The 571,853-nt window shown below is 39.5% G+C and overlaps 3 protein-coding genes and 2 long non-coding RNA genes across 15 annotated transcripts; 2 read left to right on the forward strand and 3 right to left on the reverse strand.

Annotated features, from left to right (window-relative positions):
• The first annotated feature begins 299 nt into the window (after nucleotides 1–299).
• LHFPL3 (LHFPL tetraspan subfamily member 3) lies at nucleotides 300–274,105 on the forward strand. Its single transcript, XM_062582002.1, has 3 exons — nucleotides 300–759; nucleotides 191,473–191,709; nucleotides 273,996–274,105. Exons 1-3 carry the CDS (start codon nucleotides 300–302, stop codon nucleotides 274,022–274,024), a joined length of 726 nt encoding a protein of 241 aa, XP_062437986.1. The 3' UTR covers nucleotides 274,025–274,105.
• A 16,122-nt stretch (nucleotides 274,106–290,227) lies between these two features.
• On the reverse strand, nucleotides 290,228–293,467 carry LOC134143736 (uncharacterized). The gene is made up of 2 exons (XR_009959177.1): nucleotides 293,338–293,467; nucleotides 290,228–291,106 (listed from the first exon to the last, which is right to left on the reverse strand). It is a non-coding gene; the product is annotated as an uncharacterized LOC134143736 (long non-coding RNA).
• Nucleotides 293,468–298,152: 4,685 nt separating this feature from the next.
• LOC134143724 (uncharacterized) lies at nucleotides 298,153–329,191 on the reverse strand. 3 transcript variants are annotated; one of them, XR_009959175.1, is made up of 7 exons: nucleotides 328,590–329,191; nucleotides 328,346–328,412; nucleotides 327,140–327,594; nucleotides 323,133–323,488; nucleotides 305,222–305,982; nucleotides 301,437–301,515; nucleotides 298,153–298,680 (listed from the first exon to the last, which is right to left on the reverse strand). It is a non-coding gene; the product is annotated as an uncharacterized LOC134143724 (long non-coding RNA). The 3 variants fall into 3 exon arrangements; XR_009959176.1 differs by lacking the exon at nucleotides 301,437–301,515 and having other exon boundaries at nucleotides 305,361–305,982; XR_009959174.1 differs by lacking the exon at nucleotides 298,153–298,680 and having other exon boundaries at nucleotides 300,532–301,515; nucleotides 305,361–305,982.
• Nucleotides 328,249–397,738, forward strand: KMT2E (lysine methyltransferase 2E (inactive)). Of its 6 annotated transcripts, XM_062581911.1 has the most exons (27): nucleotides 328,261–330,257; nucleotides 337,648–337,704; nucleotides 348,106–348,290; nucleotides 354,775–354,886; nucleotides 355,237–355,466; nucleotides 357,302–357,382; nucleotides 358,666–358,724; nucleotides 364,609–364,781; nucleotides 366,198–366,236; nucleotides 368,494–368,706; nucleotides 370,726–370,856; nucleotides 371,969–372,086; nucleotides 372,223–372,332; nucleotides 374,161–374,422; nucleotides 376,366–376,464; nucleotides 382,069–382,233; nucleotides 383,251–383,559; nucleotides 385,920–386,174; nucleotides 386,379–386,523; nucleotides 387,310–387,563; nucleotides 387,710–387,766; nucleotides 389,274–389,837; nucleotides 392,491–392,792; nucleotides 393,983–394,071; nucleotides 394,172–394,291; nucleotides 394,455–394,546; nucleotides 395,431–397,737. In XM_062581911.1, exons 3-27 carry the CDS (start codon nucleotides 348,220–348,222, stop codon nucleotides 396,943–396,945), a joined length of 5,565 nt encoding a protein of 1,854 aa, XP_062437895.1. In that variant the 5' UTR covers nucleotides 328,261–330,257; nucleotides 337,648–337,704; nucleotides 348,106–348,219; the 3' UTR covers nucleotides 396,946–397,737. The 6 variants fall into 6 exon arrangements, with proteins under 6 accessions (XP_062437934.1, XP_062437895.1, XP_062437919.1 ...); XM_062581935.1 differs by lacking the exon at nucleotides 376,366–376,464 and having other exon boundaries at nucleotides 395,431–397,738; XM_062581926.1 differs by lacking the exon at nucleotides 366,198–366,236 and having other exon boundaries at nucleotides 395,431–397,738.
• A 2,128-nt stretch (nucleotides 397,739–399,866) lies between these two features.
• SRPK2 (SRSF protein kinase 2) lies at nucleotides 399,867–498,522 on the reverse strand. Of its 4 annotated transcripts, none has more exons than XM_062581972.1 (16): nucleotides 498,329–498,522; nucleotides 449,471–449,622; nucleotides 442,731–442,836; nucleotides 442,101–442,188; nucleotides 441,769–441,856; nucleotides 436,435–436,541; nucleotides 431,070–431,235; nucleotides 428,526–428,551; nucleotides 426,811–427,057; nucleotides 425,362–425,850; nucleotides 420,438–420,538; nucleotides 420,228–420,335; nucleotides 409,130–409,199; nucleotides 408,352–408,444; nucleotides 407,806–407,898; nucleotides 399,867–401,503 (listed from the first exon to the last, which is right to left on the reverse strand). In XM_062581972.1, exons 1-16 carry the CDS (start codon nucleotides 498,364–498,366, stop codon nucleotides 401,319–401,321), a joined length of 2,157 nt encoding a protein of 718 aa, XP_062437956.1. In that variant the 5' UTR covers nucleotides 498,367–498,522; the 3' UTR covers nucleotides 399,867–401,318. The 4 variants fall into 4 exon arrangements, with proteins under 4 accessions (XP_062437956.1, XP_062437947.1, XP_062437973.1 ...); XM_062581963.1 differs by having other exon boundaries at nucleotides 442,731–442,839; XM_062581989.1 differs by lacking the exon at nucleotides 408,352–408,444 and having other exon boundaries at nucleotides 442,731–442,839.
• Nucleotides 498,523–571,853: the final 73,331 nt, after the last annotated feature.

A 571,853-nucleotide genomic window follows, 5' to 3' on the forward strand; every position in this document is an offset into this window, starting at 1 on the left:
GGTTGGCGGCTGGCGGCGGCGGTTGGCGCCCGCCGCGGGCGGCGGCGGGAGGGCGGGCTGTGGGGCGGGCGGTGCGCGGCGGCCGGCAGCGCTGAGCCCCGATAGGCGGCGGCGGCGGCGGCGGCGGGCCGTGCTGGTGCTGCTGGTGCTGCCGCCGCGGAGCCGCTGAAGCCCGGCGCAGGGGCTCTCGGCTCTCGCACGCAGCGGCGGCGGCGCCGCGTCGAGCGGAGCGAGCGGGGAGGAGGAGGAGGAGGAGGAGGAGGAGGAGGAGGAAGGGGAGGGGGATCTTCTCGGTGAGGATGCCCGGAGCGGCTGCAGGGACGGCGGTGGCGGGAGCGGGCTCGGCGGCAGCGGGGATGCTCCCGGCTCAGGAGGCGGCCAAGATCTACCACACCAACTACGTGCGGAACTCGCGGGCCATCGGCGTGCTCTGGGCCATCTTCACCATCTGCTTTGCCATCGTCAACGTGGTGTGCTTCATCCAGCCCTACTGGATCGGGGACGGCGTGGACACCCCGCAGGCGGGTTACTTCGGGCTCTTCCACTACTGCATCGGCAACGGCTTCAGCCGGGAACTCACCTGCCGGGGCAGCTTCACGGACTTCTCGAGCCTGCCCTCGGGAGCCTTCAAGGCTGCCTCCTTCTTCATCGGGCTCTCGATGATGCTCATCATCGCCTGCATCGTCTGCTTCATCCTCTTCTTCTTCTGCAACACAGCCACCGTCTACAAGATCTGTGCCTGGATGCAGCTGACCTCGGGTGAGCCGGGGCGCCGAGCCGGGCGGGGGGGGGGGGGGGGTTGGGGGCGGCCCGGGGGGCTGCGGCCCCCGCGGCAGCGCTGCTGGAGGAGCAGGGATGCATCAGCACGCCGGGCTGCGCCGCCGCGCCGCGCCGCGCCGGGAGCGGGCACGGCGACCCCGGCGCTCCCCGCGCCCGCCCGAGCCGCGGGTGCGCCCGAGGCGCCCGAGAAATTGTGCTGTTAAGCGGGAAGGAGCCGCTGAACTAAACCGGGTGCATCACACGGCCCCTCTGCCGCCGGGGAGGTCTTGCGTGTTAATAACCGCACCGGCAGTGACAGCCCCAGCCTGTCCTCTAGGACCTGGTCTTTCACTAAAGGTCGGGAGGAAATGGAAGCGGGAGCTGTAGGGATGCCTCAAGCCAGTCACGGTGGGCAAAGCTAACTGCCTGTTGAAGGTTAGTCCGTAGCTCAGGTTTCCACCTAGTCAGGAGAAAACCTGCTTCAGCCCAGTGAGGTTAGATGGAGAGGTCCTCCACTGGCCAAGTGGAAGGGCAGCTGAGGTCATTGGGTTTTATATGCCTGAGTTTCTGTTTGGGTCTTATGCCTCCTATTTAAATAAACCTATGCCAAGGTTTATTTTCCTTCATATGTTAGAAGAGAAAGAAAAATCATTCCAGTTACTCGTTTTGACTCAGAAGGTTTCTTGACATCATCTGACTTTCCCCATCACATCCAGGGTCTCCCTTGGGAAAGAGCATGATAAGAAAGAGGGAGAATACCTGGACATCCCTTTCTATGTTTCTCAGACAGCTTTTGTTCTGGGTTGGTAGAGAACTAGAGATTTGTGTGCTGCTGTGAGGCTGAGGAAGGGAAAAGAATGGTATCTAGAGTTGTGACAATAATAAAACCCCTTTAGCAGGGTGGAAAAGATCAGCTCTGAAAAGAGTTAGTCTGAAATGAAATCCTACCTTCCTACCTAGCCTCCTGATAAAGCCTGGAATCGAGAAGTTTTGGCTTTGCAGGAATAAGCCGTTAGGGAAGCAGGGTGAAACGTCTCCAAAGCGGGTTTGCAGTCACTTTTTCAGTCCCCTTAATTGACCTACATTAAATTAAGTTTCAGAGCAATAATTCTTAGCTGTTTGCTGAGTACCTTCAGCATTATTCAATTTGTCACTTAGTCTGTAAGGCTTAGTGGAAATTTCTGGTCTGTACTAAATGGCTTTGTCCATTTTTTATGTGCAATGCTGTTTGCATGTGTATTATAAATATTTTTCTGTCTTGCTGTTATTACATTTAAGTTTCTGTACATTTTTTTTCTTTATCACTTGGGGATTGATCCTGTGGTCACTTGAGATTGGTAGATTTTCCCCTGATTCCAAAGTGAATAGGATTGGACTCATTATCTTTGCTTTGGAGATCCTATGTGATGCCAGGGTTACTTTTTCTATTCAAAGCACACATGGTGTTGTTAATTGTACCCAGTCATGTCACTTGGCTCCAGGAAGAGCAAGGTGTCAGGTGTACCACTGACATCTCCTCTATTCCGTTAAGGACTTTTGCTTTCAGCTGTCTCCTCTCCTTAGGGCTCTGCTGGTATAAGGTGGCATGAATAGTCACTGGCTTGGTGCATCCTCAGCCTGTTTTGTTTGTGTCCTGTATGCAATACAGGAACCCAGTTTCTAGATCCCATATACTTTCCAATATCAGAGATACAGTGTTTTAGTTATATGGTTCTACTGCTTTATGCCGGTAGAAACTAGTGCAAGGTAGACATAAATGAATCTGATTCCTTTACTGCATTTCTGCACAAGTGAATAATAATGCTTAGAAATCACTGAATTCTGTTGTTCCGTGTGAGTCCAACCAGTATACACTATGCTGTACAAGTGTTGCACTGAAAATGTATTTTCAGGCAAAATGGCATGCAATTTTCATTATCTTCAAAGCTGATAGATGCACTGCTTGCACTGAAGTCAACAAAAGGAGTTTTAGTTCAGTAGCAGAATCACTTCTCAGAGTGCTTACCTCCAAAATTAAAATGAATTATATTTCTCCAAAATTAATTCTTAGGGGAATACATTTACAGTCAAATAGTTATTGGTCATCTCTCACTGTTTGCTGTATGTGAATGTCCCGGAAGAAGAAATAGAGCCATGCTGGATATTGAAAGAGGCTGACTGTTGTTTGCTGAATGTTGTAAGTTAATTTACTCTTTACCTGACTGTTCATTTTTGCATCACCCTTAAAAAGTTTCCTTCAAAAGAGAGGAAGCTATCAGAAAAAACGCATTGGCTGAGTTTGCATCTTTGAAGAAGAAAGCTATGGTGGTGGGATCGAAGTGTAACTTAAAATCAAATGTGCAGGACAAGCAAGTTTTAATGGGCTCTGATAGGTTTCTTATGAATTATATCACCCATTCTGTTATTACTTTACTCTTTTGTGAATATAAGTAACTAGCAATAATAAGCTTAAGATGCTTATCTCTTAAATTATGTTATAATGCCAACTACATATGCATATAGTTCTGCATTGTGCAGGAAGAGGACTGAACTTGAAGCAGTGAAATAAATAAGTGAGTATAGTTTTGATTTTGCTTGTTATTATGTACCTTAGTAGTATTCAGTTAGATCATGTAATAATATTTTAAATTAATATAGTTTAAATCTTCTTAGAAGTACTTTTTTGATTTGAGATTATGCTTGGTTTAGGATTGCAAATAAAAGCTTAGGATTTCATTGCTTTAAAAGAAACTTTTTGATCACATGCTATCCTGCATGAGTCATTATAAATTCTTAATATGGCTCTTCTTTTGAAAAGGGTTTTTTTAAATAAGGAAAAGATAAGTAATATCTTGGATGCATGCATTTTCAGTCCTTGTCCCTGTCTATCTAGTCATGCCTCTGACATGATTAAACAGAAAATTAATTGAAAAAATGTATTTCATTTGTGTATGTGAGGACAATATATATTAGACTCCCTTGTAATTTTGCAATTGCTGATACTGTTTTTTTGTTTCATGTGCTATCAGTGTACATTTTATATACCAAGAGCTAGTATTGACAATCTGGTTCTCCAGCCCCTACCTTCTGCTTTAACAGTTTCAAAATCAGATGTAAAAGTACTTGCATGTAGACTTACCTAATCTGAGCAGCTGCATGAACACAACCTGTGTAGTCTCAATCACTGTACTGTTAGTGGAAGTGTTAGAAACAAAGTGATATTGGTCTTTATCACCCCGCATCTAAAGGTAGCAAGAAACTCACCCATGAAGACATTTCTTGAGTTTTTCTTTTTTTTTTGCTATACAAGTTAAATCAATTAAACAATTCTGTCATTGTGGTTTTATTTCATTGTTAGACATTTGTCATTTCTTTTTCCTTTACTGTGACATTACAGGTTACAGGAGAGAGAAAAGTAGACAAAACACAGGAAAGGCACAGAAATGCCCCACGGATTAATAGCATGAAAATGAATATATGTATTTTTCAGTGGATACCTAAGTCCATGCCAAAGAATAAGAGGGCAGTTGAACAAAACATCATAAGCCACCTTTGCTGTGTCAAACTGAAGGCCTGTCTGGTCCAGTATCTTGTCTCTCGCAGTGGCCAATAGTCACAGTGCCTGCAGAAGAGTATAAGAGCAGGGGAAGCTCACTTTGGCCCACAGGGCTCTCCTTGCCTCCAGCACTTGGCTGTGTGGGGACCTTCTGAGCCAGAATCTTTGCATTTAAGAGCTCTGGATGGAATTTCTTTTTTATGACTTTGGTCACTTTCTGAATCTGCGTAAACTTTTAGCATTTACAGTATCCCAACGCAAGAAGTTCCACAACTTAATGTATAGCGTGCCAAAAACCAGTAGGATTTTTTAAAAAATGTTTTGGATGTTTTGGAGTTTACTTTGATACCCCCTAGCTCTTGTATCAGAAAAGGCTGTGAACAACGGATCCTTAAACATCTTCTTGTGCCACTCTTGATTAGATAGACCTTTTGTTGTATTCCCCCCCCCAGTTACTGTTTCTGAAACTTGAAGAGTCCTTATCTAGTCATTCCTTCGTTGTTAAGTTGACTTGTGTCTTTGATCATCCTTGTTGGTCTTCCCTGAATTAGTTCCTATCTCCTGTATCCTTTGGTGGGACCAGAACTATCACAGTATTGAAGATATAGGCAAGCCAGCAATTTATACAATGACATAATATTCTCTCTTTCATTCTTTGTTCCTTTCCAATAATGCCTAACATTCATTTTTTACTGTTAGTGAGCAATGGGCTGATGTTTTCACAAAACTACCTATTATAACCCCAAGATCTTATTCCTGAAGTGGTAATAGTCACCTTGGAGAACATCATTTTTCCCCTAAAGAATCTACTTTATATTTATTCATCTACAATGAATTTCATTGACCTTTTTCTTGCATAGTTATTTAGTACTGTGAAGTTTTTCTTCATAATCAGCCCTTATCTGAGCTACTCTGAATGAGTATCAGCAGCAAACTTTGTCACCTCACTGTTCACCCTGTTTTCCAGATCATTTATAAGTATGTGAACAACTCCCAAGTTCCAGCACAGATCCCTGCAGGACTCCACCAGTAACCTCTCTCCACTCCAAAAATCAACATTATTCTCCTACCATCTGTTTCCAATTATTTATCCTTGGAAGGACATTCCTTTTTATCCTCTGAGAGTTTGGTTTTTTTAAAGACTGATCAGTGACGGATTTATCGAATGTCTTTTGGAAATCCAAGTAGATTTTGTTTGCTAAATTTCCACAGTACACATTTCTGACTTCTTCATAGAATTCCAGTAGTTTTGTGAAACATGACTTAAGATAGCTGTGTTGGTCCTGCCTTACTCGCTTCCTTTCATATAACAATTATGTCATCTTTGTGTGTGTGCCCACATATTCTTTTGTCTTATTAATTTGCCCCAGGCAGACATCAGCCTTTCCACAGTTCTGCGGATTTTACCTGGACCTGTTTAAAAACTGTTTCATGTCAGCCGATTTCCAGTCCTTTAGAACCAAAGTAGTCTTAAGTGAGAGGTTACAAGCCACACTTAAAAGTTCATTTATAACAGGGTATTGTTGCAGAATAAAAAGATTAAATTTTTCATTGCAGCTATGTTGTTTGCCATTATACTTGAAGTAAGTCTGCAGGAGCAGGTGACTTTTACATAAGCATCTTAAAAGGCTTGACCTTGTTGTTCTCAGAGCCTTTGTTACTGCTGGTTGTCAGTTCTTGGTGCAGGGGTAAATTCCAGAAGGTTAGAAAAATCCGGTCTCATGCCCATATTTGAGCAGGGTATCTACTGGAGTCAGGAATCTGTTCGTAACCCACTGTTCTTGACTATCCTTATTAATTAATTGGAAGAATAATACAAATTTATCACTGGTGAATTTGCAGATGGCACAAGAATTGTTTAACAAATGATAGCAAGTATAGATAATTCCATGGACTAATCTGTATGACATAATTAACCGGGCTTGCTTAAACAGCCTGTATTTTAATACACCAAATGCAGTGTAAAACTTCTATGAATCAGAAAGTAGGAGGCGCTCTACTACTAGGAGACTGCATTAAGGAAAAGTTACTTAAAAGAGGAATTGGAGATGGTAGTAGATGCGTGTGAGCCCTCAGTACAGTGCTACACTAAAAAACCTAACATGATCATTATAAGTATATGTAAGAAGTAGGGCTGTAGGGTTACCATTGCCCACAGTGGTTCCAGTACTCCCTCTGTCCAGTTCGAATGGCTGTCAAGATTGTCTTTAAAGTATAAAGTGGAAAAGATTTCAGCAGTTATTTAAATAAATGAAAGAAGATGAGCAAAAAGGGTGATTTTTATTGCTATTCAAAAGAAGATTAAAAGTTGACAAATTATGGTGTGTAAAGACCTACATGGGAAAGTGATTTCAAGTAGTACAGTCTTCCTTAACCTGATGGATCCAGTGTTTGGAAGTTACACAAATTTGAGTTAGCCATGAGGTCTATTGTAACTTGTTGAATTTCATTTACTAATCATATTTACAGTGGTTTCTTTGTCACTTAAAGTCTTTAGATAAGACTAGATGCCTCTTTTTCTAAGAGATATGGCGTAACTCACAGGAAGCAAAGGAGCTAGTGAGGCAGAAAAACAGGGTGAATGACCATGGTGACTCTTCTCATTATTAATCTAATATTGTCAACCAAGAATCCTTAATGGACACACCTGCCAGCCTTTGTTCCCACTGCGTTCCCCTTCTGTAAAGTAATAGAAGCACAGAAAGCCTAAGGCAGTGGAAAGCAAATCCTGGAATGTCGAGCAGGTTTTGAACTGAGTTTCAGCATTGATGCTGACTTTAATCAGATGAGTAAACCCTTCCCCCACCCCAGATGAAGTGACTGGGGTTTTTTTAGTGATCTTTGAGCCATAGTGGTTATTAGTTCTCCAGAGAGAAAGTTTTGGCAGAAGACACTGAAGGCTCTGTCAACAATAAAATTAGGATGAACTCAGTGTCCCAAGGATGTAGCATGCTGGGGCTGTGCAGGCGGCTTCAGGCGAAGAGCCATGTGCTCTGCTGGCCAACAAACAGACTCTCTTGTCAAGCCTCCAAGGATATCTCCTAATTAGAGCAGGCCAGGTATATGGGCCCATTTCTCCTAGAGGAGAAATCATACTGCTAATACGATTTAGTGTCTATTGAGCTCCAGAGGAAACTTTCCCACTAGGCTTAGCAGAGAGTCTCGGTGTCTTCCTTGTTGATAGGCTGGGAGTGCACCATGGAAACTCAGTTCTGTCACTACCACTATTGCTGAGATGAAAACTGCCAAGCTGGTTTGGGAATTTTTAATGTCCTGGAGTGAGCTGGAAGTGCATTGGGCAGCTTAAAAAGATGAGTCCAGGGTGAAATGGGTGACAAGACTGTGCAGCCTTTTTGGTTTGGTTACCCTATTTGAAGTAAATGTTTTCACAAATTCCATGCTTTGGTTATGAAAATGAAGGTAAAAGATGTGTTCCGTGAAGAGCAGCACTCAGGGAGAAATGTTGTGCCTCTGTGTCCCTTCCCTTCCCCAACGAGTCATTTCCTTTCCCATATGCCCTGTGCCTGCAATGTCAGCAGTCCTTCCCTACATTTTCTTGTCCCTTGGCTCCATGTATCACTTCAGTCTCAGGAGCTGAACTCTCAGACTCCTCACAGACTCTTGGTCTGTGGAGCTGACAAAGGCACACCGTATGTTGTAGCTAGCTGCAGGCTATCTCTGTGTTGATCTGATGTCCTGAAATTGCCTCTTTGGATTGTTAAGGGATGAACTGTCCTTGTCTTTGTGGGAGTTTGTGGGAATTTCTGCTTTTGCCTGTTACCATTTTTTCTTTTTTCTCCTCACAAAATTTGCAGAAATTTAGGATCTTGGAGACCCCTATCAGCAGTCAAATTTTGTTGAAACTGGTCATCAGGCTCAAAAATTCCTAGGAAGCCATGCCAGACAGACAATACAAGCACATCAGTCTTGCTCCTATACGGAACCTAGTAAAATGTCTCATGTATGAAGTGTATTTCATTTACTTGTATGAATGATTTGAGATTTTGATAGCAAAAACTTGATTTTGAAGGATTAAGTTGTTTTGGAATTGGAGAAGAGATATTTTCTTTTGTTTTAGAGTGTAATAAAAATTTAAGCATCTTGTAACTTTCCCAGTTGCCTCTTATGAACATTGTGGGAGTTGTGGCCCACTGTTTGAGAAACACTCAGATAACAGAATAGTGAGATATCAAGGGAAAAGCATGAAATTATCCAGGCAATTTGAGGAAGAATTCCTTTTACATTGAAAAAAAATGTATGAGAGGGAAGAAAGGAAGGAGGAAAGGAATCAGGAGAGAATTTAAAGGAGGAGAACTTCACCTATTGAAATGTGGTGAGCTGAGAACTTGAATACAGCTGGGAAAAAGAAATTAGAGTGGAGTTTTCAAAAGCAGCTGGTGTTGCTGGAAAGATTTGCTTTCTTGAAATGGAAGGAGGTTTGTTGACATAGACAAAGGCTGCTGCTGAGTTCTTTAAAAATTCCTTCTAGAAGTTTAATGAAGAAAATTGCTATACAGGAAAATGAGGCAGGTATCAGGAGAAGCATATGGATATTATCAGTGGTAGAAGGCATTTTATAAAACAAAGCTAGATTTTCAAACACTAAGGTTATTTTACCTTCTGAGAAGTGAACCTTTTTTAGCATGGTGGTATAGACAGCATTAGCTTTGATCTTGTAAACATAAAGACCGCAAACATATCAGGACAGAAAATCTGTGGCATGATCAGACAGTGTGGACTCAATATTTGAAAACTAACAAGATCCAGCTGTGAGAAATGGCAGGGTCACAGGAGTGAGGCGTCACAAAGGAAAAAATAAAGACATGTTTTTGCCCAGAAATGGCGAAATGAGAAAAAGACATGAACAAGCCTAAAGCCTGAAAAGTCTGCAGAATTTGATAACATGAGTTGCTATCAGCATTGTTAAAAATGCAGTGGCAGCATGACAGAGTGGATAGCTAGAATATGCATTACTGTGTGGAGCAGTGTGCAAATCCCAATTACTAAGAGAGAATTATGGCTAGAATCCTTAAGAAGGGGAATATAATAGACTTCAAGATCTATCTATTCTAAGAAAGGTATTATCCATCTTCATGCTGGCATTCAGAGATGCAGAAGACTTCAGACAAGCTGGCCTTAGAATGAGAAGGTCATACATACCAGGGGAAAAGGTTCCTTTATTTTCTTCTTGAGAAGACAGATGCAAATTTCTGAACTTCATTGATTTTAAAAGGTAGCTGATGGCCTCTGTGGAGAGCCTCTTTGACACAAGCACATCATGTGCTATTTCAGAGATTATTCAATCAAGTAATTGTGCTTGCATCAGAAGGATAGAGCTACAGAGTAAGTGATTTAAAATAAATTATTACAAACAGTTGATGAGATGTCACACATTCCACTTTCTGTATTTTTCTGGTTGTCTTTCAGAAAAGAAAAGTTTATCGGGAAGAAAGATAGACTTGCAAGGTCAAATACAATTATTGTCTAAGTTGTTTAGAAAATATTATTTGTGAAACATTAGGATTTTTTTTTTGTTTGCTGCTAGAAGTCAACAGTCATGTGCCTTTCTTGTAAAAGTTCACGGAGTAAGACAAATAATCCCAAGTGAGTAACGTGACCAGACTGTCATAGAACAGTGTCTCTTAAGATCAGGGTAGATTTTGGCAGGGAAGGGAGGAGGGTGGGCTGGCAGCAGCACATTTTCTTCCTGTCTAACCTGCCTCTTCCCCTGCAGTAACAGGTTTCTGGAGAGTCTGCAGAAGTGCAGATGCATCCTGAACACTTTTTGTAACGGGGAATCTCCTGACGTGGGCAGGAAGAGCCTTGGAGAAGGTTATACTACTCAGATGACAGCATGAAAGCATAAAGTATCTGCGTACTGTGCTTCTGTTACTTTCTTGGAGACTAACAGTCTTCAGAGTTAAGCTCAGCTGTTCCTGTAGCTGAGCACAAGCAGGTCATCCCCTCACCTTGCCAGAGCCCGGCAGGGTGACACAATGGCAATGCTGATACCCGTAAATTGAGCTTACCCAGAACCATTCTCTGGTGCAGAGTCAGCTGTCACAGGCAGGCCAGTGTCCATACTATTACATTTTTTTACCTTCCAAAACTGGGTCACAGCTCTGAAATTACCTACTGGGAATTGTTCCTGGCATGCTCTAACTTGCAAACTGTCCCCTGGCAATTTTTTGGAAGAGTGTTAGTTGGAACAGGCCAAAAACATGCCTGTGGAACATGTCATGGGACAATGCTAACAATTTAATAGCACAGACAATTGAGTTTCAATGCCTGGGAATGTTCCCAGGCACATCTTAATTTAGGGATATAGACGTAACCAATATGCAACAAAATCTCAAGAAGTTTGAGAATTATCTGGAAACTTGAGATGGGATGAGATGGGATTTATTGCTTTAATTTGCATCATTTTATAACGGTAACTCAATGTCATAGTATTCAATTCTGATTTTCATTGTTTTAAATAATATAAATCTGTGGATGAAAAATTTGTAGGAAGTGTAGTTAGTTTTGAAATTAAACGTAGTCCCTGAAAATGAAAGGTGCTTATAAGCTTTGGTAGAAGGAAAAAGTAAGCAAAAATGTTGTAGAATAAGCCACAAAAAATTTTTGACATAGGGCTGGTGGAAGAGTGTGGCCTGTGAGCCTAAAAAGCGTAAATGAGTCTTCTCAAGGATGTAGACAGTATGTTTCAAAATGAGATTTTCCCCAAGTATCTTCAGCTTAGTTAACAGATCTTTGAACATTATATCCTAAACCACTTCTGCATTGAATCTTTACTCAAGAGACATTCAGTATAGCTTCCCAAAGAGTTAATTCAAAGTTTTAACATTATTTCCACATATTAGACTTTCCATGAAAATAAAATTACTCATTTTTGTAGCTTTATTTTCCTTTAAAAAAAGTTAATCCATACTTGGTTGTTGTGTCTTGATATTGAGCCCTCCTATTTCTGGTAAAATTATATTACAGCATTAGTAAAAAAAAAATGTCATGAATTGCAATTCATGGTCACTATGCTAGAAAAATAGGATTTTTGTATTAGGAATCTAGTAGTTTTGCTCCAGGTCTCACTTTCTCTGTATAAGGAAAGAAGATTCAAAGATTAAATTGGAGGAGAAATCTAGCCAAGATTTTTCACTTGCATATGTTGTAGCATGGGCTTGTTAGTCAAGTTTTGCTAGCTAATAAAAACTGTATAACTAATCCCTGGACTGTTTAAGAAATACTGGATGCTCTGTTTCTAACTAAGGCCACATTTTCTTTCTTTGCTTTTGCCTAGATAGTGGCATCAGGTAGCACAGCAGAGCTGCAGCAGGGAGCGTCCTCCTTTTGCTAGATTTTCGTAAGAATTCAGAATCCATGGAGATGACTAAATTGTAGCTGAATTCCTTTAGAAATCTGGCTATTAGTGACCATCTGTCTTCAGAATAACATGGCTTGTCTTCTGAAATTCCCCTCTTTAATACAAGTCCAAATCTGCCGATCATTTACCAGCTCCAATCACTTGCTTGCAATCATTTGTGTGAGACATTTTTGTATTTGATCAAATTTTTGAGGCAGTATAATGGCTGGCTTACCAACAGTAATTTCAAAGCTGGCACTTCACTGTTGTCAGGCAGATGCCCTCATGGTTCAGTGCAAAGGAAGCCTGGAATACCACACAGAAAGGTCTTTATGACCTTGAGGAGTGAGGCAATAGACGTGGGGTGGAATTCAGTAGGATGAAAGAAAAAGCCACACAGCTGAGGACAAGAAAAAATGAATGACAAGAGGACCTGAGCAGCTAAGTTCACCGAAGGATGACAATACATGTCAACATAATGCAGCTGTGACAAGGGCATGTGTGCTCCCGGGATGCATTTCATTAAGTGTTTCCAACTCAGTCAGAGACATGTTTAGTTCGGTTGGTTAGAGCATGGTGCTGCTAATGCCAAGGTCATGGGCTCGGTCCCCATACAGGGCTATGCTGAGGGCTGGACTAGATGATCTCCAGAAGTCCCTTCCAACCTTACCATTCTAGGATTCTATGTTAACATCATTATGTGGTGTAGCTTGAGATTTCATTTGGGGTTCTGGTCACCCATATCCAATTCTGACTCAAAGGCAATAGCTGCAGGAAGGAACATCAGATGATGAGGGGAATGGTGAGATTTCTTGCAAGAAGAAAGCTAGAAAAACTTGGTTAGTTTAGTGTAGAAAGAGAAAAGTTGAGAAGAGGTCCAATTTTTCTGCCTAAAAGTATATCAAAGAGCTAATAAACAGGAGTAAGGGAAAAGAACTGTTTAAGCCAGTGGTTTTCAGTTTTGTCTCTTTTGTGGACTCCTAAACTTTTTTCAGAGATGATGCTACATACTCTGTAGAACAGCGTATAGTCTGTTAGGCCTACTTTGCCTCATTACCTTTTAGAAGTCCCTTAGAAGTAGTTTATGTATTCTTTCAGGGTCCATGGACTATAAGTTGAAAAGCAATGATTTTAAACTTGGAGCTAACAATGGAACAAGAACAAATGGGTATAACCTGTATATAAATCACTTCAGCCTGAAAATTAAAAGAAGGTTTCTCATTATAAGAGCAGCAAGGTTCTGCAGCAACTTTCTTATGGGAATTGAATTGGCAAAATACTGAGCTGCTCTCTGGCAACTGATGAGTGTCTGAAAGAGACTATACAATAAGATGCTTGTAACAGCATGCACTGTTCCTCTGGTTTTCATTTCTCAGAACCAATTCATCTAAGTGCATATCCTTTTCCATTCTAGTCCCATTTGTTCTGTTTTTTAAAATCTATCACTCCTACTGGAGTGCCTCCTAAGATTAAAAATAGACAGTGACCAACATCAGTTTATCTGTCAAGTGGGGCTCCGCTCTGCTCCACCCACACTTCCACTCCACTACTGCCTGCCAAGCTGACCAAACAAGCCACTAGTTTTCTTAAATTCACAGTAAAACAGTCACAAACAACAGCTATTGCAGTAATATGCTTCACATTTTCCCTTCGCATTCACCATTTTCATGTGACTTGATTATTTAATTTTCTTTAAGAAAATTAAAGTCATGAAGGAGTTAAATCTTGATGTTTAAGAATGAAAAATTTGACTCTTTAAAATATTTTAAAATAGCAAGGTTTCAGGAACAACAGTTTACAAATTATCGATTCTGTGACTAATGTGAGATACAGTTTTGTTAAGGATGTTTCTTTACGAAGTTGTCCCTTGTCATCTCTCAGCTCATGCAATCATTTTGTTACACCAAGCTGCTATGCAAGCAATTTCCTAAATAGCTGAGTTGAGAGACATGCAAAATCTCTCCAACTCATTGCTATTTTACTGGATGATCCATTTCTGTGTGTGAACAGGCTTGTGTCAAATGCATTGCACGCTATAGAAGGAACAGAGAGAAAGTGTAGAAAGTGTAGAAAGCTGATCAAGCCATCTTTACTCAGGCAGAATGAAAAGTTGAGCGGCACTGACTTACATGTTCAAATATTTCTGCATCCTTTTCTAATTCTTAAATATTTTATTTTGTAGGCATTTGAGAGGGAGGGAGAGCACTTTGTCAACGGGATAAACAAGTGTTCAGAGGCTCAAACAACTGTCTATAAACTACGTAGAAAGAAAATACACTGACAGTTGCAAATTAAACACTTCTAATCTTGTACACTTCTATGAAAGCTATTGCATGTGGCATATGTACATAAAAATGTGCGTTCAGGATTTTACAACCTTAGTGATAGTTCTGCAGATACTAGTGTCTGAGTTCAACTCACTGAATTCAGTGATTCTCTATATGATCCCAAGATGTTAAACATATGACATTTCATTAATTTTTAATTATACATTGAGTTGAAGGAATCGTGACAAGGCAAAACTGAGATTGTCTGGGTAACTGTAACTGCATTTTGTCTCTTCCTGAAGGGAGGTGCAATTTTTTTTATTCCTTGGGGCTACTTTTTCCTAAATCAAGTCTGGGCCAAATACAAAGCACACTTCTACAGTCAGCTCATTTTATTGGGAGTAAAGAGTTTGTCAGATAATGGATAAGCACTGAGGTATCTGACTACACAGACATGTCAGAGTATACTCGCTTGCTTTCACCACAAGCCTTGGCAGACGTAAGCTGGATCTTACAAAGCCAGCTGAGTGTTTCGGTACTGAAGTCAACACTGTTCAGGGTCTTAGTTCACGTATGATGTCAGACCCAAGCTCTGTCTGTATTTGTTCAATTCTGTGCTGTAATGATCTGGAAATAAAGACTTTGGGAAATCAGAGGACTGATGAGTATGGTACAGAGGCGTCTTTATGGATAGAGGTGAGTCTGAGATGAATGCATTCAGTGCAGGTGTCTGTGCACAGTTTCTAAATTTGCATTCTGGTCAATGGAGATACACTCAGTGTAGTTTGTGGAGGCGGAGCCATCAATATTTTGCCCACATCCCACAAAATGCCCACATTTTGTCTCTAGTGGTGTTTGAACTGCCTTAACTGTCCTGTCTCATCTCTAACTGCTTTCCAGAAGGACACAGGTCTTCTGTAGTTCCTCTGTCATATCTGTTGTCTGCACACAGATGTCTCACAAACTGTGGAACAGCTTATATGTCATTAGGCACCAATGTGTTGGCAAGTGAACTGAACCCGAACTTATACTCCTAGCTTGTATGTAAGACTCTGAGACTCTTCCATTTAGGTCTCTCAATCTGGAGGTGAAACCCACCCTCTGTGATTATGAAATGAGCCTGGATGTGATACAGTGAGCTGTACTGGATATGAGCTGGATATGAGCTGTACTGTACGGAGCCACAGCTCATCGATGGTCTTCAGAGATCCTAGGGTTGAATGTGCCTCGGTGGTCTGCCATGGGTGTGACTATGACAATGTTTGAGTTTGGATCAGGAGTGCATTTTTAAAATGAGTCTCATAGTTGTCTCTGCTTACAGCATTATGGAGCAGTCATGGGGTCTGCAAACAGGACTCTCAGTTGACTAAACTAAACCAGAAGGTGCTCTCCAGGAGTCCACATCATGCACTTTTATCACTCATGTGAGTGCAGTCCACAAGACTGAACAAGAGCTATTCCAAAATGAAACTTCTGAAACACATCACAGAATCAGTAAGGTTGGAAGGGACCTCTGGAGATCATCTAGTCCAACCTCCCAAAGATTTCCTGGTGCTGGTTCCACTGGGGCTTGAACCCAGAGCCTTCAGCATGTAAAGCAGATGTGATAACCACTACACTGGAATACTTCTGCAGACACATGTGCTGTGGATATTAGGTGCTAAGCACCAAGTATTTCATTTTATAGATCCACTCTAATGCACTATACTACTTGCTAATGTAGACATAGTCTATGCATTCACACTTTGGATTTTATTAAATTTAGGCTTGCCTGTGTCTTGTGTTTATAAAGATGAGTTTAGGGATAATTAAATATTTATTTTATTCTAAATAAGCAGTATATACCATCAATCATAGTTCTTTCTTAATCTGTTCTTGTCTGGGATTAAAATACAGTCACCGTGTTATAAAGGCAGGTATCAGAAATATGATAAAGGAATTTGAATTATCTGATGCTGAAGGAGATTAGTGGATAGTGTATAAAGAGCTGTAAAACAGATATTGACAAGAACAAAACTGTTGTTATTTATTGCTTCCATTTATCATAGCATTCAAAGTCAGGTTCTAACCATTAAAGTAAGTATCTCAGTTTTGTTGAGCTTCCGTGATACTTGTCAGACAGGAATAAATGCAGGAAGTAATATGTATGTAACATCATCATTTTCTGAAAAGTTTTAACAGTCTAAAATGAAATTGCATTTTTTTTTATGTAAGTTCTTTAATGCCTTGGGTTTTGTTGCTGTATTCTCAGTGCACATTGTGATAGGTCATTAATTTATATATGGATATAGCCAATTGAGAATAAGAGCAAGGAAAGTCATTATAAAGCAATGGTGATTCTTTTGTTCTGTAAAATAATGTATTTAAATTATGATTTCTCAAGCTCTTCTAGAGTGCATTATAGTATTATTATGCTGATCCAGAATTTGGTAGAATCATCAAAAATATGTCCATTTATTTCAACATCAGTTGAGCAAAGGATTTAAGTATATGCTCAATTTTTGACTTCAGTGGGACAGAAACATATTTTAAAAGCTTGGCTTAACTGAAGTCCATCAAGTATGCCCACCCATTTGAGATGTCAGTCATCAAATATTTCCTCTATGTCCTTGGTACACTTTTTCACAATTTCTACAAATATATGCATTGTAGTAAGTAATGGGGTGGCAGATCTGTGACAAAATACTAATAGGTTAACTTCTAAGGACCAGCAATCTTGACTTTATATTGAACAACCTCTTCTTGTGAATAACCCCATTTGTCTATGCCATTTTGTGTCTATGCCATTCAGTATTAGAGAAGCTATTAATTTTTATATCAAAACATTATATCAAAATCTTACTGTGCACTTGTAATGTTCAGTATCCTGCTGTACAATCAGATGAAACACAGTGTGATTCCACAACAAGAGAAAACTTGTCTTAATAATATAAACATAGAGTGATCTTTGTACAACCAATTTTATATACAATGCAGTTCTTTAAAAAAGAATGACTATATGGTCATTTGGTACCTATCATATTTCTAGCCTGTAGCCACATTAGGATGCAGTGATGGACAGTAAGGTGGGACTTAGTATTTATGATGCTACTGTAGATTTTAATAAAAGGTAGCATAAGTGACATGATTTCCTTAGCTTATAGATAGTATACCAAATTGTCACATGCCATAAAATGCATAAGCAGATACCATATAAAAGACCGTACACCAAGAACTGCACTTGCAGCAGATTAAAGAGGGAGTTGTAAAATTAAGTATAACATCACTGTTTAGTGAGTACAGGATAATTTAAGTCTGGAGTTAGAATGGTGCAATGCCAGTCAGCCCCCAAAGAGTGAATAGTAGGAGTCAATTGCTGTATGTCTATGTAATCAAGATCATAGAATCATAGAATCAGTCAGGTTGGAAGGGGCCTCTGGAGATCATCTAGTCCAACCCCCCTGCTCAAGCAGGGTCACCTAGAGCATGTTAGACAGGGTTGCATCCAGGCGGGCCTTGAAGATCTCCAGAGAAGAAGACTCCATCACCTCTCTGGGCAACCTGTGCCAGTGCTCCGTCACTCTCAAGGTGAAGAAATTCCCCCTCACATTCAGGCAGAACTTCCTGTGCCCATTGCCTCTTGTCCTGTCACACGGAACAACAGAAGAGAGTTTGTCCCTGTCCCCTTGACACCCTCCCTTCAGATCATAGGAATGAAAGTAAAGTATCTGAGCTATTACGATTATGAAGATAAACTGCTACATAAATAACTAGATGGATGACTGTCAGTAACATGCTTATATTTTTTATCCACTTAAATAATTAAAGTAATAAGCTTCCAAACTTTGCTACATCCAAAACAATGTGAAACTTTGCATTCATATTACTGTTTTCTGTTACTTCTTCCTTTCCACTGTGTTTTGTGTTCCTACTGAATAATGCCCCTAGTGATACTATAAGACCCTGGGACAGACCCTAGATTTGATTTTATGTTTGAACAGAGCCCAATATAGCTGAATCCTGATTGTGGCCTCCAGCCTCGACTGCAGTGCAAATTGAGGTAAAGACTATTATTATTATTTTAATTTTATTTGAATGGTGTGAGTAACATAAGCTTGATGAGGTACCCAATTTGCAATAGTAGTAACTATGTACTAATCAAACCTTGCTGTGTGACCTTGGGTAAGTCATTTCACCTTTCCCATCTGTAAAATGAGAGCGAGATAACTCCTTAAAATATGCGGTGCAGGTACTAGGTGTATTAAGGTGCAATAAGTACTAGAAACTTATTGCAATGCTTTGCATGCAAATTCTGGGTCTACTCTGTGCAAGATGACCCCTCACCTTTACAAAAACTCTGAGATCCCCAGCCGATCTTAATAGTAATCACTGTAAACAATGAAAACATGTAATTACTTGAAAAAGAGAAGACAAAATTAAACATATTTTTAGGTGTACATCACTGTGAGCAACCATCTGTAGGATGATAAATAGTGGCATACATACATAAACACATTGGGTTGTCGTTCCAGACAACATATTCTGTATGTTTATTCCTGTATTAATGAGAGACTCAGTTCTGTTTTGACATCTGTCACTTTGCAATCATAGCAGTGCAGTACTGAATTTGAGAACAGAATTCATTGACATTATTTGAGCCTTTCAGTCTGTGTATTGGAAATATATGTGATGTATTTGGCCAAACCAGACTTTTTTTCTTGGACAGTAAGACCTAACTGACTTGATAAGCAGATGACGTAGTTTGAAATGCATCAGTTTAGGAACCCAAATCCTGAGGCCATGATCATCGTAGGCAGACTTGAGAGGAATGCTGTGATACAGGAATGACTGACAGAACCAAAGTTTAGCTGATCCTATTTATTTCGTCACTTCAGCATTCAGCAGAGTATAATACTTCCTTTTTTGACTTGTTTTTTTCTTTCAAAAAAGAACTGCAGCATATCCAGATATATAGCTCATGGCTCATTTACTCAACAGTATGGTGAGTGCCACCACAGTGATTCTCTTTTGAACTTACATGAGTGACAGATTGTTCAGACCACTGGCTTTCAGCATCCACAGCAAATAGCCATGATGTAGGGCTTTCTACTGGCAAGAACTGCTACGGGGAGCAAAAGTACAGTTGACACCCAAGGAGTTACCAGATATATTCAAACCACATCTTGGGACCATTTGGCTGAGGGCATTAGCTTTAAGTTCCTGCAAGATTTAGCATTTCACTTTTTCTTCCTTCCTGTATATGTTCTGGCTGTTCAACTATGACTGCTCTGAGTAGATAGATAGTAGCATGAAAGGAAGACAGCGTATACAGAGAAGATCTGTTTACAAAGCAACTTAGAGGAACAGCAGCCAAAATTGGTTTTCTGCAGGTAGAGAAGCAAGCTTACATTGATTGGAAGGACCAAATTTCTTCTCAGAGACTTTCAGTGTTCTCCAGTATAAACCAGAACTTAGTTTATAAAGGAGAACTTTATCCTTCTTTACTATGGCCTCCACCTACTGAAGTATCTTTCTTAGAAATATATTTTCCCTTTTTGAAAACAGCCTATGCAAGTAAGCTAATTCTCACATAAGACATAATATTGATGCTCATGAGAAAATCCAGCTAGATCAGAACTATAGGAATATGTAATTAAGCAACCTTTGTGTAGTCATAGTTGATGGGCACCTAAGTGGATTCCATCCTAGAATTCTAAAAGGGTATTATGGAATTATAAAGGGAATTATAATTCTAAATGAGCAGTTATTTATGCTGCACTGCTCTAAATTAGATTCTTAGTGTCTGAAGAATAGAGGAAAACCAGCATATTGTCATTTAGAAATTCTCAAAGGCTGTTCATTCTACTTATGCTCTCGTTGTCATTTTACTTGTGTTTCTGATAGAAAAGCTGATATGAGACTGGGAGCAATGGGGTAATAGCAAAATTCCAGGTAAATAATCCTTGCTATTGTACTACAAGTATATTAGTTTCTTCTGTAATGCTAACATCCATCTGGGAAGAGTTTCCTTCCAGAAAGCATGAAAGCAATGAGAAGATAACAGTTTTCACCCAACAGCAGTAATCTGGCAAAGATATGGTTATTATTTTTGAACTGTGACTTTTAGGTCTACCTGCAGAGATGGTGGATGGATAATTTCAATCACAAACACTTAGAGAAATCTGCTGTGGGGAAGAACTCTTTCCTCTGTTCCAGGAAAGCAGTGCCAAGAGGGATAATTGTATTCTTCAGTGAGTTTTTGGGTGGTGCTACTTACAAGCTGAGAACTCTGTGAAGGTTATTTCTTGAGCCACATTTTGTCAATGAAACTTCTGCTCTACAGCCAGGAAATGCTATGACTGGGGAGAAAAAAAAAAAACATAATGTTGGCAGGAAATTTTATGACATATTGGATGATGTCATTAAGGGAGCTGTTAGCAATCTGTCATTTAAGGAACAGCTTCTGCTATTCCAGCATAAGGGAGGTGATTTAATTCTATGTCTGCTTGGATTTCTCCTATACAATCAGTGGAGACCCAAGAGATTCAGGAGGCACAGTATGATACTCTCCTGATTACTTTGCTGTCATCTCCAATTTACGGCCTTGAGTGCACGTGAATGAAGTGTTCATGCACAGAGGAACAGGTGAGAGTGTGTTGTAAGATGCTCCCCAGATTGATTTAGCGGTGTACATGTATGTCATTTAACCTGTACTTCCCCGTACAGGGAAAGTATTCTTATGTAAGTAGTAACTGGGATGACTGTCTCAGGAGAGACAAACATATTTGCTTACTGACAAATGAGAGAAGGAAGAGAACTGCCTAGGAGTATCCATGACCTGGCACCAGAGCAAGTGCCCTTTCTGTTGGAGGGTGGCACATTAACTCAGATTGTACCGGTCTTCAGGAAATTGTTGGGGTTGTTGCAGCCTTCTCTCAGCCTTGCTCTTGTCTTCTGTGAGTTTTCCTTATGAGGTGGCTGGGAACTGACAGTATGGCTGCCCCCAGGCAGAACAGCTCACTGGGACTGGAGAAGGGGATGTTCTCATTTTGCCTCTTAAAAAGCTCCTCAGCTCCTTAGTGCAATTAATGCTCTGTTTCTGTTGATTGAGTTCTAGGCTAGAGAACAGAATAGCAGAAAATTCCCTAAAACTGTGATTTGGACATTCTGCATAACGTATCCAGCCTCTTCCTGCTTTTATTGTAGGACACACAAAGCTGGTTCCTGAGTGCCAGCATCAAGAGCCAGACTGTTGCCCCATTCTCTCCCAGCAGACTGCAGAGCACAGTGTTACGATGCAAGAGGGGATGCTGGGGGATATCTCCAGTTTATTGCCACAGGATGTTGTGAGCAAAAGCATAGATTGCTTCAGAAAAGGGTTAGACAATTAATAGAGAAGACATCCAGCAATGGCCATTGAATTTACTGACTTGGATACTGCCACTGACTCACAGCAGATTGCTGGGTGTTAGAAGGACGTGATGGAGGAAATACTCATCTTGCTTCTAATATTTTCCCCCAAAGTTTCTGCTATTGTCTGCTGTTGATAATGTGATTTCAGCCTGGATGAACCTTTAGTCTCTCTGAGAAGCCAGTTCTTGTGTTTGTAATTATTCCTTTGCAGGTAGGTTTAACAGAGATTATTTCTTCTTCCTGTGGGCCATGGCATATTCCAGTGTGAAGTGCCAGCCAGAGGACTCCTGAGCATTTGTGCCATCCTGTTTTGAATACTCATGCTGTCTTGAAAATACTTTTTCTTGTCATAAAATACATTCACAGATCTATAGAGTTAAATGCCAGACAGGTCTGTTAGTCAGCTTTACTGGATAATACGTGCCATAGAGCTTTACCAAGCTATTGCTGAACAGAGTCCAAGTATGCTAATATTTGTTCCTTTATTCTGGTAGCAACTGTAAAGAGATGCCAGAGTCAGGAGATGGCAACTGAGTTTATTTCCTCCAGATATCCTAGGATTTCAAAAATATTGTTGCGACTGATTTCATAAATGCATAACTTGAATCAAAAAGCACCTTAAATTGGAGCAGTATCTAAGAATACTTAGTTAGCATTTCTATAACGGTTTTAAATCAACTGTTTCAAAATGCTTTTACACAACAATAAGCATGGTTATCACTATCCTATTTTTCTTCACTCTCAGCAACTGAGGACAAGAGGGTTTGCTAACTGCCAAGAACAGAATCCTGCCTCTTCATCTGCTGTTTTATCCTCTTGGTCTAATCAATCTGATATCACTCAGCCTCAGTCTTTTCCAGGGCCAGTGGACAACAAGTTCTGGAGCAGAAAGGAGTGGAGAATCGTAGTTTCATACCTGCCATAGAAAGATATGCTTCTGAAATACTGTTATCATCCTCACAGCTGGGATCCACAGTCTTGAAGAGACAGCTGGAATAAGCAGAAGAGTTGAAAGATGGGAGTGGAACTTGGTACACTCTGATGGTCTCAGTGCATATCATAGAGCAGGAGACAGAATTGGCCGCAATATGAGCTCAAATGCAACTGTCAATGGTAGATGAATTCTTAAATCTGTTTGTCAGCTGACCGAATAGTGATCATGAGACAAGTACCTGTAGAATCAGAAGTCTGGATAAAAATATAGCATTATAAAAACCTAATATATTTGGCAAGGAATAATTGTCATTTTGAGTCTTAATCTTTTCAGATTTTCATTTTCAAAGTTTGCTGTACAACTCTGAAGGCTAACCTGACATTCTTTCTTACTCATAGATGTCCAGTTTCCAGGAACTGGGACTTTGATAAATCACCAAATAGCTGAGATACTCGATGAAATTCTGAGTGTGAGCAAAATTGAGAACAAACTGACAGTTACCAAAATATAGCCATAGGGACTGCAGCCTGACCTCCAGTGATGAACAATTCTTAATATATATTTTCTAGGGGGAGGGAGGAAGGTTAGCTTCAGTAGGAATAACTGTGGGAAGAACTTGGAAATCTAGGCAAAATGATAAGGGCTTGATGATCTTATTTTAAAAAGAAATTAATATGAAGGGTAGAAAATAGCAAGAAGGGTGAATGTATCTACAAGAAAGTTTATGCCAGAATTAAGTGCTAGCATGTACGGAAGAGTTACAAATTGGGATATTACCTGCATAAGAGAGAGAATTTTGGCTTTCCAATGATTGCCTGTGAAAGCAAAATTTAGTAGAAAAAATCAATTCTTGTAGGTTTTTAAAATAAATCTTAATTGTATAATTTCTAATAAGCTACAATGCTTATATCCTTATCATAGAAGTCTTAAAAAAAATAGAATGAGATCTTCAGTTTCCAAAAATAGTTTGCCAGGAGTGGAGGTTTTTTTCCTCTGATTGCAAGAGAAATCATTCTGCAGTATTTTATTGAAGAATGAGTAGTGTCCTGTAAAAGAATAATTGATAAGTGATTTTTCTCCCTTTCTGTTCTCCAAGCTGGATTTTGTTGTGCTGTCTAGATGAAATATTCACCATAGTACTGACCCCTTACTTGTGCAATTTGTCTGATGTTTGCTCAGAGATGTTTAGAAGTAGTGGAGCAGAAAATCCCTTGCTATAGCCAGCATTTGCTGGAGATTACTCTTCACACTGGCATAAGTTGAAGGAGATTCACTGGACAAAGCAATGAAGTGGCTGTATGTGTTCAAGACTAGAAATCTTTTGAGCATGGTCCTCAAATAACATACCGAGAAAAGGAAAGCCACTTTATTTTTTTTGAACAGATAAAAATATTGAAGATATCAAACAGATGTGAGGGATGCACATTTGAGCTTCAGACGAAGAAGATGAAATAGTGCTGCCTTTTTAGTTCTTTTTGTTTAGGAGGCAGAGTATTTTGGGGTTGGACGGAGGCGCCTTTATTTCCTGAGGTAATATTGAGTATTTGCTGATGCATCACACTTTACAGTATGATTTGACTTGTGCTGCATTGCAGCTGTAAAGGGCATTCATAAGCATGGGGCAAATGTGTCTCAGCTAGTTGAACAGAGTGAGCAAAGGATTTGTATGCTGTCTTTTGCCTTTTGGCAAATTTTGCTTAAACTCAGATTTGCAAGCTCCTCAGAGCAGTGACTCTTGCCTGGTTTCTGAGAAGCATGTGCTACTCTTTGGATACTCAAAGTCGTAATGCACAGGAAACTGATGAGAACATTCAATTACTTGTTATCTCCTCCAGTCCCTGTAGCCTGCCTCCATTGCTGTACTGTGGCCTTTTCCTCGTTGCAAACAGCTAACTGTGGAGCTGGCACAACCTGCAGCCTCAGAGAGCCACTTGCCTACTCTGATCTGTTCTTTGGAGGTGCTGGAATAGCCATGTGGCCCCGATGTAGGCTTTTGGGAGGCTGGAAACAGTGACATTTTCCATACTAGCCTACGCTGGCTTTGTCAAAGAGGCAGCAAGGACAGTACCTCATATCATGCTTCTTCCCTGAACTTGTATTTTACTCTCTAGATCTCACATCTATTTCACTGTGTAATCCTTTCCAAAAGTCCGTTTTCTGTTTTGACACTGCTCTAGCAATTGACCAAAAGGATTTGTGGCAGATGCCCAAGGGGGGAGGTCTTACTGAATTCAGCAATAGTTACAGGAACTTATTGCCTGTCAAGATAAAGAATGGCTCCTGAGGGGAAAGATACTCCTTTGGTGATTGTAGAGGTCAGGGAAGCTTTCAGTTCTGGGTTTGCATCTGCCATGCACTTCTTCTGAGACTTTTGGCAAGTAACAGTCTGAATTTTATTTCTTACAGTCAGCCAAGGAGAGGAGAATGTGATTACAGTAAACTCTGAAGAAAGGGCAGTGGGGAGGACTCGGAGATAACTTGGATGAAGCAAAACATGTAGATAATGCTATAGGAACATATATATGGAGGAAAAATAGGTCTGTGATTTTGTTAGTTGCACAGGGAAGTAATCCCTAGGCAATCTAAGGGTACGTACACAGACCATGGTGCTGCATAAATGCAGCTATACTGTTTCCTTTGTGGATAGCCATAGTATGCTTAACTCCAGCCAACATAATTGAAACCAGTTATATGAGCAGCATGTGAGGAGGCTCGCTGAGCTCTGAGCCCCATCGTGTTGAGCACTATGCAGAAGTAGGTGAAAGAGACTTTAGTTTGCGTTTTAAACAGACAAGACAGGAAGGGAAACAGTGGCTGAGAAAAAGAGATGTGACTTTAGCCTGGTGCCCCCAACAGAGCCGGGAATACAGCCCATATCTCCTGACTCATTCACTAGCCCCAGCCACAAAGCTCTGCTGCCCCAAGTGATGGGGAAGAGTTCTTCATAAAATTTCTGTAGATCCCGCTGAGGTATTTCTATAGTATATTCACACTTTATTCAGGGATATTTGTGGTAATTATATATTGTCTTTCTTCTCTGTCCTCATTTTGAATTGCTTGGTCTCTACTTCACTGTAGCACAGCTTGGCTCTTGGTCCAGTCCAGCTCTCATACTACACTAAACACATGCCCAATAAAATTTTTTGCACCGATAGCTGCCGTAAATGTACAGTAGCAGCTTTCCTAACCTGGCTAACTTGGTATTCTTTCATTATTTCATTATAGCAATATCAAAAGGTCTTAGTGCCTTTATGGATGAATGACTAGAGAATATATTTTTGTGAAAAGGATCTCTTTTTGGTTAGGAAGCTATTCTAAAAATATCCTCAAAATCCTTAATGATATTTATTCTACTCATCTGACCTAAAAATAGCTAAGGCAATTTGAGTGGGAATGAAAAATCGCTTGCGTGTGGAGTTTCAGCTCTAAGTGCAAGGCAATACACTCTTAGATCAAACAGTGAGGTAAAAGTCAAGATTTCCTAGTTTATAATCATAGTCTCAATGCTTTGCAAACTCATTGTGGCCTTAGACAAATCACAGTTTCTCCGTCCTCAAATTAGGAATGAAAATTATTTACTACTCAGGTCTGTTGTGGAAATATGTTAGTTAATGCTTCTAAATGTGCTTAATAAATAATTTCCTACTACTTTGTACTACAGTATTGTGTTTGGATATTATCCACTGTTCCATTTCTTATAGATCAGAGCCACATTGGTTGTATTTCTTTGGGAATTATTATTGGAAAACAAGAAGATAATATATGACCAGCTAAAAGGCTGTTTGGGCCTCAGGAAGAAAAAGGCTTCTCATCTCTGATTTACCTTGATGTGAGAGTGTCTGAGCACCTTGCAAATGTCCATGACCAAAGCTTCTTAACCTCATCAGGAGAAGGGCAATAGTGCTGCTACCTAATGAGGAGAAAATGGATGTTTAGAGAAACTTAGACCAGCAATTTAGATTCAAGAGCCTACATGTAAAGATACTGGTTTTCTGAAATTAGATCAGCGTTGCTCAGGAAAGATGTGATGTGTACAAGTCCATAACCTATTGCTCTAGTCTCTTAATAACCAAACTATCCCTGCTATGACTGCCAAACATTACTATAAACGGAATTTCAGTGCAGGGTTATGAACTGACTGTAAAGATAGACACTGTCTTAACTTCATTGGTAGAACATCGCCAATGACCGTAGGATGAAAATATGGCCTAGATTAAGCAAAAATTCAGTGATCTAATTCTGATGAGGTATTTAGTGGTCTTTTTCATCACTCTTTTTCCATAACTTATGAATGAAAGTGGTACCTGGTTTGTCTAAGGTCACAGTGCTCTTGAGCAGTTTATGATAACCATGCAGTAGAACTATATAAGGAAAAACCTGTTACTGTGAAATCTCTTAAGTGACATTCCTCTCCCTGTGTGCAGGGTGGTCTGTGAGAGTTTGGTGCACAAGGGCTAAAAAAAGGGCAGACTTTCTGCAAGAAAGATGAGGCATCTTGCTTTGCTCTGTGCAAGAGCCCTGGGAATACTGCAAGGTTGCAGCAAGAAGCGAGAAGTGGTGAATCTTGGCAGTTGAATGGGGTAGGTAGAAGGGATGGATTTTTGCTAAGAGAATAGACGCTGGTCTTCAAGCTGGCTTGTGTGCTAGAATTTGGTCCAGAGAATGAACTGTCTTTTCCTTTTTCTGGAAAGTCCATCTTTTTTGATTTTACAGATTATAAGGCCAAAGGGACCACTTTGAACATTTAGTTTGACCTGCTTAATGATGTGGCCCACAAGGCTTCCCTGAATTAATTCTAATTTGAATTAAAGCAAAAAAAAAAAAAAAAAAAAAAAAAGAAAGAAACTAGATTCTCCTGCTCATTCCCAAATTCTATCAGATTCCCAGTCCATTGATATTTCGAAACTTCTTATGGGACTACTTTTTATGGGACTACTTCTAACTGCAGTTATTATTGCTTTCTCAGTTTCTTTCTAGTTCCAATATGAATTGGAGAACACATGTGACTGTGGTTTTTGCAGTCCTATCAAGGCCCATGGATGGGCAGGGGACTGTAGGTGAGGACTCATTACGGAAACACTGGCAAATGAGTGGGAAGGAGTATGGTTAGCATTGCTGCTATATAGCTGTGAGCTATGACATCCTGCACAGCATCCTATGAGTTACAGCAAGGCAGAAGAAAGAGACTGGATGTGTTCACAGTGACATGAGCTGGAATTTCCATCCCTAAGACCTCGTGGTAAAGAAGGCACCTATATAAATAGCTTGTTAGCTTAAATATAATATGGTAAATGTTGAAGCTAGTCAACATACAAGAGAGTGAAAAAAGCTTAATGGTGCAGTACCTGCTGGGTTTCTGACCTAAGAACCAGTCCTTGTCTTCTGCCCACTCACTTTATAGGAGGAATGTGTCAACAGCAGCTGGACAGTGTGCAAAGTTTGTAGTCTTTCCTGTCTCTGCTCTTTTCAGTCCTTTCTTCTCAGGGGAACATGACTCAGCAGCCCTTCAAGGTAGGGCTATGCTCTCACCTAAAGTCAAGATGCCTGAACTGGCTTGTCTGATGAAAGTAGTAAATTTCTTCAGATAAGAAGCAGGAAGAATCAGACTGCGCAGAGATCAGTGTGGCCCTGTCACTGTGTGAGATAACTGAGTGTCTATAGGAGATATCACAACATGTGACTGCATTTTGCATTATAAACATACTTTAATTGCTATATGTGGGATTGTTTTGCCCACTGATGTGTGCTTGCCTGCAGGAAAAGGGAATGCAACTCAAAGTTTTCATAGTTTCAAGGATGGTGTGAACTCCTGTTCTGCTCTATCAGGATGCACTTCTCTCTCACAGTCTGGCACATCCTGAAAATCCATCCCTTCTACCTACCCCATTCAACTGCCAAGATTCACCTTGGCGTCAAGCCACTCATTCATCCTGCCCACATACCTGATTCACCCTAATTTCCAAAGTGATGATCAGTGTCCTCATTTCTCCACCAGCTTGGTCAATGAACTACCTATCTGGTCTGTCCAGTTGAGAGATCAAAGAATGAGTCCAACATTAATTCCTGGTATTCTATAAAAATATCTTACTGCTCAGTGACTAAGAGTTTTTTCTACAGTTGCAATATTTAAAACTGGTGCCTAAAATGCTGGCTCCTAAGGAAGATCTGACTTCCAAAACAAAAACTGATTGTTTTTTTCTGACTCCATTTCCAATGTATTCATTTCCTGCAAATCTCTAAAGTGATGAAGGGTCATCTAAAAAAGGCCACAAATTAGTTATTTTAGGATGTGTGTATTATTTTCTTCCTGCTAAATTTGAGAAGTGCATTTAAAGAAAAATAAGACTTTATTTAAAAACCCTTGTGGGCTCATTGCTAGCCCATTTTACTTGTTCTAACCATACTGCTGTAGATAACAGACCACTTGCAAATGGTATTAATGCTTTGGGCAGATCACTGGGGTTTAGCTGCATTGTCACAGAGCGCACTATCTAACCTCTTAACTAACTGTGCTTTCCAATCTTCTGCACTGCTAATTACCGTGTAGCATAACTAAATAAATAATGCATGCTGCATGCACCTAGAATTATAAATAGGCAAGTGTTGCACAGACATACAGACTTTCCCATTAATAGTGCTCAGTAGTGCTATCTGCTTGAGTAGACAAGATGTCAGGGCATCAGTCCTGATATTTGATGAGAGACTCTGTAACTAGTGAAGCTTTTACAGGCTTTTTAGCTTTTCTCTATTTCCTAGGTGCTGCATGCTTGCTAGTAATGCTCTGTCTCACATCCTTAATCCATAATGATATGGTTGGGAGTCATTGATTTACATAAATCACTAACATTCTGGCTTTGGCCAGTATCAATTCATGTTGTAAAAGGCTTGCAATTGCTTTATCCAGTGACATACAGCACTAAGGAGACATTTCCAGTGTCTGTTTATAGGATTTAGTGACAACATTGGTTTAGAAGTAATGTATGCAAAGGCATTTCCAAATCCATCAGATGAAACATCCTGGGAGAAATTGCATTTTAAATGTTTCCAGAGCTAGCCTTATTGAATAATTCTGAGGTAATCAATAGAGCTGGTTGGAAGTTTTGACAAAATGATTTTTCATTAGAAAATGTTGATTTGCAATAATCAAAACCATTTGTAGCACTATGCCAGTTTCACCAATATTGGAGGTAATGGGATTGGTTTCTCCCATTCAGGACAGAAATTACCTAGAAGAGTACTCACAGACCCATTCCCTCAGATGCCAAACATTCACTGCCAAATCTTTGCCTTGCACTGGAAAGCTTAGATACTTGCATTTTTGAATTTTCTTATAACTAAGGCAGATATCCTGACCATCAGCCTGTTGGCTATTCCAGGATGTCAGTCTCTTTTATGAAAAATCCTAAAAGGTTTGAATTCATCCTGATGACAAATGGTAGTCTTTAGGTTTTGCAGAAAAGCTATTCCCTCCAGTGCTAACAACACACACACACAAGACCATCTTGTAGCATTAAAAGTTGGTGTAAACCATTTCTTCCTCTTTAGCCATCCTGCTAGTGAAGTAGTGAAACAGGTAGCACATCTTCAGTCTCTTATACGTCATGAATCGAGCTGTAGCCTGTGCTCTGTGGCCGCTGAGCTGTGGGCAGTAAGAGCAGGTCCTGAGCACATCCCTCCTGCTGTGCCTGCTGCCTCCAGCTGCCCCCTCTGCCTGCATTGCAGTCAGGCAGCAATCCTGCCTGCTGATCACAGGTGAGTTAGGAAAAGAGGAGAAATCTTCCGTGCACTTCCCTGCTGTGAAGCTTGGCAGAATGAGTTCTTAAGGCTGTTGTATTTGCCCCTTATAAAGGGAATAAATAGGCCAAATAAATAAATGAAAAAGGCCAAAGACTTTTTATTGATGGTTGTTCCTTACTCATATTTGAATCTTTTTTCCTCTTGCTTTGTAACTTACAGGAAGGCCTTTATTTTTCATTCATAAATGAATGTGTCTATATTAAAGATCATTTATCCCCACACACTCTTCCCAAATTTAATGTCAGTCCTTGCTGGTCTTTATAAGAATTCAAATATTTCTAGTGATGTGTTGTATTGCAATGCCTTTTGTGCATGAACGCCTGCTATAATCCATATTTCATCTTCTTAAAATCTCATTATCATTTTCTTCTAAATGTAAAAATCTTGCAATTTGGATGCTTTTTTCACTGAAAATTAATTTCCTTGAACACACAGAGAAAGCAACATTACCAGTAATTATACAATTGAAAGCTACAGTCTTTAGCCATTTGAGGGAGTTTTTCCATAGTATAACATAGATGGCACCGTAGACCTTGCTCAAACTGATGTTAAAGACAAATGTAGTCTTTTTGTGGCTTGTAGGTGTACTGAAAAGGTCACAACCCTATTATTAGTATGTTTGGCCTATGTTTTTCAATAACTCATCCAATCCTTATTATTCTACTTTGTTTAGATAGTATTTTTTGATTTCAGTTGATGCTTTTCCACTTATATTTATACCGTTGTTATATTCTGGATAAAAATAATGTAATTTATTTGCTAATACACTAGATACACCAAAGATGGCTGTAGGGAACTCAGAAATAACAGTTATCCATTGCTGCATGAGTGACTATGTTTGTTTTCTGGAATTTTTCCATTCTGTCAATTTATTATTATTGGATATGCTTGATAACCACATCAGATGAAAGGTTTTAAAAGATGTACAGAAACATAACAATCCTTATCTGTTCAGATCATTCTGTTTGGCTGAATACGGATACAGGAAATTTAATTGGAATACTCTCCAATTCCCCATGCTATTCGATAATGTGATGAATTTTTTATTCCTATGAATGTTAGCCTGATTATATGGCGCACACATTAACCTAACTTTGCTGCCACTTAACTGATAATTGTAGCACATCACCTTCTGTTCTGTGATGGAAGTCTGAAGTTCTTGTTTAAGGCAATTCATAAATTCACCTGACTAGTGACCAAATGTAGTCTGGAGACCTGGCAAGGTTTCACTTACAGCAGTGTTATAAAAACCCAACATGGCTGATGTGTTGCTTTTGTTGCTATAATATCAACAGGTAGTAGGTGCTAGGTACTGTACAGGCAGTACCTATCTTGGATAGTTTGCATTCTTAATCAGTAGGAAACAGATAAGGAAGAGGAACAGAACATATTTTCAAAGTTAGCTCTGTTAAAAGTATTTAAATAATTTCTTTATTTCATCATCATTGATTGACTGTATTTCTTGTACATATTACTGTAGAAATGAGTCTTGGAGGGTTTCAAAGAGGAGGCTGTACCTTTATAGAGCAGGCAGATAATCGGCCATATATCCAAAAGATGGCGCCTTCATCACTAACATAAGGCGCAGGAATGTTCTTAAACTTCTTTATGACAGCAGAGCTCTAAGCTATTTGTATTGACCTAAAAAGGGATAGGCATAACATCAATAATCATGCTGCAAAAATGAATCACAAAAGTTTGCTTTTGCAAGTTTCCTTATGGGGGATGATCCTGATCCAGTAATCTGCCCACGGGCCTCTGTGTTAAGCATGAAATTCTGTTTGCAAATTAGGCAAGATTATAAAGTCCATCCTCAGGGATGCCTGGGTAAACCTATGATTTCCTCTTTGCTACACTCTTATTCAACTTTTATTACGGGAAATAGTGAAGGCAGTTAAAGGTAACGGGATCTGACTTTGTCACTGTGTAGAGACCACTAAATCCATCTCTTCTTGCAGACATAACCACTGTGAGTCTTCCATTCTGGAGGGAAGTATCACCTTTAAAAAAGACCTCACTGAGTTCAGAAATGCTAATGGCTGGCTCAGCTCACCTTTCCAGGTCCTGTATTCATTACTGGCCACTTTTCTCTCTTGCCCTTTTGTATCTTCTTCAGACTGTAGATCCTTTTGGTTCTTACTCTTTGGTTGTACTCTTTGTACTAACTCTTTGGAGTTAGTCTCATCTAGCTCCATGAGACTAAGGTCTGAATGGGGACTTTTGAATGTTTCTGCATAATAAGGTAGAAATCAAAGAATTATTAATTAGTGCATTCATGTGGTAAATACTGCAACTTTGTACTTCCCTGTTCATAACTGTTCCTTTCTCCTTTTAATTACAGGTATCCTTTTATTTCAAAACAATTTGAATCTATTTCTGTAGCAAAATATAAAGGATAATGATAGGCATTTACAAGTTTCTTTGTTTAGCTGCAGCAAGTGTATTTTAAAAGCCTTGTAGCTTTATTTTTCTTTTAGAATGTCATGTCATTTACAACTAACATCTTCATCGAGGCTCACTTACAAAAGGACAGTACAACTTCCTGTGCTCATTGATGGCCCTTGGAGCTTATTTCACTCTCCGCTTTTTTTCTCCAGAGACAATATTCGAAGTAGGTAAGATACCATGGTGAGATATGAGAAATTCCAGATAAATTAGATGGAGGAAATAACAGTGATTGCTTTTAACTTGATTTTTCTTTTTCGCTGTTTGCAGGCAGATGGGAGGAAAGGTCTGTACTGCAGTCATTTGCATGATTGCCTGCTTTATCCTTTGACCTGAGAATCTGAGTAGTGGTAGAGCATAAGATCTAGTCAGGAAATGAGAGGCCAAACTGAACTTGTTTCATTGTTTAACCCTTCCCTCTCTCTTTTATTGAATACAGCTAATTTCTATCACTTCCATACAGAGACATTTTAAAATTGAATGGTGATTAAAGGGGGCATTTTATCTATCCAGCTTTCTCTGTATGAAAGACCTGCAGTTAGTAGTTGATTTTACTAACAATTCAATGTAACTGAGGAGTTTTCGGTATATTGTTTTGACTGATAGACTGTCAGTCTTTGTGGCAAATAAACATTTTTGCAAACGGTGAAGAGCTCAGAAGGTACGTATGGTATAGGTTTAATATGCATCTGCATTCACCTTTTCTAATTATAAATGGTAGTAAGTGAGAGACCCAAAACTGGAAACAAAAGTATTTAGCAAGAGAAATTAGGGATAACATTAACGTTCTGGATTAAAAAAAAAAGAAAAAAAAAGAGATACAGAAGCAGAAAAATTCAGCAAAGAAAGCTTGGAACAGAATCTTTGGGAGCAAGGAACGAGGAAGAGAACTGGAGAGGAAAATCTGTATTCCCCAGAAATCTATGACCAGTGATGAAGTTGCCTGTGGAAACAGAGGTGTCTGATTTCATGTATGGTGCACATGCAGAGCCAGCAATGGTGGAAGCAGCTGGAGCGACATTAGCCATAGCATCACTTAGTGGCCCTTCAGAGGTGCCATGACCAAAGTGGCTGTGTCAGTGAAGCAAGGAGACTGCTAGTCAGAAGTGATGAGCACCCCTGAGGACAACCGTACAACTCCAGTGCTCTGGAGGGAGAAGTGTACCGATACAGAGGCTTCTGGGTAGGTCCCAGATTGACTCCAATGCAGGCTAGGTCTGTGTGTGAAAGTAAAGGAGATTAGCTTTTCAACCACAGACAAGTAATTCAGTGGTAGTAATCTCTCCTAGAAAGGTTTTTGAAAAGGAGTTGTTTTTCTAGCCAAACCTACAGCTAAGAAGCTAAAAAGCGTGTGTGTGTCGGAAGGGGGGGGGGGGGGTTGTATATAGAGCTAGTAGTGGCATGATTTGTTAACCACCTTGGAATAAATTCTCTAATAAAGGAAGACACAGTTTAATTACTTGCTGCTTTTGAGGTATATGATTTGAGCCGATACTAGACAGAAAAAGGCCATTCTAATACTTTATTACACCCTTTCCAATTGCAACCATAATTTCTGCTGCTAGGGTGAAAAAATTTGTTTATAAATGATACATGAGTCATAATTTTGTATAAAAACTATACATGCAGACAAACTTGAGTATTTTAAAAATAATTAGAATTATCTGGAAGACATCAAACAGTAGTAGTGAATGTTTTAGATAATGAATTTTGACTCTGAATATAATTATAAAAGTCTTAGACCAAGTGAGTATTAGACAGATGGAACAGATGTTCATATGGAACAGAAAACCAGATTCTTTGACATAACTGATCTTTTCAGAGTTCAGGTAAAGGTAAGTATCTTTGATTGTCATGTCCAGGTACTGAAGCATTGTTGTGTAACTTGCAAAAATCTTGAGGATTTTTTAGGAAAAATTTTCAGGAAGTGCGTATAAAGCCTTCAGAATTTACTATCTATGCAAGGGCACGCTGATCCTTGAGCAAAATGTCTGGAAGCAGAAATTATGTCCCTTTCTCTCTTAAAGCCCATGTTCTTTGCTCAATAAAATGATCCATGAAGACATCATGCAGTTTGCTACATAGCTAATTTTATTTATACAGTTGTCAAACACAATTTCTTTCTAAAGATATTGAAATACTTTGCAAACTGTGTGTCAAAAGATTTGGTCTTCAATAAAATTCTATTAATTGTCCTGCAATTAAATATTTTATAGAGAAAGTAGTAGGATTTTTTTAAAATGATTTAAAATTGTCTAGGGAAAGCTAGCAGTTGCACAGGCCAGGAAAAGCAGCAGAAGAAGCTGATATAGTAGATTTGAGATCTAAAACAGCAGAATCTGTGCAAAGAATAAATTTATCCCCAAGGGGCATGGGGATAAAGCAGAGGAGGTCAAATGCAGTTCACTGCCTGGTGAAATGGCCCATTCAGGCTGCTCTGTAAGGGGAGGTGAGCCAGGAGCCAAAGGGGGCAATAGGGCAGGGGCAGTGCAGCAGGGGCAAGGGACACAGCACTGCAGAACTGAGCAAAGAAGAACAGAGCAGGTCTGGTGAGAGTAACCAGGATGAGCCACCCACGAGCCCCTGACAAACAAGTCCACAGTCACGAGGCAGTTCTGATGTCAAATCGGGAAGTGAAATCCTTGAGTCAGGGTGAGAGTCAGGATCAGCAAGACTCATGGCTGGAGACAGACACACCTAAAGTGTAGCTGAGGCAAGGACCAAGGGAAAAGGCCTAAGGTTAAATGCAGCTCCTAAGCCAAGGGGGAGAAGCCCCAAACAAGTCTCTCTCACAGCTTTTTGACATAGCCCTTTCCCCCTTTCTGCTGTTTTCAGCCCTTTCTGCACTTTTCACAGCAATCTTATCCAGGGTCACATTGCTGCACTGTGTAAGAGCTAACCTTGAAAAAAAGACAGCTAAACCCCTAGGGAGGAGCAGGGAAAGGGGTTAAGAAGCCTGTTGGTGCACCCAGGGCCCCAACATGTGTAACAGTGTTGGTCTGCATGTTTGTTATTGAATCAATTAAATGCAGCTGCAGCATGCAATCTGGGGTCCTCAGACAGCTCTCCTGACAGGTGACTTCTAGCTTTGGGAGGTGCAAAGGTTGGCCTCTGGGATTCCCCAGTAGATAGGTTATCTGGCTTTCTTCTCTCCCAGATCTCACCACAGCAGCACACAGAGCAGCAGCAGCTCTCTCTGTGTGGCTGGCTCAAGTGTATGCTGCTCAGGAGATATTTGCTAGCTGAGCAGGTGTTCCCCATCTCCTGGACAGTGGCAGGCTGCCAGCTGCACCATGTTGTTTTCTGTTTTAGAAAAACTGAATTGATATTTGTGACTGCTGCTATTTTTCATTCAGAAGACTTGTGTAACCTTCAAGCTCTTGATGGTGTTTTGGGGGTAACTGTAATTGTTTTCAAAATGTTCTGTATACTGGGTTGTAATTCATGCCAGATCACCACTCAAAGTACTTTTTGTCACGTCCTCACTGGAACACATTTGCTGAACTTCATCTGAGCTGATGCCTACCTCAAGGTACATGCTGGTCAGGTAGATGAAACTGTTCAGTTTGTGGATATATATTTCACAGTCGACTTGATCATGATTGTGAATACAGACCCTCTCCTTTTAATTTAAAGATCTAAGTATCTGAGAGTAAGCAAAAACTAGAAATGTTAACCTAGGATTTATCTCCTGGGGAAAACACCTTAAGTCTTGTGGCTGATGCACCCACGAATACAGAGGGAGCTGGCAGATGTTGTTGCTAGGCCACTCTCCGTCATCTTTGAAAGGTCATGGAGGACTGGAGAGGCGCCTAAGGACTGGAAGAAAGCCAGTGTCACTCCAGTCTTCAAAAAGGGCAAGAAGGAGGATAAAGGAAACTACAGGCCAGTCAGCCTCACCTCCGTCCCTGGAAAGGTGATGGAACAGCTCATTCTGGACGTCCTCTCCAAGCATATGGAGGAAAAGAAGGTGATCAGGAGTACCCAGCATGGATTCACCAAGGGGAAGTCATGCTTTACTGTAGCCTGACTTTGATAGCCTTCTACGCTGGAATGACTGGCTGGGTGGATGAGGGAAGAGCAGTGGACGTTGTGTACCTTGACTTCAGCAAGGCTTTTGACACTGTCTCCCATAACATCCTTCCAGAGAAGCTCAGGAAGTGTGGGTTAGATGAGTGGACAGTGAGGTGGACTGAGAACTGGCTGAAAGGCAGAGCTCAGAGGGTCATCATCAGTAATGCAGAGTCTAGTTGGAGGCCTGTAGCTAGTGGAGTTCCCCAGGGCTCAGTACTGGGTCCCATCCTGTTCAACTTCTTCATCGATGACCTGGATGAGGGGACAGAGTGCCTCCTCAGCAAGTTTGTCGATGATACAAAGCTGGGAGGAGTTTGGAGCACAGAGGGCTGTGCTGCCATACAGAGAAAACTGGACAAGCTGGAGAGCTGGGCAGAGAGGAACCTCCTGAGGTTCAACAACGGCAAGAGCAGAGTCCTGCACCTGGAGAGGAATAACCCTAGGCACCAGTACAAGCTGGGGGCTGACCTGCTGGAGAGCAGCTCTGCAGAGAAAGACCTGGGAGTGCTGGTGGATGACAAGTTGACCATGAGCCAGCAATGTGCCCTTCTGGCCAGGAAGGCCAATGGTCTCCTGGGCTGCATTAGGAAGAGTGTTGCCAGCAGGTCGAGGGAGGTGATCCTGTCCCTCTCCTCAGCCCTGGGGAGGCCTCATTTCGAGTATTGCGTCCATTCTGGGCTCCCCAGTCCAAGAGAGACATGGAGCTACTGGAGAGAGTCCAGGGTAGGGCTACAAGGATGATTAGGAGACTGCAGCATCTGCCCTATGAGGAACGGCTGTGAGAGCTGGGCCTCTTTAGCCTGGGGAAGAGAAGACTGAGGGGGGATCTGATCAATGTGTACAAGTACCTGAAGGGAGGGCGTCAAGGGGACAGGGCCAGACTCTTTCAGTGGTGCCAGATGACAGGACAAGAGGCAATGGGTACAAACTGAAACACAGGAAGTTCTGCCTGAATGTAAGGAAAAACTTCTTCACTGTGAGAGTGATGGAGCACTGGCACAGGTTGCCCAGAGAGGTTATGGAGTCTCCTTCTCTGGAGATAAAGCCCGCCTGGACGTGATCCTATCTAACATGCTTTAGGTGACTCTGCTTGAGCAGGGGGATTGGACTAGATGATCTCGAGAGGTCCCTTCCAACCTCAATCATTCTGTGAATCTGTGATATTTTTATCAGAGCTTGTCCTCTTCCGTTACTTCTAGCATCTTCTAGCTTCTAGCCTCTTCTACTTCTAGCATCTATGCCTATCATTTACTCTTTTCCCTATCTTCTCTACAATACTTTCATATGAATTTTTCTGTTTGGAGTACAAAGCCTTTATAGAAAGCACTATGAGAAGAGAGGAAGGGGCTGGATGTACCAGTTTTTTTTTTTTTTTTTTTTTTTTTTTTTTTTTTTTATGAAGTACTGAAATTGGAGACTATATGCAAGGAAGGTACCTAGCTGCTCTGGTATCTGTTCTTCTGGTCCCACTTTATTGCAGTGGCTATATCAGGAATATTTCCTCTTCTGCAGATTTTATGATGAGAGAAGACATTACTTTTTTCTTGAGTTTACTTGCTCCTTTGAGAAACTAGTTTTGGTTCCCTACTTAGGGCAGTGTTTGCAATCTGTCAGTCCAACAAGGCTATCTTGACAATATGAGATTGCAGAATCACAATGGTACAGTTTTTCCACCTATGTAGCAAATTATTTCTCAGTTTTCCAGAATTCATTGGAGGCATTGTAGGGATGAATGCTCAGTCGTGATCAGACACTGTCTCTGCAGATCAAAATGCAAACAGTCTATGAGTGTAACCTCTACCAGAGACAGTTGTTTCAAGTTGTACAATTATTTTCCTTGAGAGAATTGTCCTTTTCCTGTCATCAGTTACCATCCAGTTTGATGACTGGTCATGCTCTTGCGTCAATGTTTTCCCAGATTGCTACTAGTTCCCACACTATCGCTGGTTACTCTGTCCCATGTGAGAGGGAGTATGAAGTATGAGTAGGCCTTGACAGGAACAATCCCAAGAGTAACTGAAAGTGTCAAATCACAATCTGGTGAGTACCAAGGCAGATTCTGTTTCTCATCAAACCATAGTTTTGCAATAATGATAATTTATTAAAAACAAACTTTCTATACTAGGAATAAAGTCCTATAAAACTCTACATCATATACGTGTATCCTGGTTTTGGAACAACGCATGTTTCTTTGGCTGTAGGTTCAGATTAGCAATCGTTTATCTCAGACCAATCTGAACTATTTCAGTTCTTGTAGAAATATTTTTTTAGCTGGCTTTGGGATATCATCTGTAGATAACATAGGAGCTGAGAGAGGCAGAGTACTTAATACTCTTTCTGTAAGACTGCCAAGTATGGCAGGTACACTACCAAAGCCAAATGCTGTCACTGTAAATTACCACAGTCGGCTGTGAAAATACTGTTTCTCCTATCCTTTCTATCTGCTTCACCTTGCCTTTTTAAAATCTGAACCTGCTACAGAGTCAGGATATCACCTATCTATAATAATGGATAAGGATAATTACTTTGTTTAATTTTCTGCACTCCACATCTGATGTGATTTTACCATATTTTTTCTTTATGAGAACACTAGATGAGTCCAGAGACTGGTTAAACTCAGTTATTTCACTGACTAGCAATGCTTTTTCCTTCTCAGATATTGATGTCTGTCAAGGTCGAGGTTTAATGAGTTGCTTTCCTCCAATGTCATCCTCATGCTGCACTCTGCAGGCAAAATGGATTGGGAAAATGATTCCAATTAGCCAGAAATGTCTAAGACCATTATGCTGAACAAGTCTTGTAGCCTGTGTCTTAAATGACACAGAGCAAGAGCTGTTAGCTCTTGCTGCACATCTCCATCCCATACTGCAGTGGGACTCAGAAATGACACAATCCTTTGTGCTTTGCTTTGCAAGGGAAAGAAATACTGGCATGTAAGCCAAGTGCTTTAGCCGGGCCCCATATTTGGAAGACTGGGCAACCAGGACATCTAGGCATCACATGTACTTTTGATGGTCAAAATTCAGTGATAAAAAGTCTCAGGAAGCTTAAACTTCACTCTTTATTCCCACTAGTATTCCTTTATATCAATAGTAGTCAGAGACACTAGTTTGTATGGGGATTTTTTTTCATCTTTTATTTCCTTTTGTTCTTACAAACAGCAAAAATGTGTCTGTATTCTATTGTGCTGACAGGTAATAGCACCCAAAATTTCCCAACAATCTAGGTCTCAAAGCTGTCCTCTGCTATTTTTTCTTTGCTGAAAACTATCACAGTAGTAGGTAACTGTTACATGGATTTTGTGCTTGAAAAAAGAGACAAATTGTACACGATTGGTGACAGCAAACAAATTGCTCATCTCACCCACCTCTGTTCTTTCTTCCTTCTCTGTTTTCTTTACCAAAAAAAAAAAAAAAAAAAAAAAAAAAAAAAAAAAAAAGAGTTTATCCTTGAGTATCTCACTTTTTTGTCCTATCTTTCTCCTCTTACCACCTGCTTCCTGCACAGGATAGGGACTTTGGTCAGAAGCAAGGCTCTTTTCTCATGACTAAACTATTCTTAATCTTTCTAGCTATTTTTTTTCCACTGTGCAGGCATTAGGCTAAATGGCTTCCCATTCTTTTTCTACTAGATACCTATTCCATTAAGTTGAGAAGCCAATTTTGCCTTCTTTTTTGTCTACTAAATAACATGAATCTTTCTTCAACTTCATACACATTAAGCACAGAGCTTTATTTCCAGGGCTTGTGGCAGTTTTCTTCCATCTTTCTCACAATGCCTTCTTCCTTTTATGGGATGCTCTTATAAAGATAGTTTCAAATTCCTTGGCAAATTATGTGTCTCCTTGGAGGCCTCTCTTTTCTGATACTCACTAGTAAGCTTGAGCCCAGCTGAGAAAATACACGCTGGTTCATTGGCACTTTAACCTGTAAATTCTCAGTGGTATTCTCAAGTATCCTGCATCCTTTAATCATCTTAGTTCTCCCTAGACAGTTCTGGTTTACAGTTCTCTTTCCCCATGCTTCAAGCTGTTTGGCAGGACTCTGTCCCTCTCACATATGGGGACTAGCTCCCCAAAGGATGAAAAGAGTATGCCCCAGTCTGAATTGCTCAGTCCTTTTCCTAAAGCATAAATCCTCTGAGTGGCCCAAATGGACATCCAGCAGCTCTCTTCCATTCTTCTCTCTTGTGTATCCTTTGATTTCTTTCCAGGTTCAAGATGTACCTTCTAATGTCCTTGCTGCAGCTCATCTGTTAGCAAATTCCAGGTTGATCAATGCCTTTTTCCGTTTAAGGGAGCAACGCTTACCCTGCAGTTGATAATGCTGAAATTTTGCTTCTCCTTATTATTCTAGTCAGGAGTTTATATTACAGCTCAGCTTTTATCGGGGCTATCCAATGTGGTCACGCCCTGGGATTGTCTCTGTGGGATGTCTTTGTGTTTCTTCACCTGAACTGTTTCCCCTAAACATACATGGCCACACAGTCCATCTGCACACCCATACCATATATCCCTGCCTCCCAAAATATTCAACAAAACTGCTTCTTTCAGATATATGAATTTTTGAGTAGCTATAAAGTGTGCCTAGATTTTGATGAGATACATGCCTCTCTCTGTCATCTTTAATTATGTGAATGGCGGAATCTAACCCTACTAATTTTATCAAAGTTTAACGCAATTTGAAAATACTTCCTGTTCTTAATTAGCCTGAGAAGTCAAACCACATCCTGAGAACTGACACAACCAAATGTTCTGTTTGGACAGCCACATTTGAAGGCTAAGTGTGGGTTGACAGGTGATCAAAACATCCTTTCCCTGAGTCTAAGAGAAGGAGTGTTTTACACTGACTTGCAGTGGAGGCAATATAGTACCAAGAAGGTGGATGAAGGAGAGGTAAAGGTGTATAGAGACACTGTAGTAGGCTTTATAGATACTTTTTCTGGAAGCAAAATAGGGGAGTGACTTGTCGACTGATTCAGATATGATGAATATAAAGAAGTGGGTGGATAGATTTGTTTTAAAATGCAGAGGAAAAGTCAGTTGTACATCAAGATATAAATGAGAAGGTTTGAATATAAATTAGATTGCACAATAAATGAAAAGATGTAAGAAGAGGAAGTCTTTTGCAGATGAATGTAGTGTGTTTTGTTCTTTTAGTCTGGAGACTTGAGAGACTAAGAAACAAAAATGTAAATGAATGCTTGGGGCTTACTGATGGGAGCAAACCACAGGCTGGAGTCTTGCTTAGCTTGGTGTAAAACGCAAGTTACCAAATTGAAATTACAAAAGCTGCATTAAAGCAAAGCTGATACAAGCAATAATCAGGCTCTATATGAAATGTCTGTCATGACAGCTGCAGGATTTGCACTTAATGTGGATATTTCAGCTGACTATGGAAATGGATCAGAAAAGGCTGCTTTAGCTGAGGAGGAAATAATTTATCTAAACATTGTCATACATGATCCTGGCTTTTACTAATTGCTGTATGCATTCCAGTAGTGAGTCAGTAAGTTGCTGTTTACCAGGTCTAAGTTCATTAATACGGAGATCTGGAAAATCTGTTTGCACTGGCAAATTAGCACTCCCCCATTTGGTCCTAGTGAGCTTGAGAAAAGTATTTGTCTGGATCAAAGGCTTTTTTTTCCCCCTCAAATGTTATTTACTTTCTAGGACATTATATTAAAAAAAATCTTTGAAATTCTTTGCCATTCTTTTCTTTCAGGATGTAGTTTATGCAGAAAGACTGGTGATGGAAGGAAGATGGTTTCAGTCACAGTAGAGAAATGTAGCTCTCATGCAAAATTGTATTACATGAAAAATCTGTAATTGGGCATAATATTATTTCAACTATTTTGCTGGAAAATTTTAGTTTTCTTAAGGGAGGTTTCTCATTCTTAGAACATTTTAGAGATCTTTCTGACTAGCAGAGAAATTGAGAAAGAGGGAAAAAGAGAAAAAAAAGAGAGGAAAGTATGTGGGATCCTGATTTGTATGTTCAAGTTTGTATTTGAAGTGTGTGTATGCGTAGGATGACTGGAGGTGAGAGATACTCTCTCCAGCAACACAGTGATCTTTTTTCCTATGTTCACTGTTAAGGTTCTGCTGAGAAAATGGGAAGAGAGCAACCTTTCATGAAATCTCTTTACTATTTTTTTTAATCCTTTTCCATTCAGTTGGGTTCCTTTTCATTTTAAAAGAATTAAGTATTGTACTATTGTGTACAGAATTTATGATAAAGTAACCTGTAAACCTACTTTTTGGGTAGCTTTAGAGTGTACTGGATTAGTGAGATTTTAATGTACATGTACAATATTGTTTTCATATTTCAGTGAACGCCAAGAGTTATTGTTCCACAAAGAACTTATTGACCATAAAGTTGCTTTGGTAAATATTTACCCTGAGGTCAATAAATCTTGATATTCACTTCAGCAGAAGTCAATATGATTTTTTATGATGGTTTTTTAATATGATTTTTAAAAGATCATTGATAAGAGTACAAAATAGCCAGGTACAGATGGTAGTCAGAGGATATTTGAAGATGTTAAGTCAGAATTGTCATGAGATAAAGAGAGGTAAACTACTACTCTATAAAAGATAAATTTTAGTGTTTAAATATATCACCGAGTACACTTTCTAGATTCTAAATGTGGAGAAACACAGAACACAAGTCCTCGCACCTTGGGCATGTTCATGTGAGAAAAGAGGGAATAACTTAGCTACTGTGTGTTTACTAAGTAGAAAACTTACATAGAATAGCTTTTGAAACTGAGTTAAAATAATAATAGGCTGAGTGGTTCATACCTATTCAAAGTATTTATTATTGTGCATGCTTCTGATAAAGTAACAGCTAGAGTAGCTGTGACTGCAAGGCGGATGAGAGGGTCAGATATCGGCATAGAGAAACACTCAAGCTTTATAAGGGGTTAAACAGGAGAGGTTTCATAAAGGACTTACAGTATAGCCTGCACACAGAGCCCTGGGAACCACAAGGAGGGGTTGCAGATGGGAGGCTGCAAGCAGCACAAGCTGGACACGTGGGTTGGATGCGCAGGACTCAACCCGTTGTTCGTGAGGGCCCCTTAAATCTATTAGAACCATTTCCTTATTTCAGCTGTGCTAACCTTGAACAGCTTCTGCCCAGGAAGCAGCTAGATGTTGCTGGCAAAACAGAATATGCAAGCTGGGCCCTGATGGGAATGTGGTCAGTGTGTAGTTTCACAGGCTGGGCCTGCTACCATATGCTCTGCCAGTCACTGACCCCTTACCAGATCTTCCGCAGGTGTTCTCACTACAGTAGCAAAGAGCCGTGAGTGTTAAATATATAAAATAAATATATGCCTTTTCTCATCATAATGTGTCAAATATATCCATAGCTAATTAGGAATATTGTGCTCACAGCCAAGAGAGTCAACAAATAGAGCTAGTTGGCATTGCTGGTGGACCTTTCATTGCATGAAGCTTTCTCAGAAGCAGGGTAGAGTTTCTAGTCAAAGCCAGAAGAGATAAGAAAAACTGCAAAATAAAAAAAAAAAATCCTCCTACATTTTGCCTTCTTTTCCATGAATGGAAACCAATAGAGATGCTTGGTTGGATAAATTTACAGTATCTTTTCCTCTCATTTTCTTTCAGAAAATTGCAGAAAGTAACACAAATTTTATTTGGATGGTTCTTATTTCTTTTTAATTCTGGAGCACAACAGAAACCAGAAATATATACAAGATGTTGAGATCCATGCTGAATTAAAGTTTATGTGTTGTTTGAATTGATAATATTCATATTCCAGTAAAATTTCTATGTTTCTAGATCATAAATATCTATAAGGAGTATAAAGATGATGATGATAATTTTTTTTTATTATATCCATTTGTTGGGTTTTTTTCAAGTCACAGAGGAAGAAAAATGAAAGAAAGACTGGATTTTTGACACCGCTTTGCTTCTCAAGATAGAAATTATGTTTATTGCCTCAAGAGGAGGGTCCAAATTTGTAATTGAAGGAAACTACTTCTTGATACACTTGGTAATGTAAAGGAGCTAAATCAGATGGAAATGATTATTTGCCTTTAAAAAGACATAATGACTGAAGATTCTTCACAAGAATACAGAAATTAGAAACAGTTAAATGAACACAAATGGAAAGGAAAGACTTAATATACACGGAATGAAAAGTGTGGCAAATAAAACTAGTTGAACCATATTTTATAAAGAGGGCATCAAAGCTGATAAAGTGCTAGCTTATCTCCCTAGAGGAAGAACTCAAGAGGAAGCAATTTGTGAAATAAAAACTGAAAGGAATATGATAAGATATTCTAGGTCTATTTAAATCTGCCTTTCAGGGTTCTTCACAAATGCATGTGTAACATAAAACAGAACAGATATAAGAATACTTAAAAAACAGTTTTGAATTCTGTCAAACTTAGTAAAGTTGCAATTAAATTAGAGAACTCAGTATCTTAAAAGAGCCTGAAATAGTTATAAAAAGTTCAAATTTTGGAAAAAGCCTATTTCTATACAGCAGAAGTCTGTAAAACTTTTCAAGGCTATATTCCCATATTGTACAAGGTCTTCATTAAAGCTCTGATATATTCTTGTAGAAGCATGAATTGTCTTACTCTGTGGTAACTCACAAGAAAGTAACTCTGCCAATGGGAATGGTTTTTATTACCAGTGTCTCAAAAGAATTGAAAGCACTATTACATTGTATACTTAATAGAATGGTCACAGGACTTGTGATTATAACCAAGCCATTGGGGTCTTTGGACATCTCCAAGGTAGACATCTACATGTGAGGCTCCTTTTATAGTTAAATAAGAAAAAGAGGCACTTAAAGGGAGAAATCACTTTGTACTGTTTTAGGTTGAGACAAATTGCATCTCAGAAATGTCTAATTTTTTTCCATTGCCTCATTTTTTTATCGCCTTTAAATAAAGTCTAGACAGCAAACTCAAATGTGCCTATTTATGCTGGGTCTGTACTTAGTAGGGAAATCCCACTCCAAATGCTTTTGACTGCCAACATATATATTCCTTGGAGACACTCTTCAGATAATACCTAATATATATTGACTTGCATCCTTATAAACAGACTGGAAAAAGGAGATAAACCTTCGCTTTTATCACTTGATGCAGAGAGGGCTTTTGACTTAGTTGAGTGACTGTTTTTAAAATTCAAATATGGTCTGTGGCCCCTGGTCTAAAAATAGCTAGATGTTTTGTGCTTGGTCTGAGATCTAATTTTCTAGCAAAGGGCTACTTTAAAGGGAAAATATGATCTTAAAAAACTTTTATTTGTCTTGTTAATAGAGCAGCTAGCTAGGAAGAAAAGATCTTGTGAGTCTGCTAAATGATCTGAAACTGAAATGTAAAAGAAAATGACTTTTTAGTTGAATGACATTTTACTTCATCTTATATATCTTCTGTCTTGTCTCATCTCTGGGAAAATTTTAGTTTTATCCAAGTTCTTAGAAATGTTACTGCCTATACTGATGAAGGCAGAAACTATAAAGCTCAAAAATTTCATCTCATTCCACATGAGCCACTACAAAAATGAGTTTTTTAAGTATAAATGTACTTCATAGACTAATTACTGAGTACCCTTCTTTTTCTGAACTATTCACAGGAGGAAATCCTCCTGTCTAGCATTAAACACATATGTACAGGTTAGGCAGATGAAATACTCTCTACATGATTTGCTTGCCTCATGTCCTATGCTTTTTCCATACAATCTTGACATCTCTAAGCCTTCTCCCTGGAAATTAGAAAAGGTGGTTATGAGAAAGAGTCTATAAAACAAATATAGCAGAAATAATTTCTGTTTTTAGAAAGTTATAGTTTCTGCAGTAAAGCTTGAAGAATGTTTGTCCATTTCCAGGAAAATCATTCTTTACTGGAAAGCAAAGCACACATTTAACTAGCATTCAGTTAAGGCTATTCATTTAAGGAAAAAGAAAATACAATACCTTGGAAGGAAAGAGTTGGCAACTGCTTAGGTGGTGATGGTAAAACTTTTCCAGCCTCCCAAGGATGGCACTTTTGTTCTTGTGATACATCTTTTTGCACACGTTTTTACATTGTGATTGGCTGACAAGGGCTGGTTGCAAGATGACATGGCAGCAGGCTAGGTCTGCTTTGCAGCCTTTGTTTGAAGTGAATGGGCCTGTAAATTATGGTATCTGTATTTATCTCTGGTAAAGGAGCTAATGCTGTTTTTTGAGCTCATTCTGTTTGTCATCTTGTAATAACAGCATATATTGTAACAATCTGCTTACACATTGCTTTTGAGAAAACAGGAAATCTTTGCCTGGACTCCTATATTAAGAGACAAAATGAACGTGCTTATGCTAGGGTGTGAGGTATTTCCATCCAGTGGCTGTTAAAATGTATGAAGTGCCCTGAATTTAAAAGAAAGTTTAGGAACATGACAATGTATGAGATTCTCAGTTCCGCTCTGCTCTTGTGAACTTACTGTGGGTGATTCTGGTCAAATTCAGAATAAGTAGAGCTTATTTGTAACTGTGCTTGAAATTTTATCCTGAAGAAGTAAGAGGATGAATCCTGCAAAAGTTCTTCATTGAGTTTGCTTTTGATGGAGTTTTCCTATTCTGGCATCTGTATATGCTGCAAAGTTAACCCTTGGCTTTGATGTATAGTCTGTCACTTTCTAGGAAGGTTTCACATGTCATTTTGGTTTATTCCTGGCCCAGTCCTTCAAATTTTCTGAATGTGTTCCTTACAGCTATTAAAGCTGATTAAGAACTCATTTAAGAATGTCAACTTAGTTACTGATGAGGAAAATTAAGCAATGAAGGATGATGTGAGCACATCCATTGGCTAGTTTTTCCTGTACCCTACACCAGCCTCAGCCAAAAACAGAAGGCTTTTTCAAACTCTTCAGTTGTACAGCTTCTGCTTCTATTCTAATGAACACTATATAATGTTTAAGTCTGTACTTAGCTTAATAAAACTTGCTATAGGCATCTGTTGGCCTAGAGATACTATTTTGATCATCTCTCTCTGAAGCTTCTGGAGGAAAAAATACAAATTCTTGCCTCCACTCTTAAAGACCTAAGTCTAAGGAAGTGAACTGTTCCAGTTGCTGTTGACCTCAGCTTCCTTCTGGCCCAAGGTCTGTAGGTAGGAGTTAGCTCGCTGAGCTCCACTCACCCAGTTGCCTGTAGTAGGTGGAATGAACCTCCATTGACTTCAGAGGCAGCCTGCAGACAGTAAATTTAGGTGAGATTAATTACTTCTTCTATAAGTGATACTTAGTAGCATTGTAATCTGTACAGTTAGATGCAGCAATGTTGCTGAATATATTACACTGTTGTTTGATGTTTTATATTTCGTTATTTTTAATTACTGCCATTATTTGTGTTAAAAAAGTGTTGAGTAGCTCAAAACAGGGGTCTATGGCAATGTTAGTTGTGACATTTTCTACCTACGCACTGCTTTATTTTGCAGCCCTAAATTTCTTTTAATGTAGCTTTTTACATGTGTTATTTATACTTTGGGATAAATAGCATTGTAGTTAATAAAGGAACAGACAAGAATAAAGGATTCAACAGAAACTATTATCTTTAATTAAAATACCGATTTAATGAACCCAGACTTTTCCTGCAGCTGTGTTAGCATTAATAATGCTGGTGGGCCAGGTTATTGGAGCATAATAGCAATATATGCATTGAAATTGCTAAACAAAAATAGATGAGTCAATTTCAATTAAGTCTAGTAAAATAATTAGCATTTGTTGAAGGGAAAAAAAGGACTAAAATCAATAGGGAAGAAAAATATTTACACCATCCAGAAGGGATTGAAATATAAAAGAAAACATCTTTAGAAAAATGTACTTTCAGGTGACTTTGAGAAATGAATCAGAAACAAAGTAAACAGCCATTGAATGTTCAGAAATTCGATGTGGTGAAAGTGAAAATCTTTAGGAATAATTAACGTGGATAAAATCTCCTTGCGTTGTAAACATTAGAAACAAATCCTTAATCACAGTAGGACTCGAGCTTGATAGGACAAAGACATTAGTAACAGTGTTACAGATAAATCATTATTGGGCTGTGATCTTGCTGTCATTGCACCAGATAAAATTCTTGAAATTTTTACTGTGAAATTTTTTTGCCTGTGGACTGTACATTCCTAGAAGTCTGATGTAAAATCTAGAAGGCTAGATGTAAAATGAAACTCAGTGGCATAAATGAAAATATATCATAGAAGGTACCTTAATAGGAATTTATCTTTACCTCTGCAATGGCTATTTTGATAAATTTTGATATGTTGAAGTCAGGGATGATCTTGTAAAATTTACCTGAAAATTGTGGGGTCTTTTTCTTAAGAGAATATATTGAGCAAAAAATTTTCCATAGCAAATGTGATGCATACAGCTCAGAAAGTATGCTCCAAGGAAAATCTATTCAAGCAAGAAGCATCAAAGCATTCAAGTGAGACCTTGAATGAGTTATTAAACAGTAAATAGCCTGGGAATGTAGGTAGAAAAACAGATATGAAAGTGAAGGCTGTGGATGTGATGAGCCTTCTGCAGAAGCTGTTTTTTCCCTTGTCCTGTAATTTAGGCATGAATGTATTCTGCACTACACATATTATTTATATCTTTTCTCACCACCTTTTAGTCTCTTGATTTTGGGCTTTGAGTGACTTTAATGGGAGCAAGAAACAAGACTTAGCATAAAATAAAGATGTGATCCTGAGAGATGACTCAGAGTAACAGGGATTTGGCCTCTGTGAGGATCAAGCCCTGAAATATTAAAAGTCTTCACAGTTACTTGTTGCCTTCTGGAATTTTCCCTAAATTAATGCTTTAAAATACTGAAATTTAAATGAAAGTAATATTATTTTCCTCCACTTAAGCTACTTCTGTTTACCCATTAATTGGAGAAATAACACTGTGAACCATTTGTTATTTTGCTCAATTTCTGTAAGTCAGGTAGCATAGTTTAGGGTTTTTTTTCCCTCAGTACACTGATTTCTCAAGTGATTTAATGATTTGGGGGAATTATTTCAGCTGCTAAAAATCCTTTAAAGTAAGAGTTTGCTATAAATACACCTTTGTATTTATAAACAAGAGTTTGTATAAATACACATATAAATAAATGCACAAAAAGCATAGTTTAGTTAGGGGGCAAGTAGAAAAAAATTATTGATAAAAAGCATTTAATCCCTAGATTATCAATATAAATGCAGCCAAACTCTGTAATAACATAAAGTTTTTACTGAAAGATGAACATTTGTCAGCCCTCCGATATCGTTTAGAAAAACAGTCCTTTTTTCAACAGCTTGGAAGCAGGGGTCAGAACGTGGGTCTCTTGTCTACAGTATCCACTTCTGTCCTAGCTTTTTATCTCCATGAATCCTGCAGTATTTGCACTGTGGTAGCTCATTTTCATCAGCGCTCCCCAGCCTTTTGGACAAAGTGGTTCAGAATCACTGCTCTAGAACTGAACTTTTAAAAATTTGCGAGTGGGTGAATAAGAAGGATGACAGTTGAAAAGGATTTTCAACAGGAGAAAGGAACTTTTTTCAAAGGAAATTTGCATCGCTGTTGCATTTTTGCCTGGTAAATAGACACATTTATAAACTGGTAAGTTTTCAGGCCACAAAACCCCACTGTAATCAGCTAATCTAACCCCCTGGGTAACACAGCCCATATGTTTTCCCTAAATGAGTTTCAGTTGAAATAGGACATGTCTTTCAGAGAAAAATCCTATCAAGTTTTCAGTTCCTAGTGATTTGACACTGATTAAAAAACTGGAAAAATCATTCCAATGGTAAATCATCATCATTGTAAAAAATATCCACCATATTTCTGAACTGTTTCTCCAGATTCAGTTTCCATTTCTTGGGTCTATTTGCTAGACTGAAGAGACTACATTGCTAGACTACATTAAACTTGTGTTCTACATGTTGGAACATAGGCTATTAGCAAATACTTTTTGTTCTTTAATATCTTAAAATCTTTAAGTCTTTTCACACGAACTATATTTTCCAACTTTTTCATCATTCCTTATGTTCTTTTCTATACCTTCTCTCAAATACTCAACATCTGTCTTGAATTGTGTACATCAGACACAGTACTTCATGACTAAACACTGAGGTAAAACCCCTGTTACCTCACTCAGTATTTCCACATCCAAAGATGGTGTTCATTCTATTAGCAGAACATCATACTCAAACACATGTTCAGCTGAACACCCACCATTACCCCCTAGCTTTTTTCGGATGGGCTCTTTCTGAACATAGAGTCCTGTCTATGAAGGGTATGGTCTCCATCTGGCAATGTTAGACTTCATGTTGTTTGTTTATGCTAGTTCCCAAAGCGATCTAAACCTGTATGCACCGACTCGTCCTCTTCGTTATTTAGCCACTCCTCCGATCTTAGTCCCATCTGCTGACTTTATTAGTAATGATTTTATGTTTTCTTTGCAGATCAATGATAAAATGTAAAATAAAGTAGGGCTAAAAAATAATGACTTCAGGATCCCAGTGGTAGAAACACATACTCAGGAATAGTTCTCTAATGAATGATCAATTACTCAGATTTTAATCCTTTTAATGTATATCATGTTGATTTTTATATCATTCAGGTTAATCAAAACATCATGTAGTAAGTATCATCTAAAGTACCTTTTAGAAGTCTATTGTATCGTCATTGTTACTTTTAGCAACTTGAAATCCCACAAAAAAATCAAATCAGTTTGACAGAATCTGTTTTCTGTAAGCCCACGTTGACTGGTAGTAATTTTATTAGCCATCTTTATTTCGTTATGAATCAAGTCTGTCTCAGCCTTCCATTATTTTCTCTGGGATCAGTGTCAAGCTGACAAGCCTTTAGTTACCTGTGTTGTATAGTCGCTATTGAAAATATTGGCACAAGGGTAGTTATGTTCTAGTTATCTGGAAGTTTTTGCCCTCATATCTGAACAATAGTAACAGCACATTTTTTTTTTATTGTTTGTATGTACAGCAGATTATTTAAAACATGGAAGAAAATAAGAACATACAGCTTTGCAATTTACAAGATATCCTTGGAGGATAACAAAAATACATAGTGGAATTCACATTGGATGAGCAACTAAAAGTAATTAATTTATAGACATTAGCAATCAAGGGATATTGCAAGCAGGCAGAAAGATAGAATGTGGCTTATAACAGAACAATTTTCTGATTGCAGAGTATTTTAATATTAGCTCATTTATTTGAAAATACAAGAGACTTGATAAGTGGGGACATAAAAGTAACATTTATAAATTACTACTTTCTGAGCACTTCTCCGCTTATCTGTGGGCCTGTCAGTCAATATTTTTTCATTCAGTCATCAAAAGTGTAAACAAATTACAGAATTGCAGAAGTTTTCTGCCTGAGAAACCTTATTAGAAATCCTTGCTTATATATTAAACTTCATCAAAATCAAAGTCTTGCTCCAAATTAGAAACTCTTTTCTTGGCTCTGGCTCTGGAAGTCAAAAATGTAGTTTTAGTTGCATTTATTCACAATAGATACAGAATTCCAAAAACAATATCCTCAAAGACAGATACAACTTTCTTCCCTTCCCACTCTCCTGGCTTCACTGTGTCCTCATTAGCAGCACATTGTTAGCACCGCTATTTGACAAGGATATCAAACAGAAATCAGAATATGATGTTACATAGAGCTTCAAAGGTTAAAATCCCACAATTTGGCCTGTGCTGATATTGGCTTTCTCTGACAGTGATACTGGGCAGTAACTAGATCCCAGCCCAGCACGGGAAGTCAGGGTGTGTTAAGCATTGCTTGGTCTGACAGGGTGTAATCATTGCCTCGTAGCTGAGAACAAGCGAACTTCACTCAGATGTGAGACTAGAGAAAAACAGCAGAGCAAGGGCAGGATCTTGAGGGGTATCCATTGTTTTTGCAGGCATGCAGAAATAAGGTTAAAAAGATGAAAAAGTTCTACTGTCCTCTGTCTGTTGAGGAGGCCGTGGAGCAGGGGACCTTCTCCTTGGGAGTGGCCATGCCACGGCTGTGTGTGCCTGGCTGTGCCTGCAGCTGCCTTGGACCTGACAACATGGCATGAGGGAAGGCTGGAGCAGAGCAGTACGAGTTGGTGGGGCTGTAGGCAGAGGTGACCTGATCTGCTGGGAACTGTGGCCTTGGGCCTGAAGTTGTTACAATGGGAAAGCAAGCCTGGCTTTGCTGATGGAGCAGAAGTGCAGAGGCCTCTGCAAGGGCATCTTCTCTTCAGTTTATTTCTCTATACACTGTTTTGTTGCTGATAGTGTGGCTTATCTTGAACTTGATTTTTTACTCCCAAGGCATCAGATATTGATAAAATAGTTATCTAATTCTGTTTTAAATGCCCATGGGGACAGTAATTCTCCCACACAGCTTGGAGCCCCAGTCACTGCTGTGAGATGCCAATGCACCTGGACTGTGCAGCCTTCAGATGCACCTGGGGTGGTGGAGAGCAAGGAGAAGGCAGGTGGTGAAAAGGAAACTGGGTTTCTGAGATTTCTACCTTTTATAATACCAACTGCTGCAGTTAATGCAGTGTTTTCATAAAAGCCTAAATCTCACACAGTTTTAGGCTCTGATAATTGTCTGGGGGTGGGAGTGTTTTTCAAACTGTTCTAATTGCTACCAGAGGACCAACTCTTGTTTCTTTGGCTTTGCGAAGAGCTCCAGGGAGCCAAGTAGGGAGCACTGGTGTGTAGGCAAGGCAAGTAGTGCTGGCACACTGTGTAGCTGGGTGACTTGTGATAGAGGGACAAATGAGGGATACATGCCCATAGGCCAAGAACAGCTGCTCCCAAATTCCCTGGGAAAATCTTGTTGGCTTTGGTCTGGGCAACAAGACTGGTTCTTGCCAGTTTACTCATTTCTTTATAGCCACCTGAGTCTCTTCTCCCCCTCCTGTAGAGAGCTGGAGATTTTGGAGAAGAAGAAGAATAAGATAGTGACACAGGAGAAGGAAAAAGTGTGAGGAGATCAGGTGGTAGCAATTGTTTTATCTATGGCATGAGACAAGGTATTTGATCCAGAAGAACCTAGGTGCTACTGAGGAAGTAGCTACCCTGATGGAAAATCCTGATTAAGCTTCTTTTAATATGCATGCTTGCTGCTTTTCCTTGGCTAACAGCAGTTTTTCCTTTTGTTTTTAAAATTTAGTATCACTGTCAAGCCACTTCATAGTTAGAGATTCATTTTGCTGCTGCTCTTCGTTGTCCCACTGATTTCTGTGGGTCATCCAGCAGAACAAAATATTACTCAACCAAAGCATGGAAACCAGCCATTAATTAATGGATCTGTTATAATTTATAGAACAAATATGCCTCAATGCTCTGATACTTAAGTAAAAACATTCATCATTTGATTTATATGCATTAAAAACATTGAGCTTTACTTTAAAAAACAGAGTGGTCATTTTTTACTCTCAGATTACTAAAAACCTTAATTTTATAGCATTCTTACTAAAAAGTCTTAATTTTAAAACTTCAGTCCTTGGTCTTGACCTTACAATTGCTGTAAACAGATGGCTGTGCTCCCCTTGAACATCACCTGGTCCTGTATTAGCTGCTGTGTGAACAAACAATTGGTCAAAGTCAGAGGGGGAAACAATCCTCTCAGAATCATATATTTAAAAGTCCTATCTTTACTTCAAGACACATTATCTTTGTGGTAGGTGATCATATTGCCACTTCCAGGCCTGTATCACTACCGTTCCCTTGAAGCAACTATTACTTAATCATGACATTGAAGAATCCTTCTTGCTTAGGGAAAGGTTTTATCTTGATGATGCTAATTTACAGGGCAAGACTGCTGTGCTTTTCCTTGTACTTAACAGGAAAGAATGTATATTTTTAGACACTGTCATTTTAGAATGTTCAGTCCTATGAAATAAACAATTTTTAACTCCTAATTATTTCTTAGGTTTTCTCATACCTTTTACATCATGTCCATTATTTTTATTTTATGAATAAAATGTGCCCATGGGCAGACATTTGCACAGATGGTATATCATAATAGGCTTTGTATTAGCTTGGTTTTAGATTCTGTTGCCCATAATACTTGACTTCAACTTTTGAAATTCAGAGGTAGCAATACTTTACCATAGCTGGTCAGATACAGTAACACTGGAATATTGTAAAGTTTATTATTACAATACTCTTTGCTCTTTTAAATTAGATTTATCATTTATATCATTTCGGGGGGTTGGTTACTTGACATTTATTTGTGTATAGCACAAAACGTGCTAATTGTATGTATTCATAAAGTAGTACTCAGAATGTGATAGATGCTATTTAGATATATCTGAACGCAGCACTTTTGTTCGTGTATTTCAAGTGAAGTTAGTGCTCACACGACATTCTATGTTAAAATCCTAATTCAACAACTTTGGATATCAACTTCTGATTTGTATTTCTAGTCATGCCCTGTATTCTCTACTCTCCATTTGCTCACAGACTAGTATAGTTTATAGACAATTTGCGTAGACCCTGAAATGAGTCAATATTGAAGGATTCAGTCCTGCACAGTTAGAATTTGCTACAGGGAAAAAGGAAGAGGGGAACGATGCTGCTTTGTTCATATCCTGATTCCCAGTTGGATGTCAGGCGTGTATTTCACTCCATAAATATTCAAAAGCAGAGAAAAACTCCTTATCTTTGAAATTATTTGTCAAGCTATCAAAATTTGCAGAGTGTGTGGAGGACTCTTTTACAGAAATTTTATTCTGCATAATTCCCCTATCTAATTTCCAGTCTTATCAGATCTTTCTACTGGCTTGTGCTGTACTGATCATGTAATCCTATAAAATGTTTACTAAAGCCACAGTTTCAGCTTGTTGCAGAGAAATGTACAGTGAATGTTATGTTTGATACTGGGATTGATCACTGTTCTAATAAAACCAAACGTTGAATGATTTGTCTTAATTGCATATGAAATTGCTTTATCTTACCTTATAAACTACTCTGTGGAACCAAATCCTGTCCATTTTACTCAGTGCATATTGCAGATGAATCAAATGAAGTTATTTGTGTAAAAGGACATGAAGGACAGGACTTGGCCCTAGATATCAGGAAGAACCACCATAATTTGATAGCCTTGAGCAGTTTCCATCTGCCCCTTCCTTTTTATTTATTATAGACCAGAGTGAATACCTTTTCTTGCTGATCAGTGCATGAGAGATCCCTTCTTTCCCATGTATTACAGCATTTGCAGTGTTTAGGTAGCAAGTGCCTTCAAGTGGAGAGCTTCCAGGCAGTGTTGGACAGAATTCCCTTGGCAACAGGGTCTGAGAGCAGCCTCCCAATCCATGAGGCCAGACAGTGATTTCTTGCATTCATGCATGTAAGTGGCTATTCACACAAATGAAATCAGTGAAATGACTCCAGTGTGTTCACATTCACTGATGTGGAAATAGGGCTGGTAGTTTTCTCCGGTTAATTCTTGTTAGAGAGACAATGATCTTTTACTGAGATCCAATACAGTTGATACCTTGTGAACTCTAATAATCAGCAAATGGTTCTTTTTTGCTTTCTTATCAACTTTTGTGGATCCATTAAAATAATTTCTTTCAGAACAGATCTTGAAAAACTCTTTTATTAGGAAAGGATTAGGACTTTTAAGCCCCAAGATGAATGTGTTTCTGATGATATTGTACTGTACTCAATTTTTGTCTTTATGAAAAGGCTACAAAAGAAAGCAGGATGGCTGTTAGGTCTATCTGGACCGTGAACCAGTACTCCTCAAATAAAGAAGAATGGTATGGTTAGGAAACTATATTTTATTCCTGAAGCTTCTTCCCAAAATACCAAATTAAAAATAAAGTGAGAAAGTGAACATCAGCCTATTATCATAATGCAAGGTAGCACCACAAGGCTTTCATGTAGGCCAGTTAATTATGTTGAGAAAACGGGTTTTCACAGACAGGAATACCTGTGGCTAGCATTTTGCAGTGCATAGATTCTTGTCTTTCCCCCCTAGCACCACTGCACAGCAGGCATATACACTGTAAATGGAGATCAGAAGCTTTGCTAAGTGCCAGACTGGCCAGAGCTAGATCCCAACATGGAAAAGGACCCACTGTCAGGTAGTTCCTTCTGCACAACCCAGGGAGCACTGTGCAGAGTGACCGCAAAGGGTCAGGCTCTGCAGAGGATAGGGCGCTCACTTGTGCACAGATCCTCCTCGACAGCCAGATTGTGTATGGCATCCCACCAATTCTGCCTCAGGCAAGGAGGAGCTCTGCAGCTTGACTTCAAGCTAGCAGCGATTGCAGACAGGACTCGAAATTCTACCTTTCCATTTGATAGTTGAAACTTCTGTATAGCCATCATGTGCTCTAATTAGATGCTTTCTCTCTTGTTTTTCCTTTCTTGCTTTCCCCTTTATGCTTTTTCTTGCTGGACATGCCTTCCAGGATGTCGGCTGTTGTACTTGCCTGATTTTTCAGCTGCATTAAGTATTTATTCAATCAGTAATCACCTTGACTTAAAGAGGCTTTTTGTTCTTGTTGTTGGGTTCTTTTTGGCCTGCTTAGGCTCCATATAGAGCTTCATTTGGCTTTCTTAATCAATTTCTGTGTGCTCTGATTTTTATATTTGCTTTTAGTATTGGTTAGAGGGAGTTAGTGTTTATATTTTTAAATCTTTGGAGGTATTGCCAGAGGATAAAATCCTGTTAGTTTTTCTCAGATGCATGGTCCTGCTAAGTCAGGTAGATAGATGGCCTGAACAAGGATAAGGAGTGGGATGTCACTGTGAGTTTGCTTATTGTAACTATCAAAAATAACACGACTTTTCACAGAAATCAGTCTTAATGCATCATAAGGTGAATGTTAAAATCTTAGCTGTGTTTCAGATAATATCATTTTGTATCTAAGTCCAGAGATATCCTTGCACAAATTGAGTCCTTTGGTTAGCCATCAGTGAGTTACAGTTACCTCCCCATAGGATCTATCCTCTTTGGCATACTTTTGTTGACTTTAGAACTTTTATGATGGATAGACAGACAGATAGGAGTTTTTTCTCTTTGGACATTTTCAAGGTTCCTCTAGCATTTAGGCTCAAAAATCAATAAATCATTACTAAAAATGCAGCATCACCCTTTAGAAAAGTCTGACAAACTGAAACCAATGTATTTTTGCTTTTCTCCAGTGAGGCCAGTAGGGTATCTGACCTTTTCAAAGACCCTTTCATGCTGCTTTACCACTGTGGGGAGCAGCTTTGCTGGGCCCTCCAGCTCCAGGGCCCTGGGCCCTCTCCTGGTTTCCAGGCCTCTCCATGCAGATGGTGCTCTTGCAACCCTTGCAGTACTTCCAGGCTACTTTCCTGCTTCCTGCAGGATCTCTCCATGTGTATTTTAATTTATGATGGCAAGAATCCCAGTCTGATTATTCCTGGTAATGTTAAGAACTGAATCTGTCATTTGGAAAATTACTGTCAATACACTGTGTGGAGAAGATACTTCTGTAGCATGGTAGCAAATCTCCTATTTCCAGCAGAGAAAAACCTTTGTGCTCCAGTGATGGCTTCCATATTTCAGCTCTTCAGCCCTCAAATGGCATAGAAATGTCGTTGAAAGGAGACAGCCTGCAGGCTAGTAATTTTTCCCTCCATGTCCCGAGGGTAAATAACTCTGCATCTGGTTTGCTTTCATTTGTTAAGAAACTCACTTCATTTCTGTGCTTGCCATTACAGGTCTGAGGTCATGCATTTTCCATAGGCTGGACATATTGGAAAAGAAAGGGATGTAGAGTACAGAATTTGTAACCAAAAATCTCAGACATCTTTAGACAGACTATAGGCACTCCATGCTGGCTTGATATAAATATTCAAACAAGGAGCCACAGTGTCACAACTGAGTGTGACAGTTTTTGTTCTTGGCAGCATGGCATATGGGATGGGTTGCTACCTTTGCTAATGCTTACTGATATCAACAATGATTACACCTAAGCTATGTGTAAAAGTAATGAAAGTCTAAAATGTATGAGCGAAGTGCCAACTTTTACTATCTGTAAAACATTATTTTATGGATGACAGGAATAGATGTTGCAGTTCTGGAAAACATTTCATTCCCAATTTCACTTTCCTTCTTCTTAGCATCTATGTCTTGCTACCAGTAGATCTAATTGAATAGAAACCGATGGTGGAAATTAAACATTCAACATACATGCTTGTCGTGGCAAAATAATTGTGTGTGCATATTAAGTGAGAGATTCACCACTTTGCTTTTATTCCACGTCATTTAGAATTTCCAAATGAATGTGTGTGTGTGTGTGTGTGTGTGTGTGTGTGTTTTCATCATCCTAATACACAAAAGATCAAGTCATTATAAGAAGAAATAATTATCATCCATCCTGTCGCATTTCTCCTTTCTGTATTCCACTGAAATGGTTCTGAATACACAGATGAAGTCAGAGATTAATGGTATTTTGTGGCCAAACTCTGATTTTTAGTCTTGCAGCCAGTTTGTCTTGTTCACTAGCATGCTTATAGAATAGTAAATATAATGGTCTCATAATTACCCTATTTTGTACTATATAACTAATAGTGCAAAATGGCTCTTCCAAAGCTTTCATCAAATAAACACTTATTTGGGCATCTCTTTTGAAAAATGTGGATTATTTATCTAATGGATTGAGATTTCTTGTCTCAGAAAGCATGGAGCTAATTTGCTCTTGCCTGGCTAGCTGGTGACCTCAAACCTCTGGTTGCTGTGATAGGAGAACAGGGCTCATGACGTCTGTGAAGGGTACAACATTTTTTGTCATTTTAGCAGGGTATTGTGTACTTTTGTTAGGACAACCCATTTGCTCTGTACAACAGTTCTGCCTATCTCTGAGCTTATCAAGCATGACTGTCTGTATTACAGCCCTCCTGGTTCTTGTTAGCGTACACCAGGTCCTAGCTTGCAGCAAAATCAAAAAGTATCTGTGCCCTTCCCTCCTGCAGTCACTTATTGGCCTATCTAAGGCTGTGAAAACAGTCACTGCATCTGATTCTGCTCTCATTTATATCAGTGCAACTGCACTGACATCAGCAGGGTAAACTGTCTTGTCAAGGCATACCTAATGTCGGTACCACTATAAGTACTTGAAGCAATGATGATTTACAGCAACTGTAATGTAATTTTTTGCATCTCTAAAGGAACTGTTCCATAACAGAAACTATAATACTGTACAGAATTTCATTTGAGCAAACACTGGCTTTGAGTAGTAATGCAAAAATTGTCCAAGCCCATTAAGCTTCTGTTGTTTTGTAATCACCATATTAAAAGTCCAAATTATTCTCAAAAGATAGTTTTAAAAAAAATTAGAATGAGAATTCTATATGGAAGTTTTAAGCCTGGAAGAAATGTTTGTGATTGAGCTGTAAAGGATTAGAAAGGAGATGTGTAAAACACAAACACTAGAAGGCCTTTAAACCAGCATTGGTGTATATGCCCCTTAATACAGTGAGCATTACTTTTTCCAGTCTGAAATATGGCAGTGACATTTCTTTTATATGAAGCAAATCATTTATTGTTTTAAGAGAAAGGACTGAGTCAGTTCTGTTTACCTGTGGGGGGAAAAAAGATGTCAGATTCATAGATACATACTCAGAGTAACCAACTGTTAGATTTTTCAGGCATTCCGTGATCTTTGGGATCACGTTGTGGTCCTCCTAAATCCTGCAGCCAGGCACCTGCAGTGACTACAAGTACTTCTTGGCTTCTCCAGCAAGCAAAGAGATTTTTGCCTGTGCCTTTGATCTAATGATCAAAACAAAGCAGCCTGTCTGTGTATCATCATGCAAGCAAGGGAGCATTACAATGCTTTTGATTTGTTATTGTTTAGGAAACACTGGGAAGGCTAGAAACATGGCAGTTGGGGGTATAGAAAAGGGGGGACTGGAGTCAGCAGGTTAACATAGGGCTGCCTGGTGTGTTGGCTCACAAGGAAAGGTAAGTAATGTGATGCCTGAAATCAAGCCTTGCGTGATTTCGGTCTTCAGTGCAGCTTACAGTTGGCTCTAGATGTGCCTATCCCATAATTTTTTGTTCAGTTAGGTAGCCATGGAAAAGAAAGCATAAGTTTCTTATTTTCAAGACATGTTTTATTTTTAATCAAAGCAAGGACGAATAGTCTATAAAAATTCCTGTCCTGCATCCTCCAAACAGACAAAATAGAATGAATGATCTGCCTATGATGAATAGGCCTATCACCTTGTAAATTGTACTGTATAGTAACTCTTACAACAACAGAAGATGCTGATGCATCTTTTGATTTGATGATTTAATGCCTATTATATTATTTTATTTCTCATTCTGGAGGTGTTATGGGCAGGAAGACATGTATCTGATATATACTGAAATTACAGTTGAAAAGTTTGTTTCATATAAACCATGTGAAGAAGAACTATATAGTAGTAATAGTAGTATAGTAGTAGTAGTAGTAGTAAAGAGGAGAAGGAGGCGGAGGTAGAGGAGGAGGAGCTAGTAGCAGTAACAACAACTTACAAATTACACTTCTTTAGTGCCATGTTTGGCAAATATCAATGAAAACTGCTTGTCTCTATCATTGTGGTGTATTGCCTGTTAGTGAAGAACTTACAGGGTTATGAAATTATGATAAAAATTGAAGACTTATACTAAAGTTTTGGCATCCATATCATGATTCAATACTTCCTATTTGGGGATTCTGTTGCTGCAAGTATTTCCAGACAGAAATGCTAAATAATGTTTTTCATAGATAATTTAGTGACATTCCAGCCCACTTAGAACACTTAAATGTGAGGTGAAACCAACTAACTAGCTGTATTTGGCATTGGGAAGGAACAACTAAACTTACGGTTAAATTTGATGAAGTTCTTTTATCAGAAAGCGAGGATTCCTGCTCCTTGAGAAAAAGCTGTAAGACGATCTCTTTTTATGAAAACATGGGAAATAGCATGGGAAAAGTCCTAGTGGGCATCAGGCTTCCCGTTCAGGCTAACAGTGGAGTAAAGACACCAAAGAGAGTGCCCCAAAGGGACCTGCAGCCCCTTGTTGCAGGCAGTCATCTCATGCAGTGTCCTTCATGTGGGTGTCATATTCTGTCTTAAAAGTAGCTAGCTTATTGGCTCAGCTACTCAGGGATGTTGTTTACAAGCTTCCTTCTTATTTTTTGGTATAAATATATTAACAATACATCTACACATCTTTGTTTTCCTGGTGTCCTCTGGTTGAACTAACTCTTTTTCCTCCCTGGTAATAAATACACAAATTCATACTCTGCTAATGTATTTATACCGTATTTGTATTTATTCATATCTTCCCCTTTGCCACGACAAAAAAGCCCTAGTTCTTTTAATCTTTTCTTGTAAATTAAACTCTTAACTTTCCATATCATCATAAATATCCCAGCTGTGTTCTTGTTCAACTTTGAAATTACCTTTCTTAGAGACAGAATTATGCTATACTTTCAAACACAATATTCTGGAGGGTGTCATACTGTCTCTTTGTACAATACTGTTAATGTGGAAGTAATTCTGATACGTTCTACAATCATATTTGCCATTTCTGTGTTACACTGTTGGTTTGAGTGATTCTGTGATCAGCTAGCGCATCAAGATATCTAGGTACCTGTCTTCTACCTTTTCCAAATGATGAGCTCTCTGCTTATGCCAGAAATGCTCATTATCAGTCTCTAGCTGTGTGGCCGTGCACTTTCTACAATTGAATTCCATCCATTTCTATTGCTTCAGTCCTCAAGGTCATCTGGTTATTACTGTTTGCTATCCCAGTTCTCCTCTGAATCGACAGTTCCTCCTAACTAGGTGTCATCAGCAAATTATTAGCCCACTCTTGCTTTTGGTTACAGTCGTTAATGAAATTGATTCCCAAAATTAATATTTGAGGAACTTTTCTGGTAACTCTTCTCCAATGTAGCATCTCCTCTTTTAAGCACTGTGCTCCAATTTTGTCTTACTTGAGCAATTTTAACTTAAGCACAGTACCACATAGTTCTCATGGGTACTGAGAGAAATTCCTTTCTAAGTGCTTGGTCCTGGTCAAGGCTTTTCTGGCCCTGCACTCTCCTCTATTTAAGAACTGTCATTCCATACAACAGAAACTTCAGAAATTACTGCAAGTGCTGCAGATATGTCTCCACTGTCAGTTAAGTACACATCTAGCCTAACGTTGAGGCCAGATTTGCCTGCCACATACACTTATCCATGAGTGTCCGCTTTGAGATAGGCTTGGAACAAGCTCTGGAGACTACTCACATAGGAATGCCCAAGCCTATGCCAAGCCTATCCTTGAGGTCTTGGTCATGCAGCCTAGATGTCCCAGTCTCCTAGCAGGTCTTCTGATCTCTCCCTAAACACAGCTTTGAACTTGGAGCTACAGCTGGTCTAAGATGTCAGTATATAAAGAGCCAGGCACTGTGTTCAGTAGGCTTAAATTTGTTCTCAAATCTTATTGTGTAGGCACAACCAGTCTCTGCAAGATCTTAGCTGAGTCTTTTCAGATGCTGCCTGCTAATTTGTAGCTGATTGGTGAAGATCAGCTGCCCTTCACTGGCTCCTCTGTCTCTAGTGCTTATAGTACACAAAGTGAGGCTTTGCTGGTGAATTGAGAGGAGAAGGTACTATTCTACACCAAGGATGTCCATCCCCATGTGAGGTTTGCAAGCACCTGCTTCTCTTTTCTATGTTACCTTCCTATTTTTGGATAAATACATTCACTCTGTGGTAACTTTTAATTCAATGTAAATATCAAGACTGACTTCAAGTCAACTCATTTTCCTATAAATAGAGTGCATTTCCTGACAAGTGGATAATTAACTTTTTCCCCTAATGCTGCTTGTGAAATGAATTTACTCACAATATGTATTATTTTTTAGGATGATACCAAGGAAATTACTGATGTTTCAACTAATTGAAAATGTTCAAGTGTCAAAACTATAACAGTTTGCAGTTCCCCTTTGGTGGCAGGTGAGAGTGGTGTTGTAGTAAGTTTAAAAAAAAGTAGATTTTCAGATCATTTTATCGTTTTCATGTGATCACTATTTATTGCCTAGGATGGATATCATCCTCAGAAGTTAGGACCTATCACAGAACTGGGTAAAGATCGATCTTGTCGATCTTGGAGTAAACGGTTCCAATGAAGTTAGCTTACGGGTGATTTTAGCTTTCTACTTATATACTTAAAATATTTTTGGCATGATATGGCAAGCCACATGCTTCTGTGCAATAATGGATGCTATTACCAGGCAGTAACTGATTAACTTTTAGTTGTTGAAAATACAAATTTATTTGTTAGGTGTTAAACAATTTCACTTTTGAAAATAATAATTTGACTAGGCTTGAAATGAACCCTATTTAGTACTCTGTCAGGAGATAAATGGCTTTCCTTTTATTAGTTTGCTGCCATACTTAGGACACCAGCTTGCCCTGTCAGATGCTCACTGGCAGCCCTCCCCGTTCCCATGGCTCCTATTGACCGCCCACACTCTGTTCCTGCTTTGATCCATTAAAGCAGTGGAAGTGGTTGCACAGATGAAACATCTGGCTGTATCATCTTGTGTTTAGCTACCCATGTTCTTAGAACAGTGCTTGTCTTGGGAATGCGAAATGTGTTTTCCCTGCAGAAGTTTCTGCTAAAATTATAATTTTACTTTGGTAGGTGCAGAATTGAACCCACCAGCTGATGTAAGGCTCCAAGCTCATCTCTGTATGCGTGTGTGAAGGCAGTGCAGGCCCCACTATGAGACACCAGATCCTGGGGCCTGGAGGTTTTGGAGAGGAGCTGTTGTGACAGCTCAGGTCCCTTGGGTGGAAGAGCACTGGCGCTATAAGTTAACAAACACCATCTCCTTTTAAATAGAGTCATCCTGAGCCCTGCCACTATGTGAGGAAGAGCTGTCTCAGCCAGCGTCCGCACTCACCAGAGAGCCCGGGATGTCCTGTGGGGAGGGAGCACCATTAGCCCTCTCCTCATCCCAGGGAAGTGTTTAGCTGAAGATCAGATGCATTTTTGTGAATTTTTTACCCTTTTCTGTCTAGCCTCCTCAAATTTTATAGTGGTCTTGTGCATGGGCATTTAATCGGCCATGATGAGTGGGCTTGAAGGAAAATGTTGAATTTGATGAACTTCCAAGCCAGCAGGAAACGCAAAGTTTTGTGACTGCAAGATTTAGCTGCCTCACAGCCTGAGCTCCCACCAAATACGATTTGAGCTGGAGGATGGGGCTAGTAATTGGGTCAGAAAGCAGATGAGAAGAAAGAATGAGAAAGCAAGGCCAAATGGATTGGGAAAACCTGTGCGGTTGAGGGGCCAGAAAGCAGCACCTGAGGGCAGCAGAAAGCACAAGGAGTGCCCAGAAGCACAGTGGCCCTTCAGTGCTTCTTCCCTGTCTGTCCCTCGCCAGCCCCCGAGACGGGATGGGACAGGAGAGCACAGTTACCTGCCTGTTAGGAGAAAGTCTGCACCATTTTGTTATCCAAGTGAATTTGTCAGCTGCAGATTTATGTCTGGTGTACTGCAATCTTCCCTTTCTGCAAAGGCTCAGCATCATGACACATGCTGTTCAGACAGAGTTATGTGATCTTGCAGGAAAATGTTCTTTCTCCGGAGCTCCCCTGAATGTGGTACTATGCCAGTTCTGCTTGCACGGGGTATTTGTCAATACCCTGTGCAGGCACTGGGGACCACCAAATTCGGCTTTCAGTGTGGTACCTGCAAAGGATTTTGTCTGCAAAGAAAACCTTTTACTGCTTAGACCTGTGTATGTGACTTGCAGTAATCGTTGTCCTTTGGTTTTCCCATCATTGTGAAACATTTGAAAAAGGTAGTGATGAAAGAGGATTAATACAGTTACTGAAATATTGGTATTGATAGACTAGTTATGGTGATAAGCTTTTTGAACTCTGCATGTGTTAAGTAAGAGGGAGACAGGGAAGAAATGGTATGTGCCACTGTATTTTCTTACGTTTCCCTCCTTTTTACTTCTGGAGTATGTCGATGTGGCCACTTTAATAGCTAGAAAAGTAGATACTCTTTCCTTCTCTTCCAAAATTCATAATCCTCAGTGTGTGGCAGCATCCGGAGTGTTTGATCTCTCTTTTTTTAGGCCTGCTTTGTCTAGACTGAAAATTCTGACATCAAAATTTCCACTAAGCTGGAGGAGAGAAATATGCTCAAACTCCAGGAAGAGTCTTCATATGAGAAAGAAATGTTTCTCTTTCCTTTAGCCCAGCTGTTACCTGACTGGGAATTGGAAGAAGGTAGGAAGTATTTCACGGGCAGGTGCATTAGATACTCGTTAAACCCAATGAGCAGTAAAAATCAAGTTCATGGTCACAACAGGTATTATTTGCTATCAATCATTATTTGGATGCAGATCAGCAAGAGAGCAAAGATTATTTTCTTAGGAGTCTTGCTGTGTAGTTAGGAATTTAATAGTGGCAGAAGGTAGCAGAAATGCTCTGGCATATCTTAAAAAATAGGCAAAGCTTGTGCTGGCAGGAAGGGTCTGAACAGAGGTATGCCAAGTAAAAAGCCATGGACAAGTCCATACCTTTAATTGCCATTAACTGTAAAAGGATGGTAAAATGTGAGGAGATGTGTCATTCTGAAACAAGCATAGGCTGGCACTGTACCATGAGGTATCCTGATGAATCAGGAATCATTTAGAAAAAATAGCCTGAACCTCTTTGCTGACACAACACACTGCATCTTCCATAAGCATCAGCTTGGTTTGTAGGAGAGGCCTGGAGGCTAGTGTCCTTCCTTGGCCAGGAGGTCAATTGCTGGTATTCTGATGTTACATGTTGTGTCGATTCCATCTAGTTTTGTATTTTAGCTGTAATATCACAGAGGCACTTCTTTAGTTGAGTTAGTCTAAATATGAATAAAAGGACTAAACTGCTGAGAATACTATTTGGCTACAGAAATCTCTGTGAATAGTTGTTGTACAATGTTGAACCTTGAGGCTTTGTACTGTTCTATAAGCAGATCTTTTGCAAAGCTGAATATTTTAAAATCACATTGGTTTAAATGAAGACAGGAGCATCCTAAAGGGCTGGATTACGATCTGTCATGTCAGTGTAGTTTCATTATAGTTCACTGTTAAACAGTCTTGGTGTTTTCTGGGTTGTGATTTTGATCCTGGAGCAAATCCATTGATTTCTGCTAGCCCAAATGGGACTAGAATCTGAGTGTCTGAGGAGAACAACCACAAGAATGAGTGGCACCTGTACAGATGAAGAATGGCTTCACTCACTCCATGCACCAGCACTTGGCCAGGATTTATATGCCTGGGAAGACAGGATTCTTGCTGCTAGGACTTGGGACCAGGATCTTTTTTCTGAGCTCAGCTTCCAGTTTGGCCACTGCCTGTGTAATAGGAAAAGACAAGCAACTAATGAAACTTCTTCAGCCCTGCCATTTAGAATGGGGTAAAGTTTGACCCCATGTAGTTTTCTGCTGTGCAGCTGTCTCTGTAGTTGGTTGGGAGAAACAGGCTCTCCAAGGGCCAGATTCCTCTCCTCCAAAAGTACATGGCTTTGTATTCTCTACTAAAGAAGAGGGTTTTCTCCTAAAGTAGAAATCAGATAAACTGCTTCCTGAAAGAGTCCTTTTCTCTCCATTCACTAGAATATATAGGCCTACTTTGATTTACACAGCTGTGGAGTTAGGTGAGAAGAAATAATGCTTTTTTCTAATGGTATTGTGGATCTGATATCACTTCTCTATGAAAACTATTATTATGGTAATATGTTCAGTGTAAGAAGTGTTATATATTTGCATTGTGTTAATGAACACAGCAGTCTTTAGTCATAAAGAAGTTAGGTTTTAAATGCTCAGCAAATGTTTTTTAAATGTACAGCTGCACTGCAGTGATCTCTTTCAAGTTAGCCAACATAGTATACATTAAATATTGAAGTGCTCTGGACTGAGCAAAACAATATGTCAACATTATGCAGCAGCTGAATGCTAGGTGCATTTCAGATGCCCACTGAAGGAGGAGAGATGCTACCTCTTTGGGAATTCTTCCTGACTTTCAATCAAATAGCTGATCTGAAATGCCAAACACAAACTGCATTTCATTTTAAAATGCTGCTAGGTAGTCCTTGATTGAACACTTTAAACCTGATCAGAATTTAATTTGTTTTTGTATTACAAGAGACACTTACATTAGCACCTTTAGGAGATCAATAACAGATTTTAATGCATACTAATAAAAGAGATCCTGATTCCAAATACAGCTTTAAGTTTCACAAAAGCAAAGTAGTTCTTGCTAATCGAATATCTTTGATGAACAAGAAGCAATGAAATGGAGTACTATTTTCAGACAAATGTCTCAGAATTATACTAACAAATGTTGCAAAATGAAACCACACTAATCTGTTTTTCACAGTTGTGGGCGCAATTAAAAGTGTATTAGGGGAAAACACTTCCTCACAGGGGAATCCTGACTTCTTCCTGAAAGTTAGCATTGCTATGCAGTGTATACTGCAATTCAGTTTCCTTTTATGACAATAAAAATATTTTAATTTTTAGAATTAAGAAAACGTGTAAGATTGTTACCTGAATATTCCAGGTGAAATTCATAACATATCAATTCTGAAGAAGTAATGTTCATAATGATTGGTCATACTTACCAAATAGAATAGAGATTGGTAGAATAGTTTTGCCCAAAGGATTTACCATTGAATAGAGATTGGTAGAATAGTTTTGCCCAAAGGATTTACCATTGTTGTATAAATTCCATATTCAGTTAATTGAGAATGAATATGCCCTTTTCTCTGTCTGTTCCATCATACCCCAACCAGGGCTTCCTGCACAGTCCTTGTCATACTGGAGAACAGATCCTGATAGAACCCCAGCAGTGCTACTGCAAAAATAACTGTCAGTTTAGTTCTACTATGTTCATTTAGAAATTTCATATAGATAGGGTACAATTGGATTTTTCATTATTTATTTATGCTTAATTTCTGCCATTGCTATATTAATTACATGACCAGATTTGATGAGCAGAAACTCAGTGTGACTCCCAGATTTCAGCAGCCAATGTAAAACCTGAGAAATTGATCTTGGCGGTTTTGAGTAGCAAGTAGCACTGCAGCTGATTCACTGTGTGGGAGCTGGAAGATTTTATTGATCCTGTAATGTCATTCCCCATACTTATAGCCTTCCACTGAACCAGCCATTTCTTCTCCACTACAATCATCCACATGTTGCAGAGCCAGCGCGTGGTCGTGATCACTGCTCTAGTATAGTGCTAGGCTCTTTAGATGACGATTTACCTGACTGCTCTATACTTTACTGTCCCTGATCTGTTCCCTGAGGCTTGTATTCTGACTGCATGTTTTAGTTGACTGAAGGCTTTTTATTTTTTTTTGTGGATACAGTAATACTCATTCAAAGTTTCCGAGAGGATTTTTGCATGGCCTGCCAAAATAATTGCACTTTTATAGTTTATTATACAAAATATCAGAAATGTATATCTATGTCTGTTCACCAAAGTGAACAAACTAGTCTGAATGCTCAGCATAATATTCATAATATGACCAGGAACAGACTGGCTGTCTGAACATAAATCAGCATTTCTCTGTTGGGGCCCAGGCTACTATAGTTTAGATTGTTTCATATACAGAAAGCATTAAAAGCTATAGCAATTTTCAACAAAGGTAAAAATATTTTTACAATTACGTAATTAAACATCATAGCACAATCATCTCTTGGACTTGAGCTGTAGAGAGTGAAGTGTTTGTTTTTGACATCCATTAGTGAACAGGGGAAAGGGCAGTTCAGAGTAATTCAGAATTCCCCTTCAGGGCCTTCATCCCTCTGCATGGATTTTTTGCTTGCTTCTTCAGATAAACAAGGAGAAATATGGTGCAAGCTGAGTCTCATATGCCTTTCTCATATGTAATAATTTGGGATACTTTTGGTTCAAAAAGCCCTACCTTTTAAATTTAGAAGTAACAAAATGCCGTTCTTATGTGAGGAGGCTCAATCACCTGTGCAGGCTGGTGTTCTTGGCTCCCAGAGCTCTGACAAAAGAGAAATAAAGTTTCGTACTACCTTTCATTGCTGAATACAAAGACTTAAACTGTATGCCCTTCTTCCTCACAGAGCTGGTGAGGAGGCACATTTTGTTAATGAATAGTTTATGAAAAAGAGCTCATGCTGATGCAACTTTGAAACTGTGGATTTAGCAGAAGGGCTGCTAAGAGCCCCTGTGCCCTGGTCAGTCAGCTCCAGGATGGGAGGATAACCCTTAGAGAGGCCTCCCAAAATGTATGAACAGCGCAAAGCCCAGAGCAGTTCAGCAGGTGGGGTGGGAGGGCTCCAGCATGCAGAAGTGCTTACCTGAATCTCTGGGGTGTCTTTCTACAAGGGAAAATGGGCTCCAGACACATTCCGGTGCAATCTACAAGGCATCTGATTTGCTCCAATGAACTTCACTGTTGGAACTCTGTACCAAAAAATGAGCATCCAATGCCAGGATTGAATCCTTTTGTAAACACTATCTTCTGGTAACTTGACCATATCCTTTCCCTCTTCACTTACCACTGCAGGAAACGGTGATACCCATTTCCATATGAAACGGGTACCACTGTTTTCAGATGAAAACTTGCTGCTCAGCTCTTGGCTTGGCTAAATATGCACAGTCTCACACTCAGCCTGGACTCCACCAGAAAAGGTGGCCTCACCGCCACCAGCAACTGTCTTTGCAGCTGATGACACCAAAAGTAGCATGGGGTCCACTGTGCAGGGAGGCGATGTCATATGCTGCCTACAACAGAAACAGAAAAAAAAAGCAGCGCCCAGAGAATGGTGCCTCAGGGCTACTGTGGTCTCTCACCTTGATGTGTCCCTGCTGGATCTCCTAAGCTGAATAGGAGGATTTCCCTCTTAAATTCTTAATGTCACTCAAAACTACTGGTGAGCATGTTTTGTTTTTCTGGAGATAGAGCTGTACAACATTCCTGAGGCTGACCACAGATCGTGTTCCCAAGTAGGCTTGGAAAGCATGAAGAGCTAGGTCAGCTCTTCCCCTGCCTGTCCTTTGCCAGCACAGCGCTTTGGCAGGACCCACCCAATTAATCCCTGTTCCAAGGACAGCTGCTCCATGGATGAGGTGGGCTGCAAATTGGGATTACCATATGTAATACATCCAGCAGTAAAAACTATCAGGCAGTGTTTATGGTTTGGTTGACTCATGGATTTGTAGACATTTTATATCATGAAACATTGCACATTTTAGCATAACTGAAACGTGGCCTATTTTTTGTAATAATATGACCAGGCATAGAAATAGATGGATTTCTCTAACTGGGGGTTATTGGCAGTACTCCAGTACAGCCTCTGTTAAAGTCGCTGAGAATCTTTTTACTGAGCTCAAAAGACGTTTGCTTTCCAAATTGCCTGAAACTTGCTAGTGTGTTTTTTGTTCTCCATATAGGCACTTTTTGTCATTTTACCTTAAAAAAGCACCAAAACAAGGAGAATAAACATATGAAACTTGTGTGTGTGATGTAGTGGTTAGAATTTTGTGTGTCATTAGAGACTGTAAAAGAATAGTTTAAGATCTGATAAGAAGTTGTCATTGATGGAGTGAAATATTACTTATGCCCAAATTTATTTTGATTATGAAAATTATGAAATAATTTTAGTTTTCTTGAAATATGCAGTATTTAATATTAATTTATCTCTGATATTTTTGTTCAGGAATGCAGTGTCTTTTTTGCATTCATTGTTCATACAAATGACATTTGTATCTCATTTACCCTTTTTTCCTTTTCCTTTTTTCATATACAAAATGAATATTTTCATATGTCAATTTGCCATATTGGAAACTCAGTTCTTTGAGAAAAATAGATTTTAGTTATTGTTCAGTCTGTAATGGCAAGCTTACTAACGCAAAAAGTAATCTAGAAACAGTCTAGAAGTTTTTATTAACATTTTATTTGCTGATGATTTCAAATCTAAAAAGGTTATATCAAGTTTAAACTACATCAGCATTTGTATGGAGCACTAACTATTCCCTAATGACTTAAGAATTACAGTTTACTGCCTGTGAATACTTCATCTTGCTTAATAGCTTTTAAATTAGCAGAAAAAATGCTGCTGAAAATGGAAAAAATCATTAAAATTGCATATATGGTGGAGGCTTTGCAAAAATACACTTTATGATCAAGCCTGCCATAGTATTTGGAGTTGATTTAGGACTGAAAGGACATACTTAATTATCATGGAGTACTATATGTAGAACATAAATAATTCCAAATAAAAATCAATAAGAAGGGAGGGGGTCCTAAATTATATCTCATTGCTTTTCCCTGCCTGCTGTACATAAATGAAGACCCAAATTATTAATCCAGTCATATGCACGGTTTTAGTACTCTACTGCTAGAGTTATCCAGATAAAAATCCAGGGTAGACCATGCATAGTCTGCCTTTTGCTGGAGAAGAAAGCACACTACAAGGGAAGATGGAGTCAAAAATCTCTGAGTACAGAATGGTCTTTGAGAAGGTAGGTCAACTGAAAGTGTATTTTGCTCATACATCCAGCGGATATTGAGAACCTTATTTGCATGTCCATTTATGCCTTGGAAGCACAAATTTATGAAAGGTAATGCCAACCGTTCGCTGTGAGAGCATAGGCCATGGTGTCGGAGGTGTATGCTTCACTCTAGTAGTAGCATGTCCTCAGAAGGACTGTTAAAATTCATTGCATCCAAGTTACAGGGTAGGTTGCTTGAAACCCTAACAGTCTGTCACACTCCAGATCTTGTTACGTGCAAAAGAAGCATATGTAAAGCCAAGAATTTATTATTATTAGTCTAATTAAAGTCTTAGGAGTCTGATCAAAGAATTATATTAGTTTGGTTACAATGATAATAACGCACATTGAAATGATATACCATTAAAATAATAATATAATAAAATAATATATATACACACAATTTTCCAATATCTGTTCCCCTGTCTGCCTTCCATTGGGTCCTGTGGTCAGTGGCTTTAGCCTTGAGGTCTAGGGAGAGTCATCAGGATTCTGAGTCCCATGATGTTGATGGTTTCATAGAATCATAGAATTGGTAAGGTTGGACGGGACCTCTGGAGATCATCTAGTCCAACCTCCCTGCTCAAGCAGGGTCACCTAGAGCATGTTAGACAGGGTTGCATCCAGGCGGGCCTTGAAGATCTCAAGAAAAGGAGACTCCACAGCCTCTCTGGGCAACCTGTGCCAGTGCTTCGTCACTCCCACAGTGAACAAATTCCCCCTCACGGTCAGGCGGAACTTCCTGTGCTCCAATTTCTGCCCATTGCCTCTTGTCCTGTCACATGGGACAACTGAAAAGAGTTTGTCCCCGTCCCCTTGACACCCTCCCTTCAGGTACTTATACACACTGATCAGACCCCCCCCTCAGTCTTCTCTTCCCCAGGCTGAAGAGGCCCAGCTCTCACAGCTGTTCCTCCTAGGGCAGATGCTCCAGCCCTCTGATCATCTTTGTAGCCCTACGCTGGACTCTCCCCAGTAGCTCCATGTCTCTCTTGGACTGGGGAGCCCAGAACTGGACACAGGACTCGAGATGAGGCCTCCCCAGGGCTGAGTAGAGGGGCAGGATCACCTCCCTTGACCTGCCGGCAACACTCTTCCTAATGCATCCCAGTAGACCATTGGCCTTCCTGGCCAGAAGGGCACATTTCTGGCTCATGGTCAACTTGTCATCCACCAGCACTCCCAGGTCCTTCTCTGCAGAGCTGCTCTCCAGCAGGTCAGCCCCCAGCTTGTACTGGTGCATAGGTCCTTCCTTCCCTCTCTAGAATCCATTTGGGGTCAATTTTATGTTTGCTAACATGCACGGCAACTTGTTCTTTCTTCTCTAGCTTGCAAGTTCGTGTTACACCCAAATTTATTATGTCTCACATATGCTGGATGCTTGTTCTATGTTCCCTTTGCTACTGCTAAAACTGGTTTTACCCAGCTCCCAAGGCTGCAATCCTGTCATGCCCAGTAATTAACCATGGATGAGTTGTTTATAGCCCTACGACCCCCGGTATCATTGCTTCTAGGAGCTAAAACAACTCTCCGGGCAGGTTCAGAGAAAGCCTGATAGGTCTGGGGACCTGTGCTACTAGCTTAACACAAACCCTGTGGCCCATTACAGGCAACAGCAACACCATATTTACTTAGTTGCAGAACAAGAATTGCACATAGCCTTATAAGTTTATGAGTATTTAGAGCCAATTTTAAGGAGCATTCTTGTTTTTAAAGTGAGTTTTACTGGGGGGGGGGCAGGGGAGGTTCTGAGAAAACTAATTGGTCTGCTTTGTTAGGCTGAGAGGTAGAAGTCATAAAAACTGAAAACTTTAATTACAAGTAATTCTTCTCACAATGCTTATCAGCTGAATGGTACATATTATATAATGTTAAACACCTACCTAATCATAGCAGGGATTATTATGCAAAGTCTTTTTCCAAGGTAGGTCTTGAAATGCCCTGAGGACATAGCAAGGGAAGCACTGGGAAATTCAGGATGCATATTCACACTTTTATTCTATTTTATTCCCTCACATTTTACCGTGCCGCATGCCAACCATTTGTTAATAAAGAACGGGGAGAAAGAATCTGAAACATCCAGAATTTTTCTTGTTGTTATTTGATCTTGAGATTCTTCCCAACCTCTGAGCTAAATACTAAAGGAAGAAGTCACCATTCAGGCACTGCTGTGCTTTCAATCACCCTTTGTTGATCAAGTGAAAAAGATGGTGACCCTGAAATGCACTGACCTTCTTGGCACTGCAATTTCAAATCAACAAACATGGAAGAAAATAATTAGGAGGTCTTTTTAAATATTGTAAAGCTGTAGTATTCAATTTGCAGTTTTTTATAGTGAAAACATTGAAAATTACCATACAGTTATACCAAAAGAAGGAGCAGGATAATGCCATTACCTTCTACAACTAAAGCAGCTTCTTAGGTTTCACACAGAGCAGATTATTCCACAGCCCCAGTAGTCACCCTGAGTACATTATTACCCTCTGTTAGAAACGGAAACTTCCATCACGCCGGCGTGCAGTGAAACTCCTCTGTCGTTCACTGTGACCTGGCTGTGACTTTCTGGGAATGACACAGCTTCTGCTTCCAGCTGCTTCTAACCACCAGGAGTAGAGTAAGGCCTAGCTGGTTGCCCTCTGCTTAATGTTGCGTGCCTTTCACTTTGCCTGCTACAGTGATTCTCAAGTTTATACATCAAAAGCAATCTTTTGGAGTTCTTCTGTGCCAAATGCCTATAAACATTTGTACTGTAAGAGGATATTTTATTCATCTGCCCAGTGACGTCACTGTCATAGCAGTGGATTTGTTTTTCTAATTACTTACAGGGCTGTCAACCACTGACCAGCCATGTATTCTAGGAACACATTGAGTTAGAATTGTTCAAAATGTGTGACCTTTTCTTTTTTAAATATTGAGGATTTTTTAAAGATTAACTTCACTTGTAGGTTTTTTCTTTTTTATTGCTGAGTTTTTTGAAACACTACTATACAATTACAGGTTAAGTCACAGCTGTTTTTGCTTTCAGTTAGTGATGTCTTTACCTGTTAAGTTGATGTTAGTTAAAACATGCAATTGTTTATGAGTGTGTATTTGGGAATATTGTAGCTATCCAGTTTGCCTAGATATCCAGTCAGTCTTCAGGGTGACCAAACTCACATTTTTTACTTCCCAGGGGAGCAGTGACTTCCTTAGCTACAGTTAAGGTGATATAATGTCTTAGCCCTTGTAGAAAGGTGAGAATTCAGGTCTCCCCTGTCCTGGGCAAACAACTTAATCAGAGAGTCAAGTTTCATTTTGCTCTCCCTGCTCCAATTAATCTCCAGTTATCTTTTGCCAAATAGCAGGTTTTCTCATAGGGCAGAGCGGCCTCCTAGCTGAGGGCAAGGCAGCCCATTTAGGAGGGAGGAGCTGACAACTTGATTGCTGTCAGGCATGCAGGTGAGACTCCCACATCTTCCTTGCCCTGCAAGGCCATTGCTACTGCGAAACTTCAGAATGGAGAAGAGGGCAGAGATACCCCACCAACATCAGTGAAGGGGTCTGGCTGTCTTGATTCTGCACACTGATGTCTCCCCGCAAGGTAGTCAGCTGCACTCGGAGAAACTCCTGTACCAGTCTCTCCAGAGCCTGGCACAGGAGGGCCCAGCTGAAGACCCCTGTCACACGACAGTCTGAGGGGGCATGAAGCTGCCCAGATCTGCTGGAAGAGCAGGAATCACCAGGAGGTACTCCAGATTCCAGCACCTCGTAGGGCTTGCCCTGATTTTGAATATTGTGTTCATGGGCTGAGGCACGTAACTATAACCAAAATAAGCTGTAGCCACTAAGACCTTTTGTGACTCTGGGCCTCAGCTGCTGTGGGCCAAATCCATAACAAGTCTCAAGCTTCCACCTCTCAAACCTAAAGTCCACTAAAGCCTATGAAGAGGGTAGGTTGCTCTATAAGCATTAGAAGCCTAAATACTTTATAGTCTTTGGTCCTAGTGAGTTAGTTTCCTACTGCTAAAATGGCAATAGTTGTCCTGCCTATTCCCAGGCATATTTTGAGACCTAGCAATTCCTGTGGCATGAGGGTAGACCATGTTTCATCCATCTTCGCAATCTTGGACAGGAAAAAAGTCTACTCTAAGATTTAAGAAAAGTTTATGAACAAGACTATGGGCAAATTCCTCTTTCTTTGTCATTGTAGAAAATAAAATAAGTGTCTTAGGTTCTTCCACTCATACTTTATAATTTTTTTGTAGGTCAGGATTTTTGTGTTGTTGTTTTAACATGCACATTTATTTTTGTGCTGTTTCTTTTAGTGATACATACAGGGATTCTGTAGGATGGTAACCATGGTAACCACAGAACATGGAAGATGTAATTTCACCCCCAAAATGAATATTACAGGGTTTTGTGTTTGCTGAAAGTGCATCGTCTGGGTCTCTGAACAATGGAAAGAAGTGAAAAAAAATTACTTCACGGTGATTAAAAAAGGAATTCACAGGCTATAAACATGTATGAGAAACACGTATGAGAAACGTGTGTTAGGTGACATTCTGAGGTGTTCATGAGAAGCCAGCATAGATAGAAAAAAATCAGATAGAAATCTAAGTGTTATTTCTGTATAATATTTAATAACAATGAAATAATTGAGCCTGAGGCTTTCTTATCAACACTGGGCATTTTGTCATCTTTGTGAATGTTGTCAAGTGATACCAGGAACTTAGCGGATAGAATGACAAAATCATGGTCCCGGGTAACAGGTAATAGCCCCTAACTCCAAAGTAAGTGCACCAAATATACCAAGTTTGTTTCATATGATTTAAAGAAAGAGTAAACTGCTTTGGAGGAAATACAGTTATGAGTATGAAATAATGCTGATAAGCCAAGAGGAGCAGTTTTTGCTATACTGACACTTCGAGCCAGAGCTGATCAGCCTATTTCGGGACAAGCTGGATATGACGTGCTTTTTGCAACCAAAATCACTTTGCTGGAGATGAGAATTTGACCCAAGACGTTTTATTAAATTGCTGCGTAATTTGAAACAGCTAGTGCTTTTTTCCGCCTTTCCCTGTATAAATGGTCCTATTCTTCCCGTGGATGAGTGTGCCAGAAGAAACAGCAGGGGTCCTATTAATGCACTGCTTTCTATTTCCAGTGTGCATCTATTTTGTATACAAAATGCACATATATATAAACAAATACTTGTATACATTTTAGGGACCAAATGAAAATCATAACAGCATTTAATAACAGGAATTGCCACGATCTTTCTTTCTCTTGCTAGCACTTAGGTAGATAATTGTATTTATTGTTGAATAAAATCACTTATTATTATAAAAGCACTTTAATATTAATAATTCTAGGGATTTTATGATGTCCATTAGAAAAGTTAATTCTTTGATGAATCATATACCAATAAATATTTCATTTTCCCAGAAAAACCTTTTTTTTTCATGGATTGCGAAACCCAACCCCTAAAGATGTTCACATGGGTGAACTTAAAAGTTATCACACTGGTTTAGAATAATGAGATTAGGTTTATAATATTATATTTAGCATATATTTTTTTTTAATTTACTTTTGAACTGATACTTACTTTTCCTTCCTCTCAGAAGGAGACAAACCTTGACGAGGGAAAGAGGGAGAGAGAGAGAGAGAAGATGAATTTCACAGAATCACAGAACTCCATGAGTCAGATGTTACAAAAAACAATGAGAACTACTGATCTAGTAATGAAAGGAAAATGATGGCTTAGCACTCTTTAGCAATCTCAGCCATGAAATTTGATCTTTATTTTTTAGGTACCTTCTTCCATCATGAGCTTCTGCAGACTTGTCTTTTAATTCTGCATAAAAAATCGGCTGAATCCCCAAAGTGGCCATTTTGTCGGTGGTTGGAGTTTGCAGTCTTCTCGCAGTCTCTTCAAGCTCATGACTATATTCTTGATAACAGGTTAACCTTCTCCGAAAAAGGCAACATATTCATAATACAGTTTTTATTTGCACAAGCATTAGTATTTTTATCATGTGGAAGGCTGTTTTTCTCCAGTAGACCTCAAAAATGTTACTTGGGGACAAACAAGCGTTTTTGCAATAGAGAAGAAGCGGCAGCAGCAAGGCAACAGGCAGGTAACAACAGGACGCACACTAAGTTGTGCCCTTCACAGTCAAATACTTAAGTGCTTTCACCTGGCTAAGCAAGAGCACCCACAGCTCCCCAGGAAATATTCAAGGCTGTGCATGCTGTATTTCTTCCCTGTTTCGATCCCTAATACACATTTCCAATAAAAATTTTGGTATTTCCCCAGGTTGTGCCCGTGGGCCTGAAAACCGAGAGTTCTCTGTTCTCCGACAGAGAAGTGGGTGGGTGCTACAAAGGCTGCAACAAATTCCATAATAATAATAACACTAATATTAATAAGAGTAATAGTAATAATAATAATATAAATGTTTATTCACTTCATAAAACAATCACCATGAAAGTGAGAAAATGACCTTTTTGTTTTAGAGAGAACAGTAAACATACAAGGATCCTTTTGCCGTCCTTGGCAAAAATCCAAAGTTTAGAGAACTTTCAATGTATAGTATTGTACATTGTTAAATTACAACAGGAATACTTAAGAAAAATAGCAATAGATGATGAATAAATTGATTACTAGAAAAAACATGCTTTAAAAGATTCATGAATAAATGTGTTAACTGAATCAGTCACCGTCACAATTAGCAAACCATATTTGTATGAAAAATGTATTGTTAATTAAATGTTTTGTAAGTGAAATCAGTAAAGGAAGCTGGCTCTTCTACAAAGAGGAAAGAGGATTAATTGCTATTTTTAACTGGATTGAAGAATGTACTTTGTTCTCTGGAAGAATTTGATTTCCCATCTCAAGTTTTACTGCTGTTTGCTTTGGAAAGGTTGTGAAAATATTTTTTCAGCATGAAAAGAATGCCTTTACCTGTTCCTCTTTATAGCAAAAATAACAAAAATCATCTTAAGTCCTGAGGATTGAAACCAAATACAGGAAATTTCTTTCTGAAAACATTTATTCCCCCTCTAAAAAAAAGACAATTACAGGTATATTCATTAAAAAAAAAAAAAAAAAGAAAGAAAAAAGAAAAGAGGTGTTATACCCACTCTGTGACACAGCTAGGGAGAAAACAAAGGTAATTCCAATTTTAGTAGTTTTTGCAGAGGAAGTTATGTCAGTTAAAATAGTTCCTGTGGAAGGAGTAATGTTCTAGGCTTAAGAGGAGCATAGAAGGCTGGACATCGATCCCAGCTGGATTATTTGTTCTTCTTTCTTGTAGTCTGGCAGTAAATGAGCAGGACCAATCCTGCCTTTGAAATTTCTGATAAAACTACAAAATAAGTTGCTAATCTGGCTGATGGAGGCGTTAGTTTCAACGGTGTTCATCTCTTCCTAGATGATATTGTCCTGACATGACCAATACGGGAGCTGGCAACTGGTTCATATTTGCATTGATTACATTCACCACCTACCATATCTGCTGAGAATGAAATGAAGCATGCATGAGCAAATAGGTCCTTAAGGTGTAACTTTTCATAATAATTAGAAATATCTCAAGATATTGGAATAACCCCTTGATTTTTGTGGGTTTTTCAGGCTTGCCCTCCCTGCTGCTCTAAAACTTTATGTTCAATTTACTTTGGTTTGCAGTGTATCATTTATGCTGACATGGTTTGACTTGGTTTTGACATTGTATTATTGTCTTCTCAGCCTTGCACTGTTGGCTGTATGACTCTCTGATGATACTCAGTGACATGCAAATAAATAGACAATTACAGTTGATATAAACATCCATTGTATTTCACAATGTGCAGGCTCTGAAGTTGATTTCCTAACCTAAATATGTGTAACTGGTTTCAATAAGCTGTTTTCTGAAAATACTCATTACTGTCAATTCAGGCTACTCCATGGAAAATTTCCTTACTGAATTTCTATATTCTGGACTTAGTGGTTGGTCCGCCCAAGATCTGAGATCTGGGATGCTGCATTGCTCCGTCAGCATTACTCATTCATTTGGGTACTTGTCCGCCAGCCTAGCTCCCATTCCAATGGATGGGAAGCTCAAACAATATTTCTATTTTAGATTTTAAAAGCTTACAATACTTTGATATGTTTCCACTCACTTATGGTGGAAGGCTGGTCCTAGGTGTCCTTCATCTTATGCCCCAAATGGGTGTTAGCTGATAAAAGAAGGAATGGATTTTATTCAGTTTAAATCCAGTTCAGTGTGCCAACAGGCTCTTGGGTTTTTTTTTTTTTTTTTGTTTTTTTTTGTTTTTTTTACCTCTCTGCAGTATGCAATTCAAGCTGTAGTATTCACCATGCCACATATTAGATGGTATGCATAAGTTATAAAGGAGCTATTTCTTTGCCTCTGTGCAAAGTGTTGCCTTCAGAGTTGATGGAGGATCTCCAAAAGGGCTAACTTAGCCCAAATTTTAGTCTGTCTGCCCCTAGATGAAATATTCTATATGTTGGCTTTGGTACCACTAGGAATCTTTATTTTGGAGTTTTCTTATACAATGTAAAAAAAAAAAAATGCAAGCAGGAGGCAGTGATGCCAGAGCTAAAGGAATTGAGGAGTCAATCCTAAATGAATATTAAACCAGAAAGCTTTCTCTGCTCAGTGGAAGTAGTTTTTACTCTTCAGTGTGAACAGGACCACTCACATTGTTTGAATGTGGACTGAGTAATGTTAGGGTCTTTTCAGGGTTGCTCTTGGGTCTTTGTCAGATTCTCTTCCTTTTATAAAGTTCCGGGTATCTAGAAACAGGAGACTTCCTTCGGTGTTTTCCAGCCCCTCTGAGCATTCTCAATTGCTTGGTTACAAGTATCACTGGGGGAACTGGTTCCCAGCAGCAGCCACTGGGTCATTGTCACAGGGCATCTGCAGCTCATTTCCTCTTTTATTATTCCTCTTCCAAGAATCTTTGCAATGTCAGTACAAAGTGGATTTTAAAAAGAAACTGTGAAACCACAGTGAGTTCAAAAAAGTAGTCCACTAATCAGAGTTTGCAGTGTGGTACAGCCATGTACAAGCACCCAGTGATCTTCCTCAAGGACATTTTGTGCTTCTTTCCTGTTGACTTAAGTTGCAGCATTCACCTGTGCTAGCTGTCTGTGTGGTATTCACAGCGGGTTCCCAGAGGATGTGGTGTAGAGCAGTTGCTCTCTGGGATAAGGAAAATATAATGTAATGATGCTGTTTCCCAGTAGATGCTGGGCTTTTTTCTTGGCAAACAGTGAAGAGGAGAATCTAATTCTCTGCCATGGAGGGCCAAGTTTTTTTAGAGAGCACTGCCAGAGAGTCATATTGTTTGGTGATAAGATTCGGGAAGCAAACTTGATGGAGTCTTCATGTTCTCCAGCAAAACTACATAGTACAGCCATTTTTTACACTAGTTTTATTCCTGGGCTTCTTGGCATTCAGCCAAATCTACTAATAAAATTTAATGAATCAAATTATCTATTCTGCATTAAAAAGTTGTACACACTCCGAGAGCCAGAAATAGAATAGTTTAAAAGACAGTAAAACATTGAGTCTGATAGTTAAAGAGCTTTACAAAGACTCAAGTGTCATTTTTCTGGAACACATGATGAAAAAGCTCATCATACTCTTCCCCTGGCGTGTGCGTCCTGCTGCACACCACATTCTCCCTTTCTTCTTATGTATTAAAAGTGGATTTTTCTTCTGCTCTAACTAGAATCTTGGCCCATGAAGCTCAACTTTTTGATCACTTTCCTGCCTAGTTATCCATCCAGAACTATTTGGATGGATCTGGAGGTCAATTTGAAGCAAATGAGATAGCTGACTGAGACAAATGACAGTGATTAACCGTCAGTTCCATATCACTCAGTAAACCTAGATGGAGAGTGTGTAAAAAAGGGACAAAGAGATTTAGCATGAAGGCAAATTTCACTTTGAAAAAGCAATAGAAGAAAATAGAGAAAGATTGAAGTTGGCTAGTCAGAGACAAAAAAATAGTCGCAGGGGAAAATAAAAACTGGCAAGAGCAACTGACAGAATGATGAAAAATCAAAATGAAAGAAAGTTTTGAATCCAAAGAATGAATCCAAAGATGCCAGTGAGAAAAAAGAAGACAAGGGTAGTCAAAAACACAAAGGAAAAATGGAGGAGAGAAACAGAAAAGAACAATTCTGGTTATGCGAAAGGGAACTTTAGCCTGGCTGAAAGTCTAAGCTGCACCTGATTAATGTTCTAAATTGATTTACATGTAAATTAAATGGATGGGAGCCAGGCTGATGTATCCTTACGTGGGATTTGCATCAGTTTGAGTAAAGTGGTTTATACATGCTTCCAGCTACACTGAACAGTTTGAACACAGAAGAGGCCAAGAGACAAAAAGTAACAGATGAAGTTATCGTTAAACCATACCTGTGGTTCTGGATGTGATACTGAATCAGTTTGTGCTGTCGAGAAATGCAGTGGCATAGACAGTGCGTACTGTGAAGGCAACCTTCCAACAAAGTAGTTAATTTTAATATTTTCATTTTGAAGTAATATGTTGAAATTTCCACTGTGTTTCAGTTTAAATTCCCATCTGTGCAACAGAGTAACAAAAAACAGGAAAATATTTCAGCAGAAGTGTCCAAGACTTGAATTCAGAAACAACATTTACATATTCCCACTTCCCATTCCCTCAATTTCCAGGTTTTACAACCCCTAACAGAAAATTTCAAGTTATAATTTTCCTTATCTCAGCCATCAACCACATCAAAGAAATAGTTTAAAACTAAATAGATTTTGGTTATAGAGAGGTTATCTTGAGTAATAAAGTCCCAGGCACAGTGGTAATAATGCTAATCTTTGTTTCAGAAGTACTCCCTAAGGCTTTTTTCAGTAAAGAAGCTAAGGTCTGTAAGCATCAGGTCTTCTTTAAATTCATTTTCTCCTCTGTTTTTATAGTCACTATATATTTTTTTGTTCCTATGTGCTTAACCTAGCAGTGTTTTTTTGAACTCTCCTTATCATGGATTAAATTTAGCAATTACAAACCTATTACAGTCAGTTTGGCTAAGTGAATGTAAATTTTTGTTTGTTTATGCTGAAAAGAATAATCTTTGAGGAAGGAAAATCACTGGCTGACCAGCAGCTTATTGATTCACTGAGAATACGAAAGGTCATTTGATAGAGCTTTATGTGGTTTCAAGTCTACACCTACTTCCTGAGGAAGTAAAATGTTCAGCAGAGATCTTGGAAGAGGCAAAATACTATCCCTGCCTCCTTCCACATCAATAAAAAGAGTAATATTGGCTTCATGGGAATACATATTCTGCAAAAGGGTATGGCTGTGCAATATTGCTGTGTGCTAGAAAATATAGAATGGCATCCAGTATAGAATGGATCTCTATTGCATAAAACTTAGGGCAGTTCCCAAATCTTAAAATACTTTTGGACAGTATTTGTAGTTAGAAGCAATATCGAAAAGTGTGATATGAGATTGTGGACTGTGTTGATAGTTCAGTTTTAAATATTGTAATCTAGAAAAGTGAGCATAATGGTTAGAGTATTGCAATTAGTATTCACATTGGATGGACTTTCTTGATTATAAAGTCACAAATCAAAGCTTATGCATGGTTGCCTGTTGGGATATTGATCCATGTCCATGCAGGCAGCCTGACAAAGCCTCTGTTAAATTAATACAACTCTCAAGAGTGACTGAGCAAAGGATTAATGTAGAAGACTGTTAATCAAATTAAGTGTTTCCTAAAATTCTGTAATACATTATATGCACAAAGGAAACTTTGGTAAGAACTCGTTATTACAACAGAAATTATTTATTCTATTGTATTTTATAATTCCAAATGGAAATTTGTTCTCCTCTTCGATAAGATTTGATATTCAAATGCTATAACTTGAAACCTGGAAAAAAGCCTGCAAGCATAATGATTTACAGCAAGAAAAGAGGATGTGCAATACTGAAAAAAATATGAAATGGAGGTTCAGATCTTGCTTTTTGTGGTCACTCCTAAGTCATAAGGAGAAACTTATGAGCATCTGACTTATAAGATTCTATAAAATTGTCTTAGACCTCAATTTCCCAGTACTTTGAACAACTCTAGCAGAAGCTTTGTAGAAGGCAAGCGGTTTTCTGGGCCAAAAGAATGAGTTCCTGCCCGTGCGAGTAGGGCTAGGAGAAAGGAACCATCAGCATTCTGCTGCATCCAGAGCCATTATTCCTGCTTGGCCTTGTGTAGAGAGGGATGAAGCCAGATCATGGCACAGCCAGTTGTGTATGGCTACACAGCTATGCTGCAAAGGCTTGAGTTGGGTCCAGGTAGTAGCAAATCTTCTAGCCTCGGGCTTCTGAGTTGGGTTCCACAGATAATATCGGGTGATGACAGCCAGACTGGAGAACCATGTTAAATAGTAACATTTAGAGAGAATCAGTTCCATTTTATCATATTGGTGATAGCAAGAGAGCTTGTAGATTAACAGTTGCCCATGGACTGCAGGTTCAGCTGCAGCCCAGCCCTGCAAGAGATCTGCCGTTTACTGTTCATGTATAATCAATGTGACCTTGTGATGATGAAGGCTAATGGTGTTCTGGGCTACATTATAAAAGCACAGTGAGCAGGTCAAGAGAAAGCCTCATTGTCTTCTCTTCAGCATTTGTGAGGCCTCTTTTGGAACACTGTGTCCAGTTTTGGACTACCCAGTGCAAGAGAGATGTCAACACACCGAAGTAAGTAAGTTCAGTGGAGGGCCAACAAGATGGTTGGGGACTAGAGCACATGAAGTATGAGGAGACACGAAGGGAGCTGGGTTTGTTAGACTGGAGAAGAAAGGCTGATGAGGATTCTAATTGCTGTCATCAGCTAACTTAGGAGGGTTAAAGAGGAGGCAGAGTTGTTCTTTTTATTCAAAGGTTCACAGCAAAGGAATGAGAAGCAATGTATACAATTTTCAGCAAGGGAAATTACAGGTAGATATAAGGAAATAATTATCCATGTCTCAGAGTGGTCATACACTGGAGCAGGAGCCCAGAGATGCTCTTGAATCTCCATCCTTGGAGATGTGTAAAATCTGACTGGTCAAGCCCCAAGCAGTTTAATAAAACTTAAAAGTGGTGCTGTTCTGAGCAGGAGACTGGACCAGTCATCCTCCAGAAGTACATCCCAACCTAAACTAGTCTGTGATGCTATGATTCTGTTCCTGCCTATCTCTGCTACTAGGCTGGCTTGAGAACTCCACTAAACAGAGGCATGTACTAACTTCTGTCTTCCTTGGCAGAAGAGATCATTTTTCTTTCTACTGCAAAAAAAATTATTTTTTTCTCTCCTCAAAGAAAAGGACTAGATTTCCCTTTAATTTATAGAGTTATGGAACAAAGGCAGGAGTATTTGTTGGGAGCATACAAGCATGTATCTGTAAATAAATGAATGCTAATTTTCTTTACCACTGCGCTCCTTAAGTTTTCTTATCAAAAAATACACCATTTCTATTTCCAAGGTATTAGCAAATACTATCTTTCTGGCCATTGATCAACATTAAAAAGGGCAAACAGTAGTTCTCATGTAGGCTGAATTTCAGAGTCACTTATAGTACACTTAAAAATACTTTCCATAGTATAAACAATGTTCGATTACAGTGACGCAGCCCTGTTGGCAGAGGTGATCAACATAGAGATTATCAGGTTTCTTACAGAAGAAAAGAAAGAGAAGTAAGAAACCAATTCAAGTTAGAAAAACTCAGAAGTCAGTTAAAAAATTTTATATAATGCTTTTCAATCATCTGGTAGGCATTTAAAGGAAGTTTAAAGAAAGTTAATCCAGATCTTGAGCTTTTGGCCCAGTGAGAAGGGCTAAGAAAGAAAAGAGGAATTCTAGGATCTGGTTTGTTCCAGAGATGAAGTACTGTTTCTGTGGTTTGCATTTAGGAGTCCATGAATAATGTCCATAAATGATTTTGAGAGAAAAAACTAGCAGTCAGCACTTCTCTGAGAGAAACTCTGTTTCAGTGGGCTAGACAGCTAGGACCTCTCTTGCCTGTGCTGTCTTTGGCCCCACTATCTAGAACTGCTTCCTGCGTATTAGCCCCAAGAATTTCCTCCCACAATATCCCGTCACTTGGTGCTCTGAGCTCCTAGCACTACAGCTGTGAGGGACCTACACCGGCTGTTCCTGGATGAGTGCTGCAGTGATTAAATTGTTGTGCAAAAAAATCACAATTTTTTGGATTGGAATTGAACTCCATCAAGCTGGAACCTCGCTAGGAGCGAGTCTGAGCACACTTAATGTGGTGAGTCTCTCCAGGCAGCTCAGCGATTCTCGAGCACCTAGCTCTCAACCTCATGCCAGCCTCATGCCCAGCCTGCCAAGGGCCCTGATTGCAGGCATCTAGGGATGTTTTCAAAGAGTGATGCCAAGTACTTTTGGCACCACGATGAGTATCTCTCATTTTTGAGTATCTGTCATTGTCTTATGATGCGGAGTCGTAAACACCCCTGAGACCTGAGCCCCTAAAGCTGCCTTATCTGGCAGTTTGAAAACACTCACGTGTTCTTGGGAGCACTTTGGATCACCCAACGAGATCTTCCAGTCTTGCCTCTCACCTCTTGTGTAATATTAATGAATTAATACTGATAATTAGATGTCAGAATAAAAGAGCTAATTATACACGTCTCCTCTGGTGGGTGGATTACTTGAGTAGGGCCTGTAAAGAAATGCAAACATGAAAAAGCTATTTAAGTTCTAAATAGTGTTATCAATGTTACTGAAATCTTAGGGGAAGTATGATGTTGCAACGTACCTGTGTGAAGAGACTATATGCACTGGCAAAAGTGATGATTCAGGTGTATAACCACTTCTGACTTCATCAGGAATTCTGGATATTCACAGCATACATGTGTAAGCTTTTGTTCAGTGAGGCTTTACATATCACAAAAGTTACATCTTTTTTTTTCTTTTTTTCTTTTTTTCTCTCCTAACTTACAAATTCACCCCAGGCCCTATTTTGATCACTCATATTCCCATATTGTGCAAAAATACTTGCAACACTGTGTTGCACTACAAGAAAAAAATTCAGATACATGGAATCTATACTCATGTAGGAAACTACTTATTAATTTTAGGGCCAGCCATTTGATATATGAAGTGTTCATAATATACATGAAGTTTACGTAATTTAACAATTACATATATCTGAGTCTGTGGTTGACTAGCCTGACTTATTTGGGCTGATAAATTACAGGCTGCATTAAGTAATTGGAATGATTTAAGACTATTCTGCAGAAATGCAGCTGAGGGACACAGTGGGTCTTTTTTATTTTTAAAGGGTATATTTTAAGAGCTTAAATTACTACCATAAACACTCTTTTAAACTTTAACCATACAAGTAGGTCCATTTTCAAAGACAGTCATTTATTTGTCTAGTAATAAATAATAATTTATGATATGCAGTATTGGTTTTCATTGACTCTCCAGCTCCTTGGCAGTGACATAATGCTGTTTAGTTGCTTTTGCTAAAAAGACTACATAATTATCATCTGTGTTATTATGTGAGACAAAAATACTTCCTGTGTTTAAGAAAATAATTGTCTGAAAGTTGGAGTGAGGCCTGGAATTTATTTTGGTTTGAAGGTCTCTGCCAGTAACAGAACAGAAATCTATTCAGACACTTCTTTCTTCCTATGAAAACCTTGCAGGATGGGAAAATTGTGACTTTCAAGCCTTGAATAGTTAGATAATCTCTCCTGGTAGGCCAGTGATTATGTAGCGAGTCAGAGAACAGATCCTTCTATTTGTGCAGCATCTGAGAATCTTTGGGGAAATCTGGTTAAATTTCCTCGGACGTTAGAGTGGGTAGATGGAAAACTACTTTTTGTATGTTACTTCTTCTTCTGGACTGTGACCCTGTAGCCATGGGCCACTTCAGATTTACCCTGCCATTTTGCTTTCTTTTCACTCTTTGTGCCTGCTTGAAGTCTTCTGCAAATGATTCTCATTGCACATTGCACCTCGTGCGTGTGATGCCAAAAGCACAGGTCACTGCCGTTTGATCTTTGGAAAACATCCATTTTTAAGAACAAGAATCTCTGAGAGAGGGTAAGACTTACTGTGCAGTGGGTTCATTTCAGTAAGTGGAGGAATCATTTTGGCCTTTCTACACAGTGTATGCTCTTACATGTTCCTCCAGAAAAGTACCTCAATACCAGTTCTGGGCCTGAGCCTGGAGTTTTCTGTCTTTTCCCATTCCCATTAAGGAATGTGCCAAGGGGACTATGTGTGTCTGGACTGCAGTTTACATGTGCTATTTTAATGTCTAAATGCTATCATGAGATTTTTTTTTCCTTTGAGACATAAACCAGCTAACAAATTTCCTCTTGAATGTATGTGATATTTCGTAATGTCAAGGAATGCCACTCCCTAATAAAACACAATCAATAATTATTGAAAAAAAAATAGGGTAGTGTATAATTTATCTTGATACCTTCTGCTCTGAATAAGAATTCTAGCTTCACTTTTCAATATAAATTTTAATTTCTCCTAGATTCTGCCAAGGATACCATAAAGTATATTGTTATATTAATCAAAGTCCCAGCATCCTAGCATCCAAACTATGAAATATTGTTGTATTATAAATGCTCAGGAAAGAATATAGCAGCTTATCCTAGTCTTGCTGAAAAGTGTAACATTTACAGTGTGATGGCAGAGAGGGCAGGAGACTTTGTAGAAATGCCATTAAAACCTTTCTTTAGACAGTAGATTGATTTGATAAATCCACTTCAACACTTATTTCTGTCTTTATTGTATGTCCATGAACTACCTGTCTCTTCTAAATGCCTTATAAAGAAATTAATGGATTAATTAAATATTTCCTATGTACTTTCCAAATCAGCTCCTGAAACTCTTGAAGTTTAGCAAACGATTTATGAACCTTGCTGTATAATATACTACTTGAAGTTATTACTTGAAATACTTTTCAACACTTGGATAAATATTCACAGGAGTTTTAGGGCAATATCAGTCTTGTAATTTACAGAGCCTTTGCAAAAGACTGCTCCTTGGTTTTCTGTGAGTGACTAGCCTCACAAATTAAGACTCAGCTTTTTTCTTCATTTACAGAGAATTATCTTATTCGATTTGTGCAGGGAGCAGCTATGTTAAGCGTTTACATGGAAAAGATCAGAAAGACACGAAGTTAATAACATATCTCTGTGTAAATATTTTTATGAACTGTGAGTAGATTGCATTAAAGATTAGGTAGGAAATAATTCATTTATGTATTTATAAAGTTCTTTCGAATATTTGGAATAGATTATGAATGGATAATACAGTGATAAGAAAAAGCCAACATCTGTCTGTCAAGAAGAAATGATGTCAAAACAACCTAATTTCTTCCTAGGAAAAAAGCAAGAGGCTCTGTGGACAGAGGAAAAGCCAGAGATACCATGTGTCTTTTGTAGGCTTTTGGTGCCTACAAAACACATGGTGTTCTCAGAAGCAAGCCAGAGGGGAAAGTATCATCTGGGTGATGTTGTGGTAGGGTAGGTGAGCACTGGGTTGGATACATACGTGATGAGAGGGTGATATCCATAGGTCAATGTCTAACAGAAAGCACATCAAACAGTTCCACGAGGCTTTGTCTTGAGCCTACAACTGTTCAGTGTTTGCTTCAATGATACGAATTGTGGAGGATTTTTATTAAATTTATGGATGACAAAAGACTGAAAGGAGCTGGAGGACAGGATTAGAATTCAAATGATCTTGAGAAGAAATTCTGAAATAAGTAGTGTGCAGCTCAGCAAATTTTAGTTACTCTTTTCACAGCCTCCCTCTCCCATCAGCCGCTGGCAGTAGCATTAACCATGCCTTGTACTGTAAGCACTCCACAGCACAGTTCCTCACCCTCCAGACAGAGTTGGCTGTTCCAGATCTTGTTTCTAATTCCAGTTCTTCCAGGTAGCAGACTTGTCTAGTCACAAAAAAAAAAAAAAAAATGACTTGGCACAAGACTCATCGCTTGGCTTCCTTTTCCAGACAGCGTGGCAAGTGGTGAGCTTGACTCTCTACAGGAGACTGAACAGAACATGCTGAGCCCAAATGTTCAGCAGTCTGAAGCAAATAAACAAAAGAAAAAAAAATCCCAAGCCCCAGGTTCTCTTTCTATACATCGAATGAGTTCAAATATAAGTCATAACATGAATATCTCTCCTGCAGTTTTTAGTCATTAACGATGTTATCCCTATGCAATGCATACAATCCACAACAGTAGCAGCACTGTCAGTTTGGCTCATGCAATTTTGTCTTTCAGTGCTATGTTCAAACATTCCCCAGTCTGCATGTGCCTCCCATTCGATGCTATATACATCCTCTGTAAAACTCTTGTCAGTCTTTTTGTAAGCTACAGACATCTGCTTGTTAGTACGTTATCTAGCGGCTCATCAGCTGCACTTGCAAGCTTGCCATTACTTCAGTTGCACGACTACAATAACTAGCCTGCACATCTTTCAAGCCTGCATACCATTGCAGTAGCCTGCAATGGTAGCTAGTGCAAAGCACTGAGCTGAGGTAGGAGTAGTCAGTTATGCAGATAGTCCAAAATGAGGAAGCACAGTCCTCCAGGAGGCAGACAGCGGAAAATGATGTAAGAGCTGCAGTGGAACTCAAACAAAACTTGTGTCAGCACTGTCGTAGTTTGCCCAGACAAAAAGCATAGGCACAATACATATAAGAAATGAATGAATAAATAGATAAATAAATAAATAAATGTTCTCTTCAATTGAGAAGTGAAAATTTAGCTGGAATAATGTGTACAGATTTGGGCACTGCACTTCCAGAAAAAAAGAAAAAAAAAAGCAGACTTTGTTCTCTGGAGAGTGAACAAAAAGATGTAGCAAATGTGGCCTACTGTGAAAGCTTGAGAGAAAACTGCTTGTTTAATCTGGAGAAGAGAAGGCTGATGGAAGTCATGTGTTGGAAACACCAAAATCCTCCTATCTACTTTTCTGCCACCTCTATGAGGAGCAAGGTTCTTCATAACCCCTGTAAGCAAGATAAGAAGCAATATGCTTCAGTTGGAAGAAGTGGAGACTCAGTATTTGTTTCAGAATACTGAAGTGCTAAACGAGATTGCTGTAGAATCTCTATTGTTGGGCAGCTTTGAGAACAAAACAAGGGTATCTGTCTGTCAATGATAATCCCTGGATCTGGCAGAGATCAGCTGATCTCTAAAGGTCTTTTCCTAATTATTAATAGGATGACAGTCCTTTATCCTGTACAAAGCACTGTCTATGTTACCAACACTTAAGCTGTCGTCATATTTATGCTGAGTTTCTAGCTCTTGGAGTCATCCATTATAAAGACTGCTAACTTTCAATTTTTTAAAAAACGAAGATTTTTGTAATTTCTAGTTTCAGTTTTCTGTTTGAAAAAGTGAACCTAGAAAGTGTAATTATCAAAGAAAATTAACTTATTAAAAAAATTTTTCAAATCTCATGACTTTCAAATTGACATTTATATTTTTCATGTCACTCATATTTTGAAACCATTGGAGTTGGCAGTCTGGTATAATGATACTTCATCCTCACACACAAAAAAAATGGCCCCATTGAAAATTAGAGGAAGTATTCTATGAGTAAGAATTGCTTGTGTGACTTGGTCTTTGCAGAGTTAAATCCATTTTTTTGCAAATTCATAAGAATGGTCATCCATAGGTATCAAAACAATTTAGAAACATTATTTAATATTAAGAATCCACTTGGTTCAGGCGCAGTTGAGTTCAGGTAGCTTTGGGCAGTTGGCTGCTTTTCAGTGGAGAAAAATAATCCCATTGAAAAGCAATTGGGCTGAGTGTTTGTAGTACTTGGAGCACTAAAAAGAAGTGAGGGCAGATTTTCTTGGATCCACCCTATCATCCATCTAAGCCAATTTAATTATTCAGTGAATCCTAGGTAACCATGCCAGGACTTACTGCTACAATGAGTAGGGAAGGCTAGGGACAAAAAACTGTCTCCAGTGTGAACTTTTCACTCAGTTTGCTGGTTGTAGCTTAGGTTCAAAGTGACCCATATTTCCATGCTTAGAAAAAATTCAACAGGCCTGACAAAATGGACCCCAACATAGTTCCCCTTGTTGCTGTATTCCTGTTCCTTCCAGACCATGTGTTTGTTCTTTCAGGTCACATAATACAGATTCCTATCTTCAGATGTGGAGATATTGTGTTCAACAGCAATTCATCCAAGTGGATGGATCATAAGATAATTCTGGTTGGGAGGGTCCTCAGGAGGTCTCTAGTACAACCTATTGCTCAAATGAGAGTTAGCACAGGTCAGACCAGGTTGCTCAGGGCTTTGTCAAGTAGAGGCTTGAAAGGATAGAGACTACACAATCTCCCTGGGTAGCCCGTGCCACTACTTGACTGACCTAATGGGGAAAAAGTTTCTCCTTGTTTCCAGCTTGAACCTCTAATATTTCAGCTCATACCTATTGCCTTTTGTCCTTCTGCCATTCCCATTATGCAGAGCCTGGCTCAGACTTCCTGATGACCTCCTCATAGGTGTTGGGGGACTGCTCCAAACCCATCTCTGCTCCATTCCTGACCATTTCAGTCACCTTCCACTGAACTTACTCCAGTTTGCCAAAGTCTTTCCTGTTTTGAGGGTCCCTAAACTGTATGTCCAGAGAGGTTGTGGAGTCTCCTTCTCTGGAGATCTTCAAGGCTCGTCTGGATGCAACCCTGTCTGCCATGCTCTAGGTGACCCTGCTGAGCAGGGAGGTTGGCCTAGATGATCTCCAGAAGTCCCTTCCAACCTTACCGATTCTGTGATTCTATGCCATATTCTAGATGTGGTCTAATGAGTCCTGAGTACAGGGGGTTAATCATGTCCCTCGATCTGCAGCTATTTCCTATTAATACAGTCCAGCAGACTGTTGGCCTCCTCTGCTGCCAGAGCACACTGCATGCCTACATTCAGCTTACTGTCTACCGAGAACCCCTGGGCCTTTTCCACAGAGCTTCTCCCTAGCCAGGCAGTTCCCGGCATTTATCACTGCAAGATTTTATTCCTTCCCAGGTGCAAAGCTTTACATTTGCCCTTGTTGAATTTCGTAAGGTTCCTGCTGGCCCTTTCTTCTAGCCTGCGTGAGTCCCTCTGAATGATAGTCCTGCCCTCAAACATGTTCACTGGTCCCTCCAGTCTGATATCATTTACAGACTGGACAAGAGTGTGCTCTGTTTCTTCTTTCAGATCATTGATAGAGATGTTAAATAGGATAGACCCCTTTAGGGTCTGTTCAGCCACATGTCATGGGCATCAAGGTATAGCGTGACCAACTACTACCTTCTGAACCCCACCACCCAACCAGACTGTAAGGTTCTAACCTGGATACAAGAATATTGTGGAAGATGGTGTCGAAAACCTTGCTAAAACTGAGGTAGATGACACGCACTGCTTACCCCTAGTCCACAAACCTAACCATTTTATTCTGGAAGGCAATTGGTCAGGTATGATTTGCCCTCCGTAAATGCATGCTTGCTGTTCCCAGTCACCGCCATCTTCATGCGCCCAGAAACGTGTTCTCAGAGGACTCACTTCATAATTTTTGCAGGGTCCAAAGTGAAGCTAACTGGCCTGCCGTTCCCCAGGTTGACCTTTGGTCTTTTTTGAAAATGGGTGTAATTTGCTTCTCTCCAGTTGTTGGGAACTTCCCAACTTCCCCCAATCTCCATGACCTTTCAAAGATTATAGATCTTACAGATTATAGATCTGGCAGTTTAGCACAAGCATTAGCCAGCTGGGTTCCATAGGTTTCTACGGGTCAAGTTCTCTTAGGTAATCCCAGACTCAACCCTTATCCACTGCTGGTTGCACCTCTCCTCCTTGAACCCTTTCACTAAGCACAGAGACTTGGGGACCTTGTGGAAGAAGACTGAAACATAGAAGACTTCGAGTGCCTCAGCCTTATCTATGTTCACTGTGACTAGATCACTAGACGATTGTAGCAGAAATAGTTGGCCTCCGTCAATCTCCTGGTTTAGGTACAGAGAACACTTAGGAGGGTGGCTGTAATGCATTACTTTCTCTCAGCAGACTGTGGAAGTTAGAAGAATTAGGAAAAAGTTTGGCACGAACAAGGAGTCATCACAGAAGTTCCCAGGAACTGCTGAGTGCTCTAAAGATGTGTGTAGCTGCAATCCAAATTTAAGAGGCCTGATGTGAATTATCTAAAAAATTTCAGAAGTATCTCCTTCACCAGCTTTATGGGTTTTTTTTATGAATTAAAAGCTGATGGGGAGGGGTGTTGTTCATTTAGTTGTTTTTTTAATGCAAAGTGGTATACTGAGGCTGCATGTTTTACTTCCCTCCTCTGTAATTCAAGAAAGCTTAGTAATGGGGAAATGTAGATAACTCAGTGGGGAAAAATCTGTGGCTTGCATTAGTGGAAACATATACAGTATGTAAGGTGAATGTGTCACAAATGTGTACTTGAAGTCTATATTTAGTATACTCAATAGCTTATATTCCCTATCTGAACTAATCAGAGCCAGAAACTGGTGTTTTTGTTTATATATGGATCTAAAAAAAAGGATTAGGAAAAAGAGTAAGAACTAAGTGTTATCCCTAGATATACTGTACCAATATCAGCTGGCACACGCAGTCATGTAAGAAAACTGAATAATACACAATGTTGTGGAACTGATCCTGGAAGCTGAATGACAGGTCTGGAAGAGACTGCCACAAAGCACAGTCAGGGCATCAAGTAGTTAAGGACTGAGAAGAGTATGTCTGGGAAAAAACATGGGAAGAAATTCTGTGGTGAATTTACAAAAGAAAATGGGACGAAGGCGTTAACACAGGAAAAGACTAGCTGCACATATGGGTGTACATACTAATAAAGTGCCCTGGGAAGAAGTCTTTGTGAGTGCTTAGAAAACACCAGGAAAATAGCTGAACCAAGAGAACAGGCACACCATGCCCTTTTAGAACATTTTTCATTTAACCAATAGTGAAATGATCCAGGAATATATATACTGTTGTACCAAATCAACCTAAAATCTTAAAAATTGTTAATAGTAAAAAAAGTCCCTAAACCAAAACAGAAATTCTGAATGTGATTGCAAAAACATGGGTACTTGGGTTTCTGTACTATATCCATCACTGTTACAAGCTATCAGAAAAATAGGGAAGTCATCAGGGCTTCATGACAGCACTTGTTTGAAACTGTAGTGGTGCCCTTGAAATTACAGTTATAAGTCCTTAATCTTGTGGAGCATTTGGGCAGATAAATATTGATATGCCTCTCTTGGACCATTGTTTGATTATCAGTATGCCAGCATTTCTGGTCACAGAGTGTTGTGCAAGTGTTGATAGAAGGAGGAGAAGAATTCCACAGCTCAGCAAGACAGGATCAAATTGGTATCTCTGTGTACGTCTGTACTCATCTGTTACTAGGAAAAACAGGTCTTTACTGGCCAAATGATGAAACTCCCACTGACAGCTGTGAAACCCTGATTTGACCCTCCAGTCTTCCCAGACTGACTGTCTGCCGCACTATGAAAATTTCATCATCCGAAAGATCCATTTGGGGGTTTCTGTTGCAGTGAGCCTTTCTCAAGATTTCTTAAGCTATTATGAATGTTCAACGTCTTTCATCTGGCATTGAGATTGAGTGGATTGAGATTCCAGGACTGCAGAAGTTGAAGAGTCTAATTGACACAAAGTCACATTCCTGCTTCAAGATCTGAAGAAAATATTGTGCCTCGGATCTGTCAGAGTGTAGATTTGTTGTGGTCCTCCTGCTAGAAACTCCTATGGGTCCAGGATTAAGCTCACTGCAAACCTCTATCTTTCTTCTTCAAAAAGATACTTCCTTACTAGGTTTAACCTTCTGGTATTTTTATCAAATATTCTATTAAAAGTAAAATAACATTTCATGATGTGTTGAAATGGCAAATTTTATCTGAGTTTGTCATTTAGCAGCAAGGGGAGACTGCAGAGAATAATCCTACTTAGGATTACAGGGTATTTTGACAAGTAGTAAACACTCAGATTTGGCTAAGGCCTGCTCTTTCCCTGGTAATCAGTAATCCTGGTTTAGACCAGAATAGTAATTAAGGTGGTGTAGGGAAAAGAAAGTGCATAAAATGAAAGATACAAATGAATGTATAAATTCAAGAGGAACTGGACCATGAGACATACTAGAAAATGTGAAAAGTGTCGGTCTTGAAGAAATATCATCTGAGAGAGATATTCAAATGTCTCTGAAAGAATTCAGAAATCCTAAATTTTTTATTGGAGCAGCTAATCCTCCTTCATCCCAGCACAAAAATTACAGGTGTTGTTTATGATAGCTGTTATGGAAGAACCTACATTGTTTTGTATAAAGGCTAGTTGAAGAAACAAGTACCATCAAAGTCATTCTAAGAAGTTGAGTTGATGTCAGAATTTGCCAGAGGAAAGCATATCTGAAGCTCTTTAGTCCTAAGTTCTGCTTATGCTGTTCAGCATTTCTTGACATGTTTTGTAACAGTTATTGCCAAGTGAAAAGATTTGATGCTAGATTCTGCAATAGACTGTTTAGAGTGCAATTACCAGCCTTACAAAAGTTTAAACAGGGTTATTGCTGAAGGTTTGTGAAGCTGAAATTATTTCTGACATCTGGACACACCATCCTCATTTCTCCCTTTTTCCTTTCCTTCCTTATTCTTGAGAGAATCAGTGTAGCACATCGTTATTGCAGCTGGGAATATAAATGATGAAAACTGGTAAAAGCATTTCCAGAAATGTCTTTCTTCCTTCTAAATTTTTTTCAAAAGTCCAACAAACCAACTAAAACCAACAAATAACATTTAAAAGCAACCAGTAGCTTCCACTGGTTTTTATTTGAGGAAAGATCTTTTTTTACCTTTTTCATTCCTGCCTATTGATATTATTTGATAACACAGAGCCAGTTCTCACTGATTGTATGTAGTATACAGAAATGTATAGAACAAGCCCATGCCCTGAAAATCTTGCAGCTAGTTACCGTAGTACTGCAGCTTGCTTTTCTATGAAGAGTCACACCAAAGTTATGTTACTGCTCTGGAGAGCTTGCGAAGTGGGACGCTAGTTCTCTGAGCAGTTCAGCCATAAACTTTGATCTTCCCACATTCCCAGCGAACACAAGCATGATGCAGGTTCAGCCAAAATCTGTGGCTCTGGGGAAGCAACTACCTGGGAGACACGGTGGTACACTTTGCCAGACCATTAAATGGACTGCAGTTGAAGTTGTCCTTGACAACATCTGGGAGATCTGCTTATCAAAGATAACTAAAGCAAAACCTAATATGAAAGCATAACTAAAGCAAAACCTAATATGAAAGCATTAAAAAAATAATTTTTTTTTGTTTTTTGTTTTTGGTTTTTTGTTTTTTGGTTTTTTTTGGAATTGGGAGTCATAGTAAAGAGCCATGAAATAGGAACGGTATCAGGAATTTGAAATGGCAAGTATCAGGGTCAATGAAATTGAAAGCAGGGGATCCAAAAAAGAAACTAGGAAGTATTTTATTGTGTTTTAAGTGGTGAGAGCTGACATTCCCACATCATTAAACATTTTTGAAGCCAAGATTTTAGTAGGATCCAAAAACAGATTGTATATTTATGTGAATAACACCTTTGCTTGCTAAGTGAAGTTGTTAACTACAATCTTTGGGACACTGTAAATCTTCATGTTTCAGGTCTTGTTTTCAGTACTTGGAGGAAAGTTTCTCTGGACATAAACCACCTCATAACTATTTAAAATCAGGTCTCTTGTAGCTCATCTCTAAACATCTGTTATTTAGCACTGTTGGCATCAAGGTTTAGACAACGTGGGCAATGGTGTGATGTAGTATCGTAATTCACATAAGGAAAATGATGTCGACTAAGCATTTGATCTTATTCACACAGTTTTTTCATTTTTCAGCTATGAATTCCCCAAGAGACTCTGGTTGTCTGGCCAGAGTGGTAGGCCAAACCAGCACCACCATCCCAAAACCTCACTTGAACCAAACCAGAGATTTTAATCAGTCTAGCTTACTTTTTAAAAAATATTTTGCCATATAACCTTACCAACTTTCAGAAATAGTTGAAAAGGTCCATAACGGAAATAATAATTTTCAGATAAATACAGAACAATAAGAAAGACAAACCAAACATTTATTGAGAAACCTGTTTTGATCTTTTTATTACAGTATTTTGCATCTTTGGCAAATATGGAAGTGTGGAATATTTGGAGTGCTGGTTTCTATAAAGGCCTCAGTCTTTGCTGGTCAGTGCAGCAGTTTATCAGTTTATGTTATGATTAAGAATGTACCTGCTACTTTCTGCGTAGCATACATTCTGGTAAAGCTTTCCTTGTAGGCAAAACCAATTTTTCCTGTACTACTGTTTACATTTGCCTTTCTCATTTTCCTAAGCTAACATAAGAGATCTGGACATAATAAAGGTTATAAATATCTACCTACTATTTCCTTAATGTAGCCTTAGTGCAGGCTAATGTTTAGCTTAGGTTGAAGTCTCCTAGGATGTCAAGGTCCTACTTGTACAGGTATAAGTTTTTTCAAATCGGTGCAGTATCTCTCATTCCCACGGCCAGTTTCTTACCCTCCCTTTGACTTCTGTGGCCACTGCCTTTTTTCTCTCTGGCAGAAGTTTCCTTTCTCTTGCTTTGTGAATGTCTTTAGTAAGCTTTACTACGCATAGATCCAGAGTCACGTAAAACCCAGAGGCCTAATGTGGGCTTTAGGCAGAAAATCAGCACCTGGTTCCAGATGGTCCAGTCTCCAAGTTCTGTTGCGTCTTTTTGTATGGGCCTGTCAGCTTACACCTGAGTTTTTAACCCTCAGACTCCCTAGAGCCAGGAATGTGGCCAGACTGTTGCAGTCCGGCAGCGTCGAGCAGATTTTTGCTCATCTCATGTACAAAACTGGAGACACATAAAATCTACTTGAAACTAGGCCCTGGAGTGACTGCAAGGTTGTACCACACCTACGTATATAAATCTGCTTTTGCAGGGTCCCACAGGACCCATTTGTCCTGGCCATTTTTCTCGTACAGAAAGATGGTGATGCTGCCGTCTTTGAATTCAAAAGCCTAAACTCAAGAATTTGCCAGAATTTCCATTGCAGATGATCTAGTCCCACATTTCTTACCTTCAGGAGGGCAGGAGTGAGCCACCATCACGGTTGCTGCTGAAGCCAGGTTGCTTCGCAGAAGTGAATGCAGCATTGCTTTGACCGGAGAGGGGGCACCGCGGGAGCACAGAGGAGGGGGAGGCCTGCAGAGCACTCCGCAGGTGCTTTCCTGAAGCAGTCACTGGATGGAAGGTAGATTTCTGCAGTCCTGATGTCCTTTATGAGCTAGGTTTATCACTATCTGATAGTTCCTAATGGTTACTTCTTTCAAAGATAGGTTTAAAACCTCCATTTACCTGCTCCTTACCACAAGGAGCGTGTGGCTGTACGGTAAAAGCCAAGAAGACTTCCTGCAGTCAAACTGAAATTCTTAGGCTGTGCGTGTAGAAAAAGACTGCAAAACTTTATGGGAAGTTTAAAGCAAATTTTTGAGGCCTCTGAAACATAATCAACATTGACCCATGGGCAGGTATAACATTTATTTTAAAATCTACTTTTATTTAAGGCTTTTAACTGTCTGGTTTTAGCGCAGTAAAAGTGTGTTCTTTATGGGACTGATAACAGAAAGTTAGATCTGTCACATTTTGCACATGAGCATAATTCATCTTTTGAAATTTTCTAGATGGTTTGCCAAAACTCTGAGGCCTGCCACTCATTAATTACTCTTACAACATGATAAAAAAAGAACACAGCATTAGAGTAATAAGTATCATGACTCCTTACAGGCAAAACCTTTACAAGTGATAAATTTTAATCTTGGAAAAAAATTTTCTAGTATTGAAAGAAGTGAGTATAATGAAGGTTTTGGACCAGATCCAGAAAAGAGAAGGCTTCTACAATTTAAGTGCTACAGTGCCTACATTTTAGGGGGCCTGATCCTGGGCATAGGACACAAAACCCTGCAGTTATGGATCTATAATTCCTCTGCAGAACCTTGCAAAAGACAGGAAATACAAACTTGGTCATAGAGAAGTCATATTTTTTATTAGATCAGCTTGTGTTACTGGAAAAAGTGGAAAATTTGTTGGGACATGCAGTCTCCCCATCAACTCATACTCAGGAGAGACAGATGATTCAAAACCACTCAGGATGAGCAGGGGACTGATATTTCTCCCTGTATCATTCCACTCCTAGCCCTAGGTTTAGGGCAATTTCATGGAAAGTGGAAGACGGCAGTTTGAATTCCCTCCTAGGTAATTAGAGAGGAGCTTAGAGCCCTAGGAGCTTAGAGCCCTAGTTTCCTGCAAGGTGAAAATGTTTTACCCCTCCAACTGGCATGTAAAAGTTACGTCCCTTTTCAGGTGTTTTGGGGAAAGTGGCTACACAGTTGCATCTGTTTGAGGAATCTGATCTATCCAGCTGTTGTTAGCTATCCTCCAAGCAGGCATGCAGAAATGCAAAGTAGCTGGCAGGTAGATTTGCAGGTCACAAAAGAAGGCAGCTAGCAAGTGCAAGGGACATCAGGGACAAGCAAATTCCAACTTGAACAGTTTTAACTTTGATGCGTTTGACGCTTGGTCTCCACTAATGCTTCAGTCTTATTTCTGGTGCTTCAGTCTTATTTCTTAAGTTCTGGGGGATTTGGGGGATGTGTGCCTTTATGTGTAAATGTGTTTTCAGGTTTGTTAACAATCTTTTCCTAGTTAATTGGCCTCTTCAGTAAGCTGACTTTAATAAGCATAGATAAGGCATTCCACAAGTTCCTATTGCTCACATCTACTACTTATGTCCCTTCTTCAAGAAGGGTGGTTACTGCTAGAAACTCAGTAGTACCTGTCTCTCTTCCTGGCCCTGACTGACTGTTCCTGGCTGACCCATGTTAAAGTGCAATATTTTGGGTACTTTCATTGTCAGATATTCATTTTGAAGCCCATTAGGCCCGAGTTCAGAGGAGCAGCATCTGCTGTTCACTTCTGCCATGGTCATGCACGTGAGCACTTGTGTAAAAGAGGCTTTGTGAGAAAAACACTAATCAGTGCGCCCATCACATTTCAGCAACAAGCAGGACTGAGTCCATTACTTCATCAGTGAGATCTCAGTTCAGAAATACAAAGTTTTTCCATCATTTTTACCTGTTCATTAACATATTTCTACAAAAACAGGTATAGACATGTTCAACACTGCGCAGACACAAAACACATTTCATCTGTCCCAAAGAGTAATTTTTCTCTGTAGAAATTGTGGAAGATTTGAGTTAAATCAGGACTGTCTGCTCTAAAGAGAAGATGAGAGGCCAGTGATGGGCAATAGAAAGAGATTACACTGTGACAGGTTGAAATCAGAAAAGAGAATATTACTTTCCATCAAGTTCAGCATCATGTTTATGGAGAAACCAATTTTTCATCCATTGTATCAGATACTGTCTTCAAATTTCCATGTAATATCCTTGTCCTTTGCCAACTTCATTGCATGGACTTTGTTGTATTAAATCTCTATACAAAGAATTGCCCTGAATTCATATCCAATTTAACAAATGAAGGAAAACTTGTACAAAAGAATGCAGGAGGAGAACCTCCTGGCAGTTACAATCGGTGGTCACAGGACAGGGGATCATAATTGGTATCTACTGCCTTTAGTTTTTTAGAAATCTTTTTGGTCTTATGAGTAGTTTTTCCATGGGTCTCAACAGGTCCAGAATTTCTCTCATCAAAACCAGCCTGAAATATATACCTCTTCAAAGTGAATAGAAATTGATATTCCCTGTGGGACTGTGGGAAGAGGTACGTAGGAGTCAGGAAGAAAATGAAAGTGTGAAAGGATATAACAGCAAATGGAAAATGTTAAGAAAATAAGGGGAACTGGGTAAATTGAAGAAGGATCTTGCAAAAGCAAAGGTACAAAGGCAATTTTGTAGGCACACTTAAGTTCCACATCACTGAATTATAAAAGGACTTAGAGGAAATTTTGCTCTGATTTCCATCTTGTCTATAGTGAAATGTTGTTCAAGTTTCTGGGATCATTTGCTCCTTGCAGAGCATAAACTTAGGGCTCTAGTTCCTACAGCCACTCATCAGCCAGGCTGCATCAGCATTGCACCTAAGAATGGCCCAGGCTGGCCTTCCAGGAGAAACATGAAAATTCTGTAACTTTGTGGGTAACTTTTCAGTGTAGGTAGAGCATCCCAGTAGCTGAGGTACAATCTGTACATAACTTTAGAGAACTTCGGCTTTTCATCTTCGACAGCAACACTTGTACAACAGTGTAGTACAACACTACTGCAGCGGTATTTAAACACCCTAGCTCGATCACTGCCCACTATACAAGCCTAATGAGCAGTCATTGCCATGAGGAAGCAAGAAGTTGAAGTATAACAGAAGAGGCAACAGCTGGGAAAGCAGGCAGGAAGCACAGGGAAAAAATAAGCAAGATAGTGCTCTTATAACACTGTCCTTTCAAGTAGTGTCCTTAATGGGACATTGCTTTGAAGTGAAAGAGGAAGTTGGCATGGACATGATATTTATGTTGGAATACGCAGCTGACATTAAGGATGAGGTGGAGGAAGCCCACGGCTTACGATTATTCCTAAGTCTTGTAAGATTGCCTGGTGTTTCTCAATATGAAAAATCCTTCTGAACATATTACACAAATGTATGTGTGTGTTTGCTGCAGGTATTTGATAAAAACACAGTGAAGCTGGCAACTCCGTTGGGTGAGAAACGTTCCAGGCCACTTGAACAATCCAGCTGCAGTAACTGGATTTATGTAAGGTGGAGATGAAAGAAAACATTGTTGTTGTCAAGGTTTTTGGTAGGTTTTCTTTTTTCATCTGTTCACTCATTCTTGTGACTTATTCTTGCAGCTTAAGATATTTTCCCTTCCCAGAACCCAGTTTTTCACTTTTACCTAGGAAAGTGTTTCATTTTGCTCTAGCCAGCGTCTTTACGTCTGACCACAGACTTCAATATCTAAACAGTTTTCCAAGAGTAAAGCACTTCTCAGAGCTGTTACTGGACTTGAGTAATGCTCAGCTTTCTGAGATCATCCGGCCTGCTAACTATTACTGAGTTAGCACAGGAAGAAAGAATGATATGCTCTTAAGAAGTAAAAAATGAAGTCGATCTCTCTAGAAAAATGAATAATACAGATGTGGTCAACTGATAGATTCCACATTAAAGAAAAGTGGACTTGAGACATAATTTCTCTTTAATGCAAATGAATACAGTGTAATACATAAGATTTTAGCTCCCAGTTGATTTTATACTATAAAGATCAGTTGTATAACTTCAGAGATGTGTTTAAGCCAGAAAGATGACAAGTATATTACCATGTCCTAAATCATAAGAAAAGCTTTAGGCTGGCCTGGGACTCATAAATGCTTCATAAGAAATTAAAGCTCTAAAGAGAATCATCAAAATCTTCCCGTAGTCTCAGGAGGTTCATTTTGCTTTTGTGCTGCCTTCCAGCCCTGCGGAGAGGTGGAGGGATGACGGCTCTGCTCGAGGCACTTTCCCAGCAGTGCTGATTGCTGGGAGCTGCAGAAGGCCCTCAGCTTGTCCTCAGCCCAGTGGGAGCAGGAGAAGCAGAACCTCTTGAACGTGCCCAGCTTTAACAGTGAAGTCTGTCACTTTTGTGCCTACTGGAGGAGCAAGCTGAGGGGACAGAGACAGGGTAGGCTCAGCTCCACAAGGTTCCCAGCCTGTGCTTTATGGAGGACCTGGTGTCCACACCTGAATTATTTTAGCAGTGCAAGATGCATGGCACAGTGCTGGCAGACAGTCTTTTGGGGGGGTGCAGCAGTGAGCCCAGCAGATTGGGCAGGTAATGACCACACTGCTTTCATCTCCCTGGCAAACCCCAGGTGCTTTGAGTCCTGTGCAGGTTTTCCATCAAAATAAGAGCCAGTGTGAATGTGACTGTTTTTGTCCTGCTAGAAATGTTTCCCTTGGAGTTTTTGAAAGGTGATTTTAAGGCCTTTGCACTGGCTGCAGAGAATAATCAGGCAGTGCTTCTGATGGGAGCAAAAGTCAGCAACAGGGTGGCTTATACTTACTGCAGGTTCATCCACAACCTGCAGAGAGCTGAGCTTTATGAAAGACCTTAAAAAATGGCCCCAATGATCAGTAATTTGTACCCTGGTGAAATGCTGTGTTTCTGCCACAGCCTGTTATTATTTATTTGCTTTGCTGTTGTTCAGAGGAGCCCTAATCATGCAGCAGGACTGGTTACCACACAGACATGGATCGTAAATGCAGACAAGTATAATACGAGTCTAGGACAAGACAGCAGATGGTTGTATTCAAAGGAGTACAAAGAAGCGGTGATACAGTATTGTTCATGAGCTGCCTTACTGTTGTCATGTTAGATTTTAGACACATCCTGGCAAAGGGAAAGATTCACCTTGCCTGGCTTGGGCTGGATTAGATTTAGCTGATTTAGTTTAGTTGCACTAATCACCTACTCTGTAATCAGCGGAGAGAAATGGGCACCACCAAAAATAATAATTCTCTATGTGTGGCTGGCATCTAAGCTACTTAAGAGGAATCATTTGTTGGAGAGCCCCCTCTCTTTCCAATAACTCTATATTGGTATCTGAGACAAAATTCACTATTTAATTCTTAGCTTAAGCTAAAAGGTGGTATCATCATTCATGGAAAAAATGCACTGCATCAGTGTAGTCCCGGGTGCTAGCTGGAGTCAATACTCCAAAAATGTGCTGTCACACTCTGCAGTCATGACCAGTCCCCTGGGTCCCTCTTGGAGCTACTCAAAGATTTTGCACCTATCCTGCCTTCTCAAATCCTTGTGTGAGCCCTGCTTTATGCTAACAGATGCAGTACAATGTTTTTTTCACAAATAGATAATGGTTTGTTTTCTCAAAAGCTGAAAAGGAATTTTGAAGGGGCAAAACCAGCAGGGTGCAAGGGGTATGGATGCAGATAATGACGTACCTGTGAGAGGGACTCCCTTCCTACCTCCACTCTCATTTCTGGCAAGAGGTCTTACGCTGCAAGTCTGACATGCACTCACACGTGTGAAATGTTTCTCAAAGCAGGTACTTTGTGCTTCCTTTTTGAAGCAAATCTTCTCCACTCTGAAGTAGCTCATGCGCTGAGCTTTTGTGTTCTGGTGCAGGTTTGCTACCTGTGCTCTGGATAAACTTCCTGACCATGTTAACAAACTTTAATTGTAAATCCTGCTCACTTTTGCTCTTCCCATTTGCTGAGCAGGAAGTTCATCATTCCGCAGTGTTATTTTGGTATTAGGTGCAGAAATCTCAAAACAATTTCAGTTCCTCTTAAGGTTCCCTTTCTAGCTAATTCACAGCAATATGGTAATAAACCTCCAGCTGACACAATAGAAACTACTCTAACGTGCACTGAAAGGATGACTTCATTTTAACAGACTCTTAATGAAATATGCAGTATAGGAACCCTTTAATGAAATATGCAGTATAGGAACCCTTGTAAAGAGGAGATAGTAGAGGGGATAATTAGCACAGAGCTGAAAGCAAAGACAGATTGCTGTGTTATTCTTCTGAACATGAGCATTGTATGCAGCAAAAATGATGGTTCTTGGCTTTTATCCCTCAAAGACCATTCAAAAGCCACAGGCGTCTTGTATTATCACTTCTACAGGTTTTCCTCGGGGAGTGGCATTCAGCATCCCCACAGACCACTGTCTCCTAGCAGTCTGCTCCTCATGCCAGGGAGCTAACTCACTGACAGCGACGTTCACTCTACTTTTCTTTCGTAAAAGGGTAATGCAGTGCTGCGTACAATAGCCTCACACGGCAGCAAGATCCGCCATGAGTCTCTAGTTGACTTGTATCTAACACATTAAGAAATCAAATGTCAGCAGATCCATGTGATTTCTTATTAGACACTATCTTAAACTAGAAATCCCACCTCTCTGAAGCTGTCCAACCTCCAGTCCCAGTGCTTGCTGAGCCTAGCAGACTTTGAGCTTGCTGCAGTGGCCTGTTCAGCTTTTCCTATTTTCAGCTGAATACCACTTCCTTTGCTATCTGGAGACAATCTATTAACCACTTAATAAGCTGACATGAGGCTTTCTTCAGCCTTGCACTGCTCTCTGGAGCAGCTGCTTTCCTCAGGGGAATAGAGTAACTTGCTTTTAAAAGCCTGCGAAATCCTCAAATTCCACCTGGGCTGCTGTGGCCTACTAGTAGAAGCTGTTCAAAAGGTCATGAAGAAATTTAAGAATATGGTCAATCTTTCTGACTAGGTAATATTCAGTGTATAAAGTATTATCTAAACCCCATCAAAATGCCATTCCCAGTGAAAATCCCATGCACGATCCCAGTGAGGATCCCATGCATGGGTTGACAGCTGATATATATAGCTAATACTATTTTTTTTTTGCATTAAAAGATGAAGTTTATCTGTATTGTACTACAGATAGAGACTTTCTCTACTATGGAGGAAACAGCTGAAGCTGCGGAGAACATTAAGGGTAGGTAAGGCTTTGCATTTAAAGAGTTACACTGACACCCTCTTCCAGGAATTTTTCCACTGCTTTTGGAGGAGAGTTTGCATGGTGCAAGAGGAGACTGGTTAGTAAACCATGGTAAACACATGAGCCAGACCCTTCTGCTGGCCTGCTGTTGATGCAGATGAGCTCAGGTACTGGCCTGCAGTCAGCTGGAGGGTTTAATTCTCAACCTTCTTTTTGGCCCACGATGACCAGAAGTCTCCAGACAGTGGCCAGGCACCATTCAGAGGACAGCATGTCCCAGGGATCGTTCCCGGAGGCAGCTGTGAAATGGCACTCGGCCTCAGGGCCGAAGCACGTCCCTGCCCTGTGCTATTGCCAGCCCACTAGTGCAGGCAGAGGGGTTGGGGCAGGATGCTTTTAACGTTGTTTGTGTGCCTTTAGCTCTCCCTGGTGCAGAAATAAAACAGGGTGCTCTTGGGTCAGGGCACACTTCCCAGTCCAGGCAAATTGTGCACGCCTAAACGAGTTACTTAACACCTCTGCACTGGACCATGTGTGCATAGAGATACAGCCTGGCTCTTACTCCATGTCTCCCAACTGTGAGCACTCTGGGACTTGCCTTGTATTAGCACAACATTTAGCACAGCAATAATTGAGCTTAATTGCAGGCCTCTAGGGAACTTGCCAATAGAAGGGACAAAGATGAGAGATGTCACTTTTCCTAGCAGTAGCCTGGGACAGATTTTCAAGGCTGTACAAAGTGATTTAGCAGTGTGGCTTCTTTAGCAGTGAAAAGTGTTTTACTGTGTTATCTACCGTAACTGAGATGTCCACGGTCTCCTGTGACTGAACGAGATGCCTGTATCTGTAATGTTGCTTGAGATTACTGTGGGAACAGTTTCACACCAACATCCCATTTTGCAGTTTATATGCACTCAAAACTCACTAGCTTCAATGAATGACTTTTTCACACAAAATTACTGAAAATCCAGGTTTTGTGTTTTCCATATTTTCTAAATGTTATTATTTCTTGTAAGTCTGAGGTTTTTTATCGGCTCAGAAAGGCTCCTTGAGCTGTGCTCAAGGTTTAGCTCAGGCCATTGACCCAGGGCACAGAAGTCTGTCTCAGTGCTCCAAGACTTGCTTCCTGGTTGGTCTTTGTAGGATAATCTTCTCTGGTCATCTACAAGGGCTGGTAGTCTCTCTATCTTCCATGCAGTCAGTCCCCTACAGTCAATTTTTCCCTTTACAGATCAAGGGGAATCCAAATGAGAGCTTGTTTGCATGCTGGGTGCTACCCACCTGCAGCATTGCTTTTCATCTTGTCTCAGTTTCAAGGATCATTGCATCCCTCTTGGCTTTTGGGGCTGCCCGTGGACCTCTGGGCTCCCGTTCCCAGGGAGCAGTGATTCTAGTCCTATCTTGCAATAAGTTAGCTCTATTTTAGTTTTTATCCCACAGAAGTTCTCCTTGATAACAGTGTTTCTTCTGCTTGGCTTTGCAGTTTGGTGTAGACAAAATTTTTGAAAGACTCTGGCTGTGCTGAGTTTAATCCATTGTGTTGCATATCTCCCATTAGTACATTGAGCTTACAGAAACTCAAATTTTGCAATTACCATTCTCTTTTTTCCTCTCTTTTGATTTTAGTAATTTCATTTTGTTCTGTTTGTCGATCTTCTCTAACCCCTTTAGGATTTTGTATTCTCAAGGTTCCCCCATGCATACTGCTGAGGGAAAGGGTTTGTTTTTTAAAAAATATTGCTGTTAGCCAAAATCTTGTGTTTCAAGGTTTTAATAGACTTGCTGTTACTAGGAAAAGGAAAGTAGTCTTTTATTTGCTAGGCAGCTCTGCTAGCTCTGAAGAGAAACATCCCTTGCTAGGATGATTTCCTTGAAAAAGGATAATCCTTTTAGATGTTTCTCCTCCTTCATTCTGTATAGTCACATCAGCTTTGTGTTTTGTGTGTATTCTTGCCAGCCTGAAGTTATGCACTGAGAATACTTCTTTTTAATGTAACTCTTGTAAGTTAAACTGCACAGCAGCTGGTGAAACAATTGGCTGGCAAGCCTGGCGAAGCCTGTAGCAAGCAACTATTACTATTACTTGTGTGTAATAATACTCGTGTAAATAGCTTGTTCCCACACTGGACAGGTTGCTTGGAATAATATGCTAAATGCCATATGGGAAGGTGAGGCTCCTCTCCATTGTATTCTTTATATCCTCATCCTCTTTTTTTTTTTTTTTTTTTAAAGGAAGTGTTTACACTCTTTCATTGTTACTCTCTTTAGAAAGAACAACAGAATGGCAGGTAGTAATTTTTTATTCTTTGTTCAGGCAGGATCAAGCTACCAGATGCTCTGACACAGGAAGAATGATGAAATAAATTGCAAAATGTTAAAGAAAATCTATAAATTACTTTTAGAAGTAGTCTTGCAAAATCCCATGGGGTCTTCATAATGCCATTTCAAACTGGCCAGTGTTACAATGCACAAGGACAGAGAATAGGGTGAGGGTTATAGAAGTGCATTGATTTACAAACCTTGCTGTATTCTACGGCTTCTTCATCACTAGCAGTTGTATGACCAGCACACGATGAGAATATATCTGGATCATTCCTCAGCACAACACCTGTGCTGGAGCTGTGAACATCCTGTTTAGCTACATTTCACACTCACCCACTTGCACAATTTCAACTTGAACTGTAACATTGCATTGGCATAATAAGGATGCTATTTTAATACATTTCTGATTCCTTTTGTTTTGTGGTAGTTGTTGTGAAAATCTACACTAATAGCATTTAACTTTGGCATCTTAAATGTGAAAAGACTAACATAAGAAAGACAATAACCAAGACAGGAAAGACATAACCAAGACAGGAAAACGATCCATCTAGCCCAGATGGATTCTGAATTAAGTGGTGGTGAAGGAATTTAGAGAGAGCATGTAAGAGCTCCAATCCTTTGTACTGCTCCAGCATCCCCTGCCTATTCCCAATTTTCGACCCTTTTAAAACTTGCCAGTGCTGCATGCCTCCTTCCACAGCCTCTTGCAGCAGCACACTCCAGCAGTGCGCTCCTGACTGTGTGAAGCAGCACTTTCTCTTCTGTCCTGCTAATTTGTGTTGAATGCCTCCTAGTTCTACGGTTAGTGGGACTTCTTAGTAAATAGTCCTCTGCGGTCACCTTATCTGCTGCCTTCATGACTGTGTAAACATTTTACACTGTAGGTGGAGCCCCTGCCGATTTCTTTTCCCACTAGATACCTTCCTTGTGCAAACACCTTTTTTAACGGGGCAAGAAAGGTGTCAGCATCTCTCACTGACAGCTGAGGTATGCTGTTTGTGCTGGTGAATGCTTTGGAGGGAATTTCTTATCAAGCAAAGAGACAGCATATCCAAAAATCTTACTCAGTCCTTTCCCAGACATACTCTTCTGAACCTCACTACTGTGCACCTCATTTCTGCACCTGGTTTAATAGGAGTTGAGAATGCTGTGCACTGGAGTCCCTTCTGAGGACTTTCAGGTTTGGCCTCATTTTCGGAAGGTTTGGTGATAAATAACTTTGTCCCCAATATCTAAGAGACTTGGAACTGCAACATATGGCAGACTCTTTATTTTTACATAACTTGGATCCTACAGCAAGAATATTTAGTGGCAAACACTGTTGACCAGAAACTTGTAGTAAGTTTTAGCTACTGGGCAAAACCAGACAATTTTTCTATCCAGTTGTCTTAAAAATGGACACATTTAAAATTCTGCTCCTCTTCTGAAACCAACAAGATAACAACATTTCCATGACTTTTAAGCCATGTTTCTCCTGTTCTGTATCTGATCCAAGGTGTCCATTCTACTTCTGGCTTTGTCAGACTTTGCCAGAAAAGAAAACATTGGTGAGCAACATAAAATAATCTACTGACTGGAGGAAAAATCTATTTTCTGCTTTGTTTCCATGCCTATAAGCTAATTCATTGAGCAGCTCACCTGTAAAGAAGGTTTAATGAAAAAATGAAAGGAGGTAAATCCTATGAATTAATCAGGAAGACTTTCTAAATTATTAAAATATTCTATGCTTTCAATTAACTTGTAAAAAGGATTTAAAAGCTGAAGAACATATAAATTTGGAATGCTTTTAAATTAATGCATAATTTTTGTATTTATGTATTCATTTACAGTCCCCTTGATATTGAACCATAAGATATATTCTAAGTTCTTGAGTGACTTTTCTATACTGTAAATATTTTACTGTGTTAGTAGTAAATACTTATTTACATACTGTGCTCTAACATGCTTTCTTACATTCTGTAATAAAGATGCAGCTAATAAAAATACGAGTTTTGTGCTTTCGTTTATTGTCAGGAGATTCAACAAGCTGTTGTGCTTTTCTTAGTGCTGAATACTGATTTCCATCCTGGCAAAAACTTTATTAAGGAAAACAAATTGGTGTCAGTGTGTTGAAAAAACTAGCAAAGTCCTGACAACATGAAATGTATTTCTCTTTGAAAAGTCATAGATTTTTAAGTAGTGCTTTTACCCTCTGAGACCTAAAGATTTGGAGTCAGAGGATTGTACATTTGTTCCCCTACTTCTAAATAAGCATGATACTAGTATGAAAGGACAATAGCTATTAAATATAGTCAGTGGATTAAGAAATAATAATTTCCTGTTTGTAATTACAACGGGAGATGACAAGATGCAGGAGAAAACCAAAGGCATTCCTTTCCTTAAGTTGCTGGACCAAATTCCTAGTGTCAAGCTCAAGTACCTTCTTCTGTGAAGCACAATATCATTAGAAGCACGAAAAATATTGAGATAGGTGTGAGGGAGGGTGAGACCCACATGTCTGCCTATCCGAGTCTTGTTCATAGGTCTTCTCCATCATCTTCAGTGTTCCTTTTTGTACTAGCTGGATTACTTTTGGAAAAAATTTTTTCCATGCTCATCATATCTTCTTCATTTTCATTACTTTTCTGTCAGTTTGTGTGTATATCTAATGTTCAGAAAACGCAGGTTAAGCATTACAGTATTCTTTACTATAGCGTAGGTTAAGAGCTTTTAGGGATTGCTGAAGCAGTTTGTGGCCCGTCAAAATCTACATCTGTAGTTAAGATGAAAAAGCGCACAAGCATTCAAGTGGAACTGAGAGATTCATCCATCCAGGCAAAGATAAATGGAGCCACTTAGGTTTTTACATAAGATGGTATCTAAATCCAGGCATCCCTTAATGCAACCAAATTCTTTTCTGAGGCAATTGCTGCCTACATGTCCAAGGGATTTTTGTCTACAGATTTAGGTCAGGGATGAAAATGTTCTTGGATCTAAACAGTCCTAGTTACTCCTTTGACAAAGTCTGTCTTACAAAGACAACTTGAACCTGTTATTTTCCAAAAGTCTAATGCTAAACATACTTGTATTCATCCACAGATGAAGATATTTTGTTAATTAAAATAACTAAGAGCTGTGCTTGTTTTGCAGCACAATACAGTTGCTGCATCAACACTTAATTACTAACTTTATGTTCCTTTTGCTGGTTCTGGCTCTTTCAGCAGTTACTTGCATCTATTTTGCATTCAAATCTGCTTAAAATTTCTTCGAGACTTTAGATGGGATTGCTTCCAGTGTGAGATTAGGACATTTATCTTGTCTCAGGAACCGGGTATACTTTTCTGTCCCTTCTGGTCACAAGTTTCTGAAAAGGTTTGTATTGTCAGTTGTATTGTCAGTATCTCTTAAGTGTACTTTAGTTTTAATTTTGCTGTTGACTGCAAAGTAATCACAAAATACCTTAAAAAACATTATGGGTTTTGTTATATTACCATTGTCTGGTCCTTCCCCTAGGTGTTTTTGGCACATATTAAAATCAGATATCAGACATAGCAGATATAATCACGTGTTATGAAAATTCAAATTATTATTGAAATCATTTATTGTCTGTTATAAAGGACCAGCTGTTGTGAATTTCATTCAAGTGTTTTAAAGTTGTATAACTACAGTATTGCAACATTGGTAATTCACAATACAACTTAAAAACAACAAATATTTAAAGAGATATTAAGAGAAGGATTCATTGCCAGTTGGTTGATGCCAAAGAATGTGGGTAGAATTATAAAGTGCCTTTTATAAACAGCCTTGTATGGTAACCACTGTGGAATTGATGTATGGTTAATTTATATAATGCACGTTGAGGTGATCCGATGAGCAGTAAGTACTTTAGAAATGCATAAAGTAACAACAGTGGAATTGAAAAGTCTCCATTCAGATTTATTGTAAAGAAAAGAGCTAAATAAAAGCAAGTGGATGCTTCCAGGGAGAGGGCAGTAGGTCTGAGCAGGCCCTGAGCTCTCACCATGGCCTTGTGGCTCTTGCCAGCCGTGTGACTGCAGCGTCTTCACCTCGGCAAGGGCTTCTGCAAGGTGCTGTGGTTCGATGTTCTGCAGTCGTCACGCTCCAGACCGTTCATAATGCAAACTGGGAGGAGATGTGCATTGGAGCCAACACTTAGCTGTTTCATTTTCAATTTCTTTCATTTCCTTTCACTCCACGCTCAGAGGAAATCATTGTTTCAGTGTAATTTGAGTGTCACTGCAGCTGAAGCTGAAAAAAAGTGTATATATATGTATATGCATTTGAATTGGCATAAAAGGAAACTGACTGACACTAGAAATAAGAGCTTATTATCTCCTCTCTCAAATATATTTATTGATAAATCAGATCTTCCAAATATCCTCCAGAGTTATTTAGGACAACTCAAGAGCATCACATTTTTCTATGAGCTATATATCAAGCAGGAATTCCACAAAGCTCACAGTGCATACATTTAAAAAAATAAGAAATTCCAAATCAACAATTGAACTTTATGCTGTATTTATGAAAGTTTTATTTACATATTTTTGTAGGTCAAAGTCGGTAAATGTCTGATGTATCTTTATTTCCAAGACTTGATTTATACAAGAATACGTTACAGAATAATAGAAATGCAGGCCTAGAAAAGATGTAAGTAAGTCCATTTCACTGCATTGACATAGAAAATTCAGGAGACAAAAGCATGTAAATTAAAAACGTTTTATCAGCAAAGTATGATTATTTGTCCAAAAAATTTGTGTCTGAAGCTTTCCATCTGTTTTCCATTATTTCACTATAAAAAGTGGTCCAGTTAGGAAGCAGAAATAATAACAAGTACATGCAATAAATGAAATACGATAATCCATTCTAACCAGCTAAAATATTATTAGCTAAAGCAAGGGAAAATAACCCCATGCATGCTCTCTACATAGTCATAAACCTGTGTGCATCTGAACCAAAGCAAAAACATTTATATTTTCTCAGTGTCGTTTTGATTATAAGATGATCCTGATCCACATGGCTTCACCTTGGGCTGGAATTCAAACATTATGTGAAGTAATAGATTTGTAGGGCAGGGTCCCGTTCCCCTGGAGTAACTTCCCAAGCTCAGACAATATGTCCAAGTGGCAGAGACTCTCCGGATTCTTCCCCAGTTGGAGAGGTGGGATTTAAATTGCCTCCTGGTCTCTTACGAGAGGGCCATACCCCAGACTGGGGTCCTGGTGACTGACAGTACGTTAAAGGGAATATACCTCGATTTTCAGAATACCTGCAGGATCATTTCTGCAGAACGATACCGCAGCAGAGCATGCTGTGGCTCCATTCCTGGCCCATCCCAGGCATGGGAACTCTGCTGCAAAATAACCTATGCACTTGCTGTTCTGTGGGATCCATGACAGTAGAGGAGAGCTGTGGGCAGAGGGAGAGAGGCAGAAAACATACTGCTGTTTTCTGCAAGAATACGGGAAAGGATGCAGAGGAGAAGGTGACAGTTTAAAAGGCAACCTTTCTGCTCACACTATTAACAGCGAGGGAACCCCAGCCAGTTTAGTTATCTTCCTATTACCAAGAAAACTATTGTATTTTCAGCTTTTATGGCTGGAGAAAACTCTTCAGAAAAGACTATTGGATCATAAACCAGTTGCACTGTGAGGAATAGAAGGAAAACCACTGAGAGCACTCAGAACCACTTTGTGGTCCCTGGTCCAGCAAGCATAACCAAAGACAGTCTCAAGTGAGGTGATGCACATGCTAGGAGCATGATCTGAAATCACTCTTCAGCCTTGCACCAAGTAAGGGTCAGATTCCTTCTCCACTGTCCTTCTTCTGACACTATAATTCTGTTATTTCTGACTCTGTGATTGCCAGCCTTAACAGGAGGAGAAAGAGGTATCTAATGAGCACTGCCTGGGCTTAGGACTTTCTCCCAAGGAGAGAAGAGGAGAGTTCAGGTGCTCCTCAACCAATCAGGACCTCCGGTGAGCAGCACAGCTTTAACAGAGCAGGGATGCTGCTAGCCTCCTGCTCTTGTGCTGCCAAGCGGGACTCCACAGGGACAGATACCAACATATGCTATCAGTTCCCTACACAATCAGTGGAGAACTCAAACTTTGTTCTGGATCTTCTCTGTGCATTGTCAATGATGTGCCTTATTCTCTTTATTGATTTTAGAGGAAATTTAGGCATTTGCTTTAGGAGGACTTCATTGCTGCCTCATTCCCAGCAACTGATACAGCTAAATTTAGACACTTTTGCACGAAAATTAGATGTTTACGTTAGCCACACTGAATTTGTATTTCTAATTTTCTCCTCGTTGTATTTTGACTGCTCTGGATTTTACTGATTTTAATTTAATTCAAAATTCTGAATTATTTGTCTTCATTTTGTTTGCCCTTCACATCAGACTGTATGACTTATTTTCTTATTTTTATTGTAGAGGTGGTGAAAATTCAGGGAATAGATTTGAATTCATCTTATGTCATTGTTTTGTTATAAAATAAGTAAGCATAATTAACATATCCCAGTCTAACATTCCAGAGCTGGGAGACAGAGTTCTTATTCAGTCCTGAGTTCTGAGGGATCAAGTTAAGCAAGACAAGACAGGGGAGCTTAAAGCCAAGAGAAGAACTACCTAAATAGCCTTGGTAAGTCACTTATGGGTATTTCAATTAGCGTATCTTTGAGTTATCTGAAGATAACTGTTGCTTTTCTGAGCAAGAAATATTTGGATTAAACCAATCCATCTTTGTATAGTATGCTGCATGTCTAGAATAGAATGTGCTACAGAATACATATGTGAATACAGAAGACAAAATGTGCTTTATTATGGTTGACCCACATGGCCTTATCTGTGCATTTAAGTAAATATTGAGAACAGTTGAAGAACGCAGACTTTTTATTAGAATATGGCACAACAAATGTATGTTGTCCTCTCTTCAACCAAGAACAAAGCTAGACTGACCTGTTAAAAATTTTGACTTACTTCTATAGATTAGTTTCTCTGCATTGATCTAAAAATAGGGCTCATTAATAGTCATTTAATTGGCTCTGTGAGTTGTTGAGATAGCAACTGCAAAAGCAATTTGAACATATGCAGACAATAACTAAGAGTGGAATCGAAGCTATATCTAGTGGCTGACTAGAAGGTTCACAGAAAGCTCTGATCATTTTTGAACTTTCATCTTCAAAGCTTTAAGTGGACGTCCCATTTGCCTAAGTGGGACCTTCACAATCCAGACCCAACAGGGCAAACATGCAAGCATTTAATCAGCCCCATTAACTAGTGCTCCAGCAGGTGATCAGCACTTGCTCCCACAAGCACGTTTCCCTGCACAAACCACTGCAGCAGACAGTATCATAAGGAGAGTGCTAGTTTGGCGGAATAAATTATACTCATACCTCCAAAGATTTAAGGGATGAATTCTGTCGATAGATAGCTATGCCTCACTGTTATTACTGAGTAATTGTTCAACACAAATGAGACAACTAGATTTTGGCTGGAGTTTCCATACTGTGTTTTGATGATGAAGAAAATATGATAAGAATACTGGTATGAATTTACTCTCCATATATTTATTTATCTAGCCCCTTTTCTAATGCATGTATTTATTCTTTACTCCATAGCATCCTGCAATACTGACTTCACAGTTCAATTACTTGTTTTGTGGAGAAAAAAAAATCATTCCTTTTATTTGGTATAAACCTCCTTTTTCACAATTTCAATGGATTCTTTCTAGCTCTTGTGTTATTAGAAACAGCAAAAAAAATCATTCCCTATGCACCTTTTTCATGCCATTCAGGACCTTATTGGGCTCAATCTCAGCAGCACAGACACATTCCCGTTGTTTTAGTTGGTCTAGTGGAAATCATGCACGTCAGCAGGCTTTGTACTCACACCTATTTGCTGGTAACCCAGGAGATCCTGAGCAACATTTTATGTGCCACATAAGCTTCATCCACAACATGAAGTTTTCATACACGCCTCCCTAGATAGGTGTGAGCTGCTTCTCAGGAATAGCACTGGCCAAATTTGTATTTGATTAGTTCTGCACTACCCGTTGCAGCAAAGGTGATCTGGGAGCCAAGCGTCACAGCAGGGCAGGCAGACAGGACAGGACACAACTCTGCAGTACCCAAGTGAGGCAGTAGAGCAGGTCTGGCAAGGGATCAGCCTAGAGTCCTGATCACCAGTCAGTTTCATAGTGCTGAGGAAGGTCTGAGATCAAGCCTGGAAGTCAAGTCAGTAGCTCAGGATCAGGGTCAGGATCTGGAAGTTAAGAGACTGCAGTGAAGCTCAGGCAGAGACCAAGGGTGAGAGCCTCAGCTTAAATAAAGCTCCTGAGCAAAATAGAGGGAGCCTTGCTAAGGCTTCTCACAGCTCCCTTCCAGGCCAGATGCCTGCCACCCATAGACATTGCCTTCAAGTCTACGCAGCCAACCCAGGGTTGGAGAGGACTCATTCAGGGCTCTGACCCTGGGAAAGAGAGAGAAAACTCCCAGCTGCAGTCTTTTGAAACCTCTCTGCCTGAAAGGTTTAATAGCACTTGGTAATACCGTGATGCTTTTCTGTTATCCATGCCAAGAAAGACTCAAATATCATGCTTATTACAAGACTTCAAGCAAACCACTTCTTTTCTAGATCTTTTTTTCCTTCTCATGTTTTCTCTGTAGTCCTAGTTGGGTTCTCTAGCTTGTAATTCGAATACAACTAGAAAATGTGGTTTTGTAGAGTTGCCCAAAAGTTAGTTCTTTCCTAGAACCTTAATTCTTCAAAGTATGCTGTAATTTACTAGAAGAGCAGTGAATTCTGCTCGGCCTAAGAAGCAAGGTTTGGGGAGAAGGAAAGTAGTAGTGTACTTCCAGAGACAGCCCATAAAAAAATCTTCATTCATGTGGGACACCACACCGAGAAGTGAGAAAGTGTAGAGTGGGAAGATCTTTATGATGTTTTTAATCCTTTCAGATGTGATCATCTTTTCCCTTTACTGCATCCTCCAGCCATTATATCTGTATTTGTAACTAGAATGAGCATTCAATGGCCCCGAAGCCAACTGGCTGGTCATGATTCACAAACATACAGCTAAACTATCCTACCATCCAAAACTGGACCGCATTCGACAGCCTGCCTGAATTGGCATTGACATATACTAAACCTTGAGTTATTCCTAAGCACTATGTGGGAGAAAGGTGTCTGTTTGTGCCAAGACCATGCCAGGAATTGTACTAACATTGAAACAGGATGACTAACAGCAGTCCAGTGCATGTGCCTCTGCCCCAGCACTGTTTGGTTTAGTAGTATAGACATGGTTTAAAATATTGTTTCCTTGATTCACATTAATTAGATGTTTCAGTTTAAAAAGGTCATATGAGATCACTGCAATTAGCTGAAATTGCAATTTCATTTAAAATAAATAGGACAACAGTACTCTTCTCAGCAAGTTGGGTTCTAGACTGCCAGCAGTCTCAGGCAGATACCTACATGCTTGTTAGAGCTATCTCAAGTACTGAAGAGTGTATTTGCTCCTGTGAGATCTGCAGCCTTTGAAATACAAACTTGAATTTTGAAGGATTCTCTAGGGGGAAAAAAAAAGCTTTTCCTTCATAATTATCTGTATGCTTAGAAAGACCTACAGCCTTGACCTATTCAGTAGTCTGCTTGGTGCTCCCCTGCAGAAGAAAGGATGATGGCAGAGGGATAAGAGCATGACAAGAGAGTTAGCTTCCAGCTCTTGCAAAAATCTTTTTACACATACACAGTTACAGAGATATTCCTGGGGGTTCACAAGAAATTTGTACTTTTGCTCCTGCAGTGGCCGCTGCCACTGCCCATTGCTCACCCTGTTTGTAATTCTCCTCATTAGCATGAAGGTGTCACATTAGAGAATGTGGTTTTTCTCTCCGATGCAGTGGAAATTGAGATAAATTTGCATATGCCTTGTAGAGTAAGCATCGCCTCAACTCATTCCTTCTCCAACTTTTTTGGAGCTGATGTACGTCAGCATGCTCCAGAAGGACAGGATTCTATATTTGCTAACTTTCCCTTTAAGCCAGTTCCTTGTGGCATTTTTATTTTCACTGCCCTTCAGTAGATGCCATCCAAGGAAGCATGTAGCCCTAATTTTGTACTCCAAGCTCTAATTTGAGTCTTTATATACTTTTTTGAAAGTTTAATGAATATTGCTTTCTGCTACCCTTGAACTAACACATGCAGAAAAGAGCTGGATGTCAGTACAGCAGACATGCCTACTAAGGTAACGAATTTGGGAATTTCCACTAGAGAATATTACCTGCAATTGCTTACATCAGGCCATTAATATATAACATTGCTACTCAATAACACTATGCACCATCTTCTACACCATTACCATCCCCGAGCACTTTTATTTAAGCATGATAGCATCAGATATAGGTGACACCAGTTATTGAAAACTACATTAGCCCGCCTGTTTGGTCTCCAGTAAGTTCTGAAGTTAGGTGAAGTCTTTGCATGTTGACTGTTTTGGCAGGCTCTATTGTTCTACAATTTATCAGTTGATAACTTTTGCTGCCTCACAGTCATTGTGTTTTCCCAAGTGAAGAACCTTTGGCTGAGCTCTGGAAATATATGCGTTTCACAGAAATGAAAAGTTATTAAATCACTACTGCAGGGGAATGCAGAGGAATGATCTGTTTGTAATTCTGGGAAAAACAATTTAGAACACTGTTTTTAAAGCTTAACAAAATTACTTAAAATCTTTCACAAAAACAACCAACCTTTTTCATCTGGTCTCCAAGGATTTCGTTTATCTTTCAGATCTAGTTGCTGCAAAATACTGATAATGCAGAAATTCCATGAGGCGTTAAATCTCCATCTACCAGTGGCTTGCAGAATTAATCAAATTACCTTTTAAAGTTAATGCAGTCGGTGAGAAGAGTTTAATGATGTTCAAAACCTTCATGGTAATAATTACAGATGAAGAGGGTCAGTCAGTTGAGAATTAATGCAAAAAGTGCATAGAATGATAATCTGAATTAATGTATCAGACCATGCAGAAAGCATTGGCAAAGTGAGCCATGAAAATAAAATTCATTTGCTTCCATTCAGAAGAGTGAAATAAACTAGCATTTGTAAGAATTTGAAGTAAAGGATGAATCTGAGGCTTGAGCTATGCTAGAAAGAAGGTTGAGAGCAATGAAAGGAGTGAAGAAAAGAAAGAGAAAAAAATGAGCAGAGATTTTACTCTGGAATATTTCACGAAGTTTGAAACTGTCAGTTTATCTGTTGTGACTCAAAGAAGCTTTACCGCGAATTTCTCTCACTCTGAGGTTCTCTCACATTTTTTATTTTCTTTATTTTGCATATTTTTGCATACATATTTTTTCACAATTTAAAAAAAAATCAAATTGTAGGTGAGGGTAGAGTTTTAAGTGCCATTTTCCATTTAATTCACAGTTCTTTTTTCTGTTTAATAGTGCAATCCTTAAAGAATTTTCTTTAAAAATAATAAAATGTGCAGCCACTTTACTTTTACTTCATGCTGGGTAAGCTCAAGTTGCATTCAGGTCTCAAAGAAAAGGTCAGAAGAGCAGTTGGTGTGTCAACTAAACCAGATCTGAGAATTAGTGTAAGTGTAGACCATTATCTTTTGAGAACCTGTTTATTCTGATGACTGGAATCAAAAAATCACCATCAATTGAGGATGCCACCGCTCCTGGGTACATATCTGAAATATCATAAGTGACCCTACTTTCAGAGGAAGGATAGTTAGTGTAGGCCTCTATTTCGATTGAGTACCCCAAATCTTTTCAAAATCACTAGTCAACTTTTAAAAACCTTGACCTACAGCAGCAACTCCAATTTCTTTTTGTTTGTCTTTTACATACTATGAAATCAGTTGAGGCATCATATAGCAAGGTTCATAAAAACTGAGGCAGCATTGCTTTTATGGTTACTTGCATATTGAACTTTCCACGTGATTTCATATTTCAAGCTTCACTGCATATCAGCAGTTCAGATTCTTATTTTGCATGTGTGAAGGGATTGTCAAGTACACCAGCCGAGCCCCCTGCAGAGAGCCTGTTTACAGAGCAATGTAATTATGCAATTGGACCATGAGGATATGAATTATCTTTGTGCATAGCTGTATACTGCACTCTTTAGATCAGCAGGACTCAACACTCAGCAACCAAAGAACAGCACTGGCATCAGAGACATAAGGCAGTCATGGGAGATCCTTCATAGAAATCGCTGTGAAAATACACAACTTTGTGGTGGTGTGCCATGGTTGCGATTCAGGGTCATCACTTGAGGTTGTGTTATAGCTCGCCTGCCTCCTTGGGGACTCTCTCTTCACCTGCTACCAGCCTTATTGCTGAGAGAAATCCCAGGAACTTGTCCCAGTTCTCTAGTGAATCTCACAGTGTGGCTCTGCCTCCCCAGGACTCTCCTTACTGCTTTATGAAGTAACCAGAGGATAAACGGAACACATTGTACTCTGGCTCTGTGCTGCAGTAGCCACAAGGACTGAGATAAAGAGATGTATTGCTACAAAATCAGAGTTTGAACATGACTAGCTCTTAACACTTCAGTTAACTGAGTTGACCTTGCAGTAATGCCAGACATATTGTTCAGTTGAGGGTTAAATCAAAGCACTTTAAAAAATTGGAACATTATTTTCCTGTTACATCAGAAATAGATTTGGTGCTCTTATTGCTTCATTGCAAATATTTTTGTTTGCATGCTTATTGTTTGAGAATTGTAGAGTAATTGGTTTGGCTGTGTTTGATCTAGAAATCTGGGAAAAATATGTAAAATTCTTTTTCAGCTGAAAAGCAAAAATGATGTAATTATAAAATGTTAATCTCATAGCAATCTTGACATTTGCAAGAGGAAAAAGTGTGTAAATACTCTTGGAAGCCATGTGACTACAGAACATATTCAGTATAGGAAGATAGTTATTTTAAAAATAAGCATCAGTGTTTTGTGTGGTACATAGATTATGTGAGTAGAGTTTAACTCCCTCTTCTGTACTGATCTGGAAGATACAGTATGATTTACCAAGTAAGATTTTTGTTGGAACTGTCAGATATAAGGATTTGCTTTGAAGGTCTCTCTTTAAGACTGGTCAAGATCTTCCTTCAAACCATTTTCCAGTAGCTTTTCAGCTAGAATGAGGCACTGGTGGCTGTTTTCTGCAGTTTTTTTTTTTTTTAATGAATGTTTAAAAAAGTTTTAGCTAAAAATGAAAATCGAAATCCAGGTTTGTGATGCTTTATCCATTGTGGTGCTTCACACCAGTTAGAAATGCTTCCTCCTCCCCTGCCCAGCTTGGACCTGGCTTCCCAGTGCCTCCTTTCTGGAATTATTTTGCAGCAGTTCAGCAATGGAGAAGACTGTGCTACAAGGTAGATGTAGATTGGCTTGGTATTCTGGTCCAGATGTTAACAGAGCATGAGACTACAGAATATCATTCTTTCCTGTCATGTCGTTTGCAACAGAGAATTGATCTACAAGAAATTTGTTCTGGGTGGAAAGTGTCCATCTTTTATTAACCGCTGCCTAGTCAGCATTCCTCGTGGAGAAAACCACCCTGATAAGCTCTCATCACAACTTTGGTGGCAGTGGAAGTGGCTTACACAGAGAAGTCACAGCAGCTGATATTTAGGCAGTAGACTTCCCCTATTTCATTATCCACCTTGTAAAACCAAAGATCAGAGTCACTAGCTTTAAAGTAGGTTTCAGTGATCTTTAGTAATTTTCTAACATAATACCTTTCATTCCTCACCATTTGTGATAGTAATACATTAAAGTCAGCCTTTTACTTTGTCAAAGAAGTTTACCAGCCCACACATAAATTCTACTCAACAGACCTTTGTTCTGATCATGGGAAAGAAAACTAGCATTAATTTAGTTCCTCCTTAGAAAAAGGATGTTGCTGAATTGGGTAAGAAATGAGCAAAGCTTTCTGCAATTGCTTTACCGCATTAACTACTGGCACTGCATGAGCTGTTTAAAAAATGCCACAAGTAGTGAGCACCCAAACAGAATTTATAATCCTGAATCACAGAGGTGACCATATCTTTCCCCTTACTTTCTCCGTAGCTAATCCTAAAGTATTATGCCCTGGAAGGCTTAAATCTTTTCCTAACAGTTATGCAAGGCTCCCTGTGATCAGAGAGAGATTTCTGGCTGGAGTTGCTCATTCATTTCAGAAGTCTTGCTTAGAGTGAGGTTCCTCTGGCTGCGTCTTTCTTACTTGTGCTCTCTCTGTCTTTCGTGAGAGAATCACTGTGTACCCTGAGGGCAGGTTGTAGGGTGGCAAAAATCTGCCCTGGCAGTCAGCACAGGTCCGTACAAGCAGGACACCCCGCAGTTCAGAAGAAATCATTTGGGAGTACTAACCTAATTCCCCACTTGAGCTGGAATTGGAAAAGGACAATTACATCTGTGCTGAGAAAATCTGACTAAATCCAGCTTTAATGGAATTTAATGATTTAATTGTGCTTTGTAGCGTATTAGGGAGTAGCTGCCATAGCTGGAAGATGTGCTCAGAAGAAAACTTCAGATTAAAATCGCAGGGTAACTAAAGTTCGGGTACATCGGCAGGGCCCTGAAGGGGTGTTTGAACAATCCTACAGACACCGTGCAGGTACAGCAGATTTATTGGTTTCTCGGTTCATTTTCAAATTGTGCATAGCCGTGACAGCATGTGCTCTTTGCATAACCTGATGTTAGTTCTTTTAACACATACTAGTTCATGTCAGCATTGCTGCGGGCTAGGCCTATAATGAAAGCAAAGCTGGTAAACTTTGTATCTTTCCATTTCTCATTTTCAGCAGATACTTTCTTCCCAAATACCACCTGCAGTCCATGAGCTGCTGCATCCTCTCCCTTTCTGTTTCTGTTTCCTGAATCCCAGAAAGTCTTCTAGGTAATTAAATGTAAAGTTTTCATGACAAATGCTACATTTACCCTCTGACATCAGTCTCTCTGAAAATATATGATAGAAAACATGACCTTTCCTAGACTCCTTAGTTTTTCATGCCACATGAGGTTTAAATTCCAAACAGTGGTCGAGTATTACATGGAGCTTTGGTGTATGAGATTAAAGCTTCAAGAAATCTTGAATGAAATATTTTATCTATGGAAAATAATATAAAAAACACTTATTCACACACAATGTGAACTGTCTGAAAAATATTTGAAGGGAAAAAATTAGGTGGATTTTAGCTTGTGCTTAACAAACAAATTGTCCAAGCCTGCTGAAGGAAGCATCTGCAGGTGTGAGGGATGATTAATTTATACCAGTTCAAAAATTCCTTCAGAGATGATGTGCCACACTACAGCATGGTACAGTTTGAAATATTTTGGTCATGTAGCTTTAAAAATAATCCTAGAAAGTCATGAAAAGCCCAAAGAATAAGATAGTTTTTAATTCAGCAGTGCTGTATTTCACTTAATGTCCCCATTTCTGTAATGGGGAAAAGAGTCTGTTTCTATAGGGAAAGTGTGGTTGGACTTCACCAGCCACAGGGACTGGAGAGAACAGACTTGGTGACCTGAGCCTAGAGAAAGCCAGATGATGGCCAGCAGCATACATGTTTCTGGGCAGGTTGTGGGCTCCTGTGACAAGCCAGACCTTCGATCCGTACCTGTACACACTCAGGAAAGTGCTCAGAAGGACAATGTCTGAGGACTTTCAACATATGGAAGACCTTGTCCAGGTTTTGTATTTTCACATTTTTGAAGAGTTCAGCAAGAGCAGCTGTCATGTGGTGAAGCAGAGGTAATAGTCCCGAAATGCAGTGCATAAAAGGAGGCCAATATCTCCCTCACATAGGCAGTTAGATATTAAAAAAATGCTGTAAACTATTATATAAAATCCTTGAACAGACAGCACTATGGAAGTGGGCAAAGTACATCTTTCTGTGTCTTAATGCCCTTGGGCTATTTCGTTCTTCGCATGAATGCAGAGCAAATTTGTGTTAAGTGAGTTCCTTTATCGAAAACTTCGCATTGTCTTATCAGAGTACAGACCAGCGCACGCTCTCAGCTGCAGCATGCGGATCGCAATCTTTGGGCCTTTGGCGATTTTCCAGACTAGCTCTTCTGTAACAATTATACCTGACTCCTTCTTTTAAATTTTCTTTCCCATTACAAGTAAGTGTGACTGTAACTACCCGGAGGCTTACCATGGAGGAGTAACTCTAGGCACCAGTAAAGGCTAGGGGCTGACCTACTGAAGAGCAGCTCTACAGAGAAGGACCTGGGAGTACTGTTGGACAACAAGTTGACCATGAGCCAGCAATGTGCCCTTGTGGCCAAGAAGGCCAATGGTCTCCTGGGCTGCATTAGGAAGAGTGTTGCCAGCAGGTCGAGGGAGGTGATCCTGCCCCTCTACTCAGCCCTGGGGAGGCCTCATCTTGAGTCCTGTGTCCAGTTCTGAGCTCTCCAGTCCAAGAGAGACATGGAGCTACTGGAGAGAGTCCAGCATAGGGCTATGAGGATGATCAGAGGGCTGGAGCACCTGCAGTATGAGGAAAGGCTGCAAGAGCTGGGTTGGACTAGATGATCTCCAGAGGTCCCTTCCAACCTCAACCATTCTGTGATTCTTTGATTCTGTGATTCTGTGAAAATGGGTAACAAGAGTTCTGGAACAGCTTCTCTGCTGAATTTCCACCGCAGCTTAGCCTGCCCTGCCGATGAATGATGAGCTCTTCTGTTCTCCATGCAAATCCAGGACCACTGTTAAGGCGATAACACCAGCTGTCTTTATGAGACATGCAGACCTTAGTTGACAGCTATGCCATTGGTTCTCCACTGATTCACGTGAGTTGCACATGTGAAACTGAAAGAATCATGTGCTTTGCATCAAAAATGTGGTCATGTCTGCACTCATCAACATCTGCACTCCCATGTCTCTCATTGCAGCAAAACCACTATGCAACCAAAATATCATATTGCAGTTCTTTGGAAGTAGTAGTCCTACCTTTATTAGGTTACAAAAAGCTTCTCTTTCCAATGCTACAGCTGCTGGACTGCAAAATCCCAAGAGAAGCTGGGATCCCAAGAGAAGTGGTTTTACAGGTGCTGGTGCTCCAGAGCTGGTTTCAGACTTAAGCGCTTATTTCCAGTCCTTGCAGAGACTGATACTGGAAAAGGAGTTTGGGGCCCTTAGCAGTGGTTGCACTGGCAGTGTGCACGTGCACTTGTCTTGGCATGAGATTGCAATGCGGGAGCACTCTCACACATGCCCAGACCTGAAATCAAGGAATAGAAACTGAAATCACCATTTTGGTTAGCTAATTGTTTGCTTACTAAAAAAAAACAAGTTAGATATTGGAGTCTTTTTAAGGCCCCAAAAGATGTAATGCTTTCCTTATAACTAGTGAGCCTATTACATGGTTGGGCTATTGCATCTCCTAAGGGTGTGTGGTAGGGTTTAATTAGTTAGCTCTACTGAATACTGAAAATGTAAAATACTTCGGACGTGATACTTGCTATGGATAGTTATAGAAAATGTTTATATTAGTAGGAAGACTTTAAATCAAGTCAAGAATGTGAGCTCAAATTTACATATTTTACTGATTAAATCAAGAAAAATTAAGCTCTATGGTGGGTATGCTACAAAAATCAGTATAATAAAAATGCATGTTTGCATAGTATTGAGCTTTTTTCCCCCATCTATCCATATTGAAATTATGGATTAATTAATTCTCCATAGTCAGTTTTTAATTTTTTTTCTGGAACAATTTATTGCTCTGGAGATTGAAGCCTTTTAAAGCAGAGAAGAGGCAGGGTTTGGCAATGACTACATGAATTTCCCCAAAATACACTGACAGTATGTTTTAGCACTAGTATTTTTTATTAATAGGTTCTTTAGCATTCATGCCATTTTGATCTTTGGCTCTTTGCTGAGATTGTCAGCATAGCTGCAGAGAAACATCAGTCATGGCAATGTTTTGTCAGAGGAGCATTGTGTCGGTGGTAAATCATATCTTAAATAAATTCATCTGAATGTAAATTCTCAAATACTTGGGATATTCACTAAAATAAAGTATAGAATGTATTGAAAAGAGTGAGGAAAAACATTAATTCCAGTTCTTGAAATGAAAAAAAATGGAACTGAGCTTTGTTCAGAAGAGAACCAATGAATTCTGAGCTCTATATATCTGAGCAGGGGTACGTGAAAAAAACTTTTGACTGACAAAGTAGTAAATTACTTGCAATCCTGTTACAAAAAGGTCATCCACATCTGTTGGCCATGATAAACTACTCTTCCTGTTATGAATGCGTACTTTATTTCTAGTTCTGTTTTCATGGAATACTCATGTTCTGAATCACAGGAAGCTCCACCTGAACGTGAGGGGGAATTTCTTCACTGTGACGGAGCCCTGGCACAGGTTGCCCACAGAGGTTGTGGAGTCTCCTTCTCTGGAGATCTTCAAGGCCCGCCTGGATGCAACCCTGTCTAACATGCTCCAGGTGACCCTGTTGAGCAGGGAGGTTGGACTAGATCTCCAGAAGTCCCTTCCAACCTTACTGATTCTATGATTCTATGATTATAGACACTTTTTAATGAACAAAACCTAGAAGTAAAATATTTGCCTCAAAATAACTTGATATGACAAAACATCAGCATGCATTTGTGTGCATACCTGCATCTTTTGTAGTGAGCTCTGTTAGCAGCTGGTGGCCTGGATCAGAAAATCATTGTGATTCAGGAGATCACTGGATACAATTAATTTACCTATTTACTCTTTCTCCGAGGGTTGAACTTAAATACACTTTGAAGAACATTCCTCGATCAGGGCTTCACAGGTGCATTTCCAGGGCTGATTTCTGTTGCTTGTCAGCTCACAAGGCCAGATATCCAGCTTTCAGCATAGAATCTGCATTTTGCGGCCAAGTTGTAAATAATACCCAAGCCCTGAAAATAACACCATTCATGCTGTTGTTTTATCTATTTAAATCAATTTTTATCAGAATATTCAGTTATTGAAATACATGGGTTTATACAACACCCCTGGCATCCCAGAAACTTGCACAGAATTGCAAGTGCGCGGATGTTGCCTGGCTAGACAGACTAATTGCTCAAAAGCCACCTGACAAACCCACCTCCCTGTTGAGCTCAGGGAGCCACATTCTTCAGTATAACTAATCTTTTCTCTTTCCCGTAAGCAGATCAAATGATTTCATACTGTCTCTATTCATGCATCCTGATCTCTCTTTTGCCGGGAGAAGATTGATACGCTCTCTGCTATTAAATGAGGTATTGATTTCCTATTTCTGCTGCCTGACATCCTGTCATATGAAAGGCTTTAATCAATAGCTCGCATGTCAACAGTAGTTATTTCATGTATCATATTATTATTAGCATCATCAGTATTATTAGTTTGCATTTCTGTCTAGGCTGCTTCAGAGTATTAGCATGTCTTTCCTCTTGCTCCTTACTCTAGCTCCATTACTTACTTCAAAGTAGTTGATCTCAAGAGATGCACTCTGCCAGCAAATACACTTGTATCTGTGTACACCAGAAGAAGGCACTGAAACAAGGGAATAAACAGAAAGCCGCCCTTCCCCAAAATCCTGCTACTCACATACCTTTTTTGTATCATCTTGAGTAAGTTGTTCCGCTTGTCTTTGCCTAGTTTTTGCTGTACAAGAGAAAAAATAAGCTTCTCTCGTCTACAGCTATGGTGGCAGCATGTCTCTTGGCAGTGTAAGGCAGCCAGCGCAGTCTCTTGTGCGGGAAGTGAGTTGGGTTCCCGCGTCCCACGAACCACCAGCGCTCGCTTCCCATCGCCCAGGGACGAGAGGAAGCTGAATTTGCTGCTGGTCTTGGTCTGGAGCAACCGCACTGAAGTCGGGAAAGCAATGGCACTGCAGTGAAAGGGATAAAAGGGGCTAAGGCGTTCAGGGCTCCTGACCGTGCAGTCTAGGAAGTGCAGGAATTAACGAAAGGGCATTTGTCCCCTAATTCTGGTCTCCTTCCCACGAGTTTTTATACCACTCTTGGCTTCAATAAGATGCTCATTATTTACATAAAAGTGATTGGAAGTAGGATCGAGTCTTCCATTTCTAGAAAGCAGCATTCTGCTTCCTGCATCGCCAGTTCACCCGCCTCATTTTTCACAGACTCCCCTGGGTCTCAGGCTGCTCAGAATTCGCCCATGTAATTTGTCATATCTCCCTTTCCCAGGCTTTTATATAATGATGTGTTTCTGCTGAGTGCAATATGTTTCTGTCAACTTTCAGGCCTATTACTGAAAAAAAAAGGCACAGCTGGAATCTTTAGCAGAGCAATAGTACACAAAAAATCATTTCTAGTTTCAGCTATGGTGGCCCTTTGCACATCCAGCACATAATTAACTGTGAGCTATTTTTTTAGAAAAAAATAGGAATTGGCACTGGGCATTTTCAGGAGATATGGGCATTCAATGGAATTCATTCACCTTGTTTATGAATACCATTCATTTTTAAGTACAGATATGTAATCTCTATTTTTGTCAAGAAAACTGTGAAGGCTGAAGTTAGAGGACAGAATAACTTACAAAATATACCTACCTTGTATAATTAAGAATAATGTATGAAAAGTTGCATTTCTAATTTAAAGATTTTTTTGAGTGACCCATTTAAAATAAATTAGCTGCATAGTGGATACATTTTAGAACAGCTGATATTTGTATATATATGAAATAATTTTATAAGTGCTTTCTTCAGTGTTTTGGAAGTTTTGGTTTCTAATTGACAGTGATTCTACATTCTTCTACTTCTAAAGCGGTATTCTCTGAAATAAGTGAAATGTTGTAGAGTATCTGACCTTCAAGTCTTGAGAGACAGTTATCCAAACATAAAGCTAGAACCTAGAGCAAGCCTTGCAATGGAAAAAGCAAATCATTTCATTCCACTGTCTGAAGCAGATAGTATAATGGTGAAACATTTTACTTTCAGGTTGTTTAAATTTCCCATTTAAATTATGGAGGACATAAAGATTTAAAATTCTTTGACTTAGGAAGAAGATAGGAGCTAGCAAGATCCTAAATTTTATGCTAAGAAATTTAAATTATACATGTGCATAATTTGAAATTCCACTTTATGTGCAAAACTGTGTTGCATACTCATCTTTCATTTTCATAGTCTATTTTCAAATTATCACATTGGACTTGATTTTATTTAATGCAGTCCTGGTTAAAAAAAAAAAAAAAAAAAAAAAAAAAAAAAAAAAGCAGCTCTGTACCTGTGATTTGATTTAATTGAACTGAGAGAGGAGCTAATGGACAGATGAATTACCTTTTGTCAGCTTTTTTGCTTTGATATGTAAAAATTGTGGAGAAGGGGAAGTATATCTTTTTTTAAAAAATAAATTCATCTATAACTAATGATTATTGCCATGATACTCGTAACTGAGGGAACTATTTTCTTATAGCAGGATTACTCCTAGCAGGCTGAATGGGAGTACCCAAGAACAATCTGACAGGTTTTGCCTGACATTTTAGCCTTCCCACTTTCACTTGGGCTTCAGAATCATACCCTTCTGATTTTTCTTTCTGACTTCACAATAAATACCTTCTCATTTAGTTAAATTTCTTTCTTTATCTCCCAGTACTGAAAATATCAAATTTTTGTGAAGTTTAAGTAACAAATATTTAATAGAACATGCAGCCATATGCTCTTAAAAATGTGTGCTGTCCGTGGCTGACCCAGCATCTACACGAAACTAAGAGTTTTGACATAAATTCTCATGGAAGTAACATTAACCTTTAATTTCTGATCTTTCAAAAGCATCAGTAGTTAAAAAATAGTCAACAGCAAAATCACTAAATTATTGACATGAAGTAAAGACGTTGACTTCTTGAACTCAGTAGGAATTCTGTCTGCAATAACATTTTAGGATTTGGCCCCAATTAATGTACTTTCATCAGGATGAAATGTGCTTTCAGATAAATCTAGACCCAGTGGCAAAGAATACAAGTTCTGTATTTCTTCCAGAAATAAAACCAAATCCCTAACTCTTAATACAGGCAAAACTCCATAAATAAGTTTGGAGTTCTTTTTTTAACTATTTGAATCCTTTTAGGCTATAATCCAGAAATGTAACCTGGTTTCACAGAATACTTAAGCACACTTTTAAGAGCATGCTCATGTGCTTTGGTTACTTAAATATAGGGCTAAAGTGTTCTGCAGAGTCGCAGCCCTAAATGCTTTTACTTGCAATAATTGTTAACTCTTAAGGGCCTTGCATAAGTAAAAATCTCTGTTGAGTCAAAAAGGGAAGAAAAGTCAATTGTGATACACTACACGAAGAATTTAGCCTTCAATACACCAACAGCAGGAGCTTGTAATATTGATGTTATCACTTTTTCCTAAGCATTTTGAGTAATTGGTTTGGTCTGCAGATCTGGCAGAAAATAAACATTAACACAGAGATTATTAACAGCACATACAGAATGGCTAGAAAATTTCTTTGTTATCAAGAAGTTTTGTAAGCTGCTGTTCTAACAAAGCCTCGTTTCCTGCAGATTTATGTCTCTTACTTGATTGGCTTTATGATTGAATTGTAGTGAATTTTTCTGTTATCTCTGTGTATGTGTATAATCTCCCCTGCAGAGTAATTTGACTGTAGGATCATAGAATCATAGGATCATAGGATCATAGGATCAGTAAGGTTGGAAGGGACCTCTGGAGATCAGCAGAGGTCACCTAGAGCATAGTAGACAGGGTTGCATCCAGGCGGGCCTTGAAGATCTCCAGAGAAGGTGACTCCACAGCCTCTCTGGGCAACCTGTGCCAGGGCTCCGTCACTCTCACAGGGAAGAAATTCCCCCTCACGGTTAGGCGGAACTTCCTGTGCTTCAGTTTCTGCCCATTGCCTCTTGTCCTGTCCTGTCACATGGGACAACTGAAAAGAGTTTGTCCCTGTCCCCTTGACACCCTCCCTCCAGGTACTTACACACATTGATCAGATCCCCCCTCAGTCTTCTCTTTCCCAGGCTAAACAGGCCCAGCTCTCACAGCCGTTCCTCCTAGGGCAGATGCTCCAGCCCTCTGATCATCTTCGTAGCCCTACGCTGGACTCTCTCTAGTAGCTCCATGTCTCTCTTGTACTGGGGAGCCCAGAACTGGACACAGTACTCGAGATGAGGCTGAGTAGAGGGGCAGTATCACCTCCCTCGACCTGCTGGCAACACTCTTCCCTATGCATCCCAGGAGACCATTGGCCTTCTTGGCCACAAGGGCACATTGCTGTCTCACGGTCAACTTATCATCCAACAGTACTCCCAGGTCCTTCTCTGCAGAGCTGCTCTCCAGAAGGCCACCATTTGACTGCACATCTTAGCCAAGAGAGTCCAAGTGCCCAGGGTAAACTTGTGTGCATTTGAGCCATAGTCTCTCCACTGTGTAGCCCGCGGCTTGTGATGGAACCCATGGGATATTGATTGTCTTTGAAACTTTCACTTTTTTGTTCTATATGGCTGAAATCAGCCAATGGATTCAGCAGATCAGGGACACATGACCTGTGGAAGATGAAGGAACATGTAAGCATGCTTTTCAGTGCAGTCTAGAGTAATATGAGAATAATTAGGAATCTGTCTCCAGAAGGAGTATTTCCCAAGTCCGTTGGTAGGTGGAAATATATATGAGATATTCAGGATCACTTAAGATGTAGAATCACAGAATCATGTAATACTGGAGGCTGACAGTGACCTCTGGAGATCATCTTGTCCAATCCATATGGTCAAACAAGGTCGAGTAGAGTAGGCAGCCCAAGGCTGTGTCCAGTCAAGTTTTGAATATCTCCATAGTGGAGATATCCATACTGGAGACTCCATAACCTCTAAGGACAACCTTTTCCAACCACGATCACAGTAAAAAGTGTTTTCTTATGTTCAGATGGAATTTCCTGTGTTGCCCTTTGTCCTGACACTGGGCACCACCGAGAAGAATCTGGATCTGTTCTCTTTAAAGCCTCCCATCAAATATTTATAAACATTGGTAAGATCCCTTCTGAGCCTTCTCTTCTCCAGGGTGAACAGTCCCAGCTCTCTCAGCCTTTCCTCACATGTCAGATGCTCCAATTCCTTAATTACCTCAGTGACCCTTCATTGAACTCACTTCAGTAAGTCCGTATCTCTCTTATACTGGAGAGTCCATATGTGTGAGTGGCCTCACCTGTGCTGAGCAGAGGGGAAGGAGCCCCTCCCTCCACCTGCCGACAACGCTCGGCCTATTGCAGCCCAGGATGCCGTTGGCCCTCTTTGCCACAAGGTCACATTGCTTAGAGCCTCAACCGACCTGCCAGGCACATTTTCTCTTCTGCCCTTATTCCTTCCTGTCAAAGAAGATGTGGCTTTAACTGATAGTTTTACCTTATCTCTTCTGCTGCATGGTAGTGTTTTTTTCCTTAGACTGAGCCTGGCTGCCCCAGCATTCCCTCAGCTTGTAGTTGAGCAGATAATACAACTTTATTCTCTTGAAGGTTTCCCTCCCCTAGCATAGTCATGGTCTTTCTTCCTCTGCATCATATGGAAGAATCAATGTAATACTCCATTCTTTAAAAAATGAGTCAAGACATTTAAAGACATTGTTTAAATGAATATTCCATGTAAGCTTTAGATTTTCTTCCAGAGCCTGCCTGTAGTAAACCAATAATTTTATTATCAGGATTTTTTATTGTCATTCCAGTTATGGCAATCTATCTGCATATATATCTGAATTAAATTAATCCATCTTAAATTTCTCCTATAGAGGAAGAAGCTTGGGAGGAATGTAAGGCTTACTGGACATTGGTTTTCATCATAAATGATGCCTAACACCAAAAATTTTCCACCTTTGCCGTGAGCATTGTAAACCTCTTTCTTTCTATGTTAGCTCTACTAATTAGAGGATAGGGGAGAGAAATTCTGTCTCAAAGTAGCTACATTTAATAACTCTGTAGTTTGTTACATTACCTTATTGACTGGAGCTTCTTAGTATTTTAGACTGAGACTATAGAGCTAATATCAGTTAGGTATTCTCATAGTAAGCACCCTATAAATCGTGATTGGTGGGAATTTATTTTCTATGCAAAGGAGGTTGTAAGAATTACAGATTTATTGGTCTATGTCTCTGGCATTTCAATGGTTTCTGGAAGATATCAGAGGCTGGTGCTCCTGCAATGCTTGTAAACTCTGCAAGAGCCAAGACCTTCTGGGCCAGGTGACATACAAAGCTTATAAATTTTATAGCATCAGAGAGAAGTGCTGGGGGCAAAAGACTCTCTTCAACTTCATAAATGCCACAGGTGTCATTAAGCTGGTGGGTATCCTTGACCCTAGTCAAAATAAGAGCAAAGACGGTTATCTCCTGATACTTCCATATGAGCATATTTTAGTGTTCTTGTTTTCTCAGCCCTTAACTATAAAATAAGTATCAGCTACATTGGAAAAAGTTGTTTGTCCTTCCAATTCTCTAAACAATGAGAAGAGATTTTATTTGAAATCACAGTAATCAATGAGGAAATGGGAGACTTTTGTAGGAAAACTTTGTGCACTGTATGCCAGTGTGTGTGTGAAGCTCATGAGCAATGAAATTACTAAAAAACTGCCACATTTCTACTTTAATCAGAAAGCAGAAACAAAATGAAATAAGTGATAAAAGGCATTTCCCCAGATTACTAGACTTGTGCAATGCATTTCATTCCTAATAGTTCAGAGATTCTTTTACAACATCTTTCTTCTTCAGGTCTGTTTACCCTGTTCAGACACATCTGAGCTAGGTCTAACCTACCAGCTCAGGTACTGCTAGCAGGGTAACCAGGGGAGTGCACAGGGTGGTGCAGATGCAGCGCTTGGTATTCTGAGCAAGATTTACTCAAATTTGAATTGAATGTTCAAGTCAGCCCCATTTAAAGCTACGTTGGGTATGCCTGCAGTAGTATATGCACACCCACCACCTAGCTGCAGAGTTCAGTTTGATATAGGTAAGTATATGCACAGCAAGCACCTGTGATGTGAACAAATCGAACCATCAGGCACCATGGCAGGAAAATAACTGAGGTATAGACTAGCATCCTAAATCTACATACTTCAATTTCTTGAGCAATAATCAACCAAAATGGAATCAGATTAAATTTACACATGCTTCATGAGGTTGAAAGGATTCTCATTAATTCTTTTTAGAAAACAGGATACTATGTTATATAATTTATCAATTAAAAAGCAAGCCATGCTCTCTTCAGTGAGTGATCCAGTAAAAATTTTTGCGTCAGCATGGGAGGAAGCATTAAGAAGAGGAAGCAAACATGATTTGGCCAAACTGATTATAATGAAGATTATGATTTTTGGTGAGATGGATCCCAAAAAATATGAAATATGTTTTTGCAGATCAATTGACGTTTGATACACCCAGCCCCATCACCTTTATCTTTCAGTATTCACTTTTTCTCTGTTGATATTTTACCTTTCTTAAGCATGGTACTTCTTTATGAGTCAAACATTACGTTTATATACTCCGCCACATTTTTTTTTCTTCCTATTGCCAAGCTTTTAATAAAGTTGCATGTCTTTGTGGTCCTGCCGATTAGGGGGAAGCATGGGAGGAGGAGTAGGAAAACTTTCCAAATCAGCAACTGGCTACATCACTGGTGTTGGCAACAGGGTTTTGGATTCTATGACCATAGAACATGGTTTGAAGACCATGGTGGGGAACAGCTGGTGGGGAGAGATGGGATTCACCTCACCAAGCAGGGCACATTTGCCTTTTCAAACAGGTTGGCCAGCCTAGTAAAGAGGGCTTTAAATTAGGTACGAAGGGGGGTAGAGTGTCAAGTTGGGTTGGGGGGCCTCCAACAGGTGCATGTAGCTGGGGATGTGTGTTTGGGACATGGCTATGGGGGACCCCCATACACCCTTCCTGAGAAACCTGCAGGCGTGACTACCTCCTTGAAATGCCTGTACACCGATGCATGCAGCATGCGGAACAAACAGGAGGAGCTGGAGATCTGTGCACGATCGCAGGGCCATGATCTCATTGCAGTCACAGAGACATGGTGGGATAGCTCACATGACTGGAATGCTGTCTTGGATGGCTCTGTGCTTTTTAGGAAAGACAGGCCAGGAAGGCGAGGTGGTGGAGCCGCTCTTTATGTGAGAGAGCAACTGGAATGCATCAAGGAATGCCTAGGGGTGGAGGAGGAGGAGGCAGCCGAGAGCTTATGGGTAAAGACCAAAGGGCAGGCTAACACAGGGGACACTGTTGTGGGTGTCTACTACAGGCCACCTGACCAGGAAGAGAAAGTTGATGAGGCCTTCTGTAGACAGCTGGAGGTAGCCTGGTTCTCATGGGGGACTTTAACCACCCTGACATCTGCTGGAGGGACAACACAGCAAGGCACAAACAGTCCAGGAGGCTCCTGCAATGCACTGATGATAACTTCTTGTCACAAATGGTGGAGGAGCCTACGAGGAAGGGTGTCCTGCTGGACCTTGTCCTTACCAACAGAGAGGGACTGGTTAGAGATGTGAAGGTTGGGGGCAGCCTTGGCTGCACTGACCACGAGATGGTGGAGTTCAGGATCCTGCAGGAAAGAAGGCAACAAGCAGGATTGCAACCCTGGACTTGAGGAGAGCAGACTTTGGGCTCCTCAGAGACCTAGCTGGAGGAATCTCATGAATTAAGGCCCTAGAAGGAAAGGGGGTCCAGGAGAGCTGGCTAATATTCAAACATCACTTCCTCCAAGCTCAAGAGCGGTGCATCCCTATGAGTAAGAAGTGCAGCAAAAGGGGCAGGAGACCTGCATGGGTGAGCAAGAAGCTCTTGGCCAAATTCAGACAGAAGAAGAAAGTACACAGAATGTGGAAGAGGGGACAGGCTACTTGAGAGAATTACAGGAATGCGGTAAGAGTACGTAGAGATGCTGCAAGGAAGGCTAAGGCCCAGCTGGGATTGAATCTGGCAAGAGATGTCAAGGATAATAGGAAGGACTTCTTCAGATACATCAGCAGCAAGAGGAGGACTAGGGAAAGTGTGGGCCTGCTACTGAATGGGGTGGGGGCCCTGGTGACAAGGGATACAGAGAAGGCAGAATTACTGAATGTCTTGTTTGCTTCAGTCTTCACTGCTAAGGGCAGCCCCCAGGAATCCTGCAGCCTGGACGTGAGGGAGAAAGTCAGGAGAAGGGAAGACTTTCCTTTGGTTGAGGAGGATAGGATTAGAGACCTTCTGGGCAGGCTAGACATCCACAAATCCATGGGCCCTGATGGGATGCACCCACGGGTACTGAGGGATGTTGTTGTCAAGCTGCTGTCGATCATCTTTGAAAGGTCCTGGAGAACTGGAGAGGTGCCTGAGAACTAGAAGAAAGCCGATGTCTCTCCAGTCTTCATAAAGGGCAAGAAGGAGGACCCAGGCAACTATAGGCCTGTCAGCCTCACCTCCATCCCTGGAAAGGTGATGGAACAGCTCATTCTGGATGTCATCTGCAGACATACGGAGGAAAAGAAGATGATTAGGAGTAGCCAGCATGGATTCACCAAGGGGAAATCCTGCCTAACCAATCTGATAGCCTTCTATGATGGAATGACTGGCTGGGTAGATGAGGGGAGACCAGTGGACGCTGTGTACCTTGACTTCAGCAAGGCTTTTGACACTGTCTCCCATGGCATCCTCCTACATAAGCTCAGGAAGTGTGGGTTAGACAAGTGGACAGTGAGGTGGATTGAGAACTGGCTGAAAGGCAGAGCTCAGAGGGTCATCATCAGTGGCATGGAGTCCAGCTGGAGGCCTGTGGCTAGTGGCATCCCCCAGGGCTCAGTACTGGGTCCCATCCTGTTCAACTTCTTCATCAATGATCTGGATGAGGGGATGGAGTGCTGTGCTGCCATTCAGAGAGACCTGGACAGGCTGGAGAGCTGCGCAGAGAGGAACCTCATGAGGTTCAACAAGCGCAAGAACAGAGTCCTGCACCTGGGGAGGAATAACCCTAGGCACCAGTACAAGCTGGGGGCTGACCTTGTGGAGAGCAGCTCTACAGAAAAGGAGTGCTGGTGGATGACAAGCTGACCATGAGCCAGCAATGTGTCCTTGTGGCCAAGAAAGCCAATGGTATCCTGGGGTGCATTGGGAAGACTGTTGCCAGCAGGTCGAGGGAGGTGATCCTGCCCCTCTACTCAGCCCTGGGAAGGCCTCATCTCGAGTCCTGTGTCCAGTTCTGGGCTCCCCAGTACAAGAGAGACATGGAGCTACTGGGGAGAGTCCAGCGTAGGGCTACAAAGGTGATCAGAGGGCTGGAGCACCTGCCCTATGAGGAACGGCTGTGAGAGCTGGGCCTCTTCAGCCTGGGGAAGAGAAGACTGAGGGGGGATCTGATCAATGTGTATAAGTACCTGGAGGGAGGGTGTCAAGGGGACAGGGACAAACTCTTTTCAGTTGTTCCGTGTGACAGGACAAGAGGCAATGGGCAGAAATGGAAGCACAGGAAGTTCTGCCTGACCGTGAGGGGGAATTTCTTCCCTGTGAGAGTGACGGAGCACTGGGACAGGTTGCCCAGAGAGGTTGTGGAGTCTCCTTCTCTGGAGATCTTCAAGGCCCGCCTGGATGCAACCCTGTCTACCATGCTCTAGGTGACCCTGCTTGAGCAGGGAGGTTGGACTAGATGATCTCGAGAGGTCCCTTCCAACCTTACTGATTCTATGAGTCTATCAGTGCTGCAATGTAGTTGCTGGAACCAGTAAAAAATATTGGTATTCTAGAAGTTTCAGTGAGAGATTCAGAACCAATTCTTATCCCCAAACTAGTCTGAATTCCAGCTTCAATTGGAGCTAATAAATCGTTCCTTGCATTACTGGTCAGAGAATACACTACTCATGTCAGCCTGACAGTGGAGTTGGGATCAAGACTGGACACATCATTCATTGGCAGTGGAGAAGGGTCTCGGGGTCTTCGCCATATACCATCTCCATGGACACTTCTTCAGCCAAGCCTGCCAGCCACAGAGTCTTCCAGAGGGCAATGCCAGCTTTGATTCCACATTTCTGATTAATGATTTGGTTGGTCTTGGGTCTGTCTATATCCAAGAACTGAGTTTGTTTAAGTGATTTTTCCATCAGCAGGTGTTCATGTAGCACAAGAAACAAGGCCAAGTCAAAGGCAGAGCTCTGGCTTTACCCCCATATGATGCAGCCTTCTGGAGAGCTCACAGGAGTATTTTGTGGTCTCCCCATTATGCAGCCCATCCTTCCTGGCAAACAGCTCCCCTCCTACTTCCACAAGGAAATGGATGTCTAGTGCGCCCATCCCTTGGGTCAGTGCATCAAATAGAAAATGACTGGGTTCTGTGATCTGCCACTCTTCATCCTCCAAATGTTTGGGGAACGACCTGGACATCATCACCACCAAGGACTGTGGCCAGGGACCCTGAGGCCACCTATATCTCACACCACCACCTGTTGATATCTTCGGTAAAGAAACATACACCTATGTCTGACTTGTGGGGGATCCAGTGCAGTAGAAAGTAGCTTTGGGAATTTCTTGATCTTTACCTGGAAGTCCTGAGGTCTTCAGACATAGCTAGTGAGAGGGGACAGAGGTCTCTGAAGACTGAGATGCTAGCTGCTTGAAATATTTCTGAAGCAACAAATAATACTCCCTCCTCAAAACCAGGATCACTGGGACAAACTCAGAGTAGGGAAGTTAAGAGACAGATGGATATGATCTGAGCTGGTTTCTGTGCCTACCTTCCTGAAGCACAGCACGTGGGGAATCCTCCGCCACAGCCTGTTCCCTGAGCACAATGTACCACCATGGCAGCTGAATACAACGCGGAGCCAATCCAGGGATTCAGGATGGGTGCTTCAAGGCCACATGCTCAAAGAGAACAGGCAGCAAATTCTTCCTTCCTGGGGAGGAAGGCCGGCTGCTCTAGGCAGAGAGGTACGAGCACTGAATAATAAAATACATCCTTTCAGACACAGCACAAAGTGGAACAATGCCTTAAGGATCTGCAGCTGCCCTAAAGACCCTCTGATATATCTCTGCATGCTCTCTGTGAACGGGGATTTCTCAAGGGGTCCCTGGGAGCCTGTCTGACCCCACAGCCTGTGGGGACACGTAGGGTGTAATGACCCCTATCACATAGGCACCTGGAGTAGACTGTAGAGGTAAAGCAATGTGCATACTACTCTGATGCAGGCTCAGCATCTACCTCCAGTCTTCAGTAGCCAGCTAAAAGTTGACTCAAAGGTAAAAAAAAAAATAGATATGGGTGGGTGATTACAGATTCTGCTGATGTTCCTGCAGGTAAGTGTCCTGGTGCTGAGAGGAAGTCCATGTTGCTACCTGAATAAAATCTACCTACTGCACAAGTAGATAAACCACCTCAGCTCACTGCAGTCAGCAGAAATGTAGCATCAGCCACATAATAACAATAAATCAAATCAAAAAATAATGAGACTAAATAATTGTGTCACACCTTCCAAGTGCTTTCACAGAAAACGCTCTCAAGTCCCACACAGGAAAAAAATGCCCACAACTGAAGGGCATCTGACAAAAAGAAAGAGTGAGAAACACACAAGTTGCTTGCAGATGCCTCATTGCTGTTGTCACACTCAGTCATACTGGGGATGCTGTAGGGAAATGTTGCAGAAAGCTGAGCTTTTTTTACACAGTAAGCGTACAGAAAATGAGTGTACAAATACAATGAGTTACCAGGCAAGCAGTTTCATCATTCGGGCTCCTGCATGACTCTCTGATTTAAGCAAGTTAAAATACTGCAAGTTGTAATTGCAAGTTAAAATACTGCAGTTACAGCAAGTTGTAACTGCTACCTGCTGCTATCAGAGGTGAGATCAACAGGTCTTAGAGGAGCTGCATGACTTTCAACCCTGCCCTGGCAGGGTCAGTCTCTTTCAGCTTGAAGGTGGCTCTGTAGATTTGTCTGAAGAAGGAAATACTGATGTAATGTTGTACAAAAGTTGCAGACAAGGTTTCTGGTCACGAGAAGACCAGACAGTGTTCTGATGGATCCTATACTGTCTCCTTCAGATCAAAGTAATGTAACCTGCTTCTTGTCCTGAGAAATCAGGGGTCAAACAGATCAGGTCTTCACCTGAAATATCCAACAGGTTCCCTAATGGGCATCATCAACAGACAAAATTGAACAGAAAAGGTTCATCATTAAACTTAAACAGCAAACACATATATCTTTCCAGGAGATTAAAATTTTTCAAGAAAAGGGAAAAGGTTCCTTATTTTTATGTTCTCACTGGATTCAGAAAAGGATGTTTTGAACCTCGACATTTGACAGTGTCTCAGGCACTGGCAAAAACATCAGATTTTAGGAGGGAGCATCCTGGATGAGCTGTAACCCTGTTTGACCCGTGCTGCCTGGGGCGGCTGGTCACAGGAGCATTGCTTCGGCTCCAGGCGACGAGGCGGGTGCCTGCGGGAGACCGTGGTGCCGCTGGGTTCAGTGCGGCTGCTCCGGTGGCAGGAGCTGCTGCGAGAGGAAAATCCCCCCCCCAGACCTCATCTCACGGCACAAAACAGCAAGGACGTGATAACCAAACTGAGGAACAGGGCTAAAAATACTGACAGTTATTATCCAATAGTCTTGCCGTTACGGCCCAGCGGCACAGTTTGGCTAGGGGAGCTGGAGGTCTCCAGCTGGGTGCCAGGACGCTGCCTCTCCCAGGACGCTGGCACAGGTCGGGCTCAAACCTCAGCCCTGACCTTTTTTCTGCTGCATGAAAGTGGGCTCCCTGCCCCGCTAGTTCTTTTGATACCTTTCCAGCTGCAGTCAGATCTCTCTGGGGTTTTTCTCAGACTCTCCTTATTACAAGGTTGCAAACATAGCCTTTCTCAGTTTTTCTCCCCGAAGTCCTTCAGTCTTTTTCAACTATCTTCAAACTAAGGCCTTTGTTATACACTGAAGAGTTTCTGGGTCAGCTCTATACCTGTAAGTAAATAATACTGGATACATAATTTCTACCAGTAAGATAACTTATATCAGTTTCCTGAATTAAATAAGCTTTAGTGGTAAAGGACTTCTTTTGGTATAATCATTTCCTGACATTACTATGTCAGTTTTGTGAGTACATTTGCTTCACACTTCCAGTTAGGTTGTAGAAATAATTATTTGAGTCTAAGTGAGGTAAATATTCTTTTTGTGTGGTGTTTAGGGCACACCCTTTATAGTGCCAGCAAATATGAGCTACATGTGAAAAAATAAAGGAAAATACAAACCATGCTTCAGAGCACTTGTTTCCCAAAAGCAGCCCTTGATAATCACAGCGTAATCACACAAGCTGATCATCGTCATCTTTAAGTTTTCCACAGGCACAGCTTTTAAACACCCGTATTTGATCTGTGTGACTTTTGAAAGTGGGGCATTTTTTGTTTTCCTCCATTTTGCTTCTACAAGTCACAAGTGGAGAGCACTGACTCTTCTAGGCACGTTCCAGCTCAGGTGAAAACCGCAGTGCACACAGCCAGGCACAGAGCAACAGCAGCAACTTGGAAACCTAAAAATTTCCATATTGCTTAAAGGGCAAAAGGAACCAGGTGCTACGCTGAGGCAGTGACTGGCTGTCATACCAAGGATAGTCCTAAGGCTTTGGGGGGTTCCTCTCTCAGCCTCCAATTTAGCTTCATAGAAGCTGAACTGGCATTATCAATATACTTGTAACATTACTAATACAGTTGTAACATGTTAAAATAGGAATGGGAACCTCTTCCACTCCCAGGTAGCATTTTCAGACTTTTCCAACAATCATGTGAAAGTAGGAACTTATATAAGTTCCCATCTAACAGTGAAAAAATACTCCGAGAATAATTTTGGTGGCCTAGTTTTTAGACAAGAAATTCTAAAAAGAATTACCTTAAAAAGTAAGGGGATTGTATTCATCTGTTTGTGGCTTCCTCCAGAAATTAGGTTTGGTTTCTGGATTGCAGATGTTTTTCTAAATTCATGCTCATTCTAAATGAAGCCATATCTCTAGCTTAATACATTTTCTCTGGTGAGCCCAACCATCCATCTAAAAAGTTGAATACTCTTAATTCAGAGCATTCAAGATTTACTAATGTAGCTCTCAAATTGTAATGCAGATAACAGTGCCTCTCTGTGAAAGCATTCAATTTAGAGATAAAATAGAGAAGGACTCTATTCTGCGTTTCAGCATTGATATAATTTAGATGCCACAACAGTGCAATTCATTCTTGCATGGCTTTGGCTACCTGCCAACAAAAGAATGGTGTGTGGGGAGAGCGAGAGGAGAAATTTTATAAAAATGGTGTATACTGAGAAAAGGGTGGATTTAATGGTAGAAGCTGTACCTATGCCATTTTTTCTGTTATACAACTCCAGTAAAGCCCTGCGCATAAGTATCCATGGTCAGGCTTGATCCACGAAGTGCATCATTTTTCAAGCTCTGCAAACTGTTTTCTACTATCAATTCTAGTAATTACTGCTCTTTGAAACAAACAAATGATAGAATTAACATAGGGAGTGCAAAGATATATCCCAGATTTGCTGGTTCAAACAGCTACCTTCAAAAGGCAACGTAAACGTTCTGGTTTTGAACAGTGCTGAGGAGGCTTTCACGTGTGTGCTGCAGGCCTGGGAGTACAGGTGGACAAACTGTTTGAGTAGGAGAAAGTGGGATATTTTCCACTAAGTTTTCCCACTTGGGTTGCTCACATTAAAGTTAGTGTGAATAAACTATTTTTATTTAACTCTAAATGTTATGAGTCATGGATAAAAAGAGATGTATACTTGAACTTTAGCCGAACTAGACCTGAGAAGGGTCTCATAAATATTGAAGTGCGGTACACTTGGTGCAAAGTACCTCTAGATGAGCCTGGCCTTTTCCATATAGGCAACTATGTCTCAACTCTAATTAAATGAAGATTAGCAATTGTGTTTCTTTTAAAAGAAAAGATGGATTAAAAGTTTTTGTAAGAGCTTGTTTCCAATATAACTCACTCACTCTCAAGCAGATACTACAGTCCGAAAGGAATTTTCAGGTTATCCACAAGGTACTTCTGTCAAAATAATAAAACAGCTGTCAGTATTCACCATCTGTTTTCTCACAGCAATTCTTTTTTTCCCTAGAATTGCTGTTTTATGAGTCTTTTAGACTGTCCAGAGACATTGCTGGATTCTGCAGTCTGCAAATGCTTTGTGTATTTCACTAGGGGAAACCCAAGTGCAATCATTTGAAGTTAGCAAATTTTTAGAACACAAAATTAAATTGCTAAATATTTTGGCTACGTTGCAATGAGGATTGCAGCAATGAGGAATGCTGTTTATTTTCGATTGGGAAAATAAACAGTAAAGTGACAAAATGAACAAATTTAGCTAAGGAGTTCTGCTTGTTCTAATTGTTTCCTTTCCATAGCCCCAGATGGCTGTCTCTTCTTCAGCTGTTAGGGTTACTATAGATATAGTGTTGAATTCTGATTGGGAAAACATGAAGCAACATGGTCATATTAAATAAAAATAGAAGTCCACCTGGTTATTCCTGTCTGTGTGGGCCTACAGCTAAGTGAAGCACCACAGAGAGCTGTGCAGGGTTATGGAGCAGTGTTCTGGGATCTTTATTGCTTGAAACGGGATCCAGTGTGGCCATTTAAGGCAACATTAGCATTCACTGATTTAGGGAAGGCGCCACACTGGTGTGACTGGCCTGCACCTGGGTCCAGGCGGTAAAGCCCGCAGAGTGCTGCAGAAGCTCGGGTCTCTGCTGATTCAGGTGTGTCTCCATCGTACTCCATTTTGTGGCATATACTCATGGTGGCCCCTGATGCTGTGATAAATCTTACAGTGGTCATGCTAATGGCTAAGTTAGATCGAAAGTTTATATCTCAAACTGTTTTTATTCTACCTAACGTGAGTGAGTATCATTAGCACTATATTTGCTCCTTTTGTTACTTCTGTTAGGCTCTTAGCTGCATTGATGCTTTGATTTGATGCTGATGCTTTGAAGTAATTACACCCATAGATTATTTAGCTCCTTTTCCTAATTAAAAGAAAAATCTTTTCTTGTTTCAGAATTGGATAAATGCCACTTTCCAAATACTTGAAATGTTACTTTGCTTTGGCTTATGAAAGGGCATGGAACAGAAGCGCCCCATATAATTCATTGCTTACCACCTCTGTGTATCCTATTTTGTTAACTTACTCTCTAAACAGTCCCAGGCTTTTCAGTTTCCCTTTGATGTGGGCTTGTTCTGTATCTTTATTATCCTGTGTCTATCAGTGCTTGTGCTATGCCTTTCTGAACACTATTTAAACTGTATCCCTCTGAGACAGGAAGCTCAGAACTGGCACACTGTTAAAGGCAAGGGTGAGCGTTTCATTTACCTTGAGACAACATCAGTTAAGAGTTTTCTGTCCTCTGCTGTACTCATCCCAAAATTTTGATTTTTTTCTCTGTCATCCCTAGTCTGAAGTGTGTGATAAAATCTCCACACATCAGTCTTTTTCTTTCAAGGCTACATTAAATTTACAAATTAGCAATGAAGAGGAGTAGTTCAAACCATTCCTTCCTTGTGAATTACTTTGGATTTGTTCACATTTTGATGCAAATTCACCATGTTTTCAAACAGCCCTTTCATGTGCCTTCATCAGGACTATCTTCAAGAGTTCCTTGTAGCTTTTTCTAGTTTTGATTAATCTAAAGATTTTTTTTTTTTCCTATTTCTCTGTTCATCTCAGGTCATAAATACATATAATTAGTACCACTAGCTTTAGTCTGGGACTTTGGCACACTGGAGAGCAGCCTCCAGCCACGCTGAAAGTGAGCCTTTACTGATGCGGCTGGTCCTGTAAGTGTTTGCAAGCCACACCACTGCTTGTCTGTCACGTGATGATTTACTTTATTTCTTATACAGAACTTTGCCAGTGGCTTTTTGAAAGTTCTGTTGAATTACATCAGCTGGTTCTGTTTTCATTCGCTGTCTTTGTGGGTGGTGAAATGTGGACTGATCCCTCTGTCTTGGCAAACGTTCCATATTATGAAAAAGTGTAAGAATAACGGTTGTGACCAATCAATTTCCCTTTTGTTCCTCTTACTCAACAAAAAAACAACTGAAGAAATCTTCCCTGCTATAACATTTGATTTCTGCCTTTCTTGTTGGCTGATTCTCACTTTTAAAACCTCTGATTTCTCTGTCTTAACTTAAATTGCATCAACATTAGCTATCGTTGAAGCCAGACATCCTTTGAAACTTCAGGCTGATGAACAGAGGCAGGAATCAGTTGAGCAGCAAATACTAAAATACTAGGATCAACTTTAGGAGGGATCTTTTAAAAAGGAGGATATAGCTATTTTGCAAATGTGTTTAAGATTATTTTATTCTTCTCTTCATTCCCTAAAAAGAAGTAATAGCACTCTTTAATCTTAGAAAACTGCAACAAGTTGATGAGTGTACGAAAACTGTTTCCTTGATTATTATAAGAGCAAAAATGTTTTATTCTTTCTCATCATATTTGTATTGTATTGCCCTGTAAATTACAGAATAAAGCAACTTCTATTCAAAAGAAAGAACACTTATCTTCTCATTACATGTTTTTAAAAGGGAGGAGATGGCGTGAAATCCATTAAAGTCATCAAACACTGCCTCTGGCTCAAAAAGTCCCCAATTTGCAAAATACTGCAGACTGGGTAAATATATATCTGTATGTTTATGGTTATGTTTTCTTTCCTTTCTTTCCCTGGTAACTGCTGTTGGTAACTGCTGAAGAAACGGTACTAGCTGAAGAGATCTTTAATCAGCCCCTATGAAGAAGCTCCTCAGTGTTTGTTTCTCCTCTTGTAACTCTTTCTTTTTTTACCATGACCCAGTCCTGGTGGCAGTCACAAGGTTGACACTTAATACTCCTGGTTTTCCAAAGGAGTAATTGATGGCCCCAGGAGTTGCCATTGCATTTTTGTTCATCAGTACTTCTCTCCAGAGTGCAGCTATGCTCGGGTGGAAGTGGTCTGCCCAGGGGCAGCCTGCAGCTCCCAGGGCAGGCGGGATGGGCACTCGCAGCCGTTCCCCCTCAGTCCGCTGGCGACAGGACGCAGGACTTTATGCTGCCAAGGAGCATCATCCCTGGGATGCAGGTCCATCCCTGGTGAGACCCAGGCATCTGGCACAAACTGCTCTGCTATCTGAGGCCCAGCAGATAATTGCTAATAATCCTCAGGAAAATGGAAGAGGCCTGGAACTATCAGTGTTCAAAGACATCTCTAATTCATAACATCTGTCTTGCTGAAACAAGTGATGGAGCGTGATTACTCCAGTCAAAACACTGTTAGAGAAAAGTAATCTGGATAATGCTCATGTGAACAAACTCGTTAGCATCATTAACTACGAGATATAAAAATTACACTTTTTCTATGTTGACCTGTTACTGTCATGGACAAAATCATTCTGAAGGGAATAAACTGAATATAAATTCTATGTTTGGTGATTTCACAAGAGACCAAGATTCCTCAGTCCTCAGGGCCAGTAGAGGTGTGCAGCAGGCAAGCACGGGGTCGCACAAGCAGTCAGGGCCAGTTATTCAGTAGTTTAATCCTCTTGTTCTACTGCTGGGTTTGTAGATTGGCTGTAAAAAAGAGTCTTCCTTTTTTTTTCTCCCTAACCCACAGAACAGCTAAACCAGCAGTTGTACTTGCATTGGTGGCTCCCCATATCCTCTTAGCACCTTCTCTGATGAAAGGTCACAGCACACTCAGTAGGGTTTGAGCTGCTGCAACTAGCACTGTGTTTCTGCCTTTTTTCGCTGTTGTTCTCCCAAGTACCCCTTACAGAGGACATTACTGCTTACCATAGCTCCCACCCATTTGTGGGGTCCTGTTGTCCTTGTGGATGGAGAAAGGACATTTATTAAATAGTGACACATATCCATGTTTTCATGGAAATCTAGGTTTGCCAAGGAGAGAGGAGGGTGATTCAGTATACCTCTTTTTTTGTAAGACAATCAGTTTTAGTCTCTTCTGCCATATATAACGTAGAGACCAGGAACTGAAGCTGATAAACAATTATCTGGTCCTTTCCTCTTGAACAGGTTTCCCTTGAAAGGTAGACATTTTAATATAAACTGAGTCTATTGTTGCTGTGTGAAATTCTCTATTAAAGATTATAGAAACCATATTCAGCGTCTTTGAAGTATGATATCTTTAACCATCTGTTCAGGCAAAGATGGACTGAAGTAAAAGACAGTGAGAATATTCGGTTCCTTTTAATTAAAATGATTGATTACTAGAGCGTGTGATAGTCCAAAACTGATTAATGTCCTTAATGAATTACATTAATCTATTTGTGGGTTTCTTTTTAAGACTGCTGTGGGCACATACTATCAATGCCTTCATTTGCTAAAGCAAATTATTTTTCTTGTCTTTTTTAGGACTGTTTATCCAAGTAGCCTCATTCAGAATTACAGATGTTAGAAATCTGAGGTTGCTACTTCATAGGCATGAGATTTAAGCAATTATCACCAAAAACACATGACCTTCTAATAACCTCCCCAGGAAGGAAAGATACAGAATGAGACAGCAGTAATTGGAGAAGTCACGAGTGGCTTCTGAGTAACACTGTAGTCACTGATTAGCTAATGCTGGTCACCATCCCATCCTTTAAGAGGACACAGTATAAATCCCAATTCATGACTGACCTTAAAACCCTCCTGTTGTGATGGGCCAGGGTCCCCTGCCGTGGCTCTGGTCTTTCCTGTTGTGCGCTTGGCCTCCCATAAGGGTGTTGTGCGCACCTGCATCCCCTCCACCTCCCACTGCTGCCCAGGGGGGACAGCCTCCTCCACCCCTGGATGGTCGCAGACTTACCACCTGGGCATCCACAGGCAGCACGGCCATGCTGAGGGGTGGGGGCTTCTTTTCAAGGATTGTTACCTCCAGCTGAGTCAAGAAGAGGTTGTGTCCACAGCCTAGGGTTTGGACATATCCATCGCCTGTTTTTGTGTAGTTTCTGCTCAGTTAGAAATTGTGAAAACATCATGTCTTTGCCACAATGTCTGGCCCCATCATGTATCCTGGATTCTGGTGCTTCATGTGCACTGTGACAGTGCAGAGCTATTAGACCAGAGAGACAGTTTCGTCTCTGGGATTTCTCTTTAAAGGAAGTTGTCAGAAGAGTATACTCCTTAAACTTTACATTTAGTAACTCTCTATAAAGGAACAACAACTCTGAATTTCCCAGTTATTTAACACCTGATTAAACAGCACTTGACAATAATTAAATTCATCTTCATTAAGTAGCCTTGGTTCCAGTGCAATTCTACATGAACTACTGTCATCACCATTCATTATTGTTACCTGTAAAAGATCTTGGGAGATGTCTCACTGAAGTGGATACCTTGAATCAGTGTTTTCCAGAGAGGACAGAGAATTCTGTAATATTTCTTTTATCACTTATCCTTCCTTCCTAAAACATTTTAGAAAATATGTCTGATACACCTTGGTACTCCTATGCAAAGTTTCTTCAGGCAGGTCTACACACTGAAATACAAGGGTGGTTCTAGCCTGCCATAGCTCAGACCAATTAACTTGAGCAACACTAACTGCGGAAGTGCTAGCACAGGCTTAAACCGGGACCTGGAGACATACGCTGTTGCCAGCATGCATTATTCTGTGAATTCTTTTACTGTGAAAAATCCACACAGAAAAATATGCTGAACTGTGCTTGCCTACCATAAAAATCAAAGGCTGAACCACTTCTGCCTGCATGTAGGCGCATTATTCCAAACAAGGTCCAAAGTGCATCCTTCCACTCCTGGGGCTTTCTCTGCCTGGACCAAAGGCAAGCTTAGATCAGATGCAGGTGTCTGGCTTTGAGAAGCCCTGGCCAGCTTTAAAGCATTTGGCAAAGGAGCGGGAAGAAGCTTCCGCTTCTCCATTTAAGCTGAAACATTGCTTGTGGCACTGTGGCCCGAGCCAGTGCAGACACAGCCCTGCCTTGCCATCACCTTGACTCCCACTCACCTTCCCTTGCAGAGCAGCCCTGTTGATCCCTGACACAAAGGAGGGAAAACCCAGTTGTGCTGACCTTATTTAGACAGCTAAGACATCTCCTATGTGCTTCAAAAGCTCATCTCTTTCTTGTAGCTCTCTCATTTATTTTTAAATGTGCCTCTGTCAATGTGTCACTGTGCTTCCTTGGGCCTTTTGCAATATAGACTTATGATGTCTGTGATTTCAGTGTACCTTTCGGACATTGTGGAAAGAAATATTAACTCTTCAGAGTGCAGGATGGCCATCTGCTTCCCCAATCCAACAAACCAACCAGTAGTAACAATTTGCTATAGTCACCACTGTGGAAGCTGCATGACTTTGGAGGTCCCACTTCCTCATGTCTGTAACATAAGCCTTTGCACAGGTATTTGGTATTCTCTTGGCTGCAGGAGAAGCTGTATCTGCTAAGTCCATCAGGAAGCCTTCAGCATTAGATATCTGCCTTCCAGTCCAACACACGGGTTTAGTGTCCCACTTATCTATCTGATCAGCTCTGCCAATTTTCCTTTGGTGTGGTGTGGCAAGTGCCCGTGTCTGGCACATCCCCTCGGCAGTCATCTGTGTTATGAGGAAATTAAGCAATACTACACAGTGAAGAAGCAAGCTTTTTTTACCCCTAAGTTCTCCATGTTCATCCAGTTTGCAAGCCTAGGGCAAGATTAATTAAAATCAATGGAGCAAAGCAAATTAAGCACTTAAAAGTGATCCTTGGGGGCTATCAAAACTTGAATAAATCAAAATAAATATTCAAAAGTCTGGGGCTTGTTATGAGACTGATTTATCATTCAACCCATTCACTCTCCCTCTTTTTCAGTTATTTCTTTATCTGCTCTTCACAGGGCTCATTGAATGCTCTTTCCTCAGTGCCTCACACCGGCATCTTTCCTGCAAAATTGGGACCCTGCTCCCATACATCTGAAATAAAAATCACATTCCACGCAGCCCAATCTAGCAACTCTTGCTCATATTAGTAAACCTTACTGAGACATGAATGCTACTGTTCAAGTTAATGGGACTGTCTGTAAGGGAAAAATAGGCTCACAATTTTAAGTAGGGATCATAGGATGAATATCTACATTTTGCTTTCACGAGAAAAAGCACAATTTTCTGCTGTGTATATAAAATTTTAAGGAAAACTCCAATCACTTGCAAGTATCTTTGGATGCTTCAAACTGTATCTCCAGTCCTCTTCACGACTGAAGCCCAGATTAGACTCAGGATCCCGGTTAGCTCCCACACAGGAGGAGATGGGAGGTGCAAGAGTAGATACTGACTCTGTCAAATCTCAGCTCTACCTTTTTTCCTTAATTTGACTGAATTATAAATATGTCTCTATGCTACCTGATTGGTCCTAAATGGCATTGTCTGCTAGGAAAATCATCTCCTCGATATACACCTGCTTCTACTTGAGGTCTTAGCAAGTTTTTTAAAGTCATTCCAGTTCTAGAGTGCAACCCTCACAGAAGAACTTTTCTGATACTGTCTAAAGCCAGATGTTATAGGAGGACCAGGAATGATTTCTTGGCCATGGAAATCTCTAGCAATGTAGTTGCTACCTACTGAGATTATATTCAGACTGATTACACAAGGTGAGTGGAGGAACTCAGAATTACATTGTATATTTAGCAAACATTATACTGAACTTATCACTTAAAAAGGAATCTGCAAATGCATCCTCCAGATTACATTACTTTGGTTAAATGTGATAGGAAGAAGATTTTGAGACCCCCCAGAGTCCTGGCTGCTTGTCTAGAAATGAAGTATGATACTCGGCTATGCAGTCTGTATGTTCTGAATCACCAGGCTTCACTCCAGGCTAAAGCAGTGTTATTGAATGATGGGTGGAAAACACTCAGATACCTGTAGCTCAAACTATTTTCTTGTTATTCCTGTGGTATCAGAAATAGGTCAACATATATTTCAAAGTATCGCATAGCAGTTGCTGCTTTAGATCTTCCCCCATTCCTTTAAATCATTTTCTTAGTTCCCTCCATTTAGTTATGTGTTTAGAGTGACTCTGAAGTATGCTAGATTTGTATGAATAAGAATGAACATTTTTTTAAGATTCCTTTGCATCCTGAATATGAGAGAAATTTCTACCCATAACATTATTGCTGCTCTGTCTCCTAAAATAATCTTGTACCCCTCAAATGCACTTTTTTAACTTGAAAGAGATTTTTTTGTTTATTGTTTTTTTCTCTGTTAACATTAAATACATGGCAAGTAAATACAATACATGGCTCAAGTAAATGTGGACCATATCATAAAATCTGTGTGATATGAGTAGAACATGCTTCCAAGTGCTAGCAAGCATGAGCACAGAGATACTTCACTATGGGGATTCTATAGTTTTTATCTCTACAAACATTGGATGAATTTCTCTTTTTCAAATGGAGACATCTGAAATGTATGAGATGCAATTTTGTATGTGAAGCTTGCGTAGAAGATAAACCCAGGGTTATTTGTAGTTCAGGTGAATGAGTACATACCCTGAATTCTCCTAGAGACCTATCAGTCTAAAAGATTCAGCTCAAAGGTCAGCAATTAACATGTACTAGATTTACAAATTTTGTCACAAGGCCTGACAGAAGGCCAGACAATGTAACACAAGGGCTTCCAAGAACTGAGTAAATCTGAGTCAGTTGTTGAATTTTTTGTAGATATAGTTGACAGACAAGAGGAATGAGAGCAAAGTAACTGATTTAGAAGACCTTTTCAATGGCAAATTGCACAGCTATTATTGTACTTACAGGGCTTTTTGCTAGCAAAGTGAACAACTTGGTAAAGAAGGTGGATGCTTGAAAGTTTTTAGTCACTGAAATTCTGCAGAATACTGAATCTAAGTCTTCTCAGACCTTTTTCTTTAATTACCTGTACAAGTTATTTCAAGGGGAATTGCTAGCAAAGAATATCCCTGTTAACTGCCCACATGGGAGAGAAAAATGACTTTTTACCTCTTCTTACTACTTGGAAAACACAGGAAGCTAAAAAAGAAGCAATTTACCTAGATATATTTTTGCATTAGGGACTAACAAACAAACATTTTTTATTCCTAAAGAGCCATGTCGAGATTTGGGTCTTGTATCGGCATGTTACCCTTACAAAAACTGAGATGGATAGGGAACCACATACTGAGATTTTTTATTTCCTGAGATTTATACTTATTCTAGTTATTAGAAAGCAGTCAAACACTACCAAAAATCTCTCCTGACCAATATGTACTTTCAAGTAACTAATTCACTGTGGGCTGACTTGCACCCAGTGCTTGCTTTTCATAAACATTTCGGTGATGAAGTTTTATTGGCATGGATGTTCACAGCAAGTGAATTTATTAATATTACTTGCTTTCAAATAGTGATAAAAGGCCCCAGCTGAGCCTGGAAGCCTATGGAGCTAGTTACATGCATGAAAATTTTCCCTGTCTTAGAGTCAGGCCTCAAGATAAGACAGGCAATAATGGGAAAGAGGAAGCTTTTTATCCCCGCTGTACTTATAGTGGATTGAGGCCCAGAGCTATTAGACATTCCAACAGCATTAGAGCATGGCTGACATGAAGCCTGACAGCATTGCCACTGAAGTACTTAGTTGGCTGGGGGCCTGTGTGATTTTCTGTCAGTGGTGCATGGGCTAGGAAAGGGCAGAAATCCTGGGCAAACAACCTGCGAATCAGAATGATGAGCTGAACACATCGTTGTTTTTTCATAGTGACACAGGTGAGCCTTTGCAGAAAATACATTTTAAATATGCCTGTTGAAAGCAGAAGTATTTTTCCATGCTCTAATGAATGCAGAATAGTCCTAGATGATTTATCTGATTGTCAGTACCGATGTCAAGAATTGCCTCACCTTCCTTCACCAGATACTCACCAGCCTACTTTAAGTCCAACACTCTTACCTCTTGTTCATTTAGAGATCTGGGTTTCTAGGCATTCTTGCAAGATGTAGAAAATCCTCTAGCATCCCTTTGAGAAAGCTGAGACCTAGTGGCTTATATTCTTGAGCCCTGACATCAGGGATAGAGAGCTTCTAGCTCCTCAAGCCTTCCACTTCTCAGCACACCAGCTGTGCTCCAGCACGGCACCCTCAGAGCTGGGACTTGTAGCAATGAAAGCAAACAGACCTGTTGCACAGGCTTCTAACACAACTGCTTAGTCTTTTGGACAAAAGAAAAGCCTAATTAACTGAATACAATAGACTACTGTGAACTGCTTGTTCACATGGTGAACATTTCTGGAGATTTCAGTGGCATCCAAATGTTCAAGACCTTCATCCTGTCATTCGTGGTTTTATTTTTAAGCCTAGAGTGTTTCCCCCTCCCTTGTAAACAGATTCCTTCTCCCCTACCTGGTCCTGATCTTTTAAAGAGTTAAAATAGGTCACAGATGCTAAAAAAAACAACAAGCTCCTTTTCCCCTATGCTCCATCCAAAACTTCCTTGTTCCTTTTTCTCAATTTTTGATGTTGACACAAGCATTTGCCTGCTTATTCTGAGAAAATCCTAATTTTGCAAATTTCAAGCCTCAACTGTTTGTAGAGAAGCTGAGGAAAACTGGTTTCATCTAGGAAGTATTTTCTCTTCTGCTGTCTACGGGCAAGGTCTACTGAGGCAATATAAATATCGTGATCATGTATTTACAGCTGGACACAGAGCTGTCATTCTGTCAGCTAATAGCAAGGAGTATAAAGCAAAAGGGTTTCAACATAAATATTTTAATCATAAAAAGAATTACTAAATTATAGACAGCATCTTCAGATCATCCAACTGACCAGCCACAAGTGGTTCAAATGACAGCTTTTTGGCACAAGGACGTTCCAAAAGGAGAGTCTCTGGATTTGTCACTCTGTGACAGCCTCTGGATTTGTTTTGCTGCTTCCATTGAGTCTGAGACAACAGGCTTGGATGAAACAGTTGACTCCTGAATACAGATGTTAGGCAAGATGGATCTCACTGAACAAATTAATTCATGCTGGAGTTCTCTATTTTACCAAGAACCACACAATCACCCTGTTTTCTATTAAGTGGTGTTACTTAGAGATAAAAAACTATTATCAAGCCCTAAGAAACATATAGGACCCATTTGATCAAGTTCAGATGCCTTCCACAAATCCTTGGAAAGTTGGGAACACTGAAACAAGTAACAGACAGCTTTTGCTGTAGGAAAATGGATGTTGGCCAAAAGGTCAACTATCCAAAAAGCGGAAACTCCTGGGATGTCATCTGTCTCCCCAATCCTGACATTAGCAGATAGCTTTGGAAGAGCCTATATAGTCTGTCAAGAAAAGGCCAAAGAAATATTCAAACAATACTTGCTATTTTTTTAAAATCCTACTTCTCTGCTTGTAAAATTCTGTATGCAAGTAAATCATATGTATCTTAAACAAACCGTTCTCCATCAGCCAAAAAGAAACTTTTTGAAGAGAAATATGGAAGAGAGGTCCAAGACCAGGTGGGTCTGTAGGCGAAATTGGCACCTCCAAGGTCAAAGAGCACCAGCAGAGAGAGGAGACTGCCATGGACAGGAAAGGACCAGGAGGGAGCAGGGGGAGGGGGACATCCAGGAACTTTTCACATATTTTTTTGTAATTCAGTCACAGTTCAGTGTTACACGCAGGTGTTGGTGATAACTCCCCCTACCCTGTCACCCCACACTTGCTCCTCGTGGTCTCTGCCACCATGGCAGCCCCACACGTGTATCAGGTGGAGATAAGATAAGTCATCCATCACTGTAATGAACTGGCTTTCACCAATCAAATGATCAATCATCTGATTGATTTAGAAACTGCTCTACCCTCACCAAAGTACTTGCCTTTAACGACTTCTCTGTACCTGAATAATTCTTTCTTGCCAACAAAATAAAAAAAACCTTAAAGTTACAATGTGCTGATGTAATTCAAAAGCCGATATGCTGTGATAACCCTACAAATCTCCCCTCTATCTACCTTTAAATGAAGATCTGTCTATGCCGCTGTTCGGTTTCCCTGGTTACAGTGACTTTCTATTATTCAGGTGTGAATTTCTGATGTTAAACACAGTGTTTTATTGCTTTGGTGCTGTGGTAAAGGTTAGAGGGGATGGCTCAGCTACTGTCTGAATAAAAATAACGTGTTCTTACTAACTTATGTAAAAATAACAGCACTTACATGATGTGCATTGCTGTATTTTTAAAACAATTACAGAAGTACTTAATAAACAGAGGCATGAAATTGAGGAAACATCATTGTATCTGGCTAGCAAAGATATAGTTTTTATATTAAATTTGTTTGATATTTGTTTTATATCTTTATAATCTTAAAGGCAATTGATTGTTCTGAATACATAGGAAAATTTTACTTTTAGGTGTGCATAATTTTGCTTCTGTGTTGCTTCTTCAGTTTATCAACCCATGCCATCAAACACAGGAGACTTGGTTTTACAAGCATGAAAGTCAAAGGGAAACAACCACCAAATCCGCAAAAAGGCAGCTTTGTTCTAACAGCTTAAATTGAAGAAAATTATCAGAGCGCAAAGATGTTGCGTTTGCTTTGCGGAGATTGCAGAGTTCCCTGTTACTCTCTTACAGGTATCACTCGTACCGATCTTGAATTCGTAAGTTTGACTCTCTGACTACAACACAATTATTTTAGAACATCTCTCACAAATGCTGCTTATTTAAAATACAGGTGATTTCAAACAAATTATTAGTTCATTGGAGACCTTAACAGGGCATGATCAGGCGATATATGAACAGCATCAACTTTCTTACCATTGCTACTGTAGGTAGGGATGATTAGAAAACAGCCAGAATCCCTTTACCCGCCATGTAGAAGCAATGGTGGTGGCTTGCAGGGTTAAGTGCTTTCTCGTATTTATCCTTCCACACCGCTTTCTCCTCTTGTACTGATATGGCTGCAATGATTTCTCTTCTCTACAGACTGCCACTTGGACTGTCCTGTTTGAGAACATTGCAGCTGAAAACATTGCAAATCTCATTACTCCTTCCCATTCACACTGTATGTTTATCATTGCCTTTCATTCCACTTGGACAATAAAAATTGATTACACAGACAGTTTTGCAACATCTGCTCTGACACTGAAGAAGAGCATTTGGATTTAAGCATCCTTAAATGTTTGCACTGTGTGGAAAAAGTCATTGTACTTCCATTATAGCATTGCTTTGGCTAGCAGCTTTTGTCCACTTTGAGATTGTTTGTTAATTTGCTTCTTTTACATATATTCCTATTGTGTAAAAAGGCAAAAGGCAGTTTATTAAGAGTTTTACCAAGCCATGCTATATAATGACATGAAAGGAATCTCTTCATCTAATCTTCTAGTGTCAAATACCATATGCTGTTCTTACACTGACGTTACCAAACATGCTCTGCCCTAAAATAAGGCTATTATGTAAAAGCACGGAAACTGCCTACTAGATCAAAACAGATATTCCTTTGGAATCCAAAGACAGTCTGACTTTTTTTACTTAAGCCTAGAAATAAGCAATCATTAGTCAATGATTATGGATTTTGTAAAAATAGAAGTGCTTTCTAATCCAAAAAGCTCATATCCTTTGAAGGCCTCTTCATCTTTATTTATACTTCTTCTGCACCTGGTACCAGCTGCCAAAGAAAAGTCCCATCCAGAAATCCTTCAGATGATTTTCCACCTGGTTGGATCACGAGTTGAAAACCTTTAATCAATAGATCGCTCCTCTTCCCTAAGCAAAGGACTAATTTCTCAGATGTGAAACGTCAGTTGCCCAGCTCAGCACTTAGTGCAAAGCCCCTGCTCTGAAGAAAGACATAGGGTGCTGCTGGTGCAGTGCATCTGCATGTTGTACAAAGCAGTTCCATCTTACAGATACCTAAGATAACTCTGAACAAGCTCACCTCTACGACACAACAGTGTTGCACAGGGATAGTGGCTGGCTCCTTATGCTATGTCCAGACCATTTCTCAGCAGAGCGAATTATCCTGGGCATAGATCCACACTGGCAAGCTATATTGCCTCCAATCTCAGAGCTTGCTGCATCAGCATTCTCAGGGAACTGCACTTTCTTGCACCTGCGTGTACCTGCATAGTGGAATTCAGTAATTCTGTGTATGCTCTGTCATGCTGGTTGGGTTGAATTTGCCTTCAGACATTGTCCAGCTTCTGTGGGTTATCTCTGGCTGAGCGTACTTGTTAGGGTTATCTGTTTTAGTCTACACATTGTTCAAAACAATAATTCATCTGTGATTCCAGAATCTTTCTATAAACATCATAAAGAGATGGGGACAATGAAGCTCACATCATGCATTTTCTTCATGATTATATTTGTTTGTAGTAGTATTCGTTTTAACTCAATGGAGATTAATTTACTTAATTTACTTTATTTACTAAGTATACCTGTCGACCTGGCCATATGTATTCCTCTTTTCTTTAAAAAATAAAAAAAAAAAAAAATTGGAGAGAAAAAGCATACTTTGAGAAATAATAAATGTCAAAAAAAATCTTTTCATCCTCCAGTCTTGATAAGAGTGTTAAGAGGAACCACAGATAGAATATGGAAGAAGGAGGCAATAGTAGCAGAAACAAAAGACATACTGGGAACAATCTTGCATGTCAGTAAGCGACAGTCTTCTGTGGTCATATAGTCATCTAGCTGGCTGGTTCAGAGCCTAAGTGGAAAAAAAAATAAGAGTAATACAAGCAGTGGCTGCACCAAATACAAGTAGATAATGTAGTTTTAGCTAGTTATTCTTAACACTTACACAGCCTTCTGCACCTTAAAGATATTTTTAAATAATTAAAATTCAGTCACTTTCCTCAATTTGAATGAGATTCCTTCTACCTAATTGTAGCTGTCTAGAAGATAGCTCACCTCCAATAATCATTAGTGGGAAAGGTACTTCCAGTGTGATTCATTCAACTTACCATGGACACCTATCTTAAGACAGAATGATTCATTCTCTGGATGTGCCTCTCTCATGTGTCAGCCAAAGGAGGCTGAATGACTATTTTAGTTAGACAAGATGCATAACTGTAAACAGGCTACATTCATGAGAGAGGATTTCTATCCCAACCATAACTGCTTGCTGCAGTTCTGAAGGACCTAAATTTTAGGACTCTAACCAGGACCAAACATCTCTCTGCGTTTTATATGGGCTTAAAGTCAGAATCAGTACTTACAAAGTGATAAATAACAATAACAGGAAGTTCTTGATGTTAGGAGATCTTTGCTTCTAAGCTGATGCTTGTTCATAATGAAAATGGCTGAAGGTCAACACAGGCTGGAGATCAACAGTGCCCTACGCAGTGATAGTTAGGCCTGTTCTGTAGCAGGCACTACATATGGGCATTCTCAGCAGAAAATTAAGCACAGATGTGTGAGGAAGTGGAATCCCCCCCTTTCCTCTCAGTCTGGATAAAGACCAATGCTAGGTTACAGCAGGGATCTGTATGGAGAAGCCAGTACTGCAAATGCATGATGCCGTGTGCTTTGTACATAGAAAACACAGATCTCTGGGGCTGTCTGTTGGATAATGCTGAGTACTGGGATTATGATAACATATTCATTCACGGTTTGGTAAGCTCTTATCCACCTCCTGCTGAAGACACATTTTTGACAGCATCTGTGACTCTGACTTGGGTTTCCCTAAGACTACACAGCTAAGCTGTCACATTCTGCTTGTCAACATCAAGTATACAGCATCCAACCCTGTAAGAAACACATGATAATCAGTTAGACATACATATAAAGCAAGATGTATAGAGAGCTTTCAGTTTAGCTTTGTGTAGTATCCAACAAAAATACCCTATGGAGTCTTCCGTGTAACAAGATTTTTAGCCTGGTTTCCTCTGGAAATGAGGCATATGTGATCATGCTGTATTCCTATCTGTCAGTTCCTTCTTAGAATTTTTTTATTCATTGGCATTTTTCAGTCAGATTAACAAAAGAGAAGAGTCGTGAGCTTCCTGAAAGGTTTGAGAAAATCACGGCAAGCTTGAGAAAAGAGTCCCAAATTAGTGTATCCACTGAATGAAAAATGGCTACAAGAGTTCAGTAGTTGTCTGTTCAGCTTAACCTCTTGGTTAGTTGATGATTGCCTATGTACTGCCAAGGCAATAAACATACATGAAGGTTAGAACCAGTTACAGCGTCGACTGCTTTTTGCCTGGTCATCAGTTAGAGGATTAGGGAGTGAGGAGATACCCGTATGGTGGAAAACCAAAGATGTGTGAATGAAGGGGAGGCACTGAACTTGGAGTTATTGAGGTGTTGCATTTGAGATCCATAAATATTGGCTAGTTGTGCTGCTCCCAGAAAAAGCTTGTTGTCTTGTATTTTAATGTCATCCATTTGTCACCAGATTAAATGCTAACCTAAATTTTCACTTTGCAATGCTCATCTTTGAATTGTCAATTGTATGACAACCACAGTAAAGCCTGCACAGTTGTTCAGTGTATTCTCAGATTATCTTCTCAAATATCTCTATGCCTATCTGTTGTGCTGAATTGTCTGAATTTGAATTCTTCCAGGACATCCTCACTTGAAGTACTGCCTGCATACAGTATGTCAGTAAAACTCCAAGGCTAATAATGTTTAGAAAGTTTGAAATGGTTGAACGTCAACATGATTTACAGAGAATATTTTAATTATCTTGAACAAATAGTTATCATTTCAGTTCTGTAATTGTGGAAATGGAAAGAATGAGACAGCCGGGAAAAATAAATCACAGAAACACCTAGGCGAGAATGATAATACCCGGGTTAAATACAGGCCAAGTGACCAGAACTGTGAAAAATGCCAAATAGTGAGCAAAATTCCAGGAAGATTAATATTAAGGACTATTATTTTGCTATTCAGTTTAGGAAGTGGAACTTCCCATTGACTTAAAAATTGACCCATGATACTACCATGATATTTCCATTACTACTTTACTTATCTTTTCCTGCTCTTGAGGAGTCCCCTCTCATTACCATAATACTTTTTATTGTTTTTATGCTATCCTTTATCCCATATATCTCTTCCTGTCTCTTTGACTCTATGTTACGTGTTTTTCTTTTACCAGTCTTCTCTGCATCTTTCCAGTAGAGCCTCCTCCATTAAAGGCATCTCTTATGTATCCATCCTTCCTGTCCAGTCTCTTTTTAATCAATCCATCCACTCTTTTCAGTCTCAAAGTTGACAGTTTAACATTCCTTTCCTTCACGCAGGGCCCTCCTGAGTGCTCATTATTATCGTCTTGTCTATGTAAAGTGAGAGATAGAGAGAAATTTAAACAAACAAACGTGGAAATATCTTTATGCCCCACTGGACTACCCCATCATTTTATTATTGCCACCCATATCTTTATTTGCCTTCCCTTTTATCATCTCTTATCTGTTTATAAACTTTATGTCTTGTTTGGTAAACTACTGTGTCTTTACATTTAAATGTTCTATGACGAGTAATGTAAGTGAGATTATATTGCATACTGGTAACTACTAAGTATTTCACAATCTCTGAATTTAGTGAATCAACACCAGGGAAAAACACTATTTCTCTATTCCCCACACAATGTATTTAGATTGTGCTACTTAATCAAGTGACGCTTAGCTCATCTGAACTGACTTATGTAAAATTTTCAGTTGTCAATTCCTGCATTCTAATCAACAACTTAATAACATGCAGTAAACAGTCATCATGCTTAATCTTAGCAGCAAGCCACACGTTGATGCAGCTGTCTTAAATTCAAGGACAAAACTTGTTCTGTATCCTTGATGGGCCAGAGACTGATTTTCATTTTCCTTGCCATCCAGGAAGAAAGTTAGTCATGCAGTGCAGTAGATGTGAAAATTTGTTTTTATTTTTTAGTCAAAGAGTAAATTTGATGTTAGTTCATATTTTCTGGACAAAAAAAGATGGTACTTGGAAGCAGTTAAACAAATGCTTGAGAAAGCGACTATAACTCAGTAAAGTTTATGATCTGCAGAATATTTGGGCAAGAGTGTGTTTGAAAAGTGCTAATGTGAGTAACTTCAGGGTGACTTCTAGAGCTGAGTTATCTCTTATCCCCATTATATATCACAAATAGGAAAAATATGCCATCTCCCTGAAAATGCATTATGTGACTATTCCTTTTAATTGTAATAGTAACTGAAATACCCAGATGAAGATAGTTTATATCCTTTGTAAGGAACAAATAGCTCTCTCAAATTTGTTCAGATTTCTCATATGTCTCTCTATGAGGCTAGGATATCGTGAAGAATAAATTCACCAGGTTGATATTTTGACTACACCAGGATATACTTTATGTGTTCAGTTGCAATGGTGTGATTGGGCCAGTAATGTCCCACTAAGCAACATTTTTAGTATAAATCTCATCTTAAATCTGCAGGGTTAAATTTCATTGCAATAAACATACATCACACATATATCACAGGCAGAGAGTTATGTATATGCTTGCATGTAAATACCACAGGCAAAACCACTACCTTTAGGAACCAGAAGTTCTACATTTGTACATACTATGTCTCTAGGTATGGTTGTTACTTAAATTCCATCTTCAGTTTTCTAATTTAGAATTTAGAGTTGAAATCATCATGTTACAGTTAATAACTAACAACGTGTCGACAAACCAGATGACACAATTTGTTGCTGAGATGAATAATTTCTTCCAATTGGAACAGAGAATATTACACAAAATCTAAAAGAATTGTCTTTGAAAAAGATCTGTATTTCTTTCTCCTACAGGGAAAGTGGCACTGATGTAGCAAGTTTATAATTACATTTTTTAAATGATTTCCCAACTGCGCTCAGTGGTAGGGTGAAACATCTGTTCAGATCGGCATTTATATGGTTCTCATTGTTTAGACTGTGCTCCTTGGGCTTGCCTATGCATGATTCACAGGCAAAAATCGTTTTCTATCCATAACCTTCCATTCAAATAAAGCAAAATGCTTATCAGTGGAAAGTTATACTTTTTCAGACTTTAGGTTAGGCAGAAAATTTGGTTACAGTCTCCACACCTGTTGTGACTTATCTCTCTTGTAGTTTCATTTTACTGTGTTTTATTGTATATTCTGTTTAAATTTGCCTCAGTATTTGCATGTGATGTGTGTGAAATGCCATGGATATTTTGGAACTAACTAAAGAGAAGACATTTATATGAATGACTTTAGGAAGGGAAGGAAGGATCAAAAGAAGGAAAATCCAAAGCTACAAAATTATTCATTCCAATTTTGAGGATATTTCTGAATTTGAATTTGGAATTATCAGATAGAGTGAATTTGTATTTTAAATGTTTGAACACAAATTAACCAGAAGCAAATAGTCAGTTGTAGGCCATATCCAGCCTTTTAACAAGGCTGAAGAATAAAAGAAGAAACCCTACACTAATATACATCCTACCAAACTCCACTAGGGCCAAACAATTGCAAAGTGTCAGAGAGAAAAACGTCTGGCTAATGTCTGCATTAATTTTTTTCTTTGTTAGACACTTTGTAACAAAACAGTGTTTCAATATGAGAAATATTGGCTTAACTAAATCAAATATTAAAGTCTGGTTAAATTGATATGCTTCCCATGAGAACAGCGTATAAAACCTATTTATCTCTTATAACAAAGTATAAGCGCAGAGTTTATTGCAAGGGAGATAATTTTGCAGTTTGTGATGGAACACTGAGTATGGTCTAAATCCCTTTAAGGCATTTATCTATAGTTGAAGAACACTTTGACCAGAAAAACAATTTTTGAGTAAAAATATCTGAAATATCCTTTGGCTGAATAAGATGAATTGCTGTCCTCTATGTTGAAAATGATCTATCTTGTAACTCAGTTCAGCCAGATCATTTTTCTGTGGCCTGAATCCTGTTAACATTAAACCAAATTTATTGGACATTATTCCATTTAAAATATGAGACTAACTCCAGTGTAACAATACTGTATGAGATCAGACTTTGACCTGTGTTTTCTGTATAAATGGGAAGTCACATACTTAGGACATAGATATGCTAAGGGAACTGAAAATTCTAAATATATAGAGAGAGTTCTATTTAAGAAGGCTTAAGTAGACTTCATTTTTAATCTTTTTTTTAATAGACAAGTTGAACAATTACACATTCAGATATAGTGAATCATCAAAATGACAATGCTATAGGTAAGAACTAGAAATGAAATTAAGCCAAAATCCCTTCTAATATGATTATAATTTTCATTAGGATATTCATGATCTATCAAGAGCATAAGAACATCCATGGCTCATTTGTACATGCTTTGTTTGACAGAGTTATAATAACTTTGTATTTAACATTGCTGGAACCAAAGTATTTATTTTCTTTTATAATAGTAAATGTCTGCCTTTGCTACTGGCTTATCATTGCTACAACAGAGGAAAAGAAATCCCTAAATGTGGAGTATGAGTCAACAGACAAGATCTCTTAGAGTGAAAATAACTCTCTCATTAAAGAAAGAGCTGGTTGTTAGTGCTTGGGGATTCTGGTCTTTCTCACCTAAAGTTAGCACTCCATCGCGTTCTTCATGGCACTTTGTGCAGTTTGGATTTATACTTGCAGAAACATCATGGTAGATAGACCAGAAGAAAGGCTTCAGAAACACTAGTTCAGAAAAAAAGTAGTAAGATACTGTGGACAAAACCAGAAGTATCTTCCAGCTCACTGGCATGTGTGTTATACTTCAAAAAGTTTCTCTAATTAAAAATTGGTTGTGACTTTTTCAGATAGTAAGCAGAAATATATTCCAGTTTATCATCTTTTTCTTGGCCAAAATTTAATTTTGTCACAGACACACTTGGAGTTGGGTTATTCTTTCATATGCACAAAAAGCAAAACTACTGAAATGAGTGGAGATACACAGGGTAGGATTCAGCTTGCAAACTGGTACTTCAATTTAGACATCCATATGTATAGAGCTACATGTGTGCTAGATGTCCAGTAACTCCCCATATAGTTAAAAGAGATCTAGTCAATGCAGTCAGTGGCACCAGGAGAGCTATTCAGCTCACCTGAGGAAGGCACTTTCCTCTGATGAGTGAATTGTCATCTAAACTGCTCCGCTAAACTACTGTGTACATTGCAGACTCGAGTGCTGATTGTTCTTACTCGTGTCAGAATGAATTCCTGAACAGATCTTAAAAAGTCCTGAATTAAGTCAATGCTATCTTGTAATATTATGAACAAGAGCCTTTTATGTGGCTATGGAGTTTGGATGCTTAACCAGATCTGCCAAAAGTATTTTTGAAGCTTCCAAATACTATGATGCTTAAAGTCACCCATCCCTGGATATAAATCTTTGTATACATAGTTCCCATAAATTCTGCATTTTTAAGGAGAAAAAAGGATCACAGTGATCATCTATACCAAGCTGAACAAATAATTATTGCATCAGTAGATTAAGGGAAGATTTACCAGAGAAACTGAAGTCATCCCTTAATCAGTTCTCTTAATGCTGCTAAATACAGCATCCACTCTTGCAGGTCACGGACTAAGGCAGAGTCATGTAGCTGTGCAACCAGTTGCCTCCCACACTATCATCTATGCTATGGCTTTAGCCAACCCTCCACTTATAAAATAAATGCATCTAAAAAGATTTTAATCTCCCTGCACTGTTTTGGGGAGGGCATGATGGGGGAGTGGACATTTGCATTACAGCCTTTGAAACTCCAGAGTTCTGTAGCTTGAATCTGGATGTTGAAGTACCAAAAATGTCCTATATGTCACCACGAACTACTATTAAATTAGAATATTTTTGAGTCAATGAATTTTAAAAGTTGTATCTTTTAACAATTTTTATATAAAGCTCATGAAACAAACTCTTAATTTCTTCATAGTATGTGCAGATGAACTGACCCTGGTGCCATTTAATCAATGGAGATTTTGCATTTGGCTTCAGTAGAAGCAAAGAAGGGCCCAGGGTGAATAGATTTCCAGGGGTAATTATACCCCAGAGCTTTTCAGTGAAGTATGCATCCAATTTAAAAGAAATCCCTTATTTCTTTATTTTGACAGATGGCATACTCAGTACTTCAGGCTGGCTTACACGTGTTGCGTTTATCTAGAGTGTATTTACTTAGAAAATCTAAGCTCAGCTGCAGCCTTTGATGTTTAGGGAAGTGTTTATAAGTGGCTTTCCTTAGTGAACTGCTTTCCTAGCCAAATTTACTGAAGTACTAGAACATCATACTGTGAAACATAGTCTGAGTAGTCAGTATTACCTGGAGTGTATAGGGAAAAAAATCTATTATGATATTCATGCTTGCAGCTTTTCAGGTCTTGTGCATATGCATTTATAAATCTTAGGTATCTTGTATTGCATCAGTGCTGGCCATAATATCTTTCCCAAGTACATTATACAACATTACCTGCATAGAAAGTAAAATGTACTGATGCATCTGAAAGTGTTGCCTGAAGTTGGAAGCTGTAACAGGCATTGGGAATCTACACACTGTTATTAAATTATCAAGGTGTTTAAATATGTCAGATTAGAAGTCTGTCAGAAGAAGGATGGTTAACATTACAGAATGGAAATAAGGCATGTGTTTAAACATTTCTAGTTACAGAAAAGGTTTAGAAGCAGTGTTATATGTGGGGCTGAAATTAGTCTGTTCAGGTCTGGTGCACTTCAAAAGAACACGCAAATTTGATGCTTTTGGAAGTGAGGGTCTGGTAATGCTGTTCCTGACTCCTGTCTCACTCTGCACCTGTAAAGCAGACCTGCGGGTGCTGCCACCAGCAGACGTGCATCCCTTGTCACCAGGCCAGTGGAGGAGGTCTGCCCACCCTGAGCCTGGCTCCGGAGTGAATGTCCAGTTTCTCAGTCGTTTGAGGCAGGCATGGTGGGTCTCAAGGGGGTAGATGCGAGTCTGCCCGCTAGGAGGGACAGCTGCCAGTACGGGGATGCAACAGGAAGGGAAAAAAGTGCCTGAGGATTGGGGCAAAACACCTAAAAATGATGGGAAATGGGGGGGGGGGAGGCTCTTAATGTCCTGCGCTATGCCGCGAGCACACCCCATCCTGCTGCCCTTAGCCCTCTGCCTGGGGCACAGGGGCGCTCAGCGTCAGGGTTTGACTGGGCTCAGGGATGAGTGAGAGCTTCAACCAGCTTGTGCGGGCAACGGAGGAAAGGCGGTGGGCACAACATGAGGTGGAGGCTTCCTGGCAGTCTAGTCAGTGCTTTCTCCACCTTGCAGGATATATTAGACCTCTTTGGTGGCATCACGGGTGTTTAGTTGTTATCTGCCAGGGGAGAGGCTGCCAGCACTGCCAGATGTGTCCTTGGGACCCCCGATCGTAGGAGCTAGCACCCCATCATCAGATGAGCTTAAAATCACAAAGACCTTTATTTTGAAAGAAGTCGTATCCTTGAAGAAATTCTTTATTTACTTTCAATTATTTTTATCTGTATATCACGCTTCAGGTATATTTTCAACTACTCCTTTGGAACTGAGAGAACTGGAAATTTCTTCTTTTTAAGAAAGTGTGAGAATCTTTCACATTCAGATAACAACTTAAAAACCTTGTGAGACTCACAATAAAATCATGAGAGCTGACAACAGAGATACATAGTGTATTTGAGATGAAGATTGTTTTCAGGCCCTGAAGTGCTATCATACAACATTCCCAAACTGTAGGGTTGTTCAGCTATAGATGACATTGAAGACACTGTGATTTTTTTTCCAGATGAAGAAATAAATAGCTTCCCTCGTGTTCTAAGATAAACATTTCATTTATTAATGAGTCTCTCAGAATTTATGGTTACTGAGTCAGCAGAGAGAAATACAGCAATTGTGGATTAAAATATTGCATTCCCGTAATAGGTCTGGGATAGAAAATATGCTATTTTTTGCTTTTCCATATATCTTAGGAGATGCAAATGCTCAAGAGCATCTGAGTCTGCAGACCTTTCCTGTGACTTTTCTCAAGAGCAAATGGAATACTGGACCCTTACCAAGTCTCAATATTTCCTTCAGATTTAGGCCTGCAACTATAACTTGAGAACACTAGGGAGAAAAATAAGATTAAACTCTGCCAGTCTGACTTTAAATTCAAGCATAATACGGCAGGAAAAAAAAAAAAAAAAAAAAAAACTTAAGGAACTGCTAGTAAAGGTCATAAAAACACTAATCCTTTTGGAAAAGCATCAGAAGCAGGAAATCCGCCAGAAAGTCCTTTAGGTCAACAAAGTATAAAAGTCTCAAAGTCTTCTATTCTAGAAAAACTGAAATAATTCTTCTGCACACATAGTTAGTTTGGAGGAGTTTTGGGAGGCTCCCACACTCAAAATCATCCTTCCAGGTCACTTATCAGATGTTCTTTCTCAAATTTAAATGGAGATAGAAAAATGTAGGGAATAATTAGACAAAAACAAGCAATAATTTATCAACAGGATCAGAAGGATCAACAGGAATAGGCATGCCAGAATTATAAAGGAATTCAAAGATGAAGGATTTGACCTTTCAATAATACTGTCTAACCTCTTGCTGAAAATTACTTTGATATCGCAGGCCTGGGAAATAGTTAATGTGATACCTTTTTTAAAAAAAAAGATTTCAGAGGAAAACCAAGGAACTGAAGAACAGTAAACCTGTGTTTTTATGGAGCAAATTGGTAGAAATTATTCTAAAAATTTGAATTAGTGGCTACATGGAGAAATATAATGTAAATATTGGGAACAGTCAACATGAAGTTTAGAAACAGAAATCATTGCTCAGTAGAACAGCTCAAATTCTCTAAAAAACTCTGAACTCTCTAAATTAATAAACTTTAATAAAAAACTCTAAATTATCTAAAAAAAATCTCTTTAAAAAATCTTCTATGCAGTAGAAAATGCTCAAATGGGGCAATAAAGATGAGCAGAGACACAGACCTATTTCTGTACCAGGAAAGACTGAAAAGGCCAGAGGTTTCCTCCCTTGCAAAGACTTGATTGAGCAAAGCTAGGATAAAGGCTTACCAAAGCAGGGGTTACATGGAAAATACTGATAGTAAAACATTGTCAACTCTAACTTCCAGTACAGGAATTAGGAATCATTAAATGAAGATAGCAGATGAAAAATTTGAAACAAAGAAAATGATATAGGTCTTTTCACCTAATGGACAACTAAGCTGTGGAACTCTTTAACTCAAGATATTTTATACACTGAAAGTTTACAAAGATATAAAATTTAACTGGACAAATTAACTGAAGAAGGAAACATTGGTGAAATACCACTAAGTATAACGATATCTCCACTGGTCTCTGAACTGCAAATTGTCTGAGACTGGATCTAGGGAGATAACTACCGTATGCTTGCACTTTTTCTCTTTTGCTGCCAGTTGTTTCAGAAACTGTGCCAACTATGGGGGGAAATAGGTATGGGGAAAATGGTGGGGAAAAACAGTTCACCTACTCCAGCTGTTTTTGTATTGTTATGTTCTTCTGAGCTGTTCAGGTAGATATTTACACTTTCTTTCTCCCTCTGTTCCAACACACAGATATGTGGAGGACGAGATTAGTAAAAGTGTTTGGGTTGCTCCAGTTGATTTGCAAGGGAGTTTAAACAGTCAAGTAGGCACCTAAATCATATATACTCATTTACTGTCAAAACAAGTTCCTTTTATCTAAAAAATAGCATTGGCAGTGGCATTTATTCAAACTGAAGCTTACAGACCATATCTCCAAATGATATAGAGTCTATTACTAAGTTACATATCAGCAAGGGCCGTCGCTTTGTAGAAGTCAGTTGCATTATTGTAAGTGACAGAGCCGTGATAATGCAGCACTTCTGACTAACAGTGCTGGAAGAGAGCTGTCACGGCGGGCCACATTCTTGCCACTGAGGTCAACTAAAATAGCCGGTAAGATGCCCATTTTTTCATACATTAATATTTTGAAGCAAAGGAAATATCAGCATTAACTGAAACTGCTGAAGAAGTTTTTAGCACTTACATGTATTACTGGTTTGTGAGGATATTGATGCATTAGTAATATGAAATAAAGGTGGTGAGTGGGCTTTGAGCCCAAAACGTACAGGCGTATTAAACATTCACATAATCATAAATCCTGCAAACCCTAAATAAACCAAAGTCCCAATAGGAAGATTTGAGTTTTTCAAAATATATAAAGCTGCAATTCACTAGAAAGGGAAGCAAGGATCTGTTTCAGTCACTAGCACAATCAGGTCATCAGTCTAAAAATCTAAACAGTCAGAGGACGAAGACAAAAATATGGAGAGGATAGAGAAACAGCTGCAGGAAGCAAATGAAAACATTCAACTGAGGCAATTAATTGCAGAGAAATTAGAGAGGTAACATTTAAACAGAAGAAATAGAAATCAGAGTAGAAGGTTGAGAAGAAACAGAAGAAATAGAAGAGGGCTAAGGAGTGCTACCCAAAATGTCGATGTGTAGTAAGGTGCAGAGGACCTGCCAGATTAATGCCTTACCACCCCTTTTCTCACCCTTCCGTAGGTTTTGTTCACTGTAATCCTTCTTGAATCTCTTGTATCTTGGGTCCTCATCAGTGCACAGGTGTTCAAACAGAAACCACAAATAGGTATGTTTTGGGGTACAATTCAGATGCAGATCTCACTTCCATAACTGCAGAGCAGTATTCAAACTACTACATGTCCAGCTAGGGAATCTGCAACAAGACAGTGCACCTACCTGCTCAAATCACTATGAGGAGCACTATAAGGCACAATGCAATTGTGCTCTTTATCTTGTAATTCAGTTTTAGGTTAAAATCAAGGCAATTTTGCAATGCACTGTGGGGTACTGGCACTCCTCCCAGGAAATCTCTCAATGTATTATTTATGCTGAAGAAGTGGTCACTTCTTCAGTCATCTGGACAGCAGTCAAGTGGATGCTTGTGTGAAGATCTTATGATTAAATGGACTGCTTTTCAGATTCAGGACTTTCTTGGTACAGAAGTCCCTGTACTGGGAGTGGACATGAGAGGATCCTTACTTGTTGACCCTAAATCACAATGTTTTGCTTGGATGACATCATTGAGATAGGAATGAATTAGGTCTTCAACAGACATTTATCCGCACTGAAGGCTGTATGGATACCTTTTTCTTCAGAGACAAGGATTATTATTATTAGATCACAGGTTTGCCTACTTCTCCAATTCAGAGAGATACAAATACATTGAAAAATGTTGAATCGTAGAGATAATCTGTCTGTTGTGCTGTAGACATTGTATAAAACACTTGCCTTGTGAGCTATGTGGAAAGAAGTTTGGCATACAGAAAAAATCTTCCAAGCAATAGATGGCAGTGACATGACAACAAATGGTAATCTTAATCTAATTAGTTTCTTAATCAAGATAAAGAAGACATGAAGGGTGTGAGAGAAGGTGAAAAAGATATTTGTAACCTATGAAACAAATATAAGAACAGGAAAGACATGCTGATAGGTAAGATGCATGAGAGGAGGGAAATTACAAGAAAAATTTTTGTATGCTTTGTCAATATGTAAACAAAATAGTCAGAACTTGCATCAGTAAACACGCACAGAACAAGCAAAAATGAGGTACGTGACAGATTTTTAAACTATTATATGGATAAGATCAGCAATTTAAGCAGAAATGGTAAGAATAATGAGAAAAATACATAGGCATTTGATGAGAATGAATGGTATCTCCTTAAAGTTTCAAACACAGTCAGAGGTCACCAAAGTTTCTGTTGGCTCTATGAGAAATGGAAAGATTAGCAAAAGGAGAGGCTGAGGAATATCTAAATGAAATTTTTGCCCTAAGCAATGTCTACGGGAGAACTTTTAGCTTGACCACTCCCAGCACTGCCATTCTGCTAGGAGCCACTTTCGCCAGCGCTGGGTTTTTGCACATGAAGCTGTCCCAACAAAACTCCCACTGCTCTCCAGACAAGCACCCTGTGGAATCAGCACCCCTGTCTTGCTTTGTTCTCTGCAGCTGCATCAGCCAAGCTCCCTCTTTCTTTGATATATGGGACTGATGATCTGTTTAATGTAGCTCCCATAACTGCTATGGCAATTGCTTATGCAGCAATGAGAAGAGGTAAATGAGGAAGATGCAAAGTTGACATTGTCAGCTTGCTGCAGGCATTTGCTTCTGAACTACAAATGCTACAGTGGAGCATGTGTTTATGAAGCAAACCTCAGCAGGTGGCATCAGGTCAGGAGGCAAATCTGGAAAACTCAGCCAGGGCTGTAGAGCATTTGCATGTAGAAAGTGGCATATGTAGAGGCCCCTGCTTGCTTCAGCACCAACACCAACACTGTGTAGATATGTTCCTTTCCATTTCACTCCCATCTCTGGAAAACTAGGCTCAAAAAGTCAGATGTGGATTATATCTTTTCTAACTCTGATGAAATGCACTTTATTTTTGAGGAATTCCCAATAGAAATGGAGCTGTTTCAGTTTTCTCAGAAATGTTTTTTTTCTTCAATAAATAGCATTTACAACAATTAGCATGGATCTTTGAAATGTTCATTTAACCTGCTTGTCTCTTTACTGGCAAAAACAGTTTCAAACAAAATATTTCACTCAGTTCTGGCAAAACAAGGGTTACTTTGACATTGGTAAGAGGGAAAACAATAGCTGACATGGATGACTGAATGACAAAATGATGACAAAAGGATATAGGGGTATCAAATCTCCATTAACAGAAGCTGAAATTCAAGTAAGTGAAGACATTAATGGGTAGTGGGTCTTTCTGCACAAAAGATGGAAAATGACTTTGCAGATTTATGAGAAATACTTGCTCACTGTCAGATCATGTTGGTTACATTCAGTAGCTTAGGTCTGCTTTTGATTAGATACAATGGAGTTATTACAAAAACCAGGGTTTACTAAGCAGAATGAAGAAAATACAGATTTTTACTGGTAAAATCAAAATAATTATTTGCCCTGTTTATCTTTGGACTGTCAGGCAGAAGCAAGGTATCATGCTGCTGAGGGGACATTGTGGGAGTTCCAGCATCACCCAAGAAAGAGCTCCATGGAACCACTCCTTAATCATGTATTTTATACATTATTTTAAATAATTCATATATTCATCTCCAAAAGCACATAACACAAGAAAGCATAATTGTTCTTGGGCATGCAAACATCTTTCTTCAGATATACATCAGCACTTTATTGACTTGTTCCCATGGTTGTACTAGTAGTACAGTCTAACCTAGCACTTTCTTGCTAACCAAAATAATTCAAGCAATGAACTTAAACAAAAACATCCTGTTGTTAGTGTTCAGTATAATCATCAGGCAGGATAAGTATAAGTTTTCTAGTTAGTGAGATAGCTATTATATATCAACATACTCACAGTTCAGCTTATTTTAATTAGACGTTAGATGTACTTTTTCTCTCTCTTGGGTTTCTGCAAAGTTAAAAAGTATCCCTTTTGAGGAGTGTCAACAGACTTGACGCAATGGATTTCTTGAATTGTTGTGTCTTGTTGCTTAGAATTCAAATCATGATTCTACTCCACACACACAGACATGTCAAAAGAAAATTTCTTCATGTTAATGGATGCGTTTGTGAACCGCCATACACCCACCTGCTGCACAGGCAACGGAGTAGTCTGGAGAGATTCATTTTTAGAGCAGCATGGTCAGAGAGGTAGGGTAGCAATAACAATCATTTTCCAAGGAACACGAGATGTTCTGTGGCTGAAACTGCCTCTCAGACTTCACCAGGAATAAAGATAGTTATTGTCTGAGCAGTTGTAAGGATGAGTGCTAAACTTGGACCTCAGTTGGCTGAAAACATGTTGAACTGCTCGTGGTTGGATTAACATAAATCAAATATTTCCATTATTAGGGCTGCATGATGTGTCTTATGTCGTACTTACAAACAAAGATGGGAAACTTTATCCTCACAGTGGAAAGGCTAAGAGGAAAGACTACCTGATTTTGAGCAGCTCAACATCAACGTAGCTGAGGTGTGAGCAGCTGAGTGCTTCCGCAGCAGCCCCTTGTCAGTGTTCTCTCCATGCATTCTGCTTTAAATTGTGCTATTCCTAAATAGACCATACTTGACTCATCTGGATATTAAAAGCAAACTTTCAGCACATTTTAATGAACCTGACGGACTTATTTAGAGACCAAGAGATGTTGCATGCCTGTTTTCAAAGGCAAACATTGTATAACATTTTAAACCATGCAAAATTAAAAGTTCAAAGTGCTGATTGCTATTCCTGCATGAATCACAGACTGTCTCCACAATCTTTATTTTTCTCGTGGGCTGAATGAGAGGCAAATTATGATGTGGTATTGTATCACTAACCCCCAAAAGATGCAGTGTCCATGCAGAATAATGACTGTTGCTGTACATGTTTTTAGGGATTTTGATCCATGAATTTGGCAGTCTCTATATTTGATGTCTCAGGTGTTATATAATATTTTGGTGAACTTTTTCTTATGTGCTTCTGGTGTCCCTCTGTTTCCCCTGAGCCAGGCAGCCCAACCTCTTCTTTCTTTCACAGATTCTGAACTTGGACACCCGGGGAGAATTGAAGAACCTGGTTCCCACATATCCCTATCTTCATCATCTTGCTCAGGGAGTTTGTCAGCAGATTGAAGACGGTGCCTACCCAAATTAAAGTTTTCTAAAGAAATTGTCATGAACTCTGAAGTAAATTGGATTTACTTCCAAAGCACTTTTTCAGAATAGCTTAGAAGCTCTCAGCCCTGTCACTTCATCATAGCACTTTCCAAAGCTAGTAATCTTGTAAGACTGAGAAATGAATTACAGGTGTCATTGATAATAGATCCAGGAATAATGCATTAAAGATTGCTAACTTACTGCAGCCACTGGTGATTCTGATGCATAGAGATCTTAATGTTTATGTTTCCTCTAAACTTTTAGAAGAATCATATAGTATGAATGACAACATACTGGCCTGTTCACTGGTTTTATATTTTTATGTGTTTTATCAGAATTCTTAAATATCTCTTTCACTGTATTTCAACTATTTGCAGTGTATTGGTAGGAATAATTATTGCCTGATGCAAATGGCAGCATTTTGAGTTTCTTGTGGAATTTCCCTTTTTATTGCTGGTACCTGCCAACATGCAGTTAAACTAAACAAACTATATCACAAAACAGTTCATTTAAGTAATTTGTAAATATTTTCAACCATTATTTAAGAGAGGAGGGAGAACTGTGGAAAAGGCATGGAGGTTCAGGACTTCAGAAGCTTCATGGAGCTTCTTTAAAAAATATATATTTTTAAAAGAAGATGCAGTTCCACCTAAACTCCCCTCTCCAGCCTCTGTCTCTGTTTCTGGATCCAGCTGGGTTAGAGTCAGCTGACTCCTTCTGGAAAGACTGTACCTCCTAGTTCATCCTTCTTAATGAGCTGGTGCTGGCCATGCACTTTGGGATTTTTCTCAGGTCACCTTGCATGTCCTCAAGCTTTGCACTTTCTACCCAGCTGTGTAGGTACCAGTGTAGGTAGCCCAAAGTTTCATGGAAGTCCAATATCCTTTGCTGGGACTTTCAGATTTCCCTTTGCCTTGTTTTACTGCTTTGCCTCTCATTGTCCCAGTCTTTCCAATGTCATCTTCAGATGCAGAAAGCTTCATTTTTAAGACAGTAATCAACAGCAATGGCATATTAATAGCTATATACTGGAAATTTTAAATGGAATGGGTATTCTCAGTTCTGTGACTTCTGGGCATCAGAGCTGAAAATCAGCACCAGATTGGTCACTTGCTGTGCTGGAAGTACTAAGGATTGTTTTACCTCAGGGGCACTGTAGCACTAGAACAGTATACATGCTTACAAAAAAGTTCAAAAAGATATTACAATGCGATATCTTAAATCTAGACAGGACTTGAAATTGTATGTGTGTGCACACAAGCATTTGCTGACAGCTATATTGTTAAACATTGCTATATAGTGCAAATCTTAGGGCTAATCGCCAAGACTAAAAATGGCTAAAGGCACAGAAATGTACTTTTTTTAGAGTTGAGAAGAAATTCTAAAAGTAACCATTCCTCTTTGGAATTGATAGAGGAATCAGGGTTACCAACACAGCAAGACAAGGACTGTTGCAGTTTTACTTAGCAAAAAAGGACATACTGCAGAGGAACTCTGAGTAGACAGACTCAATAGCAAATGGGAGATGGGTATACTTGCCAATATCCTGGAAGTATAATTATCATTAAAACTACCATCCATTATGAATGTATGTACAAAACACTGGGTACAGCATGACCGAATTCAGCTCTTAATGCTGTGCAACAGGTCCTCTCAAAGGCTAGGTAAAGCAGACTCAAGTCTTGGTGTGAGCTTTGAATTGGTGTCCCAGCTGAATTCACATGCACTCTTTTACCCTTACAAAGTCTGTTCCCCCAAGTACCCAGATCCTGAAGTATCTGGTGTGCATGTTCCCTGATGGTTTGTAGGTAGTCACCCAGGATGGATCAGTTTTCATTCACCTGACCACAGATATTTGGAGCACCGACAGCCGATGCCTTTGATTCCCATTGACCAAAGCAAAGTCACTGTTCCAATATATCTTCCCTTCTAACCAGCAACACAGTTACTTGCTGAATCCAGAGGTAGATATAATAATAAAACATTCACAAAATTAATGCAGATTTCTTTTATATTTTCTCAAAGATGTTTAAAACTCTCAACTCTGGCTAGTTAAAAACGATGAGTTTGGGAGGCTCAGGAATCTCATAGGCTGGGCCCTAGGCAAATGGGTAGTCTTGCCCTTAACAGGAAAAATGCAAGTAAGAAAACATCACTGCTGTTACTGATCTCATTCTCCAAAGCTGTCTCCCATTACCCAAAGCTCAGCTGCTCAGTGGAAGAGACACCAGCATTACTGATACTTCTGCTGCTGCTAGGTTCAATGAGACATCAGCTCTTGAAAGGCAGTAAAGTGTCACTGCTGAATGTCAACTTTAATGAAGAAGCAATGCAGCCGAGTAGTCTTGGGGCCTATTGTCCATTTCTCTTTTCTTCTGAGCAAAAATCTATTAGGATATCAGGAAGAGCGATGGCAGAGATAAGTAAAGAATAGCACATGACAAGCTGTGCGAGCATAAAGACATATGTGTGTGCCTCAGGGGCATTGTAAGGAACTATAGAAAAATCAGTGCCTTTATCATTCCTTCTGAACTTGTCTTGTGTCTCAGCAAGTCTATTTGGAATATCAGGTAGTACTGCTTTGGAAATTGGATTTAAATGACTTTAATTAAAGCTTAACATCTCCAGCTCAAGAAGCAGGCGGCTTCCTTCTGCTCCCACTTCCTCTCTTTTCAGATGAGACTGCCACTTATTGCTATCTCTTCCAGCTGCCTCTTGCCTCCACATATTAAGGTCCTCCTCTCTGCAGGCCTTCAGCTTTGCATTATCTGCTCCCACCTGCCTGCCACATTAAAGCACTTCAAATTATCTGTCACTTATTTTCCTACTCCACAAAATTCCCCAGCTCAGGGGAATTTTGGAGGCAGGGAACATGGAGCAGACTAGCTTCAGGGAAGACAGCTAGTTTGTAAAAGGAGAATGCCAATCAGTTTGTAGCTAGATCTTTCCACAAAGAAAGATAGAATCATAGAATCATAGCATCAGTAAGGTTGGAAGGGACCTCTCGAGATCATCTAGTCCAACCTCCCTGCTCAGCAGGGTCATCTAGAGCACGTTAGACAGGGTTGCATCCAGGTGGGCCTTGAAGATCTCCAGAGAAGGAGACTCCACAACCTCTCTGGGCAACCTGTGCCAGTGCTCCGTCACTCTCAAAGTGAAGAAATTCCCCCTCACGTTCAGGCAGAACTTCCTGTGCTTCAATTTCTGCCCATTGCCTCTTGTCCTGTCACATGGGACAACTGAAAAGAGTTTGTCCCCATCCCCCTTGACATCCTCCCTTCAGGTACTTATGCACATTGATCCCCCCTCAGTCTTCTCTTCCCCAGGCTGAAGAGGCCCAGCTCTCACAGCCTTTCCTCCTAGGGCAGATGCTCCAGCCCTCTGATCATCTTTGTAGCCCTACACTGGACTCTCTCCAGTAGTTCCATGTCTCTCTTGGACTGGGGAGCCCAGAACTGAACCCAGGACTCAAGATGAGGCCTCCCCAGGGCTGAGTAGAGGGGCAGGATCACCTCCCTCGACCTCGAAGGGTCCCACAGTCCTGAGGAAACAGGAGAACTATGAAGATATTTTAATAATTTGGGAGTGAGCCAATATCTCAGAATACAGTACTCAGGTAAGTGCGGTTCCCATTTGTCAAGGGAATCATGACATTCAGTCAAGTGCAAGTAATTTCTAGCAAAATATTAACGCTTTACAAAAGAAAAGAGGGACAAAAGCCTTCTCCCTTCTCCTCCTGTGCCCTTAGTTATTTCTTTTCTCCTTGTTGATGACAGACTATTTCCTTGTGCATCACATGATCTTTCTACTTGCCTTCAATTGCTTCCTCAGAAACTTCACTTTGTCCATAAAAGCACATAGGAAGTAAAATTGATTGCTATGAGTGCAAAGGGAAGGTGACTGTCATGCCCACAAATAGGAGATGTCTGTGATCTTAAAACACTTCTCATATAAACATTATATCAGATTTTCTCATTATGATGCATTACGTGCATTACATTCCGGTAATCACAGCCCTGCCTTTGGCAGAGAAAGTAGCAGTGATCCATGGAGCCATGTCTTAGCCAACTACAGACATATCTTGCCAGTGGCTATCTTACCTACTGCCAAACATCTTCTTGAATGTCTCTCTTGAATGTCTCTCTCCCAGTTTCCATAAGAGAGATTTCTCCTGCTGTCCAAGCACCAAGACCAGAAGCAGACATCTGTCCGGCAGATGTTTGTAGCTGCATGCGTTTCACTCTTCTTCCATCTGCTGTGGTAATATGGCAAGTCAGCAGTCTGCAGGAGCACCACAGGAGAGCCCATTAAAGAAGGAGGAGTGGCTCAGCACATTTAAGGAGCTTTTTCCCCTCTCTCTGCTTTTATTTCATTTCTTCTTGCAAGCTTTTTTATTATTCATATTTCTTTCATGGCATGACAGCCAGCTAAATGGAAATCAGATAACAGTTGGTTGAATTCTTGGTAGCTATTTTGGAATCACTCACTCCGTTATTGACCACTGACCCATGCTATTTCATGTACTGGATGGGTGAGTTACCCTATTTTCCAATCATTTCCAGTTATGACTGTCAATGCAAATGAAACAGTGAACCTGACTAGGATGTCATACCATGCGTTTCTCTGAAGCAGCAGTCTATGTGGGCTGATTCTTTAATGCATTGCTAATGTGCCATTGCTGTTAGCATGCTCCATGGCATGTAGCAGTAAGACACAGGCAGCCCCCTGCACTGCAGGGTTACGTAGTGTGGCTGGAGTTGGGTAACAACATCAGGAAGCCTTGCCAGTTGTGAACTACTGAGGGGCAGCCTAACCCTAGCTGGTTTGAGAGGATGTAACCGTAGGAGGAAAGAAGTCAGGAAGAGGTTCTGCTGACTACAGTACAGGCTAGGATTTGTCCAGGTAGACAGTTTTGCAAAACTGATAGTCAAAGAAAAATAAATCCAAAGCCTTTCAGTACAGTGCTCACAGTGCTCAGATCTGGAGCCAGCTTCAGCACTGCTCCTGCCCTAAGCTTCAAATGGCTGCTGTTCCCATTGCTTGACAGCTCTTTGTGTCCAGTTCTGCAGCTACTGCTCCATCAGTTGAGAAAAGTAAAAGATAAAGATCCGGGTTTCTGATACTTGAAGATACAGGTGCAAGACTGAGAACCGTAGAACTTAAAGGTCTTAAAGGCACTGTAAAGGTCCAACATACCTCAATCTAGCCTTCGCAGAGAAAGCGATCCTAATAATTTGTTAATACACTGATAAAACACCATCTTTAGCAGCATCAGCTTGTACAGCTTAAAAGTTTTTGGCCTGGCTACAGCTACTGAGACTTTGTGCCAGAACCTCTCCCATGGTAATTAGACACTGCATTCTACTTTACAATCTGAATTTATTCCTGGACAGTTTACATCCAGCTGTCCTGGTGCCAAGGCTGCCCTTTGATTTAAGTAATTCTTCTCCCTCTCTGGAATCCATTCTCTTGAATTCATACAGACCAAGCATAAAGTTCTTCAGTGCACCAGCACCCTAAGGCATATAACCCTGTTTTGTAGGCATCAGTGCATGGGTTTTTTTAGAGGTTTTATCCCTATTTTAGCAAGTAAAGGGTTACTGGCTGGAAAGTTGCTAGTTTTCAGAGGAGCAAAAGACTGAAATAGTGACATTTTTTATGGACTCTATTACAGACTTAGTAGTGTAAATTCTTTTTTCTTGTATGAATTTCTCTTTCTTCCTGCATCTTGGTTCCAGCTTAAAAGCCTGCAGAACTTTGCCATATTTATCTTGAAAATGGTGGTTCGTGCATTCCCAGACTTCTCCACTCACCAGCACTTGCTTACAAATTTGCTTGCAATTGGAGTAGCTTCAGAAACAGGCAAGCGGCATGCACTTACCGAGTATAAAACCAGGCTCATGTAGCTGCTTGATGTTTGGCAGGGAAGTGAGGACAGCTTGCAAGAAGACTTGGGCATAGAGCAATGAACTTTATGCCTTCTCTCTTTCTTTGTCATCACCTTTGCACATCTTTAATAATGAAGGGGAAGGACCGAAGTGAGAAAGCCCAATAGTCACCTCCTTCTTTGCCTCCTACCTCCTCCATTTTACTATATTTTTAACTCAGTTTGATACAGATGATTATTTTTGATTTTAGCTTTTTATAATTCCACATAGCTGCTAACTCTTTGGCTGCTGTCTCTATTAGATATTCTTCTTTCATAATTTTGAAGGTCCAGCCACCTCATGTCATAAGAACATAGACCTGGAGGAAACCTACCAAATCATCATATCCAATCTCCTAATCATTACAGCATTATGTAGTGTCTTTCCTAAAGTACCAACTGACATCTTAAAATAATCTTGCTCTGATTAAAAGGTTGTTCCAAACATCACTCTTCTAATAATTAGAAACCTTCTAATTTGCAACCTAAATTTATTTGTAGGTAGTTAATACTGATTTATTTTAGTGTCAGCATTTGCCCTTTAACTTAAATAGCTTTTGCCCCTCTCTAAAGTTTACTCTCCTGATATATATAAAAAGAACAATCTTATTCTACCCCCAACCCAAGTCTTTGTCTTACTGGGCTGCTTTTGAATGTGGGTCTTTTTTGCTCCCAGAAATCCTGCTAGCGCTCTCTGGCACCTCTTCCAGCTGAATTCATCTTTCCTGAATATTTGTGACCAAAACTGCACATAGAAATATAGACCAGGCCCCACCAGCACCCAATGGCTTTAATGTTTGCACAGTGCTGAAAAAAAACATTACCTAGTACTCATGCTTATTTTTTCATGGGTGCATTTTATGGGTGACTCATAGGCCTCCTATGACTGATCACTGTACGCTTTTTTAACTTTTTTATCATTTTATCTTGGTCCCACTTCATAGCAGAAAATACATGCAGAAATGGTTGACTTTGCCCTTTGCACAGTTACATTTGCAGTGCTGTGTTTTGTCACAGACCTAATTCTCCAATTTGCAAGGTCATCCTGTACATCCTGTATAATATCTCGATAGTGTTCTTCATTGACAGTACCTCCCATCAGTGGACTTTACTGCCAAATACCTACTTTTGCTGAAGCTCCTAATGAAAATATTAAATTATTGGGCCCCAGACTGATCCTTGAGATGCTTGACATGGATTTTCACATGAGCCCTATCCTTTCTCTTCAAGCACAAATGTCAGTCCCTCATGAACAAGTACCATAACCACCTTTAAATTCTTGTGTTAATCTCTGTCTTCTCCAGGTTAATATGCAAGTTTATGTATGACACTGTATCCAATACTTTTTGGAGAGCATGCTACCTGGAAAGCAATGACCTTATCCAAGGAAGCTATTAAATAAATTCATGTTAATATCTTCCAATTCTGCATTTACCTCTATGTCTTTAATTTTTCTTTCCTTCAATAATTGTTCTAAGATTGGACTAATGAGTGAATGTTTGCCCCAATTACTTTTCAATTCACCATTTAATTTTGTTTTTCTAAAATTTAAGGAACACATTTGCTGTCCTCTAGTATCTTGCCAATAAATTTGTTCACTTCCAGCTTTTGCAATTTGCAAGTGTTAATTACTTCAGTATTTGGAATTGAGGATTACCTCCAGCTTGAACTCATTACAATCTTCTTAGCTTTGGTATGAGCTTTGAGGCAATAGTTTCCATTTCTGCATGCTGCTGCCCATTAGCTGTCATGACTTTGCCCTCATGTTCTGTGTCTTCCTTCTCACTGAAAAATGAGGCAAATAATTAGTTCTTGGCCCCAGCTTCACCACGTAGTGGCCCCATTTTTGCTTTTCTTGTTCTTTGTTAATATAATTAAAGACTGTTTTGCTTTTTGTATCACTTTCTCTTGAAAAAATCAGCACAGCTTGACTTTTGACAAGCTACCTTTTAGGTCTCTACCTTCTAACCTGCAAAAGGTGTCTTTCTTGCTACCTAGTACCTTTTCCTGACATTTTTAAGCTCTGACCTTGAATCTAATATCTTTTTTTGTTTCCTTTTTTGCTTGGCTTATTGGGGCGATCATGGGTAATGAGGGCAGACAGAGTTTGACTATTACTCATTCAGACAGAGCTGAAAGTATCCCTGAAATTTCGTTCCTCTTCTAAAGATACTTCAGAAAATTTGCATCTTTGACTGAAAGAAATTCAAGGCTTTCCCCGCTATTATGTACGGACCTCTTCAGTCAAGTTGACTTACTGACTAGTTTATTTAGCTTATCAGAGTTTGTCCATCTGAAATATGTATTTTTTAAATCCAGTTTCAAGCACATTTTCATTCATCTTCTTATTTTATTTAAAATGAATTGACTCGTGGTCACTGAAAGCAAGATTATTTTCAGCTCTTCCTCCTCTTTACCAAAACCAAGTCAAAAATAGCTTCACTACTTGGATCAGTAACTTGTGAAGAAACATCAGCTGTCTAAATCTCAAGAAATGTCTATATTATGCCATTCATAATAGTACCTATTCTCTAGTTTTCTGTAGCCTACACTGTGTTTACATCGAGTTTATTCATTAAATCTAGTATAATTCAATATGTGATTGCTGAATAAAGACCGGGCTCTACAATAATTTAATATTAAATTAGAAAACTGCAACAAGCCAGTGTGATAGCATTCAAAATAAACACTTAAAATAGCAAATTTTGTTATGAAGGAAAGCCAAGGCAAAACTGCATAACACAGCTGTGATCTAACAAAAACCAAAGGAGCAATATGAACAGCTAGCACCTTCAGTACTTGCACTATTCTTTTCCAAGAGACTCTAGCGTATGAGAAAAGTGGCTTTTTCATATCCCACATTGTCAAATAATCTAGCTTTATGATGGTTGACTCCCGTATTACAGCCCTCTGATCACACACTTTTGCAAGCACCTTTTCTATTCCTAGGATCTCTTTGGGTATGAACTAGCTAGAGGCCACCAGGCTGAAATGCCATTTCTGGGGCTAGTTCACTCCAGAGACAACTCCCACGGGGCAGCATGGAAGGGACTGTGCCAGGCTGGTCTTGCTCAGCCCTATGACCAGCTCCACGCCAGCAAGCGTGGCACTGCCAAGCACCTCTGCACCCTAAGGCGACACTCAGGGCCCGTAACACACACCTCTGTTGCTATAAAAACACTTCTTTGCTGGCTGTGGCACAGCCCTACATGTAACTTTTGCCATGTACCTTCCTATGGGCTTTTTGGAGTACCACCTCCCATACCTGCTCCACTGTAAAGAACTATTTTTATTATTTGCCTTATATAATTTTAATTTGCCCATTTTTCATCAGTTGGTCATCTGCATCTGTTATAGCTGTTAGCAATCAGTTGTCACATTTCTAGGGAAATTTTGCCCACATGGCAATTATGCCTGCATCCATTAATAGTCCCAAGTTTCCATATTTTGTCTAGAGAAGGCACTACCTATCTGTTACATATAACTGTGATTGGAACACTGTAAGTTATGATCTTTCACATGGAGTCATTGGGGTACACCCTGGGATTCACCTGCCATACACTCATGCAATCAATGCTGTTCTTATATTATGTTTATGCTCAAACTAAGCTAGCTGTTATACTAACTAAATTATTCATAGATCTGCATTGATCTCAAGCTTAATTATCATGGCTAATGATCAAAACTTGCAAGTTAAATGCTCCCTTGATGACACTACCCCTAACAGAATTTTTGTCTCTATAATATCAAAGAAATCTCTATTTGAACATGAATCCAATACTTCAGGTCTAAAACAGACTGTACCTCTTGGTACAGTAAATTTTCTCTTGTAGTTCATCTCCAGAGTGATTTTAACTAAATAGACTACACCACCTTTGCTCTTCCTTCTTACATATTTACAGATTAACACAGTCCTTCATGACCTTTCCTGCTGTTTCCACCTTTCTGAACAACTCACAGTCTTTACTGCCTGTCTTCAGGAATGGTGCCTGGTCAAACATATTTCTTTTATCCAGCTTTGCATCCTACAATAGCTGATCGAATTCTTTTATTTTGTTGCCTGAGCTCATTCAGCTGGCATCAAAATATCTCAGTTATCTCTTTCTCAACTCAACCAGGTGTGAAGTACCTTTTTCCCCCTAACTGTAACACTACCTTACTAAAGTTGTTCACAATATTATTAAGTTCTTTTTCTTTTCTGTCCAATCTCTGAACGTTTGGTGTTATTTTCTTCTTTTTTCTGGCACCAATTAAAATTGGTCTGGAAAACATATACATCTCTCAATCTTCTTACCCTTTTGGCATCAAAAAGCCAGTGTCCTAATAAATCAGGTGGTCATAATTTAAGTTTGGTCTTTTGTATTATCATAAGAATGCAATGTGAAGTTCTCCTCCTTTTTCTTCCTTTTCAGCACTGTCTGTAAATGGTTTTAATCTTATGGAGAAGTTCAGCCTTCTCTGCACTACCAGGTAGTGTTATGCAAAGGGAGAATCAGCAGAGCAAAGTAGTTCATTCTGAAATATCCCAGTTACATGTGGTTCTAGGGGTTTACTCTGTATTAATTATTATTAGTCTTGTCTCCTGGAGAAGATGTCCCTACTATATATGTGGTTTGAAGCTTTCTGAAGGACAGTTAACCCACACACATTTCCTCCTTCATCTGGGGGGCTGCCCATGTTTGGACCTCTCTAGGGAGGTCACCCTCTGTCCTTCTCACTTAGAGGACAGTGGGGCATCAATGCCTCTAGGGCATGCTCTCCTCTCCCTCTCCCCCATGAGAAGCCAGGACACAGAGGTCCAGAAAAGCTTGGTAGCTGCTCCCACTCAGGGCTCCACAATAGGCACAGCTCTTCTGTGTTATGCCTGAAATGTGATGATTTTTCCAGCTCTCTGCAAACACTGCCCTCGCCTTGAATTTCGTGCAGTGTTGCTCACTGGTTCTCAGCAATCATGAGGTTAGTAACCTCTCAGGAGCCCCCATGAAGTTATCGTGCTGCCAAGGAAACTTTCAGTCTGCTCATGGCACAAATTAACAAGCAATGTCATATGCTTGGGGACCCAGGAGGCACTTCTCTGAAGAATCTCTCCAAAGCTGGATCTGGCACTCTTCAAAAAATGAACAAATTGAAAGGCTTACATGGTATTTGGCTCTTTATATTACATAAACAAACAAACAAACAAACAAACAAAAAAAACCCCAGGTATTATGGAGAGTCTACCTCATTCAATTGCTTTCTCTGGCACATGTGGTACAGTGATGAAGCCCACACACTAGCTTAGAGTATAATGTCCCCATTTAGCATTGAGGTACTTTTGGAGAGGAAATTCTAGTCTACTTTCCTCCAAAAAGACTCTAGTTTACCCTCATCAAAACCATTTGTGTGAATGGAATCAGTAAGTGGAGAGAATTAGGGGATTTGCTTCAAAATTGCACATTTGCTCCAAGCTGAAACACAAATGTACACACAGAGAATTTTAATGCAAATCATTAGCACAGTCCAAATCGCTCAAGACAATCACAGCTGCATGGTTGTGCAGCTTCTGCGTTCAATCAGGGCTGTATTTGGTCAGGTTAATAAGACATATTTTACCCTCACCCTTTCTTTCTTTCCTAACTGTAAGTCCCAAAAACTTGCAGTTCCGAAGAGAGTCTTCATAGTTACTGTCTCCCTGACTGAGACCTCACCCTTCATTCCACCTCACCCTAGAAGCTAGCTCCACCAACACAGCTGGCAAAAATTCTTTTTATTCAAATGGAGTTTAACAGGTTTCATTCACTGTTTTTGTAAATACCATTCAGAAAAATTTCTGAAAAGGAAGAACCTCCTAATTTTTGGAAACAGTGAGTCCCTGGCATGTGTGGATATGGAAGGAAACAGTTGTCAGTGTAGTTCCCATTTCATTTTGTTTTACTGTTTCATCAGGAAACTTGCCATGATCACACTTCACATGCAATTAGATTGGGGGTGCTGTCAGGAAAAGAGTGAAGATGAAATAGGAGTCTTGCCAGTGCAAATTCATCAATACCAGTTTCCTGTATAAGTCAGGTGTTTTATAAATACACCCTCATTCCATGCAATAATATAACAGTAATCTGTCACCATATTTGCCACAACCATATGATCCTGAACCATAGTTCAGCTAATCATAGTTTGAGCTCATGCACAGAGTACAAGCTGTGATAATGTTAGCCGGTCAGAGTGGCAAGTTTGTCAGTGCCAGCTCAATTCAGTGTCTGGTTCCAGTCTCTGAAAGTGTCATATATGCATCTTTCCAACCCCAGAAAGTAAAACCTTGAGCTCTCTCTCTTAATATGGATGATTTGTCTTGTCATTCAGAGCCCTGAAGGAAAATCATGTGACAGCCTCTGTTAGCTGTTTTTCATTTTTTTATTTTGTTACTTATTTTCATTTATTTATTTTGATAGCTGTTTTTCAACCATTTGAGAGAAAGCTTTCTAGAAGAAACCCCAATGCACATCAGGCATGTTTAAATAGTATTTCTTAATTACTTTTTTTAAGCTTGGAAAGTTTCACCAAATCTAATCCATAGGAGAAATAATTTGCTAGCTTATGTCTTGTAAGAAAAACAGAGAAAGGATAGCAGGAGGTCCAGGGGCACAGTTACAAAGACAATATTCCTGCTGACAGCTTTCTCAAGCAAACAAAGGGAAAATGATGTAGATACGGATATGATTCTCATAACTTTTCCAGTTGCACAAATAGCTCTGAACATTGTCAGTGGCACTAACCAGTCTTCCATCAATTTCTCCCTGTTGCTTCTTACAAAAGCTCTGATGAGCTGTAGAGGTACTAGACCAGTCTGTCAGCAGGCTCAGGAAGACATGGCTAATTAAATGTATTCAGCTCACACAGCGAAGGCTGTCTTAGACTAATATAGATTTAACTTTTTCATTACTTGAATCAGAAAGTCTGTAGGAACTGATGATTCAAGGCCTTTCATTCAATAGATGAGCTTTCAGAATCTGAACGTTTCTGAATTTATTAGAACTCTGTAGTAGAAAACTAGTAGTACCATATCCTTCAGTCTTTGTTGCATTTCAATTTCAATCACACTGCTATTAAAGACGATGGAAGTTTAGACAAAGTAGGAGATGGGACCTATGCTTGTGTTATAAAATCATCTCTTGGCAGTTTAACTGAAATTGCAACAAGAAAATGGTCTTCATTTTTCACATTTGTATAAAACTGAAAGTAATTTTCTCCTAGAGAAAATCTTCTAATCCTCTTTAGCAGGATTAAAATGTTAAAACTTCTAGCAATACAAAGCAGATCTGTAGGTGGACTTTTATACCTGTCTTATTCAGTCCTGTGGCTGATAAATGAATCATTGCCTGTTTCATCTTATTGAGCGAGGCTGTGTCCTTAAAGACATTCAGTGCAAAATATTCCCTTAGCAAGTGAGGACTTTTGGTAAACTAATCTTACTTATGTTAACCATTAGAGGTGTGGTATGATTCTGCATCTGAAGGTGCTGACCAAGCAGTCATCTAGTAGAAAGCATCTGAACTGTATGGGCAATACAGATAAGTATAATATTCCCTCTTTGATGTCTGTCTTCACACAAACGGATGAAGTTGTACCAACATTTACCTGTCTGCCTTATTACTAAGAGTATTCCAACTGTAATCCACAGAATCACTCCAGGACGTAGTAAGATCAGCAGGTATATCAAAGTCAGCAGGATCAGGATTAGGAAAGTTCAGTTAATTGGAAATCTGAGCAACTAGTTGGAAAGATGTGTACTGAATTCTTGAGGTAAAGGCACATATTTTTAATTACCTAGGTGGAAAAGAACAAAATTAAATAATTTTTTAGGAAATACTGAAGACATATGTCTGATGTGATATATAATAAAAAAAAAACACAGATGTCAATATTTTCTAACTACTCTTACAAAGCTAACACCAAAATCCCACTTCTGTGTATTGATTATTAACTGAGCATTGAGCATTTCTTTATTCTGAGGGTGCTTAACAGAAGTAAACTGGCTTTGGAAGTTTGCTGCTATGTAGTAAACATTTGTCAAAGTTATCTGGGTAAAGGCTGACATATTCACGAACACCAGAAATATGCAAATTTAACATTATTTTAAAGAAGTCCATCAGGACTGTGAGGGTGAAGCTTAAGCGTCAAATATGAAAAGTAATCTTTCTGGAAGTATGAGTAACTGTCACAGGAAAGAAAATTATTGAACAATTTGTCTCTAAAATATTTGGAGGAGTCTTTTGAAATTGTTTAAATAAGTTGAGGCAGGCAATAGGCAACACATAATTTGCCCAGCTGGCATGTTCTGAATACATCAGTCGATCTAATTGTCCTTGCTTCTAAGGCTAATTGTCCTTGAAAGTATTGTATGCTATATTTTCACACAAATGAACTGCTTCGGAAGAATTTGTCAAATGTATTAGGTACAGGCTTTATTCTACGTCAGACTCATCGTTGCTCAAGGTTTTTTCTATAGAACTTTTGTAGCTATAAAAAGGAAAATACCATTCCAGAGCTCTGTTTTCACATCTTTTTTACAGTATTTCATCAGATTAAGTCAGTGCAGATGTGGTTTTGTTTTGTGGGCTCTAAAGGTGTGCAAAAAGGTGTTGTCAATTACATGGGCACGGAAAGACAAGAGCTTTCGCAGTTCCTAAACCCCCTGGCAACTGCTGGTTGCACAAGTTACTCTGTGTATAAATTATCAGTGCACAACAGTGAAGAGGTTCAAAAACCATTTAAATTATTTGAATTCATACAATGTAGTCTTTTCAAATAGCACATACACCTGTGCTAAGTTAGAGCACAGGGCACCAGTACGATATTAAGGCTTATAACAGATGATTTAGGATCCAATGTATCTCATCAGTCCTACCAAGAAAGAGGGGTTAATGCTGGAAATATGTTTGCTTCCAAGTTTGAAAAGACATGAAACAGACAATTATTGAAAGCATGTGGATTTTCTGAATCTCCTATATGCAGTAAGAACTGAGAAATGAACTATCCAATGTAATTCTTATTCTTAGATTTTTCTTATTTTACTTAATTTTTATGCCATGTGCCCCTTTACTGAAGATGGCCCTCTGCCTTTACGCTGCATAGCACTGCACTTACGCCGTTTGCGTCAGTGAAGCTGATGTATCTATCAGCACAAACAAGGCCTGTAGAACGAAGCATATCAGTGCTGTATTCAAATGCAGTGCACTGATAGGAAATGTGCCTTGAGCACCCAACTACTCTGTTCCCCCTTCTGAACATCTCATCTCTCCACAATAGAATCAAAACTCAGTTTCAGGGGGAAAGGACCTTTGGAGAGCGGACCTTTGGAGAGCCTGTGGTCCAACCTGCTCGCTCAGAGCAGGGCAGCTTACATGAGGTCTCCAGAGAAAGCCATTGTAAAAAGTGACCAGCAAGGTACCAAGTCATGCCATTGCTATGCTCCTTCAGCTGTACCTAGGGAAATTCCCTGTGGTCACGGGACTGTGGCACCAGGAAACCAGGTGCCACATGAGTTTTATGTTTAGAGCTACGCTCAGTCCAGCCCTATAGGTTTTCTCAGCTAGTGACTCAGTGAGGAGAGCCTATGCTAGTGAAAATTCAGAGTAGGGTTTGTCTTTTCTCTGCAGTGAAATAGTACCACCTCTGAGGTACATCTTTCTTGAGCAGAAGCTCTTGTGCTGCTCTTCTTTCACCATACCTCCCACCACAAGGCACATAGTCTCATTGGAAGAGAGGCAGATAATTTCCAAAGAAGCTGCTTTTCAATAACTACAAGACATTGGTCCATAGCTCACACCAAAATACACCTCCTCTCTAAGCTGGTAGGACACACAGGTAGAGGCCATGACGAAGCTTCAGAGAAGGGCAAAGCTGGAAGTCTCTTAGCACGTGCCCAAGTGCCATGTCCTGCCCAAGGTGTGGATGGGCTGGGCACCAATGGGGCTGCATGTGCTCTGGCCTAGTCCACCAATGCTGCCCCATCTGGGGATACGAGGAGACCCAGCTGGGGCAGCCACCTTGGCCAGTGGCTGCTCTTCAGCAGTGGGAGGTCAATGCTGCCCCAGGTGACAGAGCACATCTCTTCTGAAAAATGATGCAGAGTAACTCCATTTTGTCTGCTCGGCCAGCGTCACAGTGGCCTGAGCCCTGTCTGCTGTCCCACAACAGGAGTGATGTTCTTGGGAACCAAGGGTTAAAGCAAATTGCTGCTCCTAAGAAATTAAGTTTATCCTTTTACTGGAGGGGCTTTGCCACCCAGCCTGGCACCCATGGTGAATGAGCACCTGAACACCCCTCCTTTTCCTTTGCCCTCAGCACAGCTACCCCAACCATAGGAGGTGTTTCAGTGTTGAATGCTGGCTAGGTCCATGAAAATTGAATCTTCTTTTTTGTTGGTGTTAACAGGATAAACACTTCTGTGTATTTGAGATATCATGTGTTGATTCCTAAAGTAAACCAGATCAGAAACTGGCAGCAATATTGACAGCTTATTTTTCCTTGCAGAACAATGTCATTACTTGTGTTTTTGAAGAGTGCAAACCTTATGCATAAAACATATTTCAATTAAAGTGGTACTGACAACTTGCAAGAAAAAAAATGCTATTACCTATATGTGTTACAAGCACTTAAATTCTACCAGGAAGGATAGTTAGATTTTTTTTCCCCCTATTTTTCTCCAGTTTATCAGCACTGACCATTTGACAGTAATCAAATGTTTCCTCTAAATAGTCAATTTATTAATCATTTTTCTTCTTTAGTTTTGTGTAAGTCTTTCATATTACAGTGAGGAAATCTATCTCACTGAGAAAATTTGATTGTACTGGTACAAAAATTGGCCAGAGATTCAGGATATATCTTTTTTTAAAAAAAAATGAGGTGCCAAGTTGATGTTGCTTCCTAGATTTTTTATATTGAATATTTGATCACAGCATGTAATTGTGTGAGTTGTTTTTAAGTCATCTGGCTTTGAAGTTCAGGATGAAAAAGTGTGTTGCTTTAATGATAAAGCTGTAGGTTCTGACAAAAAAAGAAAGTTGGTCTCATTATCCCATTGTTCTCCTTTTCTTTTTTTCTCCAAGCTGCCTGTCTCGTCCTGGGTTGTATGATTTTTCCTGATGGCTGGGATTCAGATGAGGTAAAACGGATGTGTGGTGAAAAGACAGACAAGTACACGCTGGGGGCTTGCTCAGTCCGCTGGGCGTATATCCTGGCTATTATTGGAATCTTGGATGCCCTGATCCTCTCATTTTTGGCATTTGTGCTTGGCAACAGACAAGACAGCTTGCTAGCAGAGGAACTCAAGTTGGAAAACAAAGGTAGGACTGCTTTAGAAACACTATTATGGGGTGGCCTCAATGGCAAATGCTTAAAAACAATGATCTGTTTCATTTTATTTTATATGTAAGAGCATGCTGACTTGCTTTCTAATTTGCGGGGGAAGAGGAAAGTGCAAGAGGGACAGAGGAAGCTACACTTTTCAATCTCCAAAATTTAAGAAAGTTTGGAATTACCACATTAACTACACTATGAAAGAACTAGCATGACCGATCCTGAATGTTTCTTTAAATTGTAGCTAGGATGTTCTTGTGTTATCCCCTTGTACATTATTTCATTAGCATTTAATTTTCACTATCTTCATCTTATTCCATACCCCATACGAGATTTGTTTAGTTGGTTCCTTTAGGATTTTGCATTGTAATACGAATGGCTGTAATATAAGATTCTACGATACACATTAGCACAATTGCCAGCAAGGAGGAAGTGCTTGGCTTGAGAGACCAGTAACGAGCTATGTAACAGGACAGACTTTATAGTGAGCCACCAGTGGACTGAAAACAAGAACCAGAGGCAGAGACAAAGAAATTCGGTCTCTTGTTTTATTGTGTTGCTTTGAGCTAATTAGTTAGTTCACATGAATCTGGGACAGATTAATAATTGAATATTCATACCATGATTTGGGAATAATACACTAATCTAGACAAAGAACATAAAAATGTAAGAAATGCCCTACTGGCTCAGACTAGTGGTTTATCAGCCAGTTGTGAGAGGAGAGAAGCTAGTTGGGGAGCGTGTGCAAGCCTGGCCAATTTGTGCAGTCCCTTCTCCTGGTTCTCCCCCAGCATTCACAACTCTTGTATTTGCTGTGATAGACATCATAGAGGGTATATCCTTGCTTGGATTTTTTAATGGACCTGTTGTCCCTGAATCTGTCTAATGCCTTCTGAACCAGCTGATACAGTCAGCTTGCACAATGTCCCGTAGCAGCAAGGTCCTGAGGCTCACTATTGACTGTTTCTTACTTTCTTTCATCCGTATTAAACTGATCTCCTACCAATTTCACCAGGAGACACAGGTCTCGTAGTGCAGGATTCTGCATTTGGCTCATTCACCACCTTTATTGGGGCAGGTTTAGCTCAGATGGTTAGAGCGTGGTGCTGCTAAAGCTAAGGTTGCGAGTTCAGTCCCTGCATGGACTATGCTGAGGGTTGGACTAGATGATCTCCAGAGGTCCCTTCCAACCTTACCATTTTATGATTCTATGATAAGTTGATTTTAGGAAGTCCAAAACTATTTGGCAGCCTGTGCTGTATAAAAGCTGGTCTCAGTCCTGCTCTACAAGGGCCGTTATTCATAAATCTGAAAACACCAGCACACTGTTACCTGCATGATGAATTGCAGACAGTCAGTATACTAAAGCTAAAAATAAATGGACCTGAAGATTGAACTTCACACACAGTTGTAAACTTGGTTAGAGCCTATTCATGTTGTGAGTTAAGGAAAGTGTATGTTGCTTGCAATTGCCTGTGTACACCTATTCAGTGGGAAATCAAGGGCAACAGTTTCCAGGACTGTCACTGTGGCCCTTTTCTATGAAGGTAATATTCATCTACATTTGAAAATTAGAATACCTATCAGAAAAGAAGTCACAGCTATGCCACAAGGGCTTGCTGCGTTAGTATCATGTGCCATCCAGGTCTCATGAACCCTACAGCTAGTTATATCTTACATCAAAGGCCGTCATCCACTTTGGCACCTTGTGGGCACAAATATCTTCTGAAGGCTTGTCACTTTTCATTTTCTTTGGAATAACCCCAGAAATGTGGCACAATACCAGGTTCAAAGTAAACCAGAATTCAACAGAAAGGGACCTCCATCCACAGTCAAGTCTATTATCAACTACTTTTTTAATTGTCCTTCGGATAAAAGGGAAAAAACACAACTTGCCTTCTGAAAAAAAGGATGTCTTCTCCTCCCTCTTCACAGAAATCATCTACCTTACAAAGACAGGGCAAATCTAAACCCTCCTGCCACTTTCTGGTATTTCCCCACCCACCAGTTTGGGTTGCTGCTGTGGCTGCCAGAGGCATCACAGGAGAGCCAAGGAGTGGGGGTTGAGAGGCACCTGGCCACTGTTTGGAGATGCAGAAGATATCGGTGCCAGCAGGCAGAGCAGCTCTGCATTTCCCAGTGGGCAGGTCCCGCCTGGCAGCATTGCTTCTGCCAACATCCCCACAGGCACACCAGTCCTGCCAGCGTGCATGGGGCTACGGGCTGACACCTCTGTGCCAGGAGAAGGCCAATGCCACCCCCTCAGTTTCTGTGGACTCCCAAAATCCCTGGCCAGAGATCAATCCATCTTCTGGCCTTTTGCAAGCCAAGAAAGCCTGCCTGCGCAGAGGGCCGTTTGCCTGAGCAAATCCTACTGTGGTCCCAAAGCACAAGCAATTAATCCCACCAGTGATCTCTGCACAAGGCGAGCTGTGGCTCCTTGTCCCCCACGCTGGCAGAACAGGCTGCACGGTGCAGCCCTGCTAGCCCAGGCTGTGTGTCCTATCCAAAAGGCTGCACAGGAATGTGTAGGCAGCACACAGGCATTTTTGCAGCCAGCAGTTGTTTGGTTATGGATGCTGCCCATGGTGTTTAGGAGGAGGAAGTGATCTGATTGGTTGAAAGAATTTGGGGTTCATATCCCTGGGGTTGCTATGCAGGTTTTGCAGTCTTGGTAGTCACTGGCTCCAGGCTCAGGCTGCCAGTTTGTGGCCTGTGCTTAGAGAAGGTGCTGATTACTTACGCCATAGGGAGGAAGCTAACAGAAGATTGGGGCTAGGCTTGTTCCTGAGTTAGCACCAAGCACCCTCTTGTCGCTGCCCCACCACGCACTGCATGTGTCAGAGGGCTTTCACTCTTACCCCTTTGCCTACATCTCTTTAGCCCCTTTCAGATAAAGTGACTCTGGAGAAAAAAATCACCAGCATTCACCTCCTAGCCCACATGCAAAGTACCTGTGCATCTCTTGGAAACAGCTGGGGCACCAAATATGAAATGTGCAAATATCACTAAATATCACTCCCAAATACACTGAAAATAAGACTAAGAATGTAAACACACATACAGGTCTTACCAGATACTGTTCTCAGTATGAAATCAAAGCCGTCACAATACGGGGATGGGTTAGAAGCAGCGTTGGTTACTACACAACCTCCAGTTCCTGCTTTCCCCTCCTCACCTACAGATGCAAGGCTTATGCTGGCTCAGGCTTCTGGATTAGCTGGGCTGGGTTAGGAGCATCCCTTTCTGAGGAGTCCTTGAGCTGCTGCTGTCCTCCAAGGGGTAGAAGACTTGGATGGATGGTCAGAGGAGCCCTTGTGAGGGGCTGCCCATTGCCTGGGAACCCTGGGACACCTTTGTTGGTAGTGATGTCCTGTAGTCACAGGCCTGGATACCCTGTGAGAGGGTGATAAGCAAGTTATTGACTTAACAAACATTCGTGGAGGTCTATTGTGGCTTTTGGGGAGGGCATCTGGGGGGCAACCTACACTCATGGCATAGCTGCTTTAGAGAGCAAGCTGAAGAACTGCATGTGCTGGAGGTCCTTCCCCTCTCTGCTACCCTTGGGCATTTCAGGTGGGCTCCCTGACCAGGCAGTACCCCGAGTCCAGCAGTGTGGTTCTGAATCTACACCATGCAGCTAATGGGCAAATTTGGCCTACAAGCTGTCGCTGATGGCACTCAGGGGACAGCACAGATAGAAATATTCTGAGCAGTTTGTCATCCTTTCCCTTGAGGAACTGTGCACCATGGCTAGACAGGCTGGATCAGCAGAGGGACTTTATGAGAGAGGAACCTCCTCGTGCCCCATCTGCTCTTCCCCTGCTGCAAAAGGTATGCCCCATGTATGTAAATAGTGTTATGCAGTTGCTCAGCAGAGGGGAAGAGACTGTAAATTAAGCATAAGAGCAATAATAGTCTTCATTTATGTGGAAAAATCTTCAAAAAAAAAAAAAACAAAAAAGAATTGCTATAGTCCATGCTTGACAGCTGCACAGCTGCTTGTAATCAGGTGATAACTCTGACCTGAGGAGTCCTTGCAGATCAGCTTCTGTGGTCTCCATAATGTGCATCTGTGGTGACGGTGCTGAGAGCCTGTGCGAGCACCTCCTGCCACATCTGTTTCTGAACACAGTGACAGGTAAACACTTGAAAGTATACAAAATGCAACCAGATGGTAGGAAGGTGAGAAAATGACAGAAGAACAAGCTGAATTTTCCACCTGTTCTGTGCCTTTGAATACTATGGTTCTGTATATTTACATAGGTTAATGAATGCTTATAGATAAGGAACTTTTTAAATTATTCTTAGGAGAAGACAGACTTATTTTTGCCATACAAGAAAGTTCCACTTTTTACTACTGGATAAAAATAGTCCTTACTCATTTTTTATTTGCTTAGGTTAGAGAGAAAACTACCATGGTAGTGTCACATCTGAGAAATATAAGACAAGCTGAGCAGACTTTTTTCAAGGTATAGTCTACTTAATGCAATTTCCTAATCATGCAAATTTTGCTAAACAGTCTGTTCCATTTTCATTTTTAAAACTGCCTTTTAAAGGAAAGAGACATTTCTAAAAAGACTTGCACATTATATTTATGCTATTAGCAAAAAGAGGGGAGAGAACAGTATTGCCTAGTTGGCTTTAATTCGTAGAAACTAATAGTAATGACAAAAAGGCCTGCATGCTATTAAACTAATGGCATTTAGGGTGATAACAAAAATTGTCAGAATTCATCGTAGCCTTAAGCTTCATCAACACCATTTTGAATGAGCCGCCAACATCAGGCCTAAACCTTAATATGCAACAACATAATTTAACATTTTGAACCATAATGCCTTAATGATATAAAATTAACGTTCTGGCCAAAGGGTGAAGGGATTAAATGAGATGTTTCCAAAAGAAATTGAGAGTTCAAGGCAATTGCTTTTGTGGTAGAAGGTGGTAATACAGTCTATATTACGAGTTGTAAATATATGAGCATTCAGAAGAAACTCTCCTAGTAATATCAGCCAGACCAGGTACATGATGCACTTTCTTTGTCGACAGCTGTATCTTTTCTAATGGATGAAACAGCTTCACAAAGCATACATGTTTAACATTTGACTCATCTTTTGGGACCAGATGGTCACAGATAAGCGATTTACACTAGAAGTTTCTTGGAGTTGCAAGCCTGGGGCTGAAATAGATAAAAGGATGAGAGAGTTGAAGGATTCGTCTACCTGCAATGATTGCAACTTACGCAGACTCAAACTACACTAAATTTGCTCCCCATAGCCAGACTGCAGAGAACTCAGTGCAGAATGCCCAGCTGAGCGCTTTTTCAGTTTGTTGGCGTTTGTACCCTCATTATTCTCCCTGACCTGGGTTGTTTAAGGTACATGAGCTGCAGTCACTGCAGAATAAACATGCTTGAAGGCAGAACTAAGGAGAAGTTGCTTCTCAGTGACAAAGCAGTCAAAGGAAAAAAGATTCTCGAATGGAGATTTGTGCACCATTGGCAAGAGAATCATCCTCTGTAAACAAGAATATGTTACCCACATGATTTCTGCTGCCATTCTCTATACAGGAAAATTATGATTTAACCCTTTTTTAAAGTTCTGTACTCCCTCACACCTCCTGATACACAACGAGTGAGTATATGCACCTTTTCCTTTTAGTTAGCATATACTTTCCTAACAAAAATGAAAGGTAGTGTTGCTGTTATGTTGTTCCCTTTCTTTGATATCTCTCTTTACATCTGCTTGTCTCCTTCCACTCTTCCTTTCAAAAAAGTTCAAGAGTGATCCGCAGGTCTTCACTTCGGCCTCTTGCTGCTTCTCTGTGGGTCCGTATTCAAAGCACTTCAGGTGACTTTGAACTCAGAACCAGCTTGCCAGTTGAATTTCCATTTAAGAAGGAAAATGTCCACAACTCATGGGGGAGTTTTCTGGCATTAACTGCTACAGACAAGCTGCCACGTGTGCTTGCCAGATTGCAGCTGGCCAGAGAAAGCTGGAACTACGTCAAAACGTTAGTGGTGGCTCAAAGGAGAAATATTTAGATACCCTGCTTTCCAAAGGTAAAATCAGGCTGTTCTTTGAAGCTCCTAGCTGTAAGTTCCAGGTTGGGAATTCCTGGCCCTAATTTATAGCCTCAAAACATGATTCTCTGCCTTGTCAGCCAAAAACAAAGTTTTGTCACGACTGTGAAGAGCTCACATGTTCTCTTTCAGCTGCAACCAAAAAATGGCTCATCTATCATATCATCACTGCAATTAGATCCAGTTGTCAATTTCTTTGCTTAATTGCAATGATTTTTCATCACGTATCACCCCCCACAATGAGCTACAAGGAGCTCTGACTACAAGGACAGTAGACAAGTGGTACAAGATCTATTTCATATAAAAGTTCTTATGAAAATGTTAGATACAAATAATAACATAACTCTTAACCTGCAAACAGAAGCCAAATAAACAGATTTTTAATAACTTTTGGAGTTTGGGGCCAAAATTTTCATCTTTAGCAAGACAGAAATTTGCCTGTGTTTTCAACTGTATAAATGAGATAATATAAAGAAGAGAAAATATAAAGCGAAAACAGGGATTTCATTGTGACAAACATCAGAGGAAACTTATCTCTCCATGAGGAGGATTCTCATAGCACTGCTGTAGGATCTATGTTCCCAAGATACAGACTTGTATCTAAGATCTATATAAAAAAATCACCGGATCCGAATCCAGTACTCTCCTTTGCAGTGTCTTAGTGTCATACACTCCTTGGCCCACTGTGTATTGAATTTGTCTTACAAAGCAGAAGATCCCCAACTAGAGGATTTTTTAGGCCACCTGCTCCACAACAGGCTATAGCATGTCATATAGGACACTGTTGTTGAAGATCGGAGCTTGAGGATTGAATCTCCTCAAACCAGGGCAGGCAGAATATCAAAGTATTTTGGATGTTTCAGTAGAAATTTAGGAAAAGAAAATGGGAAGACCTGAAGTCGTTTCACCCAGCTCCTTCACTATGGATTCAGATCCTTCCATTTGGAAGTATCTATTTTTGCGCTTATGAGTATGTTAGAAGCAGAGAAACAACTACTTAGATTTTTCTACCTGTGTTACAGGACAGTAAGACAAAAGCCCTGGAGCAGTATTTAAAATACTTGAGTTCAGTTCCTGGTTGTTACTGGCCTTGGATATATCATCTGATTTCTCCACTTCTCTGTCTTTCAGTCAAAGGAAAATGAGACTAACTTTGTGCATAAAGTATGTTGACATTCAGCACTGGAAGGTAGAGTTGAAAAGCTAGGCAGTGGTGGTATAATTATTGAAAGCATATATCCTGAAACTAAATCTATAATAAAGTATTTTAGAAGGAAACTACTTTATCATTGCATTAGATGATGATATTCTTAAGGGGAGGCAAATGAGGCATCAAAACTAGAAGTCTAAAGTTGATTAAAATACCCTGCTAAGTAAAGGTCAGTCTTGCACTAGTGCTGACTGATATATCAGCTGATCCAACACTTCTTTTCCAACTCTACTTTCTATAATGAGAAAGCAAAATCAGTCCTAAGCATATGCATTAATTACTTAACTGAAGAAATTGGATGCCATGAATAGTCATAGTTCCCTACTGATTAATGAAGGAAAAACATCGTGAACTGCTTTCTATCTCATAGAAACCTACATCCCACTTGCTGTTAATAGCACTGTTAAAGAAATTATTTTTCCATCTTAGTGCTCCCGTGACGTTAGGGACAATGAGGAACTTAATATCCAATGTTTTTAGTGAGTTGAGGCCAAAGAGAATAGCTGAAGCAATAGTGCTTGGTTTACAGTCATTTTTTTCTATGGCCTCAAACTCTGTGTTCAGAATCCACTTAAAATTTCTAATACATATGTATTTTTCACACCAGCATCAATGAAATTCAACACAAAGGGCAGAATGCAAAACCTTATTTCAAATTAATGGAGCTATGTCAGCACAAAAAAATAGCTGCACTTGTTCTACTATGCCCAAAGGAATATACATTAGTTTTGAAGATGCATATTTTAAATTCTGAATTCTTTAAAGAATAACAGTGATTGATATTAATTTACTATGTACATGTAGGAATAGAAGAAAAGTGCAGGTACATTGAAAAAAAAAAGAAATATCTAGTATAGAGTCTGTTACAAATTTTTTGCATCCAAGTTACAGAGTAGGTTTTGGAATTTCCACCAGTTTGTTTTGCCCAAGATCTTTTTTATGGCAAAAAGAACAAACTATATATGCAAAGCCAAGAATTTGGCCACATTAAAGTCTTAACAGTCTAATTAAAGAATTATTAGTCCAGTTACACTGATACTAACATTTATGGGTTCAGTTACATGCAGCTAAGGTGATATATACACAAACTGTCCAGTATCTACCCCTTTCTCTGGTGTTATGGAATGATGATTTCTACTGCCCTTCTGGGTCCTGTGGCCAAAGATTTCAGCCTTACTGGCCGGGGAGGGTGTATGGGGTGCCACCAGCATCCCGAACCACCTCCGTTTTGTGGGAGAAATAAGATATTGATGCAGGTAGTTGCTTCCTCTTCCATCCAGAAACCACTTGGGGGTCATTTATAAGTTGCTAGTACAGTCTACACCTTGCCTTTTCTTCACTGGCTTGCCATTATACACCCAAATATATTATGCATGGTGTGTCTTGCAAATGTTGGGTGCTTGTTCTTTTTTCTCTTTGTTACCCCTAAAACTGAGTTTCCAGTCACTGGAATTGCAATCCTTTGATAACCAGTAATTGACCATTGGTGAGTTGTTTGTAGCCCTGGGATCTCTGGTATCATCGTGTGCCTTTGTAGACCTCTGCAATCATGCCCTGCCTTTGTTCCTCTATGCAACATTTTATTCCAAGGTCATAGATAGTTCATTCTACACAGAATAACTTTGTTATTACTATTAATAGTAAAAGTAGGTATAAAAGTAGGTGTTACATTACAGAATTGTACAAGACTAAGCTAAAATAAAACAAAGTAGGTAACAGTCACTGGGTGATTAGGCAAGTGCTGCTAGAGGCTAAAGCAAGTCTCCAGGCAGGCAAAGACAAGCTCAGAGAAAGCCTACCAGGTCTGGGGCCCTGTGTTGTTTGCTTAACACAAAGTCTATGGCCTGTTACAAGCAGCACAGTATTTACTGTGCTAGAAGGCAGCAAGTCTGACTGCGCCATCACTAGCAGTTGCATTTAAAATGATGTTTTGAGGTCTGGACAAAAACCAGCAATATTTCACAACACATGGACATTCAAAGGGTGTCAGCAGCCACATATTTCATGCCAGGCAGGGCTATTCACACACACATTTTCAGCAACCACATTTTCAGGAGGAGAAGCAGAGATGAGGATGCATTCACGACGCAGCCATTCTTGCATATATGCTTTAGGGCAGTGTATTAATGCAGACCAGACAATGAAAGCAAGTTTGTGTCAATAATCTAGACTGTGACTGGAAACTGCTGATCTTTGAGGACCTTTCTGCTGTCCAGAGTAGACCGCTGCATTAGATAGCTGCCTGGGCTGTCCATACGTTCACACCAGTCCTAACTAACTACCTTCTCCTTGCATAGAGAAAGCTCACAGAGCTGGAATTGTCCTATGTACGTGGATCCCTAAAAATGTGTGCTCATGAAACATTGGTAATAAGTACCAGAATAATCAACTTCACTACTTTGGAAATCAGCAAACGCTCAATTTGAACGAGTAGTGAATGGACAAGTAGTCTACTATCTCAGCTTGCTGACCAGTGGCTTGCAAAAAGGACGAGACAAAATGATCATCTGGGAGGAGCAAAGTCAGCTAAAAGTACAGGCTGCATTGTTCTAAAATAATTCAAAAATTTGAAACAAATTCTAGTTGTTTTATAGGAAATCTGTCCCATGAGTTAAAATGTCATTAGTTTCATTATCTCATTTCCACTGTGAATTTGTTTTGATGCTTTTTCAGCAGTTTCATAAAACCAGGATCATTTTCTATCTGCAGACAAAACATCTGAATAAAAATGCAGGTAACCTCTCCCTGTATGGGCATAATGACAAAGGATGTTGTCATTAACTTTAGAATAAAGGACCTATCATGAATTCCAAATGAAAAAAAAAAAAAAAAAGGCCAAATGGCCTTATTTTCCAAGATTACACTCAAAGAGTCATGTAAGTCATAGCTGATGAGGTATGTGAAAAATCTGGTTTGTTCTGGTTTCTATCACAGATAATGTCTAAAACAGCTTACCACAGTAACAAGCAAAAGTTGATCCTTTTTGTGTTGGCAGTATAGTTTTACTCTATTTAACCAGTCATTTTTATATTGCTTTATTCTAGAATCTTGAAGCTATTACTGTTATTTTTGAGCTGCATTCAGAGTTGCTGGGACTTTATTCTGTGTCTCTAATCTTCTGTGTGAAACTCCTCCCATGTGACAAGCGTGTCAGACCCCAGTTTGCCATTTCTACACACCTCTCCCTAGATTCCTGGGATGCCTGGCCCTGGGACAGGCCCAGATGAGGACAACCCCATATTTTAGCTCCTGGGCCCCTGGGGTGATCCTAGTAGCCCCAAGAGCTGCTGAGACTGAAAGTTAGGCTTTTTCTCTTGGCTGCCAGGGTCTTTGTCTATCCACTTTGCCTTATCTGTACAGTTTTACCTGATATCCTGCCTGGATGCAACCCGGTCTAACATGCTCTAGGTGACCCTGCTAAGCAGGGAGGTTGGACTAGATGATCTCCAGAGGTCCCTTCCAACTTACTGATTCTATGATTCTATGATATGACACCAGGCTACAGCAGTGGAAGAGCAAATAGAAACGTGATAGTGGTGAGGAATATTGCAGTCAGTAATGCTATAGGTGGCTCCTAACTTCATCTATTGAAAAGAAACACAATAGATAACAAGTGATAATATAATCCAGAGACATTCTGGCTAGGTTTTGTATACTCCTTGCAGCTAGAGGGTTTTGTTTCTTAATTCATGTTTTTAAATGATACAAGTAACTGCTCACAGCATGTGGTCTATGTTATTATGCTTATCTGTTCAGGCATTTAGCATGCAAGCACTTCAGATGTTAGAAATTTTTTATGCTTCTACTTCAAAAATGTTTAGTATGAAATGTCTTCCATAAACATGATAAAATTGCAAACAGAGGCTTACTTGGAATGCTATTTGACTAAAGATATTTACAACACCATTAGACATTTGATGTTATGAAGCACCTTCACCTTAGTTTTGTGTATCTAAAAATACAGGGTCATAATCAGCTGCCATGAGGACGTCATTGCGTGAAGTCATTCATGCGCTTTCACCTTAAAGCACTTACAGTCTTTTTGGTGCCTTTGTTTGCTTTCCTTCCCCACTGTTTCAAAGGTTTCACAGGCTACCACTCCACATGGCACGGTCTGGGCAATAAAGACAGATCTTTGCAGAATGAATAGACCCTACTGACCCTGACCCTGAACACCCACCGTAAGATCTAATGGCCTTACCATAAGACCTTACTGCCACCATAAAGTCTACTCATCTTGAAATATTGAGTAAATCCACCAGTATTGCTCCTGGAAATGAAGTTTAGAAGTAAATACTTTCTTGCTTCCTGAACACAGCAGCAATAGTTTATCTGTGTTCTTTACATATCTGCCATACCAATATATGTTATGAAAGATATGTACACACTAAATAAGAATTGAGAAAAAGAGCAGTTTTATGCAAATGCCTGCTAATTTGGGTGCATCTAGAATTTGTTCAGCGTACAATAGTTATTAAATGCTTTCTTCCAAAAGAGTACACTCAGAAATGAAATTGGATTGGCATAGGTGAAATGGATTCATTTTATAGAAAATGTTTACTACTATTCCTTTCATTTTTAAGTAGTTTATTGAACCCAAATCCTCAAAGCTTTTCCACTGAGCATGTTGGACTTGATTATGCATTGGTTTTTTCATCCTGTGAAATCAATGAGAATTTTAGTGGGTAAAAGTAAATCGAGTCCATTATAGCAATTCATACACATTTTTGCATGAGTTTTGAGTTCTTACAGAGTTTCACAAAACATTTTTCAGGTGTTTTAATGTTTGATGTGTATCAAATAGTTTCACATTTCCTTTGAAGATCTGTTTTAACCTTGACAATAACAACTAGCTGACCACTTGCAATCAAAACTCTGATAAAGCAATAAAGATCAGGCATCATATACCTAAGGGAGACAAATATTGGTCTACTAGAGAACACTGCAGTGTATTAAGAATCTTTCAGTGCATTTCAGATGTTAGGGAGAAGAAAACAATGTCAAAGGGTTAATTGAAGGTTAAGTATAGAAATCATATTGGCAAAGTATAAAAATGTCATACTTAGGAGTACAGCCACAAAAACACAGGACTGACTTACATCCTTAATGGAAATGCTGGATTTGGCAGCATAGAAAGAAGCAAAGCCAAGTGGTTATGGAAATTTCCTTGGGAAAATAAAAATTTGTAGTAGTTTCAAGGCTGCATTTCTGCACCCTTTCAGAATTAACCTGCAGCATCTAATTGTAGAATCTTGAATGATAGCTGAAAACCACCTGAGAATTAACTGGCACATGGCCTCAGCACTTCCAAGCAGAGATAGCAGTTATCTAAAGAGCAAAACTACCCTCCATTGTTCTGCCTCAGTTTTATGGGAATTCTCCTTACTGCTTTGTAGATGTTAATTCTTATTCCATGTGGGCAAAGATGACGTTATTAACTACAATAAATCTTTCCAGGTAACTAAGGTAAGGTAACCAGGTAAGCCCTGCTACTTTCCCAAAGAGGACTGACAAGCTCATCTAAATAAATCTCTAAAAGGCCTCTGTGATATGATTATATGTTTACAGTGATGCCAGAAAATCAGCAGTTTTATACACTGATCAGTCATTTAAACACCAGCAAAAAACTGGCATCTGAGGCTGTGTCTGTTCCTCTATCAACCAGTTCACACAGATTACAAATAGTAAAGTTGTGCTCAGAGACCAAATATAGAATAAAAAGCTCTAAAAATTGCCAAGTGCTGTAGATTGAACTTCACATTTAACAGTAATGTTGTGTGTAAGTTCCTGATTCCAAGATCACAAAGAATTGGCCAAGATGTCAAAGGACTGGCCAAGATGGCCTTCTTCCATAAGCCCAGCTGAAGCTCTTTCATTGCTTTTCTGTGCTCTTCCATTGCTTTCCTTGCAGATAGTTAGAGATTTATGTGCTTACCCACTCTCAGTCTCATGAAACTTTTGTTGGGTAGGACAATATTGAAAATTGCCCTCTGTACTGTGAAAACTGACTTTGAAAGAAGAGCCAGGAAACCTCTGGATAATCTGGAGCTAATGCAAGGACAAAGTCAAAAACCCAATGCTTGGGTTTCTGTGGTCCTTTTAGGATATCTGCTTTGGGAGGGACTAATTCTCTCTGTTTCCAGGCAAAGACTCAATCTGATTTAGTGAAGAAAAATGAAGGGAAGTCCATGGTGCTGTTAGTTCCAGCAGGAGAACAGGTCTTAGTCCTGTTGGTTCTGCAGAAAGTGTTAGTGGCTTCTTCATATTCCTTCCCTTTCCACCCAATCCTTGTTTTATGTCTATAACTATAACCACACAGGCTTGTAACAGTGCCATCCTTTCAGCTGCTATGTTTATCTCTGCACAAGGTGCCTTCTTCAGTGTGGTCTTACAAGCTTTTAAGTGTATACCTCTGTACATATATCTTTTAATAATACTGAGTCATGTAAGACCCTGCAAATCCAGAACAGCACCATATTCAACAGGCACATGGTTCACTTCATTGCAAAATGAATGCTAAATAATAGCAACAAATATCATCTGTATTTTCCCTGCCTTTAGAGGTATCAGCATTACGCAGAATTCTTCAGAGCACAGAAATCCCAGTGACAGGTATCAAGACAGGGAAATGGGGTCAGCATGGGGGGAGCTCTTGGCGGCCAGTGAGCTCAGTCCCCCACTATGGCAGACAGCCACAGCCATCCTTTTTTAAACTTCTGGAGATTCATTTAATACCAGTTAGGTTAGCCCAGCATTATCTATCCCTGGTAAATCCACATTGTTTTGCCCCATTATTCTTCAGAATATTTGCTAGAGTTCTGCATAATGTTGAGATCACAATAATCATTATCTGTGTTTGTCCAGGTCTATAGTTAGGTTGTCTTCTGACATAAACTGAGGCTCTCATTGAAAAAAGTTGTGGAGAGAGAAAGTACAACTTCTTTCAGATCAGGTATTAATAATAATAATAATAATAACAATAACAATAACAGTAATGTTCAATTTGCCCTTCCCATCATGTTTCCTGGACTGTACTTCATTCCCACTGTGGTTTCCTTTTCTTCCTTCCCTTCCCTGCCTCACTCCCCTCTCCTTTCTTAGCGTCTGTGTTTCATCCCTTTAAGCATATCAAAAAATAAAAAGGAAAGGAAATTCCTCTGTTTTTAATATATGCCTAGTATTACTTTCTAAATTGTAACAGTAGAAGCATTTTAAATGATATTGTCATTCTTAGTCTGCTCGGGAAGAGGAGTTGAATGTTATCATATAATAAATATAAATGGGTTGTTAAAGTTATCACTCAAACCAAAGCCCTCTGCATTGACCAATTCCATTTTTTTAACAGGCAAAGAATGCAGCAATTCATCACCTGTCCAGTACAGTCAATGTTTTATACCTTTTTTCTAAGAGAGGAATTTGTGAATTGCTTAGCTTTGACAGTTTGAGGCACTTAGTACTTTCATTTCTACACCATCAGTTCAGGTATAGCCCATATTTGATGAAAACCGATTGAAAACTGAATCCAGAGGATGATGGCCAAAGCATGTAAAAAAAGCTAGGTTCTGCCCAGCAGATAGCAGACAGATGCCAAAAACAAAAATACATATACTTTACCCTATACTTGCAAACATACTCATTAGGAAGTCTCAGACATAAATGGAGAATATACGTAACTTGGGATACTTTCATCATTGGACTCCTAGCCTGAGATTACCTATTTCCAGAACTGCTGAATATCTACAAGTTACAAGGAATTGGCCTAAACATGTCACTCAGCTCTCTGAAAATCAGGTTGTCAGTATCAAATATCAGTCACCTAAAAAGTGAAGCTCCTAGAGGTCTCTTTTGAAGAATGTCAGCTGCTGCCTCCTGGTAATACTTGTAGATCAGGCGCGTGATGGAGATGGGTGCTGTATGCATGCACCATGACAGAGCTGATGTGTTTTGGCAGGAGTATGCGGTACAGCCAAAAGTTAACTTAAGAAGACTTGAACCTGCCTGGGGAAGTACAGCCATTTCTTTGCATTCCCAGTCCCCAGTATCTGGATCCTGCTGAATTAGTAAAGCGATTTAACCCAGTATCTGACACACCTTTCTCTGTGTTTCCAAGGAATTCAGTCTGCAGTGATTATGCTTTTGCTTTGTCTGCCATTTTCTAGTGACAGATTTGATACCAATCCCAAAGAACATATTGAGGTATTTAAGATAAAAATAGTCCTCCTTCTGTGCTTCACTCTCCCATTTGTATAATCTGATGCCAATTCTAAATTTATATTCTCATATAAAGAAAGAATTTATCCCATACAGCAATAAGGAGCTGGCTCCCCCATCCTTCCAGGACAACATTAGTAATGTTGCCTTTAAAAATACAACAGGCAAAACAACATTGGCGCTATAGGGACAGTGGATGCACTTGCACACTGTACTACACTTCTGAATAATGTAAGTAAAGGAACTATGGTTTCCTGTTCAGATTTGCAACATATCCAAGTGCTGGAGTTAAATTTACATTCTTTCAGAGCTGGTAACAAGCATGCAATTTATGACCTTTGTGTTTTTCTGTCCTTAAAGAAATAGAAGAATGCTTTCAAAGTCTTAATCTGAAGATAATGAACACATTTCAGAATTCTGATTTTATTTTCAACAATGTCTCATTGATTCCATGTAGCACTATGTATACCAGCTAACCTCAGACCAAAATAGACTAAGTTTGAAAAGGTTTTCTGATAAACTGTAAATTTAGCAAAGAACATCATTTCAAGAAATAAAATCTTTGGATGGTGGTTGAATTTAATGCTTAATTTTAGTTATAAAAATGCTTTTATATTGGCACATTTCACTTTGGTATTTTAAAGCACAAAAACCTGATTTTCCTCTCCAAATAATTTCCTTATGAAATTACATTACTTATCCACCCTAGTCCCCTCCCCTAATAATTTTCAATCCATTGTTCAATTTCAGCAAAGTCTGACAAAAGGCTAACAGTCTTCTTAAAAACATCAAACTCCTAGGGAGGCTCTGAAGATGAATGGCCAGACGAAAGAGAGAGCATTAATAGTGATGCTGCTAAAGGGAAGCCAGAAGACGTGGTGCTTACAGCACTTGGCGGACTAGTCAGCACAAATCTCAGATTTCAGATGTGCTGTGCTGCCTGTTTCTTGCCCGGTTGACACGCTAGATAAACTCAGGTACATTCATGGAAGGCATTGAAAGTATTTCTGTATGGATATAATGCATACATGTGTACAGGGATGTAGGGAAAGTGGGAAGAAGCCAAGGGAGCTGTGGGAGAGAGGCCATGAGGGACATTTAGGTCATGTGGAAAACATGGGGTATGGAGAAGCTCAGGGGATGTGAGGGAACCTGAGGACATTAGAAAAACAGGTATCATAAATGGAAGGTATTTGAGTTTAAGAGGAAACAGGGTATTGCCATGGAGGTGTCATGGGGACCTGGTGAAGGACATCGGTCGCTGTGCGCTGGCAGTGTAGAAGGCGCATTCACTGAACGCCAGGCTTCGTTAGTCCCACTGCTCGTACAGCAATGGGCTCATTTAAAACTCACAGTAGAAAGATTATCCAGGTACCTAAGTAACTCACAAAGTTTCATCAGATATTTTGATTTAGCTTAAATATTTAACAGAACAATAGGAATTAGTAGGAAGATCATTTTTCAAAAGAGACTATAAACATTCTGTTTTACTTCAGTCTCAAACTATTTTTCCAGTGCTTGCTTCAGCCATCAAAATGAAAAATTAACTCTTGTATTTAAAAATATTTGCAATAGGGATATGACCAGGAGCTTTCACTAAGTGGGAGCTGTGGGGGCACACAGCTGTGGGGGCAGCTCATAAACCAAGCCAGGCAACCTGCACTGCTTATTGGAGTTCTGGCCAGGAAGACCTCAGTCTGCACTTCACAGACTTTGTTTCCTTGTTCAGCTGGAGATAAACGATGTAGAACCAACTTACCAACCCCTCAGATGATGATCTTCTTCAGAGATGCTATCATTTCAATAGCTGCCATAAGAGAGATTTCTGAAGGCAAGTGCCTACAAAATAATCAGTTCTCAACTGCAGATTACAATTTGAATGTGCCAAAAGCTACCAAGACTTATGCTCCCAAGTTCATGACAAGAAGTCTACCATACTGATTGAAGACATTTTTGTCTTCATACTGATTGAATATTTTGTCTGATTTTGTCATGACTGATTTTGTTTACCTGATACCATACTGATGATAGCATGTTTACCACAGTTAAACAAACTAAATGGGCCATGGCCCATGCCTAGAGAGCTTCTGCTATCTTCCAGAAGATAGCTATTAACTTTTGCTAATAAGTAGTAGGTGAAATATAGGATACTTAGAGATCTATTTATCGTCATTCACTGTTGGTCTCTCTGCTGCTACCAAGTTGAAGCATGCTGGTGCAAGTAGTGCCCACCGTATAACCAGTCTGTGGAGGAGCAGAGAATTGTATTCACAAATACTGTCAATGAACACTGTACAGCAATTTCCTTTTAAGAGAAAAAGATAAAGAGGAGCTGGTCTAGGAGATTCGGCATTTTGAAGATGCAGCAGTTCTCCTGACGGAGGAAAATGTGGGGTGAAAGCAAGTGCTGTTAGCGTTCATCCAAGTAGGCCTCTTGCTGGATGCCAGGGATATGTTGCATCTCGCAGTTCTGAAAAGGCATCAGTCGCCTCTTACACTGAAATTGTGCCCAACACCTCTCACACACATTGCAAGGCATGAATGGGTCACTGCCCTCTGAATGCATGTCCAGGACAAACCCATGTCATCAGGTTTCTGCTGTCTGAAACAAGCTACAACAGTCTAGACTTCTGAATGGAAACCCTGTGTTCTGACCAAGCTTTCGATTGCTCCTTTACTTTAGGAATTGGGTCCTACTCAGAAATGCTGGATCCTGCCAGCATCAGCATCTGGTCCGGTGTAGGTTTTTGCACCAGTACAATTCCACTGTCATCAGTCTCACAGCAGTGTAAGCAAGATCAGAATCAAGCCCTGCAATCTTTGTTCTAAATAACATGCTTAAAAACAATGTGAAGATAGTTTTCTTCTCCTGAGACAAAAAACTTTGTTATGCTCTGTTCAGCTGACTAAACAAGAATGATCTTAAATTTGAATTGTAACTCCCAGTTCAAAGCATCTGAAAAAAAAAACAATGGGAGGAAGGCACTGTTGCTTGTACCCAGTGGAAAAGAAAGTTTTAATTCAATTACATTACATGCTATGATAGTTTTAGGAATGTGTTTTAGTTTAGGAATGTGTTTAGTTTTAGGAACCTCAGTCTGTGGTAGCATATTCTTGCATACATGTGCCTTCCCTGAGCTTAGGGAGGGAAGGAAATCACTGCAGTGTCTTTAGAGGTGGTGCTGCCACCTTTAGGATGGGGTTTAGAAACTTTGTCACTTGAGAGACCACGTGTTTTCCAGAACTGGAAGCAGCAAGTACCACTGCATCAGCATGGCTCTGTACCAGATCTGAGCCCGGAGACCCCACGCTTCAGCACAGCACTGAGCTGACGAGGCTGTACTGGTCTGAGGACTCAGCTAATCTGTGCAGCACCTTGTGCCAAGTGCAAGTACTTTGAACTATTTTGGTCTCTGCATTTCAATTTCTGGATGTTATTTCCCTCCTCATGATGTTGCTGCGACTGTTTGCATCTGGAAAGGAGCATTTGGTCTTTGTGTGCACCACATAATGGAGCGTGGCGCACAGATCCCCTCAGCTTATAACAGCCCCTACACATGTAGTGTAGAAAGACTGGCTCAGGTCTTCAAAGCCATGTAGCTGCGTTATTGCAGTGCTGTCTGAGCTAATAAACTCTGCTGATGTGCAGGATTTATTGTCTTGTGCAGAGGACTCACACTCTGTCACAGCTACATCACTCACTTTCAGGAGCAGGCAGCTGAGCAGGACCCTCCGAACTGTATTACTCTACATAATGAAGAAACACCATGTGTCTCCCAGCAGCATTGCCTGTCTCTGGTCTGCTCCATCAAGGGCCATGTCCAGCCCTTGCAACCAAAAGCAATACATTGTTTCATGCAGGAAAGGGAGAAAATGTTCGGTGCTGGAGTCAGCGCTGCAATTGCCTGAGTTCAGAGTGAACACACAGCAACGCAGTGCTTTTTCCTTATCACTCAAAACAGGACAAGGCTGAAATCTGTCTTGGTCTTGAGGCCACTGCAGAGGACTAGAGAGTCAAGAGATTGTTTCCGAGTTCTGTATGACTTTGGACAAGGCACATAACTGCTCTGTGCCTCAGTTTCCCCATCAGCCCAGCAGAGACTCCAGCACTATTTGCTTGTTCCAAGCATTTTCTGCAAGATTTTTCCATTAATACTTCTGAAGTGGTTGGAGTTCATCAGGAGAGAGATATGATAAAAATGCATATTACTGTAAGAAGCAATTTGCTAAAAATAACTCTCATGAAACATCTGTCAAACTAAGGAACTTGAAAAGAAGCTGTTTTACTCAAATAACATAAAGAAGAGCCAAACGGGGATCTGTATAAATCTCATGCTGCACATCCGCGGCCAGCTCAGAGGTATGAGGCCAAGTGGTATCAGAGGCACCACTCTCTTCCCGGAGTGGCTGTAAATCCCAGCCCAACCTTTGTTTTCCTGGCAAATTCACAGGGTGAGATGTGCCTATATATAGCGAGGAGAGCAGGATGTGCCGGTGTCAGAGGGGACGAGGCTTGCACCTGTTCATCACACTGATGAGCTGCTTCACTCCCTGTTCCTGTCCCACCCCTGCTGCTAGGCAGGATCCACCTGGGGCTGCGCCACAGTGCTCTCATTAATGCTGGACCACTCTCCGCCGCGCTCGGTTCTGCTTGATGCTTTTGCACTTATGCAAGCAGCAACCCCTGAATCTCTGCTGCACAGGGAAAAACCTCTGCGTCTCACTGATTGGAGAGTTTGTCACTGCCTGTGTGTCAAGTGATTGCCATGAGAAACTTTAGCTGCTGTAGCAACTCCTTTGACTGAGCTGCTTGAGCCCTGCAATAACGTGTTCACCAAGGTATGTACAGATAAAAGGCACGCTGTCGCTTTGTTATCTCAGATGATCTTTGCTTGCTGCGCACATCCATATCAGTGATCTGCTAGCACGCAGCAACTTTCAAGGAAGAGAAAGCCCAGCAAAACAGTTACAAGGATCCGTTTGTATGGATGTTTTCTTTGTATGGCTTCACTTGGTTACTTAGAAAGCTTTGGTTTATCTACTTTCTCCAGAAGTTTCGAATAGTTGATCAGGAAGAAGAAAATCATGCCACAAGAAATTAGGAACCATCCTTACAGAGAAAATGTGAACAGCAAGTGGTAGAAGATGGAGCTGATTGGAATAACATGAGCAGAATGAGCAGGTTGAGTTGCAAACAGCAAATATACAGAGAAATCAAACCCTCTTACCAGAGAAATCATCACCAGAAAATAGGGAGCTAAATTCAATGAATAAAACATTCACTCTGAAAAGTGTTCCCCACTCTCTTAACTGAATATGAAGTGGTTTCCATGCTACTTTCCAGCAAGTGTTTGGTCAAAGACAAAGAGAGGTCAGTTTGTCAGGCAGAGAAATAAGTGAGCTTCTCCACGAGCAGCAGCCTTTTCTGCCCCTAGATCAATTAGAGTTGGAGTCTGAAATGTGCTCCGGTGCAAAAACACCTACCGTTCCCATGGTACTACCCATATCATTTTGTCCAGAGGCATGAAAAGTCAGTTCTGTCTTCAGCACATAGGTCTTTCGGTTATTATTAGACTGTCACAGTAAAGGAGATGAATTGACAGATTTAAGGCATGTTCTAAACAAAATACTGCCCAATCTGTCAAAAGGTGTTCGCAGCCTTTGATAGTTATGATTCTCCATTGGCAGATGGATACGCATTTTTCACTAATGGAATTCCATCAGAATGTATTTCCCTGGATTTCATTATAAGCTGTCTACATGACTAACATTTTAGCAGCACTTGAAAACTCAAGCTTTGAGAGTCTGGAAGAGTATAATAATATGTATCATTCAATCCATATTTTCTTAAGTAAAAAAAAAATGGCATGAATTGGGTTGAAACCAATCATTGTCAAAGCCTACAAATAAGTCTTTTCATCTGAACCACTATTAATTTCACTTTGGGAAATAGAGACAGCTTTTTCCTAGAATAGTAGCATCACAGAAGTAGAATTTATGTTCTACTAAGTGAATTTAAATGAGGATATTAAACTGTAAGGCTATTTCTCTTTTGTATACACACTTTTAGCCTCCATTAGTACAATGCCTGAGTGCTTAATCTGTTTTGGCATAGTAGGGTGCTTCGGATGCTCTTCTGGATGCTCTCACTAATGCTCTGTATCGTATAGGTGCTAACCTAACTGATCATTGCTACCAAACAAAGAAGGTCCGCGTCCCTCCCCCACCTCATCCCTCTGCTCCTGGGTGAAGACTCCAGCCATCTGCCTTGTGCCAGCAATGCTGCTTGTTGGCGCTTTTTGCAAGCCTCAGGGAGCACACAAAGTGAACTGGTCTCTACTCTGTCAGTGACCAAATCCACTCATGGAAAAGTCCAGCAAGTTCCCGAGGCAACCGGACTGCCGTTGCACGACACCGGGCTCTGCAGCTGCAGGAGGGGTAGAGGTAGGGAGAGCCCAGCCTCTTTCCTACTGGTAACAGCAGGTTTGGAAAGAGCAGCACATCCTGAAGGGATTATTGCATATTGCAAGGGAGGTATTATCCAGCCACAGTGCTTCCTTTTGAGGAATCATTAGGAGGGTTTTCATCCAGCCCTGGAGTTTTCCTGCTCTCCCTTCCTCAAAGGCCAGGGGGAAGCATCCTCAGCCCGGCAAGTGCTTTCTCAGTGCTACACGAGGATGGGTTTCTTGGCCAAGGACCAGACACAGACGTGTTTGTGGACACTCCCAATCCTTGGAAGTCCCTCTCACAGTCACCCCACTGCCTGGGGAACTCATATCTCTGCTGTGGAGACAGGTGACCCATCTTTTCTGACTCTCCAAGCACAGGGATAGGGCTGGAGGAGCTCCAGATTTGATGAGTCTTTTATCAGTGGGCTGTGGTGGTTTCCTCCAGGCACAAGTATGCAAATCCAAGTTAGTGTTTCACAGATTAGTCAAATAAGAATCAGGATAAAGAAGGATTTTAAGATGTCTTAGACCTGTTGGAATTTCTTCTGCATGTAGGTATGATACTTTAGAAAATAAGAGGGCTTACCAGCCTGTTTTTGCTGTTGCTCACATGTCAGTCATTTACATGGTACAAAGCTAAAATAAAATATCTCATCAGATGCTACTTTTTACCTGTACTTTGTGCTGATGTACATGGCCACATTGACTGTACACTAACAGCAAATATGGTCCTTAAAAGCAAGTATTAGATTTTCATTCAAGTAACTGCACAAGATCCTTTCAGTATTTGCACCTGTTAGTATTAAAAGCTGTATTCACTGTAGTTAACTGCAATGCCAATGTGTCTTTGGAAGATTGAAAGTGTGAATGAAACTGGGTCATGCTTCTGCAAAATCTACATAAGGCGTAATTAGCATGTCCATCAACTATCAAAGACATGATATATTTTGCACACTGTTCATTAATTCTGTACAAAACCAGTCACAGGTACAATGCAGTTTCCACAGCTGGGGGTGAAAGCTGTCTTACATGGAAACCTGCAACATCTGTGTGGTTTGGGGATTTACCATCTTTTTTCTTCCTTTAAAAAAAAAAAAAAAAAAAAAAAAGTGAAATGTAGATGAACATTGAAGACATTCACCTTCAAGGAGAGTCAGTAATTACTAATTACTAATCCCTTTTTAGTTTAATTTTGTGAATTATGAAACACTTTTCAAAATTATGAAACAGATTGTCTGAACCACCGGGGAGCTGATAAAATCTTACAGCAGTGAACTCCTTCTTTTCAAAGCATGTTGTCCTGTGTCAAAAAGGTATGCAGGTCCAAGTGCCCGGGCTGCTACTCTTTACACTCCTAAAACTAATGCTGACTTTACCAGAGGTGGGGGCATGGGAGGATACAGAGTAAGGCACTGATTTCATAGAGATAGATGGAGCCCTGAAACCTTTCAGAGGGTGTGATTAGCCTCTGAGGGAATGTGAGTCTGCCAAAGCCACTGGGAGCTTTTCCATCAGCCTCAAGGAGAGCAGAAAATTCCTCAGTACTGATTTTAGGCAGACATGCCCCATGTGAACACAACCACTTCGTGCTGGTACCATGTAATTTAAGGAGTCTGATTTCCAAACACATTCTGTGTCAACTCAACAACTTTATAATGACATATATTCCTATATTCAAACTTCCACGATCTGGCAAAGAGAACTAAAATATATATAAGAGAATATTGACATACATTCTGGAACTTCCAAATTAGGGTTTCAGAGCTGTATGCATGCTTTTTTTTTTCCCTCCATGTTTAAAAAGGATTTGTATAATAACACTACAATATTATTACACTTTGTAATTACACAGCCTAATTACATGATTATATGTCTTTACACTAATTACACAATTAAAAACCATTTCAGAAATTATGTGAATATATTTGAATCAATTAAAATATTTTTTACCCAACCAGGTAACTGACGTAACAAAAAACTATTGAGGGGTAGCAGACAAATCTGCATAATATATAATACGATACCCCATTATATTTTATTAGAGAAATTCTGTTCAGTTCTGTATTCTTTGACACTACTTCACTTCAGAATGTACAAGAATATGAAGCATCACAAATAAATCTTAAAATATAATCATTTGGTGTTTTTTAATTGAGGACACCATTTCATAACACTCCCTAGCTTGGCTTCTCTATAGCAAAAGCATTATGAACAAGATCTGGTCCCTTCGTCATGAGAGCCTGGTAACAGCACATTAACGGCTAGTCAAGCTACTGGATCAAATTCAGTCCCGTCTGTCGGGGTCTGGAACCAAACAGGATGGTTGTGAACATGTATCAACAGCAGGGAAGTTTTAGAACAGGACCTTATGAGAAGATACTCCTTGCTAATTCCTCTGGAGCTGCCTATAAAGCAAATCTTCTCAGTAAGAGCAAGGATAGCAAAATGTGTTTGTTTGCGCCAGCGTCTGTAGCTCAGGAACAAGGTCCGTGAATGTACGCACTTGCTGGATTTCCAGTGTGGGAACTGGCCTGCATGTTCTGCATGCCACCAGGGGTCTGGTGGCACCTTACACTTTAGGCATAGAGACAGCGCACACCAAAATAAATATCTCACCAAATCCTGGTCATGCGGGCTCTCAGTTCTTCCCTGCTTGATAGTGAGAAAGCTTAATTTCACCTCAAAGAGCTGACCTGATAGCTGCAGGGTGCTGGTACAACCAGGGAAGCTGAGAAAGCAGAGCTGGGGGCTGCTGGCAGCTCCAGTAACACCAGGTTTGCTCAGTAACCTCTGCTGGGGGGAAGGGGTCTGAGGACTCAGACTCACCATGAGCATATGCAGGCATGTGCTTTTCCTCTTCTCCAAGCCACATTTGGGTGCCCTGCACAGAGAGCACAGCGGCCACCTCACCCCCTTAAGGAGAGTCTGCAGAAAATACGGGGATGTCCCTCGTGCTGCTCACAACAGGTTGGGGAGCTGAGTCTCTAGCATGGAAAAGCCCATTTTAGAGAAAGTGTCTGGCAGTCCATTGATGGGAAATTGCAGAAAATTTTCTACTGGACATGCTTCTGTTCTTTGGGAACAAAAAGACCTAATTTTTCAGGCCTGTCAATATAATATTTTCTGTAAGCACTAAACTCACCTTAGGAAATTCTGAGCCCTGGGACGTTTCCAGAGTGAAAGGGGACTTGACTGGCTCATTTATTTCAAGGAACATTCCTTGTCAAGGAACAGTCTCATTATGATCACATGCATAAACAATGCATAAAAATGTAATTTATTGGGGTTTTTTTTCTTTATCTTGCTTATCTAAGCACAGAAGGATATTAATATCCCCATGGGATTTGTGTATAGATTAGCAGATCTGTAGCCTGATTAATGCAGAGTAAGTTGTAGGTTCCCAACCTTGCCAGCCGTGAATAAGTAGGCGTTTTTCAGAGGTGAGTTTGCTTGGGGGAATCCCACTCCCAGACTTTACAGTTCCTCTTTACATGTGAAAGTGAGAACATTATTTAGGCTTTGATAAGCAATGTCTTCTACCTGGAGCATAACCATTGGAAGCTCAGCAGATGTGTTTCATGAGATATTATAACCCTTTCTAGCTCCTTTTTTTTTTTTTTTCCTGAAGGCTCAATAAAACCTTCACACAGGATAAAGATAGTGAGTCTAGCTTCCCTGGTTTTGTTCAGTTTCACATAATTTGTTCTATTTACAGTTCATTTTGCAGTTACATTTGCTATTCATTTCATATGGTTATTTTAAAATGTCTATATCTGTATCTCCCTGTATGTATCTCCCACTCCATTCTAGGCGATACTTTTACTCTCATGAACAGCAGGGCTACTCTGTTGAAAAGCTGTTTCTTTTTCTGAAAGTGTCTCCCCAGCCTGTTCTTTTTCACACTTCAATCACATTTTAATTAACTTCAGGAAATATTCATATACTTTGCTTGCAGTAACGAAGGTGCACCCACTGCAAGCTCAGGCAAGGCTGTGGACCTCAGCACCCAACATGGTTTCCCGGTCTCCAGTATCTCCTGATACAGCACCCAGCCGATGGGTGTTTCAAGCACATCACACAAGGGAGCAGGTTAAGTTGTCTCTCTCTTGGCCAGCACTTCATGCAGACAGTGGGGCTTGCTCTGAGTCCATCCCTGTATGACTGGAGCAGAAATACTGAGTTACATGATCAGGAGATCTGAACCAAGGTTGATGCCCAGTTCTTCAGCCTTGTCTCATGGCTTCAGCCCTATATTTCCCCTGTGATTCAGGGTTGTGTTGGCACTTTGCGTAGCAGGACCTGAGCTACCTTCAGGCTGACTGGTACCGATACAGCAATTAGAGATGCAGAAGTGTAGACTAAAGCAGAGACCATGTAAATCCATCAGGACAATGGATAATACTGGTGAATGGAGCCATATCACCTCATCTGCACTGCTGTAAGTCTAGCTAGGTAGAGGACAAGCCACAAGTTTGCCCTGTTTATCCTTGATGGCAAGCTGCAATCACATCATGAGATAGCTGCAAGGTATACATATCTTTATTTGATTTCGCCTTACACCTCCAGTGTCTCTTTTCTGCAGTAACATGGCCATGGACAGCACAGCGACCAGCACAGTTCAGGTGGGATTTAGCTATAGAGCAAGACACCTATATGCAGGTGTCTACACATGTGAGGTATCTCAGTTCTTGTGAAGTCAGTGGAAGTGCAGTCAGTACTGGTCAGTGGGGAGCACAGTGCAGCATCAGCTCGTCCTACACAGGGCTCAAATTTGAATGTCTAGTGCTACCTGAGATTCCCTTGTGTGAGATATCTACACAGGAGGTCTTTTTGGGCAGCTGGGGCTTTGAGGAGGCCAGGCTGGAGGAGGCAAAGGCAGACACAAGGCATGCTCTGCCGCTTGTCCTTGGTACTACAGAACAGGACCTTTCTCATTCCCTGGCACAGCCATAAGCGCTAGCTGAAAGAGCTGCTCGGCAGGTTGTGTAAATCCTTCACACGCTGCAGCAGTGGCTGCTCCTTGGACTTTTTCTATTGTCTCTGCTGGTTCATTATCCGTTCCAGCACCCCTCTGGCAAATCTTCCTCCACATCCCTTGTGTAGCTGCTGTTCAGTCCCCTTAAGCAATGTAAATAAGAAGATTTTCCTTCCAGCTCTACCTCACCCCAGTAAATACACAGTAAGTATGGTCTATATTTATCCCTCCTGCTGGAATGTACCTTTGTTTGCTTAAAGATCAATACGACACAAACTTTAACCTGCGCTTTCTTCTGACCTTGGCAATTTTCAGTCTTTTCTTCTGCAGGGCTCCGAGGGAGTTGAAGAAAACAGTTAGCCTTTTGGACAAGGACAATGGGCTTTCAAAACTGTAAATTAGTACATACATTTAGCAGGCCAACCTGGATTTAGAAAAACAAATGTGAAAAGTAGTTGGAAATTAAGCCAGGGAGCAAGATTTCATGGTTGCATCTGCCTCACTGCAAGACAAAGACATTCATAAACATAATGACATATGAAGATCAAGTTAAATTAGGCATCAAATACACTTGATAACATACTGTTACAAAGAAAATTGAAAAATGAAGGTTTTTATAATGACAATTTTTCAAATGAGAAATGCAGCATTTATTCTGGGGAGTCTCTCTTGCTGTGAGCCTCTTCTCCAGGATGGGAGCAGAACAGGACAGCTCATAACACCTTGCAGCCATAACTGAGGGCTCAATCCCACCTCTCTCATGCAAACTAAATTCCCAGAGACAATTTTTTAAGTAAATAGAACAGGACCTTTCCTTAAAAATCTGCCCTTTGAATAAGCAAATCTGCTTAGTCATCAGTCCTAGAGGGCAAATTCCTCCCTTGGCTCTGCTGCAGCCATAGGATTTACACCCACCTTGCAGCGTGTCTCAGCCCCTCTGACAGCCTGCTCATCCATCAGTGTCAGTTCGCCTTTTCCCCCTAATATTAGATTACTCTGTCATTCTGTAAGTGATAGCTCAAACTATTTTCATACGGTTATGCTACAAAGAAAATGTGCTACGAATGTCATTCTCCACTATCTCAGTTTGTACTTTCATTTTGTGTAGGTAGCAATGACTGCAACAGGCTGAAAGAAGACACGAGATTGAGCCAAATTCTTCAATACCTTCTTTGGATTGCACTGATTTAATTAAAATCAGAATCATGCCCTTTTCATTTCTTGAGTGCTACAATACAGTTTCTTTGAGGGCTTGATTGTGGCATTTACTAAATATGTCGTTTCTATAGAGCAACTAGATCAAACAGTGAGTTGAACAGTTAAGCTTCCTTCTGTTCTACTAGGCAAACACCTCCCTGGCGTCATGTCAATGAACCTCAATGAATTTCAAGAGAAATTACTCCAGTGATATTTTTGAGCTATCAACAAAGAAGATTTTATTCAGTTCTGATTAATTTAATCTGTCAGACAGTAGGTAATTAATTGGAAAGGTTCTGCTACCCAGATAACCTATGGATAACTTTTGAACATCTCTGCTACGTAACTAAATTTGGAAAGTTTCTCAAATCAGATTTCTGGTGCCTCGGATCCCATCTTTTGTTTTGACAGGTTACCTGAAGTAAGATATACAGCAACTCCATTGCATACAATGAGATTTTTCAATGTGCAGCTTTCGTAGAAATCTCCAAGTGGTTGAATGCTCCTGAGGAAATTTGGTACTTGAGCAAGCAGATCATTAAATCACAACACACACATCAACTAGACTGGCTGACACAGAAAAGAGACCATGCTGCTGACCTTTCTACTCTTCGTTGTTTTTCATTGTTCATGCTGTACTAGGTTCAACAAGGGTGGCATGAGCACAGACTGCATATAGCATTGCTTCTAAATAAGACCAAAAACACAGAAGACATGAAAAAATGATGAGACATTTTCTCTCTGTTGGAACTCAATCCATCCTTGATACAATCATTGCCAACTTTCTGTTTTCCTCAAATAAATCTTTTCCAGAACAAACAAAAGAAAAACTTTCACTTTCACTTTTTAAATAAATTTAATATTAAGGGAATTATGCTGTATAAGCACATGTAAAATGAAATCAAACTTTACTTTTCATTAGAAAAGCAAATAATTTTTGACTTGAGGAGGAAAGAAAGTTTTGCTAAGTTATAGCTAATTTGAACATTATCAACTATTTAAGACATATATTTCTTTCAGATAGAAAGATTAATTTTGATCACGGAAAACATAAAATGCTTACAAATCAATTATTTGGGGTTTTTAGACAAAAGATTTACATTGAAACTTAGTTCATAGTATTTATCATTTTGAATCCATTCACATTCAAAAACTAACAGCAATGTAGAGAAATATGCACAAAATCTAGATACCTCAAGGTTAGCTTTATATGTATACTCAACTGTTAATCTACACAATTGTTTGGGTTTTCTTTTAGTCTATCAGTATTAAGGAAAAAAATGCACTGGGGCGTAGAAACTTCACTTAATTTGCAAGCAGTAAACAAGTTTTTTGATATTAATCTGGGAAGCAGAAAACACCTCTGAATTAATTTTAACCAAAGGGTTGTAATTATAAACAAAAGGTAATAAATGATAACCAAAGGGCCAATGCTCAGTTTGATCCCCCATCACTCCTCAGACTGAAATGAAGTCCCAACTGTTCATAAGACTGATAGAGTAGTTTGTATTCCAGGAAAAGTGAAAACACTTTGTGCCTTAACTCTAAAACCTCTGAACTCTAGAAAAGCAGAAAAACATTTTGATCATCAAGGTCAAATTGAGTACATCCAAATCCACAGCAACCAAACTTAAGGCCTTTGGGAGCCAGGGATTTACAGACACTGACAGCCTGTCCTCAAAGCCTGATTCCCTGTCAATTTAAAATAAGCATCCAGGATTTCAGTCTTGCCCCTGAAAGGTAGTGCAAACAGGTCTCCCCTCAACTGGGGAACTTCCAAAAAAAATACGAGCATATTTTAAAAATTAAAGAAATTAATCTACTGCAAGAAAATAATCCGCATGATGCATTATTTATCATGAGACATACTTAATAAAATGCAAATGCTTTGCACTAGTTAGGCTCACAGAAATCTTACTGCTAGTATAAGTTATACTGACAAAGAAGTGAACAGGAGGAGGGAAGGTCATATTCTGTGACATTTTCATTGCTGCTGAATTTCCAGATTTTACATCTTAATCAAATTCTGTTCCACTGTGCGTATAACTGGTGAGGAAGTCAGTATGATGAGGGGTCAGCAAGCATGCTCAAGCTTGCTTGAGCTCCTTCAGGGAAACATCATCTAATCTCAAACTCGAACAAGGCACCAGAGTGGAGGGGAGGCCGGATTTGGATTTATTATTTCGTTCTGTAGGACCCTAATTTCCTCCTGCCTCAGGATTACCAAGTCAGCTGCGGAGTCATGAATTAACTACATTTCCAAAGTCTTAGATCCACTGCTCCCACCGAAAAGCCACCCTTCTTCTCCCTCTGTTGCTCTCACCAGGTAGGTCATTACCAGGAAATTGTCTGCAGCTAGCTGACTTCTGAATTTCATATTGCACAAAGGAGACCGTGGGGGAGAGGAGCAGCCATTTATTCATGGGAAAGGCTGGGGAAAGAGGGACAGGCGACATAGGGAAGCAATGGGTTGATTGCAATGAGACTCGAGACCTGGCAGGAAGAAAGAAAACAGGGAGATTGGGCAGATGAGAACACAGTGCTTCCTAAGGAATAAATCAGTCAGCTTCCCTTCTAGACAGTGGGAGACAAATCAGAGCTGCAGTCTGGAGACCTCCACCTCAAAGCTGCGGCTCACGAAGCCTGATTACTGGCCCGCAGCAAGCACCAGCAGGTACTTCTACTGGATGTTAGAGGCTTCGTGTGCATTCAGATGTCTGACAGCCGTGCGTGACTAACTGTGGAAGTGAATTCCTAAGTGCATGAGCCAAAACTGAATCAAGCTATAACTTACTGCCTGACAATGGGGAAAACACCAGGTGTCTTCTAAGAATTCATTTTATTGCTCATTTAATACATGACAAATGAAGGGTGATCTTCTAGGGCTCAGGCTTCCTTAGCTGATAATGTGCTAAGACATTTCTTCACACGTGCTAAGAATTATGATAAAAACTTTGGTATCATCCCACTGTATTTGCATCACCTCTTCATGGAGGGCTCCCAGGCTTAGGGAAGGGGTGACTGAGCAAGCTGCAAAAATACCTGCTGAATCACAGCCAAAGATTTCAGCTGCAAGTTTATCATCGGTGTTCACAGGCCAGGCATTGCAGCCTGGTGCTCACATCCAGCCTACCACAGACTTTGGTTACAAGGGTCCATTCCATTTCTCACCTGATTGAAGTCTTTTCACTGCTTAGTAAATGAATTTGCTGTGCTGCAGGTTGTTTCTGGCTAAAAAAGTATCCCTAAGACAATAACTTCAGTGGGGTTCGACTGCCTTCACTGTTTGCAAATCTGAATTTCAGGAAGCCTGATCACTTCAGTGAACACCTCTTGACCCTGGTATCCATCTATCACACAGAGCAATGTACTTGCCAACTGGAATATCCAGTTGGGCAGTCAATCATTTAATAAGCTTTTCTTCCTACACAGCATGTATTGATTTTTTCTTTTAGCAATAGCAAGAGACTATATTGTCAGAGTAGGTGTTCTGCAGTTCTTGTACCCTTTTCCTCATGTAGCCTTTGTTTTATTTCCCTCCTTATGATTTCCATCATCCTTTATTGCTACGAATACACTTCCTGTCATCTCTGTGTCCTGAAGCATCTCGGTTTTTTTCACTTGTACCTTGATTAATGTCTTCATCAGTTTTGCTTTGCTCTGTGTTATCATAAAGTAGCTGCCCTAGAAAGCTCTTTGCTGTGAGAATTTTTCCTTTTTGATTTGTCAATGATTTTTACTTCTCTATTTCTCTTTGGAAATTTCATGTATTTCATCCTGATCTTTCCATGGTTTTAAATGTCCACAAATGTGGAATTTGGGTCTAATGTCCCCCTAACTTCTGACTGTGTTAATTAGGATGATTTGGGAAGAGTCAATGCATTACACCAGAGCCACTCCAATGGAGGCTCGCTCCAGAGACTGCAATTAAGTCTTTTAATTTTCAGTCAAATAACTCATTCTCCATCCTTTTGAAAATGCATCATTGAATCATTAGGTTTTTTTGTCCTTACCCTTCTCTACCTCCTTAAGAGAAAAATAGGGAACATTTTTGTGATTAACTGCACATTAGTGAGTGGCAGAGTTCAAAGAACAGCTTTCTCCTTTGCACTCTGCTGCCTGCCCTCTTGCATCTCGAGAGCAGCTGCAGCTGCTTCCCTGGAAAACAATAGGAAGAAAATATATGGGGAGTCGAGGGGGAAGGTGAGATGGGGGAGAGAGAAGAACTTTAAATATCTTACATAGCGCTGTGAGATCAGGCAATCCCCTGCCGAGTACTGGTGGGTATCAGTGAAGGTCACTGGTTGGGAACCACTCAGGAGCTGGAGGAAAAAATCTCTGTCCAGTGCTTGAAACCCTCAAAGGTCCCAGAAATGCAGTTTGGGATAAAACAAGCCATTTAAAATTGAATTACAGTTTGAAGACAAACTTGGTTCCCACTCCCCATTCACCACACAGCTTTCTTTTCCAAGGATTGCAGCACCCAGATGCCATTGCTAGCATTTTTTTTTTCACTCTTGCTCCTGTAGTAAGTTTATGGAAATTTTGATTTTAAAAAATTTAACTCTCAATAAAGGACTTGCCATCCTGAAAAAGTCCAGAAGCAGCATGGTAGGATATTAAAATTCCGTGGTTATTCCCAGCCCAGTTGTCCTCTTGCTAAAGAGATGCGTTTTGTCAAACATACATTTATTACGCCCTGGAACATTGTTCCATGACGCTGTCACCTTCCTGTTGCAAAGCCAGGTGTGGGGGTTCATTTTTGCCAGCTGATGACTTAAAAGCATCAAAAGTAGATACAGTCAGTGTGGAAGAAGGAGAGATTACCGTCTTGCTGCAGCTGACATCGCAGCCGCCCGGTTTTGAGCCTTTTCACTGTTGATTTCACTCCTGCGTAGACTGAAAAATGTTGTAATTAGGTGGGGAACCGCGGCGCGGCCATTAAGGGCCGCCGGGACCGAGGCGCCCAAGGCACGGAGCCGGGACGGGGCCAGCCGGGGCTTGGGGGCGAGCTCCGGGCCGGGCCCGGCCCGGGCGTCCGAGGGCGAGGGCGGCGGGGAGGCGGCGGGGAGGCGGCCCGAGGCTCGCAGGCGGGCGCGCAGAGACGACCCCTTTCGGCACCGCTTTCCAAACCTCGCCCAGGCCTGGTCGCGCCGGGCGGGCGAAGGCCCAGTGCACGCGCCGGAGACGGGTCTTCCTCCGAAAAATGTCACGGCGTCTCCGGCTCTCACTCTGCCGGCTCCTGTCCTTCCCTCAGCAGTTTGTTTCCAGCCTTCCCTGTTAACGTGTTTTGCCTAATTTCCTCTTCAGATATATCTGGTTTCAGCTTTCAACCGTTCATCCTTTTCCACTAGATTAGAGGGCTCTTTTCTCTCTCAGAAGAAAGTTATTCACTGTAATCAAGACCTTTCAGACTTTTTGATAAGCTAGACAAATGATGCTTTTTAAATCCCCCTCTGCCCGGTCGGTGCTTTCTCTAGCCCCAGGCCCGCTCCCTCAGGCTTTCCCGCGCGTCGCTCGGTCCCCCGCGGCCCCCGCGGCGCACGGGCCCCGGAGCGGCGCGGGCCATGCCCACCGCATGCCCGCCGCAGCCCCAGCGCTGCCGTGCGAAGGAAAACCGCTCCGCGCCTCCCTGTCGCCGTTTCCCTGCTTATCCATGCAAAATCTCTGTAACGTTTTTTAACTGCAACAGGATATGGAGGTTTCATGAGTCTTGTTTGCCCTCTAAATTATTTAAAGGGAAAAAGGCGCTCAATAAGTGCAGCTATTTTTACTTCTTCTTCCTTAAAGTTTAACTCTCTCCTTGTCTGTATTTAAAAACTTCGGACCAGCTGACCAAGCACCACGTGTTGCATGGCTGCCTTGTCCTCATTTAACACATTGCTGATCATTGTGTCAGCTACAGATTTTATCAGCCATCATCTAATGTACCTTTGAGATTGCTGATGAATAACTTCTGGCCTTGGGGCAATATCTCTGCACACTTACCAGGAAAGCCCCCCACACACACTTAATGGTGATAATAGTGATTTTTTTTGTCAAATTCTGTTCAGAGAAAGCATTTTTAAGAGTCCTTAATCCTTGTTTCACCTATGCTTTATTAATCCTACATAGTGCTAATACTATATCCTGCAATACCAAGTTAAACACCACAGAAAATTATTTTTTAATTGCATAGAATCATAGAATCAGTAAGGTTGGAAGGGACCTCTCGAGATCATCTAGTCCAACCTCCCTGCTCAGCAGGGTCACCTGGAACGTGTTAGACAGGGTTGCATCCAGGCGGGCCTTGAAGATCTCCAGAGAAGGAGACTCCACAACCTCTCTGGGGAACCTGTCCCAGTGCTCCGTCACTCTCACAGGGAAGAAATTCCCCCTCACAGTCAGGCAGAACTTCCTGTGCTCCAATTTCTGCCCATTGCCTCTTGTCCTGTCACACAGGACAACTGAAAGGAGTTTGTACCCATCCCCCTTGACATCCTCCCTTCAGATACTTGTACACATTGATCAGATCCCCTCTCAGTCTTCTCTTCCCCAGGCTAAAGATGCCCAGCTCTTGCAGCTGTTCCTCATAGGGCAGGTGCTCCAGCCCTCTGATCATATTTGTAGCCCTGCACTGGACTCTCTCTAGTAGTTCCATGTCTCTCTTGGACTGGGGAGTCCAGAACTGGACACAGTACTCTAGATGAGGCCTCCTCAGGGCTGAGTAGAGGAGCAGGATCACATCTCTCGACCTGCTGGCAACAGTCTTCCTAATGCACCCCAGGAGACCATTGGCCTTCTTGGCCACAAGGGCACATTGCTGGCTCATGGTCAACTTGTCATCCACCAGCACTCCCAGGTCCTTTTCTGTAGAGCTGCTCTCCAGCTTGTCCTGGTGCCTAGGGTTATTTCTCCCTAGGTGCAGGACCCTGCACTTGCCCTTGTTGAACCTCAGGAGGTTCCCCTCCGCCCAGCTCTCCAGCCTGTCCAGGTCTCTCTGAATGGCAGCACAGCCCTCAGGTGTGTCAGCCACTCCTCCCAGCTTGGTATCATCAGCAAACTTGCTGAGGAGGCACTCCGTCCCTTCTATCCATGTCACTGATGAAGAAGTTGAACAGGATGGGACCCAGTACTGAGCCCTGGCCAGGCCTCCACTAGCCACAGGCCTCCAACCAGACTCCATGCCGCCAATGACAACCCTCTGAGCTCTGCCTTTCAGCCAGTTCTCAATCCACCTCACTGTCCACTTGTTAAACCCCCACTTCCTGAGCTTATGTAGGAGGATGCCATGGGAGACAGTGTCAAAAGCCTTGCTGAAGTCAAGGTACACAACGTCCACTGCTCTCCCCTCATCTACCCAGCCAGTCATTCCATCATAGAAGGCTATCAGCTACTGGACATAGGCCCAGTTATTTTTATAATATTTATTAAGTTATAATATTTGATCTGCGTAGGTAGGCAAAGGTTTGTCTGCGCTGCCGGTTTCAGCATCGCTATGCTGGTTCGGCAGCTGGAGGCAATCTCTAGCCACAACAGCACAGAGCTCTGCATGCACTTATTTGCCCTGGTGTCCTACCTACCTCATTAGCAGTGCAATTAGAGAGCCAGTTCAAGGGAGAAGCTCCCCTACCTCAATTCACGGGGAAAGTTGTGGCAGTGTCAGAGAGAGACCAATTTAATTTGTTAATAAGCAAATTTCTGCGCAAACATGCAGCTCTGCAGAGAAGGACCTGGGAGTGCTGGTGGATGACAAGTTGACCATGAGTACCTGAAGGAGGGTGTCAAGGGGATGGGGACAAACTCCTTTCAGTTGTCCCATGTGACAGGACAAGAGGCGATGGGCAGAAATTGAAGCACAGGAAGTTCCACCTGACCGTGAGGGGGAATTTTTTCACTGTGAGCATGACAGAGCCCTGGCACAGGTTGCCCAGAGAGATTGTGGAGTCTCCTTCTCTGGAGATCTTCAAGGCCTGCCTGGATGCAACCCTGTCTAACATGCTCTAGATGACCCTGCTGAGCAGGGAGGTTGGACTAGATGATCTCAAGAGGTCCCTTCCAACCTTACTGAGTCTATGATTTACTTGATGATGATTCCCTGCTCCACGCACACGCGTATGCCTGTAGGGACAGTTCACAATAACTGCCTTCCCAAGGGGTAGGAAACAGTGGGGGGACAGATGAAATCTCTCAAGTAGGCAATGGGTGATATACCCAGCTCTGGCAGCCTTGGTAAGTGCTCGGGCATTTTCTCTGCATTTTGGAGAGAGCTCTACAGGCCCATGTTTACCATTCATCCTGTCCTTTACATTCTCTATCGTCTAGCAGAGATGATCTCTCTGCATTGCATTGACTTTCTGGGATCCCACGCTTGGGCACTTAACTCTCCCCTTACATTGAGAGGCACCTACCTGTTATTTCCTGCATTGTGAATGCTCTTAGATCCCTGAAAATGGGGTACTAGTGCATCGTGGCTTGACACTATGACCACTTCATGAATCTAACCCATAGGACCCCCAAAACCACAGACCTCTCTGCACCAGCACAGCCACCCATACACAGTAGGACCCTGATGAGAAATCTCTATACTGACATTTTATTGTCAAGAACTTTATGACTGATTTTCACAATCATAATTCTGAAACCTACATCTACATACCATCTGTTTAGTAGGTGAGTACTATTGGGACAGTCACAGTGGAATTTTGTCTTCTCTCAGAATAAGGAACTCTTTAAGCAGTGATATCAGCTCTCAAAAACCACTCAGCTGTTATGCTGAAACTTCAAAGAATAAAATGTAGTCTGGGGCAGAAAGAAGTCAGAGAAGATTCCAGCCCGAATTATTAACATTTGGATATTTATAAGCAACTACAAACCAGAGCATGCAAAATGTTCGGTAAACTTCACAGCAGGCACCATGGCACTTTGTGCGGCTGCTGCTTGGCTGAAGAAGGGAGATGGTAATGAAGATGCTGCACTGGGATCCTCCCAGCTTCCCTTGCTCCCTGCTAGCCTGTAGATTCCAAAAATAAAGCACTTTTTAGAGTTCCTTTTTTAAAACAGCTTTTAAGGTTGGAGGGCTTTGCAGTGCCAGCTTTCTTTCTGCAGAGAAATAGGTGAAGTCTAGCCCTAAGGTTTCGACACTGAATTGGAAGCAAATTTTCCCTGTGTTCATTTGAAATCCTTCTCCTATGTCATTGTAGACTTCTAATAGTTCTTTCTTTTTTGTTTTTTCCTGCTGAAATAACGACTTCTCTCCTTTCACCATGTCCCAGCAATGCAGCTGCTGCAGGGCTGGGAGGAGTCTGGCTATGACTGACTTTTTGAAAAGGACTTTTGACTGCTCTGTTTTTTTGGGGACCCAATTCAAAATATCATCGGAAGAACTGACTTTCAGAAAGAATGTCCAACAGAAATAATCCCTATGCCAAGAAGTTTAAAGTACCCAACATCATTGATGGTTTTGAGAAACCTGGCCCCAGTTGAAGAATGAGACAAGGAAGAAGTTTTTCATCTTATATGAGCTTCCATCACACACAGGGTTGACCCCAATGGCTTTTGTGGCTATATGTCCTCATCATCAAGGTCCCTTCCTAGCTGATGCTATGGCTATGTTGTGCTGACTGGCTACTTCACCAGCTGTGCTGGGATGACCTTTATTCAACTCTGCTATAGGAACTGGTCCACTTTTTATAAATAACTCAAAATTCACTGCATGGGGGGATTTGAGCTAGGATCTTCTTCCTCTAATGTGAGGAGAAAGAGTGGCTGCTTTGAATTAGACTCTTTGGTCTACAGCCACTAGCTGTTAGGAAGAATGAAATATTCCTTCCAGCTTCTGTTCACAGATGACACTTTGGTTATAGTTTCTCTGAATGCTCTAAGTTGCAATTTTGTCTGTCTTTTATAAGTCACCTCAAACTAATTATGTCTCTGTTTTTCCTGAGGAGATGAAGGAATGCACTACCTATGTCCAAATTACAGGACTAGCTACACAAATGTCACCTACAAGGCAAACTGGTTGAATAGTGAGGAGAGGAGCATGGCAGTCTTTTTTCAGCCATTGCTGTATATTTTACAGCTTGTACAGTTAGTATATTAAATTGTTGCTTCTGGAGAATGCCCCTGAAAAAACTGAGATGCCAGGATGGCAAGAGGGATCTTGAGTAGCTGTCATATACTAGGCTCAGCACTCATCCCTGTCCATACCAGCCCCACGAATTCAGAGGAGCTATTCAGAGGAGCTCACCCCAGGATTGAATGTGTCTCATCACTTATTTCTGAACATTTTTAATGGTTTCCTACCACATTTCCTAATGATAGTTGTGCAATATGGGGGAATTTAGTGGAGAAGAAACTTAGCTGTGAAAGAGAACAAATGGTCCATTTGGCTCCTGGGTTCCTCCACACCTAGCAGCTGGGGGCTCATCCTGTGCAGGGCTGACAGCTCTCAGCTCCCACTGGATGAAAGAGAAGGAAGGCAGCAGCATTCATAAATGCAAAGTGCTGGCCCGGCCTTCAGTGCCCTGCACTCAGATAGTGCAAGGCACGTGCTTGCCTCGTGCTGTGGTGCCTCCCCCCCCCCACCCCCGGTTGCCTATGCCAAAGGATAAGAACCTCAACTGTAATGTCAGCTGGAGGACATCTTTTCTCACAGACTGGGTGGAAAATCTCTTGAAATTAATTACAACAGCCGTAGTATTGCAGTTATATATGAGATTTAGCAAGCATTTATCCAAATACATTTATTTTAATCTTGCCTAACCGTAACTCTAGGTTTATACAAATTTGAGATCAGAATCTGATCCCTTATTTAGTGTGCTTAATTGTAGGAAAATCTAATTTGTCCTGGAATACTCTATTTTGGCAAGTGAACACTAAAATGAGAACCTTTCCCAACAGAAAAATTTTGCTTTAGAAACTGATTACTCATGATTTCTACCAGATATGAATTTCAGATATCTGGGGAAGTGTAGCACTGGGATATTTTAGATTGAAATTGTCTTGCTATCTATTCTACTGCAGCTCTTTTCCAAAGTAGACTTTATGCTATAAATTACCTTATAGATCTGTAAAGCATGACATAGAAACGTTATATACTCTGTAAGTGCTTTAAAATTAATTTGTTCTTGAATGTGTCCATGTATGAATGAATGAATGAACTTGACATAAGCCGCTCAATTTTATGCTCCACTAACAGAAAGTGTACAAAGTACAAACTGTAAATCAACTTCCACATTTGCTGAAATGACTGGTCAGCTATGAAAAGAGTCTGCCCAGTATTTAAAGAAGATTTAGATAGAAAAATAATAATGTGTGCAGGAGAGCCCTGGGACTTTCTAACCCAAAATGCTGAGACTGGTGAAGTTGCATCAGTGTGCAGATTATTCTGGTTTGGCGTGGATTGCAGAAGGGCGAGAAGCTCACAGGGAGGCAGGTTAGACCATGATGGGGCCTTGCCCACCACATTGGTGAAGCTGACATGTTTCGCAGCAGCCTCCTGCTCTCCCACTTCCTCAGACAGAGCTCGTAGTCATGAGATGTCACAGCACATGGTGCTTTAGATCTATGTGATGGTCAGAGATGGTGATTAGCATTTAGCAGTGCCATTTTTACCTCTTTTATTTATACAAATCTGGATCATATTCAGAAATAGTTTTGCCTGAGAAATAAGATGGACCTTGGTGGTATCTTCCCTCTTTCCTCTAGATGTACTGATGAGAGGACTCCCTGGCAGCACAGGAGGGGATGGCTCCAGCCTCCTCAGGAGTGGGGAGCCCCTGCTGTCCACTCCTCAGGAGAGCCACCTCACATCACACTGCTGGGGCAAGTGTTGGGCATCTCTTCTTTCAATGGGGCTTAATCTGGCGTAAAGTGCTTCCTTGGTCATTGCCGCCAGACTGGCATCCGGGCGCCCTGCGTCTCCACCAAATTGCTAGCGTACCAGGCTGGAAAGCCATTCTCTTAAACGCATGCTCCTTCTCTCTGACTACTGAATATTTGTTCAGTTGTAATTAAAAGTAAAATAGCCACAACAGGAGAGCTTGAGAACATCTTATCTCAAATGACCTCTGTCTGGGGTCTAGGGAACGTCTCCAGTAAAAGACAGACCTTGGCTCAAATCCCTGCGTGTAGCAGAGTGTGGCTTTGACTTCGGCGAATGCCCTTTCCTTTGAGCACTGGGTCAGACAAGAACAGCTGCCACGTCTTGTTCTTCAGCTTTGTAACGCTAGCCTTTTTTTCCTCTGCTTTTACAACATGTGCCTCAGATCATGTGTTTTGCTGATCTGAAACCAAGTGTTTCAGGAGTTCATTTCTGAAGGTTGATAGGAAATTTTCTTTTCTGGTTCTGCTGCTGAACAAAAAAAAAATCAATGATTCTTACAGCTCTGATTGTGAGAATCCTCCGCTCACGCTGCAGTGAACAATATTAGCAGTCTAAGGAGACCTGAAACAAAAGCAGCAGCTTAAAAGAGAAAGAAACTAAAAAGGACCTGAACCACCTGCCACAGAGGTAAATACTGAAATCCCTGCTGATTGTAGTGACTTAGTAGAGATCTTAGTCCTTAATACCACAGATGAGTTTACTATCTAAATAGTAAACATACACCTCAGAAGTGAAAATAAATCTTTTGATGAGAGAAAAAATTTTTGAGAATAGATTTTTTTAAAATCATACACTGACTAGAAAAATGTAAAGGGAGAAAATCGAAGCTGTGAATACATGGATTAAGTCCAAACTTAGTTGTTTCTCAGAGAAGATTTGAAGGGATGAAAATAGGATTTAGTCAGGAGAAGAAGAAAGAAATATATTTTTTTCTTTTAAATAGTGTTAAATGTAGTGTTCTTGTATTAACAGCATAATGCAGTGTTTTTATTCCATAGCTTAAATGCAGTTTGATAGCCTGGGTGATGGAAATTCCTGCATCCTTGTATTGCGTGACTTAGATACCATCCCTTTGCTGGCAGTCGTATGCCAACTGCCCCTTGCAGAGAGCAAGTGGATGCGCTCTCTAGTTCTCCTGGCCACCCCTTTCCCAGCTAGCATGTGAGAAAGAGAAAAATGCCTTCTCCTCCTCTCCTCGGGCTCCTGCAATGGAGGTAGGTCTGGCTTAGGAGTGCAGGTCTCCCTCCAGCAAAGCCTTTAGGCCTGTGATTAATCCATGCTCATTTAGAAAAGTGCAGAAGCAGCAAACTTTTGCCGAGGGAGACCTGGGAGCAAACTCCAAATAAGGCACTAAGTGCTCTGCTGAGCAAGGACGGGCGGCTGAACCGGGGCTGGGGAAGGGGCAGGCGGCAGAGCAGCTCCGGCAGCTCCGAAGCAGCATTCTGAAAACTGAATTTATGTGGAAAATGTTTATGGAAATTTGAAAAGACTTCACGGTGATTATCAGGAGGAGAAGTGACTGAGCGTAGACGTAAGGCTATTGATCAGAGGTGCTCAGCACGGCCCAGGATCAAACCCCGGCGTGGCAGAATAGTGCAGGGCGCTAACGCAGATGTTCACGTAGTCCTGAGTTACAGGCACACAGCACGCATGGATATGGGTGCAGCCGGCCACCACGGCTGCTGCTCACCTTGCGCACGTGGGCTGTAAATTCGCCCATATGCTTGAGGCAGCCTGTGAAAACGTCTCTGATGATCTCGGTTTGGAAACCCTTCTGCCACAAAATTGTTCCAGGGAAAGCTTCATTTTAGGAGATGTATGTTCTCCAAAAGGTGCTGAAGATTGCGTTGCTCAAGGAAAAGGTATGAACTGCTGTCATCTAAAATAAGCGACTAGTACAGCTTGATGTGCAGCAGAAACTTTCTGGATATCACCAAAACAGCCCCCTGTATCCATCAGACACATCCAGCCCCTGCAGAGGTGTACGAAGCCTGAGCGCTAGCATGTGCCCGCGGACGCTGCCCGCCTGAGCCGCCAGCTCCTGACGAAAACCCTCTGCCCAAATCCCTGCTGCACCGACTGGTGTGAGCTGGGGCGCGCGAGGATGGCTCAGGCTGCAGTGGCTGAACCGTGGCGTTTATTTATACAGCAAAACCTCAACATCATAAAGTTTTTTCCATTAGTGACCTGACACAGCTTCTCAGGTCTTATTGCAAGGTGCCAGTGGGTTTAACACACAGGGCTCTTCCCTTTCCCCTCAGGAACAGGAAAACTTCTTAAGATAAACAAATACTAAATATTCTTAACCTAAAGCTTTCTCCCTATTCTTTTATAAATTCCTTGAGATTGTAGGGGCTCAGCTGGCTTAGGAGAGATGAATTGCATATGATCCTGGAATACAGCCATTGCATTTGCTATTCTTCCTTCCGGTTATGCAGGGATTTTAGTAAATAATCTGCATGTTTAATCAATGGAGTCTAATTACGAAGACACATCAGGGCATGTTTTGCTGTTGTATTAAAGCCTGTTTGTTGCCACAGGCAGGGTGGCCTCATTATTTCTAGATGTAAATTATTGTCTATGATATACATCATGTAGAATTTTACTGTAACCCTTAAAAAAAAGCCTAAAAGACTATTTTGTCACTGGATACAAACAACAACATGCAAATTTACAACAATGTAACCAAATGTGTAATTTACTCGTGTACGATATTTCAGATGAAAGGAATCATAAAAAACTTGACTATTTCTTCTTGCTGCCCTAAATTCAATGATCCCAAAGGATAGGTGATTCTGTTTAAAATAGCTCCAGAACAAGACTGCTCTGTACCTCTAAACAAAACCAGCCAAGCGCTGTCATTGCTTACCCCGCGATAAATATGGACTCTCTTTAGCGACTTTGATAGTTTTTTCCCAAGTTCACAGTGGTATCGAAACAGTTCCCATGCCCAGACCGGGTGATAAGAAAGCCTCCATCCCCAAGGCGGTGGCAAGCCCATAGACCACAGTCGCTGGGGCAGGTAAGAGGCTCCTGAGCTCCCCGGAGCTCCTCGGCCTCCGGGGCGAGAGCGCAGGTCCCGCGGCAGCGGAGGGGCCGCGGGGCAGGTGGAGCGGAGGGTCCCGCCGCGCCGGCTGCTGACGCCAAAGCGCCCTCGGCAGCGGTCCCGCTGCGGAGGAGCCCGCGGGTCGGGGGCGAGCCCCGCTTTCCCGGTGCCGTGCTGCTGAACCCAGTCACCTCCCCGCTAATCCCCGCGGACCGGCACCGGTTCCACTCGGCCGGCGGTGCTGGCGGGATCGGCACGCGCTGCTGACCGCCGAGTCTCCCGGGACAGAGGCAGCAAAATGAAACAGGGAAAAGCGCAAAATGCTGTCAGTACCGCTTATTTGACGAATTATTTTACCGTAGGTTTTTCAGCGTTGTAAATGAGATTGCTGCTTTGCTTTGTACCTCGGTGCCCAGCCAGCGTGTGTGCAACCTGCAGCACCTCGGGCCGTGCCGCCTCTCGCTGCCCAGATAACGGCAAGGGACAAGGCGAGTCCCTGGCTTAGGAGAGGCCAAGTCACAGCTTCCAGGAAGGACAGAAATCCAGGGAAGTCTGTAAAAGGGGGAAAAAACAACAACAACAACAACAAAAAATGTATTTCTTTCTGCTTACTGTGAGCTTTTAGAAAAGTTAATAAGTTAATACACTGATTATTTTTATCAGAGACATGACCATCATTTAATCGATGCATTTAGATACTTTCAGCTACTGTGGCTAATCACTCTGGTGTATTTTGACACTCTCTCCATTAGTCCCAGTTAGAAAATATTCCTCTGATGTTGTTTTTGCTGTTTGTGATTTATGTGTCAAATCTACTTTTAAAATCTTCTTAAAGAGCTTTTAAAATGGGAGTGGAACCATTGATCTATATTCTTAGTTAAGAAATTACTGCTTTAAAATAATCTGTCAGATTCTGTCTATTTTGGCATCTCCTTCCAGCTTCCTCTTGAATAGAAGCAGTTTAGGCCAATTGATGGCTGTGCTTGTCACTCCTTCAGCAGAGCTGCTTTTCTTTCTTCCATCCGTGTTACAGATTGTTAGCTCTTTGACAGCATAGTATACAGATGTGCAAGGACACATCTTTTCCTGATGCAAAACCTTCAGCTCTGGGTAATTTTTAGTATCTTTCCTCATCAGACGCAAAAGTTTTATACACCTATGTAAAGCACTGAAAATTCATAATAAATTATCTGAGGAGGTAACTGGAAATAGATTCAGTGCCTTGAGTGACAAAGGATCTTCAGCCCACCGGGTTTCCTAAGGGCTTCAGGGGTGCAGGATCCCACAGGAGCAGGCTTACACGTGTGCCTAATTAGAAGTAGAAACCATGGTTGTCCTTAAGATCTAATTCATTATGACAGTTTGTACGAATAAAGAGTTTGGAGGTTGGGTCTTTCAAATGGTACTTATGGTTTTGTAAATATAATAAAAAATAATAATCAACAAGATCCACATTTTTTATTACTATAACTGCTCATCCAGAAGGACTTCCATAGGTTTGTATGTGGTTCTATCTTTGATCCAACTGATTATTCTGATTTGTGATTTTTTTTTTTTGTTTTACATCTTTCTTTAAATATTTTTGAAATAGTCAGCTTAACATAGTGTTTCCAGTTACCGAGAGTTTTGGCTCTGTCATGGTCAGGAAAAATACAGTGAGGCACTATAATTCTTAGGACTACTTTGTTTATTTCTGTGTTTATTTATGTTCTGTCACTATTTCTCCTCTGTTAATCTTAGTTCCTTCATCTACCTCCTTAGTACCCCATTAATCACTCACCTGGCTTTCAAGATTTACTTGTTGGAAAAACTGAGGCAAAAGCCTGGGCGATTCACACTCTCCACACTATACTAAATGATGAGATTGTTTACAGATAATACTACAATGTGCAAGATCTCATTTGATTATTCTTTAACTATTCTGTTTTTCCCTCCCTACCTCGCAGATGATGGAAATGCTTAAAACAAATTAAGGTAGTATGGCACAGACTAATGTAAGTGTGAGCATGGCATCCAGGGGACAAGCTGTGAAATGTTTGCGCGCTTCTGCCAAAATGCGATGCATGGCTTTCTGCTCTTGTCTCGTGTTTCTGATGTTAGGCAGCATGTTCCGCAACATGTGAGCATTTCGTCTGATACCTATAACCTCAGCTTTGATTTTGGATATTTTTAATAAACCTCCTTAATAGCCACTGCTAGTAACAAACCTGCAAGCTGCATATGTTATTCTTAAGTAACGTTCAGAAAAGCCTCCAAGGATCAGGGCCCCATTGGATATGGTGGTTTAGAAACCACTGTGAGAGTGTTGAAGTTTGCAGCTCGCATGAGTCAGAGCCAAGACTGACACGTCTTCTGCGCTTGTCGCTGAGCAGCAGCTGCTCCCGCGTTGCCTCTTCTCGAATCCAAGCCTTCTATTAGCGCAGCTGGCTGCTACATCCATCTCTGCTGCCTACATCTTTGCCTTCGCGATGCGAGTGCTTTGTCAGCTATTGTAAAACATCTTAATGTGACAGGTGCCACACAGGAATGAAGAATGTTATGTTCTTGCAGTACTCTGTTAAAGAGATTACCACAGACAAATATGATGTTTTCCTGTATTTATATATTTTTTTTTAATTTGAATGTGTGTAATGCTTACAAAGGTGACACCAACCATAGGGTCCTGAAAGATACTCATCCGCACAGGTATTCTGGTGCTGCCTGTTACTGAGCAGCAGAACTCAGCCATTTCTGTTCTCCTGTGGTAGCTACTCATATTTAAGTGCAATGCGATTTTTTTTTATCACAACAATGGTACGGGTTGCCCGGTGACTTAGTGTAATCTCCATCTTTGGAGATATTCAAAACTTGACTGGAAAAAGCCCTAAGTAAACCCTCCCTAAACTAGATCTGCTTCAAGTAGGGGTTTGGATTAGATGACCTCCAGAGGTTTCTTCCTACATAAATTTTTCAATGATTTTGCAATTTCATGACTGTGCACAGATGGGGAATAGAGTGAAGTGGCTCAAATAGTTTTCTCCATGTCCTGAGCTGTCACTGGAAACCAGATCACCAGAGGTGATAGGTCAACGCACTGGTCACTGTTGCACTTTTGTGGATAATAAAATGGGGATAATAAAATACTGTTTATTTCTCTCAGTATATCCAATTCAACCGCTTGCAACTGGGCTACATGTGCAGGTGTTGGTTACATTTTCTTTTCATGCCACTAAAATATCATTTCAAACCACTGTACACAGTATGTGTAATATGTGTGGAATTACAGCAGATGTTGTGTGAGAACAGAATGACTTATCAGAAACAGATCTACCTTTTGAATTATTGGAGCTGTAACAACTGACACTGACAGCCGTCTATGTGATGTTTTTATACCTCTTCTCAATTTTCCCGTATAAGTTCTCTAGCTCTGTTCCTTAAGACACTAATAATTAGAACAGTCAGAGCTGGAGAAAATCCACCTGGTGAGCAAGGTCACCTTTTCTATTCCAGGTAACAAAGGGAAACACCAGGCTAACAAGTCTAAGGAAGTCCTAATTAATGCCAATGGAGACCTAAAAGCTAGGGAAAAATAGCACAGACAAAATACAACGCTACAGTGGTAAGATTATTTTGTGAAAGCATTGCAGAAGGCGCCTGGAAGTTATAGTTTCAAACAGGGTTAATGCTGGGGATGGGCTGCAGAGGAGAAAGGCAATCAGTAGCACTGTTTTGGGAGCTGTTTGGTGAGTTCCCACAAGCAGAGCCCTGAGACATGGCAGGCCCCACAGGCAGGTGCTCCTTAGGTGGTTATTATGAAGAGGGCACCAAAACAATTCCTCCTCCTCCTCCTCCTAACACCAGCAAAACTTTACCGTGCTGCTTCCTGAGCTCAGCTCCTGCAAACAGAGGTCTTTGGGCCCACTATGCACATGCTGAGCCAGGCCACCCAGCAACTCGTCACCCCCTCTCCTCCTCAGAGAGGAGACTCACCCTCCTGCCTCCTACCAAGCAAAACTAAATGACTTCAGGCACACAGTTTTCACGGTAAATGGGTATCCTGGCATTTTCTACATCTGCTTGCAGATCTGACTTTATTCCACCTTAAAGATTCTGAATTTGCTATTTGAATATTTTGACTCTGTGTCACTGTGACAAGAAATAGCTCATCCTCCCAAAGCACCCAATTAAGCATTTTGCACCCAATTTCTTACCCTAATCTACTTTGAGTCTAAAGTTCAGATTCCTTGAATTGTGCCAACTCTCCCAGTTGCCACCTCCCTCCTTTCCACTCTTTGACCCCCAATTATAGGATTGTTCCCAACAGTCATCTTTCACACACCAGTATTTGGAAGAGAACTGCTGATCCATGCAAGGTTTCGGTCTATTCATATGTATAATCTGGGTGTTTCTTGCTGATCTTCTTACTCAGCCATCTCTGGGTTCTGTGATCTGCAGATTTCACAGGAGCTGCAAGAAGGTCGGTTTCTTAGTTGATTTCCCTTTTATGACACGAATTTCTCCAGTTCAGTTCTCTTATTTTACAAGTGTGAGGGAGTGGCCGATAAATAAGTGACTTCTTTGCTTTTCAGCACCTTTATATGATTAATAGAACATGAAACCATGTTTTAAATTCTAGCAAGAAATATTCAAACTAGATATTGCAAACAGAAATCCCACAACCTTTTGAGCAGGGAGAGTTGCTGACTCTCGTTGCATACTGTAAAATTCCATTTTGGAGATCTTTAAGGACAGATTAGTCAAGCATGTCAGAAGTGACATTGGTATAATTATCCTGCCTTGGGCCAAAGAGTGGTTTACATGACCTCCCAAAGTCCTTTCCTGCTGTGTATTTGTATGATTCACAAATTCATAAGAGAGAACAAACTGGAAGAACCGCTGCAGACTGTTGAATCTCTCATTTTCACACATACACTTAAGGGTATGTATGACACTAACTGCCTGCACTTGTTAGTGTCACAAAAGACCAATACTGAATAGTCAGTAAACTTAAGCAGTGTTTGCAGATCCTGAGGTCATGTAAAAAGGCGTCCTGCTGAGCCTTTCAGTGAGGTCATTAGTTTCTTAATTAATTAATACTTGAACTTCTCAAGAACAAAGAGCAAACTACTCTAATACAGTGCCAGGCTATAAAACCCTGTGCTAAAATAGCTTATTGTGACCAGTGTATCCCCCTTTTTTTGGTGATTTCAGATAAGAATCATGAGCAAATTATCCCCTGGTCCCACTAAGTCATGCTCACGTGGCTTCACCTGCAAACCCTGTTATCTAGGCTGGCTTCCTCTTTGAGTGTCAGAGCATCCATCCTTACCAAATCCTTTGACATGGTTATATTCTCCAATTATATCATTCAGAGAAAATGACAGGGATTTTTTTTTTTCTAATTACCTATGGCACAGTCTTGTCCTTCATATAAAGGTTAAATCCCCAGAAAATTAGCCGGAGACTCATCGTTGATCAAAATTGCCTCATACAATTTCATTCAACCTTTTTCTACATGTAACTCTAACCATGAGAGATTACCAAACTAGTTCCTAACATTTCTCCTGAGTGTCTTCTCTCCACAGTAACACTCGTGCCTCAGGATTTCCCATGGCACTCTCCTGGGCTTCCCAGGTAGGACGCAGGTCCTCACAGTGACCGTGGGTGGCTGTGAATGTGCTGACTATACTGCTGCCTGCCTCTTCCTCTGCCTGATAGCAGACATACTCTGCAGGCAATGCTCTCTAAAATGATCAGATTTTCCAGCTCACTTACCAATGGCTCGGTTTCCTTTATTTGCTGTATTTAGATATTCTCTGCGCTGTGGAGCCAGAATGCCTTGAGCAGGACATTTCTTTCTCATGCCCCTGGCAGTCCTTCGTTTCCAGATACTTGTGGTGGCCTCTGTCATCTCTAAGAGTTCTTCTAACCTAGCATTTCCACTTGCCCCACTCTGTCTTGCTTGCACAAGCTACAGCTGCTATGACATGTTTGGGGATCTGGGACCCATCTATAACAAAAAAGGATGTCCTTTTCTGCCGTCAGCTGCCATTTTCAGCTATGTGCTGATCCCTCCACCACCCTCAGTTTTGTATGAGTTCACACTCTTTATCATGTGGGGGTTAAACAACGGTACATATGTTTATCACTGGAACATTCATACATTCATCATTCATTTAGACATTCATACTGCTCACAACCCAAAGAACAGTACTTTTCTAAGCAAAAATATACCCTACTCATTCATTTTTGAAAGTGTAGCTGTGCCTAGAGCAAGGAGTGCTGTCCTGTGGGGTGTCCATGGTGCATCCAGCATATTTATACAACTTCCAGAGACCTGAAGGAGCTTTACAAAAATGGGAAAAATGAGAGAGAGGTTGGACCCAGTCCAGCAAAGTACGTTCTTTCCTGGAAGCGTGTGAGGATTATCCATGTACTGAAAGGTGTGCTCCCATCTAAGTGGTTTGCTGGCTGAGGGCCACAGACCAACTTGTTCCCGAAAGCCCATGGGATCACTGGGAAAGTGAAATTTTCCCAGTGGAATGCTAATACCTCCCTTGTTCAAAAAATTACCCAGATCTCTGGGTGAAAATGTGTGATGTGTGAAAACTACAGATCAATGACATTGAAAAGCTCATCTCATCTCAAACCATCCTTCCTTCAGCAGAGCACAATTATAATCTTTCATTAGGGCTGGCCAAGCTCCTGCACCATGAGTCACAGGCAGGGCTAGGCTTGTGTCTGAGCCCCACTTCATCTGGTAGCACTGGTCTCTGCAACCCCCAATTCCTGTCCTAACATGTGCGACTCCTATGTCAGGTGGACGCTGTCAGCCACATGGGAATCACAGAGCATAGAAGTCCCTCACCACACCTGGCTTAAGGATCTTAACTTTTCCACTGTCATAGATGTTGCATTTGCTGTGTAACACTGACACTGATTTTGGCAGAAAGTGATAATGCTTCTCTACATTCAGACTATCCAAAGAATTTAACACTTGAGAAGGACATAAACCTAGGCAGAACAATAGCATCTTATCAACCTGGCAACATCTTAACCTAGCACATAACTATGCGTTAGCTGAGCTAGAACTGGATGATGCTGTTGCACATACCATCTTACCTGTCTCCTAGATGAACGGTTATTTCCAATTTTCTTGCTGTTCAACAGGCTCATAGTTAAGAACATTTTCTTATTTCTTAAAATACATTTCCTTTTTGTAGTCCTATTGGCACTCATGTTAACACCATGAGCCCTGAAGTACTTATCATCTTAATCACTGCATTTTCAGCAGAAAATGATCCTCTGAAAGACTTAAAACAAAAAGACTCTATCCTGCTGCCTGTGGAACAGGGTGTTCTCTTTCTCTTCCAGATTTCTGTTTCATATTAAAATGTTTACTGGAAACCATACTTTCTGCTGCAGAGAACGCTCTTCAACAGACTTGGGCTGGTGGAAAGGGCAATGAATAGGTTTTTCCCATCTCTATCTTCTGTGATGTAATCACAAATACTGCAAAATGCAAAAATCTTTCCCTCCTGGTAAACAAGATCTGCCAGGCAGCTCTGCTCCTCACTGAGAGGGAAGGGTGGGTAAACGGGGCGTATACCTCTTTAGCTCCCTTCATCAACCAGCCAGAAAAGGCAACAGGTTTTTCCACCTCAGCACAGTCAGGACTCACAGAGCACCACCATCTGGATGCCAAGGAAATGCAACAAAAAAGTAATTTCATTGAAATGAAGATGTACAGTTATCTTCAGCCTTTTATGTATTAAGGGGAGCACAGTCATTCTCCAAAATGCCTGAAGCCAGCTCTGAAAGCAGTGCTCATATATTCTCAGAGGTGCTTGAGCTCAGATCAGGTTTGAGGAGGGGAAAAATATTGCTTCTATGCAATTTGTGCCAGAGGATATCTCAAGAAGTAAATCAAAGGACACTAGGGATAAATCTTTGATAAAAGCATATCAAAACTTTGTTTAATTTGTTTGCACTGCTGTTGTAAAGCAGACTCACCGGAGACAATATGATCTACAAATGGAATTTGTTACTAAATCAAGACATGACTTACTGGAAGGATAAGTAATGTAATGATTTCATCTAAGTCATTACATCTCCCTATCAATAGTGTATCTCTATGGGGAGCATGCTCACCTCTGGCTGAATGTCAGGTGGTCTGTACAGAACAGACTCTAGAAGCTTAACTCAAGGACATGATAAACCCAACTATCCACGGGTCAGATGTTCCCTGGCTGAGATCAGGTATGCCTAAGTGTGTATAGTCAATGAACGGTGTGTGCAGCATCCAGCACACTATCCCTTCAGTCTGCAAAATTTGCTTCTGCCCAGATCTGTGGGAAAGTGTTACATGCTAAGACAGTGAGGGGATGACTCCTGGATACACGTATGTTCATAGGCGCTGCAAGGTGTAAGTCTGATAAATCCTAGGTATGTACTCATGTGGTCTGTGTGTGATACACATTGAACCAAGAGAGCACATGTTGCATAGTGAGTTGATTTGCACACGTGCACCTTTGAGCTGCTCAGCTTTTGGGGTAAATATACAAAATCCTCAAATTCTATCCAGACAACATTTCTGGGCAGAGAAAGTGTACCTGTATATGAGGAGGTGTGGGAGGGCAACACGAACTTAAGAATCGGGGTGTTAGATAGTTTTGCAGACAAGCCACTCAAAATTCTTCCAGCCATATCTTCTCCTTGCATTCCTTGTTTCTGTCCTTCATACTATCGAAGCCTATTTTGTGCTCCTCTTCTCTTACATGTTTCCATGTAATTCCTGTCTACTAAATTTCTAAATCCTCTTCCTCAGCAATGTCAACTTCCAGAGAGCTCCTTCAGCCCCTAGAGTCTGCTTCTATTTTTAAAGGACCTCCTTCCCTCCTTTGTAGGGAGATTTCTACTCTCCAGGGCTGTAATTCCAGGTGATTTTGTTTAGTTATACAGCTACTGTTTAAACTGACCCTCTTATCTTTCCTTCCACTCCTATCTTGTTTGATTGCAGTTGAGAAACTTCTTATCTTCTGCATCCAGGCAGTTCACAACCCCAGTGTTATTTCCAACATTATCATCATCTCCCTTCCTCTCTCCAGACTGATATTGTCATTTAATCCTGCTGACATTCCCTCAATAGTTTCCCACAAAAATACTCATTATTATTTGTTCCCACAATAAGGCCCTGATATCCTCATTCTCAGCTTCTGCAGCCGTCTCTGTTCTGGACCTCTTGATGCTCACCTTGTCTTCCCTTAAAATGTCACAACTAAAATGAATTCCTCGCTTCAGTTCCCCAACAAACCACACTAAATCCTTGCACTGCTTTACCTTTGTCCTCTTTATCGAGTTCGTGGTCTGCCATTTCAAAAGTTTTCGTAAAACTACTCACACAGCTCTTTCTGCTCTTCTCCAGACTATCCATCTCCTCTTCCTCTTCTTGGTGCTTCCTCTTCTCCTCTGGGGCCTCCTTAAATAAAACAATGTGTGGGGTAGCTGGAGGAGAAATCACCTCAGTGCTCCTGCCCAAGATGACCTGACTTGAATTTAGCTCAAAGTAAACCAGAGTCGGTGTTCATCTGCCATGTGCTTCTGTAGCAGGGTATCTAATATTCATCCTGAACTGACAACATCCTTTTTTTCAGGAGACACAACCTCTGTACGTTTCCTGCCTTCATTATAAATTTTTAGAAATGGACAATAGAGTATTCTATACTGTACTATATATAAATGCCTCAAAAGACCTGGCATTACATTAGAATTATACAGAGAGGGAGAAAATCTCTTTGGAAAGTGGAAAAGAAAGTGTGAATGAGATCTAGCTAGGGAAAACATCTCATGACACGTATGCATGGAATATCTTTTTCCCCTGGGGAAAAGGATAAGGAAAGTGATTGTGTGACCACAAGATACTGTCTGAGTAGACTCTACTGAATAGAGCTTAGCACACCATCCACCTATCATAAAGGGCATTCTTTCTATAAATATCTCAACACTGTATATGCTGCTTGAGCTGGATGGGATATGGGGCTTAAAATATTTTCTGTAACCCATGCCATTTCCCTGAACTGCTCATTTCAGCTCTATGATTTACAACAAATTCTTTGGCTGGTGGCAGCTGCCTGTGAAGTAGATTTTAATTAATAACTGATTTTTCAGACTCCTTAAAGACAACATTTGTAACAGATTAGAAAGATGAGAGATGCCACAAAGATTTCTAAATAACAAGAATTAATTGTGATTAAATGGATCACTGTAGAGTGGAGAATAGACTTCTCAATTACGTACCAAAATTAATAAACAAAGAGTGTATCTATTCCATACTGATGACTTAAGCAAGCATGCCCAAGAGCAATGCATTCAAGTTTGTGGCCCAAAATATGTAAGTGGCTGATGATTATGGATGCTCAGCACAAGACTTAAAAGGGTTAAGTTTTTATTGCTTTGAAAAATGAAGAAGATACAAAAATTATGTCCAAAATTAGTGTGTTTGAATTTTGCCAGTATCAGCCACGATGGACACTATGTCCTGGAGCAAAGAGGGAGCTAATGTTACTTGTTAAATCGTTTGTAATAGGTTTTCATAATGGTTCGAAATATATGCAAGTCATAACTGCATTCTGTACACATTTCAGGTCTAATTAATAACAACTTGTATAAAATATTATGATGTGCCATTCACATGCTTAGAATTTAATTAATTGTAGTTTACATGTACCTAATAATAAATATCCCTCGATAATTTTAGTTGGTAGATTTACAAAAGTGCACAGTTTTTGATCAGTTTTAAAAACAGTCCTGTCACTGGCAGCGATGAAGTTTACAGAGTCCTACAAAACAACCTCCTCCCCATAACCTTTGATGAGCACATCGTATGAAAGGCATTTATAAACCATCCACATGAATAAAAACACAGACCACACGCAGCCTCGCTTGAAAAGCCTGGTAGTAACTCCTGAAATTCTAGCCTGCTAGTTCATATTAATACAGTAAATAAACAATGCCACTTCTCAAGTGGTAAAATTAGCACAAAAAATCATTCCATGTTGACTCAACACACTTCATCCTAGTGATACTCAGAATATTACAGTCTCATCTTGGTAGATAATAGCTGTCTTTCTAATTAAAGCATCTTAAAGACTTATTCCAGTCTCACTTTAGTAAGAGCAAACTCTGCCAGTCAGTAAAATGTTTTAAACATTGTCTGACAGAAAAATCTTGGAAAAGCCATTAATATTTTGCTTAGAGGAATAAAATATGGATAATATATTCCTCTGGTAGGATTTGCTACGTTGAAATTAAAGAACAATGCTTCTTATTAAAGAACATGTTTCTTATTAAGGATAGCAACTCTCTGGAGGAATCCAGTTAGCTAACTTGGCCAAATCCTTACCTTCCTATTTTTCCTTACCATCCATGATACTATCAGAAGGTGCAGCAAATGTGTTAGTAATAACAGTTCCCATGATCTGCAGAAATATCTGCCTCTCTGCTTCAGCTTGAGACGTGCATGAAAATGTTGTAAGTCATGCTGTTGGGATTGAGGGAATCTTTTTTTAATTTTGTTTTGTTTTTTTAAGATCTGAAACCACACACACAACTTTAAAAATAAATGATTGACCAAGTAAATGGTGCTTGCTGGGGAGTTAGAAGTTAGGTCAATGTTTATGCACCTTTAGGAGAAGATGGTTTAGAGTTGACATGGTGCCTTGGGCTGTGGATTCAGGCCAGGTAGGCAGTAACATCCAATATGACCTGGACTTCACTTTCCCACATTTCTCCCTCCAAGACTGTATAAATTATACAGAAATTTATACAGGTTCAAAACCAGCTACATATATTGATGGAAAAAAAACCATGCAAGGCTCTTAGATGCAACAATTCCCCTTTTTGCTCCAGAAGTGCATGGGCTGTAAAGTGTTGGAAGATGGCAGAATGTGCTGGGGAAATATCCCTAGAGCTTTCCCTGCTCTGCTTTTCCCCATGCATCCACTCCGGGCTACTGCCAGAAAAAGATACTGACTGAAAGGACTTTTGGTTGACCTTACACATAAAAAGGGGAAACAGTGTTTTCCTACCTTCCTGTGGAATACTTGTGCACTAGGAACCACTTCTACCAGCCAGGTCTAGTTTTCTCCTTCTACTATGGACTTTGCCTTTCGCATGCCCTCAAGCTCCCAGTGACCTCAGCCTTTTACTGCTTCTCTGGAAGAATATGGATTTTCCTTTCTTCCCCTTTCCTTTTACTAACTGCAGTTTTGCATCATTGCTACAGAAGCTGATGGCATCTTCTATTTGATTCTTTACAGAAAGCCTCAAATCCAGCATATTTTTCAAATGCCGTATCACAGTGTCAAGGCCTGACATGAGGTTCGTTTTTACAACATTCCTTATCCCTATTTCTTCAGCAGAACATAGAGGTGACTTTGCAGAAGGTATTTTCTCCAGTTGCCCTTTCCTAGAAAGATGGGACGGGCACCAGGAGCATGGATGTATCCAGCCATACGATAGGTGACTGTTCAGTCATGTGGCAGGAGCGAGGACATGGTATACACCTCTCAGAGAATATATGTTTGCCAGAGAGTTTATCCCCACAGCAAGATTGAATATCACATCATCTTACCACAGACAACAGTATTTATACCATTGCAGTAACGCCTCATCATGGGCACCTCATCGCAGATCAGGACACATGGCTGGCTGAGGCCGGCTCCTGCCTTTCGGAGTGCCTCAGTTGCTCTGGAGGAACGCGATATTGCCTCGCCGGTGTAAGAAGGGGCATGTTTCACTGAACTTACAGGAGTACTGATTCAGCAGAACAGCCGTAGTTCAGAAGATTAGCCCAGGTCACTCTTGCATCCAACACTGTCATTTCTTTGTTGTGACGTAGAGTTCTCAGCTGTATATGTACCCAACACCTAGATTTATTTCCGCTATTTGCCAGAGTTACAAAATGCATGAGTTGATACAAGGAACAGCTTCCATCAAGGTCACGGGGAAAAAAAGATTGTAACTTTTCTATCAAATCCACAGCTCCATCAGAAAATCTGAGGTTTCACATGAGGAAAACACAGCACGTAACTACCTAATAAAAACAATGTGAGCCCACTGGGGACCCAACAAAATTTACAGACGTTGAACAGGGAATGACAATACAGCCCTCATAGCGAGCACAGCAGCATCAGCAAACACACATACTAGTTAATATTTTGAAATTGTTTTAGCTTTATTTGTGCATCTTGACAGGTGACATTTCCAAGACACTGCAAGTCTCTATTGAATTGGACCTATTATTAATTATGAATATGAAGCTGAGTTTTGAAAATACTTACATGACAGAAAAATAAGGAAACAAAGTGCCAAGGGTCATTTATGCAGGGAAGATTATCCTCTGAGACTTTGCCTGTGTCCTGAGGGGACCACTGTTATCACCTAGCCTGACCTGTGTGATGTTTGGTATCAATTCCCACAGCATCTCCAAGTGCTAGAACTAGACATACTAGAACAAACTAGAACATACCCTACAAGGGACAACACACGGTAGAGTTGTACATCCTTTAACAGGTTCTGCTGTGGTTAATTGTCCTCATTGTTTTAAATTCATACATATATATATATATATATGCATATTCCCAAGTCCATTTCCTCATTCAAGTTATCTTATGTTCCTGTATCGAAATGTGGGTTGGCGTTTATCTAGGAACATGGCTCCTGGCTAATGTTCCCTGCAGGTGTAACCACATATGCGGGTTTTGTTCCTGGTTTTTGTTTCTCACTTGTTCCCTGGTTGCCTGGCTCACAGCTCACAGCTGATGAAAATGCCCATCTAGTCTGTTCTTCAAGGGCACCCCAGCAAATAAGCCAAAATCCTACTAGGAAATATGCACAGAGAGCTGCCCCTACTCACAGGGATCCTGGTGATGGTTGTCAGCAAGATGTTACTCAGAATTAGGTCTGAAAAGAGATAAATAGAGGGCTGTCATTTGAAACACTGATGTAAGGTAGGAATTGGACAACAGGTTTCATCAGAATCACCTCTGGAGCCACAAATTTGGCAGGTGGACATGCCTGCAGCGGTGGTATGGGACCCGCTGAGAGCTCCTGAATAACATCTCTGAATGACTGTCTCTGAGACCCAGCGGACAGTTTAATGCAGGCAATTTCCTGCATTATCAAATTTCCTACATTATCAAATGATGGGTCTCATATATGGAAACAAGCTTTGCCATTAGATCACCTCTTGAAAAAAGGCTGCTGAGAATGAGCCTTCCTCCCCAGCAGTCATGCCCTCCTCTTCATCAGGAGGAGCACAACAAACCTTCTTAAGAGGCTTACAACCACTGCTACCCAGAATGAAAAGAGTGGATGAAAAAATTAACTAAACACTTGTTTAGGTAGCTGATACATTTAGATTGGTTTCTTAGCAACCATGGGAAAAGAAGCTGCTTGAGATCTGAGCTATTTGGTCAAATCCAAAAGGCATCGTTAATGGAGGACTATCCTCCAGTTCTGTGTTCGATAGCAGGTGATGATTTGTATTTGCTGCCTGGTGAGGAGAAAACAGGCAACTCTCTCTCTTTTGGAGAACCCTTCCATATGCAAGAAAGGATGGTGAACAAGCCCACTTTTCTTTACCAAAGGATAAGGAACAAGGTCGCCTGCCAGATTCTTTACACGGGGTTATTTCAGATGTGGAAAAGTTGCTTATGGTTAAACTGCTTTTCATTTTAATGAGAACGGAAAGGATGAGAAAAATCTGGCAAGATACTTTAAAATCATTAACAACATTAACAGTCAGTTAAGTTCCTAAAAAAGGTCACAAGTAGAAACAGTAGGAACTACAGCTGAGAAGTCAGATTGCATCCACATCCATGCCCCAGTGAGAAGGCACAGCCAGAGGGGAGCGGAGGGCAGTGCTGAGGGAGTGACCTGAAGCCACTTGAACAAGGTGAACTAAGAAGCAGCTTCACACCTCGACTCCAGGGCAGCCAGCTGTCTGCCTGCGTAAGGCAGGACCGAGCCTGCTGAGAGACGTAGCTGCTGTCAGTACAGATGGCTTAGTTAAAGTATCTCTCAAAGGTTGTTGTTTTGTGATCCCTGCTTCTTGGTGTATGAAAAGCTGTTTATGCCTGTTATGTCAGTTATCAGAGATGTCAGTCTCTGGTAACTCCCTTGAGCAAATCCACAAAGAGAAAGGGATGATTTTTGCCAAACAGTTTCAGACCTTAGTGAATCTCTGTGTTATGTGCTGGCACAGGGCTTGAAATGGTGTATGCACCGGAGTAGCCATTTCATTGTTTTGCTTTTCTCAGGGGCAGTGTTTAAATCATTTAAATTTATGCCTGTTACTGACATACTGGCTGTGCTCGTTGCTAATATTGTATTTCCATCCATACTAACACTATCTCATTCACTGAGATATAAGTATGAGGATGCTGACCTGTAGTTAATCCTACAAGTCTCTGACTTTTAATTTAATGACTATTAAATATAAATGGGAGCAAAGAGTGGAAGACAGATCACCTCTTCAACAGCTTCATGCCCCTGTCACCAGGCTATAATGTCATCCTTGATCTTGCTTTTTTATTCTCTTCCTCACAGTTTCATTTATGGGACAGATAAAGACACACTTCATAGAAGACTTTGCAGTCAAGCAGCTAGTGTGAGGGTTAGAGCTGAACCAGGATCTCCAAGCTCCTGGCTAAATGTTCAAACTGCCATGATGCTGGGTAAAAAGAGGGTTGTTTTGTCCAGATCCCAAGACAGTAGCCTACACACCAGCATAGAGGCTATGCTAGAGACGGGAGGAGCACATGCAATCATGTACAAATGTGAACTTGTTGAGATGCTGTGAAGAAAATAATTCAAAAGTAAGAGATATGGAGAGTGTTATGGCCTTCCTAGGGCGTGTGCTTTCTGTGCATAGTTCTTTCAAAGAATATGATGTAAATAGTAGACCCAGAGGCGCCTGTGTCACCAGTGCAAGCCTTAACCACTGCAGTGCCATACTCCTTGTTTTGTTCCAAAGCCAGTGATGGGACATCTGCCCTAATCAGCCTGGGCTGCAGGTTCAGATTCTATCTTTTAGAGGAAAGAAGTCAATGTTGCATTTTCTAATCCCTAGGTAAGCACTATAATGTCTTGTTTCTTGCAAGAAGCACCATCACTTCTTCTGGTCATGCTTCAGTAATAAAAAGGAATGTCCTCCACTTGACTGTGGAGCAAGCCACAGCTAGGGTGTCTCAAGCAGGCAGCGGAGCCCCTCCAGGCCCACCCGGAGCTGAGTCTAAGGCTCACCTGCTCTCAGCACTCACAGGCTGAGCTGCCAGCTCCCCATGTGCTGCACTCAGGTGCCAGATACTTACCTCTAAGCAGTGGAGGGTTCAGGATAACATTCACAGGGTGGATGCTTAAAAGTCAGAAACAGAAATGTTTCATTTTTAAGTGTATACGTATTGGGTGGGGAAGAAGGATCTGTTCTTCAACTTCTTTCCATGCTTCTTTCTCATGGTCTTTTCTTTCACCCCAGGTGTGACCATATCCTCCCATAAAGCCAAATCTAATAGCTATAGATATTTGCCTGTGCTTAAATCTATGAATCACAGAAAGGTTGAGGTTGGAAGGGACCTCTGGAAATCACCTAGTCCAACCCCCTTGCTCAAGCAGGGTCACCTAGAGCATGTTGCAAGGATCACATCCAGGTGGGTTTTGAATATCTCTGGAGAAGAAAACTCCACAACCTCTCTGGGCAACCTGTTCCAGTGCTCTGTCACTCTCACAGGAAAGAAGTTTTCCCTCATATTCAGGAGGAAGTGTTTCTGCCTGTTTCAGTTTGTGCCTGTTGCCTCTTGTCCTGTCACTGGGCACCACTGAAAAGAGTCTGGCCCCATCCTCCAAATTTGAATGTGCAAATGATGGTATTTTTCTAGTTATAAAGCTAATGAAATAAAGCAGAATTCAATCAAAGCAGTTGGGCCTGAAGTACATTAATACTTAATACTACCCTTTACAGTTGTAATTACGATTTATTTACTTTTTTAATTGCTATCTGATTTACTTATCTCTATGAGAGAGATTTCTCAAGAGTATCTTTCAGACCATACTGTTTTATTTTCACAAAAAAATGCAAGCATTTAGTGAGATGGAAATTACTTCCTTATTATTTAAAATTAATTCAGCCTGTCAAAATGAGCTCATTGCCATGCACAGTGCTTCCTTTTTAATTCAGTCTCAGCCTTTCTAGCAATTGAAATTCTGTGCTGGGATGATGTACATAGCAGGTTTTTTATACATATTAAACCCTACATATTAGGAGGTTTAAAGCCATATATATATTTTAGAATAGGGCACATAATTATGAACCAAGTTTTGCACCAGGAATGAAAGAATATATGTCTTCCATTGGTCTTGTAAGCTGTTTTGCTAGTCAGGAAAGAAGCTGTGAAGGTGTCTAATGGGAATAGAAGGCACTCTGCTGCCTGCCCTTGTAGGACTCCAAATTTTGCTAGAGCAGGATAAAAGTGAGGAGAAATATTTATGTATCAGTAATTGGAATGTCTGTGCTCCTTTCTTTTTTTCTTCTTGGAATAATAAAGAAAAAAAATGAAAAGCAGAGGAGGATAGAGGAGCTTGAAACTTGTGGTGGGTATAGGAATAGAAAGCCTTAATAATGAGAGAAAAGTGCCTGTCACCTGAGGAGGGACTAAAGAAAATAAGGGGAGAAAGGGAGGAAGGAGAGCCAGCCAAACAGCTTCTGACACTGGGGATGCTTCCGAACTGGAAATGGGGGGAAAGGGGAGGAGGAAAAAATGAAAAAAATGAATTTTGGGGTGGCAAAATCAGTGTTTCAGTAGCCCAAGCTCGCAGCAAGAGTTAGCGCTGGGAGCCCTGTGGTCTGTCCGGGTCACCCTGCTGTGCCCACAAAAGCTGCTCTGCCCGGGGCAATGGGAAGTAGCAGGAGAAGTCGTGCCCAGCCTTTGGGTGACTCTGCACTCCTTCCAGGAGCACAGCCCTGCGGCGAGCGACAGAGAGCGAGGCCCAGACACCTCTAATGGAGATATTCATGCGTGCGCTTGTTGTCTAGACAAGCTGAGATTGGCACTTCTAGGGAGCGATTCATCTTGTCCCTGTGTCAGCATCTAAAATAGGTGAATTGAGTCACCCTCGGAGGGTATATCTACATAATTTAAATTAAACATGGCTGGGAACGCTCTCAGGCACTGAGGCCAACAGGTGCAGTGTGGTTTGCGTCTACACTCGCAAACTCTTTTCACCAGCAAAGCGAGGAGCAATGCACACTCAGTCAACCAGGAATAGCCCCAGGCACATCTGGGAAGGGCCTGGAGAAGGCTTAGCTGACACGTACCAGCATGGGGGCAACACAGGTCGCACACGTTCCTGCAGAGACAGTCACGTTTCTGTACCCAGGAGCGTTCCCAGGCACCACTTAATTCACCAGGATGAATGTCACCTAGAAGTGCCTGTCTCTGTAGGCTAGAGGGAGAGTTCAGGGTGACCACTTCAGATACGGGTATCCATCTGGCAGGTATCTGCAGTTTATGGAGGGCAGCCCCACTGGCCCAAGCACAGCCAGGAGCAGCCCTGCCAACACCAGGCCTGCAGTCATGGCCTATGCCCTGTCCCAGGGTGGTCATCACCTGCCTGTCCCAGCAAGGACCACCAGTCCTCTGGCCGTCAGGGCCAGACACGGTCTTGTCTGAAAAAGATTTTTATTTGGCCATAGGTTTGCTTCAGCATCTAGAATCAGTTGTAGGGGACAGAGGGGAAAAGATAGGGCTTTAGGAGATCTTTACACTTCAGACTCCTTTCTCTCTTTCAGTGATATTTGCAGCTGAATATGTCTGTGATGGAGGTTCAATATTCTGGAGACAGCTGAATGTTGTAGGAATTAGCTTAGCGATTCAGCTTCCCTGGGTTAGTGTCCCAGTCATAGTCCCTAAAAAGAGGACAACAGAAAAAGAAAAGTTCAGGTATTGAGTGAGCTGTCAAGGAAAAATCTTCCTTTGGAAGGCAACTGAAAAGACTGCCATTCCTGTAATGAGATTACTATGGAACTGATTTTTTTCTAATCAGTGACTGAATCAAAAAAGTCATTAAAAATGTTTTAATCAGTTTAGGCATACCAAAACAAAACCTTTACTGTCACTCTTCTGTCATCACTCCTATCTGCAAAAAGGGTAAGAAAGGGGATCTGGAGAACTATAGGCCAGTCAGTGTCACCTCAATCCCCAGACAGGTGATGGAGCAAATAATCCTGGAGACCATTTCCAAACTTACTAAGGACAGGAAGGTGACTGGGAACCGTCACCGTGGATTTGTGAAGGGGAAGTCATGCCTGACCAGCCTGATAGGTTTCTGTGATGAAATAACTAGTTCAGTGGACAAAGGGAGAGCAGTGGATGCTGTTTATCTTGACTTCAGCAAGGCTTTCGACATTGACTCCCATAACATCCTTATTGACAAACTGATGTAATATGGACCAGAAAAATGCACAGTAAGGTGGATTAAAAATTGGCTGAAATGCCAGGCACAAAGGGCTGTGTCCAGAGACATGAAGTCCAACAAGAGGCCAGTCACTGGCATCCCCCAGGGGGCGATATCAGGGTCTGTTTAATATTGTCGTTAACGACCGGAACAGTGAGATAGAGTGCACCCCAGAGAGTTTGCAGATGATACATGACTATGAGGAGTGGCTGATAGATTAGACTGCTGGTCCATGATCAGCTTGTCTGCCAGGACCTCCAGCTCCTTCTCTGCAAAGCTGCTCCCCAGCTGGTCAGTTCCCAGCTTGTACTGGTACAAGGGGTTATTCCTCCCTAGGTGCAAGACTTGGCATTTCCCTGTGTTAAACTTCATGAGATTTATCTCTGCCCATTCTCCAGCCTGTTGAGGTCCCTCTGAATGGCAGCACAGCGATGTGTCCTTGTGGCAAACGAGGCCAACAGCAGTTGCCAGCAGGTCAAGGAAGATGATCCTTCCCCTTCATTTGGACCTGGTGATGCCACACCTGGAGTGCTGTGTCTGGTGCTGGGCTCCCCCATACAAGAGAGAAATGGACTTACCAGACCAAGTCCAGTGAAGGAAGGGCCACTGAGATGATGATGGGACTGGAGCATCTGTAATATAAGGAGAGGCTGAGAGAGCTGGGGCTGTTCGGTCTGGAGAAGAGAAGGCTCAAAGGGAGATCTTACCAGTGTATAAATATCTGATGGGAGGCTGTAAAGAGGACTCAGCCAGACTCTTATCAGTGATGCCCACTGACAAGGCAAGAGGAACAGGCACAAACTATTTCAGGAAATTCCATTTAAATACAAGAACAAAATTTTTTTATTGTGAGGGAGGTTGAACACTGTAACAGGTTGCCCATAGAGGCTGTGGAGTCTCCATCCTTGGACATTCAAAACCTGACTGGACACAGTCCTAGGCAACTTGTTCTGAGTGACCCTACTTGAGCAAGGAGTTTGACTAGACCATCTCTGGAGGTGCCTTCCAACCTCAACTTTTCTGTGATTATGTGATACTGAGACAAGAGAACAAGAGGGACCTGGCAAATGGAAAACTAAGATTTTTAGTTTAAGGGTTTGCAACAAAAAGATGGCAAGAAACAGAGGACTGGACTAACCAGAGACATGTGGTGGTGAGCAGAGGGGTGCAGAAGGATCCTCCTACAGCAGCATTGATGAGATGGATGAGATGTTGGAGCACACAGCTACCCCCAGCTGCTCCATCCCAGGAAGGGTGGTCATTTCCTGCCAGCACCGTATTAGTGAGTGAATAAGAGCAGATGTGCAAAGAGCTCTGTAAAACGAAGACCAGTGGCAGGAAGACAGATCAGCCCTGCAGTTCTCTTCCTCACCCCACGTTGTACAAATTCAAGTAGAGAGAATGGGGCTGAAGGGATTCCTGCTGTGCTGCTGCATTGCTGAGGTCAACAGAGTACGGGCTTCCGGGGGCCTGGGCAAGGGGAAGGGAGCCCATCACGATCAGGGCAGAAATTAAAAGATGACAGGGCAATTCAGCCAATTTTCAATCCACCTCACTGTCCATGTTCAGGGTGGAGCTTGAACTACCTTCTAAGTAATCGTATTAGGAAACCATGTCTCTGCAGGCAGCTTGTCCAAACTCTCTGCTGCACCATGGCCTGACATTGCTGTCTAGCACAGCCGGTCCCCTAGGGACAAGACGTGGGTACTCAGAGTGAGCATGCTGCTCCCAGGTGCCAAGTCTCATTTACCTCTGCCTGCACTACATTTTGGGCTGGGGCAGCTTCTTTTTCCCAGCCATCCCTGAACAGTTGCCCAGGGGTGACTCCTCCAAGGGCTGCGACTCCAGCTTGCTTGAGGGACATAGCAGAAACAGCCGCTGTGTCCCAGATCCCTTCACAAAGCAAGACTAGAGCTAATGCATCTCTGGTGCCTGCAATGTAAAATCTTGATAATTACACATGTACTTTGATTTGGTGGATATTTCTGGTGAGACGGGCACCAGGGAATTTCTAAAGTGCTGAAACTATTGACAAGCGGTATGAGAAGAAATCTGACATTTCTTTCCTCCTGTGTTCAGTGCCTTCTTTGTCCCACCAGCTGTGACATTTGTTCCAGCAACATATCAGATACGAGAAACACACCTGGACTGTCACTTCCACATTTGAATTTTTTTCAGGTGTTTGTGATTTGCTTTTTTGCAAACTATTCTGGGACAACAAAGTGTTGACTTTTCCAGATTTAGCACAATTGGTTGTGAATCATCAGGAGCATTTTATATACAGTCTCTGAAGTTAAACAAACTGTACTTGAATTTAAAGCATTGCTTCTGTGCAAGGTGAAGTAATACAGAAAAAGTCTTTTTCTTTTCAGATCAACTGGTGTTTTTTATTTTTTTCTAAATGAAAGCCCAAAATACTCTTCATTTGGTAACTGCAAAATATTGCCTAATGATGATCTTAAATTTGAGAACTTATTGTTTTGGAATTTGAGCATGTAATAGTGGTTTCTTAGATATTCCAGTTTTACACTGTTTGGAATTAAATTACTTGTAACGTTAATTAGTTTTCTTAATGCCACTTATTTTGAAATTAGAAGTATTACAGTGGGTGAGCTGATGATTTTAGGTACAGCACTCCCCTCTAGTGGGTAACATCAGAACATCCCAATTCTGCAGCCCCTATCACATCCTGCTCCCTAGCATCGGCTGGAGATTGAAGTTTTGCTTTTTCCCTCAAATATTCTGAAGATTATGATTGGTTGTTATTCTTTATGTTTTATTATCTATTTACATTATGTTATTTTTGTTATGGATTATAGTGGGAAAGGGAGAGAAGGATAGCACAAAGATAATGTGAGGCTCAGGGTCATCTCCTACTCTTGAATTTTGACTGAGAGCAGTAATTCCTGACATTCATGAGAAATCTTCCTGCTAAAAGTTCCATCAAAACTAGCAAAACATTTTATTTCTACAAAAACTTTTGGAAACTGAAAGTATTTTTAAAAAATTTGAAAGGAGACTAGGCAAATTCTTGAAGGATAGGTTCACCAGAGATTACTGCCCAGCTGCAGCTCCTGCCTCAGTGACTCATCTAATCTGACTTCCAACTCTTCATGCACTGGCTTATCATGCTCATTCAAAATTATGTCCTTGAAACATTCCCCTGTTCTGCAAGCAAGAAGCAGTGCTGTGGAGAGTTTGGGCTTTAGGAAGCTATAAAAATCAAAAAAGAAAATGTCCATCCATTTGTTACAATTCTGCTATGATGCAGCTATCGGTAATGGAGGAATGTTTCTAACCTCTCCTTTTTCTTCTTATCTTACGTAACTGTAAGATTAACTGTGGTCATGTTTTTAATTAATTTAAAGTAGGACATTGCCTGAGATCCTCAACAACTTCCTGAATTTTGTGATCCATCCCATTAGTCCACTGAAATCAAAGCAGCAGCCCATCTGGCACCAAGTGCACTGAGAGCAAGCCATGAATATTTGCATGAACCAATTTATCTCTTAAAAATGTTTCTTCTTGACTGAAGCATAAATTGCCTGTACTCTAATGTGCTATATGATGAATCGCATTTGAAATAAGTTTATTTTTAGCAAACAAATGCTAATGGAAGCCTGATGTTAAAAATAGACAGTACAGTTGGCACAGAAACAAGGGCCAGGGAATCTTTCAGTGGAAATGCCCTCAGCATAAGTCATCTGGGGAGAAAGCGCAGCATCTGCATGGAAGTTAGTCCCTCCAGCTGGGGAGATTATGAACAGCATGCCCTTGAATCATAGCTTGCCACCTAAGCCCTGACGCAGGAAAAGTATGGAAGCACCCCGGCCAGGCATCCCTGTGGAAAACAGCTCAGTGCGAGGGGCTGTCCCGCCTGCCCGACAGGGAGGCCACCTTCTCCTGTTCTTCTCAAAGTGCCTGATGCTCAGTGGCTGCAATATAGATGATTAGTGTGTCTGAGGATGAACAGGGCTGCAAGAGACTTGGGCACCCGCTTGCTGCCCCAGTGGGAGGAGTGCTCCAGGGAACGTCTCTCCTTATCGCTCGCCTACCCCGGGCTCCCTCATCGCATCTCTCTCAGCAGCTCTTCCACTGGAAATGATCTTTATCCTAGACAGTTTTTTCCTAATGTCTAACTGAAATTTCCCCAGCTGCAATTTAAGTCCTTATTTGTAATATCCCCAAAGAGAACAATTTATTCCTTTCCCTTTTGCAGCAGCTTTTTCATTGTTGAAAAGTGTTACGGCCAGTAAATCTCCTCGACTCTAGACTAAACAGCGTTGTTGCCCCAGTGCTTTCTCTTATATTAGATTTTCCAGGCTTCCAAGCATTCTTGTTGCTCTACTCCTGTTCTTCCCTGGATGATCCACTTCTTCCTTATAGTGTGGTGCCAAAATAGCAGCCGTACAGCTGCAGCCTTGGCAAGTCGCCTGCTAGAATCACTTTGCACATCTTATACATAATATTCCTGTTTACACATCTTATACATAATATTCCTGTTTACACATCCTGGTACAATGTTTTTCTTTTTTCACAACAGAAAGGCAGCACGGACTCGTGATCAGCATACTAATACCTTTTGAGCCATTTCAGCAGAACTAAGTAGTCAGTTGTTCCCTAACTTACATTTTGTACTATAGGTTTCTTCTGCCTGAGCACATATTATTGAATTGCATCCTATTTTCCATGCCATCTCTCTAATTCATTATAAATGTTTGAATACTAGTTCTGTCCCACAACATACTTGCTGCCCATCCCAGGTATCTGTAGCCTGCAAATGTAAGAGGAGATCTTCTATTGCATTTTCCAGGTCATTAATAGAAATATTTTAATGGTATCTGCTCTAAGACAGATTCCCATGAAACCCAACTAAACGCATTCTTCCAGCTGGACAGTGAGCCACTAACTGCCACTCCAAGAGTATATCTTTTCCAGCTAGTTTTGCATTTATTTGCATAGCAGTTTATTAAGTAGTGCTTCTGCTTTTCAGATTGTAGGCTCAATGGTGAACACACGAGGCAAGAGTTTTAGGGACAGCTCAATCTTTCAGCAGACTAGTTCTTATAAATAGAAAATGGATATGATTCCAAGCACACAGGTGCTACATCAGTCAGAGTTTATCAAATATCTGCTGTATATTTTCATTCCACTCAGCACTGATGGGGCTTATGTGATACAAGGTCTGGTCTTTTCACCTTGTTTTAATTCCTGGTTAAACTGTTGTGCAAATGCCGGTTCTCATGACAATTTGGCTCCACCATGACACCCTAAAGCCAGAAATACATACTCACAACGTCTTGCATACATTATCCCACGATTCTCAGCCCTCCTTGGATCTCATCTGCAGCTCCAGGGCTTCATCCTTTCAGAGCTACACGTGGGCCAGTCTCCAAACAGGCCCCTAAAATTACACTAGACACACAGACAGCCCCTGCTCAAAATAGATTCCAAATCTAATTCTGGACATTATTTTTTATCATTTTGCTTGAAAGCTAGGTTCAAGTAGGGCAGTATCTCCTTCTTGCTGCCAGAAGATTTTATGCACTGAGCTCTTAGCTGAAAAATGCAGCCATTCTTTTTTGGCAAAAAGATGGGTTTTCACTGAGGACCAGACAAGAAAGTCCAGTCTGCAACTTTGTTAATGGAAAATGACCTAAAAAGCCTGGAAATTATTCCAGAGGGGAAAAAAAAATCAAGTACATACGATTTAATCCTTTCATACATAATCAAGAGAATGTTCTTATCTTTGCAAAAACAAAAAAAAAATGACATTAAGAAGTCCTTGGTAGATCCATAGTGCTTCTCATTATCATATGAACATAGGAGCTGGGTTGGTTCTACTCATTTGAAAAGGACCAAAAAGGCCCCAAAAGGTTTAGAGGAGACATAGATTATAACAGAAAACATGGCTGGATTTAAAGTACTGGTTTAAGAAAAGTAAAATTAATTCCTTATTTACAGGCTTTAGCATTTCCTGGGACCAAACTGCCTAAATCTAGACCACAACCCAAACTACAATTATAATAGTCAGGAGTCATGAATCCCAATTAAAGATGATTAACTCTCAGTGGTATGGGTGTATCATTAGCAGACAACATTAAGAATCAATACTTCATGACCTGTCACATATTTGAGTCATCTATCATGTTTTATCCTCAGATGAATGATGGTTATCTGACAGCTCAAAAAAAGACAGAAAAGAAGTTTTTGCTGGTATCACACTTCCAGCTAAATTTAACAGCTAATAGTCTACAACAAGCAATTAAAACACATTGGTCTGTTATTACAGAACAAATTCTATTCCACGGGGCCTGAGGGAAATGCATCTCATCAAATTTGCTATTTTCATATCAGAGGACAGGACAAACTATGCTTTATCTGCATGAAAAAAAAAAGCAGAAATGCTGCTACTTAGCAATGCGTAGCTGAATACTAAATTTGGAGCTTTATATAATAGAGAAGCAAAAAAAAATCCACCTGAACACACGTCCTCTGCTCAAGTCTAGCAGTTAAGTCCTTGAACTCCAGTGTCATTGGAAATACAGACAGACGGGTTCATAGGGATATATCCATCTGGAAGATACTACAAATTTGTACCTAGATTAAAGGCAGAACAACAGAAAGAGATTAGATCACATAAAGAGAAGAAAGGGGTGGAAATGAAATGGCTGTGTAGTTACTTACAGCTCTAGAAATGTCATGGATTTTTGTTTTCAAAGTTCTGACTGTGAATCATGTGCTGCACGTGAATCTCAGTTTTCATTAAAAAAAAAAAAAAAAAAAAAAAAAAAAACGCTTCCATTCCTCAAAATTTCAAAGAAAACCCTTAGCCCTCAAAAAATATGAAGTAAATAACAAGGAACACAGACTGTTTTCAGAACCTCATGTTTGTATGTCTTCTTCATTTGTGAAGGCTTGTGGTTCATTACAACTTTTTGAAAAATAAGGATTTCATTTCATGAGCACCACTGGCATTTTTTTATGGTATGGAACAAAAAAAGAGACTTTTTCATTTTTACTTGATTCTGTATGTAGACAGTGGAAAACAGCCAGTTTCCAAAGTAGCCAAGAGCTTGTTTTTCAGAGCATTTTCCTTCATTTTCCACATCTCTTAAAAATGACACCTTTGATCTGATAAAAAATGAAAAGTACCTGATAAAAGCTTCAGTCTCAGCAAATTGGCATTTGCAATCAAAACCCTATTAATAAGAAGTTGCTATGGGCAATACCAGGAAACACTGGGAGAATGAAGAAGTCTGAATGACTGAATTTTTTTCTGTCACCAAGCAATATTGGAGACCTCATTAGTGATGCATTTTGAGAAAGACCTCAGATAAGAAGGTGGAGGGAAGCAAGGTGCTGCAGCAGCAGGGGCAGTAGGGACAAGCACGTGGTTAGTCGCTAGGGTTTGGTGACCCGTCACTTTGGGAACACCATGAGACAGCTACATGTATCTCACTATAACCATGGCTGAAGCTTTCCCTAGTGCTTGCCCACATGAGGTGAGTCAATGCACAGCAGCAGGTGTTTGCTTATGGGCATAAGATGCTCGGGAGCACATGACAGCCTAAACGTGCTGAGATCTCCACGGCCTTTTCCTGGTCAGCAGTCACAGCAATAGCAAGGTAAATGCCAAGCATCACAGCTCTGTCCAACAGAGGCACAAGCATCTTGTTTTTCCTTTTGCTAGTTTCAGCTCATTTTTAAATCTGCTGAGAGTGATGTGATCGCATGGCCGGTCCTGGCTGCAAGGTGTTTGCTCCTCGCTCCTCAGTCCCCGTCCTCAGTGAGGACCCTCGCCACCATCCATTCTTCTCCAGGGCTTGGGGACTTTAGGGGATGTGACCATTAGAAAAGGCTTCCAGCTGAGGAGATGTCTCAGTGTCTGAAGCAATGAAATACTTAATCCCTGCTCTCTCTCTAGGATATTCATCATCACAGATTTACTTATCTGTCAGTCCCTGACAGCGGCAGCTGACAGGGATGGTGACAGCTGACATACATTAACCAGGCACAGCACACAAGCTATCACTCCAGCACAGGAATCCATCATTATTATTTAAGCACCAATAAGGAGTCTCAGTTGGTGCCTGACACCAAATGCAAACAGCACCTGTGCTGAAAAGTTGATGCTGTCAGGGTTTGTCCAAGGCAAGGGGTCTTCAATACAAGCACCTGAGCCCTGTTAGCTTTAATAACACCAACGCAGATGATGGCAGCAGAGAAGACATAAGCCCTGGAGCAGCCTGGTGGTGTGGGCACACATAGGCTCTGCTGAGGACAAGTACTCCAACTGCTCACTCAGCCCTCAGCATTCCTGTTGTGGCAGCCACCTTGGGCAGAGGAAGAAGAGGGAAGGCTTGATAGCAATTCCCTACTGAGGGTAGGAGGGTGGGAGCCCATATTAGAGCTTTGCTGGGGTCGCACAACGTGATAATGCACAGCACGCTTACCGAAGGCTGCAAGCGCAGGGAAATGGGCTGCTTTCCTGACCTCTTGGGGGGCGTTGAGGAGATAAATGTATGGGCCTGACTCAGTTTCTCGTCTCAAATCCTCCCTCCTTGTTGATATGCTTCATTTCTAAGCAAATTTGTATCAGCACCATCTTCATCTAATGAATTGTTCTGAATTCTTTTTTCCTTTGAGGGAGGGATGACTGAATTTTGAAAAATCCTGATGAAACCAGGTTTTGCTGGTGGGGCCTTTTTTTCTTCTCTCATTAGTCTTTTCAATCAGACTTGTTGCTTTTTGAGACCACCATGCTGTCTCTTGCTATTACAATAGCAATCAGGCTTGGTTACATGGCAATCACATCCTTATTTAGCAAGGTTAGGTATGATTTACATAAATTTTTCTTACAGTCATTGGTGGGAATGACCAAAATAGAAAATTGTCCATGTCTATACATGAATCAGGTGTAGAGAGGAAGCAGTCACGAAGCCCTAAAGCCTGTCTTAAGCTGTACAAGGTTTAATCCTTTTAAAGGAGGGAATAAGGTAAGCTATTTATAATATCCCACGGATGTCACATCCTAATGTTATAGAATCACCTGTTGGTAGCCTTTAAAAAGAGCCACCTTTTAGACCATCCACAATCCTCTCACTCACGCAAACTCAGTTGCCAAAGGGCTGTGCCTGCGTTCATACGGTTAAGACTTCTGTATTCATGCCTTTATACTCATGGGTCTCAAAGATAGGTCCAGAGAAGACTTGCTGTATTGAGAAGCTTCAGGATAGATGACCTCCAGAGTTATTTTTAGCTGCATTCTTGAATATGGGCATTCTTGCCCATATACAGAAGACGTCATCAAGAAGGACTTGAATACGGAGAAGGTAGTGGTATGGTAAAATACAAGGGACAGTGGAGAGAGTGGAAAAAGGTCAGGGAAAGGAAGCGAACACTGGATGCATAGGATGGCATAACTGAGTTAGCAAAACATCAGACTGAAGCCACAGGAGGCAGAAGCCAACAGCTTCCCTCCTACGACTGACTCCGCAGAATGGAGAAAGGCAGCATGAGGGGTGATGCTCTTGTCGTTGTCATCTCAATTCCAAACCTGCATATACATGCAGATATAACTACAACTACAGGGGGTGCTAGGTATGCAAAGTTGTCACCTTCCTATTTCTGAACCAGAAGAGAAAGAGCATGACTAGGGTATCATAGTCTTCATTCAGGGCTAGCGAAAAGTAGCCTGCCTTCCTGCCTGCTTTTGGGCTACTTCATAATACTGTTCTTCCCTATGAAGGATCTTTTTCTCTGCACTGCTAATTGCTATCTTCCTTCTATACTAAAATCTCTTTGGGAAATTCTTCTTTTGCAAGAGTGCACTTAACACACTTGCAGCAACTCAAAAAAAAAAGGGGGGGGGGAGTGATATAAATTTAATAGCCTTAATACCTTGTTATATATTGCCCAAAGCCTGCGTAAATCAGTTTTGCAGCAGCCCTGCAGGAGAGCTTAAAAGGGAAAATGCCTGGACTGATGCTGTCACATGCTCCCTCAGGACCTTGCTGCATGCCAGGCAGTTCTCCTGACTGATGATGGCCACCAAGAGCTTCTTTCTCTTCTTAGACCCACGCTTTACAGTCTCTCAGATCCAGCCTGTGTCTAGCTGAATTTCGCCCATTGAGATTTCTTTGGATGCTGCTTGTGAAGGATGAGTTTTGGATGTCATCTCTGAGCTTTGGAAATGCTGATGCATCTTAGGCCTGGCCCCAAACATTTTGGTTTTGTGCAGAGGAGGTATAGACAGCAAGTTCTTATTTCTGGCAAAGCCATTAGTTAATGACTAATTTGTTTTGAAACCTCAGAATTAAGTTTCTTCAGACTTTTATCTTTTTATTTCGTATAAAAGTACAACTCAGCAACTGTAAGACATTTCACCGACACAGAAAGGAGATTCCCGTTTGCAGTTCATTAGTTGCTTTTGACTGAGGCCAGAGGTTGGAAACCCTTTAAGATGACTCTGTGTTCAGCGTGAAGGCTCCAGCCCTGCTGCTCTGCTCTGGTCTGACAGTCAGAGCAGCCCCATGCATTGACTCCCCACATGCACCTCAGGATTTTTTTCTCTTCCTTTTTTTTTTCATATAGCCCCTTTCCCCACAGCGTCTGTTGGGTGTCCACAGCAATAGGCAGGAGTTATTATAGGTAAAGAAACAAATTGTTCCTCCATACTGCATTAATGCTGAAAAGGCCTTGAGGAATGATAAATTCTTGTGGGAATGCAGTCATTTTACAAATGGGCCTTGCTTATTTTTCTTGTACAAATCCTGACTGCAATCAGAGACTCTCCCAGCACTAGTCAGCAGGTGATGCCTGCTAGTGCACTCCTAATGGTCTTAAAATGAATAAGTGCTCCCTGAAGCATTCATCCGAGCAAATGAAAAGTGCCAGGAAGCACAAATGAGCGATGGAGAATGGAAGAGCTCTGATGGGATGGGATCATGATCCCATCATGATGGGATGAAGCAGATACCCCTCGATACCCACAGCCCCCTGTGTCAGCCTCTCTCCGGGGGTGTCTGAGTGGTGTTGACCTGGGCAGAGTGAGGCTGAGTATGGACACCAACACAAGTCTTTACACATAGAAAGCTTTTCCTTAAAACTGGATGTGTTTGAGTAACAGGGAAGCAGGTCACATTTATGCAGTGCTCCCAGAACATCTAGCTTTGAAGATGGCCAAAGAACAGAGAAATTGGTTTCACGCAAAGAAAGAAGAGTTTAAAAGTTCTTACTATTTTGAAGCATTTAAAATTTGTCCACTATTCTAGGCCCTGATGGTTTTTACTACATTTTCTGAGATACTTTTAAACCGAACTTCTTGTAATTGTTTTCCAAATCCTTGATGTGCTAAGAAGGCAGTTTGCAAGGAGAACATACAAAATGATAAACAAAAGTGCTGATCAAGTTTTAATTAAAATCAGCAAATCATTTCAGGAAATTTCATTCATAAAAACATCATTTTAAAACACCAACATATTTTTTAAGAAATTGGAAAAGACATCTTATGAAGGTTTTGACCAGCCCTGTACATAAATTGACAGTTGTGTGAGGTTTCCAGGTAATTCTCAAGAGTCTCTTCAGTGACCTGATCAGGGATGAGGAAAAGCAAAAATGAATATGAGTTTTACAACTTCTGCCCCCTTCTCTGACATCTGCTACTCCAAACACAGGTGGACTGGAGCCTCCTGTGAGCGCTTGGTGCTCAGCAGTGCCCAGAAGGTGGACATTGCCTATTCATGGTCAGTCGATGGTCATGGCTCTGCTTCTGTTGGGAGGAAAAACTTACTATATGTCAGCAAATTATCTGAAATGCAGTTTGTTTTAAACAGAGCAGAGCACCCTTTCATTGAACACAGTAAAATGAGCCTTGCCATAGCAGCTCCCTTGCTCAGAAATCCCAGCTGGCACCTTCAGGAGCTGCCTCAGTATCTTAATTTTCACCCAGGGCCAGACTCGTACTCTCCCTCTGTTGTGCATAAATGCATTTAAAGCCCGAGCACCACACATCAGGTCAGTGGTAAGGAGTGCCTGTCCTCTTGCTCACGGCCTCCCACACCCCATGCAGCAGGCACTACTAAAAGCATAGAAGTTTGTGTCTGCATCAGTGAGACTTGTTTTCCTAGACCAAAGATACACTGACATCAACGTCTAACACTGTCTAGTGCAATGAAGAAAACTCCTGAAAGAAAGATACACAGCTAAGAAAGTTAGACCCAAATGGGACATCAACAAAAATAAAGAAAACATACAATGACAACCCAAACATTTTCAGGTCCAGGACCTTATCCAGATACCCACACCAAATGGCCTGAGCCTTAGAGGGGATCTCAATAAACAAGTACAAATCAAAGTTCATAACAAGTTCTAAATAAAAAATGACACAAAGCTTTCTGAGCAGGCTGATCATGCAGCCTGAAGGCTAGTGAAACAAATAAAAATGACTACAGATCCTCTAAGTTCCAGAAAAGAAATTAAAAAACAACTCCACCTACTGTGGAGAGTATAAAGAAAGTAAAATATTTTCTCATAAAACTGTTAAGGAACAGGAAGAATTTAGGAATCACTGTTCAGGGATTCCTGTTTAGTGACAGTAATTTATTTGACCATCTGGGTAGAGAAAGGCTGCAGCAAACCACACTGAATAAATAAAAATAGATGAACAACAAGTAACCGGTTTTCCTTGGCTTGCACCTACGTCTCTGCAGAGCAGGAAGCTACTTAACATGAAAGACTTTATTGATGAAGGCATTTCAGCCTCTCTCCAGCCCTTCCAACAACATACTCTATCTCCCATGCCAGCAAACCTGTCTTGAGACGTGACTCCCATCTCCAATTCCCCAGAAATATCGCCAAGTACAAAAGGCAAATTGACAAGGGCTCTGGAAAGGAACTGCAGGAGGAAGGAGCGTTTCTGTGATGCCTCCTGACTTTCTGTTCCACTGTAAAAGAAAACTCTCTGGGACAAACAATAGGAGGCTTTTTGCTGTATTTGTTCATTATGACAAAAATCTCCCTTTTCTCAATAGGCACAGAGTAAATATTGAAAAGGAAGACAACCCTTCCTACTGTTGTGTTGGATCTGATCACTGAATCTCCCCGTTTCTCTACTCCATCTGAAGAGATGCAGGTCCCCCTCCCTCGCTCACGGCATGCTGTGTTACACGGGCTGGTCGTGGCAGGGGGGTCGCACACGCTCAGTGCTGTGACACCAGCCCAAAGCTGTGCAGGAGCACTGCAGCTCCGCAGGGGTTGGGAGGCTGCTGGTAGGGAGATGCTGGTGTCCCGTTACCCAAGGGAGTCCCATGTCCGTCAGCCCAGACGACGGAGAGGTCAGCTGCGACTTCCTCCAGTCCTGGAGACGGTTGTCTATCTTTCTCTCTGCCTTTCTCACCAACACTTAGACATACGTTATTTCTTTGGACCTGCATTCGAACTAGAAGGCCACCCAAACCAGGCATCAGGCAGAGAGAGAGGGGAAGCCTGAACTATTGCCTGTATTCTGTATTTCAGAGCCCATGATTGCCATCTGGTTTAATTTAGGTGCATTTGAAGGACAATCCTGTTGAAAGAAGAAAATTGTCAGACTATGATTAAGTGCCTCCCTTAAGCTGCTCTAAGCCCACTCTCCAGGATTTGCAGTTAAAATTCACCTGCTTTCTTAGGTACGATCTTATTGACAAGAGCAGTAAAGCTGACAACACTACGCAGGCTGGCTCGTGCCTTCCTGCTAGGCTGGTTTGCTCCTAGGATTCCTAATATCAGGGCCAGCCAGCCTCTTAGCTGCTGATCCTCTTCAGTTTTCCTAGGCAGCAGGTAAAAACCTTAAATTCACCTTCTATAAAGCTATGAGCCTCCTCCGTACAGGGAGTACTTCTGATACGCATATCTCAACAGGATTAAAAATACCCATCATCAGGTTGTACTCAGGTAAGAACTTTGACAGCCTATTAATACAGCTAATCCAAAACAGCCTATTAATTTGATATCTCAGGTTGAATATTATCTTTTATGCATGGGTAATAGCTTCTCTTCTTGTTTTTCCACTCCTTGTGTTTCCGGGTATTAATCACCCTGTGCAGGAGATACATATATAGATATATAGAGATATCTATATAGATATAGATAGATAGATAGATATGTATATATATATATCCCACAGCCCAGGATTCACACATCTAACTTCATCCATCTCAGACTTGTCTCCAGTCCCAGCCAATGGTCTGTAGTCCCTTAGGAGTCATCTAAGGAGCGTCATCTGCCCTGGAAAACCATGTGAGCATGAAATGAGTCACTCGGAACAGGTACTGCCTCTCTCCTGGGACTGCCAAGGAGTCGGGGAGCAGATGCCTGAGTTCTAGGTAGTTGACATTATGGGAAATGCATCCTCTCAAGCCCACCCCTTATTGGCCCTCTTCCCCAAGAAAGGCTCCTCACCTTTCTCAAAATTGCCATCTGGAAAAGAATATGAACTTGAAGAAACCAAGAACATCACCAGGGAGACTGTCCTGGCAGGCTCTGGGCTCCAGATTTAATATCTCAGTGGGTCTCTCCTTTCATACTTTGGCATAAGGTGGTCAGACTTCATTGCCTGATCCATTTATTTTAATTAATTTGTCTTTAAAACCATAGTTTTCTCTTTCAAAATGCCTTCAAAACCCATTCTGTCTGGAGAAATAAAACAAAACAAAACCGCCGTGTTTCCCCGTTGTGTCACTCTTCTCTCTCAACAGCACACTGTGCACAGCTAAACCGTCTCTTCGCACTGTCAGCCTTCCCCTGCTGCCATGAGCAGCCCTCACATATAGCAACAGAAAAAGCAAAAAAGGATGTAAGAATAAAACGGATTTTAAAACCCCAAGAAGTGGCCAGAGTCTGGCAGGGAACGGCAGGACCTGAGCAGCACAGCAGTCACTGGGATAGCTGAGCATGCAAGGAGCGCAGCTTCAGGTCCGTGGGGCACCTTCAGCGCACTGGGTTATTTCTTGTGAACGATGGTGTAGCAACTGCTTGTGGCCAAGCACTGGCCAGTTGTATGTGGGGCATGGACACCAGAAACCTGGCAAAATGATTCTGATCAGATTCTTAAGCCATTTTTCTGTTTCCTCTTGGAAAAGGATGTCTAATAAAAATGGCATTCTTCGTGTTCAGCAGTCAACTCCTACCATCCTCTCAGATTCCAGAAATGCTGTTGCACGGCCGCAGATCGAGCCTCCTGCATGTAGTCTAGCTTCAGTCTCCTTTCCATTGAGCATTTAGCACATTGTTGAATGCTTCTGAAAACATTTTATATAGCCTCTGCCTCTGGAATTAAACTGCTGCCACTAACAGGCAGCACCAAATGCAGCCAGCAGATCAAATAAGTTGTATCGTTCACCTCAGCACTCAAGTTTCACAGAGCTTGAATACTGAATCTGTTAAAACCTTGTTGTTATATATTTGGTTTGATTCTATTTTATTGTAAGGAAGTGGTGCAGCAGAAGAGGCAGTTCACACACCCTTCTGTTGAGATGAGCTTTTCCTCTAATGCCGTACAGAAAAAAAAAATCACAGAACCACAATCTTGAAGTTTTGTAAAAGTTTTTGCAGCTTCTCAGTGTTCACTGCATACCCCATACACACACAGTCTTTTAACTCCTGCACTTGTGGTTAGGCTTTGGTAGCTATGAATGTGATCCTGCTTGCTAGTTTGCCAGGATAAGGAGGAAATTCACTCATCTGGCCTTAGTGAGGACAGGAAATCATTTGTTATTTTTTTCTTGAAAGGATGCTCAACCGTCAAGCACAAGGGAGAGAGCTGCTAGCAGAGAGTCTGGTTGGAAAATCTCTGGCCCTTCGTATTTCCATTTCAAGAGGGGAGCCTCGGTCCTTCCTTATTCTGTCTCAACTGCAGTGCACGGATAGGCACAAGATAGCAAAGTCCTTCAGCTTTTGACCACATCACTACTTCTAGGACTATCTGCAGTCAGCATCTCCAAAAACACAGGCTGGAGTTTCAGCAGATTTGATCACCAGGGGTCTTAACCAGGGGAGTTAGGACAGGACATGCAGTGATGCCTAGCTGCTTATTAAGAGCGTAATATTTGGCCCAGGGTGGCTCTCAGGGCACTGCATAAGGCACTTGCCAGCCTGCCCTGGCAAGGCTGAGGCATCAAAGGGAAAAGGCACCCACAGCACGTAGTCAAATGGGAACAAACATTCACAGAAACCTCCGAACAGGTTTCTATTCTCCTCTCATCACACAGAGCATAGAATCACTGTCTCAGGCCTCCAAGTAGTTTCTGTTATAAGCTTTGAAGGGAAGATCTTCCAAGAAAGGAGGGAAGAGCAGACACTGGCTGCTCCTCGCATCTGGCCACCTCCCTGCCTTTCCTGCCTTTTAATTACCCACATCTGGATATTGCCCAGGCCCTGAAAACACATTGCTATTTGATTTTGGGCGTGCAGTAGCCACAAATGGAACTTTTAACATGCCTGGCATTGCACTAACCCCAATGTGAGCAACAAAACCAGTTTCCTGTAGTTATAAGGGTCTGACCCGGATCACAAGCAGAAAGGCAAGAACTTGAAGCGCCTCATTAAAACTGAGCACATCCCAAGTTTTTTTGGCTTTCTGCCTTGGCAGCAGCTTTGTCCAAGACCAAGTCTCTAAAGAGTGTCCCAGTTGCCTCGTCGTGTTTATTTCCAGTTGCAGATCTCCGGCAGCAATGTTTCTCTTCTTCTTCATCTCCCAGCATACATCAAACACAGCACCAGCATTTAGGAGATGATACTAGCAACATCACTCCCTAGGTTAGAGGGATACTGTGGGCTGTGGAGATACCTGGAAGAGTTCGCCAGTGTTTCATCACTCTGTGGGCTCTTGAGAGCTGACATGGCTTTGCCATAGCACTGATTTTGGTGGGATCATGAATGCCAGTTGCATGAGTAGTGGCGTGTGCTTAGAGAGAGTGACAAAAGATTAACTCTTGGAAAACTGTCATTTTCTAGACTACCAGTCAAATAAATGGCTAAGAAGTAACAATTACTAGGGTAAAGTGTAAAGTCTGTTGGAGAGAAAATATATTCCTGAAAGGTCTGCCTTCCTCTACATATTTACTGTACATCTGACTGCCTTTGCAATAACAGCATGTAATGCACTATCTGAAATTCAGTATGTGGTTTTACACCTTGGCAGGGAGCGACCTAGAAATCTCACTATGATTCATCTTCGTAACAAAGAAATATTGGTGTCCTCTCTCTGAAAATTTACTTAAACACTAAAATGCTGTAAATCCCTCAGTTGGTGACTGTACCCCGGCTCTGCAGCCAGCTGACTTCCCTAATTGAGGGGGTCAGATGCGAACAATGTCTGTGTTGCCAGGATGTCAGCGAAAGAGGAAGCCCTTCAAGACTTTGAATAGAGAATTTAACAGCATAGAACCTAGATGGTTTGGGCAATATGGCTTTCACAAAGACTGCTTTTATCAACCGATTTCTAGGCAACAGCACTAGAAAAGGTTTGTAAGTAGCTCTAAGAAAAGAAACTTCATGGTGTCAAAAGCTTATGATGTGCTACAAAGCAGACTGAGGGATGCTCAATGTGAATGACTTATTTCTGCAAGTTCTTCTTTCCATAGTATCAACTAGGTGCCAGTGGCATTTACTAAATTTCTTTTCCATGTAGATAATTCCTGTGTGCAAAATTTGCCAAGAGAACTAAGAAAGGTTTTAGTATAACACTGATTGCTGGGAATCCAGTATAACATTGATAAGAATTTAAATAACCCAGGTACAGACTATGATTAAAAATAATTGAAAGAAATGGTCCACTCTGTTCTATCAACCTTAGGTTTTTCATAGGAGCACGAGGGCATGTGCTCCTCACTGTGTAACTTTGGCTTTCTCTGGATTCCAGTTTCACTCACTACGGATTGTCTAAAAGGCTCCAAAAAAGCAAGTATCTCACTTAAATAAAAAGATAGGAGGTTCAAACACTTTCTCCTTTCTTTTATTTTTTTTAGTAGTGCTACTTATCCATGTTAATTATCGTATTAATTAAATAACTATAGTTGCAAAATACACTGAAATTCCTTATTCAGACCATTTTTAAACATTTTATTTATCACAAATACGTGAATTTCTCATCCAGTCCTCTTCATGTTTGCTGTATGTTCTAAAGGGGACAAATGAAGCTTGAGGAACTATCAATGCTGGTTTTGCTTTTGCAAGTGGAAATTATCAATTATATTATTATATAATAGCTTCATTAAAATATTATTCCCAAAGTGAACACCACATTGAGTATTCATTTTCTGACAGAAGCAAAATAGACTCATTCATCTTTGACAGGAGCTTCCTTAAGCTCAGTTTATGCTTCTTTGATAGATGATTGGCTTGTTTCTAGTCTCAGCAATATTGTTAAAAGTGTCTTCTTTGTAAAATATATTTCCACTAAAGATGTATGCCGAGCATATGTGGGCTATATTGAGTCAGAAATTTTCTGCCAAAACAGTCTTTGCTTGAAAAATATCAGTTTATGGGAAGTTAATGGGGAAACCAGGTTCAGAGGTCCATGGCAGAATGCCTCATGGATGGCAGCCTTGCAACTCCCTGAATTACCATCTCGTGCCAAAAGCCCTCAGGACATCTGCTCAGGGGTATGAGTCTCCCCAAGGTTTGTGGGTGAGTTAGCAACAGGCCAAACAGTCTAGAAGTCAAGGCAGCATGAGAAATCTTGTGGCACTGGGGGAAGGTGGCTGTTCCATGTAATTTGGGGAAAATAATGAAATATTTCAGTATTCTTCCACCAACTTTTTTTTCAGAATTACTAGCTCTGAAATTCAGAATGCATTGTAATTTCAAAATTAAATTTGTTCTTTTTCTTTTGTTTACAAAAACTGGAATTCCCCCCAAGTTCTGAATTCCAGCAGTCTTTCACTGAGGCCACCATGCTAGGGTTAGTGGAAAGGGGTTGCAAAGAATGTGTTTTCCCTTCCCCTCAGGCTTTCAGCTCATAGGAGCTCTGACCAGTAACACATCTCTGGTTGCCCCAAGAGGTCCCTGGTGAAGCCTAGAAGAGCTGAATCCCCCAACCCTCCATTTCTTTATTAGACCTCCTAAGGGTCCATATGTCCCTCTGCTGCCCACGCTGCCCCTCCAGCGTAGTCCAGTTGGCCAAGGAACAGCTCTTCTCGCCCTTCACAGCGTAGCTGTGGTTAGTTTTTGCTCTCCAGCAAACACAGCTCTGTTCAATGTATATGAGACTGCAGGGGTGGGAGTTAGTTTTTGAGAAGGATTTTGGACTGAAAACATCTCTGTCATCACTAGTATCTGTTCCGTTTAAATCTATTACGATGTATTATTTTATCCTACTTACAAATGTGGCTTGTGGGCACAGGGGAGAGAAAGAAATTATTGACATGAAACAGAAATGCCAGGAATTTAACTTGACGCATGGTATTAATCCAGCAAACATGATTCTTGCCCCCCTACACATTGCATCTTTATTTTCCTATTGTTAAAACTTAAAATGAAACAGTCTCATTATTTGATGGTGAAAACTGATTTTTAAGGATTCTAGATTACAAATCACTGCAATGATCTGAAGATTAAAGTTGTCAGGTCTCATGATAAATGGAAATACAAATAATGAAGTGTTTAGACTATTGACCAGACACTAGCCCCGAGCCAAGCACAGTATGAATGTCTTTATGTTTGCTGGCAGTAAACCAGCTTCTCTCTTCTCTCTGTTTTGCACAGTCCTACTAAGCCAATCTTCACTAGAATGAGCACAAAATAAAATGAATAACAGCTTTTGTACATCAACATTAAAATGGGAAGAAGCTTGGGAAAGGGCCTCCGATGGAGAAGAACGCTGACAAGTGCAAAACTGTCTGATTGGTAAGCGCTACCTTCCAAACATAGATCAGCCAGACACGGAAATGGTTTTCAGAAGAGAAATGCAATCATGGATTACACACCAGCTCATTAGAAACTGTTGCTGAATACAGTGTTCAGAAGACATGCATGAAAAGTCACATTTGGGGAATAAATTAAAAGGGGTGTAGTTGTTGCTAGATAAACATATGTAATATATATGCATTGAAGAGGTTTGTAAATGTCATTTTTTTTATTCAAATGAAAAGCAAAAAGCTTTAAAACCTTTCATGGTAGAGAGGCAGTTAACTCCAGATTATTCCTATCCCAGTAGCCAAGAAGCTGATAGGACATCTCTCTTAAATTAGCATTTATAAATAGACTTTCTGAATGTTTTCATCATCTAGTGGAAAAAACATAACTTTTACTGCTACATTTCTGCACTTCATTTACTTCACTGTATAATAAGTTGACTAAAAAATGTAAAGCTTCTCAATTTTTACCGCATATGTGTTCCAATTAATCTATGTCTGTAACAAACTTAAGACTGAAAAATTATTTCTGACCTATATTCTAGTTCTATGAAGCATATATACTATAAGATACATCTGACTAAATATCATAATACTATAATTTCCCAAGCAACATGGAGTTGTTTATATTTAAAGTGACAAAATAAAAGCACCCGATTTCTTTTTTTTTAATAGGAGAAAGTAATTTACCCCTTAAATGTAACACACAGCCGCCTGCTGTAAGGACATTTCTGTTGGTTTTCTGCCACGTAACCACAGAGCGACATTAGCCTGCGCTGACGGCGATCAGGCTACGTGACCTAACGATCCCTTCCGGCCTTAAAACCAATTCATATAGCAACAGGTCTAGCAAATACCCGCCGCGAATAGGTGCGGGGCGGCTGGGTGCGGGCGCCCGGGCTCTGCCGCGGGGCACCCCGCTCCCGCCGCGCAGCCGCGCTCCCCAGCACCGCCGAACCGCCAGAGCAGGGCCACATGTGGGAAACCAGGGAAGACTTAACAGACCCGAATGGTGAACAGCCCACGCCAAGCGCGTTGCAGGGGAGGGAGCCGGATGAAAAATTATCTTTGGTCGTTCTGTCAATACGTAAAGACTTAGGTGGCTCTTTTATCTAACTACCGAGGTACCAGTGTGGCCCTGCTTATCTTAGAAACCAAACACTAATGTGGAGGCTTGCTAAGTAAAGTTACGTGTGAATCTGGGTGGGATTTTTAGAAAACATTTAGTTTTAATCCAAATCTGCACTCGTAGTTGTGTGCAGGAGATGCTCCTGACTTCCACAGGAGCAGAGTTAGACCTGACGGAAAATCCCACCCAAATCAATCAGTCACCATAAGTAAATTCCCAGTATCTGCTACTGAGCTAAAGGTGAAAATTCATGTAAGGTAGACGTGACACCGCATAAACTCGCTAAGGTCCCACTTCCAGCAGGCATTTAAATCTGCGATTAGTCCAACCAGAGTCAGCTGGAAAATGCACATCCTCGAAGGCTGGGTGCATTGAGGAGATCCTTGCTAAATGGTGTCTCACTAAAGCTCATCCTCATCCTCTGCTCATGCTGGACCACAGGCCCACTCCCATCCCAAAGCCTGTGCGAGGCTCTGCTATCTGGCTGTGCTGTCATATCACTGTCTTCTTTCGCTCCTTTAGTTCACCTGTATCCCAAATTACCCCAGTCATGACACTTTTGCTGCCACACAAGCTACAAAAACAGGGTTTTTCTGTATTGTATTATTTTGTTACTGACTACTGAGTTTCGCATCATGGTGACTGTGTCATGTAAAGCCCTTTCTAAAGGTAGAGAAATGTTGCAAAAAAAGTGTCATCACAAGATCTTGCAGTTCTGCCGGGATAGTTCAGTGAAAAGGTGCCATTTATACAAAAACAGAAGCAAAGACTTTCATGGACGTACATCACTAAATGTTGATTCAATATGAGTAGTATGCTTTTATCTTTTTAAATGTTACTGCTTTCCCATTCCATTCCATTGTAATGTGTCAACTGCGTGTATTTTTTTTTTTTAATCAACAAACTGTAAAGAAAACTGTTGGAATACCTGATTTTCTGTAAAAAAATAATAACAACAATAATTTTTGTTACTTTAGAGTATGCTTGGTATTAAAGTACCTAATAAAGTTCAACAATGAATTTTGTAGCATACTAAAATAAAGTGTAATAGTGCTTTTCTCCAGTTTATCTGTGGTAATGGCTGCTGTTGTCACAATTACTGACCTTCTCCTAAAAACAGCTTGGCCTCCTCTTATGTACCTGCACCTACCTCGATCCCTAAGGTAAGCCAAGTCCAGGCAAAATCTGGTCCTTAATGAGTGCAGAGGTTCATCTGCACACATCAGGTTGCAAGTTGAGAACCTCTGTCTTAAGTCATCTCCTTCCACTGGAACCTGACTGTGTATATTTGAGCAACAATATAAAGTTGCTGATTACTTTGTTCTATATTAAACTTAGTTTATAACTAGGGAACAAAGATTGTAAATAAATTAGTCAAGAGTTAATTATGGCTAAATAAAGAACTGCCAGGTGTGTAGGATGTTGAAGTCCTGCTCATTTGAATAGGCAATGCACTTCAGTTACGCCTAAATAGATCGGAAATCTCAGACAAGCAGTCTGGAGTACCCAGCCAAGCTCAGCAACTGATTCCCTCTAATTTCACTCATGAAATTATAATGAAGACCAAATTCCTCCAGCCTTCAGGGCTGTCCCAGATGTACATCATCCCAGAAGTTGCACCAAAAGGAGGTAGGCACTTTGTTCTCAAAAGTGGTGCTAGATCTAACTCCATGATGCTGATGTGGTGGTACGTGTGTCTGCAGCTGACCTAGAGATAATTGTGATGGGGGCTCTAATAATTTTCAAACTCCAAGTTTCTGCCATATTTTGATGTGAACATCAGGTTAGCCTCCTCCGACACCACCCACCTTACAATTACTAGGGAGAAAAATGTCATGTTGGGCCCAACAGCTTTCTGTGCATTTTCACTCTGCTAATCTGATGTCCTACATATGTTTAAGAAGTTTTATTATATCAGTTGTAAAGCTGATTCTCCAGGGATTTGAAATGAAGCTAGCCAATGAAAGTAGCAAAAAAGCAGATTTATCCTGACTAGTTTATATATTGAAAAAACAGCTATATGCTCAATAGTTTGTGAGGCCTGGAAGGCAACATAGTTTTTTTTCCAATGCACCAGAATCTATAGGGTTTTACATGATGCTGCTTCCTGGCAGCTCTGTGCAGGAGGCAATGGCTGTGCCTGTCGTCAGAGGAGCTGGCAATAGCCGAACGCGTTGGCCACGAGGCTGCACTTGCAGCCATTCCACACTGGTCTGTGATCCTCCTCGGATTATATCAGTATTTCCATACATGGCTTACACAGAAGGCCCAAAATCTGTAGTTTAAAAATCCATGCTTTTCCCTTTGACCCAAAGTCCGGGGTGCAGAATAGACAGCGCCACGGGCCTGGCTGCTGGTGGAGAGCCGGGATTGCCAGGTCCTTTCCTCTTCCCCATGGGCCGTTCGTGAAGCTCTTGCTTAGAGTTACTGCATACCGCCATGCAGCAGTGTTACCACCACTTCCGAAATGCCTTTTGCATTTTAAAAAGCAAATTGAAGTAGCTTTCGCTTCTCCCAGGAAGCTTCACAGTTCTGCTGTGCACCGTTACCTAACTTTTCCACTTCCCAAAGCGATGAGGGAAGTATTGCCTGCATAAGGGCACAGATCTCCGAGAAATAAAGTGCAGGCAGGTACCTTGTGCTCCTCAGCTTCCAAGAGGAGGTACGTCCCGTACCTGCCACGAAAGGTCCTGCAAAGCTCCTCGCCTTTGAGAGCAGTTCCAGCAGCCGCTCCAGCACACGCACGGAGACCAAAGCTGCAAGACCGGCCTCCAAGTTTCAACAGCAGCTCAGTAGCTTTGAAAAACAGTCTGGAATAAAAGATGCTCCAAAAATCTAGGAGCTAAGTCTGACTTTATGTCCACAAACTGGTTTTAAATTAGCATAACAACATTGATTATTATTCCTGATTTTGTCAGGAGTGTGAAGTTACACACACAGGGGTGTATGTAAGTTAGCTTAATTACTCTAATATTGCTGAAATGATTATTCATAATTTGTTTTATGTATTAATAATAACTATTGATCTATTTATTAAGTGGGAAACTAAAATAAGGATTACCAAAATGCTATTCCCTAAACTGAGGTCTCTTTGATATGATTGCCATGTATTTCAAAAATATTTCCACAGTTTAACAGCTGAAGTTGATCTAGATATGAGTAGCATAACTCGTTATGTATGGTCAGGCTTCCCCATGGGGTTTTAGGAGAGGCAGGTAGGAATTTCTCTCTGGTTTCAACACATACAAGACCAAGGCTGCCCAAGAGTGAGAACGAGCTCTCCTCTCTGTTTGCCTTGGTTTTTCTCCCTTAATTAAGTGAAATCAGTAGGAAAGTCACTGGAAGATTCTGAGACTAAAGCAAGTGCCTGCTATAGATGTGGGGATGCTCAAACGGCGAGAGAAAAGCATGTAAAATGTCCTCGTTCTCAGGCAACGACCTGAGAAGGTTGCGTGGCATGAAAACAAGGGAGTTTTCTGGGAGAGTTTCTAGACTATCAGCTGCGATACACATCACCAAGAAAAGAGCTGCTTGACTCAGTGCGGCTGAATTCCCTGAATGCTTCAGAAGGATAAGGAATAAATCCTCTCCGAAATTCTGGAAGAGCTTCCAGGTTAATATACCTACCACTGGTTTTCAGTTTTAACTGCTGCACAATAATATGAAATCGCTCATTTACAGTTTTTAATTAACTTTGCATTTAGTAATTTGGAAATTCCTCAGCCACAACAGAATTTAGGGATGGCAAAAGCAGAGCACTGGGTATTTTGCGTGGCTGTGCTGCCATCTGACGGCCAGCCCTGGTGGCGTTATTCCTCGGAAGATGCTCACAGTGCCGCTTTACATTCGTATTTATAGAGATCAGGATAATAAGAACTGCATATATAAACTCCTCTGCCCCCCAGAAAAAGGAGGAAAAACAGGTGGCTACAGGGCCAGTGTAGTCACTTGCCCTGGATAGCCATAAAGCTTGAGAACATACCCATTTCTGTTTGAATTTCCAAAGACTGAAGAGAACAAGTCTCGTCTCGGTAAACGTGGGTGAGAACTTTTCCTAAGCAGTAAACGGCACAGTCCAGGGTTCCCAGGGACAGTTTTCTGCATTTCCCGGTTTTCTGCCTTTCCCAGTTTTCTGCATTTCCCAGCTACAAACTGAGAGATACTGCCTCTCTCAGAGTTCACTGTAATCTCCCCACCTTACTGAAGCACCATTAGTGACCTTCTACTTTTTCTAGTTTGTAGATCACTAAAGGTTTTCCAGATCCCTTTCTAAATTTCATACACAGGTGAATCTGTAAAATATATGGACTTGTTTTCAACAAGTGATCTTCTGTAGATCTTAATTTTTCCCTAGGTAGATGTTCTGCCCAATGCACTGAATGCCCTACCCAAAACCCATGATGCTTACAGTTGAGTCAGGACAGGTATGGCCTATATTGAGCACACACATTAATATGAAGTAACTGACAGGACTCTCCGTTACCTGAGAAGACCAGGGAATACTTTCCATTATAACTGGCCAGTAGAAGCAAAGAATCTCTCAGTCATATCCAAAAATCTGAATTCTATAGAGCAGAATGAAGTGTGAATTTGTGAGCCTGAGCACTGGGCCCCATTTCTCAAGGAACAGGAAGACAGTAGAGTGCAAATCACCCTGGGAAGTGGGCAGGGAAGCAGAGCTATGGAAATAATTCAGGGGTTGAGCTGAGTCATGCACCAACATGAATTATAGAGAGACCTCACAGAAGAGAAGAACCGGGACTGGGAGAGCCAAATGGGAGCTCTGAAGGAAGGAGTCCCATACCACTGTGTTAGTGAGCCCTTCCTTAACCCCACAGCCTTCCAGACCCACTCTGAGCTCCAGCAAAAGCCGGACAGGAGTCCTGTTTGTGAGGCTTTCCATGGTGTTATTGCCACAGGGATGAGATGGAGGGATGGAAGAGCAGAAATGTGAGGCAGAATGAATGGAAAAGGCAGGTAGCTTGAAATGGACTCCTGTACCAGCAGCTAACTGTAACTGGTCAGCATTCCTCTAAATCTCCGTGCTGAAACCACAGCAGCTAATGAGGCTGCTGGAATGATGACTCTGAGAAGATACTAAACACAGCACTGATGAGCTACAGGCATGCAGTAGGGAACTCATGAGCACCCCTGCTTATGGAACATGGAAAGTTGGTGGTTCCTAAAGGCAAGATATCAGCTTTAGGCCCTATCCTGATGGCACTTGCTCTGAGCATGCTAATGTCTGATTAGGTTTATCAGACTGAAGGCTGAGAGAGGATAAAGGTCCTAATCTAAAGAAAAGCAATCAAAGCAAGGAGTCTAAGGGCTATGAATACACTAACTATGAGCAGGAGTGTGGTATGAGGAGCTTGCTTATGGCAAAGGAGAAGGCTTCCTGTCGCCTGGCGGCAGCTGGAGCCAGAAATGGTAGGAGGACAGAGCCTGTTTGCAGGAAAAGCCTGGGGAGGTGGCAAAGCCCAGAGAAGGAGACTGGACAAAGTCTAAGGTCAAAATGAGGTTCCCAAGGGTCTTCCCATGGGGAGGTTCCCAGAATGATAAGCAGGATATCAGCACGCTCATATTTACCATGTGTTTCATGCTGAGTTCTCTGAAATGCACTAGACAGTCTTCTCCGAGGCATTAGACAACAGGACTCCAATATAAGTTTTTAAAATACAGCATTGCATATATTTAAGCCAATTGCATGACTCTGCCTACTGCTTTTGCAGGACTGGAGTCACTGTTTTGTGTTATGCTCCAAGGACTTACCACACCAGACAACATTCTGGCTTGCCAGTCAATGACCCTACGCCCAGTTGTCATTTTACAAAATAGAATGTGCACTTACACGTCTTCCCCTTTTTGCTGCTTCTTTAACCTTACAAGCCACTCCAAAGTTGAAGAGTAAAATATTAGTTTTTATTAAAAATAACAGAATATTAATAATTAATAGTAATAAATATCCAAACCCACTTTTCATGAAAAATTCACAGACATAGCCTGCTATATTACTCTTAGCATCTAGTTAAAGTGGTATGTTGGGGGGGGGTTTGTAAGAATTATGTGGGGATAAAGAGGCTGGGATAAACTTTTACAGGCTGAAATATGCAGAGAAAAATCACAAAAATCATGTTGCATGCCTGAGAGGACCGAAGCCACAGCATCACAGAATGATTCGTGTTGGAAGGAACCTGGGAAGGTCTCCAGCCCAACCTTCTGCTCAAAGCAGGTCAGCTCAGAGGTTACAGCTTTTTCTGGTCTGTTCTTACAACCTCCCAGTGGTAGGAACAACACAGAGTCCCTGGGCAATCTGCTCCAATGCTTAGTTAGCTTCATAAATGAATCAGTAATGAAGTAAATATTAATCAGGACAAGTAGGTATGTGATTTCAGAGCTGTTGCTATAACATATGATGTTGTTCTGTTTTCTATGAGTAGAATGAAATCATTCCCATCTTTTTACAGTGTGTTTTTAACCCTTGTATACATGCACAGAGGTCAAACTTCTTTAATATATTTATAGTGCTAACTTGTGGGTTTCAGATTATATTATCACAGTAGTTAGAAAGGCTGTATTTCACCTAAGCTTGCACACATACCTGGAACAGCTAAAGAAGGAATAGAATTTTCCCCTAGCGTTATTACTGTGTTTGAGAAATAATAAACGTATCTAGATCAAAATAGAAAATATTGGTCTGCAGCCCTCACATTTGTAGCTGTACTTTCTGCAGAATTCCCCAGCCAAGAAGAGTCAGGTTGAACTTACAGATGGTGACTAGACCTGTGCTCGCAGCCCAAGCAATAAATTAAATAATTGTTGTTGGTCAGTATCACCCTTTCTTTGGTTTCATGTTGTGCAAAAATATAAGTCTTTTTGAAAGCCATACTCTTTAGGGCTAAACTGGAAGACTTGTAACAGGGTGTCAGTTTAAACTGGAACATGCGTGTGCAAATCTGCTGTTGAGACCCAAAATGACGTCAAAGATGACGTATTCACTCCTTGTGCTTAGATGCAACTTGGTGGAGGTAGAAGGACACACATCAGCTTGAAGGTGTAGAAGATCATTGAAACCTACAGTGATGTCGGCTTCCAGACCACAGATTTTTTCTACCGTAGGAATATAGTATATTCTCTGCTGTGTGAGGAAGTCTTTCCAGCTGGTGGAGAGCAATTCTGTCTTGTTGTTTTTGTTGTCTTTTCATTTTCAAAGTGAGTTTCTAGTGCTAAAAATCATGATGAAAAGCAGAAAAATACGCTCATCATATGTTTTAAAGGTTTCTAAACCAGAAGGGAAAGAAAAAGAATTCAAGGCACATTTGTATTTTAATCTCATTATTTTTAAGCCAATCTCATGATATTTTGTAGCGTGATGCACCATATTTTATTGATGAGGGCTCTAGTAACCACTGAAAAGGGCATTTTTCCTGCGGTGCAGAAAACAACACATCAGCCAGATGTCATCCCAGGCTGCAAAATGAAGTAGCATGTAGGAGCGAGAAGACGCTTTCGTGGGAGCCACCTGACACCATGTCTGCTGGGCACTGGGCCAGCAAGCCAAAGCCCGGAGCAGAATTTTTCCTAGGTCTTACTCTATTCTCTGCTGTTCCTTTTTTAGCATGTGTATATGTCAGGATTTTAGAGACAAGACTCTAAACCTGTTGCCTGGTGTTTGTCCTCTCCTCTCCCCTGGATGACAGATGATTAATATCAGCAGAGGAATTTATTGAATGTAACAGGAAGCGGCAGGAAACTTTCCAAACTGAATGATCATTCCAACAGCTTGAGGGAGGAAATGCATTTATGAAAACGGAGTAGACCAGACCCCTGTACAGAAATCCACGGACGCAAATGAATTGCTGCAGTAGTAAGATGACCAGCACCATGGCACCTCCAAGCCCCCAAAGCCAGGCAACGCCAAGTCAGGGCCCAAAGAGACCAATCTGGAAAGAGCTGGGGGTCATCACAGAAGGGAGGGACAGAAAATCCGTGGGATCTGAGCACAGAGACCTAGGCCTTCACAGCCAGGGTTAAAGGAGAACTGTAGCAGCCGTGGTAACAGGAAGATTTATTTTTTCAGCATGCTACAGTGTATGAGATCAATATGATCCTTTCCTTGGGACTGGTGAGTCATTTTAGCTGGGAGAAGATAGTTATACACATTACTCAAGCCAGGTGCAGCGTCCCTCTCCATGCCCGGCTGTGTGGTCTCAGCGGCATGCAGAGACTAGTCCACCCTGTGGGCAGGCCATCTCCATCCAGAAGTGCCCAAGCATCCCGGCTATGTCCTCTTCATCGAGGCAGAAGCAGAGGAATTCTTCCACCAGTCTCAGGTTTCCAGCAGCTTCATCAAAGCACAAGCCAAAGCCACCGCCTGGCCTGGGCCATCTGACTGGCTAAAATCCCAGCCAAGCCGCAAAGGGTTCAGGGCCCCGGCCAGCTGACGCCCTCCCCTGGTGCTCTGCTGGGGGGAAGAGGAGCTCTGCCCGCCCCAGCCACAGCTCCCAGCGTCTGTGCGCTGCACAGGGAGCTCATTCAACCCACTCCATGGCCACACCGTCACCGGTGCCAAAATGCTGGGGGGTGCCAGTATGGGGACTGAAAGGGAGGCCCGCAGCGGGCTGGGCAGCTGTTACGCAGGACGGGGCGTCGGGAGGCTGCATGCAGAGTGACTGCGGTGCGCCCTGGTCCCGTGACACTGGGCAGGCTCTGAATGACTTACCCAGCGCTCGCACCGCACGCCCAAGGCACCCCAGCTGCATCAGGCTTGAAGGAGATATGCTGTAAGGTCCATCTCTGCGTGATCAGTACGTAGATCCACGTAGACCACAGCGGGCGACCCTGCCCAGCTCTGCAGGACGTGCTGAATGTGCCTAACGCTGCCTGGCCACAGCAGGATCACTCATTTATCTGTGGGAAGGGCAGCTCTAGCTAGGGCAACAGCATTTGCATGTTTACGTCTGTCTGCAGCTTCCCAGACTTGCTCTGGGGTACTCAGGCCTGTATCCTAACAGCAGTCAGTCCTCCAGGGCCGGGGGTGAGTCAGACGCAGGTGAGTCAGCTGGAAATGCTATCTGGGAAGGGAAGAGAGATAACTTTAACTGCAGAGATTTCTAATCTGACAACAAAGCCTTCCACACACTTCAAAGCTGAGGCTATTCAGCAAGACAAATATGGCAAGAATGTGTAAGTAGGAGGGTCATCCATCAGAGTCCCTTTCAAGTTCCAAAGCGAGATCAGCGAGATCGTTTCCTCCAACAAACCAAAGTTTAGGCCTTGATCAAGACATTTCTGAGCAAAATGGTATGTGCATGCAGGCAGTATATCACACACAAAACCCAGACAACCTCGACAGATGGGCTTTAGCAAATCTGCTGCTGCTGTTCAAGGAATTCTCGCCCTTAGCTGCTCACCCCACCTTGCTGCCAGCGTTAGCAGATGAGGTGGGACGCTTACATGTAAGGACTAGTGATTGCCCTAAACCCTGAGTAAGGTGAGGACCTGGCGCATGGGTTTCATTCTATGGACTCTTCTGAGTCTTCACAGTTCTGCAGAAGACTTGGAAGGAGTGAAGAGAGGAATCACAGCTGGGGAAAAGTAACTTCAACCCAAGGAGGACAACTACCAGAGTTCATTTGACAGTGTCCTCCAAGTAGTTCGCAAACTATTCTGGCTTTCAGCTGTCCTAAAACGTTATGCAAATGTAGGATTATTAGGTTTCTAAGTAGAATTAGTTTTATATGAAAGTAAAGCCAGTTTTAGCTGATTCTTCCTGAACAAGAAAGAGTTGCAGATTCAAGGTATATAGTGCTTGTTATAGAAAATTATTTATTTATGCATAGATACCAAAGAGATTACTTAAATGCTATAGAGCCAGGAGAAATAAATTCATCTCAGTGTGAAAAATACGCCCTGCACCAAAACCGATCTTTATCTCCCTGAGCTCTGAATCCCCTCAGTTTTGATTTTATAGCTATTTGATTTCAGGCCGAGGAATTCCAGACTCACGAGAAACAGGGAAGTGAGTCCCAGGGAGCAAATATTACGCCTCTGTTTTCCAGCTGGATACGAGAGCAGTGCAAACCCTCACGCTCTGCACGGCGTCCTGGAACAGCTCGGCACCGAGATAAACTCGGGTATGCTGAAAAATAGCTCAGGCTTCAAATGGCATCTGCTGCAGCATCCACGGTCACATTTTCACACCATCTGCTTCTTTCAGAATAAATGACTGTGTTCTCCAGGTGTGCAATCAGATGTAAATGGGGAGTTTAAGACACATATCCTCCTAGCTTTTGCTAGTCTCACCAGGGAATCAAAGCCCTGTTTTAAACCTTGGAAAGAGAAACACTGAAAAAAAAAAACACTAAAAAGCACAGAGGAAACAACCCAGAATTGTGCTGGATTTGGCCTCATTGATTTTAAGGTTGCAGACACCCCACATGGAAGTTACAGAAGATGCTGCCCCCCCCCATTGCCACCCCTTGGGCTTGCATCCATGTTCTGCCAGCGCTTGGCTCGTGGTGAATTGGTCACAGCGGGGTGTTTGCAAGGAGCTGGTGGAACCTGCCAGCTGGCGACCCCCAGCACAGGCCATCCCTGGCACTGGGGCAGCACTGGATGAACCATGGGGGTCACATCTTCAATGGGCACTGAAAGGAAACACCGCAGATGGAGCAGCACTGCCCCGTGCCCTCCGGCCAGCTGCATCCTGCTCCCTGAGCACTCAGAAATGGGGAGCAGCATCATTGGATCTGAGCAAGCTGGCAAGGGAGCAAGGATGAGCTGCTGACGGAGGCCTGGAGGCAGCTGCTGAGTCCCAAAGCTGAGATCTGTCTGCAGCCTGACAGCTCTTCCCCTCCCTGAGTCTGTTTTCCCTTTAAGACATTTTTGTGTTCGACCAAACTGAGGTCTATATTTATTCCGTGTGGCCCACCTGACCCACTGTGTCTTCCTGCAGGTGACAGGTCCTGTAATGCATAGCTTACAGCCTAAGAGAGGCTGCAGATGCCCCAGACCAGACGAAGCCTGCGCGTCTCTCTCTGCATGATTTTTCCCATGACTGGCCAGCTCACTCGGTGGCTTTGGGCACCTTCCCTGCCTTGTGGCAATACAAGCTTCTCCAGACTGGCTGGACAGGCTCCACGGGCTTTCCTGGGAGTCTGGATCATCGTCATGAGTCCCAGGGCTGTGCAAAGGCAAAGGGAGCAAACGGAGCTGCTGCTGCCCGGGACACCAGTGCTGGTCTGCAAAGCTGGGAAAGCAAAGTGGGAGGCGGCAGCATCCAGAAGGAAGCCCGGAGGAAGGGAGTGCACCAGCCAACACAGCTTGCAACATCTCTGTGGAGGACACCTCATTTTCTCAGCCTTTCCCACATGCCTCCTGCTGTCACTAGTCTGTGCAATTCCACAAATTGCAAGGGGTTGGGGATTTTTTCTTCTAGATGAATATGAGGGAGGCAGGCGCCCCACTCCAAGCCTGTGCATTCCCCGGGCTGGGACTATCCTTGCTGATGGAGGCCAGCTGCTCACTCAGTGCACGTGGAGCAACACGGCTGCCCACTAACGCTGCTGCTGAGCAGCGGACAGAAGTACACTAGTGCACCCCAGAAAATAAACTGGCGTTGAAGGAAAGGAGAATGCAAGAGGAATGTGGCATATGAACCCCAGAGGCAGTGGCTAGGAGGGCAGGCTGGATTATCTCCCAGTGCCCGGAGCACAGCCCTTACTATCTTCCTGCGACGTTCGGCACTTTAGCAGACACCAAATCAAAGCAGGATTTAGGCTGCATCCCACCAGGAACTGGCTACGAACGGCAAGGTAAAAATCAGACGTGGCAGCCTCAGCTTCTCGGTTAAAGCACTGAGAGGGGTTTCTTTATACCTAATCCACTGATAAGGAAGAGAGAGGTGGAGCGGGACAGCGCAGCTGGAAAGCGTGTAATGGGCAGTGACAGGCTCCGAAGTCACACGCGTGGTTCTTCACCTGCCAACGCTGCCCCCTTCCAAAGCCGCTGCTTCAGCATGCCGGGCTTCTGCTAACTGAAGGTGTCTTAGATGCAAGTGAGGAAAACCACACGGAAGTCCCTCACGGCTCCAGATAAAATTTTGAGTATATAGAAGTGAAATGTCACTGAGGCCAAGGGAATCGCTCTGTTCCTCCCTTCTCCACCGCCAGCCGCTGCAAGCCCCGAGCTCAGCCGTACCTTGCGAGGGGTTTAGCGCCGAGCGTAACGTAATGCGCTGCTGCAACCCCGCGTCAGCGGCTCGGTGCCCCCCGCGCGGGGGCCGCTGGCATGGCCGGCGGGAAGCGGAGCCCGGGTGGGACGCGGGGCCCGGTTCCTGTCCTGGCCCCGTGATTTCTGCAAGGTTTTTCAGTAAAACTCTGTACAAGATGGGTTGGGCCGTTTTATCAGGCTTGCACCGGGCTCTTTGGCTTTGGGCAGGGAGGTCCTCCAGAGCGCGGCGGGGGCGCGAAGCCCTCTGCTCCCCGAGCGAGCAGCCTGGCTGGCCCAAGGGCTCGGCCCCACTGCCGCAGGGAGGGCAACGGCGCCTTCTCCCTGCTGAAGGACATTGGTTTCACTGAAGCAATGGCTCTTGGACCTTGACTGGTGACGGGCAGTGCAGATGGTGCACCTCGAGCTCGCTGGGTTGCCTGCGTGACAAGAGCAAGCGATGAAAGACTCCAAGCTCACGAACAGAAGTGATTTGCTTCTCTCTCAACCGTCCCTAAGAAAAAAAGTGGAGCGATCCTTCTCACAGCAACAAATAACAACCTTTTCCCACCGCCACCAACAGATGCATTAAACTGGGGCTGATTTGTTTCTTCAGCAAGATTGCAAAATAATTCTTTTTTCAGACCTTTTGGTTCCCCCAGGAGATCCCTCAGGAACTGCTGCCCTCTCCCCGAACCTCCCACAGCACATGCCTCACCACGGCCTGGGCAAGCCTGGATTGCTAGCGCCAGCGCTCAGCAACGTCCAGCTTATTCTTCTGCAAACAACGGGAACGGGAAGGTGCTTGAGACTTTCTAACCAGACTTTGCTTCTGCAGCCTTTCTCCTCCTGGCTTCCCATTTTAGGCTGAACAACTCTTGCTAAGTGAACAGGAAATAACAGCTCCTTCCTGCTATGCAGCCCTACCCTCCCGGCCCGGGACTGCTCGCCGTCTCCCAGGACGGCTTGGGCACCGGCCAGCGCTTGTGCTGGCTGGCAGTCCCCTTCGGAGCCAGCCTGACTCACCTGTTGCTCTTAAAGCTCAGAAAAAGATTGGTTCAGATTATCTCAGCCAAATCCCGGTTAACTGCTGCTGAACAGCAGCTCTGTGAAAGTTGAGATGGATAAAGCTTGTCCGTTCAGTGTTGACTTTTCTAAATCTCCTACATTTCACATGCCCGCTCAGATATCCTGGAGATTTTACGTGACTCACGACAGTGCACAGCAGAAATAATGATGTCAGTCTGGGACATTTTTAGATGCAGTCTCTTGGGGGAAAAACCCTAGCTTTTAAGGATGACATTGTTATGAGCTTGTTTTTTCACTTGAGTGCCCCAGGCATTCTCAAATCATCTGTGTTTATCCTATCTGATTGATGGTGCCCTCTGCGCATGGGGAAAACAGAGCTGAAGACAACATTCAGACAGAAGTTAAGTCATTCGGTTAGGTACATAGCACTGTGTTCAGGAACGAAGAGGATTACTTGATGCGTGGCACGAATGGGATAGCCAAGCAGGTTTTGACCACGTTAGGTTTCACAGGAGCTCAGGCACTCGGGAAGATGTGCAGAACTGGAGGGCATTTCCCACAGCTGGGAGAAAGGAAGGTGCTGTGCTCAAAGAGCTTTAGCTTGAAGGGAAATGTGACAGTGCAGCAAAGAAACTGAGGAGGGCTCCAATTATTTCTAGACAGAAAAAAAAAAATCAACCTCAAATATTTGCAGGGAAGAGAGGAAAGGGAAGTGAAAAGGGCACTGAGAGAAGGGAGAGGGAGTGAAAGCTCAGACCGCAGAGGATGAGAGGGTTAGTCAGCATGGGCAAGGGGATTTGGGGAGGGATGAGGACAGGACTATGGGGGCAGAAGAGCTTCTGAACCTCCACACCAATTCTACTGTGTGTGTGCCATAACCAAAGATCCCTGCTTTCTGTCCCTATGCAAGATCCGCAAAACCGCGTGCCCTCAGGGAAAAGAGCAGAGTCTGAGCCGCATCCCTTCCCACGGTCCAGCTCTTCGGGCCCCACAGCCTTGCTCTGCCTCCCTGCTGCAAACTGGATACGGCTCCTCCTGGCACTTACAACCCTCTTCTGGCCACCCACGTGGGAGAGCCATTTTCTGGGCTTTTCCCTGCCCAAGGTAACCTGTCCTGAGGACACTAGAGGTCCTTCTCCTGTTTTGCCCATAAGCTGCCACCTGAGAGTTTGGCTTTCTGCCTGGGCAGCTGCAAAGAATTAGCCCTACTGAGGCTCAGTCACACAGCAGAGGAGCACAGAAAAGATTTTTTTTTTTTTTTTTTTTTTTTTTTTTGCCATTAAATCCTCTCAGACTTTAAGAAATTCCTGAATTAAAGCCTTAAGAGGAAGTGTTGAAATTGACTGTAGGGTCAGTGCTGCCTGTAGCAATTTTGGTTTTACTGGTGCAGGTTTTTATTACTTTATCAGTATCTTGAGAGGCTCTATTTTTTATCCTTTCCTGGCTTTCCCAGGTCTTTGGGATATCTTTGCCATTTCACATTAATTTAAACAATTTTCCCCAAGACCTCAAAGGGTCTTTTTGCATTACCCAGGGCTCCAGGTATTCTTTCAAAGGAAGAACTGCTTGCTCCAAGTGGTTTTGCTCATTCTCAAGTGCATCTGTTGTCCTACTGTCAGCCTGAGCAATGTTTTGCATGTAAAACTTTTCTTTCTTCTTCACTTTCTGGTTGTACATGTATTCATATATTTTAAGTGTTCGTTTAGATGTAAGCATTTTAGAAAGTAAAGTTCCCATTCATCCTGTGATCACTGGTCTTTTTCTTTCACAGTGCTTCGCAGAGCTGTAACAATTCAACACTGGCCTTAAAAAATTTTAAGGTGTCCGAACACTCAGGAGCTCTAGAAAAGAGAGCGCCTTACCAAGCATTCCCAGCTCAAAGGAGAGGCTTCTTAAATAACTCTTTGTTTTCATTACTCTTAAAAACACAGCAGGAGAGTGTTCCAGCCTGCCATACGCTCCAAGACAGGATCAGCTATGCACTGCAGATACATGAACCTCTTAGCCAGTTTTAGCAAGAATAATTACTTTCTAATGACAAAGTTAGAGACTTTCTCTCTGGAGAAAGTGCTAGACTATTTATTCCTTGTCCTGTTCCTGATCATCTCTAGCAGTTTCATGCTCATTTCTAGAGTGCACTAGGACTAGTTCGAGGTGGACTGAATTATACCTACATGCAACAAGTTTGATTTAATGCCCAGCAGAACTGATAAAACCTGGGAAAGGAAACTTACTTCTGCACAGAGGCAAGTGCAACCTTTCCTAGTTCTTCTGCTGTCCTGCTGCATCCAGAGCGACATGGACACATCCACCCGTCAGCCTGCCAGGGCTGGTGCGGGAAATCACCCCCCAGGTGGCAGGCCTTACTTTCACCCCAGGCTGTTCTCCTCCTCCCTCTGGGGCCTTCCCAGGCTGGGCTAACCCCAACACTAATCTGGCTCCAGAGACCACCACCACTATTAATACTACTGAATAAAACCAAAGCAGATGTAGCAGGGAGCAGGCCAGGTGGGGAGAAGCGCACGTCCCTGCAGTGCCACGGGGAAAGGCTGTGCCGTCCTCCAGGCAACCGCATCCAGCCAGGTGCAAATGATCTACAAACAGAAAACGGAAAATCCTTTACAGGAGCTGGCCGCTTTACAGGAAATACACTACGGCACAACTGCTCCATGGCAAAAGGCTTGCCTTCACCAAAGCTCCACGGTTCCTTACCAAACCTGTCAGCCTGAAAGAACTGGAAATAGTAAGAACTGTAAATAATTCAGCCTGAAAATCTCCTCCTTAAATCTCTTGGCCCTGCTTTTATCCATGGCAGGGAATCGCGAGACATACGCAGCTGAGCGGGAACCAACACGAAGGACCTTACATCGAGGAGAGGCGCTGGCACCTCGCGGGAGCCGGGGCCCCAGGAGGGTTTCCAGCATTGCATCCCGGCTCACGGGCAGCTGGGACGTGCCCCGTTTCCGATGGCCCGGGTGAAGGAGAGCTCGCGCCGGATGGGACTGTGCCAGGGGTGCCTGGCTCGAGCAGGCCGTGCGGGGCCGTTCCCCGGGAGGTTGTTTGCGTTGATCACCTCTGAACAAAGGTGCCAGCAGCTGGGCTCAGGCCAGCGCGGCCTGTTGGAGAACGTCCCCCCGCCCCGAGAGGCTGCGGTTACGCACCGCGGGAAAGCACGGCGAGACGCCGGCCTTCCCACCAAACATCTGCCTTCGCCCTCTGCTCTCCGCGGTTTAATTAAAGCGTTTTGCACACAGCTTGCTTTTCTACTCCGTCAGCTTTGCGCTCTAGAAACTCCTTTGGCTCAAAGCTCTTGCCTTAGGAGTGCAACCATTTCAGCTGCTTGCTTGGCCATCAGGCAAGCTTTCCTTTTCCCCTCCCCCCCTTCTTTCTCTTTTCACAAGCTCGAACAGGCTTAACCCACAAAATCCCATTAACGAAGTTGTGCGTTCGTAGCAAGCCCAGCTCTTTCACAACCCTAGCCAGGACTTTATCTTTTCAATCGTCCTATTTTCTGATGGGGCTGCTGTACCTGCCCACAAGAGCGTTCATTTGCACAAGCAATGCTGCTCCTCAACAGCCTTTTTAGTCCTGCCTCAAAGCAGCTGCTGCAAGTGCACAGCTGAGACACATCAACGTGGGGTTTGCCCCTGGCAAGTGGCTCGTGTGCCTACGTGACTCATTTATCGAGACAGAGTAAAAGCTGAAATGTAGCCACTCAGTTGCCAGCTAGTAACACAGAAATATGCTTAATAACTGTTTTTCACCATTCTAGCCTGTAGCTTGTTGCTACCAGCAGATGGAGACAGGGCAGTGAGTGTCTCCCAGCTCCTTTGAGAGGTTTCCCCTCTCTCTGAGAAGGTCTTTGGAGAGGGGCTTCCTTTAGAAACATTAATTCATATTCCTGCATTTTGCTATTGATCTGACTTCTGTGATGGTTGTCTCGGTTCCTCACACCTTCCCCACCACTACCTTGCGGTGCCAAGATAACTAGGACCCAGAGAGATACCTGGATACTGGAGAGGCTCAGCTCCAGTGCAAGAGCAGACTGGAAAAGACTGAATAAAGACTGGAATACCTGAGTCCCTCTGGGGCAGGAGGAGTGCTGAAGGAGCTGCCTGTCCTGTCCCTCACAGCTCTTACCCACACACTGTGTATACAAATTGAAATTAACTGTGTAGCTCTGTGTATACAGGTGAAAATTAACTTATTAACGTCAATTAAGCTTGTCTGAGACCGTTCTCCAGCCCTGAATGTCCCCCACCCATCCCACTGAAGTCTCATAGCCTCCCAAGCGACGTGGCTTCGCCCAGACTGCCCACCGGGAATGACACCAGGCACGCGCTGACTCCTTCATCCCCAGCGAGTGTTGCTCCGGAGAGACTGTTCACCCCAGGCCAAAACCAGCTGGGAACCACTGTAACAGTATAGACAGTCTAGCTCTGCTGCCCCAGCAAGTTCCTTAACGCTCTCTGGTTAACTGCTGCTGGTGCAGGACATTTGATTTCCCAGATTTTCACCCCTCCAGACCAGGAATCCTAAATCTAACCCTGAATGCAGTGGCAGGTACCCTGTTAGCTCACTGTCCCCAACACAGTAATTCCCACGGCCGGTAAAATACTTGCGGATTTCTCAGAACAACTTTGTTTCTGAGAAAGCCAGTTCAATCAGTCACCACGGCCAAGTTTACCTTCCCATAAGCTACTTTTTTTGTCTGTAAAACAGCCCATGTAGCTTTCTCCATGTTTGGGACAAAAGAGGTTCAGAGCTGACGTATGAAGTATGTTATTAACTTACATTCTGTTTTGTTTCTACAGAAACCACTTACCAGGAATGCAAACCTGCCAGAGCAGATCAGACACCGGTCCGTCTCGCCCAGCGTTTTGCGGGCTCTGCTCAGTCTCTTTGGCAGCCCTCTGTGCACGTGACTTCGCTTTCAGAAGAGGGACTATCTAACCCTGCAGACAGCAGTTACCCATAAGGAAAAGTCTGTTCTTTATTAAGGTTTTATTTATGCTTTGCAGTAAGGTGTAAATATTGGTAGGTGCACCTACAAGCAAAATCCTCCAAGCTAGCTATTTCTATTTTACTACTAACAATAGCAGATGCCTTCAGAGCACTGAATGCTGACAAACTGAAACGCTTAAGCTTGTTTTAACAATGCATTAAATTATTAATTTTTATGACAGCTAATCAGTTATGATGAATGTTGAAGGCACTGCTCGAAGAGTTTGATATTAAAAAAATAGTCAAATAATGTAAGAGCTGAGTTCACTGTCTCATAGTTGTGTAGTTACATGCTACAGCATAGTACACATACACATCTGTATGTTTGTATATATATAATTGTATATTATAGCGCTACAGCATAGTTGTATACGAAACAGTATATCAGTATTAAACATGCTTTTTATATAGAAATGATTACACAGGTATAAAACCAAAGGCAATTAAGGTCACTGAAAGAGCCCCAAGTTCTCCCTTGCCTTCTTCCAGCTTTCCCTCCTGTGTGCTGTATTTTGCACAGGGCTGAGACATTTTGCTGAAAAACTTCTCAGGGATTTTAATAATCAGGTTTAATTTTTAATAAGGATGCTAAGAAGTTTGTTAAATGCTATGGGCAGGCAACCTGATGGCATGAAATCTAAGAAAATACATACAAACCAAATACCTCCTGATATTACAGAGGGTGGAGAAGAGTGATTTTCAGCAGGATTAGGGCAAAAATCCAATTATTAAGAAGAGCACCAAATGACTAACATTGATTTACTGTCTTGGTGTGTTGCAGTTAGGTTTCCTCCTGTTATTTATGGTTATGACATGCTGTCAGGAGCCGAGTAGTTTGAAAATGGATGGTTTGGAAGAACGGAGGAGGATGACACCTTTAACTATCCTGGAAACTCCTTGTCACCAGATATTGAGATTAAAGATCCAAAACGCTATTGGATAGGTAAGTGAGTAACGAGAATGTTTGGCATTTTTTAGACGGATTAAAAAATTGCAAGAAATAGAAAGCATTATGCTTCAGAGCCAAGTCCCTGACAAAGTCCTAAGTTATAACCAGAAATCAAGATTATTTCATATTTGTCCCCTAGGGAGCTTCTTAAACCTTCTTCTGAAACAGCTGGTGCTGGCTGCTCTAAAAACAGGATACTGTAATCCCATGCATTTGGCTGGGTTTTAAACTCCCTTTGAGATTATGGGAACTCCTGTGAACTGAATGAACAAATCCCCATCTATTATTTAAGGCAAACAATATCCTAGATCAAAATGCAGGAAGCTCAGACTGTTTTCTGTCAAAAAAGCGGTGGACCCCAGGACAAGGGGACACCATTCTGCCAGATATGGCTGTGGAAACCTTGTGGTTTTTATCTGCACAAAACACATTTAGCCTTGATCCATCTTTGAAGGAAAAATGTGCATTTGCTCTGCTGCTGCAGGAGTAAACAGGATTGACTGACCGACTGAGCTAATTAAGCACCATGGTTTCAAATAGGTGTTTTTCCACGTTTGGGATTCAGTGTTAAGGAGGTCATTTAGCAACTGGCAATGTCATGAATAGAGAGGATAAAGAGGTCAGTCCAGCAGCCGGGAAGGCAGTATCTTCTCCTGACAGTAGATCAACCAAGAAAACAGTGACACAAGGTGAGGACACATTGCTCTCTTAAACGTACAGATGAATCTGAATCGCAGTTCAATATGGCCAGTGCAATGCTGTTAGCAGAACCACCTGACCCCACTATTTTAGAAATTCAGATGAATTAAGATCATGTAGCCTCGGAGAGGAAAGGCCAAAGAAAAATACATTTACAATAACACGTGTAGTATTTTGTGGGCAATTTTGCCGAGTTAGTTGAACCGTAAAGGGGTAAATCCTGGTAATTGTGTCAACCAATCCCACCCACAGATTTTGGTGCTGTTGCAGTCTGCTTAGCACTCTTCCCAAGGCACTTGGGATGCCCTCTTGCTGGCTCGCTATTCGAATCTTCTGCTTGTAGCTTTGTGTCACGTACCAGAGCATCCATTTTAGGCCTCAAATGTTAGTTTATCCTATAGGGCTTTTTCCCTTCAGCTTTTCATGCAAGATTTTACAATTACGATGGCATTCTAGCACTGCAGTGAAATCATCTGTAAGTCTTTGGGAGAAATTAAAGTCTTTACATCTTGCTGCATGCAGCAGTATTACTTTCATGGTTTCTAAACTTCTTTCCTCTAACTTCTAGCTCTACTGTCCCAAATGGTGAAATACTACCATTCACTTAAACCTTTAGCTTTAGAAGGCTAACTTGCACCATCGGAGAAGCTCTAGCCTTATGCGTTGTTGGCTGATGAATCCTGCTGTAATTTAGCTCCTTATCATCTGTCTGATCTGATTAAACCCTGTGTCTTGTTTACACTGTATTGGAGAGCAGGCCTAATGTGACGCCTTTATAACTCAATTGCCTATCAGATGAGATTTATTTAGCAGTACTGCTTCTCCTCCCTTGCCTGAGAAACACACTCCCCACATAAATTGGATCTACCTGGATTGGACTGAAATGGTAACAAATGTTGGCATGTACTTTCTCTCAATTTAATGGTAAATGTCACAGAAAAATAAGTTCTTAGATAACTGCTTTTTCTCACCATTAACTTCTTGTTAGAATAAGAGAAAAAGTAGCTTAACATTTTTTAGCAAGCTGTTCAAACTCTCTAGATTTGTGTTACAAGGCCTGAAACAGTTCTATCTAACCTACTGTTACAATACCTGAACGGTACCCTGTCGCCTCTCTTGTCAGGTATGACATGAGAAAGTTAGTGCTCTTCAGAAGTGTGTCTTTGCTGAATTTAAACTTTCCTCAAAGTCCAGTTAACAAACACAGCATTCTTACAGTGTTATTCCAGTAGGAGAGCTGATAAAGTACATCCACTGAGCAGCTTAGGTGGAGCTCAGACAACAAATTATCACCTAAATTGAAAATTCCCCTAAACCTTCTCAGCCAGTCATTTCCCACACCTGCAATGGGCCAACTGCATGCAACTGCTTGTGGTGTTGTGCTGTAAATCAGAACAGTTCTGGGGAACAGGTAGAGGAATTTCCTAGTGAGGACCAGATGTCCCAGCAGTGCTGGAGGCTGCTGCTGCTGCTGGGTCTCTGCCGGCTTGCTTTGAAAAAGAAGTGACAGTGGATGAGATCTACAGCTTGGCGCTGAGGTGGCTGCCTTCTTCTCCTGCTACCTGCTCCGTGGCGCATACCCTGTCCCTGCTGTCGCATGGGAGAGGGAGGAAGGAAGGGCTCTCCTATGTGTGAGGTGGAGCAGGCAAGCGAAGCGCTGCCCTGTGTGCCCTGTGTGCTCAGGGGCTTGCTGTGGTACTGAGTAACATCTGCAGGTGCCTGCAGGAAGACCTGTGCCAGGGCTTCACCAGAAAAAAAAGAGGTTGGATGTGTGTCCTGTGCTTGCCTCAATCAGTGTGCATAGTTGCAATTGTGTGGCAAAATCATGCCGTTATATATGCAAAATGATATTTAAAGTCACCTAAATGCTATCTGGGGCAAACAGCCACAAAGAACCAGTATTTTTCTTTTTTTATCAACCTAGGAGTTGGTCTTATAGTATGCAGGCAGAATAGTTCAAAGGTTTGCTACTGCTGAGTAGTCTCTCAGGGTAACGTCTTAAAAAACACTTAATGCCTTAGCCAACACTTCCATTTCTGCAGCTAACAGCATCTGCCATTCTTGGACTTAACCTTGGATTTAACTAATCCCAGAGGACCTCTTTCACCTGGGTTGGTCAGGGGCTCATAACAAATTAGGACATAAACTTACACATCTGGCTTCACAGTGGGACACTTAAATCACTCTGCTCCCCCTTCTCCCATATGCAGGAGTGTGTGTTCAAAATGCCAGCAGAGGGACTCACACACTCTTTATGTGTTTTATCTTGTTCAGGAGACTGAAAAGCAGACAACCAATAGAGCAGATACTCCAGATAAGCAACAATTTCCTGTTCCACATGAAAGCCGTCCTTCAGGCACCGGCTGCAGACCACTTCTCCAACCTAAGACTTGCCATGTGCCCATTCTAGCAAGGGGCCGTAGCTGGGACGATGCCTCTGCCATATGCTGTCGAAGTACTTTGAGGAACACGAGCCATTTAAACCCAAGTTTAAATGCCAGAATTGGGCAAAGCTTCTTTACAGAATCAAGGATTTGGCCCCAGTATCTACATAACTGAACCACCCCCTGCAACAACTCTTTTTTCTGGCCAGATCACCCTTAAGTAAAATAAGGAGCTGGAAGGTAATTTGTCTATAGGTAATGAGTAGACTTTGCTATCAGTACCACAATAGCTTGTAATGCAAGGAAAAAAGCTGTTCATAAAATTATTCTGTCAGAAATATGCACATCTCTTCCCAGAAGGTGAATTTCAGTACTAACCTGCAGTGTTTGCAGGAGATTCAGGTGTCTGGGGTCTCATTTGCACACAGGGTAGCAGGATATTCTTATAGCTCAAGTTCTAGCTAAGCTCATGGGAATTACCAGGCTCTGACTTTCATTACACTTTGCTGTTTTTTCCTAAGGATTCCCTCAATCTTACAGTCTGTTGCCAGACCTGTCTTGTGCTATTTCTGAAAGCTTTTATTTGCAATAAATCACCAGTGAATAGCAAGCACTGCCTCTTTTATTACACCTCATGCATTTCATTCCTGGTAAGACAGGAGGATTACAAAACATGCTGCAGTAAGTCAGGACTGAGAGAAGACCTAACCTTTATTTACTTGACGCATCCTGACAATTACTGGTGTAGTTATACTGGAGAAGTCATCAAAGGTCTTATTAGACTTGCCACAGCTTTGCATCCTCATCAACATGAAGGAAATTTGCCTGCAGCTGTGCCACCTGGGGCTCCGTGGACTGATGAGAGTTCACAAGCCTAATTAAATCCTGAAGGAGAAACCTCCAAGTGAAGGTGCTTTCCCAAAAATGATGCTGGGGACATTCTTCTCCACTGCAGAGCTATCATTTGCCCCAACATGCTGTCCAACTGGAGACTCCCTCTCACAGATGAGATAAACAGATAATTCTCCACCTACTTGGGACTGTGGATTTTTCTCTGTAGTTCTACATGGTTCTCTGTATTTCTAAAACCCGTCTATTGTAGCATTTTTTTCAAAGTGGTCTGTTCCTAGACCTACCGTAACAAGACAGAGAGAGGAGGAGAATTACAGTCTGTTGACCTCATTTTCACAGCAGTTTCAGCTAACCAGGGTATTTTCCTGTCTTGTCCTAAAATAAGTTACTGCTGCTCTTGCCCAGGCTGATCATATGTAGTGTCAGCATCTCACTGGTAGAAGAAACTCCTTGGTTTGGCAGCATGGTGGAAGGTGCTACGAAAAGTGACATAACTCTGCTGCTGTGAGCACAGCAGCAAATCCTTTAAAGGAACTTAATTATCACAGATGGAGAAATGAAAGCAAGGACCATTACACAGGCATGTTAATCGCATCAGTTGTCCTTCATATATTCCCAGTAATTTGGTATTACGTTATATACCAGACTTCCCGTGCAGCTGAAAAGCCCTGCTTGGACGGGCAGAGTTCTCTGGACCCATCATGCAATCATACTGAAACCCATAGCTCCTTTCACTGCTGTTTTATAGATCCAAAGACTGACAGATAGTGAGAAGCATGAGACCAGGCTCTGAGCCCAGCAGCAACCCTCCATTCGGGATATAATTACAAGTTCCTTGACAGGGAAAGCTGGTTGGACGTATAAGTCACTGCACAGGAGAAGGGACAAGGATTTGCAAAAGCAGCAGAAGCTGGGACACCAACTGGTTCAGCTGCATGTATCTTTGTGGGGGGAAAAAAATCAGAAGGCTATCAGACAGAAAGCAAGCAGCTAAAAGCAGAACCACGAGAATAAGCAAGAACAGAACTCTCTGATAATCAGCCTTGCTAGAAATGCAAGGTTAGACACAGAGACTATGAAAAATACTCGTTGCTGCATGTTCTTAGGATGTTCAGAGACACAGTGCCACACTAAAGATACAAGAATTTATCAGTGGATTTATTCTCCTCCTAGAAGAAACTGGCTAACTGCTCTGGCCAGGAGAAAGCCCTGTCAGTGTAAGACACGTACACTGAAATGCTGCAAAGGTGGGTGCAGAAAAAGCCACCCTTCACCAACATATTATTTTGCCTCACAATGACGGCACAAACTCTTCTACATGTACAAAATGGCCTGTGAAATCGAGACTGGCTATGTTCTGAAAACATGGCCTTTACGTTCACAAGGAAATTATTGTCTTAAGGAAGAAACTAGTGGACAAGATTCTACAGATTGTATTATTCAGGAAATGAGGGGAAAAAAATCATACTAGCGTCTCCCAACCTTAAAATCTATGACCAAAGTAGGCATCTTGTCAAAACAAATATTTTGTTTACTCCTTTATTTTTCTCATAGAGACTATATGCATGAAAGCTAGCTGACTGCGCACTGCTAAGGGGCTGTTTTGCCAAGGACATGAATGGGAGGAGATGCATCCTCTCATAAACACAGCATGGAGGAATAGTGTTAATAAGCAGAGAAATTATTTAGGCTGATGCATTTGGTATTGGGATTAAATACCTAATTTGGAAATTCAATAAATAATGATTGACTTATTAGTTATTCATACTCCATACAAACTCCTTAACAGTTTTATTTTTTCTTTTACTTCCTATCCAATATCTTGCTTACATCTGCTTGAGAATGGATTTTCTTTGGGGCTAAATGCTTCAAAATGTGATCCTCTTATTACCTCACCAGTGTTGTCCTTTCTATTAAGATACATGTTTCTAGCTGCAATTTAAAGGGGAACTGATGCTGAAAAAGGACAGTCCTGCCCACAACTATTCCTTCCATCTGCAGCTACACATACTGGCTTCCTTATATCTGCACTAGTGATTACACGGCTGCAGATCTCATTGATAAATAATAGAATTCTGCAAATAAGAGATTAATTTTCAACTAAAACAGATTAACAGCCACGTGAGCACTAGACTCAGTGCAATGAGGGAGGTCCTGCATGCCAGCATGGCAAACAACAGGCAGTAAGTGTACAGCCATCACTAGATGCTGCAGATAGCTCATGCACATGAAAAGCAATATCCAGGAGATAAAGCACTGCATCGAAGAGGTCAGCTTTCCAGGGGCTGTGTGCAAGTGACAGAGAGCAGAACATACAAGAGATTCTCTGGCACAGCTAACTCGCTTCTGAAATTTCATACCATCAGCTAATGTATTTTACACTACCCTCCACTAGCCAAACAGACTCAGTAAGAAATTGTTGCTGCATCTTTTTTCTTTTGTCTTGGCAGAAAAAAAAAAGGTAGTGTCAGAAGTCAAGATCACAAATGCATAGGAAATTGGTTGTATGGTAGCATGAGAGACTGTCTTACTCATTACAGCTCTGCTCCTACACCACTTGGAGTTAATCATAGACCTCTGTGTGTATGTTCCTCATATGTATTGTCCAGCTGAGCCCTAGCAGCTTTAGTCTGATCCTGAATCTTTAATGAATACGGGCCAGTATACTTCCACGTAACAGGCCAACTTCTACCTTGTTTTTTGTTTTATTCTAGTGTAAATCTTTTTGGAGTCACCAGAGGGCACCATTATAGATAGCTATAGCATTGTGAAGTACCTAAATCATGCCAAGAAAGTGTATTTTGGAAAAAGTACCTGTTAATAGTTATGGAAGTCCTGATAGGCCTTGTGGCATTCACTAGGAAATGCATTTTTTTTAAACTCACTATATCTTTAATTCAGCACCTTGCCACACCTACTCATGTGAAAATACACTGCATTACATTAATGTTACAAAGAATGCCATTGTAAATAGTTTAACTTAACTACAAAGAGATTCTGATCAGAGAATTAGGAACTGAATAATTAAAAACGCACACTTCCTCTTCAGCATCTCCTTTTCTTCACTTCCCGGTTCTTTTTTCTTAGCTGTTTATTGCGTTGAATCTAAAAGAAGCTAAAACAAAAAACAAATCACAAACTTCCTAATGTTATGTTTGATTTTAAATGTTTATTTTTTCTTTCTTGAATGTGGCTTTGCCTCACATCATGTTACATTAGCAGAGAAAAATAATTTGCATCCATTTACCCAAAGGGATTTAACAATGAGAAGTCCGCTTATATCCAAAGCGGGCAGCTTCCTAGCTCTCCTTGCTGACAGGGCATCTACTCAGCTAATTTCCACACCTCTTCATGAGCTCCTGCTGCCAGACCTGCAACCATGTTAAGAATAAGGCAGTTCCTCTCCAAATACATTTCCCAGGATCTTTTCACAATATCAGACTTCAGATCATGACATCCTTTCTACTGATTAGTGACAGATCATCTGAACTCTATTCATACCCATTTGGAAAGACAAACCTGAATGCAATCGCAGAATGTGGCAACAGCTGGAGCTCAGAGTGGGCTCTTGGACATGACTAGGAAAATGTTTTATATAAACATTTCTCTTTTTTTAAAAAAGGCAAAAAGTTAACTGCTATAATGCTGAGACTAAGTATTGATGCACAAGCCAGTTACTACAAGCCAACAGCTCTGCAGGGATTATCTAGGCACATGCTCTCAACTACCCCTTTGTTTCCTTAAATGGGAATATGCTACTTTTTAATTACCTCATGCTTACTATTGGGGATTATAGAGAAAAGCATGCACACACAATCTGTGCAACAGCTGATGGGTGGGATGTGAAGCATCCATTTGAATTCAGTCTTCAGTGGTTAACAAAGTGTATGTGTTGCCCTTGCACCTCAGCACTGTCAGTTCTTATGCATACTCAGTGCACAGATTTCAATCCACACACCTAACCGGCATATGTTATTATGTGCCTTTATCTTGTCAAAACATTACAATAAAACTGCCAGTCTTCTAGAAAACTGTTACTACGTTATTCATTGAGGAGTAATTCAGATGTGTGGTAACCTGAAGAAGACAATTTACTCCCGCATTTGTTTGAGATCTCCCCCCTCCTTCCTCCACTTCGGATGTTTTGCTTTCTTTCATTTGATAGTTTAGGTAAACGTGCAAATGCTCTTTCACTAGCAGCTGCATCAGACCTGTCACTGTCAGATTTTCAAACACCGAGCTTGAGCTGTGCAGCCACAAGGAGCCCTTTGTTGTTATTTTACAGTAGGCAGATTTAGCGAAAGAACAACGACACGCTTCGTTCAAATTATTAAGGATAATATCCTGTACTTGCAAATGACTGATTTTTCTTTGGAGGCTTGTCTCTGAATTTTAGGTTAGCTATTTCAGCCATATAAACCCTACAAGTAAAACTATGCTGTCTTTTGTAGAGCTTCACTCTACACTCTGCAAAAGCTCTAACTACTACAAGCAAACTTTCTTTCTTTCTTCATCTCAGCCTGGAGCTGTTTCCCATCCTCTTCATGAAAGGGAAAAGCAGGCAATGAGACTTCACTGGTCAAAGGAAAAGCACCTCTTACATCATCCTCAATACTCTGCAGGTTCCCCAATGCCCATCTGGGTTATTCATCACAGAGCACCAGATACAATTGTGAAATGGTCCCTTCATAGCAAACAACATAGCTAAGAAACACATGATGGATAGTCCCTTAAGCAGGGCAAGAACTTCCAAGGGTTGGAAGGGCTCTGCTGGAACTGGCCCTTCCATCCCTTCCTCTGGCACTGCTGCTGCTCAAAGGCAGGCATGTTCCAGCTGAGACCCAGAAAAATTCTACCTGAGGCCTAAAGGAAATTCTAGTCTTTACCGGGTTAAATTCAAGCATGCCATCATGTACGTGCACATAACTCTTAGCAACTTCAGAGCAGGTACAATAAAAAGGATCAAATTAGGGTTTTGTACATATTTTGTTGTTGTGACTAACAACTATCAGATTTATCTTAAAAGCAAAATAACATATATACAATATTAGTTCTATGCACTTATGCAGCATTTTGGTTTTGATTGTTTGAAAATTTCTCACAGGTATTACTTGTCCTCTACAGAAACACCGCATAGACAGGAATCTCCAGTCTGAAAAATAAAAAACTGAAAGGGACATAGCAGAGAGCTATAAAATCAAGTGCTACGGATGGCAATTGTTCACTTTTCTTCCAAATTAAAGTTCATAGGAAAGATGAACAAAAAAGCGGTTCTTCACACATGGCACAGTCAATTGCCTGCACTCCTTGCCAAAGGAGTGAATTCTAGGAGTTTGTACTGGTGTCAGCAAAAAGACTAGACAATCCTGAAAATGAAATCTGTGAAGGTTTACTGAACACACAAAACCCACCAACAGCACAGGAGGCCTCTGAGGCGCAAGTGGTAGGCACTAGGAGGGCAATGAAAAACCTAGTATTTATACTGGTCTTTTCCTTGGACTTTGCTCAAGGCATCTGCTTGGGGTGTCTGCTGGAGAAAGGACACTGAGCTTGGCAGATCTTCAACCATACTCAATATGGCCATTCTTGTTTCATATCCTAATTACCACAATGGGAAATGATTACAGTTCTCAGGAGTTTTCAGGCTGAGAGTTACACTGATAGAAACCGCTAGAGTGAATGACTATGACTAGATGACAATGACTAGACATGTCACCAGAAAGTGTCAGGTAGTCCAGTCTAAAACAAGCCTGAAATAATCAACACTTAACCCCTGAAGAGATGCAGCACGTTTTCCTGATATTGTGCAGCAGAAGGAGATGATCAAAAACATGTAACATAGTCCAGATCAAAAAGAAATCCAAACTTGCATCGTATTTGTTAGAGTATATTTCAAGACTTGACTTACACTTTTTCCCACAGAAATTTAACAGTTCACAAACATTACTGCTTTTGAGTAAATCTTAAACTTTCCGGAGAGACAAATAAGGTGAAAGTCACTTTTGTAAGCTCTTTCTATGTATATCGTGTAGTTGGAGTGAACTTTGTGCATTCATGAGGAAGGAACTCCTACACATTAGAATTACGTTTGACCATGATGCCAGTACCCAGGCATACCCTTGTCTCTGTGCAAACTCGGTTTAACCAAGTCTGAAACACTGCCGCATGCATGGTACATGCACACTCTGCATTCCCCTGAAGTTGTATCTCAAGGAGAGTTATCACAAGAGGGCGCCTGATGTCCCAAATATCCAGAGCCTGATCATATACTGCCTTTTCTGCAATAGTATGTCATATATCTAACGTCAAGTTCTGATCAAAAACTGATTGCTGGGGGGTGGATGGAAAAGGGCACAAAGCCAGGAGTAACACCATAGCTGCTTGTGGCTGGGCCTCAGATTTGCTAACGTACCAAGAACACCAGGGAACACTTTCCCTGTCCCAAAGACCGGATTCTGTTAATGACTCCGCCTTTCCTAAATAAAGGCTGCTATTAGGTTGTATGAAAAAAACTGCCATTTGCAAGACTTAAATGGTAGGAAGAGGCAGAAATGTCTTAAGAAAATGGTAAGACAAAAGCCAAAAAGGTTAAATATCTTTAAGTTAAATTTAGCCTGGCAACTGCCCAAACTATGAATTCTGGCAGATTGCTGGTTATAACAGAAGCCACTTCCTCTGCAGCAACAGGCAGTCAACGCTATTGTGCGCTTCCTGGGGATGGGCTTTGCGGTGTTTCAGACCGAAGCCACAAAACATTGCTTATACAGAGCTAAGTGATTAAAAAAAAAAAAAGAAAAAAGAAAGAAAAAGAAAACACTAACAGAAAGCCCACCAGTGGCACTTCAGGGAATTCTCCCATGCGTATCCACCTCAGAAATGAATTGGGATATTTTTCTCCCTCCCTTCATTTTAACACATAGATTTCTATCACTGGAAACTTTCTGGAGAACAGCTACTCACGCAGTGCAGCCTCTGCCATCGTAACCCAAGTATTTTTATGGAAGAGCAGCAGGTCTGAGAATACCCTCAGGGACGTGCCGGGGGCTGCCCGCTCCCCTCCTGGCGGTGCACTCCTCTCTCTCCGCAGCAGGGCTGCGACAGGAATACAGCTCGTGTCCTCGCAGCCTTCCCGCAACAGGCAGAAGGCTCACAGGGATGGAGAGCCCTGAGTCCCCTTGGCAGGGCCTGCTGCTCTCCTTGACCACAGAAGGAGCAGTAGGAAGCCGGGACTTTCGCAGCACTTTCTGGCAGCTTTCAGCACTGCCTGCCAGTAGGGATGCACGTGAAGCTCCTGTTGCAGCTTTCCGCTGTTTTGTTCACTTGAAAGGTGGGCATCTTCCCCATCCATTCCTTCCTTCTACAGCTCCACATGGGGCTACAGAGCAGGAAGCAGGCATTACACAGGCTCCAGGTGCTCTAAGTGAAGAGCTGATCAAGTAGATAGCATGGGGGAAGGACCTGCTGCCACCTGCTCCTCTTGCTGTGCTCCTTACTGAGGCATAGAGCAGACTGGAAAAGGGGAGCCTCCGTGTAGCACCCAGAAAGACGGAGCCAGGTCATTTGGTAGGGAAGAGGTAGAGTTCTTGCAGAGGGTCGGTAAGAGTGTGCAACCACGTTTTCCCCGTGGGGGGGGGGGGGGGACGACGAGAATGACATTATACTAATATAGGAGACAGGAAACAACAAAGCATAAAAAAAAAAAACCACTGAAAGTGAATACACATATATATATATGAAGGGTTACCAGGAGCACTAACAACTGAACTAAACGGAAAACAAGAAAAAGGACCTGGTTCATCTAACTCCTTCCAGTTTTAGTAATCTCTAGTGCCACTCATAACAGTAAAGCAGTAAAAATAGGTCCTCAGGCATATAGTGTTCAAGGCCTTTAAACGTCACATAGAAAAATGAAGATTTTTTTTTCCCCCCTAGGTGATGGTGACCTTCTAATGTCTTACCCTGGCATACAATCTGAATTCAGTATTTTGACACAAGTTTGAGAACCTAGATAGACAGGCTGGAATTTCTAATTCCCCTACTTTTTTCATGGAATTACACTACTTCACTGCCAAGGATCTTGGTGGGCCAGTCCTGATTTGTCTTTACTAAGTGGCTTCTTTTCTCTCCGTTCCAGAAAAGTGCACTGAGGTCCTCATCTACCTCAACGCTGCGGTCCAATCTAAGTATAGACTTCTTTATAGTTATGCAAGAGAAAGGCACTTTTATTTCATCTCATTTTAAGGTAAACATGTGAACAGGATCATCTGAAGTGCACTTCTATCAAAAGGCAATATACTGATTCTAGAATTATCCAGAAAGCAAAGCTCCACCACCAGGTTAGGTGTGGAATGAAGCTCTCCTCTTAGCTGAAAGGGTTTGCAAACACACCTGCCCCACACAGCCATGGGTGCCATCAGCAGGCAGCTCCTGCTCCCACAGCCGGGGCTCGTGGGCACCTCTCCCCACATCAGCACACGTCCTCCCGCTGCTGCCTGCGGCAGCTGACAACACAAGCAGCCGTGCTCAGCGCCACAGGGTAAGGCTCAGCTGGGGGCAAAGGCTGCCTCCAATGCTCGCAGCTGTCTGGACAGTTAACAACCGGGTACAACTTATAGGTGCTGTTTCACAAAACAGCAAAGCCAACCTCATCACCAACTGCTGCTAAAAGGAGAAGTTCCTGTTTCGTCATCCCTTGCACTAGCCCTGGGGCTCATCTGACCCCACAATAAGCTGGTCAGAGCTAACCTGGCATCAGACTAGCACTGCAAGAAAAGTGAAGAGTTTTCTGCTCAATCAGCTCACTGAGTTCAACTGAATGCTAGCACTGGTACACGGGTGTACCGCGGGAGGGAAGGAAGCAGATACTGGCAGGGGTATGCAAGCCACTTTGCTGAATCATTGAATAACACACTACACTACCGAACAGGTTTAACTAAATTGGCAAAGACCCCCATAGGGGCATCTGTCTGGCTTATAAATTGTTATTACGAAGTGATTATATTGATTCTTCTCAATTCAGTAGTGTCCCGGTTTGCGGATTTCAGTTAGTTTCAATATCACAAAACTAATGACCTAGTAAGGCAAATGGGGCAGCTCACAGCAGAGCTGTTGTTTCAACGCTGCACGCAGAAGCTGACAGAGATCACTCATTGAGTACACTTCCAGTTCTCCCAAGATTTCTATGCTGTTTCCTACATATTCCATCTTAATTTAAATCAGTACTAACAACATTGCAGGATTCTTTGGGCTGAGGTCATGGATATATGGCTCTGCTTCTTCACTGGTCTGTAGTGCAGGATGTGTACAATATAAAGTAAATACTACAGCCTTGAAATGTCATTCCACTCTAATGGTTGTTTATACTGTGGCATTTCCTATAAAATAAGTGATCCTACATAGAACTTATGAATAATAACAGCAGCACCTGCTTGCATCTCACTTCATAAGACATTTTCAGTTTCCTGCTATCATACCCACACATTCTACTGAATGTTTGGAAAACACAGTAATTAAATGTGCCATTACTTCCCCTCATAGTTTAGCATCTCCAGATTTATAGGCTCTGATATCAAAATATAATTAATTGCCTTAAACTTTGAGAAATCCAATCCAACAGTCCTATCCAATTTTTACAACTCTCACAAGGTTGAAATATAGTGAATATACTGCTCTTTCCCATAGCAAGTATGATGAAAGATCAACTCAGGCCTCAGTTTTTAAATGGGTTTCTAAATGAAATACACCTAGAGACCAGTGGCCTTTCAAGTAAGTTTCAACATCAAGCAGGATTAAATAGTCCTAGAATAACTAGCAGGTTTTTTTGCAGACTGCCATCAAGTTTAGAAGGCCTGCTCCTTCCCAGTTATACCCCCCATCTACCAGTTTAAAAAGGAAATGCATCAGACCTGCTAGAAATTGAAGCTGTTTACATCTGTGACAGTAACTCCTGATGTATTTGCAGCTGCTTGTGGTATGAGGCACAGGCCCAAAATCTTACCTCCCTTAACATTTTTGTAAAGGCCTTCCACATCGAAACAAAAATCAACCCCATTCTACCCAGAAAGATAATAGCTACTATTGATTTAGAATCTGTAACAAACAACTCCAACTGTTGCAGGGAATTTATGAATAAATTAATTCACTGCTTTCGATTTCAGCAGGAACTGGGCTGGGTACTCTGTTCCTGGAGCCGTTGAAGTGAGGTTAAGAGAACAGGTACAGAAACAGATAGCAGACCTTCTGGCTTACGTTTCTTCAGAATTCTTAGTGCTGTAGCTGTTCAAAGTTTTGCACAAAGACTAATTAAAACCAGTTTAACAGTTTCTGTTCAGAGTCACCTCTGAAGAAAGGTAATCAAAGTAAGTATAAGGCTGCTATATATTAAGGCACTCATCTCTATCCTGCAGAAATATTTGTATCTCCCTCCTCAAGGTAACCCACTAACACATAGGCAACATGACTAAGTTGGGTCAGTCTGGAACACACACATGTGAATCTATGAATTCCTTTTGTTTTTAGGAGGAACACTTACAATCATAACCTGCCTGTGAAGCTCCATGCTGCAGTAGAAAGTAGCATCTCTAGAAAGCTAAGAGGCCATTAGCCTCTACAGTCCTATCACTGGCATTAATAGAATTGCCACCAACAGAATCATTATTTGACTAGTATCTGCTGGAGATGTAGAACACAAAACCCTCACAGTCTTGCTTTTTAAAAAAAAGCATGGAAGAAAGACACAGTGAAAAGAACCTGAGTCTGCCCTGATATATCAGTGTAGTCCAACGGAGCAGTGATAACAGCCTGAATTACCGAGGCAGTAACTGGAAGCAGACTGCTAGGTAGCAGAACTGTAAACACTCCTCAGAGGCCAATATGAAAGAATTTAGTCTCAATGAGGAACTTCCATGTGTTCAATCTACAGACTGAATCAGTCATAAGTTGTGTGTCTTCAACACAACAGGCTGCACAGGATTATGCAATTATTGAAATACATTATCCACCAATATAACTTCATTGCTCACTGGAGCATGAAGGTTTTTAGGTTCAACTAGCTACTTATCCTTGAACCATTTCATGACAGCACTGGGCCACTTTCAGTAATAATGTATATTTACTGAGGGATAGAACTGCATGTTAACTACAGATTTTTGGCAGCTATAGCCACATCATGAGACTGGTCACTTCCTGCTACACAGACACTGAAAAAAAAAAGACAGAAAAGGATTAGTTTTCCATAACTTGCAGTTGGGTGTGTCCTTCTAAAAACACTGCAAAGGGGACTCTATTGTGCCAGCCAGCCCAAGAGGAAGGCACTCCCCAAAACACAGGGACCATGTAATTGCTCTTGCACCTTCCAAAAGGAGCAGAGCACATGCTCCCATCCAAACACAGCCCTGTTTGCTGAGCTTATGTTGACATGAGGAGAGTCATCCCTTGCTAGGGCACAGTCAATCTAGAGCACACAGGAGCTACAGATGAAAAAGCAAAACTCATCCTGAGGGAACTTCTGTTTACTTGAATATCTTCTCTATAATCATATTTTATGGGCCACATGTTTTGGGAATGCTGAACAGTCAGGAGACTGGCAGTGACCAAAGGGAGGTATTTCCTTCCAAAAACTGCTGAAAACCAGGATACAGCCTTAAACACTCTCAAAGCAGCCTTATGCTTAGCTATATAAGCACCACCATGATTAAAGTTTTGCTCTTAAGTAGGTATTGAACTTCACCAAACAATATTTTTGTTGTTGCTTTTTTCTAAATAATTAAGAAAAAACAATACCAAGGTTTAAAATTCACTTCGAAAAATATTTTTCTGTCTGGAAGTGAAAAATAACACCTTGCTTTTTAAAAATGTGATCCAAGATGGTAACACACAAAATGGGGGGAGGGGGGCCCACAGGTCTTTATCCTCTTCAATCCTACAACTCCTTCCTTTACAAATAGCTCCATTAATTTGTAGGCAGAATAGCACACAACTCACCAGTAGGTGTGAGTGGCAGATTTAGAAACACTAACCACCCTATCTCTTTGGGTGGGATAGCAGACCCAGATATGCCGTTCTCTTTTTACAGTAATGACTAAGCAGAGATGAAGCAGTGTCAGGAGGAAAGAAAAAAAAAAAAAAAAAAAAAAACACACACACACAGCTCAAGTTATTACCAAACTTGCATTCCTTCTAACTTTTCTTCCCTTAAAGACAGGAGATAGTTATTTTTATGTTGTGCTTATGCGGCCACACCACTATCAGGCTTAGTATGACAATCATCAATTGACTCACGTAAAACAGGGCAACGTTTTACTAGTTTACTGATTAAATTATTTTGTTTTCTAATCAGGAAATCTAATGTGTTGAATTCCTCCCCTCCCCCATTTCAGTAAGAGTATTTAGTATCTGGCAGGACCAAGCACCTTTTAAGCTGCCATTCCTTTGCATTAGTGTTTTCTGTATAGTACTTTGAACAAGAGGTTAGACAAAAAAATATAGTGACTTATAATCTTGAAGAACAATGGGCATTTCTGTGAACTGCTTTTCTACACAGGATGTGGGATGGGCCTCCTTGAGCTTGTGTAATCTGTCTGGAAGTCCAAAAACCACACTCTGAAAACATGCTTTTCCTTCAACAAATAGTCACACACACAGCTTGTCTAATGTTAGTTTACATGGCTTTCATTCACCAACATGGAAAATTTCCATTTAGAAATGCTTTAAAAATATTATTATCTCAAATACAATACACAGAACTTCTTATATAAAAGCCTTTACTTTGTTTTAATTCCACCACTGACTGTATTTAGGGGTGGATATGTCACTTATTTAAAATGGGAGCTAGGAGCTGCATCTCTAGTAGTGTTTTAAATGCCAGTGTCACATCCTCTGATCATTTGAGCCCCGAAACAAAAAACAAAGGCACTGGAATCAATTTAATCTAATACACTGGGAAGGATTTGTAAGTTAAACATTCAGATTATCCTACGAACTAATTTTTTACAATCAGAGCATCTAGAAAAACCATCAGGTTTAGATACCTAGGCAGCCCTTCTGAGTCCCTTATACTCTGCTGAAAAATAATTCTTCCTCCGAGTGTGCACCAAAACAGTCCTGCTTGTAGGGAAGGAGTATACGTACTGTGCAAGGACAGGACCAAGTATAATAGAGACTAAGACATGTGGAAAGCATGGTTTCCTCCACATTTGACATCTGGCATGGCAAGGTAAATTAAAAAAAAAAGGAGACAGTTATGAAGCTGCATGTTAAGAAGTGCATATTGCAGTAGCGCATTGTTTCATATTATTCCACTTTCAGACAGATTAAGCAAGGTTTCTTATTTCAAAAGCATTCCCATTTATCTAAAATAAATTGCCTTGATGCACTGAAAAAAGGAGGAACTGCCACTTGACCACAGAAACATTTTCATCACAAATATCTGTGCTGTATTTGTAGAGATAGCACAATAATGACATTAGAGCTTTTGGATCAGGCCTTGGACTCAGACCTCAGAAATATAACTCCCAGTAAACAGCAGGGTAATGTATCTAGGCATCAGACAGCATGTCATTGCATTTCAGAAGTGCAATGACTTAATTGGGGTCATCATCAAAAAAGAACAAGTATCAGTTATGATCCTCCTTTTAATTTCATTTCATTTACTGGAGTTATCTGCTTGAGAATATGAACCTCTCCCTCCCCCTCTTTCCTGTTTGTCCAGCTCTTGCAGTTTTAAGACCTGGTTTATCATCAGCAATTACTGAAGTATTTTTAATACAAGTTCTCCTTTACAATTTGTGCTCATAGTAAAAATACAACCTTAAGTATAACATTAAAAATGCTGTACTATAATGAATTGTTAGGAATGGTTCCACTCTAAATAAAAAAATACATGTACAAAACCGGGTTAAGTGCTTTGAAATATTTTCCATCAACTCACCACTATAGATTCTGTTATAATATTAAGTATTTTAATTCCTCATGAAATTGGCTGGTGATTTGAAGCTTCATTATCTTTTCCAGGGCTTGGTAAATACCCTTTTAAGTTTTTTCAGTAAGTGCTTTTGAATCTATTTTTTTTTCTTGCTGCAAGAAGGTTTTCTTTCTGTAGGAAATCAGAAGTAACAGAATTTAAGGTTGGGCAACCGGAAAAACCCCACAACTCTTCCAACTTATTAAAACTTATTTTTGCACACTAACAGGTTTCAAGTGATTAGAAAACCTTCAAAACTTTCCCCCTTTTCCCATGCTAATTGAGATCAGTATGGTATATTCCATTAGCCAAGTTATGAATTGAGGGATAACTATTCAGCAATATTAGACACAGCAGTTCCTACCTCATCATGCTATATTTTGACAATCAACACACTGAGTCAGAAATTACTGCATTCTATGCATAACTGTTTAACATCTGACTTCACCCTAAGCAAGTTCTCATCTGAGTACATACACTATATAAATCCAGCTCCTGTAACTTGGTACGGGAAAGTTGCAAGGAAATTCCAAAAGCTAACAGCAAGTAACGTTTCTATGATTCAACAAGTTATAGCTTTTTCCAGTGTAAAAAACACAATATTAACCACATGAAAAAGTGGTTTTTGCCTGCATTGAAAATGCCAGGGCCACTTCAACTTTGGGTGACTGAGTCTACCACCCTGGTTAAATTCCACTGTGTATTCTTCTACTTTATCCTGTACCTTCACTTAAGTTAGTTCAAGGGTGAAAATAAGAAAGTTTTATGTTGCAGAGCCTCAGAAATCAGCTATACCAGAAAAAGCAGAGAAATTGCCCTCTGACTGGATTCACTGGGTTTTTATCTTTTTTGTTGAAAACTGTGTTATCAATATGTTTATATTTTAGCCTCTCTTTACAAAGTAAAGCAATATATCTCAGTTAAAGCTTACAGCAGTTATCCCAGCTGGATAGAAGACTACACTGGAGCAAGGTACTACTACTAGTCATGTCCTAGCCTAAATAATAATACCTGAAGAGTTCTGTTAACATCACAAGCAAAAAAAAAAAAAAAAAAAAAAAAAAAAAGAGAGAGAGAGAGAGAGAGAAATGGAAAAAAAAGTTCTATTCTGCTTCCTCTCATTCTACTCTTAATTTTTGTTAGAGAAGATTGAAGCCTGTATTCAAAGACTTCAAACCAAGTTGTGAACATCACTCTCACTGCTAGCAATACTAGTAATTTTATTAAGGGCTGGAGCTGCCATGGAAAGGCAAGGTGGGGGCAGGGAGGAAGGAGGAAAGAACGAACCAAGTCTATGAAAGTAAGACTTGAAAGCTGTCATTAAGCTCATTGTTTTAATTACATGTTTTAATGCATGAAGTGAAAGTGAAAAAAGTTTGATGACTAGAAATACAATTGTGGAAAATCAGGTTCTACTCATTTGTTTTATGACATTATGAAGTCCAACAGCAGGAAGTGGAGAAATGTCAGAACAGACAGCCCATGCAACTAAGTTCTCTTGTTTTATAACAGTTTGTAATTTCAGGCCACATACTGTTGCCCTAATTTTTTACCAGTAATATGACAAGGAAGAACTCTTCTTCATTTGCGGCAAAAGCAGTATTGTTAACTTGTGGCAAACTAATAAAACTACAACTAACAAGAAGCTAAAAAAGGATCTCAGAATAACACTTAGCAATACCTTTATTTAGATTTTGCCCCTGCCTCAGGCTTCCTAAGTACCAGAAAAGTTTTTCATTGATTTAAAAGTTTAAAAAAAAGTTTCAGCAGCAATATTGGCCTGCAAGTAATCTGTCCTATCACAGAACACCTCTCCCTCTATTCTGATGATTTGTGGATCCACACTGGGTTCCAGCTCAGAAATAAAGTCCTGGGGTGGAATCAACCCTCTGTTCAGAGCATCCCCCCCCCCCCCCCAATTAGCCCAAGTGAGGGCTATGGTTTGGTACTACGACAATAACCCATAGTGGTGGTGAACAACAGCAGGGGGTAAGAATACCTTAAGCCACTACTGCCTCTCTCATATCTGCAGCAGGCCCTAATATACCACTTCGTAATTCTGGTTAAGAAAGCTGGTAGTATTCCAGCACTAAAGTTGAACTCCTCAGTTAACATCAATTTAGTATCACTCACACCAGTTTTTACTTTGTAGATTAGAATGATTTGCTAGTTATCATTAGTTTCTTCCAAGTAGCCCTGACAACATCTCCTGCAACCACTAGCTCAACCTTGTAACTCCATCAGCTTTCAAGAGGTTGCCTTCGTTAGTTCCACGCTTCCAAGTCCAGCAGTCATCTACTTAGGCTTCTTGATGGCAGGTGTGAGTGGTTGAGAACCACTAAGTTTTCAGCAACTCCCCACATAAGGTTCCTTTCTGTCACTTCACCTCCTATTTGCTACAACTGCCCCTTCTCACTTTAGGTCTTCCTTCTCCTTATACTCTCTTGGATTAGACCCTCATATTTCTCTGCTCGACATCCTCCTGTCACCAGTTCCTAACCCCCTCCTTTGATTCATTCCCAGAGCTACCTTCATTCCTGAAGTCCTTAATGCCTCTTAGGAGTTTCTTAATACACTCCTTCACCCTTGGTACACTTTACTCCATTTCCCTAGCCTACATATGCCAATTTACCACTTTTTTATTTTATTGATCTTCTGATCAACAGATGCTTTGAATCACATTTTTTTTTCTTTTCTGCTCAGATGTTCGGTTAATTAGAAGCAATTCTAACAGCTAACACACACTCTTACACCCAGCTTAGAGCAATCCAGTATCTTTTAGACAAAAAAAAAAAAAAAAAACAAAACAAAAAAAAACTCCTTTAGATCTAGTTTACAGTGTATTTTCAGCCTTCAAAAGGTATGGATGTACAAGCTACCTTATACATGATTAAGTAACTCAGATTTATCTCAGGTATGAAGTATGTATAATCTGACCAGCATCAGAAATTGCAAAAGGCTTATTTGGAAATCTAAGCTTCTTAAAGAAATCCCACCCATAACTTGCACTCCTTTTCCCAAAAGGAGCATCACAGCTTGGACAAGTTTTGGCAAGTTTTCAAGTAAGTAGCAAGAGCCTTTATTCTAAAGCATGAAGAAAGAACAGGAGCATAATTCCTCCCAATTCAACTATATTAAATTGCGTGTGTGTATGTGTATATATATATATATATATATATATATATGTGTGTGTGTGTGTGTGTGCACGCGCATATATATATATCTCACATACACACAGAGCACATACAGAACTTTAACCCTATGATTTAGAGAAACTAGAAATATAGTAAGAACAATAGGTGGTGCTACCAGCCCTGCTTCTGTTCAATACCCACAAAGGACACGCATACAGTAGTAGACCCTACTGTACATATATGTAGACTTAAACCCATCTTTTACGTGATTCACTGCTTTTTTTTAAATATACCGTTTATTAAAGTTTTTCCTACTTTTTGATACTGGTAGTAACCAGCACTGTCAAACTAAGTATTCATATGGTAGTTAGTATATTACTAATTTCATATTAAATGACTGTAAAGAGAAATTAGACTACTTTCTTAGAGAGAGTTGCAAAACTAAATATATATATATCAAGCCTGTAGAATTACTGGTAAAAAATCAAATTAACAGCAAAATATGACAGTTGTTTGCAATTTTAAAAAAATAGCTGAGGACAAATGTAATTGCTAAACTCTTACTACGATGCTGTCTTTTTAACATTAAGTTAGCATGATTCAGCCATCAGGGGATTAGTTTAAGATCCTTACTGTCTGTGCCTAAGTAGTGATGCAAGAGTTTGCAAGTCTTTCTGTAAACAGACACTCCAATTTTCCCCCTGTGGGGTTCAAGGTTTTGAAACTGGTGTTCTCAATCTACTCTTTCCTACATGGCTAGTTTCCCAGAGCAGCTAATACCAATACAAACTTTTTATTTCAACAAAAAGGATAACAAGCATCTGAGATCTGTTCATCCCACCTCCTCCCAGTCCTAACTTCAAATGAAAAGTTTTTTTTTAAAAAAAAAAAAAAAAAAAAAAAAAGCTGCAAGTACATCTACTAACAACTATGCAAGGGTGTTGGAACATCTCCAAAAAAAACGGAGCATGAATAAGTGGAAAATACATAGTGGAACACACAGAAGACAGGAAGGAAAAAAGGTATATCCACTGATGACATTTCTTTATAGCTCCTAGAGGAGTATGCTATTGCAAGCCTAATGTTTCTATCTTTGCTCCACACATGAGGACACTTCTGCATGCCAAAGCTAGTATTTATCTGCAGCTTGCTTGAGTGGTTCCAGGCTTGTTTTGTAAACATCCTACAAAGCTAAGAAGCTTCATACTTTTAGGTGAGTTGCTGCAGTTTGATTTGTCAGAAGATACACAATCAGACATTTTTCCTCACAAATTTACACCTGTGTACAACTTAATAAACCCATGCAATGATAAAAATGTGGTATTATACAATTTGATATCTGTAAGTAGGACTATACCAAAAAAGAAAGAAAGAAAAAGAAGTGTTTCCCTTAGGGGAAAACCTAGAAGACTGCTATAGATCTCTTCATGCCTCTATGGCTCAAACTAGTAATTCAAAGCTTGAGACCTGCCCCCACCCCCCCCAGTTGAAACAGTTCAGCATACCCCAAGCAAAACACATACTGTTACCAAGCTTCCATATTCCTTTACTTTATAAGAGCTTTGTACCAAAACCTACACATAAAAATAATATACAATTATGGTTAAGAAGTAACAGCTGATGTGAAGACATTCATTATAAACATGAATATGTTTAGATGGTAATCACTAAGAAGCACTAGAGTATTGAGTTTCACTGATTTCTCAAATTAGAATTACTCTTCCAGTTGCTGTCATGGAAACTTTGATGCTGTGACAGGCATGTCTAGTTATGAGCATTAATAGCCATGTTTTGGGGGCTATCCACATGCGATTAACAGATAAGCTGCATTCTCGTTTGAGAGGCTTTATATCTTTATGTTGTTTAAAAAGGAAGTCAAAATATTATGGAGTGCTACAATATAATTGCAGTAGATGTACTATCCCTCCAACAGAAAGTCAGGAATGTACTGACATCATTTTTATATACAAACAGATAAAACAACTCAGAGTTGCTACTCTGAGCCTCACCTCCCTACCACCTTCATCTATGGTGCTCTGTGTTTGGGGGGGGGGGGGGGAGAATGGGAAGAAGGGAAGGGAGACAGAAAACAAGCACTTTTCCTGCTCCCTAAACCCCAAAATTAACTGAGAGATTATTGCTGTAACATTTAAGCCACACGTGCACTCCAAGAAGTCTGAAATACTCTAGTCAAACAGTCACAGGATCCTTGCTTTTTGCCCAGTTCTCTTCCCCCCCCCCCTTTTGTATCATCATGAGACAGAGATCATAACAGCCTTTAAAATATATATATATATATATATATATATATATGTTTTAAATATATTTGTATCTCTGAAGTCAGCTAAGCAACAAAAGCTACAGGAGCATTCTGACTTGTCAACACAAGAACCAACTTTTCCCTTTCAGACAACTCTTGTCCCATGGTTAAAAGGCCAGTGGATTTAGCAAGAGTCTATTCTTCACATTAGAAGGGAGAGGAAACAAAACATCCTTAAGCTGGGTATAATGCACTGGAGAGTAACTATTTGTATTAACTTCAGGTTATGTGAGCAAAGGTCATGAATACCTGTACAGTCAGACACCACTGGACAGATTTTGCATGATGGCATGAATTTAGACTGTGCTAAGTTCTGTTTAACTGCTGTATTCGTAAACTGAAGTCAATATTCCTGTATAGCAGAATCAAGATTTACCAGTCACAATTTGTTGAAACTTAAGTGAAACATAGCATTTACAAGTTCTAAGGTGTGCTTACAAGCTTCATCAATCCATTTTCCTTGCAAGGCAAAAGCTCTAACCACTAAGCCAGCAGCTATTTTAAAAAGCTACAGAAAGAAAAGTGGAGAATGAACATTTAGTTCCAGCAAGGGATTCAAAGTAAAGGCAATGCCTAATTAGAGATAAGCATCCTTCTTCTATGCTGTTCATTTCTGACCATCTTCCCTATTCCCCATTCAGTTTGTTTCCATGGCTCCTTTACGTGCTTAACACTGTCCATTTACTGCATAGGAAACCTGTGAGCTGGTTTTGGAGAAGTCTGGTAGGCAGGTGGGAATTCTGGCATAAAACTGGAACTCTTATGACCTAGCCTCCAGCCCAATCACTTTCCTTTGACATTTAAAAAATAACACAGATGACAACATAGGTCTCAAACAGTTTTAAGTTTGGGGAAAGTCCTGGAGTTAATAAAAAAAGCCCAAGTAGGTCTTTATGCTATAAACTAGCCCACTGTGGTATAACCATAGCCCATCTAGCCATACCAGCCTACAAAGCTGGGGAAGAGACAGTCGTGGAATGACATTCTAAACCCACAGAGAAATGGCTCCCACTTACCCTCTCTACTCCCAGAGACTTCAAGGCCTACTCAAATTTCACAGATGGGCAGGAAACCAAGTATTCCACGTGGCAGATTAAGTGTTAGAAATTCATAAGACTTCAGAGATGGGTTCTCAGCAGGAAGGAAGTTATAGTGAAATGCAAGACTAATCTGTGTTTCCCTCCACAAGCTCCATAAAACAAATGGGGTGAGGGGTGGGTAGGAGGTGGCGGGAAATGACACAGGCTTTCCTGTTGCACACCAACTACAACCTGTGATGCACAAATGTGGTGCAACTATTTGAAATAAGGATGTTATTCATATGCAGAAGATTACCTCTAACTTGGTCTTTCAGAGTTCTGGAATTAGTAGAGTACAATCTCTCACTGCTTCTAATCCACTCTGAAGATAGCTTTCAGTCACTTAAAAGCCATATACTGTTAAAGGGCTACAGGTTAGGCCTGCTTATTTGACTGAAATTCAGCTCTCTTGGTTGTAAATGTCTTTCTTATACTCCATCTTGCTGTTAGAAGGCAGAACCTCTAATAATGATGTCCTCATAAACAAAGTGAAAGAGCTTTAAAATCCATCACTGTTGATCAGGAATACTTTTCTGATAAGTCTTTTCCAGTTAACATTAGAAATTATGCTCTCCATTTCAACCCACTTACCCTTTCTCCCTCCCCCTGGGGGGCTGCATTTACCTCTGAAATCTTAGACCATCCTCCATTTGGCACCTTATAATTATTCGTAAGCACTGTCATTCACATATCTATATTTAGAAATTTGATTGATTGTTTCATCTTTCACACACTGAAGAACATAAAGCTATTTTAGACAGGCTAAACGCTGTCAGGTATATGCTATGAAAGTTTGTTCACGTGAGTGTTTCATCCTTAACTTTTCTCCCCCACAACAGTTAAAAAGGCCACAATTCTCCTTTAATTGGGAAATACTTTCCTTGTATGACTAGAGCAAGATTTAACCTTTGAAGAACTATCTTAAAAGTGCTCCTAAGCAATAAAAAAAAAGTTCCTCTTCATTCTAAGGCCTACTGGGCATACCCAGAACTCAGAACCAACCAGAATTCCCAGAACAGAGCAGAAAGAAAAAAGGCCTACTAGAATTACCCTTTTGGGTATCAAGTTCAGCTCTGACTTTTGGTTCTGTGACATTCTATTTATGTATTTGGGAGTGTCAGTGAAAGGACTGATCAGCCACAGAGTATCAACTCCAAAAAATACTCATTTTTCCATTGTAAACCCCCCCCCCCCAAAAAAAAGTCTACTTTAAACTGTGTGACTTCAGCCATCCCTTAATGGCTTCGACTTTTAAATACAGAATGGCTTCTGAACATCTGTGAGGCTGAAGTATCCAAGTTTGCAACATGCTATTTCTAGGAGGATACAACAGATGTTTTACATGTGTTAATATGTACATCCTATTCCAAACAGGATGTAGAGTTTACTTGTAATGACTGCAATCACCACTTAATTGTTGCTCAACACTATTCTAGCAGAAAGCAGAGGCACCCAGAGCAAGACACACACTTCCTGTTAAACAAGCCACTAGATCTATCAGAAAAATATCAGAAATCTGAGACACAGGCTTGTAATTCACAGTAGGCTAGGTAAGGCAGAGCCATTAAACTGAATGGAAAAGAACTCTAGCCAGGCAACACAAATGTGGGTTTTTTGTTTTGTTTTGTTGTATTCTAGAACTATTTTCTCTTTACCAATGTTGCAGCATCACAGAATTACTGAATTTAAATGACATGTTAAACTTAATTTGGACATTCAAACCAACTTAAGCATAAAACAAAGTGCAGCTGCAGGAAAAATACCCCCCAAGCAGATCATCTCATCCTGCAGTTAAGAAAGCAAGGTTAAAACAGGTCTAGTGCTGAGTTTTCCTTAAAAACTAACATTTGCCCTACAAGGCAAAATTTAGATAACTGATACCAAAGAGAACAGGCTAACTACTTTGTTTATTTAAATGAGAATAAGTTTATTAACATATGATACTACTGAAATAGAAAACAAGACCAAGGTAGTTAACACCTGTACTTCCAAGACCAAGAATACTCATAGTGTGCAATCTGAGGGAAATAGTGAAGGAGAGGCTTGCTTGTTCTAACCCTGCATAATCAACTCTTAGAAACAGTACACCCTTACTATATCTTTCAGAGTACAATTCTAATGATACTGTACTTTGAGATACCCATTCCCTCCCAGTTAGGTCTATGCCAGCAACTCTTCTCCTGTTTAACAAGTCTCTTGATCAAAGAGCAGAAGGCATGAAGAACTCAATGCATTTATTTTTCCACTGTACAAGTCTTAGAGCCCTACATCTTTTTCTTCCTGTTCACAGTACTACTTAGCTCAACTTAAAATATTCCTCCTGGTTTCAAAAGACAAAGAAAATCAAGTCAAAATGCTTCAGTTAACCCTTATTTTTGCCTGAATACCATACCATTCTCTGAAGTGGTCCTTCAATTTTAGAATTATCTCACTATTACAACCTATATTATACCTATACCTATATTTAGTATTTATATTTCAGAATAAGCCTGAAGCAGATCGTCTGGTACAAAAAGGAAAACTCAAATACTAAAACATTTACAGAACCTACTGCATACAGAACCTAGTTGCATTTTATGCAACTTTTTCAAGTGCTAATGCAAATTTGGAATTGCTACATGTATCATACAACTGCATTAATTGAGTTACTGAAACTCAGTAGTAGATTAAGAAGCAAGCCCTCTTAAGACTCACCAGAATGAGCGTACCATTACATAAAGGTTCTGCCTCTTAATTCTTCTTGTAGTCTGTTAAATGTAAGAGGAATTTGGATGATTAATATCCTATCACTTGTTCCACTGAAGTTTAAGATGGTTTGTCAAACTTCAAATCTGTAGCCTTAATTATAGGTTGTTATAGCCAGTGACTCAACAGCCCACTGCCACTATTTTCCAGTTATAGTTATTTTCCCTCTCCAACAGAGGTTAGTCCAGATTTAAATTTGCTATCTCTATTAAAGAGGAGAGACTCCAAGTTCAAAAACTGTCATCAGGAGCCACAGTGTCTAGTCCCAGCCACATGAAGTATAGCCTTTCCTATGCTTGTGCAAAGATAGGAGACAGAAGTGTTTCTCAGAAACAGTTTAAAAATAGGATCTGACAACTGCCCAGCATGCCTTTATAAGCTTACAAGCTTGCTTCAGCATATGAATGCTGGAATGGCAAAGTGCAGCTTTGGAGATTAATTCAAAGTGTGGCACCACACCAATAAAAGCAATACTTTCATTTTCTGAACAGAGTGGTCTCCTAAATCAGGATAACTGCTATAACAAGGTATGAGCAGTGTCTTATGAAGTGTTCTAACTGGAAGGACTATAGTGCATTTAGCTAGATGTTTTCAGAAACAAGAACCTGAAATCAACAGGAGAGCAGAGATGTAGACCAACAGTAGTACAGACACTGGGGCCCCCAAAGCAGCAGCAGAACTATTCTGTAGTTTAGCACTTACTAGAAAATGAAGGTGGTTAAAGATTGCTGTGCTAGAGACTAAATGATTATCTCAATCTCATGGATTAGCCATAGTCTCACTTACAGCCTCTTAAGGTTGTTGCTTGGGCAGCACTAGTAAAGCAGTACAGCTCTGCACCTCCAGCTTGTTTTATACTTCTGAATTTTGGGGAATCAGGAGACAGTGATCTAATCTGACAAGGAACATAGACAATAAGTTGGGGGGGGGTGGAAAAGCCTAAACAAAGCTTATTTTCAGACAGCTTTTCAGCTTATATTCCTTTGCTCTATAGCTACTGTACTAAAATCAGATCAGGCAGCTGTTAGAGTCAAACTGAACAGAAGTACAGACACTAGTTTTGGTAGATCAAATACTAAGAATGATGAACTCAAAGCTAAGCTACATTAGTTGTCAATTTATTGAAGTCTGCAAGAAGCTAATGCACTACTATAGCTGGTAGCACTTAGTGTTAGAATGGTATCTGTTCAAAGTGCACTGTTTTGCCATCAGTTTTCTGTACTTTTGAAACCCGAGTCCTATTAGGCCACACTGAGCAGACTACAGCAATCTTTAGAAACTAACCCTCTGAAAAAAGCAGGAAGTACCACACACAGGCTACATTCCTCCTTTTGCGTAACAGCTAATGCATTACTGCGTATCACTAAGAAGCTGCCAGGGCTTCCTTACTTGACCTCAGGAGTGCAGGAAATCAATTTGTTCACACTGTGATAGTTCCTTACATGTTAAGAATATACACATACACACATAAATTAAAAAAAAAAAATCCCTTACAGAAGTCATGTTAAGAAGTTTCAGTGGAGATAAGGAACCCCTTTCGTCAAACACCTAGCTTCTGAACTTGTGCAACTGATTAGTTTTAGAAGTTCACAAAAAAAAATGCAGATACTTGCTTTCCACGTGACAGGATGATCACCTTCACGGTGTAATTCTAGGATGCTGCAGCCTGCAGTTCAGCAGCTTCCCAACTCTAGCACATGCCAACTCCCAGCAAGTCTCTGAAAACAGTGCTTTCCCCATTTTCCTCCTACAGACAGTGGAATATCTTCAACTTTGAGCTCCTGAGGGTATTTGCACTGCTTGCATCTCCACATTGACTGAAAAACTGGTCTTCATTTGCTAGTTATTTTCTTAGGTTGCAAAAAAAAAAAAAAAAAAAAAAAAAAAAAAAAAAAAAGTTATTCACAGCATTTAGGGCTAGTTAGTGGTATTTTATATCCATGTTAGGACAACACCTCACTTGCTATGAAAGTAATTAACTTTACAGAGGTTAAGTAATGCCTTCCAAAACACTAGATCATGGTCAAAGGTGCTCTACTTCAATGTAGACCATGCTACAAGGAAACAAAAGCTACTGCTGCATTTCACTATTCAAAGTTTACCAGTCAGACAGACCTGGTCCAAATTCCCCCTAATCCTGGATTAGCTGGCCACATAACAGCTTGCAACTTGCTCCTTTTAGTTAAAAATTTGACAGTTTAGGAGGGCACTTGCTGGCTTGTGGAAAAATCCTTTAAAGCTCTGCTACAGTCCCAACATAAGAAACACCCCCACACACACACTCCACTACCACAACACAAGCCCTGAAGTGGCATGCAAAGAAAGTTCCTGCTCTGTCCTGCTGCAGGCTTAAGCCTTGACCACCATCCTCCCATATCAAGGTGAATCTGTTGACAGTCACTGGACCTGCTCTACAATATGCAAGGAATGCGTATTCATTTAACTAGTGATCACTGATCCACAGAGATCACAGGTTTGAACAAGATGATATCAGAATTCATACAGTTAATTCTTCACTGAACATCCCAGCTACTGGATTCCTGGCTATTTCTGAAACTAGCATGCTTACTCAAAGTTTTACTCTGTCCCAAATGAAATAAGCTCATTAAGTCTGAAATTCAGTGAAGACTTAACTGGAATTCTATTCCTTCCCAACTCTAGTCTAGTTAGTTTTGTAGACAACTATTTCTGAGTGGTAGCTAACAAGTTTCTGTCATCTACAACTGCAGGTCAATCGAGCACTACATTATACGCTCAAAAAACATTCAAGACTTTGCATATCTGATTCCTTTAGCACGGATTGTAGCGATTCCAGCTATAGTAGCCAGCCTTTAGGAGCTGCCTCCAAAATTCCCTCAAAATATTTTTACTGTACAAAAACCAACAAACAAAAAAGTCTTAATTCTACTAACAGTTTAAGCCAACATAACTCCACTCTCCCTGCAGCTGCTTCTTCCTATTCCTGTTCAAGCAGAATCGTCTGTAAAGGCCTGCAGTGGACACAGCCATAAGAAACAGACACCACACTATATCCTTTATAATTAGCTTTATGACAGATCTGTTATCCAACTCTACTTCCCACATGAACACTTGTGCCATCAAAAAAAGGGTGGTGCAGGAGCAAGAATGAACAGCTGGGAAGAGAGGCAGGATCATCTTTGAGCATTAGCACACTTCAAATGTTTCGGCTATGGCATTAATGCATGCTCAGATCTATTACACTTAGTATTGCACTACTTTCTCCCCTGTGTACCCTTGAACTCTTGTCAGACCTTTTGTAAGGCTAAAGGTAAACAGTGCTGTTTAAACAACAAGACTACCAAAGACAGGCCACATATACATGCACAGACAAGCTAACATTGTGACTTGGAACAAGTCTAACTGCCGGGGGGGGGGGGGAAGTCAATCACAATGCAGTTGTTAGAAGAACTCTAGAAGAACTCTAATTCTGCAGAAATTGTTTCTTGCTCTGGTAGGCTACCATAAATGCAAGCTATATGCCTGGTTTTACCCAGTCTGTCTCCTGCAGCTCCCTTTAGCCCAATTATCTTCTAGAGAAAAGTTATGTCTTTCATCAGACTGGCTATTGGGCAAGTTCTCCACTGAAGTTTCTGTCACAATAGTAGATGCATTTACTTTCAAATCATCCTCCTGCTCTAAGAGAACTCAGAATGCACCACAGGTCAGGCTATTTTGAGACTGCAACACTGCTGGAGCTACTGCTTTCTTGAAATCAGCCAATTCTGCTTCTCTAAGGATAGCTAATAAAGTAAGTCTTGTAACCAAAAGAATACTATGGCCTCTTTACAACTTGCATTTGTTTCTATAGCTTCATAGAAGCACAGACTCACCTGTTTAAGTACTGCTTTAATAAGCTACCACTTATATAGAGAAGTTAAAACAGTTCATTTACATCATGGTTCCCACACCAAAAATCTAGTGTCAACACGATAAAAAAAAAAATCCTCTTTTTGGTTGAAGTATTTAAAGCTCTATAGTGCCATAGTTAAACTTTATTTTTGAGTATTCTGTATGAAACACTAACAAATATTCAAATCTCTTCCTTGCAATGAGGTAAGCAACCATTTCTCATGTCACATTTACAGAATACAAGCATAAGCACTAAAAAAGTGAAGTGTATTTCCTGATTTTCAGTTCACATTGATGTTCTTCATTTAATACACTTACAAGGAAATACAACTGCAGGTCTCAGGTCAGTCAGTACTACAAAGGATCATCGCACATGGAAAGCTCTTCCGCAACCTTTTATTACAAAAGGAGCGTTTACTTGATGTCATTTTATGCCTATAGAGGCAGGATCAGCAGAGTCACTGAAGCATTTTGTCTGATAGCCTCCCCATAACGCTAGTAGAGCTTTGTCTACTGAAAATGGTGTTAAATTCAACACAACCTCTAAAACTCAAGAATCCTGCTCTTCAGAGTAGCCTGTGCAGAACAAAATTGGTTGACGCAATGCTCAGCTGACAGCCATCACCTGACACTCAGGGTTTTACTTTTAGGAAGCATAACATACATAAAAATTAGACTTAAATAAGACTTGAAACTTGCAAAAGCTTCATAGCACATCATGCTCAATTACTGCCTCCTTTATATAGCCTACAAAGGAAACATGTGCTGCTACTAGGCGTTTCCAATCCTGTTCCTCTACCCCCTCCCCCACTGCAACACACACATCCCCTATAGGCTATATCTAATATGGACTACTTACAGTAGCTCTCAAGTCTCCAGTCAGCTCTTATGTAACTGGACTCCACCTCATCATTTTTCTTACGTAACACATTAAGTAGCGTCCATTATACAGGAGTCTACTATATTAGTCATATAGCCAGTAACTTTCATTCCAGTAGTTCTCACACAATACATTCAAAAATTCAAGCTTTGTCTACTATTACACTAACACTGAATAAGACATTCACACCTATCTGGTAAGAACAAAGTTTATGAAAGACTAAGCTGAACAAACTACTAAGTTGAAAACATCCGCAGTTTTAAATTGTTTGTTGGGTTAGCTGCAACGGATAAAGTTACACTCTACCACACCAGAGTTAAGGCATGGAAGCAGGTGCTGAATTGCCTCAGAGACAGAAATAAAAAACAATCCGAACATTAACACATTGCATACTGTAAGAACAAAATAGTGATAGGATTAAAAAGCTTGCATTCTTCATTCCCACTTATCAGAACACAGGCAGACCTGGAAAATACATCTGTCCAATTTCCCACTCACCCATACTTGAGTGACAAGTTCATTTTCCTGCGAACCTCAGAAAAGATTGTACAAGGGACCTCTCCAAAGTATTTGTATACCAGAATTATTTTTCATTAGGCATATACGTGAACACCTACGTTAAAGAGACAGGCCATCTGCGGCCTAGCTCAGCACTACATGCCACATTACCCTACCAAAAAAAAAAAAAAAAAAAAAAAAAAAAAAAAAAAAAAGCTGCTCAACTCCTAAAATGGGTGGCAATAATACACACATAAAAGAATACTGATCCACTTCTTCATACAGAAATGCTGCTCACATAAAGCCATCAACAGCTTTCACTTTTCCACTTTCTTCTCCCGTGTACCCCCCAGCAAAGTAACATTTAAAATACAACATCCCACTCAGAAGAACAACTCTGCATACAGTCTGTACATTGGCCTCAGCTGTTTTAATGGAGATCATTTAAACTGAATCTTCCAGTAAATTAGCCCGAGGAAGCCAGCCTGCGCGTAAGAAAGTGCTCTTATACATGAGAAGGGGGAAGCCGAGAGAGAAGACCGAAGCGGGATCTGCGTTAGTAAAGGCGGCAGCCGCGGAGGCCGCGCAGCACCGCCTCCACGCCCGAGCGGAGCAGGCAGGCGCCCGCCGGAGACTTTCCCTTGCCGTGGGTAAAGCCTTGCGCAGAGAGGGGGCGGAATGGAAAGCTTCCCCAAGAGCAGCTACACCCTGGAGATGGGTGGAGAGAAAGGAGAGAAGCGAGAACCTTCCTCAGCAACAGCTACACCCTCGTGCATAAGGTTAACGGGGGGAGGGAAGAGGGAATCAACGCGGCAACGACCGTATTGTGCGGCGGGGGGAGGGGGGGGGGGGGGGGGAAGCACGGACTCTCCCGGGCGGCAGCCGCCGCCTCAGCCAGCTTGGGCTGCAGCCAAACCCCGCAAGAATGCAACGCGGTCACATGACCTCCGGCGGACGTGCAACTCCCTTCCCTCTCCAGGGAGACCCTGCGCCATCTTGCACTGACGCAGTTACAAATGCAGGCGCAAAGTTGCTCCTCTCTCGCTCTTCCCTCGCTCCTCTCCTCACAGCCCCAGCATTATTTGGGAAGGGGAAGCCACGGCCCTCTCCCGCTTTCCTTTTCACGAGGTCTTCAGGGATGCCCTGCCCGTGAAGTCCTCCCTCGCGCGGGGATCATGGCGCCCGTTTTCTCCCTTTGCACCAGCCTCCCCCTACAGCTCCCCAACCCTGCCCAGCTGCGGCTGCCCCTGCTGCAGGATGATGTCAGCGCCAGCCAATCAGAGCGCGCCGGGGCAGCCCAGCCAGCCCGCCTATTGGCTTCCGCAAAGCTCCCTCCCCCCTCCTGACTCAGTCCCCGCCGCGGTTCGCTGCGGAGACGCGGCCAAAGCAGAAGTGGGGGGAGGGGAATAGGAGGGGAAGGGAAAAAAACCCTACACAAAAAACCGACAACCAAACCCACCAAGACGCCAGCCGCCATTTCGCGCAACAACAGGCAGAACCCGAGCGAGCAGCCCCAGCCAAGCGCCCTAAGGAGAGAGAGAAAGAGAGAAACAGAGACACACGCATAGAAGAGTTAGACAGGAAAAAATACCCATAGACTCCGCCATGATCACAAGACGTTTAATCACCCCCCTCCTCCCTCAGACTCAATGCCCCATTACAGCCGCCTCCTCTGCGTCCAACCAGCTAGCAGATCCCTTCACCTCGGCTCCCTCCTGCCGCAGCAGTAGCTGTTTAGAGCCCCAAACTCTCTCTGCCCAAGGTGTGGGGGGAGGCTAGTCTATGGCGCTGCTGCTAACTGCTTCTCCAGTCACCCGATTGTGGCGGCTCCATCGAGGCAGGGTAAGAGCTGCCAGCCCAGCTTTTATCTGGTGCCCCGAGTTTGCGCACTGAAGGAGGCTCGCTCAGCCCCTGGTGGGCGTCGAATGAAACCCCAGCCGCCGCCTCCCCTCCCTCAATCAGCCGTATCGCTGGAGGGGCTGAAGCCGGGCAGGGAATGCAGGGCGGTGTGCGGGCAGAGCCGGAGCGGGGAGGGGATACGGGGTAAGGCACGGCAGCTCCCTGCAAACAGGAGAGGCTGCGTCTGTCCCGAAAGGCGGAATGAGCCTCTCGCTTTGCCAGCTCTCAGTGGTCCAGATAAAAGCAGTCCGTACCTGCTAGGTGCCATTCCCTAGAGGGGAAACTAGAGTCATTCACTGCTCCTCTCGTTCCCTGGAGAAACGAAACGCCTTCAGCGAGCGTTGTTTCACGCCAGCACTCGCTTTAAGGGGAAAAAAAAAAAAAAAAAACAAAAAACTCTTTCCCTGTTTCCCACTTGCCTGCTATGAGCCTTATACGCTCCGGGGAAGATTTTCAGCCTGAAGCGTCTATTGACAGAAGAGATTCACTCAGCCCCTCCATGTCGCCCTGAACAGGATCAGTCAAACCTCTCGCTCCCTCCCCTTTTTCGTTCGCCCCCTCCTTCCCCGCCCCTGAAATTAGTTCCTCCGAATGTGGGATCCAGGGAGTCTGTCCGGCTGTCCGTATGCTTTTTGTCGCGAAAATTTACTCCTCGGGTTGAGAGAAAGGATGGACGTGAGGAGGAAGCCGGGCAAAGGCGGGGGGGGGGGAGCGGGAGGAGAGGACAGACGTGCAGCGCAGCTGCCCCAGAGGATGCAGTTCTGAGTCAGACATCCTCCCGCTCGCGCTCGGACTCCCACGAGAGCACAGGGGACGGAGCCCCCGCCCCTCCCGCGCAGCCCGCGCCTCGAGAGCTGCGGGTCGCCCCCAGCAGCAGCCCAGGCAGCACCCGCCCCACTCCCCCGCACACCTCCACGCCGTCCCCCCTGCCCAGCCACTGCTGCAGCCCAGGGTCTCGGGACCCAAGGCGTTTACTCTAACAAGCGAAGAGCTTTTGTAAAATGGACACTGGGGGCTTGGCGGGTGCAGACTGCGCTCCAGCCCACAAGCAAAATGGCGGCTGTTTGGCTTCGCCTTGGTAACCCTGCCCCTGCCAGGCGGGGCGGGGAGCCCCGTGCAGGGGGAGGGAGGGGAGAGTGGACGCCATTTTCCCAGAGAGAGGCAGTGACATAGAAGGGAGCGTAGGAGGCTGGAAGGAGGGAGACACGGGAGCAGCGGCGGCAGCGGGGTTTGTACGTAGGTCCCAAGGCAAAGGCGCTTCTTAGCTGGTCCCTGTAGGGTTTTGTGCATCGAGCTCGTTTTGGGGGGAGGGGGGTCTCCTCTTTCCGTTTTCTTTCTTCTGGCAGAGTCTGCTGAGGGTTGAGTCCCGCCTAGGGTAGGGGTATTCGCAGTGGGGCTGTTGCATTGTTTTGGTTGGGGTAGAAAAGGGGCTCAGCTGAGGGGTCCTGCTGCCTGGCCTGTGACCATTACAGGTGAGTCCTCGGTTATTACTAAGGTATTCTGCTGTGGGTGCTTTGGGGAAGGGGGTGTCAAAAAGGGACTGAAATGTGATGGGGAACATTTTGATATCGTCTTTTAGAGAATGACTCCTTTCCCACTGAAATGTATTTAAATTCTGTTTAAGTTGCCTTGATTTTTCTTTCTCATTTTGTAGGGTTTGGTTAAAAAATGGCAGGGTGTCGCTATATCTTGTGAATATGGCGGGTTACTGTAACTAGAGGAGCTGAGGAGAATTTTTTGGCAGTTATGCCAGATTTGTGCATTGTGCTTGGAAAAAGAGCCAGAAGAAGCTATTATGTGACAATATACCTTTCCTTGGACTCGAGGTTTTAAGAACGGGTTTGCGTGTTATTGGGACTGCGTATTGAGTTTTGTGAAGCTTAGGGAAATCCATTCTGTTCCTTCATCCTGTATATATTTGCTTTGTGGTACTAAAATGGCTCATTATAGGCCTAATCTCTCTGCTTTCCACACCCCCGCCTCCTTTCCTCCCTGTCTGCTAATATCTCTGCTTCATAGTGTAACCTGGACAAACGGCAAACAGTCTAAAAGTGTTTCTGTGCCATTTTTTTAAGAGGATCATTCTTCCCACCCCTCTGTCTTGAGATTGTAAGTAGTTATATTAGTGCATCCCTTGTTTTAGTTTCTACAGCTGGCATTTGTGTTGCTTGGGTGGCATATCTTCATCTTTTCCTAAAAAAAAAAAAAATGTGGAGCAGACCCTATTGCAGCAGACATAGGGAAGGAGAAACAAACGGTTCACTGTGTAGTACTAAATAGGGTAGAGAAACATAATATAGCTTGATTATAAAGGTCCTGTATTCCCCCATACACAGCCATTAGGGAATATGCGGTGGCTAAAAGCACTGAGGTCTCTAACATGTAGTATATTTCATTTTATTAAAGGCAGAACTTTAGTACTTCATCTGGATTTAATGTTTTAGTCTGTTTATTTACGTTATTTTAGAGGAATTAATAATGAAACATTTTTGTTATTCAGGGCTCAGATCAGAGAAAAAAAAGATATATCTCTGGCTGTACTTATAATACACAGTTATTTGGTTTTAAACACCATACTTCTAAAGTTACTTTTTAAAAAATGTGGAGCAAATTTTTTAATTTCCCTCTTTTGTCCTTTAGAGATTCTAAAAATGGCGGCCTCAGGCTGATGTTGTGGTAATCTAATCAGCTCGGGTCTTCCACACCCCATGCAGTGCGTTTGTCTGCAGCATATTACAGTCTTATTATGTTTAAATGAAAAGACTCTTCCCTTCAAATAACATACAAAACATCTCTTGACTTTACTGCGATTTAAAAATGCTGTGTTCCAGCTGATTAATTTTATTGGTTATGTGTGTGAAAGGCAAGTGAACGAGACCACTCTCGTCGGGGAAAAGGGGGGGTGGAAAGAGGCAACAGACTCGAGCAGCTTCTTTGAGGGGTGTGTATAGGTTTCTGTAAGGTGATATGTATGTCAGTTTATTAATTTGGAAAACCTGTGTTTGTGATAAGTAGGTTCTTCTTTATGCAAGTCCATCCTATTATTAATATAAAAGTAGTAATATTTATCAAAGTAAGGAGAGGATTAAGATCATAAAACAGCCAACTAAATTCTTTGTGGAATCTCTTTTGTGAATGTCATGTTCGTCTTCCAGGAAATACCTTTGCTGGATATCACGTAGTAATTCCATATATTCATAGTTTGGGAATAGTAGAAGAACTTAATACTTAAGGAAATAATTCAGGCAAGATTATAACCTGTTACTTAATATTAAGGTAAAGAATTTCTTCTGCCACAATATAATCCTGATATTAGACTTTTTTCTTGAGTTAATGTTGTATATCACAATATAAACTATATATGTGGTAACACAAATACTGAGTAAAAGTGTAATTCCTCATCTATAATTCTCTTCCTAAATGAAATATGAACCTTTTAGTATCACCACTATAAATATGTTTGGGTGGGGGTAGGGAGGTCACAAGGATTTATTATTTGATAGTTGGTGTAGTGTGCTCTGACAGAAGCTGCAAACACTATAAACTGTATGTTTAAACAAAAAAAGAAAAGAAATATTTTTTTTCTTTCCCCTTCCCTCTCTGTCTCACTGTCTCTTTTTTTTTGTTTGTTTTCTTTTTCCTTTTTTTTTTTAAGCCTGTCTTTAATCTCATCCTTGGTTTAATGAGGTATAAATTTCTGTTCTAGTATAGCTTTGGAACCTTCTGGATTTAAACAATCAAAAGTGAAGTACTGAAATGGCAAATCTGTCTTCAATTCCCGGAGAACTTTAATTTAGATCTTTCATGTGTTTGAAAGTATTGATGTGTGGTTTAAGGTATACCTGAAGTTGAACAACAAGATAGTAAGACTTTTAGAGATGAGTGTAGTTAATGCATGCATTTCATGTGTTTTGAGGCCAAAGGCTGAGTGATTTCAACCACCAAGTGATGCATTAATGGTCCAGTAATGCATGCTCCCATCATACCTTCCTTATAGGAATTTCACTTTTGAATAAGCCATGTCTTACAGTCTATTTATTTAAAAGCAGATAAATGAGTTTCTAAAGGGTGGACATACGGGCAGTTTTAGAAACCTTTTTGCATTTCCTTCCACCTCTAGCTTTAAAGCGCCTGTTCTGGTGAATGAGTTTTTTACCATTACAACTTCGAGGGCTATATGGCCCCTGTTAATATCTGCCTCCATGGCCTCAGTCATGTTCTCAGGCAGGCTTCTGATTAAAGATTAAGCTCAAAAGAAACAATTTTGTACACTTACCGAAAGTGTTCTCAAAAACAGGAAATTGATGTGCATACTAAAATTTTCTGCCTCATAGGTTGCAAATTTTATGCACTACGACCCTTTTGGGAATTGGGAGATCTTCCAGAGATTTCCTGTATGAGTTTGAGTGAGTCAAATTATCCTTTGTGACTCAGTTTCTCCATTTGTAAAATAGATCACAGATCTGTTTTAAGGAGACAATATTACTAAGGAAATACTAGCCTTATTTTTTTAAAACACTGAACTACTTTGGTCTCAATTGTTGCAGTAGGGTCTGTTCATGAAGATGAAATAATCTTTTCCCCAAACCAGCCCTCCTCCAACAACCTACTCACAAAACTACTTAGAAGAGATAAGGCTTGAAATCGCAATTTCTTTTTTAAAAAAATATTTCCATTTTACAAACATTGTTACAAATGCCATTTTCTAAATATTATAATAATCTGGACTTTAGTCCTAAAAACATTTATGTATCTTTAGCTGTTCAGATCTGCTGGAAAAATCTGCTTAACTGTCATAGCTGAATGCATTTGGGGAATTTTTTTGGCCATCTGGGAAACTTCAGAGGAAAAATAATACTAGCTTCCCCTCCTACCCCCCCGCCAACTGTAAGGAAAACTACCAAGATTTGGACTACTGTTAGGGGTTGTATTACTTTATATCTGTAGTTCAGTTTCGGTACCTACAACTGAGTTAATATTCTGTTGGAAAGCGACGGAAATACAGAACTTGGTGTCAGATTGAAGGTTTTAGCATATCTCTAGGCCTGTTCTCAGTATGATTTAAACAGAGTCTTAATATTACATCTGTAGTAATAGGAACTTTGGTATGCCTATTTGTGGGACTTAGTTAAGTAGTAGTGTAAGTAATTTTAGAATTGTGCCATTGTTCTTAATAGACTAGTGTAAATGAAGGCTTAATTAAAATATTTTACTGTTGCCATGAAACATTCTGGCAAAATGGAATGAGGGCTAGATCACTAAAGATGTAAAATAACTTTCTTAAAAGCCAATTCAGACTTCTGGAGAGAGTCTAAGCTGTTTTATTCATCTGTCACAGATACAAATGTGTATTTGTGAATCTCTCAAAAGCAAATTTTGTTGGTCTATGTTTTTGAAACAGGTATTGTTTTTAAATATTTCAATCATACAAATAATAGTTTTGCCTCATTGCTGAAAATGAAACTTAATTTTTTGTGTAGAGCTGCCTAACTTGTTTCAGCATCTGTAGAATATGTATTAAGGAGGGGAAAAAAAAGGATTTTTATATATTTTTATATATTACAGAGCATTCAAAAGAATGTTTATGGTATTAAGCTATTGAATAGTGTAACATGAATGTTTCTAATTACATGAATGTTCGCGTACTTTTGTGTTCTTGTTCTTACTAACCAAAAATCTTACCCACAGAAGCTAAGCTAATCTCTTTCAGGATCCATAATTCTGCTCATGACCTTCATTTTGCAAAAAATGCTGCTATAATCACTTTCAAAGACTAAACTATTGTTACTTTTGAGGCATAACAAACAAGTTTACTTAAATAAAGATTGTCAGGGTTTCATATACTTGTTAGTAGGTACTGAGATTATTTTTCTTTCCTTTAACAGCAGATCAACATAAAAGATTCGTAAATGAAAGTGGAGATAACTTAAGCTCTGCAGCTTGTTACATCTTAATAACTGAGGTTATCTGTAAACCTTTGAAGATAATTTTGTGTGAAGTATTTCTTTAACATGTCTGACAGCTACTTTTGTTTATTTTTTAAATTAAAATATTTAGTAAGAACTGTGCTAAATCACGGTGCCTACTAAAGTTGTGTGTTTCAGAAGCACAAGTGAAGAATAGGTTGAAGTAGCACAAAAGCGACATCCTGTGCAAGTAAAACTTCTGTTAATGTTTTGTATGTTTTATTGAAAGAGCTATCTTCCTTTCACGTGAGACTTCATATGCTGTTCAGATTGAGATGCACTGTTGTAAAACTTAAAAGCCTTGTAAGAGACCAGAAGTTTTGCAAATTAGGCTTGATATGTGAATGCCAAAGTAGTATTTAAGATTGTAGTTTTAAAATTTACTTCTAAGTATTTTCAAAAGATGCAAATATTAAAATGTCAAAGCACAAGTTCAGCTTTAGGAAAGCCTCTTTTTTTTGCTTTTTTTTTTCTTTTCTTCCCTTTTCCTCATGCATAGTAATGTTTTGTGTCTTTATTTGTGCCCTCATAGAATGTACATTATCAGTCACTTTTACATTGTTATCCAAATAATAAATTGCCTTCAAGTTCAAGGAAAAGATATGAGTAGGTTTTAATGATGCTTATATATTTATATTGCAACTTAAAACATAGGAGCTATAATCTGTTGTGCATTGTTGTTTATTCATGTCTTTCACAAATAGAATACTATTTTCATCATTTTATGTATTGTCTACACTTAAATTTATATACAGAATGATAACTTTGCATCTTTAAACCTGAGGAGCTCAGAATATTACTCTTTAAATCTTCCAAATATTGACAAAATTTAAATCTGACTATTTTTAGAAATACTCATCTTTCGCAGTGTGTGATGCTCTTATTTTGCCTAGAGGAGACAAAATCATCTAACTCCTGATTTGTATGGTTATAACAGGACTGTGTCTAAGACTGTATCACAAGACAGCTGATATTCAAAGTCTAGACAGTTAATCCCATCTTAACTGTTGGTTTAAAGAAACTTTTTCAGTGAGAAATGTTTTTAGTATGTACTACTTAAACTGAAGGTGAAGGCCTGAGAATTACAGCACCTCATTTAAAGTGTTTTGGGGAGGGTACAGAGATCACACCTTCATTTGGTGTGTGAAGGTATGGTTTTAGAACTGGGAAAGAAACATGAAGAAAATATGTTTAAAATAAACATATTTTCTTCATGTTTCTTTCCCAGTTCTAAAACCATACCTTCACACACCAAATGAAAGTTTAAGAACTTTAATTAAAAAATAATAATTACCTTATTGGTTATGAGGTTAAGTCTATTTTCAGTTGCAACTTTCATCCAAAAATAAATACATTTACATTGAAAGTAGGAAATATGAAATATCTTTTGTTTTTAAATATATGTCCTGTGACTGTGCTGTCATTAAACATAACACAGTCCCCTCCATCCGCTCCCTTCTCCTCTCTTACCCTCTCATCCATCCCCAAAATCTTAGTAAAGAACACTGGAATGTTACCAGGTTTTTGAATTGAGGGTAAAAGACATCATCTAACAACTGGAAAGAGTGAAGATTTCAATTTGAAAGATTGCAGCTTTCTCCTTTCCTGTGTTTAGATTCAAGCACACAAGTTTAACAATTAAGCGAATGTCTACGAACTTGCAAGAGTAAAAGTGGAAGCACTGTTGTGCTATTCATGCAAGCCAAATGCCACTGATAAGACAGGGGAACTATATTTTTTGGAAACTACCTAAGTAACAGCATATCAAAATAGAAATTATTTTATCCAGAAGATCGAACTTTGAGTTAATCTAAACAATTTACTACTTGTGTGGTAGATATCTCGTAATTACAGTAGTCTTCTATGTCTCATTATGCAGCATAGATAAGTCCCTTATTGTTTTACTTGATCTCAAAAAAGCAGTGAAACATTTGGTTTATTGAAACACATAACTATTAAATGTGTGTATTTGTAACTGCTTATTTCCTAGAAAAGGGTCACTTCCTCCTTTAAAAGAATACCAGATTTTAAAATCGGGACCTTTCAGCGACTGAATCACCATTAAATTGTTAAATTTAATAAAAAAATTTACTCAGCTCTTTCAGTTGTAGACACAACTTACTATGCATTCTTATGGGATGTTGAGTTTATATACTTGTAGAAGTGCTTATTATTCCTAAAAAACGCTTCAAAATATAAATGTTATGGAAACAGGTGTAAATAAGATTCTCTTAGAGAATATTGAGCAAGTCATGTACACAAAATAACTTGATTAAACTTACAGGCATTTGCCACCTCACATTAGATAAAGTGAAACAACTGATGAGAAGAATGACTTAAAAGCAAAATCTATTTGCCAGGCAACTAGTTAGTTAATTAGTTTTTTCTTAACAGTTGAGTTTCTATTTAAAGCAATTTTACATCTTGACAGTGATGTAACACATTGATATCAGATAGTATTAACAAGTAGAATCTTAAATTTTACAAATCATATGGCAATATTCCCATCAAAATGTCATCTTTTGTTTTCTCTCATGCTCCTTCCTGTACTGTGCTCTTGTATTTTACGATTCCCTGATTCTCACCTTATATAATTTTGTTAATAGTGGTATTGATAGGTCTTTGATCTGTGTGTGGTTTATTTTTAAGAAGCATGGCAGAAATTTCTTCCCCCTACTTTTTAGGTTATTAGTGATCCTAGCTAATGGCGTCAAGAGAGTGGCAGTTAGTTTCTGCTTTTTTTGTTGTTGTTGTTGGTTTCTGTGAATATCAAAACTAAAGTCAGAAAGCACCAAATTTTTTGTATTTCTCTCTGCAATAAACTAATTCTAACTCATTCTGTAGCTGTGTTTACCTTTTATTTCCCCTCTACCACTTACTCTTTTTCTCTTCCTAGTCCCATATTTTGTCTCACTTCCACTGAGAGAAGGAAAGGAGTGAAGAGAGAGAAGAGGTAAGGGGAAATCTTTCCTATGTTTAATGGCCTGGCGTAAATATCTAAGGGGGGGAGATGACTTTCCATCACTACTTCAAGAGTACACAAGAAGAGCCGTCTTGGACCAGATGGAGAGGGAGGGAGCCTATGGCTGGTAGAAACTAGTTCTCCTGTATGGCAGAATCTTGTTAGTTGATTAACTGATGCCAGGTTCATACTGTTACAGACAGCTTTCTTTCCTCTAAGTAGAGTTGGTGCAATGTGCACAATGAGCAGGGTGTACTGAAGACTGTATAGCTTGATAATGGAAACTATCACTACTTTTAGCGTATAAATCTTGAATACAGTGGAGGGGGTGGATTTCTTCTTCCTTGTTGTGGATCTCAAACTTGGTGTGCCAGTTCACAAAGTGTGACCGTCTTACCAAACGTGACGGAAGTCATGTTGCACGTAGAGTTCCCTATTTAATAGGGCAGAATTATTGTAAGAATGCTAATCAACTCTTCTTCAGCTTACTACTTCTGTCTCTGTATTGGGAGTGGATTAAGTGGAAAGTAGGAAGAGGAGGGTAATCCTGCAGTTGTTTGACTGTTGTAGCCTTGTTTCTTAAATTGGGCTAGTGATCACTGTTTCATAGAATCGGTAAGGTTGGAAGGGACCTCTGGAGATCATCTAGTCCAACCTCTCTGCTCAGCAGGGTCACCTAGAGCATGTTAGACAGGATCACACTCAGGCAGGCCTTGAAGATCTCCAGAGAAGGAGACTCCATAACCTCCCTGGGCAACCTGTGCCAGGGCTCCGTCACTCTCACAGGGAAGAAATTCCCCCTCACGGTCAGGCAGAACTTCCTGTGCTTCAATTTCTGCCCATTGCGTCTTGTCCTGTCACAGTTCAACTAGTAACTTTAAAACAAAATTCAGTAGTTAGGAAATTAGTATCCTTAAGATCTCTGTTCAAGTTTAATGAAAATCTGTGAGGAAGTGAAAAAGCACAACTGTTAGTAATGTCTTGGGAGAGGCAGGAAGAAGCAGCATGGTGATCTTAGCCGGTAACTGTTCTCTGTGTGAGCAGCTGGCATTGGTGTAGCTCTGTAACAGCCATAGTTGATACTTTTTGGCTGGTTGGCAGGGCATGTGGAGAAGGAGCTGAGGTCGACTGGACTACTGAAGATAATGTAGGTGATTGTGAAGGGCATAGGAGGGAATTGGGAGTGTTGTGTGTGAGGCCAAGACCTGTTAATACTGTGGCAAGGAAGGTGGGGAGAGAATGTTGCTGTGAGAGGGATGTAGAGAACAGAGTCAGTGAATGCTTGGGCAGAAGCTACGAATTTGTAGGAAATAAGACTTCTTGTGGAACAAATTTTCTTCTATGTGATGTAGAGGAGTTAGTGGGTCCTAATTTGTATATGGAATTTGAGTGTGCCTATTCTATATTCTTATTTTTATCTTCTTTTTATGTCAGCGCAAACTTGATTGCTAATTAGTCTGCTAGGTTACCATAGAGAGCAGCAAGCAACCAGGAGAGGTCTGAATTTAGACTCCTAGTAGTTTCTAAGCCTGCATGCTTTATGCTGCAACTGAAGTATCATAACATTTAGGAATTGGATATTCCTCCTGGTCTCTTAAAATCTCTACTATGGTGAAGAGTGTTGGGGAAAACAGAAAAAGAATTTCCTTGTGGATAAGATTGGTCATTTATTCATATTTACTCATGTATTCTGCTTCTAGGTCTGATCAGAGATATGTTACCTCCTTACACACAACTGATAATAAATATTCTGATTACTTTGACACATAAATGTGCACACATTTAGATAGTATTCAAATAGTGATGTAAATATATAGAGTATTACATTAGAATGTCAATTTATCTCACTGGTGTTTTCCAAATAATGCAACTGTAGTATAGGGACAACTTGAGTGCTCAGAACATGACTAGAAAGCTGAAGTTTAGCAAAACCTGCAGTTGCTTTAATAAAGTTTTTGTTGTTTTTTTGGTTTTCTCCCTTCCCCCTTCTCCTGCCCCATTTTTTTTATTTATTTAAAAAAAAAAAAAAAAAGTTTGTAGGTAGGAACGCTAAGAATGAAAACTCAGTTTGGCTCCATGATGGTTCAGGACAGTGGTTTCAACACTGGATTTGTGGACTCTGACACATTTTATTGATAAGTCCATATTTACTTAGAAAGTTCTCCTATGTAGATTGTGCTAGTGTATACATAAATCAGCTTTTCTTAGGTCAGTTCTTGTGGATTTCTTCATGGGAGAGGTGATTCTTAAGACCACAGATTTAATGTTTTTGGTTTGTAGATTTGAAGTAAGGCATGACAGGGATTGCTTTTGCTAATGATTGCAAAATGTGCGTATGTGTGATGTAATGTTGGACAGGAAGAAGAATCTTTAGGTTGCATGCTTTATTAAGGCAATTTATGCACAGGAAACTTTCCTTGTTTGTTTATCCTCTAAATTCTTTTTCCTTTTTTGCAGTGTATGCAGTAGCCCTGCTTTAATCTGTCTTTAAAGACATACGCATAATTACCTTCCTGTATGTTATGTTGTGTATCAACCCTTTAGAATCTTTTTCTCTACCTCTCCTTATATGAAGAAAGTATTTTTGAGGGGAGAAGGAAGGCAGGGAAACACCATGCAGGCTCTTTTTCCTGGTGGTCTAAGAAAATGAAACAGAATAACAACTTTTGATCATCTCTCTGTTACCTGAGATGACCTGCACAAACAAGTAACACCAAGAACAGTAGGAGTTTGTTGGGGTCTGAAAGCAGGAGTGCTGGAAGTCTCTGTATCGTGCTTGCAAGACCCCACTGAGAATGGAAGCTGCAGTTAGTGATCCTGTGACTGTGGAGCCAACCTGAGCCCATAGTAACACAAATTTACTGCTGGGAGCAAATAGAAATTGGAGTTTTGGTTTGGGCTCAGTGCTGTGTGAACAGTTACTCTGCTTTTGTATTCAAATTGACTTGAATAGTAACATCGTATGGTAGTTGAGCTGACATGTCTTGTTTGGCACAGACCGGGGAGGGATGTGTGTGTAATTTTTGTATCTTTTACCTTTGAATCATTTTATTTGTAAATTTGATGATTCTTTTCTACCCTTCCTCCTCTTCCTTGGCCCATACAGAAGTTGAATGTTGTCTGTGCAGATCTTAAATAAATGTTATCTCAGCAGTTTGCTTGTTTGTTCCAGAACACTTTGATTTAACTCCTTCAGACTTGAACACATTCCTTAAAAAAAGAATCTTAATGTTTGCACTGCATGTGTTCTGATATTTAAATACTACTCCAGGAAATTGTTTTAATATTCTACCTGTAGTTAAAGTGGATAAAGCAACAGGTTTGCCAGTACTTTTAGTTTAGAGAGTTTAGAACCTCTTCTGTTTGTACCTCTCCTGTACTTGGAGGAAGTAAGTTCTCCTTAAATATTGGGGGAACAGCATGTTTCTCAGTAAGTTGGAAAATAGAAACTCTCTCTTTAGTTTTTTAGGACTATTTTCAAATTTTAAATATTCACTCTGTTTACTAAATATGGATAAATTCTCGCTTTCACTTTACAGGTTTTGTAATGTATACTTAAAGATATATTGCTTTACCTTAAGGAAAGACAATTGGAATATGTAGACAGTTTAGAAGATTCTGGTTTGTTTTTGCTAATATAAAGACTTTGTGAAGATGCAGAATGGATGCAGATGGTAATTTAGTATATTAATCTTTATACAGTGACATTAGTCACTAGGACTTAGAGGCAAAGTTGCATGCTTTCATGTAAAATCTAATCAATTATTTCTCTCCTGAAATAATCAACCAGAATTATGATTAGGTTTTTCTCCCCTTAAGTTCTTCCTCTGCATTTAGACAGGCCCTAATGATTTTCTCTTATTTTAAAACTGCAGAAGCATCCTATGATGAAATCTCTTGAGTTTTTGAAACCTCTAAAAACATACATCTCTTTCATGTCATAAGTGTGATGCTTTGACAGATGATGACTGATAGAGACAATTGCTGGAAAAGTAGAGCTCTCTCTTAAGTTTAAAGTGTATATCTAAGTCATCCAAACAGCCTAAGAAAAATGGAAGAAAATACCTGATACTCTTGTAGTCCTAGTGATGTGAGAAACTTGAACTGATTTAAGCAAACTACTAAGTGCTTGTAAGTGGAAAAATGTTAGATATTGAATTGAGAAATATCTGATTGCATTTTAAAGGGACATTGGTGACGTATGAATTGTGAATTGGAAAATAAGTTTTGCTGCACCTTCCTTTGAATTCAATTACTAAACTTTATAGGGTTTTTTATTATTTCTAACTTTTTGAATGCTTTCCTCTTTAGTATCTGTCACCTGGCAACAGTATATGGAAATAGATTTTTGGGGAAGAAAAGATGAGGAACAATGGCATTGACTATGTAAAAAACCATCAGATACGCTAAGTAGAATGATAAAAATAGATTTCTTTTTTTTTTTTTGTTACAGTGTTAGATATGAACAGTGGGGGGAGGTTAACTTTTTGCTGTCATAAATATGTGAGACTGTCTTGGTAAATTAGTTTCTCATTAGTGCTTTTTATCATTTAGAAAGTTACCATTTATGCTGCCATCACCTCCTGTCTTTGTGGCTTTTATGAAATATCTTAAATCCATGCACCCTAATGACAGCTTTAGTGTTCTGAGGCATACAACATAGATTCTAGCAGGCTTCCTTTTGTACTGTTTCATGTTCTCTCTCCCTTATCAAAAACAATTTTTTTTCAAACTGCTTCCAGAAAACTCCAAAGAACAAGAAGAAACATACATGAAAAATGTCATGGAAGAATTTGTCTGGACTCTGACACTTGGAAGATGATTGATAGCTGGGATTATGAAACCTTACTAGAGTCTAGGCAGTTTGGCTTAATTTCAAGTTCTTATTTCACAAACATGCTCTACCTTGGTGATCTATCATCTGCTTTTTCCTGAGACTATTCTGTAGAGCTTTTGATAGTCATACAGGAAACGAGCAGAAGATTTGAGGGAGCAGGGGGAGAAGACATGCTGAAAAAGTAGGCCTGAAGGAGTTCCCTTCAGCAAACATCTGATCATAGCAAACGGATTTTGGTTGGATTTTTTTTGTACCGTGTAGGACAAGATCCAACAATATTTATGTAATTTCAGATTATTACCCATTTACCTTCTGATTCAGGAGTGAGACCCTTTGTTTGTTTGTTTGTTTTCCTCTAAGTACCAGTGAAAATTTACTTCCTCCCCCCCTTTACTGTCACACAATCTTAAAAAGGACGTGGCGGGAAAGAAACATGTGGTCTTCGTTAGACTACAGAATAATGTTGTGCAAGTGGAATACCTCAGGGATAACGTGTAACTTATTTTCCATCATTTAATGCATAAATGATGTTCTTTGTACAAAGGAAAGTAATTTAGGATGTATTGTGCTCTAACTTCTATTGAAGCACTGAAGCACTGATTACTTAAAAAGGATAGTGCTGGAACCATGAGTGAAGTAAATCATAAGTAGGGGTGAAGCTTCTGATATTTTAGACTTGATGTGAATGTTAAGTCCACAAAGTCATACATATTCTTTAGAAAGAGAAGGAACTGCCATAGAAGATGTAAAGCAGCTTGTGGCTGAATGCTAAAGTGTGATATTTCTTGTGAGAGGTTGATCTTACATAAGGTAGAAGTTTTAAGCAGGCTGAACAAAAGTTGCTTGCTTTGTAAGTTGAAAACCATATTGCTAGGGCAAGATAATCTTTTAAATTCCAATTAAATAAAAGCAAAAGTTTGTCAAATGCAGAAGGCTTTGTCATATAAAGAAAAGCTTTACTGATAGGGTGATAATGGAGAAAATCAGATGAACCTAGATTAACTAAGAAATTACCAAAATTCTTCCAGTGCTTACAGAGTCGTACCACTGAAAGAATAGAGAGTCCTTCTAACAAAGTTGGCAGCATTCTGATGTAGAGATTCAGGTACAGTATATGTGCTACTTAACTAATAAAGAACTAGTATGTGTGCTGCTTACCTAATAAAGAACTAATCTATGAACTTTGGACCAGTATATTGTGTATAGTGCCTTTTTAAGTATATGACCCTGAAATAACTGGACAAACGAGTGCAGGCATTCTAACTTTTAAATTTATACAGCCCTTCAGTAAAACTTTTTTAAAACAGTAAGTTGCATGTAACTTATTTGGATTGTAAAAAGCTTCTCTAGCACCCTTCTCCTTTCTTTCCACTTCCCTTTGCCCCATCAATTATTTTAATGAAATGCAGCTATGAAAATAGCTGTGTAGAAAGCTGTGGCTGATGCATTATGAGCGAGCGTTCTGAAAGAGTAATGGCTTGAAATAGATGGATACTTGGAGAAATTGGAAAGTATTGTAGTGTGATACCAGATAATATTTCATGAATCATCTAAACTTTCAAGCTTGAAAGGATAAGTAACCACTTGAAGATGGGTAAGGAAGAAAATTCCTCAGTGATAGTTACTTTCTGTTCTTAACCTTTCTGTTTTTTGTACTCTAAATAGAATCTAACGAAGAATATTGAGAGTATTACAGTGTCATGACAATGCTTCTGGTTCTGATATGATACAAAATACCCGCGTTCCAAATCTGGCATCATAGTGATTTTTGTCATAGTGTTTTATATCAGCGTGTGGCCTGTATGCTCCCATTTTTGTTAGTAGGCTGTCATATAATGAATTTATTTGGCTTCCTCTTTCCTTTCCCCTTCCCCTCTTGCACCTCCCCCCCCCCCCCCCCCGCCCCAAATTCCTTGTGAGTTACTACTCATAAATGTGTTCTGCTTGTTTGAATTAACTTGTTAGGTAGGTATTGCAAGTTAACTTACTGCCCTGTTCTTCTGTAGTTACCACAGGTCAAAGGGAAAGAATTGGAGGGTTCTGCATTCAGTTTTGTGTGTGTGTGTGCACACTGAGGAAACTTTAAGATAGTGAAAAATAAGGAGGGAGCATTACAGTCGTGTTCTGCTTCCTTTTAGGTGAAACAATTTCAGTTATAATGATGTTTAGCTGCATCAGTTCTCTGATTTTTGTTTAATGTGGATAGGTCTATTAGAATTTTAGAGTGAATTCTGACCAACACTTAGAGTTGCATGTAAATAAGCTTGTAAAAAAAACTGAGGGTAAAAAGTGATTTTATTTTGTTTTGTTTTTCCCTCTATAAGCAATGCTGTATTTTTTTGGTCAGAAATCAACGTTAATCAGGCCATGCAGTACCAGTGAATTTTCTATCTATACATAGCTTTAAAAAAACTGCTTTTTCCTTTTCCTGCTTTATTCAAATAACTTTTTGGCTTGATTTTTTTTTTTAACTTGCTTCTCAGATTTTGTAACTGTGTATATATCTCTATTTCATTACTCCATATAGCTCTCTTTGTTCACATGAAGGTTGCTTGAATATGTGATTGGGTAACTTCAGTTGCTTTATGTAACTTGATTGATATTGTAGTGCATGAGGCAGCTGTCTTGCTGTTTTTTTGCTGTCATCTGCCTCTTGGGGGCGTTTTTTTGACTATGTTAATTTCTTGTTGGTCAGAAGTTTTCAGAGTTTCTTTTGATTTTTTTTCTTTAAGCAAAGACAACAGTGTTGAGTGTGAGGAACAGCTGTAAGTGGTGATCTCCATCGCAAACCGTTGTCCAGTATGCCTTCTAGACCTGCTTTGTAACATACCAAAACCTGTTTTGGGGATGATGTAATATCAGTGTGAAACAAAAATCCCTATTGTGCTAGATGTTGGTGTAGTTGAACCTGCAGTTGACAAAGGATCAATCCGATTTTCTTAATGTGAGATAGTTGATTTAGCTGATGATTTCTTCTCAGTTATTGTACAGTACTTAGTATAGTTTTTTTGACTCTTTCTGAAGAAAGAAACTAAAGGGAGAATGAAACTTTTTCTAAATCATACATGCATCTGTTCAAAGTTCTAGCCTGTAAATAAAGTATATGGCAGCAGGATGAACACTTGCTGTGTGAGGATCGGGTGTGGTTTGTGTGTGTTTGTTTTAATGCCTGTTTCTGGAGAATGTTTTATACCTAATTTAAGTTTAGCAGGTTTCTCTGTGAAAATCCTATGTTTTATTTGTGAATTCTGTTGCATAGCTAGTGATACAGTTTGACACTTGTGGTATTTGATAAGAAAATGCTCAGGGGTTTTAAATGAGTATGGCAAGAAATCCAAACTGATAGTTGACCCGAATGCTTTCCAGTTCAGTATATTTGGTGATGCATGTAATAGCTCCACAACACAGCTTCTGCTGTCCAGAGGAAGAATGAGGTCTTGAATGTTTAGATGCTTCAGAGCATGCTGAGATGTTTGGTACTAACTTCTAGACTTCATTTAACTTTCTTGAGTTTTATCTCATTACTGAACACTTGATGAGTTCATCATCCTGGAGATAATGACTTTGTCAGTAAAAGGAATGAATTTAGATTTAAGGCCAGGAAGCTTCTCTGAAAAATTGTTACCATAGGTGCCTCTCTACCAGGCACTCTCTACTTAGTAGTTTGTTCTAGGTGTAGTAGATTTGGCAAGGATGAGTGACAGTATGTTAAAATATCCTGGTCTCGAAGCATATATTTGTGAACTGCACCTCCACTTTGTTGGATGGAAGAAATGCATTTATTAAGTTACTATTATATATGCTTCATGGAAGAAGCATTGCTAAGTGCTAGCAATTTTGTATTTTGGAAGGACCTTGCGATTCTTCAGTGGAAGTAGAGAAGATGAGGGCATTTTGCTTCAATTAATTAGCTACTGAGGGGGGGAAAACCCTGGTCTGTATTGGAGTACAATAAACTGCTTTAATTTACTAATCTGTGAATGAAGACAGATGAGGTGCTAATTCTGTTTGCCTCTCCACTCCTGTCTTCTACTCTGCTCACCAAGGGGAGGAGACTAGCAATAGCTGCCACACAGATGGGATTATTTTGTTAATTTCTGTGAGTGAAAACAGATTGCATCTCTGCACTGCAGCTAAAAACTACTTCTGCTTCTTTTCATTTTTTTTTGAGAAATTACTGTTAAAAATGACCAGAACTATTTTCCCTTGGTGAGCGTAATATCTTCGATTTCAGTCTCACTTTAATAGATTGCTAGTGTTGTTTAGCATCATATGAATCTTTTTTTTTTTTTTTTTTTTTTTTAATTCTGAGTGGAAGTTGTAACATTGTTTCTTCTGTGATGCTTCTTTGTACTATGGACATTTCAAGTTACTTTTAAACACGCAAAACAAAAGCAAATAATGCTCTTTGAAAGTACTTCAAAAATTTTATCATCAGACTCCTATTGAAAGTTACAGCAACTGGGATCTGAGAAAACAGCAGTAAGCAAATACACTTGGAATTCATGATGTCTGCAATAGAGTGAATGTTGCTCACCTTACTGAATATGACAAATGAATTTTTTCCTCTTTTATTACTGATATAAATGAGCAGGAGGGAAAACGTTGATTTAGAACAATTTTTAATGTAGTGTCACTAGAATACATACGATGTTTCTAAAAGACTTCAGGCTATTTTTCAGATCTGTTCTGTCACTAGTTCCCATGCATCTTGTATGTGTAGAAGGTGCTCCTTGAAGGACTGTAGTTATTTCACTTTAATATGTGACTAAAAATACATGTTAAATTTGGTGTTCTTTCTTAGTTAAAGAGGATATACTGATCAGTTACATAACACTTAGGTTGCAAAACAATGAATGAATCATTTCTTAAAATCTGATTTATAGAAAGCTGTATTTGGTGGCTGGAACTCAACTGAAAAGTACAAAAATACACTTAATCTCTAAACTCAGAACCTTGGTGGTGCTGCCTGTATGCAGTGGAAAATATGCTAAGACATGACTTAAAACTTTTTTATTAATTATAGTCAATACTGAGGTACTGCTACTGAAGCTATTAACATTTTAAAAATATTTAGCTTAATTTTATAAGTTTTCATATACTGGAGGAGATTTTTCTGCCACTTCCGTTCAGTTTTTCACTTTTTTTGAGTAATCTAGTAGTTCAAACAAATGTAGGTGAGTAAAATGAATGGAGGATTTTTTTTTCTTTTTTGCAACTGTTTGCAAAATTTGTTGTAGCATTTAAGCCTTCCAGCTGTTTTTTCAGTAACTTGACTAACTCTGTAGTAAAACCTGAGGAACAGATAAGCATTATTGAATATTGTTGGTAGTGGGTTTTTTTTAAAGGCTTTAAGGTTATCGTCATGCTCTTAAAATAAGTGTATTTGAAATGTTAAATTTTCTTTAAAAGTTGTTTGTTAGTTTTCTTTTTGCTTGTCTAAAAGCTCTAACTACTGTAAGTGATATATAATAAAGGTTTATTTGAAAAAATGCTCCATAGAATAGTTTGTTTAAAAAATATCTGACTGTCTTCTGTTCTTTGCTTATTAACAGGGTTTGTGGATGCACTTAGATGTTTGCAATGAGCACTGTGGCTGGCATGCCCCAGTGTTTTGGATACCAATGCATAGGACTCCGTAGTAATCGAATTTATCAGAAACGAACGTCATGAGCATAGTGATCCCATTGGGGGTTGACACAGCTGAAACTTCTTGTTTGGAAATGGCTGCAGGCTCAGAGTAAGTATGTGAGCACAATTTGTGAGTGTTTTGGTTTTTGTTTTGTATCATTTTGTTTTTCTTACTGATGATTGTTTGAATACATTTGGACAGAACTTAATCTGCTTAGTTATGTTGACTTTTTAACAACTTTTTATTAACTATTCTTAAAAGCCAGTTTCTTCATTTTTGGGGGAGGGTAAAGTTGAAAAGCTGAACTGTTCCACAGATACATATTTTTCTTATTCATTAAACTGAAAAAGACAAATACTGCTTAGTTTGCTAAAATGTTTTACCATTTTTGTTTCCTTAGTTTTTTGATTTCCTGCATTAGGAAGATAAATTCTTTTGGACTGGTAAACTGCAAGAAAGCCATGATGAATTAAACAAGGATATGTGTATTTTTTCAAAGTCAAAGGCCTAGTTTAATTATCTAATACAGTGTCTTCATGAAGTTTTTTATATTGAACTATTTGTAGAAAAGCATCTATCTGGTAATTATTCATTTCACTCAGTACAACAAAAGTGGGTAGCCATGATTACAAAGAGGCAAAGAAAATCTGGGTTTGAGAATCTCTGCCTTTAAATGAAATGAAATAAATATGGTGAATTTCTGTGGGTTTTTTTTTTTTTTTTAATGCTAGTATCTGATTCTGCAGTGTTGATGGGCCAGAGTTTAGGTGGTGTTGATCTCAAAGTACCTTTGAAGAGTGGAAATTTTACCTATCAAAATAAATACCTTTCCATGTGTGCAGCATTCATCTGGCTGTCAACTCTTGAGAGAAGAAATAGAATTTTTGGTAACTTTACTACTTCGAAGAGTTAAGAGACCAAGCTGTTATGATTTTTATGGGTTTGCAAAGGCTCATGATCCAGTTGGGCTTTTTATAATCTAGAAGCAGTAGCAATTTTTCTTTTTTCTATTTTCTCAGTTCCTTTTGCATTAGAAGATCTGACGTGTGGCTTTTTGGGGAGGAGGGCAAAGATAGGTGTCACAAGATATTTAGTATTAAAGATTGAGTTTCTGTAAGATGCAGTGAATGTAAGATGCAGCGAAATACGTGTACTTTACATGCTCGTAGAAAATCTGCAGTTCACTTGGAAAAATGATTAGATTCTTTGTTTATATTAAATTTGTTTTGGAGAAGTTTTTTTTTTTTTTTTTTTTTTTTTTTTTTAAACCACTTCAGATATGTTGCTTCTCTTTCCCCTTTTCTGCCTACACAGTCTTCCTCTGGTAATGGTAAAGGCTTTCCCTATGTTTGGTTGCTACAAGGACAGGTATGCCTGTTTTGGTTATTGAAACAATGGATTTGATTTGTTTTACATGCTGTTTTTGATGCTTGAGAGTCTCTTACAACAAAATAAACTTCACAAAGTGGCCCTTGATTAAGAGTAAATAATGGGTGCATGGAATAACCAATATGAACTTACAGCTTCTATGCAGTCTTTAATACTAGTATGCTTGCTTGAAAGTCTGTGCTAATTTAGCACTATTGCTTCTTCTAAGTATGTCTCTCTTGTCAAATTTGAAATATATTCTTTACAGACTATGTGGCAAGAAAAAATATTAAACAGCTTTCTAAATGAATGTTTCTCCTGTGTTTTCAGTTGTATGTGAAGTTACTTTATTCTTCAAGGTGATTTTGAGCTACTTTAGAAAATCAAGAATTCTCATCATGGAACCTCAGCACTTTAATGCCTCAAGTTGCTTTGTTGATCCTTCATATTGAACACTGATTTCCTTAGTGTAGAAAATTCTTGAAGAAATTTGAGAACTATTTGCAACTCTTTCTATTATATTTTTATGTGGAGATCTCTTATGTTTAGAGAAGATCATAATTTCCCAGGTTGCCAACATTTCTTGCAGACACAGCAACCCATGCTGAAATTTGAATAAATAAACACAGTTGTCAGTATAAACAAGATACAGTTCACAGTGTTACTTGCTTGATACTGTGGCATAGAGGCCCAGTTAGGGATTGCTTGGCTTTAGTTGTTGTCTATTAACACTTATTCATTAGTGTTTTCCACTATATTTATGCTGAACAAGGTGTAGTTTCATGATTGGCTTAGTCTGATTCAAAAACTATGTCGTTACATAAGGAAGTTTGACAAAACTGTGTCCTTAGCCTACCTGCTCATACAGTTGTAAAAAAATTTTAACAAGGTTTTTTAAACATTGCTTTCAATTCCAAAATTCATAATTAAAAGCAGTCTTTAGCATGCTGACAGATCAGAGGTTACACAAGAAGCGCTATCTTTAAAAGAGGAGAAGAAAATTAAAGCTTATTAAGAATTCCTTGGAAAACTTTTGTCTGCTATTACTTCTGTTCAAATAATTCTTTTTTTAAAAAGAACTTTTTTTCTTTTGGAGAGTGGATATAGATTGTTGGTAGTGAATATAGATTATTTGTTAACATTTCCCCACCCCATCCCCCCAAGTGGGAGGAATTGGAATTTCAGGAGTATGACTGGCAGGTCTGGTATTGCTTTATGGGTTGCTAAAGCATGTGCAAACACAGAAGGGGGGGAATGGCAAACCTGTAGGAGGAGGAGCCCTGAAAAACTCTTACCACTAAGCATATTTTTGCCTTATACTTTAAATTGAAGTATAAGCCCATTAAAAAGATGAATATTTTACCTTGTTACATACAACTTCATGTATATTTAATAATTATTGTAGCAAATAGCTATGTGGATAATAATTTTTTTAAGGTTGGAATTTTCTTACAAATACAGTGAAATAATCTCTTTAGTTTCTTGTACCGAAGTAAGCTTTCCAACAGTTCATCTTCATTGTGCCGTACTTGTTTAAACAGAAAACAGAAAAATTATCCTGTGTATATTTCAATGAAACTCACTATACATGCAATATTATACAGACAAATTGCAGCCTGATAGCCAGAGCAGTATGATCATATATACAAAATAACTTGTTTTCTGTTGTTATCTTAAAAAGAAATAGACAAAACCTACTTTCCTATACCTATCAGAATGATATATTGCAGAAATATTTTCTCTAATTAAAAAAAAAAAAAAAAGAACAAAGAAATTTGAGACACAGAAACAAGAGGTTTCATTTGGAATTTTGACAAATGCTTTTACGAAGTGCTGCATCTGTAGGTTACGGCTATAACATTGTGTAAAAACGTTGTAAGTAAATACTTGTAAAAAGAATAATTGAACTTTCACAGCCTAAAACATCGGTGCTCATCAGCTCTTGAAAATCTTAATTTTAGTGAAAGTTTCTTTTCCTTTTAAATATCTACTGTTATGTAGAGCTAGTTGATGGCCCCAACTTCTAAAGACTGGTTATATTTTACATGTTAGTCAAAACACGGTTCTGTTTCTTTTATAATCATTAGTCATTCAGAAACACAGCAACGTATATAAAAGGAACTAGAAGAAGACTTCTTAAGGAGAGTTTTTAACTATATTGCTTAGAATGATTTATAGCAGATTCCTTTAACATAGGTGAAATAAAAACTGGTAGGAACTGAGATTTTTGTGAACTTGACTGAGTTCATGTGTTTTCCTTACTTTGTTTCTTTCACTATTGCCATCTGCTGGCAATACGCAGAACACTTCAGTGTGCACTCTTCCTGTAAACTTGAACATCAGGAAGTGACCCAGAACATGAGTTGTTTTGTCTGGAGAGTGAAATTTTTTTTTGAGAGGCTTTTAAAATGTAGGCATCTTGCTGCTGTTACTTGTATGAGAATATGAATTCATATACAAATTTCTGTATTCCTGTTTTCAGGTTGCAAAAATATTCTTAAATCACTGCAACCCATGATATGAGAAAGTATTTTTTGCAGTGCTTCTATGGTGCTGTTACTTTGCAGTATTTAGCACAACTTTGAATTTGCTAACCTTAACACTTGACAGATCAATATATATGACATTTTAGCAAATAACATGGTCAACATATCCTAAATGATTTATAAATTGCTAGTCTATGTAGAAGTAGATTTAAGGAGTGTAATATATTGTCTTGCTTCATCTATTGCAAGGGATGTAGAGTCTCTTTTAATTTTTGTTGGTTTATGATGTATAAACTCTCTTTTTAGGGCATGTGTTTCTGTTCTGGTGTCTATCATTGAATTCTCCCGCATTGAAATAGCTGATACTTAAATTGTGTGTGTGTGTTTTTTTTTTTTGTTTTTTTTTTTTTTTTTTTTTTGTTACCTAAAAATGGAGGAAAATCTTCCACTAATCGTGACGTTGCTGGAAAAGAGAGTGTACATTAATTCCCTGCCTCCTATATCAGTACACTTTTCTGCTCTGAAAACTGAGTATTGTTTGTACACTGAAAAAAACGGATCTAAATTGAGCATCAAGTGTGTAGTAGATAAGGGTAACCATGCTACTGGTTTCTTTCTCTTCAATAAGCATTGAAGAACTACAGTAGAAACAATACAGTGACAAAGACTTTGGAATTAAAAGTTCTCTTCTCCCTCTGTCTGAGCCATGATGGGTGGATAATCAATTTCTAGTTCCTTGTCAGAAGAACTGACTGAATCAAATTAACAGAATGTGATTACTAAGGTATTAGTATATAAATGTAGGCAAATCTGTTGGAAAGGCACAGTTTTTCCAGCTCTTGTGTCTGAGATGTTTTGTTTTGGGGGAGAGGGCTGTTTGTGGGTAGGGGTCTTTAGTGTTGCTGAAGCTAGCAAATCTCCATCCTTAGAGATGCTCAGTATGTGACATGGTCCTGGGCAACCTGCTCTAGCTGACCCTGCTTGAGCAGAGGAGTTGAACCAGGTGATCTCCAGAGGTTCCTTTTCACATAAACTATTCTGTGTTTCTGTGAAATTTTCAGCTCCCCTTAGAAGTTTATTAGAAACTCTGAATAAAATTATTTTTAAGCAAGGATGTTCAGCTTACTCTGGTATGATCAAATATATGAAGATTTTACTGGACCTGTGAAATAACTAAGGGCAGTTGTCCTCAGAGGCAGTTTTTGTCTTAGGCAGTGTATGTGAGTTCTGTTTCTAAGTTGGTAGTACTTCATGTGATCTGCACTCTTGGTTGCGCGTGCGTGCCCTCTCTCTCTTTCTTAATGCAGCTGATGACTGCTAGACGTTAGTGTTTTCAAAAAGATATTTGTTCTTTGCACTTTAGAGAAGTCTTCACACAACAGCATTTTTACTTAGTGTTTTTTTTAAGCAATTTTGTTGTACAGGAACAACATATAGAAAAAAGATAATGAGAAATGCACTACTACAGATGTTAATAGGATCCTTCATAGTAGATATGAAAATACTGTATGTTTTTTGATTAAGCTAATAATGATAAACAATAGCATATTTTTATGTTAGCAGGAACTTCTTGATGTCCTTTTAAATCAAACTAATACCACTTACAGCAGAAAAGCATTCATATTTAATGCGGGTCTGTGTCTAAAAGCATAGTTATTTCTATTCCAGGTTAGGATTCAGAAAGACCAACTTTAAAAATTATTTAAAACAGCACTTCAAGGAATAAGTATGTTATTTATGTACTTGTGTTAGGAAATAGTTGATACATAATAAAACTAAAATAATGGAGAGCTAGGAGTGCGTGATCTGAGGCAGAAGCCACTTTAATTCGTTAGATATTTATATCGTGCTATGCCTCTTGGTGTAAAAAAACTTCTTTAGGTAACTGGGTTCATTTGAAATTTGTCCTAATGTGATTGGATCATACAGTGCAGTGAAAAAGCTGCAAGTTACTGACCAGATGAACATCTCAAGTCATGAGTGTGTATGCTTGCATGCCCAAATGAATATAACTAAAGTTTGTCTGTTAAAGTTTCACTGTAAAACTTATCTTGCAAATTTTTCTTCTTTCTTTGATACATTTTAAACTCCCCAGAACAATAAAGTGTTCTTTTAAAGATAATTTGCCTATTCATGATTGCTGTTTGCAGAAACAGTCACAGTATACCACTGCTGTGGGTACTGGTTCCTATAGATGAAGGGTGTTGCCCTGATACTGCCACTAGGTGTCATTGCAGAATCAAACAGGATTGGAGGTAGTGAAGTGACTGTATGGACCAAGATTTGCAGCTCTGAGATTGCTTCTTGTTGTATTTTTTTTTTTCCTCATAATTAAACTCAGGTCTTTTCTGCAGGTTTTTGCTATACCTATATAAATACAGGCATTTTAGTAACTCTGACAAACTGCATAATCTTTGCTTTTCTGAAGTACTTCTAGATTGGCAGAATATCTGAAAAGATTCAGCATTTACAGTTTTAATTCTTCTGAAGAACATTTTGTAACTCTAGAAAAGCTAGAGTTCTATGCCACTCCAAGAGCTTCTTTTCAGATGATAGAAAAGAGATTTGGAGATGAGAGGGAGAAAACAAAACAATCCAACTCCTCCCCTCAATTGTTTGGATTGTTCTGTTCTTTTTTTTTTTTTTTTTTTAACTGGAACAGCAGGTAATTACTTAGCCATTGTGAGACAAATATATGTAATTCCATATCTGTTTTTCTTCTATCTTTTGCTTTTCAGACCAGAATCTGTAGAAGCTAGCCCTGTGGTAGTTGAAAAATCGAACAGTTATCCGCACCAGTTGTACACCAGCAGCTCTCATTCACACAGTTACATTGGTTTGCCCTATGCAGTAAGTTTCACATTAAGTATTGTATATAAAATAGATTGTGTGAAATTTGCTGTTCTTCACTAGAATAACTACTGGTTTGCGATTAGAATTTTATATTTTATTTGATGTTTGATAAATTTAGTAAAATGGTGATAAAAAACCAGATACAGAAAATAATGCATTTAATTTTGCGACAAATGTAATTGGCAAGGCGGAAAACAAAATGAGGAAGAATAATGCAGAAATAACAGTTTAAACTGTGGTTAGAAAAATGCAGTTCCCATAATTTATTTTTAATATTTTGGCTTAAGTAACCATCTGAATATATGAACATTTAAGAGCTATAATTTATCTTTCAAATAAAAATCTAGGACCATAACTATGGTGCTCGGCCTCCTCCAACACCTCCAGCTTCTCCTCCTCCGTCAGTGCTTATCAGCAAGAATGAAGTAGGCATATTTACCACTCCCAACTTTGATGAAACCTCCAGTGCCACTACCATCAGTACATCAGAGGATGGAAGCTATGGAACTGATATTACCAGATGCATTTGTGGCTTTACACATGATGATGGATATATGATCTGTTGTGACAAATGCAGGTAATTAGTATTAAATGAATCAAAAAGATAAAAATGACTTAGAACTTCAAGCTGCACTGACAAAGTAAGTGCAACTGAATGGTTTTCTAATTTTACTGATTCATAAGACAGAAGAAACTTCCTTCATCAGAACAGTGTTGTAAGGTTGTTCAGCTAATAGATAGTTGATTAAGGCCAGAGAGTATTGTACACTTTATTACAGTTTTGACTACTTGTATCAGTGGTTTTTACGCTTTTATTTATTGCTGCTGTAAGTATACCTCTTTCCTCCTCTAAAAAGCGTCTCTTTAGTTTGTTTTGTTCTTTTTTTCAAGTAGTTTGTTACTATAATGGAATAAGAATGTAGAGATTGATTCTTGATCTGAATGTACCAAGCAGTACCAACTTGGTTCAGTTGTTTTATAAACTGTGTATATGTAAACCAAATAACTTGCAGGAAGTTAAATATGTGGCAAAACCTGGCACATAAAAGACAAACTTCTCAAATACTAGATTCTGTGCCCATGGTGTTTCTGATATAAGAACTCTTTAATCTGCAAGAGACCTAATAGTCTATTAAATTCTTAAATTTCTTAAAATTACTTGCTGAGTACTAATTTGGGAAGCTGAAGTTAAATGTTTGAGCTTTCATGTTAATGCTTAAGTTCCTACTTGATTGTACTAAAGCAAGTAGGTGCTACTAAATATAGAACATTGGAAAATTCAGGCTAGTGATGCTTAACTGAGAAACTTAGCAGGAGAAAACAAAAATTTCTCGAATTATCCATTATTAATTAGTCTATATAATCACGTTCAATATGTTTAATGAACAAAGTGATGCTGCCAAATTTGCCAAGATGCTGTATATTTTTAAAATCGTAACAGCTAATTAAAACAAATTTGAGCTTCATTTTTCTGGCTGCTTTAATTGCAGGCTTGGTTTGAATTTTTGATGGTCCTTGTTTCTGATCAAAGTTTTCTCTTACTTTGAGATGTACTTATATGTCCTTCTAGTAGTGGAGGTGCAGACAGTCACAGGTTAAGCAGTGTATGTCCCTGTAAAGAGGCAGTTTTCTGAGGGATTGGGAAAACTGTGGAAAATTTTGCAAGTGGAAAGGACAGCAATGATTTCCATATCCCATTTTTTTTATAGCAATGTGGAGATGAGTATAAGCTAGTATCCTAGGTTACTCTTCAATCTAGCAGGCAGCCTCTCTTTTTCGCTGTGGAAAGCAGTTAAAGCTATTCCTATGTTTCACAACAATGCTATCAGTCATGCAGTGTCCGCACCTCGGCTGGATCTTGCAGATCTTGCTTGACTGAACAAGTGTATGTGGCCTGGTTAACTTGATTGTAAGTTGACTTGACCCCTGTGGCTTTAGAGGCTTCAGATGCAAAAGCACTTTAGGAATATTCTTTTAAAGTAAGGAATCCTGGAAGCAAGGAATTTTAGAATCCTTTTTGGTAAAGGATACTTACTGCTTGTGCAGAGCATAAGCAGTGCTGTGATGCGTGTTAGTTTGCTGAGGCTGGTTATTTTCACTCTTGCACTCTCTTGTGCAACTTAACCATTTTTGTGTTTTCAGAAAATGTATTTTCCTCGAGTTGGAGGAAAATTTCTAAAAGGGAAAATAAGCCTAAAGAAGCAGACATCAAGAGACAGCCACAAGACTGGAATTACAGTGATCAGTGGTACACAAAATCAGTGAGCTGGAGAAGTTGTGGTGAAGATAGTGATTGATAAGCAGTTTTAGGGAGCATTCACTCTTAAGTCAAGATCATGATTTAAAAAATAAAAAGCTATACACCCACAGTTTTTAAAATTGTACTTAAAATAACTGGTTTTTTTTCCAAAGTGTTTGGCAGCACATTGACTGCATGGGGATTGACAGGCAACATATTCCTGACATATATCTGTGTGAACGTTGTCAACCGAGGTGAGTAGTTCTCATGTTTTTGAACTATAAATAACAAGAATAAATCGAGAATATAAGAACTGCTTTAAACAGATGTTTGTTCTTTTAAAAACTTAGTGACCCAATAAGAGAAAGAGTAGGTTTGTTTTGCATTAAAAGAAGGTGAGGTGTACTTCTTATAAACAGAATTGGTGGTTCTTGGATTTAAGCTCAGGTTCTCTGAAAGTATCTGTAGTTGGATGACTTTGCTATATCAAAAGTAGAAGCAAATCCCTATCCCTTTTTGCATACTTCCCCTCTCCCCCAAAGTAAGATTTAAAGAAGAGATGCTGAAACATCCAACAGGTTAAAAGACAAACCATGTGGCATAATTCTAGGAATCTAAGGAGCTACATTTTTGAGGCAAATGATCTTGCCATTTCCTTTCCCTTCAGATTGTTCATTGCTTCATTTCAGTAGGTGGCACGGATAAACAACTACATACTTACCAAATAACATCGATTCCTGCATGCGCTCTCAGACTGGGCAGTATATAGACAATCCATTTCATGTTTTCTTTCATGGTTGTCATGCATGGAGAACCCTAAACAGCAGTGTGTTCAGGTTAGCTGCCCCACAAGCATTTCCCAGCATTTTTTCTTTTTATGATCTCATTCAATGTGCTACAATGCTCATTCTAAGAGTTTTTCACCCTTAAATACATATTTTGATACCTCCTCTGAAACTTGAAGTCATATGATAAGTCATTCTGTTCTTCCTGCCTGGTTGGTTTGTTATACCTGACTGTCATGAAAGCTGTCCTGTGACTTATTCTCTAAGACACTGCAAGCTTATGTTGCTGACTTCTTAATTAAATAGTAAATAAGACATATGTGTTCAGAACACTTTTAATTACCAAGAAATTAATTTTCTTTGGAGAAGCTGTTGAACCTTATTATCCTATGATCTTTCTGTTACTTAATTATTTTGTGGCAGCTATTTTGAGGAATCTGCAAGGGATTGGTCTAATGCTTGCTTATCTGTAGTCCGTGGATCACCTGTCCATCTTTGACCTGTGTATCTGTAATTTTGCTACATTTTCAAGTGATTTGGATAAAACTACTTCTTGAGGATGCTTATATGTACTTTGCATTAGTGGCGTGAAATAAGTATACCAGATACATTTTTATCAGCTAGTTGTATATGTACTGTTTACTCTGTAATAACCAACTGGACATGATAACTATGAAAAGGTCTGCTTCAGTATTTGGATGTGTTAATGCCTAAGTGTAAATAATGGATTAAAATTTATTTTTTAATTGCAGGAGTTTAGATAAAGAAAGGGCAGTGCTGTTGCAACGAAGAAAAAGGGAAAATATGTCAGGTGGGTAAAGAAAGAGCTTAAGAAATTTTCCCCAGTAGAGGTCATAAAAATAATAGTATGCCAGCATGTAGACTTAAGAGTGTATACACAATTCAGTTAACTTATTTAAATTGCTAAAATGTAAACTAGAACTTTGTTTCATGATTTTTCTTAAGCTTATGATTTTTAACTTAAGCTTATTTAGTAGAACTGATATTTTTTGATAGACTTGTTAAAACCTCGCTGTATGTCTTATAAGTGCTCACTAGGATTGATTTGCAGTTTGTGTAGAATGTCTTTAGTATTTTGTGCTTCCACGGTATTAAACAGTTTATAGTTACGGTAGTCTTCAGTGTATACAGCCCAGTGATTCAATGCCTTTCATATGACTTTGTCATAAATAAGATAGCGTTGTATCAGAATGGTTGCAGTTCCAAGCCTTTTGTTAAAGGATGCATTTACCTCTCCCCACCCTTTCTCTTGTTATTGTGGATTAATCCAGTCTGTTTAAACATTATTAACATTCACCATGTGTTGTTAATATTGGATTAAACACCCAGCAGGGTTAGAATACACTTGTTATGCAGTTTACCTCCTTGTAGAAAAGGAGCAGACATAATTTTGAAATCTGTATGTCGTAATAATGTAACTGTGTACATCTTAATAGTTCTGTTTAATAAGGCTACCAGTTCTATTGTTGTTACTTCACAGTGGTTTTATGTTTGTACTGTACCATTTTTGTATGGTAAAGGAAGATAGTGCTGTTTTTTTTTTTTTTTTTTTTTTTTCTAGGAAGGAATTTAGTATCCTGCAAATTTGGGGGGATAGGAGAAAAAGTGTAGTCACAACTTCCCCTCCCTCCCCCATTTTACTTTTTCTTTTTTGTGCTTATCACTGGATTCTTAAGCTGTCAAAAAATCAAAGGAGGGGAAAAAGTTCATGTCGTTCATGTAGGGTTAGCCTCCAATACAAGGAAGGAATTCTGTTACGTCAAACATTTGTATGCTCTGTTTCAGGGAGATAGTTGCCTCCTTGGCAGTTCTTCTGAGTTTGAGACAGAACTAGATACAGACTGCACCAGTTGCTTTCCATGTTGCTCACTGTACTTTACCTAGATTGGAATGAACCTACCCATTCCAGCATGAAGTTCAATCGAGCACTGTCGTGTTACAGTTCAAAAACACATTCAGTAATTGCTTTAGCAAGCCATTTAGTGTTTTGTCTCTCAGGACTGCAGATAAGCAGAGTGCTATACTATATGCAGAATTTCCCAAGCAGGTGTAGGATTTGAGTCCTTATTTTCTCCTTCCCCTTCAGTTAAAACTTAGTTTCCTAGCCTATCCTTGGAAAAACGAGGAAAGCTCCTTTCAAATGAATCTAGGAAAAGGCCTTTACCTATATTTTCTGTAAGCAGTGGTAGATGCTTATAGAACATGAAAGAGGAAAAGCTGAAATAATAAAATCAAGTCTTTTGGGTATTAAATTTAGCTGTCAGTAAAAAGTCTGAGAAATGTTGCCTGAAAATAGGTGTTCCAGCAGGCAGAATGTGAATGTCTGTGCTTCACAATATAGCTTCCATTTATGGATTCATTTATGATGTTTTAGGTAACTGTTCTGTGAAGCCCAATGTGATTATACAGGAAGAAGGGAATTGCTACTGCAAACAACTTGAAAAATCAAATGAGAAAAGGATAGTTTTTATAAAAACAGGAATATCTTGAGTAAGCTGCTGGAGGCAGATTGGAAATCTTGAGGTTTCTTTTTCTATGACAATGAGAGGGATACTAAGTCCATTCTCTTGTTTCATTAAAAAATGGTTTTATAACTCTGTCAATTCTTCCTTCATAGTATAGAGTATTCGCATCCTAATACTATATCTTAATGCAGTTCCATAGCTCATGATATTCCAGTCTGATGATATAATTAAATGAGTTTTATTAAGTAATAATTAAATGAGCATAATTAAACAAACTGTAGCAATGTAGCAAATTCTGAGGGGGGAATTTGGGTGTTTTCGACATCCACAAAATTTACTAAGTCAGATAATACTCCAAGAAACAAATCATAAAATTGTATCTTTTGCCTTTTGTGACTGCAGATGAGAGTTAAGTACAAGTACATATTTCAGTCTCTTTAAATTGTGTTTTATGAAATTCTCTGCCATATACAGAATTTCAGAACTCAGTCTGTCTGTCATAAATTCTGTCCAGCAGTTATCAAAATGTGTTGTGTTTCTAGATTGATGAGTGATCATAATGATCAATCTTTTAAATCTATTCTGTTCAGTTGGTGGAAAAAAATAACAAATGATAAATCTTCAGTATCAAAACAGTTAAAACAGTACTTTTTAATTCTAAATTAAGGCAGATAAGCTCTAATCTTACTTAGCTGAAGTGCAATATTAATTACTCTGATTTATCATCTCATTTGAAACCAAAGTATCAAAGTATGCTTGCTGTCTTTTGAATTTTTATTCCACTAATTTGTGTGCTTGGCCAAATGCACTTTGTATGTGTTGATTGATATTACATGATTCAATCATGTAAAGTAATTCAGAGTATGAGATATCTAATGTCAGACACTAGTAAAAATGTTGTGCTTTTTGTTCTTCCTGCTTGAAATTATTTATGAAAAGACATGATTTTTAAAGTGTCTATTAAATATTTAAAGTTTTTGTAAAGAAACATTCAGCAGCAGCAGAATATTGCTTCTAATTTATAGAGCAATGAATGTACAAGGATCCATCCTCTTCAGGTGGCAAGGTTGCATGATTTAATCCTTATTTGATGAAGTAGCATATAATTAGGGCTATTTTTAATTAGATTTATAAATAATAAGACTTTTCATTTCAAGAACACCTTACAGTAAAATGGCTTTTATTCTAAAAATCTCTGAAGTGTCCCCACTTTTAGCTGTGTTGCCTCTAGAACTTAACATTCGAGAGGAAGTAGTAGATAACTTAATTGTCTAGCCTTAGGAGAGGAGTGTTGAGGTGGAAATTCCATGTGTTGTAGAAGGGGGTGAGAGTTCTAAACTTGCCTGTGTAACCATGAGCCTTATTTCCTGACATCATCTTCAGGAGCTCCACATCTTGAGAGTAGTAGCTTCTTTTCTTCTTTCTCTCTCTCTTTTTTTTTTTTTTTTTTTTTTTCTTTCCCTGGGTCTTTTAGAGGGGAGTGTTTGTACCTGTTCTTGGGCCTGCATTTGTATAGTGGTGTTCGTTCTGTTTTTATTTCCAGTATAAACCATGCATTGAGTTGCTTATTATGGCTCACTGGAGCATGTTCATGAAGCCACATGTGAGTTGTATCCAGGATCTGGTTCTGGAAGGATACTTGTGCTAAATGATTGAGGTTGGAGGGAGAGGTATTTTTTTGTTAAAGATACTGTATGTAGATGTGTTACATGTTCAAGTGCCTTGCTTTAAATTATCAGATCCTGAAATGGTGCTGATGATACCACTCACTACTTAAAGAGAAACGAGTCTAGGCCCATAATAGCTCTTTGTGAAATTTGGAGACTGGATATCTTGCTTTCCATGATTTAAAATCTTCCCTTAGTGTGCTTTATTAAGGCTTTTCAAAGTGAAAGCAGGTTATGTAGGTTTGGAAGGAGTGTCTCGAAACAATCTCATGTAATTAGAAATTAGGTTGAGGTAATACTTTGGAGTAGGCTAGACAACTAGGCATAGACAACAATACTGAATTGCTGCTTCCCTGGGGAAGGGGTGTGTATGTGTATGTAGATTTGTGTGGTGTGTGTGTGTGTGAGGGGGGGGTGGGGGTTTGGTTGGTTGCTGTTAGTTTTTGTCCACTGCAACCTAATAATTCTGTAGGCACTAATATATAAAATTCAACACAGTGTTGTCAGGAGTGCCTTGGGTTTTCATTTCTTACTTGTTGAATGTTTTGCTATTCACTGAAATTCTTCTTTGTGTAGGTATTGCTTCTTTCCATGTGACTTCTTGTTTTGATGCTAATTCAGAGAATAGTCCCAATAGGTACAAACAAGCTCAGAAAAATTAATTAGCCAATATATTAATAACTCTGTATGCACATATTGTAGGTGCACTGTAATTATGTGCTGAACAAACTATTTAAAACATCAGCGAGTTTATAAAATAAGACACAAAGTTAAGGTTGCATTTGTGATATGAGTTTATTCCTTTTTGTTTAAGAATGAAAAAGTAACACATGATCATCTAACTGTTTCTTCCCCATCCTCTGCCTAGTCTCCCTTCTATACACACACCATATTTCCTGTACACAGTGAATGGTGCTGGCCAAATGAGTAGTCATTGAATCTCCTTTTTTTTCTTTTTTTTTTAATTCAGTGTGTAGTCTTGGACTTTACTTTGTTGCTATTCAAACACTTATAAATAAACAGAAATAGCAGTTTCTTAGTGTTCTGTAGTGCTAATTCTTAAGTGCTTCTCGGCTAATGGTAACTCTTTGCGAAATGTCTGTTAGTGAAAGTCTGTTAGTGAAGATCATATGCTGCTTCCACTTCAGAATGAGGAGACAGAAATGCAGAGAAATTGAAGTTAAAATGAACTCAATTAACTTGTCACTAGTTCAAGATACGCAAGACTCAATAACGATCCTTTTTTATGTTAATAGTATATACACATATTGTCATTTATGCAGGCCCAGTTTTCTTTGATTTGTTTTACAAGCCTGAGAACTCAGTTCTGAAAGTCAAGGCCAGTCCCGTAAAGGAACATACAGTTAGTGATTTCTTTACTGCATACTTCGTATTTCTTATGCTTTCACAGTGGAGTTCGCTTTTCTGAACTTGTCTCGTGGTTAAGACAGAGACATTACCATCTTCATACTTCCTCATTTGCTTAATGTCGTTCATCATGCTGTCTTGAACTTCATCAATAGGAATTAACATAGGAAAAAATCCAGAGAAACTAGTAGCTGATGTCTTTTATTTAGTGAAGAAGGTTTCTACAACAGGACTGCTCAATGGTTAAGCCTGATTAAGCCTTATGGCTGATAAGGCAACATTCTTCTGAGCTCAGAAGGAATGTTTTCTCTGCTCTCTTACTAAGTACCTGCCAAGCCTGCTGCACTGCAGTTTTAGAAAGTCTTGTTTAGTGTGAAGCGTATTTACTGAAGGCAGAATATTTGGAGAAGCTTCTTAAATCTCAGAAGTCCGTACTAAGTGTGTTTGAACAGTAGTTTGCTATTTATTTTGTACCATTTTTTCCAGTCCTATACACACTTGACAGCCTTTGATCTTGACAGAACTGGGGTAGGTCTTGCTTCAGGTCAGGAAATGCATTTATCTGACATAAATGCTGATTTGCACCAAATTTCAAGCTCTGATTTTGAGGAATGGAGGTGCACTGCACAAGTGAAAAGCAGCTGGTGGTTTGTGTACGATCTTGTTCTAAGAAGTAAAAAGACTGACTTTTTCTCTTCCTTGAAAGTAGCAGGATTTTATTGTTAGGGGATTTTGAGAAGAGAAGTCTTACAGCTAACTGATATACCTCACCTGAAAAAGGCACTCATCACTGAAATTGGAACTAAAACAGTTGGTTAGGATTTATTCATGACTGAAAATATAATATCCTCATCTGAGGAAAATCACAAAGCTATATCAAAAGTAAAAGCTGTATGTAGGTGAATGAGCTTTTGTGTTTTTAACCATTTTTTGTTCTGGTTCTAATTTTGCTTATAATAAATTTCATTCAACAAATACAGTTGTATGGTAGCCTGTCTGGTGTCTTTTCCTTACCTGGCTTTACAAACACCTGTTGTTAAAGCAGCTTCTCACTGGTAATTCGTTTTCATGCTGTTAAAACTGATGGTGATTTTTGCATATAAGTACCTGGAGTATTTGGCCGTATGTTCTTTAAACAGTATCTGATATTAAAAAAATCTTTTTTCTTTTAAAGATGGGGATACCAGTGCAACAGAAAGTGGTGATGAGGTTCCTGTGGAACTATATACTGCTTTTCAACATACACCAACTACAATTACGTTAACTGCTACGAGAGTTACAAAAGTCAATGATAAGAAAAGGAAAAAAAGTGGGGAGAAAGAGCAGAACATAGCAAAATGTAAAAAAGTAAGTGAATGTAATTCTTTGTTTTATAACTGTGTTATAGGATAAATTATAGCTATTTGATATAACTTATCAAGAGATACTCATTTAAAAAAATAGGGTTTCTTGATGTTAATATTTTGCTACCTGGGTTTAGATCAGTGTAGTACTCTACTGCAGTGAATTATATTGCCACTGCTTTCTTTTCTCTCTCTCCACTGCCATTAATTCAAATTAAGATGTGCAAGTGTGATAGCCACAGAAGTCTAGTTCTTGAAGCAGAACTTGTAATGAGGAATCACTTCTTCTGGACCAATTGATAGAGGTGGAGATGAAGCAAAACAGGCTTTGGGTACCCAGAGAGGAGTTCTGTGTCTGAAAGTTTTCAGTTGTGGTTTTAGTAATGGTGATTTGAGATGTTCAGTTGGTTGTCATGATGTGAGTCTGCCTATTTATTTGAGTTGAAATTGTGTGGAAAGTGCTGTCAGAAAGTAAACTGCTGAACTACTTCGGTAAACAGGATATTGAAATAATACTACTTTAATTACAGACCTAAATAGTGACCTTCAGGTAAAGAAGTAAAAGTACATTGAGTTCCTTTCTGCAAATATGGTGAGAATTGATGAACTGGATGAGAGTTTTGTCCTTTCAAACTGGAAGTCAAAATTACAGTAACCAAAATACTTTATTCAAGATTTCCAAAACAATAATGGAATTTACTTTTGAAGGAACAGTACTGAATATAAATTTGCTTCTACTTTGTGCTCTTCTGTTTTTATTTTCCAATCTAACTTAATTGAGATGATTTAAGAAAACCTTAGAACAGCAAACTTTTTCCAAAAGTGAGCTTCACAGATTATCTGTGACAGCCGGTGCTCTTTGACTCCAGCCACACACCCCAAAATCCATACAGGCATGTGAGTAGGATAGTGAAAGACATGGACTGTTTACAGATGTACCTGATAAGTTTCTGGTGTTCTGTAAGTAACTATTGACTTTTGGGGGCAGGTGTAGCTCAGTTGGTTAGAGCATGGTGCTGCTGATGCCAAGGTCGCGGGTTTAGTCCTCGTATGGGCTATGTTGAGGGCTGGACTAGGTGATCTCCAGAGGTCCCTTCCAACCTTACCATTCTGTGATTCTGCTCTGCCTTTGAATACTGAAAACTGTTAAAACCTGGGAGAAAGGGAGGGGTACCTGGTACCTAGCTCTGAAACCTGGGTTCTGCCTAAGTTGGAATGCTGATTTTTTTTTTTTTTTTTAATATAGCTATTTTGCGGTAGATGATCCTCTGCCTTCTCAATGGTTTAATGTAGCTTATTTCTTCCCTCATCTTCTAGAATGTTTTATTGAGAGCAATCCACATAAAAATCGTTAATTCCTTAATAGTTGGCATTTTGCTTTTCCTCTTAAGAAAATAAATACACAGTATTTTTATTTCAGGCATTTCGAGAAGGATCCAGGAAATCTTCAAGAGTAAAGGTAAACATGGTTTTTTTGGTTGCTGTTTTTTTTTTTTATTTTATTTTGTTTCGGACCTTAATTGTAGCTTACTTAAGGCATAGCTTCAGTTGCTTCCTCTTTTTCTGATTTGAGTTTTTGGTAGAGGTATAACTTAGATCTAATTGTATCAGTTCTCTAAAGTACTCTTCATATGTTATATAATATTTCATTTAAATTAGTCTTTAAGAATTCATGTACCACATACATATCATAGTAATCTTAAAATAAGATATGACCACTACATCTTTTATGCCCTGCATAGTCCTTTAGAAATCCTGCAAAATAGCGTGGTGTAGATTTTTATTCTGAGAAGACTTGAATTTCAAAGATGTCTATTCTGAGATGATGTAGTTTTTTTTTCTTTAAGAGCCAGTGGAGTAATTAGGGCATGCTTGTGCTATGCAAGAGAAAAAAGTTGAGTGCAGGACCAGGACAAGAGGCAAAGGGCACAAACAAACATAGGAGGTTCCACCTGAATATAAGGGAAAACTTATTTCCTGTGAGTGACAGAGCACCGGAACAGGTTGCCCGGAGAGGTTGTGGAGTCTCCTTCTCTGGAGATACTAAAAATCTGCCTGAATCTGGTGCAACATGCTCTAGGTGACCCTGCTCGAGGAGGGAGGGAGGAGGTTGAACTAGACAATCTCCAGAGGTCTGTTCCAACTTCAACTATTCTGTGATTCTGTGACCTCATTTTTGCTGCTTAGCTCAGCCTTTTTAACTTTAAACAGGACAAGACTGAAGTGACTATGTTACTTTTGAAAACTTAAGTTCTGTTCTGGGATATCTAGGTGTATAAACAAGTGGGACACAACTTACATTTCAAATATATAAGGTGATTCACTTGTGACTGACAAATAGTGAAGACAAAATTGGAGAACTGGAGAAGAAAAATCTATTCTGTGCACTTGAATATGCTATTTGTATGTTTCTATTGCTTTTTCATGGTTTTCTTTGCCAACACTTCACTTCTTCATACTGTTCATGTGTAGTATTATTTCAGTGCACAAAAGAACACTTGATCAGTGGTAGATAAACTGAATTACTAAACTACTTGCTATTTTAATAGTATTCTGTAGTGTCTCTGTGCAAGTGGGTAGGAAATGGAGCACTGGCTGGCAGCTGTTAGCCTAAGACTGTTACCACCATTAAGGAGCATTGGTTGGCTGCAGCCTGGCTGCTGCTTGTGAAGTCTTGGAGGTACAATGGTGCTTTCCTTAACAGTGAAAGAGCCTGTAGAATCATTGCAAAAGAAAGTTGTTCAGTAAGGAATAGGCAGGGGGAGAAGTAGGGTTTATGCAAAGCCTATAACATTGGAGTCACAACTTCTGCGCCTTAAAAAGGTACTGGTAGGATTCTGGAAGTTTAGTGAGATGTGAAGCAGAGAGATACAACGTAACCTTATAAGCCAATAGGGGAAAAATTATCAGATGTGTGTATAATAGGATGGAGGCTGGACTTTGAACCTGCTCATAAAAGTTGAGTAGAGTAGAACTAACTTCCAGCTTGGGCACTCTTGGGGTCGTGGTGCAGTGTGATTGAGCAAGGAAACAATGTCAGTAGTCTTCCCCATTCAACTAAAAATCTGTTTTGGGGTTGTATCCATAAGAAACTTGCACTTTATGCGCTTTGTGCTCTCCTGTGAAGTCTTTGACAGCCATGGCAGAGCATACATACCCAGCTTTGCTGAGAGAAATGTATGTAAACGTCAGGAAAACACAATGAAAAACTTACGCATTTAAAACCCTTTGAATGGAATGTCAGGAGCAGGAATGTCCACGTTTGGGCTTCACAGAATTTATTCACTGTGCCTCTTCACAAGGCATTATACAATCATAATCATCTTTTTCTAAAGGGGAACAAAACTTCTTGGTGGTGTTACTGCCATAGACACTTCATATTCTGATACCTCTCTGTTGAGAGAAGAGAATATATTACTGAACTTGGGCAATAGGTATGAAATTACAAGATTTATTAGAGGACAAATAGAATGTTACTGAAACCAACTGAATGAAGTGATGCAGAATTTTAAAATGACTTACTAATTGTAGTAGGTGGAAAAAGGACAACAGAATGAATTTATTTAGACAAGCTTAAATCAATAGCTGTTGTACTTGGGTTGATTTGTAGACTTGCTGAGCTTCTAACTTACTTGTTCTAACTTCTAACCTTTTCTTTTTGAAAAAAAGTATTTTTTCTTCCGTTTTAATTTCTGGTCATTTACTGTAACTTACAGGGCTCGGCTCCAGAGATTGATCCTACTGACAGTTCGAACTTCGGATGGGAAACTAAAATTAAGGCATGGATGGATCGTTATGAAGAAGCAAATAATAACCAATACAGCGAAGGTGTTCAGAGGGAGGCACAAAAAATAGCTCTGAGATTAGGCAATGGAAACGACAAAAAAGAAGTCAACACCAGCAATCTGATTTTCAAACCTCCAGTAGAGGTAGCAAGCTATGCTGTGATGTGTGCTTGCATTATGTGTTTATGTCATGAAGAAGATAGCCATTTAGATACCTTAAAGAAATTCTCTTTCCTATCCTTACATCTTTGTTCTGTCTTGTCTCACAAATACAAGCATCAGAGTTGCTACAGCTTTTTTGAAAATTCATAATTGGTGTATGTTCTGTGTCACTTGTGATTATATCTACATTGGCACATCATTCTCATAAGAATAGCAAAGGTGCTACACTGAGCCCGAAAACTGAATTATCCTTAGAATGGTTTTGTGGAGGCCATGATACAGTAGGCTTCCCTGCTAGTATTTCTGTGCTCTGAGAGGAATATCGGGAGCAGTGAGAGTAGGTAGGAGCATCAGAAGTGGATTTTTTTTCCCACTATTATGACTGTCAGTATGTAATTTTCCACCTTTTTCCTTAAAATGTGGCAAGTCTATTCTAGATCTTCTGGTATTTAAGCAAGAATTTCATTTATCAGTTTGTGAAGGATATTTGTGGTGGTAGCTGCTCTGTTCAAGACTTGGAAGCAAGATCATGGAACGGTTTGATGTTAGTTATTTCAGATAGCAATGACTTGAAGTTATGATCTTAGGTGTGGAAGACTTGAGTTCTTAAATAGCAATTAGGTCATTTTTGTGGTCGTCTTTTAAACTATAAATGGTTTAAGTCATTACAGCCTGGCTACTGCTTTTGAAGTCTAGAGGTGTAGTCTTTTGCCTGCATCATCACATCCATCAGGTGAAGAATTCTTTTTCGCTGAGGAAGGATTAACTTCAGTGATTACATCTGTGCCCATTTTAAAAACTGGAGTTAACAATAACACTTGATCTCATAGGACTAGTTTATTTTCTGTGCCACAATACTGGATAGTTTTACAAGATTTTATTTCCTGTTTAAACAGCTATACTGTTACTCATTGTGAAAAACAAATTTAGCTATGGATTTTACAGTACTATCTTAGACAATTCTTTTTTTTTTTTCTTGTATTGTCTTTTTGGTGAGAGTTAAGATACTATTTGTAGTGACACTTAGTTGCTTAGCCTGGACAAGGCTTTAAACTGTTGGCAGTGGCAAACTAATACAGTTGTCATTGCTAGTCAGTAATTTTTAAAAATTCTTTTGTAAATATATATGTGTATATTAAAGCTTGAGCTGGGAAATGGCAGTTGATGAATTCATTAAATGAACTTCATTGAATTATTGTGTGGAGTTGCATACCATTGAGTATGTGATTCTCTGAGTATTTCTTATGAGGATGACATACTAGCATTTCTTACTCTATCAAAACTTATACTGGGTTTCTCTATGCTTCCATAAATCCATGGATTTGTGAAAGGAACTATAACTGGTAGTAGTCAAAACATTCTAGTTAAAAACTTAAGATGACACTAGATAATATTCAAGCAGTCTGCATGTTGCACTGGAAAGGTAAGTGACTATATAGGAACAAAAAAGTAAGCATTCAGGATGTTTCACTCACTGTATAATGCTCCTTACTGTTTCTTTAACCAGAGCTCATCATTATACAGACATTTTTAGACAGTTTAGCAATGAGGAGGTGGCGTTTTGTTATTGATGTTTGTGTTTACTCTTGCGATCCTCTAACTTGTAGTTTATGAAGAAACTGCAGGATCTCTATATTCTTGGCATCACTTACTTGTGAGTTTAAAAGTAGAACTAAATATTAGATTTCAGCATTTTGTAACAGAAATCTCAAGGACGAGTTACTGTAGCAGATTAATAGAAGCATCTCCACTTCTTTTCATCCAAGACCATCATGTTATATGGGGCATCCTCCTTAAAGGAATATCCCTGTTTATAGAGCCCTTTGCCTATGTGTAGATCACTTTTTTTCCTATTGGAGGTGACAGTTATTAGAAGTGTGAACTCACTAGTTTTTAAGTTCATATAGTGTTGCTTTAGTGGTTGCAGGACTATAATCTGGTGTTAATAATGAAAAAGTTAGTGAAAAAGGATGTTTCATAGATTGATTTTTCTCTTTGTAGAGTTATGTGCAAAAAAACAAGAAAATTTTAAAAGCTGCCAAAGACTTGCCTCCTGATGCACTTATTATTGAATACAGAGGAAAGTTCATGCTGAGAGAACAATTTGAAGCTAATGGATATTTCTTTAAAAGGTTTGTTATTCCAAATACGTTTTAATATGATAACTTTTAAAATACTGTTTTGCTGGACTCCCACTTCAGATACCAGTGGATTTTATTTACCAGTAATGTCTCTAGATTCTGCTGTTTTTCAGTTAAAAAATAATAGGGATTGTTCTACCTGTTCTACCCCTTCTCTTCTGGATAGTCTTACAGTTTTACTCCAAAATTAATTTCCTCGTGCTCTTTTTGCTCTACCATGCTCTACTACAGCATTCTTGCCTGTTAAGTTGTATTATTATACATCTTCAAACAGTGTTTTACAGGTTCTGCCATCCAAAAATAATTCATAAGCTAATGGTGAATACTTTCTCTCCTCTGAGAAGTTGATTTTAACTCCTTCAGACCAAGAATGATACATGGGTCAGCTTGGGCCCTTTTGCTACCAGCTGCTCTAGTTGATAAGTTACTGGGCAAAGCCAGGCTGCAGCCTTCTTTCTGTGTATTGCTCTCAGTGCTGTCTGTCTAAGAATTATGGATAGTAGGAGCACAGCACTCCAAGGACCCTGAAGTGCAAAGGCACACTGCTGCGGAAATTCCGAGAGGCCTGCTGGAGAATGAGAGCATAGCTCAGCAAAAATGGAAGGGTTCCCATGCAACTGTAGTAGCAGAACTTAACATCTTGACAAAAGTGCTTAAATGTTACCTTTCTTCAGAAAAGTTAGGTACTAGTGATACTGCAGCTGCATAAGCTGGTTAGGCAGACTTTTTTTTTTTTTTTTTTTGGATGACCATGAGGTACCTAAATTTCTGCCTCACTTCCATTTTAGGACTTAACATAAGAAAATCCACCTCAATGAAGAATTATGAACACTATCTTCTGTGTTTCTTGTTTGTCATGTTACTGTTGCTTCCTGGTCCTGTGCAGAAGAATAATATTCAGGGTTATAGTTTAAATTTGAGATGTGCTGAGAATAAACCAGTTAGAAGGAAGAAGCCTTTAATACCCACAGGTCATTCTTAATTTAACCCGCAAATTCACTATATCATGCCACCATCATGGCATAAAGTTAATGATGTGAAAAATATGCTATATTTAACATTTTAAAAAGATGAAACTGTGGTTTTATTTTGTCTTTTTTCAGGCCATACCCTTTTGTCTTGTTTTATTCCAAATTTCATGGGCTAGAAATGTGTGTTGATGCAAGGACATTTGGAAATGAAGCTCGATTCATCAGGCGCTCGTGTACACCAAATGCGGAGGTAAGCGTATTGTTTCCCAACTGATAATTTGAGTACTTCCTACAATTTTTGTACGAGTATCTCTTTAAAAAGAATAATGATAAAAAATATATATATATAAATGCAGTATAACACTGAAATGTTTCCTTGGATGTAGGTGAGGCATGTAATTGAAGATGGAACAATTCACCTTTATATTTACTCTATCCATAACATTCCAAAGGGAGCAGAGATTACTATTGCATTTGATTTTGATTATGGAAATTGGTAAGTGTTTCAGCATGCTTATTAAGTTGTGCTGTGATATATTCAGTGTGGCTTTGTCTTAAATCGTTTACTTTCTTGCATGCTTTAATGACACAGTGGTCCTTGAATGCATTTTTACAATGAGCAGTGTATATAAAGGCAGAGGTTTTTTATGTATTCTTATTACTGAATATCTGTTGCCAGTTTCAGCAATATTGCCCTTATTTATAAATGATTTGAAAAAGATAAAAGTCTATCAATGTGAATAAAGATGTACTATGAAAATTTTTCAGTACCTAGGTGACTCACAATGCAGGGAGCATAGTAAAAAATATTTAGAACTGATAGCATTCTATTTGTTTCAGAGTGCCTCTGTAGTATAGCTTTAGGAAGATGGTTTCTGTAGTGTTTAATTGTGAATTGTGTTTTTGTTTAATGTGTAATTAACTGAATGCCTAGTGTCTTAGTCTTTATAACCTATTACATGTTCTTGTGGATGCAACTACTACTACTCTTGTGAATTGGGGAAAGTTCTAATAAACTGCAGTATTGCCTGTAAGCATTGGTTTGAAACAACAGTAAAGGGAAATAGTAGGTTAAGTTACACTCTCGTACACATGAACTGTTACTGAAACACCTCTTTAAAATCTGATGGCAAAATAAGGCCTTTGAGTGATATAATCTAGTAATGATTTTTCTTGATAAATAGGAAATGTTCTAGGGTATAGGTATAATGTGCAGGAACATCTAAGCTAATGCTAACCTTGGAAACCGAAGCACTGAGGAGACTGTGTGTGCACTTCTGTGTGTGCACTTGCTCAGGTCCGGAAGCAGTTTCACATCGTGCTGCATCAAGGTAATATGCTTTTCTGTGCTCGGCTGATAAGTCAGCTTGGTGCAGTGCTATGCAGATTTGGCTTTACTGCTTCTGGACCTGAGGTGGCATGTCCATAGTGTTGCCTGTTGTAATCAACTTGGGTTCTTACTAGCTCAAGATAATCTTCTAGTGTTACCTGTTGTAGACAAACTCTTACATCCCTTACATGAAGGCAGCCTGAGAAATTGCCCTGTTGGTAGATTTTTGGTTTTGTTATTTATCCAAGTATTCAGTAGTTGTGTTAAGTGTCTGCACCTGACAGCCTATGTAAGTTGAAAGAAAATTGCACAAAATTGTCTCTAGGTTCTTTCCAGTATGCTTATTTTGTGAATTTTGTCTTCTGTCTTTGCATAAAGCAAGAACTTTCTGGCATAATACAGAATAGATACTGTCAGAGAAATCATACAGGGTTGAATTTGATGCATCAGATTGTATCAGTGAATGTTATGTGTTTGGATGCAGCATCTTACTCTTTAATTGTTGGCCTGATAAATGCAAATAGAGCTGTTGATTGACTTGCTTAGCTTGTATATAAATGGTCAGACACGTACCTTAACTTATTGGGGAATACACTATCAGACACTTAACTACAGTGCTCTACTTCAACAGGTATAGGATCCTTGTATATAAGTGATATGCCTGTTTTTTTTAAGGCAAAAACAAACGGGAAGGGGGATAATTATTGTGGTGGTTATATTTCCAACCAGAATATATTCTAAGGTTTTTAATGTTGTAGGCTGTTAAGCAAATACTAACCTTGAACTTAAAGGAATTCCAAGTTGCAGACAGCAACAATTTCTATCAACTAGTAGCTGAGAATTTTGAAGTGTAACAATGTATATGTTGGTGAAAACTTGAGTTAACTGCTTTTAATGATTGGTTTGCATCAGTTTACGTGGTTTAGTGGTGAAAAAAATCTCATTGCTGTGCAAGCTAATCAGAATTTGTCTTCTTGCATTTAATTATTTCTAGTAAATACAAAGTGGATTGCGCTTGCCTCAAAGAAAATCCTGAATGTCCTGTTCTCAGACGTTCTGAACCTACAGAAAACATCAATACTGGATATGAGACCAGGAGAAAAAAGGGAAAGAAAGAGAAGGATGTTTCAAGAGAAAAGGAGACTCAAAATCAGAACATCACATTAGACTGTGAAGGAGCAGCCACCAAAATGAAAATCCCCGATAATAAGCAGAGGAAGCTCTCTCCCCTCAGGCTGTCCATTTCAAATAATCAGGTATTAACAAAAAGTGATTAGAAGGAAAAGCTTTTAAACACAAATATTCTCCTTTGTAAAACTATAGCATGTTACTGAAAAGGACTGTAGTTTATTAAAAATCATAATGATGGATAAGCTGTTATTTTTTATATTAGTCTCAGTTTTCTCCTCTTGTCTGATGAGATTCAAAATACTTTGGTTCCCTTGCCAGTTTTAATTATTTATTTTTTCCTCTGAATTTCTTTGTGGATCTCTAATGTAAAAAGTCTCATGTCATACCTTCAGGATCTCCCAAGCCATCCTGGAGTGGCTTTTAGTTAGCTGCATATGTTACTCGCGAGTTTAATGTTTTAAACATAGCATTAAATAGTCCTCCTCCTCCTCCTCTAACAAGTAAAATTTCAGCCAAAAATATTAAGTGTTGGCTATGCTTCTGTGTTAAAACAGCTGATCAAAAATCTAGAATTTGAATAAGAAAAGATGTGTTTTGAACTGAAGTACTGATAATATGTGAATGGTATGTTAAAGCTAGCACTACACTAGGTAGTCAGTTTTAGGGTGTGCCTGTCTTAAGATGTCAGTAGGAAAGAACTAGTGCAAAAGATCTGTGAAATTCATTATTAATTTAATTTTGCAAAGCAGCTATTAAAGATAAAAATACGCAACAAAAGAAAAAGGTTACCAAGGTAACCTATCTTTTTTTTTTCACTGTTAGAGAAAGGTTTAACTTTTTTGTTCTGGTGAATCGGATGATTTACATTGATTTGAGGACAGAGAGGAGCCATTTCAAAGTTCTTTATCTCTCTGAGGTCACCAACAGTGAAGGGAATGTCATGAAAACGAGCATATTGGCACCAAATTTATGTAGAACTGTTGAATTGGTCAGGTATTCTAGCAGCTAAATTAAATGCTTAGAAGTCTGTAAGGCATGGCATGTGACTGTTACAAGTGATGATCTGCAGAGGTGATGTTCAAACTTTCTCATTGTACTTGTGACTTTTTATTTTTTTAAAAAATCTCAACTGGTATTTGGAACCTTCTCCTGGGCTTTTGGTGTAACTTACAATGCTTATAAAGAACAGTCACAGGAGAACTTTTATTGTTGTTCACAGCAGTGAACTTAAAGCAGTGAGATTTATAAGAGCAAAGCTGTTAAACAGTGCACCTAAATATAGAAGCTGGTCAGGTAATAGCTTTTCTCCTGTAATGAAATTTTAAGGTAAATAAACTGCTATAAAGCACAGGGGAAAACATAAAACTATTTTTAAGACATATAGACATATGTTAATTGGTTTTACCTTATGAAGAGGTAAAAATTAAGTGTGGATTGGGTTTTTTTTCCCAACTCCCCAAAGCATTACCAGTTATTTAACTTCTATGGTATGGCAATCTATTCAAACTTTTGCTACAACCTGATGATAAATGTCACTTTAATAAAGTACACTTTTGAGTTGAGAACAATTTGATATAACTGCTCATTAACATCACTGTTTGAGAAGACAAATATTCTACTTTACTAAAACTAATACCCGAGTTCTTTTTTTAATGAATGTATAATATAAAGCTCCTTATTCTTTAACTTATTTTTATAAAAAAGTGGCTGGATCAGTCACCACTATTAGTGTCTTGAAGATTATGTTGGTCTAAAGATTTAATTCTGATAATTTTGGTGGTGGGGTGGGGGGATGCAAACCCTAAAATCTTCACTGAGATCAGTATATTGTAGGAAAAAAAAAGATGTGTCTGTGCTCAGATTGGAAAAGATTTTGTCAGGTGGTTATATTTATAGGTTTAATCAAGGATTCAAGTGGATGTCAGCTTTTACATTTTTGCATTAGTTTATCAGCTTGGTTGCTTTTGAAGTAGTGACCTTGAGGATTCTTAGTTCTGTGTAGCTTTCAGTTTTCCCTAGTTTGCAAGAGTAGTGGAGCTTCTGTAAAGCAGTCATTTCCATCTTTCAGGAGCCAGATTTTATTGATGATATAGAAGAAAAAACTCCTATTAGCAATGAAGTAGAAATGGAATCAGAGGAGCAGATTGCAGAAAGGAAAAGGAAGATGGTAAGTTGGGAAGCAAGTAGCTGCTTAAAGTTGTCACTAAGGCTTAGTGACACCTGCTCTTCCCATGCTAATTGCTGCCTTTCTGTAGGCTTCTAGAGTCTGAGTGTATATGAAGTCAGATTGTTACATGAACTTCAATTTAAAATGCAAGGCTTGATTGAGTGAGAGCACTTCCATCTGGCTTGATCATCAGTTTCTGACAAACATGCAAATCTGCTTTTATTTTCAAATGTGTATAACTTTCCATTGCCTTTACAAAAGACACTGTCTTTAGAAATTATCTAGGCTTTTTTCTTCGCTTTTACTGTTGCACACCATTTATACTGGCTGTTTTGTAGGTACTGTTGGGAGTCAGGATTTTTGACTGATTAATTATTTTTGAGTTCCCAGCTTATGAAGCCTCAGAAATCCTAATTTTTGGAGGTTGGTAAAATAATATCTTAAGCTGGCATTTTAAAGTGTGCTTTTGTGTTGGGCATTCAAAATGTGAGGTGCTTGGAATTTCTAGTTAAATCATAACATTTTGACTGAGGTATATAATGAAAATTTATATTGATACTTCAGACACTTTTTTGTCTGTTTTTTCTACTTTCTTGTTTTGGAAAACCTTTTTGTAAAGCTTTATTGGAATGTACATGTTCAAAAATGTGTTTGAGTATTTGTAGGCACAAAAGCATGCATCTATAGTGAATCTTCTGAAAAGACTTGCTTATTTAGGTGGTTCTTACAAAATTATATCTAGCTTCTGCATAGCTTTAGTGCATGTATTAACCTAGTAGGGAGATGTATAGTCTTCCTCAGAAATGTGTTACAGAAAGACTTGTGCCTTCTCAAGCCTAAGAACCAAAGATTCTCTTGCCCAAAAATTTGTTATAATGATTTGTAGACTATCGCTTTATATGAATCTTATACATACTCAATTCTGAATTGTACCTCAGTTGTTTTAAGTAGCATCTCAGAATTCTTTGCAAGGTTTTTTTGTTTGTATTCTCTTTAATTTCCATGACTTGTCTTTAATGGTTACTGTTCACATATGAATGCAGGTTTGAGCTGTTATCTTGCAGACTAGTGTTCTCAATAGCTTCACCTTCTGTGAAACTGTCAGCCCAATTTAGAGACTATGAACAGCAACAATATGGTACAGATTTGGCAGGAAGTTGCTGCTAAATCTACTAACTGTTTTTTTTTTTAAAAAAAGTAACAATTAAAATAATTGAACTAAAAGACTAGAGGAAAAATTGCTGAGGACTGTGCTCTGGTGCTAAAATAAAAAGAAAAATATCTTTGCTCTCTTTAAGAACTGGGTGTTTGTCGTTTTGTAATACTGTTTCTCCATATTAAACGAAGGTAACGGATTCTCATATCTTATAGAGCCAAGCGTAACTCCAGTGCCTAGGCCTGTTAATATATTAACTCTTGCATCTGGATGTATAATGTTAGCAACTAACCTGAGCAGCAGTCAAGATTCTTTCTAGTACTGTTGTGATTCTCACTTGCTTACTTGTTCCTTCTAGTACTGTTACAATTCTGTCTGTGACTTAATACTTTTCATATGCTTGTATCTGAACTCTGTGGGCCTACATGATTATGAGGCTTGACAAGAAAGCCAAAAATTTGAGAGATCATGGAGGAAGGGGTAAAGAGAGGGGAGATACTGTCAGCCTTATTTCTCAGGTTGGTCAGAATTCCTGGAGAATTTGTAATCTTTCTGCTATACAAATACACATTGTTAAGCAATTTCACTCTTTCGTCCTTTTTGGATTAAAGGTAGGTACCAGGTGGCAGCACAGTGTGGGAAGGATAGATGAGAAAGGAAGGCCAATTGATTTTTAGAGACAAGAGAAGGGATTTTGAGACATAGCAGAGGGAGATTGAACAAAGAATTTGAGGTTGATGGTGGGAGGAATACAGAAACAAAAGGAGTTGGATATCTAGTCTCCTTCTGTTGATTCTTCAACTTAAGAAATGCTCTAACAAACCAAAAGGAAGTTGACTCTAAATTTAAGATGCAGTCCTCTGCCTGCCACCCTCGTTGCCCCACATCCTTAAAAAAGCTTATTCACAATATATGCAAAGTATAATAAGGATATTATCTTTCCATTTTTGTTTGGAGTTGGTCTGTTTTCTTATACTTTATTACTACTGCTTTTCAGTTTTTAAATGTTCTACCTCTTAGTTCTGTTACCATCACTCTTCACTATTTTCAAAATTTTATTTTGTGTCTTGACTATGAGCGAGTTCTTTGAACTCCAGTAATCTTAGTTCTATCCATGGAACCTGCAGCATTAAACCATTTAACTGTTTCCTGCATTTATCTCATCCCATGCTGTCTTAGTGCAACACTGCCTTGTCGCTGCACCACAGGTTTTTTATTTTTTCTGTAGAGGCTTAGGGTGTGATCACCTGCCAAGAACCATTTGGTGCAGAAACTTTTAAATGACTTTTAAAGGGCTAGTTTGCAACTTCATCAGCAGGCACTTGCAACTGTGGCAAAATCAGTATTTGTTTCTCTAATAATGCTCTTCATTGCTCATGTTAGATGCCCTTTAAATGCATTCAGGACAAGCATTCCTCTTACGACGATGTTAAGCACCTGCTCTCTTATTCAAAATGAAGTTCAGTCAATCTTTGATTAGGTCTGCAGTCATCAGTCCTCTTTGATTTTGATACCTGAAAGTTATTAGAGTAGGTGGCTGTTCCTTTGGCATTCTAAGCTTCAAAATCACACATGGCAGCAGTTTTATGCCATCTACTGAAGTGTCAACATTCCTGTAAACACTTTTTTTTATTTCCTCCAAGTTTTTTATGACAACTATTCCCCCCCACCACCACCACCACCTATTCTTCCTTTAGTTTAATTGAATGGCATGTCAATATCTGGTAACTCATCTGCATTGCCCATTTGGCTGAGCAGATAATCACAATCTTGTGATCATATACTGCTAGAATGCAGTGAAGGTTTTGTTTTGTTTTTGAAGGAAGGTAGAGGATGACAAAATGAAGTTCTTTACAATAGGCACAAACTGTTAAAACTCACCATTAGTATGTCCCTTTTCTGGACTTGAATTCTTTCTTCTCATGGAATGTTTTGTGCTTATACTTCTTATTTTGAGCTGTTGTTCAATGACTTCTGTCACTTGTGGGTTTCAGTCTCTGGAATATGCATGAATTCTACCACTTATTCTTCTATGTCATGAAAGCATCATTTTTTGAATCCTCTGAATGATTTGTTCTTTGTGCATTAAAAACTTCTAACTACTTTCACCTTTCCCTACTTATTTTTTTCTTTCCTCACAATTGCTACATACATTTACTGTATGCAGGAAGAACTAAGTTTAAAATTTGCACTGTTGTTTCTTGCAGTGTTTGGTATATTTCCTTTTTCGTTTGCATCTCTCACCTCCAGATCTGCTGTTTCATAGTTGGCTTAGAAGATTCATGGAGGCTCATAAAATTGCCAAAAATCACAGTGGAATCTTTGAACTACAGTATGTCACACAACAAATGAGTTAGGAAAAACAGCAGAAATCACTTTTTCTTACAGTGATATTCTTAGGCAAGCTAAGGCTGCTTCAGCATGTTTTTATTCATCATTAGGCCAACTTCCCTAATCCCAAATCTCTAAACACAGTTGTATTAGCCTGAAAGATGAGAACTCCTGCTTTTTGTATTTGTTTTTCCCCCTTTTTTGTGTAAATATAGCAAATATCACTATAAATTAGTGGATGAAAGCTGTTTATCAGCTATTATATATTGACTAAAGACATCTTTTTCCAGTAGTTAAACTCTGTTTCTAAAAGTGCAGATATGGTCTGTAGTATTAGATTTTTTCTTTTTTCTTTTTTTTTTAACTCTGCTCGTTTTCAGGGTGTTACAAGCTTATTGATACTCAATGTTGTCTTTCCTCAGATGGTTATATAATGTCTATGTTCAATCTGTTATTCTGCCTTTAAGGTATGATTGCGATAATTTAGTCAGGTTAGATTCATTTTTTTTATAGTGTGCTGTAAACAGTATGTTTGCTCTGTGGTAGGCCTATTTGAGCAAAACTATGTTGAATTAGAATAGCATGTCATATCAAACAGAAGTTTTGATTAGTAGAATTCAAGATGGCACCAAACCTATCTGCATCTGCTCAGAACTTGCAAGAAATAAAGGGGGTGAGTGGGGTTTGGGGGAGGGACAGGGCCTGAAGCAGATGCCTTCCTTTTAGTCTTCTTATTTCTTACAATTCAGTCCTCAGCAAAATTCATGAGACTTGAATTTCTATTTTTATTAGACATCAGAAAGCAAGATCTACCCAAGTGTTAGTATAAAATCTGAAAAACTACAATATGAGCTCTAGTATTAACAAGTTTAATGATGTTGCATGCATTTGAGAAATGTTTCTTTTGGAACACTGTGATGTTGAGGTCAGGTTGGCCTTTTTTTGATGCTTTAATGACAGAGTGATACTTCAGTTTATGGTAAAGTTATATCAAATTTAAATACTACGGTTTTGCATTACGTAAAATGACTTCCATTATGGCTACAGTGATTTTTTTTAACAAAAATGTTCTTTAAAAGTAAAGACAACAACAAAAAAACACTTGGCCCTTACTAGCTAGTTCATTAAAATACTATGAAAAATTATAGTGATGGTTAAACTTTTTCATTTTGTGCTTGAAGAGACTTTACAAAATAAAAACACAAATTTCTTGTCATATGAACTTAATGACAGTACAATTTCCCTAATTAGTAGTGGTTGTAATTATTACTCTAGGTCTACTATAGGATTACAGATAATTTCAAGTTTGTCTATATTTTATTGAAGTTCAGAGGCAAATCTTCAAAACAAAGATACGTTCCTTTTTCATTCGTATGATCAGTATGCTTACAGATATTTTTTCTTTGATATAAATACACTACTTCTATCAGTGCATTTACTGGTATCCCCTAAACATTTATTTTAAAATAAAGCTTGAAATAAAAGTTCCCAATTCTGCAACTTTTATACTGGCTTAAGTAGAGCTCTTTGTGTCAATCTGCCTCTGTACAAAGATTAGGACCTGATTTTCTGAAGATGATACTAGGTCACACAAAGAAATTAAAATCTCTGTGCATTATCTTATTTTGAAATACTGATTCTTAGATGCTGATTGTAATGTGGTTTGTGGCCCTTGTAGGTGGATCAGAGGATAATGATGTTCTGCATTTCTTATTGTTATTCTCTTGTTCCATACATTTATTTATTTTCCGTATCTTTCTGGTCATCAACTTTCCATTATTTTAAAATATTTTATATACAAGAAGTGGCCTATAGTTATGTGCTCTTTTCACACTTATAGTCTGTTGGTTTCCTAGACTATTTTTTAACAAGTTCTAAAATCCAAAGCAGGACCCTCTTGTTTGCAGGGGTTAGTAAGAGTGCAAGCCTTTTTTCCAAAATCTGTAGTAACTGCGGTCTTTAACATCTACCTTTTCACTGAGCTTTGCCTGAAAATGGCCTGCACGTCAACATACTGTACGTGTTCTGAAATACTTTAAAAGCAAACAGAGGACTTTTGCATTTGCATACATGAAATCTTATGATGGAAACTTGATGATTATTATTAAATCCATCAGACAAGAGAAGAACGGAAAATGGAAGCCATCCTGCAAGCTTTTGCCAGACTAGAAAAAAGAGAAAAAAGAAGAGAGCAGGCTTTGGAAAGAATCAGCACAGCAAAAACTGAAGTTAAATCAGAATGCAAGGAAGCACAAATTCTCAATGATACTGAATTTATTCAGGTAATTATCTGGAACTTTATTTTAACATTAAGTTTTAAAATTGCAATATTGATTAGTTAGGAATTCAAAATACCCTTTGAAGATATAGGAAATATCTATCTATATATTTTTTTTAATATATTTTTTCCTTGAACTCAAAAAATATTGACCAAGATCTGTAGTGTTTTGAGCAGTGTTGGCTCATGGCTTTCAAGAAACCTATATAGAATTTGTTAAGGAGGAATTTCGGTTATATTAGTTTATGCAAACACACGCATACACACAACTGCTTTGTAATTCAGTCTCTTTTCAAAGTTCAAGATGGGAGTTGTTTACAGATGCTGATTTTAGGCAAAGGAGGTGGGGTTTCCGTAGGCACCCTTTATAACCAGTGGTTTAGAACATATTTCTTCAGTGTGCTCTTCAGGTTATAATCCTTTCTTTTCTCTTTAGAGAAACAGAATTACTAAGGCTTAGTTGGTCCTGAATTGCTCCTGCAGAAGATACTTGAATTGTATCATATAAACAGTTTACGTTCTTGGATGCTGGTACACTTCATATATAGAATTGTTGCTCCTTATCTTGCAAATGCTCTGACAGATTCTTACTGTTTCATCTGTTTCCCTGGATAGTGTATGTCAGCATGTTAAGTACCTGTATGACCATGGTAAATGTTCAGTTAACTATAGTGTATTACAGAAAGGTCATTGAACTGAAAGATGTTACGATGCAAGCAGCTGATTTCTAGGCCATAGATGAATAAATGCAGCATGGCAGTTCTTACACAACTCTACAGTGGTCTGAGCAGTGACTAATCCATGTAAATGCTCTGTCTGGTAGTGATGTATCAGGTGCTTGGAAGGAAAGTACAGGACATCTTGTAGCCTGTCCTGAAGAAAGAAATATTAGCTCTGAAATATTTCAGTTCTAATCATAGAAATGAGATAGAGGCTTTTCAGACCTCTGGGGAACAGACCATGATTTATCTTAAGTGAGGTACTTAGTGAGATTTGTTTAGCGGACTTTGTTTTGTACCAGGAACCAGCAAAAGAAGAAACTGCCACTAAGCCTACCCCAGCCAAAGTGAACAGAGCTAAACAGAGAAAGAGCTTCTCTCGGAGTAGGACTCATATTGGACAGCAGCGTAGGCGACACAGAACTGTCAGCATGTGTTCTGATATCCAGCCGTCTTCTCCGGATGTGGAAGTGACTTCACAACATAATGAAACTGAAAATGCTGCACTGGTAGCTGAGCCTGAAACAGAAACTGTTGTTGCAGAAATGGTTACTGAAGCAGAAGCTCCAGCACTTAATAAATGCCCTACTAAGTATCCTAAAACAAAGAAGGTATGTCTCTTAGGGGTGGGGTGAAAAGGATCGACTTAAATACGTGTGTGTGTGTGTATATGTATTTGTATGTATATAGTTTTTAAACTCTAAAGATACTGATGCAGCAGTCTATGTAGATAGAAAAATAAACTGACTTTTTTCTTTAAAAATTACCGTATTGTATCCACTCACTGATAAGAGATAAATAAGGTTTCTGTTAGGTCTATCAGTAGGAGTTATTTTGGATTATACAAGATTTTGAAGGTGTATCTTTCAGAAATTTGGAACAAATACTTTTGAATTGAAATACTTCATAAATAGACTGAATACTGTCCGTAAACAAAACATACTTAAAGCTCTTGGGTGTTGAGGGGAAGCACCTATGTTTTGCAAATACAAGTCTTTCCTTCCTTTATTCATTGTCTGCTTTAGAATATATTTTAATAGTAGTGATCAGAATATCTCAGTGGAAATTATTAACTAGTATTTCTGAGACAGGTGTTCCAAAATGAGTAGATTTAAACCTTGCAAAAGTTAACACACTTTCTGGTGTGTAAATTCTTAATTTTCATTAGCACACTGCTTCTAACAAAAAAAAAAAAAAAAAAGACTTTTGCATACGGTTTGGAGAAAAACCACAGTATTTAACGACATTCAAAAAAAAAAAAAAAAAAAGACCTACACCTGCAAAACTGAATAAATAGTAAAAGGCATGAAGTAAATCTGCAGTCTGCATTAAGAAGTTCCATTTTCTTCAGCATGCTTTACAAGTTCTTCTGACCACTTCATTCACAGGTGTGAATATTTCATTCAGAAGGTGGGGAAGGAAGCAGAAGAAATACTAACAGGTTGAAACTACTTGTCAAATGAATAAAATGATGTAGAAATTACCACTTAAAAGAAACCCTCAAATATACTTAACCTATATTTACATTTTTTTTAAGAAGGCAGTGGAGTCGTCATGTAATGCTGCTTATGGCCACACTAAATTCTTATCTAAAAGCAGACTAGAATCTGTTCCTTCTATTTTTGTGTTGCATAGGTACATCAGAAATCAAGACATCTGAGAAGACTAAATCTTACTGTACTCTTTTTCTGTTCTATAATATTAAGAATATGTCTTGTTGCCTTGTACCCAATACATCTTCAGTGAAGTGAGAGTCTTGATTTAAAAATATAAAAATTTAAAGAGGTTTGTGAAAGACCAACATCTTAAATACGATGATAAGACAATCTATGAAAATCTATATTAAAGCTTTAATATTTATATGTGATAATTTGGCAAGTCTTTATTTAAAGTTCAACTGCTGTAATATTTAGTGAGTCTAGTTGCATAAAAGTTTTTAAAAGCTTCCTCTTTCACCCTCCCCTTTTTTCAAAAAAAAAAAACTTCTTGGATTGTCTTAAGCCTTGTAAATAAAGCAAGATGTTGCATTCTACTTTGAATTGGTCTTCAAGCTGTTATAGTGCGATGAATATTGGTATTTGTATTTCATGTGTAAACGCTTTATTTGGAAGGAATGGGTGCTTCTCACAAAAACATTCACTAAAAGTGGAGAATGAGCTTAAGCTGAGAAGACAGACACTCTGGTTTTCCTATTCAAGTCTCTACATTGGAGAGAAGGATTAAATCTACTCATTTTGAAAAGTAAAGAATTTTGGGGGTGAATCTCAGAAGTAATTAATTCAAAGACTTCTATACCTAGTTCAGTTACTTTACTTCTGGTTCCCTGTTAGTAGGAACTTAAATCCACTGGCACTTTTTCAGTGAAGAAGCCTCTTGAACCAGGTAGGAGAGAATATCCTTTTTTGATAAATGTGCCTTGGTAAATGTGTTGTAGTTTAATATGACTACAGCCGGGAAGAAAGTTAAGATGTCTTACCTGACACCTTGAATGAGAATCCTGACAATATGGGAAGCTGATAATGAAATCAATTTTCTTCAATTAAGATGTCACTGATTCCCCTCAGCTTAGGTGCTCAGGCTTGATTTTAAAATATATCCTAGAATTTTTGTATAAAAAGTTCACATCATAAGTAAAATCAATCTGGACATTTGTGCAGCATGTTCAGTGAGAACTAAACTAAGTCTAAAAGGGCTAAGATGTTCTCAGTTTATTTAAAACAAAAGTTCTTGTATGCCGAGCGAATCTGTACTGATTCCTTCTCTCCTCTATTTGCTCCCCCCCACCACCACCACTCCCCAATTATCTTAGCAGACTGTCATATTCTTAAATAGGTTCTGCAACCTGGAAACTACCTGTTTTATGACTTACATAATAGTTGACTAGGTGAATAACTGAAGTAAAGACATTTCCAAAAGCTGCTGATCTAAAGTACTCATTAAAATACTTATGTTTTTCTTTCTCTCTATTTAGCACTTGGTCAGTGAATGGTTAAGTGAAAAGAGTGAGAAAACAGGAAAACCTACTGACAGTCTTCCAGAAAGGCCGCTACGTATAACTACTGACCCTGAAGTTCTGGCTACTCAATTGAATTCTCTACCAGGTCTCACTTACAGTCCGCACGTATATTCTACTCCAAAGCACTATATTCGTTTTACTTCACCGTTCCTTTCAGAAAAGAGGAGGAAAAAAGAACCTGTGGAAAACATTACTGGCTCTTGCAAGAAGGTAATGCTTCTCTTCATTTAACATGGTCTTGAAATGCAAGTTTCTGATGGTTCCCTATACCATATTACTTAAAAGTAAGTCTTTCTTACTGGCACGAGCCTGTACAGAAAAGAAGTTGTTTTGACGAAATGATTCTGTTGTTTGTAACACATTGAGAAATGCTTATTTGTAAACTACTGAGTGATTAATTTATTTTTATTACAGCGCTGGTTGAAGCAGGCTTTGGAAGAAGAAAATTCAACAATGGTTGATAGATTTAATTCACCGTCTCAAGAGAGATCTAGAAGTCCTGCCATCAATGGTGAAAATAAAAGTCCTTTATTACTGAATGACAGCTGTTCCTTAACAGGTGAAGTTTTTACTAATAAAATGCATGAGTTATGTCATAGCAGATTAATATTCTCATATCTATGAAGGAATGTATTTTTTTTAAAACAATAAGATTATAAAAATCTCAGACGTAGTTGAACTGTTTTCTGAAGTATAGTCTTTTGAATGGTTGTTTGAAAGAAATGCTTAATAGCATAGTGCTTTTTCCTTGATCTGTAAGTGATAGTTCCAGATAAGTAACTAGTAAGTAACAACTGTTTAAATCATAGTGATTTTCTACAGATGCTTACGATCATCAAAAGACTGATCATTTTGAGTATGAATATTAGAAGGTTAGGTTATAAATTCATTTTTCTGTGCTGTTCTGTATATTCAGAATTCCTGTTTAAGTCAGTGATATTGTATGTGGGGGAAAGCTGTATAATCTTTTAACAGTAGTACAAAATGGGACTATGCTAAAAACAGTGAAATTTTTCTTAAGGATATAGAGTGTATTAGATGATTCCTGTATACAATCCTGATTTGAATTTCCATTTTTGAGCTGAACAGTCTTAAAGATGCACAGAAGTTGACACTTCCTTTTTGGAATTTTTTTGGGGAAATAGTGCTTCCCATCATCCTAGCATGGAAAGTTTCAGATGTTGGTCACTGTAGAATGTTTAAGAGTTTATTTTTCAGAAAGTCTGGTCTTTGAGATTTCTGTAGTTGTACTGATTTTTTTTATTGCATTGAGTATTTAAGAAACACTTTAAGTGATTACCGTAAATCTCTTCTAACGCTCTTCTTCTCTAATTTTAACATATAGATCTAACCACGCCATTAAAAAAACGAAGACTGTATCAGCTGTTGGAGTCTGCTTTCTCAGAAACATCTACACCTACTCCTTCTCCATATGCCACACCAACTCATGCTGACATCACTACCACAGAGCCATCGTTATTTGCTACTCCTCCTAGGATAAAAACAGAAGACGAAACTTGTAGAAATGGTTACAAACCCATATATTCACCAGTTACTCCCGTAACTCCATGTATACATGGAAATACCATGCACTTTGAGGTGAGATTTGTAGTGAATTTTAATGTGTGGAGATAGACCGTTATAGTATAAATCAGTATTTGTACTCCGGTTAGTACTCTGAAATTCTTTTCTGTGTTCCTTTAGGCTGAAAGAAATTGACTCATAATTTCTTCTTCTTTGTTTAGAATATTTCCTCACCTGACAGTTCCCCAGAAATAAAAAGGCGAGCTTACAGTCAAGAGGTAAGGGTCTTTCAGAAAACTGCAAGTGGTTCTCTTGATTTGATTTGTGTAGCTGGAACGTTTTTTGTTTTAATGCTTTTCATCAGATGGTGTAAGTTTCCTGAAATGTAATGGGTGAATTCCCCTCTGTTTTACCTGGTCTTTGCTGTATGTCTCTGTTTTTCCTCTTCCATTTTCCATCTTAAACTTGTTCTTTGTCTCACTTAAAAATTATAACAGTTGTCCTTGACAGGCAATAATTACTATAATTTGGGGGTAAGTACTAAAAAAAAATGCTGGTACTTTAAAACCTATTTTTATTCTACTTGTACCACTGCTTCTTGTTATCAGCATCTCTTAAATGTTTTGACTGAACCAGGTTGGGCTTAAAGTGGGGAAAGGTAATAAATATTGTGTCCGGGGGTTTAGTTCAGGTACTAGAATGTGCCCAAACTATTTCCAGACTGGTGTGTCTTGTTGTGCTGCACTAGAATGATTCACATGGTTCAACCACTAGAGGGCAATCTTATCCTTAAATACAAGAACTTCCATGGCGATATTTTTGTTCAAAATAGAAGAATAATGAAAACGCACTATGTAAAGCTCCACAACAACATGTAATTATGAATTATGGGTGATAACTACAAAATTTACATTAAGATGTCTAACCATAAGCCTAACACCTAGAAGAAAGAGGTGTAAAATAAGTAACAACAAAAATTTAGCTGACTATATTTCTGAAGAACTTCACTTCTGACTCTTGCAAACTAATGATTGAAATACTCTCTTCAATAGAATAAGTATATTTTTTAAGTCAACATCTTAAGTGTTGAAATACTAACATTTTTCCTACTGTCATAACTGTGAATTGAATTTAAAAATAGCTTTTAAATGATTATAATTGAATATTTTAGTGTTTAATCTGATTTAAATTAAAAAGAAGGGTTTTATATAGGAATTTTATTCTGTTATTTCTAACAGAAGTGTTTTTAAAAAAAATTATGAAAGCCTTTAAAAGAGGTTGATTTAGAGAAGACATTTCTGGCTATGGATGTGTGCTGGATTCTTCAGATTTTTTTCTTCTACAAAATATTGATTTTAATATTGCCTTAAAATTCTAAGGTGTCCTGGGAAAGTTTTCCCTTGTCTTCTCTATTCTCCTCTCTTGAAATAAGTGTCATTGCTAAGACTTTTTTTCATCTCTTTGTAGCTCTTCCAGGCCAGAGATTTACTTCTGTTAAAGCTCCTTCTGTCACTTCTTTGCCAGTCAAAAATAAAAGCTGATTTAAAATTTTAAGATAAGGTTTTGACTTCAGTCCATGCGTTTTATTAAGATGCTCTTACGTCATGCATAGAAATAGTTAGAAATATATGTCTGGTTATAGAGCTGATTCTTAAAGAAATTCACAGCATTAGATGATCTTAAGTCTCATCTAAAAGCATAACTGTCAAAATAAGAATTGTAATATGGAAAAATAGTTGATGTGTGGTTTGTTTTTTTTTTTTTTTGTTTGTTTGTTTTTTGCAGGGATATGACAGAGCATCGATTCTAGCACTGAATTCTTTCAGAAATTCTAATCTGACAGAAATGGGCCTGCAAGAAATTAAGACTATTGGATATTCCAGTCCAAGGAATAGGACTGATGTCACACGGCAGTGCACTGGAGAAATGGAATCTGTGTCAGACCTCCAGCTGGGACTCGAAGTAATTGAGCAAAGTGCACTGCATAAAAACCTGGAAGCCCCCACACATGATAGGACTGATTCAAACAGCCAATTAGAAACTGCTCATTGTGGACGGGGCACAATTTATTCTTCCTGGGTAAAAAGTCCCGACAGGACAGGTGTAAATTTCTCAATGAATTCTAATTTGAGGGACTTGACACCTTCACATCAGTTGGAGGTAGGAGGTGGATTCAGAATAAGTGAGTCAAAGTGCCTGATTCAAGACGATGCTAGAGGCATGTTCATGGAAGCATCTGTTTTTTGTACTTCAGAAGATGGAATTGCATCTGGCTTTGGAAGGACTGTCAATAACGACAACCTGATGGATGGAAATTGCACACCCCAGAATCCTCCACAAAAGAAAAAGGTTATAACTTTAAGAATCGCTTGGTCTTCCTTATGTAGTCTGCTAATCATATTTTTATAATGGAAAGAACCATGTGAATTAAACAAAAGATGGGAGGGTGGAAATCTGCTTGCTTATCTTTAGATATTACAGCAGAGACATTATTGAGGAGAAATTATGAAGAGCAAAGTCACATATCCACTAGTAAATGTAGTTTTCTAATCTGACAGATAAAAACTTACTCTTTTCATAGTTCTTATAATTCATATAAAATGACATTAAATAAATGACTTGCTCAATAATAAAACTTGTGTTTGACAAATAAGCACAATCTAAATTTTTAAGTCTCTTGACAAATCTTGTAGGTAAGTTACATGATCGTGGAATCAGAATTGAAAGTTACCCTGCATAAATGTCTTGATTACACTTTACTGTCAAGATGCATTCCCTTTTCTCACAGAAAGGATGGCAGACTTTAAGAATGATAGTCTCCAACACAGTAGCTTATCTCTTCTATTAACAGACTGTAATTTATCTTTCTTGTTTACTTCCCCAAAGAAAATAAATCATATCTTTTAATGATGTGGGTGGAGAGGGGTTGCATGCATGCACAGGGAGGTTTTGGTTCCCTGCCCCATTACAGGGGCATCCTTCATGCTCATGATTTTTCCTCCGGAAGCACTCAGTCACAACTAAAGATTTGTTTCCTCTGCTTCAAACTGAGACATGGCTGAAGCAAGGTAGTAGGAGCTTTGTTCATACATAGTCCAGATCCTGAGAAGTTATATACATTCATGCATGTTACTGTAGCCCTGCTGTTTTTGCAAAGCCAGCTAACATAAAAGGAGCCAAAATTTCTGTAGCTTCCTGTTTGTCATGTGAAGATTAGTAAGTTGGTTCTCTTCAAGTCTAAGCAGTGCTTCAGTAAGTGCCCCCCACCCCTTTTCTTGCTAACAAGGAACCTTTCCTGGTTACTACTGCTGAGAGCTTGATACACCTCATAATTTCCAGGGAAAACAGATGTGGCTCGTTTGCCCCCTCCACAGGTGTGCCCTTGGAGATCCTGTCTAAAATAGACTGAGAAAACAGGTGGAGAAAACTGTCTGTACTCCTGAAAGAATAGGTTTTAGGCTTTCCAAGGACAGACAAAAAGGAGAAGGTGAAGGAGAGTTTTGGAAGAGGAGAATAATTAGAAGCCTGTGCCCAAAATCAGATTGACATGCTTGTCTTTATGCAGTTATTCAGGGAAGTCATTCCACAGCTCCATGTTTTTATGGGTATTTTCTCATCTATTTTCTGTTAGCATTGCACAAGTTTGTCTCATTTTACTGAGCTCTGTACGTAACGGCAATACATACTTTGTTTTCAAATAACACCCATAGATTTTTATCCATTCTTAACGTAATATTCTTCAAGAGATTCCAGTCACATGATGTAGAAATGATATCAGTTGTTTCAAAGCAAGATCAATTCTTAACCTGAACTTTATGGAAAAAAACAGATATTCTTAGCTCGTCTTGCCTTACATACAGATTAATCTTTAATGGATAGATCAGGGAAGGGAAAGCGGGGCAGGGGTGATCTCCATTCCACCCCCTCAACCCAAGGACTACAGACAAACTAGGCCTTCTTGCACATGTTCTCACATGCACACTATCTCCCTTTTCCTCTCTCTGTTCACTTTTATTGAGAACTGAGCCATATAAACTTGAATTCTTTCATTATAGCACTTTAGTTTCTTGTTTGGATGCCAGAAGGTTCAGAGTAGGTTGCTGTCAAGTAGAAGAACAGATATGAAAACATTAAATGCAACTTGCACAAAAAGAATTTTCTTACTAAATAAGAGTTTGGAAGTTCAGGATTTCAGTTTTCTGCTTGAAATTCTAAAGATGCATGGTGAAAGGTTGTCTTTTTTTTTTTTTTCCCCTCACTAAAAGTAATTGCTTATTTCTTCAACTGTTTTCTGTTCTATAAAAACTATCGTGTACTAAGGCTTTTTTAATATAGAAAGTAGAAACTATTTGTTCTTTCATGTATCATTGTTTTTGGTAATAAACCATTTTACTTGAAATTTAGCATAAAAATATCTTCCAAATCAATCTTTTTAGACTGCAGTAAAGACTGATTTAAAATGAATGGGGGAAAGAATGCAAATTTAAATTGCAGGTTCCTTATATTGAAATATATGTAGAGCTTGGTGAAACCTTGATCTATGTGATAAAGTGGAGCTAAAGCCTGGTAGATTTTTAACATGAGTTAGACTGAAACCAAGATGTAACATCTCTTAAAACTAGCATTGTTGTATAAATATTCCTTTATTAGTGCTGCAGTTGTAGAAATGCTGTGAACTCCCTTGTATGTTCAACCAACAATACAACTTCAGGAAGGAATTTCCCCATTTTTGCTGACCCACATCAACTTCTTCGTCTTCTCTGAGGCAAAATTCTGTACTTCTTTTTTTGGCAAAAGCTTTTCTTTGTCTTTCTTATAGTTACTGCTAACTGGTACACTGTAAACCCACTGCTAATGTGGTAAAATACCTTCCGTTTTCCTTTAGAACCAAGTAAATGTTATGTTTTACTGAAAGTGTGTATTTTATGTGTTTAACTTACTTTTTTGACACTTTCAGGGCAGTGTAATAACTCTCTCTCTCTCTCTAATCTTTTCTCCATAGGTATCCTTATTAGAATACCGTAAGAGGCAGCGAGAAGCTAGAAAAAGTGGCTCAAAGACAGAAAACTTTCCCCTGGTTACTGTATCTCCTCATGCTGCTGGTGGAGGAAACATAAATAGTAACAATGGTGCTAATGATGGGTTTAACAACAGTGGTGAAAATGGGGAGCAAACTGATAACGCTGCAAGCCTACCTTTACCACTGCCGACTACTGTTTATAGTGCAGCTCCAGAAGAGATTGGCAACAACTGTGCAATTAAGGAAACTTCTTCCAGTGAGAAGAATGAGCCAGAAGTTCAATGGTAATCAACAAAATTTTCAAGAGAATTACCTACTTAAAGAAGCTTGTTGTATTTGAAATATGTGACTACTGATCAGAAGCCCTGCTTTCAGATCAGTGAGTAGTTGTTTGGGCAAGACAAGTCACATGTTTCTGTAGGTTATTAAATTACACAGTGTAGTTAAGGGTGTAACTCTTCAGAAGAGGGTATTGATGAGTACACATGCTGCTTCTACAGTTGCTCAAGTCAGGCTGTATGTGCTGGCTAAGGAGTGTGGAGGAGGGAGCAACAGTAGGATAGAGAGAGGCTGGTCTGATGGCTTTTGAGAGTCTGATTCTCAGCGTGGCAGTGGCTGCGCGCTGCACTGCAGTGGAGGTGCAGTTCTTGCATCTCTGGCTCTTCAGTTCTCTTATCTCCTGGTGCTTCACCTGTGGACTGAAGGTAACGCTTCATCATGCAGAAACTAGTGTGTTATATTGTAAGCAAAGAATGTGGAAAACAGAATAGCCAAGGAAGAATTTACCAGTAACTTTTCTACAATAATTCTGCTAACTACACAGTTAGCACAACAGTATTGTTTCAGGCAAGAATATATATAGTAATATTCCACAAACTGAGTTTTCTAGGGTGGTGTTCTTAGCCAGATTGTGGGAATGAATTGATTATAAAAGAGACAAAGACATGGCTGTCACTTCATGCACAGTATCTGGCAAGTTGAACGTAAGCTTAAAATTCTTTGTAGTTATCTAGTATTTACAACTATAGATCCATTTTTAAAGAGAACTTTTTTTCTTAAAAAGAGTAAATTTTTTTCAGCTTTTGAAGAAAACAGTTTTCTACAAATAATGAATATAAAACAATGCCTGAAGTCTCCATTTCTGAGGTATAGATTTTGGTGTTAGGTTTGTCAGCTGTTTAAAAAAGAGAAAAAAAAAATGCACAACAGAGCTGTGAATGTTCTTTTCATATTAACAGGAACTTGCAGTTTCCTTAATGCAGCAATGTTGCAGGAAACTAAAGTATTAAAATATTTTAAGTGTGAGGAAAATCAGATGTAAGCTATCGTAATGAATGCCAGAACCAGTTATTTGGCTTTTTTGTGTAGTCAGCACCGTAAACTCTTTGACTCTATATTTGCAGGTAACTTGGGCTAAATTTTGGTGGGGGGGCAGTATCTTCTCTTAAACATAATATATTCTCCTCTCTTCAAGGACTGCATCAACCTCTGTGGAACAAGTGAGAGAACGAAGTTATCAGCGAGCTTTACTTCTCAGTGATCATAGGAAAGACAAAGATAGTGGTGAGTACATTTATCACGTCAAAGGTGGATTAATCTAAGCAGTCCCCCATGGTAGTCCTTAATCGTTCTAATATTGTGTTTGGGTCTCCTTCATCTGTAGGAAGAGAATCACCTTGTAGCCCATGCTCACCGTCTCATGTTCAGTCTCCACCTTCATCTCATTCAAATCTCATTTCCCAGTTGCAGCTTAAGGTCCCTTCTTTCACTGAATTTATGGAAGGTCAGTAAGCAGATGACCTTGTATGACACTTGACATACTGAATAGTCTCTTACAGCAACTTTAAGTAGCTCTTTAGAGTCAAATGTAAAGTGCTTAGTGGTTTTTGCAAAAGGCTTGATATTTTTTTTCCCTACTTCTACATTTTTCTGATTTATGCCTGTAGAACTTGATCCTGAAAATTCAGAGCCCACTTCTGAATGTCCGTCCCCAGATACTTCACAAAAGACTTGTAAGAGTCCTTCAAAAGCAAGCAAGGTAAAGCCCATCTCTGCAGATGCATGTGTGTATAACTGTGTGTATATTCTGTAACATACATATTAGTACATACATCTGGAACTTATTTCTTTAATGATAGTTTCATGATTTAGTTCTGTAAGATAGACATCTGTGCATGTAATCATTAAATAGCTAAATATTTTTGCAGATATTTATATTAAGGGTAGTTTATACATGGTAAGAATTTGGTTTGTTGTTTCAGCAGGTATCTAGCTATCCATAATCTTGCATTCTGTACACACGTAAGAAATTATATCGGTATATTCAGAATCACCACAATTTTGCAGGTTGAATGATGAAGAACTGACAGTCAGAACTGACAGTAGTAATGTGATTTAAGTACCTCTTACTTAACAAGAGTTTGCTTTCTCTATGTGAGTTTGGCACTGTTTGTCAGTTGAGACACTGATGTGGAGAAAGTAGCTACCTGTACAATATTAAATGCAGTAATTCAGGTTGTAACATTGTCAGTTTGTTCATATTATCCCCATTCTAAATGTTAAATCACACTTAAACTTGCTACATAGGGCCTGGAACTATTCAGACTCAGATCTAAAACTTTAACAAATAATACAGATTCTGACTTTGACCTGATAGGTCATATTTCTGTTACTACTTTAAAATACTTGCTAATCTAACTTTAAAAGATCAATTTATATATACGGGTTAAAAACTGTCTGTGCTGAGTTTGAGCTTCCTACTAGCTTTATTTTTTGTGCACTAAATATTTATTTGATACCATAACTCTTTTCCTTATAGTTGCAGAAAAAGATAACATTATTCTGAGAAGATTTTTTTTTTTTTTCATTTTAACTTAGGCATAGTTAAGTGTTTTGCACTGATTTGTTTTCTTTTCATTCTAGCCTTCTTCACCGAGTCCTGTAGTTTCAACACAGTCACTTGGGAAAGCAGCCACAAAACCAGATTCGCACTGGGAAACTGCAGCTAATGCACCAGAGGCTGAGTGTGTTAATCATTCAAAATCTGAGCTGCAACAGAAACAGCTGACAAATAATGTGCAAGCACTTTCAAAAAATCATCCATCTCAATCACATCTGCGCAGTTCAGCTGAGCAACTTTCACATTCACAGAAGTTGTCTTCTGCACCTTTAAAGTTGCATTGCCCCCCTTCACCTCATGTAGAAAATCCTCCAAAGTCATCTACTCCTCATGCACCTGTGCAGCATGGTTATCTTTCACCAAAGCCTCACTCACAGCAGTTGGGATCTCCATACAGACCTCATCATCCACAGTCACCTCAAGTTGGAACACCCCAGAGGGAAACGCACCGAAATTTTTATCCAGCAGCGCCAACCCTTCAGCCTAGTAATCAGCAGCAGACTAGTGGACCGCTGTTTACTCAGACAACTTCAGGACAATCGTCAGCTTCTTACAGCCAGTTTAACCAACAAAATTTGAACAGCAGTGCACCACCTCCCCCTCCACCCCCACCGCCTTCTTCTACTTACTATCAAAACCAGCAGTCCTCTGGAAACTTTCAGAGTTACAGTCAACTGAAGGGTAGCATACCCCAACAGACTGTATTTTCATCCGGACCAAATCAAGCACTTCCTGGCACTGCAGGTCAACAAACAGTGCCAGGGCACCATGTAACTGCAGGGCATTTTTTGCCATCCCAGAACCCCAGTATTCATCACCAGGCCCCTTCATCTGCTGCTCCCCCTCCTCCTCCTCCTCCACCTGCTCCAGGACCTCACCTTGTACAGCAGCAAAGTTCTCATCAGCAGCATTCTGTAGCACATGTTGTTGGTCCAGTTCATGCAGTGGCAGTAGCTCCTGGATCACATATTCATTCTCAAGCTGCTGGACATCATTTGCCACCTCCACCTCCACCACCAGGTCCTCTACCCCACCATCAACCTCCTCATCCTTCAACTGGACACCAAGGTTTGCAAGCACAGCACCAGCATGTTGTAAACTCTGCACCTCCGCCACCTCCTCCCCCGCCATCCAATGTTATAGGCTCGGGGCACCACCCAACATCAGCACAAGGGTTACATCACCCATCTCATCAAGGACCCCCCCATTTTCCTTCAAATGCTCATACAAGTGTGTCCTCCTATTCCTCACAAGCCCCACATCATACAACGTTAGGACCTGGACCTCAACATCAGCCTGCTGGAACAGGACCTCATTGTCCACTCCCTGGTCAGGGTCCTCACATCCAAACTCAAGGACCAAACAGTATTCCAACACCTACTGCTTCAGGGTTCTGCCCTCACCCCGGCTCTGTAACCCTTCCTCATGGAGTGCAAGGACCGCAGCAGGCATCGCCAGTGCCTGGACAGATTCCAATCCACAGAGCACAGGTGCCACCAACTTTTCAAAACAATTACCATGGTTCAGGGTGGCATTAAAATGGATCCATTTAATTCTAAACATTTTTAAAATGTTCTGTAATATAAACTGTGTATATTTCATATGTACCTATTCAAGGTACTTTTTAAAGCTTGTACATGATACTTTGTATAAAAGCAAACACCAGTGCTCTTTCATTGTATTCTTTCCATTTTTTGCTTTTTAAAATTCCTGAAAAAAATGTGCTGTTAAGCCAGTATTAGGTATTTCTTTTTATTTTGTAAGTGAACATTCCAGCTGTTTTTCTGGCAGTAGGTTTGATGCTGCATAAACTTTAAAATTTTATTGTTGCAGTTAAATTCATTTAGTGAATGTTTTCTATATTACTTTAATACATATGTGATTAAATAAGTACACAGGCTAAGTGATGGCACTAACATTTTTTTCATTTTCTTCTGTCAACAGTTCTTTGTGTGCATAGAGATAGAAAACAATGCAATACAAATTTTTATAGTTTTGGTGTGGTCATGGCTTTCTGTTTCATCAGTTATTTGCAGAAAATGTAATTTAATGTATAGACTGTTTCTAATGTCTCTGACAAATGTTGTAAATACTGTATTTCTTTTGCTTGTAAAATTGCTTAAAGCTTCTTTCATTTGATATAGTATTGTATATAATAAGTCTCTTTTGCAAAAAAAAAAAAAAAGTGTGATCTTTGTGAAAGTAGTACAGTATATGATCTTTAATTTTTTTAATATACTGTCACATTGCAGCACTGGTTGGGCATTTTAATTCATGTTAATAAATCACAATTATGTCAGTTTTAACCACTTGTCCTGAAAGGGTGGTGTCTGTTAAGGGAAATGTCCATATGTATATATAAAAGAAAACTGCTGTCACTTTGGGGCTATTTCACTCCCCCGCAACTTCCAGTTGTGTGTTCACTTGTGTGCTCCACTTGACAAAGTACAAATAGGTATGGAGTTTTTTTGTAGGATGTGGGTTTATTTTCCCCTCCTGAGTCTAGAGGGAAGGAAAAATTACTTGAAATATACCAGCATGTTGTGTCAGTTTACTGATAGGTCACTTACACAAAACTGATCAACACAGTATAGATGCATTATACATAATATTCATACAGCAGCACAGCTGAGCACTAAATCCATATTAGACATGTTATTTTGATGTTGATAACAGACCACAGTAACACTTGCACACTTGAGTACGTCTCTGTTGTCCTGTTTATTGGTTCTTTCAGAATTCTTGTTATTGCAGTATCTAGAAACTGAGGCCGTCTTAAATTTTCAGGAAACTTAATAGTTAGCTAAAATATTTTTAAAATGCAGCATTTCTAATTGCAGTCCACCTCACACGGTGGAGATTCCCTTACTCATCAAAGGAGAGGTAAGTGTTATTTTGTGGCTAAAACTGCGTATGGATATAATGAATTATGCGGCAGTAAATTATTTTTTAAATAGGAGTTTACTCCTGCTGCCTAAGAGCAACAGCTAAGCAAAGCAGTTGCTGTAGAGCAGCTAAGATGTTGCTGTTGACTTAAGTAATGGGTGCAGATTTATTCCATAGTTACACAGTGTGATGATATCCTTACAATCCTGTAAATAAATGCTCTAAACTTTGATAATATAACAAAATTATCCTAGATGGCTGTGTCTCAGCATCCAAAGAAACCCAGTATGCAGCATTCTTTACTCTTGCTGCTAGAAAACCTGAGATCAAATGATGTTGGAGATGGTTGTTCCCAACTACTGAAAGAGTTATACTTGTTTTTTAAATGTCAAAGTGATATTGTAGGGAAAATGGTGCTACCTTTAAATTTGACTAATTATTAGACACTTATTAGTGAAAGTACAACACTTCAGATACTTGCCTGTATGACCAGTGGCTAGGCAAAAGACACAGGCATCCTATGAAATACACTGTTTTGCACAAGTATAAAGGAGAACCGTATTTGGCCATCAATTGGTGTGGATTGTTTTTTTTTTTTTTTTTTTTTTTTTTTTTTTTTTTTTTTTTTTAATTATTCTCATTTTGAAAAATCTGTATCTCAACTTCTCAATTTAAGTCCAAAGTTCAAATGTGGTTGCACAGACCCTCTTCCATTCATCCACGAAGTAGGTAATTACATCACTGCAAAATAAGAAAATATGTAAAATATATACTGTATGCAGTGAACAGTAATGTGAAGAGTTGAAGGGATAACAGGACAAGAGCGAATTATTGTTACATGAGTTTTGTTGTGTTGTCATGCGCAAATGCAAAGGGGTACAACAGTGGTAACATTACTCAACTTACTTGGCTTGCATGTAAAACAGGCACTTCAACTCTTTTTTTTTTTCCCCTCCCCTCCAAAGAACAAACTTTCAATTAGTTGCAGCAACTAGGCACTACTAATGGCAACTCCAGGTGTGAAGTGGAAGGTCACTTTTACCTCTGTTTTGGGGTTCCTCTGTGGTATTTTTCTTCTCATTAGTGCCATCCTTGTTGCCTTTAAAAGAAGTTCGAGGATGAAGTACTTGAAGCGGAAGATCAGCGTACTTGCTTTGGAAACCCAACTGTTGGCATTGCCTTAGCATGTGGATGCATTTCTCTTGACTAGTGTGTTTTGTGCAGCCTCCTACTAGGAGGCTTCCCCTTTTCTTGGACGAGTGGCTGCGCGGGCTTAGCAGGGAAGGGGTAATCGTTTACTCGTTCAGATTAAGTTAAACACATTGTATGAAACAGTCTTTTTCAGCTCTATCCTGTTTCATCTAGAAACCACTCAAGTGTAGCCCATTGTTCTACATTAGCCTTAAGTATTTTCTGATTTACACCAGGTAAAGTATTCTATAAATCAGTGCAGTACAGAAAGCAGCTTTTCACTTTGGCTAGGCTGAAAGCCTCCTCACCCTACTACGAACTGTAACTGTAGCAAACAGTTGGATTTAGGGCTAGCAAACATTCCAATGACCAGCACACGGTCTGAAAAAACAAAACACTTTAATTAGACAACTGCAAGCACCTCAAACAATTGGTTATTGTTACAGCATGGGGCATCTTCTCACAATCTAGTTATTGCAAAGGCATGTGAATAAATTTCATATGGACAAAGTCAAGAAAAAGTGGCACCATAGTTAACATGAAAACCAGAAATAAGCTTACATTCATCCCACTGACTTCTAAAAGAGGCCAAAATATACCTCTGTATTTTACATTCTAAAATCTGTATTGCCTATAAGCTTCGGTCTATGCAGCTTTTTTTTCCTAGGAAACGATTTTTGCGTGCAACTTACAAAGGATAATTGTATGTCTAGTTATGGGAAAAAAATTAAAGCTAGTGCAAATTGTTTTAGAAACATGTAAAGCTATGAATGGAATGAGCATGATCTTGCTTGTTGGATTATTTTACCCACTGCACTGTAAGTACTTGCATCTCTCCTTCCTTAACTGATTCCAAGCACACGCTTTTATAAAACATCAGTAATTTTACACAGAGAGTGGTTCTCATGCTCAGTTTTTAATTTTTTGTAAGGTATAGTACAACTTAGAGTGCTTATAAAAAGGCAACACCATATGGTACCATGTCTTCACTATCACATTGTAAGGGAAATTGCTATTTTTTTTTTTCTTCTTAAAAGCACTTAAAATAGGCAAAAGTTCTAAAAGGGAGTGCTAAATGATAATGCATACTTTATCAGAAAGAAGTCTAGCCTTCCTTTAAAGTGCCGTTTGGGGAATGAAATCCTGTAAACCCGAGCCATTTTGTTTAAAATCCAATGAACGGGAACTGCTACAGAATAGAAAGTTTACACAATTCCTTAAAGCAGTGTAAAGTCCACTACATGCAATTTGTTTGCTATAAAGCTCTCTAAAACTTAGTAGCTTTATGCTGAAATTGAGTCCCCAATCCCATATTTAAATGGAAATAAACATTTACAGGGTGCATTTACATACACTATAATACAAGGATGACGTCCCTTTGCCAGAAGATAAAATTGTACAATTCCTCGCCATACCTCAGTTCTGACTTGATAAATTTCTTACGCTCGTAAATTATATAATATGCATCAGCTAAAATATTTTTTTTCATAAATAGTTACAAAACTTGCCAAAACACATGGAGGGGAGGTTTTTTTTGTTCAAAAATCTGACATCTGAATGCCACACAACACAAGAAACAATGCTTAAAGACACGTTAAGTGTTTTCTGAAGAAAGTGGGTCAGTAAACTACTAGCTGAAGACAAAAAGACTACCCTTCCCCAAGAACACAGTGCACAAAAAGCAAAATGTCAAACAGTACCTCAAGCAAAATAAAGGTCTGAGGATTGAAGCCAGCTCACGTGTGATCCTGCTAAAGAATTTGTGACAGTCACCATTTAGGTCCGATGCATTGGAAAGTGGTTGCTGGCTTATTTTTATAGTTGGGAGATTTTGCTAAGAATTCAGCCACGGATGCCTAAGGCATTCTCCAGCTGAAGCTCGTTTTTCTGGGACCATTTCTAGCATGGGGATCAGGAAATCTGTAAACTGTGCAGCATCTTCATGAGGCCAACCGTACTTCTCCACAAGCACATCAAAAAGACTCCAAGGCTTCAGCTTGGTGATGTGTCGGAGTTCTCCTGTGAACAGAACATTACTGGTATTAGAAGACGACCTCATTATCCCTGTTTATGACTAATCCCTGCTCAGGTTTTCTCCCACTCTGTGTTCACAGCTCCTTTACCATGCTCCAAAGAATAAATTAGGCCAATATATCGCAAGCTTGCGTCAGGTCCTTAAAGAAAAGGCTTATATCCAATGTCAAAAGCAAACAGTGTTATACCTGCAGGCCACTGTAAACATTTCTCTTGATTTTTTTTTTTTCCCCCAGTGGCTGCATTCTGCCTTCCCTACACAAAGAAGCATTCACACATACACACACACTGCGTGCACAGAACCCTGCAGACCTTTTCCCGTTGCTTAACCAGTGACCCAAACGTTACAAAATCTGCTCAAATCCGTAAGACACGAGGGCTCAGCAACACCGGTTACTCTGGGGGACGCTGCATTTGCTGACAATGCAGCAGCACGTTGAGTCGCTGCAAACCAAGCCAAGTGCAAGAGGTTTCACAGTGCGAGATCCTGCGCCATCTCGCAGGCCAAACCACCCACCCGAGCAGCTTGGGCTGAATTTTTCCTGAGAAGGAAGAGCGGCTGCTGCCCAGGTCTCCTCCAGCGCCCACCACCAACACCAGCAGCGGCAGAGAACACGCTTCATGTTCCACCACAGAGATTGCATACAGCCAGCACGGCAACATACTTGAGACCAAAACAAATACTGACGGAGGACAGACTCCTGCCATTCAAATCTGCACTATTATCCAGCTCATCCTGTTCGATGGGGACTCTGGTCCCCCCACCCCCACCCCGGCCTCCACTGCTGTCTCCGTGCTTCAGCGAGTCGGGTGATGATGCTGAGATCTCCTCTGAACTCTTTAAGACGATAGTGGGTTCTCAGCATGCGCTGGAATTTGAACATGAACTCATCCTATTTCGCAATGTCATATATAAAAATACGTGCATAGGTGCAAGCGCGCGCTCTCAGTGCACGCAGGTCATTCATACGCTTTTTAAATGAAGCAGCTTGGCAACCTGTGACTGAAAACACTCCTGTAATTCACTGTCCATGAAATGCTATCAGCCACCAACTCGTGGCTCTGGGCTTGTGGACGTCCCTGTGGCCACGGGAGCCCCAAGCAGGCTCAGGGCCATCAGCTTCAGACCCCCTCCGGGCCTCTCGGCCTCTGCCGCAGGGCAGCAGGACGGCCCGGCAGCGCAGATCTCCTGGCACGGTCACAGAGCCCCCCAGAGCCTCCTTCTCCAGGGAACCGCGGGGTTTGCTAACAGTGTCCGTGTGCAAAGGCCCCTCACTTGCAAGAGAAAGAAGATGCCTACTAGTAACGTGAAGCCAAGCTGTGCCAACCACGTGCACGACCACATGCTCTGTCTCACCGTTCAGCTCTTGGAGGGCTACTGAGACAAAGAGGAACTAGATCACAGGCTGTTTCTCTGCCAGTTTATGTCTGTGCATTTACAGTACAAGCACGTCCAGCAATCAATTGTACAATTGTACAGTACAATTAACGTCCAGTTAATTCCAGCAAACGAAAAAGACTTTGAGATGTGCTGTCCCTCTGCACATTCACATACTGCGGGTGTATGTAGGCTCAAACCAGAGAACTTTATGTATTTCCAAGCTTACTCTCAGCCCTTAAAAAAAATCACTGAACACCTCTAAGTAAGGACTGAAAATCTTAACCTTCTGAAGATTTGCAAAAGTGTGTATTGCTGCCTACTAACAGGTATTAAACTTTCTAGTAAGAATTTATAGACTCAAGTATTGTGCAACAAGCAATCATCTCAGTGTCAAAAACCATCAACTGTGTGCAAAAAAAAGGGCGAAGAAAATGACCCTGTGTCCATAACTTCTTATAGAGGTTATATGAAGTTATAGAGCTCACTGCAAGGGTTGCCACAAACATTTACAAAACTAGAATAGCTTGGGGGATGATGTTTTTAAATGCAACACGGTTTTCACCTTCGTGTTTAAATTATGGAGTCTTTAGTTATCGTATTTTCAAAAAAAAAAAAAAAAACAACCCTCATACCTATCTGAAGGCCTGGAATTTCAAAGTTATTATCCATTTTGTTCATAAAATGTATTACTTTTGTAACATTCAACCGTAGCGTTCTCGTATTGCCTCTTCCCTTCCGTTCCCAGGTGATACACAGCCCGCATGACTGCAGGACGCGGAGGCTCCTGGTTCTGCGCAGCTGTCAGTGGGGAAGCTGAGTTCACACTGTCTGCACGCTCTTTATATCCTAGCTTATCTTCTGAAATGGAGCTTGAATTTGAAATATCCAGGCTAAGACTAAGGCATTCTGGGGAGCATAACATTCTTTAGTGTTTTTCTCCTGAGGAATAAACCTCTCTTAGTACTATGATTTGAGGTTTTCTGAAAGAAATCAGGATAAATAAAGGCAGTTAATACAACTGAGGTGGAAAGAAAAACCTCAAAGAATTTATTTTAATTCAGAGAGTTCATCTAATTTCCAGCCTAAACTTCTGAAGAAGGAGCACAGGAAATGGAGGTGTGGCAACAAGTATTTTCAAGTTCATGAAGTTCGTACTTCATGAGCACAAGCTGGAGGGTAGCAAAGCAGTACTTGAAAGAAATGAAAATTACAGACCTACTGGTCTGACATCATTTGGATCCAGGGGATTAAAATGAACTTTGAAGGAAACATTTAAGATGCACTAGTAAGTAAAAAGTCATTAACAAATGTTCTTTGGATTTTTGATAATGAAGCACATACATAGGAAATTGCCTGTGAGATAACAGAATTACTGGAACTGTCAGAACCATGTGTGGCCAAAGGGGCCACAGTAACTGACTCTCCTGAAATAGGAGGTTTTAAGTCAAAAGGAAATTACTAATGACATATTTCTTGAGGGTCTGTTGAGACCCAGAAAAAACAGGGACAGTCTATAAAAACTGTCAATGATAAATTTGAAATGTCTCATCAAGAAAGAAGAGGATGGTTTATTGAACAGTAAGAAATGGATGACACGAAGAACCGGAGAAACAGCAATGGGATAAAATTTGCTACTACAAATTCTGAGGAAATGCTCCAGACAACTTCTGATAAGGTCCCACGTTATAGCAGATGCAGCAAGTGAGGTGGAGAAGAACCTTCTCCTTCCCTTCCAGGATGTTAACTAGCTAGCAGTGCTTTGCTTTTAACAGCTTCCCACAGGCAAATCCTGCAGCAGCTAGCCAGTGTCTCGCACACATTTAGCTCACAAAGAAACACGGTTAGCAAACAGTAGCTCACTCAAACGTGGCAGAAAAAGAGACTGAATTCTAGAAAGACAAAAGAATTTTAGGTTCTAGCGCCAAAACATGTTAAGCATTTTTAAAGACAAAACAGCTTCCAAGGAGGCAACAGAGAAAAGGACTCATTGGAACTATTACTGGATCCAGTATAAATCAAGAGGAAATCTTACAAAAAGAATGTATTTGTGTTATTATGACTAACAAGAAATTACACTTTTTAAATACATATTCCTATCTGAGATCACAAACTGCTTCATGTAATCACCGAGAAGGAAGTCCTTCATCCTGCCCACTCATTAGTTGGCAAAAGCTTTCCTTTTATGTCTGTGACATAAAAGTCACAGAACAAAAGTGGAACAATTCAGGGGTGAAAAGTCTGTCTCTGATGGTGAACCTGCTTACGGATAGGAACAACACTTTATTTTTCTAACTTCCACTCAATGGTATTAGTCTTCATCAGAATAAAATAATATTCCTTCAATGTCATCTGGATAAAATATTCTTAGACATTCAATACATTAACAAAACTGTGATTTCCTGGTTTTACCCAAGTCTGATTTTTTCAAAACAGAAGACAAAAGCTTTTTCTCTAGGCCACATTTACCCCACAGTTCAGAGGCAGCACAAAACACAGTGGCTTGTTGGCCAGCTATGAAGCACATCATTCCCCACTGGCCATCAAATGCAAATCCCTCCTGGATAGAGCTGGAGGAAGGAGTTTGCAGCACCAGAAAGGCTGGGAACCCAGTGGTGGCCAGGAAAAGGGAAGGGGACTTCTGGTGCCCAATTAAATGAAAAATCTCAAACGAGTGGGCAGGAAGCAAAACCTCAATTTTTCCTCTTCCACCACAGTTTACTATTTGTATTCCTCTGCAAAACCTTTCAGTTTTCCTGATTTATGGGAACTTCTAATAGCAGAATAATCAGCATCATTTGAAAATGCCACTTGGGCTATTCAGTCATTCATCTTATATTTGAGATTTTGCTATTTTCAGTAAAACAGGTGAGATCCAATCTGCCTAGCTTACAGAGCAAGCTTGGACCTAAATTTCATGTGCACAGTGAGAGGTGCTTTCATCCACCACAGAGCCAGCAGAGGTGGTGCCTCCACAGAACCTGTCATTGGAAGTGAGGACTCACAGGACAACCGTGACTCTCTGCAGTGGAAATTCTGAAGGAAAACAAGATGCTCAGGAAGACAAGTTAAATGCTCCACTTCATGTTAATTTTAGAAACTGCCCTCTCTTTTAAGGCAGGAACACTCCTGTGGTTTCTATACAATCATTAGGTCATTTTAAGGTTTTTCTTTATGACCTCATTAGAAAATACCAATCAAGCTGGTGTAAACTAAAAATTTGGAATATGAGAAATTCTTAATGGTCAGGCTGTGATTCCCAGCTCTGTATCCGTCTCTGTCGGTGGCATTAGGAGCTGCTCGTTAGGGAGTGCACATGAGCCTGGCCACTTTCTGCAGCACATTCCCCTCTCGCTAGCACCTGAAGTCCTGCATTAGGGAGGATAGAGGGAATGTTCTTGCCCAGTCCTTTTACTATTTTATACATGTATGAACATGTTGTTCCTTAGCTGTTAATCTCTTTTTGAACTTCGTTGTAGTGCCTATCTCTCCAACCTCCTGCAGCACCAAGTCGGTGAAGTTCACCACCTACTATGCAAGGAAATAGTTAGTACTTCTGTGTTTTAGATGCATCCCCCCCCCGTAACTCATTCTGCAGGCCCTGCTGAAAAACAGCTCTGCATTCAGCTTATCCACAGCCTTCACGATTTGGTAAACCTTTATCATCCCCCCATCAATCTTCTCCTCTCCAAACTTTCTCCAGCCTTTCTGGCAGCCCCTTGCAAGGCAGTTGCTCCATCTCCTTCATCTAATCTTTCTGTTGCGTATCTTCATACCTTGTCTAACTTGATTAAATCCTCCTTATGGAAATCAAGCCACACAGAGGTCTTTGCAAGCTCAGAACAGGCTTTTTCTCATGCAACGGGGGAAAGACTCGCTGGCTTGTCTGCCACCTCGTCACCCCATGCCTGCACAGCCTCGCGCTGCAGCTTCGGCCCCCCTCGCTGACCCCAGGTGCCCGAGCAGCTGGAGGGCCGACGGCACCGTGCCCTGCTGACAAGCTGCACGCATCAGGCACGTGGAGTCGTGGGCAAGGGGGAAGCTGTAGCTGCTGGGCAGGAGAGCACAGCCACCAGATGCAGGCGCCAGCCCTGGGAACTCCCACCATGCAATGTCATCTCCTGTCACTCCATACAACACAGTGCTGTCTCATACACCTGGGGAACCAACAGCGCAGGTCTCGCCACGTCCCCTCATGTTCAAAAGCCTGTCTTGTTAGAGACCAGCCTGAGCACAAAATAAAAGAAAGTAAAAGAATCATAAAGACTGATGGGTTTGCCAAGATGATTTTCTTTGTCGTTCTTACATTTTTGTAAAGCACCAAACACAGCTAAGTCCTGGCCCATGGCTGTGGCTCTCAGACGTCAAAATAATCAGTAGCACTTGAAACGAGACAGCAGTGTGCATGGAAGAGCACCTTTCTCCATTGCACAGAACTTTTCTGCACATTCTCTCTTCAGGAAGCTTAAGAGAACATGAGGACTGCACACATCTGTGTACCTATTGCCCACATAGTCCTTTTCCATCTCGCTTAATCCTTATCAAGAGCATACGCTAGACCATCATATATGATCAGAAGTGAATGACAGCTGATTTTTAATCAAGTTACAAGCTATGCATTATATGATTATTCATTTCATTCACATAAACATTTGACAACAGTCACGAAAATGTAAGCTAATATCCACTTTGTTGAGTACATCACACACAAAAAAAAAAAGGCAAAAAAACTGAAACAAATACTGAAAATGTTTGCTTTTCTTAGAAAGGCAAGTTCACACCAGAATTCTTCTTTAACAAGAGCTCTCCATTTAAATGGATATATTTCTTCAGTATCCATAAATGAATGAACATATTCTCCTTTTGGATAGTATTATGCTTTAAATTAGTGTTGCATAAATACCGTTACCTTTTTTGGTGAAAAACTCCTTGGAATATTTCCCCAACATAGCGTATTTTCGAGGGATTTTTCCCAGCAGTTCAATGATCAATGCTATGTGGTCTGCATTGGAGAACATTGCCAGCAAAACAGAAACATACAACAGTTTAATCAGTACATTGCATGCACACACTAACACTGGCCCGGTACAGACAGAAATAGATTGATCCTGGTAAAACAGACACATGCACACGAGTCAGTGTGTTGATAAGGCTAACGGGGCTAATTAGGAAAAACACTTTCAGCAAAATGTCCTTGTCAAAAAGACATTTGAGTGTCAGCTACTATATATGTTTTACTATGCAATTTAAAATGTACTAATAGTTACTTTTCAGAAAGTTTAGCTAAAGGAGTTTGTCATAGATTTCTGCCTCTAATTCATGTGCATTTGTTTTTCAAAAATATTTTTTGTTGCTAGATTTGAGAAAATGCTCTTTAGTGGGACATGTTACAACCAGCAACAGCAATTCCACTTCTGTCTGCATCACGGCACCTTTCAAAAAGAAGAGGTACTACCTCTGCGATTGAAGAATTCCCGAGAATATTTTCCAGATAGAGCAAAGTGCCTTGGGATATTGCCTAGCAGCTCTATGATGTGTGCTATGTGGTCTATGAGGGAGAGAAAAAAAGGATACGGGAGTGGAAGGGGCAGGGAAAGGATGGGATAAAAAGAAGAGGAAAGAAACTGGAATTAGTAAAAAATCAGAAATAGTTTCAAATCAACAATGTTTGCAGCAAATCCATGCAGAGGTTTCCAGGATCAGCAGAGCTCTGGCATCATTAGCAGCATTTAGGAACAATGAATGATGCCCACGTTACCACTGCAAAGGGCATTTACAAGCAAACAAGCATGAAAATGGACAGGTACACAGATGGAAGCAGGAGTTAATTCTGGTTCTAAAAAATTAGTAATTGTCTAATTCAAATAAAAATACACAATATAAACATTATTCCAGTGTCAAACTTATAAAGTTCAATTTTGATGTTTCTTTTGTAAACTAAAACATTGTTATTCTCAATCAGGTTTCCACACATATGCAGTCTTACAAGAAGGGCAGTTTAATTCCTTCAGGCAGTTGTTAAGTAGATGAGTATCTGCAGAAGGGAGTTTTTGCCCACCCACTGCTACTGATGGGACTTAAAACTAAAAAGAAAAAAATTGTGTTTATATTCTAAAAACATGTATGAACAGTTCAATCAAATACAAAAATTAACCCCACTGCAAGCTTGCTAGAAATTTAAGAAGAGGAGTATGAAAATACACAGAAACTCATAAATTTCTCCAGATCCATACCTTCGTCCCTGGAATAGTCTTCACCGGAATGTGGTTCAAACAAATAATCTCCAGTTGCTAGCTCAAATGCCTATAACATAACAGACATATTTATGGGTATGTCAGAAATAATTATTTTAATCTTACAATGTCAGCAAAACATCACAACTGTTTGGAACCAAGAAAAGAATTAGCTTCAAAGCTGCTGCTTAACAAGCCCTAAAATCAGACTTAGGATTCCAGAAAGACTACTTACCTGGGAACCATCATTCCTGAAGCACGATGATAGCACAAATCTGTGCTCTGCAGAAAGTCCCTGCTCAGCACCAAGCCAGCTCCCTTTCAGTAAGAGGGGCTGGAGGCGTGCGATGGGCACCGAGCCCGAAGCCCACACGTTCTACTTAACCAGGAGCGACGGCACCAGCAGGCAAGGAACGTGGACCTAGGGCACCTGTCCAGCCACTCACTCCTGGGGCATAACCGGCTAACGGAGAAGTGCTTCTGCCATTTTCAAAAATTCAGCATCGCTCCTCTATGTTAGGAAGTTTGCTAACAATGTCTGGCCGCAGAGGAAGTGATTCTGAGGAAAAGCAGCTACAAACTGTTACGTGGCAGGGAAGCGCAAACAGGGCTGCAGCGTAAGTTAATGTTAAATATCTTTTAACATGTTATTATGTTATGTGCTAATCAGGTTAAATAGGTGTAAGCTAATGAAACTCAGAGTTATTTCTAAGAGAATAAAGAGCTGCAGTTGCATATGAAGTCTATTTATCTTTCAGAAATCCAGTGCTGGAAACTGAAGTTAAAAAGTCTGAATTGGAAATAAAACATATTTTTAACAATAATTATCACTTGAAATTGTTGCACAGGGTAAGTTCTTTCTGCCTTGATAACTCTGAATCTAGACTGGTTTTTAAAAAGTCATCAAAATAAATATTGCAATCATGGGGTAAAATATTACGACTGGTAATGATGAAGGCAATTAGAGGAGATACCATGATGACCGATGGATGTTAACCCTACATTAGGTCAATGACAAAACTCCCAGTAGAGCAGAGTTTCTCTTTATGCGTATGCACCTTAAAATCTTCAAAGCACAGAAATAACGATGAGAGCACATATTTATGTGTAAACATGGATTAGTCTAGATTAATCTGTTGAAAAATTCTCGCTCCTTTCTGGATTTATTCTCCTGCTATGCAGATTACCCGAACAGCCACAGGAATCCAATTCCTTTAAAGTAAGATGTATAAGTCTCCAAAGTATTTTCCCTCTTCAAGATCAAAAAAAGCATCCCATCCAGAAAATCACTCCAAAAATCAGACAGAACTTCCTGGCATCATGTTAGGAGGAAATTTCACTCTGTCAGACCATTTACTACAAAGTATTTGTTTCCTGAAAAGAGACACGCTCTTCTCTTCCAGTTCATAGCCCAGAGCTGTCAAATCACCTGTAAATTTAACCTATTTATAGGCACTTGGCTTCTTCAAGCTGTGAACTGTGGAGTAATCCAAGTGGTCTATTGCCAAAATAAGTTATTGTCATCATAAATGGCAGTTGAGAGAGCATGTATGTCCTTTGCTGACATTTTTGTCAATCCTACAAAAAAGTCTTTAATTTTTGAAGTCACTGTCACTAATAACCAAACTTTTTTCCTCTTCTATGTTGAGTTCAAGATTGAGAGCTTTCATTGTACAGCTTTAAAATTTTTGAAGAACTTATCAGATACTTAAAGAAGCTTTTACAGTAGCCAAAACAGATCACTGGTGGAGATCTCTAAACAGAACATGGAGCTTGTTGTTATTCTTTTCAGATGAGACTGAGAAAACCCAAATGTTCCCTTCATATAATGGGAAGAGAGTCACTGAAAAAGCTGGGCCAACCTTTCTAGGAGAACACACGCTGGAGGGGCTTATTTCTGATGACATTAAAAACCACATACCTATTCAACACCAATTCTCGGAGAATAGAGGAAATGCAGCTGAATTTAGCCATTAAGTCCTGTAAAGTAAAGTTTCTGTCCCCAAAATGAAGTATTAGTAACTGAGTATGTCTGGCTGGGATTAAAAAGATTACATTGGAAAAACTATAAAAACTATGCACAGTTAAACTCAAGAACTAAGCATAAAAGAGTGGCGCACACACTTTTAAATCTGACTGTACTCAGTTAGAGTCACAAGTTCTCACAGATTTAGGACATTTATATTACCTTTTTCCTGAGCAAAAAAAATAAAGTTTTTCAAAAGTCTGACACTGCTTCTTTTTCCTTTTTGTATAGCTTTGACTATGTGCCCCAGCTGGGCTAGAGTCACAGCTTCGTAGACACTTCACAGAATGAGAGAACGGCTGGGGTTGGCAGGGACCTCTGGAGATTGCTTGGTCCGACCCCCTGCTCAAGCTGGGTCAGCTGGAGCCGGCTGCCCAGGGCTGTGTCCGGTCCGGTTTTGATTATGTCCAAGGATGGAGACTTTGCAACCCTTCTGGGCAACCTGTTCCAGAGTTTGACCACTCTCATAGTAAACATGTGTTTTCTTATGTTCAAGTGGATTTTCCTGTATGTCGATCTGTGCTGATTGCCTCTCGTCCTGTCACTGGGCACCACTGAGAAGAGTCTGGCTCCGTCCTCTTTATGCCCTTCCACCAGCTATTTATAAATATTGCTAAGGTCCTTCCCAAACCTTCTCTTCACATGATTACGTGACTCTCCTAAAGGACTTGGTACCAAGAATGTGGAAACTCCTGACTCAGATGCACATAAAGGCAATCTAGAGACCGCCCTGCCTTTTGGCAGGCGCAGTAAGTATCTCTAGCAATAGTCCTCATCATCCATGCAGGGAAAAGGCTCATGGACTTATGTGTGGTAATCTGGTAACAGGTCCTGGGTATTTGTAGGATGGACTGACTAGATAATGCAAGATAAATAGAACTATTTGGGCCACATAAAAAAAAAAATCCCTGGCCTAGGTTTTTAACCATAAACAAACAAAATCAGAATCAATGTTAAGAATGCATTAATAAGGAGGTAAATAGCAATCAGAAGGACATTGTGAAACTTCTGAATTGTAACATTCAGAATTCTTCTACTTACTAAGTTGGTATCAAAACGTGTACATGCAATCACATTACTACTCAGTGCAGGGAGCATGTGCCACCAAAAGAAGGGATCTCTGCTGCTAGTATACAAAGTGACAGTTCCAGAAATACACTGATGCTTTGCACTTACTTAGCACTTTTCAGCATTTATTATCTCTTTACACCCAACTACAAGAACACAAAATCACTGAGTTTCTAATTCATAACTGGCTGAAAATGTGTGATAGAAGTGGGACCTGGAGACCCTGGAAAGTCAGTAAGCTGAGTGCAAGTCAGCAGTGCTCTCTTGTGGCAAAGGCGGCTAACCACATCCTGGGCTGTATTAACTAGAGTGTTTCCCGTTCATCGCAGGGAGTTGTTACTCCCCTCTCCCCAGCACTCACAAGGCTGTATCCGGACAACTACGACCAGTTTGGGACCCCCAGTATGAAAGAGACATCGACAAGCTGGGGAAAGGCGAGTGGAGGAGCAGCGAGATGGCAGGGAGCACAGGCTGCAGGAGGAGAGGCTGGTGGAGCGGGGCTGCAGGTTGTTCAGCCTGGAGAAAGGAAGGCCAAGGCGGGATTTGGTCGCGGCACTTCCCTGCAAGCTGACCATAGAGAAGATGGAGATACGGAGACACGTTCGCCTCAGAAGCGGACAGCGAAAGTACAACTGGCAACAAACGCAGGCTGCAACGTGGGACATGGGAACTGCACACAGCCACTGGGTAAGCACCGGAACGGGCTGCTCAGAAAGTCCGCGGAAATGCCACCTCTGCGGATATTTAAAACTCAGCTAGACAAGGCTCTGAGCAACCTCATCTACCGTGAAGTTAGCCCTGCTTCAAGCACGAGGCAGACTGCGTAACCTCTAGAGATCCCTTCTAGCCTATTCTTTTCTATGATTTTTATGTTTCTACAAATTCACCACATTTACTTAATTACACCCCCTTTGAAAACAGTCATTTTAAAAACTATAGATATTTGACAGAAACTCTGACTCTGAATTATTGTGATCACTGTTCTTTTAATGTTGACATATACCTCAGTAGAAATAAGCATTTCAAATGTTAATTGAGGATAACAAATAAGATGTGCCATATTTAAGATATGAAACAAAAGCCCAAGGCAGTCACCCATCTTCATAGGCTGTGTTTGCCAGTGTTACTTACCACTTTCCTACAGTTATCGCAGAAAAACAGTCAAGACTAGTACAGTTGGATAACCTATCAATCAGATAAAACGGCCACACTGCTGCCTTGTAGGCTTTGGAGAGGCTCCCCTCATTCTGTCCCCACCATGTGATTGTATATGGACCTACCACTACACCAGAATCACCTATCATGCACTCTGGATCCATGCCTAAGCACACAACGGGAAATACCTACACGCTCACTGTGTGACAGCTGCGTACCGCTCGGGTGACTGAAAACGGATGCACGTCTAGGGAAAGATGTCTGGAAGAGGAGTGGAGGAATAATTCATTTGAACTGCCTCAGGTTCCCTGCAAACCTTCTCAAAAGTCCTAACCAAAAAAGGGCAACAAACCGTAGGCCAGCATTTATTACTGTGACAGACGAGATCTAACTCTTGGCCAAAGTTTCTCTGCCCCAGCTGAAATGAAGAGCTGTAAATGGGAAGATTGTAACTGCTTTAAAAATAGGCTTAGTTTAAGAAATCAGTTCCACAGGTAAGTGGGAGCACAGTAAGAAGAGCAAAAGGCTTTCTGAGATGAGCACTCCAGCTGACCGTTTTTCACTCCTGAACATCTCTCTCGGCAAAGTCAGGCAATGGAAAGAACATAAAAGGAATTTGCATGGTTACTGCCTGGTAAGAAAGGCCAGACATACAAAGCACAGACATTCATGGGTTGCTTGAAAAGGAAACAGGTTTCTATTGTTTTCTAAACTCTGATCTCAGAATCATGAAAATGCCGTGTGGTTGCTTTGGAAAGTCACTGTAGCTTCAGAAAATCATTTTCTTTTGAATGCTTCAGGTTGTCCACCCACCACCTTCAAAGCAAAAGGGTGTATAGTGATTAATAACAGCATTTTGTACTGTATCTGCCTACTGAAAAATGTGTGCATAGCGACTTAAGTTTTTCTTTTCTCTCAACTAGATTTTTGATTTTCCATTTTTCCTCAAAATACTTTTTCTGGGTAGACTGAGGCTTGTCATCACACTTTCAATAGGTTCCACTCACGTGCGCTGGCATGGTGATGCTCATGATCATATGCAGACATGATCATTTTCTCCCATTTACAATACAGGAAGAGTAGTTACATTTAGACTTCCCGCCAATCTAGAGCTATGATCTATTAGCTGTTTCTTTTTATAAAAAGAATGTATTTCAGGAATCACAATTCTCCACAACAGCCCTCTGAGATATATATTAGAAAAACATTCTCTTGTTGATGTCTTAACTTGTGACTTACTCTTCTCCTCCCTGCAGCTAATGTAAGATTATACGTAATGAGCAAAAAATGTCAGGTGATGAGACTCATCATTTCAGGTGCTTTTCGTAAGAGTCTGGAAAAGCAGTGGAATCATGTTGCTCGCAGTCATTTCCAGGAGCAATGCAAAGGGATGCCGTCTCTTCCAGTACTACCTCCCACATTTAGCCAGGATTTCTTGGCAGCAGCAGTGGAGTACCATGTACTTCAGGATTTAGGAAATGCTACATCATGCAGTGCCTGTTTAGTTTACACTCCACAGAAAGCAATCCTCTTACTTCTGCAACTGTGGAAGTTCAACCTGAGAAAATAACGTGATCAAGGGTGGTTTCAATCCTGTCAAAGGCATCACTGGTCCCAAACTCGCTCCTTTTTTCAGTGAAAACAAGAGAGATGCACCTCCATGTCAGTATAGCTAAAATAGGGTATTTAATAAGTTTAGGGAGAGATTTCCAGTTTCTAGCTCTGGCATGAGAGCAGGTGAGTATCCCACATTTAGATAATGTAGGTCATGCTCTTAATAAATAAATAAAGCACTGTGTAATTCCCTTAGCAAAATATGTAAATGTCCAGCAAATGATCTCTACAATCACTCAGGCCTGGGGCATTATACTCCTTTCTCCCTGCCATTTTTTTTGTTGTTTGCTTTCTTTAAAAAAAAACTCAGATTAGCTGAGCTGGTACTGGCCTGAGGAAATTCCCCTCTCATCCTTTAAATCTGATCTGAAGACCAGCTTTTCATGTTTTAGGCACAAGAACTGGGCGATGATGAAGCATCTAAAATTAGAAGATTCAGCTCACAGGCTGCTGGCTTATGATGTTACTTATTCACTGACACAATGCCAAAAGAAAAAGCACTGTAAGGTTATTAGCACTGAGTTATTTCTCCATCTTTTACACCACTTCTCTTACATGATATGCTGTTTGGAGTAGAAATCTTACATGGCTCTTTTATGTAGACTTTCAGCACAATTTCAGACTCTGTGAATATATCCATACTAGAGCTAATATAAACAGAACGGGACTATTCTCTCCTAAGAAGCTGCTCCAAAAGCATGGGGTTGGGGACTAGATGAAGCCAACCCATATTTCCATAGCACAGCTGAGGAGAGCATGGCATGTAGACACAACATAACAGTTTCTGAAAGCCAGATTTGTAAGGAGGATATTCTGTCAGCTGCTTTGCACACATACACACAGGAACACACCCTTCACACAGCTGTTTGCATGCTCAGGGACCTCTGTCAGAGGCTTTTGTTTAAAAGGTCATCATAATCTCCACCCTTATTGCTAAAAATGAAGTAAAATTGATAAGCGAATAGTATGATTGAAAAGACAGTCCCCTTCAGTTATGATACAGCATGACCTCCTGGTTTGGCTTAACAATAATTTATGCCATAAGTACAAGTCAATGGAAGAGTCGACTGTACTACTACTCTCCGAGGCAACGACTTTCCTTGGTCAATGACTGAGCAATCTTGTTAGTAAGGAAAGGGCAGCAAATGGCTTTAGGCTCAAATCAGAGATCCATAAAGCATTAGACCGTGTTAAAATGCCAGGTGGATCCCAGTCCCATACCTTCCTAGTAGTCCTTCATAAAATCTACGAACCAGAAAACATAAAAATATTGAGGGTGCTTTACGTGAACATACAGAAGCCAACTACTGACATGGAAGCTACATGGACCCTGAATAAATTCAAAGAAAGGAAGGTCTGTTTTTATTATAATTTATTTTAATGCAGAAATGATCAAGAATATCTGACACAGTAGTGGATATATGATTATAACAGATGGGAAGTCCCCTCTATTTTGCAAAGTAAGCAGCCTTCTTATAGTGCTTTCACTGCTATGCCATGTGTTTAGAACTTCTTGGGAACAAGCCCTTTCAGCAGAACTTGCCAGCTGTGCTGTAAAACTTACACAACGCACGCTGCAATGACCTGACCACAGCTTTGAAGTGGTAGGTCTTCTTTCAGCAAGAGCTACTCAGGTGGAGGAGTGAAGAGCATTGCTAGACCAGTCTCAGTGAGAATACTGGTCAAAAGACTTGAGGGTGCTGGGTTCATACAAGATCTACAAGATATATTTGCACACAATTCCATCCAAAGAGAAATGATACAGAAATATTTTAAACCCTTTTCCAGTGCAAGTTCAGAGAATTAGCCCAGTAATTCAGACCTGTGAGCAAGGATTTTCCAAGCAGGTCTCGTATTTGCTCAGACACTACCTTACTATTCTTTGGATCTGCATTAATTCACATCATTCATAGCTGGCACACACTTTTGCTGTACACTAAGTACCATTATCTTTCAACAGATAAACTGAGACAAAAAAGCTTACCTGAAGTCAAAATCATTATCAGAATAAAGGACAAGATGTATAATTTTGCACACAGCTTCTAGCTCAAAGCCAAATTCAGTGCAGAATGTTTCCTTTCCTAGCAGGCCAATACAAGTCACAAGTGTAATATTTCTGAGGGATATGAAGCATTATCTACCTACCCTGAACGCAACATCAAGCTTACCATCACTTAACATACAGCTAGTCCTTAATTAACAATCTTTTTAAAGCACTGTATGAGAAATACAATTTAAAATAAACACAGGTGTCAACTAGTAGAACACCACTTCTTGTGTGCTTGGTACAGTCACATTAGGCCAGATTTGGAAGGATGGAAACTAGGGGGAAAAAAGGCAATGGTGATACTGCTGAATGATTCATTTTGTATGTGCAGCTTCCAAAAATGTCATTAACACCACCAGTGTGGACCTGTTGTACAAGCAAAGGATCATGACAAAGAAGTGGAGAATCTCCTTGCACTCCACTGAATTTGAGGTTAGACAACATGGCTAACAGGTTAGTTGAGCTGTATCTTCAGCCAGTCACAGCAAAATAAACAGCATCTCCAGCTCCCACTCCAACAGACAAACCCTTTGAAAATATTCATAACAATAACTACTATGTGAATTAAATATGGAAACAAGAGCAAAGTGACCTAGAGGAACATTTTATGAACCACATCTAGGTACAACAAGAATCCAAACCTGAAAGTGCAAGTGAGACTATAATGCCATTAAAACACTTCAGTACTTCACAGTTCTTAGACGCTCTAGGGACTGGAGAGAATCAAATCATAATTTCCAAAGACAGACAAGGTAAATAAGCTCTTGGTGTCTGTGCAGCTCCACGTCAGGGATGTTCCCCTTGCCTCTCAATCTCGATTGAAAGTTCTTTGCAGAAAAAAATTATTATTGTCTTCAGTAAATACCTACCTCACAGAGTTGTATTCCACCTGATACTGTGATTGGCATTAACACTGCTCTGACCTATTTTCTAACCATACAGGAATGAAAGCAGAACACAAGTTTTAAAAGCATAGATTTCTAGGACGAGCATGAGACACCTGATCTGCATCTTTTCCACGACTGCATTTATACAATGAAGACAACTGAATTCAGCAACCATATGTCACTGCTGTAAAATTATTACATTTCTATGCTATGTCGTAAGTGCAAAAATACAAGGTCTGTGGCAGAAGACAGAACAGAATCCCAATGTTCCTGCCTCAAATACTTTGCTATCCTTAAAGCTTACGTAACGAAAAAACAGCAGCATATTTTCTCATTACAATATTGCAATTTCATAAATAACTGTGAACCTGAATAAATGGGAAAGATTCTTTTTTTTTTTTTTGGGGGGGGGGGGGCAGTTCCTGAATTTATGAAACGACTCGCACGAAGAAAGCAATACAGCTTATACAACTTGAATAAAGATAATTTTAGTGTAAGGGGCAGGATGATTCTCATCCTGAAGAAACAGCCCAATATTTGCTGGCATGTTCACCTTTATCTCCTCTCATACCATTACAATATTTCAAAATTCATTCAGTCACTGTAAATGGTTTACATCAAATAAACAGTCTTAGAACTCATACATCCTGTCAGTAACCACTGCCCTTCCAAAGATACTTTTCCTATTTAAAAGGAATAAGAAAGTCATCTATAACTCATGTCGAGTATTTAAAGAGTATTATATTCCCTAAGTGTGAAACAGCTAGTAAGTATTCTATTTTTTTAAATGCGATTTTGGGTGGAATTCAGCCTGATTTGTGTGGCTCTAGCTACAGGGCTGACTAAAATTAGCAGGATGTAGTACACCTATATAAGCCTTAAGGGAGAAGAATATAGAAACCAAAAAAAAGGTATTAAATTGAACTAAAGTTGACAGAAAATATCAGCTACTAGGAATGAAAAATTACTTCAGTAATTTTATAGTTAGCTAACAAAAGAATCATTAAAGAGCTCAAACAATTCACAATTCAGATTTCTTGGAAGTTTAACCTTTACACTGACATCCTAGCTTCCTAAATTACCAGATGCCAATCTTTAACAGCTCATCCAACTGAAAAGCATTCAAGGATGATTTTGCAGTATTTTTGCCAGGAAAAGTAGTAAAACCCAAGAATTAGATACAAGTATTACAAACACTTCTGCTTGTAGGACCGTAACTCTGGAATATCTTGTAGACTTTGTTTTCAATGTAATAGAAAAATTTCTGTGTTTTGCCTCAAAATGGATGTGTAAATTTGGAAATGGATGTGTCCTAAAGCAAAATCTAATATTAAACTCTCGAGAAAACATACTTGCATTTTTTGCTTATGAGTTAATTACTTCCAACACGCGGCTTACTGAGCTTCTATCTGTAGGATTTTATGTTCTTTTCAATCCTCCTCCTCTCCCTCTGAGTTCTGCAATTCTTCTCATCACCCACGCCTGCAAACTGTGTCTAGTATTTGAGTCTTCTCCTCCTCCTCCTCACATACTCTTTTCAGACATGCATTTGTAAGAGATAAAGATTTGAATGTGTTTTCACTTTTAAAATAGACAAAAGTATTTCTAAATGTAATTTCTAAAACCATCTCTAATGAGTACACGTATGCAACTTATTTGTCCTCAAAGAGCCATTGTAAACAGAATGCGTCTTTCAAACATAAGGTTGAACGATTAAGTTTCAGTTTTTCCTGATCTTTAAATCTTTTTAAAAATATATCATTTCAGTTTTGTGTGTTAAACTGAATTTTACAGAACTTTAAGCCCATACTTCACTAATAATAAACTAAATTCCTTTCCTCAAAGTTTACAATCTAAAGCTATCATCTACACACCTAATCAGATGAATGGTTTCACTGAAGTTGGCAAGAATTTTAAGTATTTTATGGAAGCAAAAGGAAAGGAAACATAAGAAATAGTTGCACAAATTCTAATATCTAATCAACTTTGAAGAAATCATGCAATTGTACTGTTTGAGTTAGATTTTGACATTTATAATCTACATAAATCTTCTTGCAAATTTGAGTATTTTTGACCACAAGTTTAAAATGCATCAAATCAGAATTAGAAACTTCCTCAAACATACTTCCTTTTGATTGAGGATGCTTAACAAATTGAAATAAAAGAGAAAAAAAATTATCATCAGCTACTTGATATTGTATCATTTATAATAATGTATTTGATCAAAAAGTCAGAACCACAACTGGTTTTCTGGAGGCGTATTCTTGGAAAATACAGAAATACAGATTTTATTGTTCTTACCATACATGCTGTACTCCAGATATCAGCAGGTGTACTGTAACCTGCTCCTATTAAAACTTCTATGGATCTGTATTGTCTTGTCTGGATGTCTTCTGTGAAGTGTTTATGCTACAATAGAAAGAACAGCATTAATGGGAAAAAAATGAAGAATAAAAAGGCCTGCTCTAAATAACAAAGGCTAAGTAACTAAAGTGATGCAGTTACACTTACCACCCAGCAGGCGTTCCCCAGGTCAGCAATTTTAACTCTAATTTTATCTGCATTTCTTGGGTCCAGCGGATTCACCAGTAAGTCAGCAGCACGAGTTTTTGCTAACACAAGCAAAAAGCAGAACAGTTAATCCTTAGACTATATTGTTCATTTATACGAGCTGTTTTGCTTTGTCAATTTATCGAGTTTTATAATACTTTGAAGGCATCAAAATAATTTGCTGAATGTTATGAGAAATGAAAGCAACATAGGTAGGATTTCTTATGTGGATTTCTAAATACCTTTACACATTTTAAGTGTCAATTGTTTGCATTTTTTAACAAAATGCCAAATGACTATTATTAATATATCTGGAGGAGCTTCTAAAGCAAAATGGTCCGTATGTTTCCAAGAACAGATTCAGAAGAAAAACGTTAAAATCTCAAGCTCCAAGAACTCCACATGAAAGATACATTCTTAAAACACTTTGGTTAAGAAAATAAATTCAACATTTCCATTCCTGGCTAAAGCAAATAAAATTTGTCTTATTTTTTTAAATCTGTCCCATGAGGAAGAAGACTCATCCAAACTTACCTGACTTCGGAGCCTAGGGACTTTTACCCGTTTTAGAGATAAATCAATGTTGAATCCAAGCTCTCTGAAAGATCTATTTGCAGTGAACATGACACGAACTAAGAAAGCAGAACGTAAGTCCAATTAATCCTGGAATGTTTATCTTCTCCTGGGACACTGGGGGCCCTAACATATGAGACTGAAGGACTGCTGCTTTTTTATACTACCCAATATATCCCAAATAGCACAGGAAAGAAAATAGATCGATTTGAATGCAGAAGAAGGGAACTGGATATCACAAACCAAACGGTAGCAGAGGAAGCATCTCAGTTTCCTTATCCAAAACACATGAAGACTAAGACTGGAAAGTGATGGTAAGATCAAGGAGGTACTGGATCAGAAAGGCATCTAGGACTCCAGGCAGGGTATCAGCGAGACTGGTTTAAGAGCTGGAAGAGGCAACTGCACTAGACATGGAGATAAAGGAGAGAAAGCCTAGCTAAGCAGGAGTACCTGAGATCCGAGCTGCTTGGACACCAAACTTCAATGGTCAGTCAAGGGAAGGAGATAAAAGCTAGCTGGGAAAGACAACGGCAGGATCAGCCAGGAGAGAAAAGACAGAACTACATGGCAGGTAAACTGAAGGAGAAAGGTAGAAGAAGCAGTGACCTGAGGGAAACAGTCCTCTAAGACTGGAACAAAGTGTGCAGCTCCTGTTTAAAAAAAGCCCTGAGATATGGCACAAAAATAAAATACGCTAAGAGAATACATTAAAGTTGCAAAATTCAGCACTTAAAAGACAGGAATCATTACACTCAATATTATCTTAAGATCTTCCCTTAAGAACACCCTGTATAGTATAGTCTTTATCAACACAATCACATGCATTATTCAAAAAAAAAACCAACAGGATCTTTCTCAATTCAGTAACCCTGCCAAAAAAAGTCATCACCTAAGAAATCCTTGCCATACTTGTTGTAGGTGGAAGGTTTGCAGTAAATAAAGCAGGAGCATGAAGGACGGAAAAGAAAGGCCTCTGCAGTAGAACATCTGAATACAACCTTAGAAAACAGCATTTTTCAACCTGCCTCAAAAAGAGAGACCTGAGACGATAACAAGCAAGCGCCTACACCTTTGTTACCTCAGTAACTTGCTCGGTTTGTGTCCCATATTTCCCAAGATGAGTATGAAACCTTGGATTCTGGTTTTGACACATACTGATGATTCACAACTGCAAGTGAGGTCAAGAGAAGTGTACTTTTTAGCAAGTACGCTCAAAAAAAAAAAAAAAAAAAAAAAAAAAAAAAGGGAGTTCAACCTGAGCACAAACTTAATGAGTATTTCTGATTTTCTCTCCTGTGCGTCCTAGTTCCGTAAAACTGAGAAATATCACCTCCTCTTCTCACAGTCACACCATGACAATATACTTAGTAAACACTCAAACACGGGAATGAGGAGGAAAGTCATGAGGAAATAAATAAATCTATCTTAAGAGCATTTGATCACATGGTGAAAATCTGAAGAAAAGAAAAACTTAACAGCTGCTCAGCCGCTGAGCACAGATCAGTCTGTGCACTGAACACGGAAAGCATCCTGGAAAAATGAAACCTTGTCACTTGAGCATGGCCAGCAAAGACTACACAGAGAGGAGCAAATGAAGATGTCTAAACAAGAAGAAAGTACCACAAAGTTACAGCAGAAGGTAGCACCACTTAGAAATATTGAACAGCCTGCAACTCCCACAGCATTTTTCTTTCTGACATTTTAATCTGTTTTATTCTTGTTTAACTCAACATTATTATTGATTCCATTCATATTAGTAACATTTAGCTTTTCCTCTTTCTGAGGAAGATGTGAGCTATGGCTGAATTTACTATCTTTCTACTTTCCCAGCACACAAGGCTTCTAAATTGTTCCCAATGGGATACCATCAAGGCCAAATCAAGCAGGTTTCTCTGACTAGGAAGATAAGCTGCTCCTATGAGGCCAATACAGGCTTTACTCGCTGGAGGCACGGGAATTGTACACACCAGCCCAGGAAAACAGCAGCAGAGGCTTTGCCTGGATGTTGCCAGAAGCACAAATGAAGAGCCTAGGAGGCATCTAGGAAGCTACTGTACATATTTAAAGGAGTACAGAGTTCGATGCACTTAAGAAAATGGGCTAAAAGACTTACTAGTGTGACTCTTGACATCTTCCAGAAACTCTGCTCCATCCAATTATAACTTATTTAACATTTTTGGGCACCTACAGATTATGTTACTAAGCTAGAATCTATAAAAATGTGAAATGTTTTTCTGAAACCTTAAACGAAGAAATATACTCTACCGTATTTTTCAATACACTTTTTTTTTTTAATTTAGTAACTTTATCTGGGACAATGTTCATGCAGATTTGGTGATTTTCTCCTGAGCTGTCTCATTTTCCTCTATCTGCTTACAGATTTAGACCCTTAATAGTTTCTTTACTGAAGCTGAAACCCATATATTTATCATTTAGCCACTGACAACATAAATAAAATCTATGGATAAAACCCTGTAGCCACTTAATTCAATGGCAAAAATTCTGCTCTTTGCAGTAACACCAAGATTTCACCTTCTGTGTCTTCTCTAAAAAAGACTACAAACAAAGGTTTCGGGTCTGAGCAGCTCTGGTGGCCAAAATCTGAAAGTCCAAAACCAGGTTAAATAAAGAATAGCTATAATGAGCTGAGGGTTGAAAAAGAATGTCTTATAGAGACCAAGAACTCATCTTGTTTAGTTTATTAAAAAAAAGATTACGAGATGAATTGTTTGAAACAAACAAGAGCCATTAATGGGTGAAAATACAGCATACTGAAGAGCTTTTGAATACGACAAAGGAAAGACATCACAAGAAGCAATAGCCAGAAGCTGCATTTAGACAAACCCAAGCTAGCCACAGTTCCCTTAAAACAACTCAAAGTACTGACCAGAGGAATAAACTACAAACTAACTGAATTCTTTATTTCATTTGTCCAAATCAAGAACAGGCATCTTTTTGGAAAATATGTTTTAAACCAAAAATAGGAACTAAACTCAATAGAGGGGTGAATTATTGACTTGTTAAAAACAAAAATTCAGGTTAGATGATTTCATGATCCCCTTCTGCCTTAAACTTTGCTTACTTGCATCTATTTCCTCCTCTTCTCTTTCCTGTGTAGACTGTTCTGTCAAAGCAAATACATTGTCTACAATAACTTATCCAGTAAATTTACCCAGTACCTTTAAAAACATGTCCTATGGTAGAAGGAAAAAAATGTTTTGCTTTCCTGTTAAAATTTAAGATGGCCAATTTGTTTGAATTTAACGGGAATTCTTTTGTATTGTGTTCCAAGCTACATCTATCAAGCTCTCAGACTTGAATGCAAGAAAAAGCATTCAATTTGCTTAAATTTTCTTAACTGAATTATTGTCTTTCTATTCCACTCATTTAACTCACTCTTTTTATTTTTAATGTAATATACATCCATGGTATTTTATTGAAACATCAATTCAAATCCGAACATTTTTTTTTTCTATTTCACAAAGTCATTCAAAACTAACAGATTTGTTTTTTCTTGGTCCTATGAGGTGGAAATTCACCAGAATGCTTTTGGACCAATGCAACCAAAAGTCTCCTCTTCAGTTCGAGATACCTGCTCTGCTTTTCTGCCAAAAGCCTTCTAAGATGAAATACTAAGTTTAAAATAATCATAACTGAGTTTTTGTATTCACACAATATAAAATTCAATGAGCAAAATATCTAGGGTAGAAGCAACCAGGAAGGTTAATTCAACCCACATGGAATACAGAGTTCCCAGTAGTCAGCTGCAGCCATACCCCAATGCTGATTAATCTGACTCCATATCCCGCTTCCTACTCAAGTCTAGGGAGTGCCTAGGAAAGAGAATATTTGGGAGAAGTCTGCATAGATTTCTCCAACTGCGGAGGCTGGCACACAGACACCATCTTTTCAGTGGGCACTCTTCAGACTCTGGCAGGAAGTAGATCAGGACATGAGTACATTTGGCACACACACAGGAAAAGAAAAGTTCAAAACACTGCAGGCAAAGAAAGGCCAACACTGCTGAGATGTGCTAGACTTACTGTACAATCAACGGTCAAGGAAACGGTTGTGACAGAATCATTTTCTGCTACTGAAAGAACTACGTGATGGCCTGCCACATAAGGCTTGGTACTACTGATTGAATTTTCACCAAAAGCAAACAAAAGTAAAATTTACAGACACATGTCACTGATTTGAGAAAATACACATGTATAAGGTTTAAGCCCATTTCTCATTCTGCACAGGACATCACTTGCAGCTCCAAGAGACATGAAGCACTGTATATGACACCAAGGGCAATACTTACTTTTAGGCAAATCCCCAGTGCTTGAAGCTGAAACTGTTCTGCTCCTGTCATGAGACGGGCTGCTCTCCTCCCTTTCAGTTACAGTCGATCCTTCAGAAATAGCAGAACCACAGGCTACAGACTCTAGAGCCCCAGAGAACACCGAAGCAGAAAATTCAGAGAACTGTGACTCAGGAATTTTATGACGTCCATTTGGCAATTCACCATTAAATTGTTCATAGGAGCTGCTATAAGAGTAATCACTTTTTGCATTTGGCTCATCAAGATTATACTCCTCTGGATTTGGACATTCTTCCTCTTCCTCATCTTCATCTTCAATCTGTTGTTCCAATAGGAATGGGCCATTCACAATATGGCCATTTGTTTTGGGGGATTCTATCCACTTAGGATCTGTAGGGCCAGTGTTGACAAGTTCCTGTTCTACATCATCATCTTTTTCAGTGTTTTCTTTCTCTGTGTCTTCTTTTTCATCTTGATCTTCTGCTTCACCTGAAAAATTTTAACGAGCAACACATTAGATCATACCTTAATATACCATTTCAAAATTAGGCATTCAGAATTTTTAACTCTTCAATAAGTACTTGACTTCTGAAATAGCACAAAGAAACACTGAATATCACTGAAATACACAAAAACTTTAAAATCTAAACCAAAGGTGAAATAAAAAACTAACAACGCTGTTAGAGAATCAGTAGGAAGTGCATAAAGATGGTGTAACCAAGGGACCAATTCAGAAAAGAAGAAAAGTATGAAAGGAAGATACAGATAGTCTTTAAAACAAGTACTACAATTCTATGACTCAATCAGTGTCAAAGAGGGAGTCACAGAGGTAGGAAAATTCATAGTATGACCATGAACAAAAAAAGAAGGAAAGATGGTCTCTATTTTTACCACAATTGGAGAAAGTCAATAAGAAAACCTGGGAAGCTAAGGAAGAGCTGGACTGTAACAATCATGGTACAAACCACCAGAACTAAGTAAGAATGGTAACAAGGTATCTTAAAAGGGAAGAAGTTGTAATTATCATTACCTTATAGTCTATTACCAACAGAAAAATGACCAAAAAATGGAGAAAGCAAGGATGATTCTAACTACATTAGTCTTATAGAATAAAAATTAAGCTTATTTTATTTCTACCTCACCAAGATACTTGGTTATATCACTTTATGTGGTATGACAACTGACTGTTCTGTTGAATTCTCCAGGTGTTCTTTTTGAAGATTTGATAGCTAGATGGCTATTCATGTTTTTCTTCACTTCTACAATACATTTGACTTTCCTTTTTCATTTTAGACATTTAGTTATGACTTTATCTACAGGAAAAAAATGAAACAATGATCTAGGAAAGTTAAGCGATTTCATTCATTACAATGGATGAAATTCTGCAATTACATTCCCCTCTCAAACAGTAACTTGGTTTCAGACTCAGGAACAACACCTAATACTAACCATCATCATTTCCGGGTTCTTCATCTACTACCTCTTCTAGATCAGCTGTTTTTAGTTTCACCTCCGGGTGGTACTCATCTTCTTGGTCATTTGATGGCACAGTTGAGGTTACATTTTCTTCTATTTTTTTCCTTTCAGCTTCTCGCTCTAATTCTTCTATTTCCTGCAGGCGTTTTTCTAATAGTTCAGCTTGTCTCTTCTGTTTTTTCTTCAGTTTTTTCTTTTTGTTTTTGGATATTTTCCCAACCTGAAATATAAAAAACAAGAGAAAATAAAACAACTCAAACAATTTTCCTCAAAGTTCACTTGCAGTCTGATTTTTGTTTACTTTTTATTTGAAAATAGCAATCAATGTAGCAAATAATTTTTTTCCATTTTATTTCAAATCAAGAACCACTTAGGGTTATATGAAGCAAAACAGCTATCAAAATCTTACATGGTTATACATGTTGTTATATGGTTATTTATTAGATACAAAAGCAAAATATAACTAGGACATCACAGTAAAATTTCTCCAATCTTACAATCTTGACTAGTACAGTAATTTTAAGCTATAACCTATATCAAAAGATCACATTATTATTTGCGGAAGATGCTCTGCTATCATTTCTATTTATCCACATATAAATTATAGCCATGATTTCTCTCCCTGTACTTTGAAGCTAATAACCAGCCAAAGTAGACTAAGAAAAATAAGAGAAACCCAAAGAAACTGAAAATGGTAAAGAATTTTGAATAAATCCTGTGCTATTTAGCTACTTCCCTGTGAAAGAGAAAGTAGTTTTATTATTCATTTCTAGTCCAAAACATATGAATCACAAACAACAGATGGCCATTACAAAAAGTTTAACATTTTATATATAACATAAGGATTGAAAAAATCAGGTACAGTAACAAGAAAAAGAAAAACTAAGATATCTGAGCTAACACTGAAACAACAGAATTGAAACATTATATTTTAATCGAATTCTGATTTCTAATTTCTTTATTGGATAAATTAGTTCTACCCAATTTTTGTTCATTGTTCAAATACCACAATAAGAAATCCTCGTACAGTTCAAAAATGAAGCACAAGAACTAAAGATAAATATTCTCTCCTCAGGATTTTATCTATAAATCCTATTATCTTCAAAATAAGCTACAGGACAGTCAGAAACAGTTATTTGATAGTCCTATTAAATTACATGCATGATGTACACACATTTAAATTATATATGTTACATACACAGATGTAGAAAGCAGGTTTGAACTTGGATGTTACTAAACAGCATATAATATCACTGTTTATTTGGTATATGCATATGCCAAAAACATCTTTCAAGCCTCATGCAAAAGCCTCTCTTTTAAGGCATTGATGATTAGCATCTTAAACACCTTAAGCTATCCTCAATGTATGACACTCAGTGAATGTGCACATTTTTGTCAGGACTTGAACCTAACGGATTATTCCGCAAAATATGAAAATGGTCTTGTTGTTGTTGTTGTTATTATAACTACAGAATTGTTAAGTTTATGAGAGTTTCCATACAAGAAGTATTGTGCTTAAAACTTGCAAGGCCTAGGACATTAAAAGAAAGGCATTCTTTGAAAGATAAAAGCTATATACAAAGGAAGCTTTTAAAAGGGGTACAGACTACCAACAGTCTAATTATTAGTAGTACCTACAGAAATACAAAAAACAAAACTGTGAATCTGAATTATATAACAGTACTTACAGGCTTTTGCTGTGGAGCTGTACTCACTAAAAAGAAAAAAGAAGTTTTAAATATAAATTTTTACAAAAACAATTCTGTAAAAGCAGAAAATAGTAGAAATGCAGTAAAAATATTCTGAACTAAAACTCAAAACAGAGATTTTTTTTTTGTATTTATTGGTAGCTTTTTGACTCTTTACAACTGCATGCTGCCTGAAACCATTTGATGTCTCTGTCAGACACTCCACCGTGAACAATTTTGTTCTATCTTACAGGAAGCAAAGAAAAGTAAATCTATGATTGCTCCTCTCATTCTGCTAAAGAAATAATTGTAAAATTGCCATCTACATTTTCTACTTAATAAACAAATATAATTTTAATAAACCAAAGGTGCCACATTTTGAACAATATGATGAAAAGAAAATTATTTCCAATATGAAGCATATGAATTCAAGAATTGCTCCTGAGAAAGTTTTAGACCTTGTGGTATTAGAAACAACCTGGACTGATACCCAGCGCACACTTTTCTGCCCCTATACTCACAATTGTCAGTCTGCATCTGCACTGCACTGGAAGGAACTAGAATCGGTAGCGAGCTGGCATTAACTTGTGCTCGCTCTGCTACGGTGGAGAATTGATGAAATTCAGAAAAGGAAGTCTGAATCAGTACCCATCGGACAGGAAACATGAACTGACTGTAGATTTGTCACAGATGAAAGCTGTCTGGCCAGCTATAGATAGATTTTAAATAACTCAGGGACTATCAACAAAGATGACTACTCTGTCACACTCAACAGAAAAGTCAAATACTCAAGTTTCCTTCCTCTGACACGCCTACTGCAGGCATCGAGCAGCGCCTATGGCAAGAAGCGCCACACCACCCGCGGCAGGTGCCTCTCCCTGCGCCCGTCTCCGAAGGATACCGTCGGTGACTAGGTCTGACACGATCGCCCCGCTAACTGCAAATGCACGTAACCATACAAGCCACGCAAAAATCCCCTAAATACTTGAAAACAATAAAAATAACCAAATACGTGAGACTGGAATAAAGTGGAAGAAGACTCAGAAGGAACTTCTTTGGACACAGAAGCATACAGCCATTAACAAGTGCAATATAAAAAAATGACACAGTTAAGGTTCCATAGCACTTTTACAGGTTCAGCTTCCGCTGCCAAGTTCAAGAAAACTGCTTGTATGACCCGGAAGGGTAACATCTTCAAAAAGGCTTTTAAACTTCAGTACCATCCCTTTTCTAAAAAGTGAAATTATGCAGAACCTGTTGCTGAAATGTTGAAATAAAATCTACAGTAATAAAATAGCAATAAAATGCCATCTTTAGCTCCTGTCTGGAAAGCTGTATTTTTAATTACAATTTGCTAAGAATAAAGTGTAAAAAGAACTCCAACAATGTCTTCCTTAAAACAGTGTTTTTTTAATGTCAGGAAGGAGTATCAAGGCTGCATAAGAAAAACTAAGTTACTTCTCATACAAGTAACATAGAACCTTTAGCCACATGATCGCACACATAAAATTAAATTCAATATACTCCTGAATTATATTCTTTTGTATCTTAATTCCTATATTGTGAGATATCACAATCATTTTTGGCACAACAAAAAAAAAATCACATTCAGTCAACAACCAAGTCTAAAAATGATGTTGAAAAGAAAACGTTTTAGGAAATTTTAAGAGTCTGAAAACAATGTGTTTTGTAGAAATATTTATGGATTTTGATCACAGTGATTGTTCACAATATAACAGATATTTTTATTATAACTCAGCTTTTACTCTGTAATATATTTTCTGACAAGATTACAAAGGCACTTAAATGTTATTATTTCTCTACTGCCTGTAGCTGATGTGCTAGATTGAAAAATAAATCACAGCCATTGTACTAAAGATCCATAGATTCCTTTTTGTTTGTCTTTACTGATTGCTCACAACTCCTTTACTCATTCTCTCCTAGCTAAGCATACTGTATCAGCTAAACAAAGAAAAATGAACAGTTTCTGTCTAAACTCTTGGCAGGTTTAACTTAACATATTTCACATGCACTGCTAGGGAGAAAAGCTCATCATAAATTCAAGTACAATAAATTCCAATTTCAAGCAGAAAAGTCTACGGAATCTAAGACTTTCCATTGACTTGCGAGAATAAGTTATAATTGACCAAAAGTCAGACGATTTCACATGTACACTGATGAACTTATGATGTAATTAGACATATAATTTAAGTAAGATTATTAATTATTGTCAATACTAGAGAGGTAAGGCTTCAGTGCTGCTACAGCCAGTCATAAAAGCAGGGTGGGGGTGGAGGTTTATACCAATACATCTTTTCATGTACCAGGAGACTCCAAAAACTTAAGCATGCAGAACTGAGAAAAACAAAGCATTCATCGGATAGAGTTTCAGAGCATAAATAAAAGCTAAGTAGACAAACATTAAGATCAGTTAATACTCACATGCAATTATTTCAAATATGTTAATTTTCATTAAATAAAATACTGCTAGCATTAATATACAGATGCAACTTTACAACAACATATTTCAATATACTGTCATACCTGCTGAGCCAGAAGGAGGAGGAGCACCAGCTTTCTGCCACTCAGTAGCCTCAGCAGCCATTCTACGAACATAGGCATCATCCACACACATCAAAATGTTTTCTGGCTTTATATCTGTATGAATGATCTTGCACTTGCTGTGTAGATAATCTAGACCTTGAAGTACCTAATTAAATAAAGATTTGAAATTTAATTTAATTAGCCAGACCAAGCTAAATGTATCTTTTGTTAGTACAGAGATGTCCAATTATTGCCAGTAGTCCATATGCGGCCTGCCAGAATAATTTACTTATCTCATAAACCATGAATTAGACACTGCCTGGCTGAACTGTTTTGATGACAGCAACCTGCTTTCAGACCTTCCATTTCCCAAGTGCTCTTTAGTTGGTCTGCACAAGTACAAAAACTTAATACTACTTCCTCTGCAACAAGAATTTCACTGCTGAGTCAACAAGGCTGAGCATCACTGGTTCACTGCTTGAAAGATAGTTATTCTAAAATAAAAGCTGTAAATACTACATGCTATAATTGAAGTCTAGTTTGCAAATAATCACATCCTATATTAATTATTCTTAAAAAACGCCATAAAGGCAAATGTGTTGCTTTCATGAAATGTAAGCTATAATTCTCCACAGAACTACAGTAGTATTTCAGCTTTAAATGTGATCAAGGTGTCACATAAGCATTTGTCTACCTGTAGTTGTCATGTGTATGCTTCCACTTGTCTTTTATATTCTCTGCAGACTAAATTCTTCTACCTTATGTTAACCTCAATATTCAAAGTCTTAAATGTCTTCTGGGACCAGAAAAATGCCACTTTTTTTACAGGATAAAATAACAGGATAAACAAAGTTACTGCTATGATAATCTGTGTAAAATATTGTAGAAAGATACCATTAGGAAAGAAAAAAATTCTAACTAACTAACACTGCATACAAGGTATCTTTTGATATTTAAAGAATGATCTATAGGAAAACATTAAATCACTTACTCCTGAGCTTCAGCCACAAGCACATCTTTCCATTCTAGACATTTATAAATAAATTAACACATGCCCTTCTCTACTTGCTCTCAGGATACTTTAAGGTATAACTAGCTGGGGTGAAATCTAAAAGCAAAATGCATGGGTTCAAAATAGCCATAACAGAATGCAAAGACTGCCATGCAACCCTGAGCTAGCACCAGAACTGCTACCTCCGTAGAGCACACAAGGCAGCTCAGGTAAGAGAAGAACAGTAGTGTGCAAATGGTATTTCCATTCAGGCTAATGTATCTTTGAGTTAGCTCAAGCACATGACTTTCTTCTCGCCAGCTCTGGAGCTAGCCTGGTCAGCAACCTTCCTGAAAAGCTTCCATCCTGAGCAGGTCTCAGCGTCAGTGCCCATGACATACCTAAACTGTTACATTTGTAATCTGGATTTTTTTTCCCTGTAAATCCAAAATATGCCTGAGTACTTGCCAAAGCAACTGAAAGAATATAGAGTTTGTCTCAAAGTAAGAAATATTTAAAAAGATTGGTTTTTATACTAGGAATGCAGTTAATGGTAAGTGGTTCCAAATTTTGGAATAGAGGCATTAACAGCAATATCAACGTAAGGACTGATTATGATGGACACTGCACTCTCACAAGAGTTCAAGAAGCAATCATTAGATCCAACATATTTAGGTAAAGCACCTGGAAGAGTGTTCCTTTTTACCATGAGTATTAAAAATCAAATAACGATTTTTGGTAAGTATCATAATCAGTTCCACGATTTATCATAATGACCATACTATTCAAATTTTTAGCTACCCTAAAATGTGGATTGGATTGCTTTATCCTAAAACTAGGAAGTATGTTATCCCTCCAAACCAATAGAGATATGTATGGTCTTTGCACCGTGCTCTGAGGACAGAGAAGAGGGAAAACACTCCTACTTTTTATTTACTTCGCCACTGGAAAAGAAAAATCTGAAATGAGTAATGTAATACAGCTCTGAAAAATTAGGAGAGATCCTGTTAATACAATTACAACTTACAAGATTGTATTTCTTCCCTTGTAAAGGTCAGATAGTTAGCTTGACATCATGAAGCTTTTTGCCATCATTTGCTGTTTCTAAATAATATTAAATTTCGTTTTCTTTCAGGGAGCCACATCTTATTGTCCCACTGAACAGATTATTTACTATATTGTACACCAGCAGCAAAAGTAATAATTTTCATTGATGAACTACCTGATGCTGATTTTGATAACATCAGTTTCAGAACATGCTCCTTTTAAAATAGACTAATGCTATATATTTTACTACCCAAAGCAAGGGCCCTAGAGTTAAATAAATTGATACTTCCAAATATCCCCACTGCAAACAAAAAAATGATGACAATTATCCACTTTTCAAGTCTATAGGGTCATCTCTTATGTGACAACTCCTGTAACTCCACCCCAGGGAAATTACTTGAACCTGAAATTAAATTTCTTATTAAGAAATCCAACTCTCAGCTGCATTCAAAAAAAAAAAAAAAAAAAAAATACCCCCAAAAAACCTAAATTTTATCCCAGTGCTATAAAAGTATTCTGAAATTGAAAAAAAAAAAATCCAAACCGTAACATACAGGAGTTATTTTCTATTGTAGCATGAAATCTTAATACTTTTAGAAGCACCATGTTTGCTGTACAGTAATACCAGGGCAGTATTTTTAGAATATGTATGGTACAGGTTTTGTCCGAGTAGAAGACAAGGATCGGTGTATTTCTAACGGCATGAAGAACCTGGAAGGCTTACCAGTAGTCACAATGCCAACCAAACTTGTCCATATAGTTCATTCCAAAATTTAAATCTTCATCTTCCAGGACCAACCAATTTCTCTTCTGAACTGTTTGACCTACTTGGGATTTTTACTTTTGCTAACATTCAAAAAATAATCTAGGTTGGAAGGGACCTCTGGAGAGCATGCAATTCAACCCTCCTTCCCCCCAGTCAAAGTCAAACCAATTTCAAAGTTAGATCTAACCTCAAAATTAGATCAACTTCCTCAAGAGCATTTTGCCAGTTCAGTTCTGAGTATCTCCAATGACACTGTAGGCAACCTGTTCCAGTGTCTAACTACCCTCATTGCAAAGAATATCCTTCTAATATGTAATAAGAATTTCCTTTTTTGCAACTTGCACACATTGCCTCTCGTCCTATCTCTGTGCACCTCCAAAAGGAGTTTGGCTACATCTTCTCTATAATCACTTGTTACATACTTGAAGATAGCAAAGTGTTTCCTTTCTCTTCTTAAAACTGAACAAAGATAGCTCTCCCAGCTCCTCATCCATCATATGTTCCGACTTCCTAACCACCTTGGTAGCCCTCCATTGGACTCACTTCAGTACATCAATGTCCTGTACTATGGAGCCCGAAACTGGGCTCAGTACTCCAAATGCAGTTTCAGAAGTGCCAAAATTGAGGCACTTCCCTCAATCTGCTGCCTCCTCTCTTGTTAATGTGGTCCAGTGTATGGTTAGCTTTCATCACCACAGGGGCCCACCACTGACCTATGTTCAGCTTGTCTGCCCAGACCCCCCACGCCAATATTGCCATCAGCCTCCACATCTTCAACTGGCTCCTTAGCAAAGTGCACCCCCTAGTTGGCTCATTGCTAAGAAATGGCTCACTCATGCTAAGAAATTGTCTTAAACCTTCTCTAGAAATCTCCTAGTTGCACTCACCACACCAGATATCATGGTGGATAAAAATCTCCCATAAGAACCAGGGCCTAAAATCAGGAGGCTTACTCCACCCATCTAAAGAAATCTTCATCTACTTCTGAAACTGGCAGCCTGTAGCTGTACCTTCCACGGTATCACCCTTGCTAATCTTCCCTTTGGCCCTGACCTAGTCTGCGTCACTCACTCTACAGCGAAGATTTAAGCACTTAAATTGCTCCTTTGTGCAGATGTCAACTCATTTTCCCTGACTATCCCTCCTAAAGTGTCTTGATCTGGCTATTGCTACATTCCAGGCATCTGAGCTATCCCACCACATCTCTGTGACCCCAGTGAGGTCACAGCTCTGCAACTGCACACGCATTTCTAATTTCCTGCTGTTTGTTTCCCATGCTGTATGCATTTGTATAAAGGCACTTGAGGTGGGTCCCCAGTCATGGCTATCAGAGAAAACACAAAGAGCCTCCTCCAAAATTCCTCCTCAGGCAATTCCTCATTGACTGCACTTCTCATTGGCCTTCCTGAAGACCTCACCTGAAAGCCTTCCTCTATTAGGTTATATGAGCCCATTGGCAAAGATGCTGTGAGCTGGGCTCAGAAGTTCACAGATTCCTTCCAAAAAGAGGTTGTTTTTAACTTGGCTCTGTTCAGTGGTCTGGTATGCAGCCTCTTTCTGCAAACAGTCAGTGTAACTGAGGTAACAGTAACATCAGGGAGCTCCTAAACCTGGCTTTGCTGCTAAAGCCAGTGTTTCAAGCAATTACATCGTAAATTCTCACCTTTCTGTCAAACTCCAGGACAACGGTGCAACAAAGCAAAAATATTCCAAACAAAATGACAGTATTTACAGAAAAGAGTAGTTATACATATGCACATATAATACAAATATACACATTCCTAACTTGATAGTTTAATAATACTAATATATGTAATGCAAATGAAAGGTAATACAAATTCTTTAAATGCCAAACTGAAAATATTTCTTTGGTCATTTGTAGAAACTAATTGCACATGGTTTAATTGAATATACAAAATCATACAGAAACATCAGCTATAATTCTTCCTTGTCGAGATCCCATTTCTCCTTAAGATCACCTGTCCGCAATTTGGCTTTCATACAGCAAGACAATATATTTTGAAAGAACATCTCTCAGTGAGATTTTCTGAACTGCCTAAATATTTTAGGGCTTTGACACTAAAACAACTTAAATATAGAAAGAATTTTCAAAAAAAAAAATAGTTCTTCCTTTAGAACCTAGTTTTCAGACAGATAAAAAAATGTTGTTCAGTTTTATAATAGTATGTTATTTCCCAGCGTTCTGATGTTGCGTTTTCCAGGACAGCTTAATAAGAAGCGTGACATACTGATGGTTTTGTTAACCATATTGCAATTAAGTATGAGTATCCTTACATATATGAAAATGACTCATCATTTCAGCTTTTTGTTTTCTAAAGCAGCACAGGGAACTCCCTTATCAGCAGGGTATCTTGATAATAAAAACACAACATAAATACAGGCTATCCAGGAAAATATTCTTACAAAACTTCCCTGGGATTGCCTATAAAATTAACTTATCCCAGACTTGTTAATAAGATTTCTTTTGAAATATCATCATTTTAGCCTTCAGACTGTTAACAAGTGTGGAAGAAACTAATTAGAACATTAACAAATCTTACTTGTCGAATTATACTTTTTACACAACGGATGGGAAGGCCTTGGTAATTGGACTTGATTATCCATTTTAAGAGATGATGCCCAAGTACTTCGAAGACCATACAGACATCTGAGATTTAATTAAGGATAACTTCCAAAGACACTTGTTAATTAGATCAATCACAAACGTTTGTTTGAGTATTGGCTAAAGCACTCATCATCCTGGAAGAAAATAGGTCGTCTTGAACTGAGCAAAACATGATATATGCTTTAGTACTACAAATACAAAATATAAAACTGGTTTCAATTACATATAAACATGTGCAAGAACAGTACCTAAATGCAAAACAAACTAAAGTAAAACAATTTAATCATGCCATTCTTGTTAGTTATTTCTAAAAGTAAAAGCAACACTAAGGTGAAGAATGAAACAGCTACTTGCAAAAAATAACGAATTTCTCACAAAACAGTTAAGGTAGGAAGGGACCTCTGGAGATCATTTAGTCCAACCTTTCATTTTGTTTTCATTTGAAACTGTTCAAAATACTGACTTGTCTTATTATCTCTAGTTTCTAATAAATTTTAAATGAAATCAATAGAAGTTTTTAACAACAGAAGACTGGAGCAACAACAGTTTATAAGATGAGACATACTAAACACATCCTTTTGGTTAGGCTCATTTAAGACTCATCTGACAGCCAGAGATTAAAGGAATAGAAGAAGGGCCCTACTACAATACTTCAGAAGTTTTAACTGCAGAGCATAATAGCAATCATTGAAGAACTCAGAAATAAAAAACATGCATAACTTGAAAGAAGCAATATACAAACACAAAACCAAAAAGTTAATTTGACCCAGCATCTTGCCACCAATAGAGGCCAACAACAGATACTCAGAGAACAGCACTGAAATAGAGAATTTATGAACTTCCAGTGATTTGTGGTTCAGGGACTTGCTAAATTGGGAGATTCTGTATTTAAATATACCTGGACAGATTATTCATCTATGAAGAAAACATTCAATCTAATTGCAACTTTTAGCATCCACAATATCCTGGCAAAAAAACATACAATTTCAATATAAAGCACTGATTTTCACACACAGCCCGGGAATACTTTTGCAATAGTAAACTGAAAAGAATGTTAAAATCTCAATTACAGGATATGGTTAGCATCAAATAATAATGCAAAAACAATATAAGAAAATGAATTAATGGATGGATACAAAATGATATCCCTATTGCAGAAAAATCTCAACAGATGGAAATCAGCCTAAAACTGTATTTCAGGACTACTGACTGTCAGGAAATCAAACTATTAGGGGAAGTAACTTACCTGACTTACCAAAGTTACATTAATTAAAGCCTTGGCAAGGATTTCACTGTCATTGCCTTAACTCATGCCAAAATGCGACTTGTCTATGGATCTATCATTATATTCTTCTCAAGTATCTACCAATATGCATAAAGCTAAATGAAGTGCTAAAATTTGTATCCCCTACTCTGCAGTTAGACTGAAAGATAAAAGGTGAAAGTACTTTGTGAAGAACTGTATCATTCTGATTGCTGATACTTGCTCAAATCATCTGATGTTCCTTAATTCCTGTACTAGAAGAGATAGTGAATAATCATTTCCTATTCATATTAATCAATCTACTCAGAATATTATCAATCTCTATTCCATTCAGAAGAGGAAAAAGTCTTGGTTGCCTTACCATGCAAGCAACCAATGCACAGAAATCACCAGGAAAGCATACAAAGGGGATGAGCTGAAAACACCCAATTAGTTCTACAGTTCTACTTTGCCTATGGAAATCCATTGACATAGAAGGGGGAGGTCACATGAAAAAAAATGATTTTTATCTGAAAAAGATTAGAATATTTTGCCTGGGAGGACTCTTGATAAACTCAAGTAATGCTCGATACTGGGGAAGCAACTAAGACAAGGAAAAGACATACAGGAGACTCAAAGTTTTGATTAGGCATGGAAAAATGTGAGTGTTGTCTGATTTATTATGATGTGACTTGAGAAAGGTTAACCTTAAGCCAGTGTATTCACAAAGAATAATTAAGGAAAAGCTGCACCTAACTTATTAGGATGCCAGCCATGGAAGCCCCAGGATCTTCCTAGAGCACCAAGGTCCTGACAGATGTCTATGTCCAAAAAGTACTCCAGAGAAAAGACAGCACCTGAAGCCCACCCAGCACAGCTGCCTCTTGGGAGGTGCTCTTGAAACCAGTTAGCTGATTCAGTGAATTCTGTGATTCTATGAATACCCAGAAGGGGAAAACTTACCAGAGCAGCCAAGTGAGAGAGTATACATTTATCAATTGACAGAATTAAGTACTTAAAACTGTTTATTCTTGTACTAAAATCCTGCATTTAATACAATATACGTATGTGCACGTGTGTGCGTGCACACACACACACACACACACACACACACACACACACTGGTATAGCATTTAGAAATCTTATCAAGTTTAAAGACTTGTTAAACTAAATGATATATAGACCTGGTACCAAGGCAGAGTACTTCTAGATGTATCTCAGTTGCTTCTGCCCTGGCAGCAGTTAGGCCCTATGGTATTAGGTAATGCTATATATTCTTTAGAGATAAATTGATAATGTGCGATCATGCCAGGAATGTTTCCTTCCTTATTTTTCACTTAGCTTTCCAATCACTTGTTTCATTATGTGATTATTTGACTCTCTTACAAAATACGCTACACTTAGTTAAACATTTATTAAAGCTCTAATACATATCTAATACAGAAAAATACACTAGTATACCTTATCAAAACCACTGAGCTGCCCAAGTTAGGAAATTCTGTTATTTCCTGAAAAAGTCACTAATTGCAGTCTTTTTAAAATACACAAGTAGTTAAAAAAAATCAGTCTAGCATAGTGTAAAGCACATTGTTAAAATTCATGGATACATAAACATCTATTACAGTTCCTAGGAGAAAGATCATTTGTTTCCAGACACATAGTCCAGGCTAATGGCTCTGCACATTCCCAGCCCTCTGATACATGGTTCTTGACAGATTTCCCTGTTTGGAATCTCCACAATATTTTGTGGTATTAGCCATTTAAAGGATTCACTCATCTCTTTTCTGTATTGCTTTAACTTTTAAATATATTTCATGAATAATTGATTCTTTATCCATGAAGTATGTGCTGTCTTAATTTACAGATGAACAGATACTTAGCAGCTTGCTCAAAGCAAGACAGAAACAGCACAGTATGAAAAACTCTTCAATTACTGTACTTCTCTCAACATATTCAACTCAATAAGAACATTAATATAGTACTAATATGGTACTAATATGGTTTTTTTTTATAACGGAAACAAAGAGCAGTGAATACCTGCCCCCCTCCCAAAAGAACCTGCACTAAAGATTTTTTTCAAAGGAGATAGAGGGGAGTTGATCAAATAATCAGTGCAGCCAACATACGATGCACAAATTGTTCACTCAAGAAAACTCAAAGTGTAAGATATCTTTTATCATATCTTCACTGGTAGTTTGGATTTTGACAGACTTCCAGCTGTAATTTAAATTTGATCCTAGTCCAGGATCAGCCCATCCTGTCTACTGTGGCCTTCCGAGCAATTTACTTCCCAGTAAGGCAGGAATATTTTTGAACTGCCAGAGTTCCAAACGTAAAGGTAAAACTGAAATGGAAAAGATCAATATAGCCTGTCCAGTTTTAATCTACTAACACAAAGCTATCTGCATTCTCATTCTTGACTAATAAACAGTCTCTTCTTGCTTTGTCAGCCTAAGTGCCTGGTTTCAAAGTTTGGATATGTTTTTGAGATATTATCATTAACAAAACTTATTCTCCGCTCTCAGAAATGGCTTTCAGGTTTAATACAGATGTATACATACATGTGAAGTATCAATAATGTAAGAATGTTAGTGGGAAAAAACTGTACACAGGTGAGTATTTCTACATACATGTGAAAATTTATTTCCGTATTCCCTATTTCAGATTAGTGTTTTAAAAACAAACTAGTTTTACAATGAAAATAGTAGGTGAAATCCCTGATTTCTAAAAGTTTTAATTATTCTTCAATGGTACAGTGGCCAGCTGAAGAGAGTACTGCAGTATCTTCTTGCATGTTGAATATAGCATATGGAAGCCAAAATCTAAAAGGGTTAATGTGACACTTTCGTCACATTAACGTTTAGTGAATATGAATATGTTAGACAACATTTTTACAATACTTCTCAGTAGCATCTCAGCATTACAGCTTAAAACTTAAGTTTTGTATCACAGCAGTACCATCTAAATTTAAGCAACTGTCACATTAGCTGACCAGTGAAGAAACGAGGAAACAACCCAAAACAAGGCAAAGAAAAAGCAGTTAGGATGCCGTTCTGCAAAGCAGAATATTTGTCCCCACACTCTCCACCTCCCTTATTAAACACAAAAAAGCTTCACGGATAATGTCAAGTTACGGATGGACAGGATGAAACCTGCTTGCACATTTCTTGCTGAAACCATGCTCTCCAGAGCGTGCACTCAGATTTACTGACAGTCAGTCAGCCAATAACTCCTGATTCCTCCCCTAAAGGAGAAGAGGGAGTTGATGAAGATCATCTTAACCTAATTTGCTGAAGACTGGAGGCTCATCACCAAAATCAACTTAGTCTTAAGTTCTCTAGAGCAGGAATCGTCTCTGTCTTGAGCAACGAGGTCTGTTATTAGGGCTCCAAGATACAACTATCGTACAAATGTATACCAATTGTAAAAATAAACAAAATGGCAGTAACACCATAAGCATCATTTTAGTTCAACTCATAAATCAAATATATTCATAGGCCCAAAATTTTATCTGAGAACAATATTTAGTCATATATTCCTTTTGCTCCATTTTCTTCTTTTTAAAGAGACATTAGAAGCTAAATTTTTTAAATCTTCACCAACAGAGAGAGGCTAATGCCTGGATCACATAACCAAGAGCAGAATCTCCATGCTCTTAAACTACTTAGAAGAAAACAGAAATCAACTTTTTTGTGAACTGTTTTTTTTTCCTTACTAGTCACGGTAAACCTCAACTACTACAAATCTTTTCAGTAAAACTTCTGTTTCTAAATAAACTTGCCTGCTCTAGTTTTAATATACCAACACAGGATTAATATACTTCTAAATCTTAGTGTTTAGAAAAGCTAAGCTACTTTCATTCAGGTGAATGCATGAAACACTGGACAAACTCTTCGTATCTGCTTGTTTTTCGGTGTTCCTACATGACAATTTTAAACCAAGACTAACTAAAAAAAAGCTAAAACTAAATGCTTATTATGTTAGTAGATCATTTTTAATGAAGGTACAGTATTTTCAAAAGGATACGTATTCCATTCATTCCAGAAATTTTGAAGTCATCAATCAGCTGTACAACCATATCTTTGTTGGGATCATTAGGGTCACTTTCACGAACCTAGACCAAGAGTGCAAATATCAACATTTTAGGAAATAATTCACTTTAAAATACCTAATTAGTTTGTTTGGCCTATGAATTTAAACAATAGTTTGGAGCTTTAAAAATCATGGTGACACATAAGAAGTCAGCTGTTTAGGAAAAAGATACGTAAATAAAGCTTAAAAATATTTTCCATCTCATTTTCTGAATTTATTACTACTATTACTGATACTGAGCACTGTATTGCAAGACTTATACTTACACATTTAAGCAACTTTATTTCATCCAAGGCTGTCTCTGTATAATGCTGGGCACTTTTTACAACTTTCATTGCAACAAACCTTTTCCCCCTTGAAAACAGAAAAACATTTTCAACACACACTCAGAGGTAAAATTAGACATATTGTAAGGGTCTGTAAATTTTAAATAGCATTTTTTGATCTAATGCATCCTGACAGAAAACTAGAATATACTAAAAATTACATTAAAAAAAGTTTTAAAATAATATTCTAGTAACAATCTGATTATTTTTTCTGCTGCATGCTAATGTTTTTAAGAGAAGAACTTGTGTACACATTTTCTCATTCAGTCAATGCATTTTTTTTCCTAATGATATGAGAATAAAAACATTAGCTTATTCTCACAAGTTCAAGACAACACATAATTCAATAAGCAAAGCTAATTTGTCCAAGAAAATGTACTTACACCTATTTCTGACAGGCTTTATAAAATAAATCCTTAACCAATAGCAAAATAACACTGCAGAAATCTTTCTGCATAAAAAGACATCAAGAATTTACATAATTATCATGCATGTAAAACAGAACTTACTGCACACAAAATAAACATACATTAAGAAAAAAGAAAGTAAAAGGAAAGATAGTTTTCTTACTGCATATCCCAGCATAGCCAGACTGTAGAGAAGTGTCCCCATCCTAACTTTCTAATAACATGATATCGGCCATTGAAAAGATCACCAATTTTCACTGGATGATAGCCTCCTTTCATGAAAAACACAAGTAGAAAAAGAATAGTCAGAAAAAAAGCAGTATTTCTAGCTTTTCATATAGTTATTTTAATATAAATTTTCATCCTCAAATTGTCCTGTACTAAAAATAAGAAATCTAAGGAAAAAGTTTACTCTAATGATAAGAATTCTGCCTTACTTGGTCAGGAAGAAGAAACCCATGTTTCTTCTGTACCTATTGCAGAGTTTCTTCCCTGTTACAGCTTTTATTTGCAATAATATTACCATCACTCCTTTATTTCTCCAAGCTTATCTTATACTTTGCAGAGAGTACAGGAAACATCTACATTACTTCTTTGATTATCTTTTTTGAAATTTCTCTAGTCAATGTATTTTTGTATGATTGCAGAATCTCAACATTCTTTTAATTTCTATTTGTTTTCTGCTAATAAAGGCAGCAATAAAATACTTCACAAGAAAATATTAAGAACAGTACTGAATTTATTGATGCTCTTCTACTTTGCTCCTGACACAGCAGCAATGCATTTTCTCAAGTCTGAGGTTTTTTTTTAGAGTGCAGAAGCTGAAAGAGCGGGCAGCTACAGGGTTTGTCTAAACTACATTTTAAGCAAAGGCTGCAGGCTGGCTATCCATTTTGCCACTATGCAGGATCTTAAAAGCCACAGTAGGCAAAGGCCAACATGACCAAGTAGATTGGGGCTCAGGCTTCCATGCAGTGTGAAGGGGTTGTAAGAAGTACTGCAGATGCTTGCTGCTCCTCCTTGAAGCTTTTTATTTCCTCCATATTTTAAGAGGCATTCTTCCTCCCACTCAAAAACACAAGGAAGAGAACGATCAGACAAGACTTATTATTCAGAACCCTAAGCCACTAATAACAACATTCACAATTTAGCCTAAATTACAAACAAACAATACAGCTGCTCTACGCAGTGCTACAAGAGCCCATGCAGAGCAGCTGCTAAAAGAATCATCTCTTCTGTTCTTTCTGGTCCTTCATCACGTCACCTCCAAATGTACTTCCAGGTAGATTAAGAAATTGCATGGTGATAGAACTATAAAGATTATATATTCAGCAGACAGAACTATAAAGTTTTACACATATGTATTACTTTAAATGTTAGAATGCCCAAATCGAAACTAAACCATACAATTTAAACATTTTTTATAATCAATATTTGTATGTTAAGCTTCCTGGGCAAGATACACTTGCTGGTTGCTCACAGCTTCAGCCAAAAGCTGATCCATCTGACACGCTCCCCATCTGACATGGTCCCAGACGCGCAAGCTCCAGTGTGAAGCACCACGAGCAGAAACTCCAGCGGGTTCAGCTAAAGCACCAGGGCAGCTGAACGCAGAAGCCTCCATATTGACCGGGGCTGGTCTGAATCAAGTGATGACCGCAACGACCATTTTCAGATGGGCAGCACAAGTCTCATCTACACAGTGATGATCTGACAAGCCTATCTACCTACCTGCCTGCATCCAATTTCTTACACACTGTAGAGGGTCAAGCGTGGTCACTGGCCAAAATAATAAGTTTGAATTGCACAGGTAGCACAGACAGACACAAAGAGTGCGGTCTCATCTCCCCTAACCTAGCAGTAAGGTGTTGAAATAGACACAAATTTCAGCTTTTCCATGTAAATTTTGGATAAATCCATGAAGACTAGTGTGTGAGAATCAACTTCATCATTTTAACCTGTGGGATAATATACTCACTATCACACCCAATACTTCATTTTGAAAATGCTTAGGTGTATAGATGCAAAAATATTCAGTTAAAAAAGATCAAAGGAGAAAGAAGGCCCCACTTCATGAGCTGCAGTGAAATACAGAAGGACTGAAACGTAAGGACCCAGCCTTACAGACCGCCAGTCACGTGACTCCCCCCCCGGGTGAAGAGTTACAGCCCATCACAAGGATGGAAACGTTCATCAAAGGCTTCCAGGACGTCGGGACCTAAAACACTGCCTTAACTTCCATTGTTGAATCCCGTCCTCTTTAATTAGACCATGCAACGTGACCAAAAAGGAATCCCTTCCTTGTCAACTCCCCCCTCTCCCCCCCCCCCCCCAAAAAAAACCCAGAAAGGAACAACAACAACAAAACCCAGAACAGTTCTTGTTTGGAACAATGGTCCAAATTTACACTGCAGGGAATTTATAGGGGGAGGGAACAAGAATTTATTGAGAGAAAATGTTGACTATTACGCTGCCTTCTTCATTTCCAAAACCAGGACTCTAATTACTATGCACTGCAGCATACGAAGCTAGCATCAGGCACATATAAAGCCAGACTCTACAGCAGTTACATTATTACAGAATCTGCCAAATAAAGTCATGCAAATGTATCTATCTCAAGACCAGCTACAGATAGAACATCATTTTACAAGGAAAACTGCGGTACTAATCGCCTATTTACTTAACCATTCTTGCTGGAACAGCTGTAGATGAAAACATTAAAAAATAGAGATAAAAATAATATTGTTGCAAGGCAGCTATAGACTGGTTTAAAACAAAAATTATTATTATTCTTTGGTAATTTCCTACCATGAAACTCCATGCAGGATGTTAAAGTGAAAATCATGTGATAGATACGAGTGGAAGGTTGAGGCAAGAAATGCAGCAATTCTAACTTTCTGTTACCAAAAAGGTTTGCATTTGTGAAAAGAACCAAGTCTCCTGACCTGACAGCAAGGATTTTGTAAAGCACTTCCACATAATTCACTGTTACTTCTTCTTATTTTTGTCCCGCATATACCATTGCACGAGAACAGTCACAAATACTAAATTTTATTCTGTGCAATCGTTATTCCTTTTCCAAACAAATATAGAGTCAGAAAACCTGAAAAATATTTACAATCTAGTTTTCACACCTCTCTAAAACAGATTTTAAAATTCAACAAGATAAAAATTTCTGAAATGTTTTACAGTCTTCCTAAACATCTAGTCACATTAAATCATTCATGTACACAGTTACATAGCTTTAAAAGTACATGAAAACGCACACAGCTTACACAGCCTTTTGTACTGGTAGAAGGGTATCAGTAGGCCTTCGGGTATATAAAACTAAGGCCAAAAGTCATTTTTCATACTAAAAAACATATTTTCCTTTTTGGAAAGTATATCACTAAGCTATAAAGAATTTAAAGAGAGATAAATATTTGCTTTTAAGAATAGTTCAGGGAACAAAGCGTTTTGTAAGTCTGTCTCTCTGAAGAAAATTGGGAGTCTTTCTTTGGGATAGCTGTGCTTCTATGGATCAAAAGCAAACCAAAACATCAAACAGTTTCCTCCCATCACAAATTGGAGAGATACCCTACAGCAGAAATCCATCAAGGATATCATGTCAGTAAATCCAGGGATTTTTAAGTTATTTTACTAAGAAGCTCTGTATTGCAAGAATAACGATAATATATACGTAAAAAGCCCTCTTCTTTTGGTCACAACAGCATCCCATAACTATTGTAACAGTAGACTAGCCTGTGTATATCCTGTAAGTAAACATAGTTCAGAATATATTTTCTACCACTCTAAGCCACAACAGAAACAACTGAGGATAATCAACTACCGTCCCTGTACACGTTATTCCCTGACTATTCAAGTCAGGAAGGTATTCATTACCAAGTTGCGGACAACCAGTAACAGCACACTTAGTAAAAATGTATTTTAGAAACTGCTGCCACCTTTGCTATGATGAATATAATTATTTAAGTTCTTCAAGGTGCAGAAGGTATTTTCAAATTGCAGTATCGAGAAAGCATCTATATAAAATTAAGACATTTGAGGAAAAGGATGTACTTCTGGAAAAACAATATTAGTATTTGAAAATATACAACGTGTAAGTGGTAGTGCTGATAATTTAACAAAAATCTGTTGTGCTATTCATTTCAGTAAAAAGAAAAAAAGACTCTCATACAACTAGCTACATGCACTCAAGAAAGAGGGTCAGAAAAATGAGATCATTATTCCTAAATGTCTCCTGAATGTATTGGTAATTGCAGCTGACTAGTTCTATGTTTGTATAGGGAATTATTCCCTTTGTGAACTGGATGAATGGGAGACATCTCCAGGGGGCAAAGAAGAAGATCAGAGAAGCAAAGAATTCCAATTATATCCACAACACGACACACACTTGAAAAAATCTCCAAGTGTTTCAAGGGATTTCAGAAAGCAGAAAAACCAGCTTCATTGTCTAAATAATACCTTTAATGATCAGAAAGGTGGTGTTTTGATATTGCCATTTCTTTAACATTTAAAAAATATTTAATCCAAAGTCAACATTATCAGTAGAAGTCAATTCTATAGATTTAAATGGACTTGGGGAGAAAGTCTCTGGGTAACAAAGGAGAGCCTAAACACCTTACCCAAATGGGTGTTAGAGGTCTCTCTTACTTCATGTGCTAATTCAGACTAACCAACTCTCTGATTACGAATACTTTTATGACGGGGGAACTAACTAATATGTAATGTGCTGAAGCTGTGAGTCCAGCCCACAGTAACATATCCATAAAAATAAAGATTAAAAATAAAATTAGCAGCAAAAATATCGAGCCAATGCAAAGTATAGTAACAGATAAAATATTAAATTCAGATAAAGAACGAATCTGAATCCCTTGTCAAAATGGCCTTCCTATGAAATTTTAAATTGCTCTGTCCTTACTCAAAAATCCTAGGAGAGTCCATTTTGTAGATAAAATTAGGAAGAAAAGAGAGACTCCATTAACATTCGCTAATTTCCAAACATTATCTTCTAATCCTTAAATACAGGTAAGATTGCTCAAAACAGAAAAACATATATTCATATTAGTAAAATGGGTCTCAAAAAATTAGAAATTAATATAGCTAAATCTTATCCTGGAATTCTTTATCAAACTAGTTACTGATACCCATAAAACAAAAACAGAAATTCTGTATGGCTCCATGCAATCTCGAACTGGCCACTAGGTTCAGGTGCTTGTTTGACATGGGGACTTTCCCTTCAGTTCAATCCCAGGAAACTAAAAGAAAAAAAGCTACTGATCAACCTCATAAGAAATATGGGTTAAAAATGTCATTATCTATTGTAACAACACATGCACTGTTCTTACAGAAACACATAATAAAGATGATTGCATCAAAGCACACTATGAACCATCTTTAATATTCTTGAATCATTTTTAATATTCTTCCATATACTCAGAGCTTCAACATTACAAGAATTTAAAAGAATCTTTAAGTGCACGGAAATTTCCTTTAATATTTCACAAACCTTGCAAGTATTCTTAGCCTAACACGGAATTCATTTTAAAAGCACGCCATGCGCCTGTGTGTGTGTTTGTGATCTAGCTTCTCCAGATGGTGACGTTTTGCAAAAGATAGTGGGACACAGACAATAATGGATTATTTGAAATTAAATTCAGCCCTTACTTCAGGGAAGAATTAAGTAAAGGCCTGGAAATGTTTAATCTAAATAAAAAACAGTAAACAGATGTTCAAACAAAAAATCCTTACTCACTGATGGAAGATGCTACAGATACCAAAAAAGTTACCTTAAGGGAACAAATGTAAGAGAAATAATTTTTAAAAAATACAAAAAAGTTTTTGGCTATATATATTTCTTTTCCCTGCTGTACACTTCAAAATTTGGCGTGAGTTTACCAGTTTGTTTTCACTGTTGGTATCTGCAAACCACTTAATCATTCGAAAATCTGTGGATTAAGAAAACTTCTTACACCAAAAAATCATTACATCTGAAAAGTCAAAAAAGGAAAAAAGAAAAAAAAAAGACTTGTTCCATCCTGGGAGAAGAGAACAACATCTCACCAGACTTATATAAAATTTCTGGTTCAGACAACATTATCAGATTTGGCACAGCAAGTATTTCTTGATTTGAGGGATATGGGACATCAGATATAGTCAAGATGTAGATCCATCTCTCTGAAATCTACTAAGATAGTTAGCTCCAAGTCGACAGATCTGCCCTCTATGATTTTTCACGTAAGTACAGGATATGCATTGCCCTAGCAGAAGCAGTTCAGAAGTAACATTAAAATAAACTTATGTACCAACAGGGCTGTACAACAGTCACATGCTGTGTAACTATATGATAAAACAACAACTAATTTAACATAAACCACAAAAATTAGATAAGCCAAAAACTGAAATAAAGGCGCAGGAAGCCAACAATGTTGAGGATTATGAAAGATAGCACATATAAAAAATGATGTAACATCTCAGACTAGGGTAAGAAAAGGAGAGCAAAATAAGAAACAGACCGTAATATAAATTTAGCTGATGTTGTCAAAAGCATCAAGGCATTTAACAACCTCTCAGTGTGATTTTTCAGTTGTTCGGTTTAAGTATTTTTGTTTCTTTCACAACAAGCATCAATCAAGAAACTCTGTTCTTGTATACAAGACATAAGGAAAAAAACAAGTGTGCAAGATTTGCAATTTAATCATTATAAAATGCATAAATAAGCTACGGCTGCGTAAAAGGTAGCGCTGCAGAAAGATTTGCTTTTGGGCCTGAAGCCAGCAGGCATTCGCAGCTCCCGTACAAACCAGTTCCACAACAGGAGAGCAATCCTTGAGGAAGCTCCCAAGAACCAGGGAGATTTACAAGACGACGTTTTCCCCCCAGCATTCAACCGGCGGCACGCACCTTTACAGTAATCTGCAGGATCCTCTTGCTCCTCATCGTCAGATCCCAGAATCTCCTCCTCGGGCTCGGGGGGGCTGGGCTCGGGCAGAGGCGGCGGCGGCGGCGGCGGCGGCGGCGGCGGCGCGGAGGGAGCTTTCTGCTGAGGCTCTGGCCTGCAAGCAAGGAGAAAGCACGCTTACGGCGGCGCTCGGTCCCGGGGCCGTCTGGCCATCTAGAGGGGGGCACAAAACGCCCCGGGAAACGCAGGTGAAGCATGTCCCACAACGGCAGGCCGGACATACAGGAACAGGTATTTACAGGTCTGGACCCATTTTTTTGAGTTCCTGATAAGCGAATGAGACGTTAGACCTATGTTCCCAGCACAGTTGAGAAGAAATATGTTTCAGAGAATATCAAGATAATCAAGTTACTCAAAAGTTCTTGTCTGCTGGCTGAAGGAAAAAAGATTTCATTAATATACAGCAGGGAACAACTTTCTAGTGGCACTGACGTGGACCACACGCCTCAATACACTTTTTCCTAAGCCTAACTGCTGGCAGGACTGTAGAAAGCCGTAACAGTACAGAAGATGCAGAAAACAGCTACGAGGAAGAGAGAAAAATTCATCTTCCTACTTAACCTAGGCTCTACCCCTGAAAAGCACATGGCATGTTTTAATATTCAATAACAGGGAAAAGGGACCAACCAAGAGGTGCTTTTCTAATTGTTCCACTTGTAGTGAAAAAACAAGTAAACAAAATATGCTGTTACTCAAAGCAAATGAAACATGTGGCTACTTATATTCTATTCTGAGGAAAATTGTACTTGGTATTTTTGAATGTCCACCGATTACTCACATTTTGAAATTCTGAGTATCTTCAACACATATTAAAAAAAAAAAAAGAAATACAGGGTTGAAGCACAATGTTTGTTAAACGACTAAGAAAGCCTTCTCCAAGGAGGCTGATGCTATTTACTTTGTGTATTCATACTTTATACAAAGAAAAAGTGTACTTGCAAAGTAACTTAGAGCTTTTGGGCCATGAAAAGCTGCTATGAATTTGTTCTCCTACCTACTTCAAGTCCAAGCTATCTGAAAAATACCATTCATATTACCAGCATTTTATCATTCAAATTATAATAAACAGAGATGAAAAAAACCTTTCCGTAACTTGTTAATTTCTCAGCTCCTGAAACCTGGATTCAAATACTGCCTGGATCGTGAGCGAAAGCTATATTTACATTTAGCCCCCTCCCACGTTCATTCTTTTCATAACTCTCCAGCACCACTTCCTCCCCACACACACTTCTGACCCACTGCAACGGTTCGAGACGCGCAGAGCAGCCGGAGTAGAAGGTGCCCAGCTGGTCAGAACGAGCCCCAGTGGCAACGCGCCGCCTGCCCAGCAGCTGCTGTCATGCCTTAGCTCTGAAGGACGCTGCTGGAAGTTGCATGCCTACCGAGTTTATCTGCCTGCTAACTCCTTCAGAAAAAATAATTCTTCTATTATTTCAGTACACAGTCTGATTTAAAAGGGAATTGTTGGAATTAATACAGTAATGAAATAAAACAGTTTAAGTTATAAAGAGCAACCTACCCAAAATAAATGCATTTATTTTTAACTGCCTAAAGCTTAGCACAGAAGTGAGAGAAGGGATCCATTCAGAGGATAAACAATAAATGTGTTTATGATTTTTTTTTGCCTTTATCACTCCTCTTTTGTTCCCAACAGATGTCTCCATATTATACACTGTGAGGAAAATAAACTGATTTAGCAAATAGAAGGTGCAGTGCATTCTCTGACCAGTCATGTTAATCTTACTACCTGGTAGATTAATGGACCTTAACTGTGTCAGCAAACTGAGGGTGCCCATGCCCAGCGTGACAGTGGCAGAAAGCCTTAATCCATTTACACACCCCCTCACCCCCTAAGTCAAAGCTCAAGCTTATCACGAGGCTTGAAACCTCAGCTTGTGGGCGCAAGGCCGTTTTGGACACCCTAATCAAGGACTAGACACTGTTCAACATTAATACTGAGGAGCCAAGAAAAATAAAGCCCAGTAAAACAGCCTGCACTTCATCAGTCTATGCGAGGGCAGCGAACCAGGTGACACAGGTGACACTGGTGGATGGGGGAACTGCTATTTTGGATGGCACTGCCATTTTACCTCATTTTGTCTATAAAATTCCATGTTAATGTTTTGGCCACAAACACAGCAAAACCCTAACTGAAGGGTAAATAAGGGCAATGTTGTGTAGAGCTCATAATTTAAAAAATCCATTAAAGTCATGCTTGACTTTGTCTTTTAGGCAAACAGTTATTTGCCCTATTTCTTCCCCTGATATTACCTTAAAGAGAATGGGAAGCAATTCCAGAATTGCAATTCACACGTTTTGTCACTCATTTGGAAGTAAGTGTGAAGGAGGATCAAGAATCGCCCTCTAACAGACAAGAGGAAGCATACCCTTCAACATTTAGATTCAAATACAGACTTTTTCTATTTCTAAGGGAACAGATTAACAAAATTGAGCTTCATCTGGGTCTTTCTTGAACTACTGTATTTGATTCGGTTTTGAAAAAGGTTATTTTCCTTCTGTCTACAATCCTTGCTGTTTGGTATGCTGGAATTCAGGGGTATTTTCTTCTTCTCCTTTGTGTGCATTAGGAAGGATTTTTATTATTTCCTTCAGGGGTTATGTATGATTTTATCTGCAAATAACCCAAGACTGATTTAAACGGAGAAGAATCTTGGGTTTGGTCTTTTAGCTTTGATTGCATCTTTGAAGCAATTAAACATTACTGTATGAAGAAGGATGAAGGGAAGAAACGCTGCTCAGCTCCACCAACCCGACTGCTAATTCTGTATTACTGTTACTTTGCTGTTTGTTTGTTTGAGTTTATGATTCTCGGGAAGGGACAGTGCTGCTTGGTTTTGTCCACTGTTACTTTTCTGACACATATGCAAAGATCAAGTCTTCAGCACTTGATCTAGTTGCTTAAACTCTGCTTCCAAGTTTAAAAACTCATCTCAGTGTTTCACTGATGCTTGCTCTTCCACCACTACATAATTTCACAGTATGAGGTCAGGGTATCAGTCCACGAGAACCCCAACCTTGCTATTTCTTAGTAACCCTTTTATTGAATTGGAAATATAAAAGTTATGAATGTTCCAACAGCACCTTTCTTTGTGCTGTATGACATGAATGTATGCTTTATTTGGTTACATTTAGAATTCATCTTTTCAGTAGAGTTTGTTAAAATGTAAATTAATTTTTCTTTAAAGTGGACTTTAAATTTGCTATTAAAAGCCCAGACATTAAGAAAGCTACAATAAATGTGTATTAACCTTCATTTCCTTTTTCAGAAACATAATTATCAAAAACTATCATAACATAATAAGCTTGTCAACAGATGGAACATTTTAAGTTACTTTTATACTTCCTAAAACATTGTATGTACTAACATGCATTAGGTAACATATGCATGCAGAGGCACACACCAAATATGTTTACCTTTTTCTAATATAATTGTTTGGTATTCTGTGGTCTACCACTACTAGGTTATTCATCACCATCCCAAGTATAAACACTTAATTAAATGAAGATGACAATACATTATTTCTAGATTCACAATACTCTGTCAGCAGGTATGCAGAGAACTGACTATCTCCTCAAGCTACAGTGACTTTATAATCTTATTAAATAAGCATTACAAATCATTAACAAATGCCAGGCAGGATATTTTATCTTTTAATTACTCTTTTTTAAACAAACAAAAATACATTTACAGCAGACTCCAAACAAAACAATGAAATCTTATTTGTAACCTGCTCTTAGTAGAAATGCTGCTAAAGACACAAAAGACAGACTGAAGCATTTCTCTTGTGCAGTGAATTTAGAGAAAAATATAGTGAAATGCTGAACTGAGTCTTAGAGAAAATCAGTTACCCACTTTAAGGAGTGTAAAACTACTGCAGACTTCATTTCACTTTTCTTCCTGCAGGACATGCTGTTCCACGTTCCAAACAGGAAACAGCCAACAGCAAAAGTAATGTCTAACATTAAAACCTGAAAACACTGAGAAAACTCTAACAGGAGAAAATCGGGAAGAGGTGTTGATGGTTTTTTTTGAAGGACGTGATCGTTTTGTAGGTTTTGCTTGTTTGTTTTGTTGTCGTTGTTTATTCTGGAAATATTTTGGCTGGAAAATAAAAAAATTGGGAATATAAAATTTTAAAATCTGGAAATAAAAAATTTTGGCTGTTCAGGAAAAGGTTGGACAAGGGTAGCAAAAGTGATTAAAAACATGAAATGAAGGAAATTCACTGATTCCATTATATACTTAATAAAATTTGGAATCAACTGTATTTTAATGATGTTACGAATCTCCTGACATGTCTACAGAGGCTCTTTCGGGAATTCAAAATTGAAAGGGAAAGAAGGAGACAGAGGGAGGGTAAACATCAGAAGAAATGTGCTACAAGCCTCCTAACACTCAGATGTGTGCTTTAAGACATCTCGGAGTGGGTGTGAGTCCATCTGGCAGGAATTCCAGCAATGCTTCACAGCAGCTCTGGAGGACAAAATCTTTCATGTTCCAGAACAAGACACTCAGGTGCTGTTGAACTTTAAGTGTGACATCTCTAAACACAAATTTCTTCCAGCTGTTATTAATTGCTTAGGGACTCAGTTATTTGAATCTTTCTCCTATGTCCAAAAGATGTCTGCTAACCTAGCTGAACTCTTGCCTGTTCTTTTCCCCAAATGCAGATTTAGCTTAATTGGAAGGTACTTTAACAGTGAGCTCTTTAAATTTAAAATAGCCTTAAATGAAGGCTTTGTAAATAAGTTTATGTACACAACAAGCAACACAAACATAAGAAAGCAATCAGAAAACCCCAAAACTCTGGTTCAAAGAACAAAATCACGTTGCACATTTCTTGTAAGATCCTGAAATTGTTATTATAATTATTTGTAATTTAACAATTTAATGCTATTTTTATTTGTAATTTAATATTGCAATTATTTGCAATTATGCCAGAGGTCATTTGACTCTTTTTAAAGTCAAAAGCCATAAATCCAGAAGGGAGGTGCAGGGGGAAAAAAGGACATCCCATTCTCTTTCCATTCTTGACCATGGATTCTCTCTCCTATCTTGGTGCTATATCCAGCAGCTGCACAGCCATGACGAAAAACTAATCCCTGAGTTGAACTGCCTCACTCTGCTGCTACATAATCCACAGAACGAAGGCAAGGCAAGCAGGAAGAGCACATCGCAAAGAGCAGAGCTGATGGGAACCAGTGGTAGCCCACTATAATATCAAATTACATGTAATACGAAGCAGTGAGGTTTGCCAGGTTGGTAGTCTTCACAAGAGGTGGCTCTTTCACGCTTTTGGGGGGCCAAAAAGCCCCACCAAGTCACCAAGTACCCAGAAACAATTGGTTTCAAGTTCTAAAAGTCACTCCCAACTGAAATTTTGTTCTCAAAGAGCTGCAATTCTATTAAAATTTTATAAGAAAAAAAGCCATAAGTCAAAGCTATCCAGGAAGCCTCAAACTTGAATTAGCCAAGGTATCATGTTTTCTTCTCAAATACTGGTTCCTTACACAGTTCTACTTTCCAGACAAGTTCTCCATTACTTATCTCATGGAGGAGAGAAGTCAGCAGTTAAAAGGGAAAGAAAACACACCCACCTGGTGACACAAAAAGAAGAGACCTAAATATATACTCAGGGGCTTTCAGTTTACTCATATTTCTACTCACTAGTAAAGTGTTGTAAAAGTCGAGAAAGTTATAAAACAAATCTGACCCAAATTGCTAAAAGCCAAAGAGGAGTAAAACAGCTGTCATAACCCACAGAACATGTACTAAAGAACGGAGAGTACAGAATTTTTTATATAAGCATCCTAACAGATGCCTGAAATGAAACCTTCATCTGAAGTAGGCTAGATAAGGAACATTCCTCCAGTACAATGATAAAAACCTATAATTACAAACCAAACTAGCCTCATAACCTGCATATACAGCTCTACTCTCTCCAAATTTTCTTGTGACAGGAGTCTTTTCTGATAATACACAGTTCCTTCCTTCATCTCCCTACATATGGACAACTACTTCTGACCACAAGGAGTAATTAGAGGACCTTAGGAAAACACTGGTATGCAATAAAGAAAGTATCCACTATTTGTTCTGGCTTTTTTTCCCTACTAGTATGGGTAAGTCCTGTGATGAATTACTCTCTACAGAATGACCCAAGTGTGTTTAAATGGAAATAATTTGTGACTTATTAATAACATATAATCTGAAAACATAATACTTGTTGTTTCAGTATCTAATAGTCATCACCGATAACAAATCTGCAAGTGCAGATTTGTGCAGGGTGGAGTGGGTGAGTAGAAGCATCTTCTCTCCAAAAGAACTATTTGCCCCTGCAAAAGTTAGATTTCACTTAACTTTGCATCAAAAACCCTTAAGTTAACAAGCCTTTGAAGTCAAACCTGTAGGTGAAATTCAATAACTAAATTATGAAACATGGGATTTAGTCCTAGCTCATCACCACATGCCAACAACTTCCTTAGAGTATATAAACAAACATAAACTACAAGTAAGTATGCATTTTATACTGTGTTATAAACCATATGAAGACAACTGTCATAATCTTAAGGAAAGTGAGCAGGAAGTTAATCAATAAATACAGCATTTAGCACCCCTTTTCACCCACCCCAACGCAGCCCAGTAGAAAAGATTTAATAAGAACAGTGAAATTGTAACCTCTCAACTAGTATCAAATACTAATTTTTTACTTTTCTTTCCCAAGGACACCGCAGCAGGAGGTAACTTTGACTTCAGGTGATGATCTCAGTGCAAAAAAAGCAAATTTCCTCTACATGATGAGCTAATGTTTGGAAGACATATTCAACTTGTTAGCAAAGGCACATTCTCTAGATTGTTTGAGAACCTAATTCTACAGGGCAGTCAGGAAAAGGTAAGCAGGCAAGCACTTTGGATGGGAGAATGATCTACTTCAAGTTTCTCTATATGGCTTGTTAATGTTAATTTAAACACCTACTTTCATAATAGAAATGTATAAAAGAAGTAAATAGGTTGCAAATTTCAGCAGCACTCAAAAGCATCAAAATGGTAAAATTACTATCATATACATATTTCAAGAAAACTCATTTCCATCTATGTAAGAAATTGATATCCCTAGTGAGCAGCTGGTTTTAAATACGGCCTCATAAACCATAGGTTTATAGGGCTGCATGATACTTTGAGGTTAACAAAATTTTAACAGCCATTCTTCTGTATCTAATATTATAATCAAGAGAATAAATCTGAAAGCTCAATACTGACAATGCATGAACTAGAAGCCTAGAAATAAACTGGTAGTACACACAAACACGGTATGTTCTTGCTAGTCTGCACAGATTTAGTTTCGGTCTTTGTTGCACTTTCTCTGCACACAAGGGACAAGAGTTTGCAGAGCAGCTACTGCACAGTGGTGAAATTAAAAAGCAGCCAGCAACCTCTTCTGCATATAAGAACACAGCTCTGAATTACAGTTCAGAATGGTGATACTAGCCAACATGATCCTGGCAATTCAATAAAGACTGGTTTACAGCTTTTCATCTCCAGCATACATATTTTCATACTCTAATAGAGACTGACTCAATGATGCCTTTTTCATTTTCTTCTCAGGTAACAAAACGTGCAATTTAAGGTCCCTTTACTTCATCTTTCTGTCTTCTTGTCTTCGTCAAGGTGGTAACAAATACTATTGTTCAGACACAGAAACATTCTTTACCTAGCTAAGAAAACAATACCTTCAGTTTCTGACAAAAAACTTCTTTTTCAGTACTTTGATCTCAGAATAATTTTTTGCAGCTTGCCTTCATACCAGTTACAGCCAGAATACACTGGAATGCCTCCTTTTCTTTAAGGCAAAAGCTGGTCTCTTGCCCATCTACCGTCTGCCCCTCTTACAAAACATGGTGTTTTCTATTGATGGTGAATTTCACCTCACATGTTTCCAAAAGCAGCTGCAGACGGTGTATTCTCCTGCCACACATCTGATCAGCACAGAGGTCGTTATTCCTTAGTCTGCAGGATTTCCCACTGTGGTGCATGACCCATTCAGCACTCCCAGGAAACACCTCTCAACTCCTTATTCCCATCAACCATTTGTCTTGTGGGCAGCAGAGTTCATCTTGGAGCTCTCCATTTTGCCCAATTTAAGCTTGCAATTTAAGGTCCTTCCATTTGGTTGAATCTTCACTGAGCAATGGCTTGTCTCAGAAGAATCCAGAAAGGCACTTCGGTACTCTAGAGCTCTGTTCAGAGAGTTCAAGTGGCTTGGGTGAGATAGTTTTGGTTATCAAAAACTCCTACAACTTCTGATGAGGTTTTCAGAATCTCATCTGTATCAGCAGGTCTGAGAAAAAGGATTTATCAAACCATCTGAGTCATCTCAGCACCCTCCCTCAGAGCATGGATGCCAAGTGACTCATTTATTGCAATATTCCTAGCTCTAACAGTAAGAGAGATGTTAATTAAGGATTAATGTAATCCCAGTCTTTGTGGTATTTGGATGGACATTCACTTGTAGAAAAGACCGAACTACGAAGATGTATCTGCCTCCTATTTTCCCATACCCTATGTCTGGATAGCAGAAGGCTTCCAATAGCACTTCAGTAAGCAGTCAGCCACAAGAAAGGAAAGCTCATCTTGCAAAGGTAAATCCAGAACTCAGTTTATTGGATAGCAATAGGATTACCACCAGGAGGCTATTGCCTGCATTTCATCCCTTCTACAAGATTTATCTCATCTTACCATATCTCAAGTTCACTACACAGAATCATCTGAGAAATGGAAGAACTTTCAGATTCCACATTTCAAAAGCCAAATGTCCAGAATAATCAGTATGGCACAATACAAGATGGATGTACAACACAGAGTATGACCTGCATGCATATACTTTGGGGCTGAGTTCCAAGGACAGTAAGGGATGGTGACAACATGACTTCAAACCCATGACACCCTAGAAAGAGAAACTGAAGTCCAAGCAACTTTATCACTTTGAAAATGGAAATGCTAAGGTATGGTGCTGACAGCTTCTGATCCGACTGATGCTAAAGCTAAGACACTCTACGTATGCTTGCAACACTTTGACTTGCCTTTCACTAAGCTGAGCTGGTGCCAAAGTCAGCTAAGTCTCCTCCAGCATTGGCTCAGTTTCCTGCCAAGCTCCAGAAGCTATATACTCTATCAGGACGAATGGACAGGAAAGAAACACAGCCACACAGCTGAGAGAAAATCAGAACTGAAATACTGTGTTTTGAGAAAGGAAACTGAAAGGAATTTAATGTGTAGCAGGCGCATCTCACCTTATATACCGATGATTACTACAGAAGGAAATATTTTTCTCTCTTCCCGTTAGAAGTCACTTGCAGTCATATGCAGTCACTGTCACTGTGCACATGGACTATCAGTTGAGAACAGAAGTTTAAATTGCTAAACCTCTTAAAAGATGATAGCTGAAATAAGTTGATTGCAGGATGACATGGAGATATTCCAATATAAAGCGAGACGTCTTTAAATTATTAGCATGACAAGACAGCCAAGCATCAGACAGCTGTAAAATGCCTTTGAGGTTAATCCTGATTGATAGTGAGAGGGCCAGACTGATACAGAAGAGGCTAATATTCCTCTCTGAACCTTCTACCTACACGGATTGCTGTAAGAGTCCCAGTTAGAATAAATCAGTTTCCTTCAGATATTTGATGAATTCCTGCTAGGCAACACCAGATATAGATTAGCTGTATAGTACTACGGTTGGGAAAGAAAGATCAGATGATTCAGTGACATGAATGAAGCCTTTCACATTTCTGAAGAACGCTGCTTCCAGCCAGATTCATCTTCTCAGGAGGATCTGACTTTCTAAGCATTCCACTTTGCCGAGGTGGGTGCTGTGCAGCATAGCAGCGTGGAGAAACGCAGCAATGTGCAAAGCTTCACACTAGGCCCCTCAAAGATAAAAAGATAAACTGAAGGCTTTAAAAATCCCTTCCTTTAACAACTCCTGAACCCAAATGAAAATGCAGTGTTTCTCAAAATCTTCTTGATACCTCTAAATCATGTGCTCCTCATAACATTTCTTTAATATAAAAGGAAAATAACTACCTGAAATCTCAACAATATAGATTCAGTTCTCTGGAAATATAGCTTCTAGGGGAAAAAAGCCTTTTTTTTCCTTTTAGGAAAGTAAGAAATACAACTGCAACAGCAGCTTACATACGAACACCACATTCTCTACCGCTGAGTGTCAGTTCTATCAGCAATCTCCACAATTTATGACTTTGTAAAACAACGTCCCTAATTCATCTAATTTCAACTGACTTCCCCACAAGTATGTGTGCCAGCTACAACCACTTCTTGAGCAAGTAACACCACCACCTAATACAGAAACAGGAAACAAAAATGTACAAGCAGGAGTAACTGTACCGAACTACGGGACAGCAGATGAGGTGCACGAGGGGCCTGGCCTCCCCCCCTCGCAGGGCTGGGCTGGGGTGCGCAGAGGCTGGTGTAGGAACCCTCCCTTCGCTACGATCGTGCAAAGAGTAGGAAGTGGGAAAGCAGGAGCCACTGAAAGATCAGCGGTTGAAAGAAAAACCAAGTGAGGATTATCTTTTGAAAATCTGGAGAAAAAGCAGGATAGCATTGCCGTAAAAAAGAAGAACAAGATTCTTCAAGAAGTCATTAAAAACCTTTGTGAAAATGATTTTTAAAGCATGTAGAAGATGAAAACTGATTGGAAAAGCTAGGAGATTAAGCCAAAAAAATCAATCTATTTTGTCCCTGGCACAAAACTTCCCTTGCCTTCCGGACGGAAGATTTCCCTGCAAACACAACAGTATATATTTAACAATATTGTTCTGTAATGTAACAGATACATAATGAAAATTAATTTCCTATTGGAGACAGCAAACAAGAGGTTTCAATTTCTATGGTTATTCAGATCTACCTTTTCAATAGATTCAGAAATATTGTTAAACGGTTCTGTGCCTTGGGATACATTCCCTATGCAAAAACGGAGGTCTGAATCTCCTTGCTCGCGTAAGAGCAGGGACGGCAGCGCGGTCGGAGCCTTCCTCCCCGGCCTCCGCGTTGCCGCGGCAACCGGCCCTGCTTTCCCCTGCCAGTGCAGCCTCTGTATAAGCAGGAAAGGAGCTTAAGCAATATTTATATAATATGCAACAGAGAGCACACACACAAGGTTTATGATTTCACTGGAGGCCTGAGGACTGATTAGAGCGGCTTAAGGAATCCTCATATTGTTTCTATCAGGCATCCGAGGTGGATTTATGTTACTAGCCTCAAAATTGTAGTGTAGGAAATACATACATATAGGGAGTTCAGTGTATTGTTTTCTCTGATTTTCACTTGAAGACACAGGCAAGCTCAGTACTCTGTAAGTAAATAAAACCAGGTGTTCTGGAATTATACAGTGAAAACAAAATGGAATTTAATTTATTCATTAAAGAGATAAGGCTTAGGCCTCACTTCATCTTATTTTTTGCAACCTGAAGATTTTGAAGCAAGACAGGCCAACTGACCTACAGTACTTGCCTTATTCGAAGTCTTCAAAATTTTAATAGGATGACATGCCTTTCTTTTTTTCCCCCTCTCCTTTAAACAAATTTTCTGTAAAATTTGCAATAAAAAAATGCTACCCTGCAATTCTGGTTTCCTGAACAGAAGCTGTATACGTGCACACAATCAGCTTGCAACCTCTGGCTTGAGATCAGGAGGCAAATTCCAACTTCCAAATAGCAAATGACACTTTGGTTAATGCCCTAAATAAATAAATAAATAAAAATAAAAGGAACTTTATTAGACAGCTTTCTTGAAAATGATGGTTAGAATGGAAATTATATTTCAAGTCTGTATAAAGGGGCGGGAAATGCTGCAAAGACTCTGAAAAACTGAAGAAAAGTATCAAGTCTCATTTCTCTCACCTCTGTTAGACTTTGCCAGAACATTTTTTCAAAGGTCCTAGGTGTTGAAAAGAAATATTGGTCTTAAATTTTTCGCTCTAGAAGAATTTCTGACTGACTAGAAAAATGAGTGTTGGAGAAAGACAGACAAACACACACAGACATGCTCATTCAAACTGCTGCGAGCCAGCCTGGGCAAGGGGCTCAAAGCCAGGTTCAAATCCTCAATCTGCATGATATGAGATTAACGTTTTACTTCAAGTATCTGTGGTTCTATACCATAAGCCAATACGCACAGTCCATGGGAAAACAATACTCTCTTTCTCACTTTCCAAATAAAGTGTTTTAAGTTACAAAATATTAACTCGAATGAATTATCATTCTTCAGGCTGAAATCCCATACAAAAGAAGCAGACTCAAGAATTTGAGTGTAATGATATTTAAAGGGCTCTCTCAGGAAAAATCAAAGGTCCATATATGCCAGTATCCTGTATTTGAAAAAATAACCATGTGTAGATGTCCAAGGAAGAGCATAACATCACGATAAGCACACATGGATCCTTCTTTCCCAGTCTCCTGGCCTCCAGAAACTTGCAGATTAGAGACTGCCCTTAGGCAGATGGGATTCCTAGATATTTAGCAATGCTCTGCAGATTCTTACTCCATAAATCTATCTTTTCCCCTCAAGCCTAGATCTTTTAGCACCCACAAACTATAGCACAGAATTCCAGGGCACATCTTCCCAAGAATCACCTTCATCTGTTTGTTCTGAATCTGCAACCTCACAGCTTCCGCTGACACCCCGTGATTCGGTGTATTGCAAGAGGCGGTGAACAGTCATTCTGCAGTCACCCTCTCCCTGGCACCCAGTTTTATAAACTTCTACTGTATCTTCCCCCGCCACATCAGCTCTTTTCCAGTCTCGAAGAATGTTAATTTCATACAAGGAACCTGCTCCAAAGTTCAAGATCCTCCATTTCTCTCTGAGCCTTGTTGTGCTATATCCTTTTTATGAGACATTGCATAGGGGATGAGTGACGGGATCACATTTTGGCATAATAATGTTTCTACTTTGTTCTCTATTTCTTTCTTAACTCCTAGTCGTCTATTTGCTTTTTTGACCACTACTGAGCACCGAGACTATGCTTTTACATGATATCCATATTTTAGTATCCTACGTAATGACAAGCATTTCATAATCCGTTATTTTATATGAAAAGTTAGGACTGTTTCAATCTGTATCACTTAACATTTACCTACACTGAATCTCATTTGCCATCTGCACATGCAAAACATCAGTATGAATAAAGTGAACAAGACTTCCTGTCATTTTTTGATCAAGAACCTCCATGATAAAAAAAAAAAAAAAAAGGCATACACTTCCACCCGATAATCTTGCCAAAATAAACATTTTTGTATTTTCGTGTGTGTGTGAGCGTGTGTGTTTCATGCTAGGTCAACGACTGGCTCATATGATTGTGACTCCCCAGAACTGTCTAATTATTCTCTAATTAGAGTGTGATTACACTATGAATTATTACCTCTGCAAGCAGAAATAGATTAATCAGTAGCTCTAAAAGGAAATGACATTTCCTTTTAAACTATCATTTTATATAAAAATAATTATGTCTCAAGAGATTTAAGTAAGTAAGATTTTACAATTGCAAAGAGTTGTAAAGATAAATTCAAAATATTTACTAAAGTCAAATGTAAGAGCCTTGCTTGGCTTTAGTTAACATTAGACACCATCATAAAGCATGTATTTTGCAAAATTATGCAGAAAAAACATGTTCTTTAAGGCAATTTTATCTTTGGCTCAAAGATACTATCCACGTGACCTCTCTCCTGAAAAGAACATGCACAGATTACCTATGTAACCTGTGACTACAAAACAGTCATCATATCCATAGAAATACATATATTAAGAAATAATTCATGTATGAAACAAGAATAATTTTCTCATTGACAAAACAAGAAGAAAGCTTGCCAGATGCTACAGAGAAGAACTCAAACAGGATAAAAACGCTTATCATTGTATTTCGAAGCCACACGTCAAGAAGATGAACTGTTCCTACCCAATTTAGTCGAGCAAGGAGACTGTAAGATAGCTAGCTGCCTTAAACTCCCTCTATGACAAAGGTAGAAAAAGAGGGACAATTCACTCATTAAATTAGTAGTGGAACAGGTATTTAATTTAAACTGAATGATCAATGCTATATTAATAAGCAAAAAAAAAAAAATACTAAATTTTGCTTTTTATTGGCAGGGAACAAGATTAAATTTCAACATCTTTCATCCGTAAATTTCACTGACAACTAAATGCTTACACTCACAGAACAAATTAACTGAACTTGTTACAAAATGAAGTTTTCCTCAGAAAAAACAATACTTTTCTAGAAGAAGCTACATTACATTTTGTCACTATGATGGTTTGTAAAGGTAAATGAGAAAAACCGATTTCAAAACCAAATGCATGAGCCACATTTTGAATCTATTTGCAAACACCTAAAATCACCTCAGCCAGCGCAGGACAGAGAGCTCAGAGCAAAAAGCAGATCTGGATCAAACAGTTCTAGAGAAGATGGTAGCTGCTTCAAGCAATTTATAAATTAGTAGAAATCATCCATATGTTTTGTAGCAGGACAATATATTTAAATGCTTATTACATTTTTATAGTGCAATATGTTTCATTTTCATTATTACAACTGCATTGGAGACCTGATAGTTGCAATTTTATTTATTATTTCTCAGCTAGTAAGAATATAGTCAGCTAAAGGCTCAACAAAACAGTAGCAGGTTGAAAGTGACATTAAAAAAGCAATTTTCCCTTCATCCATTTCCGTATAGAGAAATTGCTATTCTCAGAGATGTACGTTACTTACCTATCTTTAAGGGTATATAAAAATAAGTAAAATATCTTTATGAAACATTGAGATCCATAAAAACGAACAATGAAATAATTCCAGTTTGAAAGCAAGTGCTCATTTTAGTAAATGAGAACTCTAATACTATATTGATACTTGTTTAGAACTATAGTATGGTATTCAGCAGGACACAAAATTATGTATTACATAAAAAGATGCATCTTCCAATACACATGGCCAATGCATATACTTTTCAACAGTATTAAGAATTTTAGTATCAACTGAGTGAACACTAAGATCATTGTAATGAATACATAAAATATGACAAAATGAACAGTAATGGATCCTTAAGTGCAAATTGCTTTTTAAATGTAACATGTTAGTTTGCACTTGAATTTCACAGTAAACTTCAAGCATTTTGCTCTTTAATACTATTTTTATGTCAAATCCCACTCGAAACACTGCGATATTATCTTGCATGCTAACATATACTGAACTACATGTAGTTAAAATGGTTTTCAAAGACATTCCTCTATCAGAAGAGATCTTCAATAACCAGGAGCAAAATTGAAGTGGGTTTTAAGCTTTTTTTTATTATTATTATTAGCCACTGAGTAAAAGAGAAATCTAAGCTAGGAGAAAGATAACTTAGTAAAAACTTCCCTGTTCATCTTCAGGGCTTGTTCACCGCCAACCTCACCCCCGCAGCACGCGGCCTTCAGCACAGCCTCCCCCCGCCGAGGGCAGACAGCAGGCAGCAGATGTAAACAGGAAGGCTAGTTCGTTTATTTCCTGTGTATTTTCTGACTCTGCTAAGAGAAGTATTTAGATCAGTTAAAGGGAGGCAGAGACGCCAGAAGCGCGCCCTGGCCCACGTTTCCTCGCCAGGTTTGGAGCGGCGAGCGGGCGCTACAGCTCGGGCCGTCCGTTCCAGGGCGCAGCTCGAAACGAAGGGACTCCGTAAGAAACCCGAGCATCCCGCCCCAGCGGGGACAGAAAGCACCTTCCCCCCTCACGCCCGCCAGGGCCTGCCTCCGTCCCTCTCCCTTCCTGCCGTGTACTGCAGACGCCGCTCTAGTCCGAGTTTTACTACCCGGTGTCGCAGTGCGTTTCGGCTCGGGAGCCAAACCACGAGCCGGCCAGCGGCCGTGGCGAGCGCCCGCGAAAGCTAAGCCCCGCGCTCTCGCAGGGCGTCCGCCGCCGACCAGCCGCTCGCCTCGCGCGCGCAAGCCGAGAAGAACTCGACGCAACCGTGACTTCAGCATTGCTCGGTCCGCGCGGCAGCTGCCAGGACAGGCGGGAGGCTGCAACGCACCGCGGGGAAGGGGAGTGCACATGAGTCCCCAAAGCCCCTGTCCCGAGAGGCACAGACTCGCCCTGGGCGTCCTCTGTGGCGCTACGGGTTCTCCACACGCCTCTGCTGTGATACCGTTACTGAAGAGCTGGAAAGGGACTTACTGGCTCAAAGATATTGAAGGCACTTACGCTCTGCAGCACTCTACTTCCCGCTTCTCTTCCGGGCAAGTTAATGCCTGCGGCTATGTTACCTGCTCAGACACAATCCCTTGCACTTGCAGCAGAGCGGTCTAACCACGAAGAAATCGGAAAGTGTGTGCCTTATTAGATTCGGGTTGCTTTAAATGAAAAATCAGTAAACTCTAAACAGGGGGAAAAAAAGTTAAGAAGAAAATGAACATTTCCAATATCTATCGAATCCAATGCCACAACAGCCTACGGAGGAATCATTTGCAATTTAGAGTTCTTAAAAGCTTCATCAACAATATGTAAAGGATGGACCAGAAACAGCATCATTCGGAGCACTATAATAAAATGGAAATGTCGGCATACACACACGCACAATGGAGCACACACCCAAATACTAATACATACACTTCAAAATATATGTCATTTTTGAAATTTTTTCTTGTCAGACCACAGAAGTGAGACACAGATGCCACAAAACTTGAAGGTTCCAGACAAATTTTAGCATAGTTCTATCACTTAGAAATACCGAAACCCAAAGAAAATCCAATTTATTCTTCAGACTGCGTGAGCATCCTTAGATTTTACAACACAATTTTGTTCTGTTCCAAGGAATTCTTAGGGACTAGACAGCATGCAAGCAAGACCACCACTAGATTTTTACAGAAATATGGCAGCAATTTTTCTGAGAATAAAAATGAGCATGCCACACCATAAGACAAATACAGAAGAAAATAAATTGTCTGTTCATTTTTGTCTAATTTCAACCACAAAGAAATTTGGGTTACTTCCATATGTGATTTCATAAGCTCCTCCCTTTAAATTAAATATTTACTTCATGCATCCTGGATATCCTTGTCTTGCCAATAAATACAGTAACCAAGAAAAAGGATTAAAAAAATATTTAAACCCAACTTTTTTATCATACAATATTGGAAAACTGCTAGATTTATATAGATAAGAACAATGCTTAAAAACAAAAATGAGATGAAGTATCATTATGTTTGAACAATAAGCAAACAACACATATTACAGAATATATTGCCCTTACAATGGCTCTTGATTTGTACATTACAAAGTCTTTTAGAGATCAGTAGTATTTACACAGAAAGATGAACATTATTTGTTTTCTGTATGAATTGGGAGCATGATTCGTCTGGTGTGAGTGCCATCCTCCGAATATGTTAAAAATTAATTAGGTCAAATCATAAAATTTCTAAATCTTGGCATCACTAGAGACAATTAGACTGGAACAAAGCTTGTTACAAAAATAAACATGCAAGCTAGCTGCACAGTGCAATGCAAAATGCATTAAGATGGACTCCACACTGAAACAAGAAAATATTTATTACTTGTGCCTTAGAAAACAAAGCAAGGATATTAGATTATCTAAGGCAAAACTCTAAGCAGCAAAGAGAGGAGCTATTTAATGAATATCGGTATTTTGGACCAGTATCCAACACAGAGAATTAACTAGCAAGTGAGCAAGCTTCTGATGGCTATTTTGACCTTCTCCTCTGGAAAGCTCCTCCTCTGCTAGGACAACTGAAAAAACAGTAACTTTGTGCTTGCCAGCAGTAGCATACACTGGCACTACATTCCTGTAAAAACACCAACAACAATTCTGGAAAATATGTTATCTAGGAAACAAAAAACATTCTCTCACCCTTTCTTACGTTGAATTTGAGCATGCAGACTTTCAAAGGACCGAAAAACAAGCTAGTCTGATCATCCCGGACTAGCTAAGTATCAGCACTGCCCTGTGAATTAGTCAATTAACAAGTAACATAATCATTGTAACTGGAATGATACTACCTGAAATTCAGGGCCATACAGATGCTGGAGAAGAAGGCTTTAAGAGTTGTAGAGTGAGAAGATTCCAGGTATTATCGAAGAAACACAGAAAAAAATACATAAAACCAAGTACCTGTCTGAGGGAAAGCCAAAGCTTGCCATATTGTTTAGCTTACTCGTTACTCATTTATATATATTTGGACAGGCAGCATATTGGAACAGCAATGGTTCTTTTGAAAACCCGGAAATACTTGAAGACATAACTTGCTTATTGCACCTTGCTACTTTCCATGCTCTTCCGTACAAATCAATTTATTAATCCTTCTGAGGAAGTCAGAAATTGGATGCAAGCACTCGTAGCGTTACATATAAGCACACTCTAGAACTAGCTTTAACTATAAGCGTTCTCCTATTGGTACCTACAAGAGAAACTGAAGTTCATCTGGAAGGCAGCTGGAGTCTGCCCCACTCCTACACCAGTAACAGAAGAGTCGCAACAGAAAACAAGGCAACTGATAAAGCCCGCAGAGCCATATTTTCTTTATGTAGAAGAACATAGCTTTAGCAACATATGTGAAAAGAATTTCTAGATTTTTTTTTAAATAAATTTTTGTCAGCTTCTGACAGTTCTGTAAGGCTAAATAACTTAGCATATGATTCCATGCCTAAAAAAAGTTTATGGATACAGACTTAGAGAAATCCCTACCATACTTGCAGTGCTTGGATGCTTCTTTTAAGTCAAATTATGCTGCTTTTCAGAAGAGACTGGAAGTAATTTTCTCATGGAAAGGATCAAATCTAAAAATGAACAAATTGCCTAAATAGTAAAACTCTTGCAAAAAATCCCAGGTGATTTACCAATTTACGTATTTTAAAAGTGTAGGTACTAGTAGGACAATAGTTTTAGGCTAGGCTGAAAATAAAGTAACAGTTCTTCTATCAGCTTCTTTCATCTAGGACCAAAACAAAGATTAGAAACCTCACCCAAATGACCCACATAAATTTAAGACTTCACAGAAATTTTATTTCATTTTTTTTCTTGATTCTATACTTGCATGAGGGTTAAGTCAAACTAATAATTCCATCTTCTACATGCTAATATGACCATAATGGGAATGAAAAGGACACTCAGTAATTGTGTCATTAAATATATTGCTGCGTAAGTGACTATTAAGGCTGGACAAATGCCTCTGCATGAAGTTAAATGCTTAAGGTCAAAAATACAGAAGGCAGCAATGAACAAAGTGTTCCTCTGTATTTTTCTTCTAAATCAAAATACTGAAAATAGATCTGGAATGTAGGTCTCTGGAGACAATATCAAAAAAATAAAAAATGTAAAATAGCAACCAATTAAAAAGAATCTTTTCTTAAAAATAGCCTCTGCAGTTCCTATTCTGCAGATCAATCACCAGTCCAAACCAAGGGAGGCCATATTTTGCAGAACTGCTCTCCTAAAATAAGTATTCAGAAAGGATACTAAATTAAAAAAAAAAATACTCTTGTAAGAGTGTATGAATAGAACAGCAAGTGACAGGTTTGCAAGTCTGCTTTCAAGCTAGCAGAATGTGCCCTCGATCCTTCCAGGACAGGGACTGTAGTTAAATCAAAACACGTCTGCATACAGGGTCTAATCCACACCGAAAGCTTATCGATGTAGGCACACTCTTCTGCCAACCTAACTTCATAGGCCATGGTAGGTCATCCTTCAAAAAGACTTAATTCTAGAAAATAACACAAACAGCTGTTAACCTTTTATCTGCTTTCCTGCTCCATCTAATCTATAATATTTAGGAAATATGGCAAAAAATTGGATAGTTAAATAGCTTAACATGAATGGTAAGATGGATAACACTTAAGAAAACTGGAAAAGGGTAATCAAATCTCAAAATGCAAAACTAACTCACCTAGCGTTTGTTGTAAGACTTAGCCTTCAATGGCAAGTGTATCAAAGTGCTGTTAAAGGTGTAAAGCCTACAGATTTAAGAAAACAAGGCTTACCCAGAGCAGCAACAATCTTTCAATAAAACAGCTAACACAATTGCAGATGAAAAGCAACTAGTGTTCAGACTCCTGAGTTCTTGCGTCAAGCCTGGCAAAAAGTTGCTTCTTGTTATATTTGAGGAAAAAGCTCTAAGCCTAAAAATGTGTTCACTTCATATTTGGTAATGTCAATGGCTTATGTTACAAAATTATTTCAGAAGATCATCCAGAGGTATAGATCCTGTATCCATGAAGATGACAGACTGAACAGCTGGGTGTAGTTCTCAGAGATCTGCACACACATAACACAGAGATCCTCAAATGAAGCCTCTGAGATCTGGTGACATCTCCGTTCCTCTTTTAGGATGCCACTAAGCACTTCCTCAGTGGCAGTGGCCTGAGCACAATACCACCATATTCACTAAATGAAAACCACTCTTTGCCAGTTTTTCTTCTTGCATGTTTGTGCAAATGGTTTTGGATAGTACATTGCTGCTTTCTCAAAAAAGAATGGAGGAGGTCAGACTTGTTTGTGTCACCTGCTTAGAAAAGCAGGCCCAAGGAGCTTCTGGTCAGTGACTGGTTGCTGACCTCCTTAGCTAGCAGCTCCCCGGGATTTGGACATCCAGGCAACCATATTCTCAACTGTACTGGCCATGCCAGAGCAGAACAACTGCAGAGGGAACATCCTGCCCACAGCTGGGGCCAGCCTGGCTGCTCTGGTCCTGCTGCCCATCACAGCTCACCCTCAAGGGTCCCCCCTAACGTGCTGTGGCAGTACCACATAGCGATACAGATCTTCACAGCATTGACAGTGCAGCTAGGGAGTTTTCAGCGGAGAAGTGGTGGTATCACATATGAACATAAACATCTGAGGACTTTTAAAGGAGCTAGTACTTGTATTATGGATTCTTTCCCTTCCTAATTTAAGAATCCAGGAGAGAGAGACTACTGCAGCAAGGCAAAAATGACAACTCAAATATAATGTGAAGGTACCCAATTTAGACTCTCATTTTGTACTTTTTTAATTTTCTTGTAAGAAACAGGTCACTGCATTTTCTGGATATAGAGTTGCTGAATGTCTGGAGCACACTAATATCAAACAAAGCCTGGAGCTTAAGTCACTTGCCAATATATTGTACCCTCTCCAAAATCAAAAGAATTCTTGTTAAAATAGAGCATCATTTGTAGGGTCTGACAGTTAACAGACAGACTTAGAGAGGAGCCTCTTTGTAACAATGCTGTAGAACAGTCTGTGGAAAAACTTAGCTAAAAATAACCTTGACTTTTGTCAGAAAAGAGTTTAATGAAACACAATTAATTAAACCCTATTTTTATGAGGATTTTTTTCTCTCTTTTTTTTCTCCTGGCAGAAGGGAGAATCTGCATTCCAGTTGCACAAATTACATCATACCTAAGCTCTGAGTTAAATCACCTCTCCCCAAAATTGCATATTGGTCTGGCTGAGTACAACCTTACACTTTAGCACTGCTTGAGGAACTGTCATTCAGATTAAAAAGACTCACAAGTGGATGGAATATTGCAAAAGAAGCGTATGTTGCAATTATACTGTGTTGAAAGACAATGCTAAATCTTAGCAAACTCTAAAGAACTATTAACAAGGAGAGCACCTAAAAAAATCAGGATGTGAGAAAAACAGAAGTGACATACAAGTCAAAGACTGCCTTTATATTTACTTCTAGTTTCTAATTAAAACTGAATTTTGCCCTTTACTATACTTTTACTTTCCATTCCAAAGGAAAAAAGAAGCAAGACCATAGTTTTTTCACCACGACTGAGCATGGCGACAGAGTAGAAGAAGCACAGCTAGCATTCACAGAAATCCCAAAGTCAGGGACATGCCAAACCACAAAACTCTGAATCGATGGTGGTTTTCTACACAACCTTACAGAGGCCTTCTCTGACTTAGCTAAACTACATCGAAAGTACGCATCTTTTAAACCCACATTCTCAAACCAACCTGGGTTCAAAAAAGCATTAATGAAGCTACAACTTTAGAATCTTTTGAGATATTAGTTTGTCCTTTAGAGAGTCCAAAAGAGATTGTATTCGTACTACATTTTTAAGAAAGGAAGTATCAAGGGTAATAAAACTTGCAAATAAGATTTTAATGAATCTTTGATTTCTCTATGTTTACAGTAATTTTTTTGTAAAGAGAATTTTTAAAGCAATGTTTTGTAGCAGTTCCAAAAAAGATAAGTCAGTAGAATAAACTTCAGAATTTTCTATGGAAAATATAATTAGATTGTCACTAATTTGAATGCTGTCAAAATTTCATGACTAACATTATAAAAGTGCTTTCTTATTTTGCTACAAAAAGGGAGAGGTGCAAATCTTTTTCTTAAGCACAGCTGATTTTCAGCATTTTAAAACGCTGTTAAAGCTCTGGATAAACATTGTATCGCTGAATGAAGTTTGTAGCTTCCAGCATGCCCCTTACAAAATTCATTTTTTGTTAATGATTTGTCAGTATCCTAATTAAACTTAAGCTCGTATATCATTTAAAACCTGTAATTTAATATAAAACAAGGTAATTATACTTCTCCTTAAAATATTATCTAAAATATTCTTATAGCCAGACCCACACCAAACACATTAGTGTATGGCTTGAACCAAGCATTTCATGGCAGGTTCAATGCACAAACCAAGACTGAAGCTCACTTGCAAGATTCTTGTCAAATTGATGCAAGAGTGTTGGGAACAAGACTGGGAAACCATCAGTAAGATCTGAAACATACACAAATAACAAACTGAATCTGATGCTAGCTACCACATATAAGCATCAGAAAATGGAATTTACATACCAGTTAAGAAGACAGGGCAGCAGCAGTTGAACCTATTTAAATAAAAAACGGACCTTCATTTATCTGTATGAACAGGATATATGGTAGCTTAAAATTTCTCAACTATTATAGAAGCGAAGACTGAATGAAGACTACTGCTAAATACTGAAAGTAACTCAACCCAAAGCCATTAACACTGAGATTTGAGCTTAATTCAGTAATTGCTCAAATTAGTGACACAACAGTGCCAAAATTTATCAATAGCCAATACTCCTCACACAACAAAAAGTTCTGAGTTTCTTCACGTTAAGGGCCTCAAATTAATCTCATGGTCTCATCCATTTTCTTTCAGTGTATGACTCTCAGTTCTACATCCCCAACATAAAAATAAGCATAAAATCTGTGCCATGCCTATGCTAAAGCACTCATAACAGATAACTACTGAAAAGATTTGTCCAGTTTTGTTAGAACTCCGCAATGTGGCCATGATCTCATATATAATAATTATTTTGTTACTGTCACCAGAGAATTGTCTTGTGCCTGCCTGTTGGACTACTGCTTAAATAAAAAAAAATACCTTCAAAAGGGGAAAATGTAGAATTTACACCATCCCCTTTAAAAGCACTTTTTGGTGTTTGAAAACCTATAAATTTTCATTTGGCAATTTAAAATATTTTTTGTGCTCGTTCTTACTTTAGATATTAAACTACTGTGTATGTTAGAAGACTCTGTAGGTGGTTAAAAGGATGAAGTGATTATGCCTTTAGAGACACCATGGATGATTAACCTGAGAATTGAGATGAGATGTGAGGGGTTTTTTTGTTTTGTTTTGCCCCCTCCACCCTAGTCTGCCTTGGTAAGGATTCAGCAATTCTGCCACTTTAATTAAAACAGTGAGAACTACTAATGCACATCTGACTCATCCACAAAAATCTCCAGCAAACAGAGAAGACACCAGACTTGATATTCTATTTAAAAGATGTAAAAAGCTGGATGAGAGTATCAAAAACATTTTGGAGAGTAGGAGGGGAAGATCCAGAACACCTTCATAACTTCTGAATGCATTTTAAAAATAAGCTACATGTTTATTTCTTCTTTTTTCTGTACAACTTCAAAAAATAATAATTAGGAAAAAATAGTTATGGCCTTTTGCTCAACACCTGAAATGGCTTCACCAACTTACCATTCATCATTTCAAAATTAAGTCTTCACAATCAGGAACTATTACAGGAGCATTTTCTAGATAAGAACCTCAAGTCTGTTATTTTAGTTTTGATATACAGTCCAATCACTTCCAAAACCACACATATTCATTTTTACTCACCTGCAGATCTGAGGCTTTATTCACATCATACAGTGATCTACATTACCTAAGTGCTTTAAAAATTTCCCATGAAACTGAAGTATTCCATACCTGGATACGTGAATTAACCAAAGTTCTGCAATTTTACAATGGAACTGGAGAAGGATTGCTATTCTATCACCAGAGAAAGAATAATCAACTACTGCAGCTTTTTTCCTAAAGAAAATATTTTTCCTACCCTACAATCTCAAAGTGATCAGTGTCAAATGTGGTTCATTAGTCCTCAGTAACGGAAAACCTACATTATCCTGTGCCATTTTCACTTTACAACTTGTATCTTCTCAGAAATAAATAAATGTTTCTTGTAAATACACAGAGCCACTTTGAGCTCTGCTAGCAGAAGAACGGCCAGCCTCAAAGTTGCATCTCGCCTATTATCCCGTTTCTGAGAGTGGCTGAAAGCAGACATCTTGGGAAGACTGATCGAATGAGATAAGCAAGTAGTGGCATTTTCTCCAAATACTCACCTAGTTCTGAAGCAATTTGCCATAGGGACTTCTTGTGCTACAAATCTTATCTCTGTATTTAACTGCCTTCAATGAACTCTCTTCCATAAACTCATCCAGTCACCTCTTGAACTGATAAAATTTAATGTTAAATTTTACCATAGAATATTAACGTCCTGCGGACAGGATTTCACCACAGTCACTACCCACACTGGAGGAACAACTTCCTTTTGATCGTTCAGTACTAGCTTGCAAGCTAAACATGGATGATTCTTGTATTGGAAAAAACAGTGAAAGATTATCTCCTTTTTACTATCTTTGTGTCATTCACAATTCTATAGACCTTCATTTTATCTACCCATCAACACCTTTCTGGTGTAAAGATCCCGAGTCCTCTTTGCTGTTCTCTGAATGAAATTTGTTTCATAACCTGAACCAAGTCATTTTTCTCAATCAGTTCTCTATCATAATCTTTCTGAGATGAAGAGCAGAACTGTGTAAAACATTCAAGCCATGGGGCACCTCAAGTTTACATACAGATCACTGTTTCTTTCCTGGTAATCTCTAACTTTCTAATTGTATTTTTTACCATTACAGTACTGAAATGCGATTTTCATCTATTAAATACTACTACAATATTTATGGTAAGTATACTAGATCCCATCACCAGATGTGAAGGTAGAACTGTTTTTCCCCATGAGCTTCATTTTCACTTTACACTGAATGCTATCTAACACTTTTTGATGTACATTAGCTCTTCCTCTTGTACAGTTTTTCCAAATTTTATTCCAGTCAGCCCTCCATTTTACTATCCAGAGTAAGTTAGTAATATCAAAAACTTTTTTCAACTTACTATTCACCCCCTTTAAAGATCATTTATGAACACAGTATATGGTACACATGCCAACACAGATTCCTAGGACACTACAAGTGACCTCCTTCTACTGTTGAAAATCACCATTTATTCTTCCATCATATCTTTTAATCAATTCGAGGCAAGGGTGCTCCCTCTTAGCTTTCAGATCCTTCTGTAAACAACTTCCTCAAATACTCCTTTTTACCACCTCCAAAATCTAAGTAGACTGTATCAACTGTGAACAAGCTTGCTGATTACCTGAAAAAGCTTCAACATGTTTTTGAAATTTGATTTTTCTATAGAAATGCCAGATTGACTTTCTTATGATTTGTCATTTATCCAAGTGTGAATCTGTTCTTCATTATAGCATCTAGAGAATTTATCTGGTACAAATTGCAGATTTATTGCTTTGTAGTTTCCCCGATCTACACTAGAACCCTTCTTAAAAACTGGCATCTAATTCAACATTTTCCAGTATTCAGCCACAATGGTGGTATGAAGCAAAGGTTTACATATCACAGTTTTCAGCTCAAACTGCTCCACAAATCACAATTTTGCATCTACCAGTTTTGTCTTTTTGGTCCATTACCTCTTTTATAGATACTAAAATCTTGTTCACATTCTCTAATGAGTCTCTCAGAAAGAGGGTTCTGGCATGTGAACCACTAGAAGCTCATACACAGTGAACACGAGCAAAAAAATAAATAATTTTCTCTGTTAGCTTTATTCTCTCCAAGCATTCCTATCACCTACAGGCCTTAGACATTCTGCCATGTTTTAAGCTTTTGTTTCTCCTGGAAGGATGCTAGATCTTAACATCCTCTGGTCACTGCTACTGAGTGAGTGCTTCAAGGACCTCAGCACTAGTTGGACTGAATCAGAGGTTGAGTCTCTTAGGTCTGTTTCTTGAATTCACAGACTGTGTTAAAGTGTCAGCATCAACCCTCAGCGTGGCCAGAAAGTCTTCCATTCCTAATATATTTCTGTTACCACTCTTTACTTCCATCACCCTATCAGTCAGCATTACCATTTGTTTCAGGTAGGTACTTTTCCTATTCTGAAACCAAATTAGGATAATATACAAACAAAAATCTTGTTTCAGATGTTGCAAGTAATACAACACAGTTACAAATGGCTGTAAAACACAGAGGTGAAGAAAAAAATGTTAATCTATAAAATATAAAGAAGGAAAATCTTCCTCTGTTCCTTTATCCACTGACCTGCTGTGAACTTCCCTCCATCCCTGACGTCAGGAAATTTTCTGCGTATTTCATACCTAAATTGCATCCATTTGTATGATGCATCCTTCCCAGTGGAACATACTGGCTTTTATAACCTCTCCTTCTTGTTTTTCTTTTTTTTCTCTCTCTTCCCCCTTCCACTCCTGCCCCCCCCCCCCACCAAGGGCCTGAAAGTAGGAAGATTTCACATACAGTTTTATGAGGCAGGGGAGCCAGTTTCACAGTTTACCATTCCAAACACAGGAGAGGACACACTTCACTTCAATGTTTTTCATCTGCCTCCAGCTGCTCCCCCATTCCTGTCACTGACCATGGACAGGCACTGGAATTTACTGAATTCCAGTGTGAACCTCTCCAATTCACTAAAGAAAGGAAAAAAAAATCCCCAAAGCAAATCAAGCTGGTTAGCGTTTCCGCCCCAAGTTAAAAGTAGTGCACAGAAAGGCCCCATGAGTGACAGAGCTGGTGCAAGATAGGGCATAGAATACACACACCACAAGAAAAAATAAGCCATCACTTCCCACTCCTATGTTTTTGGTGGCAGGGAGCTTATTCCCCTGCTTTGCCTCTCCTAAGGGCTGAGAGTCACTCTGCAGGTCACTGATACACACTGAGCCAGCCTGACAGCCTGCTGCCCCTGGAAGACGCAGCCTTGCTCCCCGCTCCCATACTCACGGCATGCAAACCTGCCCCTTTCCTTTCTACCAGCTCTACCGCTTGCTTATTCACTTTTTTTGGAGCTTGGTTTAATCAGCTAAAATGTGATGCACAAGTGGCAGAATGAGTGCAAATGAAGGGGTAAGATGATGCAGACAGGAGCGCATGTAAGAAGGATAAGTCATTTCAGTGATAATGAGCTACCGGATTTGTTTAGTTTATCTGATACACCTTCTGAGTAATACTTCTTGCAGTTCTCTCTTCAGAAACTGTCAGAGCAAGGCTTTACAACCAACTTAAGCTGATCTAAGACCGTGCTTCCAGTCTGGGAGTGGGGAGGGAACTGTCCTGCCTTCCGCTCGTTTTCCACAAGTTCCTTACGAGCTCTGCAGTAACACACACACCGCACAAACGGCAGAGAAGGGTGAGCGCGGGCGACTCTTACTGCCTTCTCATGCAGACCAAAACTCTGAGCTAAAAGTAAGCCTGGGCAACCCACCCCGGACATTTTTCTTGTAAGGATATTGAGACAAGCACACACATGTATGTACACACACATACGCATGCACAATTTTCTCCAACTCCCAAATTTGCTATTCTCTCAGTTTGTGCAGAAGTTTGTCCATGTACTCAAAAAGTCAATTGCTTATTAGCTTTCTATGCACATCTCAGCATCATCTTAACTAAGCTATACTGACCAGGTTAATTTGCCATTCTGCATGATAAATTATAATAAAGAAGAAACCAAACACTTTTGAACAGATGCTCTCCTTAATACTGCAGAAAATTTATAAATGAGCAAAAATTACATAAAGATGGGCAGTATTATCTCCTTTTGGAGGTGAAACAGTTTGTCAAAGGTAAAAGTCTCCTAAATCTTACCATACGAATAGAATTCCTTTTCAGGTTTTCCTTGATTTTCAGAATTAAACTGAATCATGCAATATTTATAATCACTGAATATTGCACTGTTTAATTTTGCAAGCCCTTCTTTCTTTACAAGTATTGCAGGAGAGTAAATGCCACCACTCTCACCAGCTCGTCTTGTCAGAGGTTTACCGAACAGTAAATATTCTCCTCCTACCTCCAAACAGGACTATCAACAAGGTAACACTGTCTCCTGAGGCTACTAAGCCTCAGATAAATGTCTTTTCATATAAGCATGCTCTAGCTATGCACTGTTCTAACACTAACATCTTCCCTTTAACAAAACTATAACAGGTTTTGGGCAGACTGAACTTAAAACACTTGTTACGAACTATAATGGGTGCTTTCATATTTCAAATGTGTCTTTAACAGCATTTGATCTCCACTTCCCAGCTGATGTAAGTAGATCACTGAAATGGCCAAACATACATGAAAGGCTATTTTCCAGGGCTTTTTCCCCCCCATTTCAATTCAGAAAACTTTCTTTTATGTTATTATTGAACTAGGTTAAGTATTTAGGAGAATTTTCTCCTCCAAAATTTGTCTTTAAAAAAATAAAAAATAAAGCTTTACCATTGATTACAGATTAAAACACCTTATCCCATTCCACAAGTAAGTATTTGTTGCTATGCATCGTAATCTAAGGAGGATGTTACACTGTGAACACACTACTACTTGAGAAGCATTTTAATCAAGCTGCCAGTGCCCTGCCCAAGCAGCAATTCCGTTTTCAGAAATACACAGACAACACACAACGCACAGCACGCGTGTTGCATATGCAAACCTTCTAAGTGAAAATGTTACATTACTAAACAGATAATAGCAAAACCAAACTGCTAGTGGAGCTCCCACTTGAGTTCCACAGCCAATGCTGGAGCATAGATGTTATCATCAGCTTTCCTCCTCCTTTCCTTTTTCAAGAATTAAGTCTCTGCTCTGGAGGATCATAGTTTCGCAAATATGAGCTAAACTGATGGCACTGTTGTGTCTTCCACAGTTTTTAAAAATGTCAATGCCTCGATTCTCCAAACTGTGTTAACAAGAATCAGAATTTAGCTTTAAGAAAGCTTAACAGCAGCAGTGAAACTGTTAAGAACTCCTGCAGCAAGAAGTTAAATTATACTGCACAAATTACTTGTTGCTGCTGATCTGTGAAATAGAAGATAAAACAGACACTGGATTAATTAATAGTAGAGAAAGACATAAAAAAAATAGAAACTGTAAAAATGCTGGGATATCCAGCAATCCTAGCTGTCTTTCGAGAGAGGTGATAAGCACATCGTATCTCCTCCTGAAGGGCAGGAAATGGTACTGGACAGCTAGGATCCAGGGAAAAAAAAAATCCACTGAAATCTTAACGTTCATTCTCCAACACTGGCAGGAGCTGGGCAGCAAAGCTCTACAAGAGCAAATGAACCTGTGCTTTGCTGGCAAGCTCTTCCTCTATCCTGTCTTCCACATACAAGTTTAAGTAGCAGTTGACTTTGAAATTTTCTTCCAAGCCGTATTAATACATCTGAAAATACCTGATGACTTTCTCACTATTCTCATTTCAGTTTAACATACATTAAGCCCAAGATATCTAATCATTTGTCAAGATGAAATAGTCATCTACATATAGAAGGATATACACTTATTGTACATTAGAGGAATTACTGGCAATTTGCAGTTCATGCTAGAACTGGATTAAACTCTGTTATGTGGAGTTATGCATAAATTCTGTCAGGTATTTGATAATAAAATACATTGAAAGACATGACTGAAATACAGCGGGTTCAAAACAAACAAGCATTAACTTAGATTAACTTTTTTCAGATTTTTCTGTCAAGTTCTAAAATTTGAATCACAAAACAATTCTTTTTTTAGCCGATATTCAAGGATTGCAAACTGTAACAATAAAGGGAAATACAATAAAAAAATACATAAAACAACGCTGAATTGTTAAGACTAATTTAAAACAAGTGCAAAAGAATTCTAGAAGACTTTTTTTAAACATTAATGTTATTACTGTTATTAAAAAAAAACAAACCAAAACAAAGAAACTCCATAACTCATGGAACACAGAATTATTATTAGGTCAACAGAGACCAAAGGAGCCCTAGGGGGACCCTGCTAAAACCCCATGCAGCGAGAAAATTTCCAGGGAGCAGAAGTCATCACCTGACGGCGCCGGCGCACCGCTGCTCACAAGGGAGAGGGCGGCCGACGGGCCGGGACAGGGAAGGCGGCTCCGTCCAGCGGCTCAGCCAACCTCCCAAGGAGGACCCTCGCCAGCCGCCTCTCCCCGGCTCCTCTCCTCCCGTCCCCACGCAGGCTCTGCCGTTCCCCTCATGCCCCGGTGAAGGGGTTCGGTTCGCCCACGTGGCAAACGCCGGGGGCAGAGAGGGGGGAGGACGAGCGGCACAGGCGGAGAGCTGCAGCTCGGGCCAGATCACCCAGCTGGGGTTCAGAAACGCGCGCCCTGTTCGAGCGAGGTCGGGCCCTCACGGCCCCACGCACAACGCGGCTCGCCTCCCCCTTCTAAGTTGGTGGCAGGCACACAAAGTATTGGGACAAGCTGGTCGTCAGTACCAAAACTCACTTACGGAATTTACCCCCAGGAAATCCATGAGACACCCACCTAGGAAACAACTGAGGCACTTCAGACACCACTAGCTCTCTAGCTACGTTTTCTATGCCAGAAATCAGCCTTCGTGTACAGAAAGGGAGCACGGGATCAGCCAACCTTATACCCCGAATCTTGGTTCAACTCCCGCCTCTAACGCGGGTATCAGCGCGCAGGGACGGATTCCCCCGCGCCCCGCCGCAGGGCGCCAGGCGCAGCGCTGCCGCGCGAACCGAGCGCTCCTCACGCTCCTCACGCTCCGCTGCTCCGCGCGGTTACAGGCAGCCGCTGCCTCTGCCCAGCGCCGCACTGGGCACACGTGCAAAAAGCTGGAGGAGCCCGTCCCTTCGCCACCGGAACAGCAAAAATATCTAGAACACAAGCTACACTGAAAGGTAAATCGAAGTATGTTAAAAATAGTAAAGCATGCACACAACAACCTCAATTCCTCTCTGATCCATGATCTCATACGTAACACGGAAAAACAAAAATTACACTAGTCCCAAGTATTTACAAAATGGCCTAGAAGTAAAGCAGTGCGAGTATTATAAATGCAAAATAGTTTGAGAATCAGACGTAGGCCTTTCCTTTGGCCTGTCGCAGGCTGGGAACGTCAGAGACGGCACAACCTGATCCCGAGGGAAAAGCAGTGGCTTACATTGCTCCGCTGAAAACCCTAAGGACAATTCAGCTACGGTATTGATGAGGTCTACAGGGAGATACATCACGCCTTCCTTGGGCAAGGATGTTATAATCATCCGCCCAGGAAAAAGTGAGATAGGAACAGGAATACCAGCCAAAGATATGTATTTCCAATCAAGATAGGGACAAATCAATACAAGCTTCTTGAAATCAGAGTTTTACCAGCCTCAGCAGCTGTACCTTTCATTAAAAAAAGAAAAACAAATGAAAAAGGCAAGAAATACTCAACTAAATTAAATATATAATTTTTTAAACAATGTATTGCAATTACACACATCATTGTACTTATGTTTTACAGGAAGGGATATTTTAATTTCTCAAAATTGAGCTCTCATTCCTTCAAGAAAACAAAATCTGATGAAAAATCTTTACCTTCAGAGAACACACACATCCCATCTTTTCAGTCATATTCAGCTGGAAGAAGAACATAACTTAACATCTTTCAAACTGAGAAGCCCAGTTTTTGGATTAAGAAAAATCAAATCACTTGAAAGAAAACTTTAAAACAGACAAATCACTGTTAACCTCTCTTGTGAATAAAACATTTCCCCTTTGTGTTTATAATGTTTCTGAACTTAATTACCTCATAACAGCACTATCATCTTAATTATGTTTACAGTTTCCAGTTCAACATTACATGAGTCTGTATTGCTCTAAAGTACGCCAATAGAGCAACATACAATTGAACTGAAGCTATTGTTAAAAATAAAAAAATCTCAAGCAAATATGTAATATGAATATTTAGCTGATTTCGCAAAAATTAAACTAGTATCAGTTATACTGGAACAGTAATTAGCAGTATCTAGTCGTATTTGCCAAACTTAACTTGCATAATGCCCATAAATCCCAGAAAAAAAATATATAATACATTTATTACAACAGTATAAATAATATTATCCCTTCTGCATATTTTATAGTATTCTTTGTGATCCTTAAGTTCAACATATATACTGCCTTTCATAATTTCTAATTGCTTCTCTTAGATTAGTAAAGATTTGTATTTTGAAGTCAAATAAAAACACAGAATAAAACTAAGAGATGAGTTACAAACTCTTAAGCTTTCATTTTAATATCCAGTTAGTGATTCAAACCAAACTAATCATCTCTGCTGATACTTTGCTGGCACCATAAATAATTCTACACAACAGCAATTTAAAAGCTCCACTCTGGCACACAGAACTACATTGTGCGTTTTGCTCGAGTTCTAGCGATTCCCAATACATGCAGTGAAATAAACCTCAACTGAAAACAGACTTTTCCATTACTACCGAATTATAGGATTGAATGCTAACAAGAGCAACAAAAATGCCAGAAAATAACTGGAAAAACACTCTTACTTCAGGATTTTCAAACTTCACGTGACATTTTAAATTACAAAATTTTGATTTCCAACTCAGAAAGATTTAAAAAGTCACTTGATAAGCAGCACGGATTTTAAACAAAAATATATCAATATCTTTTTAGACCACTCATGACCCATTTACACTTCAAAAACCTTAAAGTAAATGCACTCTACAGAATACAACTCTTAGTTCAGCACCTCCAAACAACCTTGAAACAACATGAATTTTATTACAGTCAACACAAGCAATATTCTTCATAAACTCCAAAGCAGTCTGAGCTCTACAGACCAGCAGACTGCATGTGAAAATCTTGTCAGCATGTTCTTTCTCCTAAGAATACTGCATGATTCCCCTTCCTAAAAAAATTCACTTTTATTTTGCAAGAATTATCCTATTTTCTGATTGCCTGCTGGTTCTTCAATATTCAGGTCATCCAGCAGGCCACCAGCACTACTCAAAAAGCTGTATCATTGCTTGAACGGTACCGTGGTCTATGATACCTCCTATCCAAGGAACCCAAGAAACAAAACGAACAGGGAAGAAAGAAAATAGATGCAGGCAGGGCTAAAAAGGGAGGCAATGTTGCAGTTGTTGGAAACTGTAAAGTTATTACCAAATGCTTTTGTGTAAATCATTGAAGTTTAAATTGTACAAATAGCCCCCTAATTCTCATAACATGCCTATTTTAACAAAAATACAGTGCAATGCATTTTACACATAAATCTTGCGCACGAATATCCATGCTGAGAACAACTTCATTACATTCAGAATGCTTTTACCAATCTTTATTTGAATTAAAAATACAATAGTACTCATTTCACTTGAACACAAAATATTTCAAACTTCTCTGTATCTTTTTTCTATCATCAAATTTTTTCATTTTTGAACTCTGAACAAAAGTTCAATACATTTTTTATATAAATATATAAACATGTTATATATTTATATATATGCTATATATTTATAAAAATAAGCAGCATTCCATATTTTTTGTCAGTTTGAGTATCTGTAGTTTATAATCTATCGCTTGTAATGGGCTGGTACCAGCCTAGAACATACAAGTCATAGATATTAAAAACAACTTTCTAGCTGCTTAATTATGAAGAATACGTTATGGTTTGCCCAGCTGTTACCTCATAGCAGTTTCCATAGAAACCAAAACTAGGAAAATGTTTAAACATCTTTGTTAAGCGCAAACAAAGATGCCCAAGAAGGAAAAGTTTCTGTATGGCATATGACAAGTAAATCAGTCATATATCCTAACGGAGTTAAATCAGTACATAACGAATATAATGCAGTAAAAGCTTTCTCCTTAACCATTAAGGATATGAATTTACCATAAGAGGAAAAATTATTTTAGAATCTGCTGAACATGTAGTAGCTGAAAAACCTAATTTACTATGAACAATCCCATGTATCTTATTTTTTAATGCTATAATAATATATTCTACTGAAATATCTAGAACAGGTGATGAACAGCAATCAAGCACTTCCCTTTTTGAACGCCTGTCTTCTTCAAGACCACTGTAAAACTGCTACCTATACAGATCTGACCTGATTCCTACCCTAGATGAAAAACAGCTAAATATCAAATATTGAAGTGAAGTCTAGAAAAAGCTAAGGGAAAAATGTAAAGACAATTGTATACTTAAGTGAAGCCTCAATTACTGCAGCAGGCAAAACAAATAGCCAGAAAGGGATCTACTCCAGCAAGACGACTTTTGGCCAGGCATTTTTGCAGGTTTTGACTTTATGGCCAATAACCAGAAACATATAGAACTATATCAAAGAAAAGCTAAGCACTCTCACGTGAATTATCTGGTTACTGAGAAAGGTGTTTTTATAGAAAAAGATACAGACCAGCTAAAAAAGCAGTAAGTCTTATGATTACAGTACAAGTATAGAAGAATGAAAACCAAACTCCTGATGCAAGAAGGCTTCATTTTTCAAACAGAAAAGCTTTTAAGAAATCCAGTATTTTTCAGTTATAGTTTCAGCTGAATTTCAAAAAGGGAGTTCTATCCAAATACTCTGTTTTCACAGTCACAGACTAGTCGAGATTAGAAGACATCTCTGGAGATCATCTAGTCCAACTCCTTGCTCAAGTAGGGTCACCCAGAGCAGGCTGCCCAGGACCATGTCCAGCTGGGTTTTCAGTCTCCAAGGATGGAGACTCTGCAACCTTTCAGGACAACTTGTTCCAGTGTTTGACACTAAAAATGTCTTTTTTTCTTATGTTTAAATGGAAGTTCTTGTATCTCCGTTTTTGTCCATTGCCTCTTGCCTAGTCACTGGGCACCAGTGACCAGAGTATGGCTCCATCTTCTTTATTCTCCCCCATCAGGTACTTATACACACTGGCAACATTTCCCTGAGCCTTCTCTTCTCCAGGCTGAACAGTCCCAGCTCTCTCATCCTCTCCTTGTATCACCAGTCCCTTCATCATCTCAGTGGCCCTTCACTGGACTCGTTCCAGTAAGTCCATGTCTCTCTTGTACGGGGGAGCCCAGCACTGGACACAGCACTTCAGCTGTGGCCTCACCAGGGCTAAGCAGAGGGGAAGAATCCGCTCCCTTGACCTGCTGGCAACTGCCTAATGCAGCCCAGGAGGCTGTTGGTCTCCTTTGCCACAAGTTTACATTGTTAGTCCATAATCAACTTGTCCACCAGGACCCCAACTCCTCCTCTGCAAAGCTGCCCCCAGCTGGTCAGTTCCCAGCCTGTACCGATGCATGGGGTTATTCCTCCCAAGGTCTGCACCTTGGGACTCGGCATTTTCCTGTGTTACACTCCATGAGGTTCCTCTCTGCCCATTTCGCCAGCGTGTTGAGGTCCTTCTGAATGGTAGCACAACCTTCTAGTGCATCAAGCATTCCTTCTAAGTTTGTATCATCTATCAACTTGCTGAGGGTGAACTCTGGCACACCATCCAGGTCAAAATGAAGATGTTAAATGGTATTGGTCCCAGTATCAGTTCCTGGGGGACACTACTAGTGACTGGCCTCTGGCTGGAGTTGGTGTTGCTGATCATAGCCCCTCAAGCCCAGCAGTTTAACCAGCTTGCAATCGACTTCACTGCACTTACCCAGCCCATACTTCATCAGTTTGCCTACAAGTAGGTTATGGTGAACAGTGTTGAAAGTCTTGATAAAGTCAAGATAAAACAACAGCTAGTGTTTCATCAATATTAAAAATATTTTAAGCCTCTAACATTTTTGTCTTTCCATATATATGCAGAACATCTTTTTCTGCATCACAGTAACTTCTATTTGTTTCTCTTGTAAACTCTAGCTAGCATAAGCTAACTGGTTATCTGTAATACTTTAAAACCTCTGTCAAAAAGAATAAATAGGAAACAGCAAGTACTACCATATTTTCATACTTACAACTTTCACTTCAGTACTCTGCATCTCTTTCAACCTATCAGTGTGTGAAAAAAAATTTCAAATAGTCAACACAAAACAAAAGGCAAGAGTAATAATGCAAGCAGACTACAGAGGACTATGAGCAGGAATGATGACTGGGTGTAACATGACATCTCTGGGATAATTGTTTTCTTATAGTATTTGAACGTAAAACTCCACTGCAACTGAATCTCAGCTTTCTTTTTACACGCAAGAGCATACACATGAACATATAATAGCTGTGTGGACAAAACAGCTAGGCCTTAGAAGTAGTTTAGAGTGTCAGGAAGCCATAAGAGTTGCAGAAGTTTCAGGAGTTAATGAAGGAGATGTACGTATGTGTGTGTGTGAGCTTCAGCTAACTCTTATGGGCTTAGACCACTGCAGCAGGACAATCAAGCATCAAGTGTAATCTAGAGCCAGGATATCTACAAAAGCAAACCAGTTGCTTAGAGGAAAAATAAAAAGAAAACAAGGATGGAATAGAGCTGAACAATTTTGCCTAAAGAAGTCTAGTGAAGATTTGGCAGAAGTCTGGGAAGATCCTAAAGAAGATCACATCTGTCTATGAGAAAGGCCTGACTAGAGCTATTTACAGTAAAGGGCAGGAGTCTTCAGATGCCAGGCAACATGACTTGGAAAGAAACTGTAGAGTTTAGCAAGTGACTAAAGGGATTATAGGGTGTGTAAAGTCTTTTTTTTAAGTTATATTTTAAGTATGACACTGTTAGCCTAAAAAACTAATTGCTGTGATCAAGCTGCTTGCTAAATAAATCTGTATTTATCTGCGATCGAGACTGATAGTTAATAGCTAAATACCCTCCTTTTAAGCTAAATAAAAAACGTAACAAGAGAACTTCTATATAACAGCTGGGGGAAAAAAATTAAAAACACTGTCCAAAGCAATGGCATATCAAATCTAGTCAGACTGTAAGCTGTGTGGATTGAAGTATTTTATAAAAAAAAATTGAAATTAACAAAGCTGAGGAAAAAATGGTTGCAGTTTTATATGCCTAGGGCATTAAACAGAAAAAAAAACAACAAAAAATACAGTGTCTGTGAGCTCACTAAGGTGGAGGAACTAGTCTGTTCCCCCCCCCCCCTTTGCTACAGTATTTGCTAGATAAGCAGATTTGGAAACATCACCGAAACAGCTGCCTGTTGAGCTTTGTTTCTACTCGGTTCAAGCAAACAGAGCTCTGTTTACATTCTCAGTAAATAAAGAGGACTGCACGTACACACACACTCACAAAATCCCACAACCTTCAAATCACATAATCTATTTCTCCTCCTAAGAGCAACAACTTGGCAAAACCTCAACTATTAGCTAACTCCTGGACTCTTACTGTATTAGAAGTAATACATGCCAGGTTTTCTGGATGCAGATGTCAGATAGCCAAATACTGCCCAATATATGTTGTGGGTCTGTTTTTCGCCTGCTCAGCTACTTTGCAATGGAATTGAGCACCCTCAATACTTGCAGGTCAAACCACTAGCCTTCCTGTCCACCTTAGAGATATTACTCCCCCTCTAAACAATGATATTTGATTGCCTTTTGCCTTTTTTTTTATGCAGTCCCAAGAAATACTACGCAATTGTCATTATGAGACAGTTCTTTTATTTTCTGGATGAGAATGAACAGAGGGAACGTGTCTAGTTTGAGCTGTTTATGCTCCAGCACTCCTACCCATTGCGTGTCCCCCAGGCACCTTATCGCAAATGGTTTTGCAACAAACAGAGCAACATTTCTGTGGTGCAAGGAGCACTATTTTCTAGTGGTCACTGCTGAGCTTTGTCTGTGCTAGTAAATCTGTATCAGACTAACATCTCCAGCAGGTGTGAAGTCTGAAGCACAGTGTATGTATTTAACATGCTGTAAGAAGACAGCCCAGTTTTTCTTTCTAGAGATGTTTCTCTGTAAACTGAATAGGAATCAAGAGACTAACAGAGCTCTGCAACACTGTCAATGTCCAGAAGGCCAAAAAGCTGGAGAAAAGGAATTGCATGTTTTGTATCCTCAGCAGACTGCAGCCTTTTGGATGTTCCCATCATATCACCAAAAATCCCTTTCTAACAGGTGCTACCAGGCCCTGGGAGATAGTTAATGATTCCAGAGAGATTAGTGTCTAATGTACTAGAAAAAACAGATCCAGCAGGGATCAGGGAAAACAATAGGTAGAGGAGCCCTGGTAACCTAATCAGTGAAAGAAGATTATTGCCTGAAGGGTTACAGGACTTATTCTGGGATGCAGGGGAAAGAGCATTTGGGATTCTGTAAAATTTATGGGATGCTTTAAGGGGATTATGAGAACATGCAATACTTATGAAATGTTTAGAGGAAGCAAACAGAAGTGGAGAAAGAGAGGGATAAGGTGGGTAAAGGAGGATCACGCATAGGGAAATAGTGGGGAAAGATAAATGGGGAAGGTCCAGCATGAACAGGCTGCTAGTCAGCACGCTTATCTGATTGAGCCCAGCACTTGATCACTACAGCCTATCATGCAGTCATTAAATCCTATTTCTAACTATCTTCTGTGTAGGTGTATTTTCTGTTCTGACAGCGTACGTGTGAAAGCCAGTGAAATTCAAGCCAGACCAGCCACCTAGTAAGGTAAAAGGTCTAAGTACCAGCAACTGGACTGGGACCACAAACCTCAGGGCCTCAAGAGTCCAGCTGCCAGCAATCAAGTAAGAACAAGGGGTCTAGGTGTCAGCTACTAGACAGTGTGTCTAAAACGAGCTACTGGAGTGACCCATTTAGTGTGCATCTTTGTGCGTATAAATCCCCTAGTGGACTTCAATCCCGACGAGGTGGAAAGGGGCTGTCCAGGTATTCCGTATTTGGTGCTCCGTGTACATTTAGTGAGTGTCGCTAGAGGTATTGTTTTAAGTCTGTGCTGGTCTGTGTGACAAGCCGTGCCGGGGGTGTGGGTGGTGCACGCATGTGCTGTGACTAAGCGCTCAGCCTCCTTACTGGCTGGCCCTGGGGAGAACTAGCAGCCTTGCTTCTGCGCGGCTGGGACAGGACGAATACCCCGGGCTCCCAAGCCTACCGCATTCGGCTACTTCTAACAACTGGTTGGGCTAAAAGGACATGCACATCTACCAAGTTTCTTAGTAAAACTCTCAGTAATGCTTTGAAGTGTGTAACTCCACTACTGTGAAACTCTCAATCTGCTTCTGATTTGAGTTCAGTATAAAACATCTATGCCTAAGTTGTTGTGCACACAGGAAAACTTCTTGTTGGAATACATTCAATTCAATTTCACTAAAAAAAATTGTAAACTATTAAGTATTTTAAATGAACAGTGCCTGAAAAATGCTAATACATTTTTCTACTATCTTCTACTCTAATTGAACGTCATCTTGTTCTTTTAATAGCCCTTGAAATTCCTGAGAGCTAAACATGTTTGAAAGGAATCTTGCCTGGATCTTTCCTATCTGTTTTCTTCAAGAGACAGTTGTACACCATAATGGGAGAGTAATACACACAAAGCAAAAATAGTCATAAAATAGAATATATGTAAATTAAATTATAAGAATATATTTAATAGGTTTACTTTGGAGAAACTTGTAAACGGACTTCCATCTTCAAATACTAGCAGCCTGCACAAGCAGTCACACATTGCATGGCAGTGTACTACAAGCAGGGAGCCCAAGGAACAGGGACTCCACTCATTCAACAGTCCACCCACAGGTGCCAAGAGCACTTGGAAGGTTGGTGATAAAGAGGAAGAGATGGGGTGTTTTCTTGTTCACTGGTAATTTCCTTGCAAGTTCAGCATCCTTTGTCTTCTGTCACAGAAAAGAAAAACATATCGAGGAAGACCATCTTTTTATTCGGCTTTCTAGACTGATATTCTGAAACATTAATTACCTGGGAAGGAGCCAAGAGATTTCAAGATAAGTGTATAAAGACTGTTTGGACTCTAATTTATATTATATTAGAACAAACTATTTTAGCTAGTAAAAGTGCTCACCACATTACACAGTAGTTCTGTGCCTGAAACATCCGACCTCTGAGTAAATTTATGCTTCAGAATCACTATGTTTAATTATCTTCTTCATACTTCTTAGGGAAGTCTTGGTCCTAGGCAGTATTAGTCTTTTCAGAAGCAGACATCTGTCCTAGCTAGGACACCAAGCAGCAGTGGCAGTTCCTGATTCTTGCTACATGACCAATAGGACCTATCAAAAAGGCTTTCAGCTATTGTACTGGAAACAATAAAACACAGCTCTGAACAGGATACCACATGTGGTGCTCCAGCTTAGTAAGGTAATTCTTTTTATGGATGAATTGGTAAAGAACACAGCTAATTCCTAACAATGTTGAACTTAGTTTCTGGCATAGATTAAACAGAGATTGATATGCCCATTTGGTATGTAGCCATGACAGCAAATCAATGTATTGGTGAACAGCAGCTAAAAAGGCAATGAGAACCTGAAGGACCTGATGATGGATAGAATGATGAAACAGTCACCTGTCCACTGATGCCCATATGAATTTGGAAGCCCCTTTCCACCTCCACATTTGTAAAAAATTACTGTTGGAGATTTGATACAGTACCTGTAATTGTGGTTACAAAATATAGTAATACTCTTTTTAGTATTATTAGTGACAAAAAATATTCTGCTAGTTTCTCCCAGAACTATTGCTAATATCTAAGCTTTGACAACACTTAGCTTTAGAAGAGTTTCTGCACTAATATGGCTTCTTGTGTCCCAAAAAGGAGATATACAATTGATCCATCTCCATAAACATTAGTACTTAGCAACAAAAGTTTAGTCAGGTCCTTGTCTTCTGAGGAAGACAGTGGTTAACCCAGTAGATTTGGGGCACAAGCAGCTGCTTCTTGAAGACAAAGCATTAAACTCATAAAATGTCTCGTTACTCTCCAATGACATTTTGTCAAAAGGAAGTAGCTTTAAAAACTTCCTATGGAATTACACTGCTCCAAGGCTTGGAGAAAAAAAATGGTCTTCAGATTAATCAACAAAATATTAAAATATGTATATTTCACAAGATTTCAACAATGAAAATATGATCTTTTTAGTGATATTTATGTCACTAATTTAGAATTATTTGTCATTTTGGAAGACTACAAGATAAAGTTAGAATTAGGGCACATTCATCAGTACAGAAAGGTTAAAGTGCCTTCTCAGTATCCCATTAAACATAACGGCCAAACTTCACACAAACAGAGCACCTAATTGAGATATGGTTCTTATTTTGAATGCTGTACATTCACAGAAGAGAAGCAATCAACTAGCCTGACCTAAAGCCTTGATCAGATTGAAGAGACTTGTGCTGATGAATTCAGTAAAGAACTGGCATTCCTTTATTTGCAGCATATAAGACAGGCAGAGCTTGGAGCTGCATGCATTTGTTTTGCTATTGGTGTTTTAAGGAATAAAAAGAGAAAGCAAACAGGAAGCAAAAGAAAATAACAATCTACCATCCACCTAGTCACAGTCAGCTGCACAACTCTGGTAGCATCATAAATGAGATGACTTTCATAATGTCTTTAAGGTTCTTTCATAATGTCTTTAAGGCTGTTCAGATGTTGTTAGAGAGCTTACCCAAGCCTAAGAGTCATACATAAATACACAAATATGCAACAGAATGAACTCTTAAATCAATATACATTTAAACTTGTAGCTTAGATACTCATGGCAACTACATCAATTGTATATCACAGAATCATAGAATCAGTAAGGTTGGAAGGGACCTCTGGAGATCATCTAGTCCAACCTCCCTGCTCAGCAGAGTCACCTAGAGCATGGTAGACAGGGTTGCATCCAGGCGGGCCTTGAATACCTCCAGAGAAGGAGACTCCACAACCTCTCTGGGCAACCTGTGCCAGTGCTCCGTCACTCTCAAAGTGAAGAAATTCCCCCTCACGGTCAGGCAGAACTTCCTGTGCTTCAATTTCTGCCCATTGCCTCTTGTCCTGTCACACGGGGCAACTGAAAAGAGTTTGTCCCCATTCCCTTGACACCCTCCAGATACTTATACACATTGATCAGATCCCCCCTCAGTCTTCTCTTCCCCGGGCTGAAGAGGCCCAGCTCTCGCAGCCGTTCCTCACAGGGCAGACTGTGATGCCCAGAGCCCTCTGGTCCTCTCTGTAGCCCTCTGGTGGACTCTCTCCAGTAGCTCCATGTCTCTCTTGAATATCAATGAAAACATATCACATCATAATAAGTTCATGGAATAATACGAACATCTAAATATTCTGTTATTTGTTTTTAAGTATAGAATACAAAAGATGCAGAAAACTGCAACAGAATTTATTCTGTAACACAGGACAACAAGAACAGAAACGGCAGTAATTTGGCACAGGTACCCATTGCTTTGTGCAATCCATGAGATAATGTTCCTTCAACATTTGGCTAGGGGCCAGGAGCAGACACTTTAGTGAAAGCATGATTAAGACAATGATCAGGCAAAAAACTTCAGGTCATGAAAACAGGCTAAACTGTAATATGGAAAGCTTTTCTTAAAATTAACTGTTATTTTTTCTCTGACCTTTTTCCCCAAGTAAAATCAGACACATACATTTATCTTGGAAAGATAAAATATTTTACTCAAATTGTGTCTTTTTATGTATTCATATATGTGTTTTTAGACATTAACTAATTGTGTTCCAATGAATGCCAGACTGATTGGATTAGTTTCCAAGGAAGAACAGTTCATATACAGGATAGTCATATAAATCCCTGGCTCTTTCAATTTCTCCCTTTTCCAATGACCTCTCATCTTAGTTGCAACAGTTAAGTGCAAACAACTGAGATTCAAACTCTTCAGAACAAACACCGAAAACTTCCCTGTAATAAAAATTTCACAAACAATTGTATGATGAAAAGATAAAAAGAAAAAAAGAAAAAAACTCAAAGAAGAAAAATAATCCCCAAATAGTGCACAAAAGATAATCTGAATAGTAGAGACACTAATGTAAAACACTTCTACACTTCACTTGTCATTAAATATCAAGGTACACGATTTTCTTAGGTACAGCAGAAATTCCAAGCAGAGCCAAGAACAAAGTGTGTTACTACACACTTCAAATTCTAACCTTTTCAAAAGTTACTGATGAACTGATTCAGTCATTTCAGTCACCGTCAGCATATTCAGACCTAAAAAGTGCAGTGACCCTGAGAAATATCACCTTCAGTGAAAAAGCTGTTCCACAAGTGCCTATTTCTACGTATGTTATTTCCATTTTTTCCCCCACACAATCACAAAAGCAAGTTGCAACACCCATCCCTTCTACATCCCTTTCGTATTTCACTCAGAAGTCTGGCACACGAAACCACTGAGCCTGTGAAATATCTAATATGAAAAATATACGAAGACTAGGATCTCTTTTGGTCCAATTTTAGTCATCTAAAAATTAAATATCTAATTTAAGATAGCTACACAGTCTCCTTACACTGTCACTGAGTAGTCAGCTCTCCTATGGGGGAATGAAGCTCATCCCTGAATAAATAGCTTAGGCCCCATGTTAAAATAGGATAACTTCCTCCCTAAATGTGAAATAGCATAAGATAAAGCATGATAAATAGCAGTATTAGTTTGTAATTTTAAAAAAGGGAAATAATATACATGTTCATCGTTATTACACATTATTTTAAATAAAACTAAAAAAGTTAAAAGCAATGCGATCAAGAGTACTATAAAAACAACTTTGACGTGTCCTGAAACAGAAGTTAGGCAGTATTTTTTTTTTATATTGAAGATTAAATACTTTGTTAAAAGTTAGTGGAACTAATGAAATAGTTGCATTATTTTGCTAATTATTTTTTATTTCAATGTTACTTACAAAAATAGTAAATTATTATCATCTTATAATGCCCTATTATCTAATAATTATTACTAAACGTTTATCTGACACACAGCAATATCAGGTCATATTAAATGTTGTAAGCTAATTTTTTCCTCCACTTTTAAATGTGTTTTATTCTTGTAATTCATTACAATAAATAACACTTGTGTCTCAGAAGAAACAGCGCACCCACAATAAAATAAATAAATAAATCAAAAAACCCCCATTGGTTTCTAAACCTGAAGGAAACTTTCAACAACATAGCCCGTTTCACAATGCCTCTTACATCAACTAATGTTAGATCTTTTCTTAAAAAAGGAAACTGACAGTACTCAGTCTCCATCTTTTTCTTCCCCCTCATCGTTTTAGCTTTCTTCCTCTTTCACTTCATCGTTGACTGCATTCTTGGGATGAGCTGATCAAAAAACCATGTGAAAGCATTAAGAAATATATTCAATTTGTTCTGAAAAGACAAATTACAAAGTGGAGTTTACATAGCTTAAGGCTAAAAAATAAAATGGAAATAAAAACAAAGAACAGTTGTCCTCAAACCTTGCTTACACTACCTTCTGCCCCCAAATACTTCTGCATATCTGAATAACAAGACTTCTGCTGTTTTAATGTCATTTGAAAATATCTTCCTTTTGCTGCTATTTATAAAAACCCTCAGAATCATGAAAATCGAATTATGCACATACACTGATTTTCTACTTCAAGACAGCTCATGAGCGGTTGATTGCTATTGATTTTTTAATTTTTGTTTGGAAAAACACTGAAGCATAAATTTATTTTAAAGCAACACATATATACAGCCTTTGCAGAAAGACAGGAAAGAGCAGGTCAAGTACTTCAGACCTATCTATCAGCCTCACTAGTGACCTTTACCAGCAATACCTTGTGGTCTAACTACATGACTAAGATGACATAAATTTAGAATCCAGAAATTCCAGCTGCAAAAATACCAAGTTTTTTGCCCTAATGTACACAAAGGAAAAATATTATATGCATTGAATTTATTGGAAAACAGTCTAAAGATTAGAAAATGATGCGGGTGGAAGAACTGACATTTCTCAAAATGGTATAAAAAACTCCTTATGAGTTCTACAAGGTCCTTAAAGCAATAAAAGAAAGAATAGATACAGCTCAGTAACTGATACAATAAAAATAGGTATTTTTCTTTCTTTGAGGGTTCTTGAAAAACCATTCTCCTCTGTCTGGGGGCTGATACTAGCTTTCTAATGATGTTTGTAAGACTTGGACAAATAATCTTGCATAGCCAGCCCCGAAACCTTCAAAGCACATTCAGGCTACTCGGTAGTCAAATTACTGCTCATTAGATAAAGAAACCAGGTATGTGCTGCATTGTAAGCGTGTTGGAGAAAAGCTTCCCATGGTGCACTTAAAGCTTCTCTCTGTATTTGTAAGAGCTCAGACATAGAAACAATTCAGTGCAACAAGTCGGAGCAGGTTAGTTGACCCGCTGTAACCATCCATGTGCACACTCACATATGTGGTTACCCGGTTACCTTATCACACCATGACCAAGGACTTTGTCACAGGCTGTAACACTTACATGGACAGTAACTGCAGAATAACACTAACCAGTCAGAATTTTAGGACTTGAAGATGCTATTTAATTGTGTCTACCTAAGGAAATATTCCACAGAACATAAAATATCGGTATCTTATCCCTCCATCAGCAGCTAAGTTTTTCTGGTGGAGAGGTGAGGGGAAGTAAAGGACGAACCTTATACAGGAAAACGTCTCAGGTTTATATTAATTAACCTTTCAAGGCTGTAAACATTTTGCAGGATCCTCAACACAGGACTTCATTTTGCTTCTTGCTAATGTTTCCTAAAAGCCTTTCAAAATCATAAAAACGAACCATGCTAAAATAACACCGCAGAATCTCTAACACTTTGAGTTTCAGTAATAGCTAAACCATTCATTATATTCCAGCTTCCCCCTATCAGTTTTTTTTCTCTAGGATAGGATAACATATTGAACTTGCAAACTGAGCAGGAGAACCTGCAAACACCAACAAACTCATGGGGAGAATAAAAAGGGAGAGGGGAAATGATGGGCTACTCTCTCATTCCTTCTCTACTCCTATTCCACCAGTCTCTGTAAAGGCCCGAAGCACCTCCTCTCGCCTGCCCTCCTTACAGGCGAGCACTGTCTAGCAGTCTCAGCTAGTGTGGAAAACAAGAGACAAGCCATGGGCTCATTTAGATCTTCCACCTGGCATCTCAGGGTACTCGAGCTTCACAGAAAGTCCAACCTCTATAAGCTAGGGTAAAAACTAGTAATAATAAGAAGTGCACAAGTCTGCATTAATATTCTATGTTTGTCAAAAATATGTATATTTTCTTGTGTGTTTGTGTGCGCGCTACGAGCACACACTGCAATCTCTCTACACAGCAGACAGACATAGTTTTGTCATTCAGACACTCAATACATCTATTTTTTTCTTTCAAAACATCAAATATAGTAATTTTGAAAGGGTTTTGTATGGAACTAGAAGCTGGTAGAATAGGCAGCAGTGTTTCATAACAGCTTGCAAAAATTCAGTCTATTTTTAGATACAGGAAAAGAATGTGGTTATTTAAAAAAATCTCAAATAATATGTAAAGTTGTTTTTATATGTAACTGCTAATACAAATTGTGCAGCTGATCTGTCAAATCGGTCTCTAAATGAATCATACCACACTTAAATCCCTCAAGAGGTACTTTATATGTATGCACAATATTCACATTTTAATCTTCACTGCAAGTCTTCTGCATTATTTCTTATATCCTATCCATGCATCAAGCTGATGTAAAATCTTCATTTTTAATAAATGGCATTTAAATACAACCCAGACAAATGTATCCTTTTCTGTTTATGCATAATAAACCTTTACAGGGACACATTCATCTTGGACAACTGTTAGCTTAACTACACGCATGTTTTGCTCAAAAATAAATTGATCAGTTCTAGGGTGCTGCAAACCATTCAGATTGGTTTAAAAAATAAAAACAAAAATAGATATATTACAAACTGAATTCTCCCAAGGAATGCCAGCTCTAATGAAAGCCTTCCCAAAAATCAAGTTAACACCTGTTTCCTTTACTATTTTCACCCCATCATCCTCTCTGTTATCATCACCATTTTATTAGTTTTGCATTTAAAAATTTTAAAGTATCAGAATGAGAAAGAGGTAAACAAATAAAATATTAACATTTTCTCCTATTAATCTTAATTTTAAATAAATAAATCAGTAAAATAAATCTCAAAGCTATTATCTCTCTCCATTTTGGAAAGGTGACTTAACAACTCACTCCCCCCCCCCACCATTTTATCTCTCATTGCTCATATTTTTGCTATACTATAGCTAGTGAAAGGCACTATGGTTTCCTGCTATCTTCCATAAATATACTTCAAACTGAACTGCTCAGTTTGATTTTAAAATCATGCATGTCACACAGCACTTGCTCATTTTGAAAGATTTGTCTTTTTCCCTGTTTTCTTAAGATAGCTTTCAGCACGTTATCATGTCTTATTATGCTGAGCCATTCAATAGTGTACTTTAGATAATTTCAGCTAAACAGTCTGAGTGCAGTAAATTAATAGCTATTTTTTGCCAATACCAAATATTAGAATGGCAAAATATAACATTCAGATGGCCTTTCGCACATAGCTGAAATGATTAATATAAATAATTTGACACAAATTGATACTATGTTGCTTCTGGACTTAAGCAATTTTATCAATAAATTTTTGTTACAAATGAGCCTCAAGCAAAACAGGAATGAACGGGCTTGATCTTTTAAAAACAAAAAAATAGTCACTTGGAGATTATTTCATGTCAGAAAACTTACTGTGCATTTAGTACCTCAAAATATTTCTTTAAAATGAAACAGCTATTTAAAATTATTATAATCTGATTGACAGATAAAATAATTGCTTTAAAAACACTTCTGAGTCATTTTGTCCTTACCTGCAGGCATGAACCATTACTGCATGCAGTGACTGCTCCATTTCCTAGCACAGACTTGAACAAGGATCACATCTATCTTACAGAAGGTGACTAATTTGAGGATTTGCGATTCCTGAGCTACTTTGCAAAGGACACTCCCTTTCCACACAACAGGACATGAAACGCTTCACCAAGTTATATTTTCTATTAACCTAAATTCAAAAGAACCCTTTATAACCTTTGAATGATTTTCTAAAACATAACAAAAACACATCCTTAAAAATAAATTTAGAAATCAAGATACTGTTTGCATGAAAGTAAAAAGGAACAAGGTTTGCCAAATCAGCACACACAAACCAGTAGCCTGCTGTATTATGATTTGCATGCTGCAGCCAAGTAGACTTCATCAAAAAAAAAAAAGGGGGGGGGGGGGGAAGAAATCAATAAACCTTTGAAAAAAGGCACAAAGCTAACCCCAGAAACACGGGCTCAATTAATACATTACAATAACCAGCATGCAATACATCAACAACATTAGCAAACTTGACAAAGAAAAAAAAAAGCCCTATGCTGCTGCTTTGCAATGCTACACCATTAATTGTTCATGCAAGAGATGTAGCTGTACCTTTCTGAAGAGGACGACTTCTCAGAGTTAACTGACATCAGCAGCTCAATCTTCTGCTTGATTTCTGGAAAAATCAGAAAATATTCACAACCAAGATTGCCTGCCCTTGCTTTCCAAAGTCTTATAACTAACTGATTTTTTTTTCCTAATCCCTTTTGTTTAAAATGAGGCCACAAGATTCACAGTACTTCTGTGAAGACTGATTCAATCGGGCTATGAAGGAAAAAGCTCCAGAGGCATCAGGCCTTGCTAAACTATGCACATGACTGTTTATGAAAGCAGGAAGTACCATTTCTTTTGAGCAGAGGGGGGTTTCCTTTGCGTAGGGTGAGCCGACACATTCACTACACGATTCTTATCGTAACAACTACTAATTGATGCACAAATTTGCGCTTCTAAGAAAAAAAATTAAAGTAAATGGTTTATGGCATTTATTACTTTTCAGTTTAATTATGTAAACATTATTTGCTACCCTCAGAAACCTTCATTTCAAAAGCCCTGAAAAATATGGCTCTTTGAATCATTTTTGTCACAAAGAATGAAGTATTAAATCAGTACTTGAATACATGGGTTAGAAATCATAAATAGAAAATTCTACACATACTTGGAATTTTTTATTTTAGTGTCCTGCATTTAATTTCATTCAAGTATACTTTGAAAAGTAATATTTGATCTTTCTTCGATTATTTTTTGATACATTAATTACCATTCTAGCACTCACAACCAACCAACAGAAGCATCTACTAGTCTAACCTCAGCTCCAGAACAGAAACACTGAGAACCAGATCAATTTTTACCAGCAGGCCGCTCTCGTGGGGGGGGGGGGGAGTGGCACAGGGGAAGAGGAAAGATAAGATACATTCTTGGGCCATCTGTGACTTGTTTCACACGATCACATCAAAACAAAACATCTGGTTGAAAAACGAATTCAGATTATCTGGAGCTATATGCTTAAGATGTTTTAAGATATTTGCTGTTAAAAAAAAAAAGATTCCATCACAAGTAAGAACATCATTTTAAGATTCTGTCATCGCTGGAGGTAGGAATGCCACCTACAGAAATACTGGGAAGGGCTGTGCAACATTAAGACTACATTCAGTTTTTTACAGCTTAAGTAAACATCAACTATTTGTGATTAAAAATTCTATGATGAGAGTGCCTCAATTTGGAATTTTTTCATAAATAGTATGTATACATATATATACACACACACACACATATATATATAATTATAGATACAAAGTCTCAGAAATCTCTAAAAACAGAAGAGAAACTATATATTTTTTACCCAAATTTTAAAACAATTTAGCATCTCCAATCTCTACTGCAGAGTTTTAAAGTTACAGGGATCATTTTCTGATTTAAGTGCATGTCATTTGTTCTTCCCAAACCGTATCTGGCCAGATAATCCTCCAACAAAAGGAATCTAAGTTCTGCAGTTGCTTCCCAGCACTTTCAGCTTGTACCTCTGAAAGGTCTGTATGCACACAACTGGGTCTACTGCACGTCCACAAGGACCAAGCCAGGCTTACTTCACCATTGCCCACCTGAGGCAGCGGGTGTCCCTCCGCTGACAGGTCTTAAGTAAGACCTACACAGTGAATAAAAATTGAAAACACTGAGCAACCACTCACTCGGTGAAAGAGCTAGGTATGTTAGGGTTAAAAAAAAAAAAAAAAAAAAAAAAAAAAGACAATTCTAGTATGTCATTAAGAATGATGCTGCACTTCATAAAGGCTTCAAGAACAGCTTTAACATTGCCTAGTTTTCATCTAAACAATCATGTTGTTATTTCAAAACAGATTTTCAGTGCAACCTATGACAGTAGTGCCGATCATTCAAGTTACACAATGCACTGGATATATTGTTACTTATTTTGAAGACTGTTTAAAAGAGATGGAGGTTATCATATTAGAGTTATCCTAACACTGTACTTTCCAACATCTTGATGTTTAGACTGTATGAAGGCAGTGCAGAATAGTGGCAAGGGGTAATCAAAAACATTTCCTACAAGACTCAATCAGGTAATTCAGAACATCGCAAAAGCATCTGTGTGTGTTACAATGTATTACCTAGTATAAATGAACATAAAGTTACAGTACTGAATTTCAGCTTGAAAACTGAAAGAGATTGCATTTAAGATAATTTTAGATAGTTAATTCAGAAAAAATTACTTTGACAAGTCCCCAAATATAGACTGTTTCATATTGCACATGCTAAAAAAAAGTATAGATTGCCGTGCCTTTTTTCCTAATCTAAACTTCCTGCTGTGATTCCACAAACTTTACTTTCTTCCAGTTTCCATTTCCACAGAATAGCAAAGTTTGGAGTTCCAAGCTGCACTGCCTTCGGACTGACCCAAAGAGTTTGTGAGCCGTGGATGCACTGTGTCCTTAAGGATCAACACACTGGTAATTCCCTATTGATTCTCTCTTTATACTCTGACCCAATATGGTCAACAAGAACAGGATGCTTTGTTACACACTTTGCTAGTAGATTTATGTTATCAGTACTAACAGCTACATCACAGAAAATTTTGTGGATGGAGGAGACAGTTTTGACAGTTTTGCTGAAAATAGCTTATCCCTTTAGCATGCCATACTTTCTTTTTCTTTCTTTCTATGGAAGTGCCCGTTGAGGGCTTAGCCCTGAGAAGGAGGATCTGTCAGGTTCTTTTCCCTCGATTCTGGATAGAGATAAAACTGATAAATTTGGAATTGCCCTACCCACAGGTTTTTGGCACCAATTGACTAAATATGCATCTTATAATCCATTTTTTTAATTCCTAATGAAGTTATTTAACCATGTTAAAATTTAAAATTGACGATACAGATAGAAATTACAAGACTAGGATTCTATAACAAAAAAAAATCCACAGCGCTTGGAATAGAGTGATCAACTGATCCATCCTGTAAGAAAGCCTCCAAGCAGGCTTTTCATACTATCTTAATGCTTAATGAATGCTAAGAGATAATTATACTTAAGTTTCATTGCTAACTACACACTTCAAGATGTTAAAATAAAATGCAAGATATAAGCTTATTTGCCTCAAGCTTCAGGCATGCTGTAAAAAGATGCAGAAAAAAAAATTTCTCTTGTATGGCTATTGCAACAAATATCCTAATTTCATTTTTATTCAGCAGTATCAAAGATCTGTCTAAATAAGTTGAGACTTCACAGAAAAAAATCATTAATGAACTATTTCACATATGAGTCAATACAATTTCCACTACAGCATTAAATAATTAACTTGGGTTTTTCTTTTCTTTCCTTCTTTGCCCCTTTCCTGTCAATTTGAGAAACTTTCTCATTTGGCATTTACCTACACTTTGTCTCTGTTATCCGAGGTTTTTGCAAGAGGACTTAATTCCACAATTTTTAAAGCAACACCATACCTTTCCATATCCACTTTGTACCTGCAAGGTCATGCTGATACTGTCCCTATCACTCTAGATAAAAAACAGATGGCAGAAATAATATCACCAAAATAAAACAGATGTATACCCATTTGAGTTTTATACTAAGTGCCTTTTGAGCCATGAGAGAAAGCTAGCTGCAGAAACAATGTTATCATTTGTTTATTTTATTTATAAATTACATATCCAGAAATCTGGGCTTATATACAGAATTTACTACAGCACACAAATTTTATTCCAAGTCCAAAGAAAGAGCCTGTCCAAATACTGGTTACCCTACCATCCAATCGGCAGCCTTCACAGACATAGCCTAGAATATTGCAACATGCAGTAACAATTGTTAAACTCAAAGCGAAGAAAAAAAAAGAAGTTTTGCAACTAAGCAGCTCTTCTTGAAAGTCTCTTGCTTCCAGCCCTTGCAGCTTGACTCAGAGAACTCAAGAGTTCAACTTTTGGTTAACCTTATCTGCGTGACACAAAGGTGGAGGTAAATGCTGAGCTATTCAGCACCAACACCAGTTATGGATTAAAAAATCACCACCTTAAATGACTTTTATGTTAGGAGTTAATTAGATAACTGTATTGATCAGTGCACTTCAGTGTAGTGAATATTCTGCAAATACTTCTGCTTAGTGAGCAAGCAACTACAGTCTCACTGAAGATTTCCGGACTGTCCTGATTTCTGAGGCATCAAAAAGATGGCATTGTAAGAACCACATCCACAGGAATAGATCACTCTGGATGAAGAAAGATAAAATGAATGAAAATTACTGCCCAGAAATCCAAAAGCAGCAGTAAATGCAATCAAATTCCCAAATTAAAAAATAAAGTCAGGTATGGAAAATCATTGCCACCAGCTCATCAATTGTTCCATACACTTTGTCAGCCCGCTCTGAGCACTCTAGGTTGTATACAGAACAAGCGTCAGACAATTGGCTCTCATCCAAGACCTGAGCAAAGCAGATACTCTAAGTCTCTAAACCATACCATTCAAATTGCAATTAAATGAAAACAAAAAACAAGCTCAGAAAGGCTCTGCACTGCCCAAATGACTTCCTAATTACCAGGATTTATTTATTTATTTGGTTAACCAAAGCAAAGCACACACTAACCATTCAGAGGAAGTTGGGCTCATCCTTTCTTTTTAGCCTAGTTTGAGATTTTTCAGGTGTGGACGGACTCAGACGAAAAGGCATCTGATGAAGTAAAAATGGGAAGGGATCTCTTCCTAGAGAGAGATCACTTGCTCTGCCAAAAAAAAAGATGACTGGAGACTGGAAAAACAGAGAAGAGAGCCCTACAAAGAAATACTGGCAGAGTTCTTAAAAGGGATTTGTAGGACAGCATCATACCAATGGCTCCAAGAACAAATAGAGAAACCTAAAGAAAGTTTCCACAATAAATCTAGAACAATGTCAGAAAGGATAAGGCAAGAAACTCATTAGATCCATCAAAGAAGAAAAGCTATTTTATTTCAATAACATGAAAGGATAAAAAAACAATCTGATAGAGAAATTAGGAGCTCTGAGGGATATACAAACAGGAAACAAAGAACAGAGGTATCTAGCCTGGAGTTTTATTTGCTTGTTTTTACCAATAAGCAAAGCACAAGACTTCTCCACTAACAAAAGAAAAAGGTCCTAGAGCCTGTTTAGCACAGATGGAAAAGTAGAAACAAAGTACATAACAGTACAAAGAATGTTTCTTATGACATATGGGAAGATATCAGAGTCACACCACTCTTTCAAAGTCAACTGATTTTTTTAATTTCAGTAAAAACTTGATTGTATCTACCGCAAACAGAATATCTCAGTGGTCTACAACATGTTCACTCAAGATCAAAATATCTTACCAATAATACATTATGAAATTTATCCAAAGCAGTGAACCACTCTTACAGGAGTCTTTTCATGGCTTTCTTTTTTCTTTTGGGGACAGTGAAAACACAAAGTGGTAGATAAATATATTAACTTCAATTTATTGCAATGTAAACCCCTGCAAATAAGATTCCTCGAAGTGCTTATAAGATAAACATCATAGAAAATAGAAGCAAGAAAAATATCTGTTTATTAATACACAGGCTCATCCATATGTTTTGTTAATCTACTCCGATAATAAAAAGATGTTTAGCTATTTTCTTTCAACTACTTTCTGTGCAATGTCTAAAATGATTGTGCTACAGTACATATCAGAGTATTTTAAAATATATCTTGCCTTACCAAAACCCATCCTAAGCTATTCCCTTCTTTGTTTTCCTTCTTCCAGTCATGGTAGAACTACAAGCGGTAGTATCCTATCTTACATGTTTCCTATCATGACTCTCATCCCCCCTGTAACTTGACTCCACTTTTAATGGCACTATTAAAATAAACAATCCTGCTTCCAAAAAATCTCATAAAGACAGAACTGAAAATATGATGCAAAATAAATCAACCAAACAAACAACTCTAAGTAAATTTTCAATCCTGAACCCATGAAATGCCTTTCTTCACTACTGTTAACCTGATTTTGTGTGGCTAGATCTTGTTTTGAGCTGTGGAGAGCTGTTGTACAAGAGCTAGAGTAAATGGGACTCAAGAAGGCAGTAAATTAACCTGCTCCTTCCAAGGCACCAGGTATCGTAGGACAAAAATAGCCAACAGATACAAACACAATTTGAGAGAGTCAGTCTTTGATCTCTGTATTCTAGGTAGTGTACTTTAAAACAAGAAACATTCTACAAACTGAACTGCTAGCATCATAAGCTCAGACACCAGCAGTTTCTTCAGAAGAAGAAAAGCCTGATCAACTTATGAACATTCATTTCCAAAAAAAAAAAAAAAAAGTGAGGCAGTATGGAAGCAGAAAGGGTGTAATTACTCAATAATAAAATATTCTCCCAGATGCTGCTAAGTTTTGGAAGCAGAATAGTGCTTGTGCCCCAAAATAATGTTCCTTGCTATTCAGATGGAGAAGTTTGTTAGCCAGAGACAAGGAAAAAAAAAAAAAAAAAAAAAAAGGTGTATCTCTGATGATGATGCTTGGTCTTCCAGCAACTTTATATGACCATAAAGACCTAGGGAGATGGCTTGAAAGGTTGTTTCCTACTGTAATAGAACAAAGCTCAACATAAAGCAGGTATCTTTTCTTCTTGCATCAAGTGCCCTATGCAATTTCAAAAAGATGGAAAGATCAGTTCATGTGGAATTTCAAGACTATGATACAGTGGATTTGAGATGCATAAGAGTCTTTAGGAATGCAAAATACTGTCAGAAGTGTCAGTCAATACAATGGGACTGAAGTGAGATACCAATACAGTCACCCTACACACCCAGAGAAACTTGTTTGCTTGCTTCTTTTTAATGGCATAAAGTCTTCAGTGAATTTCTGATCTGCTTTTTTCACCTACTCTTATAGAGAAATCTTCTGTTTTGATAAGTGATTCTGGAAAATAATTTCCTACTTTGTATGAATTTTTCATTAATATCTTGCTGGAAAACATTAGCCCTCAAGCCAACTAAATATCCATGTGACAAGGTCTGTGTACAGTCATGAATTTTGATTCCAAGACATCAAGAATGAGCAGGTTGAAAGAATACAGGAGGTTGCCCAGGCATCTTAAATGATCTTTAATGTTGTATTCTTTGGTTAACAGATCTCTCCTGAGTTCAACACTGAAAGACAAAATAGTAGCCATGTGGACTTCTTTAGCAATGACCTCTAATCCGTAACAGTCAGAGCAATGCTGAAACATAAGCAGGTGACTTTCTTAAAAAGGAATACGTGACAGAAAATCAGCTGTTTGCAATCTCTTGTAGTGGAGATGGCTTGAATATTTTCACTTTTATTCCCCTTTAGCATCCTAAATAATATTTCTGCCAAAGGCTTGCGAAAACTGCAAAGAATCTTTAATATTAAGCCATGTTTCAAACATCGGATCAGCATTTAAAAAAAACTGTTAGCTCCAAACCGATAAAGCTATCCTTCTCCTTTTCTAAAGGGACATAGCGAAAGTCAGTATTATCAAAATATACAGTATTTAAGACCCACGTTTTAGTTACTGCTCAGAACGTAAATACAAGAGTTTGTTTTAAAAAACACCTCCCCTCCAGCCATACACAAGTAGTAAAGACTGGATGAAAGACACACGCAGGAATGCAGGGCCTTCATTTGTACATGCTGCAGACAGACACACAAGCGCCAGCCAAAGCTCGGCTGGTGCTAAGCACTGCAGGCATATCTAACAGGAATTAATACCCGCCCAGAAAAAAAGTGATTTACAGGAACCAAGGGAAAAATCTGATGAAAAAAATATTTCATTTTTCCATGCATAAGATGGAAATAAGTAACTTTTTCAAAGTTACAAAATTTGACACATGCGCTTTCACAGTTAAATTGGAACTTACAAAAACAGTGATCTTTAATTTGCTATATATGAAAAAAAAAATCTTTCTCAAAAATAGCCATATTTATTCTCTTTCAGAGCAGGATTCAGTATTTACTCCATATTTACAGGTACATTAAGCTGACAATGTTAATCTTTTTATTTTATTTTTTAAGAAATGGTAGGTTGCACCAGCTCTTACCCTAGTGATCTCAAAGATATAGAAACATTGATTCTTCAAATTTTCTATATACTTAAAAGCCTACTGGAATTTCCTGCACAGGTACTTTTAAAGAATTTGTTAATACCACTGCTTTTTCTTCCAAAATTAGTTTTCCTGGGAGGTTGGTACATAATACTTTTATAAAAAATTCCAAAGAATACCAATCTTCTTTCAAAACAGTAGCCACTCCCCAACAGTATCAGAGAGAGACAACTACACAGATTCTTAAAGACAAATTCCATCAAGTTAACAGTCCTAGTAATTTTAGCATCATTCCCATTAACACAAAGGGAGGCCAAAGACTACTGGAAAGACATTTAGCAAGGCAGCCTGTGCTGCCTTTTTTACACAGAGGAAAATGGAAGATGACAGTATTTCAGAAACAAGGCAATTTGTCATGAAATTTTCTGTTTCTAGTAAGGACTTACCAAGGGAGACATTTTATTCATGAAAAATAGCAACTCCAGTACTACCATTTTAAAACCTCATTTCACTGAATCTCCATGAGGAGGAGGATGTGGAAGAACAGGGATACAGGAAGGAATGGAACACGACAAGGAGGAAACCGGCATTGCAGGCGTGCTCAGGATGGAAACCAGAGGTTTGAATCCTTCAATAATAAATTCAGGTTGCTTTCCACTTCTCCAAAAAGTGAAAAAGCACATCATATATATAGATGAGCCTACCTTTCAGTTTTCTAAATATTTAAATATATAAATATCAGCCTAAGTCTCATAGCAAATATGTCTGAAGAACTTTTAATATCATCAAATTCTTGAGTTTCTTCTTTATGCTTGTATAAGAAAATTTTTGTTTGCAGATAAACTTGATAAAGCATTAGGTATTTAAGAAGAAAAGCTTTAAGGGTATGTTATAACTACTCTAAAAATTACCCTTTATTATCCCAGGGAAACAGCACCACGGTTAAACTTAACTATGGATTTGAATTTATTTTAAGACACTCACATAACTTTAGCTAAGTCTTGCTGACATAATCTGGCACTTGCTCTTGCTAGGCTGTAGTATTTATCAATAAATGCCCAATTAGGCACAAAGATGAGATTAAGAGGAACTCTTCATTCATCTAGTTCTCCTTGGTCTGGCAACATTCCTTATACCAGCTACTCTCCCAACACCAAATTGTTGCTTTTACCTGGCTTCTCTCTTATCAGGAACTCTTCTCTCCTTTGTGCCCAGGTTCCTCCCTGGTGTACACTAGTTAAGATACCCTGAAGTGTAGAGCAAAAAAAGAAAGTCCTCTCTACTTCTCCTCTTCCCCGCAAAAAGCCAAACTACTACTCTGCCCGATAAATGTTTGAAAAATCTGTGGTTGTGCAAAAAGCTGTTCTTCAAAAACAAAAATAAAAAAATCAACCACATTTTTGCGTAACTGCTTGTGAGATTAAATACTGGTAGAGCATACCAAAGAAAACATCAACTATCCCAAATATGAGCGTATTTATTGGCATTTTCTAGTTAATCGTATGTATTTATATATCCTGTCTATTGAAGGGGTCAGGGACAGAGCTAAAAACATTTCTTAGAGCTGTTGGAAAATACAAAGCTTATTCCTGAAAGTATATCCATTCTAGGAAAACAACTCAATATATTCAGCTAAGAATGTTAAAACATATCCTCCTGTCCTTTATAACAGGCTGCCAGTTGCTTCCTGCTTCTAGGGAAAAAGCATCTTCAAATAGGAACAATCAAAAACATCTAGCTAAACAGACAGTAATTTAAGAAGTTATTACTCTGCTAGTTAAAACACAGTAAGTGATTAGATATATTTTGCAGACCTTCTCTAAAGAGAGTAGATTAGTCTGAATGTCAACTTTTCTGTCTAAGCTGAAGGAAGTTGGACTTTTTCTACAACCTCTTTAACTAGGTCACTTCTAATATCTTTACAGTCTTCATTCATCAGACAGAATTGATAATTGCTAATTTCTAGTCTGATTTATTTCTAATTTTTTGCTTTTTTGATCTAGTGTACAATCATTGTGCTAGAATTCTTTTGACAACATCATTTTCTTTCAGGTCTGCAATTTGTCCAAACGCCTAATGTCTATTCACATTTTCAGATCCTATTGTTTTCCACTCATTTGTTATGTGCTTTTTTCTTAATATTTCAAGAAAAAAAGTTAAATCGCTCAGACATTGTGGAATGACAAACTAAAGTCCAGCCTTAGGGAAAAAACAGATTTCTATTCATCTACACTGAGTCAGGCATATGTTACCTTCTACAGAGTAACAGGATGACACAAGAAGTCTTGCATGCATTCTGACTCTGATTCCGACTCTCCTAGCAGATGAAGCTACATAATTTACCCAAAAGGATTAAACTGGGTCACAATTATTAGATACATGTTATAATCTCAAACTGAGTTAGGATTTCTCTTTTACCTTACTTTTTATTATTATTCACCACTCTAAGGAGTTGTATATTTTTACTTTTTGTTATAAGTTTTCAAATTAAAAATCCTTATAACAGAAGTATTTTTGAGTTGAGATATTTTGACAGGATATTCACAGGCTGTTTTTCAGTATTTTTGAGTATGTTCTGTCAAAGCTTTTATATTGTGTTGATCAATATAGTACCTACATTGTTTCCATATTGCTTATCCATGCTTTTTATCCAGTTACCTAGTTTTAACAAATTTGTATACTCCTTGAACTCTATGCTGTAAATAGGATGGTTTTAGCTCTGTCTCTCTAGAACAACAGACAAGACTTGTTTTGCCTTTTCTGGACTCACAAGAGGACAATCGGTCCTAAGACAAAGCTCCATCAAAAAAGTACATGTCATCCTGAACATAAATCAAGCCAGAGGACTCAGCATCAAGTTTCACCAACTCTTTTTTGTGTCCCACTAGATAGGAACATGGGTCCAGGATGTTGATCATCTTACCTGAAACATAACTCTTCAGGAACATCAGGAACAGTAAATAGCTCTCGCAGTCAGATTTCAATATAGCATGTCCCTTATTGATTACAATGGAGGAGATGAGGGAAGAGAAGAATGACAGAGAGATCTTACAAGAAGGAGAAATCAGCGTGTCTGTGAAATGAAGGTAAGGAGGAACGTCTGTAGTAGCTGTTACAACTGCCAAAAGCCATGATTTTGATGTTGGCTGCACTATGCCATACATGTCAAATAATTTCTAAATATTCCTGCTGTTTTTCCCTTTGGTTGCTCAATTTGGACTCTGCATAACCGCTGTATAAGTAAGGCTGTCCAGGTCCTTTGCCACTGTGTACACTAGACTCCAGGAGTCAGTGACACTACTGTATAAAATATTAAGGCTCTGTTTCACAGCAACCTTCCTATTATAAAAACAAATCTAGAAATTCCTAATCTGAACAGAGCTAAGCATCTAAGACAAAATAGCATCCTAAGATCCTCAGGTAGGTTCTTCACAGCTGGTTGCTTGTGGAAAAGACAACTGAAGGTTAATACAAACTCTTTAAGGATGCTTTGAAATCCTCTGTTAGCACTTGTCAGATCAACATCAGTTACTGGAAGAAGGAGGCATCAGACCATGACATCTGGAAACAAGTCTGCCCAACGCCTTTGCTACCTCTGAGGTGAAGCACACAGCTAGCAGAAAGCAGAAGAAACAAAGAAAAAATATTACCACTTTCCAGTCATCTTAAATGTATGTGCACTAACTGTAATCCTACCTGCTTCCCACACATGGGTCTGCTTTCCTAGGAGCATAAGAACTGCCAATGAAAGCAAAAATTACTACACTGCACAGAGGAGAAAAATCACAGTCTATTAAAATGGACAACTAGTAGCAACAATAAAGCAATAACCACCATAGCTGAGCATAAGCATAGCTCTCTATTACTATAGCATCTTCACTATTCTAAAATAAAATTTTAATAAATTAAACAGAGATACTTATTTTTAAACTACAGAGATAAAATAAATCCCACATACCAATCAATTTTAAGCTTTCAGAAACAGGATTTTTAGTAGAAAGCTATAATAAAGAATAATTCAAATTGAAAACTATTACTGAAGATAAAATTGTACCGAAGACAAATTTTAAATATGCGCACAGTGCCTACAAAAGGAGGAACTTTCTAATTAAAATTTAAGTGCGTTTCTCTGGTGTAATATTTTCAATCAATAAATGCCAGTGCCCTGCATCTACATAGCAGCATGAACAGGCTTTTTTTTTTTTCCTCTATTGGGCTTCTCCCTACTCTAACAGTGGACATGGTATTAACAAAGGAAGATATTTATTTAAACTGATACACACATTAAACCTTACCATGTTAACCTGGCACTCAGCCAAAATCTTAAAGCAGAAAAAAAAAGTCTTTACACTTTCTTTTTCACGAGGAACAGAAATAGCTTCAATACTTCAGAATACTTCAGGCTTTCTAAATTCAGCACGTAATTATAGTATAATACATATGTATTGAATATCTATTATTGAATATTTAGGAGAGGTGCTTTTTATTAAGGAAATGCATTGAAAGCCTTCTATTTTTGAATGACTTCAAAAATAGAAGGAATATCTTTAGTTTTATATATAAGACACAGCACACTTGCAAATATATGTCGAAATATCTTCTTGCTTTGCATTTGCTCTTTTTGGAGAAATGGGATGATCACTCAAATAGCAATGTTATACATATACAACGACAAATGATTGGAAAGAATTTGGAGAAGTATCTCTAATCTTTTACTGTAAGATGTAGGTAATTAAAGATGTCACAAGAAGGTATCATCTGGAAGAAAAGGAAAAGGTGGAAAAAATATGAGAAATGAAAAACCAAAATCTTCTCTGAAAAAATTCTGGCATCTAAAAATTCCCAAAGAAAAAGAGGGCGCTAAAAGTAACAATAATGGAGGAATTTATAGAAAGCAAATGCCTGTCCAGATAGATCTGATCTTGCAATCAGTAAGGCTATTTACTTCTCCATTGCATTTTTTAAATAATATCTCATCTAAAATGCATCATAAATAGCCATTACTGAAGAAAAATTCAGTGTGCTTTACTGCTCTACAAATCTCCACATCTCTTCAACTTTAACACTCTCAAGATCTTCTTAGTTCTGCCTCTTCTCTTCTCACATACCCCCTTCTCCAACTCACTTCCCCATTACTTATTCAGCAATCACACAAGAAACTTGGTATTGCCTTGTCTAAAAGCCGGCTACAAACAGTTTCTTAGGCAGCAAGAATGCAGTGATGTAGCTGGTAACTCACCAGCATCCACTCTGCAAATGTGTGGTGACATCGCTCAGCAGCTAACCACACTGTCATGCTGTCCTTCGTCATCCCCCACCCTCTCCTACATCATATGAAGCTGATTTTGAGGCCGTTCAGAACTACAGTACTTGACCTTCTCCTCTGCTCCCGCCCGACCAGCTCCTTCCCAGGTCACATCGCTGAGGACTGGCATTCAATGAGGCAGCGAATGATGTCACTTATGCATGTCCATACGCACACAATCTCTTATTTTGAAAATCAAGAAGTTAGAACCTATATATATTTCTTGCATACATGACCAGAGCAAAATACCCCAATTTCACCTTTCAGTGTTGGCAGAAACACACAACATACTGTCCTAATTTGGCAGCCGATAGAGCAAGACTTTAAACAATACACAGTGTTGAGCACACTGCCAGCAATGTCAATTACGTCTTGGGGAGGGGGAAACCTACAGGAACTAAAACAAGCTTTGGTGTCAAAAAAAAAGGGGGGGGGAACTATACCAAAACAGATGAAGCCATCAAAAGGAAAAATAAAATGGGAAAAAAAAGGCAGATTTATCAGGAATCCTATCACTAAGGTCTCAGAGAAAGAGTCCCTCCTTGATATTATACCTACAGCATTTCACTTATTTATAAATACAGGCAAAAAATTGAGAAAACAATGTTAAACAAAAGTCTAATGAAAGAGTACTGAAAATTATCTGTATCCTCTTCTAGTTTCACAATCCTATTCACCATTCCTTAAAATATGTGTTTGCAGTCACAGAAGATACATGCTGAAAGTCAGATAATTCAAGTTGCAACAGGACTGGAGAATCTAGCCTAGACAAAGCCTAATGATGATCATCCTGGCTCCCTTTATAGCAAAGGAAACACGCATCAAATATTAAAAGCATTAGTATTAGGTTAAGGAAAAAAACTAGGAAGAAAAGAAAAATCAGCAGGAATTGGTACCAGCACAGGAAAATCAAGCAGAAGAAAAATAAAGCAAAATTCCTGGGGAGAGGACCGGAGAAGAAAGAATGTTGTCAGGGAGAAAAGGTATATTGCCAAGGCAAAAATAGACAGCTAGAGACAGTATACAAAGAAGGATAAGAAAGCTGGGGAGAGTGTAGGAAGGAAACTAAAAAAAGAAACTAAAAAAAGATAGGGACTACATCTTGCAAGGGAAGACACTGAATGTAGCAAATGTGCTCAACATACGGCAACCAATGAGTACCTGTTTAGGAGAAGAGCACTTCAAATATTTTAAGGAAGATTAATGTGTGCTCTCTTATGCACTGTCTGTGAAATACACTAGCGTATGTACTGGAAAATAATACATCCTTCCCTTCCCTAAAAAAAAGAAAGTCACAGTAAACAGGTAACTAGTGCCCTCTGCCACCATGCTGCTCCAAGAAGCAACTAAGCAGTGGTAACAGGAGTGGAGGAAGTGGAAGGTCAGTCACTTGTATGCATCACCTTACACTTAGAAGTACTTTTCAGAGGTTCTTCTGTACTGAAAAAATACAGTATCTTCAGTACAATTTTTATTTATTTTAAGATAGTCCAAAGCAGATTTGGAAACTCTATAGCATCCAATTTTTTAAATTAGAAATTATGCTTTTGCTTATAAAAATCTTGTGAGTGAAACAGTAGAACAACATCACAAATATCAAAAGCAAAGTGAGAATTCAAAAAAATGGGATTTCTATTCAGACTCTTATGCATTTTTGCTGTTATTTTTCATGATTATTTAACTACAAGAGTAGGAAGAAAGCTTGCTTTTTTAAAGCATGCAACACCCCAATTGCTGTGTTAAAGCTGGAAAAACTCCCAATGAACATGAGTCATCAAACCATTCCTCCAACAAGAAGACAAGGATGACAAGACTTAACATTGCCCTGGTTTATTTTCACTTAGAAATATCAACAGGAAAAGTGACTGAAGAAGATAAAATATTCAGACTCCCTTTATCCCCCCAGAAACCAAGACGTCTTTACTTTCTTCCTTTGCTGATATCCTTGAGAAAGCAGGTAAACAGACAAAGAAAAGCAGATTCAGAAGTAATATACAAGAAAATGAAAACTAAATTATTTTACATTACACTAGGCTATGTTGAAATGTCCTCTTAAAAATCTAGCAGGAACGGCTTTGGAAGCTAGCAGACCCAGCTAGACGGTGAGCCCTGTACCAGAAGCTGCTGACCTCCAAAGAACAAACTAGTCTGCTTGATTATTGGCCAAAGACTGCTTAAAATAAGCCTGCTGATTCTGAAGCAGGGAACAGAGGCACTTCCCTGGTCCAATCTGACAGCTCTGTTACAGCGAAACAAATTGCTCAGATGATAATACCTTAAAATGCTCTTATTATACATGTCAAAACTCACCTGACCATGCCAGAGTTCTACTCAAATCTGCTCCAGTAATACAAAAACAAGCCTAAGTCACAGTCTACAAGCTCTAGCCACGACGGCACTTGGACTGTATAAACCCTTAGTGTAGTAAGATTACTGAGGATATAGACATTTTTCTTAAAAACAGAAGGTATCCCCTTCCTAAGGCAACTTGTTCCACTGACTGTAGAAGCATGATGACATTTTACTGTCATCTAACAGCAAACAGATGGCTAACTTTTAGACAGCTTAAACTAGGTGAAATGAATCCTACCTTTTAATATCTACTTCTGAGTTACCTGAGATTCATTTTGCTTTGAATGACTTACCAAAATGGCATTAACTCTGTCTTCAAGTTCCCATTTCTCCTTCTACTGTAAGATGAGTAAGACCCTAGATGTGCCAATTTCTCTCCACTGATAATAAAGGCATCCAGGTAACTCGATGTCTACATACTGCAGACATAAGGTCAAGCAAATCCCACCCTTATGCTGTGGATTCCAGCAGCAATATTGACACACATAATCATCAGGTTTCAGCTCCTCTAAGTGATCTGCTGGGGTGAATGTATCATCTAAAGGCATTCTTGTGAAACCATGTTTCCTGGAGTTCAAGCAACTCCAACAAGAGCCTCTTTTTGCCTCTGCCAGGAAGGTTTCTTTAATTGATTACTTTGTTTCCAAATCAGGGCAATACAGGCATATTTTCTATAACTGGTTAGAGATTAATTGTACTCTTAAAGCCTTTCCTCAAGGAACAGTTACAGATTAAACTGGTTTTCAATAATGTTTGTCAGTAAATCTCTCGCTTTCCTCAGTACACTTCTAAGGAGACTTTCCACCCCTTGTCTTTGGAAAATCCACAAAATTATATGTTCCACATCACTTTAAATTTCACATATTTTGCCTTAACAGCGGTTTGACAGTTTACCACCAAGATTTAGTCCTCTTGCTAGTTAAAAGTCTTCTGGCTAGGCTAACATTAATTATTAGTTGCTAATCATTACAGTTGTAATACTATAAAATGTAAAACTATAAATCAGAAAAGGATAGATAATACATTGCATACGATTAGCTGCTAACATATTCCAAACTTAATTCTGTGATCTGCATGTATTATTTACATGTTGTGTTATTAGTCAGAAATCTAGTTTAAGCCTTTGGCATGCCTTTATTAATCTTCACTTATGCAACTGTTAAGTACATAGTCTTAAATCATGTTAAGGATGCTTTGTATACTAGATGTTTTGTTTGTTTTAAGCTGCATATTAACCTCTTTTGAAACCCAAGATGGCAGCTGCTGAGAGCAAAACATGTTTCAGGTCTCCCTTTTATTGCGTGGGAATGTTAGTAAGAAAATGTTAAAACAATGTTTTCTCTTCTTTCCTCAAAGAGAGCACGGATTATGTAGCAACAGTAGTATAAAATTAGAGAGACATCTCTACCAAAATCTGAATATGAACACTGGAGAAAAAGAGGAATCCTATAGTAGAAGTCCGAAGATAAAATCATAAATATGGATTCAAAGCAAAGAAAATTTTTTTTTCAAACAGCAACTATTCTCAGGCTGAGTTTGTTTCTCAAATAGCTTTAATACACTGAAGCAGTATTGCAACTAGCTCAAAAACAGTGACCTTCTGCTGAATCTGAAAAACAGTATATTAACGTTACTTATGTAGTAACTACAAAAACAAACAAGGTGAGAAGCTGATTTTCTGTTTTTAAACACAGAGCTATACACCTCAGCTACCTAAAAAGAAAGGTATTTTTCATTTCAATTCCTCTTACTCTATTGGTCAGTACAGTATTTTCCAAGCTTCAAGATCTGCCAGCAAGTTTCATCGCAAAGATATTTATGTATACTGATACAAGAACCATGCAGACTTACCATACAACTAGAGCTAGACTGGTTCACCAAAAGAGGAAGACAAGTGTAATGCTCCCGTTAAGTTCTGTCCTGTAAGATCCATTTTGACAAGCACATGCTAACTCTTTGATGAAAACTTTCAGGGGTATAGTGGAAGGTAGACGGGGGTTGATATCCGTATTTTATTGTCATCAATATCTAACATTAAAATCCTTTCTTATTTGACAGTTTGCTTTACTGACTTAAAAAAAACATTGATCATCTTTTTCATTCGGCATGGTAGGCTGGTTGTAATACTGCATTCTGCCTCTGTATAGGAAAAATATTGTATGGAATATTCGTCAATGATCATGTTGAAGCACTGCTTTTCTTTCACCTCGGAGACAATGGTATAGTATGCAGTTCTTCAAAATTACTGGTGTGCCCAGGATGCACTCAGGATAGGTTTGTGTCTTATTGACATAGCATTGTAGCAGAAGTTCACTCAAAACACAAAATGTATTTTTTTAAGGCAACTGCGGAGAGTGCTCACTAGTGGGAAAACTCAAGATGACACTTTTCCCTTTCTGAGGACTGTTATATTTTCTTTTAATTAAAATGACTTATGTTCTTTTCTCTGCACATTCATAAGTATTTTTGGTACCTGTACAAAAAAAACGCTAGAATAAATATGCTCTAAATAAATAATAGTGTTATAGTGTCAAAACTGTGTTTTAGGATACACTTTCTGGTAAATCCCTATTTTTATCTCCTTCAGCAGAGTAGCCATGGAGCATTTGTGACAGACCTCAAAGCCTCCCAAAACTATGTTTTTCTATTCTAGCTATAATATTTCCATCAGGTACAGAGTTCACAGCAAATGCTGGGACTCATATTTGTACCAGTCAGAACATCTTCCATAATAATGAAGTGTTCTTATACCGTGCTTATATTATATTACCTCAGTTAGAGTTAGAACATAGTGTTCCACATAAAAACACAGACAAGACTGCTCCCCTGAAGACTTCACAAGTTAAGAATACAAGCAATATACTGTAGGAAAGAGGAATGAAGGCTTGGGGAGATAAAAGTAAATGTACAAATACATTTGTGCAAATGACGTTTATAATTAGAGTAACACAACTGCCAACTCTATCCATCATCCACTCAACTGCTTATGGGAACGAGAGCAGAAATGGCTAGAACAACTGAAAAAGAGGAGCATAGTAGCTAAAAATGTTGGTCAGAGAGGGGTTTTACAGGAAAAGTAACATGATGGGAGGAAAAAAAGAACATTTATAGGAGATAAGAAACAAATGAGCAAGGCTCACAATGTTGTCAGAACCAAAGAGACAAAAGATGCAGTGAGATGCGCATGTGAAGGAGGTACACAGTGGACAAGCTCAGATAACAGAGGGAAAAGAAAAAAAAAAAAAAAAAAAAAAAAAGATGGATCAGTGTAATAGGGAATGCTGAAGAAATCTGGAAAGGATGATTTGGTCAAAATAAGAAATCAAATAAATTTGAAAGGCTTCCTGGAAGGACTAGAAGGGATGATGCTGCAGTAATCAAGCTGCTAGATGAGGCATACATTTTCTCTCTCACACAGACTGGTTTTTCCCCACTTGAGAAGCATCCTTTTAGAATATAGATATATTTTATTTCTCCAAGCCTCAGTTAATATTCTCTTCTGCATTTCATATCTTACATGATAGCATGACATCAAGCACTCTAGCCTCCTTTTTTCTTTTTCTTTTTTTAAGAGCTTTCATGATTCTACATTAACTTCACATAAAAACAAGCTGATAGTCTAATAGAGTTTCGTCTGCAAGACGGTATCTTTGGCAGCACTGTATTCTTAACATACTGCATTGACAGTAGGTAAAATATAGCATCTTTAATAGAAAGGGATTGTAATCCACCTGCAGTGATGCCACTGAGAATGGAGCAGGAATATGAAAATAACATGAACTACTTTATTGTTCCTCTAAAAATTAAAATCAAACTTTTAAAAATACCCTCTTAGTTGTTGCATGACATCATTAGAAAGACAAAACTACATCTGTCTCTTACTTACATTTCTTTTAATTCTTAGTTGAATTCTGTATTTACTGAATTATATTGCTTAGTTTTAGGTAAAAAGTAATGTCACGGTAATACTGTTTACCTTTAAAACACTGGTGCATACATTTATCCTTAAACCCATCTGCATCTATTTTCAGCCTCCAAACACACAGCAATAGGGAGAGATTTACAGTGTATCTTTACAATCTAATTTGTCATTTTGGATTCACACATTTCTTCTTTATGAAGTATGTAACAGCACAGCTTCATTGGCTGCCGGCAATTATCAATCATGTACAACATCACATTTCCTCTCTACAAGTGACCCCAAATGACAAAAAGTATTAGTTAGCTAGCTCTCCAAAAGGTTACCAGTACCTTCTCCAGACTCTTTGAAGACACTAGAGAAACAAAAGTAGCGTTTGCCCATTACAGCTTTCACTCCAAATCTATTCTCAGCCTCCCACGTTACAATAATGTCCTCTACCTAAGAGAAGATGGTTCTAAGCACCACCTCAAAGACCAATTCAGAATACAGAATTCCTAGCTGCACACGGATTCACGAGAAAGGCTGAACATCAGCTATTTTTTTTATAAATCAAAGGACATACATCTAATGAAGATAATTCCATTAACAAATACTCATCTAACAAACAAGATCAAAACCTTTTTTGTCTATTACCTTTCTTCTCATTCTTGAGCAAAAAGCTCTACTTGAACTTTAGAAGTCAAATTATTTTAATTGAAATGTAACAATCTCATTGAATATCATTGTCACAATCACTGAATCTCTGAAGAGTTTACATTGTAATAGTCATTAGCACGTTTATGCCATGGCTCCAAGCCTCCTTATCATCAGGACAACGCGGTTCAGCTTCCTTGTTTTCCTAGAATCAAGACAATGGACTAAAGTTGCAACTTCCTTCCTCTGTCAGCAATCATTTTACTTGCTCCCTTGTTATTCCATTTTCCAGAATGCTACGTGCCATGCCACTTGGTACAAGAGCTGGGGCAACTGAACCAGACCGAGTGCCACGAGCAAAAAAACAAGGTGAAGGGAGGGAAGTACTCACCCCCCACACCCAAGCAAACAGTAAGTTGTAGCAAGAAAGTTGCTTCCTGAGCCTGCTCTGGAGCAGCAACATTACCAACCAAGTAAGTTGTTGCTGCAAGAGAAGGTGATTTTTAACCCACTTCCCACTGTTTATCTTTGTAGCCATAAATTCACTTGCAGCGCAGAGCACAGTGGGCTTCACGTCCTCATCTTCATAATTCATCTCTCACTCTTATTTCATAGATTTCAGCTGAGATGCACAAGTCAAACTGGTTTAGATTCTAGCCCTTAAGACTCACTTGCTAATCTATGTTAAGAAGCTTGAGTACTTGAACTGATAATCCTCAGATAAAACATAAATAAGGCTTTCTTGGTTAAAACCATTAGCTGTAGAACTTCTTTAAAAGCATGCTGAAGCTAGAAAATATTGACCTTCATAGTTACAGTACATAATTAAATAAAAGCATAATCAAAAGCATCTTGGACTCTCTCCTCCTCCTTTTTTATTTTATGATTATTATTATTATTATTAATGAGTCCAATGGAGTAACATATTAATCATCTATTAGCTCATTATTGTAAGCTGTTTAACTTTACATGGTATATTTTAATCTATGTCCCATTAAAAATAAAGAAGGTAACTAACAAGGCAGAAATATTAACTGCTGGTACTTAACAGTATAGGCTTTTACAGGATAATGTTTTAATACTTGTAAATCACTAAAAAAAAAAAAAAATCCTAGGCCACACTTTGGAATATTAATTTCCAAAGTGATACATACTGCATTAAATATTAGTGGACTATTGTACTCTTGATCATTACAATTGAAGGATGCAATAATGTAGAAAAATTGCTTATAATTCTCTTTGAAGACAGATATCACAACTGATTCCCAGGCGTGGGTTGGTGTTTGAGTTTTTTTTTCTATACAGGAAAAACAGATCTCAAAATTCAGAGTCATTGTTACTGAAGAGTTCAAGAGTTAGCCTGAGAAACGACCCTAATGTCCTCAGCTTGAAGTTATTTCCCAGAAAGAGGCAAATGAAAGAATATAAAACCTACTAAGGAGATAATTTAAGAGAATACAAAGTATTTTTCTTTCTTGGAGAGCTTGCAAACCGTGAGCTTTTATAACGTTCAACATTATTTACAGAAAACAATTACAGAACTTGCTATGACCTAAAAGATTACCCTGAATTTAAACGCCTGCAAAATGAAATACAGGTATAGGAAGAAAAATGAAACAAAAAGGGTATCACCCTCAAAGCTAAAAGTAAAAAAAAAAAAAACGTTGTTTAGCTTAACAAGCTAACAGGCAACATGCTTTTTTATTTTTTTTAAGACACCAATATAGATTTTTGAAAAAAGTTAAAAACTAGTCAGGACTGAAGCAGAAATAAAGATCAGTAAAGAAGACACGGATTCGCTAATGTTGCCCAGTCAAATCAGCACAACTTTGCTGAGGATGATCCTAGCCAATACTGCCTGTGGATTTCATTTCTTAGTGTCATGATGTGAACAATTTAACCATATAAAGTATCTTTCCACACGTACGTTTGACTTTGCACTGCTAACTGCTGATTCAATTAGTTTTTTTTTTTTTTTTTTTTTTTTGCCTTTGCAAACTAACATTAAAAGGCACAGAGAAGCCACACTGCAGCTAAAAGCAGATAAAAGTGAACCTGCTGTAAGACACCTTGTAGCTGTTTGCCAAAGGAATATCAGGTGCACGCAGAACACCGTACTGCTCTCAGACCACTGAACGCTCCTTGTAGTGACGGCCTGTGCTCTGAAAGCCAAGATCAATGTCACCGGGGAAATCTTCCAGATAAAAGCTTGGAAGTAATGAGGCTCAAAACAAGTTTCTCTCTCTTGAGAGAGATACTGTAAAAATCAAGCAGTTCTCAAAATCTAAACATCTTGAGAACACTCAGAAATCTGCTTTTTCTCCTCTTTACTTACAGGCTGCTGATTTAGCTTACTATCTTCTTAAAGTAGCACTGAAAAGGCATGCATCCATCTACGAAGCTTTAGGGCTCCAGATTTGTAACTACTGAGTTTAATAGCTTCTCAGGCTATATGAGGCTGATAAAGTTATCAGTATACATAGAAGAACTTCTAACATCTTACTAAGAGACCTAAAAGTTATAAAACATTGTTATAACTATCTTGAATTCAATTATCAAAAACTAGGCAAAAAAGGCAAACAATTTCTAAGACATGTACAGTAAATCACCCATATCAGATTTGCCAGCCAACAAATAAGCCTGACTTAAATGAATCTACTTTTCAAATATCTGTGGTGTATACATGTATGTCCCTCAAAGGAATTTTAAAAAGAAAAAAAAAAGCGTTTAGAGCATCAGGAGTGCTAAGCTAGTCCTCTTTGTTTTATCTGTCGAGTGATTCCTACTCTGATGGAGAATCAGAGTGTACAAGTCCTCCGAGCGCCTAACACAGCATTTAACATTCTTTTTCTAATTTAATCACTGTAATCTAGATGCATATAAACAAAGAATTTCTTTTTAAAGCCCCACCAGCTGATGTCTGAGATGGTCTCCTCTGTCCACCTACATGATGCATTTCTAGGTGACCTTTGACATGCCACTTAAATGGAAAACAGCAGACTAATACCTTCATGAATCTATGGTTATATGCCTGTTTGCTCAGGCAGGATAATACTTTTGACCTTTGCTAAAGATTTTGAATTTATCTAGCATAAATTGTTGCAAAAACAGTGCACTAAATATAAAATATCAACGTGCTACAAGAAGCATCAAAGTTGAACAACCTGAAGTATCAGAAACAAAATTAAATATAGGTGTCACACACAATAAAACAGTCTTATTTACCAACATCTTTAAAACAGTAGAGATGCAAAAATATTTGGTTCAAATATATACATTCATGTAAGTACCTAAAAATCTGTATAACATTCAGATTGTAAGGATCTATTCATATTCATTATCTTATACTGAGTTTATTAAATTATGAAAGATCTTGATTTGAGTTCACCACCAGCAGCATCACAATCAAATCACAAAGCAGACTCAGAAGTAGGTTTATGCTGAAATAATCCACTGTGATTTAATATTTTAATTATGCATGTTTCAGCCCTCTATAAGCTTTTGTAAAGTTGTTCTTTACAAAGTCTAAGATTTTTTTCTCATCATTGCCTAAATAAGTACCTACATGTTTCTAATTGCTTTGTTTTTACATCTCCATTGAAGCATTGGCAAATAATAGGAGTAAAAGCCCTAATTTCTGTTTAAAAACTTCATTTCTCAAATCTGACCCAGAAAAAATTAATATACCATTTTCTATTATTACTTTTTTTAAATAATTCCCAAGCAGCCTCCTCAGTGCTCTAAATTATTTCAATTAAAATTAGTTTTCTCTCCCTATTCTTCTGTTATTAAAATGAAGCTGTTCCCCATTGTACTTTGTGCTGTTTTGCTATGATATAGTAAGACTAACTTTGACTGCTCTTCTCACATGATGGAAGTATGCGCCTTTGAACTACTTACGCCCACTTCGTACTTCTCACCTCAGTGCAAGTGCAAAATGCCACATCTAAGGCAATGACATCTTAATGATGTTCAGAAATTTAAATAACAGTATTAGCTCCACTCACACTATTCATTTCTTCATGCATTCTTAAATAATATCACACAAGCTAAAGAACAGCCTAAAACTGATACCTACTGTTCCTTCTAAGTGATAACCCGAGGACATTAAAACTCCTGAAACACCATACTCATGAAGTCAAAGCCACCCTGCTGATCAGCACAACTAAGATATTCAGATAAACTTGTAGCATCAAGTCAAAAATAAAGCAATATAGGAATAACCTGTGTTTGCTTTAAGTTTTGGTTATAAGAACATAGTAGTGACTTTTCATAGGTTTTTTTCTCCCCCTCTCTCCCCCTAGACATCACATTACAGCCTGGCAACAAGTCACATAAATGCAGCTCTTTGTTTACACAGAAGTTGTATATTTAAAGAAAGCATAATTGAAGCTCATAGAGATTCCTCATTTTCCAAAACAGCACATCTTAAGTACAGCATGAGAATATTCTTCACAGCAGTGTACCTCTCTTTCAAGTGCAAAGCAGATCCACAGCACAGTTCGGTCAGAGATGTTATGCAACTAGACAGCAAAACTCTAGGTCAGAAATTCACTGAGTATGTTCTGTTACAAAAAGATCCATTATTACTAATAAAAATAACTATTTTCCTGGGTTTTGTAAAGTTCAATGCAAATTCTCCACAATAAATACATAATAAAACATAAATAATAAAGCATAATAAAACTACATATATCAGTACAGACATATTACTGAAAAATGCTTCAGTTTATAAAACATATGAAGCAAACACAAATGCAAATCAGATAGTTGTGCCTGATTTCTAACAAGTCAGCCCTAATTTCAGCACAAGTCCTGCAACCTAACAGTGCCACCACCTAAATTCCCTTCAGATCAGGAAGTTGAAAAATAAAGCCTGAGAATTTTCTCCAAACAATACTAACTGAAGTCACATAAACTAAGCACAAAGCAGTTCTTGGAGACAAATATCTGTGCACAATTATCTTCAAACTTGCAGAGGAACATGAAAGCCATTAAGCTCTCATATTGCTAGGAAACTCGGATGAGTAGTCAAGGTGCATGTTTACATTATGGAATAGCTTCCGTAACTCTTATTTACCTCATTTTCTCTGGACTTGTAGTCACAAGGCAGCACAACGTGCTGTGCATCATGCACACTTTCAGTGTGAAAAGTGATGACAATGCCATCCAGGAGCGTTTTTCTTTCCCAACGTGCTCCTCTACTGTATACAGGATTAAGAAGAAATCCTTGTAGACCTGTGAAAGTGATTTAATTCTTTGCATACGTTTTAATCAGGATTTCATCTTTTTAGTAAACATTTATTCTTAAGAGGAAAAAGAGGGTAACATGAGGTATAAATAATACCCACTGTTTACTTCATGAAAGGAAGAAGACTATATAGAGAGAGATGTTTCTTAATGACAATTCTCTTTTTTATTTATGCTTATTTTAGGACAAACTTTTATTTAACCATGCCCACCATTTCAATGAGAAAACAAAAAAAAACATTTCCCTTTACTTCCCACACCACTTTTCACAGTTAGAATTTATTAAAATAATGCATTCAGTTTTAATTAAGTTTTAAACTCACATATTAAAATTTTAATATGTTCAGAAAATAAATTTAATGGAAATGCATAGAAATACTTGCAATATTAACTGCAAACAAGCTATCTTAAATAATTAGCATAATTAAAGCATTCTGGTTTTAGATAATTTGAACCTTTTTTCCACACTGCTCTCTTCTTACTCCTCAGTCATTGCAAGCTTCTCCAGTATTTTCTCTGACATGCCTTCCTGACACGGGAGGACAACGCTTGCCCAGACCAAGAACACACTGACTACCCAACTCGCAGTCCTCGAGAGTATTGGCTCAGTGCTACCCACAATTCTCTCAGTGAGAGCACTCCCTTGGATTTCTCTATGTCCAGCAGGCAATTCCCACATCATTTCCATGAACGTTTGCCTTTGAGACTTGTGTCTTTTTCTGATTTGGTTTAAGGGCTCCTAACAAAACAAAAAACAAACAAAAGAATTTGCTTGCAAAGTCTGTTAGGTCTTGAGGCTCTCTTGACTTGATTCTCTTGAACACGGTAACTCCATTTTTTCAGAATACTACCTGTATTTGGTAGTTACAGAATGTATATTTAGTACTCACTACTATTTTCAATCCATGTCTGATTCACATGCACATCAAGGGATTGACCAACATGTAAAGCTCATCTTAGCTCCTCAAATTATGTGCATGTAGATTACTCATTTTCATTAAACTCATTTCTAGTAAACTAGAGTAGAATTCTAAACATAATATAGTCTAAAAAAATGAGAAGTTTTCTACTTAACAGGTTACTTTAGATAGAAACAAGAGCCTGTGTGCTCTTTGCTCTTCTCTCCACCAAAACAAAATACGTGTGCTATACTAAAGAATGGAAAGAACATGTTTATTCATAGAAAACTCACTGTAGAAGAGGTAGGTACTTACAGGAAATTTGAACAGTACAATGGAATCTGAATCCTTCAACACATACTCAGAGTAGGATATAACTTAAATTCTCATTCTTCAAATGAAAGAAACTATGATGCTAGTTATGATATGATGACAGTCACTTGGACAGATGCATTTCTTCTATACTCCTAATTCTACCACTACATCTACTTTTGTGAAGCATTTCAAATGAGGATTTTTGACTGATTTTATTGATCAGGTAACACTGTCAAACAGAAGTACGTAATAAAGAAGTCAGCTGAAGCATACAGTCCAGACGGAGCACAAACTGAAGGGTAGTGTCCCCCTTGCTCCCCAAACCTGTCTGAAAAGTTTAAACAAAACAAAACAACAACAACAACAACAAAAACAAGCCATAATTTTAAAAACGTACTAAAAGAAGAAAGGTGGGGTTTCTTTGGGGGGGGGGGGAGAACTGACACTATCTACTATTTGTATTTATATTCAGATTATTCATACCATACTGATAACCGACTGTTTTACAAATACTATTCTACCACTTCAAGTGCGCTAACCTTCCATTTTTTGGAAAAAAATAGAAACAACATTTTTTCTGATCTTAACATAGCGTATTATAAACTAAAATCAAATAATTTAGCACATTCAGAAAAAATAGAAGAAAAAAATCTGATGTTCTTTGTTGTGACATCTCAAGTGTAGTAAAAACATACTCCAGAACCTTTAAAATCTAGAGAATTTGCTTAATCTACAAAAAAATCCAGTTTTAACTCTCTAGAAATTCTTTAACATCTGCACAGCTCTTTACATGGCAAATTTTATTTACATTTGACAGAGTCGCCACCTTTTACTGTAGTAGAAAAAAAAAGTAAATGCTTACCCTGTAAGGAATTCCTGAACATAAAGAAGTTTTAATTTAATGGGAACACTTACACTTAGTTTTTGTGGCATATGACTTATTTCTGTCTTTCAAAATAACATTTTGGACCTAAGCTACACAGATAATATCCATGCTAAAATACAAAACAATAGAAACATACAACAGAAAACTGTAACACAATAGAAAGACTATTTTTCTTTGTATTCAGTATTTACTAAATGAGTCATATAATTCCCTGCGGCCAAACTGTATTCACTGTTCTTTTTTTTGGTGGTGTTGTCATTAAAGCAAGCAAAGAAAATAGCACTAATAGACAAAGGAATGTTTTTGTATTGCAGCTACCAAAAATAAAGCTTGGCTTTGGTGATCCTGTTTCTCAAAAGCATGGAGTACTTTAGAAGAATGCAAATCCACACAGGTAAGGGACGGACTCTGAAGCTTTTGGAGACAAGACCACTCACATTCCTCAGAGCTTCTCACCAACTACCACGCACACTTTCTATCAACTGTTTGTTTCTTGCAGTTCTGCAAACCATCCATCGCAGCCTGCTGGATCATGGTTTAGGAACCCTTGGAACACAGATGAATTACAAAGACCTTTTATTAACCAGGGTGTACAAACACACACACACTCTCAGCACTTGGCTGAACACAAGAAGCAGTAACCTATACCGAGCACTTCTGGTTAAAGAGACAGGGCATCTGCTAGCTAAAATGGTGAGTGGTTCAACCCCTGCTGCCTCCAAGGACCCTCTTCCACGGGGTCTCCTCCTCTCTAGGAGCACCCCTCTCCTTCAGCACAGAAGCAGCCTGCTGCTGCTAGACACCAAGCCAGATGCTGCTCCGGACCAGCGGGAGTCACAAGCCAAGTGCATATCGACAGAAGCTACTCCCTCCCTCCTCAAGGCACAGAAGGGAAAAAAGCAAATCTGTTTCTTGCGTGGAAAAATGGTTAAATGTGCAGTGCATAAATTTTAAATACAGAAGCACTGCAAAGAAAAAAAAATAACCAGACTGAATGGAAGGCGTTAACAGAGCTAACACTTGCAGCATGCGAGGCAGACAGACATCCCACAAAACCTCCCACTTTCTGCTGCGCCTTGGATAAAAAATCAGGAATATCTATAGAGCACTGATCCTGATAGCATACTTGCTAAGGCAGGTAGTTTAAGCATTCCATCTGCATTTTTCTTTATTTAAGGACCCTTGTTTTCAAAGACAGTAAATAAATAAAAGCTTTCCCCAGATGAAGAAATGAGATCAGCGATCCACATAGCGAATAACCCATCTGGAGCCAGTAACAAAAGACCCTGCTTTTACAGGAACAATGACAAACAGTACTGAATCTTAACTGGAATCCTCAGGAGAAAAAATATATATGTATACATACAGACATATATATATACATATGTACACACATGCACACACACACATACTGAAGGACAGTTTCAACATTAAAAAAAAGAACAAGCAAACCACCGTGCACACCAGAGTCACAGGCAATGCTCAGTTTGTGCCATACCCATCTGTCTTGTTACATGCATAACTAGAAACCAGGAACTGCCTGGAGAGGTAGGAGAGCAAGAGTGAGGTACTAACTACAGGAAGCTTTAAATGATAAATACTAGAAAGGCTCAGACACAATAAGTCTACAGTAACACGGATGCTATGCTACTCAGTAAAAACAATCTTCCAGTGCCATTATGAAACACGCACATGAAGCAAAGCACCTGCAGAAGGATGCCAGAAGGGCATTGATACGCAGTGTGCAAAGCACACGCCAAACCTGAATGAAGAGCCATTAAGCAGATATGACACTGCATCCGATCTGCTGAAGACGGTTCTAGATGAGAAAGTGAAGAGAATTACAAATGTTTCTTCATAATGAAAGAAATACCAATAAAATTCAGAATTGACACAACAACAAAAACTTCATCCTAATACAGGACACAATCAAGTTTCTGTCTTGCACTAACATGGACCATCTCAAACATAAGCAGGATACTTTGCCTACAGGAAAATGCAACATGAATACAGATAAGGGCAAAAACAATAGCAAGAAAATTTTTGACTGCCAGTCAGCAAAGGACTAAAAACCTTCATAGCATTTCCCAAGTCATTTTGCCTCGTGCCTCTCTCCTAAGGGAATTTTAATGTTCACATCCCCTGTTCAATTATCCTAGACGCAGTATTGATGTGGCTTTATTGCTCTTCATGCCTAAGATAACTCAATATCCACGAAGCACTTTCACGTATCCTCTGAGATTATAGTACATAAACTATAAATTATTAAACTTAATAAAAATCCAAATAGCAGTAAGCTCTACAGAAGCAGATCTCAGAGAATAAAGTTTTGAAAATCTTTTTTTTCTGTCCCAGTGATGTTTCAATGTCTACTGTAATATTGCAAGATTTAACTGCCTACATTTACAGAAGTAAATGCATGCGCAGAATCAAGTCACACTGACAATGCTACTATATATGATGTAATTGCTTATCATTAAGCATGGAAAAGTAGTTGAAGTTAATCAGATCAGTCAAAAACAAGCTTGATCCATATATGCCTAGACCTCACAGGCCTAAACATAGCAATAGTATGGGAACACTACCACTTATTTTGAGAAGCATCACTCATCAAGCTCTCTACAACAAACATTCCAGTCTGGTCTACAACAGAGCAGACTGGGCACAAAGACTATTAAACTAAGCACTTTCAAGATCACTTCAAAAATAGTACTTCAAGGGAATATCTCTGGTGTATCATTCATACCAGAAATACTTCAGGAGAAGGTGCATGATATATAAGGACTGAGAAGCAAGGTCACTGCAAAGCTCTAACACAAAGACGACACAAAATTCCTCCTGAGCAAGACACTAGAGCATGGCAAAATATAAATAATTCTAGGACAAGTTAACTCCACTTGCCACTTCCTAGCAAGCCAAATAAAATAAAAGTAGTAAAGCAAGAAAAAGTTTCATAGAGAATAGCTGAAAACCACAACATCATTGTCAACTTAGTCAGTAGCATTAGTACAAATCATTGCGAATAAACCCCAAAAAACTAAACATTCCAGCAAGAGGGATAGGCTACCATATTCAAATCAAATCTAAACTAGAGAATAGATGTTTCACAAATACACATGGAATGGTGCAGGCAGGACGAAGCATGCAGACAGGAGCCAACTGCAGTAAACTTCTAGTCAAACAGAACTGCCAGTCTTACCTATAATGAAATGCTGACATGCAGTATTTACCAAAATAATCCAAACAGGACTGCAATAGAAACTTAAACAGTTTTTAAGCAGGAACATTAGCAACAGTATCTTCAATAACTTTTCTGGGAAAAAAAAAGAGGATACACTGAATAAGCATCTAAACAAAGGGACAGGATACCCCTGGTAAGACAGGTCCCGATACCGATACAAGGATACGGTTTCTGTATGCACGGAGTTGATCTGTAGAAAGCAGAATGCATCTGAAAGCTATTTAATGACCAGTCTGTTCAGCCTTCTATCTCATGTACAAACTCATCCTATGTTACAGATCCAGCAAGTAACGTAAATCAAAGAAGATACAATCAGCACATCTACTAACAAGCGTTTGTAATAGATGTATTAAATATTTCATAAGTTTATGTCAATAAGTAAATATGTACTGATTTTACATTAACTAGTTTCAAATAAATGCTACATTAAATCAAGGAGAATTTGTTTTTAAAATAACATTGATACAATCACAAATAATATTTTCCAGCTGGCAGGCTAAAACACGTACCAACAAAAAGTAGTAAACAATGCATTTTTTCACATGTGTAAAATATATATCAAACATATGAAAGCAAAAACAAAATTTCCTCTGCATTCAAGTAAATACATCTAATTAGTCTCGATCAAGTATCGCTCACATTACTTTTAACAGATTACCTCATCTCTTAATCAGGATAACAAATTTTAGATACAAGAACAAATGTTTTCATACAGAATATAGCATGTTTTCACTTTAATCAAGTCTCATTTTAAATGATAACTATATCACTCTTTGGAATTTTTTAAATTGATGTTGCCACCTAGTGTTTTTTTTCAAAAATATTAAATATTCACAACAGCCAGAATGAAAACATCAACATCTAGAGTAAGTTTGAGACAATTCATCAGATTTTTTTTTTTTAATATCGAAAATTCTCATATTCCTCTTTACTGACAACAAAGGAAATTACCAAGGCCTGTTTATATAATTAAGCTTAATTAAGGTAGTAAATTCTCTCTAAAATAAAGTTATTTGATGATCCTATCTAATTATGTCCATAAAAATAAACTGGTTTACATTAGGTAGTAACTCCACTTTGAACAACTTTCCATAACTATGTCAAGCATATAATTCCAGACGAAAAGAAAAAAAATATAATCTGTTTACTATTTTTAAAAGATTTTTCTTTCACTTTCTTGAATATAAACAGAAAGGAAGAGCATCCAATCTGTCTTGTCTTAGGTTTCCTCTAGGTTTAATGGCAATATCTAATACCCTAAGCAGAGGGGATAAAATGCAGAGCAAGTCCTGCTTTATCCAGTATACAAGAAAACAACTTTCAAAACAATTCTACTAGAAAGTTTGGCTAAATAGTTAAAGAAAAGAGACAAACTGGAAAAGAAACTCTCAGTATTCACGCAGCTTTTCCACTGCCATTTCTTTCTGATCCAAACCAACACGTACACCTAAGAGAGTACTGCTCTTACAGATAACCCTGTTCTTTGTTCAGATTGCATCTACACTCGGTATCTCTTAGCAATCCAGATGCTGATTAGGCAGCACTAGTAGCAGCTGCTTGACGGGACTCTACGTCACTTCCATCTTTCTGTTGATGTCCCTGTTTCTAGAGACTAGCAGAAAAAGACAAATTAATTACAGGCTAATCAAAACCTTTCAATATTCTTTCCAAACAGTTCAGTGGTGGTGATTTTAGTATTCTTAGAAATGAAACATGCAAGAAGAAAGCCAAGCGGAGCTCAACAAACACAAAGCCAAATAATTTCAACTAGTAGTTTGGTTTTTAAAGCCATCTTTCTCCCCGCAAAGAAATATAGTTCCTATAGTTTTTTTACCTTGCTTCTTAAAAAAAGAAAAAAAAAAAAAAAGTTAGACACAGAATGTTTACTCCTTTTTTTTTATTTATTTATTATTATACTTGCCAGTATGAACAACATTTGAAAAGTTGACAGAGGCCTCAGAGTTCTATGTTTCCACAAGTTTTGTGAAAACTAGCCACTGCGAAGAAGGGAAAAACCATCTTAGTTCCTCAGAGAGAAAAAAATAGGGGAGTCCAGTCGTTATATTTTTACACTACATAAGCTTAAAAGAAACAGGACAGGCAGGCTTATGGAAAGGGAAAACTGAAGCATGGGAGAGAATAAAGCTGTTGTGATATGACAAAGGTGGCATGAGGGTCTGTACTACCTGCTTTAACTTTCGTCTTATTGGATTTATTAACAACAAGTCTCTTGCATACATATATACATATACAGAATAAAGATTGGTAGTATAAATATTCAAATGATAAATTATATTCATATATATAAATGAATATATATATTCATATATATAAATTTCATATAAATGATAAATTTATATTCAAATATAAATATTCAAATATTCTATAAATATTCAAATGATCTCTCCATTATTTCCTGGCACACTTTTGATCTCCTTTAGAATATGAATAGTATTTCTATAATGAAGAAAAGTCATACCTTGAAAATGCTTTCAAGCTATTTCAACTATTTTAGCTAAAATTTCTATTCATTGTACACAGCTTTGCGCACGTGAACACAAAAGCCTGTAGAACTCCGTTTATGAGGGCAGGTACAAAAGTTATCTTAAGAGAAGAAATAGCAGTCAAATGTTAAATGTAAATAAAACCAAAAATCACTCTGCAGACCACCAACATTTTAAGATACTACTTTAAAAGATTTAATCTTAAAAGGTCTTTACAAAATCAATTTGCAAATGAGAAGTCCAGGACTTTCCCACTATCAACTACTGCAGCTCCCAACACTGAAATTAACTTTTTAAACATCAATAATACAGTTAAAGCCATATAGGCTTTCTTTAAAAACAAAGCAAGTTGTATTTGAATTTTAACTCAGCTAACTCTTTTTAAAATTTTTCAAGTGTACAGAAAAAGTCCCTTTCCCTTTGACGCCATTTCTGCTTACGATGTCCTGCAGAGCTACTGACAAATATTCTCTCAGACACACTGACCTAGGTACCATCTTTTCATTTCCAAGGTCATCCATTTTCCTGGAAAAATCTCCAGGATAGCATTTCATTTTGTCATCACCAGATTAGCATTAAACGTACGCCTCTTCACTTCCTAGCAGCCTGCAGCAAGCTTTGCAAACGTTTCTGAGCAGCAGCAGCAGCAAGGCTCAGAGCCTGGCAGAGGCTTAAGGAGTGCAGCGTGCTGGCATTCAGGTCACCCGACCAAACGGCAGCGACCCCTCCTCACCGCAGACCGCACAGAGCAAGGCAGCGCTGCCCAGGAAACATCGCGTTGCCGCTGTTTGAAATGCGTCGCAGACTTTGGGTTAAGCTAGTAACACAAGCCTCAGGACTCGTCAGGCTGGGGCTGAACTTGCCTTGGCCTGCTTCAAAATCTGTTTTAGCTTGTAACAGCAACTGACCACTGATCAAATGTCTTAGTTTTGGTGTAGCTTTGGACAAGTGTGTTATTTAACACCTACTGTTAATGTGCACTTTTATAACTAACATAGCAATAATAAGCAGTTATTCTGTGCATGCTGAACTATCTATGACACCAGGATAAAATGCAGCATAAGGGGGCAAAGACATGGGACGACTGTAGAAGCCTCAAAAGTCACAGGATGATATGAGAGGCCCCAGGGCTACAAGCAACTCACAAACGCTCAACTACTGGTCAAAGGATTGTAGCCTGGGAACTCAGAAAACCCTGTTTTGGGTTTAACTAAGAGAACAAGTATAAAAATAAATACAGAACATTGTAAAATACACCATAACATAGTAAATCGTGACTTTGGCATGGATTGTAACATGGATTTGCTAGTCAGCAAAGCACAAACAAGTTGCAGAACATGTTGGCAAACATAAAAATGACCTATGCAGATCTCAGAGTGAGGAAGTAGAAACTATGAACATCAACACCATACTCCTCCCAGTGGAGGACTTAGGATACTGCTGACTGGTTTCCTCCCAGCTGAAGCCATCAACCTCAGAAGCATGGGTGTAATAACATCAGAGAAAGGACAGATACTACAAGGTTTGTGTATTTATTATTCTCACTGTTTCAAATGTTAGTATCATTGTAGCTTGATTATCAATAGCTCTTTGACAGATTGTTAAGCCTTTCTTCAGACTAACCACAAATTCTTCACTCTGCATATAAAGTGCCTTCCTTTTGTCCACAACAAGATTTCGAGTGTAATAAACTGGTGGGAATTCAAGCAACCTATTCTGCAACTTGGATGCAACAAATTAGTAAAAATAGATTCTAAGAAGAGTTGAAAGAACAGGCGTAGATAGGTGCATTAGTAGCTATTTTCCCTAATGTGAGAAACAGAGATTCAAGCTGCATTTGTGCCCCACCTTAGCAAGTGAGAGGAGAGGATCATGCTGCAATCATGGGAGAGATCAGGAGTGGAGAATTTCAGACTGAAATAAAATTTACACAGGAACCCTAAAGCTGGATTTTCTACCTCACAGCCTCCACCAACAAAACAAGGGGCTTAGAATAAAGTTCATTTATATTACTTTAAATAAGGACAGTCGAACAACGTGGTATTAGGAAGAAGAGTAGCAAAGATATATATAAATTAAAAAATGCATATACGTAAAAACTTACTGTCTTCACCTCACTAATTCCCAGTTTTCAACTTTGAGAGCTGTTTCAGCATTTCAGTTGTTTGATCACACCAACAGGAGCACATACCTACTCTTCCCCTTTAGTGAAACAGTAAATTGTAAATTAGATTTTTCCTTCTCCTTTACTCAGCTTCTGTCTTGTCTTTTATTTCCTTCCTTCAAATAACCACTGACTATATCCATGTATGTCTCTTTAGATAGGAAAATGACATTACATAAACCCAACTGTCATTCTAATGTTTTAGGATACATTTATTGGCAGCAAATCTGGACTCTGCTGTTTTCCATTGCTGCCGATAAAAGCCAAAATAGAATTCTATCATGGGAAATGGGGTAGAGGAGTTTTTAGCTCTTGATTAAGCTTTAATTCTATGTTACCTGTGATCATTTATGTTCAAAGAAAATAAAGCATCATCTTAACAAACAAAAATAATGCAGCTCCCTCCTCTATTTTTCACTTGCTTATAACATTCTAACGCTTTGATGAGAACACCACACCAAGCTGACCCTGAAGAAAGATGACCTTACTAAGCAAAGAACTGGAAGGAAACCAATTTTTATACTTTGTTGTTTTCCACATCTCCTGAAATACTAAGAGATTATACCATCTCTGCCATTATATTATTACCTCTACAGAGTGGTAAGAGAATTTATCCACTGTTTGAGTTTAAGCTATGTTTAAAGATCCCTAAATGAAGTTTCTACATGAAGACAGTATTTTATCTACATAATATATACACATAATCTTTATAAAATATGATGTGTACCATTTGTTTTTATAGAAGTTACAGTTCCTCAAAAATAAAGTATTAGCAAAATTGGCACTGAATATTGCCAACTGTGGGAAAAAAATCTTTAAGGATACAAACACTGAAAAAACAATTTAATCTGTTTATCATTGCAATGTTATTTTGAAACAGCTGCTATGTTACTAATGTAGAATTCATGGCACCAAAATATAAGTACTGTTGTGGAATAAAATCTGAGTAGGGGCTTTGAAAAACGGGCTGTCAAAACTAGCTATCAGGCCATCTTCCTGCTGGAAAATGCTACCCCTGGCAATCATAGCTAAACCAAATGTGCCAGCAACTCATGCACCACAGTGCAGAGTTTAGCATCTTAATTTAAACCACACCTTGTCCCAATTCAGGTTAATGCCTCAAACTGTAAACTCTAATTACAAAGGAGCTGGCATACATTCAGTTCCCTTGCGTGAGGTTAACAGCCACAAAAAAGGCAGCTACATAGACACCTGGAGATGCCAATCACCATCCAAACCTTTATCTTAAAAACACTCTGAACAAACCAACATGCTCATTCTCTGGATTTTCTCCATAGGTCCCTGATGCTACAGAAAAACTATGAGAGGTCATATCCATTTTGATTCTGCCTTCTTAAGCCTTTCTCAACTCTTGCACTATTATCATTACCTTTGTCACAATTAACTACACACTTGTTCAGATTTAAGAGAGACACTGTTAATAGGATTAATACCAGTTTCTATTTAAAAAAAAAAAAAAACTCAGTCACTATTCTGGGCTTATGTCTTCTAAAAAAATTAAGTGAAGTTTTCGTCATATAACATCAAGAAATGGAGAAGGAAACGTTAAGCAATATCTAGCTTTTTATGAAGCTCATAAATAAATGAAAAAGACAAATTTTCTGATGCCACTTAATTCTTTGATGTTACAACAGTTATGAAAGGACTTTATCTTTTCAATAATTTTAAGATAATTTTACTACTTGACATACTTCTCTAAAATGATGATTAAATATTCCAAGGGAAATAAGGAGATAGTACAACAATGCAAAAATGTCAAATTCTTTGATTCAGATGTGGGGCAATGAGATGAGTGCATTATTCCTTTTTACATGCATACAAACTGAGTCAAGTTAATGTGTGACACTGTCCTCAGTTGTTCAGAGAGGATTTCATAAAAAGCTATTTAATAAAGGCCTTGATTGTTTCTAAATTATTTTCAGACCTTCACACAATAAGCATATAAACACAACTCAGTACTATTTTAATGTAACATAAGCAGAAAAAAAATGTCGAAAGTAAAGTTGATTACTTAAAGATTAAAGTATTTTTTTTTGATCTGCTGTGGTGTTAACAATCTTAGGTTACAGACCCAGGGTATTTTATTTTAGAGCCTCCCCATAATCAATCACATTATCTTAGTATGTAGCATGCTCTCCTAAAATATAAGGAGTATCAGAAAATTAACATATACATAGTTACCAATAATGATGCATAAGAATTACTACATATAATGTCAACAGTTTACTATGGAGAAAAGAAACCATCTTCTCCCCTCCCTCCTTTTTTAACTACATAGTTTGAATTCACAACCTCAGCACACAGCTCTGCTGTCCTTTATTTCTTCTGTGTTGCAGGTGATGAGGCATTTTCAGAAGGAGAGTGTATTAGTCTCATTTAAACAGCATTGCAGAGCTTGGGGAAAGAAGGTGATGTTTGTACCAAATGTCTGATCACACTCTGAAACTGCACTGTTCCTGACTCCAAAGCAATGAACTTTCCTTTTAAATATCACTTGCTTCCAACATCCACTTTCTTTCATCTTCCTGCAACCCTGTCACCCACGGCAGCTAAGACACACATACCTTTATGCCCCCAGCTATGTTACCAGCATGGGCACAGGTGGTGCCTAACGCCAGGTCAGAGAAGCTGGCAACAGCCCCAGAACAGCCCCAGCACAGCAAACCAGGATGAACTGGAAGGCCCAAGGCCTCCTTACAAAAAAGGTCAGCATTATCAGGGTACTGTGAGACCGAAAAAGCAAAAGGGAAGCGGCTAAGACGGCACTGCCAGTCAGCCATTCCAAGAGACGGCCAGGGACGGAGAACATCCACTTTACCGGAAAGAACGTCGGAGAAAAATTTCCAACCAGACTCAAACTTCATTTCTCTAACAAATTCACCCAGTGGTGTCAATACATACTGAGTCTATTGACTGTCACTTGTGGCCATAACGGTCAGTTCTCCAGGTCTTAAAACTGGACTTACTATCGTATCGGGTTAGTCTTAAATTTTCATGTTCTCTCCTATGAAACTGCTGAGACAAAGGAAATTTTCCAAAAATTGATGTTTATACCAAATAACAAATACAAATTAAAACAGAGCATTTAGCAGAATAAAGTATTACACTCAAAATCAAATTAAATTCAATCTATTGAGTTGTTCCTATTCCTATTCTACTATCCAAACCACATTGTCATTTAATTAACAATGGTCTATAATATGAATACAGCATATTAAACATTGATACACAGAACAAATTATGAACAGAAAAAGTCTAGAATAAATCTTTAAATGTACTCCCTTCAATATATATATATTCAGTTGTGATTTATGTTCATCTTCCTTTTAACTGCAAATATTGAAGTACTTTTTCCTTCCCCCACTAGGCTTGCAAAGTACAGGACAGGGGTTAAGAGTAGCAGTTTCTAGACAGGGGCTGGAATCGCAGAGGAAGGGAGACTAGTTCGCTTTTATTTTAACATAGCTAGAACTTGAGTTAGGGCAAGATATGGCACCTGTGGTGCACAAGCTACTAAGAGCCATTTTAGAAAATCAAAATTAATCTGAATGATCAGTTTACAAAATTAAGATCTTTACTCCTAAAACAAAGCATTCTCATCGCATAAAAGAATTTTCTTCTGGTTTCAGTAATAAACATTACAGAATACAATTATTTAATTTCTCAATATTAATAAAAGGACAAATCGTCTGATCTTCTGCACCATGTTTCCTGTAAAATATGCAGAAGGTTTGTCAGTTCTAATGCAACTTTTCAGATAACCTGATCAATTTTCAACAATACTTGTTTTAGACAATTGGGAAAAAATAGTTTTGACAGTTTCTAGATGCCGGATTTACTGAACAATGACACAACTGGTAATAACAGTGAGTATGTAATACTTAAAAGTAATTAAAAGTAATAAACAGTCACCTAGTGAATTAAAAGAAGATGGTAGCCTCAGCCTAGTTCCTTATAGACCCATCCATGTCACAACAGCTTAATCAAAATTGCAACACATACTACCATCTTTTTATGGGCTACGATCCCAGGCCCTCCTTATTTTGTTCCTGTCATGGACATGATACATGAGGTACGGCTTAAGCAAGCTGTTTTCAGAGCTGGGAAGTGGTGGGAGACAGCAAGCCTTGCGTAGGCAAGACGGTGCCGTCTCCTGCATTAACTCCCCTCTTCCGACTAAAGATTAAGGGTGCATGTGCACAGAAAGGTCAACCATGGTCATGGCAATAGAGAGGACAAGTCAACCACCAGGACCCCCTACACCCCCAAACCTATTTCGAGAACTTTCCGAACGACACAGTACATCCGCTCAAACTTTCTGATGAAACTCCGCCTGATGGGAGGATCTCAGAAAAAGAGAAACTATAAAAGGTGCAAGATAAGGCAGGTAACGGCCGGCGCACCATCCAGGAAGTTCGAGTCAGGGACAATGCGGGAGAAGGCATCGCTGGAACCCAGGGTGGTGATCTCCTTTCCTGTCATCTCTATTTTCTCTTCCTTTCCTTTTCCTTTTTTTTTCTCCTTCAACCTTTTCTAACTCATTGATAACCATAGAGAAAGTTCTGTTTTGTTTGTGTAGTACAACATAAGGTATAAAATAGTTAGGATTGCATTCCCAACCGCTTAGTCACTCCTCTTCTGTAGTCAATAAACAGGTTTAATTGGATTTATCAGTTCTTTGTGTTGACTTCACCCTTATTTATCCACAGGGTATCACGAAACCTAGTGCAATCTGTTTTGAGACTCAGGGTCAGAGATTTGGATTGTGACAGTTCCAAATTCTAACATAAGCAGAAAAATAAAGAGTTGTGCTAAATTTATACACAAGATATGTGGATTAAAAAAAAAACAATGAAAATAAGTTGTTTTCCATACTACTTGAGTTTGCAGCCAGTGCTACTCTAATCCTTCACTGTGACACAATCTTGCATGTTAACTGAGCACCACCACCACGAAGGCAGAAAAGGAGTCTTTTTTTTTTTTTTTTTTTTTGATATACAATCCTGAGTGCTTTTTGTTGATTATATTATACAAGGATTATATCAAATTTATACTTAAAATTATCAGCATATACAGCTTATTTTTGGTTATACTACCCATTTACTATATCCAGATTTATCTTGTTGATCACAATATTTGACAAAACAGATAAAAAGCTAGACCAACACCGCCTTGCATGTCAACAAGAACAGAAACAACACTTAAGATAAACTTTGTTAGAGATTTCATAGATGCTTCAATTTTACCAGTACACTTAGTTAAGTGTCTGTGCTTCTAGGTCAGCGCTTACCTGTAGGTCAACTGGGTAAATTAAGCCTCTCAGCCTCTCTTACATTTCAAGTCAAATCAAGACTCACAAATTGTGTCTTCACATCTAGCTTATCTAAGAATCTTCACTGGTAAACATGATCAGATTACATCTAATCCGCAACAGCAATACTATATTCATCACAAAGCTTCCTGTTCACAGGACTGCTGGTCCCTTTCGATTAAAGAGTGACTTGATAAAATGCATAGCATTGGAAGCAATTACCAAAACCTTAGGTATCACCTTGTCAACCCTCTTGACATAAATCATTTCATGTAGTCTGACATATTAAGCATTTCTAGTAATAGCAAATATATGAAAATCTCTAATTTACATAGAAAGAGAGAGGCAAATCTCTTAAAGCACTTGACAGGACTTTAATTAAATGTCTATGACCAGTATCATGTGACTTGGAAACCCACACTTGCTGGAATGGCATCTTACTAATACACAGGAGAGGTAGCCCCAAGTAACAAACAGCCATCAAAACTAACAACAAATAACAGAAAAGAAAAACGCTTTTTGGCTACTATTATCTGTACGGATGATTCTTACTCCTTTGAACTAGATCTCTGAAGAGTTTCACAAAGCTTCTAGCCTTTTCCAAGCTCTCCTGACAAAGCTGAGATTTTAAAACATTTGCTTGGGAACAGAGGTATCTGTCACACCTTACCTTGCGACTCCAGAAAAAGGGAAAGAAAAGAATTAAAGCTTAAGCTTTTTACTTCCTTTGGTCCCCCACTCATAAAAATGCTGGATTTTGATTGCTATGCTAAACAAAAGTTTCCTTTTAACCATCTCAACAGCCTCATTTTGATCAAAATATTGCCTTTTTTGGAACTTAGTTATTTGGCCACAATCAACCAGCATGCTGACACCTGTGCATCAGTAACACTTCACAGTAAAGCTTCCCTTTTAATCACTTGTCCTCTAACGCCAGTAGTTTGCTCTTGGTAATTCAGCAGAAGAGATATAGAGCTACAGCCCTTCCACCTCACCAAAGCCTAGCTCACCCTATAATCTTCTGACTGACTCTTGCTCATGGCAGGTTGAAATAATAAGCTTGAAATCACTCAGGCATCATAGCTCTCATTTCACAGATGAGTGAGTTATTGAGCTACTACCTACGCATGAGAACTGAAGCTTAAAGGGAGTTAGTTGTTCAAAGCAACAGAGAGAGGTAAAAAAAGATCCCAAACCCTTACATTCATGACTTTAAATCCAAAGCTTACTTTGGCATTGAACTCAGACCGCAGGTGGCAATAAAGTCTATAGGAAAAATAGCATTTCAGGCACACCATTCCTTCAGTTCATCCTACTCCTTGGCCAACGCATCCCTCACAGCCCCTTCTTTCTTCTTTCCCTTACTGCAGTTGGGCTTATGAATGAGTATTGTATGTACGGTACGATTCTATATAATTGTTAAACTTTGGTTTCACAACTAGTTTCACTACTGATACTACTCTCTCTCTCTCTCTATATATATATATATGTATATTAAAAAGCTTCAATGTTCCAGGGAACACTGGCTTGGAAAGTCAGAAAAATTAAACTGCATGTGCAGTAATATCCTTAGTAGCTACTGATGGTTCTTATCCTTCTTAAACTCATTTATAATTTGGCCTCTGTAGTATCTTGTGAAGACACATTCTGCTGTTTGTACTGTATTTAAAAAAAATGTTTTTTGGCATTAAACATGCTCTCTGGATATCAAAGTTTTGTCATAAGAAGAGGTAGATTATTTACTATTCACTTCCGTATGAATAAAGATTTAAGCACTTCTGCAAAATACTCGTTAATTATCTCTACTTTACTGAAAAGCACTAATCATAAGGGAAGCTGTTCAATATTCTTGATCACCTTTACTACTTTCTTCATTAAACATTTTCTAGTCCTACTACATACTTTTAGAGATGGTAAGATAAGATCCACACATAAAATGAGTACAAAGTGCATTTATACAGTAGCATAATTTATTTTAAAAGATTTTATAATTAGCTTTCAAATATTAAAATAACCAGCTCTTTAAAAGAAAAAAAAAGAAAAAAGGAAAAAAAGAAAGAAAAAAGTTGTCCCAACTCAATCTATTCAGGGGTTTTGTTAATATGAATTCAAATTGTTCCTAAATGCCTCTACTATTTTACTCTTTTAATGCTCCTTTAAATTGTTTTTAAATTAGCTCCCCTTACAGTATAAATACTTTTCAATAGTTATATCTTGAGTCAGACATGATGATCTGCTCAGGATTAAATTAAGAATTGCTTCTCCTCATGTTGACATCTGATTGTGTGTTCCCCAAAACAGTCCAATGTTTAATAATACATTCTGAATTACGCCTTGTTATGACATCTACTTAATTTGGTGAGGTGTTCCATTCATATATTTTTACTTCAACTATACCTAAAGCTCCTCCTCATGGTCAAACAGTCAGTAAGAACACTGTATTCTTTCCAGGTAGTCATGGAATTTCCATACATCAAGACGAACAATACCTTTGGAGATATCTAATACTCAACATTTTTAACTCTGTGCTTCAATATAAAGGTCACTTCTCTATCTACCTTTTTTTACTCTGTCACTTCTGAGATTGTGTGTCACTGGCCTCATTTAGTGTGGTCCAGTTCACCCATTAATTTAGACAATTTCATTTTGTTTATTTGTTTTAAATAAAGTTGCCTTGCTATGTACTTTGCTAACCTATGACCTTGGATACACTTAACTGGCATTCTTTCAGTTACTTTTGACCTGAATTTTGATAACTTATATTTTATCATTTTCTGGGATTCAAAGTTCTATAGTTTTGCTTCTACAGGATGTAGGATCCCAAATTGTCTGAGTGAGAAATATAACCAGTTATTTTAACACACTTTCATAGTTCCATGTTAAACAATAAAGCAAGCCTAACCCACTTTACCTACAGTTCAGCAGGACAAATCAAGGCTCCGTTTCTGAAGTTACTGAAAAAAAATCCAGAAATTTATAGCAACTTGAATCTTTCTTCCATGAATGTTTAGCCACGGAAAGCATGATGAAAAGCAGCTCTGCACAGTAAACGGCTGTTTCCTTTCTTAAATACTCTGTAAGAGCAAGCAGCATGATGCAATGAAAAAAGCAATTAGAATCATCCTGCTCTACTGACTGTATTACCTTGAAAATGCAACTTAATATTGCATTTCTTATTCTTATAGCAACCTTTGAGGCAACCAGTCACAGAAACCCTTCAATCATACACATTTACAAGCTCAGTGCAATGACCTAAGACTTTCTTCTACAGTGGTTTTACACAAACAAACGTGTACGCCTCAGCCCATGAAGAATGAATAACTTGCCACATATAGGTGAACAGAAGCAGGAGGGCAGAAAGTGGGAAAGAAGCAAAACAATTAAATAGAGAAATTATGGCAAGGGTTGAGGGGAAGGAAGAATAGATGAAAGAAGAGAAAATACCATGAGAATTTTCTTCAGAACAAGAAATACAATATATATTTTTAGTACAATCTGAAAATTTATAAGCAAATTCTTTTAATATCAGAATTTAACATACAGATATTGCACCTAGACAGTTCTGACCTTTATCTCTGCAACAACTACACAAGAGAGATTAAATCTTTTTCCTCAGGGATAGGAAAATATCATTGACTTAACTACAGAGTTCTCGCTTCTATTTTAGAAAACTGCAAACTAAGCATTGACAATAGCTCAAGGCAACTGAAGCCCTTGATTGTTTTAGTCTTCTACATTTAAATTAGCGATTTTTAATTGACTAATTTTAGTTGAGAAAAACTAAAAGGCACCAGTACTAACACAAAGTATTATTTCATAAAAGCTTATAGTGTGGCTTGCCTTTAACCAACAAGTTTAACGTGAGATTCCCTTTCTTAGCAGTAACACTCAAAGAAACTCCTTAGCTGAACATTACTTCATTATTCAGTCTGGATATTAAAAAAAAAGATCAGGTCTGCCAGCTGGTTTGCTAGACAAAACTAGGAAATATAATTTTTAGGTATATGCACCATTTTAGTCATAGGATTTCCAAGTATGTAGGCTAAATTCCAATTAAAAATGCTATACATAGCTCAAAAGTAATTTACTATACTTAGAGATGCACTTTCAAACCTAAGTAAACCATTCTTTTCAGCCCAAAAGTTTATTCATAATGGGTTTTGCTAAATACAAATATTTTTTCTATGGTTATCTTAGGTTCCAGCAGATATAGACCATTGTAATAATGCTCTAATATGTGCTTTATCACTTTATTCTTATCTTTCTAGCTATTTCTTTGCATATCTTCTGCACATTATCAGAAATCCATTGAAATACAACAGCACCCAAAGAGGGAGCTCATTGGTAAAAAGTATGTTACTTGGCATGCAGAAGGGGGGCATAAGAGGAAGATCACTACCAAAGCTCTGGCAACTTTAAGCAGTCATTCCTCTCACTATGTCCAATAGGATTACTGCTGAATGGGGGGGGGGGGGGGGAATCACAAGCAAGTGTCACATTAACAAAATGGTGATAGGAGAACCAGAAAGCAAGGGCTATCACTCTGAATAAATGAAAGCTGAGATCAGTAGTATTTTAGATATATGCATCTTTACACATTCCATATTTTTATATAAAGGCACTTTTTGGTTCCTTCCAATCTCAGCATTTTTTTTTTAATAGTCTAGCAAAATGAAGGCCCGGTCTTGAAGGCCCCATAGTAAACTGCAACAGAATTAGTTATTGGATTGTCATCATACAGGCCAGAACACAAAGGTAAGATTTGGGCAGAATTTTAGTAAGAATCATCAGGTAAAGGAGGAAATGACTATGTAGCTAACTGCTATGTAATTATGCTTCATCTTTAACAGGCCTATCCCCTTCTGTGCAGTATCAAAACCACATCATTTGCTTTCATTAAATATTGGCATAACTTGGAGGACTAGTCATTTGAATTTTTCCTAGTCCTTCTCTTTAAAAGCTATTAAACAATTAACAACTAACATTGGCTCCCATGACAATCTTTACTGCATCATTCTAAGATCAAAGAAGGGAAAATGGGGGTGGGGAAGGCTGCCCCATATTGTTAATACAGTTCTGAATTCTTATTCTGAATCCTTACATTCTGAATCCAAATTATCTGCATCTTCTTAAATCCCATTCTTCAAGACAAATAGCCATTGCACTGTGAGCTGTATAAAATCAAACAGAGGTAGAACAACTTCCATTGACCAACCCTTCTCCACAACCTTTCTTAATTCTCCATTTCTCTGTCTCGAGTGTTAGAAGTCTAATTTATTTTGTCTAATTTCAATTATCTTTTTCAATAGATACCCACTAAAAACAGTCAAATATTGTATATGTTAAATAAAAAAGGCTTTTCAGAAACTTGCATATACACACACTGCTTAAGAAAAGCACAGGAATGGTATTTCAGAGTCCCTTTGTGGAGGGAATCAAAAACTGGAACTCGGCTGATTGTTTATTACAGAACGATGAAAAAATGAACTATGAAAAATCTGAGATAGGTCAAGAGCATTACATTAACCAGGAGGTATTACACCAAAGTGTTCCCCAAGGGCAAAGAGAAGCTTTAGTTCTTTTCTGCAGGTCAGTGCCAACAAGAGAAGAAGGGGCACTTGACAGCATGTTTTAAGTCATCATTTATATTCTCTGAGAATCTGCCTACACATTCCAGTTGAGGAGCACTTACAAGATTGCCTCAAAATTTGAGAGTTCACATAGGAATCACATGAGGTGTTCTTTAATACATGCAGCCTTTGCTTAGAACAAAATACATCTAACAAATACCCAGCTGCACAACAACTACCTAACAGACGCAGTTCTTAAGTAAAACAACCTAGCTGTCTCAGCAATACAAAATATTTTTTTAATCCAAGCCTAACACACTTTAGGAATCACTAAAATGCTGCGCAAGTTTCCCAGACACCAAGTAATTTTCCAATTTTTTCATCCATATTTAGATCAGGCTTCTTTCAAACAAAAATGTTTAAGTAATTTTTAATTGCTATAATATATAGATATATACACACACATACTCAGTAGATGATAGTAATATCCAACACTTTCTTCACAAAAGAAAATCAATTTCATAATATATACCATCTAAAGCTCATTGTCTTTCTTATGCAACCACAGCCAGAGACAAATAGGATTTCAGTAGAGATACAGATTTACTCTTTTATTACCAACATTAAGAAGAGAAACAGATAAGTGAACTGTAAATCCATTTGAAGTATAGGTATTGTTATAAGAAGCATGTGCAGTTTCCACATTGTCTTAAAGATCATTAGTTACAAAGGTAGATGTAAGTCCACACCAACCTTTGCCTCTAACTTCTTCAGCAAAAAGGACAATTCTGAAAATTACAATATTTTAAAAATATTTTAAAACAAAAATCAAATTTTAAACACAAAACCCTACTCTTTTAAGAGAAAAGTAACAAGAAGTCCTATGTTCAGTTCCTCAGTAGGACCAGCAGTTCTCTAATAAATGAGGAAATGGAGATAGTTCAATATGACACAACGTTCTCATTAACCCACACTTCTCTTTCTTTAATGGAACTAGCTTATCTAGATACATTTGCTTCTGTAACAGTTACTGCTCCTAAAAAATGTTTGAGATTGGACGATAACTGTATCTGAGAACAGCCATGTTGTAAGGCAGCAAGCAAAACGTTGAATATTTGTTTTAGCCATAGGAACAGGTCTCTTTCCAGGTTTTACTTTTGTCCTATGTCTAGCTTATCTACGCCCACCAAACAGAATTGTTAGTGCACCTTACAGTCTTCTTTTTCACCCACAGTAAGTTTTAGTAACAGTCAAAAAGCACTTTTATGATACTGTTAAGAAGCCAAGTAATAAAGATTTTTTTTTATTATGTTATCACGTTGAAATACAGAGAAGTTATCCAAAACTAAAGGCTGGACCAAATCAATGTAAATTATTTTTATCAAACCAAACCAAATTTACCTATGCAGCCTGATGTTCCTTTTTGCCCAGTAAAGGTTGCCACATATATCTTCAACTGTAGTTAACAAGAAAAAAAAAAAAGTAATAGTTTCCAGTCTGTTACCTTCTTGATGACAAAAGAAGAAATTATTGATGTTTTTCTTTCAAAATCCATGGTCAGGTCTTAGCCATAAAATTTATTACCACCTTACTCCATAGTTACAGTAAATAACAGAATTAAACAAAACAATAAAGCATTCCAGAATACAAGTGGCCCTGTCTCTCATCATGATAGTTACTCCGCTACAGCTCACCTCAATATGATCTGAAACATGAAATTAAGTTATTTTCCCTTCCCTACTACAGCACTTTTGTCTAATAGAAATGTGTTGAACTAGGATTTTTTATTTTTTAATGAAACAAGTGTTACTCAAATATCACTATTACAAATGAGTTTTAGGTTATAGAGATTTAGGTTCGTTGCCTGTTCAAAAAAAGCATTAATCTTTGCAAATTCTTATAATAATTCTTTGATAATAGATGCCCTGACACTACACGACAATAACTACTCTCAGTATACAAATCTGAAGGTGAGCTTCTACCTTATTTTGGAAAATCTGGAGCCACTTCCATTTCAGAACATGTTATCAGAACATGTGGGAAGTTTTCTTACTCCGTGACATTGGGAATATCGAAACAGAAGAACTAGCACACTTTGTAATACACATTAGTTTACACTGAAATTTACTTTAGATTTCATCAGATTCCACAAACAGTCTTTGACATTTGTTTTATTTTCATAATACAAAGGAACATTAGACTTTACGACTCAAGCATTTAAGATCAAATATATCACAACTCCAACTTAAATTTCTGTAATCTCAATATATACAATTATTTACTTCCGTACAAAATAATTATTAGTATTATATCTAGACAACTTAAATCAACCTTGCTTTTTTGCAGCTGAATCTTTCTGTATGTTGATTTTTTTCTTTTTAAGAAGGCACAATGGTAAGTACTAAAGTCTAGACACATGTAAGCGGGCAAAAAAACAAGGTAGAAAGTTACAGCCCTACAATACAGACAGCCTAATGAAATCTTAACATTTGGGGGAAAAATAGGAAGATAAAGCACTATTTAAAATATTCTTATCAAGAAGAAAAAAGGCTATCATGGCAGAAGACTAACAGGACAGTAACAATTCCCATCATTACATTTTGAGTAAATACCCAAACCAAATGCTTGAGTCGGCTTCATAAGCTGAACCACTCTAGAACATGTGCCATAGACCGCTGGTAGTCTGAAGAAAAACTGCACAACGTATTGCACACATAGATGCTTCTATCCTTACAAGAAGACAAAGGAAAAGGTTTGAAGGGGATTTTCAAAATCTTTGCAAGCAAAAGATAAACTAAGCTAATGAAAGCCACTGTAACACTGTGCAAGATGATGTATTTTCTTCTCAAAACAGTGAATCACTTTCACATATTAAGACCCTACAGCGACACCATATATTTAAAAATCTTCATAACTGTACAATGCATACAGGCCCAAGATTATATTAGTTATCTGGAAATGCACAACACAGAAATCCAGCTCTCCATGTTAGCTAACATGGCTACTCTTCACCACTGTAAGGCAATATGGGCATGGGCACCATCATCTGTTCTGAAGACGCAAATATGCTCAATACTGCTTAAAAAGACAAACCTAAAAAACTACTCTACAAGAAAACTGAATTTTGAGGCAGCAGTCTTCATGCTTGGTCTTACACATTTGCATCTACACATTTAACACACTGAATCCTCTCCACATATTCATATGCCACACATTAGCTGAATTTTTAGACTTTTGGTAGAAACTTGCACTGAAGAACAAAGATCTCTGCTTGGGTCCTCTTTTGCTATACTCATTTCATTCTTAAAATCAACTGGAAATAAAAGCCACACAAAATAAATATTATAAAGACAGATGTTTGTTCCAGTTTAAGCCACTACTACTCTAGATATCAACAAGAGTTTACAGTTCTGCTGAATGCAAAAGCTAGACTTACCTCAGACCACCTCTTACACAATTGGGTTCTGTTAGTGCTAAGGACAGCAAATAAGCTTGTCTATCTGTGATCAAGTTTATCTCTGAACACAGATGGGACATCTGCTGAAAATGCTATCTCACAGACCTCTCTCAGTGCAGACCTCCATTTTAAGGGGAAATAGTTCACACAGGACCTGAACTAACCATGTTGATTAATCTTTTGCCTAATCCAAAAAGATTACATAAACTATTTGTACATGCTGCATGCAAATCCATCTATTGCAAAAATCAAATGCTACCCATCATTTTAAAACAGTTATATCATATTACGCTTCTTCTGTAGTCTGGGTAATTGAATTAAACAGAGGACATCTCAATTTTTTTATTATCACATACAGTTTTACATTCAGCCCTGATTGAAGACAAAGTGCTTTCTCTTCATGAGTCACTCACCTTTTCATTTCTTGTTCTTCCCACAATATTACACAAACAGTATGGATTCACCTTTACCAGTTCTCATCATTGACTTAAGTAGTCAACATCGAGCAGGCACAGGAATGATTTCACAGCCTTCCATGGCAATTAAGGTCATAACAGACAAAAAGCTATTCAGAATGAAAGAGCACTGCATTTTCTTTTTTCTTCTTGTGTCATCTTCTTAATACTATTCAAACAAAAGCCTGCAAGACACAATGCCATGCAACACTCCCCATGCAACACTCCTAGACAATTTTAGAAGGATACTGCAGTTCCTTTGAAGCACATTGTTACCAGCAACAATGAAAGTTGCTCTATAAAGCTATGACCCCAACAGACAAGGGTCTTCCTAAAAGCTACAGTGGAGAGGAAGAGAGGGAGGGAGGGAGGAAGAGAGAGAGGGAGGGAGGGAGGAAGAGAGAGAGGGAGGGAGGGAGGGGAAGAGAGGGAGGGAGGGAGGGAGGGGAAGAGAGGGAGGGAGGGAGGGAGGGGAAGAGAGGGAGGGAGGGAGGGAGGGGAAGAGAGGGAGGGAGGGAGGGAGGGGAAGAGAGGGAGGGAGGGAGGGAGGGGAAGAGAGGGAGGGAGGGAGGGAGGGGAAGAGAGGGAGGGAGGGAGGGAGGGGAAGAGAGGGAGGGAGGGAGGGAGGGGAAGAGAGGGAGGGAGGGAGGGGAAGAGAGGGAGGGAGGGAGGGGAAGAGAGGGAGGGAGGGAGGAAGAGAGGGAGGGAGGGAGGAAGAGAGGGAGGGAGGGAGGAAGAGAGGGAGGGAGGGAGGAAGAGAGGGAGGGAGGGAGGAAGAGAGAGAGGGAGGGAGGAAGAGAGAGAGGGAGGGAGGAAGAGAGAGAGGGAGGGAGGAAGAGAGAGAGGGAGGGAGGAAGAGAGAGAGGGAGGGAGGAAGAGAGAGAGGGAGGGAGGAAGAGAGAGAGGGAGGGAGGAAGAGAGAGAGGGAGGGAGGAAGAGAGAGAGGGAGGGAGGAAGAGAGAGAGGGAGGGAGGAAGAGAGAGAGGGAGGGAGGAAGAGAGAGAGGGAGGGAGGAAGAGAGAGAGGGAGGGAGGAAGAGAGAGAGGGAGGGAGGAAGAGAGAGAGGGAGGGAGGAAGAGAGAGAGGGAGGGAGGAAGAGAGAGAGGGAGGGAGGAAGAGAGAGAGGGAGGGAGGAAGAGAGAGAGGGAGGGAGGAAGAGAGAGAGGGAGGGAGGAAGAGAGAGAGGGAGGGAGGAAGAGAGAGAGGGAGGGAGGAAGAGAGAGAGGGAGGGAGGAAGAGAGAGAGGGAGGGAGGAAGAGAGAGAGGGAGGGAGGAAGAGAGAGAGGGAGGGAGGAAGAGAGAGAGGGAGGGAGGAAGAGAGAGAGGGAGGGAGGAAGAGAGAGAGGGAGGGAGGAAGAGAGAGAGGGAGGGAGGAAGAGAGAGAGGGAGGGAGGAAGAGAGAGAGGGAGGGAGGAAGAGAGAGAGGGAGGGAGGAAGAGAGAGAGGGAGGGAGGAAGAGAGAGAGGGAGGGAGGAAGAGAGAGAGGGAGGGAGGAAGAGAGAGAGGGAGGGAGGAAGAGAGAGAGGGAGGGAGGAAGAGAGAGAGGGAGGGAGGAAGAGAGAGAGGGAGGGAGGAAGAGAGAGAGGGAGGGAGGAAGAGAGAGAGGGAGGGAGGAAGAGAGAGAGGGAGGGAGGAAGAGAGAGAGGGAGGGAGGAAGAGAGAGAGGGAGGGAGGAAGAGAGAGAGGGAGGGAGGAAGAGAGAGAGGGAGGGAGGAAGAGAGAGAGGGAGGGAGGAAGAGAGAGAGGGAGGGAGGAAGAGAGAGAGGGAGGGAGGAAGAGAGAGAGGGAGGGAGGAAGAGAGAGAGGGAGGGAGGAAGAGAGAGAGGGAGGGAGGAAGAGAGAGAGGGAGGGAGGAAGAGAGAGAGGGAGGGAGGAAGAGAGAGAGGGAGGGAGGAAGAGAGAGAGGGAGGGAGGAAGAGAGAGAGGGAGGGAGGAAGAGAGAGAGGGAGGGAGGAAGAGAGAGAGGGAGGGAGGAAGAGAGAGAGGGAGGGAGGAAGAGAGAGAGGGAGGGAGGAAGAGAGAGAGGGAGGGAGGAAGAGAGAGAGGGAGGGAGGAAGAGAGAGAGGGAGGGAGGAAGAGAGAGAGGGAGGGAGGAAGAGAGAGAGGGAGGGAGGAAGAGAGAGAGGGAGGGAGGAAGAGAGAGAGGGAGGGAGGAAGAGAGAGAGGGAGGGAGGAAGAGAGAGAGGGAGGGAGGAAGAGAGAGAGGGAGGGAGGAAGAGAGAGAGGGAGGGAGAAGAGAGAGAGGGAGGGAGGAAGAGAGAGAGGGAGGGAGGAAGAGAGAGAGGGAGGGAGGAAGAGAGAGAGGGAGGGAGGAAGAGAGAGAGGGAGGGAGGAAGAGAGAGAGGGAGGGAGGAAGAGAGAGAGGGAGGGAGGAAGAGAGAGAGGGAGGGAGGAAGAGAGAGAGGGAGGGAGGAAGAGAGAGAGGGAGGGAGGAAGAGAGAGAGGGAGGGAGGAAGAGAGAGAGGGAGGGAGGAAGAGAGAGAGGGGGAGGAAGAGAGAGAGGGAGGGAGGAAGGAGAGAGAGGGAGGGAGGAAGAGAGAGAGGGAGGGAGGAAGAGAGAGAGGGAGGGAGGAAGAGAGAGAGGGAGGGAGGAAGAGAGAGAGGGAGGGAGGAAGAGAGAGAGGGAGGGAGGAAGAGAGAGAGGGAGGGAGGAAGAGAGAGAGGGAGGGAGGAAGAGAGAGAGGGAGGGAGGAAGAGAGAGAGGGAGGGAGGAAGAGAGAGAGGGAGGGAGGAAGAGAGAGAGGGAGGGAGGAAGAGAGAGAGGGAGGGAGGAAGAGAGAGAGGGAGGGAGGAAGAGAGAGAGGGAGGGAGGAAGAGAGAGAGGGAGGGAGGAAGAGAGAGAGGGAGGGAGGAAGAGAGAGAGGGAGGGAGGAAGAGAGAGAGGGAGGGAGGAAGAGAGAGAGGGAGGGAGGAAGAGAGGGGGGAGGAGAGGAGGGGAGGAGAGAGAGGGAGGGAGGAAGAGAGAGAGGGAGGAGGAAGAGAGAGAGGGAGGGAGGAGAGAGAGAGGGAGGGAGGAAGAGAGAGAGGAGGGAGGAAGAGAGAGAGGGAGGGAGGAAGAGAGAGAGAGAGGGAGGAAGAGAGAGAGAGAGAGAGAGAGGAAGAGAAAAGAAATCACTTTGGATTCAAAATTGTGCAACAGTTTCACTTCATTATTACTCCGATATTGTCATAAAATTTTGCACCTCCTAAATCAACATTTTCATTTGCATTTATTGTGTATTTAATGTGCATCAGAGATGATACACAGCTCTGTAAGATGCTAACTAGCACACGCTGCAGCAGTTGGATTTAGAGCAAGGCTAGAAACAGGAAGGGAAAAAAGAGCTATTTCTGCTGAGATTATTTTCTGAAATAACGTTCAATACTAGCTTTACTTTATGGGCCTAAACTATTTAACCATATAAAAGGAGACATTTTGAAAGAAATTACTGAAGAAGTATGAAAAGATATGGATAGCTTAAAAAGGGTTTGAAGAGAAAAGAATCATTTGTAGTAGCAAAGAAACGATGGCTCCGTTGTCTACGGCAGCTAAACCACTGTTTCCCGAGGCAACTGAACAGATTGGGCCACTGGATCTGGAAATGCCGACTCAGTGTGGCAAACAGCCAGCTACTGACTGTGCACCCTGACTTAACAGTAGCCAGTTTCTTCAGTAAACACAAACAGAATACCAGTTTTGTGTCTGTTAAAGCAAACTTCTAACAAACTCCTCCAACAAGACATCCCAAGGCAGCCCTGGTAAAAAATATATCAAACACTATCACCTAATTGGAATAGTAACTTTTTAATAACCTTGTGGTTAAAATTCAACTGAAAGCTACAATTCAGAATCTAGAGTTATAACAAAATTTGAGTTTTTTCCGTTTTCAATTTGGCTAAACAAATCCATGTAATATTGCAACTGACTTTCTGAAGGCTTTTGGAAACAATGGAACTAGTCCAATCACACTGCATATCTTGTATGCAAAGTTTCTTACAACAATAACAAATTCACATAACTGAAAGCACAACTGAAAGCACAACATGGCTTTCACTGAACACTGGAGGAAACAGCAGTAGCAGGACAGGATGAGGATGAAAGTTAACTGTCAAAACATGATGACAATCAGAACAGAATTTCATCCCCTATTGATTTTACCAATCTCAAAGTGTGGAGGAAAAAAGCCCTCATTATCAAAAAAGAAAAAAAAAAAAGAAAAAAAACAGAATGAGGGGAGTGGAGTGTTTTCTTTCCATAGAAATCAAAAACTTGCCCTAGAATCATTTATTGTAACACACAGCAAAATCTTTACACTGTTACCTATATACCTATATATATATACACAGACACACACATACATACATCATACTCAGCTTCCTAGCTCTTAAGGCTGGCAAACTAAGAAGAGAGAGAGAGAGAGATGAGAAACATCTGTAGAACAGGTCTCTGTCAGAAAAAAGTAGGTAGACTAGATTCCCGAGGTACAATAACAGAGACAAGAGTCCAGGTGAGGTATTATGCCAATGAAGTCTAGCTGAACAAAACAGAGTAACTGTTACTGAAGGAGATGCATAATCATATGAGATGAAAAAGTAAAAGAAGTGACAGTCCAATGCCACAGCATCCTAATAAAGACTCCTAGGAAAAGGCAATTCAAGCAGGAGTACAATAGAGATAGGAGAACGCTCTTAAACGTTCCCGTGAAAATAGGTATAGCGAAAATGAGAAAAGGTGAACTGGACAGTGACAAAATGATGCTGGGTTACCACGAAGAAAAGAGGGGAAAAAATAAGCAGTTATTGTAAATCAGTTTCTGCAAGATACAGACACACAGCACTGTAGCAGCACTCACAGGAGAAACAGCTTCACCTAGAAGAAGCACTAGTGGGAGAATTCCCAGGCAGTTAGACACATCTGGAAAGAGGAAATCATCTCACAGCACTGAGAAGGATGTGTAGAACGGGAATGGTACATAGGGCTGCTAGGAGGATAAATAAGAGAAGGGATAAGATAGGACAAAACCAGTAAGAGAGAAGCCACAGAAGAAGCACCACCACCAGAGAGAGACCATCAGGACGAGAGAAGGCCGAGGGGGCAGTTCAGAAGGGGCGTGAGCGGTGATGACCGCACGGGCCGGGTCGATCCCCAACCGCGCACAGGTTTCTCGGCAGCACCCGCAGAGAAGTCCCGCCGTGCCGGCGGGAAGCAGACAGAGCGCCGCGGCGCGGGGCGCGTAACGGCCGCGGGGCGTCGGTTGAGACGCGGCGCGGGGAGGGGGCCGGGAGGCGGCTCGCCCCGCCGCGGCGCGGCGGCCATCCCGCGCGGGGACGCCGGCGGCGGCGGAGGGGCAGGCTCCGCCTGGGAGAAGGGGGGGGGCGGCGCGGACGGCGGCGGCGCGGCTCCGTCCCGGCACCGCCGGGCTCTCCGTACTCACTTTTTGTGCGGCGGCGGCGGGTGCTTGTCCCTCCTGCCGGCCGCCGCGGGCTGCTTGGGCCGCCGCCGCCGGGCCTGCAGGGCCAGCACTGCGGGGCGAGAAGAGAGGGGAGGGGAGGGGAGGGGAGCGCGGGGTCAGCGGCGGCGGGCGGGCGCGCGGCCCTCCGCGCCGCTCCGCGGGACCCGCCGCCCGGCACGGTACCTTTGCGCGAGCTCATCGCGCCGCGCCGCGCCGCGCCGCTCCGCGCGCTCCTCCGCGCGCGCGCCGCTCAGCCCGGCCCCTGCCCCGCCCGCCCGCCCGCCGCGTCCGCGCGCGCCGCCACCGCGCGCCAGCCGCGTCCGCGCGCCGGGCACCGGCCGGCAGCAGCAGCAGCGCCGCCCGCGCGGCCACTGCGCAAGCGCAGCGCTGCCGGCGGCGCCGCGGCCGGAAGGACCGGGGAGGCCGCCGCGCACCTGGCGGCCCCCTGAGGAGGCCGCGCCCGCCCGCCGCCGCCCCGCTCTCAGCGGCCGCGGCCGCCGGCCCCGTTATGCGGAGCGACCGGCCCTTTGCCTTGTACCTGTCAGACTTAGTTTTCCTTTTCTTTCCCTCCCTTCTTCCCCGCTTCCCCTGCTGCTTTGAAGTCACATCTTACATAGTGGTTCTGCAGGCAGTTCACTGGCAGCTTATTTATGTAAAATACTGCTCATCTGTGTATTAAAAAATGCTTAGAAAGGAGGAATGCATTCGAGGTGATGACGCTCTTCCTCCTGGATGCCTGGTCAGCGCGGTGCGAGGCCTTTCCCTGGGCTACGAGCGCTTCCCACAGCGGAACTGCGTGTGCGTGGCTTAACCACGAGTGAGAGAGATCCCGTCCGCTTTTTAACCTGGCTTTCCAGTGAAATAAGAGTTACGCTGTCAGTTCCTGCTGGGTGACTCTTACAGCCCCTAGCCAGTTGCCATCACATTTGATAAGGGTTTCAAAGAAATTTTGTTCAAGCTTGGAGATTTTTGAAAATAGAGGGTTTGATAGTGGGAAGCAGTACTACTAGTGCTTGCAACAGCAGGTACTCGCTCCTTATACGTAAGATTATTCTGCTTCCCAAAGGGACGTTTTTGCCCTCTGATCAACTGCTATACTTCTGCTTTCCCATTACACAGGCCCAGCTCAGCTCCCTCACCTGCGGTGAGGTAAAACTCACTCTCTATGCGGTGAGTTTTACCACTTCAGAGAAAACAAATGAAAACTAATTCTGCCAAGCCACTACCACCCCCCCAAAAAAATAGTTTGCAATTGGGTTAGCAAACTGATCCCCCCACCCCACCTCCATTGCTGTATAATTGCTCAGCATTGACGAAAGAGAAGGAGAAAAACATAGTGGGTGTGGAAGTGTTGATCTGCCCTTTCTGAAGCTGCCTCAGCTTTAGCTTATCACGGAACTGTAGGGTTACATGCCAGAACCAATTAACCTCATGACATAAAGCCAGAGATATCAGCTGTCCTTAATTCTGGCTCTGTGAGTTAGTTGTCATCACTGACAATTCTTTAACTCTTTTTTTTTTCTTTTTCTGCAGACCATGATCGAAAAAATGTCTTGTTGCTCATTACATCAGTTTCTATTCATATTTGGCCTAGTTATGACCTGTTTAAAATTGCCACTTCTTGTTTGTGCTTTGCATTGCATGGCTAAATTTTAATAGTGTTATGATTTGGAGATTTTGTGTAGTCTATAAATTCTGCTTGATGCAGAAGACGATTTGGATCATACTGAAAACTCCAGTATGAGTGGGAGGCTGTCTAGCTTCTCTTTATCTCTGTGTGGGGCTGGAATTCAAAGGCATAATGACAGAAAGATTACAATGGACAGTTACTAAATTGTAATTTTGATCCTCCCTAAATGCCAAAACAAAGAATCCACAAGGATGAAGATCTCGGAGGAGTTGTGGTCAAGCAAGGTATTACGATGAGTGAAGGTAACAGGCAGTAATCACTAGTCTTACATAATTGGATCATAAAGATTTCAACTAGATAATTGTATCCCTAGCTGCAGTCAGTTCAGCTTAGTAGCGGGACAGGACCAGAAAGATGGTATCATTCCTTCCTAGTAGGTTTCACATAAAGCTGGACAACTCAGAGAGGACATATCACAGTATATAATACTTTTTCTTCTGGCTAGAAAGCCTAGCAAACAGAAAACAATAGGACCATGAAGCTCCTAAATGACAACTCTTATGACGCACCACAGCTGCATTTCTAAATCAAAACATTTTTTGTTTTCCATCCTCCATCATAAAACATCACAGGACAAAAATGTTTCCAGTATAACCTATTACTTGCATAACAAGCAATTGTGTGTTACATGTCTCCCTTTCTACAGTTAGTGTAGTTCAATATGCTAGCACACCAATCTGATAGATCAAGCAACAGAAGGCTGTACTGAAACTTTGAAGGCTTTCTGCTCAGAAAGTGTAGATGCATGAAAATTAATAATAGTTGCAAATAAATGTTGCAAAGCAAATTACATATTTCTCCTTTTTTCTCTATGCTAATTTTAATTGGTTTATTGTGCTGTTGCACAAATACTTATGCCTCTCTAGAAGACGCTAGAAACAAGCAGCTGATGGTGGATAAAACAGTGGGACTACTTTTTTCTTTTTCCATGGTAGTGTTGGTTAAAATGTTGTAACTATGGCTAAAGGGTAGAAATCATATCGGGGTCACAAAAATCTTTTCAGCTACTCTTGTGTAATTCTATTTACTTCAATAGGAGATTTGTATGTAGAACTGATCGGACAATTAGGTCTTAGATCTAACATCAATGAGCTTTGCTTACATCAACAGGCTTATAAATTTGCCAGATCTGGAGTCAGGAAGGAATTTCCCTCACAGGCACAATGTCAGCAACATAATCAGGGTGAAGGAACAATCTGCGAGTGCACACAGAAGGAATTATGTTAGGATCAGGTGGGTGTATGCTACACAGCCAATTTCTTTCCCTTCCAATTGGTACATATTTTGGGGCTGTATTCTTCCTGCCTTTCTTTTTTTCTTCTGAAGAGCCACTTATATGATGCTCACACAGAATTGAAAAAAACTCACTGAGATTCTGTATGTATGTATAGGGGATTATCATGTGCAGTTAACTAAGTAGAGTAAATTAAGGTCAGTAGAAGCTAAAAATATTTTGAAAAAGGAGAAACTGCATTTCTCAGACTCTAAGAGTGTAACCCCCTTCTGGCTTGTGCATATTCCTGAGGACCCCAGCAGGGAGTGAAAATTCAGGGTCAAATGTTTAATGGAACAATTTGAGGTATGTTAAACCACCTCATTTTATAGATTTGGCGGGGGGGAGGGGGGATGAAGTTTAATATTTCCTTAAAAATATGCTGTAACTCCCTTTGAGCCTGCAATATGAGAAGTAATTCAATAGAAGATGGAAGAGTCAGGTTTTTGTCTTAATCATAAAAAGCTTAGTAAAGGTCCTTTCAGTGAAGGCAGACAAGCTGCTCACATGAATAAGGCTTATATGCTAAAGTATTCACTGAATCGGTCTACGTTTGACAAAAATAGAGAAGGGAGACTAAAGGGAAGGGACTACATTTCAAAAAATACAGAAAATGGTTATTAAGAACAAATGTACCCTGCATTATATCTATTCAAATTCAGTCATTTCAGTGGAGTTCTCCATTCTTACTTCAATATATGTCTTATTATTTGTAACTTCCATTTTCAAAAATCAACAGTGAGTCAAAAGAGCGGACATACTAAACAGTGAAAGACAGCATCTGTAAAATCAATAAACAATATAAATTGAAAACACTGGACTGGGAAAGAATGTGTCTGTGTCTGTCTGTCTCTCCCTGAACATAATATGGGACCAGGTGTCTATTTCATTATAGGGATTCCCATAGAGCTCATTCGCTCTGGGGAAGAGCGCTGTGAGCTTTAGCCACATGACTACCCAAATAGGAAGGACAACACCAGCAGCAGCGGATTTAGATGATCCTAGGTGCAAATATTAAGGGAGCGGAATGAGAAAATGCCAAATTACGGAATGATACTTTTACCTGTTTATAATATAGTTTGAACCAGACACCTGACACCCCCAAGATGTGTGTTTTGTTTCCTTTTCTCCTAGCTTTAAAACACTTCATTTATACAAAGAGACATTAACTTTTTCAAATACAAATGAAATACATCTGTACAGAATAAAAAATACACCTAGCAGCACTCCTATAAATATGGTGTTGTCTGCTTCCTGAGAATAATACATTTCTCTAGAGCAGAGAGATGTTAGAAGCTGTTACCCTGGAGTTCTGATTTATGTACCAGTTCCTTTCAGCGTTACTTTTCCCAGCGTGTGGTGGCATGCTCTCTGAACTGTACTTTCTCAGAAATCAGGATATTGGCCAATTTCATGCTGCTCCTGCACAGACTGGAAACAAACAAGAAATAACACATAAGGCCGAGGAGCAAAACATGAGGGGTGGTGGAAAGAGGAAAAAACACAATATAGAGAAAGGAAATTCCAAATTAAAGGAGAGTTCTTATTAATATGCAAGTCCAGCCCTCTCATCCTCTCTCCTTTCATTATCGCCTATTGTTCCTGCAATTCCCACCCCCATTCCACATTTCTTTTGAGTATGATACACTTGTGCATGCATACTAACAATTAGTCTGTCCTTCTCTTGTTCATTTAGAGAATTTTCTGGCTACAAACACACTTTTTCTTCTAGTATACAAACAAAGCAAAGAGGGAAGAGCACAGTGAATCAGTGAATGAGCCAGGAGTCTAAATTCAGGAGTTTTTGATCTCCTGTTCTGTCCGGAAATTCCAATTCATGCTTCCTCTCGATTTTTCTCCAGTTGCAGTAGTGAGATAACAAGCCTAAACTTTTTAAAGTGTGTACTGCTCCTATTAGCACTAACTGAAGTTATACTCGAGCAATGATGAGCGAACAATCCTCCCTACCTTAAAAGCAAAACCTAGCTCATTAGTTACTGTTGCTTAATACTTCCTATCTGCTTGTCATCTCTGTTGCTCAAAACCAAGCTGAGAATTGTCATAGAATCATAGAATGGGTAAGGTTGGAAGGGACCTCTGGAGATCATCTAGTCCAACCTCCCAGCTCAGCAGGGACACCTACAGCATGTTAGATAGGGTTGTATCCAGGCAGGCTCTGAATATCTCCAGAGAAGGAGATAGGCGAAACATCCTGTATACAAGGAGGAATTTCGTCACTGTGAGCGTGACAGAGCACTGGAACAAGTTGCCCAGAGAGATTGTGGAGTCTCCTTCTCTGGAGATACTCAAAACCCACCTGGATGTGATCCTTGCAACATGCTCTAGCTGACCCTGCTTGAGTGGTGGTGGGGGGGAGGCTAGATGATCTCCAGAGGTCCCTTCCAACCTTACCCATTCTATGATTCTATGACAATTCTCAGCTTGGTTTTGAGCAACATAGATGACAAGCAGATAGGAAGTATTAAACAACAGTAACTAATGAGCTAGGTTTTGCTTTTAAGGTAGGGAGGATTGTTCGCTCATCATTGCTCGAGTATAACTTCAGTTAGTGCTAATAGGAGCAGTACACACTTTAAAAAGTTTAGGCTTGTTATCTCACTACTGCAAATGGAGAAAAATCGAGCAGGAAGCATGAATTGGAATTTCCGGACAGAACAGGAGATCAAAAACTCCTGTATTTAGACTCCTGGCTCATTCACTGATTCATTGTGCTCTTCCTAAAGCAAATTACACGATTCATCTGACTTAGTTTCTTCATCTGTAAAATGGGACAATATATACCAGCTGCAGAGAGTCAGCATCAGTTCTTGTTTATCAAGTAAACTGGGATAATTAATAAAGGAAGCAAGTTATAAAAGACAAAGCAGACCAGTTTAACACCAATTTAACATTAAATTAAAGACTTCCCTATGCTCAGAAATAGCTGTATCAACACAGATATGTATTGTACCAGTGTGAAATAGGACATAAACTGACAAGACTTAACTCTGATTTGAAATAGGATACGACTGACTGTGGCAATACTTTTATGCTAAATATTTCTTCTGGGTTTAGTCAATATAATATGGAAAGTACACAGATTTCCAGAATGACTCACTGTGTCTTTCTTTCCTCCTACTTTCATTTGTCCCAAGTTCCAGCATCCCCCATTACTTCTAGCAGGCTCCCAAGCATCCCTTCAGATCAACTTCCTCCAGTTTTCTGGGTTCTTTTCTTAAATTTCTTCTTCAGTTCCCTTTCCTCCTGGTTCCCTACTCTTTATTCATCCTGCACTTCAACCTCCTTCATCTCCTTGTCTAATCTGTTGCCTTTTCTTCTCCGTTTAAATCAGATGTTTGATGCTAAGGCCTTTTTTCTATGAAATCTCAACTCCTACTGAAAGGGAGGGATTCACAACTAATGAGGTAAGCGTACATTAGAGATCAGACACAGGGTGTACCTAGCTTCCTTCCCTCTTGGCTTGAACTACATGAAACAGTCACAGTGAAAACAACAAGGGACAAAATGTAAAACAGGATGGCTTGAACTTTATATAAAGGAAGCAACTGAGCTATTTTTTCTTGACGAATAGAGCCTCTTTCTTCCCCACAGTCTCCCCTGTACTATTACATGAACTTACATGAAGATGTTTACACAGCCTTCAAAAAAATCAGATATCAGTTGACTAGTATATGATGTTATGTTATGTCACTAATACCCCAGAACTGTCCTTCCCTCAACACATGCTTCAGCACAACACACCAACATTGTCCTCACCAAAACGACCTTTCCAGGAAATCAATAGCCACTACCCTGTTATGTGACACCTTGGCAAGGAACCAGGTTCCTTTAGGACACTATGCCTTCCGAACTAAACTCCTGTCAATGGCATGGGAATACAGAAGCACTGGCCAAACTGGTTTGGCTGGGTACAGTTTGGGAACTTCATCTAGATAACAGAATATGTTTGTCCTGTGTTAGAGGAAGCAACTGCTTGGTAACTGATGTCTCAATTACAGAGTCAAAGTGCAGCTACAGTTACCAGTATGTTGTTTACTAATAAAGCACAGGATAATGCCAATTTTGCTTAGTTAGGCTTGACTAAATAACGAAGTCAAGGAACTACTGTCCTATAGTAGCATTTAAAAGAAAGATCTTAGGATTCTTCTAATATGATCAAAACAACATTCTTTAAAATATATGTATTATTTTATTACTCAGCATAGGATATTTTGTCCCATACGATTCAAATTTTAGAAAGTTAATAGCAACTGGATCTTACAAAGTGGAATGTCAGCCAGCTTCAATCATCTATGATCTTTAGCATTATCAGCTGGGTTCATAACATGTATGAACTAGCCAGTCAGTTTACTCTTACCTAGCTATGGCCATATCATATCTATACAATGTAAAACCATTTAGTTTTACAGCATAAGGATTTTTTTAGAAACAGCAGCAAATGCCATAAGTAATCTTTAGAGGAGAAGTAGAACTGGGTTGGCTTGTCAGCCAACCAATATTAATAGTTCTTTACAGTCTTTACAAAGAACACTCATGAATGAACTTACTTAATTTCAAAGAACTGAATAAAGACTGATTATCCACCTCTAGGCTCTTCAAATTCCCTGTGCTCCTACTATAAGATGAATAATATCACATAACAGTGAAACTATTCTAAACAGTCAGCTGTATTTTCATCCAAAGCACACAGAAGTAACAATTTGGCTTGTACACTGTTTCTTAGAAATGAATTCAGTGGGTTTGATATTTCAATCTTGATTTAATCATGTTTTACACCCACTTTGCCTTTCATTGTAGTCATATAAATGACTGCAGTAAGAAATACTCATATGCTTTGTCTTCAGAGCTGCAAACTATTTTAATAAACATTAAGAGTATAAATATTGTCACTTAAGGGTATGTCTTCATTACAGTATTTATTCAAGCCAGCCCCTTTTGCAAGTAACTACACTATAAAACTATATTCATGCAATACGTCCATCTGTCTACAGTAACTTCTGAGTATCAGGATTTTTAGCCAAGAGCATTCAGTACTTCGCTAATTGGGCTGCTCTACAATTCTGTGGCTCAACTTGTTTACACTTTCTGAGCCCACAGAGGAAGTCTAAGACAGAAAGCTAAAGGATTATGGATATTTCACTTGCTAGTGAGGTAGGAATCCAGTGCAGGACAATGATTTCTTCTTTGTCCAGAAACTTGGCCTTAACCTGTTATAGGAACAAGGTCTCTTAGTCCCTTCAAATAATATGTACAATAGGCATGTAATCCTGTTTCTTAAAATCTCCTCCTCTCTCCTAACTTATGAATTGCACTTAATGCTCAATATATGTGATATGCTTAATACCCAGTATGTTTAAGGTCACTCAACAGAAAAAACAATTGCACAACGGTAACAGAACACACATCTGATTAGTTGATGGTAGGATACATCCAAATGTATTTGTTTGCAAATATTCTCAGTGCTGTTTATATTAAACGGAACAGTGCGCTATGCAGTTTCTGTGGGGACACAGGCAAGCAACGTTACTGCAAACTTGATACGCTGCGAAGATCCGTGCGTACGCTCAGGGCATGCCTCTTGTCGCTGCATCTCCACAAGTCTGCCTCTCCCTCGAATTGTTGTTTGAAATCCATGTGGAAATGTGATGTTGTCAATGGTTTTGTCCACATACCAATTTATCTAATTACTGTTCTGGTTATATCATCTTTGTCTGCCCTATTCACAACTTCGGATATGGCTCCGTGTCTCCTCTTTCTTTCTTTCTCCAAAGTCATACATAGTTCCAGATCAAAAATTCCGTTACAAAACAAAATACTGTTTAAACAATACTGAGAATCTAGCTGCAGTTAAAAAAAGTATGTAGAAATCCTATTTGCAGTGAAATCAGCAGTAATCGCAGTGGTAATGCCACTGCATTTTCAGCATGCTATTCTTTTTTCAGAGCAGCCTGGACGTCATATGAAAGGAGTGCATCTATCTGAGTGGTCTTCCCTTTCACAAGCTTACGGTTGGCTATCACTCTTTAAACTCTGGAATTCCCTAGAGAGCTAGTGGACCTGGCAATGTCAAATATGTGTGCCCTGTATATCGCTTACAGCCTGGTAGAGTTGCTGGGTCTGCTGCTTTTTGGTCATGAGGGGAAGCAGCAACTCAGGTTACCCTTGATTTTGTAGCTTATGTTCTCTCACTTTCCAATTATTCTCTAAGTTTTTGGCAACCACTTCTTTTCCTTCATTCCCTCTCTATCCCAGCTTCTCTTTCAATGTAACTGAAGATTCATGTTACATCCATGTCTTTTTTTGCACAGGTTATGCTCAGGCCTTTTTATTTTTTCTTTTAATCTTTGCTGGATTGGGGTCATTTCTACCAAATATGTATTCTGATTTTGCCCAAAGGAAGAAAGAAAAAGAAAGAGAAAAAAAGGGGGGGAGGGGGAAAGAAAGTATCACCTCTGTCATGTTTTTCATAATACTAAGTATTAAATTAATATTTTATATGCTTAGTATGCCTCCATTTCATCTCTCTTTTCTGTTTAGAAGCAGTTTCATCCCATGCTGCCAGTCTACAGAGCCTATAGTACTTCATATCAACGTGCTGTATACAGAAATTGTGATGGTTAGGAGGCCTTTGCTGAGAGACTGAGGAAAGAGCTTCAGATGAAAGGGATGTTTATCAGCTCCGGTTTCAAGCAGCAGTGCCATGAGAATACATTAATCAGTTGGAAGTCCCAGGCTGGAAGAAGGAACAATTTTTCCTGACATCTGGTAGAAGACTATCTGTGTGTGCTAAGAAGCTGTTTCTTTATTACCTTGTGACTGGTTAGTAAATCATTGAATGTAGAGAGTTAATAAGCTGCAGAGCAGACAGAGAAAGATAGCTCTCTCCAGCAATTTCATTGACCACCACCATTTTCTTAAATTTTAATCATTTGTAAGCCTCACCAGCAAGAATAGAAAAAGATATGCAAGTGAACATTAACAGGATGCTGAATTATGATGCAGGAACTAGCTAAAAATAGAAATGCTTAATATCCTTTTGGCTGGAAAGCATACTGTGAACTGAAAGTAACAGGAGACCAAACATTGCAAGCACAGAACAACCTTTTCACTTAATACCGCAGGTGGGACTTATTATGCAGGCTATCTGGGACAGTGCTTTAATGATAGTACCAGTATAAAACTCACAGAATTCCGTAGGTACAGATGAAGAGATATGCACTTGGTTCTTGCTAAGCCTCTAATCCCAGCTTTGAGTAAATTTAATAGCTACCAATTAAACCCCGCCTAGAATCAATCATTAATTGCATGGGTAAATTTCCCCCAGCAGGAATTTATTTTAGATCCTATGTGCACATATTCATTAGAATAAGAGATCTGAGGTGAGGGAGGAGACAGGGAGATGATGCAACTTCCATCCTTGACTAAAGGAGAGGTCATGCTACAGCATTGACTATCCTCCATAATAATATCTGCACTGGTTATATTTGGTGAAACTTCCTATTCATACTGTAATTCTGTCCATAACAGAAAACACACCTCTTATCTGGTGGCTCTGTCATCAATTCTGTTTCTATTTGAGTCCATCCTTTAATAAATCTCTGGACGCAGTACAGATTCTCTATCTTTTTGGTTGTGTCGAGGCACTTTAAATCTAGGTTACTGCTTCATTACCTCTGCAGCTGGAATTTCACAGTACTGCCCTTTTTGCCCCAGTCTAAAACCTAAGGCAAACTGCTCTGCCTCAGAAGCTGTCAAGTGTTATTGTGCCGGTAGACCCAACTGAGGCGCTTTTTTTTTTTTTTTTTTTTTTTTTTTTTTTTCCTGGCATTGAATTTCCTCCCAGCTTGATCTTTTCCTCCTTAAATTTACAAGAAATAATCATCTGTAAGTGTCCCATCCAGAATTACATTCTTTGCTGTGCTCAACCCAGAGGACTGACAGAAGGCTGGTGCAAGCCTTTTGCTAGCTCACAGTATGCCGAAGCACAGTTGCCCCAGAGTATCTTTTTTGCATTACTTAATTGAACTAAGGTTTACAGAAATGAAGACAGTCATGTGAAGACAGGCACTTAAACTGCTGTATGGTCTCTCATACTCAGGAAGTAAATGGAAAATGAGTAAGTAGATACAAAGAAATAAAACTTGAATTATGCTGGTTCTTGGCATAATATCACAGTGCATATGCCATAATTCATGTTCACATTGCAAAATACATGGGATGGATACCAAGTAAGCAAAACTTGACTTTAACTTATTCCCTTAGCTATGCAAATAAGACGAGACTCAAAGGACTTCAAGAACATTTCCTAATAGGACTTTTTCAAGAAGAGATGACAAGGTATAAAGGTATAAGTCATGTTTCCTCTTCTGTCCTTTTTTGCTACATCAGTGGCCTCTGTAATTCTAACTTTTCCTCCATCTGAAAAGAAGTGGTTCAACTTTTCTTCATAGTCTAATAATTTTACTTTTTGAGTTGTCATGAACAAGCATGTCTTCCTGAAGATTTTTTTTTAAATGCCCACTGCAGTCAAAGGTACAAGTGCAACTTGCACAAGCACATCTTTGTTAGCGTTAAATAAGACAGCTTGGGATGCATAATAGTTGCCTGTTACTGATGCCCTGTGATTAAAAATGTGAGCTAAATTATTGAGTTAATGAGTTAATAAGCTAGGAAATGAATGGGCTACACTGCTGGAGAAACCCAAGCTAACAAGTTAAAGTTGGTTCAAACTTGCTAATACAAGCTGTACTTACACTGGATCTGCAGAGCTGAGAACTCCTTTCTGTGATCTTGGACCTAAGTTACGACTTTTCATGTAGCAATACATAGCAGTCTAATGGTCAGTAGGTCACTTAGTCAATCATACGCTGAAATGAAATCCAGACACACTTTGCCTTCCCCATGACTTGGTTTTGATGGGTGGAATGAGAATTAGGCATCAGGCCAGAAAGGAGCTGTACCATGCTCTGAGCTGGTCTCTGATCTCAAGAAACCAGAGTTTGGGTGTATTGTACAGTACAACTGTTCTTACACAGGACTCAGCATCAATGCCTGCTTATAAAGCAAGTTTAGACTATTTCATAGTCTAAACTTTTTCATAAGCTATTCATAAACTATTTCATAAACTAATTAATGAGTTTAAGTAGTGAGTGCATACATAAAAAATCTTTATTTTCCTAGTTCAATCACACTGTGGAATCACGCCTTCTTAGAAGAGAGTAAAATAGCACAGATATTTTAATTATTTCCCTCTTTTTCTTCAAGTAGTGTGTCATTAATTTCCTTTTTAAGAGATATTTTTGTCATTGCTTGCTTGACTTCTTGCTAAAGGAATAATCCCTATTTGTACATAGCAACAATTCACCTCATATATTTAGAACAGAATTTGAAAATAGTCTTATTTTTATTACATTAATCCTTTAAGGAAGGTTTAAATTAATTAATGTGGTCATAGCATCCTCATTCTAAACTTGTGCTTGCAATGTCTGAAAACAGCTATCTCAAAAAAGTGTCATGTTTCTTACTATGCTGCATTTTTGTCAGTTTTATAAGGTATAAAACCATCTACTAATGAAGACCAGACAGTCAATTAACCAAAAACTTAAGTTTTTTTATTCAAACAATATTTAATTAAATTGGAAAATCATTGAACCTAAACAGAAATATTGAACCTAAACAGAAACATATGTCAAATTGCTCTCCCCTGCATGAGTACTACAGCTTGCAACACACTCATTTTAAAATGCCAACAAATGCTAGCACCAGAACATTTGCAAATGTCAGATTTTTTCTAGTTAGGTTTTTAAAGCTTTAACTCTGAGTGACTTATTAATTTCATAATCCATTCTACTTCTTTCTAAATGATAAGCTTTTTTCTGAAGTGGAAAATTATTTATTTGTACTGAGTGCAATCAATCTAATATTCTAAACTAATTAAAATATCTAAAAGGAGTGAATCATCCCCAAATGATGATTCTCTAACTGCCACTTTCCTCACATTTTACTTTCTTGGGTAGGATTTGCATTAACTTTTTCTTAGCTTATTTTCTAAGAAAACAAGGTTTGTAGAAAGGGTTGGTCCTCATCTGATAAGTTTTGAATTCCTTTTCCAATTTCATCTGAATGTGGCGGAAGGTTAGAAGTCTCAAAGATGCTATGAAGACCTTAAGGAGAGACACCATTGCTGACACCTGAGAGGAAGGGGAGGGGAACTCGATGGCAGGAGTTACATGACAACTTGCTGCATCCTAGCCAGCAAGTTGCTATTAGTCCAGGCAACAAGTTGAAAAAGGGCAAGTAAAGGATAGAGAGTTCTGCCTAGAAGGATGTACAAATGAGCTAGGAATACTGCAAGGTGCAGGGACGACATTTGAGATGCAGAAAGGAGCTGAGGGTATTGGAAGGAAGTGTAGGAGGCAAAGAGGAAGATTGGAGAAACACCGTGATGGTATCAAAGCGATGGTACCTGTTGAATCAATATTTAAAATTAGAAGAGATCGTTATAAATGATTATGTAGTTTGGGGACACTGTCTCAGGATTTTCAGTTTATTTTCCAAACTTGAGAATTTAATGATCTGCAAATAAGAGAGTTCTGGCTTCCCACATTTGATAAGCCGAGAGAGCAGCAATTGATATAATTGTCACATTTTTCATCTCTGTCCATGAATACATTATGATTTATAAAGAGGAGTAGTTTTTAAATGAATATTGAACCTTACACCTCGATTCTGATAGAAACAGAGATGTTGTGGAGTAATGATTTTAAGACTGTACTTTCTCATTTTGCATCCAGTTTAGTTCTCTCCACTTAGTTTTACGTTGACTAGCTGAATTGCATTCTCCCCAGCATGTAAATTCTGTTCATATTTTTGCCATTGTGTCTCAAGTATATCTGAAGTCAAATGAAAACAGATCCTTTGTGGGCATACATTCTTAGCTCTTAAAGTATAGCTGTTTGTACGTTGGTTATGTGAGCTGTTTAATCTCGCAATAGAAATTCAGAATTTAGTATATTGTTCTTTAAAGCAAATCATGTTAGTTTGAGCTGCAACTTTGCTTAAAGTACATTGTTCCAATTGCAGCCGTGCAGGCAGTTAAGCTGCTTCCTTGTTGAGTGTGTATTTATATGGCAAATCTTGCTGGAAAAAAATGAAGCTTGTCCTTATTAATAAGTAGTCCTTTAGCATTTTGGTATATTGGAGCCCAAATGTGACTTGCCTCATCATGTCTGCAGTTTTTGTAAAAGTTATGGGAAATCCTGGTCACCTACACATAAATTCTTTTAACATGTGTGCAGCACTGTGAGCGATCGTTCAGGTTCCCTTGACCTACATGGAGCAGAGTCCTTCTAAAACTCTGCCTGCAGTGTGTGGTGGAGCATTTGTTTTTTCTCAGCACTGTATCAATGGCAGATACTGCAACCTGCCAGAGGATGTGCTTTGTTGCCTGCACACTGCATAAGGACATTTTATAGAAATGTAGACTTGCCATGGATTTGGGTTTTTTATTTTGTTTTGGAGGGACATCTTACTGTATCTCAAGTGACTGGATGATTGAATAGCTGTGTAGAAAAATGTTTCAAGATACAGGAAGAATGCTTTGATGTTTCTTAAACTACATGATTGTCAGTGAGAGAGAAAGCATAACAGACTTGGAAACAGGTATGATGCATTTGCACAAGAGAACGCATGTTGTAATTGGTGCTCTGTCCTCAACTGTGCTTCTGGAGCTGGAGAACTAAGACCAAGACGGTGAGTGGAATTATTACTTGTAGACCAGTGATGACTAATATTGGCTCCAAAACTTAAAGGATCTTATGTAAAGAACTGCCTACCCACAGAAGTGTGTGGTGTAGACACAAGTCTCAGTATAAAAACTGGCCACCTATGGCTGCTGTGTGCCTGTGGCTAGCTAGTTTGATGCTGCAGTTCCATAATGATCTACAATGTTGTTGCGAAGGTTGTTTTCTTAGCATCAGCATCACAGCTTAAAAAGAATGGGACTTTCATACTGCACTGGACAGAGCTTCTAACATTTTCTCGGTTTGTAAAGGGCAGTTCCACATCCTATTATAGGGAGGAGTGTAGAGTCAAATAGGGGCTGATTGATGCCCTCTGTTTTGTGCCTGATGAATTTTATGGATTACAGTGAATAAAAGGCTAATTTGTCTCCTAAAGCATATGTCGATATAAATGTGATGACTTTCTGCACTACCTGGCTTGTGTTAATGGAGTGTTGTTTCAGTGTATTGTGTTTCTTGCTCGTTCTGACTATATCAACAACATCTTTGTCTGGCCTGAACTTCCTATTCATTACAAATCGGTGAACAGCAATAAGCACTTCAGGAAAAAGATATTTCTTAAGTTATCAAACTCAAAGCTTGAATAAATCGAAGAGGAGTGCAGGCAGACTTGCCAACTGTAAACAATAAGCACTTTTTAAAAGTGTAGAATGGCTTACAAATCAAACGCAGCCTAAACGTCAGGCTGAACTGCAACTCAGTTGTGCTCTGTGGAATCATAGTACACACAAGAACCACAGCAGCACCAGTGACCATGATGTCAAGTGCTTGCTTCTCTGCTATGCTCTTTTCCCACCCGGCCTCTTTCACGCATAGTGCAACACAGTACAGGCCTACAACGGGAAATGGCTCTGGGGTCCCTGGATTCTTCCCGTTAACTTTCTTCATGACTGACTGCTAACTCTTGCATGAAGAAGAATTACAGAAAGGGAAAGGGAGACTGGCCCTCCCCATTAGCTTTGACCTGTAAGAAACTGTTGAAATTCTTGGGTCTACACACACTTATACCTGAGTTTGAAAAGATAATGCCATCTCCTTATTTACTTTTCCCCATAACCTCCATTCTTGCAAGCTATTTTTTGGTTTCCTCTGCTTTTCCTGCAGTAATTCAGAATGCTCTACTGAACATTGGACACAATGTTATCTGCTGCACGTTTCCTTTTGGTCCTGTGGCAGCAAGTGTGTACAGAGGCTAAGTAGTTTTTTTTTGTGTGTGTGTGTGTGTGTTAGAAATAGAGTCCTCTCCCACCTACTACTTCTACAAGACAAAGCTATCAATTACAACTGTAGCCTGACCAACACCCCAAGGTAGCAGGCAAATGTTGGTTAAAGTTAAAACAGAAGAAATCACGATACAATTTTTAATTTATGTATTATTTTAAGAAAGGTGTCTTACTCCAGGAGAAAGCAATTTGACTGTCAGTGAAAGAGCTATCAGGGAACAGAAAATAAAGAACTGCATTTATTAATTAAGGCTCTGCATCTGTCTTTTATGGCAATTCGTCAAAAACATGCATGTTTTGGAAGCCTCTGAATGGAAAAAGGTGTCTTTTCATTCTTGGAAGAGGAGAGTGTCATTTCAAGGATACAATGGTGCTTTTTCAAAAACCAGTTAACTGTGTAACATAGGGACATACCAATGGAAGGGTCTTTCTAGGCCAAACCTTGCTCTACCACTTGGGGTAACTATTGACTAATTGTCTAGAATTCTTGTTTCCTGAAGTATCTGTAAGTATCACATGTTTGATATGAGTAGAATCAGGGAAAATACAGATAAATTGCTTAAGAAAACACCTTTTGAATGGTGTCTGTGAACTAGATTCCTCCCTCACCACAAGTTACAGGGAGCAGGAAGCAGAAGTGTTTCAACTTTGGCATTGAGGGCTTCTCTGACTTATCCCCGCTGAAAGTGTGATCAGTGAGCAGGACCTCTGCCAAAACCACTTTTCCTCTCTTTCTCCCCCCCCCTCCTATTTTTCCTCTCCCACAGTTTCCACAGAAACAGATTAGTACAAATAGTACAGTTTTTGGGTGCCTTTCCACAGCAGTAAATGTTTTTTAACAAAAGAGTCTAAATGAAACATTGGCTAATTAACATCTCATTTCCGTGAAAAACTTCAGTAGAGTTTCAATCCAGTGCTTATCTGGATACTAAAAGATATATTTAGAACTTCTCTCCCCCACTCAACATTTTAAACCTCATATGCTAACTCAGGGATTGCATGACTGTCTAAGAGCAGAAATACTAAGCCAATATTGTAACCTATTGCTTAGTTTAGGGCTTTTTTTGTTTGTTTGTTTATTTTTTTCCTACTACTCATCAGTAACATTGGTAAGTGTGGCCAACCACTCTATCACGTGCCATGTGCCAAAGCCAAGCTGCTCATGAAAGCAGAATCTTCCCTAATATTGTACTTACTCGATGACCTTTAGGTAATTTTGTACACCCGAAACACAGTGAAGGTGACTGCACTTAGCACATTCTCCATGCTCCTGGCAGACCACAAGCAGGTATCTGAGAGACCTGGTTTACTGAAAGGCTTACTCTAAGTTTGCCATGGAGTAATTCAGTGCAGCCTCATGACCATCTACTGCCTATAAATAATTTCCCTTTCTGAAAAATGTTATCATGTGAATCATTGGGCTCAGTGCTTAAAGAACTGGCAAGTACCTTTAGATCCATATAACAGACACACATTGCTGGGATATTTTCAGGCCTCTGGTCCTCATCCTCAGCTGCAGCAGATAGCTTATTTGTACACTCACAGTAGTGATACGGTGGTTCAGTGAATGTCTAGCTAAGCAAGCTGCTGTGAAATTACGTTGTTGTAGAATGTGTTCCTACTACTATATTTGAAATTCTGAGTGTTTACTATACTCCTTCTTGACAGCAATCAGAATGCAATTGTACTCCTTTTATCAACTAGCCAGAAGGATATAGGGATTACTTTTGCTCATGCTAACGAGCTTAGATCAATCCATAAGTAACTGAAGGATCAACAGTATCTCTAGACAGCAGCAAAGAGAAGGGAGATAGAA

This window comes from Rhea pennata, chromosome 1 (genome assembly GCF_028389875.1).
Source record: "Rhea pennata isolate bPtePen1 chromosome 1, bPtePen1.pri, whole genome shotgun sequence".
In the NCBI taxonomy this organism is placed as follows: Eukaryota; Metazoa; Chordata; class Aves; order Rheiformes; family Rheidae; genus Rhea; species Rhea pennata.

Coding starts and splice junctions, on each gene's coding strand:
- LHFPL3 (XM_062582002.1), top strand. CDS start 300: ATGCCCGGAGCGGCTGCAGGGACGGCGGTGGCGGGAGCGGGCTCGGCG. Junction 760..191,472: donor CTGGATGCAGCTGACCTCGG/GTGAGCCGGGGC, acceptor TTTTTCTCCAAG/CTGCCTGTCTCGTCCTGGGT. Junction 191,710..273,995: donor ACTCAAGTTGGAAAACAAAG/GTAGGACTGCTT, acceptor TGTTTTGCACAG/TCCTACTAAGCCAATCTTCA.
- KMT2E (XM_062581911.1), top strand. CDS start 348,220: ATGAGCATAGTGATCCCATTGGGGGTTGACACAGCTGAAACTTCTTGT. Junction 374,423..376,365: donor TGTCCATTTCAAATAATCAG/GTATTAACAAAA, acceptor TCCATCTTTCAG/GAGCCAGATTTTATTGATGA. Junction 394,547..395,430: donor GTCCTTCAAAAGCAAGCAAG/GTAAAGCCCATC, acceptor TTTTCATTCTAG/CCTTCTTCACCGAGTCCTGT.
- SRPK2 (XM_062581963.1), bottom strand. CDS start 498,366: ATGTCAGTTAACTCTGAGAAGTCGTCCTCTTCAGAAAG. Junction 441,857..442,100: donor AAATAAAGTTGCTTAAATGT/GTAAGTATAAGT, acceptor CTCTTGGTCTAG/GTTCGTGAAAGTGACCCTAA. Junction 407,899..408,351: donor GGAATTCTTCAATCGCAGAG/GTAGTACCTCTT, acceptor TCTCCAATGCAG/ACCACATAGCATTGATCATT.